The sequence below is a fragment of the Carettochelys insculpta genome, chromosome 21, assembly GCF_033958435.1.
Source record: "Carettochelys insculpta isolate YL-2023 chromosome 21, ASM3395843v1, whole genome shotgun sequence".
Classification (NCBI taxonomy): Eukaryota; Metazoa; Chordata; order Testudines; family Carettochelyidae; genus Carettochelys; species Carettochelys insculpta.
This window is the reverse complement of record NC_134157.1, coordinates 11213589-11683765: the sequence shown is the minus strand read 5'-3', so window position 1 is coordinate 11683765 and position 470177 is coordinate 11213589. Positions and strand designations below refer to the sequence as shown.

The following is a 470177-nucleotide window of genomic DNA, read 5'->3' as shown; positions in this document are numbered from 1 at the left end:
CAGACTCAAATGCAAGGTAAAAATGACAAATGATCAGTTGCACATCTAGGAGGCTTTTGCTTTTAGACAAAGCTGGTGCTCAGACTAACTAAAAAAGAAGTCTTGCTTTAATACAGACTATATGATTACAGCATCTGGTGTTTCTAAACTATGTTGTATCAAGCCCTATATATACACGTACCAGAGAGGCAGCCAATACATTAAATTTCCTTTCTGGGAGCAGAGTTTTAGGATTTTGCTCTTTATTAAAAAACACAAACATACATTCTCTTCCAGTTTCTGGTACAGAGATTGTTAAAGCAATTAAGTAGAAAAAAATAAATCTACTGACATTGCATCAGTACCTACAGGACTGCAGTGGAACCATTATCTTCAAGGAAGAGCATGAGTCATAGCAGTTTAAATTGGATCAGGTTCTCAATCTACAATATTTCATTTCTTTGACCTTCCCATTTGCACTGTATTTGAAATAAATGTGAGGTATACATTTCTGAAACAAATCCTTTACATGCATTTATAATTACACATACATGCCATTATATTCTGCATTCAGAAGATCTCTAAATATCTTGGGTAAGACAAGATAGCCAACATTCAAACTGTCAAACAGAAAAAGCAGTTGCAACAGAGAGTGAGACTTGGCTTACCTTAGACAAAACTAAATACAAATTATGAGTTACAGTTATGAGCTACCACCATTCCCAGGGTATCTACTGCTGCTTAATGTACATATATTTTGGTTGTCCTAATTAAATTAAAGGGGAAGCATTTAAAAAATAAATGTATTGCTACAATTAAATATAGTTTTGAATTATGGCAATCCATTGTGACAGTCTCTCTTTTATAAGGCATACATTTTTATGGTATTTATAAAAACATGCATCTTCATCAATATCCCCAAAGTAACTAAAATACACAAACCTTTCAGCCTTGCAAATTGTCATAAAACATGATGCACATAATTGAGAACTTAGCCAACAGAATCTATAATATTTAACCTAAACAGTCAATATTTTCAGTGTCCAACACACTTCATCCAAGATGGCCATAACAGTAAGTACTAGCTATTCAAGATGAATAAACAGAAATGTATGTAATTGCATTATAGCAATGGATACAGGGCAAGTAGCATGGATGCTACACTAAACAAATAGGCACAGTGGGAGAAATTTTACAAGGCACTAATAGGACTTGAGTACTTAACTGCCCTTTGCATGCTTGAGAGTTTCCCCGTATCTCCTTTTCACAACATTCTAGAACAGCCATCAGAATCAGCAACTTCAAGCAATGAGTTTTTTTTTTTTTTAATTGCTTTCTTTTTAATCAGGAACAACATAATTTTTCCCTACACCTTCTGGGTAAATTCAAGATACACAGATACATAATATTAAACACAGTAGCATAAGCTTTGTCAGTAGATGACTTCACATATACTCAATCTTGCTGTAAGTATTGCTTAGTGTTTTAAGCAGTGTTTTGTGACACTCTGCCTCAGTGGTCATTTCCCAAATACATACAATCATCATGTTCTTGTTTGAGTTTTTACTTATTTGCCTCTCTTTCTCAAAACTTGCTTTTCAGTAAAGACTAAACAGTTTTGGAGGTCTCAGTGACAAAAGATGTCGTTAAGACATGAAAATGTAACAGGTGTTAATTTTGCTAGAATAACCTCTACCGGACCTATTTTTCATGAAACACACAAAGGGACAGAGAGGAGAGAGCTGGTCGATTTGTAGGAAATCTATAACACTTAATGGCTGTGTCTACACTAGCCCCAAACTTCGAAATGGCCACGCAAATGGCCATTTCAAAGTTTACTAATGAAGCGCTGAAATGCTTATTCAGCGCTTCATTAGCACGCGGGCAGCCGCGGCACTTCAAAATTGACGCGCCTTGCCACCGCGCGTCTCATCCCAACGGGGCTCCTTTTCAAAAGGACCCCGCCTACTTCGAAGTCTCCTTATTCCCATGAGCTGATGGGAATAAGGGGACTTCGAAGTAGGCGGGGTCCTTTCGAAAAGGAGCCCCATTGGGACGAGACGTGCGGCGGCAAGGCGCGTCAATTTCGAAGTGCCGTGGCCGCCCTCATGCTAATGAAGCGCTGCATATGCATTTCAGCGCTTCATTAGTAAACTTTGAAATGGCCATTTGTGTGGCCATTTCGAAGTTTGGCGCTAGTGTAGACGTAGCCAATGACTGTTACTTGTAGCATACTACTGCAAAACACAGCCCAGGTCAACAGCTACTGACTACCATCTGATGGCTGTTAAATGGACTACAAAATGAGTCTGGTGGCATCTGGATGCATTTCCAGTGATTAGGTATCCAACTCACTTCATCTGTCAGCACTCAGTACAAGGCTGTCAAAGAGGTCCAAGACTAAATAAGTATTCAAACTGAATGACCTCAATATTAGATGTGACCCCTCCAGATTTCAGCTGAAACACATGAAGAGTGCAGTGAGGCACAGTGGAGGAAGATTCAACACTAAAACTGAAATTCTATACTAAGTGCAATGAGAGTTGAAGTATATCCACACAGCCCATCTCTAGCTGTGGCCACTCTTGGCCAAACCTTTGAAATGGCCATGCTAAAAGCCAAACTGAAGAACACTAATGAGGTGCTGAACTGAATATTCAGTGTCTCATTAGCATCCTCACACTTCTGGCTGTGGTGCTTCGAAAGCACCGCTTTCAAACATGTGTGGCTCAGCACAGCTACACAGGGGTCGCTTTCGAAAGGACCCCACACATTTCGAAATCCCCTTATTCTTCTCAGCTGAGGGGAATAAGGGGATTTCGAAATGTGTCGGGTCCTTTTGAAAAGGAGCCCCGTGTAGCCGCGCAGAGCTGCGTGCGTTCAAAAGCGATGCTCTCGAAGAGCCACAGCTGGAAGTGTGTGTATGCTAATGAGGCGCTGAGTATTCAATTCAGCACCTTATTAGTATTCTTTGATTTGGCCATTAGAATGGCCATTTCAAAGGTTTGGCCAAATGTGGCCACAGCCTCTGTGAAAAAGCTACCCTATGGATTAGAGATAATTTTAAAATCATATCAAATCTCTGTCAAGAGCATCAATTAGTTAGCCAATCACAACATGGACACCTGCCCCCTAGAAATACGGGAAATGTTAACATCTAGTCCATAAACTGCTAGCTGTTTAGTGACCTCTTGGGTGGAGGGCACTTCACTACCTGACAAAAAATTATCACAATTTGACCTCCCATAACATCATACTGGTGCAGTCACCTAATCAGGGAGTCCCAGAAACTTGTTAGGCACCATCATTGGCACCCACAGAGAAAAAGTAAACTGCAGCAACTGTAGCTTTAAAGAGTGAATCATTCTTAGACTAATTCACCATTGCACTCTCTTACATAAATTGCAGTAAAACTAATACAATCCACATCTGCCTAAATTAAAAGCTTTTTCCTACATAGGTCATCACCAGAGTTCAGTTCATCTTTGGAAAAGCCAAGAGGTCCATGTCTACTATATGTTTCACATGATAGTCCAATACCAGCACTGACAAAAATATTAAGCTGATACATGCCCTTCCACCCTTGGGTTTTTATATCACACAGATTTTAAGGTTAATTTCATACGGTGGATCATGGATACTGAGTTCTTTCTAGTTTCATGAAACTCATAGTGAAGCTATTATACACCTGCAAAGCCTTCCAACCCTCTTGGCCCCCCAAAAACCAAAAACCCCAAACAAAACAAAACAAAACAAAAACAAAACAAAAAAGCTGTTCTTCAGAAGCTATCAGCCTGTATAGCTGTAAAATGCAGTCTAAACCATACAAATAGGAATGTTATGTCATTAGGAAAAATAAGAATTTCTTAGTAAAAAGGAAAGAGCTGTTGATTTTAAGGCCTTCCCGTAAGAGAGATGAAGAGATAATTGCTGTCTCTAAGAACAAAGTGATATTTGATAGATGTCAAATCAGCCTTGTTAACAACACTTCTACCGCTTCTTTGGACTTGTAGGCAGTCAGATACAAAATTAATTTTTGCATGGGCTGCAATGCTGTTAACATTTGAACAATAATTTTAAAATATCTACACATGTACAATAACAAAGTTTTACAGAAGGTTCTCTTATATTTAGACCTTTATATAACTAAAGTACTGAGGTATTTCTAATTGCAGTTTCATGTAAAAGTTGTGACAGGCTGATTAGAGAAAAATTTCTACCTGAAAGTCATTGCTTAATGGAAGTAAACTCTGAAAGCTAATGGAGCATTTAGATATGTTTATGCACTTAACACTTATTCAGTACACTTGTTCAACATGTGAAGGAGCCTCTCATATTCCACAATACACTACACAATTAGAGTCTGTAAAGCAAATCAAATGCAAAGAAAATGGCTTAAAACAAGTTGCAAAATAAATTAGATGAAAAAGGTTTCTGAAGCTCCAATTTCTTTTCAGTATGACATATGAGTAAAGAAGGGTAAAAATGTTTCGGTTGGAAATATTCACAGCATCCGTATAAATACAAATATAAGATTTACACTTCTATGTATTCTTGTCCCTGAATGCAACAGGAAGCCACATCATGAAAATTTCCCAACTCCTGTGAAGATGGAAATGGAACTTAAGACCTCCAGAAGGAAGAAGGCAGCGAACCCTTTGGTAAAGGAATTTCCTTCTTCTGCAAACATTTCTAGGGAAGAAGAAAAAAAAAGTAATTTTAGAACAAATGCAAGCACTTCCAAACAACTGGACGACTACATTGACTATATTATGCAAATATCTGCATCCAACAAAGAAACAAGGGACTCAAGTTATATAGCAAACTTTTCCAGGGAAAAAGTGGGCTATAAAAGAAAACAGATACAAGTCTTTGACCAAATCTGGCTGCTTAAATTGACCAGTGAATGAAAACAATCAGCAAGGACCTAGATCCACAGTGAAAATTAACGGTTTAAAAAAAAAAATGTCTGGAATATTGAATGAATAAGACCTCTAAATAACACAATCATTTTGATGACCTCAGACTCATTTTGTACAATCTGTAGCAAACCTTCAACATATATTTCACGTTTGCTGTTTTTATTGGCAATATTTCATTTACTTGGGTTATACATTTATTTAAATTTAAAAATGGCACTTCAAGAAAAAGAAGAAATATTTTTGAATGGACTCGCAGACAGGCGCATCCAAAAAAATCTAGCAATGAATCCATCTCCAGTTTAAAAAAATATTTTTTCTGAATATTGTGAGAAATTCTTGCTGTATGAATTCCTAAATATTTAACTTTTAGAGTTGCCAGCAAACTTTGCTTTTAATTAAGAAAAAAAAAAAATCACACAAGCTTGTTTCCTAGATTCATATGTATTAGAACTAGTCAATATTTGCAAGACACTTTAAAACAGCAACCTTGCCAAGGTGGAGTGCTGAAATTTGACCCTTTGACCTCTATGTATGAGCCCAGTGCTGACGATATCTTTTAAAGTCATTAATACTCCTACCTTCAAAAGCTTAATTAACAAATAAATAAAGATGCAGAGCTTTACCATTTAGGTGGTGGTTGGTACCATTAGCTGTTCTTTTGTTAATCCACAGGCTACATGGGGGGAGAAGGGTGGGGCTGAGCTCCTGCTTTGCATGTCAATAAAAATTAGCTTATGTGCAGCTTGTGGCACACGTAGGTGGCTACTGACCCCTGCTTTAAAATATATTTTACATGTTTGCAAAATATTTCCTCACAAAGTTGCCTATGATGGGTACAAAGCTAGATGCTGCTGTGTGTTCAAAAAAGTCTACAGGAGTTTTCCAGATATTAGTTATTTGCTCATATACTATCTAATCTGTACAGAAGACACTATGTGAACACACAAATATCTGAAAGAAGTTAGTTGCTATGAAAATAGAATGGCTTAGTGGAACCACAGATCTCGGTCTTGTAAATCTTCTCACTGTAATATCTATAATTCCAGAGAACACTATTTATAACACAAAATTTCTAACGGGAATCTTTTCCATTACAACTTTTTTGGAGGAAGAGAGGGGAAGGACAGTTGAAAAAAGGGACATGTTTTGGAATCAGCTATCAAGAAGACTGAACAGTTTCAGTAAAAAAGTCCTACAAGAAAAGAGATTATATCAAAATCGAGATTATGGGCCTTTTGGGAATCAGAAGACATTTTGGAATTTGCTGACTGACCAATACATCCTTAAAAAGGGGTAAAAAGAAAGAGACTTGCAAGAATTTAAGGAGACTGCTTTACCTCCAAGAATTGCTTAAGTCGCATTAAAGAGCCTATCTGTCCAGAGATGGTGATTGCTTCAATCCTGCAGGGAGAACAAGAGTGAGCTCCAAAACAAACAAAGAAAAAAACAGTCTTGTATTATTTATATGAGGGAGAGGTCATGACAAAATTGGAGTGGAGGAGGGTGCAAAAATTGTCAAGAACATTAATGAAAAATCTAAGGGAAATTCTCCCAATCCCCACCCCCCCCAAAAACTGACAGGAGTTTCTTTGTGTAAGCTTTATATACTGGTGTCATACCTGTGAAAATAGTCTTCTCTGATAAGTAGCAGCATCTTCCAGAATTGGACCTGGTACTGTTTCATGAGAGCGTTGCCACACACCTGGTACACAAAACCATAAGGATAATAGAGATCAGATTTCAGAACAGGGGCCTGTAACTGGGAGAGGACTTTTACAAAATTTGTATAATACAGACTCCTCAAAAACTTGGGGGGTACAGTCTGAACAACACTGGCAATCTGCATTTTGAATCACACTGTAGAAATGCATCTCAAATGCCACAGAACAAATGAATTCTCCAAATCTATTAGAACCCAAAAATAAATCTCAGTTTCTGCAGTGCCAGGGAATAGAGCGCCTATCACTAGTGAAACAGCCTTTGTAGGCACTTACCCAATTTGCAGTTTTCTTTTCTTTTACATTTGTTCATATTCCTGTACTTTACTGCCATATGCTTCAAGTTTAAAAAGTTCAGCACATTCTCTTTCCTACCCAAATTTATTATAAATGCTACCTTGTTTCCTCATCATTCACCCATGCACTCCACAATGCCATCTTGGAGATCTCCTTCCTGCTCAACAATATCCCCCCAAAATATTTCCCTTCTTTATCCATTTTGCAGTCCATTTGCTGGTCATGTCCCACTTTGATTATTTTCGCAGCTTCTTTTCTGTTCAATTTTGAGTGGCTCCATGGGAACAGCTATTAAAAACACTTTTTTTTTTGCCACAACAATATCACGCTGCCATCACTGTGCTGCATCTCTATAGTAGCTTCCACCTTTCTGCCCTAAGTTCTCTCCTCCACTTTCAAGGTTCTACAGAATTCTGTCCTGATCTATACCTGTCATCTTTTACAGAACTCTTGCTCTGTGTTCCATCCATGCTTCTTTGCTCTCTTTAACTTGGCCTTCACTCATCACCAAGCTTAATGTCTTATTTATGTAACTTCCTATTCTAGGATCAATCTCCAAATTAATGCTCAACTAGCTCTTTCCCTTTCTTGCTGTAAAAGCCTCCTGCTTCCCTGAAGCGGTCTAGTTAGGATGGCATATAGCACAACATTCGGCACTGTAACCAGCCAGTGCCAGGATTAGTTAGTTTGGGGTTGTCAAATACACAAAGAATAAAAATAAGGAATTAAAAAAAATATTAATTAGCTTAATAGGAACTGCCTCAGTTGCTGAGGGTTCAGGTGTAATAAAAAGCTGAATACTGCAGTGTGGGAGTCCAGCTTCTTAAAAAGATGAAATTGTATGACTGAGACAGTTAAGGATTGCATCTAGCAAGGTTCTCTGAAAATATACATAGCTTCCTTTTGAGAGTGGGGGGGAGTGGCACACGCAGACACACACACGGGCCAATTATAATGGCTACAGGGAGCTGCCTCTGAACAAGTGACTATTACACAGTAATGTCACCACTGTGTCTAATAGCACCTTATTGATACAATAGCACCTATTTACTCATCCAATCATTTATTTTTGCTAGTGAGGCTCACGCCAGGTCACATAACTTACCTCTAAGAAATCAAAAAGAAGCGTAGCTGTCACATCAGAGAGAGGCTCCATGTTCAACATCTGAGCCAACCAGCGCCATCCATGGTTCAGCCCATGAGGGTGAGTCTAAAGGAACAAGAAAGCTACTCAATTAATGTTAGAGATTGCAAAATATTACCACCAAAAACATCACAATTTTTTTCCAGTTCCACTGCTCTCCAAGGAACAGTTATTTTGGAACAGAATTCTGTGCATTTTCAGAACATTTCCTGATAAAGAAATCTTTATAAACATGCAGACAAACTTTGTATTTTTAAAGGACTTTTAAAGAACAATTTCAAGACATATTACTTAAAACATAATTCATCAAAAGCTGGAGCTATTCTAAATTAGTCAATTTAAAAACAATTCAGGCTGACAGTGTCCCCTTTAAATATAATTAGCTTCCATTTACAATGACTGGTATAAACCCTATCTGCACCAGTGGTAAGACACATTTTACAATTAGTTTAGTTAGCACTGTTCCCATCCCAAGAGTTGGTGTTTGTAATGTAACACTTTAAAAGTGCTATTTACATACCCCTTGTTTATTTCCATAAGGCCACCGTAGTTGAATGATAGCAGCATAAAGACGGATCATTCCAGACATCCGTTTAAGGAAATTATCCTGCTGTTCTACCTTGGAATCCTTAACTTGATAACCAAGTGCCCTGTGTATTAAAGATATTTTAACATTAATACACCAAACAAGCCTCACTAGTTTCCCAAAGTGGGCCCAATTCTCAGCCTTCTTTAATGACACTCAATTATAAAACTCTGGCTATATTACAAGGTATGTAAAAATTCATGCAAAGCCCACTTACTAAACACTAAGATAAGTAGTCCAGTGTCTTAAACATACTGCATATTCTGGACAAGACTATTTAAAAGGCCATCATTAGGTCAAAATGATTAACTCATATTCCTGCACCAGCAAAACAAAAAGCTGGATAAGCAACTATGCCAACGGTCTGGCCCTAGGCCCCCTCATCATTAAGGCATTGAAAGATACAATGGTGACATGTGAAAGTCTGAACAGCATGAAAGGACATACACAGGGAGCTTATTATTACAATAGTGCTGTACAAATGTGTGTTATCACTTTCAACGAGGTAAGTCAGAAGAGGGTGTCATGATCTTCTGTAAATGTAAACAAACTTACTTGTCTTAGTGATTGGCTAAACAAAAATTAGGACTGAGTAGACTTGTAAGTGCTAAAGTTTTATTTTTTTGTGCAGTTATCTACTATATATTTAAGACAGTTTGAATGTAAGCGAGCCTGTCTGTCCATCTGTCTGTCTGGTCAAGACTTCCTCCTAAACTGTACGAGCTAGGACCACCAAATTTGATTTGCAGCTTCCTCTTATCCTAACTTAAAGCAAGATAAATGTTTGGTTGTGCCACAACAACTGGGTCCTGGAATGTGATTGTTTTGCATAACATGGGAAGGGAGAGGGATGCTAGCAGGGACAATTAAATTGTGTCATGACTGCAGGGGCCAAGGGGTCAGAGATTGGGACTGAGATACCTATAATGCCTCTGGGACGGCAGGGGTGCAGGTATGCTTCCTGCCTGTGTGACCCAGGGTAGTGTGGTTCACACTGGTTCTTCCCCTATCCTGAGCCCGTCCTCACCCTCGATCCCCAACTCCAGCACAGACACTCCCACCCCATTCCGAGGTCCTCCTCACCCCCAAACCCTCACTCCTGCACCCCCAGCCCCGCAGCTTGGGCCCTTCCTCACCCCCAGCCCTGACTTCTCCAGCTCCCCACACATCAACCCCCTTCCCTGAGCCTCTCTTCACTCCCAAACCCTCACTCCTACACCATCTCACTCCTAGCCTTGAGCGTCTCCTCTCCCCTGATCTCAGCACTTCACTTCCAAACACATGCACACACACCTCTCCTTAAGGGCCCAAGCAATGCTGGGTAACTATGCTAGTATAAAATAAAACAACTTTACATTTGTAATTTGCACTTTCATGATTTAGAGACTGCAATACTCATGCAGTACTTACTGAAGTGAATGAAAAATGTGGTTGTGGTGGAAACGCCTGCTCAGGTCACCTGAGCTCATGGTTTGCTTGCCTAGGAGGTATCTAGCCAAGATTTGTATGTTGTTTGCTATGCACCAATTCCAGAGATGGACAGCCTCTGTATAGAGTTAGTATGAGCATGCACTGCCCTGGTGGTTTATATAATCTATGGCAGTTGTGTTGTCTGTGAAAAGCTTTACTGATTTGTTGCTAATGAGTGGAAGGAAGCATTTGCATGCCTTCCTGACCACCCTCAGTTCCAGGATATAAATATGAGAGTTGTTTCTGCTGGAGACCAGCATCCTATATCATACATTGGCATGAGTGGGTTCCCCAGCCCTGCAGAGATAGTCATCTATTGTGAATGCAGACTGCAAACAGCTTTTTACTCTCAAACGGTAGGTTCTCAACTCTATGATGTATCTCTTTAGAGAACTCCAAGAGATGTAACCAGGAGGCCCTCCTCATCATGATCAGAGTGGCAAAAGAGCTGGCTGCAGTGTCCGCTGAAAGCAGCAAGTCTTGGAGAGCTGTATAGGAGACGAGACCCCTCCTGTGAAAGTAGCTTTGAACTGCTATCTTGCTTCCTCAGACAATTTTTCAATATAATATATTAAAGAGTTGTGATGTTACTGGATTTTGAAATTAAATATAAAAACTGTTTCTGTAACCACTGTATTGAGTTTGCATCAAATCTTATGCCATGGGAGGTATCTAATGAAAACTGCTAATTCACTGAATTTGTTTATGCTACCTTTATGTCAGTACCATTTTGTATGTTAAGTTATAGATATTTACACTATATGTCTATTAGAAATGTTTTAGTGGCGGGATTCACAATGGAAGATGTGGTCACCTCCCAGTCAGGTGTCACGGACTGAACAAAGGAAGACTCATACTTTAAATCCACACTGACTGATATGTGCTATCTAGCCATGTGGCCAATGGCAGAATGCCCCAACAGGTGACCTGATCAGGTGATACTCCATTGCCTACATGAAGAAGAAAGGGTTTTTCCTTCCACATGGCAAGACTATAAGATGTCCCTGGCAGTGGCCATCTTTGTCTTCAGGCCTCATGAACTAAGGCTGTGTGGACTGGAGGTCCGTCCCTCAGAGGATGTATTTTCAGAGACTCTCAAGACAGCAGCTTGTGCCATCAGCTGTATCCTGCATCAACAGCTTTAATGGATGAACGTAATTAACCATTAACAATTTCTCTCTCTCACCCTATTAACAAACCTTTAGATTCTAAAGGATTGGCACAGCATGCTGTTTTGGGTAAGACCTAAATGTATACTGACATGGGAATGTGACTGATCCCTTTGGGGGCTAGAAGAATCTGTACGGATTTGGTGAAATAGGCTTTCATAACCTCTCATCTGAGTAAGCATGGTTACTAGTTTGAGCATTAGGAGAAGCTGAAGAATCTATGGGTTTGCTTGTGTAACTTCTGGCTAGCCAGAGGGGCTAGCAGGGGGACTTGTGTGGCTGGTTTGATTCACCTTACTGTGAAAGAGACCCTAGTCTGGGCTGTAAGTGGCCAGGTTTTAAGCAATTTGCCCAGGATTGGCTCTCCAAGTTGTGCCCTGAAACCCCTCTTAATATTACAGTGGCATAGTTATGCTTGGATCCACAGACCCTAGTCAACTGAGCTTGGGATCAGGACCCCACGCTATTCTAAATGTGAACTTTGGGTTGAGAGTGTTTTTGGTTAAAGTGCAATTGTAATGAGTCAGCAACAGTATGGGGGCCTAAGTAATAAGGCTCTGAAGCATTTGTGCAATAAAAGGAACATCACCTTTAAAAAGAAAGCTATCATCCAGGAGCTGAGATTCTTGCTGATGGAGGGAGTTCAGCCCTCAACTGATGCTGCAAACCCTGCAGATGTAGGCAGAATAACAGAGGAAGAAAGAGAACGAGATTTGGCTTCAAACATTTGTTTCAAGGAAAAAGAAGTAGAAGCCTAGCTGCAGAGAGAGGCTGAGCTAAGGTGTATAGAAAGCCTTGCTGCTGAAGAAAAACTTGCCAAGCTAGACCTCCAGATCCAAAAGAAAAAGGAAGAACTGCAGAGACTGTACCTTCTTGGAAATTCAATGTGTAAATATTTTGGTATGTGGCATGATTATAACAGGTTGGGTATGTCTCATCAGTTTTATGTCACCACCCAGCCCCACAATGAATATGAACGTAACTCTTCTGTATTACCTGTAACTAACAGGTAGGTTTGTGAAGGGGATGTGTGTAACTCCGAGCAGTTCTCTGTAACTCATGAGAATTATGCTGCATCCATAACTAATGAATTAGGTGTGGGTAGGGAGAACAGAAATTCTGCCTCTTTCACAGGGATGCAGTACTTTCTGTCTGCCCTCTTTGACACTGGGGGTAAGATGGCAGATATCTCTCCCAAACTGTCCTTGCCAGGTCCAAGATAGCTTTACCTATCAACAAGGCTATCTTGTTGATTGCTGAGGCCTGGAGGACGTTGGTGAGCTTATGTTGAGGCTCTGGCAGCTCCGCCAACGATATTTAGAGGGAGTCTGCCACTCTTCTGAACAGGTCCCTGGAAGGATCTGAAGTACACAGGTGTAGTGGGAGTGGGTGCATTATCATTTTCTCTGGTGAAACAGAGGATATTCTGCATGGTAGCACCTGTGTCTTGTTACTGACGTTCATCTGCTTCCTCATCCTCTTGCTCCTCATACTGGAAGGGGATTGGAGATGGGGGTTGTGCAGGCTCAGACCTTGGGGGCTTCTGTGTGGGCAGCATTTGCGCCCAAAATTGTGGCCATGGGCATATGGGGCATCCAGGGGAACAGATGCCACTACTGTGGTGGTTGCTACAGCTGTTTGGACCAGGGTGTCTGGGTGAATGTGGCAGGGATTGTATCACCTCCTCAGATGAGCGGCATGGCTCAGAGCTGGCTGGTGTGGAAACAAAGGCAAGTACAGAGCTACTGGGGGTAGCATCAGTACAGAAGAGCGGTGTTCCCAGTACCAAAGTGTACCTGAGTCTGCGTTGGTTGTTAGCAGTGGCAGCACCACAAATGACAGTATCAGAACGTGTATACCATAGACTGCAGGGCCAGTGCGGCATGCATAGGGGACATTGTTAGTACCGAGTTGGTAGTAGTCAGCACAGGTACCGTAACTTTCCGTGCTAATGATAATGTGTGTTTCTACAGCCATGTACTGGCAGCAGGAGGAGAGTTATCAATCGTCTTCTCCACTTGGGATATCAGTGCCTTAAACGTTTCCAGTGCCTCTAAATCTGATGCAACCGATGAATGGCACTGGGGCTGATTTCCCGCCAACAGAAGGCTTCTTTTTTGTCCTCTATCTCTGGGGTGAAGACTGCAGGTTATATTTCGCTGGTTGCTTGGTTTCAGAGGTCCCTTTTTCCAAGGCCACTGTGGGGAACACCTGTGCTGCGGAAGCCCTGGTCTCCAGGTCTGAGGCTGGTCTCAAAGGTTTCTCCATATGATAGAGCGTAATTTGTAGGTCCCGCACCTCAAGCGATTTTTGGCTGAGAGCTTTTTACAACGTGAGCACTTCTGGGGGACATGTGCCTTAACTAGGCACTAAATACATTGAAAGTATCCATCTGATACTGGGATTGAAAGCCTGAATGTAGAGCCCCTCTTGAATTCTAGTGAGCCTGGCATACTTGGCATTCTCATATTGTTGAGGAAAAAATATTAAGTCCAATGAGGCGTAGCAAAATAAACCAGACGTTTGCCCAAGAGCACCAGCCAAAAAGTGAACTTGGAGAAGAATCAAAGGAAAAAAAATTTTTTTTCTTGGACAGAATGAAGGACTGTAAACTTGGATGAAATAACTGTAGCTCTGATATACTAAACTCTGATATACTAAACTATTCCAAGGAAAAACAGAGCTGCTGGAGTTCTCACCTCTGCCAACAGCAGTAGAGAAGAAACAGAGGGACAGTTGATGGTGTGCCACAGGCAATGACTCGCAGATGCATACCACATGTGCGTGCTGCACCAGGAAATGGCTGCTAAAGACTTCTGACTAAAAGCGCAGGGGCACTGTAAACATGGTAAGTGGACACCCACAGGGACATACCTCAAAGAACAGTAAGTTATCCTTTGAGTAGCTTAGGGGGAAGGGCAAATGAGGGGGTAATGTAAGAAAACACCTATTTCCTCCATTTCTCCAGAACTCAACCCTTACAAAACTCAAAAGAAGCCTTTCTATATGGAGACGTTACCTCTGATACTCTTCTATAGAAGTCCCCTCCTTGAATGCCGGGTAAAATGGTACAGAGTAGGGACACTTTTTGTGCAGATGAGCTAAAATGAGGTCTCCCATCCTCGGGTGTAATTCCCAGATTCCTGAAGCCACCACAGCAATTGGGAAAGCTGCCTCATGGTGAGAAGCCACTTCCTCCTCTCCTTGTTTCTGAAAACATTAAAGATGCACAAACCCCTTTAAGTTAATGCTCAGCAAAGACAACAGCATTTTAATTTATTTTTCAGTTTACATATACTCTTTACTGAAGGTTCCTAATGCTTCTATACATTCCATGGACATACAACATAATCAGCTTATCCTTGATCAAGAGAAACAAATGCCCTTCTCAAGAAAACATGTGAGTGATCAGAGGCAGTGTTTATAAAAGCTTGTAGTTAACGTTATACTAGAACGGAGATGCTTAAGGACTATTTTCGAATGCTTATAATTCAACCAAGTTTTACCTTTTAGCTAGAATTCTCCACATTTGTTGTCAGCACAAAGGCAAGGATTATTAATTCATTTAAATATTCATCAAATGCAGTTGAAGCCATTTGAGAGCAGAAAATGCAGCTTTATTTGAACAGTAGCCCCTCAGCAGGAAATGATGGAAATGGCATAATTCCTAGATTGCAGATGTGTCCTTCAGTGCCCAAGCAAACTCTCGTTTCAAATTTGCCAAGTTACAAGGTTTTCAGTGATGTATTTTGGGCACGTGAACAGGTCTGTGCTATAGAATATGCTAAATATCACACTATGTTCCAGTGGTATGGCATATGCCTCTGTTTAAAAAGATGTGTCGGGAGTAAGTTGAGGGTCCAATGGGACCTTGCCTCCTTCCGTAAGATATGAACAAGTACATAAGGCAAAAACCCAAGTCTTCTCTTTTCCATGGGCCAAAAAATATATCCCCCCTTCTTCCTAATCAGCGTGAGCATATCCTGGCAGGTGATAAGTTCCTAGAAGTTTTTTGTTATCAATAATTAAAAGAAACTGGCCAACATCCCAGAGACTCTCCGCCCCCATAAGTAAAGGTGTTCTCACCACAAATTTCTCCGCCAGTTTGTAATAAACAAAATCCAGACCCTGTGGATGTTGAGTCACTGACACAGTTCGCCCTCCACACTGTACAGACTTTCCAGAGAGCAGGTTATTGATTTTCTCAAATATCTCCCTTAGCTGAGAGCCTGAAAATATAGCATCAATGGTACATGAAAAGACAGATGATTAGGAAGGTGCTAACAAGCAAGCCTCAACAAAACCACATCAGCCTCAGTAAAGCTAGCACTAGATTTAACATTTTCCTGACCTGCTATGGTAGAAATCTGGCTCACAGGGATGCTAGCTGCTTTCTGGAGATCCATTCTTATATGCTTCACCTGTAAAAGATTGTAAAAAGCTGTTAAAATCATTTCAGACACAAGAGCTGATCAAGCCAAGACAAGCAGATCCTCTCAGGGAAGACACTTCTCATGAGTGGCCCAATCCTATAATAATGCATTTAGCTCTAACTCCCATTGATTTTAATGGGAGTTAAGAGCATTCAAAACACAAAGGAGGCATTCAGATCCTTGCATTTTGAGACAGCATCGTGCCAGTCTCCTACACAAAAAAACTTTTAATAACTAATGAAGTCTGCTTGAAGATGAAAGGAAGATATATAATTAGGACATTATCACATTTCCCAGCCTGTCACAGTCTGTGCATCTTGAAAAGGTTGAGCAAGAAATATCTGATTTTCTGAGATAGAAAACAAGTGTATATTATGTATTGGGAGGGCAGCATCAAGTCAACAGTGTCTATTTTTAGCTGTTAAAGCATTTTTAATTGGAAAGTTCTCAGCCCTTAATGCAGCCAGAAGCTTCTCCTGCAGTATTAAAAAAATTGCTAGAACTGAGAAGTGTTAATAAAATATAAATTGCTATGAAAACATGTTAAGCGGCAGCTACTATCTCAGGCTTTTAAATTTGTTAAAACCTAAAAGCATTATTGAATCCATGCGATTTGTTAATACTCCCTCCACACCTGGAGTTACTATAATTCATTTGGGAATACTGCTTGCTGTAGAAATATGCAGCTTATATATGTGAAGTGAATTTAATTAAAAATAAATAAATAAAAAAAGTCCAAACATTTTCTCACCAGGAATATGAGACAAGATATAGAAAATGAGATGTGGAAACAGGGTTGTTTAAAGGAAACTTTTAAAAAAGTCTTTTTTGGCATTAGCTATGGTTTAAGGACTCCCTGGCAGCCCGAAGCCCAAGTTATTCACTTTTTGGTGTTTAAGCCAGATCTCAATACCCAGAGGCTACAAGTTTGCTCTACTGCACACTTTCAGCATTTTACTCACCATGTCAAAGAAAGGGATTTTTGGACAGGTGAATAAAGCATTTATTTTTTTATCATCATCTAGGTAAAAGGTAGCTGAGTAGGTTTTGCATGTGGATTAGTAAGTTTTCATGACCTTTCGGCTGCTTTACATCCCACTAAAGATAAGCATTAGACCGACAGTGGAGAAATTGAAAGAAAGGGGAGGGAGTTTTCCTAACAATATTGATGTTTTGCATTTGTATAGTAACCATACCTGATTGTCTTTGCAGTCAGTCAATCCACTAAAAGAAGCAACACACTGGTCAGAGGCATCCTGCAATTGTTGATACCACTGCATTGTGCTCTCTGCTGCTTTAACCTGAAGTCCTAATACTAGACACAAAAAGCAGTCACATGAAAATAAATTATTACCACAACAAAAGCTATCAGAAATCCTAATGTCCTACAAAAATTGTCAAGACCCGGAAGTTCTGAGCAGCTGTTACTCTTCACCACCAAATTTAGATAGCCAGTTATAGCTGATTAAGGTTTTGCAAGGAAAGATGGAAGGAAATAGTGAGAGAGGCATCAGACACCAACGGGCGCTGAGCCCACGGTTATTGATGATGAAGCTGTACAAAAGTCCACCTTCTGAAATCTGATAGCTCTGGTACCTGGATTTTTTGAACTTCAATTATAGTCAAATATTAAGCCATTCTAGACTTTTCGGGATGCATGTGGTAGCAGCAGTGAGGAATCAGAAACTACAACTTTTAATAATCCATAGCCAAGCACACATTGTCCCACCAGGTTCTGACCTACTGTACCTGCCCCAGTTTGATATATATTGCGCAACAACAACTTGTTTTTGCTTCAATTAAAATGTTTTTTCTTGGAGGTCACTCAATAACGAGTAGGAGGACTCCATTTGAGAGTCTGTTTATGACTGACTAGCTTGATTCTGGAGCTGCAAGTCTTATCACAGATGTTGGTAGTTGCTGGAGGGGCATGGAGCAGTTTTTGCTGCTCTTTTCTCCTGCTCTGCCTTAACATTACCAGTTTATGGAACATCAACTTCAGTGTCGATTAAGCTTTCCTCCAGCAACCCCATACCTACATTAGATCTGTTTGGCCTGAAGCCTACCAGCTGCCCCAGCCTGTGCATTTCTGAACCCGTGTTTAGCCTGGCAGACCAGTAAGTTAGGCAAGTCTCACAGCAGCTGGACCTACCTTCCTTTGGCTCTTTTCCCAATGGATGCTGTGCAGGGACTGGAGTCTGGGCCTTCAGCATCTCTTGTTTCTTTAATTCCTGCTGCCTCTCTCTCTCCTCTTCTTCATCCTGCTTCCTCTTTTCTTCCACAGCTGTGGCAATCTCTCGTTGCATGCTAGCTATTAACTCCCGCATTTCTTGTAGTGCTCGTTCAGTGTTGGCTACATCTATCTGAGTAGGGAAACCTCTCTGGCAGAAAAAAAGGAACAAGCAAGTTAAAATTAAGGCTTGTTCTCCCTGCAAAGAGATCAAATGAGGTTTCAGCTTCAGGCCACCCCAACCCTCCCACCTCAGCAGAGCCTATATACTTTGTGCAGATGCTGTGAACCTAACACACATGACATATACAATTCCCAACATGCAGTGGCCATATCATTCTACTGGAAAGCTGAGACGGTCTCCTCCAGAACCAGTGATTAATTCGAAGTACCAGTCAAGAGAAGCAAGTTCATAGTCTTTATAGTCACTTGCTAATACACAACATACAAGGCAGAATTTCTGCCTCCTAACCCTGTGCACACTAGTTACTTAATACTTCTACTTACACTTCTACAGTCAAGCTCTAGAAAAAGTAAAGGACCCACTGCAGTGCAGCTAAATAAGTGGCAGGAATATAGTACCATCTTACTAAGGAACAATAACCGCCTTTCCCAACCTAACACAGACAATGATTCTAGTGTTGGGGCCAGATAAGACTTTCAATTCTTTAGTTCCACTAACAGGGTTGGTTAACACTATAAAAAGGGATCATGCTAGAGAACCAAGTCCATGTACCCTGAATATCCACTTCCCTCTAATCCCACTGGGATGAGAGCTCTTTCAAATGCTAGCTAAAACTGAAGTTCAAGACATTTATGACAGACGTGAATTGAGAACTAGCCCAGTCCATTCCAAATTTCAGAAGTGTATCACTGTTTCCCTCTGTCTCCCATCTGTCATACAGAGAAGAGTAGTTTTGTGAGAAAGCCTAGATGCTATAGGAAAGCTAATGCATATTGGAACTGATTAAACACTATCATTTAATCTCAAACAACTGTTTGACCATCCAGTTCTAGCAGTTTCAGAAACTAGACATCCAATGTTAAAATTTTACAGCATATTTAACATCAAGTATCTTTTCTCCTGTAAAAATCCCCTAAATTTATTAATCTTCTTCAAGGGTGAATACGAAGTGCACTGAGAAAGATTCTCTCTTTCAAATTAACCACTACACAGGAACTGCACCTACAAGCTCCTCTCTGATATCTCAAAGCGCCTCTCAATTAGTGTCTCCTTTCAAGGAGTGAGACGTTAACTTAAAAGGAAATCTAGACCCTCATTACCTCACTAGTGGTGCGAATGAGCCCCGACACTATTCCACAGATCTGGTTTCCACGGTTACTGAATGCTGAGAGATCTATTCTTGGCAAGTCTTTATGCCTGTAGTTGGGATCAATCTGCTGATTAAGCTGCAGAACCTCCTCCTGTATGCAATAGAGGCGTCGCAACCTTTCCTGGCCTTCTTCCTTGCGCAGACGCTCCAACTCCTCCTGACGCTGCCTCTGCTGTTTTGCTTCATGAAGCTTCAGGTTTAAAATCTTGAGAGGAGGAAATGACAGTGTAAGGACAAGCCACACAGGTAAAGCTTTTCTCACAACACTACTGACATAGCCACAGCATGCTACTCACAAACAAGGTTGATCGGGAGGGAAAAAAAAAAAGAGAAACTATATTTCAGTCACCCCACTCCTCTTGCTGGCCCTGATTTAAATCCCCAATGGAGAAATTCTATAATGTCACACCACAGCACTCAATGCTTCTGGAGGCAGCAACAGTCTCATGGAGAATTTGAAGAATTCAGTCCAAATATACTCCTTGTCTGGGGAGGAAGATTTTAGCAAGATCCAAAGGAAGGAAAAATCAACCCTGCTTATAATATATGCTGACTGCTCCTGAGCAAATCTGGCTGGGACACAACAATTCCAGCTAGTCTTTCAGACTGTTTAGCAACAAAGGGACCAGAAGAGCACACAAAAATAAAAGCATATTTAGGTCCCTGATCACTCCTCTGGATTTCACAAATCAAACTGCAGGTATAATTATCAAGTCTGCACTTGGGTAGGAAATGGTCGTCCTGTCCTAAAGGCGGGGGGGGGGATTTAAAAAGTTTTTCCCTTTTCACATCGGGATGATACAGTCTTTTCAAATCTGTGTGTGGAAAAGAAAGACAACCCCCACCCCCAAATAGCCAATAGCTCAGTGGTTAGGTCTCCTACACCCCACGTGAGTTCTATAACCACCAGACTTTTCACTATTCTGGAGCTGTTCCACTTCCTATAACATTCATTAGCAAGAGAGATGGAGAGAGACTGACTCTATAACCCGTTGATTAGGGTGCTCACCTGCAATGTAGGAGACAAAGGGACTCGAATCTGTGAACCCCTAATCACTGGGCTAACAAGTTAATCACACAGACCTTCCCTCTGCCTCTCTCCATCCTAAACATGGGAAGTCTTCAGAATGAAAGTTTCTCTGAAGCTTCCTGAAAAAAGTTTCAGTTCTGGCAAACTGGCATTCCCAAAACAAAATATTCCGGATCAGCTCTGATCAGGAGAACACAAGAATAGTACACATCTCTGTTTACACACTGGAACTACCACAAAACTTTCTTGTGGATAACATCCTGACAAGTTGGCTTACAATGCCTTGAAGCCTATGGACATGGTCTTTAATAAAAATCTCTGGTCCATCCAAGATCACTAGCAAACTACCTTTAGTTTCAACTGTGATTCAGCCATGAGTGAAATAAAACTACTTCTATTACTCCCATGTAGTAGAACATCCTTTATGATGAACATTTCACTGGAATATTTGCATTCCCATAGGGATGTAACAAGTATACAGAGCAGCATTAGAAAGTGCATTCTGACTCTACATGAGTGTTACATTAGGCATCCTTGAAGCAATTAAATGTGTGCAAGACCTAGCTTCTAAACACAGGCCAACCAGCCATTCTTGTAATAGCACTACTCTTACTAAGCTCACACCTTTGCTCTGTGTCGATGTTCTTCTTTCAGCTTCTCCTGCTGACCCTGGGCCTCCCTGGAGCTGAAATACAAGCAGAAGAAAATGAGTGACCATTCTGTTCTTTAGAGGATCCCCCACCATCTTCCCCCAAGACCACAGTAAGGATGACGTACAATCTATGAACACATTAGAGAAGCCACTTTTAAAGTGGTTTAAAGGAGAACTCAGTCACAGGCAGTCTCTCACTCTCCACTTACTGAAAGCTAGAAACACCAGAAAGCCATCCTGAAAGATAATCATCAGGACAGTAAATGCACAGAAACTGCAGATCAGAATTGCAAGCATAAATCACAAAAGAAGTGTGTATCCCAGGGTTCAAAAAAAATTCCAAAAGGTTAATTTCATAATTCAAGATTGGCAAGTGTACTAGATGCAGTCTTCACTTTCTACCCTGATCTACTGTTGTGTACTGTTAAATAGATGTCTCTTAACACCTCAAATTCCTATTTAGTTTGCATAGGGTCCTGTAGAAAAAAATAATCTTTAATTATGTGTTCACATGCTATCATAACATACGATTTGACAAGGATCCCAAGTTAAGGCATTCTGGCATTTTCTAACTTGTGTGATTTACTTTGCAACCTTAATCAGGCATGTGTGTTTGTCATTTCCCAGGTTTAAAAAAAACAGCAAATTGAAAAAACAATTGTCACCAATGAAGAATAGTAACAGAGAGATAGCCATGCTAGTCTATATACTATCAAAACAAAAAGCAGTCCAGTAGCACATTAAAGACTAAAAAAATAATTTATTAGGTGATGAGCTTTCGTGGGACAGACCCACTTTTGACAATAAATTATTTTTTTAGTCTTTAATGTGCTACTGGACTGGTTTTTCTGTTTTAATTGTCACCAATGTAACATATTGATACCTATATGGATCATCAGTTGAACTAGAATCCTTAGATCCTCTGCAGTGATCTCTGCCACTTGATCTTGCAGAGTAACTGAGAGCAGATAACCATCTACTATTACTGTGTGAACCAGCCCTGGTGGGGGATGAGACATTTTGTCAGCATATTTCACAAACATTTGTTAACATCAAAAAAAAAAAAAAAAAAGATTCAAGAATCCTGAGTTCTGGTCAGGGTGGATTAAAAAAATAAAAATCAGCTTTCTAAAAATTAGTAGGGGGCTGCACTCCTGCTTGCTACACTCGTCAATGCCTATGTTAACAGAGAGCCTGTTAATCTTGCACTGCTTGTATAGAGAAGTGAAAAAACAAAGCTGTACAGCAAAAAACTTGACTGATGTATTGCACACATAGTACATGTTGCACTACAAGAGCCCAGGACTGCGGGAGGTGAGAGGGAAGGCAGGGATTGGAGCCAGGGCAGTCTGAAGCCAGGGACACGGAGGCCTGGGAAGGCCAGGGTGGTGTGCGGGAGGGAGAGGACCTGAGCAAAACAAAGCAGTGCAGGCGAAGCGCCAGCCCAGCATGCCCACCGCACACACCCTGGGGATGTGCACACCCAAGCTAGGGCCTGCAACCCCTACACAGCTGGAGCTCAGTGGTGGGGAAGGAGATAGGCAGGGGGATGACAGTGACTCAGCCCTTTAGCCCCACAGTGGGGCACACAAAAATATTCTCTACTGGCAGATGAGAAATCACAAACATAGTGTTTAAGGAAGTAGTGTAACATTGTTAGCAGCAGTAGCCTTGGCTCTGAGGAGCATGTGCCCCCACCAGCAGAGGAGACAGAAAGGCCTGCTCAGAGCCAAGCTCCAGCTGCCACTACTGACAAGAGCTGTGTCTTGCTGCCTGGGGCTTGGGTGAGCAGCACCCTCCCTCCCCACCATGGGAGCAGCAGCCACTGCCAGACCAAGTCCTCCCCTCACCTGCAGTAAGAGGAGGCCCAGCTCCACCAGGCCTCCCTTACTGCCCCACCAAAATCATCTACAACAACCACCCCCAAAGCCTTCCCAGACGGCAGACAGACGCATTTGCATGATGACAACATCATTTTGTCACCTAGGAGGAAATTTTTGTATATATGTGGAGAAAGAGAGAGATAATTGTTATTTAAATTAAATACATTTCTCTTTTAAAAATCATTTGATTTAAATTTAAGTTATTACTATTTTATGGTTTCTATTTACTATAACCCACCACAAACATTTACTTCCAGTGACAGGAATTGTCACAACTTCCCTTGAAAGCCCATTCTAGTAGTTAAACTACCCTTACACATAGAAACATTTTCATCATATATAATCTGCAGCTCCCTTGCAAGAGGTTAAGCCTATTACTACCTCATCCTAACTTCTGTGGAGACAAAGAACCATTGATTATCCTCCTTTGCATAACAGTTCTTAACATATTTGAAGACTTATCAGGTTTCCCCTCAGTCTCCTTTTCTTAAGACTAATCATGACCAGTTTTCTAAACCATTTTTGATCATATTTTGGATCATGTTTTCTAAACCATTTTTCATCTCTGTTGCTCTCCCCTTTGGAGTTTCTTGAGTTTATGCACCTATCCCTCAAAGTGCAGTGTTCAGACCTGTACCCAGCACTTTAGCTGATGCCTCACCAGTGCAGGGTAAAGCAGGACAATTACCCCCTGCATCTTACATACAAGACTTCTGCTAATACACCCCAGAATATTAGCCTTTTTTCCATTACTGCATCACATTGTTAATTCATTCAATTTGTAATTCACTATAAACTTCCAGATACTCTTCTGCAATACTACTGCCTAGGCAATTATTACCCATTTTGTAGTTGTGCCTTTGGTTTTCCTTCCCAAGAGAAATACTTCGCACTTGTCCACACTGAGTTTCATTTTCTTGACTTCTGACCAATTCTCCAAAACAGTCTTGAAAAATTTAATTCTAATCCTGTCTTCCACAATGTTTGCAACCACACTCAACCTGGTGTCAATTGCAAATTTCATAAGCATACTTTACACTCCATTTTCCAAGTCATTAATGAAAATGCTGAATAGCACTAGAACAGGACTGAACCCTGCAAGACCGCACTAGATGTCTTCCCAGCTTGATGGTGAACCCATTGGGAAGCACCCTAAGTACGTTTTACTTCCAACTAGTTGGGAACTTGCCTTATAGTAAGTTTGTCTAGACCACATTTCAGTGATTTGCTCATGAAAATGTCCTACTGTTCCCCCACATCCATTAGGCCAGCAGTCCTGTCAAAGGAAATTAAGTTGGTCTGCCATGATTTGATCTTGATCAATCCAGGCTATTACTTAGCACCTTATTATCCTAGTTGCTCATGAAGTTATATAATAATTTATTCCAGTGTTCTTCCAGGTACTCAAGTGAGTTTGCCCAGTCTATAATTTCCTGGCTCTTCTTTGTTCCCCTTTTTAAGGGTAAGTACCATATTTGCTCTCAACAAGTGATCAAGAATTTCATCTGTCCTCCATGAGCTCTCAAAAATAATTGCTTAACTGTCTTGAGATTGCTACTGCTAATTCCTTAAGTGCTCTAAAAATTTCATCTAGCCCCACCAGCTTGAACATACACAGCTTATCTAGTACTGTGCCCTCCCCCCCCCCAATCAGTCATGCCCTGTCTCAGTCCCATTTTCTTTTTCTATACATTTCCAGTCACCACTTTTCATTCCTACCCAGACAGCACTTGTTTCCCCCTCCAAGCTCACTGTCATAATCCAATGTCCCAACCAAGCAACTCCTAGTTTTTCATATTCCCCACAGTTTAGTCTATGCTAGGAGTTACAAAAGGATAGCAAATGCTTAGCGAGGATGGAATCTTTGGAGATTTCAGTTGCTAAAGTTGAAGACACTTACGCTAAGCATGTACAGTGATTTTTTTCAAAGGCACATAAATTGGCAAAGTGAGGGCAGATTTTTGGAGGGAACGGCAAAAGGCACATCTTTTTAACACAGGCCATTCCTCCCTGCCTCCGCCCTCCACCACTAAATTACTAGCCCCATTCCAAAACATGAAGACATTACCAATGTTCAGAGAAAACGTTGGTAAAATATTTTTAAATATGGTCAAAGTAATTTATTTTTCCTTAGGACTAATTCTCAGAAACAGACTGAAAGCTTCCAAAAAATTTCAGCACACGGCCCCCAGTATAGAAAAACTTCAGGCTAAACAGCTAAAGTTTTACAAAGTTAAACTAACTGAAAACAAGGATATTAGAATGGGAAGGGTTGGGCAACCTTAACAGTGCTACCAGCTCAGTCTGCAATAGAGGATATTTGTATTAACAAATAGCGAGTTAATTTTATACTTTTGTATAAAGTATAAATTGTGTAGGGCAGCGCGTGGTTGTCATGCACTGAAATTTTAAGCCATAATAGTATTTTAAAGTTTTCTTTACTTGTAAAAGCCATCTGCATGTCTGAGCATATGATCAAGAAGAACAGTCTCTCGATGTGCGATAATCAACAACACACACCAAAAACATCTACTGGGTACCAATTCATTCACAAACCACAACAGAAAGTAACTCAGTTTTTCTAGGGTTACAGATCCAAGAATCAAAGCTCTTAAGTCAGTTGCTGCATTTCTAAGAGGTCACCTAACAGAACAACTCTTACCTCTTCTCCATGACTTCCTGCAGATCCTGGTATTCCTGATGCTGTTTTAATTCCTTCAGCTCATCAAAGCGCTTCAGTTGTTCACATGCCATATCAGAAACCGCCCTCACCATCTGCTCTTGCTGTTCCTGCCGCTGCCTGAGCCCCTCCTGCAGATTGCCAGGAGAGAGGAAGAGCCATTTACATACACTATGCATTGTGAACACAACCCTGCTGACTTCTCACAAAGGGAACAGGCTCTGAAGGGCCAGATTTCACTTACACAGCCACACCAGAGACTTTCATAGAGATAGGTACTGCACTACAATAATCACTGGGATTTTTATACAGGGTAATGCAAATGAAGCAGCACAAACTAGGCCAAGATTATCTTGAAATTAAAATATGATTATGGTCAGTCTGCTTGTACACGAGTGATTCAAAATGACTTGTTACCTTTCCTTTCAACCTGTGGACTTCCTCGTACATCCATATGCAGCCTTCCACCTCTGTTGCTTTAGACGGTAGAACCGTCAGATGGACTTCAGGGTCTATCTCCAACAGTTTAAGATCTTCATTACCCTATATGGACAGTCCAACAAACCAAATCAAAGATAGATTAGAACATCAGTAAGTTATTCAGGAAGCCAGATAATCTTTTTTCTAGAAAATAGCATCCACCATAAGAGACAAATCAAACTACTGCCTAACTAAGGTTCTTATATACAGCTCCCATTTCCACAGTATTTGAATACCTGACTATTTCTCATATATTTATCCTCACAACACCCTGTGAGGTAGGGAAATGTTATCTCCATTTTGCAGATGGGGACCTGAGGCTCAGAGAAACTAAGTGACTTGCTCAAAGTTGCACAGGGAGTCTGTGGTGGAACAGGGATAAAGCAGTTGCCTGTTCCGCAACTGGCACGCTTCCAGATGTGTCGCTCATCTCCATTCCACCTTAGGTCTGTGTGTTTGCCACATGCACTGGTGCTGGAAGATTTGCCTTCAGCAGTATCCATAGGCAAGTGGCTCTGGTGACCCCTGAAGTAGTGCCTCCATAGCACGGTATAAGGGGCACCAGATGCTCTCCCAACCCTCACTTCCTTCTTGCCAGAAAGTCAACTCACGGATTGGACACAAGCAACAGATCTCAAAGAATACCAGCTATGAGTAACTGCCTCTTCAAGTGCTTGCTCATGTCCATTGCACATACTGTGATGCCACATAGGACCCAGACAGGAGTTCACAGCCATCCATACTATAACATTGGGCTCAGCAGAGCTGTGCTGTTTCTAGCCTACTGAGCGATGGTGTAGTGAAACATGAATGTGTGGACTAAGGACCACATTGCAGCTCAACAGATGTCCTGGACCAGCAAGGCCACTGATGATGCCTGAGTTCTGTTCAGATGGGTGCAGACGACTGACAGTGGTGGGATCTCTGCCAATTTGCAACAGGTCCATATGCAAAAGGTATTCATTGGAGGGTCTACTCATCATGAGAGAAGAAATCTCTGCTGAGGTGACCTTGTAGGTATTCCTGATACTAGGGAGATGAGAAGCCTCCCAGTGGATGTCATGGCTGATTCAGAAATCCCAGAAAAACGGAGCCTCCTGACAGAAGGCCAAGGAGCATGCTCCCCTTTGCCTGTTGATGTAGAGTATTGAGGCCACGTTGTCCATCACGGCTCTGCCATCTTACCCATGAGCTGAGACAGGAAGACTCTGCAGACTGACCAGATTGCCCTGAGCTGTTACATTTATGTGAAGCAACATCTCTTCCAGAAACAACTTCCCATGAGACTTAAGACCTCCCAGGTGCACCACCCTGTTCTCCTGCCAGCCAAGTCTGAGACATCTAACACCAATTCAACAGAGGGAGCAGGGCTGTCAAACAGGACTCTGCCTAGGGTGTTGTCAGCCCCAGTACACCACTGCAGTGAGGTAAGAACTGCCAGGGGAAGGCTGACAATTCCTTTCAAGAGATCCCTGGACTGGGAGTAAATTGACACTACCCACTGCTGGGAGGGACACATACAGATCCTGGTGTGATGCACTACATAGATGCACACTGACATGTGGCCCAAACAAGTGCAGGCAGACCTGTGCCATTGTCAGGGGAAACATAGATACTGCCACAATAAGGCTTTACAGGGTCTAAAACCTATCCAATGGCAGTAAAGTTCTGGCACATACTGAATCTGGGGCTACTCTGATAAATTCTGTCTACAGGGATTAACACTGACTTCTCGGTGTTCACGAGCAGGCCAAAAGACCTGCAGGCAGCATCTCCTAGACATCCTGTCAGACCTTGGATTAGGATCGGCCTTTGACGAGCCAGTTGTCAAGGTATGGATATATCTGCACACACGTCTGCAACCATCAACCCACACTTACCAAACACACTTGGTTTGTCACCAAGCCAAAAGGGAGGACTGAAAACTGGTGGTGTCCTGGGCCCACCATATGCCAGAGGAAGCATCTTTGTCCTGGGAAGACAGCTGTAAGAAAATAAGCATCCTTCAAGTTGAGGGCAGCATACAAGACTCCTGGATCCAGGAAAGGGATGATGGAGGCCACAAAAATCATGTGAAATTTCAACTCTTGTCGGTATTTGTTAAGGCTTCACAGGTACAGAATGGGCTGCAGCCCACCTTTGGCCTTTTGCATTAAGGAGTAGTGGAAATACAACGCCTTGTTCCAGTACTTTGATGGAATTCTCTGTCTCCCCCAGCCACAGCAACCCTTCCACCTCCTGCAAGAGAAGACTTGAGAGAGGTCACTGAGGCGGCCCAGGGAAGATGGGGGTAGAGACAAACTGAAGGATGTATCCTCATGCTACTGTCTGAAGGACCAATTTGTCTCAGGTGATGAGGGTCCAGGCATGGAGGAACTGGGAAAGGGTAGCTGGAAAAAACTGGGAAGATGGGTCCTGGGAATAAACTGGTAGCCCATCCTCAAACATATCCTCAAAGTGGGCACTTAGACCTTTGTTTGGCACAGGTCAAGCCTCACTGGGCAGAGAGAACGGCTCAAGCATCATTTGTAGTCCTTGCTCTTCTGAAAAGGACCTCTTGTCTCAGTTGGCTTCCTGCCCCTGCAACTGTATGGATTCAAACTGCTTTTGAGTTGCAGCAAGAACATACAGCCCCAAGGTCTTTAGGACTGTGCAGGAGTTCTTCAAGCCATGGAGCTTACTGTCCCTTTGCTCTGCAAATGAGGCCTGCCCATTGAAAGGAAGGTCCTGCATATACTGTTGAGCTTCTAAGGACAGACCACAGAGGAGCAGCCAGGAAGCCCGACACATGGAAATGGCCAACGCCATCATGTGGGCCACTGAGTTGGCTGCCTCTGAAACTACTTGAAGGGCCACTTGCACAGCTGCTGTGTTCTTTTCCAGAACGCCTCAGAACTCTTTCCTGGAGCTCTTGAGGAGCAATCCCTCTCAGACTATGATGGGGTGTGTGGTGCTGACAACAACAAAGGTACCTCCTGGACTAGGGTTTCGCCCACCGTCAATGACCACTAGTCTGAGCCAGAAATGGAGGATGAACAGGCAACAGGCAGGGACCAGGAACTGGTAAACTACAACCCCTCACTCAGCAGTGCCAACCACTTTGCTCCAAAGCATAATGTTTAGACCAGAAAAAGTTCCTGGCATGGGAGGCCAGTGACTGGCAGCAATCAGCAGATTGGTGACAGTAAACCAGTGATCTAGGTCTAACGCTGAGTGGTGATGGGACCTGGAATGGAACCAGCAATTAGAATATATCTTGGCCTCTCAAGGAACCTGCTGTGCAGGAAGGACATTGGTGACCATTGTCCCCAGGAGACTGACTGGCAGCTGCAGTGCAGTATCATGATCTGTGAGGAGGTAAGATAAAGAATCGGCACTGCTGCTCCACAGATCTATGCCATGACTCAAGCAAACTGCACTCTGACTTGCACCGACAAACCCTCAAGTCCATGGACCACAGCAAGCTATTGCGGCCCTGTCTCCCCGCACCTGAGGCACATGGGCTCTGCACAGGCAAGCGCTGGCACAACGTTCCCTGGGATGGAGAATGGTGCCACACACCTGGGGACCTATCCACAGGCCCCACGACAGGTTTTCCCTTAGACCCAGGGAACCACTAAAGCCAATGTGTGACAGCAGTAATGCCAGGACATCCTCCTGGTTGCATGCAACGCCTCTGGCACTGAAAGGACCTCTATCGTGATAAGGACCCTCAGTGTTCACGGTAGCAGGCCTGGCTGGGGGCAGGCTAAACCACTCTGTTTGAGCTGGTGCCCTACTCCCTGACAGAAGAATTGAGCCACCCCACACAGGTAGTGGCTCTCCTTCAGCACTTCCCTTATGGAAGTTCTTTAGCTTTGTTGGAGTGAGTCAGAGGGGAACCAGTGCCAGGTGGAAGATGGTGCTGATTGGACACTCTGCACCAAGGGTGCAGTACTTGGGGCCAAGCTGGATCTTTGCTCCAGCACCAGAGTTAATGCTGACTCCATCAGGAGAGCCTAGAGATGAATGTTCCTCTCCCTTTTTGTCCTGGGTTCAAGTTATTTAGAAGTATGACACCTGTTCTAATAACTTCTTTTTCCAAACACAAGCAGCTTGGTTGCAATATTCAAGGTAAAAGCATGTTAGAGGTTGAAGCTCTCCCGTCTGGCATTTTTGGGACCCAAGCAGTGCCCGATGAGAGAATTTGCCAGACCACAGGAGGTCAATATTGTCTCACAGATTACTAACATTTTCACTGCTTACTTGGCTCTTAGAAGACATTTAGAGGTAAATTACAGCTAAATAACAGCACAGAACGCTGAGAGCCAGGACTGGTGGCTGTAAACAAACTTTATAGGAGTACAGTAAACTTGGCTACACCCATGATAAGTGGTTGTCCAGCTAACTAAAAATCATGCGGGATTACAGATGTTGGCAAATGAGAGTTCCAGATTAGGGAGGTTAAACCTGGAGTGGTTTACACGAAGAAAAATGGCTTTTAAAAATGCTAACTGTAATGCTCATGGCAATTAACAGCTGCTACCCATTAAGTAGCAAACAAAAGTCAACTGTCCACACTTATCCCATCTCAAATCTGTAAATTATCTGGCATCTCAAACTGCATGCAAAACTCATATTTATTGTCTGGATGTGAATTATTTTGTAGATATCTGTTAAGTGGCAGATGATCTAATAGATGCCTGAATACCAAGTCTGAATGCTCTAAAACAATGTAGATTATGTTGCTATGATGACTAAGTGTTTGTTTTTCTTGAAATATAAATATTTATCTATCAAAGGGGAACCCACACTGAGCCCCAGGGAACTACACTTACAGCCTTCTTGTATTCACAGAAATAGTCACTTAGACTCATACTGCTTTCTAATACAAAGCAGGTTTTGAATCATGGCAGAGTTTTACAAGGTGCTCAGATCCATGTTGCACTGCACACGATGGCTTCCTTAGTAAGATCTTTTATAAATCTATAGAAGGCCCTGTTGCTGCAAAAAAAAAAAAAAAAAAAAAAAAAAAAAAATCTCCTGAAAAGCTCAATTTAACTGTTAAGAAATTAAGCACTTTGCTCTATAAGAAATGCCAGTATGCACGTTCTCTTTGACACTCCATTCTATATTGCATCCCCAAAACTTAGCTGCTAATGGACCTATTTTCTCCCCAGTCCACCCTGTAACATGGGCCTAACAGAAGAAAGCAATTTGGAAGAACTTTGTAGAGCAAGCAGGAGAAAGTACAAGCAGTACCCATTCCTCTTCAAGAAAAGCCTAGATTTACCCCATAGTCAACCTTCTTCCGTATTACCAAGTCTCACAGTGACAGACAGGAGAGAGAAGATAATGTAGCTAACATTTTTATACTGCCAAACGGAGTTTGCACCTGACCCAGTAGCAGACAATGTTGAAACAAGATACTACTCACCTTTGCAACTCAATATTTCCCTGTCAACATGCCCAGGGAGAATATACTCATTGCCAAAACAAATTAACACATTAGTACTAGTAGACCATTAGATCATCCTCCATCAGGCAGATCAAGACCACAGACCACCATGCGTGTACCCTAGCTGCTTATATATGGGCTATAGTGAACTAATTACCTTTGTTTCACTGTGTGCTGTAGACGACAGTGGGGAGGTGCCCAGCTGACTGGCAGAAGAAGTGGTCTTTGCAAGGAAGGGTGGCTGGTCATCTGTAGGGGGAATGAATTCATTGGGTGTTGAACTTCGGGAGAGAGGAGTTTCCTGTAGAGATTGGGAGATCACTTGATCCAGCACCCAGCCAGAATAGGAAGACAACTTTGGAGGCCACCTGCATCCTTCCAAAATATCCTAGTGAGAGACAGAGAGAATTTCTTTTATGAGCATGTAAAATATCAAAGTAATCCACAAAACACAACAATTTAACTTTAAGATAAAAGTAGCTTTTGAAAAAGCTCTCAGTAGGACTCATGCATGAAACTTCATTGTGCAGATACCAATATTACATCATCTTATCGTACCAATCTCAAGAGCCCATTTGCCCTTTTTTCCCCCCCCACAAACTTCTCCATGTTTCCTTCCTTGCTACTCCCTATCCATGGAATGCCCTTCTTGAGCTGGCCCACACAACCACTTACCTTCTCCTCACTTAAACTATGCCGTAGGCTCCACTTTGTCAATATCACACCTACGAGAAGCCAGCTAAGTTTATGTCTACGTTAGAAACATTGCAGCTGCACCACTGTAGTACAGAGAGGCTTTAGCTACAGAAGTTATCCTCCCATTGTAGTTAATCCACACCTCTGACACGTAGTGGCCTGATCAATGGAAGAATTCGTCTTTTGATCTAGCTGCACCCACACTAGGGTTTAGGTTAATTTGACTACATCTGCCAGCGGAGTAAATTTTTCACATCCTTGGGCAGCACAGTTAGGATGATCTTGCTCATTTCACTTATTCCATGAATACCTTCTCCAGTATTATAGGTAAAGGATAAAATGGTAGGAATGAGAAGGAGAGAAGGTAGACGTGAACCTGGGTACTGTTGCTGAGGAACAAAATAAAAGGTGACTGATGGAGCGGGGGAGAACATAACGTGTTTAATTTCTGATCAATCAACATTGCTCTGATTGTACTGCTTGTCTGCAGTGTTTGCTCTAATTTTTGTCACCCATGTGCAGAATAAATTTTGTCATGCACACAAGGCATGTGCAGATGCGCATCATCAGTACAAAAACATGCTGCTGGCTGTGGGCACCATAGGAGCTCTGGTAATCAGCTGGCTGGCATTTGAATTTCTCCTAGGCTGCCACACAGCTTAGTGCAGGGGTTGGCAACCAAAATAGCAAGGGGAGGTCATCTTTTCCAATTTGGTAAAAAAATCAATAATTCAAGAGCCACAATGCTTGTGAATATAAGACAGTCCTTAATAAATAACATCAAACCATACATTTTGACCCCTATTTTAAGAACAGTGCATACACAATAATAATGTAATACATGTTTACTGCAGGACCTTCACAAACTTTTTACACGTTCTATTTCCTCACACTTTACGTGTTTGTACCATTGTCTTCCTGACTTTCACTCACTAACCTTCCGAACTTCTGGAGGACGTCAGGGGGAGTTAGCCAACGTTTTGAGATCACATATAGTTTGCTATTTAGATACGAGTTGCCCATTTTCGGGCTTTTAGACATTCACCATTTATCAAAAATAATCACGAGTTTTTTTGTTTTTTTTTTTTTTAACTTTGCAATTCTAGCCTCATGAGCCACAGGTTGCAGACCCCTGGCTTAGTGTGAACACTGCTTGTCTGTTGTATTTCGTTCACCACCCCCATCTTTATCTTTTCATAGTGTGTCATCTTATGGGACAGATGCTGTATCTTCTTGTGTTTAGAAAGCACTGGCACTGACAACGTGCTTTCCAGATATATTTGGAAAGTTAAGGAAAGAGGCAATGAAAGGTCTTGAGGAACCAAGGTTCAAAAGGAAGTATTATATATGAGGATAGGAATGCCCTATGGGGAAAAAAATGTACTGGTCACATATATGCAACCAAATGAAAAGCACTCCAACTAGGATTATCTCCCAATAGGGTCCATTAGCGCATGCTGACAAGGGATCTACTCACCAGGCAGAAAATTAAAAACAAATCTGTCTGTAGCTGGTAGATAAGCACCAACACCACTTAAGAAAGAAGGTGACCCTGCAGTCAACCCAAGTCTGAGAAGTGTTTTTGTTTTTAAACATTGAAGAGAGTAAAAATCTCGCAAGAAGCTTCTCTCACTGGAAACAAACTTTTCTCTTCAGAGATCATCACCAATGATCAGAGGTTAACTAATGCACTGTGGACCAGGGAGAAGGAAGCAGAAGTCAGCTATTTCATTAATTGCTTTAAAAATGAAGCTAAGTGTAAAGGTACAATACTTGGGTCATTTTGGGCAACAATAAAAACTAAGAGGTAGCCTGAAGGGCCAGAAATTGTCAGAGAGGAGTCTTATATATACCAAAACCTGCAAATTACTGAAAACTACTGTTTACAGAACTGTGTCTTAGTCTTGCCAAATACAATAGATAAGTGACTAAACAAGAATGGGTAAGAAGTCAAACTTTTAAAATCAAGTTGAATGGTAAGTCAAACTGTTCAAGAGAGGAAATATTTCATTCTGTGTCCTGTGTGGACAGGATACAGCCTGTGATTAGTTCTTGTCTATATCACAAATGCTTTGTAGGAATAACTCTACCAGCATAGCACCCTAATGTAGACAGAGCGTACACAAGCAGGAATTTTTTTTTATCATCATCGTAACACCACCTCCCAAAAATTATCTTTGTGGACAGAAGCACTCTTACTTGCACAGCTCTATTTACACATGATACACCTACGCTAGAAATGCTACAGGGAATGCCAGGAGACATACGCTACGTGTGTGTGAGTGAATCCCCCAATCTGTTTGCAAGTGGATGCTCCGGGGGGGTGGGGAGGTGTCTGTGAGCTAGGCTGGCCGTGAGCAGGCACCCCTCCCCATGTGTATGTAGAAGGGGCCCCCGAAACACTGGCCAGGAGCAGATGTACCCCCAGCTGTGCCTGAAGAACCGCCGCTCCCCGAGTCAAGGAGGGCTGGCCAAGAGCAGGTGCATCCCTGGCTATGTACCTAGGAGACAGGGGCCCAGAGCAGGACTGGCCGGTAGCGGGGATATACTATGGGGCGGTCCCAGAGGACCGGCCGGGAGTGAGTGCACCCCCACATGTGCCCGAGACCGGGTGCCATCCAGGAGGCCTTGCCTGGAGTGGTGCACTGCCGGCTCAACCCGAGGGGGGCTCCCCCCGAGAACTGGTGGCTGCGCACTCACCTCACCGCGCAGCAGCCAGTCCTGGGAGTAGCTCAGCTGCCCCTTGCTGGAGCCTTTCAGCGCCTCCAGGGTCTCCCAGCGGTACCGCTCCGACGGCATCTCGACCCAGCCTACAGACCACCAGCGGCCAGCCCCAACCCTGCCAACCGCCGCGCATCACGGGATAATGACCTTTGACCTCCCTTACATACCCCTTCCGTTTCCGGCTACCTGGGGCTCGGCTCACTCACCCTACCCCAAGCGCCTGAGAAAACTGCAGTGGCGGCGGCGTGCGTGGGGCTCTGCAGGCATCCCTGGGTCCTGGTGCAGTATTGTCACAGCCCCACCGTGGGACCCCCTGGTGCAGCTCTGCCTGTTAAGCCCTCAGCACCCCTAAGTATGCTTCCGCAGCTCCCGGGCTGCTTGTGGGAAACAACGGCTATCCATCGCCAAGCCTCAGACAACAGCAGCCAGGCAGCACTCGCCTCTGTTTCAGTGCCACTTGGCTTTCCTTCTAGGATGACCAACAGAAGCAACTTTCAGTCCCATTCCCCCGGGTCGAGGGATTCACTCAGAAATAATGCTGGGACGTTGACAATCATGAGAGGCTCCAACTGCAACAGAACGAGATTACAGTACTGTATGCTTATGGCAGAGAGCCAACTCAGCCAGGAGGACTGCCTCTTTCTGTCTCTTTAAAGGACAGAAAGAGGAACAGCAAGGAGACTGCAACAAATGAAATATATATATAAATGGAAACAACATTTTCCACCTCACGGTGCAGTGGGGGGGAAAACACCAGAGGGTGATATTAAAAAGCACAAGGCACAGAGAGTAGGGTTACCCTATTAAAAAGAGCACACCCTTAGAAGGAGTGTTAGTCTCTATTAATATATGGAGATACACATCTCATAGAACTGGAAGGGAACTCCGGCAGTGATTGAGTCTAGTCCCCTGCCCTCTCAGCAGGACCAAGCACCATCCTTTTATTTAAAAAAAAAAATCTATTTTGCACCCCAGATCCCTCAATGGCCCCCTCATTGATTAAGCTCACAACAGTGAGTGTAGCAGGCTAATACTCAAACCATTAAGCTATAGTATAGTGTGTATGTGTGTATATATATATATATATATATATATATAGTCTGTACATTAATACCTGAGTGGGTAGACACTGATATACTACCTTTCAAGATTGTCTTCTTTTTTGAAAGGTCAAATATGTTAAGCCTAACCGAGGGTGTTTTTCCTTGCTTCCTTTAGTGAACATAAAACCCAAAGTCCAGTATATAAGGGCAATTGAAACCTTGACACTTCTTGATTCAGAATGAAACAGGACTGTAGTACTTTGTTTTTAGCCTCTAGCTCCAGCACAAAGATTAAAAACCAATTTTTTTGATTTTATCATACATCTGTCAGCAAAGAATCCTTTATTGTATGGATTCATTTTCCCTCAAGCGCCTGCAGCATTATCCCTATTCTCATGAACAAATGTATGTATTTTGGGCACTAGCTCTAAAGACCAAAAGATGTATTAGTTTTGATAATCTTTACAATAATACATTTTTTAAAAAAATCCATGAATTTCCTTTGACACATTAGTCCCTACCACAGGTTGGCCGCATAATGAAAGGGAAAGACAGTGAGACAATATACAAGATGAAGTTCACATCCAGAAATAATACACATTAAACTTCTAAAGTTTAATAATTTTATCATAGCACCTTTTGGATTTTTTTTAAGTTACACATTAAAATGGAACTTTCAAATACTGATCAAAAGGAAAACCCTTTCAAAACATTCCACAACATGCCATTCCATAAAAAGAGATTTTAAAAAAAGCCCACCAGCCACACAGCTGAGGTTGAAATGCAATGTTTACTATGCTTAAAAACAGCTGCCTCCTGGGGCACAGTAGAGTCCAAAGACCTTAGAATTGCTTCACATGCATGAGGTGACCTTGAGTCACAGGCGTATGTGCAGGCTGGCTCCAAGGGCAAAGCCAAGCATTAAGTCTGTCTTTTTATTTTATTTTGTCCTAAAACTGATCCTAAAAAGCCCCCACTGTATTCAGACTGGGGTTCTGCTCCCAGACCCACTAAATGAGAATCTTCCCATGGACTTCTAATAGACTTTGGCTCAGCTCCTGGGATGTTCAAGGAAAGCAGGATCAGGCTAGTGTGAGGAAAAAGAGTCATCTAGAAAATATGCAGATTACACCACACATTAACACACAACAACCATACATACGCACACAAAATAATGAAAGACTAAAGAGTGTTCATGAATCAGGTAAGACACCTTGCAAGGATGCAATTTCACTGTTCCCCAGCAGAAAATTGTTCATAGAAAGGATGGCTGATCAGGAGGTAATCCATTTGACACGTAGATCCCAGACACTTAGTTACCAGTATGGGGTTCATACTTGCACTGGTGGCACTATCTCCCAATATCCCCATTGGTCAGCTGTATCAAACACAGTATATAAGAGTTAAAAGCAAACATGATCTTTGCAGTGTAAAAAAAGAACTTCACGTAGAAAAAGCAAAAAGGAAGAGAAGGAACTCTTACAAAAATAAAAAGATATCTAATATGATTAATTAAAAAGCCCACCAGGTTAGTTAAAAGAGAAATAACTGCTGGGGAATTAGGTGAAGAAAGGGAAAGCATTCCCCATATGCTCCAACCCAGATGTTTCTGGATGTGGCTGATCACGTACTGCCAATCTCCAAAACAGAAAAAAGATTCCATTTTCCTGTCCTACACCCATACAACTTCATCTCATCTAGACAATTAGAAAGAGAGGAAGGCTTCTCCTTACACCAACTCTGAAATCCCAGCCAAGTTTTAGACAAGATATGGCTTTGAAATAGGGCCCCACTTTTGTACCGCTCAATAGCAAAGGGGGCAGGGAGGGAACTACTATCATGGAGGAGATCGGGAACGGATAGGTGAGCTCAATAAGGCACTTTCTCCAAAGACATTGGCATAAGATGACTTGAGGAACTGGACATAGTTTTGCATGCTGCGGTTGGTGCTTTCAGACTGCTCGAGGCGATCCTTTAAGTCCTGTAGACGACTTTGGTATCGGCGTTCTGACTGCATGAAGAAAACACAAAATACAGGTCTGAAGGAAAGAGATTTTCTTTCTAACGCTAGCCTTAACAACTCTTGTCATTCTCTGGGATTTTTAGGAACAATGTGTCACTGCAACAAACATCACATAACTCTAAATAGTTATCACTCATTTCACTCAGTCCTAACTTCACCCATTGACTTGTATATAAAATGCACAAGATAACACAGTCAATCAGAATAGGAACTGAACATTCTGATCAACTAATGGTTTGACAACAAAACAGAACCACTCTCTAGGAAGAAACTCAGGAGGTATCACCTGCCATAGGTCAGCCCTCTTCCAATCCCAGCGCTAAAGTAAACAGGGAAAGAAAATGGGAGTATATGTAAAAGATCACCTTCAAAAAAGGGGAAAAAAATTTGTCCTAGCAGCAAAACACTCCTCAGCCCTGCTCTTACACATTCAAAGGCAACGAAAGGCAGGAAAAAAAATCCTCCGAGAGATATAGCAACACCTACACTGTCAGAACCCTTTTCCTCCTGTAGTGTTTTTCTGGACAGTGTGATGGGTCTGATTTTACATTCACCAGTAGCCCTGTTCAGACTGTTAGTATACATCATGACAATCAGACCCATGTATATTACTTAAGACTAACTTTCTTGGGGCAAATACTATGTCTTTCTCCACACTTTATACTTCATCAAGCACACTAATGTGTTTCACCATCACAGCAGACACAGCAACAAAGTTACTGCGCAATTTCTTCAGCACATCGACGAGACAGGGGTTAACAGACTCTCACTGCCATATGGAAGCTACTAGTTTAATGTCTCCACCCAAAGACTCACATCTTCTTTGTTTCTACGCAGCTGATTTAGTTCTGTTTTTGTCCGGCTCAGCTGCGTCTCCAACTCCAACATCTTGGACTGGGCTGCTCTCTCTCTAGATGCTGCTCGGTCCCTCGTTTGTTCCACCTACAAGTAGGAATTTGGCAATGAAGTTTTTGCTTTGGCAAGAGTGTTGTCCATACAGTTCCTTTGCTTCTTCTGTGGTAATATCCTCCTCCCCCTTCTGTCCTGGAGAAATGGACATGTTTTTATTTGCTGGAATCAAAGACCAGAAACATTTCAGTCTAACATTTTTCCTTTCATCTGTGTCTGTCTACTGGAATCAAAGTACTAACAGCATTTTTTGCTTCTGCTTCCTACAGATAATGGAGCATGATGAAGCAAACTTAGAAGTTTGATAAGATTGTAGGGGAATCCTCTTCCATTAGCTGGTAAACTGCTCTCCTCCTACAGTTTGGTAGTTCCACTCTATTTGATCAGTTTCTTACTCTGAGAAGGAGTTACTAACCTGTCTTTTGGCATCTTCAATGGCCATCTCCAGCTGCCGTGCCAAGGAGCTACACTCACGGGTTTTCTCCTCCAATCGCAGCTGAGACTGATGGATCGACTCCTCCCTTTTAGCTATGACCTGAAGGAATTCTATGTTCTGTGCACCTGTTGTCTCTAGTTTCCTGGATTGAGACAATAAGACAAGAAATTTTATTATTAAATATAATTTGGTTCAAGATCCATTCTCTCAGGTCACCGGTTGGCCAGGAACAGATCGATTTTCAACTTTCCATCCAAAGGTCAAACTCTCTCATGCCACATCTAACACCAAAGAATTTCGAGATGGGAGCATGCATGAACATATTCAGAATACTCACAGACCTGTCCTCACCACGACATCAGTGAAGTGTAGAAGTACCATGAGATAAAAGAATTTATGAACTGCCATTCCTGATCAGACCAATGGCCTAGCTAATGCAATATCCCGTCTCTGACAATGGTCAGTACCAGATGCTTCAGAGGAAGGTGTAAAATTCCACAGTGGATAGATAGGGAGTGCCCGATCTCATTGAGATCAGTGGAGCTCGAAGAGCCAATGGCATGGACACGCCCATTGTTCCTGATGATTCCTCTAGTGTGCTTGCACAGGACTTCAGAATGGCTCACAAGGAAGAAAATTTCATGAACATTTGTCTTAAGGTAACAAAATATCAGACTGAAGACTCAGCATGGGCACAGACTCGGACTAAGACCCAACCTGAACCTTCTTTGACTACATAAAAGTAAATCTCACTTTTTCTGTAACTCACATCTCTGGCAGTTCCAAATCTCAGCAGGGACAAGAAATACCATAGAAAAAGGGTGGTGTCAGAGTATTTCCAATCTGTCCAGAACAAGGAAGTACTTGAAAGCTCATAAGGAAAAGAAAAAGATGGGAGAAGTAGCAGTCTTTCTGGAGAGTTTTCCTGACTCAAGACGTTAACATCTTCTCTACTGAAGCATTCCAAACTTACGTAGAACAGATTACTTAACTGTGATTGTTTAACTCTATAAAAGCACCAGATAAGGGTACCCAAGCAAGCCAGCAGCAGTCTCAGTGCCTTGAAAAGGGGACTAAGGGAGGCCAGAAGAGGAAGAGAAAAAGAAGTCAGAAAAAGACAGTTATATATTCTAACCTCTCCAGCTCTTCTAGCTTCAAGATCAGCTGCTTGTTCTCTTCCTGGGCAGATTGATACTTCTCTCTTGTCATTTCCATTTTGTCCCCCTGGAGCTCAATCTAAAGTGACAGAAAACAGACCTTACCTAGTAAGTCAATATAAACCCAAGACCAGCCACCTAGAACGGGTGCTGTTCTTGGAGAGGAAGAAACCCATAGCTAAAACATCTTCAAATTCACAATTGTCGAAAGCCCTGAAGAGGAAAATGGAGGCAACAGTATGTGAAACAGCAAAAAACTACACATCCTCCAATTTGTGCACTTTCTCCAGATGTTTAGACCCATCGTGAAACAGAATTTTTCCACACCATATACGACCAGTCAGATGCCACAAGAGCTTGATAGTACAGCAGCCACCTGCAAGCATAATGAAGCACACAGATTAGAAGAAACTTTGCGTGTGATAAGTCTGGGAAGAATTCAGAGCCTAAATATGGCAAAAGCTAATGACTTGCATGGAATTATCATTGCAAAGCACATAAGCTGCAGAATTATACAAGGCCTCCATTGTGATGGCATCAGAAAGGCAGGGGGAGAAAGTAAAAGCAGAGCAACATTTGTGAGCAGATGGTCATGAGAGAGGCAACAAATAAATTGATCAAGGTGAGACATGTAACTGAGACACCATGCTTTCTGGGTTCTGCTGCTCTTCATTATCCAGTAAATTCTGCAACTAAGCAGTTTGAAGGAAAATCTTGAAATAACAAGAAAAGCCACCACCTAAGGTACTATTCTCCCTAAACAAAGACATGCCACACATCTTGATTTTGCAGTGCAGATGTTTTAATCATTTCAGAAAGAGATGAGTACAGAGGTAAAGACTGAACCTTCCTGTGACTCATTTTGGTCCCCGGCTTGAAGACAGCATAGCTGTGGGTCCTTTCTGCCAGTCCCTTACCCGCTGACGAAGATCTGTAATCATGGCAGAGAGGTCCATGTTCTTTTTTTCATAACTCTGGAGCTGATCCTGACATTCTGCCAACTTTGTCTCTGTGATCTTCAGGATTTCAGGCAGCTTTTCTAGTTCAGCAAGTTGTCTCTGGAACTGCTTCCGAGCCTGGGGGCAGGGAGGGAGAATAGGAATGGAAGAATAGAGAATGATTGATTAAAAACAATTAAATATTTGATCTTATTTCACACATTTCTGAAGTCTGAATTTTTGAGCTGTTTCTTGCTGTCTGTTCACCAGAGCACCTCTGTTTCCCTGCAATAAAGTCATGTCAGATGCTTTGCCAACAATGGAACTGATGTCCCCTATGGAACTGGAAATATATTTCTCCAGTATGCTAGCATTTTGGTCCTGTGGAACTGCTCATTGTAAGAGAGATTCCTTCCTCTATTCCAAGACACATTCACTTAAGTTTTGGGATTCCCACTGGGTGTGAATGACTACATACCCTGGCTCCTGGACTTGAGTTTTATTAATATGTACAATATTCTTGAGAACAACTGTTCCATGACAATCAAAGACAGACAGGATGCATTATTCACAAGCATTCACTGTGAACAGCCCTCTCCCTAGTAAAAAGACACACCCTTAAACTGACACTATATATTTGACAAGGTCCTCCATGGGACTTTTGGAAAATTCAATGTACTTTGCAAAACAAAGAGCAATAATTACCAGCTCAATCTCCTTATTCATTTCATCTTTTAGTGTCTTATTCTCTTTGTCACACAGCTCCAGTTTCACAGTCACCTCATCAGCTTCCATTCGGGTTTTCAGCACCTGGGCACAGAAAGAACAGGCGCACCACTATGTTAGGGTTTTCAAGCACAGAAAATTTGCTAAACACTAGCAAAATTACAACTGTTGCAATCCATTAGCAGGATTTTTGTAAGCCACTGGACACTCCCAACCCAAATTCTGGAGGTTTTCCACTTATGCACATTTTATAGACAAAACAAAACAAAAAACTTCTCACCCTCCTTTGTACTTTCCTCCAAAGATTTCTCCCTTTACCTCTTTGTGCATTTCCTTCCTACCACCACCAAACACATATCTCAGCAAAGGGAAGTATTAGTCACATGAAAAGGCTGTGGAGGATATGACTAGATTTAGATATTTTACTCTTGCATTTGCTTCTTGAGGCAGCTGAAAAGTGACAATGACCAAGATCAGTTCTAGACATTTTATCCATGTAGCAAGATCTTTACGCATGGACTCAGCTTCTGCTGATAGCGTGGATGATCAGGGTATGCAGAGTGAGGCAAATTTTCCACAGTCCAAAGAACAACAGGTGACAGACTACAGGCTGCCACTTGAATGGAATAACCTATAACAATCATTTGCACAGAAGATATATTATTTGTTAATCACATGAAGAAAGATGGAATACAGCATCATCTGACAGCCATATGAGAGAATGAACCACAACAGCAAGGGAAGACAACCAGTTTGTATAAGGAGCAAAGGTAAAAGGAAAGTTGAATAAAATACCTGAGACTTATAGGTTTCAATCAGCCCTTCATAGTTCCTGAGAGATGCCTTGAGTTGCTGCACCTCCATCTGAGCTTGGTTCAGCTTTTCCTCCACTGGGACCATAGCAGCCTAAATGGAGAAGACACCTTGTATTCTATTCTATTCATGTTTAGAACAGGCTAAGTTGTCCCCATGTACTTTATGCTAAGTTAGAGCAGACGCTAGTGCAAATTAAAGGTTAAATTCTCTGTTGGAATAACTCGAAGAGTCCTATTGACTTCAGAGGAGCTTCAATAATTTATGCCAGCAGAGAATATGGTCTTACACCCATAGGAGCGTTGTTCCACCATGTTCCAAATATACATGAGCTGTGTCCACTGGATCAGGGTCACGTATGATTTATTTGAACTGAAGCTTTGTTTGAATCAGGTGAATTATGTACCATACTCTATGTGTTTTTGTAGGTGTGTGGACAGGACATCAGACATCTTCCTATTTTATTCCCTGTCTAACTGGGTGACAACAACAACAACATGTCATCTGGGAGACCAGGCAGATAAGCATATCTCCAATCCCACATACTGGATCAGAGGGTAGAAAAAGACTTTTCCACCCCGCCCCAACAAACATTGTGTTCCTCTATTCAATAATTTCAGCCTACCTCACTGGAGTCAAACAATGGAACGTAGGACTGAAAATACACTCAGTCAATTTAACTACATTAAGTTTTCCTGTGCAACTCGATCTGACATCAAATGGGGTCAAAGGAGATAAGTATAGAAATAAATTACATGGGCAGCAGCTGCTCACTACAGCTTTACCCTTATGCTGACACTTCAATACAGAACGTCTGGATAGTCAACTGACTTTCAGCCTTTCGTTCTCCAGTTTGAAAGATGTGGTCTCCGTGGTCTGTCGGTGCAGTTTATCCACCAGAGCATCCCTGTCTTCCCGCATTTTGTCCTCCATGGTGGTCTGCTGCTCCAACAAGTCTGAAATACGGCTGTCATACAGGAGGTGAAATTAACCATTAGATGGCAGAGAAAAATCTTGTTCTTTGAAATTCACCTTCAGGAATAAACACACTTTAGTCTCCTTTTTCCTTCCATATCTCATACAGGCATACCCTACTGGTTGGCTACACAAACTTTACTCTCACTTCCTCTTTCGCTCCACTCTTTTTGGGAAACAGGCACACAGATGTTAGTGGGATGGTGGCATTTCATTGCAGTGGCATTGATACATTACAGTTGAGCTGTACAGCCTAATGCAGTGGTGCCCTACCTGATGACAAGGGATGGCCACATAAAACCTAAACACCTTAAGCTTTGTATGGGCCAAATAGATTTCACATATTTTAATAAGATTTAAAGTCACCTGTATTGATTTATTTTTTACACTCAGCTTGTTTCATATGTATTTAGGCAGGTTGTTCCTGTGTACAGCATTGTACACTTATGGACTTTTGTCAACTAAGCTGATTTAAACATAGTGACAAAGTGTGAATGAATTGGTCACTAGTATATTGTACTGAAGCAGACTGTGGGACATGTACAGCTTGTGTGCCATAGGCTGGACACTCCTACTAATATGGTTATTCCCTCATGCACCCATGCTTATTTTTGTCTGTGATAACTCCATTTGGATGATGCTGACCATTTTTGCCCCCACAAGGCCCACAAAACCCAATCAGCCTTAAACTGCTTTGCATTTAAATAGTTTCTTTCACTGTGAGCCATTCTGAGATCCTTCAAAGAAAAATAAATATATGTATTTTACAGAAAGGGCAGCAGGTGCAAGGATAAGTGATTTCATCAACAATCACTGCGACAGTCAGGAGTAGAAGCCAGACCTCCTGGCTGCCACCATTAGACTATGCTGGGTCTAGCTTTCATTTGAGTACTTATGCCCCAGCCTGGAGACTTGAAGAGTCCCTTCTTGAACAATTACCCCAGCTGCATTCATGCTGGCATCCCACACCAGAGCTATCACCTGTTCAGCATAACAATCTCAAGCTCCAGGTCAGTCTTGTCCTTTACCACTTTGTTGTAGCGGCTCCTCCAGGACTCCAAAGTGGACAGCGCTTCAGCAACGTAACTGTCCTGTCAAAATATGTGGAATGAGAGAGGCAAGACTGACAAAGATCCCAGCACAACAGTGATGTGCAAAGTGAAACATGTCATTGCAGCGAAGCATCTCAGACATTTCAGAGAGACAGTACGTCTGTTCCTCAGCATCAGATTTTAAAACCATTAATTCATTTTCTCACTTCACATCCTTGTCAAATATATTTTCCAATGATGCTGGCAGCTCACAGCCTTACAGAAAGAGGAGGGTCTCCCCTTTGAAAAAAACAAATATAACCATTAGGGAATGCAAGGCATAGCTAAGACTCTGCATTGGCCTTGGACCCAGAAGTTGAGCCCAGAACACCAGAAGTAAGGGGACAAGTAGTCTAAAATGCCTGAACTTTTCTGTTTTGTCTTGGTCCCAATCTTCCTTTTTTTTTTTTTAAACTCTAGCTTTCAATCCCTTTTCTCTAAAGGCAAATACATGTGCGCCTTATTTATTTACAGGTCTCTGTACTATTTGACTTCCCCAGTGATTTCCTCTTTGGTGGACTAAATTCTCATTTTTATTCCTATCTCCTTCCCCATTGTCACTATGAGAATCTTCTTTGTCACCTGCCATTTCCATCCATAACTCTGAAAGATGCTCAATATTGACCACCATACAAGTTCCAAAGCAAAGAAAGGCCCCGCAATATTTTGTCCATTTCCTTCAGCTGGCTCTCAAGAGAACAGAAAGTCTGGATAACGGCAGATCTGCCAGTTTAATCACAGGATATAAATCATCACATGCACTCATTCCAAGGAAGGAACCGTGACAGCTCAGAAATAATGGCTTATTTAAATGCACAGCAAATGGACTGAGTACACACCTAAGCCACATCAGATAAAGCCGATCTCCTCCAGTGCTGGTATCAGAAGTCAAAGATATGCACAAACACAGACCATAAAGAATTCTCTTTCCCTCCTCTTCACAACCAGCTTTACCTTTTCTGCTAGCTGAACATTCAGCTGCTCTGCATATTCTTCACTGCGCTCTGCCCGCTCTTTCTGTGCACGTACGGCTTTCTTGAGGGCTTCCTTGTCGCGCTCCCCCTTCTGTCTCAGCTCTTTTAACTGTTCCATGATATGTTCTACCTCTGCTTTATGCTGAGCCCCACTGCGCTCCAGATTCTGGAAAGGAAAAGAGGGGGAAAAAAATTCACCATGAAATGGTTTATATTTAGTCAAGACAGCCAACTCATCTCCCAGCAGCTGAGAAGTGGACATGAACCATCTAGCAATGTGCTCCACCTTGCAATTACTGTAATATCCATTCAGTCTTCCATTCCTGTTGCAGCACTGTCCACTTAATTCATGGGATGAGATACAGAATTATTTTATAGGCCTCTGTCACATCCCCACTTCGGTATCTCTTTCCTTAACTGAACAGCCCTAATTTTTGTAATTTCTCCTCATATGGAAGACATTACACACCATTGATCATAGGCATCACCAGTGATAACAGTGAAACAAACACACTTCTTTGCGATCAGATGAAGGGACCCATGGCAAGAATTTCTTTTTCCCAGGTAGGAAGTTAAATGGTTTCCCATCCTGCCAGATAGGTGGTTAAGCAGAAACTTCAACTCACCTGATTTGAGGGGAAAGCTAAAGTAACAAGTAATTACTTGGCAATGCAATTAACCCTTCAAGTTTGTGATTTCACTTCACATAAGTGAAAAAGTTTTAGTTCTCAAAACAAAATTACAGAAGAAAATGCACACCAACCACATAAGTGACGTCAGTGTAGACATTCCATGTCCGCCACTCTCCTAAGTACCCTTAGCTGTTCAGTTCGAATGGTCTGGTGAATACTGAAAACATACCCGGATCTGAATTGCCAGACGATTATTTTCAGCTTCTTTATTTCGCAGCTGTGCCTGTAAATGACCCTTCACAGCTTCCATAGATTTGGAGAGTTCACATGCTGTCTTTGCTTGATCCTATATAAAACAGACAGGACTAAATGTTTTCTCGGGCATTGAAACAGATGGGACATTTCACACCAGGCAACAGTTCAGGCCTCTGCTTCAACAAACACCAGCAGTGATAAAAGGAACTGTCAGAAAGAGCGCTCTCAAAAACTAATTTTCTTAGCCATGGGAGCAGGAAGGCCAGACATGAGAGTCAAATTTGCTCAGGTTATTTTGTGGGTGGAGAGGCAAGAGTCATGGCCTGTAGGGCTTGCTAGAATCCAGCAGTTTTGTCTAGAGAGACCAATGGGAAGAAAATGTTTACAGAAAACTAGAGTAATTCTAAGCACCCCAAGGCCATGCATTCTGCATTAAGGAGCTGATGAATGGCAATATTCCCTTTTCCACTACCATAAATCCTGCTCTTCCTCCCACCTTTCTTAAGCGCCTTCACAGGTCCCTCTGCCCACTCAAGTGCACCAGGACAGGAGCCCCCTCTTTCTGAGGTGACACAGAATCTACACCCCACTGTCACTCTGGCTGACCAATCTGCAAGGATTTGCTATAAGCCAAATACATTCAACCCTGGCCACTGTTTCCATGTGTCCCATCTGCTTCCAGGGAACTTGTGACTAGGAGAAGGCAGGACACATTGGAACCTGAGGCCATGGGGAACTGCTGGTTCCTAGCAAAAGGAGGAAATCACCCATCAGGATTTGCTGCAGCCAAGCACCTATCCTGGCACTGCCTCCAAGCAGCACGAGACCCATCCCAAGCAAATGGTGCAAGAGCAACTTTGGAAAAGTGCTAGGAAATAGTCAGTCCTGAGGTGACATCTATCATTTTATATTTGTTGCCAAAAGTCTTTGTGATGGACATTAATCGCTAAATCAGGAATTCCATGCGGGGCTTAGATAGAAATCTGTCAGTTCAAACAAGAAAGCAGAACCTGTAAGGCCTTAATTCAGCACAGCAGCCTCCAGTCCCAGAGCCCATTATAGTTTTGCAGGTTCAAGTAGTTCAAAGGAGGTTAAAAAGAGAAACTACCTTTTCTGTCTGTATTTGAATGTAGAGATCTTCCACCTCCTTCTCTTTCTCCTGTAGCCTCAGCTTCAGATTCTGGAAGACAAACACCACCCAGATCTTAAGTGAAAAAATACTCTGTTGCTATGAGTGGGGGGCAGGAAAAAAGAGGGTCAATGAAGGGTTGCAATGGCGTCTCTACAATATTATATCACTATTGGTCACCCATGTTTAAAAATAAAGGGTCAGTCTCATTTTTTCGCTCTTGCATTACCGCTTTCTCTGCATCGGAGTCAGACAGCCTTTTTAGCAGCAACCCCTGCTGTTCCATCAACTTCTGTGCATCTTTCTACAAGAAAATGAACAAACAAGAAAGAGCTCATTAAGCTTTTTTCCAAAGCCATTCTCCATGTCCTACCCCAAGAGGATGAATCTTCTAATTTAAGATTGATGAAGCAGAGAAAAATGTCTATATCATTATTCAAGCATCAGTTCTCAGCTAACACTAAAGTGTCAACCCTGACAACAATTTAACTTTCACCTATCTTCTCCCAGAACGCCAATCCCAGAAAGCTTCCTCACTCATATTTCCTTTAACCCAGTCAAAGAGGATACTAAAATGCACAATGGCAAACTAAGATCTTGCAAACTTCTCCCACTTTGGACAAACACACACCTTTGATGGATTTTTTCTTATTAAAATCACGGGTGGCTGGGGAAGTACTTTGTCACCAACCTGACTTTGACCAAAGCTGCACATTTTTAATAAGCTGCAGTAATAACTGTAATTACACTGATGCATTCCTACAGGTTGCCTAGCATTCAGGCCTCTTAACATCTTCACGCTACTGTTCAAACTTTATCTGAGCCTCCAAAAGGAAGGGTAAGGTCTATTTTAGAGTTAGGAGAACTGAGGCAGAAGGGAGTGAAGCATTTGTCTCCTGCAAATCAGGGTGGAAACATGCAGCACTGCTCACCTCCCGGTTGTGCTGTTCTTTAAGTAGATCCCGGAGAGTCCTATTGGTTTCTTCAAAGGTGCTTAATTTCTGTAGCAGCAGCTCTTTTTGCCTTGTCAGTGTATTAATGTCTGAGCTAGTCATCTGTTTCTCCTAAAAAAAGAAAGACAGGGTCATATTTGTCTGCATTTCAGCATCTAGAGCTTGGTATTGGCCATAGTCACAATGCAAATACTTGGAACATAACTAAAAAGAACTTGATCATCAGCATCACATCCACAAAGGGCAGTGGGACGTGAAGATGCTGGCAGGTAAACTCCCATCTGTAAATTCAAAGTGACTTCAGACTTTACATAATCTGGTTTTCAAGCATATTCTGTGCCCAAAGGCCTATCGAGCACTTTAAACACCTCTCCATTTTTTCTCAACAATCTCTGAACCACTGATTCTATGACAGCTCTGAGAACAGCAGTGTGGCAGTACAGCAACTACTACAGTGAACTGTGCCATCACTTACATTTTTGAGTCTCCCAATTGTATCCTTCAGCGCATGAATCTGTTTGGCTGCTGCAGCTCCGTCCATCTCTGCCTCCACTAACTTGGACATCAAACACTCCTTCTCATGCTGCAAGTGCCTCTTCTGCATTCTGCAAGAACATCAGCAGAAAGGAGAGCCAAATGCAACAACCAGGCTGCACGTGTAACATTGCGCTTAAAGGAAGCCTTGTAATTAGAGTTTTTGATCGGAGGTTAACCCATAAACCTCACAAACAAAAAGATTACCACAAATAGTAGAAATGTATCACTTTTTGGTTTTGGAAGTGGGTTGCAATGGGGGATCAGCACATCTTTCCCATCCTCGTGTGCTGGCTAGGAGCTCATCTTGCAAGTGGGAAATATCAGAAGAAGCCAATTTTGGGGTTACGCAAAAGCAAATTTGCCCCACCGTACTAAACCACACCTTTTTCTAGAACATTAATATTCCTAAAGAATTGTATCAAGCCATTTTGGAGACTTATTTCTGGGAGCAGCTGAACACTTAGCTGGATGCACTAAAAAATTGGAGACACACAACTAGAACTCAAAAAAAAACTTTCATAAAGAGTTCATAGAACCCATTTCAATCCTTATTCATAAAGCTCTCCTGAAAGGTTCAGAGATTTTGCTATATAATCTTTAGTGTAAGAAACAGGAGAAAGGGGAGATGACTCACATCAACATGTTTTATGTTTTCCCCACTCAGTGAAACGGATACAACAACAGGAGCTAAACTGTTACTTGCTTCCACATAATTGCTTTGAGAAGGCTGAAACAGGTTTTTTTCTACTGCCACCACAAAACCGCTATGCAAAAATAATGGAAATAGGATTTCACTATACCATTACGAAGGAAGCGAATATAAGAAAAGGGAACGTCAATTATGCAGTGACCCTCAGCTTTAGACTCCTGGGAGTTAACTTTGTCAATGTTTTTTATGAAGGAGACAAGTGCTCTTTAAATATTTTTTTACAGTACATAAAACACACAGGAGTTAACAGTAAGTTCTTTACAAAGTAAGATCTTTCTCCTCCTTTATGCGCTCAATGTTACGTCGGAGCAAGGTATTCTCATGTTCTGTTTCCACGAGCTCCTGTGTGACTTCATCTAGCTCATCTTTCTGCTCCTCAAGGAGACGCTTTGCAATCTGCTGCTGTTCTTCCCGCTTCTGCATCTTGGCCTAAGGAGGACACATCTTATTTCTATGTCTAGAGAACTTTACACAAATCACGGTGCTTTTACAAAGTTGCAGATGGTTCAGATCCCCCATCAATGAAATGCAGCAGCTTTTCAACAGCACACAGCGAGGCTCCTAAAGAGTTTAGTAGATGAAGAATACTATAGACAACTATCAGCCCATATCCATGTTAGTCCATATCCACAAAAACCACAAGAAGTCTTGTGGCATCTTATAGACTGAGATATTTTGGAGCATAAGCTTTCGTGGGCAAAGACCCACTTTGCCAGATGCACAACATTGCATGTGACAAAGTGGGTTTTTGTGCACAAAAGCTTATGCTCCAAAATATCTGTTAGTCTGAAAGCCACAGGATTTCTCATTAGCTATAGTATTCACAAAAACAAATTGCTGAAAATATTTAGGAACTGAGACTGAGACCTTATACTGGAATTTAACCAATGCACCGGCCTCCACTCAATGTAAAAGAAGGGCCTGTTATTCCCCTAATTTGAAGGTTAAGACTGATGACATAGATGATACTTCTATGTTATGTCTAAAGCATTAGTCTGGGTAGATTGCATTTACAATTTAGCCATTTTCTAACTGGCTGGGGGGAAACTTTGGGAGAAGCTGAAAGAAAAATGTCTGTGTTCTCCCCTCACTATGTTGGGCCTGAGCATCACATTAAATCTGCACTTTAAAATTCAGTATGCAGATTCTCACAAGACAGCTATTAAAATATTAACAAGTACTTAGAAAGGCCATTGGGATAACAAGACATCACTGAAGCATAAGTGCCAGCAGCAAGGCATGAGGAATATACTGTTCAACTGTGCGATCCTATGGGTCAGCAGGATTAGACACTTTAATCTTTTGGGAGGAACATCTTTTAGATTTAGGAACATGGTGGAAACAAGACTTTATACATAGAAACTGAGGCCAATCATCATCCTGTATGACAGAGAGTCATAGATGTTCCATCATTCATTTCAGCACAAGTAAAAAAGGCGCTCATTAATCTGTAGTTGAGACACAGCTAAAGTGAATGAAAGCTGAAATCTTGCTAGCAGACTCTTTGGTGAACGAATGCATTAGGGTAGCTAAGTCCTTCGCAATTAATTCATACTGGACTCATAAGATACGTAACAAATGAGCTGAGAATCCATTTGCCCTTCAACATTGTATCCTGGGGTCTTTAGTTTCCTCTTATCAAGTTTCCTCTTTCAGTTTCACTTTGCCTAGTCTGTAAGCCCCCTTCCTTGCATCACCCCCAAGCCTTCAGTATGGTCTTCTCACCTCATTCTTCAGCGTCCCCACAACATTCATCAGGCTATCTATCTTCTTCTCATATTTGTTCATCTTGCAGTGAATAGCATCTTCCTCATCTGTAGAGAGGTCACTCAGACGCAGCACTGAGAGCAGTTTTTCTGAATCTGGAGGAGTAATTTCCAAGCGATGGGTTGGGCCCTGGTGGGAATGTAATAGTCATGGCCTTTTTAAAAGGGACACACAATATTTAGCCTTAACACCTCCAAAACCAATCTAGGACCAAATCACATGTCTGAAAAACTTCTAATGAGTGTGAGATAAAACACCCAGGCTCTATAATCATCACTACTTCAACCTGTTTCAGACAGTTGTAATAGGCTCCTAATGGGAAAAAAAAGATTCCAAATCCACCAAAACAGCACACATAGGATTAGCTTGATCAGCTGATAGTCACGAAGGATAATCAGAGTCACAAGTTCAAAGCCAGTAGGAGCTGGGAATGGACAGCTCCTTCAGGCCCTAGTGGGAAAGGGAGTTCAATACACTCCCCTCCAGCAATCTGATGGCAGACACAGCAGACATAGTGGCCTATAAAATATCTGTGCCTCAGAAAAAGGTCTTTTATTCCTTTTTTACCCCTGCCTTCCAAATGAGGGGGATTTCTCCAACCTTTCAGTATATGGGATGGTGTGGGAAAGAGGGTGAAAGGGACAGACAGTTGCACACAAAAGCAGCACTGGGAAAGCCCAGTTCAACACATGACGAACCCCCATTTAGAATGTGCATGTACAGACAAGTTTCCAAAAGTCAGACATGAATACTGGATGTTTAAAGAGGCTGCCAGGTGGTAGTGGCCACCTTACTTATGGTCCAGAATCCTCTAACCCTGACACCCTGCAATCCTAAACTTAAAACCTAGGTACCACCACTTAGTCCAACCCAATTAAAAAGCAAAAGTTAGCTATACCTCCCACTTGTAAGCAGACTCCCGGATGGATGTTTTGCCTGGCGGCATCCAGGGGACCTTGGTTTTCACCCGGACACTTCGGCGCACGTTCACAGTATCCCCTTTCATTTTCTGTTTATTTTTCTGCTGAAGAAAGAAAGAAAAATAAAATAAAGCTAATTTTTTTAAAAATCATTTAAACCTTTAATGCTGTAAGAGTTAAGGGCACATCGTGATTCTTACAGTAGTAACACAGACTGCTTCACATGGTACATCAAATCAGAGAGGAAAGTCAGCTGCTGAAGGAACAAGACAAAGCCAAGGACAAGAAGAAAATTATTGGCTATATAGGAGCATATATAGCCAAAATGAAAGCATTCTTGCTATTTGTCAACTAGGGCCTTTATGACATCACTTGTAACTCTGCCTCTTGTGACGCAACAAGGGCCTTGGTTACCTTCTGAAAATACATCTAGCTGATGTTAAAGGAGGTCTGTCCATTTTATATTTTAAGGAGGAGTTTGCTTGCATGCTTGCAAACTTATGTCAAGACTTGAGTGACAACCTGTTTTGATTTTACTTCATTGGGTTCATGTCTTAATTTATAAAGTACCCATATGAAAAACAGTACCTGAGATGTTGGACACAACAACAACTGGGCCAAGTGGCAACATCTGATTCAAGAGAACTCAGACAGAGAGTAGTCCAAGGAGGAAAAACATAAGAAAAGACCACAATCTTAAACCAAACCTTTAAGACAACCACAGGAATTAAGGGGGAATAGAGGTCCCTGCATCAAGAATCTCCTCTTCTTAAGCCCCATTCCAACAAAACTTCAAGGTTGTGTCTGCACTAACAAGTTCTTTTGAAAGATTTTTTTCAAAAGATCCTGCGCAGCGTCTACACACAAAAAGCAAACTTTCAAAAGTAAATAGACTGCGGTGCTCCTTCTGAAATCACTCTTCCTTTCATGTTTCAGGAAGAACACCTCCTTTCAAAAGCTTCTTTTGAAAGAAAATATATGTAGATGCTCCTCAGGGCCCTTCTTTTGAAAGAGAAGTCCTCATGGCACCTGATTTTCATTCCATGGCCCGTTCTTTTGGAAGAACGGGCGCTGTGTGGATGCTCTCTTTCGAAAGAGCAGATCACCCTTTTGATCCATTTTTTTGTGTGTGGACGCACTCTTTCAAAAGAGATCTTCCGGAAGGACTTCTTTTGAAAGATTTCTGTAGTGTAGAAGTAGCCCATGTGAGAGAGGGTGAAATAAGAGGAAGTATGCTAGTTGCTGGGTACCATGCATTAGATTATTATAATTTTTACGCACAGTCCTAACTAGCTTGAGGTAGCCTACTAGAAGAGCCGAGTTCAGACAGAATGACAGCTGGGGGGTCGAGGTTAAAGAGGAAAGGGAAGCCTTTCTAGGCAAGAGAGGAGATACACAAAATACCATATCCTCTATGTCTAAGAAAGAAAAGCAAACTAAATGGATTCCCATTATCTCACAGACCTAACTGACAAACAGTAGCCATGATCTATTGATGGAAAATTGGGTTCTGGGGGAGATGGTCTACAAAAATCTTGGAAACTCATTCCCTGTTTTGTGACTAACAGGCATTCTCTCTGGCATACGGGTTCAGTTTACACTAACTCTTCCTTATCTAAAGGAAAATGCTTTTACACAGCTCTGAGGCTTGATCAGAAAGTCATTGGTCCAAAAGCAAAAGGACCTATACAACCAAATATCATCAGACATACTTCATTAAAATAGTCACTAGTCGCATTATACACACATGAACAATGAAGGAGGAAGGAGGGCAAAATATAATTGTTGCAGACTTCTAGAAGTACTAAAATAGCACTCACCATATTTTGGGTCCTCCATTTCAAGAATGACTTCAACCACTGGAGGATTTCCACCCCCTCAACAAACAACAACTAAAGCCTACCTACCTGCTAATCAGTTATATCTAAGGGTACTTGCCAGATCCCTTTGCCCAATGCCTAAGAGAAGATAATCCAAACTGATAAAAGAAATAACAGTGGTGGCAGGGAAGTATAGTTGCTATAAATTAAGGAATGTGTTTTACTCCTTGTTCTGTCATTACTGATCATATGACTCTGGACAGCCAAATTAATTTATTTGTGTCTCAGTTCACGCATCTGTAAAAAGGCTGGTGTGCTACCGTATCTCATGGCAGAGGGAGGGGATGGCTCAAAGCATAACTAAAATGTTTCAAAAATGCTGTCAAGTGCTTTGGATAAAGTCCTATAGAAGTACAAAAGATAACACTATTATACATCTAAACATAAAACTAAACCATGTAGATTACCCATATAAGATACACTTTCAATTTCTAAGATTACTTATAAGTACTACAAGAATTCACATTGAAATGAATGCAGTTAAGAAGTCAATCAATCAATCTTATTTCTCTAACTTACTACCTATTGATTCAAGCATCAAATGGGAGAAACAGACCTTGAGCATGCAGTGGTGTTTCTAAGACCCTTCACTTTTCTGGTTTGTAGCCCTTACAAACACCCTGCTACACATTCCTACCTGGCTTTTTGCAGGTGTTGTTTTCTGACCCTTTTTAATATGGACATGGACAGGGGTGTTTTCATCCACGTGAACGTGCAAAGGGGGAGATGTGGAGCGGTTCTTCATGGCTCTTCTCCAACAAACGGGAAAGGGCAATACAATGAAAGGAAACCTGTGAATAAGGAAACTGGAAATAACAACATTTCCCTCTGCTCCAATGAAGGTGGACAACTGCCTCTAGCCACCCGTTCCCAGACAGCTACAATTGCTGAGATGGGTCAAGGTATTTAGGTCACAGTTTGAGATTCCTTTCAGTGGGTCTTGCCATTTTGGATCACACACAGCTTTGGTGTAAGATCTGGAATAACTCCATAAGCTTCTGTTTACACCATGGCCGAATCTGGCCCTTCACTTTTATTTGGACAAGGGACACTACAAATAATGTAAAGATAGTATTCTACTGGTAGAGGGTGTCTGTAAGAGTCACCAGAGTTCAAGGTCTTAGAGAATGCCAACAGCTCTGATTAGCAACACCGTCTGATTTTGAACAGATTTTTTACAACAGGGTTATTACTTTGACTACCAAACTAGAGAACTTACCAAAACTAAAAGAGTATCAGATGTACTATATGGGCCCAATGCTGCAAACATGTTTGTGCTTAAAATTAAGTATTCTGATCAGTCCTCTTGATTTCAATGGGACCACTCACAGGTCTTAAACACATGTAAGTGCTTGCAGGACTGGGGCCTGTATTTGTCTCTGCAGTTTACTTCTTATAAATGATGCACATCTGTTATTTCCACATTAACTATGTGCCTAATATACATGAGCAAAGCATGAAAACAAACTTGAAGTAATCAGTTCACAGTTTAATTACTTGGGATTTTATGCACGTGTAAAAGTTTCCTTCTCAGAGTACATCTACATTTATTGAAGATCGATGCACTAGTGGTCAATCTTCTGGGGTTGAGTTTAGCGCGTCTAGTGAGGCCTCACTAAATCAAACTATAATGGTGCCTCCATTAACCCCAGTTCTCCTGTCAGTCACAAGGAGTAGAGGAAGTTGACAGGAATGCTTCTCCTGTTGACCTCTGGCTGTGGGGATGGCAGCAAAAATTAATTTTCCATACATTGACAAGAGGTACACAATTCTCATAAGATGGATTCGCATATCTAAAATCAATTTTATCTCCTAGTGTTAATCTGGCCTTAGAAAAGTACCACCACTAACTTGAGTACAGCAAAAAGGAGGATTACATAATTTCAATCCCACCTACTTACAGTTAGCATAAGTTCCTGAGCTCCTTGTGATGTTTTTCTCTGTGCTGAAATTGCAGTTATCTCGTTTTTGCTGGAGGGGGGAAACCTGATGGGAGAATATGAAATAGATTACTAATAGGAGAAGATGCTAGTTTCCTCAAGGTTCTGAGTCCCTTGAGCAGAAAGGTAACATCCTGACTCAAACAAGTTAAATACCAAAAAAACCACTCGACAAAACAGTGTGCCTTAGTATTCTTAGCACAAGAAATTTTAAAATAGAGTTCAGAAGAAGCACTTTGACTTTCATTTAAAATACCACGCACACAACATTATGTTAGATGATACATGTTAAGATGTATCATTTATCAGATACCTAATTCTGTAAGACAGATTGGCTGTAGAACAGAAAGAATCAAAATTCTTTTTGAGCAGTGATTTGTAACTGGTGCTTATGAGATGTTCCTGATACTGGAAAAAAAATATGCTTTCTTGTTCCAAAATGTTTCTAACCCTGGCATGTCCAAACTATTAGATCTTCAAGACACATCATCATTTTCCTCATGTGCCTTCTGCCCTAGGAGTCTGACAATTTTAGCTACTGCCTCTGAAGAACTGCTACAAACTGATACTTTCTACTGTCTATACATGCTTAACAGCTTTTAAAAATAGTATAAAACAGTTTCATGTTAACAAAAAAAAATGGAAGTAGCAATAGACAAAATACATCATACTACTTATCCTCTTGGGAGCAAGAGCAGCATGAAAGATAGGACTACACTGAAAAATGGCAGAAAAGAATACATTAACAAAGGTCCTTTCAGATCTGTGGAAAGAGGACAGTTATGCTTAGTAGATGATGTTTATTATGGGTTAAGATAATAATTTGAAAACAACAAACTAAACCAGAAAGAGACACTCATTTTACAATATAAGAGCATCTACACAGGGAGTCACACCAATATAGATATAGCAGTACAGCCATAATTTTTATTTTAAAAAGTTATACTACTATAGTTATGCCAATAACTTTTCCCAATCAGATGAACCCTGCAAGCAGTTTTAACAGCAGCTCTGTATAATTGATATTATAATATCTTGCAACATCAATGTGATAATACACAGAACTATTAGCCAAACATCAGAGTCCAAATACTCACTGATTTAAAACAAAAAGCAGTCAAGTAGCACTTTAAAGACTAGCAAAATGGTTTATTAGGTGAGCTTTCGTGGAACAGACCCACTTCTTCAGACCATAGCCAGACCAGAACAGACTCAATATTTAAGGCAGAGAACCAAAAACAGTAAGCAAGGAGGACAAATCAGAAAAAGATAATCAAGGTGAGCAAATCAGAGAGTGGAGAGGTTGGCGGGGCGGGGCGGGGGGGAGGTTAAGTTAGTCAACATTTTAATGGAATGGGGCATTCTGTCAATGACCTAAAGGTATGTGTGTTACAGAAAAGGAATTATCGCTCCGTTTTGGAAAGAGAAACATCTGAACTGGCTTTTATATTCAAATTCAGCACATTAACACATGGTTTAAATCGTGATGGGAACTTTCTGAGTCACTATAGGGGCTTGTCTGCATACTTGGCTCAATCTAATTCTTGACCTTCCCCCCCACCCCTCCACTCTCTGATTTTCTCACCTTGATTATCTTTTTCTGATTTGTCCTCCTTGCTTACTGTTTTTGGTTCTCTGTGCCTTAAATATTGAGTCTGTTCTGGTCTGGCTATGGTCTGAAGAAGTGGGTCTGTCCCATGAAAGCTCACCTAATAAACCATTTTGCTAGTCTTTAAAATGCCACTTGACTGCTTTTTGTTTTGATAGTGTATAGACTAGCACAGCTTCCTCTTTGTTACTATTCACTGATTTAACTACATTAATATCAGTAAGATTGCAATCTTTTTCAAGAGGCTGAGATTTTTCAGATTTTTGAAAATGGTTAACATGCATAGTGAGAGTGTCTGTTGATGAATAAAGAAATATGCAGAACAGAGCCACCTAGGCTGGAAAGATGTGTATTTAGAATCTGAGAACAAAGTTTGCTGAAATGAGAGAATTTTTCCAGTTTTTTGTTCAATAAGCAACTGTAAATACAGTTGCTCTGTTTGGTGCTCTGAGTCCTGACAAGTAACTAAACTTCATTAAAGGGCAGAAAACATAATTCAGCTACAGTGTAAAAGAATGGTAGACTTTAAAGCCGAACACTGAAAGACAAAGAGCAATATGAACATTAATATTAGCAATATCAACCAAACACATGTTGTTTCTGCCAGCAAAACAGGCACTTTAGAAGAATAAAAGAGTTTTCCTTGTCCAACAGCAACCCAATATTACTACTTCTTGTTAATTTGCCTCACAGTACTTGTGCCTTAAAACTCCAGCTCCTGGAGTCGTATTATTTCACGAGAATCTCTTTTTAACAAGCAAGTTTATCTAGATGCTTGCAGAACATAACCCTAAACGCTCCAGAAATAAGGCGGCAACACCGAAAACTGATAAATAATTGCAAGAACTTCCTGACTATGGAGCCAGTCTCCTGATTTCGGAGGGGGATGGAGGAGGACTCGTTTCTGCAATGCCTACGGTGTAGTTCCCCAGGCGAGAACGGAGGAAGTCCCAAGAAGGAACAAGGGCACATCACAGGCACCCACAGTCCCAGCCCTGAGAAGAGCCCGCGGGATTTGACCCGCTCCAGGGCAGGAGGAGCTCCGCGTTCCCCGCCCTGCCACTTTCCTCCGGCAGCCCTGGGAGGCCCCGAGATCCCTTCTCAGACACCGCCCCCTGATTTTCCGGCCCCGGCTCCCAGCCCTCTCACCATCCAGGGCCGAGCCGGGATTGGAGCCGCCGCCTCAGGATCTCCTCGAAATTGGCGGCGAGGCGGCGGTAGCTACTATTGCTGCTGCCATGGAGAGCCCGGGGCGAGGGGGGCCGGGGCAGGGGGCAGCAGCAAGGACAGGACAAGCAGCAACAGCAGCGAGACCCGCCGCCGAACTTCCGGGTCCGCTTCAGGGACGCTGCCCGCAGCTCCCCCATTGGGCGATTCAAACCCCCCGTGACCCCGGCTGGCCGCAGCGATTAGCTCCTAAGACCCGTCGTGGCGTCACAAAAGCCCGCCTCCTGGAGGAGAGCCGAGACGTGTCACTATGGGAACGTCGGGCAACACGCGAGCGGGCGTTGTGGGGCTGAGCCAGGGCCAGAGGGAGGGCTAAGCCCCATTACTGGGGACAGAATCAGGCCGCGGGGGAGGGGCTAAGCACCACTGCTGGGGGCTGACTCAGGCCCGGGAGGTAGCTAAGCACCCCTGGCTGAATCAGGCCCCGGGGAAGCGGGGTGATATAGGAGAAGAGGCCTCCACTCGCCTGCTAGGGGGGCTGAATTTCATATTCCAGACTCCCTTTATGTCAACAGGAGAACTGAATCTGTGTCCTAGCAATCGCCCACCTCGTAGACAGGCAAAGCTACTGGCTGGCTAGGGCTGGGGGCAGATCCCGGCCTGCCACGGCAGAGCCAGCTGAGGAGAGGCACTGCTGGGTCTGCTTCGCCACAGCACGCAAGGACCAGGCGACTGAGTGGGTCTGCCCCTGCCCCTGCAAAGGCTTCACCATATAGGCACACCAGGCCTGCCTGCAGCGCTGGCTGGATGAGAAGCAGAAACACAATAGCACCAGGAGTGTGAGCTGCCCACAGGGGGGACGAGTCACATTGGGCGCATTGTCTTCTCCATGCTGGTGCCCCGGCTCTATTTCCTTCACCAGGTGGACCAGATCCTGTCCAGAACCAACCTTTTTGCTGTGGCTGGCATCATGGTGGGAACCATGTACTGGTCAACCGTCACCTATGGGGCCAGTCACAGCTGGTCAGCCATAAAAAGGAGCTGAATGTGATGGAGCAGGCAGACCCCCTCTTCCTGCTCCTGGGGCAGCCCACCACCCCCATTTGTGCTGTTGCTGGCTGATGATCTGGGAAGATCACAAGCTACAGCTCTGGCTACTCCAGCAAGTTGTAGGCACCAGTGCCAGTGATTAGGCACCTAGGGGCCCTGGGGCTACTGACAGTGTCCTGCCTCTACTGTGACCATCTGTTTTTTTTGTGCATGCTGCGTGGTTTTCTTCATTGTTGCCAACTTGGTGGGAAGGCTCCTCTTCCAGCAGGTGGACTCCAGGCTACAGTGCACCATGCTGGGAGGCATCACCTCCCTGCCATCAAGTGGGTGCTCAAAGTCTAATTCAGAAAGCTGCAGTACCTGTTCCAAGGTAACCAATGCATCCTTGACTGCCTGGAGCCAGGCCTGGAGCAGGGCACAATGCCCCCAGATGAGAACAGCAGCACTGAGACCCTTCTCAGCTGGGCCTGGCACCTAGAATCATATAACAACAGAGCTGGAAGAGACCTAAAAAAGCCATCGAGTCCAGCCCCTGTCTGCACACCCCATGCTCCATGGCCTCTGTGGCTGTGCCCTGCAGTCACAGTAGGGCGGGGGCACGCTGCAGGGTCCCCTGTCTTCCACCCCCTGGGCCTGGCCCTTTCTGCTGTATAAATAGCCACGCAAGATTTAAAAAAAAGGCACATTCTTGCTGAAAGCTGGCCATATGGAATCTCACTCCAGGCATTTGGATAGTGTGGGTATTGGATTGGGGTCCAGGGAAGTGCTCAGATTGTGGGCAGTTCTGAACCAATATTAGCTCATTTACGCACTTGTCACATCAGTAAATGCTGGTTCCAGAGCCCTCATGAAGGATGGACAACTGTTCAATATTTTGGGGGTAGGGGGCAGATTTTTTGTTTACTTAAATATATCAACCTTCATTTTTTAAACACACATCCCCTGTTCATAGCCATAGTTGCTTCAAACATGAAAAAAAACCCTAATTTTTAACAGTAAAATATTGTACTGTTGAACTACCTTGTAGCTGTAGCTAACCATCTTTAAGCACACAATTAAATAAATTCAGCCAGCCACAGTAGCAGCAGTTTTGGTTTTTTTATTGCCAATACACTCTCTCCAACCGCTACTCCAGTCCAGACTAGAATTTGCACCTCACTTTCCTTCTGAAGCATCTATAAATACAGTAGATTCTGTACAAAAGAAAAATCCACACCTGTATCACACATTGATTCTTATAACAGAGCAAAAAGCACTCTTCCGCTAACAAAAAGTACAAGTTTCTGTATTGAGGACATATGACATCTGCACCCACAATATTTTGGATAACCATTTTACTTGAAAAGTGCCCATGATGCGTTTGAAAGAACTGTTCCAAGGAGATAACTAAGAAAATTAAAAATCAGACTATTCAGAGGATCTCTCACCCTCCATCCTGCAGCCAGAAGTGAAAGGATTCCCTGCACCTTATTTCATGAAGTACCACCTGGCAATTTTGCACTTCTCTAGTATTAGCCAGAGCTCAGTGAGGAAATATTAGTTCCAGTAAGTTCTCACTGTTCAACATAGTTTACAGCAATGGCTCCCACTCCGTATAGTAAAGCCTTTGTTGTTCTTGCATTACAGAAACAGCTGAAGAGCCACAGAGGACTGCAGAGTTTCCTAGGACTCACTCTTCCCAGTATGATAGATCATCATACAGACTATTTCCACACACATTTCTCATGTAACAACTGAAAAAAATAAAAGCTTTCTTTCACAATTGCTTTTGCCAAATAATCAGTTTGCAACAATTCTTTCTTCAGCCTAGGTTGTACTTTGAGCCTCTTTCTACTGGTTGATGAGAAGCCCCACATGCCATACACTGCCTAGAAATAGGCCTGTATTATCACTGACAAAACACAATCAGCTCTTGAAGTAACAGTTTAAATGGACATCATTCTGAAGACTGGAAGTATGTGGTCTCCAGACAGCAGGACTTATCCATCATGAAATGGGATCCCTGCTGATTTCCCCATTACCTATACTTACAGGATGCTATTGAAGGTCAAAATCTTAATGTCATTTAAGAGTTACATAGTATCTCAAATAGGAAGACATTCAGGATAACCTGGACAGGTGCAAATACAGCCTGAATTCAACCCTGGACACACCTAAAATATTTGCCTCTGTGGCAGGGTTCACTACCCAGTAGAGTGGCATCTTTTTAAAGCAGATGCTTAGTAAGGGCTCACCAAAAGAAAAAGTCAGTTTGTTACACTGATGTTTAATCAGAACTTACCCTCCTCTCCAGAGAGGTCCAAGGTCAGCATATTTTGCATGTTCCTGTTATTCTAAATTTCTAACGTACTTAGCTGTGCACATTTATCCCCTCCTGATCACTTGGTCTCACAAAACTCCTTATTACCTCTAAGACAGACAATCTGTGAGCTTGCATCTCAGTCCAGAAGGAGGGGGTAGTCTGTTTTAAAAATAAATGGAAGGTCTTTCCTTTTTAATGTTTGTCTGTCCACTGATTTTAACAAGGTGGCTGCAGCAATTGCCAGTTGGTGACTTCGGCCTCCCCAATGGCCTCCTCCATGCGATGGTACCAAGGTTGAATCTTGGAATGAGTCATCATGTCATCATAGGCTTCCAGGCCTTCCATGACTCGGAGGACCCCATACACTGCCTGTGTCAAGAGAGGGGAGAGATAATTTGGAAATTAATATATGTAACATTAAATTTCAAACACACATGGCATGGGACTTCAGGTTTAAGTGTCCCAAAACTCTACTTCTTTCTCTGTCTCCCAGACTGATTAGCAGAGATTACTGAGACAGTTACAGCCATTAGCTGGAGAAATAGGCAGGGTCTAACAAAGTGCACATAATTTTGGGAAGACAGAGGAAATAGATAGTGACAGTAAGACCTGGCACAGCGTCCAGTGCTTAGTGGAGACATAGCTTTGGAGGAAAACAAAACCCACCAACATTACATAGGCCTTATCTCCACTATGTGGTAGATTAATACAGCAGCAATCAGTCCACCAACCATCAATCTATCATGTCTACTGTAGATGTGATAAATTGAGCTCCGAGAGACAAGTATGCAGCATGGAGGGAAGAGAGGCTCCCATTGACCTTCTGTCACACAAGACACTGGTAAATAGATCAATGGTGAAGGTAAATGTAGACAAGACCTTTTTGTGAGAGCTAGTAATGAAGTCTGATCTATGCATGCCAAGCTTATGATGCTATAGAGTTAAACTGAGATCAACAGAGCTCATGTCCAGTTACAGAAAGGGAAGCTTAGTTAAAACGCATTTGTCAATATTTCAGATTGATTTATAAACAGCATGATTTCCCAGAGCAGGGCATTATCAAGATATACTTTCTTGTTGGAAGGGCAATTGGCTGTCAGGCTTTCTACACACACAGTCAACACAGAATGTGTGTTTCTGAGCTATCTCCATGTTGTGCAATAGAGTAAAAATACTCAGCCCTCACCTGTAACACATTTGACAACAACTCTCACCTCCCCCACTGCACACTCAAATGAGATATCTAATATTACACCAAGGATATTATATCTAATATCCTCTCACTACACCAGGAGGATATAATACATATTTTATACATAATCATAGTCACACCTATCTCATATTATGTGCATGGATAAATGGAGGATAATTTAAATAAAGAAACCAAGGGTCTTGAGCATTACCAAGTCAGCAAGATTTGGCTGGCTGCCACCCATGAATGCTCTGTGTTTTCCAACAGCTTTAACCCAGTCATCGGCTGCTTTGTACAAATCTTCTCGGACATTATCCTGGAGGTGGTGCCTATGTTAAGAGAAAATATAGCATCCTCTGACTGGTTCATTTCTCTCTCCAATCTTTCCCTCTCATCACTCTTCCCATGGATTGACATATGGCTGGGGCTAAGGAATGCATTTTAGAGAGTGAATGGAAAACCTTGGGTATTTTTAAAGAGGACTCTGAAGTAACTTGTATGCTAAATCATGTATTTCAATTAGAAGGTTAGAGGGGCTCAAAAAAGTCCAATCAAGACGTAAAGTTGGGTAAGTAGTTATTTGTTCTAGGAGTTAAAGCAAAAGACCAGAATTCTAGAAATCCTGGACAGTAATTCCTTCTCAGTCACTAACTCAGTGTGTCACTCTAAGATAAGTTAAGTCTTGATCATTCCTCAGTTACACCAATTGATAAATTGGATTGAAGAATACTCTTCTCGTACTTTAAGTTGCATGGATCAAACAAGTACCAATTCTTATATTTTCAAATGTAAGAAAGGATTTTGCAACACTGAATAACATTCAACTGTACAAGAACATTACAATTATAACTGGAGTGATGGGAAATAGAACAAAAGTTAAACTAAAAATCTGTCCTTACAGAAATGGAGATTTTACCTTTGCGGATGTCTAATTTCACAAATGTTATGGTTCCACATGTAGTGATCATTTACATACAATGGTCAGAATGAGAAGAGTATCAAAACTGATGTTTAGACCGAATTCCACTTGATTTACAGGGAAAATGCCTATTAAAATGTGTTTGAGACACAGAGTTTTACTGTTTGAAGTTCATGGCAAATGTGGTTATAAACCAATGAAACAAAGAGATATTCTCATGCTGTCAGGTATCAGAGGGGTAGCTGTGTTACTCTGTATTGCATCTGATGAAGTGGGTCTTTGCCCACAAAAGCTTATTCACCAATAAATCTGTTAGCCTATAAAGTGCCCCAGGACTTCTTGTTGTCTCCTGCTGTGTCACACGATCATACCTACCTGCTCTTTAACCTCTTGCCGATGAAGAACATGGCAATGGCTCCCACATATTTGGCAAAAAAGCCTTCCACAGTCCCAAACTTGCCCTCACGAACAATGTAATCAAAAGATGCTAGGGCTTCCCTTGGTGTGCGATAAACGTTGGGGGAGATGAGGTGAACAAGCCAGTTATCTGCCCATTCTCGCCACTTCATTTCCTCCCTGTAGATTTTGGGGAAAAAAAAAAAGTTAACATGATGGATACATTTTGCCAGGGGAAGATGATGCAGCTGAAATCAGAATGAGCATTGCTGGAGCTTCTGCAGAGGACGGGAGTGCAACAGAGGTCCCATCCAGTCTGCTCCACTGGTAACGTTCTTCAATTGCGACCACCACTGAGTTGCTCCAATGCCAAACTCCTGCTGGATAAGACAAACTAAAGCTCTAGACTCTATTACTGCAAGCAGGCTAGATAACCCACAAGGAATGAGTGTACCATAATCATGGTTTTTCTCCAACATAAATCAATCCGATGTGACCCTTCTGGCTAACTCAGGAGACCAAAGGGACATCCCTCTCCAAGAAGAAGGCAGGGAGGACAGAAGGAGAAGTAGGAAATTGGTGCTAAGGCTGGGGCTCAGCATACACCAGAGCATGGAATTTATATCAAAGTATTACATTTTGCAAGTTAAATAAGTTACTTGAAACAAAAGATTTCCAGTATTTAGGAGTGTCTGATGTGTATCAAGCCAAAAGCCACATTGGGAGGAATGCTTGTGTTCTCCAAGATGAGCTGGTTTGATACCATCCCTAGTACATTAGATGCTTACACCCTAGCTTCTTTGACAGGGTACACATGCTGAGTCTCCTTTTCATCCAGCATGAGCCAGTATTTGTTCCCATACTCTGTGACCTCCTTGCCCCGCTCGTTCACAGCTCTCATCGGAGGATAAAAGGACAAAATCTCTTCTAAAGTCTTCTTCCTGAGGGGAGAAAAACTGTCAGAATCTTCATGGTCTTCCCCATGTGTTACTGAAAAACAGTTGCTACAAATCCTCTTTTTGGTATAACAAAACACTGGCTGCTCTAACAATAGTGACTTCCATAAGGGGCTGTAAATCTATAGACCATCTACAGTAACTCTGTTTTAGCTGGTGCTCATCCAAGAGGAACTCTCAAATAACCAGCACCAACATGACACCATGCTCAGCACTTACCCTGCCTCCCCGCGAGCTGCTCAAGGGGCTCCCAGCCCCGGCTGGTTCCCCAGGGCTGGAGCTGCCAGCAGAGCTCCGCGGCCCTACCAGCTCCCAGCCTTGGGGATGCCAGTGGAGCTCTCCAGTCCTGGGGTTGCTGGAGTTCCCCTGGCCTGGCCAACTCCCTGGGACTGGGGCTGCTGGCGGGGCTCCTCACCCCAGCCTGCTCCCAGCCATGGGACTGGCAGGGTCTCCTGATAGGGATCCTGCATCTGCTCTCTATTTACTGGAATATTTTAACATCTGGCAACCCCCTATTCCCAGGATTGCCAGGTATGAAGGAGTTTACTGTCTGTGCAATTTGTGTTTTCTCTTTCGGAATTCCTCTCCATCCAGACGTGCAGTTTGACTGTAAAAACATTTGCTGATTTTGGAGGTGACATAACCCTGGGCACAATCAGGAAATCATGCTGCAAGAGTCCAATGGGGGAAATCACAGAATCATAGGGCTGGAAGGGACCTCAGGAGGTCATCTAGTCCAGCCCCCTGCTTCAAGCAGGATCAACCCCTACTAAGTCATCCCAGCCAGGACCTTGTCCAGCCGGGACTTAAAAACCTGAAGGGATGGAGAATCCACCACCTCTCTAGGCAACGCATTCCAATGCTTCACTACCTGCCTGGTGAAGAAGTTTTTCCTAAGATCTAACCTACACCTTTCCCTCTTCAACTTCTGACCACTACTCCTTGTTCTGCCATCTGTCGCCACTGAGAACAATTTCTCACCCTCCTCTTTAGAGCTCCCCTTCAGGAAGTTGCAGGCTGCTATTAAATCACCTCTAAGTCTTCTCTTCTGTAAAGTAAACAAGCCCAACAGTAGTATTCTATTACTGCTGATAACGTAAGAAAGATAGATCACAGGTACATATTTTTAGGTTGCAGGATGAGAACGGCCATTAAGGGGAAATAAAATAAAAACAAACTAGCCTAGAGAGAAAATGTAGCATTAAAAATACTTGTCCTTCAGGTGTAATCCTTTCCCTATAGGGTACAACTCCCACTGGATTCAGCAAAAATTGTTTGAATCCTGCACAATGAGTGGAAGCAATGAAGCCACTGGACTTCAAAGTTTCACCTTCCCCCAAACTTACTACAAGTACTTTAACTTTCAAAATCTGAGCACATTTGGTCTGGAGTTGTGGGTAGTAAATAAATGTGTCATTTTTAGAGTGGTTTCAACCTGAAAATTGACTCTACACATGCACATTAACATCCTAGATATCTCTTTACTGCAATGCATTGTCGTAACAATGTAGTGTGTACGTACATACATACAAGACTTGAGCAGAAAATGCACTTAAGGTACATGAAAAGAAAGCAGTAAACACACACAACCCACATACATTAAACTGCACAGCACTTGAATGTGTCTCATCCAGCAACATCTGTCATCTGCAGGACCACAAATGTTCCTGCACCAGAGAAATCTGGCATAGGACAATGGGGCGTGCCTGGCAGTCCAGCAGTAGAGGGGCCAGGAGCCCTGCTAGAGCCAGGAGCGAAGCCTGGTGGCCAGGGCTGACAGCAGGGTCAGCAGCTAGGAAAAGAGGCTGGGAGCAGGGGCTGGAGGCCAGGAGGTACACTGACCTCCCCAGTCCAACAAACTCCCTCGTTTGGAAATGGTCAGGTCCTAAAGGTGCCAGAGCAGGGGGGTCCAAGTATACTATGAAATTGTTTAATGGATGAAATTAACGAAAGTACATGTAGCTTTCACACCAGATAACCCTCAGCGAGCATTAACAAGATTCCGGAATAGTCAGTTGCAGCTAACAAAAATCTTATATGGTTAAATTTCTATATACTAATGTATTCTATATCACATACACAAAGGAATATAAGTAGAGGCTGTACAAGGTGTAAGCTTCTCCATTCTTTACTCAAGCTCTTTGCAACTTGAATGAAAAAAGCAGGCTACAAGAGCAGCAAATTGATTTACTTCTGTTTACAGTCTGACTGGATTCCCAACACCCTCCTCCCCCCAGACAATCAGAACAAGTTTGATTCATTTTAATTTTTGGACTAACTTATTAAATCTTCTTTATGCAATATTAAATTCTAAATTAAAAAAACCCTAAACACTAGAGCTCTGTAAATCAACACACACAAACAGTAATGAGTCCTTGTCTTCTAGTTTGCACCGAGGGCAATTTACATTCTCAACTATACTTTCAATGTCCAGTTTCTTTACCTGGAAAGAAGATAGGTCTTCATTACACTGATGATCACTGAAGAGTCATTCAGTTGCTGCAAAACAGAATTAATATGAACTTAAAAAGAGGTGCTGATGGAGCTCAGGAAGAGGTGCTTATAACAAGCCCAGCCAACTGATCTTTTGGGGGCCTAAGTAGTCTCCAAGTCCCTTCTTCCCTAAACCTCTATTTATTTCCATAGGCAAATCTGCTCTACTATCACCATATATCTACTCTGCTACTTGTACTAAACTGCCCAAAAGCAGAAAACAAAGTGGATTTCAGTTTGATTCATCAGCTTTACAGGGGGCAAATCAATATATTTAGAAAATACAGGGTTAAATACTTGTCCTTAGGTTGTAATTCCTCACCCACAGACTATAAGTACAGTAAACTCTTTCTTATCTGGCTTTCTACCATCCGGCACTCTCGAATAACCAGCATTTTAACCATATGTAAATATTAGCTACGTTTTCCATAAGTACAATATAATGAAAGTAAATACAAATAAATACAGCAAATAGGCTACATCTACATGAGAGGCTTTTCCCAGCAAAACTGGGCTTTTGTCAGTGAAAAAACATGGAGTGTCTACTGGCAAAATGTGCTTTCTCAAAAGTTTGTTGACAAAACCTGGCACTTCTGCTTGCAGTGTTATACTTCTCCCAGTTCACGTACAATGCCTCTCTCAACAGTGTTCTGTCAACAAAACAGCTGTGTAGACACTCCATGGGCCTCACCAGGCAGTCCTGTTTACAGAGCTTCTGATCAGCTGTTCTGTTGAGAGAGTGCCAGGCAGTCTAGCTGCTCTCTGTCAACAGAGCGGATTGCTCTTTCAAATCTGCTTTTATGCATAGACATGATCTGCCAACAGAAGCTTTGCCAGGAAATCCCTTCCAACAGTGACTTCTGTCGATAGAGGCTTCTTGTGTAGATATAGCCACATAGTATAAGTTTACAGGGTACAATACTACTGTTGGTAAATAAAGTACTCTGCATAGATTTTGGTTTGTTTCTTCATATCTAATCTTCTTCTTCTTTAGTGTTCGGTATTGGTATGTACACCTCTCTATTATCCTGAATTTTTGAATATCTGGCAACCTCCTGGACCCAGAGTTGCCGGATATAAAATCATTTCCTGTAATTCCCATTGACCTCAGTACTAATTGCATGAATCCTGCCAGTGGACTTTAAAGTCTCACCTTCTCCCAAACCTACCGAGAGACTCTGTAGCAGGAGTATTAATTCTTACTGCTAGGGAACATTCAGCCTTGTGAGTGCTCAGCAAAATAAGAGTGAGGCTATATATCTTCATCACAAATATGAAGAGTCTGCTCTTGTATGGATGTGAGACCTGGCATACTAAAAAGTCTTCAAATCACAAGCTACAGACATTCATAAACAGATGCCCAAGATACATCCTTCACATCAAATCTCAAGACTTTGTCACAAAGTAGGAACTTTGGAACCAAGCAGGACAAGAACCATTTGACGTTCAAATCAAGAAGTGGGGATGGCTAGGCCAGACTCTCAGAAAACCATCATCCAGCATAGTCCACAAGCTCTAAAATGGAACCCACAAGTAAAACGCAAAAGAGGAAGACCTTAGACAATGTAGAGAAGATCTACTGAAATTGAAGGACAACAACTGGGGCACCCCTGGAGTCAGCTAGAAGTTTTGTGAAATGGAGGAGCCTTGTAATGACCTATGCACCACTCAGAGTGCAAAAGTTTAAGTCAAGTATGGAAGGGGTAGCTAAGCATACACCCATAAAATGAGGAAGAAGATGCTAAGGCCCCTTGGAAACAAAAAATCAATCTATAGGCTATAGCCACACTTGACTAGTAACCCAATGCCAAACATAATCCCAGAACCACAGTTATTTTTTTGAGAAGCAGAGACTCACCAGAGTGTTTCCAGCATTGGCTAAAAGGATGGGCACCTTCCTGTAGGAGGAGAATTTTATCTCCTTCCTCATTACTGGGTTTACTTCCACAACTTCATAAGGCATCCCATGGTAATCAAGAAAGGCACGGACCTTACTGCAGAATGGGCAGGTTTTGTACTGGTACAGGATCAACTGTAGGCTACCTTCAGGGAGCTGAGGGAAGAAAATACCAGAACTTTATAACTTCAGCTAAAAAAAAAAAAACAACTTCTTCCTCTGGATCAAAAACAAAATGAACAAAAAAACCCCAAAGGTAAAGCCTCTAAATTAATGCAATCCATAACAACACCACCACCACCACCTATCCCCCAAGCAGAATTTTTATGTCTCAAAGGGAGAGGTCTCACATATTCCATGAAGCCCACTATAGATTATGCTATTGATTTTATGTGGAATGCGCTTAAATACTACAACAAACCCTACAACTGACATATTATAAAAATACCACTGACATATGCCTGGAAGAAATAATTTTTTCTTTTCTTTTCCTTCTCCTAATAATGGTTGCAAGACATTGGTTGAAAACATAGAACCTGATCTTTAATTTTTTTTGTACCAAATCTTCCCTGAAAAGGCTGGATGCACAAGGAATAAAGCATCCAATAGAGGATATTAAGCAAAATAAAATCACACATCAGACATTTAATATGCCTTGTTTATTATTCACATACTATAAAACACCATTTTACTTGGTTTCTCACTTCCATAACCCTTTAGAGTACTTGCAGCAAGTCATCAGTTGACAGAAAGCCCTATATGTCTACAGCGTTACTGTTCTCCCTGTCTCTTGACAACTATTTTTCTTTAATTATAGAAAACAATTTTGATGGTTAAACTCCAGGAGAATCCTGTTGGGTAGTTTAGATCTACTATTAAGGATCTTTGTGTTTCAACTCTTAAAAAAGTCTGATTTTCATATTTAAACCTTCTCATGAAGAATTTGCCACCCCAAATACTACAGCATTGTGCTAGTGTATAAGAATCAAAAAGTTAACAAAAGGAAAACAAAACTGAAACTCACAAGACTATTTTCTTTCTATTGACTAAAATTAGGCATGTGTGTCTGTCTTGCAAAAAGGGATGGGGTCTAAGTGTTAGTTTTAATACACCAGAGTTATTAGTAAAACGGGGATATTTTTTAAGAGGTTGTAAGCTGATGGCACTCTTTGCGTATTGTATTATCAGTCATGCATGCATAGGCATTGAAAACATTAAATTATTTTTTACAATAGCATTGGTCTATCCAAGGAAAGTTACAAAAAGATTTGCAGATACAGAAAAACAGAGGTGGGGGGGGCATCCGCAGATCATTTGAGAGGTTTTTTTTTGGTAGCCCTTTAATCTGGAAACGCAACTACACCACAGGACAAGCCATTAGAGAGAAAATACTATCTGAAAATGAACAAAAATAGAAGCAAGACTTACAGGAGAGGAAAACTGTGCCGCTGGTGAGGAAGACACTAATGGCACGGTTCTCAATGACACCCTGTAACATTTTATGAAGGGAGGGGACAAGGTTTCAGCCTGCGCTCCACAAAAGGGAGCTATGGGGGGGGGGGGCAGTTTAAAACACAGACTAAGCAAGGAGGCTGTATCGTTTCAGAATCGCTTGTAAATTGGGGGCTGGGAAAACAACAGGGGTCCCCGGGTTTCTTAGGCATTGCAAGGAACACTTGGATGCCCCAGCGACACCCTTTAGAGGGAGGAGGGCGAGACGGATTACCTTGGCTGCCTGCGGCTCTGCCAGATGCTCCTGGGCCTTCAGGGGATACTGGAGTGTCTGGAAGAGGCCAAAGGTGCCCCCCAGGGCAAAAGCAGCCCCCACCAGCATGCGGCTGCCCTTCAGTGCCCGGCCCTGTGCGTACCCACCGGTCCCAAAGGGGATGCAGTACCCCCTGCTTTGAGGCCGCAGCAGCCCCACTCCAGCCACCTGGCCTGCAGCTCTCAGTCTGCACGGGAGCTGCCGCAGGCACCTCCAGCCTCTGCAGGCGGCTGCCATCTTCGCTGCACAAAAAGAGCGAGGGAGGGCCCCCGCAGCACGCACCGCGGGCTTTAACCGGAGGAGGGGACGCCTGAAGGCTAGAGCGCCTCTGCTGGGCCGGTGTTTCCTGCCTGCAGGATCGCGTTGGTGCTAGCAGCGGAAGAGGGCCTAACAGCCAGCCCCGCCTCCAGCGGGGTAGACAACGTTTAACTTCCAAGCCCCGCTCTTCCTTGTCAGAAAGCCCCAAATATGCACACCGTCCCGCCGTGAGAACCAGGGAGCAGACTGGAGGGCTTTTAATCCCTTACAGAAAATGCGGATTCGCCAGCCACAATTCATTCTGAAAAATCTTTAGAAGTCCACGAGTTCCCAAAGGTCTAATTACTCCTGGATCCCTGGAAGGCTGTCTTCGAAATCCTGCCGTCCAGGGGTCCTAAAATACCCATTTGCGCCTATAGCCCCGCAACTGCCCTGATTGGATGTATCAGAGGGGTAGCTGAGTTAGTGTGTATCTTCAAAAACAACAAGAAGTCCTGTGTCAGCTTATAGACTAACAGATATTTTGGAGCATAAGTTTTTGTGGGCAAAGACCCACTTCGTCAGAGGCATCCGACCAAGCAGGCCTTTGCCCACAAAAGCTTATGCTCCAAAAATATCTGTTAGTCTATGAGGTGCCACAGGACTTCTTGTTCTGATTGTAAGTGGTTATAGATAGCACAAGTGGGTTGAAAAAGTAATCACATTGTAGGGGGACACTCAACATAATACCTGGGGACATTTAACTGTAATGCAATGGGGGTTTGTTTTCTTTAAAAAAAAATCCAACCCACCAATTGTTTTAATTTTAAATGTTATCTGCTCCTCCCCTGTGTTTTATTAATCTCTCTCACTGTTACATTCTCCTCTACAATGTGGCATGTAGTAATGAGAGATTACTAAAATACAGGGGAGGAGCAGATAATATTTAAAGTTAAACCAGCGGATTTGATTTTTTTTTCAGAAGGAAACAAACCGCAATTGCATTAGACAGTTACACATCTGCAGATGTTTTTCTGACACAGTATTTCCAGACAGAATATTAGATTAAATTTTATTTTTTCTCTTTTCTCTTTCAAGGCCCTTTCCTTTCCCTCTGCATAAGGTTCCTGACAGCTGGCCTCCTCCTGGCCCAGACACCGACTCCTCTTCTTCCCCTAGCTCTCCCTGAAAATATTACCTAGTTTCTGTAAGGATTGCAGCTCTAATCCCACTGATATCTCCAGTTTCTGAGAAGCAGTGCTCCTTGACACTCATTCTCAATCTAGGTTATAGTTGATTCCAGCCAAAGTGGTTAAGCTAACATTTCTTCGTTCTTTTCAGTTTCTTTTACAAGTGTCTTTTCTTTGCAGCGAAGAGTGTGGATCTCTGTAGCAGCAGCTGAAAACAAGGTCTGAACCAGCACCACATGACCAATCATTGGAAAATGTTTTTTCAGCCAACAGTCTGGGAACCTGGATAAACTAGTTGTAAAGATTATTTAAATCATAGCATGTGCTGAGTCATTAGGAAAAATTTCAAACCACTAAAATCTCATCTAGTCCATGATTTTATTGTAAAATTCCAAATGAATTCATAAAATTAAAATTCCATTTTGTAAATTGCTTTAGAATCCAGGATGAAAGGCAGACAAAATATTCAGTGTCTAGCAGTTGTGATACTAGCAAAGCCAAATTTATAGTGATCTGGCTTTTGCCATGACGGATAATTAACGCTCAGCACTTCATAGAGATGCTAAAAATAAAATAGAAATAAAAGCAATGGTAATAGCTTCCTCTTCTATAGCATCTCTTACACAAGGAGCTCAAAGAGCTTTACTGACATAGTTACATAAGACTACTTAATTGTGACATTGTATTGCACAGAACAATAGGGAAACATATATCCTCATGTTTCAGGGCAATTAGCTTTTCTCCCTTATGTTTAGTTATGCCAATACTATTATATTTATGAGCTTGAGCATAACCTTGTTAGGACATAGGACAGCTAGGTTATTCAGAATGAACTATGATGTTAAGTCAGGACATGATCCTTCATTCCTTGTGCATTGAAAATCCCATCTCAGTTAGAATTAGAATTAAAAAACTCCTCTTTGACCAGATTCAGCTCAGGGACACACAGATGCCCTCATTGCAAGATATATTCCTGTCTAACAATATATCCTATACAATGGAAGAATTAATTTAGGATATGATTTCTCATGACAGGTGAAGGGTAAGACTCATAACAAGCCTAAAAAAAGAAATCTTAATTACGCAGAAAGGCAGAGAAAATTGTGCTCACTGTCCTAGGGAGGGAGGAGATTTAAAGTGACCTACTACAGTTAAATGTATGAAGTTAAAAAAAAAGTTGAAAGAAACTTTATTCTGTTGGATACAGTGAGGAAAATTATGCTCACTGTTCTACGGAAAGAGATTTGAAAAGTTATCAAGGGTTAAATCAAGTTTTAGTATCAAGTTTAGAGTGTCATAATGTAATAAGAAAAGCCAAAAAAGATTTTGAGGAACAGCTAGCCAAAAATTCAAAAAATGATAGTAAAATGTTTTTTAAATACATTAGAAGCAGGAAGCCCGCTAAAAAAGCAGTGGGGCCCTTAGACGATAAAGATATAAAAGGAGCGATCAAGGAAGACAGTGCCATTGCGGAGCGATTAAATGATTTCTTTGCTTCAGTCTTCATGGCTGAGGATGTTACAGAGGTTCCTAAATCTGAGCCAGCCTTTTTAGGTGACAAATCTGAGGAACTCACTCAGATTGAAGTGACATTAGAGGAGGTTTTGGAGTTAATTGATAAGCTGAATAGTAACAAGTCTCCAGGACCAGACGGTATTCACCCAAGGGTTCTGAAAGAACTCAAATGTGAAATTGCGGAGTTATTAACAGTGGTTTGTAACCTATCCTTCAAATCCACTTTGGTACCAAATGACTGGAAGACGGCCAATATAACGCCAATATTTAAAAAAGGCTCTAGAGGAGACCCTGGCAATTATAGACCGATAAGTTTAACATCAGTACCAGGCAAATTAGTAGAAACACTAGTAAAGAATAAAATTGCAAGGCACGTAGAAGAGCACGAATTGTTGGGCAAAAGTCAGCATGGTTTCTGCAGAGGAAAGTCGTGTCTAACTAATCTATTCGAATTCTTTGAAGGGGTTAATAAACATGCGGACAAGGGGCACCCAGTGGACATAATATACCTAGATTTCCAGAAAGCCTTTGACACGGTCCCACACCAAAGGCTTTTATGTAAATTACGTGGTCATGGGATAGGAGGAAAGATCCTTTCATGGATTGGGAATTGGTTAAAAGACAGAAAACAAAGGGTGGGAATAAATGGTACATTTTCACAATGGAGGAGGGTAACTAGTGGTGTTCCCCAGGGGTCAGTCCTGGGACCGATCCTGTTCAACTTGTTCATCAATGATCTAGAAAATGAGGTAAGCAGTGAGGTGGCAAAGTTTGCAGATGACACCAAGTTGTTCAGGACAGTCAAAACCAAAAGGGATTGTGAAGAACTACAAAAAGATCTCAGCAAACTGAGTGATTGGGCAGCAAAATGGCAAATGAAATTTAATGTGGGTAAGTGTAAGGTAATGCATGTTGGAAAAAATAACCCAAATTACACGTACTACCTGATGGGGTCAAATTTAGCTACGACAGATCAGGAAAGGGATCTTGGAGTTATAGTGGATAGTTCTCTGAAGACATCCACGCAGTGTGCAGCGTCAGTTAGTAAGGCAAATAGGATGTTAGGAATTATTAAAAAAGGGATCGATAATAAGACAAAAGATATCATACTTCCCCTATATAAAACTATGGTATGCCCATATCTTGAGTACTGTGTGCAGATGTGGTCTCCTCACCTCAAAAAAGATATATTGGCATTAGAAAAGGTTCAGAAAAGGGCAACTAAGATGATTAGGGGCTTGGAACGGGTCCCATATGGGGAGAGGCTAGAGAGACTGGGACTTTTCAGTTTGGAAAAGAGGCGATTGAGGGGCGATATGATAGAGGTATATAAAATCATGAATAGTGTGGAGAAAGTGAATATAGAAAAATTATTTACCTTTTCCCATAATACAAGAACTAGGGGACACCAAATGAAATTGATGGGTAGTAGGTTCAAAACTAATAAAAGGAAATTTTTCTTCACACAGCGCACAGTCAACCTGTGGAAGTCCTTGCCCGAGGAGGCTGTGAAGGCCAGGACTCTATTAGGGTTTAAAAAAGAGCTTGATAAATTTTTGCAGGTTAGGTCCATAAATGGCTATTAGCCAGGGATAAAGTATGGTGCCCTAGCCTTCAGAACAAGGGCAGGAGATGGATGGCAGGAGATAAATCACTTGATCATTGTCTTCTGTTTTCCTTCTCTGGGGCACCTGGCATTGGCCACCGTCGGCAGATGGGATGCTGGGCTGGATGGACCTTTGATCTGACCCAGTATGGCCATTCTTATGTTTCTTATGTAGTAGGCATCCTTCAGTCTGCACAGACTATGGAAGTCAAAACAAACTTTATCCAGTTGGATACAATTAAATCATTAACTGACTGTTGATTAAATCTGGATGGAGCTGTGCTCTAGCGGCAAAATCAGAAGTCTGGTGTCAAGAATACTGGGTTTAGTCACTGCCTCAGTGTGTGATTCTGGGCAATTTACTTAACAGGACATCAACTGATAGGAACATATTTACAGAATGCTTGGAAGATCTTCAAAATAAAGTTTCTATACAGGCAAACATATCTCCTGAGGCCAGCCTACAATAAATACACATGCAATAAACATACAATTAGTTAATGATGGAATAAAAGGGTTTAAGAGAAAAATACTGTAGATGGGAATCAACCAAAGCAACGCGAATAATTTACTCAACACATTTTCTGTTTCCCAAATGGGCCTGACAGATTAGCCCAATTTACTGACAGGAATTTATTTGCTGGGATAATTTCTGTGATTAACTGCTGAAGTAGGTTTTACCCACGAAAACTTTTGCCTTAATAAATCCCTTAGTCTCTAAAGTCCTGTGGACTCCTCGGGTGGGGGGGGGGGGGGCTGTTTGTTTATTTTTATTTTGTTTTTAAATCAGCGGTTTTTCTGGAGATCTTGACAGCCCACAATGAAGCTGTCGTGCTTAGCTTTCATGGGGTAACAACAACATAAGATCTGGCTGGATGCTTGTGGCTCTTGGCTGTGAATCTTTCTCCTTCCAAGGTCACACCGGATTGCTGCAGATGCTCTTCTGAGTTCACTGGATATTTGCTGTACTAAGTAAAATCCAGCCAGCAAATGCCCCTGCGACGATTACAGCCAGTGAGCACAAAGGGAGGGCTTGGGTGGGATCCCCGCAGGCAGACCCCTCCCCGCAACGAAAAGCTATTTACTTAGCTGCTTCTTTCCCGCCTGCACTGTATGCTCAGCCCCTCGCTGCCTATAACCATAGATTTTACCCCTGGCACAGGCGAGGCTGGGAAGGATATGACAGACCGATAGACCCGCCTTGGGATGCTGACTGACGCACGCTAACGGCTATGTCAACGCAAACCCCGCCTTCTTCCGGGTCAAGGTCGAGGAAATTCTGCTGTTCCTTCCGGGCGAGGGGCGGGGTTTTCTGGCAGCGGGTTCTAAGGGAGTCTGTCCGCAGGGCGGCGGTGGCATGTCGGGACCGAACGGGGAGCCGCATGTGCCTGCAGGAAGCGTCGCGCGGGGCGAGGAGGAGGAGGACGATGACGGCTTCGGGGAGACAGGTAAGAAGAAAGCGGGGATGAGCCCGCCAAGCGTCCCCCACCTGCCATCGGCCCCCCCAACTTCCCGTTCTCAGCACCTCCTCAGCTGGGGTGAGTCACGGAGCCCCGTCTTCCTTCTCCCCTCCGCGGTCCTCCTACCTCCCGACTGGCTTGGGCCTCGGAGCCTCCCAGCACCCCGCAATGATTCGCAAGATTGGAGAAGAGCATTCGTAGTACTTCCCTTTTAAAAAGGGGAACAAAGACCTCGGGTATTGTAGCCCTATCAGCCTAATTTTGATACTTATAAAAGATGCTGTGTTACAAAGCCTAGCCAGAGTGGATTTATGAAATCCTGCCAAAGCAACCCAATTTTCTTCTGGAAGGGAGTACTTGGTAGGGTCGTTTAGAAGTTAGGCTGTCAAATATTTTCATGAGCGATTTGGATAACGGAGTGGAGGATATGTTTAAAAACTACAACTGAACAACAAACTCGGGGTGGCTAGCCCTTTGAGGATAGGATTGGAATGCAAAAAGAGTTTGACAGATTAGAGCATTTGATCTGAATTCAACAAGAATAAATTTAACAACAAGAAATGCAAAGTATTTCACTTGGAAAGAAAAATCAAATGCACGACTACGAAAGTGAGAACAAACGAGATGTTATTGCTGCTGAAAACAATCTAGGGGATAATGGATCACAAATTGAGTATTAATCAACAATATGATGCAACTGCAAAAAAAGCTATCATTCTGGGGTATATTAATAGGAATTCTAAAAGCAGGAAATAATTTGTCCCAGTTTGTGCAGCAACTGGAGAATGGTGTATCCAATTCTCAGCCCTGCTCCTTGAGGACAAATTGGGAAAAATTCCAGAGGCAAGTAACAAAAATGATAAAAGCCTTAAAAACTTGACCTATGAGGAAAATGGTTGTGTGTGGAGGCTTTTTTTCTCTTTAGTAAAGAAGCTAGGGACGTTTAGCTTTAAGAAGGGAGAGGGAAGTGAGGGGAGACCAAAGTCTTCAAATATGTTACAGGTTGATATAAAGAGTGTGGCGATCAACTGTTCTCCAGTCCACTAAAGGTAGGACAAGAAGTCATGGCCTTAATTTGCAGCAATGGCACATTAGGTTAGATATTAGGAAACACTTCTTACCTGGAAATGTCATTATGCTATGGAGTGTATTTTCCAAGGGAGGTTGTAGAATGACCATCATTGGACAAACGCCTGTCAGAGATAGCTTAAGGTTTACTTGGTCCTGCCACAGTCAGAGGGCTGGCTCTGATGACTTCTCAAGGTCCCTTTCGGATTTGATTCCACAAGTCTCAAGTACCCCACACTTTAATGTCTTCTAACAAAATTTAAGTGTTTTTTCCTGAAAATATCCCAAAGGATTTCTAGGACTACAATGGCCTTTCATCATGTTGTGGGAAGTTGCCAGTACAATAACTAGTTACTAGCCAGGAAGGGAATATCACGTTTCAGACTTTCCTCTGGTTGCTGAAGAAAAAGCTCAGCTTACCTAAATAGTCTTCTATGACAGTTCCTTTGGGTGTTTGAGTGGACCCAGCAGAATGGACAGCTCAGAACTAGATTCTGACGGTGTGGAGGTATTTTCTGATAAAATCACTCTGCTCATTAGAAACTGATGATTCTTTCCGTACCAATATCTATAGCTGGCTTTGAGTGGGAAACCTTGAAGTAAGATTTTTCTAACTCTATCATATCTCTGAGCCTGCCCCCCAAAGCCCTCTGGTCTGGAAGCAGGGACTGCACTAGTATCTAGCCCTGGACATTCCAGTCTCACAAATCACTTAATCTAAATTTAGAATAATTTCAGAATTAGGGTACTGCATGAATTGCTTTCAGCTGTGGCGTATGCTATTCAACCAGGACTTGTTTTCAGCTATCAATATCCTGAACTATTTCTCTTCCCCCTTTGCATCTGATGTCTAAGTATCAGAGGGGTAGCTGTGTTCGTTGGTATTCACAAAAACAAGAATTCCTGTGGCACCTTGTAGACTAACATACTTTGGAGCATAAGCTTTCGTGGGCAAAGATCCACTTAATCAGATGCAATATCTGAGTGAAAGCTGCAGAGAAGTCCCATTCAGGCTGTGCTCTATTATTCCATACAATGCAGTTGAAGGATGGGCTGATGCTACTCCTTTCTGTGTTCAGCTGGACTGCTCTAGAATATTAAAATACTCTTGCCATGCAGGCTCTGACCTTGTTTGTGAAATCTCTGGTGCCTCCTGAGGCTTGAATTAGATAATTGTATTTGTAGGTGTAAGAGAACCCATTCATTTACTCAGGGCTCAGAGTGAGGGCTTCTCCCCTTGTCCTTGTAAGCAGCAGCAAGGCAAGTAGGCTTCAGTGGCCTGTTGAATCTGGTTTGTGCTGGCTGTACAACATGGTGCACAAATCCTGCAGGGTGGCTTATAATTACTCCTTGCTTTCTAGTGTAGTGTTTAAAGGTAGAGCAAGACCTATGTGGTCTCCATACTACTGAGACTTGGGCCAACAACTTCAGTCATTAAGGGGCTGAGTTCTGTTTATGGAAATCAGAAGTGTTCAACATTGATCCCTCTGGTTACTTTTTCCCTTGGGACCTTCTCAGATGTTCCTCTTCAGGCCTTTCAAAGGGGCCCCACTGCCCTGTTCCTTTCTTCCTCTACCTCTCTCCTTCCTTCTCCCCCTCCCCCATCAGCTGCTGTCATCTTCTGGAACTCCAGAGCTGGCACTCTAGGACCTAGCACCTAAGAATCAGGCGGTTACATTTGTTGTGCTGTACCCTTTCTGTGGTAAGCTTCTCAATGGTACCCTCTCAAGATGCCTGTATCATGATTAAGCAAGGCTACCTCTATGGTGGTTGAAGAGATGAATTCAGCCTTTAATCTCTTCAGTCCTTTTCCAGTGTGAAACCCTGTCTAGTGGGAGCTGGCCAGAGTGCAATGGCTTACTTGATAGCAGCTGTCAGATGGCCACTTAATACCTGGCCTATGGCACAGAGGTAAAACACCCTGTATCACATTACCGATCCCTTGAACTATCCAGTTTTCCCCCCTCGCTTAGTTTCTTGTACATGCAATGTAGCATACAGAGAAGATGCAATTGGGATAGAGGGCCTGCCCTGTATGTCCTGAGGTATATTTGCAAGAGGCCTTGCTGCTTGATACCATCTTGAAATATGTGGTTGTAGTACAAGAATTTAAATGCAGGATACTTTTTCCTCTTTAGAATATGCGGCAATAAACTCCATGCTGGACCAGATAAACTCCTGTTTGGATCATCTGGAGGAGAAGAATGACCACCTGCATGCCCGACTGAAGGAGTTGCTGGAATCCAACCGTCAGACACGCCTGGAGTTCCAGCTGCAGCAGCAGAGTGAAGGGCGGAACATGCAAGCTGATATTCAGGGATCACACCCACACATCTAGTTTTCCATCTGCCGGACTCAGTCAAATTGCTACTTGCAATGGAACAATAAGGTGTCAGAGGACTCCTCACAGACTAATGAATTTATTTGAGCATAAGCTTTTGGAGGCAAAAACCCACTTCATCAAATGCCCATGAAAGCTGATGCCCAAATAAATCCCTTAGTCTCTAAGGTGCTGGAGAACTCTGTTTTCATGGATGCAGAGTGACATCTACCTTTCTGATACTTCCAGTAGGACCTCCAGTGGTTTAATATAAAACTTCACTAGGAAAGGCATTTCCTGTTGTACATTCCCCCTCAACCTCTGTGGTTCAATGTTCTGCCCTTCTGTGTCTGTCATGTTTTCAATGTGTGACTGATGGTGCATCAGCAAGTAGGTGTTTTAGGGGGAGAAATGGGGAGTCAGTACTGTCAGCTCCCAAACATAGGGAGGTCTCAGCTGACAGTGACCCCATTAGAAGAGAGCATGGGGTGTCTATGACACCAGGGTGGGCATGGGTGTACAGGCCTTTTTGGCCATAATTCAGGAACCAAGGAAAGTAACAGCTCTTGACCTATGTAGCTAAATCTCTCTCAAGGAATGTCCAGAACCTCTACCTCACAGACTTTCCTGCCCCCAGTAAACTAGACTACTAAGCCTTACTGCTCTGGAAATATGTGGTTCCATGCTGGCCCCAGAAGTTAAGCAGGGAGTGTAATAAGCTGCTGCTGCAGTCTGCCTATAGTCTATACTTGTTAAGCTTAGAAGTTCTGTGATGAAACAGTGGCTAAATGGCAGTACTTCCTCCAATTCCCAGTATTCCTCTGTCAACACAGTTGCATAGAAGCTACCATCATACTCTACTTACAGGAGGAGGTTACTTGGCTATTCCTTAACCAGTTGAAGAGACTCAGGAGCTTCTGTGAGGTTTTAGCTTCTTGGTCCACTTCCCTTGTTGTGTCACAGCCTCATGGTATGAGGCTATCATGAGTCCATCCTAAACATCTGGGAGATGAACAGGTCAGACTGCATGACCACTTAGTTTTATGAAACTGCTTTGATCTTATCTGGATTCTGTGGGCAAGATCTGATGGTAGCACTGAAGTGACTGTCATGGTTTTGTGTAGTTTTAGAGATAGTATTTATACATAAACCTGTAATAAACCAACTTAAACAAAATGTCCTGCTGGCAGTGTTTGAGGTAAGCTTGCTGCAAGTCCTGAATGATCAAATGTCAGAGCTGCTTTTATCTTCTAATCTGAAATTGGGTCCTGAGCTATCCAGTTCGCTGCATTGGCCTGACTGCGGGAGAGAACATGCTATGAAAGGCACATTCTGTTCTTGGGGGGCTGACTTCACTCCTTTTAGTATAATTCCCTTTGTTTCTTTCAGTTCACATCAGTGAGTATTATCTATGACCCGTGAAAGGGGAACCACCTTAGCACACCAGGAAGTAGAAGGTGAGTGCAGTCATGCAGCAGGCATGGCCAGTTCAAGCCGTGGGCCTTGGCTTTAGCAGTACTGAGCTTTAGCTATCCTGTGGATTTCTATCACAACCAGCTGTATAAAAAAACACCTCAACAACAGCTTGTATTTGACACGCTAAAGCCAGGCCTATTTATTTTTAAAATAAAAACAGCGCTAAAGTGGAAGGTTTTTTGCTCTATTAAAAGACTCCGAAAATAAACATTTCCAGCAAACATTGTATGCAATGGGCTCTCCTTCTAAAGCTGTCCTATCTGCATTTGCGTCTAGCAGAGCGTCTACGCCCTGCTGGGGTTAGATTTGCTGCTTCTTCGGGGGCTGAAGAGCAGGTATTTGCCTGTTGCGCCTGGGCTATGATGCTTGTTGCCTCCTGTTCAGAATTCCCTTTACTTACTGAGTACTGAGGTTTGTCTGTGCCATCCGTTTGCCTGTTTTTACCACTTTCGTCTTCCTTACACACACTGTGTCCCAACAATGGCCCCGTGGTACTGTCTTCATCTAGGAGCAGGCAGTCTTCACTAGCGGTGGGGGACTTGCTACCCTCATCCTGACTTCCTTCCTCCTCTATGACCAGGGCTCCACATATATCAGTCCCACTGGCTGGGCTTTCAGCCTTTGTCCCCAAGGGGCTCAGCTCACTCTTATTCTCTAGCAACATGGAGGCTTGTGTTTTTAATTCCAGTAATTCTGCATCTTCCTCTCCCAGGACATGATGGGTATTGACTGTCCCAGTTTCAGCCTCTGTCTTAACAGCATCTGGCTGCTGCTGATCATCAGGTGATTGGAAGCCAGAGCCATGGGAGCAAACAGAGGCCTCCCTGGATGCTGTTGTGGCATGGTGCCTCGCCGCCTTGTATCTCTGTGCAAAGGAAAAACACACAAGTGATAACCAAGTTGAGACAGTACACTTTCAACTGGCCCAGGAGAAATCTGCATAGATAGGAGCAAGAGACAAACTGCAAGGTCTGTCCTAATCTCCAGCCAAAGCACAAGTCAACAGCTCTGTTGAAGGGGCCCTGCTCAGGGAAGCCCTTGTTATGCCAGTAGCAGCCAGCTACTAGACAAAAGTGATAGTGTTGAGGTTTTATGCACTCTTGCATTTGCTAGTGCAGAGGAGCAGGGAGAATGATGGTGAGGATACAGAGCTAGAATCAACCTCTGAACGTTGTTAATCTGCATCAGAGGATAGATAACAGTAACCCACTTAAGTGAAAGCAAGAAAACTCTCATCCCAAATACTGACTGGATCTAGTTCTAGGAGTGGGGAGGGGATATAGTCATGTATTATAACTGGTTGCTTGTGATACTTCGGAAATAATTAAACACATTTGGTGCACATTAGAGTGAAATGTTCCCATTTCCATGGCTATGTCTACACTAGCCCCAAACTTCAAAATGGCCATGCAAATGGCCATTTCGAAGTTTACTAATGAATCGCTGAAATACATATTCAGCGCCTCATTAGCATGCGGGCGGCTGCGGCACTTTGAAATTGATGTGGCTTTTTGAAAGGACCCCGCCTACTTTGAAGTCCCCTTATTCCCGTTAGCAGATAGGAATAAGGGGACTTCGAAGTAGGCGGGGTCCTTTCGAAAAGGAGCCCCGTCGGGATGAGCTGCGTCAGTTTCGAAGTGCTGCGGCCACCCGCATGCTAATGAGGCACTGGATATGTATTTCAGCGCTTCATTAGTAAACTTCGAAATGGCCATTTGCATGGCCATTTTGAAGTTTGGGGCTCATGTAGACATAGCCCATGTCGCTTACCCAAGCAATGCAGACTGTTGACTCATTCACTCTGTGCTTCGTAAGCACAAGCTCCAGGGTTGAAAAAACATCTCCAATAAAATCCTGTGTAAGAGAAGTTTCTAGGAAGGTATTAAGTGTTGTGTCCCCACTAGCAAGGGTGCTCAGACATTCGCTAGCTAGAGAATTTAGGTTCTATATCAGTATTGATCAGGAAGATTACTTAGGTGGCTGGTTCCCAAACTGATACCTCCAGGGGAAATACCAGCAAAGAGGTTAAAACGTCACTGCCACTTCAGAAACTTAGTACACAAGAACCACATGGGGCCACTCTACAGTAGCAAGATCCTAAGCCACTAAGGGATTTTACCAGCACGTTACCCAGTCACGGAGCCTTTACTTAACACACGTGATGGCGGATGCCTCTAGAAAGACTATGGCTTTAAGTAAGCAGCATGGGTCTCCTCTTCTGCAGAACTATGAAAGTGACTGGTGGTTCTAAATGTAAGCCCTGGAATGAGAGGCTTGCACTTAGAAGGTGCAAGAGCAAATTATTCCATTGCATAGAAGAGAGGAAGTATGGCAAGAGAGCAGCCTGGCTGAACCAGGAGATCGTGAATGATCTAAAAATCAAAATGAGAGTCCTACAGTAAGTGGAAAATAGATCAAATTATAAAGGTTGAATATAAAAATAACATGTAGGGGCAAAATTAGAAAGGTGAAGGCACAAAATGTGCTCAAACTAACTAGGGCATAAAGGATAATAAGGAAACATTCTACAGTTGTATTAGAACCAAGCAGAAGACCAAGGACAGGGTAGGCCCTTTACTCAATGAAGAAGGAAAAAGAACAGAAAATGTAGAAATGGTAGAGGTGCTTAATGACTGCTTTATTTTGGTTTTCATCAAGAAGGTTGGTGGCGATGGGACACCTAGCACAGTGAATGCTGGAGAAAGTGAAGTAGGTTCAGAAATTGCAATTGGAAAAGAACAACTTAAAATTATTTAGAAAAGTTAGATGTCTTCAAGTCACCAGGGCCTGGTCAAATGCATCCTAGGAGCTGACTGAGGACATACCTAAGCCATTAGCTATCATCTTTGAAAAGTCATGGAAGAGGGGAGAGATTCCAGAAGACTAGAAAAGGGCAAATATAGTGCCCATCTATAGAGAGAGAAATAAGGACAACCCAGGAAGCTGCAAATCAGCCAGCTTAACCTCTTTGCCAAGAAAGACAATGGAGCAATTAAGGAATCCATTTGCAAATATCTGGAAGGCGATAAGTAGCAGCCAGCATGGATGTGTTCACAACAAATCACAGCAAACCAGCCTGATAGCTTTCTTTGCTAGGAGAGCAAGCCTTGTGCATATGGGAAAAACAACAGATGTGGTATACCTAGACTTTAGTAAAGCATTTGACATACAGTCTCACATGACCTTAGCAATAAACTAGGGAAATGCATGCTAGATGGGGCTACTATACAATGGGTGCATAACTGGTTGGATAACCATTCCCAGAGAGTAGTTACAAGGGTTCACAGTCAGGCCGGATGGGCTTAACAAGTGGGATTCTGCAAGGAACAATTTTGGGACTGGTTCTGTTCTATATCTTTAACAATTTAGACAGTGACATAGGCAAGTACACTTGTAAAGTTTGTAGATACTACAAAGATGTGAAGGGTTGCAACTAATTTGGAGGATAGGATTATAGTGCAAAATGATCTGGGCAAACTGGAGAAATGGTCTGAGTTAAACAGGATGAAATTCAGTAAGGACAAATGAAAAGTACTCCACTTAGGAAGGAACAATCAGTTTCATACATTCAACTTGGGAAGGAGTACTGCAGAAAGGAATCTAGAAAGCCATAGCAGACCACAAGCTATGTAGCAACCCTGGTTAGTAACGTATCTTTTAATGGAAACTTTGTGTTACTATGTGTCTTTGTATCACCCTCTATCTTTTAATAGGTCACAGACTTTTGTATTACTCTTCAGATTTGGTATTTTAAGCTACTTTGTTATTTTACATTCATGAGACACTTTGTATCTTCCTCCATATTGTATCTAGGATCTCCTAAACCTTGTGCTGTCTGTGTGAGAATGGGTGTGTGGGAGATCCATCTGTAAATGTAAATGTAAATGCTTAGAGAGTTAGCCTCTGGAGCATGGTTTCCAAACTTGGGGGGTGTGAAGAAATTCCAGGGGGGCATGAGGCGACCCAGCCCCCCCCATCATTCTTCCCACACCAGGAAAGAGCTGGTCTTTGCTTCCAGCCCCTGACATTTTATGTGGGTGACCTGGCGCAGCCGCTATAAAAAGCAGGCAGCTGGTGACCCATTTGGAGCTAGTTGCCTCCTGCTAAGGTGAGTGAGTGTGGGTTGGGGAAGGTGGGAGAGGAGGAGAAGGATGGGGTTAGATAGGGTGGGGGCTTGCAAGAGGTGAATGGGGTAAGAGCAGGGTGCTGGTGGTGCCTGGCTTTGGGGGAGGGGAACAGAAGGCCTTGGGTGGGCAGCTTGTGGCTCAGAAAGGCAGGCAGGTGGCTGCCCTGGCAGCATGAGGCTTGGGCAGCTGGCCCCAGAAGTGCGGGGCTTGGTTTGCTCAGGTGTATGGCTCTGGCAGCGTAGGGCTTGGGCACACAGGCAGCTGGCATGGGGCTTAGGCAGCTGGCCAACTTGGGCTGCACTAGGCACCTGCAAGGGGCCAAGAAAAACTATTTGTGCTTATTTTTAATTTTACATAACATTTTTATATCAAGTTTGTGTTTACTTCAAATTATGAATTTACTTATTTGTTAAAGAGGGGGTTGGATGATGGTAAGGAAGAGGTGGGGGGGCCTGAGGGTTTCTCAAAAATCAAAACAGGGGCGTGATGCCAAAAAGTTTGGGAATCACTGCTCTAGAATGAGCCTGTCTGGACAACAAAGACTCAGTGGCTGAAGAACAATGGGAACTGGATTCTGTCACAATAACCCACCTGGAGAGGAAGATTAACTCCTGTCTGTAGGTGATGAGTCACACAAAAATCTGGGGCAGTGGGAAAGGATCAAACCCATCTGCCACTGAGAGCCTGATGGAGCTTTTGTTACCCAGTTGCATGAGTATAATTTATTAAAGTGGTGTAAACCCTTCTGTGGGCCATTTCTGTGTGTTCCAAATTGATTTAAGATAACCCAGAATAAGCTGGTTTAAATCTGCTGTGTGCCCACAAAGCACTACATACTGGCATAACTAAAAAGTCACATTTTAACTTGGGGCAACCCTTGCTGACGAAGTGCAAAGTAGCTGTTTTCAGAGTGGCAGAGTGCGCTGGACTACTGTAGATGCAAACAATTTGGTACCAGTGTAACTGCCCACAGGCAGACTCAAACCTGGGACCTCTGGAACTTAGTCCCGGCCCCTCTACAGCATGAGCTAAAGGTTAGTTGGCTCTCAGCTTATGCTGTAGAGGACAATCTCTCACTGAGAAGCACTCTAGACAACCCCTACATCAGACACTTAACCACACCTAGGTGTGTGGATTACACCAGGAAGGCTCCAGTGTGGAATTCCAGCCAGAAGTGCTGTTCATCCCACTTTAAAGAAACTACAAGGCAGGTAATGCAAAGACCATGATAGCCTTGAGACTTCTAACAAGGAGCAGCAGAGACAGCCCAGGGAGTAACTGCTTCCAGCTGAGATCACAAGACTCAAATGGGCAGTGACTAGTTGCAAACTGAGACTAGCCTTATGTATTTGGAGAAGGGCAATTCATGCAATTTAAACCCACCTACATCTGGCATCAGCAATTTCCAAGCACTTCATAAAATATCAGTGAATTAACCCTCCAGGTAGCCCTTGGGATCACTCTCACTATTTCACCGATAGGAGTGGAGAAGCTAAGTGACCTCCCTAAAGCAACAGAGCAACTCACTCACAGAAGAGAGCAAATCCAACTCCTAATCCCCTAATTTCTAGGCAGTACTACCTTCTGGATTCCTCCATGGGTGGAAACAGTAGCATCTGCCCTGGTTCTAAGAGTGGATGTGCTGCTGTGCTAACTCTTTTTAAACAGATCTGGAAATAATTTATTGAAGCAAGATGTGGAGGAGGGGATTGATTCTTCACTGCAGAAGTGATTTGCACAGGGAATGGGTGACCCAGAGGAGCAGCTTCACCTGCTGCCAAGATTTTAAAAACTGCTACCCCCTGTGGGACACTGTTTCCCCCAGCTCTTAATAAAGGTAACAGGTATAAAAAGGGGACTTAACTTTTGACTGACCTGGCAAAGGAGTTAACCCGTCTAAAGGCTAGCAGAGAAGCTCCAAAGGACATGCCAGGGAGAAGCTATGAATACACAGTAGGAGGGGAAATGGGATATTTGTGCTGAAGAATGCCCAGGCCCTAACCAGCAGAGGAAATGCAAACAGGAATTAGCTCCCCTCCCCACCACCCCAGGAGTCAGGGAATTCCACTTGTATACGTAAGTCCTGGGCAACAGTCAATGAAGTGAGAAAGAAAAACCCTAAGGTGCCTCAAGGGCAGCACGATGGGCTTGGATTTCATGGAGGTCAGTAAAGGTTGTGCAAACTGAGGTCCAACCATCAAGATTTACAAGAGGCAGTGGATGAATTCACAGCTGAATGGAAGGGCCATTCTTGTAGCTTTTTTGCATGGACTGGGTATAGCAGAAACACAGCACTAACTAGCTGAACTGGCTGTGTGTCAAAGAGGAGCCTCTAGACAACCTGTCAGAAGCTCCCAAGTTGCTCTCTGCTGCCCAGTTGAACTCTTGACAGCTTACAGACTGGAGTTCTTCTTCGAAAACTGTCGTGAAATTTCATTTCTACCCTTTTAAAGAGGAGTTTCCAACTACCTGTCCCCTGTACAGATGTCACCTATATGTGATTGGAGTGGCAGGGCCTGTTTCCAGCAATACAGACACTAAAAATTCAGCTAGACAGATGTGTAGCATTTCCTGCTGTCTTTCAAATGAGCAGACTCTTCTTGGACATCCCCCCACCAGCCTCACCCCACGTGTACTCGCTGAGGGACCTGGCAAGTCCCAGGGATTCCATTTCACAGGTTCAAGGAACAGATCCGACATTTGCTGGGGAGATGGAGTATTTCCAGCTGAGAATGGGCTGACGTTAGCAGTAGTTAGGAAGCAGAAGCAGAACTGTGTCTGATCTACAGAACTGAAGACAAGCAGAGAGCATACTGGATGAAAGCAGTGGGATAACGGACATTGTGATGGACACGGAGGACAATGGGACAGTGCTGTGGCCAGACAGCTCAAAGAGATGAACTGCAGAGGGAATGGAGAAGACAAACAGGGTGACAAATGCCAGGCCATGCAATCGCCAAAGGGGTCTAACCTGAAAGTTCTCAAAATGCAGCAGGGACTTGCAGTGAGAGACCCGGGCAGCGGAGTCACTATGGTAGAATTTATGACACAGCCTGCAGAGGTAACCTGCGACGGGGACCAGAAAATCCAGGCCTGCAAAATGGGAGGGGAATGGAAATCACAGATCACATTGAACAGCACTCCGAAACAATAAGAATGTTAACGGGGGAAATTAAAAAAGGAGTTTTGCTTCTGTTAACTGTGGATTTGCAAGATCACTTGCTAAATATCTCATTTTACCACAGTGCAGCCACAGGGTGATAGTCAGAGTGAGCAGGTTGTCAGAGAAAAGAAACTACACAGCACAAAAAAAATAATGGAACAACTACAGAGACCACATGACCAGCAGTAATGGGCTCGAGTCAAGCAGAAAACAGCAGGCATGCAAAAGGAACATGGAGAGAACATTCACTGCGTTACTCATTGTTCCATCTGCCACAGGATAGTGGAAGGTTACAGCAAGGGGGAAAACCGGTGTAAACAGAGCAGCTTCTATTGGTGCATGCAGCCCCTGCCCTCCCCAAAATACATGGTGGTCTGGGAAAGGTTATAGAAGCCAAAATCTGAGTTGCTTATAGAAAGCAGGGTGGCGGCTAGCGAGAGCAGGAGAGGCAGTGCTGCATGCATGCTCAGCAGTTTGTCCATCCTGATTGGAGGCTAGTCAAGAGTGGTGGCTGCAGAGAAGACAAAGGAGAGGCATGCAGTTCGATCTCATTTGCAGAGTCACTGTGTGCCTAACCCGGACCATCAATGCAGGAGAGAAGCATCTCTACTGAGGCTTTTATTCCTCTAGGGAATGTTCTGAATGGGGCACACCCAATCCTCTTTGGGCAGCCTTGCTTCAGTAACTCTGCTTTCTACATGGCTTCTTCAGCACTTCTCCCTTTTGCACTGGTTCCTTCCCTGCTGCAGAGCTGTTTGGTCCTCCTGGATGAGATCAAGGGTTCTCAGCCTGGCCTCTTGAAATGCAAGAGACGCTTGCCAAACCCATTTGCAGCTTTAACGAATAGCACCTGCCTTAGGCTTACAACTCAGCAGGCCAAACTTTGTCACTTCTCCACGTGCTGTCCTTCACCGATCTGCCATGGCTGCCTGAAGCAGTTCTGCTTACTGCTGGCACCACACACTTGCGCTGCCCCCTCCCCCTTAGAGTGGCAGTCCCTGGCCCTAGAAGGCACTTTTGAGCACACGTTGTGACTGGTCTGGCTTACCATAGGGGGTATCTGGACAGTAAGTCTCATTTCCTTCACAGTCCTCCACTGACTTTTCCTTCAGCCCAGCCTGAAGAAGAAACGAGAGATCCCGTCAGTGCATGGTGCCCCCAGCCTGGCAGGGCTTCACCCATGGCTCAGTTCCTCTCCTCATGGGCCTTCAGCTCTTTCCAATGAGCCTGGTGGCAGAGCTAAGGTCCAATATGACAGGAAGAGGCTTTTGTTTTCTCACTATCCCCTTCTTACTGAAACAGATGCTCCTTAATTGTGTCACTCCATCCTGCCCAGGTTACACTCAGAGCAGAGCAGAGCATAACAGATTAAATTCAGGCACAAAGACCAAGCATCGGGAAAACATTTCATCAGTGGGGTTAAAAACTACTACCCACAGTTAAGGCCTTAGATACCTCAACTGCATCCTTCCTACTGTTAATTGTTCTTGAGGCAGAGAGCTATTTCACCTAGAAAGCATTTGCCAAGATGTATCCCTCTCTGGGGTCTAGTTACAAACAGGAGCAAAGCTGCTAATGGCTCAGCTGAAGAGAATGGTTGACAGTGAAGTCACAGCTGTTTTGCCCCCCATCCCCATGGTCAGGGTAACCCGAGATATCTTCTTGCACCCATAAGGGCTCCCCTGTATCAGCCAAGTAGACCACCGTTCTGCCACTCCATGCCACAATGTCACACATCACAGCTAATGTCTTTCCAGCTGAGGTACAACTTGACCCAGTCAACAGGTGCTCAGCCAGCCACAGAGCCTTGAACTCCCTCTCCCTCCCCTCAACTGAATGGCATCAGAGTCTCCTTTACACTTTGGAAACCTCTTAAGTGAGACAAGTGACATTGATGCTGCTGCAAATCCAACCCCAAAGTATCTTAGATAGTCCCCATCTTGCCTGTGCTCAGGGAACAGAGGACATAAGCCTTCAGAATGCCCAGAGCTCAGCGGGCCCTGACTGACTGAGCCTTTAGGATCCAACCCAGAGTCTCACATAATACAGTGTACCTCATGGAGCTGGAAGGGACCTTGAGAGGTCACTGAGCCCAGTCCCCTGCCCTCACAGCAGGACCTATACCTGTCCCAGACTCTGAAAGGCCTCATCAAGGACTGAACTCACAATGCTGGGTTTACAAGGCCAATGCTCTAACCACTGAAATATACCTGCCCACCATTGCAACCTTTCATTCTGTGATCACCATGTACCTGCTTGGCAGCAAGATCTTCATTCTCTGCTTGCACCACCTCAGAACCTTCTTCTTCAACAGTTCCTTCCTCCTCCTCCTCCTCCTCCTCCTCCTCCTCCTCTTCGTCGTCTTCAAAACAGCCAACAGCATCAACTGTGATTAGCTCCTCTGAGTCCTCCGGCCCACCTAGCTCCTTCTCACCCAGCCTCACCTGCCAGACCCAGACAGGAAAGATGAAACCAGACTATGTGAGTGCCAAAAGCTAGCAATTTAATGTTCCTCCTGTGGAGGAGGACTGGATAGGACTTTCAAGGGAGTCTGGGGCTGCCGCTCCTTGGAATGAGCGGATGGGCCTTGCTAGAAAGCAAGAAGGCCATCATGAGCCCAAGTCACACATACAGAGCTCAGTTACCAGTCTGCACCTTCAAGTCGTATAGGAATACAGCCATGGAGGAGAGGAACCATTTAACAGGGGAAGTGATGCATCACGTCGCTGGTTTGCGACAAGCAGGATACATGCATACTCCTCTCACACATACCAAGCACAGCCACTTTTGTAAGGCAGAAGTGCCTCCTCCCCCACATCCAGTTCACATTACCTCTTTGGCCTTCTGCTTATGCTCAGGTGACTTCATGTGCTCCACAAACTTGCGAGGGGTCTTAAAGTGGCGGCTGCAGACAGTGCAAAAGGGACGGAGGGAGCGTTTGGCCAGCTGAGCGGGGGGATGAGAAGATCCGGTCGGTTAACAAAGGCGCTGTTTTGTTTCAATTAAGCTTTATTTACATGTCTGTGTCAAGAGCTCTGCCTTACAGAAGGAGCGGGGTGGTAGTGGGGGAGCCTGGTGTGCATGCATCTACGTGCCCAAATGCACGGACAGCAACATGGAAAGGTTCTGGTTGCTCACAGACCTGAAAGATCTCTTGGGACTTGTCATATGAAATGAGGTGGTTAACAGTAGTGTCCTGAGCCAATTCCAGCTTGGGTCATTGAAAACGGCCTACCTAAAATTCCCCATGCTGTTGAAAATGATCAAGAAAAGAGCTGTACTACCACCATACCTCTGGACAGAGTTTAATAATAAGCAGGGCCTGTAGTAGTAGCAGTAATAAGAACTGGAAAACAAAACATGTGGTACTAGTCAGCACCAATTCGCTCAGCGCGACACCCAGGCCTTCCATCAGTACCAGTGTCCAGAAGTCCAAGAGAACTAGGTGCATAAAGAGATCCATCTACAGTATCAGTTCTCAAACTGTGGGTGAGGACTCTATTCTACTGAGGTCAGCAGGGCCAGCATTGGACAAACTGTGACCCAGAGCCAAAGCCTGAGGTCCAACCCCACCTGGGGAAATGTGGCTTCGCCTGCAGCCCCCTTTCATCCCACCCAGAGGGGCAGGGATCAGGCTTTGACCCCCACCCCAGGTATCATGTAGCAACTTCGTCAAAAGTGGGGCTGCGGGCAAGGTCACCGTGCTGTGAAGTTGGAGAACCCCTACTCTAGAAACATCCTCTTCGCCACAGTGCAATACTCCAGCATATTCCTTCCAGCCCGCTCCCCTGCCAGTAAGGACAGGAGAGTGTCCTCTCACTCAACCTCCTTTGTAAACCAGGGCAGTGATTTGTTACCTTATGTTCCTGAGTCCTTCGATGTTTGATCAGATCCCCTGTAAAGTGTATCTGGCAGGTGTTGCACCATCGTTGCTGGGTCTCTCTGCGGCGAGAATGGCTCAGTCAGAGGCTCCCTGGGGAACACTATTTTTGCAGTTCTGTGCAGTTTCTCCCACAGACTGTTTCGGTTTCTTCCTCCCCCATGTTTAGCTGCTTTAGTTTAACTCAGTCTATAAAAACGCACCCAGCATAACTATCTGCAGGCTGACAAACTGCATTAAAAACCTACAGAGTGTGACAAAGGCAATATAGCTACACGATAGGAAGCAGCTATGTTTTCCCGAAGGGGGCTATCTGCTTCAGCGAAGACCTGAGAGAACAGATGGGCCTAAAACTATACCCAGAAGACCACTGATGTACTCTGGGTGGGTGGAACCAATGCAGAGGCCAGCTTTAAATTCAAGACCCTACCTCTCTGAGTTCAGAGCTAGGGACTGTTAGCAAGAAGGTCCCAGCTGAAGTATCTTAAGCATTTCTATGAAACTATATCTAAGACCTGACATATGCAGTGACATGCACTCTATTAAAGGCCAGCCATGCACAGACACCTACCCTGCCCAGGTCTGATCAGATTTCTTTTCACAAAACCCTGACTAAACCAGGGATGGGCAAAATCAGTCCTAGGGGCCGGATCCAACCCGCCAAGCATGTCTCTCCAGCTCATGCGTATCTTACAGACAGCAGCATGTGTTCAGCTGCCCCTCCTCCACCTTATTTCATGGGCAGAGCTAATTCCAGGTTTCTCCCGCTAGCTGTGCGGAGGAGGAAGTGGAGGGGAGAGGGAATTCAGGGTGTTCCCCTGCCCCTGTATCCCATTTCTGCAGAGCAGGGAGCGGAGAGAAGGAGATAAATAGCACAGCTGCTCTAGTCTCAAGAATGGGTGGTAAGTGACTGACAGGAGTGCAGAGCAGGGGAGATTCCCCTTGAAGAGACAGAAGATAGGGAAACTTATCCAGCAGCAGCCAGCGCACGCACACGCACACACATACCCAGTCTGTGCCACACCCAGGCACTGTCACACATACACTGCAGCACATACAATCTGGGACCAGTACCAAAATTCATGGAGTAGACCTGCTGCAAAAATTATTGCCCATCCCTGGAGTAAATCTAGAAAGCCAATGCTAAGTTTTTACCACTTCGGGGGTTTTCTTCTCTCTCTATGTACCTTCTGAGAATGAATGAGGAAGACCCAACAATTTTACTTGTGCCCAGAATTTTAATCTGTTTTTACAGACTTGTGCTGTGCAATGTTGGTTTCTGAGGGGATATCTGAAGGGCAGGAGGTAATTTCTAAAGTTCTAAATACTCCAGTATCTAAGTACTAACCTTGCTGGGTCAGCCCTCTTTACCCTCCACCTCCAGCAGGCTGATACATACCCATCTTTCTTAGCCATCAGCGTCTGCTCCTTCACCATGGGCAGCAGTGAGACAAAGCAAACATTACTCATGTGTTGAATCTCCCCAAGGCGCTGCTGATGCTGAATTCCAGCCATGTGGGACTGGAAATTCTAACAAAGAGGAGAAAATCCATTTACAGGAGATAAAATTAAAAAACAAGAACAAACAAAAACACAAACCCCAACACAACTGGCCAATTCAATGCAATCCATTCCCTCTTCTGATCTATAGTATTTGGAAACCTTACGAGTGTGGCTACCTGTGGACCAGCCAGCGCTGGAGCTTTAGGATGTAGCTTGTGAGCTCTTTGGAGGAGTCATTTATTTATTTATATGCTTTTCTTGGCTTCTTGTCACCCTGGTGCCTTGAAAACATTTAATGGGCAACATTTTTACTGGAAGCCCCTAGCAAAGCAACTTCTTCCCTTGGTGCCCATTCCCAGCCACACTCTAGCATTTATACCTGCTGGTTGCAGCAGTTGGTCTTGCAGATGTAACAGAAGAATTTAAGGACAGATTCAGGAGTGCTATTAGCTGTGCCCAAGTCACAGGTCCAGTGTCCTGGCTTCAGGGCTGTGGTGCTGATTGCTCTGCTCTCACTGCTCTGCTGGATGGTCACTTTTAATGAGCCCCCTGAACTCAGCACCTGCGAGAATGAAAAGTCAAGAGAGTCCAATCCAAGTGTCTCTCAGGGACCTCTGATGCATAAAGGGTTAAGTTTAACCCTATTTCCATAGCAACTGGAAAAATGCATTTAAATTTCAGTCAAATGTCATTTCAAGGCTTATGTACACACACAGACTGTTATCATCACTGTGCTCAGGCCGCAGTCACATTCATTATTAATGGAATTCACTGATCTTCCAACAGTCACTCCCAGGCTCGTGTAGATTTCTGCAGTCTCAGTTCTTAGACCCTTGGACACATTACAGACTGACCCAGTTCTGGGTGACTGCAGTGCTCCATAATGCCTCACAATACCAGCTGGGGGACGCCTGCAGCTTGTGCTTCCCCACCATAACACAACATGGGGCAAATGGCCGTTGCTGCTGTTGTAGGTACTGTGCACCACCCTCACCCCTATTCTTGGGCTCCTGGAGAGGGAGTGAAGGTGGGCAGGGAAGGAACCTAGGTTTGCCCCTACTCTGGTCTAAGGCATCTTACCCTCTTTCCCCCAGGCAGGGCTTCTCTCTGTAGAGCAGCAGTTCCCAACGTCTGCCACGCAGGGACCCATTTTGACAATTCAGGAAGACTTGGTGACCCAAACAGTAACAGAGAGGTAAGCCTTGTTAGCCTGTATTCTAACAAAGCAAACCAGCAGTCATGCAGCATTTTAGAGCCTAACAAATGATTTATTAGGTGATGAGCTTTCACGGGACAGACCCACTGCTTCAGATCTACAGAAACTATAGAACTGGGTCTGGACTGGAAGTTCTATGGATCTGAAGAAGTGGGTCTGTCCCACAAAAGCTCATCACCTAGTAAATCATTTTGTTAGTCTTTAAAGTGCTACATGACTGCAGGTTTGTTTTGGTGACCCAAGGCAATTAAAAAAAATGGTGAGAGCAGAGCAGTGCCATAACTAGATAATTTTGTGCCTGAGGCAAGAACATAAAATTGCGCTCCTCACGTTTCTATACTCATAGTAGTTATTTCATACAAAAAGGGAAAATACATTAACAATAAAATAATAACACAAAGTTTATTATAGTTAATTATTTTGTTATTATAGTTCATCCGAGTTGTGGTGGGGGAAAGACACATCCTCAAACCGCTCCCTCCGCTCCCCCCTTCTTAAGCCCCATACTCAGACTGGAGGCAGGGGTCACACGCAGAGGCTGTGGGGGAGATACAAACAAAAAAAATGAAGACTGACAAATCAGCTACATTGAACAGAAGAGGGGGCAAAAGGGAGGGAAGGATGGAGGGGGGTGAAAATTACTTACTGGGAGAGTCTATTAAGTGGCTTGCCTGGGATGGCTACGAATATCAAAGGTGGAGAAGTTGTCTCTGTAACGCGTTAATTGCTTCTCTATTGATAGAGACAGCTGCTGGATGTGGCAGCTTTAAGGAGCTGCAAATGGCTTCTTTAAGAGCCACATGCAGCTCCAAGCTGCTGGTGACCCTGAACAAATCTAATCATGACCCATAGGTTGGTAATCCCTGCTGTAAAGTCTCAGCAAATACAAAATTTATATCCACTTCTGCATCTGTATCTGGAAAAAAGGATGTGGATATCCATGGATGTAGGGTTTCTCACCATTCTCTACACTGGGGGAGTCCTATGGCGCTGATTGGGCAGGGTTTCCTTTCCCTTGGTACACTAATCATCTAGTCAATAACAGCATTCCTCCCAACTAGTCAGTTTTCCTTCCCTCTACCTGTCTGACTAAAGCCTGGTATGGGGGAGTGTTAGGTCTTGGGCAGAGCCTTAATTTGCTCCAGGTACTCCCATTACACTGTCATAACTTGCCCTATTCCCCATGGAATAAGGCCTTAATCCTCCCAGGGTTTATATACTTCCCATCTTCTACTCTCTTCCTGCTCTCTTGCTCAGCTGTACCACAATGCAATGGTTGTGGTTGCAATGTAATTCTTTAACACAGTTCTGGAAATGTATTGTCCTTCAATCCAAGCCAGCTGCATGACTTTGCAGCCAGTCTGCTTCTGGACTGTGCCCAGGGACCACCTGTACACACTTGTGCTCCACACGCTCTACCTCTTCAACCTCGAGTCCTGCCCTGACACCAAGTAGCGGGACTGTCTGCCACCTCGAGAGGGTGAGGAACCCTGGTGAGCCAGTCTCTATTCCACCCTGGTCCCAAGGCCAGCCATGGACACTGGCTGGCAACTCCTTCATGGAGCAGTGACTACCTGGCACAGTTTGCCCCATCCCCGCTGCCTGCCCCTTCTGTGGTGCGAGGGAGAATCTGACGCATGGCTACCTCGAGTGTGCCAGGTTGCAGCCCCTATTCCAACAGTTCCACAATCTCCTCCCGAGGCTCTGGCTGCATTTTTCCCCTCACTTGTTTATTTATGAACACCCCTTCTCCGGCCCCACAAAGTCACAGAATCTGCTTGTCCAGTGCCTCCCAGCCCTGGCTAAAGCGGCCATCTACAACACCAGAAGGAGGACACTGCAGGAGAGGGTGCTCCACGACTGGGGGGGCCTATTTCTGCTCCTTCCTTGTGTCACACACCCAGGCAGAGCTGCTGTGGGAGGCATCCACAGCTTCGAGGAGTAGTGGGAGCTGTCTGAGGCTCTCTGCTCTGTGTCCCCCTCTGGTTCCCTTGTTTTAAACCAGTAACATGCACACCCACTCCTGTTTTCTGATTAGCTGTCCCAACAACCCAGCTGGGTCAAGGGTCCAGTAGTCCTGTCCAATAGGGGCCTTAGAACTGGGCAGGCATAGGCCCACCTGCTTACCGGCATCCAAACAGTCTCATACAGAAACACCATGCATTGGAACACAGACGTTACTAACCATAGGAGACAGCCAGGCACTGGCCGAGTCAGACACACAGGATCTGGCCCAGACTACAGACTGGCCTTTAGGTATTTTTAATTACAAAACTACTGTTAGCACAGGCTCCCAGCCTACAAGTGCACTTCCCTGCTGGTTTCAATAGTGTTATACTTTGGTCTGTAACCTCTGGAGTGCTATACTCTCTCCAGTGTATTTTTTGGAGTGTCAGGACCCAGCTAGCTTCTCCCTCCTGTTGTAGTTTCAAACCATAAGGTAGTTGCCAGCATTCAGCTCACTTATTAGGCACAGAAGGGAGAGAAAGGATGACTCTCCATCTGCTTTAACAGCATCCCTCACAATCTCCCGACTTCTAGACATTTAGGTTTATGCTCAGTGATTCTACAGCCTTGGTTGGGGTAGGGATGCCAGTGTTGTGTGTCCACCATTTTGATTTTTCCTCAGAAGCCGCTAGCTTCTCAGTCGCTGTCCTTTATAATGGAAAAGGTGTGGCCACCTGACCCTAATCTGCCCTGTAACAGCAGGCTTAGAAGGGGTCTTCTCCCTTCCCTCAGGGCTCTCTATGCAGTAACTGCGTCTCTGAGGTGCTGGAGCAGCAGCTCAACTGAGATGCTTTTAGGCAGCTGGGCAGAATGTGGGCTTGACAGGCTACTAAAGGCAGGAGCCTGGTTGCTACCTCCCATTGAGAGGCTGGAATCTCAAGTCAGAGACCATGTCTGGTGCAGTCCCTCCGTGGGGAGGCAACGCAGTTTCCCACACCCAGTAGTAATTGCTGGCACATACTGTATTTTGCCCAGCTACTATTTATATTTGTGGTTCTGATTTCATTCCACTGTTTGTTCTGACAACCAGAATTCTGTGTTTTGTTTGCTAGTGCGAGGTATCCTATTAGTTTTGGTATTGTTTAAAATAACGCTGTTTGCTGGACCCAGCCACCTGGTTGTGTCCTTCATACTTGACTCATAGCTGGTGACAAAGACACCATACAGGTGGAGAACCTGAACTTGGGTCCTTCCGACCCAAATGCCCTAGCCCAACATTAGTAAGATGAGATCCTTGCCCAACAGCCTCCAAAACAGGCCAGCCAAGGCTGAGAGAAGTTCCTCTTGAGTAATTCAGACACTTGAGGTAATTAACCTTTTAGTGTAAATTGAAAAAAAAAAAAAAAAAAAAAAAAAGACCTTCTCCTTCCAGATCAGTATGAAATTTAAATTTCTCCTAACTCCAGTGGTTAGAATGTAGAGTGTGAGAGTAACAGATTCCAAGCTTTTATAACAGGGGTGCATATCTACAAAAAATGAAAACCTTGTGATAATCTATTGTAATTTTGTCAGAGGCAGACCCTGTATAGCCACTTCCCACAACAGCTCAATGCTGCATCTCCAGCACTGATATCAACTCAAAAGCCAGATACCTCTTAATTTAAAGCCACAATGGAAATCTGGGTAAAATCGACTCTTTGGGGGCAAACATTCTGTGCATCCTATACATTTATGCCCTGCATGGGGTGATAAGGGACATGCCTACCTACCTCTGGTGCTTTCAGTTCCTCAGAAAAGATTATTTCCTTGGAGGTGTCCTCAGCTGTATTCTCCCTCCCACGATTTGGTCCTAAAATACAGAGAGACCCTTTATCTGGATTAAAATTAAACAATGACAGAAAACCAAGAAGCAGGCACATGGAGTCTGGAAGCTTATATAACCCCTGTAGATGGATATTATTCTACATTCACCAGGCTTCCACCTGTTTTTCTTCAAGAAAATCCCTGTACAACATGGAAATTCATCTCGTTGCTTGCAGCTGGCTATTTAAAACCAACTGGAAGCCCCCCAGTTGACCGGAAGAGGGACAGCCACTGTGGTATGCTTATAAGGTATTGGTCCCAGTATCTCTGTTTCTTCTCTCCAACTTTCAAATATGTTTAGGGAAAGATTCAGGATATCTGGAGACATCACAACTATTCCTACTCCAAACTTGGGAGGTGCAATTCCCAGCTCCACTAGGTCTACTTCAGAGAGCATGCTAAAAATAGCAGTGGGAATGTGAAGGTGAAAGGGGCGGCTTAGCCCAGTCACGCAAGTACATATATACTCTCTGACAAGGTTATTCCTGACCAGGTAGCCCAAACAGCTGACTCAGCCACAGTGTTATTTTTATAGTGGGCTGCTAGCATGTGTGTGTCTACCCAAGCTGGGAATTACTTTGCCCAGTTGCAGAATAGATATACCCCCATGTGCTGCATCATATCCTAGCGGGAGGGAAACTACAAATCCACACAACTCCACCAGCAGTTTTGGTGCTCTGTCCCTCTCATCTGCCATGATAACACCTTACCATCTGCCTGGGTTTCAGTGCTCGACTCTTCTGCTTCCTGGCTGCCTGCAGCATCTGCTAGTATGGGCACTTCTTCCACACTTCAAATGCAAAAAGAAAAGAGGAGAACAAGATTATCTCCCATGTTCAAAGCCAGGAAGATGGAGAGACTTCACAATTCACAAGCTGATGTTTAAACCACAGGCCAAGGGAAGAAAACTATAGTGTTTTTAACCATCAAGTGAAAACTCGAAATCTCTGAAATAAGTTGGTAATATTTGACTACTACAAATGCTATTTCTGGTGTAACTCCAGCAAAGCAGAACAAAGGAGGGGCTCCACAGCCTACACACACAAAAATCAACCATACCTTTAAAGCCCAAGCAACAGAGCTTGTATCAGGGAGAACTTTTCCCTGTAGAAGGGTGAACAGAGGGCTGCCTTGGGGGGAAGGGCAGCATTTTCAATAAGGGGTTCTGAGATTATTTTCTGCCTTGGTTGATGATCTCTGGGACAGCTGCACCACTCACCTGTTCTAGGCACAGGGGAAGTTTAAAACTGAGATCAGGAGGGAGAGCTTGTTGGTAGCCAAGCAGGGGTGCTTCAATTTGGCCTCACTGAGATTTTTATCTTCACTGATTTTTTTTCCTGACATATTTTGCATTTCACTGCAGCAGAAAATCAATAGCTCTAAATACCAAAAACTGCTGGGAGGAGTTACCTTTGTATTTCATTGTTGCTGTTGATCTGATTTGAGGAGTGGAAACAGGCTCCCAAAGGAAATGCTAAGAATGAGTGACCGATTTGCAGAATGATCTGACATAGCAGATCTCTTTCCTGATTATATGTCAGCACTCAGAATTTTCAGCTAGCCATCTTCCCAGGCCAGATCTACATTCCCACCTGTGAAACACTACTACGCAAGTATATAGCAAACTCTGAAAGAGTAACAGCATGCAGTCTGCATTCCTGCCTGCATTAGAACTTAAACACACACTCCATAATTTAGCAGACTAATAAATGCTAAAACAACTGGATTACACAGCTATAAATACACATCAAGATTCTGACAATGCAGACATAGGCAAAACAAGAGTAGCTTGTATTATTAGTATTTGTGAAGTACTGACAGTATACCTAACACATGGATGTAGAGAGCTCCTCAGAGTCTCCAAAATCAGACTAAGATGAGACACAAACAATGGTGCGTCACTCTTTTGAAACTGAGGCAGAGGCATTATTATCTTGATATTTGTTACCATTTATGGCTCGAGGGAGCACATGGGATTTTAAGGAGTCAAATGAAAAGGGTGGTTGCTATTGCCCTGGGTTAAGGACATTGTTCCAGGTACATAGACAGTGCAGAAACCATGGAAGCAACAGTGGAGGAAAGCAACAATCATGGAGGTTAGTTAGCATTTTTGGGAGATAAGGGGATAGGTAGGACGCGATAAAAACACAAGAGCAGAAATATATGCAGGGTGGGACTGTTCAGAGCTTTGAAAGAGATTAAGCTTCAACTGATACAGAGATTCAACATCAGGTCATTCGGAGATAAATAAAAACACTCTCTAACCTCTCTATGGATTCAGTTACAGCAGAGCCTTACTCATCTGCACCCATACATAAGACACACATTAAACCTGACAGTCTCTAGCCATTGCTCATTAAAACTTAAGAGTCACTGCAGCAAGGTCTCCCATGACTCAGGTTTAATTATTTATTCAATTTATGCTACACGACATTGATTATGCTAATAATTTGTAGCATATTAAAGACAAACCATACTCGGCAAATGGATGAACAATGTATATGTTGTGATGAGTCAGCCACTGTTTTAACTGCATTTTCTTATTGTCTTGCTAATTCACAACACAACTCCAAATCCAGAACAATATTCTGCACTTCTGTAAAGCTTTACATGATGAAAGCGCTGTACTAACATCAAATCCACCCTACAACACCATCAACAAAGGTCTTTGTTAATCTCTAATTTACAGATGTGGAAACAAGCAGAGAGGTGAAGAGATTTGCTCACTGGCCAAACAATGAATTGGTAGCAGGCTGCAGGAATCCTGACTCTGTCTTCACTTCAAGTGCACATAAGTGGACTTCTAATGCACATGAACAGAAAAAGGATTTTGCAAATAAATTCACCGAGGAAAGAAGTTTTTAAATCCATGTCTAATAATTCCTATTCACTTCCTGTCCTCCCCATTACATGTATACATGTCTGAGCAGAATACACTTTGGAACAGTACAGGACCTTTTTTGTTGAGCTGTGCTCCATGCTCTTTCCACCAGATGGTGATATGGCATTGCATGGTTCCTGGTTTAGCAGTCAATGGAAGAGCAGGGAGCAGAGAATGTGCATGATGGACCTTTACATTGTGTCATTCTTCCCACAAAATTTGTATATGCATTTGTATCCATATCCACAGAAATGAGCCATAGATATTTGCATCCTCATGTGAGAATGCAGACATAAAGCACACATCTGCACATTTGCAAGTCTCTACTTGCAGCACCCTTCAACTCAGCAAGTGCCCTGAGATTTTTTGAGTCACCCATGAGCACTAGTGACATTTTCCCCAAATGCCAGAAGTCAGGCTGGCATGGTAGTGCTTCATTGTATTGAGAATATAGCAATGGAACAACAAAAGCAAACATGCAATGTAAATCCATTGGACATTTCTGTGGCCTCCTCAGTGGAAATTACCTCTTCAATCTCTTTGCTGCAGGCTCAGTGTCCAACATGGATTCTCCTGCCATTTTTGGTTCTGCAGAGATAAAGACATTACCTTAGCAGAACAAATGATGGCTCATCTGATTTGATCTTCTACTAAATGGCCTATATCAGATACAGTGTTTTAGAGCAGATGATAAGACTAGGTAAGACTTGGCCAATTCCGGCTCTGAGAAGGGTTGAAATGGATTGCTGGCTCAAGACATCAATAATAACCTGGGATACGAAGTTTTATCTGTAGAGCAGCATTTCCCAAACTAATTTGGCCCCAGAACACTTTTGGGCTTGGAATATACTGACGGAACATGTACATGCTGGTTGAGCTGTGTGTATGTGGAGGGATTCATACCAGAAAATTCCTGCACGTAATGCTCAAAAGTTGATAAAAAAAAAAAAAGAGTTGGTTTTTTTAGATGTATTATTTTACAAAAAACAAGAGAAAATCATCTGAATGAACGACTACTGTCCTCCTGATAGGAGGATGATTAGCAATTCTGTAAGTGTAAAAATCACAAGTTAAAGTGCAAGCCCAAAACAAAACATCTTGCAGAAAGGAGGACGGTTAGTGTCGTTCTTTTGTATAAAAATAGAAAAAACAATATTATTCAAAAAAGGACTGCTCTTCCTTAAAGCTTAAAAAACATTTTTTAATGAAAAAGAAATGTAAAACAAATCAGGTATGGAAAATATTTTTAAATGTTGTGTTTTTATACTTTTCTTTTTTTGCAAAACTACTGAAAAACAACAATAAGTAACATTTGACAGTTTTTTAAATGTAAAGAGCATCTTTTGATCACGAATTCATTTAATATAAGGAACAACACGGGAGCGTCACATCAGATGCAGCATCACACAATTTCTCTGAACACAACCTGTGCCAAAACCATCCAAATGGACTTTGTTTTGGCATGAGTCACATAACTATATTATGATTAACACATTATAAATATGAATATATCTACACTCTAAATACTATTCAAATAACTTTTTCATTTGATTATTTGTATTTTTGATACACACAATTTCACATTAAATATTTTAGAAGGAAAAATATCAGTAGCATCAAAATTTTTTCACAGAACACCTACTCACATTGCATGGAACACCAGTGTTCCGCAGAACACATATTGGGAAATGCTGCTGTAGAGGTTACTGTTATAAGCCTGACCCAGAAGTAGAGATATGAACTTACTACTACCCAGTGACTGTTTGGGTCTTAATCTAATATCAAGGGCCAAAAGCTCACAACACAAAAATCCAGTATTACCTACTATCATCAATTATTAGACTTCCCAACCAGCTCAAAAATCAGTGTTCAACGTAAGTTTTCCATGGCATTTCAACTGGAAAATCATTCCTTCACGGGGCATTCATTTCCATACAAATTCACTGTATCTGTGTTCTCAGATCATAAGCTTTTCAAGGCTGAGCCTGTATCTTCATGTTTTTCCACAGTGCTTACAACAATGGTGCCCCAATCCCAACAGGATTCCAGGTATCAACATGGAAAAGCATTTGTCTTTCAGAAATCCTCTTGTGGGGTAAGCATCTAACAAGAGACTAAAGCCACTTAGGGTTTTTGCTGCCTCAGTATCCTGAAAAGGCATGCTCAGAAGTTTTTGTTACATTACAAGGGCCACTTACCTGTAGGTGAGGCATTGTTCTGTTCTGACCCAGCCTGAGAACCTTCTGGGATTTCCATTTTCTCATCAGTTCCTTGTGAATGAGATGAAGATGCCTGATCCAGTTCCCGCTTCCTGTCAGGTGTCCTCTGGTAATCCTGCAATTAGCAATCGTCTCACACCCAGCTCTCTTCTCCTTCCCAAAACTCAACACATTCCACAAAGCTCTACAGGTTTTATTATAAGACCAGGGAAGAAATTCCAATACTAGAGGGCCTGATGATTTGTCTAAGACTTTCCCCCATAAGGGGCTGAAAGGGGATGAACAGAATTCTGTATGTGGATTCCAGACTACGGCCCCCAGTGACATCTCCAGGGACCTTAATGGAAGGTATGACTGGTCCAACGTACTTCAGAGCAGCCCATGCAAAACCAGCATGGGATAAAAGGAAGAGTCTCAAGTAACTACTCCCACTTTCCTCTCCAGACCAGAACACTGATCTAAGCAAGAACTCCCAGTTAAAATGGAACAACTTCAGTAGATGCCTAGACAAAGCTGAATTCAAACATGGGAAACGAACTCGAGGTGTCACTGGGTATTCATAGTATTTTACAGCCCTATAATAAATTTCACTGAGAATCCCAAAAAGCATTATTAACATTCATCAATTAAACTTCACAACACCCCTATAATCAAGCATTATCCTGATTTTACAGGTGGAAAAACAGAAGCAGAGAGAAGTTAGGTGACCTGCTGATGGCCACAGAGAGTTCAGACAAATTTTCTGCTTGGTTTCTGATGTTTCCAGCCAGCCTCCAAGAGGACTGCAGCCATGAGGTTTTTGCTATGTAAAGGAGATGGAGTGAAATCCTGTCGCTGTTAAAGTCAATGGCGAAGCTCTCACGTTTCAACTTAGCCAGGATTTTACACACTGTGCTGCAGTTATTTTGAGGTAGGTATTTCTAACGGTTTCTATTACTTTACTATTTACATAGACTTAATAAACTGCATCCTGGTATCCTAGGAGAGGAGAGGTATATTGGAAAAGGACAAGGAACTCCTTAACAATATAAATGGAGTTTCTGGAAATGGGTTGGTTTGACCTAAGTGGTTCTGTGCCAGCAAATTGGCATTAAATGGTTCTTCTTTCATCCTAATCCACCCACACTGCCCTTTAGTGCCTTACATACAATACAAGTAATCACCATAATGGGCACCAGCCAGTGTCCAATAAGAGCCAGCCTCTGAAAATGTGGAAATCACAAACTCACCTTACGAAACATTCGATTCTGCCTCTGGAATGGAAGGCCTGGGAAGCCCAGTTGTGCAGGCTTTAATGAGACCCCAACAGGTGGTGGCCCCAAAAGGGAATGTCTGGTAGCCTGAGGGAAAAACTGTTGCAGAGCTGGGGCTGCCATGTTAAATCCTCGTAAGTTTCCTACAAATGCAAACGTATCATAAATCACTCCTAGGGAGAGTGTGCTCAAAACCCCCAAGCCTTGACAACAGAAGCAAAGGACGGAGCGTTAAGAACTGTGTCTCACTCTTTCCCTAAGCAATGGCTATCAGCAGTTGTGGGAAGCAGAAGCCAGCCAGCCAGCCAGCAAAACACAACCATCCCAAAGATGCATCATTGTTGCCAGGTGGGTATACATTAGGTTATTCAATTGTTTAAAATTATTACTGCAGGCTAAGCTCACTGGAGTGAATTATTTGAGTCAAACACATTGGCACCCACATTTAATGAAAAGTCAAGGTCTTGTTTTTGCAAAGATTCTTTTGAGAAGAGGCAATTTCATCCCACCATGTATGCAGCTGGCAGTTCAAACTGATCCAGAAGCTATCTTTTTGTTTTGTTTGTTCAGACAGAACAGCAGCTGCAATCAGAACATTTCATTTAACACAGAATTTTGAACAAGTGATTTCATACACCTCTGTGCCACCAGATTTATTGTGGAAGCTCAAAATGATAAACTAAACCTAGACCTTTAAGGTGCTATCCTTCTCTATCATCATGTGTTGTCTTTGACACATTTCTTCTCAGCAGAGCATCTTCTCTATATTTTAGGTAACCATTAGCTAAGTATCAACACTTTTTGATGAACGCAAGTCTTGCGATTCTCATCTTACAGATACGGAAGGAGAGATACAAAGGTTAGAGCCAAAGTTTTAAAAATAGTCTCTAATTTTGGCTGCCAATTGTTAGATAATAACAGAGAGGTAGCCATGTTAGTCTGTATTCCAGCAAAACAAAGTAGCAGAAATGTGGAGGAATAGCTCAGTGGTTTGAGCATTGGCCTACCAATCCCAAGGTTGCAAGCTCAATCCTTGGAGAGGCCATTTAGGGATTGGGGTAAATAGATGTCAGGGATGGTGCTTGGTCCTGCCAAGAGGGCAGGGGACTGGACTAGATGACCTTCCAGCTCTAGGAGATGTGTGTATAAAGACTAACAAAATAATTTATTGGGTGTCGAGCTTTCGTGGGACAGACCCACTTCAGCAGATCAGTTGTTAGATAACTTCTTTATTTCAAAATCCATAGTTCCCAGTGAAGCCAGTTTGAGCTCTGGGTAATCAGAACCTGTGAAAAACCAGTCTGACAATTGACATTATGCTATAAAGCACCAGACGACCCTTGTATACAGGCTGCAGCAAAAGGAATGCTCAGAGATTTGATTTACTTGTCAATTTTGCTTTGTAAGACAATCTCTTCTTGAAAGGAGAGTTAACCCAAATTTGAACAAAATTCTGTTAAGAAATGGCCTTCTTTTCATGGTTTAACAGTTTTAGCACTATCCACACATATTTGGATTCAGCAGGGCATTTGTTCTTTCTTCCCTTCCATTGCTGAAAGCATAAGCTTCCACTGAATTATTTATTCTGATGTTTCTCAGGCACTGAAATACCTGGGCACCAGATAGTCCCACATGTAATCCAAGCCTGTAGGTGACTGCAAAAACTGAGATCACAAGTGTGTCACATTGTTCAGTATGATCCTTATTATACTTTTAAACATGGGACAGAGCAGAATGTTAAAAACAGAAGTCCCAGACACTAGCTCAAACTTTCTAATAAGGTGGGGCATAATACTTCACATCAGTCTATTAAAACCACCTTGCTCAATTGGCAAATTCAGTTTATTTCAGCTTATTGGACATATTTCTATTGATAAGTTGTATTTAAAATAAAGTTTCCACTTCTTGAGAAAAAAACATGTTACTGCTTCCTAACAAATTTATCAGTTGTCCCACTTTCATATTATTTCTGGGCTTAAGTGCTTTCCATGATACAATCACACAGAATAACCTTCAAAAATTAGAACTAACTCTGGACCGGATCTAGTCCCTTACTACTTCAGCTTTCCTCAGCTGACAAAAAAAAAAAAAAAAATCTCTAGAAGGCCACTGGGGTCTGGAGACAGCATGCTTATTAATTAAGCAAGAGAGAACAAAGAGCATGATAACATGCAAAATAAACCTTCATGTGCAAGAAAAATCCCTCGTCTAGTTTTAAGTTAAATAATCATTCAAATTAACCCAGGTTCCTCTTTGGCAAAATGACACTTGGCAGCTTAAAAAGGAAATACAAAAATAAAAAAACACTAAGTTCTTTACCTGCATTTCTAATATCTGACATTAACTACAACTATGATTAGGACAGCATTGTAAAATGTTTTTGACAGTTTAATCAGACTACTGACAAAAGTCTATCCACCTGGGAATCAGATGATGGAAAAAATAGTGGCATTCACCATAAAAACAGATTACTTAGGCCAAACAAGTACAATTCCACAAAACTGTTCCTTAAAAATTTACTTTTCACTTTTATGCCGTTCCCCTCCACCCTTCACATCTCTGAGCTTGGAAGAAAGACCTACTAGTCAGTTTCTCTGTCAGCAGTGGGATTTGCAGACAATACAAGTGACTGTTTAAATTAAAACAAAAATTGTGATTTCTGTTTCATATATTCACACAAACATTTTTATTTGTCTTAGTTTAGACTGTAAAAATAAATGCTGATAAAACTCTATTTTAGAAATCTATCTGCAAGATTCCCATTGTGAAGTCACAACTCTCACTTTTGAGCAGTTGAGAAACTGACTTTTCAACAACTAAAGAGACTCCAATTTGGACTGGGGCAAATATGACAAAGGAAAGTTCAGAGGAATAAAACTCCAACGCAGATGATTCTGCTGCTTAGACATGTAATATCCATTCTATAACTTCTTTCCCAGGTTAAGTGAGGGTGAAGAGGTGATTAAACAGGTGCAATGAGCATCGCCAGCAATGACAGTACCTTGCATCTGTTGCATGAGCAGAGCTCGCTGAAGCATTGGATTGGCATTGAGGAGTGACGCTTGATTTGTTGCCCTTAAATTCAGCATCTGTTGCTGTTGAGGTGGTGGTAAACCCCTGAAAGAGACAAGATCAAAAACCTGAATTCCTGTAGAAAAAAAGTAATCTTCAAATCCACTCGTCTCTAAAAAGCACAACACAAAGGGCAAAGAACAAAAGCTATACTAATGCATTTGCATTAAAAGGCCATTGTATGCACTAACAATATATCTCCTTTCTACCATCCTCCTGGATTACCCAATGCCAAGGGTTTGTCCATTATGAAATTTTAGGTCTGCAACTTTGTCAGGTTTGAAAGAGAACCTCTCACCATCAAGCACACATAAAGGAAGTTCAGTAGAGGACTGCAGCTCTGAAGACCTATGCAGGGAGCTGATCACTAGCTAAGCTCAAACAACTCCTTTTCATTTTAAAACATTTTCACCATCCTATGACACTACTCAAAAATCCACTACTCCCACCAAGCAGCTATTCATTTAGATGTCGTTACATCTAAACATGAGCTCTTTAAAGACTAAAAGTAATTTATTGGGTGATGAGCTTTCATGGGACAGACCCAAGTGGGTCTGTCCCACGAAAACCCATCACCCAATAAATTATTTTGTTAGTTTTTAAAGTGCTACTGGACTGCTTTTTTGTTTGACAGTATACAGACTAGCACGGCTTTCTCTCTGTTACCATCTAAGTGTGAGTGTTGGGAGGAGTGGCAGTAAACTAGGACTTTGATATTTAAAGTATGAGGCAGTAGGTAGAGATGAAAGGAGAGGAGAGGGAATATCCTGGGAAAGGGGCTGAGCAGCAGAAGTGTCAGTCTGGTTCAGGGGATTAAACAAACCAGCCCACATTACACCAGACGATTTTTATATGCTCTAAAAAGAGGTACAACTGCACTATTCTAAGCCACACTCCCTAATTTATGAGCCAATATTAATTTACTTGCCTCGCTTTTAGAGATGCTATAAATATTATGAAGCCAAAAGTAGGTCCCTTGGGGAGCCTATTCAGTGTTAGATTTTAAAGCTCTTTAAAACTGTTTCTCATGTCTTATCTTGGGGGGCACAAGAGCTGACATCACGCATCATCCCGTCTTACATTGGCTAGCTGTGAAACCCTTCAGGTGTGGGTTTGGCACCACCATGCTGCATGACAGACACGACAAAATTACCTTTCTTAGTGGTGGACAGTGGGGTGGCAAGAAGGGGATGGACCATGTCACTTAAGTTTTTGGAAATTTACCATGAACCTCTACATTTACAACACCGACACTTGTATTTGTGTACAGAGATATCACTGTACAGTGAAATTTACTTCTGCCCAGCATCTTCCTTAGGCCAAGATACCCCACTTAAAATATTTTTTCGTTAGAATACTATTTGAATACACATTCTCAGTATTACAGTATCATGGTCATTTGTGTTTATTTGGAGCAATTTAAACACTTTTCTGTCCCTTTTTCCTCTTATTACCAGTGAAATAGAGAGGCTCCCAAGCATATAGAATTACACTCATCATATTGATGCAACAATAGTTATAACTTAGCCACAGAACTTTTTTCTATTTATGCTTCCCCTCTAAAGCCTTGAGTACCTGCTACATACAGTTTTACAAGAAAACAGTAGCAGTACTTAAGTGCATTATTTAACTGCTTCTGTAATGGATCTTCTACCTCAGGTTATACTGAGTAAAATTCCTAGACCAAAACTATTGTCTTCTTTCTTACATGCTAGGTGAGCATTTTCACTCTTTACTGTCTAAAGTGCGGATGCAAGCAGCAAAGACATATGTCTAGATTTGTCTTTTCATCCAAATTAAATAGTCACATTTTCAACACTATGAGGGTGTCACTGCACAAATATCTCCCATCATACACAAACATCACTTGGTAGTCACCTCGCCACACAACTGCATTCAATAACCCCATCCTTTCGTTAATCAAACAACATATGCACAACATAATTATTTAACCAAAAGGGAGTTGGATTCTGGTAATACAGTAAAATCCATATTCCTGTTACAAAAGGCTCAAGATAAATTGTAACGTCACATTTTCCTCCAGACGCCTCACTTTTAAACAAGTCAGCTTTTCTCATGTGAGCATTGTCCTAGCTTTTATCGATTTAAAATTTTGCCATTTTGACTCTATGGCATTTTGGTTTTATAGGATCCAGACTATTTTATTTTAACTTGCTCTCAGGTGCTAGGATGACAGAATCAGAGCAATACCAAGGTGACCGGCACCAGAAATACCAAAGGCACAGGGGATTTTTAAGAGTGCAGGGCCCCCATCTCTTGCAAGGGAAGGAAGCGGCCTTTACATGCTCAAACAGCAGTATTTGTATAACTGTCTGGTGCAATGTCCGATTTGGAGCTTCCTTAGCCTCCTGCCGCCTCCGTAGAGCGCAGAAGAGGAGGGATGAATCGGACTGTTGTGGGCAGCGCCCTGAACTCCACCCGAGGGCTGGGCAGACCCTTTATTACCGCGGCTGCGGCTCCGAGACCCCCCTCCTGGCGCCTGCAGACAGATGCGCCTCTCCAGAGGCCCGACTAACTGGGGAAATGGAGAACATCCCCTCCGGCCCTTACACGCCATGCACAGATTCCCGGCGCCCCGCCCAGCTCCTAAACGTCCGCGGACCTCCCCAGGAGCCTCCCAGCGCCGCACCGACCCCCAGCCGGTCCCGTCCTCCCGCCCGGCACAGACCCGCCCCTGCGCAGATCCCCCATCGGGGTTCCTCGCCCCCCCGCCCCCCTCTTCTCCTTTCCCCTCCCCTCCCGCCGGGGTGGCTGGCCGCCCCCGCCCCCAGCAGGTGGAAGGGGCGAGCCTGCGGGGGAGGCAGGCGTCCAACCCGCCACGCTCGGGCTCCCCGGGGCAGAGTCCCCTCCCCTCCAGGGACAGGCCCGCGGTCCCCGGCCTCGATTAGTCGCGCTTACCGGCCTCCCTGTTGCGGCGGGTGCTGCTGCTGCTGGAGGAGGTGCTGGAGCTGCAGCAGCTGCTGCTGGAATTGCTGCTGGGGGAACATGTCTGGGGCGCCCCGCGCGTGGCCAGCCTGGGACAAAACGCAGCAGAGTGAGGCGGGCGCCCGCCGCTGGGCTGAGGCGGATTTTCACCTCCGGGCCGGGAGCGCTGCCCATTCATTCACCCCGCCGAGCGCCGCCGCCCCCGCAGCAGTCTGGGGGGGGGGGGGGGCCGGGTAGCCTCCCCCCAAGGAGGAGCCCGTCTGCCCCCCTCCCCCGCTGGCTGACAGCCCCTCCCCGGAGCACCCGCGCCGCAACCAACCTGAGTTCACATTGCTCCACAAGCAGCCTCCATCTTACTGCCAAGAACAATAACCACCTGCTGGTGCGGCGCCTGCCCCCGGGCTTGCAGGCTCGCTCCCACTTCGCGGCGCAGCCCCGCTCCCAAACTGCCGCCGGCAAAGGAAGCCGGGGAGCAGCCGCGGCTGTAGGTTCAGCTCCTTCTGCAGGCCTGGAGGACCCACTGCCACGGCTGCGCCGCTCTTCGCCCTTCCTTCCCCATCTTCGCCAGCGGGGGGATCCATTTGCCTTCTCCCTCCGGGGGTACGATACGCGGAGGTATACCTAGTGTATCGAGCTGGAAGGGGCCTGCAGGTACTATTGAGTCCAGTCCCCTCCTCTCACTGCAGGACCCATCACCGCCCCGACCTATTTTTAATCTATGTGCCTTAGACCCCTAAATGGCTTCCTCAGGAACTGAGCTCACAGCCCTGGATTTAGCAGGCTACTGAGCTATTCCTTCCCCCCACTTGGCTTTTACTAGGTGTTTCTGTTGGACATTTAATTCACTATCTCCCTCTCCAGCTTCCTGAACTCTCATTGAGCTTGCCCCAAGTTGGGACAGCTCTGGCTCTTTCTTGTTCTCCTTGCAGCTTGCGGTTAGAATTGAGGCCTCTTGCAGGCAAGCAGGGCTGGGCACAATTTGTGAAGGGTCTGTGTGGCTAGACAAACTGAGTAAATAGCTAAATGGGGGAGCAGATGGTAGCCAACAGCTTTGCTTTTTTTTTCAAACTATCCAAGGGAATCCTTGGTATTTGCTGCAGATGGTTACTGGCTCACTTAGGAGGTGGAAAATCCCTAACACACTCTGGCAATTTGCTGTGGTCAGATCTCCAGAAACTTTGCTGGGGAAAATTGTTTGTCTGGGGAAAATGAGACTTTTGCATCATTCTCCTGAGAGCTTTTTTTCTTTTTTTTTTTTAATTTACAAGACTTTTCTAGCAAGTTTAAGTGCTTTCTAGTGACTGTGTTTTCTGCTTATAAGACGCACACAGCCTCTTTTCAGAGGGATAAAGCAAGAAATCTATTGAGAATACACAATTATCATTGTTTAAAGTATCATCAGGTTTAATTATCTCTGGGTTTCATGGTCTATTACTGTTAACTTTTAAATTCTCATATTTTGACTTTACAGATTACACCTATGACATAGCAAGACCTGCAAGATCAGATGTAACTCTGGCACAGCACCACTTTTACAGGTAATCTTTATGCAGTTTAGCAGGTGGTAGGACAGATTGCACAGATGGGGAACTGCTTGGCCACTCTGCCAAAATTCATCCGCACAAAAATACAACCGGAATACAATAAACCCCAAACTCATAGAGCCCCTCACCACAACACACAATCCTCATTAATTACTTGGACAAATCAGAAAGCATCTCTCAGTACAACCTCACCACCAAAATAAACACCACAACCCTCTCACCGAAACCCACACACAATAACTCCGAACACACACAGCCCTTCCCTGCAGCACACATCTCTCATTTGCCACCCACACAACTTTCCGAGCGCAACACAATCCACCCACCAATCGACACTGTCACTCCCATAATACAGCAGGCAAACACAGTAACACCAAACATCACTCTGAAGCCTAGAGTGTTGGTTGTGTCAGTGTGAAATGTTGGAATCAGCTGTGTGGATGGTTGAAAACTGTGTGTTCAGATTATCTCCAGGTTCAAGCAACACTGGGATTCATGGTCTCTTACTATCCAAACTACTAACTTCTCCACCATTTTTCATGACTTTATGAATTACACCCATGCAAGAGCCCAGTTGTTAGTGATTTACTATATTAGTTTATAATTACATTACTAATGTATATTACTAATTTATTATGGGACGGTAGAGCTGAGAGGCCTCAGTCAAAGAGAGGACCCTGGGCTCCATTATATGAGATACTGTACAAATATGAAATAAAAACCAAGTCCCAACCGTGAGATTTTATGATCACAGGCCGGCAATTCACTGCACACAGGTGCACTGCTGGAGGCATACTGAAGCTCATTGACATTAATGGAGCTCTGTGCAGGCATATTAAATTTCAGGAAATTACATAGAAAAATACCTGCCATTTTTTGCAGCCTGGTACATTCCATGAATTGCTCTCTTCAGAGATATCTTTCTGAACCGTTGATGTAAATTACCTGTACCAGGGAAAGTTTTCAGAAAAATTCTAGCAATATCGCTCCATTATTCTTTCCTTCAGTTGGAACACTGTAAAGACAGAGGCTTAATTTACCAGCCTAGAAAAATGTGGTTAGGAGTGTTCTTTCCTTGCTTCATTCTTGCATATATATTACATATATAGTCGCAACAAAAAAGCAGTCAAGTAGCACTTTAAAGACTAACAAAATAATTTATTGGGTGATGAGCTTTCGTGAGACAGACCCCCTTCTTCAGATCATTGCCGTAGCAGAACAGACTCAATATATAAAGCACAGAGGTCCAAAAATTGTCAAGGTTGACAAATCAGAAAAATAGTCACAGTTGTGGGAAGCAAAATATCCAAATGGACAGCTACGTGGAGAATTACCTTTCATCTCAGGTAGGGACTAAGTTCTTTTGCACTTTTTAATAATTATATGGCTTGCTTCTATATTGCAAAATTTGTGTATGGGGTAAACGTGTCATTCTATGAGGATACATGAAATCCAATCGAATATGGTGACATAGTAAGTACACAGTACAATCCCTTTATGTTACATAAACCCATGCATCCACAAGACTCTATTACGGCGTAACTTTTCTGTCTCACTGACCAGGGAAGTATGTTAAACAATTATGAGAACAAAAAAGTCAACAAAAAACTTTTAAAATAATCTGCAAGTAAACACACTAAAATCAGTTGAGATGACTTATCCAATTTACGCTGCACTTCTGTGTGACCTGGAAGACAATAATGTTTCCAAACTTGTGAGTTGGTCTTATTCTATGAAAAATTCACTGTGTGACTTTGCACTTGTTTATTCTCAAATTTAGCTCCTGCTGGAATTCTACACCAGTGTGCAGTGGGAATTTTGCAGAAAATTAGTGTTCCCTGCAGAATTTAATTGTTCGTGCAGAATTTGTGATTTCCTCCAAAATGCAATTTCCACCTTTTTCCAATTTTGCATATTTCAAGGGTATTAGTTATGTCTATATGCGTTTGCATAAACATGACATGAAATGTTTTGATGAAAGATCTGCTGAAGTTCTAAGGGCTTTGATAATGACTCATTTTCTATCTCATTCCTTTTGGGAGTCCATCCAGTAAAACTAGGATTTGCTTGAATTATCAAGTTGCACTAAACTAGGGGTTGGCAACCAAAATAGCAAAAAGAGCCATTTTTTTCAGTTCAGTAAAAAAAGTCAAGAGCCACAATGCACATGAATATGAGCTGGTCCTTAATAAATAACATCAAAGAATACTTTTTGTAAACCCTACTTTAAGAACCGCACACACCCAATGATTTGAGATGCGATACATGTTTACTTCAGGATATTCACCATTTATCAAAAATAGTCAGGAGGGATTTTTTTTTCACTTTGCAATTTAGCATCAGGAGCCACAAAGAAGTCCTTAAAGAGCCACATGTGTTTCTGGAGCTGCAGGTTGCAGACCCCTGCGCTAAGCCTTCCTTTCACTCCTGATACTAATTTCTGAGTGCTACTATTCTCTGTGGCTGATTTACCCTATCAATGTGCATGGAAGACAATAACCAGCCTGGAAAGAACAAGTGCATCGACTACTCTGTTATGTACACTATTTCTTTAGTCGGATATTTCTTGCACCAAGCACTGCTGGGGATTCTGCTATGCACTCTTGAGTCCTGTAGCCCTCTAAACATGTCCCTAGTAGTTCTTGATTGAAGGACAGGCCCACTGTATATGAATTAAGATATTTCTTTTGAGTGGACCCTCTCCACCACACTAGCAAATAACTTCTATTAATTACATTCAGTCCCCCTAAAATAAAATATAACATAGCTACTGTTTTGCATTATCTCAGTGCATGGGAAATGCACAGGGAATTCTGCTTTGCTTAAAATATTCATCACTCGTTTAAACATTTATCCTTGTCCAAATCCCTTTTGTTTTGGACCCTATCACAAAATTTATTGTTTCTTTGGTCAGATCCTGATTTCAGTGGAATTTACTTATGAGGAATAAGTTTGACTCAATGTCTTGTAAAGTATTTATCCCTTTAAAACTTTTTATGGGAGGAGGAAGGTATATAAGGTTGGTTCAATAGTTTCCTGTTTCAGAAGTGAAGGGTAACAAAGCAAGTATTGAATGTGATTTTCCTAAATGGCAACTTACAGATCTGAAAAATATTAAAAAAAAATATGGAGTAGATCTATTCCAGATGACAGTTCTTATTGCAACCACCTTGAAATTCAGAAATTTCTTTCTTTTTCAATTACTCAGAGCATCTGATCAAAGTGCTGTCGCACAGAATAGGCACTCTGAAAGTACGTGTGTGTGTATATAGTCTCCTGTATTGATAAACTTGGTGACAATCCTGCTGCCCCAACCCTTCATCTGTGTTTATATTCTTATGTCTATTTATAGACATCTCCTGGATGCACACACAGGCTCAAGAACATAAACCACCTGGTGTAGTGTTACTTTATAACCTGATTGTCTGAAGTTCTGAACATTCACATCTCCAGCTGAAGTCAGTGGGAGCTGTGGGTGTTTAGCACCTCTGAAAATCAGATGTTTTGTTAGCAGGAGGCACAAAATAGGCCAAATTGTACTAGTGTTTGCTCTGCTTATTTGGTTTGGTCTAGGCAGGGCTGGAGTAATCCATTATTGGGTGCTAGGCAAACATGCATTTATGGGCCCCTGCCTTCTAATCTGAACAGCAGATGACATATACACAGTTGCACTTGCTCCAGCATAAACAAAGGCCACTCAAGACAATCTGCTACCTTCAATGTGTCATCCCCTCTCACTCCTTAGAACAGAAGTTCTCCTGTGAGGTGGGAGGTGCTCATCTCATTGGAGTGGAAGGAGACAGAGGCTTGGCAAATCTTCTGTTTGTTCCAGGGGTTATGTTAGTTATAGGAGGACGATGCTTCATGTCACAGTACCACCCACTCCTGTACTGATAAATATGGTGACTATCCTGTTCCTCCTCAGTTTGGCACAGGCCTAAGTTGAGTAAGTGGCATGACATTGCAACTTTCCCCCCTACCTACATAAATGTGACTCCTAGGGATATGCCCAGTGTATCTGTGCATTAATCTGATCCTGGATCTGGGCACTTTCTTTCCCAAGGAAGTTAGTGTATTGTGCCCAGAGGCCTAAGGAGTGAGAGGCAGCACCCTGCAATCAAACAAGGATCGCTTTTGTGGAGGTGCACTCTACTAGCTACTGGCTTGGATGCATCACTTTTAAGGGGTATATTTTGAAATGGGCTTTCAAACTGCACTGACAAGATCTGTGAGCAGGTCCATTTATATACACTACTGGGGATTTACCCCCACAAAACCAGCACACTAGCTAGCTGTTTGCATGCAAAGAGGTGGACCTGCAAATAACAGCAAATGTATCCACAGTGCATGCAGTGGAGCACTGGTTCTGGAGATGTGAAACCAGTACATACTGGTGGGATTGCATAGTTTTGGAGGTCTGGGATGACCAGCAGTGGCTGCAGAACTTGTGCTTGTGCAAGGCCACTTTCATGGAACTTTGTGATTTGCTGTCCCCTGCCCTAAAGCGCTGTAATACCAGAATGAGATCTGGTTTGACAGTTCACAAGCGAGTGGCAATTGCTCTGTGGAAGTTTGCAATGTCCTGGCAGCTACTGGTCAGTGGGAAATCAATTTGGGGTGAGCAGATCTGTAGTGGGGGCCATGGTGATTTAGGTAACCACGGAAATCAATGCTTGTGCTGTGAAAGACTGTGACTCTGGGGAATGTACAGGACATAGTGGATGGCTTTGCTTCCATGGGGTTTCCTAACTGCAGTCAGGTGACAGATGGAACACATATCCCTATCCTGGCCCTGGACCACCAGGTCTCAAAGTACATCAAACACCAGGGGTACTTTTCCATGGTGTTGCAGGTGTTTGTAGGTCACAAAAGTCATTTCACCAACATCTGTGCAGGATGGTCAGAAAAGGTACACACTGCACACCTCTTTAGAAATTCAGGTCTGTACTGAAAGCTCCAGGGTGGGACTTTCTTCTCAGACCAGAAAATGAAGATTAGAGCCATGGGAATGTCCATAGTGATACAGGGTGTCCCTGCTTACCTTGGCTCACGAAGTCATACACAGGCACCCTAGACTGCAGCAAGGAGCACTTCAACTACAGGTTGAGCAACTGCAGAATGGTGGTGGAATATGCCTTTGGCCATTTAAAAGCCAGATTCCGGTGCCTTTTGACCCATTTGGACCCTTGCCAAACTAACATCCTCCTCCACCTCCATGGTTGCAGCATGCTCTATTCTCCATAACATTTGCAAAGAAAAGGGGGAAAATTACATGCCAACCTGGGTTGCAGAGGCAGATGTCCTGGGAAGTGTGTTTATGAATAGTCAGATACAAGGGCAATCATCAGTCTGTAGACAGATGCAAAGAAAATCAAGGGTGCTTTGACAAATAGGTTTATGAATGAGTAGATGGCCACATAAATCTGCTCCATTTAACTCTCGTGATGCCATCCCCACCCCTGACAATGATGTGTGCTTGACCTTTATGAAAGAACCTCCAACTGCACCCCACCCCATGTGAACCAATAAACTACACTGTGGTTTTCACAATGGCAATTTTTTTTATTTAAGGGGTGAGGGTTAAGAGGTAGGAAAAAGAAAGGGAATCCTGCCATCACATGTGGGGAATTTTGAGCCTTTTGCAGTGTGGAGAGGCCCTGGGGGTGGACCACAAGTCTGTCCTTGCCCTCCCACGCCACATTTGGAGCCCATGATGAGGGGAGGTTGGTCAACATCGAGGGGAGGTCTGGCATCAAGGTGAGGAGGCTTTATAACTGTGCATTCTGTGGTGGGTGGCTCTCTGCAGTTCCAACATGGACCAGAGGATGGTGATCTGTTCCTTGACAGCCCACAGGAGCTCTGGTGATTCCTCTCTCAAATCCTGGGCCCTTTGCTTTAGCATACTTTGCTGCCATTGCTGGGTCCACTTTCTATCAGCAGCAGCTTGGGCTCGCTCCTTCCGGGCCTCTTGCAGCTGCTGCAGGATGAGATCCTGCTTTGTTCTTTTCCTCCTGTGCATCACAGCGACCCTGTCACTCCCACTCATGCTGCTTGTAGAAGACAGTCAAGGTCAAAATTTAGATACAATTTTTATATGTGACACAATGCACAGACACACACAATGAATGGCTGTCCATTTGACGCTCACTGCAACTTTTGTTTTCCAAGGCCACTTTTGGCTTCTTAAGGATGACAATGAATCAATCTCTGCAGAAGAGAAGCTACAACTTCTCCCAACCATTTCATGCCATGCAGACATGGTAAGATCCTGGCGGCTAAGGGGATGTGGGGGACAAAGCCCTGTAAAATGTAAAGCACAGAAAAAAAAATTTCTTGACAGCTGTTCTAAATCCTATGCAGGCGAAAAGTCTTTTAAAGCATGGAGAGCCCACACTGGACATGCTGGTGTTTGGGAGCAGGGTCTGCACAGCCTGGCAATTGCATGGTGGTGGGAGAGGGGAGTCTGCCAGCCGCATGGTGGGTTGGTGTGGGAGCAGTCTTGTAAAAGGTAAAGCACAGAAAACAACTTTCTCAGCATCTCCTCATAAATCCTTTGCAACCACGTGGTTGTGGGGACCCAGAGAGCCAGCCAGCAGCATGGTGGGAAGAGAGGGGTAAAGTATGCTATCATGGAAGCTGGAATAAATCAGGCCTCCCCAAAAATCCCTGTGTGAAAAATGGAAGACTACCTGGCTGAGACCTTAATGGAGATCTCCAAAAAGGGTAAGCGCTCCATCCCCAGAAATATTAACAAGCTGTTCTAGGGACTGCAGACACTTGGATTCATTTCACCTCACCTGCAACCAGCTTGTAGCAGTTTAGAAAAAATATGCTGAACAGAAGTAACCCTCTACACCAAACCCAGCCACAACGCGCTTGTAGCAGTTTAAAAAATATACCCTTCAGAAGAGCCCTCTCCAGCATTGCTGGACTCTGGAGCATCCTGCAATGAGGGGACTGGCTCCAGGATGATGAAGAGTTCCTGGTTGCTAGCAGCTTCCTCAGCCATCTGCTAAATTGCTTGCTGACTGGTGTCTTCCTCTTCATAGGTCTCCGTCTCCATACCCTTGCTGCTCTCACCAGAGAGCCAAGCAGTGGCTCCTAAGGAGTTCATGCAATTCTTAGTGACCATGGTTAGATCCTTCCCCAGAATTGCATTGAACTGCCTGTTAAAGCGCATGACCCAGATCACCTGTTGGATTCTTTCTCTTCTGATAAGTTTGCCTGAGCTCCTTGATTTTGACCCAGCACTGCTGAGTGTCCCTGGTGTGCCCTTTCTCCACATGCTTTGGGAAATCTTGCCATAAATGTCCGCATTTCTTTTGCTGGTTCTCATCTTAGGCAGCTCAACTTCATCCCATCCCACAGAAATGAAATCCTGCATTTCCTGATGGCTCCATGCTGGGGCTCTTTTGTGAACCTGAGAACTCTTGAGAACTCGAACCCTGAGAACTCATGGCTACATGCGATTGCTCCTGAAGTGTGCTAGCCATGCTGGCCAAAAAGAAAGTTAATTAAAATTCCCAGACTTCTTGTTACTTACTTCCTGTGTACCTGGAGAGCAGCGGAGGTGAAAGCTGCCATAATGGACACATTTGGAGCACTGTGAGATACCTCTGGAGACCAATAAAATTGGTTTAAAACAATGCTGTTTTCACACTAGCATTAATTCAACCTTTTAATTTCAAATTTGGCATTATAAGTGCCTCTTAAAATAGACCTAATGGTATTCGCAGTGATGACAGTCACATTGTGAAATCGACCTAAGTGCTTTAAAATCGACTTTCTGTTCTAGTGTAGACAAAGCCTGAGCCGCATCAGATACCCCTGCAATGAAAAGCCTCTTACAGAGGCAGAAAATGAGGTATCTGAATTTGAAAGGTGCTGAATTACCAGCAGCTCTCATTGAAATAAATAGGAGATGAAGGTGATTAGAAGACCTTCTTAAAATCAGACCACAGATTCTTTCATGTTTGTATTTGGGACTCCCATTTTGCTGCCTGTGATTTGCACAAGAATTGTTGCAGAAGTGTTTAGGTAGACTCACCATCTTTCAATATAACGTTCATGATAATTTACAGATTTTCAGTAAAAACATCAACACAATTTACTGACATTCCCTGCAGATTTTTCACTCTTCTTCTCCCCTTTCCTCGCTTCTTGTCTGCATGGAGAAGGAGCCTTCTGCTCTTGACAATTTTCCCAGCACTCCTCTGGCCTGCAGCTGCCTCACCTGTATCAGGTACAATTGCTTTTGTGATCAGAGTGCTCATCACTCTTCCTGAAATAAGGCAGGGTATAAAGAGCCCACTTTCAGACCTGTAGCCAGCATTCCCTGTAAGATGAGTGCTTGTACAGCTGCCCAGGAGAGAGTCAAGTGTTACCAAGCTGATTAGCAGAGTGCCTACAGCTGGCAGCATGTTTTTCTATGGGTGGTGCGTATCTGCACATGCCTTAGTGAACATCACAACATTTATTTTGCACCTATCTGGAAGCAAATAGGGAGAACATTGCTTGTGGCGTCCCCAAAAGTTATGCATTTTTTATAATTTGAGAGCGAAAGATTATCAGTAATTTAAATTCTAATTTCACGAAAAATAAATATGAAAGTAACAATAGCTGAGTGACAACTCATAAGAAATCCTGATGTTGCATACCTTGATTTTCTCCCATCCTCTGGTTATATTAGTCAAAACAATTTTTTTAAAGGTCTGAACATCAGTTGTTGCTCTTATCCACTTGCCATGTTCTTTGCAAATCTTTTTTTAAGAGAAATGCAAATGTGTTAATTTTCAGATCTCACAGAGAACAGAATAATCCTAAGTGTTAATTTCTGGAACTCAGAGTGAAATGCCTGTTTCACATAGGGGTGAAATCCAATATTTGAATAGCCTGAAGATGCCATTGCAGCAAAAAAGGTTGATAGTGGCAATCAAATACAATCAATTTTATGTAAATTTTAGCATTGCTGATTATAACAAATCTCTCAGCTTTCTTACTAAGGTTGTGGGGATGGGGGTGGAAGAGGGGATGCTTGGACTGCAAACATCTACATGGCCAGAATGAAATTACTTATCTGTAGGGAATATTTTTGTTTTTACCAATGATGCTTTCAGGTTACTTATGACTCTAAATGTTATTTTTGTAAAAACATCATTTTTGCAAACTGAGCAAGCAATTCCTCTTTGTTGTTGGAGGCTTTAAAATATCAGTGGAAACACATATGAGTAAACATTTCCCTGCATTTTTGTAAATCAAACATAGCGGGAACATGCTACTGCACTATAGCCCGAAATTGAAATTGACTGGGAACAAAAGTGAAATGGATTTCTTCATTGTCCATGCACTGGAACACACAAAAATCAAAGATCAAACATCAGAAACAATGAAAAGCAATTAAAAGTAAAGTAAAGCCAATAAATAAACTTCTACTTTAGTAAACTAAGAGGCACTTAGAACAGATTATTTATAAAGATAATATTTTAAAAATATACTTAGCTACTTATTTGCAGTTTCTGTTGAATATTGAAAGTTATCAGTGATTTGTGTGTGTTTGGGACTGCTGTTTGGGATGAATGAAATATCCCTGGGTTCTTCATTACAAATACATCAGTGATTATGCAGGCCCTCCAGATTTCGCATTTTGGAGGACTGATTTTAATACCGAGTTTGAATCCATCTCCTGATGGAGGATTTTGCTGTGTTTCCATCGGACACTGGAAGACTCTCTTGTTCTTAGCGTCCCTGCTTGGGAGCAGATCCCAGATCAGGGAGGCAGCTATCCTGAAGACTCCCAAGAACAGCCGCCCTTCACAGCCCTTTACGTTGACCTACATGAACTACAACTCCCATGAAGCTCTCCGACGAGAGTCGGGCATTTGCCGCCCCCTAACGGCCGCTGGTGGTAGGTGAGGAGCCGGGTGGCTAGCGGCGCTTGAGCTGGCAGTCGGCGTAGCAGCGCTGCTGCAGAGATCCAGAGACCTAGGTGAGGTGGAGAGTGGAGGGAGAACAGACCCACCACCCGGCTGTGGGGTGGGGACAACTCCTGATGAGGGCTTGGGGGGCTCAACCCCATCAGTAAAGCCTTTGCAAAGCGGGTGTGGGGGGAAAGAGGCGGGCGCCCGGCAAGCCCAGGAGGCGAGAGCCCAGGCCAAGCTGCAGACATGGGGAACCGAGGGATGGAAGACCTCATCCCCCTGGTCAACAGGCTGCAGGATGCCTTCGCGGCCATCGGGCAGAACGCCGACCTGGACCTGCCCCAGATCGCCGTGGTGGGCGGCCAGAGCGCCGGGAAGAGCTCGGTGCTGGAAAATTTTGTGGGGAGGTAAGATGTTTAAAATGCAGGCGAGGATCGGGGCGGTTCTGGGATGGATGCATCTGTGTTGTGCAATGCATTGCCCAGCGGTCGTTCAGTGCAACCCTGAATGCAGTGCAATGCAGGACGGGGGGCGGGGGGGCTGATCTTGCGCCTCTGAATTTGGGATTCATACAGAAGGATCATCCCAGCCCCCTCTACACACACAGATATTCCGGGGCCGGGATTGCGCGGCGCCCTCCCGTGCAGAAATCAGGAGTCTCTGTGACCGGTGACATTCCCTGGACTGTCACCTTCACTAGCGGGAGAGCCCTCCTCTCCTCAGCATAGGGGTGTGTGGGTGTGTGTGTGTGTGTGTGAGAGAGAGCGAGAGAGAGAGAGAGAGAGAGCTCTCCTCTCAGCGTAGAAATGTGGTGCGCGTGTGTGTGAGCTCTCCTCTCAGTGTAGAAGTGTGTGTGTGTGTGAGAGAGAGCCCTTCTCCCCTCAGCACAGAAGTGTGTGTGTGAGCCCTCCTCCTCTCAGCGTAGACGTGTGTGTGAGAGCCCTCCTCCTCTCAGCATAGAAGTGTGTGTGTGAGAGCCCTCCTCCTCTCAGCATATAAGTGTGTGTGTGTATGTGTGTGTGAGAGAGTCTTCCTCTCCTCAACATAGAAAAGTGTGTGTGTGTGCGCGCGCGCACTTCCAAATGGGGAAATCGGTTTGGGAACTGATCAGAGCCGATCAATGGCACGCAGCATATTGCTTGGTGGGCTGGGAGAGGGTGTGTGAAAAGGGCTGAGGGGAGGCTGCAGCACCAGGCAAATCCTGCCTTTGGAGTGACTAATGCACAAAAGAAGCCATTTGGTTGGGGGTGGAGAGGGAGTAGGAAGGAATGGAGCTGATGTGCTGTCCACATCGCAGGAGATTTAATGGTTTTAATCCTAAACCATTTATTTATTTATTTGTGGGAGGTAAATGCAAGGAGGCAGAATCCTGGACATGAGGAAGGAGCCAGGAGGGTAGGATTTCCTGCCTCCCCCCCTTTCTTTACCCCCGCCTTTGCTGCTGGAGGACAATTGCTGCTGAGCACTGGCCGGGTGGGGAGGAAGGCATTGCTTCAAGGGGAAAATGAATGAAATGTATAGAATGTATGGCAAATTCATGGGACCCGAGTAAAACACAGACATATGCTCCATATGTTATGTAATGTCAGGGATAGAAATGTCAGGGGAAAATAGCCGCACTCCGGTGTGTCCTTTATTTTGATCACACACTAGAAACCTGCAAGTGAGAGCAAAAAATGATAAAGTGGCTGCATCATTTTTTGCAATATCTTATCTATGGTGATTCTAAAAAATACTGAACACTGAATATTGCGTGTGCAGACAAATAATTGTACCACAAAACCTGTTAAATACCAAAATGCTCTTTAGCCATTGTGATCTGAAGACCACATCCATCAAGACTAGATTTCTTATTTGTTTTAAGTTTTAGTCTGAAGAATCCTGTTAAAAAATGCTTGGAAGACTAGGTTAACATAATGTATCCTCTGCTCCTGCTTGTGTCTGGCTAGATACAGACATGTCTTGAACGCTACATAGCCACCTAAAGATGGTTGTGCTTGTTATGAGGCTGAGCAGCAGTGGACTTTAAGTTCAGTTTAATTCCTCCCCCGCTTCTCTGTCCTCTACGGTGGATGCCATGTCAGGATCTGGGTGGAGAAACAGAAAAGGCAGTGGTTGTTTCAATTCCCTGGGTGCTACCATTTTGTTACCATAATATTCTGGTGCTCTCCCTTCATGTGACCTTCACATTAATCACCAGCAGTTTCAACAAATGACAGATGCTGAAGGAAGGTGGTCTGCACACACCTAGTACACACCCCACCTGGAGAGAATCCTGAGCTTGTTTGTAGCTTGGGTAAGCTATTGTGGCCTTTGCTATAGTCCTTCCCTATTAGTACTATTGTCCTCTATGACCAGCATGCACGTTACTGCTGATTTCCCTAGGAGGAACTACTGCTGTGACAGAATATTAGATTCTTTTCTTCCAAAAAGTCCATTCTCCCTCTTCTTTCCTTGCTTTGTTGCGTGGGTGTTCTCTTTCTTGTTTGTCCCTCTAACCCTGGTACCATGACATCTGCTAACATTATTTTAAAAACTCATATCATTGAAAGAGCCTGTAATGAGTCTGAATAGCTCCAGCTTTGGTGGTATTTGGACAGAAAGGCCCAATATGCTGTACAGGGATCCAGGTGTCCCTGAACAATGAGACAGAGTGGCTGTGCCTACACTTGCATTCCCCTTTTGAAAGAGGCATGCAAATGAGGTAAATAAAATGCAAAAAAGCACAAATTTGCATACCTGACACCTAATTTGCATATTCTTATTTCAAAATAGCTTCTTTCGAAAGAAGAAAACCAGTGTAGACACTGCTCTTTTGAAAGTAAACCCCATCTTCGAAAGAATCCTTTAGAAGATGGGGTTTACTTTCGCAAGAGCAGTGTCTATGCTGGTTTTTGTCTTTCAAAAGAAGCTATTTCGAAATGAGAATATCCAAATGAGGTGGCAGATAATCAAATGTGTACCTGATTTGCATTTTGGCTTTACCTCATTTGCATATCTCTTTCAAAAGAGGAATGCAAGTGTAGACACAACCAGTGTATATTACGGAGATGCCACTGCTGCTGTTTTCTGGGGAAAAGAAGACATAGCAGGCAGTGTTTGTTCTAAATGTTTCCATTGATGGGTGGAATAAATTTTATTATTTGGCAAAACCATTTGCAGATGTGCACCCTGAATAGAAACACATGCTGCCCACTGTAGATGGCTCTTGGTGCTCTGCTAATCAGTTGGGCAGCACCTGAATCTTTTCTGGATGGCTGCCCAAGTGCTCTGCTTACAGGGAACACAGAAAGCAGGAATCAGAGTAGTTGTTTAAATAAAACCTTCCATCATTGCATACTCAAAAGAGCCTGAGAGTCTTCTTTGCTGATTTTCAATGGTCTGTTTTAGAAGCTATCAGCGAGCCCATTCTGAATAAGTGTTCCTGGGAATCAGGATGTGGGTAGGACATCCAAAGCCTCAGCTATAATTATTGTTTATTTGTATTACCACAGCACTTAGGAGCTCCCATCTGGAGCAGGACCGCATTGTGCTAGGTGCTGTGGAAACACAGAACAAAAAGATAGTTTCTGCCCCAAAGAGCTTACGCAGTGGGGGCAACCTCAGCTAGTGGAGCACATGAGGAGCCTTCCATCTCAGTGGGCTGCAAGATTTTTGTGACCAAGACATTCTCCTGTGATAGGGTAGTTTTGCTAATTGTTCTTGCATACCTAGAATTTACAGTGTGTGGCAAGTGAATGGTAGCAGAACTTTGATCAGATGCAGGGGGAGCGTACAGCTCTCACAGTCAATACTGTGTGCAGTCACCTCACACCTGACTTCATGTGCCTGCACTTGAAGTGTGTGTCACTTTTGTAATACCAATAGGAAAAAATTATGCACCTGGAAACCAGCAGAGTCTGGCAAACCTGCATGTGGGCAACTGTAAACAAAATGTTTCATGGGCCATTCGTAGAACCTCAATGGGCTGCAGGTTACTGGCTCACAAGCTACTGCTGTTGAGAAGAGAGAAAGGGTTTCCAGAGCCTTGGGTTAACCCATTGAGTTTGTTGCTTCCATGTCTCCTGACTGGTGAGTCACATCTATCTTTTACAGAAGTTTTGTATGGTGACTGCTGCCCTGAAGTACCAGGTATGGCCACTGAACGAGAACTGTATCAGAACAAATAGTTCCTTCCTTTTAGATCTAGCAAGCTAAAGGGACAAATTGTAAATCCACTGTCTCCAAAACAGAGCCTGCTTTTAGCTGCCTGATGGAGGGTGAATGAACGGAATTATATTATCTATAATTTGCCAGTGACCTTTGTCTCAGTCGTCTCCATGTAGCACGTTATGGTGCCAGAGCTTTTAGGATAATGACATGATGAAGGGTACCCACACAGGAGCTGACAAGACAGGATGCAAACAAAATCAATCAATGGAATAATTGGAGAGAAAACAGAAAATGGGTCAAAGAGATGCCATTAGGTGGAGATTGGTAATAGATACCTTACCACTGGCAGTACCTGTCTACACTAGAAAACCAATCGTGTTTAAATATGGCTGTGACCCAGCCACGTTCTTAGGTAGTTCTCTTCACTGGTTTTCAAGTGGGGGCCACTTTGGCCCAAAACCTTCAATGTGAGAACCACGTTTCAGTGGTCCCACCCCTTCACCACAGCTCTGCCCTTCTCACCCCACCCCTGCACCCACTATTCCCCTCACTCACTTTCATTGGTTTGGGGTTCAGGAGTGGGTGTGGAATCTGGCCTGAGGCCAAGGGGTTTGCAGTGTGGGAGTGGGTCTGGGCTGAGTGTAGGGCAGGGAGTGGAGCATAGGAGGGGTAATCAGGTCAAGCTCTAGGAGGGAGCTTGGGTGCAGGATGTGACTCCAGGCTGGGGTAGTGTTGGGGTACGGGAGGAGGTATGGGATCCTGGCTGTGGGTGGGAGCATCAGAGCTGGCACAGGGGGTACAGAATACAGGTGGGGGGACAGGGAGCAAGAAGGGTATGAAATGCTGGCTCAGGGGGTGATGTCAGGGCTGGCACAGGGTACAGAGTGCAGGCTCAGGGCTGAGGAAGAAGGTTGTGCTGCAGGAGCAGGTAAGAGGGACTAGCTCTGGCAGGGAGCTCAGGGTTGGTGCTTGAGAGGGGTGTGTGTGGAGGGGTGCTGGCTCGAGGAGGGGGTATGGAGTGCAGGAGTGGGCAACACTTATTTCAGGTGGCCTCCAGCCCCACATCAGCCTCAGAATGGACCAATAAACCTCTGCAGCCCCTTGGGGGCGGGGGCTGGCTCTGTGCACTGCCCCTCCCTGCAGGCACTGCCCCTGCAACTCCCACTGGCCGCAGTTCCCCGTTTCCAGCCAGTGGGAGCTGTGAGGGGCAGTGCTTGCAGGCAGGAGCAGCACATGGAAACTTAGGCTCTCCCCATACTCCCAGGATAGTGAGGGCATAGTGGCTGCTTCCAGGAGTAGCAGGGGGCCAGGGCAGGCAGGGAGCCTGCCGTAGCAACACCCCACCCCCACCCCAGTAATGCCAGAGATCATGACCAACAGGGAGCCACACTTTGGGGATGTGGAGCCGCCACTGGCTCACAGGCCTTGCAGAGAATAACCCAGTTCTAAGGTATATTTTTCCTTATTTGTGTGGACACAGAAAGTCATGTGAGGGAGCCATGTTTTCATCTTCCCCAGTGTCTAGGCTAAAACATGGTTCCTCAACATGGTTATGACTTTTGTTTTTCTTCTGTTCAGACAGGGAGGAAAAATCTGTGTTATAACATGGTGAGTCCACATACATTAAAACCTGGTTATTGCTATAGTGTGGCCTACGTCACCAGCTTTTTGAGTGGTGGGGGGAATCAGGCTGTGGGTGAGACTGAGTCATCACCACCTGACAGCTGTTTGGTGCACAATATGAAATGAATTTGTTGGGTCTCAGCCCAGTTCTGCATGGATAGGTATCCACATTAAAAAACAAACACCGACGCAATTGCCAGCAGTTGGTCCTTTTCCTGGTGGGGTTTCATCAGAGAGGCTGAGGACTGAACGTGTCTTGAAGATTACAGTTCCCTCTTGATCCTAGAGAGACTTCCTCCAGATCGGGCATTCTCAACCTTTTTCTTTCTGAGGTTCCCCAAAAATGCTATAAAAACTGCACAGCCCACCAGTGCCACAACTGGTTTTCCACTTACAAAAGTCTGACCCAGTGCTGCTGCCTGGGGCCCCAAATCACACCACCCAGGCCCCTATGAAGCTACGTTGCTCAGGCTTCAGCTTCAGCCTCAGATGACAGAGCTCAGGGCCCCAAACATCAGCTTTCTGCCCTGGGCTCCAGTGAGTCTAATGATGATCCTGCTTGGTGCATGCTCTGAAACCTGCTCAAGGCTCCCGAGGGGACCCCGGGCCCCTGGTTGAGAACCACTGCTCCAAATCACATCATCAGGGTAGAATAGGGCTGATTTCACTAACGTCGTACCTGATCCATGGATAAACAGGATGTCAATCTCTAAGATTTCAAATCCAGCCTCTTCTGCCACCACCAACATTCGGCATAGGCTGGATTTTTCAAAATACAGAGAAACTATGCCGAATGCAATAAATGTTGTTTTGTTTGGTATCTTCTCAATCAAGTACTTCTTCTGCTGAGTGCAATGGTTTGCTAGTCACTGCTAATTACTCTCCTACTATCACTTATCCCACTGTTAACAGATTACCCAACAATGCAGAGCCTGTATTTATAATAGCAGGTGTTGATGAGGCTGTTATATGTGCTTCTGCTGCCGAAAACTCCACATGGTGACTGTAACACCAAATGATGGTGGTAAAACCCTCTAAAAGTGTGGGATGAGACCTACAGAAGATGAGCAGCTGACATCTTTCATAGAATCATAGGGCTGGAAGGGACCTCAGGAGATCATCTAGTCCAGCCCCCTGCTTCAAGCAAGATCAACCCCCGCTATGTCATCCCAGCCAGGACCTTGTCAAGTCGGGACTTAAACTCGAGGGATGGAGAATCGACCACCTCTCTAGGCAACACATTCCAATGCTTCACAACCCTCGTGGTAAAGTAATTTTTCCTAATGTCTAACCTACACCACTCTCTCTTCAACTTCAGACCATTACTCCGGTCATCTGATACCATTGAGAACAGTTTCTCACCCTCCTCTTTAGAGCTCCCCTTCAGGAAGTTGAAGGCTGCTATTAAATCACCCCTAAGTCTTCTCTTATTTAAATTAACATGCCCAAATCCCTCAGCCTCTCCTCATAGGTTTTGTGTTCCAGCCCCTTAATCATTTTTGTTGCCCTCTGCTGAACCTGCTCCAGCACATCCACATCCTTTTTATACTGGGGGAACCAAAACTGGACACAGTATTCCAGATTGTGGCCTCACCAGTGCCGAATAGAGGGGAACTTTCTTTCCATAATGGTTTATTCTGGGGCTTCAGAGCTGGCAGTAAGCTTAGTTTCGGTCATCCCTGAGTGTTTGGATAAAGTGAATGCACTACTGCTAGGGCAACATCTTATGACATCACTCTCCCTTGTTTGCTACTTCAGAGCACCTGCATGAATAGGCCATACAGACTGCCCAGATCAGATGAACTGTTTGTTTGCGTGAGTAAAGCATGGGGATAATCTGAGATGAGGCTTCCCAGTAGTGAGTCTGTAGGCAATAAAATGGAGCCATCTAAGGCAAAGTTCACACAGTTGTTTCCAAAGTCCAGAGATGTTCACTGTCTGTGCCACATTGTTAAATACCTAAATAAAAAGATCCCCTCCTGTCCAATGATCTCAATGCATTTTAAAGACACGAGATAACTAAGTCTTTCAATACCCTGGAAAGTAAGAAAAGGTTATCACTATTTGTGATGGGGTTCAGGGGTCCCCCTGCACTGCACCCCGTCCGCTGGCAGGAGAGACTCTCACTCAGCAGGTACAACAGCAGGTTTATTAGGCAACAGATGTCCAGTTTCTCACAGAAGCAACAGCATAGCAGCCAGAGACAGTCCTTCCAACCTGTCCTGGGGAGAAGACCCCGAGGGGTGCCCCTCTGGGGTGTAGCTTTCCCCCTCCTCCGGCTGGCTGCCTTCCAGCGCTCCCTTTTCCTAGCCTCTCCCTGCCACCCCCGATTCAAACCCCTCTCAGCTCCTCCCTGCTCTTTGTTCAGGCAGAGGTGTCACCTGCCAGTTGTAGCCCCAGGGTCATCCTTAGCCACTGGGAGCTGAAGCTTGCCTCAGACATCCAGCCTGACTCACACATGCACTCCCCCCACTCCATCACACTATTCGATGCTAAAACTGAGATGCAGTGCTGCTAAGTGACTTGTCCAGAGTCAGGCAGCAGTGAGAACCAACCCAACATTTTACTAGTCCCAAACCTGGCCATTAGCCTCAAGACCTTCCTCCCTTCATAAAACCTTTTATATTCAAATCAAGCATCTTGCAAAGGTGGAATACTTTCCATGCTGTGAAAGGAGTCTCAAGCCTTGCCCACACACAATACTTGTACTGTTTTAACTATATTAGAGCGGTACAACCCCTTTGGAGGATTCAGTTCTACTGGCATTAGTGTGCTTATTCTGGGATAGCTTGTTCCCATATGAGAAGGGGAACTCTACTTTTATATCAGTCTAACTATGGGCACACTAGGGATTGTGCTGGTATTACTATTTCATTAACAAAAATCATACCCCTAACCAACATAGTTAGGTGTGTATAAAAATTTGATCTTAATGTGTTTGCCTCACGGGGATGCTCAGCATAGAGGTGAAAGAATATAAATGAACAAATGTAAAGCTCAGCCCTGTGAATACCAAGTTACAGCCTTGAGCAACAGTGTTTTGCAGTAGATTGAATACCAGGTTAGGAGCCAAGAACTCTCTTTTGGATTTTATTCTAGCCTCTGACACTTTGGTGACTTTGGGTGAGTAATTTATGTCTCTGTGACTCATTCTCCTACAGGTGAAATAGGGATAACAGCCTCTCACAGATGATGATGTGAGCTTAATTAGGTAATATATGTAAAATGCTTTATAAAGTAAAGGGGCACTGTCATTATTTTAGACAAAAGGTTGCCTATAAATTCCCTCAGAAAAGGCAATCTTCATGGACACAGCATCACACAAGCAAAGGGTAAGGCAGTCGCATGCAGGGTACATCACAGCTGAGACTTTCATCCTAAAACATATGGAGTTGAAATTTCTCCATTCTCTTCTCAAGCAATTGCTATGGCTGTGACGGTCATTGCTGCCCCTAGGAAATGGGGGCCCAGAGCTCTCAGGCAGTTTTGAAAATATTAGTCTATAAGCATTCTTGTGTTCACTCGTGGTACAGAATAATGCCCAGCATTTACATACTTCTTCCATGGTCAGATTTTCATTTATCCCAAGAGTCCTTTAGACAACTCTGGCAACATAAAGGCCTTAGAGTGTGTATAAATGTGAATCATGCCCTCTTTGGGACCCCTTTTCACATCCACAGTGCTGTAAAGAGACCTTAATATGGTGAGAATCTGGCCCTAAACCTTAAAAGCATTATACAACACACACACACACCTGTGAGGAAAGTGAGAAATAGTATCCCTTGTTTGAAGATTGGAGGAGGGAGGCACTGAGGGCAGGTCTACACCACAAAAGAAATTTGACCTAAAATATGCAACTTTAGTGTAGCTCGAGCTGACATAACTTAAATTAAATATCCGGTGTGGCCCCTTATGAGGGATGTTGATGGGAGAAAGTCTCCTGTCAACGTCCGTTAATCTTGTGACAGATGAGAAGTACCACGGTGGATGGGAGGACCCTGTGTATTTGATTTAGCGCATCCCTACCCTGCAGGGTGAAGTGATTTGTCCAGGGCAGTAGAGGTAACAGCAAGAGAATGCCTGGGTCCTAGCCCTGGGGTCATGCCTTTTAATGGAATCTATTCATATCCCAACATCTGACATAACTTTTTGGTTTGATTTGGCTATACATACACGTACAAACAGTAGTAGCTCACTGTTATTTAATAAAGAACAGACCTCCATTTTCCTAAGGATAATAAAAAAGAGTAGAGTACAATGCAGCACAGGAGTATATAGCATGCCATGATAAACCACAAGGGAATTAACTCAAGAGAAATATACCTAGGTCTCAACAATCACCTGCAGAAGGAAGAGCAGCAGGAGACACACTTGAGCCAAAATATAACTTGGGGAGCAGACTATTTTAAACAGGGAATAAAAATATATCACTGCAAAGCTAGATATCCCTGCTGTAATTCTTCTTCATGTGACTTATCCTGTGACTACGAGTGAGGATGCAGATTTAAGCCCTGCATTACACAACTTTCTTTGTGTATTACCGATCATCTCTATTTCATAAAGTAGTTGACAGAATTCTCACACTCTTAGAACCACTGTACATTTTCCAACACTAAAGCTGAAGAAGTAGGTCTGTCCCACAAAAGCTCATCCCCTAATAAATCATTTTGTTAGTCTTTAAAGTGCTTCGTCTTTAAAGTTTTGTTTCCATCACTGTAATGTAAGTGTTGACCTTGTCTTTGGTAGGGAAAAATGTGTTCTTACCATATGTTTGCTAATATGTTGTAATTAATATGGGGTAAAATCCTGGTGAAGATAAGTTATTTACAGTTTTAAAATACGTTAGCACATCAGAATGAAACACAGATTCTATCTAGGCTCAGCTGGTCAGGGCCGATCTTCCACAGTTCAGTTTCACATGCCTATTGGGGATGTGCAAAATCGAACTATCAGGGCTCGACAGTCGACTTCTCAGAATCATGAAGAGTAATGGAGTTCAATGGAAGAGTTTGTCCCATAGACCTCCCTCTGTGAGGACAGCCAGATAAGTCAGTCTTAGATACATCAATTCCAGCTAGGCAGTTGTTGTAGCTGGAATTGCATATCTAGGATCGACTTTCAGGTCTAGTGTAGACATGAGCTAGGGCTTATCTCAACCTGCTAGCATGTCAACTTGCAGACTACCTTTTCTTCAGTAGGATTTTATTACCTGCTACTTACCATGTTAGCTGATATGGTAAGAACACCCCTTTTTTTCCCTAGTATGAAAACACCCTCCTCCTTCTCCTCTGACTTACACTTCTATTGTGCCTTTTATCTGAGGCTCTCCTAGAATTCTAGATGTTAATTAATCTCCACAGTACTCAGCTGAGGTAGGCAAGTGTTAGTGTGTCCGTGTTATTGGTGTTAAACTGAGGCAGAGAACTCCTAAGTGATTTGAGCGCACACCAAGGCCAGGTCTGCACTACAGATTTATGTCGGTATAACTACATCACTAAGGAGTTTGAAAAATCCACAGCCCAAGAGATGTAGCTATACTGATCTAGCCCCAAGTGTAGACAGCACTATGTCAGTAAGAGAGTTCCTCCCACTAAGACAGCTCGTCACAGTAGGAGGTGCATTACCTGCAGCAAGGGGAGAAGCTCTCCTGTTGATGTAGTAGCATTTGCACTGAAGTGCTACAGGAATGCAGGTGCACTGTACGTGAAGACAAGCCCTTCATCGTGTACAGAACTCAGGAGTCCTGAATACCAGTTCCCTGCCTTAACCACTACCACTACGTCTACACGTGCACCCAACTTCGAAATAGCTTATTTCGATGTTGCGACATCGAAATAGGCTATTTCGATGAATAACGTCTACACGTCCTCCAGGGCTGGCAACGTCGATGTTCAACTTCGACTTTGCTCAGCCCAACATCGAAATAGGCACAGCGAGGGAACGTCTACACGGCAAAGTAGCACACATCAAAATAAGGGAGCCAGGCACAGCTGCAGACAGGGTCACGGGGCGGACTCAACAGCAAGTCGCTCCCTTAAAGGGCCCCTCCCAGACACACTTTCATTAAACAGTGCAAGATACACAGAGCCAACAACTAGTTGCAGACCCTGTATATGCAGCACGGACCCCCAGCTGCAGCAGCAGCAGCCAGAAGCCCTGGGCTAAGGGCTGCTGCCCACGGTGACCACAGAGCCCCGCAAGGGCTGGAGAGAGAGTATCTCTCAACCCCCCAGCTGATGGCCACCATGGAGGACCCCGCTATTTCGATGTTGCGGGACGCGGATCGTCTACACGTCCCTACTTCGATGTTGAATGTCGAAGTAGGGCGCTATTCCCATCCGCTCATGGGGTTAGCGACTTCGACGTCTCGCCGCCTAACGTCGATTTCAACTTCGAAATAGCGCCCAACACGTGTAGACGTGACGGGCGCTATTTCGAAGTTACTGCCGCTACTTCGAAGTAGCGTGCACGTGTAGACGCAGCCTACATGTCCTAAAGAAAGAGCTTATGAATGTTCACCATCTAGTATATAATGTTGTATAAATATAATGGCGTGAAGTTAGAGAACTAATGGCAAGTGTTTTGAGACCCAGTGTGAGACTTTTTGGGCCTGATTTTCAAAGATGCTGAGAAGCCACTACTCCATCTGACTTCACTGGGAGCTGTGGGTGCGTCGGGTTTGGCCTACAGAAGTTGAGGTGCTTAAAATTGGAGATGACATCTGAAAATGTCCTAGTACAGTAAAATAAAATAAAAACATTAACTTCTCCCTTGCTTGGCTTAGGTCTTGATGCTGCCAGATGGTGAATGTCCCCAGCTCACACTGACATAGAGCTCGAGCTTGCCCCATGGAAGCCAGTGGGATTTTCCAAATAGAGGATGCTCAGCATCTGTCAGGATAAGCCCCTGAAAGAGCAACCATGTTAACATAAAAGCTAATGAATTAAAAAAAACAAACCCTGTCTCTTGCTGTTTTAGCTGCAGAGGCAGAATTTGCCATGGTGTATTGAGCAGAGAATTTATTTGGAAGCAGGAGCCAAACCTATGTGTGCTCCACCCATATGAACCAATGCTAGGATTTTTTATTCAGTGTACTTATGTAGCAAAACCCAAAGGGAGTGGCTTAGGAAGTCATAGGCATCCACCCAAGATGTAATGGCTTTCTGGTCAGCTGCCCACAACAAAATAAACTTCTTCTGGGGAAACCTCTCAGAATGAAAAGTAACCTACTACCTATAATCACAGTCATTCCACTGCCTTCATGAGACACAGGCTGAATGGATTTTTTGAAATTATCTTTGGGTGTAGTCCTTCTTTCTTATTTGCAATGTGTATTGAAGCCAGTGGTGGCAAAACTGGTAGAGAGGTGAGCGGCAACAAGACCTGTATTTAAAAAAGCAAAACAAAACAAAAAAAAAATAGCTCAGTCTTATGCTTGGTAGGAAACATACTCTTTGCAATACTGTTATCATAGTTAAAAAGCATCTCCTCTGATTTCAGAACTGTGTTTGAACCTCCTGATTCAGAGAACTGTAGCATCACTGGAGGGAAACACATTAGTGTATGGGTCTTGTGGTCAGTGTTCCCTCTGTTTTTTAATGTCCATGGGCAGAATAAATATTGTTATGTGCACTGAAGCATGAGTGGATGTGCACCACCAATATAAACACCTGCTGCCAGCTGTGGGCACTCTGCTAATCAGCTGGACGGTACCTGAATTGCTCCTGGGCAGCTGCCCAAGCACTTAGCTTACAGAGAACATTGCTTTTAGCTAAAGAGCAGGCCTAGATCTCAGGCGCTAAATTCTGTTCCTGGATCTGCCAGTCACTTGGTGTGTGACCTAACCTTTCTGCATCTTACTTCTCCATTTGTAGAACAAAGTGAACACTGTTACTTCAGTCATAGATGTGATACGATAAACTATGTCACATCATATGTAATCTTAATTCATGAGTGGAAGTACTGTGACCTTAACATAGATGGTGCAAGAGAAATGTCAACAGTAAAAGAGTCTCTTTTAACAGCTAAATCCAAGCTCTGCAGGAATAAGGACAATAACATTCAACTTGCAATGCTGTAAAATGAAGGAGTTGTATTTTTATTTACTGAGGTGATTTGCCAGAGAGCTGTAGGTGTCCATGCAATTCACATTTATCAGCCAATATCAGGAAGAAATTTCTCCCGTGGGACAGTACTGCACAATTAAGTGTATTAACAGAGAGTTTGTGCCTTTCTCTAAAGCAGCCAGCACTGGCCACTATGGCTACGTCTACACGTGAAGCCAACATAGAAATAGCTTATTTCGATGTAGCAACATCGAAATAGGCTATTTCGATGAATAACGTCTACACGTCCTCCAGGGCTGGCAACGTCGATGTTCAACTTCGACGTTGCGCGGCACCACATCGAAATAGGCGCTGCGAGGGTACGTCTACACGCCAAAGTAGCACACATCGAAATAAGGGTGCCAGGCGCAGCTGCAGACAGGGTCACAGGGCGGACTTAACAGCAGGCCGCTCCCTTAAAGGGCCCCTCCCAGACACAGTTGCACTAAACAACACAAGATACACAGAGCCGACAACTGGTTGCAGACCCTGTGCCTGCAGCATGGATCCCCAGCTGCCGCAGCAGCAGCCAGAAGCCCTGGGCTAAGGGCTGCTGCCCACGGTGATCATAGAGCCCCGCAGGGGCTGGAGAGAGAGCATCTCTCAACCCCCCAGCTGATGGCCGCCATGGAGGACCCGGCAATTTCGACGTTGCGGGACGCAGATCGTCTACACGGTCCCTACTTCGACGTTCAACGTCGAAGTAGGGCGCTATTCCGATCCCCTCATGAGGTTAGCGACTTCGACGTCTCGCCGCCTAACGTCGAAGTTAACTTCGAAATAGCGCCCGACGCGTGTAGCCACGACGGGCGCTATTTCGAAGTTAGTGCCGCTACTTCGAACTAGCGTGCACGTGTAGACACAGCTTATAAGAGACAAACTACTAGACAGGATGGATCTGTGTTACAACGCAGCAGGAAGCAGGATATTAGGTGGATCACATTTTAGCACTTCCTACGTTCTCCCATATAGAGCTATACAGAGAAACATGGGGTGTTATGTAGACTGTAAGCTCTTTGGGACAGGAAACGTCTTTTACCATATGCTTATATGGTGCCTAGCACAATGGGGCCCTGATCTGACAAAATGTAATGATTAACAACACAGTGTTTAATAAGAGAAAAAAGGAGATGCGTAAATCATGGTTGTGTTGGAATAAAGGCTCTTTCTATTATGATTCCCATTATAGTTAGGTTTATCTGCCGAGAAAGGTACATGCTTCAGTCATGGGCCAAAACAGAAAGCACCTCAGTGATTATAATATATTAATAGATTATAATTATAGATTATAATTCACATAGATCTGTGCAAAGGGAAGTGATCAGCTGCTCCACAGACCCTAGGACAGAATATAGCTCAGGACTTCAAGATGACTAGAGTCACTGTCTCAACCAGTCTGCAGAGACCTGGAGGAGTCCAGATGACAGCATGTGTGAGGGTTACTGGTTCTGATAGCTCCAAAACCCTCTCTTCTTTTTGTTCTCTAGCCTCTTTATCTAATTTCATCTATGGCATTAGTAATGTAGCCATCATGAGCATTAATTTACATATTGTCTACCTGGAGCAGTTGAATGGATCTTAGTCACAGAAGGCATTTTTTTTCTCATCACTTGTTACTAAGTCTAAATGTTAGGGTGGTGGTGGAAAGTGATTGAAGATGATGCTCATGAACGTTGCTCTCTTACTTATCTTCACTTAGTCCTAATCCCACCATTTTAATGGTATTAAATGATATTAACAGATTGATTTAACCTCAGAAATCTAGATATTCAGAACAATTAATAATATGCTTCACCTATATAAAGCTTTTCATCTTCAAAATACTTTGCAGTCATTCACTAATAAATAATAGTCTCTGAGCTGAAGTAGCTAATTAATTGTCCTAATACCTTTTAGAAAGATGAGGAAACTGAGCCAGAGACATTTAGTGACTTGCTCAAGGCCATTCAATGAGTATCAGAGTTGTAATGAGATGTCAGGAGCTCATGACTCCTAGTCAGCTGCTAAATTTACTCTCTGGGTGGGCAGTCGTATTCTGTTCTTGCTTATGTTAGTTTTATGATGATGTACTTCCACTGAGTTCAATGGAATTGTGGCTGGTTTGCACCACTATAAGAAAAGCATGGAACCTGAGTGTGACCCTGTATCCATATTCATATATTGTATGTAAAAAGTCCCATGATTCTTGATTCTGAAGCCCTTGCTAGACCCAGGGATAGAGAGGATGAAGGATGGAATTTCACCTTTCATGCTCAATCTCTTTTTAACATTCTGTATGAAATAGGTGTTCATGAAGATATAATGGGGCAGATGCTATGTAAATTTCCCCAATGCAATTATTCCCTCTTTCCTGTTAGTACTGCTAACTCTTGTGATTCCACTGACAGTCTCGTGATTTCTTTTTCTTAAAATCCGAGATGCAGAAATCAAGTTCTCAACTAGGGATCTCAGCTGCTGTATTTAAAGACAAGTTTGTGTTGCAGAAAAGAACTTGAAAATGTGACCCACTAGTTGCTCCAGCTTGGGGAGCAAAATGAAAAAGAACTCCCAAACGTATTATATTTAAAATCTCATGATTTTTAAGCCAGCCTCATGGGTTTCGGTACATTGCTCATGGTTTCTGAATGTTTGCAGTTGGCATCACTGCTCTGGCCTTTCCTAATATTGTCGGCTATGAGATACACAAAATGGGATTTGGGTGAACCCAATTCCATTTCACATGTGACTTATGAATTGAACTCAGGTCTCTTGAAGTAAAAATAATGCTCTAATAATAACAACTCACTACCCCAGCGCCATCCATCTTTACTTCTCACTTTGTGTTTTATATGGGCTTAGGCCACACTATTAAAGCTACACAAGTTGAATTCCCTGGTGTGTCTGCTACTGTAAAGAGTATCAGAAATTGTCAGGATCCTGTTTATCATGCCAGTGCAATCATTTTGTACTAATGAAACTGCACCCTGGATACAAAATTGCAGAAGTTAGAATAGCAAGGTGCCAGGGCAGGATATGGTCCCCCTGAAAGAGGCTACATCAAATTAAATTATACTACCATGGAGTGTAGCTGAACCACTGTAAAAAAGTTGAAATAGAGGATAAACTATTGCCTTATTTCAGAACACACCCTCTTTCTCAGCTGTACTAAAGGACTTTTTTTCTTAGAACATCAACAGGCAGAAGTCCACAGAGACATTGAGTATTCATGTCTCAACATCTGCAAACTTTTTTTTTTTTTTTTAAGAGCGGAGCTACTCTGCCCAGGAGAGCACTAGAAAGTCTGTTATGCTCCTTTCCTCAGATAGGGAAAAAAAGACTTTGCTGATTTCCTGTATATTGGGAGGGGAAAAGTCTTAAAGGCAATATTGTGAAGCCTGTGATCATTACTATCAATGCAGGTCTAGCCTGAGTAATGACTAGTTCTTTAGGGTCTGGCCCTATATTTTGGGGACGACAGTTAACAAGCCATGTTTCAGTTCAGAAACCATCCATACAGTTATAAACTTCTAAAAACAAGGGTTTACGGTACCCTCCCCTGACACACAATTGCCTCTGTACCATACATCCCGATGTCTCTCTTAAGGTATGTCTACACAACATCTGGGACGGGAGCTGCACTTCCGACATACAGGGGCCAGCTCTGCTCTAACTAGTGCACTAAAAATAGCAGTGTGGCCATAGCAGCATAAGCAGCTGCTTGGGTTAGCCACCCAAGTATAAACATACCCAGCCCGGCTGTGGGTGCATGCTCGGGCAGCTAGCCTGAGCTGCTGCACTTGCTGCTGTGATGACCAACCTGCTATTTTTAGGATGTAGCCCATGTGTCAACTTGCACCGGGCATTATAGCTTCCAGCTTGCTCTACAGACATACCCTGAGGGAACAATTCTGCTCTGACACGACAAGGCAATGGGCTTGATTCTCAGCTCACTCACACATTTTATACAGCTGCAGCTCCTGATTTATAATGTTGTGCAGTCAGGGTAAAGTCCTTTGATTCTAGTAAAAACACACATAACGGTTGTTGCTCTCTCTCCCTCACTGTGTGCTGTGATCGCTTTGGTAATCTCTAGTTGTTTCTTAAGCTGATTGTGCTTTTACTTCTAATAGAAATGACTCTATGTATAGCTGGGAATTGCCTGAGCATGGTGGCAGCATCAAGCAGAAAACTGTTGCCACATGGGAATGAGGACCAAAAGGCAGAGCAAGCTCTAGAGATCTCCGATGGGGTGGTACGTGATGTGTCACTGCAGAGCCAGTCATTCTGTGTTCAGGCCATCTCCTTCACTTCATTGTGGATGTTGAAAGCGATCATAGCGGGATTTCTTCTTCTTGGCTGTGTGGGGTTTGTGCTTTTTCCTGGAGTCATTTCATTGTGTGTGTGTGTGTGTGCGCGCGCAATGTTGGTTGTCTTCATTTGAAGTCTAGATGGAGAGCGCTTGACACTCTGGATACTCCGCAGAAGAGGAAGGATCCCGAGATAATGAATCTTATTGGGTTTTATTTTTAAGGGCAACATATTTAGAAGTGGCCCCTAATTCTGCGTCCCTCAGTCTGGAGGGCATCTATTCAGCCAGCATTAAAGTGTCTTGTCTCAAATTGGGCATCAAAGACTGGATCACCCAAAATCAGAATCCACTTCTAGAACAGTGGTTGCTGAGATTTTGTTGTTGTTTTGTTTTGATGTGTGTGCAGGGAAAGGGGCTTTGGGTGAATTTCTTTTCTTCCTTGAAAAAGTGAATGAATCATGCATCTGACAAAGCAGGTCTTTATGCCCATGAAAGCTTATGCCCCAAAATATCTGTTAGTCAATAAGATGCCACAGGACTTCTTGTTGTTTTTGAAGATACAGACCTACTCCGTTACCCATCTGATGAATGATAAGGGGCAGGCGTGTTGAGAATGGAAGCCCAAGGTTCTGTCTGCTGCCTGCTTATTCAAGTCTGTGCTCTTCCCACTCTGCTATTCCAATGCATCCCTGGCTTGACCTAGAGGAATCATTTGATGTGACAGAGGAGTTGATGCTCTCTTAATTTAAAATGGATCCCAACCCTGACCTAGAAACATTGTCTTCTGGGGGGAGAATGGAGATTCACCCTCTATGGTCAGTCACTCCTGGAGCTGTTGTTTTCTCCTCCAGTGCTTTGAGGTTTGGAAATTAGACTGTCTTGTTTTTAAATTCAGTACAATGCCAAGGGTTTGCTGTACTGGAGCTGTTAGTGATCAAGCTGCTATTTCTCAAGGGCTAGAGGAGCAGCGTCTCTGACACAGCACATTTCCAGCCAGTGTGATCCTAATTACATCTGAAACTGCAGAGGTGCAGAGCACAGCAAGGAGCCTGGTACCATTCCTGCATCTTCTTCCAGGCAGACATGGATTGGAGCTATACAGCACCATTTTAATATTCTCTCTAGGACAGCAGCACATCCTCAGTCTGTGATAACATGCATGCTTCCTGGAGAGACTGCCCTGTCCTGCAGTGGCTGTGCCTCTAATGCACAGCCTGTGATAACTAATATAGACCCTAATATAGGACAATTAACATCCCCCCACCTTTCACCCCCTTCCTTCTATCCTGTTTGACATCAGTTTTTATTGCAATTTTTTTTCTTTTTGGTCCTCTGTACTTATACATGTCAGTCTGTATTGGAAATGAAATCGATCTGATGAAGTGGGTCTGTCCCACAAACGCTCATCACCAAATAAATCATTTTGTTAATCTTTAAAGTGCTACATTTCTGTTGCTTTGTTTTGTTGGAGTTCAGACTAACACGGCTACCTCTCTGTCAATATAGACCCTGAGAGTCTACTCTCTGCTCCACAGCTTTCCCCTCTATGTGCCTGTGATAATGAATATAGACCCTAGACAGTCTGCCTTCCTCCCCTGATGCTCAGTGCCTTTTCCATCTTTGTACAGCATAGGCTAACACAACTAGGTCCAGGGAGACTGTCATACTCCGTAGCACACCACCTACCATGCAGTATGTGATTGTAGGAAATCCCATCCAAGAGGAGGCAGTGATCAAGCAGCTCCTGAAAGACATTTTTCTTCTTTATTCCTCTCTCTGCAAATGCCAGAGTCCAGAACCCTTTGGGTCTCTCTACGCTGCACCTGGGAGGCGTGAGTCCCAGCCTGGGTAAGCAGACGCACACTAACTCGAGCTAGCCAACCAAATCTCAACCTGCCCAACCCTCTGGGTCCACTTTGGGCCCAACTCATGTGCTTTGCCTGCGCCGTCCGTTCCACAATGTCCACACTGTTGTTTTTAGTGTGCTGGCTTAAGTAGAGCTACGGCATGTCTGTCTACCCAGGCTAGGAGCCGCAACTCCCCACTGCAGTGCAGATATACCTCAGAGTCTTGATCAACTATAACCAGTGCATGCCACATATGTGGTCTTGAAAGCTGGAAGCCCTTTATTACTTGGTAGCTTCCTATCTCCAGAGAGAGAGGGCGCAAGAAGGATCATTTGTCTTGTATTTCCAGGGAGGCCTAGAGGACACATGAAACGTGTCTCTGTGCATGTGTTGACAGCCAGAGTACTTGGCCCTTCAGAAGTCAACCGCCTTGTAAAGCATAGTAATGGCATCTTTATACTGGGGGCAAGGGGGCTGTTTTTGCTATACAGCACTCTTTTATCTGTTACCAGCTATATCCTGACCCGAGTTCACCTTTACACCCCTGAGTCAGATTAGGCCATTGGAAAAAAATCACAATACAAGCATTAGGCTGATGCTGTCTTCAATCTCAAGACATTTTAACAGCAGTGCCTGAGCGTAGCTGGCGTTTTCACAGCAACCTTCCATTTCCTCCTTCCTGTGTTACTGTGCAGGTTGTCCTGTTATTTTTCAGCCTGCCAAGGTGCTGGATATTATTTATACAGGGGAGCTATGTCTCCACTACAGAGATCTTTTGAAAGAAGCTCTTCTGGAAGATCGCTTCCGAAAGAGCTTCTTTCGAAAGAGTGCGTCCACACACAGAAAAGCAGATCAAAACAGTGATCTGCTCTTTCAAAAGAGAGCATCCACACAGCCCCCACTCTTTCAAAAGAACAAGCCAGGGATCGAAAACGAAGACTGTTCTTTTGAAAGAAGGGCCCTGCAGAGTGTCTATATGTTTTCTGTCTAAAGAAGCTTTCGTAAGGCAGCACTCTTCCTGAAATAGGAAAGGAACAGTGATTTTGAAAGGACTGCCACATTCTTTCAATTTACTTTTGAAATAATGCTTTTTGTGTGTAGATGCTCCACAGGACCTTTCGAAAGAGCCCCCTTGTTTTGAAAAATCGTTCAAAAGAACTTTCTCATGTAGATGCAGCCATGGTGTTTTGGAAGGCTGGAGCTCCCTCTGCCATGGGAAAGCCAATATTGCCAGCAAGGACCTCTGTTTTGGTGCACTGGGTCTGAGTGGAGCAAGTCATTGAGGCAAGCTACTACAGAGTCATTAGACTTCACTGTGGCCCTGAGGAGGAGACCGACAAAGAGGCCAAGTCCTTGGTATGCCTGCACGTTCATCCAAGTTGGATTCTTTCACACCTGTCATTCAGCTTGCGCTAATTTGATGCCTTAGGAGATCTCTGGAGCTTGATGGCGCCATCACACTGGAAGGAGGCCTCCTGGGAGCTCCAAGGTGTGTTGGGATGGAGTCATGCAGACAGCAAAGCAGACAGCACAGCAAGCCACAAACACACTCTAAGCAGGATTAGTGGGTTTTGTCAGCACACAAATACTGCAGTGATCAAGAAAATACAGCAAGAAACCCGAACAAATATGCCCTTTCTGCTTCTGCTACGATGAGAAATCAGCAGCACTGCAGATGAGAAGCATCCATTTTACCTGTTCCTGGAGTGGACCATATGCTTCTGCTAGCACAGCACAGTGTAGCCCTGGACTGCTAGAGACCCAGAGCTGCTCAGAACCAGAACTGCCATCATGGTTACTCTGGGATTCTTGGTGTCATTGTACAAAACCAGTGCCACATTCTTTATTACCCTGATGATTCCAGTGCCTCTGCCTGGAATGAGCCCTGCTTTTTATATTCCTCTGGACCTATACTGTCCATTACCATGGAATTGCCAAAGCTGCAATATATCATGCATCCGTTTTGTGTTCCCCTGAAGTTCTTGGTACCACTGCACAGAACCAGCACAAGACCCCCTTTTAGCCTAAATATCCTAGGACAGCTAATCAGAATCAGTGCTCCCCTTTCTTTTACCCCAAGGGCCTAGAGGAAGCCGCATAACACCTGCACTGCATTCTGTATTCCCCTAAGGCCCCTCGTGCTGCATCTTAGAGTCAGTGTGGCATTTGCTATAATAGGATGTTGCTTTTGGGGATTAAACATGGGCATTGTAGACTGTACCATTCTTCCAGGAGGGAAATCCCTGGAGAGATCTTGTCTCCAAAGTGCAGAGGAAGGAAATCAGAGCACAACAACTGCACCCAGGCAACCGGAGGCAGAGCTGTGCTAATGTCAGTGCATAATGTTCTTTCCTACCTGTGCTTTACTGTAGTCCAGTTTTCAGGGCTAATCCATCTGCAGGACTGTAGTGGGGAGGGATCCTATGGATAAGTCCATCTGAATGAGGGGGAGAGATACTCATGATTAATTCTGTCACAGCAGAAACTCTGCTGAAATGTATAACACAGAAGGTAAAGGAAGTGGGAATTTATGGATGAATCATGCCCTATATTCCTTTAAGCAAACACTGAACAAAATCCATGGCCGTGGCTCAAGAATCTTTCAACATGGGCCTGATATGCAGCAACACAAGATGCAGGCAATGCACAGGCACCAAACTGACTTGTTTCCATGGAAACTGTTGATTTCCACTGTGTTGTCAGGAAATGGGAAGGAAATTATCCCTCCATGACTTGTTCTGGCTCCTGGATTGGTTTGTCTGCTGCCCTGTAATAGAAGGAAGACAGATAATCTCACTGTGATAGAACAATATCCTAAATCGTTATTCATCCATGAGTATTAGGGCAACAGATATGCAGAACCAGTTTGCTTGCATCTCAGGGACCTCTTAGTGGCAATGTCACATTGTAGGAGGTCAGAGAGCATGATCTGGTGGTCCTTTCTGGCTTTGAACCCTATGACTATGACTAATTTCTAGTCCTCATGGTTGTGGAGCAAGAAAACATGAAGCAGGGTGCCTAAAATAAAAAGGCAAACAAAAAAAGCCATATATCATCATGTAAAATATGAGCTTTTTAAGCCAGTCTCATGTTTTTGAGTGCCTGAATTGCAATTTTTGAACATATGCAGGTTGCAGTACTCTTGCAGACTGGACCTATGGGCTATGTCTACACGTGAAGCCTACTTCGAAGTAGCCTATTTCGATGTGGAGACATCGAAATAGAATAACGTCTACACGTCCTCCAGGGCTGGCAACGTCGATGTTCAACATCGACGTTGCGCAGCACCACATCAAAATAGGCACTGCGAGGGAACGTCTACATGCCACAGTAGCACACATCGAAATAAGGGTGCCAGGCACAGCTGCAGACAGGGTCACAGGGCGGACTCAACAGCAAGTCGCTCCCTTAAAGGGCCCCTCCCAGACACAGTTGCACTAAACAGCACAAGATACACAGAGCCGACAACGAGTTGCAGACCCTGTGCATGCAGCATGAATCCCCCGCTGCAGCAGCAGCAGCCAGAAGCCCTGGGCTAAGGGCTGCTGCACACGGTGACCATAGAGCCCCGCACGGGCTGGAGAGACAGCGTCTCTCAACCCCCCAGCTGATGGCCGCCATGGAGGACCCCACAATTTCGATGTTGCGAGACGTGCAATGACTACACAGTCCCTACTTCGACATTGAACGTCGACGTAGGGTGCTATTCCCATCCTCTCATGGGGTTAGCGGCTTCGACGTCTCGCCGCCTAACGTCGATGTTAACATCGAAATAGCGCCCAACACGTGTAGCCGTGACGGGCGCTATTTCGAAGTTAGTGCCGCTACTTCGAAGTAGCGTGCACGTGTAGACACGGCTATGGATGGTTCTGTGCAAGGTTCTACCGCTGAATGGCCCAGGGGCCTATATAGGATACAGATCACCCTTCTCCCCCTTTGAATGGCAATAATTTGTTCTTTGTCACATTGCCCTAAAAAGCTGGCTCCTTTAGGAGAGAGACAATTCTGAAGCTGGAAGTTACATTTCTAGATGGAAGGAAAGAAAGGAGTTAAAAAGAGATAAATCATGGAATTCTAGGGCTGAAAGGGACCTTAGGAGGTCATCTAGTCCAGCCCACTGCCTAAAGCAAGATCAACCTGAACTAAATCATCCCAGCCCGGACTTTGTCAAGCTGGGACTTAAAAACCTCTAGAGATGGAGATTCCACCACCTCTCTAGGTAACGCATTCCAGTGCTTCACCATTCTCCTGGTGAAATAGTTTTTCCAAATATCCAACCTACTCCTCTCCCTCTGTAAATTCAGACCATTGCTCCTTGTTCTGTCATCTGTCACTACAGAGAACAGCCTCTCTCCATCGTCTTTAGAGCCCCCCCTTCAGGAAGTTGAAGGCTTCTGTCAAATCACCTCTCACTCTTGTCTTCTGCAAACTAAATAACCCCCAATCCCTCAGTCTCTCCTCCTAGGTCATGTGCTCCAGCCTCCTAATCATTTTCATTGCCCTCCGCTGAACCCTCTCCAATGCATCCACATCCTTTCTATACCGGAGGGCTAGCTACATTACTGACTGGCCCCAGCCACCCAGCCTTAACATAACAACCCTTTGTAATCAGAACAATTGATTTCTCCGTACATTGACACATCCGAACACCTGCCAAAAAGTCATTAACAATATTTTACCCATATTTATTGTCCTTGTTTTCCCCACAAGAGCCTCTCACCTTCTCTGGAGATGTAAAGATGGCAGTGGACAGCCACAGCAGCATGACTTACTGTATTCATATACTAATTTTCTGTTCTTTCCAGTTATTAATTTTCATACAACTATTGTAAATAAAAATGAAGAATAAATATCAGCCCCAGACCATATGTTTATAGGCTCTAATACATTGTCAAAACAAGAAAATTCCAAATAAATGCACTGTTTGTCCTTACCCCACCTCTCTGTGCAGAGAGATTTTAGCTCATATTTTATATAGGATCAGTAAAGACAGAAAAGCAGCTTCATGTCAGAAGTCTATGTGATGTTGTATAATGCAATAATTTGCACATTTAGGTTTGTTCTGTGCTGAGATGTAGCCATGGCACCATCTCTACCTTCGTCCCAGTCCTTGAGAAATTTGAGGCCGCATTCTGCTGTTAGTACTAGTGTATATCCAGAGTGTCATCTTTGACTTCAGTGCAGTTACTCTGGATTTACAAGTGTGAATAATTCTGTTTAATTTTATAGGATGCATTCATCCCCATGTCAGTTTAGACCCTGGTGCAGACTAGTTTACGCCCCTGCTGTCGTGGGCTCCCTGGGCCACTGCAGGAGAGAATCCATTGAAGTCAGTGGTGTTAGACCAGTGCAAAATTGGTGTGGGTGGAAAATCGAATTCACACCAATACTGGAAAACTTGGTCCCTTATCCTGATGTTGGGTAAAAAAGAATTTAGCGAGACACAAAGATAGGAGAGACAACGGAGTGGGTGATAAGGTGAGGAAATGACTGCAAAGGCTGCTGGGAGCTGGTCTGTGCTGTTAGAGATAAGCTGTTAGTTCAGAGAAGCAGGATTTAGAACTCATGGGAAGTGACGAGGTGGGAATGCAGGGTGGGGGAGGGGAGGTAAGCAGCTGCTAAACAAATGCATTTATGCCAAAGTCACTACAGAGTTTTCCTTTTTAATGTATTTGGTGGTTTTGCTCAAGAGCAGCCACAGAGGCTGTGAACTGAACCCAGCACTGTAACTTACACAGCAGTTTCAACAGCATGCCATTACAGTTAGTGATTTGGTGTAAATGTGACTTTTACTGCTCTGGGCACATCTCTCTCTTTCTCTTGCTGTTTATCTGCAATTTTCTTAAACAAGTCATTGCAGTTGACTTTAGAGGTCTCAGGATAGGACAGAACAGGTACTTTGGTGTCCAGTACAGCTACAGTGTCCAATACATTTGCTACTCACCACATATGGGTGAATAGGGCACTGCAATGTGGCAAATACGGGAGTGGCCAACCCCATGTAGCTCTTTGAGCCTTTATATGCAGCTTCTCCTGAAATCCACATGCCGGGAGACTCTCTGGTGGCAGTATTGTCCTGTCCTCCTCTTCTTTACCCTTCACTGCCTTGCTTCCTGGGCCACTTCTCCTGTGATCTCTTGCACCTTCTGGGACTCTGCTTCAGGGTTTGCAGTCTGCGAGGAGTCAGGCTGGAACCTTTTCCAAGCTTCCCTTAGCTTGTCCAGCGCTGCCCCAGCTAAGGTGCTATCTCTCTCTGAGAGCTGATTCTGCACCTTCTCTGGCCAGAACCCAACTGCCCCAGCTCTGCTGGAGCAGCTCCTTATATGCAGGGTTGCTCCAGAAAGCTGCCCTCTGACTGGTTCCCCTTGAGAGCTCTTCAGTCATTGTCTGGGAGTGTTGTGTAGGCTCCTTCCAGCCTGCCTTAACCCATTTCTTGCAACAGTGGGGCTAACCCCACCACACCAGGTTACATTAGAGCTGCTGTAGCGCCTCTATGCCAGCCCCCTCAACTACTGGCATAGACCACTTACCAAATTCTTGGCATGGTCCCCATATTGAGAATTATTGCCTACCCCTGCTTTAGCTCAATCAGAAGTTATCAGTTTGATGCAGAAATTGCTAGGTGCACTCTTTTGCGGGTAGGGGGCCCACCAAATTTGGTTATGTTTGGCTGAGAAAATTAACCCACAAACTTATAGTATATGCCATCTGATCAGGATGAGTGTTTTGCAACCATTTTGGACTGGTGTAAATGGCGACTCAAAGTGCAAGGCAGTGGAAGGTGAGGCCCACTGTGTTTAATTGCGTTTCCATTGTTGTGTGTGTATTCTGACATTCATCCATTATTGTCTCTGACTTTACTGGAGTATCATCTGCACTCAAGTATTCTGAAATAATGAATCATTGTATGCAGTAAAGTGACCAGTGTCATCGAATATGTGATACATGTACACAGAAATAAAGACCCATTGTATCCAATTGTGTTGCCAGTACCATATTACACCCACAAGTAGTGGTGGTACCATATTATACAGATAAGAAAAGTGTTATAATAGGCTGTTATGGATTAACCCAGAAGGATCCACTGGATGCGCTGGTTTAAGGCAGCGGTTCGTAACTTGTTGGCGGCTTACAGTCCAGTCAGCACAGAACTCCAGCCTAAGTGATAGCCTCAGGGACATACAGATTGCGTGTGTGTGTGTGTATGTGTATATATATATATATATATATATATAGCACTGGCACAAAAAGTACTACACACACACACACACACACACACACACACACACACACAATGTTGTGTGTGGATTCAGCACTCATAACACTCAGCTGCATACCTGGCCCACAGTTGTAAGCAAGTTGAGAAGCACCAGTCTAAAAGATTGGAGAAGGACAAGAGCAGTGGAAAGCCAGAAGACAGGACTGTGGGAGAACGCAGTAGCAGATGAGGAACAGTTGGAAGGCAGGACCTAGAACAGTAGGACAGAGGTAGGAGGAAGGAGGGATGCAAAGGAGAGAAGTCAGTGTGACACTGGGAGAGGAACAGAGGAATGGAACATCAGCAGCAAGTGGAGAGAAGCAAGGAGTAGCAAAAAAGAGAGGTCAGCAGGAGAGACAGGCATGTGACTTGTGGCTGATGGCTAGCGTGTTGGACACTCTGGGGCTAGATCAAGAGTCGGGTGCTGTAGAGGGGTGGTGGTGATAGTCAACTGAGAAGAGCTATCTGATACAGTGTTGTGTTGGCTGACCATGGAGATGCTCCAGGGGCATTAGTCAGTTGAGTATGGTAGGTTTAAAGGAATGCTGGCTGGAAATAGCAACATCTTGGCAGGAATAGGAAGAACGAAGAGGGGAGAAGCTGACAGCCTGCTGGAGAGGAGGCTGTGGCTTCCTGTCTGGCTTAGTGACTTTCTGTGCTCAAAAAGGTGCTACTGTAGTGCTTGCAACCTCCAACCCTTTGAATTTAGGGAGGCCCCTCTGTATTATAAGCAAAGTGTTAAAACACATCAGATACCCAGTGCAAATCTCCATAGTAAGGCTAGACTGCTGTTGGGTGGGGTGATGCGTTTGTTTTGCAACCTGGTATTTCTTCAGCTGATTAGATTTATATATTTTAAGGCTGGGAGGAACTCTTATAATTATCTGCTCTGACCTCTTGCATAACACAAGCCAGAGAAGTTCACCTAGCGAATTCCGCGTCAAACTGATAACTTGTGACTGAGCTAAAGCAAGGGTGGGCAATAATTCTTGATATGAAGGCCACTCTGAGAATTTGGTAAGTGGTCGGGGCCACACTTTTCTGTGATATTAACAGAGGGGTGTGGGGTCTGGGATGGAGTTTGGGTACAAGAGGGAGCTCTGGGTAAGGGATTGGGGTGCATGAGAGGATGCAGGGTTTGGAAGGGAGTTTGGATGCAGGAGGGGATTGTGACCTGGGGTCAGGCTGTAGGACAGGAGGGAGTCAGGTGCCAGGGGCTGGCTTTGGCTTGGAGGCCAGTGGCCCAGTAGTACCCTCAGGGAGGCTCCCTTCCTGCTGCATCCACGCACACCACTCACAGTGGCCAGCTGCTGGGACCAGTGTGTTTGTGTGTATCTGCACAGTGTGCCACTTGGGAGGGGGGCAGCGGTTCTTTGCATGCTGCATGCACCTGCAAGCACCACGCCTGCAGCTCCCATTGGACAGAAACCAGCCAATGGCGGGCTGTGAGGACGGTGCGGGAGGCAGAGTCAGATCCTGGAGACTCCCATCCTCCCAAAGGGTGCACGTCACGCAAACACACACATGCTGGCCCCAGCAGCTGGCTGCTCTGAGCAATGTGTGGGGCTGCAGCAGCCAGGGAGCCTGCCCAAGAGTCCTGCTGGGCTGCTGCAGGCTGGATCCAAATGTCTTGTAGGCCGGATCTAGCCCAGGGGCTGTATTTTGCCCACTGTTGAGCTACAGTACCTCTTTAAGAAAGACCTGCAATCTTGATTTAAACTTGTCTAGTGATGGAGAACCCACCGCATCCTAGATAAACACAACATGAAGTGCTGGGGCACTTTACAGACTAACAGATTATTGGAACATAAGCTTTTGTGGGCAGAGACCCACTTCGTCAGATGAACAGCCTAGATAAGTTGCTCCAATGGTTAATAACCCTCTGTGGTGATTTGGGAAACCTGTATATACAGCTGATGAATTCTGGTTGATAATTATGAAGCTGTTACTAAGACAACTGCTGCTTCAGTTAATGCCGGCATGTAAATGTCAAATCCATCATCGAGAGAATCAGAGAATCATAGAATGCTAGGACTGGAAGGGACCTGGAGAGGTCATCAGGTCCAGCCCCCTGCCCTCATGGCAGGACCAAGTACTGGCAGAAATGTGTTGGTCTCTGCCATTCCAGGCACAGTGATGGGTCATTTGAATTTAATGGCCACCTCTCCAGCTGGAAACACCCCAGTGACAACTGCTTGCAGGGAAGGTGAAATTGGAGAGAGTAGAAAGTTAATAACAATAAGCAGTGGTGACTGGTGACAGGGCCTCTGGAGGCGTGTGGGGGAAAGAGGAGGAATGGGCCATGTGCCCCTCCCTCCCAAGCCTTGGGAAGGACCAGGGCAACCCCCTTCAGCCCCGAACTCTGACCCCTCCCCACCCCCATGTGCCATTTCCCAGTCTGACCCCTCCTCACCCTCCATGCCCCATGTGCTGAGAGCGGTGTGGTCCTAGACCAGCACAAGCTAGAGCTCTTGGGCCATGTTGCTCTGGGGAAGTGGCAGGACTGCCTCCACGCTCACCAGAAGCAGCAAGGCACTAACAGTGAGTGTGGGGGAGCAGGTGCCAGGAGGCGCACGTAACCTCTTATTTACCCCCCTGACAACAAGGCCAAGAGGCAGAGGTGATGAAGGAGAAGTTTTAAAAGGACTCAGAGGGAAGGCTAGGAGGTCCCTGCTGTCTCTGACCTCAGTCCAAGGAATGCTCTGGAGTGGTGGGGAAACCAAGGCAGAGAAATGCATATAGGATTTATTGTATGGTTTTGTGATTTTGCGTACAATTGAAAAAGAAGTAGTGGTTAGACTCCTGTGGACTGTGTCTGCATGTATCCTGTGTCACACCTGCCCTGTGTCCTTTTGAAGATGTAAACCAGAAGGCTCATGCTTTTGTCTGGAGTTTTGTGAGATGTGGATTTTACTCTTGACTAGCTCTGATGGATGGTGTGAGCTAGTCAAGTTCCTTGAGATCACTTCCTCCCCATCACTGAGAGTGTCTCCTGTCCCATAGGTGTTTTTATAGGCAAACCTAACATTGGGTATTACTGGCCTAGGAAGGCTCCCTTCAGAAGTCCCAAGGTGCCTGCACAGCTGTATCTGAATGATGAGCAGCTAAAAGTAGACATGACTCCTACGTTGTTTGAGAAGGAGACTGAGAGATGTACATTTCAACTCTAATGCAGACAGAATATGTTGAAATGGGACACTTAAATGCAACAGATCCTCTTCCATTGTAAGACAGAAGCTGTGGTATCCTGCTGTATTGGCTCAGCCCTCAAATGTCTTCTCTTTCTAATCCAACCGCCGTGAAGCAAGTAGTGCACAGAGCTGCGGGGTCACAAGAGCACACATTGTATCTGTTACAGTGACATTTAATCCCAATGTTACGCACAGTCACCGATGCTTTGCTAAGCACAGTTTAATTCACACAAAACTAGAACAGCCAATGAGTCCACCTTTCGCCAGAGTGGAAGGAGCTGTTTCAGTATGTGGTTTTTCTCTCCAAGTCCCTTATCATTCCTCTTGATCTCTTTTGTACCTACTCTAAGATATCTTATTCATAACAAAGCATCAGTACTGAGCACAATATGATACCCAGTGTCACCACTTCTGTGATGAATCAGATCTCTGTGCCATCAGAATAGTATTCCCCCATGCAAAGCTTTAATAATGACCCCTTGCTTAATAAAAAAGCTTAGAGTGATAATTGTCCCTTTTTTTTTTTTTGTCTGGACGGTTAGCCAGCATTCAGGGACTTGCAAAATTGTTTCTGTTGGGAAGAAAAACTGATGATACAAGTTGGAGATTTCTTTGGTGTCATCCTTTTTATTTACAAAGAACATACACGCAGTCCTATTTCCTGAATACATAATAGCAGACAGATTCCTTGCTCAGAAATCCAAGACTGTCTTTCCAAAGAGTACTGCGCCCATAAGCAGCTCTGTGTCTCATCTTCCTTCCAGGGTCTCCTTCCCTACTGCTTTCCCTTTCTACTCAGTGTCCAACAACACACATATATACGCACAATTTCAACTGATCAATTCCCTACCACTGTATTACGCTGCTTTTCATACCACCCCAGAGTCTTCTTTGTTTTAGAACTTGAAATGTCCATCATTTCATTGTTTGGAGCTCTGTAGCATGTTATCACTGAAGGCGTAGTTTCCTATCTTCTATTTTTTTCCCCTAGACTCATTACCTTACATTTCCTTCATGGAGTAAAATAAGCCAGTTTATCTAACCCCTTTCCTCTTCTCTGCCCAAGTCATCTGGAGTGTAATTGTCCTTGTCTCCTGTATTGATTCCCTGTCTCTGATTTAATTTAATCACTTCACAATCCTTCTTCTAAAGCTGAGAACAAAATTGGTACTAATACAATTCTTCCCCTTCCTGTTAACTGGGCTTCACACCTCTTTCAAGGAGGCTACTACTAAGCAGATAGTCTGTGCTGCACTGCCTCTGTCAGTGTACTTCATTTACAGAAACAGTTTATTAAGCCTGCTGCAAGAGACAGACAAGCATCCTTCACCCTGTCTTCCACCTGACTTGGCCATGCTTGCAGCTAGCTAGCTGTAGCATTTTAACCAGTCTGTGGACGTAGCGTTCCACCAATGGGATGGACTCCACTTGAGCAGGAGAGGCACTGATGTATTCCCAGAAAGACAAGGGGAAGGAACAGGCATACTGTGGGAAGAGGGAACCTGTCCAGAAGTCTGCAGAGAGGGAAATGAGCAGATGGGTAGTCAAGCAGGAAATATTATTCATCACTGACGCAACCAGCCAAAGGGCCTCTTTCATTTTCTCACTGTCACTTTCATCAAGTTGTTTTCAATGGCATCCACACTGTTTGGTATTTTTTCAAAGGGCTATGCAAAGTTAGAGCCTCCTAATTCCTGTTTAAGTGAATAGGAGCCATGCAGGTTACACACCACAGGTTCTCTGCTAATATAGAGGCGGGGGCCCAAATACCTCTCTCTGTATTTGGGACCAGATTGTGCTAATTTTCACCCAGGCAAATAGACTGAAGTCAGAGAAACTAGACTGGTGATTTAGGTGAATTTGGATGTAACTCTTGTCTACATGGGGAAATGGATTGGTAGGAAAATTGTGACTATCAAAAGCTATCAAAGAGCAGGATATAAGGTTAAACATGCCATATCCATATAAAGTATCAATAGTAATCAAGCTTCTGGACAGAGAGACCCAAAGATCATTATGAAAATAATCATTTTGTTCAGTTAGGGCTTCATCTTGCAAGGTGCTGAGGGCCCGCATCTCCCATGACAGGTGGGACCTCCATGGTACGGCATCCTCTGGACCTGACTGGTCTCAAATGAGGGAGTTTGCTGGACCAGGGATGGCCATTCCGGTGCCTCTGCTGCTGGTGTCTTGGCTGGACTTCCCTCACAACCTGGGACCCCATTGTCAGCCCCAGCCACTGGTCTCCACTGCAGGCCCTGGCCAGGCTCCCGGCCCCCAGATACCCTTCAGATCCACTCCCAGCCTCTGGCTGGGCTCCAGGTTGTCGGCTCCCCAGCCGCAGGACTGGCTCCACTGCACACCCTGTCCATGCTCCCTGCCCCTGGGTCCACTCCAGCTTTGCTCACAGCCACTGGTTCCCTGGCCATGGGACCAGCTCTGCTGCTGGTCTTGGCTGGCCTCCCTGCCCCCGGCTGTGGGCCGGCCAGGCACCAGGCCACTACCCCCTTTGCTGCCAAACTCCCAGCTGACCCCCACAGCGCTCTAGTGCAGTGTATGTTGTTGGATGGGAGAGTAGTGGACCAGGGGGGTTCAACCTGTATTACAGTGGGAATTTAGGACACTGGACATGTTGCACAAGATGCTTGTCAGAGTGCAGAATCAGGCCAACACATATTGTCCCATTGTCCTGGAGAAGGAAGTTTTGTACAGGTTCAACCTCCCTGGTCTGGCACCCCTGGGACCTGAGCAGTTCCGGACCAGGGATTTAGCCAATTCTGCCCTCCCTGCTGGCTTCAGTTCCTGCTCCTAGACTCCCTGCCCATGGCTTCCCAACCACTTCTTCTCTCGCACAAGTGTCCTAACCACACCCTCCAGCCATGGCTTGCCAGGTCCCTGGCTTCCTGCATGGCCCCAGACAAAGCTTCCAAGGGCAGTGACCTCCCATTTGGCCCCAGCGATGAGCTGCAGGCTGACCAGCCCAGGCCACTGCTCCCTGCTGCTGCTCCTGGCCCAGGCTCCCTGCCTGCTGCTAGCCCCCACTTGCAGCCAGGCCAGCTGTGTCTTCCCTGCCCTGGGCTTCTGCCATTGGTCTGGCTGGCCCCTCCTCCTCCCAGCCCCGGGACTCTCTGGTTCTGCAAGATCCGTGGTCCTACTGGAGGATGGATGTTGCTGGAAGAGGGAATACCAGTTTGGGAAGTTTTAACATGCAGTAATATGATATCATTCACTCATGATATAATCAGAGTTAAAAACAAGTCAATACAGTTCTGGGACATATAAAGACTGACATCAGTTATGTCAGAGGAAATTACTGCAAGACTTGAATCGGACTTTATTTGGAATATTGCCCACAGTATTTTATATAAATGGAAATGAGACAGCAGCTAGCACCTAGAATGATACAGAGACTCAGAGGTTTTAGCTGTAATTCCAGTGGAACAGAGAAACTAGGACTGTATTCTTTGGAAAAGGCGGGGAAGGCTTCAGTGAACATAGATTTCTGAAAAGGTTGGACTATTGAGAATGGAATAAATTCTCTCTTCATTTGCTGTGGTATAAAGCTAGCCATACACATTGACTTCCATGGTGTTCCTCCAGATTTATACTGCCAGTGATGGCAGATTTTCACCTGCTGTGATACAGAGTTATTGGATGTAGGGATTATCTAATTGTTTTATGTATTCCCATCATGGCAGTAGCTGTGCACCTCCCAAAGCTTTACTGAATTTAGCCTCACATCAGCCCATGCGATAGGGAAATATTATTCTCGTTTTACAGATGGGGGAATGAAGACACAGAGAAGTTAAGTGACTTGCATAAAAGTCACACAGGAAGTCCATTAGCAAACCAGCAATCACAAACCAATTTTCTGAATCTTTCTCTAGTGACTGAAACACAAAACCATCATCTCTCTCTTCACCTTTTTTCCAATAGCAAGATAAGAATAAAGAAATGTAGGGGCCTGTCTGCCCACACCACATAAGGAGTGTCTCTGCTGAAGTCGCTGATGTTACGTTCATGTTAGAGGAGGATTTGGGGCCTAGAACTGATGGAAGTTGGGCAGGATTTCTTCACAAATAATGTAACTTATATATGGGATAAGAACCTGATTTTCAAAAGAACTCAGTCCCCATTTAGGCACTGAAATAAAATGGTCAGATTTTTGGAAGTGCTCAGCATCCAGCCACTGCAGCTGAGAGCAACGGAAATGGCTGAGCACTTTTGAAAATCTGTGCATAAGCTAGCAAGGTCATCAATGTCTGGAGTAAGTATGCCTCACTTTAAAAAGGGGAGAGAGATATTTGGATGGAAAATAAAATAAAAAGGGGCTTGTGGCTGCTAAGTCAGCATTCGGAAATGGATGTAGGCAAGCTTCCTTCCTTCCCCAAAATGTCCTGTGTTCTAGTCATCTCGCCATTTGGTGAATTGGTTTTGGAAGGAGCTACTGTGGCTAATGACCGGCAGCAGCTCTTGGCTCCAAGCAGTCAGTCAGGAGGAGTCCTGGGTGGAGGCAAGCCCGTGGCTGCTATGGATTTTATTGCAGAAGGATCACATTCCGTAGCTATCTTTCAGCAATGCAGTCTCGCCTTTAAATCCAAAGTGCAGGGCTTGAGTGACTCACTAACAAGCTCACTGCATTTTAAGGTAACAAGCATCCAAGGAGGCACTGAGTATTTCAGATGTTACTTGAATTTTTTGATTCCATTGTTGTTTTTCTGTTAAACATGGATTGACGTCCCCAAACCCATATATCTGCTCCTTGATTATAGAGAGCTTAATTAGATTGACAAAGAAATACTACATGTTTCATGGAGGGAACCATTTGGTGGGCAGGGAAGGGTACGGGCCTCCCCAGCAATCTGGAGCAGGGCAGTCAGTGGTGCAGGCTTCTCCAGCATTCTGGACAGTGGCAGGACCATCCTCCCCAGCAGTCTGGAGTAGGAGAGGCAGGTTTTTCCCACATTGCAGGGAAGGTTAAAATTAAGATAGAGCTCTGTGAAAATCAGTGTATGAAGAATCAGAATTCCCTAAGGGATTTAGGAGCACATGCCATTGACTTTCAGCAGGGGGTTTTGCACCTAAATTCACATGTGGCTATTTAGCTGGTTGAGTGTGGTTTGAACAATAAATGTGTTTTCAGAATGATGAGTCTAGTCTGTTATACTTTCAGAACTGGTTGAACACCAGGACTTTAGGTGCTATTGGAAATCTCCCTCCTAACTCTTTATTTTCCTCAAGGAAGAGAAAATTTGCTTTCCAGTGCCGTGAGTTTTGTTGCTCTCTTCCCTTGGCTAAGACATTTTGCTTTAGAATCTCTGAATTTCTAAAGGCAGGAAAGCCATGGAAAGATTGAAGGAAGGAAGGCATCACTCATCAAAAACTTCCTCTTTCTTTTCAGGGACTTCCTGCCCCGTGGATCTGGCATTGTTACCAGGCGCCCACTGGTCCTGCAGCTGGTAAACTCTGTAACAGGTATGTGAGCCTTTTCCATCCCCATCCTAACTCAGCTCAGGCACGAAGGCATGGAGTGAGTAATCTTTCCTCCTTGCAGCCCCCAGCATTTTCTGTACTCTCTATCCTAGATAGAAAAAAAATATTCACTGTCAACCTCTAATACATTTTATAGTTAATCATCAGGAATATAGTCAGAGTATACTGACAATTTTACACACCGTGGGTGACCTGTTAGAAACTAGTTCATTCTCACCCTGTTTCCCATGGACAGATGTCCATATCATGAAACACATCATTGCAGATGACACAAAATTAACAAATTTCTTGGCCTTCTGAGAATGTCCCAGGACTGAACAGAATATAGAGATGAACTCCTGTCTCCTAGAAGGGGCCCTTTCAAGTTAGTGTAACCCCAGAGTCACTGAGACCACTGACATGGGAAAGAGAAGTCTGCTCTACAGCCTTAGCTGAAAGTCAGCTGGCTTTTACCTCAAGCTGTAGAGGCACAGGGCTTAAGCTCTTGAGGTCAAAGAATCATTCTCTCCAACTGATGACCCAGGTCTGTTAGCTTTACATTAGGAGAGAGGTTCATTGGGAGAACCTTGCCATTCTGTCCCTGTTCTGTGGGAAAGAGAAGACAATAGTCTACAAGGCTGTCAATTTGACCCTTTTTGGCAGCACTAAACTCATTAGGACCAGGATTTTGATATTTGTACTCAGCATGAGTTCTACTTTACTTTGAGAGCTGTCCCAAGGAAATCAGTGGTACTGTTCAATGAGAGAAAGCACATGGGAACCTGTCCCCTAAAAACAGTGTTCACTTAGCCAGTTTTCATTACAGCCTATTTAAAATGTAGGGTGCATTAAATGTTCAGAGCAAAGTACTTCTCATCAGCTTGTGCTGAATTGACAAGATAGCTTCAGCAAGCTCCTCATGGCTTTCCCTTAACTGCAGACCAGTGATTTATTGAATGGATGAGACCTAGATGAGGCCCTTGAGGCACAGCAATCAGCTTTTGATAGGACTGGTAAACCTCGCAGCTATAAAAACCTCAGGAATGGAGGTAGATCCTAACTCTGCTATGTTTGTAACTCTGAACAAAAGGTTATCGTTGTTCTTTCAGAAGTTTACAATTAAACATTGACTTAATATAACTTTGAAACTTTACTATGCAGAAGAAAAATGATCCTGTGCATTTAATTTAAATGTAACCAGCATAGACACAGTCTCTTTACCTTGTCAGGTCTTTTTTAGTAGTTTACCTTTAACATTGTGCTGTACTGTATTTGCTTTTTTTCTCTTTGCTTCTGCCTAATTGTGTATTTTAGGTTCCAAATGAGGCATGTACATGATGGATCAGTTCATAATTCCAGTGTTCATAACTCTGAGTTTCTACAGTAATGTGATTTAAACGTGTTGAGAACGAAGCATCAGTGACAGAAAAAGAAATTATTTGGGCTTAGTAACAGAGAGAAAGCCATGCTAGTCTATATAGTATCAAAACAAAAAAGCAGTCCAGTAGCACTTTAAAGACTAACGAAATATTGAGTCTCTTCTGGTAAGCCTATGGTCTGAAGAAGTGGGTCTGTTCCATGAAAGCTCATCACCTAATAAATTATTTTGTTAGCCTTCAAAGTGCTACTGGACTGCTTTTTTATTTGGGCTTAGTTATCTACATCAAGAGCACATAAGTAAAAATGGACTTTTCTGCCATCAGTAAGGCAGGAATATTGGGAAATCAGTTTTGCCATGAGGAGGCTAGAAGAATCTTTTCTGCCAGTAATTTAGGGCCAGCCCCTGCCACTGTGCCCTGTGCAGAATTCTCATTAAAATCAGTGGGACTGCTGACGATGGGTCAATGGCAAAATTCTTACTGCTTGAGAGTGCGGGAGTCCTATACCAGTTTGTGTTTCTAGGTACGTAAAGCAGTAGTTCTACTCCTTGAGTAACCAGTAAGCTGAAATTTGGTCCTCTTGCCACTGGAGGAGAGTAACCAGACACTGATCACATGCCACTAAACAATGCTCCACTGCCATATGTGTGTGTCTGTGTGTGGCAGCATTTATTCCTACAGGCCAGCGTATATTTAGCTGCCTGGGTTTCTGCAGAGGAAGAGTTGAATCACTAATTGGATATCAAGGGGAGGACTCTGTCCCTGCTGGGATGTGAACTATTGGTCAGCAGCTTTCTGGCTTGAGCTGAAGGGTATTCCCTCAGCTGTTGTTAGTGATAGTAGTACCTTAGTTACCTCCTCTTTGCTAGCCTCCTGGCACTACAGGTTGAGACCTTTGCCACAGCTTATCCATTTCGATAGTTTCCTCAGGCCAGCAGGGAAAATCTGTAACTTTCCGGTGTTGTTTCATTAGAATATGGGGAGTTTCTACATTGCAAAGGGAAGAAATTCACTGATTTCGAAGAGATACGTCTGGAGATCGAGGCTGAGACAGACCGCGTTACTGGCTCTAACAAGGGGATTTCCCCTGTCCCCATCAACCTCCGGGTTTACTCTCCCCACGGTAGGTGTTGTACAGCATCCAAGATGGGGGCATTTGGAGGGGTATGGCAGAATTGTGGAGCTGACTCTGTTGTCTGATGCTGTTCTGTCTTGGAGTTAGGGTAGTAAGTACAGGAGACAGCTGCAGTGAGAGCTTGCAGTGCAGACTCTTTCCTCACAAATCCCCACAACACTATGACAACTCACTCAGCTACCTGGCTGTCGTACACTGTGCCAGGTTTGTAGGGACTGGAATTGCTAGTGAGACAACATGCTCAGTTCCTAGGTGAAAAGGAGCACCTTGCGTGGCTCTAAGTGATCCCCCCATTTCACATGGGGGCGACACAGATAGACTTTAAAGGGAGCCATATCCAGCACCCATTAAGATAAGGAGAGATGTGATACAGAGAAATGAGGATGTGGGATCTGAAATGGAATTATAATAGTTCCCTGTCCAGAAAAAAAAAAAAGATTGAGCAGACCAGGAAGGATTTTCTACAGGCTTTATAGTTGATGAGATTCTCTACTTGATTGAGATACTAAATAATTCTATATGCCTAAATAACTGTTAGGAGCTCTCCCTTCATAGTCTGCCAGTACTACTCCATAATGACCTCTGCTGGGTTTTCTTTTAACCTTTAAATTAGCTGTTCTCTGATTATGATCAGGGGGTGTGTGGTGTTCAGAATGGAGATGGCAAAGGCCTCTCCATGTACTCCACGGAATGGAGAAGTTGGAGAATCACTGGTTTCAAGACAGAGTCTCTTGTGGCCTTCGCTCCAGTTCCTTAACTGTCACATCCTGCCCCTAATCTTAATGGGCCCCATCCAATAACCCTTAATCAAGCAAAATTTATGTCATAGATATGTGGAGATTTGCCTGAATAAGTCTTGCGGGATGTGGCCCTAGAATTGGTTAATCATCTTGTACTTGGATTTTTTCCCCCACATCACTCACCTGTTAGTACTACAGCAGCAATGAATTTCCACTTCTAAATGACACTCAAGTGACTGTTCAAATTTAAAAGCTGATAGGAAATCTGGGATCACGTCACACCATTGTCTTTTTACGCAAAATCCTCCATCAAATCAATAGCGTAATATAATGTGCCCTCTTCTTACAAATAATGATCCTGTGAGTGTTGTTTACAGCCATACGAAAGGGAGATGTAGTGAATGACTCACTGAAAATCAGCACCTTCTCACTGTATCTCTGCTTCTCTTTTCTTAACACCACTTTGCTGCACCAAAGATGGGGAGATGCTGCTGAAATTCCTAGTAGTATATGCACTGTTTGGCTTTTGAACAGGAATGACTCATAGTGTGTAATCATCAGCCACACAGAAATAAGTATCTCCTGCTTTGAGATGCCTTGGCAAGAGGAGACTGAAAGGACTAGGATGTGGCAAATAAAAGCCTTTCAGAAGTTGGTGCATAACAGAAATTAAAACACAGCAACATATTTGTATTGATAATCTCTTATGGAATTGTGAGTCCTAGTCCACTGCTGTCTCTACTAATGAAAAGGAACTATGTTTTTTAAATTTTTTTCTGGGCTGGATGAGACTCTGGGTGCTACTGGCTGAGTTATATGTATATATCTATAATGCACATCGGTGTAGTCGGTAAACACTTAAATTAACATATCATAAACATAATCCTTATTGGGACCCTCACTTTCTCCTCTTGTTTCCCTTGCCTAGTCCTGAGTCTGACCCTTGTGGACCTACCAGGGATGACAAAAGTCCCAGTGGGGGACCAACCACTGGACATTGAGTTCCAGATCCGGGAAATGATCATGCAATTCGTCACCAAAGAGAACTGCCTCATTCTGGCTGTATCCCCAGCTAACTCTGATCTGGCCAACTCTGATGCCCTCAAGATTGCAAAGGAGGTTGACCCACAAGGTAAATCCAGCCTCTGTTTTTGCTTTAGCACAGCACTAGATTTGATTCTCTCTTACCCCTGGCCTTGAGCAATGGTGTGTATTAAGATGTATTCCCCTGCTCAAGAAACAGCCTTCCCATCACACATAGCTCTTGCCCAGCTCACACAACTCCCTGAGACAATGACATTCTCAGCTATGCAACCCCAATCATCAAGGTAGTGGTAAGTCCAATATACAGACTGCCAAACAGTGTTGAGGCAGCTTCATCATTCACTGTTGTTCCAGAAGTTCCTGGTTCTTCTTCCAGTGATGAAAAAGACTTCCCACTCTTCAGTCACTTGTCATCTCCCCAAGGGGACAAGCCTGTTAGGCAGAACCACCTGCTCTAAGCTCCCTCTCTGCTGTAGCTCAGAATGGGGATCTCTGAGACTCAGTCTTCCCTCTCTCCTCTCCCACCCCACTGGTATGCTCCAGTTCCTCCTTCCCAGACGTGGGATTGGAAGTCCCATGTGCTGAGTTCCTTAGCTCAGCCAGGTGATCTGCAATGCTACCTCTGCCTAAATAACTTACAGGAACTGTTGTGGGTTCAAACTAAACCATGTCTGCTTGTGTCCACATAGGCCAGCGCACCATTGGTGTCATTACTAAACTGGACCTCATGGATGAAGGAACTGATGCACGAGATGTGCTAGAAAACAAGTTACTTCCCCTTCGAAGAGGTATGGATCTCCTTTTCACTCCCTCTTCATTCTCCTCCCTTCTTTCCCCTGGTACCAAACCTTTCCTCCAGCATTCCCCAGAACCTGTGCTACAACAATGTTCTCCTCTCTGATGGAATATCTGTCCCGAACCTGATGTTAAAGCAATTGGCCCCTCAGTTCCAAGCTGGAACAAGAGGTCCCTCAGTTCCAAGAAAGAACAACCAACTTTTCTACCTCTTTATAAGAGGAAATGGGCCATGCTCCCCTGTAAGGAGTGCCTTCCCAAAGGTATTTGTACGCTAGCATGCAGTCCTGGTAACCAGAACCCTGTTCTCGGTGTTATATCTTTTTCTGTGGAAGAGAAGTTGTAGACGTGGGAACCTAGGTCTCTCCCTTCCTTCCCAGATATGGAGATCCCAGATATCAGAATCTCTTTTTCTTGTTATTTAATATTTCTATTTAGGGCTTCTGATTTTTCATTTTAACTGGTCAGTATAAATAAAATAACCCTGACAAAAAGAATTAAACTGTTTTTTATACAACAATACTGGGAAAAATACTGAAAATGGTAACTTGTGTTGAAGGGCTGATCTAAAAAATGCGGTAATGTGTGACTTCTGATGCACACTAACATGCTGTGCTTTAATTGGTCTATGTAGACCCTGTTGGTGTGCATTAAAAGTTCCCTCATATGATTTAACACAGTTCTATGGATGAGTACTACGTTAAAATGCACTAAGGAACATTATAACGAAATTACTCATTACAAAATATACAATTGTATTTAGAATATGTACTGATGTATATAACAGACATTGTTCATTTCCATACATACAAAGAGAATTCCCCTATTTTTGGATACCTGCATAAAACTTAAAAGTTGCTAAAATAAACCCTGAAAAATTAAATTAACAAACAAGAAAAACAGAAGACCTCTTTCATACTGTGGTAGTCCTAAAGGAGTTGTTTTCAACTCACCATATGCAGAGGTCTTTCAGCGGTACATCAGCTTATCAAGATATTTGCCTAGTTTTACAACAGGCTACATAAAAAGCACTAGCAAAATTAGTACAAACTGAAATTTCATATAAAGACTTGCTTATAGTGGTCTACACACCATACTCTGAAATTTAAGCAAAATATTTATATTCCAGTTGATTTCATTTATAATTATATGGTGAAAATAAGCAATTTTTAGTAATAGCGTGCTGTGAAAATCTGTATTTTTTTTTGAATTTGTAAGCAAATAGTTTTTAAATGAACTGAAACTTGGGAACACCCAAGAGAAATCAGATTCCTCAAAGGGGTAGAGTAGTCTGGAAAGGTTGAGAACCAATGACCTAACAAATAAAATCAGATTGGGTAGGTGCCATACAAAGTTAGCATAAACGACAGCTTCTTCCCCAATAAAATTACAGTTTAGAAGATGAGATGTAAGAGGTGGGTGATAAAAATAATTGGATTGGGGAGGGGGCTGCAATAATAAGTATGATGGGAGATTCATGAATCTCAGCGGGTTAGCAGTAGTGAATGTAGTTCTCCACCTGCCTTCTCAGGTATCAGAGCCTAAAGGAAATGCAAGTTTATATTTTTCAAATGGTTTCAAATGGCTCCAGTTACCAGTGGGGTTTCCTTTTCCTTCCATTACCAGGAGTCCAAGTGCAGGATCTCCCTTTTCAAACTTAGACTCCTCTTGGTTCTTCCCTCCTAGTGTCATATTGCAGGCTCTCCGGACCCTGCATTGTCTCCTGGTTGTGTCCAATATTTCTGCACTTCCTCCATGCTGCCATCTGACCTTGGGTCTTTTCACTGGCAGGTTACATTGGTGTGGTCAACAGAAGTCAGAAGGACATTGATGGCAAGAAGGACATTCAGGCTGCTTTGGCTGCAGAGAGGAAGTTCTTTCTCTCCCACCCGGCCTACAGACATATGGCTGAGCGCATGGGCACCCCCTACCTGCAGAAAGTGTTGAACCAGGTAATGGCAGCCTGGCTCTGCAGCTGGCTATCACTAGGAGAGAGAATAGACCAAAATGGGGCTGTGACCCAGGGTTACTCTGAGATAATGAGAATACTAGCCACTCCTAGAGCACTTGGCAAATGTAAATTAATGAATACTCACAATGGACTGATATATGATTACAGTTCTTGTTTTAATGCTATGACACTGAGACACAGAACAGCTAAGTGGTTTGCCCAAGATCACAAAAGGAGAAAGTATCAGTATTGGTCCTCTAAATTGCACCTGTACTTACATTATTATACAGTAAACTCTTTCCTATCCGGCATTCTATCATCTGGAACTCCCAAATAAGTGGCATTTGAACCATAAGAAAATTTTAGTTATCTTTTCCAGAAGTACAGTATAGTGCAAGTAAACACAAATAAATACAGCAAATACAGTATGTGTTTACAGTGTACACTACTGCTGTTGTTGGTAAATAAAATACTCTGCATACCTTTTTCTTTGTTTCTTAATAATCTTAAATCTTTTTTTTATTTTTTTATTTTTTTATCTTACGCATTGCTTGTATATACCTGTCTGTTATCCAGGATATTTTAATATCTTGCAGCCTCCTGGTCCTGGATATGAAAGAGTTAACTGTACACTGATATAACAAAGCACTTTCCTCTGGGCTGAAAAGCATGTTAACGCACTAAAAACAAAAGGCTAGTTTCTGCTCTCAGTACCACTTGTGTAAATCCAGAGTAAGTGCACTGAAGTCAATGGCGTTAGTGCAGACTTACAGCAGTACAATTTCTCCTGGTTTACACCACTGTAAGTGAGAACAGAACTTGGTTTTGGGTTTTTTAGCTTCGAGAGATCATTGCATTTTCTATGGTCCTGTAATATTAAATTATTTGGATTTTCACTTAAAATGATGCCTATCAGAAAACTGTTTTATAAATTAATTTAGAGAAGATTCTTATATGTTTGGAGGGCTACATTCTCCTAAGACACACTGTATGAGGAAACTACAAAAACCAAAATCTCATAAATTAAGATTTAAAGGGACGTGATCAACTTGCAAATCACATCTGACAATTTTTAATTGCTATAATTCAATTATATGTAAGATCAGTAGAACTGAAAGAAGTTAGAATCATAAGTCAAAGAACAGTAGAACTGAACAGGACCTCGAGAGGTCACTGAGTCCAGTCCCCTGACCTCACAGCAGGATCATGGACCATCTAGACCATCCCTGATAGATGTCTCTCTAACCTGCTCTTAAATATTTCCAGTGAGGGAGATTCTACAATCTCCCTAGGCAATTTATTCCATTGTTTAACCACCCTGACAGTTAAGAAGTTTTTTCTAATGTCCAAACTAAATCTCCCTTGCTGCAGTTTGAGCCCATTGCTTCTGTCCTGTCCTCAAAGGCGAAGAAGAACAATTCTTCTCCCTCTTCCTTGTAAATCTCTTTTAGGTACTTGTAAACTGCTATTATGTCCCCTCTCAATCTACTCTTTTCTAAACAAAACAAGGCCAGTTCTTTCAGTCTTCCCTCATAGCTCATGTTCTCTAAACCTTTGAGCATTCATTTGGCTCTTCTCTGGACTTCTCTGGACTTTTCTGGAAGTGTAGCGTCCAAAACTGGACACAGTATTCCAACTGAGGCCTAATCAGTGCAGTGCAGAACAGAAGAATTACTTCTTGTGTCTTGCTCACAACACTCCTGTTAATGCATCCCAGAATCATGCGTGTTTTGTTTTTGCAACAGTGTCATACTGTTACTCATATTTAGCTTGTGGCCCACTATGACCCCTAGATTCCTTTCTTTATTAGGCCTTCATAAGTGAAGTACTTTGCATTTGTCCTTATCAAACTTCATTGTATTTATCTCAGACCATTTCTCCAGTTTGTCCAGATCATTTTGAATTAGGACCCTGTCCGCCAAAGCAATTGCAACCCCTCTCAGCAGGGTATCATCTGCAAATTTACTAAGCACACTCTGTATGACAATATCTAAATTGTCGATGAAGATATTGAACAGAACTGGTCCCAAAACAGATCCCAGCAGAATCACACTTGTTATGCCCTTCCAGCACGATTGTGTACCATTAACAACTACTTTCTGAGAACAATTGTCCAGCCAGTTATGCACCCCATCTAAGTTGTATTTGCCCAGGTTATTGATAAGATCATGAGAGATGGTATCAAATGCCTACTAAAGTCTAGGTATACCACATCCACTGCTTCTCCCTTAACCATAAAACTTGTTATATTATGAAAGAAAACTACCAGATTGGTTTGTCATGATTTGTTCGTTACAAATCCATGCTGGCTGTTACCTATCACCTTATTTTCTTTCAGATCTTTGCAGATGAATTCCTTAATTACTTGTTCCATTATTTTTCCTGCCACAGAAGTTAAACTGACTGGTCTGTAATTTCCTACGTTGCTCTTTTTCCCCTTTTAATAGATGCCCTTTATATATATTTATATTAATATATTTGCCCTTTTCCAGTCTTCTGGAATCTCCCCAGACTTCCATGACTTTTCATAAATGATAGATAAGGGCTCAGATACCTCCTCTATCAGCTCCTTAAGTATTCTAGCATGCTCTTCATCAGGCCCTGGTGATTTGCAGACATCTAACTTTTCTAAATAATTTTTAACTTTCTGTTTTTTAATTTTATCTTCTAAACCTTCCCCCATACCACTAGCATTCACTATGTTAGGCATTTCTTCATGAGACTTCTTGGTGAAGACTGGAACAGAGAAGTCTTTAAGTACCTCTGCCATTTCCAAGTTTTCTGATATTGTTTCTCCCTTCTCACTGAGCAGTGGGCCCAACCTGTCCTTGGTCTTCCTCTTGCTTCTAATATATTTATAGAATGTCTCCTTGTTACCCTTTATGCCTCTAGCTAGTTTGAGCTCATTTTGTGCCTTTGCCTTTCTAATCCTGTCCAGGCATACATATATTGTTTGCTTATATTCATCCTTTGTAATTTGTCCTAGTTTCCACGTTATATATTACTCCTTTTTGTTTCTGGGGTCATGCAAGATCTCCTGGTTAAGCCCAGGTGGTCTTTTTCCATACTTTCTATCTTTCCTACACAGTGGAATAGTTTGCTTTTGAGCCCTTAATAATGTCCCTTTGAAAAATTGCCATCTCTCTTCATTTGTTTTTTCTCTGTCTTGCTTCCCATGAGACCTTACCTACTAGCTCTCTGAGTTTATGAAAGTAACAGAGAGGAAGCCGTGCTAGTCTATACACTGTCAAAACATAAAGCAGTCAAGTAGCTTTTAAAGTGCTACTTGACTGCTTTTTGTTTTGAGTTTACGAAAATCTGCCTTTCTGAAATTCATTGTGCCTATTTTGCTGTTGTCCCTTCTACCATTCCTTAGAGTCATGAACTCTATGATTTCATGGTCACTTTCTCCCAGGCTGCCTTCACCTTTCAAATTCTCAACCAGTTCCTCCCATTTGTTAAAATCAAATCTAGAACAGCTTCTTCTCTAGTAGCTTTTTCCACCTTCTGAAATAGAAAATTGTCTTCAATGCAGTCCAAGAACTTACTGGATAGTCTGTGCCTTGCTGTGTTAGTTTCGCAAGAAATGGCTGGATAAAGTCCTGCTTTACCACCAAATCCTGCGCTTTGGATGATTTTGTTAGTTGCTTAGAAAAAGCTTCATCTACCTCTTCTACCTGGATAGGTTGTCTATAGTAGACCCCTAGCATGACATCACCCTTGTTTTTTACCCCTTTTAACCTACCCAAAGACTCTCAACACTTCCATCTCCTAGGTCCATCTCCACTTCAGTCCAGGTGTGTACATTTTTAATATATAAGGCAATACCTCCTCCCTCTTTACCCTGCCTGTCCTTCCTGAGTAAGATGTACCCTTGTATACCAATATTCCAATTGTGTGTATTATCCCACCAAGTCTGTGTGATACCAACTATGTCATAGTTGTATTTGTTTATTAGGACTTTGGGTTCTTCCTGCTCAAAATTCTAATAAATAAACACAACTATGACATTGCTGGTATCAACATTGACTTAGTGGGATAATACACACAATGAAAGCAAAAGCATATGCACTTTTCTATTATTTTTCTGTTTGGTGTATTTGAAATTGTGAAAAAAATCTTTTAAAAATGCCATTTCACTTTAAGAATGAGATAGCATTGACTCCACCATCTGCCATTAAGCTACTACCAGCTCAAAAAATTAAAGAGAAAAAATGTGTACAATCGTAAAAATTAAAAAAAAATTAAAAACAAAAACTCTCCTTCAGAGTTTTGACCCCAAAAGGGGGAAAGTGTTAGAAACTCCGTAAACTCTTCTAAGGAGTTTGCTATTGCTACTGATTTTGGAACTGGTAATCTAATGATGAGTGGCTGTATAAAACCCTAAGATACACAGATAGATAGAAATGCATTGTATGTTATCAGTAGGTTTGTCACGGATGGAAAAATGTCAGGTTCACTGTGATTTTTTTGTTTGTCCGTGTCTTTTTCCTTGTCCATAATTTTCCCAAACTGTGGGCCACCAGGCCCAGGGAGAGGAGAGCACTGCAGAGCTAGCCTAGTGCTTAAACAACTTCCTGCTTAGAGCATTGGGACATGGTGCATACCTCTCAGTCACCACATAGGATTAGGACTGCAGTGCTTGGTTGTAACACACTGTTGCAGGTGGTGAGTGTCTCCTAGGCAAGGAGAGGAGGACATTTTTAATCACAGCTCAGAGAGCAGTCACAGTAAATATAGTAACTTGTGACTTTTACTGCATTTACAAGTGATTGCTCGCTGATCATTTAATACAAAAAATGCAGTGACAAATCTGCAACCTTAATCATCAGTTTCCCTGTTTTGCTGAGAATCAGTTGTACTTCCCAGCTCATGCAAAAGCAGTCTGATAATGTTGCTTTCAGATCCACTTCCTCTCTTTTCTGAAAAGACCCCTCAAAGTACATGAGCAGAAGAGAAGACAAAAACCTACACTATTTGTTTTAAAGTAATTGAATCAAATTCTGAATGTTTACTCTGGTCCCTATTTAAACAATTGTCAAAAACTGAAATTCCTTGTGATTAGTCAGGTTTTTTAAAAATTCCACTTGACCCTGACTTTGTGGCTGCAGCTTTCAAACTATTCATTATCACACTTCACTTTTGTCAAAGCAAATATGCTCAGATCCCTCCTTCCCCTGTGCCGCAGAAACATCAAAGATAGCCACTGTCAAAAGAATACTGGGATGCAGTGATAAGGGCCTTTATTTTGGCACGGTTTAGGCAGTTAGGTGGTTGTAGAATCTCTATCAGTGAAGATATTTAAGAACAGGTTGGAAAAACATCTAACAGTGATGACATAGATGGTGCTTGGTCCTGCCATGAGGGCAGGGAACTGGACTTGATGACCTCTTGAGGTCCCTTCCAGTTCTAGTATTCTGTGATTCTGCGGTTCCAGTGGGGGCATGGTGGAGGGGGTTCCTGTGCTCAGAGCTTATCTAGGTATGGAGAGACCAAGTGGAACATGGCAGGGTGGGCTGCGAGTCAGGGGACCAGAGGTTCCAAAAGGGAAAAGTCTCAAGAGACATAGAATGAGGAGCAGGGGGGCAGAATGGGTTAGGTTGGAAGGACACCAAATGGGTGGGGTTGGGGAGAAGCAGAAGCTCAACAAGAACCAGGCTGGGGAAGGTGGGGCTCAAAGTGACTGGGCAGGGGGTACACTTTGTGGGGGCCAAGGTAAAGCAGAGCCAACCTGGGGGGACAGAATGAGGGCCTAGCCACAAACAGGGTCCAGGCTGTAGTGAGGGGGGGACCTGGGCTCCCATCCCCCATTCTGTCCCCTCCCTGCCCAGGCAACAAGGCCCTGAAGCTGCTGCCTCCTCCCACTGCCCAGCACCACAAGGCTCCACCTTGGGCACTGCCTGGGCAGGGGGAACTGAGTATTGAGAGGAGGAGAGACTGCCCCCCTGCCCAAGTACTGGTGCAATAGCGGCCCCAGGTGGCCAGGAGGAGCCAATGCAGGTTATTGCCTGATCAATCTGGCAGCCATTTGTGTCTGTTTATTGGCAAGACTGTGGGAAACAGTAAATCCCTAGCCTTGCAGCCACTTAGGCCTGTGTTTCACTTAAAGCTTATCTGTAGTCCCTTTGGCTTCAAAGTTAAACGCATGCTGGAAGAAGTTATTTTTTTTAAGTTTTTTGTAGAAATGTTCCAGTTTTGAATGACAACCTGAAAATCAAATCTGATTTTGTTGTTTGTTATTGAAAAGCTGGAAAATTAAAAAGACTTGGAATTTATGTGGGAACATTTCCGTTTCCGATTTAAAAATATTCAACAGAAAAAAAAATTGTTCAAAAAATTTTGACTGGCTCTGTCATGCTGACAGAATCAAAGCCTAAAACAAGAATTCAGAGCCAGCTGGATCCTATTTAGAATCCAGCCAGGCCCACAGTATAAAAGTTTAAAATGTTAGTGCTTTAAAGCTGCTGAAATTTACAGAGCAAAGTTCTTCATCATCCTAAATGGAACACTTTACAGACCACCATCAAATGAGTCTGATTTGACAGGTCTGAAATGTTTATGGATAAGATTAAAGAGGTTAAAATAAAATATGTTCCCAAATCCACCAAAAATGGAAATAAATGCCCCTTTGTTTGGCAGGTTTATGGAAATAAACATAATAAATAAACATAATTTTATTTTTTTCTTAATAAATCTGTAAAATGGGCACAAATGATTTCCATTTCAAAGGGGAGTTATGAGACTTGGTTAGTTAATATTTGTGAGTCCTGTGTTTAAAGGTGCTAGGGATGTGTAGAATTTTTTTACTATGTATTTCTCCTAGCTAGTGTATTTCTGCGTGTGGCAGCCTCCCGATAAAGGCATGGACTGTCTACAAGAGAACTGAGTAGATTGTAGTTCAATTCAGAACACCTGGGTTCAATTCTCAGCTCAGCCTAAGACTCATGCCTCAGTTTCCCTGTAAAAGCAAGCTATCCCTCCCTCACAGGGGCATTGCAAGGCCCTTAGACGGTGTGGTGATCAGGGCCACACAAGTATCTAAACAGATAGTATCTTCACCTGGACATTGGACTGTCAAAAGAAATCAACCTCGTTCTTTGAACCTAACAATACCATTATGTCCACATAATAGGCCTTGCTGCACCATTCGTCATTGTTTCATGCATATTTTGAAGCTTGGCAGGCCCAATTTGTCTAAAAGTTTTCAGATATTGATTTTACCCTTGCTGTGTCTAGTCTCTGCCAGCTTTGCACTAGAGGAAAGCCCTAGGAGTTTCCAAAGGCAGATCCATAACCTAGCTCTTTTCTTTCTATTGATATAATCTGTCATTCTCCGCACTCAGAACCTAGTTCAGTCAGTGGGAATGGACCGCTCTGTCACATAAGACTGATGCCCTGGGGCTGAAAAGAGTAACTTATTCTGACACGAATCTAATGATCCTCTCCCTTGCAGAAGCGTGACCCATTTTGTTTCTGCCCTTTGTTTCTGCTGAATCATCAGACCCTGTTCAATCACAACTCACAGGATTTTTAACCCATTTCTCAACCCTCTACTTGTACAGCAACTGACCAATCATATTCGAGATACCCTGCCCGGCCTGCGGAACAAACTCCAGAGCCAGCTTCTCTCCATTGAGAAAGAGGTGGAGGAGTACAAGAATTTCCGCCCTGATGATCCTGCCCGGAAGACCAAAGCTCTGCTTCAGTAAGGGACGCCTTCTGTGTGACCCTCCTAGGAGAAGTGTACTTGGCAAGCTCTCTCCATTCATTTCTTTCTTCCTAGGATGGTCCAGCAGTTTGCTGTGGACTTTGAGAAACGTATTGAAGGCTCTGGTGACCAGATTGATACCTACGAGCTGTCTGGAGGAGCTAGGATCAACCGCATCTTCCATGAGCGCTTTCCCTTTGAACTGGTGAAGGTACCACTCTGCCTCCTATCCTTCTCTCCTACTTTCCCATTTTCTCACTGCTTGCTGTCCTTTCTTCACCTGGCCTTCTTGCCCTCCTCTTGTCTCATTTGTCAGCTCTTCTTAGCACCAGCTGTCTCCTTTTTAATTGGTTTCTTTCTTCCTTGCCCTTGTCTTTACCTTCATCATTTTCTCCTCTTCACCTGTCTTTCTCACCTGCTGTTCTCTTTTTCCTTTAAGGGCTCTCTTTGTTCTTTCTCTCCTTTCTTTCTCATGCATCTCCATTACCAGTTTCTTTTCTTCCTCAGGCCTCATCCTGTGTCAGAGCCTGATTTCTCCTTCAGCCCCTGTCCCAGTATCTGAACGTGATTGCTCTCTCAGTCCCTGCCCTGATAGCAGAGCATAGGAACTCCCCCATTTTCTCCTCCTATTTATGTAAAAGGGTTTTAATTGTTCTGATGGCATAGATCTCAAATGAGAAAGTATATAAACAAAATTAGTTTGTTTGCTTTAAGCCAAAAGAATCTCTGATTAGTGGAATGTCCATGTAGAAAGGTAGCATCAGATCTTTGTCTCTGGCTGGTCTGCACACAGTGTAGTTGCAGAAGTAGAAATAGCTGAACATTGCATTTCACTGATCCCATTGATGCTATCGGCTGAGTTGGTCCCGAGGTGCAAAGCTGATATCAGCCCAATGGCTGCTCCAAGTTTCTCTGGCTCTTAAACGTGTCTGAGGGGCAGAAATCACAGCCAAGGATCCGTGGGATGCAGGGGCATCCTAATTATATCCCTTTTGCTACAACCACGCACTATCTTCACGAGTTGCAGAAAGTGGGTGGTTTAAAAGCCCTTTCCTTGGCTCAGTACCACCAAAGGATCTTCTTGTGGTATCCTCCAGGGCTGCGCACATTAGTGCTGGGGTCAAATAGCAGTAGCAGGGAAACACACAGATGCTCCACTGTATTGAAGAATCTGGCCCATAACACATAAAATCTCCTAGGGAAAAGGTGATGAAATTAGGTTTTCTTAATGGTTTTTGGAACAGAGGATCAAACGAGAGTCCTTCTGTTCCCCTGATGCTCTCCTCTATTTATTATTAGTTTTTAAATTGTGATCCTTTCCATATGAATGACATGCTGAGGCCTTGTCAATGAAACACAAGAACTTGCTTTGTGTTTGATGATGTTATTACTTTTCTGTGGGACAGAAATCCAGTTTTTATGAATATGTTCAGAGCCCTGCACAGATACAAAATTTTATATCCGCATCCACGTCTATAGCTGCCAAAATGAGCCACTGATATCCATATCCATGGTTGCAGATACCCACAGATATAAAGCCGATATCTGTAGATTTGCAAGGCTCTAAGTATATTGGAAAAAAACAGCTGCTGAGATCACAAGCAAAACCTTGCAAGGCAAAACATATCATTTGGGACTCAATTTTGTATTTTTAGTTTCAAAGCCTTTGTCCTTTGTTTCTAAAGACATTTGTATAGTCAATGAGAGCAGTGCTGCACCTCCAAGGGTACATCCTCTAAAGCTGGGGATATATTTTCCAGTTTTGGTACAGATATATGTGCAAGCTTCAATTGAGCTAACATGCTAAAAATAGCAGTGGTGCTGCAGCATCATGGATAATGGAACAGTCTAGCTACTTGCATACAATCCCATCTGAGACCCTAGGTTCATCCTGGGGTTGGTAGTCTGACCCAATGCCCATGCCACACTGTTATTTTTATCACACTGACTCATTTTGGAGTTTACATGTGTACATCTGTTCAACTGGAAATTACAGCTCCAGGTTAGGTATAGACGTACACTGACAGTCAAGCCCTAAGCTGAGTTTCCAAAGCTTACACCTCATGTGAGTGCTGACAACAGGAGCCTCACCTCTTGGCTCCCATTCCCATGTTTCAGCCAACAATCCACACTCTTTCAACAGGCCTCCATTTTGCAAGGTTCATCGTGTCCTGGCAGGTGCCCTCTCATCAGTGTTCTGTTGTATAGCTTGTTGGGCTCCTCCTGACAATCTTTTCTTCTGGTGCAGATGGAGTTTGATGAGAAGGAGCTCCGGCGAGAGATCAGCTACGCCATCAAGAACATCCATGGTATCAGGCATGTATCATGCACTAGGCAGGCCCATGACTGCACAGCCTTGTAAATATCTCTAGCTCTTCCAAACCAAGTTGAGAAGACTTCAGAGGTATGGTAGGTCAGCAGAGGGGAGGGAACACATGTCTGGGCCATTGGCAGCTAAACAGCTTTGTATTGGGAAGTATTAGTGTGTTCTTCTAAATCAGTTTGCTTTCTGTTTCTGTGTGAGAGCAGCAGGAGCCTGAAAGGTAAAATGAGCTTGGTGACCAGCCTTTCCCCTCCATCTTCAGTGCTGAATGTGAGAAAGAGGAAATGAAGTCACATTGTAGTAAGAGGAAGAGACAAAGGAAAGGATGCTAGATACCCCCATATGCCTTTTTAATTTCTTAAATATTGTTCTCTTTTCCCAGATCTACTAGGCTTTGATCCTGCAAGCTGGTGCTGACCACCCTCAGCTGTCAGTGGCTTCAATGGGAGCTGAGGGTGCTCAGCACTTTGCAGGGACAGATACCAAATGCATGGTAAATTACTACCTTTGCATGAGAAGATTAATGATATGCGGCTTATGTTGCCTAATGGGCAGCCTTACCTGAGAGATGCTGAGCTACTACGGCTCCCATGTGATCAGAGGGGTCTCTGGGAGCCCAGCACCCTTCACAATCCCTATTCAACTTGACAATGCAAGCGATTACATATTGACAGGTTTATTTTCTTCTCCTGCAGCTCATTCCATCTGATCTAACCAGGGTTGTTTGAGCAATAGTACTAGTATTTATTGTCCCATATTATAATTAAGAAAGAGTTTCTTGAAACTCTCTAAGGCTATGTCTACGTGGCAGATGCTATTTTGGGATACCTTTGGGATACAAAGATATCCCAAAATGGCAACGCTGTCTTGCTGCTGTTTTGGGCACAATATTCCAGTTCCGGTACACTTTGTCATACAAGGAGAAATGGAACATTCAGAATAGCCCCTTATTCCAAAATTTGGGGCCGTCTGAATGGCATCAAGTTCGGAATAAGGCGTTTTGAAATAATTTACGCAATTTGCATAGTGCAACTTGCATAAATTATTTTGAAAGCGAATTGCCATTTAGATGGAGCCTAAGGGTGATGTTCACCCCTCTGCAGAGGGCCAAGCCCAGACCTATGAACCATTTAAACCCTAAAAGCCCCTGATCTAATGGCCAAGGTGGTACCTAAGATTAAAGTTGATCCCTGAGTTGGTCCTTTGCACCTTAAGAGACCATTTTTGCAACGTGTTCAGCACCCGCCATTTCCATTGATTTCAGTGAGGTCTTGTTCATGGGTTTTATGGTTCCTCCAGCCCAACGAGCTGGGTGTCAGTGATACAAGTGCCTGCTCTGAAATGTGTGTGTAATGCTATGACATTCTCCTTGCCCCCTCTTCCCCCTTCCTGCCTTGTCTTGTCCCCTGCCCTGGGTGTTTAGAACCGGTCTCTTCACACCCGACATGGCCTTTGAGACCATTGTGAAAAAGCAGGTGAAGAAGATTAAAGAGCCTTGCCTGAAATGCGTGGACATGGTCATTTCGGAGTTAATCAATACCGTTAGACAGTGCACCAAGAAGGTAACCAGAGGGAACGTGGAGTTCACACGCTAACACCTGCCCGCCCACCTGCTCGCTGGCTGAAGCACAGCACTGCGATCTGGGCAAGGAGCTGCCTGCAGTGAAACTTGGTGTTTCTAACCACCTCCTCAGCAGCATGACTAGACCTGAGTGATACTAGCCTGGGGCATTCCAACCAACCAGCCAATCAGAAAGCGATGGGACAGCTGATAGGAGTGGGTTGCTTCCAGTCTCCCCTATGCCATTACAAGCATCTTTGGAACACGGGGGTCTCTTCGAAGAGACCCACACTAGAAACCAACCCCCTCCAGTGGCTCTCTAAGAAGAGCATTAACTCTTTATAATAGCCAATGTTATTTGTTCCTCTAGAGACAGATGGTTTACATCTGATTTGAATTTAATTTCTGCTTTTAATTTTCAAGTCAGAGTCTGGGATATAGATGTCCCCTAGAAACGTGTAGGGATTTGGTATCATCCAGTCTGGCCCCGATTGACCCCCACAGAGCAAAAGGGTACATAAAACTCTCAAATGTGGAGGCTCAAGATTCAAAGGTGAAGTAGGCTTTGCTAATGTGGAAAGATCAAGCTGTGGGCTCCCTTGCAGGAAGATGTTCCTAAGCTTGTGGAATTTGGTGTGGTTTCTGATTGGCTTGGTTTGTAGCTTGTGTTGAAGGAGCAGGAAATGGCTGAGAAGAAGGAAAGTGGAGTAGTCCGCTCTCTCCTAAGCTCCTGCTTTTCCTTTCCTCCTGCTGTGATAAGAGAGCCCTGGAGCTGGAGGTTTCATTCCCTGGATTCAGAGTGACTGTTGTGGGCTTCAGTTGGGATCTGGGAGAGAACCAATCATAATTATGCCCATTCTGCAAATACTGCATTCTCCTGTCTCAGTTTGGGCTTTGGATTTAATGTGGAGAAGCAGTGTGAGAAAGATGGAGAGACTTCCTGCCATTTCTCTCAGCCATCACCTGCTGCTTCAGATAGGTCCAGGCATTGGTGAAAGGGCGTCTCAGCGAGAGTGTGGTAGCGTGGGCACTGGAGACTCTTGGTCTGTTGGATCACTGCTGGCCATTCAGGAGCAGGTAATTGGGTGAGGGCATTACAAAAGGCTCCCAAGCAAGATGAATCCTTGGATTTGGAGAATGGGGGGCGGGACATGTGGTGAGACTTAGGTTTGCTTTGCAAGAGACAACATTGCTTGAGGCTGGAGGTCTCTGCAGAGGTCCTTAGGCTCACATACATGTGCTTTGTCCCAGTCAATACTGGGAAAGCAAAGTGGACAAACAGTGAAAGATTCCTCAGGTTTCTAGAATGCTGTGAGGAGCTTCCTTTTCCTATCCTGCTGTCCTCTGTTGGGGTGTGTAGCTGTGAGGAGCACCCAGAAAATTGCCCTTAGTGCTGGTGACAGGTAAGCATAGGCCCTTGGTCTGCCAAGTAACCAGAATTGTCCAGTAACTGGATCTGAAGGGCCCACTTTTCATGTGCCATTAATTCTCCCTTGATTAGTTTTACCATCCTTCAGTCATCATTTAAGTCTTTATCACAGCTGTCCTCTTCCCCACCCCATGAATCATTCTCCCGGTCTTTCTGTCTTCCCTTCCCATTTCTCTCTCTCTTCCTTTCGTTGTCTTGTTTTCCTCTTCCCTTTTCCTTGAGGAATTAATTTACACCAGTCATGAAATCATCTTCATTAGAGACATGAAGGACAGAGAGGTGAATGTAAAAAATAGGGAGGACAAAAGGAGACCATAGACTAGAAAAGGTGGGAACTCCATATTCCACAACCAAGTCTAGTGGAGTGAAGGAGACAGGGGAGGTATGGTACAGAAGGTGACACACACATTGGCTACGTCTACACGTGCAGCCAACATCGAAATAGGCTATTTCGATGAATAACGTCTACACGTCCTCCAGGGCCAGCAACGTCGATGTTCAACTTCGACGTTGCTCAGCCCAACATCGTAATAGGCGCAGCGAGGGAACGTCTACACGTCAAAGTAGCACACATCGAAATAGGGATGCCAGGCACAGCTGCAGACAGGGTCACAGGGCGGACTCAACAGCAAGCCGCTCCCTTAAAGGGCCCCTCCCAGACACAGTTGCACTAAACAACACAAGATACACAGAGCTGACAACTGGTTGCAGACCCTGTGCCTGCAGCATAGATCCCCAGCTGCCGCAGAAGCAGCCAGAAGCCCTGGGCTAAGGGCTGCTGCCCACGGTGACCATAGAGCCCCACAGGGGCTGGAGAGAGAGCATCTCTCAACCCCCCAGCTGATGGCCGCCATGGAGGACCCGGCAATTTCGACGTTGCGGGACGCGGATCGTCTACACGGTCCCTACTTCGATGTTGAACGTCGAAGTAGGGCGCTATTCCTATCTCCTCATGAGGTTAGCGACTTCGACGTCTCGCCGCCTAACGTCGAAGTTAACTTCGAAATAGCGCCCGACGCGTGTAGACGCGTGTAGACGCGACAGGCGCTATTTCGAAGTTGGTGCCGCTACTTCGAAGTAGCGTGCACGTGTAGACGCAGCTATTGGAAAGCAAGAGGAAATGTTGGAAAGAGGTGGACAAAGAGAAACCTTTGGGGAGGATTGAGGGGGTCAGTTATAGGAAGAGCTATTAGGTCAGACCATCAACTCAGTTAAGAAGGGAGTTAGGTGGAATCAAAATTTTGAAAATGTTTTCTTGTTAGTGCAGTGGGCTTGGGTTCCTTAGTCATTCAGAGGTTAGAGACTGAGTTTGACTGCAGTTCATGTGCTTAAATTTGAGTGGTAACAATTTTTACTTTAAAAAAGCAAACTGCTGTTGTTATTAAAATGTTGTTCAGGTCACTAAAGGGATATTTTGCATGAGGGTCCTTTTTTTTGGCCCAATCCGCTGATCCAGATATTGTATGAAACATCTAAAGGGGCAGTATTGAACTGAGTAGGCAGGTTGAATTTCTGAATAAGCAGTGAGACCTGGAACATATTTCCTGCAATATGCAGGGGCCATTTTACTTCAAGGGTACCTGGTCTTTCCCCAAGTGAGTGCTTCATTGGCAATCTGCCAGATTGTGAGAAGTGCACCTGGATGAAGATGGAGCCTAAGGAAACTACACATCCTAGCATGAACACAGCAGCTTGTCACGTTAGCTGTAAGCGACAGAATGCATAGACGAGAGTGCTGTGATCAAGATGGAGCAGTATATGTTTGGGGTTGACATATCCCTGGATAACACTTCCATATTAACGACTGGGGCGGGCAGATCCTCAGCTGCTGTAAATCTGCAAAACTCTGTGAATTCTTCAGGGCTCTACTGATGTACGCTCCTGTGAATCTAGCTGAGGAGTCGTCAGAAGCATGAGGCAACCTTGATATAGTTACAATATAGAATTGGAGATACACATCTCCTAGAACTGGAAGGGACCTTGGGAAGTCATCTAGTCCAGTCCCCTGCCCTCTTGGCAGGACCAAGCACCATCCCTGGTATCTATTTGCCCCAATCCCTAAATGGCTTCCTCAAGGATTGAGCTCACAATCCTGGGTTTAGCAGGCCAATGCTCAAAGCACTGAGGATCCCTCTCCCTATGTTTGGATAGGAAAAATGTCCTGTGACAATACGCCTTGAAACACACAGGAAATCCATAACTGGCACTTCTAGCCCCTGCTATAGTGGGACAGTGCAACACAATGACCACTTGTCCTGCTGATAAAGATTTAAAGGGGTCAGTGTCAGGTGTGGCAGGGTGAGGCCAGGGGAGGAAAGACGAGTAAAAACAGGGCAGACTGGGATCTGATGATCAGAGTGGGAGCAGCTGAGGAGTAGGCCTTCCTAAATCAATTAGGGCCAGCTGATTAAGGAGAGTTTAGGAGGTGTGTGAAGAGAGGGAAGGAGATTTGGAGGAACAGCAGAGACCGTAGGGCAGGAGAAGAGCCTCAGTAACCTGAGGCTGGGCTGCCCTAGTCCAGGGGACCCTGAGGCTCAACCAGAGACAGTGGAGAACTGGTCAGCTGGTGGAGCTAATGAAGGAAGGGGACTTGCTACCGCAGCTGACACTACTTGAAGGAGATAGAAGGGGGTGGGGGGATTGTCTGGGGAAGTGGCCCAGGGAGAAGAGCTGAAGGGGCGAGGGCAAAAGGAGTCAGTCTTTGCTGGTGGCAGCCATCCAAGATCCCTGGGCCAGAACCCGGAATGAGTGGGTGGCAACCGGGTTCCCCCCATGCCACCCCTCTGCCTTAGCAAGGGTAACAGGGTTCCTATGGTGGGGCCAGTGGACTGAACAGAAGGTCTGGGGCCCAGGAATGAGACTGACCCTGCCATACAGGTTAATTTGCTTGTTTCTGTTACTAGTAGCCCCTGAATTTGATTAACTCTAGTCACATTTTAAAAATCTAATTTGTTCTGCACTCTTCCTGTGATTGTTTTCACCCTGCATTTCTCTCAGCTGGGACAGTGGAATAAACTGGCCAAGTTTCCTTTTAATTTCTAGTTACTTTCACTTTCTGGTTCTCATCAGTGTTATATTGTTTGAATTACAAAGATGAGTCCCCTAAAAGTTGTACCTCAGTCAACCTGACAGCAGCCTCTTCAAATCAGCTGGAATAGGAGTGATGTTTGAGATAGCTGTCGTGGCTCTCTAGAGTCCCGCCTTCCTAATTACTATGATACATTTCACTGGCCTCACAGATGCAGTTGATGATCAGGGTTTACCTTCCTTCCCTACATCTGGAAAGAAAGAACGGGAAAAGAGAGAGGCCATAACTGGAAGTGTTTGTCTGAACCCCTGAAAATTGGAGCGAGGAAGTTGAATCTGTAGTGCCCATGGTTATGCAAAACCAAAACCTTGATGACAAAACTTAGCTGACCCCCTATCCCCTACCTACCCCCCGCATCTCCCAGCCCTGTGCAGTCCATCTTTAGGAGGAATGGATTAGGAGAAACAAAAAGAGAAAGGAATAAAGCTGGTGGGTACAGAGGCAGGAGGAGAGATCCAAGGAACAGCGGAGAGAACTTAGACGGACCAAGGCAAAGAAAAAAGCAGAAGACTCCGTGTCCAGCCTACATTGCCTCCAGAGAAGGTTTGCTCTGAGAGACAGATCCCTAGATGCTTCATCCATCCATTTTGTTAGGCTCTGTAGCTCATGGTTTCACCTACTCTGTCTGTTCCATCCCACTGTGCCACAGCCATGCCTCTGCAGAACCCCTGATACTTGGCAGCACATGGGCCCTGCAACAATCCTAGCCTGCTTCGATTTACCTGTGGAGTGAACCAAAATCTCACTTCTCATTTTGCCTTGTGTTTTTCTCTTCTCTCTTTTCCTCTCTCTCTCTTTCTCTTTCTCTGCTTGTCTGCTTTGCTCTTCTTTCTTCCCTGTTGCTTCTTCCCTCCCTCCCCTTCACTGTGCAGAACGGGTCTCTTCACGCCTGACCTCGCTTTTGAAGCCATAGTGAAAAAGCAGGTGCAGAAGTTGAAGGAGCCGAGTCTGAAGTGTGTGGATATGGTAGTGAGTGAGCTCACATCCACCATCAGAAAGTGTAGCGAAAAGGTAAAGAAACCACCAATATAAGGAAAAGGCAAAGCACCACCCCTCTCTCTTATACACACATGTGCTTTCTACATACCCGTCAGGGCATGGGGTCACACCAGAAGATCAGCAACAAATCTAGTGAGAACTAGGAGTACAGTCATGGAAATCAGGTTATGCTATGTACATAAGCATCTGATGGGGGAGAAGCAGCCCACAGGCATTACAGCGGTGTGAAAAGTAGGGCAGAGGGATCAGGCCCCAGCTGACGGATCTTGCTGCTGTGAATTCAGAAGTCAGCTGGATATAGCTGACTGTTTGCTAGCCAACCCCCATGCCTCACTCCAGCCTCTCAGCATGCAGCTCAATGTAGCATATACCCCTCTTCCTATTCTTCCTGAACACGTGCTGAAAACCTTTCTGTGCCCTTTGGTTGAAAACTCACACATCTTCAAACAAGGCAACAAATTAGAGGAAGGCCTTAAAAATGAAAGAATCCAGGTTCTTCTGCCAAATTAGTGGGCCACAGACTAACCCGAACCACCAGCCAGATCACAAAGGTTTGTGTCTTCTCTCACTTATATTCCTGCTGATCTTTAATGCCACAGAGCAGGCTAGTAGAGATAGAAAGATGAACTTTATGCTGTTTCCTCCTGGCCCTAGCAAAGGAGAGGAGGCAAGTTCCAGGGTGGCTTAAAGAGCTGCAGGGTGGGAAAAAGGGACCACCCTTTCAAATAAGTAGAAGTCATCGCACATGCCTGGAGAAAAGTGACCTTGGTTTCCTAGGATGGTATAGTACAGTAGAGGGAGCCACACACTTCTTTAAATAGAAAGGCAGACCAACTAATTAATAAATTAATGCACCACAGAAGGGCTAAAATCCTGAACCATGTTGACCCAGCTGGGCAAGTTTCTCTGCCAGGTGAGCTAAAGGGAGCAATGTCGCTTGTTCCAGTTAGAGAAGCCTTTGTAAAAAATTTTTTCTGCATTGGAGTGTCTAGTCCAGCCAACGTATAAAATCCCACATTTTGGGGGAGAGATTTGGACAAGACAGGCAGGAAATAAGGGGGGATCTAGTACAGCCCAGAATAATGGCAAGAGCTGGAGGTTGGGAGATGAAGGGACCTCGTTGTATTCTGCAGGGCTGCTCACAGCAGCTACTGCACTTTGCTTATTGCCATCCCTCAAGCACTGCTGCTCCATCTGAAAGGATTTCTGTCTCTAAGTCCTCCTTTCTTCCAGCTCAATGTGGCAGACTCTCCTCCATCCTTTTTCCCCCCTGTGTTTGCTTGTAGTGGTTTTGGTTTGTTTCCACTGATATTTTTCTGTTTCTGATTGGAGCTGTGTCTTCAGGGAAGTGAAATTAGTGGAGAGGGGAAAAAGAAGTACTCCATGGCTGTTGAGATTGGCTTCCTACAGTGGGGCCACCTTGCTCATATGGCTGGGATCTTACCCATCCACCTTCTGTGGATTTTGGAACTCATTTTGGCATGGTAGGATTTGGCATTGGAGGAAGAAAGGTAGGGAAGAGATTTTTCTAAGATAGAGATGAAATCATATAGTTGTAGAGTCAGGAAGTGAATGCATTTCCTTGTCCAGGCCTTTGAGTGTAGAAAACAGAACAGAGGCAAGGGAGAAAGGTAACCAATGGGGCAGAAGAGAGCTTTTCACCAGGGATCAAGAGGGAGGAAGAGAAGATCTCCTGTAAGCTAGTGCTGGACTGAATCTTGCACAGTCCTTCTCTAGAGATGGTCCCAGTGGGAGTGTTGCTGGAGTAAGGACTGCAGAATTTGGTCTTTAAAAATTAGAGAAGGAAGAAAACTGGTCTGTTGCTTGGCCAGTGCAAAGTTGCTTCCTCCACCTGTGTGATTGACTTAGACAGCTGCAGAATCAGGCTGGACATGCCTAAACTCTCGGGAGTGACAGATTCAAATCCTGACCAGGTTGGCTGAGCCCTTTCTCCCATTAAATGCGAAGAGTTGATGTTTGCCCAATGTCTTTGAACTGTGGATCCAGAATTGAAGTGGGCAGCTATTATTACAATGATTTATTAATGTTGCTTGTGATAATGCTCTCAGTGTATGTGGGGCTTTTTAAGCAGACAAGAAAGTCCCTTTCTGAAGCAGCACACAATCTGAGGACAAACATACATTCAAATACAGTTTAGGGGAGGGATACAACATACAAAGTGATCTAGGTGGGGCTAAATCTCATCTTGGCAAAATGCACTTAATATATCCATGTCAGTTAGATTTTTCATAAACAGCATAGCAGATGTGAGTCTTTAAGAGGGACTTGACTGCTGGGGATGCCCTGTAGATGAGTTCAGGAAGGTTTTTCGTGCACAGGGAGCAATGTGGAATGAGCAACAGAGGTAGTTAGGCAAGAAGCTGATAAATAGAGCATCAAAGTTGTCACCATTAGCAGTGAATGTGGAACAGAATGAGGCTTGACAAGGATGGTGTACAGAGCTGTGTAGTGCTCTGAAAACAGTGGCAAGAAGTTTGAATTGAATGGGGTGGCAGAGGGCAGGACAGAATTCTAAAGCATGTGTATGAGAGAGATGATTAAGACGTTTGGGAGGGAAGATGACTTTAGCAGCAGCATTTTATAGGGATTGGAAGGCAATGGGTGGAGATGCATTAACAGGTGTGTTGTGAACAAGACATGCATTAACAGGTGTGTTATGTTGTGAACAAGACACGAGAAGTCATTCTTCCGCTCTACTCTGCAGTGGTTAGGCCTCAGCTGGAGTATTGTGTCCAGTTCTGGGCACCGCAGTTCAAAAAAGATGTGGAGAAACTAGAGAGGGTCCAGAAAAGAGCGACAAGAATAATTAAAGGTCTAGAGAATGTGATATATGAAAAAAGGTTGAAAGAATTGGGCTTGTTTAGTTTGGAAAAGAGAAGATTGAGGGGAGACATGTTAGTGGTCTTCAGGTATCTAAAAGGGAGTCATAAGAAGGAAGGAGAAAACTTGTTCTTCTTGGCCTCTGAGGATAGAACAAGAGGCAACGGGCTTAAACTGCAGCAAGGGAGGTTTAGGTTGGACATTAGGAAAAAGTTCCTAACTGTCAGGGTGGTCAAACAGTGGAATAAATTGCCAAGGGAGGTTGTGGAATCTCCATCGCTGGAGATATTTAAGATCAGGTTAGATAGATGTCTATCAGGGATGGTTTAGATAGTACTTGGTCCTGCCATTGGGGCAGGGGGCTGGACTCAATAGCTCCTCGAGGTCCCTTCCAGTCATAGTGTTCTATGATTCTATGTTGCAGAATCAAGATGGGAAATTCTGAAGGACAGATTGAGCCATAGGGTAAACTGCACATGTTAAGTTGTAGAGCTGAACTGTGTAGAGGCCTGACTGATGTGTAGCACTTGTGCATTATTTCATACATCGTGGGCTATGCATTTGCTTGATCTCCAGCGAAGCAGAACTAGGACTAGTTAATATTTGGATGAGTGGCCTCCAACGAAAGTATAGCTGCTGCAGAAATTGTCATGGTAGAATACCCAGCATTTTCCCATAGTGGTAGAGGGGTATGCTAACTCTAGCATAAGACATAAAATTGAGACTGTATATATTAAAGACCCACAAACTTTTCCTAAAAGCAGTGTTAATACAGGTTTGACCTCCCTGGTCCAGCAGCCTCGTGACCAGACTGGTCCCAAATGAGGGAATTTGCTGGAACAGGGGTGGGCCCCTGCTGCTGGCACCTCAGCAGTTCTAGCTCTGGCCAGCTCTCTGCTGCTGGCCCCTGCTGAGCTGCCCTGGCCCCATCTCCCAGCCCTGCTCTGGGCTGCCCCAGACCTCATGGTGGTCCTAGCTCTCAGCCCTTATGTATATGCTGCGGCCCTGGCTCCCAGCCCTGCTGTGGCTGCTGCAGTCCCAGCTCACCAGCTGCAGCTAACTGACTCCCCAGGTGCGGCTCCCTGGCCATGTGGCTCCCCATTTCCGGATTGTGCAGCTCCCCCACTGCTCCCCAGCTCTAGGTGTGGCTGCCTAGCCAGTGCTGGGCTGCTGCTCCCCAGCGGTGGTGGCTGCAGTCTCCCCCACTGCTGCCAGGCTCCTGGCCTTGGCTCCCTGGCCCCGCCTCTGGCCATCAGGCTCTTTGTTCCAGCAACATCCGTGGTCCTGCTGGACAAAGGATGTTGCCAGACCAGTGAGTACCAGATTTCAGAGGTACAACCTGTACAAGTTTCCACTACGTTCTGCCTCCCTACCAGCTGAATTTCATGCAGCCTCAGTTGCCTAGAGTGTTCTTGACCATCTGTTCAAGACTTCTGCATGATATTGCTGCGTGCTGTGAAAAACTATACAGAGCAAGTTGAAGTTCATTGCTGGATGAAGAGTGCCTATATGAGCAGTTTGTAAAGCACTTTGAGCTCACACAAGATTATTATTAACAGCTATAATAACTAATGATCTGTAGAAGACACAAAGCCGTCTGTTCTTTAGTGCCTTCGTGAACATGGCTTAACCTTGTGAAGAGAGATTAGCCATTGACTTACCAAAGAGACAGCCAAAGTTGGGCTGCGAGAGCCATTAGTAGCATTTTCTTACATGGCCTGATTCTGATTTTATCTACAGCAATGACATTAGGTGTACCTCCTTTCAGATCAGTGGAAAACTGATGTCAGAGGAGAATGGGAGACAGTGCGTTCGGGAATGTAGCATCCCATCTGGTAGATTTAAAAAAAGCAGGAAGTTTGTTGCCAAACTGCGCTGTAGAGCCTTATGAATCCAAAAGAATGCCTGTCAAATCAGGAGCCTTCCAGTTAGAGAGCTCGAGATTCCTGGTGAAGAGATGGACTTTCTGTGTTGAAAAAGACGGGGACCCAGAGCTGTGTCATGAGGATTTCCCTGGGGCTAGGCTGTTTCAAGAGAGGGTCTTGAGCTTGCATTGTGAATGGAGAAGAAAATGCAAGTAGGGCAGGAGTGCAAGCCCACATGAGTGTAGAAATTCACCCCAGACCTGCTGAAAGCCCCTGGCAGTGTCTTCTGTTCTCCTGTGTTACAGAGTCATGGCATTTCTGGGTGCAGCTTGCACTGCTGACATTACCCTGACCCCTTGCATTCCACTGCATGTTCCCCAGTGGATATGGCATCCTGTGGCCTGTGTTCATGTCCCCCTTCTTACCCACCTCTGCTTCTCCCACGCATGCCCAGGTATGAGGCTTCTGCATGATGTCTTGTGAACTTGGTGCTGTTGGTTTCTTTTGCTTGTAACCTTTGCTGGTTGATCCTGATTTGAATAAACAGAGAACGTTTTGCACCTCATCTTGCCTTTGTTCGTGTTATTTATTTATATATTTATTTATGTTCTTGAATCAAAGAAGTTGAGATTTGCTTAGAGATTTTCCGACTTCCTGTTTTTAATTCTTTGACATGAGGCAACTACTCAATTCCAGAAGAAAGCAGGAAGTGCCAACTCTCCCTCTAAAGCAACAAACTGCCAATAAAATATCAAGAGCCAAGAGAAATCCTAATATGCCCCTTCTCAGAGCAAGAGGGGAAGCCCGTTTCCTCATGGGACCATCTTTGGTGTGAGCAGAAAGCCTATTCCTATCAAGTGAGAAGTGTCTCTGTAAAGAAAGGGGCCTGAGTCACTGCTCCCTTACTCCAGCTGTATATGAGGGCATCTGCATTGATTTCAACGATATGACAGTGGTACAATAAACCTGGAGTGAGGTAGTGGTGAATGAGACACAAATACCTCAATACTTGACAGCAATTTCCCTATACCTTCTATCTTCCATCGGAGTTTGTGCAGGGTCTGGGCCAATTCCTTTTGCATATTGTCCTAGTCCTTTATTTATATGACTCAAAAACACAAATCAGGTTAAAAAAACCCTCTATCAGATCAGCAGAATTGAAGCTGTGCAGTACTAAGACAATGAGCAGCACGAAGTAAAATACAGCCCAAACAGGAGGAGGCAATGATGATGGTGATGATATAATGATGAAGCCCAATTGGCTTTAAATGAGAGAATAGAAGTATTCCAAAATAATAGGAGAAAAGGAGGGAGAAAAAGCTTTTTGGAGGGGTGGAAAAGGATCTGATCTGAGTATGCTTCTGGAGTTGAGTCTGCAGCTAATTTAGGCCTTGATCCTGAACTGAGAGCTACGTGGGTGCTGCCCTATTGAGGTTAATTCGAGATAGGGGCTCTGCTGTGTGATCTTGGGCAAATCACTTTATCTCCCCATTCCTCAGTAAAGTGAGGGACAGAGGTACTTGTTCTTCTCAGGAATGGTGTGGGAATTAGTTGGTTCATGCTCATTAAGTACTAAGGAGAGTAGGATTAGCTGGATAAGAAGGGGGCCTGATTATTATTGTGCTTGTTATAATATTGTCTAGAGGCCCTAAACAGGGATCAGAGTCCCATTGTGCCAGGTGCTGTGCACATATCAAATGAAAAAGACAATCCCTGGCCCCAAAGAACTTGCCTTTTGTTTTGTTTTGTTTTGTTTTGTTTTGTTTTTTGTTAAGGAAGAAAGCAAAGTGATGTCTATGTCCAGGAGTTGGCCCAAATGCTGCAGTAGCACCACTTTGGGATGTGATATTTGCCTCATCCCACTGAAGTCAATGGTAAAATTCCCATTGATTTCACTGGGACCATACAGGAAGTGCTGCCTGAATGCCAGAGGGCTGTCAGGCCCCTCCCCCTTCAGATTTCTGTCTTACACTGTCATGTTTCTCTTTCACAATCACTATGTATTCTCCCCCCCCCGAGCAAACTGCAGGCGACAGTGTCCCTCTGCTCTCTTTTGTTTGTTTGCTGCAAACTGAATTCCCTTCTCAAGGTATAAACACGTGATCGGTGGCAAAGCAGACTTTCCTGTGACTCAAAGGTTGGCTCTGATTCTCCAATGCTTTGCTCCGGTGCAAAGAGAGTGCAGAAGGGGAGTAAAATGCTACAGTCACACAGCTAGTGCACCTGTAAAGTTGAGAGTTGCTGCTTTCTCCTTGGGAGAAGGCTGGTTCCCTGAGAAGTTGGCTGTGCCCTCCCTTTACACCTGTGTCATTGCTTATTGTGGCAGGTCGCTACCCACTAATGATCCAGCTAATGGGATGTGAGGCCCACTTTGATCATCTTCCTTCACGCAGGACACTGTCTGTAGCATCAGGAGGTCTGTCTATACAGTATGCTGCATTTTAGAACCCACAGCCATGGGGGTTAGTGCTACGGCACTAAAAACTTCTGTGTAGACATTTGGCCTTGGACTGGCCCACAGATTCTGAAGCTGAAGGAGACAGTTTGCGAGCTCGCTCTCCAGCACCATAGCATTATCCTGAATCAGTAGAACTGGGCTTTGAGACTGGCTGCTGCAGGTTTTAAAACATAGCATAGACAAAGGCCAGGGAGATCATAGGTGGCCAATGAGATGCTGACCTTCTTCAAAGAACTAGTTGTTTGGCTTATGGAGATACAACCAGCCATGGGCTTAAGCCATAAAACTGGGATTTCAGATATACCTGAGACCGGATGTGTTTAGATATGAAGACGGGGATGGGCCCCTTACACTGCAGAACAATTAAGCTGGCAGTAGTCTGGTCGACTGTACGGATACAGCGTTTCTGCTGAGGAGAAGGGCTGTTCTCTGAAGAAGCTCAAAGCAGAGTGACAGAGCTTTGGCCCCACAGGAACTTGGGAAAATCTGTCTGCAATTCTTGCTTTCCTGTGCTGTTAGCCCTTTAGAATCCCTGTTATGGTTTAGAGGAGAGTGTTTTTCCGCAGACCCTGCCCTGCTTCCCACGTGCATGTGTTTTCTCTCTTCTGCAGCTCAGCCAGTACCCTCACTTGCGGGAGGAGATGGAGCGGATTGTTACTACGCACATTCGTGAGCGAGAGGGCAGGACCAAGGATCAGGTAGGGCCTGCGGGGGTTGCCTGAGGGGAGGCACCAGAAGGGTACATTTAGGGGAACAGTCTGAACTACAGGAATAGAGATGGGCCTTTGCTGTAAAGTTGGGATCTGGAGCTGAATGCCCTCAAAGTTTGGGGAGGTGTTGACTGAGAAGAGGCAGAAGGCAATTCAGTGGTGGCCCCTGCTACCTGCCTTTCTGTTAGTGGTGCTCAGCCCCTATCTTCCACCTACTTTCTTTGTGTCTTTGCCCCCAGGTCATGCTCCTGATAGACATCGAGCTGGCATACATGAACACGAACCACGAGGATTTCATTGGCTTTGCCAAGTAAGCACCAATGCCCTGAACTGACTGCTTCCTCCTGCCTGTGGTCCCCTTTTGGCCTTGTTGTGTGTGTGCTCTGACAGGCAAGCTGCAGGACATGGCTGCAGAGCCCCAGGGGTGGAGTTCAGAGCAGTTTGCTACCCTGGCTTTGAGGGAAGGGTAAAGTGAGGTCAAAGGTAAAGAGAAATTGGGGTTACCCTGTTCCACTGAGGGTGAGGGCAGTTCTCTGTGGAGTCCTGACATCCCTCAACTGCACTCTCTCTCACTTCAGCCCACCCCATATGCAAGGCCAACCCTCTCCTTAATTTGTTGGAGGGTTCTTGTGAGGCACCTCATCCTCTGAGAGCAAGTATGCTGCTGCATCATGCTCTTCCCCCACCCCCAGACTCCTTGGAAGGCAAGGAGTGAAGTTAGGCCTCCAGTGTGGCTGAGCAGAATGAACATTGAGCTGTCAAGATAGAAATGAAAGAAACCCAAAGCTAAAGCAAGTCAACAGTGCTGTAGCTGACACGTCAATCATGTCATTTCCCCACTGATTGGAAGGATGGACTGGTAGTTAGACGACAGGCCCAAGAGACTTGAATTTGATCCCTAGCTCAGCCACTGGCTTGTTGTTTGACCTTGAGCAAATCACACCACCCCTATGAATTTGAGCTTCCCTTTCTGGGAGATAATGACACAGACTCACCCTAGAGGAGTTTGTGAGGATAAGTATTCATGTTTGTACAGCACAAATGGAATCTTGGATGAAGGGGAATAGGGAAGGGTAGGGAATGATCATGACTAACCTGGCAGGACAAAAAATAGAAATCAGGTCAAATTATAAAATTGTTCATGGAGAGTCATTTGTGTGCTGAGTGTTTTGGAGAAAGCAGAACAAAAGATGAAGCTGTAACTTAGACAGTACAGTACAGTTCAGACATGTAGGGCTAGACCAAGGTCCTATCACAGTCCAAGCTTGTGTCACAGTTGGAGGTCAAGATTTGTCCCAAAATGCTTCACAGACCAGCAGTGTATTAATGTCAAAAGGCTTCAGGGAAGACCTGTTTACAGGAGGAGCTTGACAGAAAGGGTGATTGCACAAAAAAAGGGAGGGAGTTACAAAGCTTCTGGGTGGCATAGGAGGGAATGAAGGTGGAGCGGAGGAAGAATAAAGAGGTGTTGATTTGTGGTTGGTTTGGGACAGAGGTGGGCTATTAGCAGAGCACTTCTTATTGCCAAACCCTGATTTAGGAAATGCATAGAGAGCAACAGGTTAAGTAGGTCAGGCTGAGAGCAGAGATGTTTGTGGGGTGGAATTGTACAGGGCTTGGAATGTGAGGGCAAGAAGCTTGTTGCGGAAACCTAAAGGGAGCAGGATACAGGCGGAGAGGGAGAGCTGAGTGAACTTTGAATGTCTCTCATCTTGTTTGTAGTGCTCAACAGCGGAGCAGCCAGATGAGCAAGAAGAAGGCAGCTGGGAACCAGGTAAGTTCCCTCCTGCTTGAGGCTGTGAGAGGGATACATAGCTTGCTTGACAGGCATCAAACAGGTGTTGAGCCAGACACAGCAACACTTCAAAGTTATAAAGAGAGGCAGATGGGAAGAAAATTAGAGAGACACCTTAGCCCCACTGCAATGTGTGGGATTAGAGAACCCTGTGAGAAGGACAAAAGGTAAGCATTTCTGAAGAATATGGGCTGTCCCTCTTTCAAAGGAACAATGGTTATGTATGGAGCTGGCATTGTCCTCACTGGGACTAGGACTATGGCTGTCTAACTGCTTAAACACAAGGGCCAAATCATGGTCTTCACCACTGCTGGTGCAAACTCTGCACTGCCATCGGTCTGGCTTCAAGAGGGTTTGACCAAAGTGAGTGAGTACAGGATCTAGCCCAGAAGAATCACGTGACAGAGACTGAAGTCTCTGTTGGAATATTTGCCCTAGATGAGGATGAGAGCTCAAAGGAAGAGCGCTGCACATTTTACATAGTGTAGGGAGGTATGCAGGGTTAAGACTCTCTGCAAGAGGGGAGGCTGAGAACCTTGCAGCAGAGAACTGGTTTAGAAACTGTGTCACTGTGTATATGATGGTCTAGTCCTCTGCTGCTGTCATCATGCCAGTGGATGCTGGGGAGGGTCCAGAGCATCTTAAGTTTCATTCATTTCTTTGGTTTGACTTTGCATTTCCCTAATGGGTTCACCATTCTTTACAGCTGGGCCAGCCACATGCAAGACAGTTACATTGTCAGATAGTCCAATCACGAGCTGAAAGTGCAGGAAGGCCGCCTTGTCCTAGAGTTATGGGAAGAACCAGAGGGTTATCTAGCCTGGAAAGTCAACACAGATTTGGGTGCCTGCTACAGAAGGAGAGTACAGAAGCAGGCCAGTAAACAATGTAGTTGAATAACCTCTTCCTTTCCAACCCCAAATGCTCATGGGAAGTGAATCCTCTTCAAAATATATTTGGCCCCCTTTCCCTGAAACATAGAGCTTCAGCTGGAAGGCTAGTTGGTAGGTTCCACTGGATCATTGCTGTCTATGGAGGCTATCTCCAGCTGCAGGGAAACCCATCCTCTGAAAAGCAACAGTGAGTACCTTTCCTTTGCCCTGGGTGTGGAACAGCTCTGGGAGCCACTCCTTTTCTGTTTCAGTGATGGATTTGTCTATAACTAGCTTAAGCTTTCCTTTCCTTTAGCAGACTTTATTTTGGGGCCCGGGTCTTTGATGTTTTTGCAGCTGATGTACTAATCTGGTAAAAGATTCTGATGATTAATTTTTGAGGTTCTTTCCTCCTTCCACTTCTCCTTCCTAGTAACAATCTCTCCTCTCTCTGCTCCTCTCTTCTCTGCTGCTGTTGCTATGGTTCCCCTTTGCAGGATGAGATCCTGGTGAGTAGAAGGCCACTCAGCAGGCTGTGCTAATGAGCATTAATGGTGCATCTGGGGAGAGCAGGATCAGGAAAGCACATGGACCATTCCACCTGCTACTGCAGGGGAGGGTGGATGGGGGGAGGGAGGGGAGTTGCAGCGGATGTTACATAGAGATGAAGTGGAGAACAAGGACAGCATGTTGATGTGAATTTTTTTAGCTGCCTTTCTAGAGTGTAAGTGGGTGGAAAGGAAGACCTAGAGAGCAGATCTGGGGTTCGGCTTTAGTGCCCCCGTCTGTCAGCAGAGAGAATTGGTCCACTGTGAATTTTAACAATCAGCAGCATGAAAGAGAGGAATGAAAATCCATTCACCTTGCCCTAACGCTGTGGGCAATGAATGTACGGATGCAGGCACCACGCAGATATTTATTAAGCCACACAAAACAGTATTGATTAATGCACAAGCACCTCTCTGTTCATGCACATGTTTTTGTCAACACACTCATTTTTAACATGCACAAACATACATTGTTACACACAGGCTGTTTCACATGTGCAATAATACAGGCTCACACATGTATAATAATGAACAAGACATATAGTAATGCATGTATATATATATATATATATATATATATATATATGTATATATGTTAACATTCTTTCTTTTAAGTTATTACTTATATATGCTCACTTTCTATTAACTCACATGTACAGGAGTACACAAATATTGATATAAAGTTACAAAGCACACTAATCAATCTCCAAGCTCATTTACAGAATGTCACTGTTGGAATTTATATCTATAGTTACATCTGTCTATCTTTATTAAAGCTAGGGTACATAGGTATCGTTATAGTCAGACATGCCTCTCATCTCATACTATTAAATTCAGGTTGTGAATTCCAGATGCATCATTATTCCCAGATGTTCAGTATCTCCTTGTGTTAGTAAATTCAATAATTTTTCATTTATCTCTCTCTACTTTTCTTCTTGAATTGCCTCCCCTTGAGCTCTGTGAAGCAGTCCCCTCCAGCCCCCAGTGGTGGGAAAATGTATTATCTCTGCCGGGCTGTGCTTCCTCCTTTGCTCTTTCTAGGCATGGCCTTTTCTGGGTGCCAGTGTTGCTGTGATTTGGTTTCTGTGGGTTGGGTCAGTGCCTGAGATTTTCTCTGCAGTTGTCTTTTCCTCTGGAGTGCTTGGCTGATGGTTTAACCCCCAACGCAGCCAGGTTCTCTCCTGCCTGCCTTCTGCTCCCTGTCTAATTCTTCTCCTGTTTGGGGCCAGGTGCAGGCTTGATGGCCTCAGCATTCCAAATTAGGGACGGGCTTCGTGGCAGATGGGCTTCATGGCAGGAGCAGAGAGCTGTGCTGGTGTGTGTATGTAGGGACACACCCAACCATTAGGGGGGTTAGTTCTCTGTGGTATGTGTGACGCTGACCATTTTCATCCCTTCAGGTGATCCGAAAAGGCTGGCTCACTATCAATAACATTGGGATCATGAAGGGCGGTTCTAAGGAATACTGGTTTGTCCTGACAGCTGAGAACCTCTCATGGTATAAGGATGATGAGGTGAGTGCCCAGCCTCAGTGCTGGTAGGATTGTGGCTTTGGAACACAGTTCTCTGTGGGGCTGAGAACCCTCACCTCTAGGGTGATCATCCGTCCCGTATATGGTGGGATGGTCCCGTATTTGGGCCCTCCCCCGCATCCCTACTTATTTTTTTAAAAGGGACTAATTGTCCCATATTTGAGCTCTCTCACCACTGACCTTTACCACCAGCAGCTGTGTAGGTGCAGCTGCTGGCCGGAGAGCACATAGGCCATTTCCCTGAGTCTTGGGGAAGCAGGGAGAGCGTGGGTGGCTGCCGCATCTGGGCCACTTCCCAGGGCTCCGGGGGAGAGTCAGTGGCTGCTGCTTCTTCCCTGAGGCTCCCAGGGAGCACCGTGGGGGCTGCCACTTCCCTGGGGCTTGGGGAGGGCCAGTGGCTGCTTCCTCCTTCCTGGCTCCCTGGGGCTTGGAGGTGCTGCCCTTCTGCCCCAATATCTCCCTGTCCCGTATTTGGTACAGGGAGATATGGTCACCTTACTCAACTCCCATTGACTTCCAGTGGCTGAGCATTTTGTAGAAGAATGCATTCCGTATGATACCTGGGCATTATAAATGCACTACCTGTGTAGTTATTACCTACTTCCATGAAGCAGCCCAAACTGCTGGAACCTGGAGTGATTTTACAAACCATTATCTGGCCTCTTCCAGGAGATGGGGAGCTGTACCATCCATTATGTGGGTGGAGTAAAGACCTGTATGGTCTCTGAGGGAACCTTGCTTGAAGCATGTCTAAATGGAGCCTTGCACGTTTGTTACACCCTGTAAACGTTAGTGGTTAAACAACTTCTGCCCATCTCCTCCACCAGCCCAAGAATCTACTACCTTGTGCCTTGCATTTGACTCTTAGTAAAGCTTTGATAGTGCTTCAACTGGAGTGAGGATATTTCCCTTTAACCGTGGAAGTCATGGAGTTAACTTGGCTGCAGCATTCCTAGCACTGAAGGGGAACTCTAGTTGTAAATGACTGTGCTTGGAGCTCTTGAGCCTGTAAAAAGTGGGCAGGGTGCTTTTCTTTCTTGCAGAGGCAGGGGATGGGTTAACTCATTGATACCCAGTGCTTTCTGGTACTCTCAGCTGTAGCTATAGAGAATATTTAAATTGTGGCTGGGCTTGACTCTAGTAGAGAGGTGTGACCTACTTGTCTGAGTACAGGACTTGGAGCCAGGAGCTATGGAATTGAAATTTCAGCTCAGACACTGACTGACTCCCTCTGTAACCTTGGGTAAGTCACTTTACTTCTCTGTCTGTTTTCTCATGTACAAAATGGGACTATTGGTATTCATCCACCTCATCTGAGTATAGAACAGAGCAGTTAATTCATGTCCATAGTGCTTTGGAGGTGAAAGTTCTGAGTATTGTAATGAACAACCCATAATAATAAATGAGAAGGTAGCTGATCTGTAGATGTATTGTAAAAATAAATATTTCTGAGCGTTGGAACTCATGGTTTGCCAGTGCTCCCTCTTCCACTTAATCAAGGAGCTAAATGTCAGGCATCAGAATGGTATCTAAATCAAAGTTGTTTGTTTATTTATCTGCTCTCATCCATACGCTAGTCATAAAAGAAGACAAAATCTCTGGCCTCTGGGACTCAATATCTGAATAGTGGGAATGAATAACAAGAAGGTAATCTGAATGACAGGTTTAAGCTTGAATATTGCTCAGAATGCCAGGGATAGAAATACTTTGGGGGATGGCTAAAAATGGATTCAGATTGGAACAATTGCTGGGGAAAAAACTGACAAACTACTATTCAGGAAGAGAAGGGATCTTGTACCTTGTTATGGTTTGTACCTGCGCAAAATATCAGCAAACTGCTATGAGATCAGAATTTTCCCCTCAGTTACATCAGTGGGCATGTTTAACACCCAGTTGCACAGCTGGGAATGGTGACACAGTAGCAAATCAGTCCTAAATGTCATTCCCTGAACAGGAGCTCATTAGTCGTAGCGTATGTCTATAATACAGAGGCACAGCTATGGTTGTGCAGCTGGAGTGCTGAACTGTGAATGATTTCTGAATCAACAGAAAGGGTTCTTCTGTTGATGAAGTTAATTAGCCTCCTTAGGAGATGGTAGCTAAGGCCACAGAAGAATGTCTGAACTTAGCTGGGTCAGTGGTGCAGGCTCAGTCATCCTAACCACATTGCACAGTGTATGAAATTTTTCACAGCTCTGAGCAAAAAGCGGCTAGATCAGTGTATTTTTTTTTCAGGTGTCCGCCAAGCCTAAATTCTGCTGGGACATATATCAGTCCTGTAATCAGCAAGGAACTGGAACTGACTGTGCAAAGATTTTAAATCAGCCAGTCCTTTGTCAAGGCCCATGAGCTCTTTAGACAGAGCCTCCTGGTATGGCACTGCCATCTTATGGTTATATGTGCAGGTTAGGCAGTTATAAGGCTTGAGCATTGTTTTAAATTAAAAACAGCTTCTGCATCTGGATTCCAACTATGACCATGTAGCCCCCACCCTTCTGCCCCAGCAGGAAGCAGGCAGGCTGTGGTTGCAGTGAGTAATCTGTATTAATAAACTCCAGCTGGATGTTGGGGAGGAAGGGGTGTCCCTTTTATCCTTTGGGCAGGGAGGATAACCCTAGGGGTGAATAATGGCTGGAGGTCTGCACCACTTCCCTTTTGCACAGTGAGAGGCAGAGCAGCCTAATTAAAACAGCTCCCTGCCAGCCAGTGTCCCTTAAATAAATGCAAGGTAACCCACTGCTGATGAGGCAGGAGCAGCACAGGAGAAAGGAGCCTTTGTTTTAACTGGAGAATGGGCGGTGGGAAAGGGGGAATACGTTTTTATTTGTGATTTTGCTCCACTCCTGCCCCCTCTAACCAATTCAACTCCTTGATCAGTGTCATCTGGGGAAGGAAAAGGAAGCAAATTCCACTTGGATTCCATGGGCAGGCTCAGCTTAGAGTCAGTACATTACAGCAGCAGCTTGGAGATCCCTTGGCTTTGGCATTCCCATTCTAACCCTCTGCCCTATACAGGGACAGAGCTGAGTTTGTCTTCCAGGGCCGTTCTACCCTTCATGCCAACAGGGCTGTCTCTATCTCTTCTGCTCCTCATTGAGAGGGGCTTCTCTAACTCTTCCCTCCCAGACCAGTCTGGTAGCTTCAGCATGGCTGTCTCCATATGTCTCAGTCCCAGATCCCTTCTATTCCCCAGAAAAGGCTGTCTTCCTTCCTGTCTTCTCTGGTTTGTGGGGAGGAATGGTATCTTCTAAGGTCCCAGAGTTACCCTGAGTGATTTTTAAAAGCTGCAGCCTGAAACTCCTGATCCAGTTTAGTTTTGAACAGACAAAAACCCTGACTTCTTTTGCCCCTGTTGGGCTTTCTTTCCACAGCTCATCAGTGCTGTGGCAAACAGCCAAAGGAAATGAGTGTTTAATCCTTGCATTGATGGAAGGGCTGGCTGCAGAATTTGTTGCATCTGGTGGGAGGCCTGAGGGTGAGTTGAGGGTGGCAGGACAAGACTGGGATAGACTAGCCCCTCTCAAAAATTGAGGTGGATGGAATGGCACTCAGCACATTGCTCCCCTACCCTGTTATGGCAGGATTGGCATCAAGGCTGAGTAGAGACATCTGGGTCCCATTAGTGAAATACCAGCCTTACCACAATGCCACTTTGTTTTCTTCCCCTCCCGCCAAGGAAGGACTTGGGACTTAAGTGTCTTGAAGGTTCCAGCATCAAGTGTGATTGAGGACAGAGCTCCTGCTGCTCCTGGGAGGATTGGTGGGGGTGGAAAGCTGGCTCCTTATTCTGTCCTGCTGCCAAGAGCCCTTTCTTTGGGTTCCCGCTCCATTTTCCCTCCAGTCTCCTTTGTATGAGTCAAATCCCTCACCTCATGTATACTTCTGCTGTAGAAAGGGGGATCAGCTTGGGTTTGAGGATCCCACACAGGGAGTCAACACCTCCTGGGTGCTGCTGGGTTCTGTCTCTAGAACATTTGTGGGAGAGCAAGATGGTGGATTGGCAACTATGCAGATCCAGTGACGATTCTCTTCGAGAGAGGGCAGTCTCACTACCACACTGCACCCCTGAGATAAGAATGGCAGCCATGGTATTGTAGACAGTTGGTATTAGATACCCATTTACCATAGTGATGAGCATGGTACGAGAACCTATGCAGAAAAAAATACGTGCCCTTCTGCTTAATACCCTTCAGACCTCTACAGCACGCAGCCCGGCTATACAGGTAGGATCCAGGCTTTTCTTCTAGTTCTCTAGGTGGCAGAGGGCATTAAGCCCTGAGACATAGTGAACAATATGCTACGTGGTTCCTATTAGCAAGGCCTACATCTCACTGGAATGAGTCCAGCCATGGACCTTGCATTTGGTACATGTAAGTCCATTTCAACTGGGATGCATGTAATTTCATTCGTGTGTTAATGTGTATACATCTGGGGGTGGCTGCACATACAAGTGACTATACTTTGCTTCTTGTACTTATGGGAATATGGATATGTATATACTGTATAGCTCAGACCTTTTGTCCTTTCTTATGGAGAAGTTTCATTAAGGTTATGTCGAATAAGGTCTAAGGAGCGCAGGACTTGGCTCATACCTGAGTGAGGGCATCATGTATTACCCTAGCTAAAGGCCAAATATGTGTGTGTCTTGCTGAAATGCACGGGGGAACCTGCTCACAGGATCCTTACATAGAGTGAAAATGCTTTATGTGGAAGTAGAATGAGAGTAGCAAATAGTTTCATTGCAGCAAAGGTGCAATATGTTATTCCAATATGTTGTTCTGTGTAGACACCAAGGCCAGGTCTACACTCCAGCCTGACACCTGTTGGCTGAGCGCTTGAGTGGCTGCCCACCAGAGATTCAAATGCCACCCAGCTGATTAGCAGAGAGCCAATGGAGCCCACATCTGGCAGCATATGTTTCTATTGGTGGTACACATCTGCACATGTCTTGGTGCACTCAACAAAATGTATTCCATGCATGGATGGAAAAATTAGAAGGAACACTGGACATTGGCATAAGTACGTCACTCCGGGGAATGAAAAGTCCACGTTTCCTGAGCAACGTACTTATGCTGACCTAGCCCCCAATGTAGAGAGTGTTAAATCAATGGAAAAGATCAAGCTCTCCCATCTTTATAGCATCATCTTCACTAAAGTGCCACAAGAGCACCACTGTCTCTTTTCAAGCGTAGACCTGCTCCAAGAAGGTTCCACTAAATATTGCACTAAATGTGTGTGTGTGTGTGTGTGTTTGTGTGTGTGTGTGAGACATGAGAAATGGCGGGTGAGTGTTTTGAATGTCTTTAGATCCATGCATATGATTGGGAATCTGTTACATTCTTCATACACTTGTTTGAGTCTGCTCGGTCAGAAGTGTGCCTTGACTCCACGTTGTGCTGGCTTTGTACTGCCCTTCTCTTCCATCACTGGAGAATGCAGGCAGATTCTTCTGGCTGGGGGGGAAGCTGTGACTGTATTCACACACTTTTAAGTGTCCATTTATCACACATCAGACCTTGGCTCCTTTCCAGTTCTAGCTAGAAACTTCAATGATAGGATAACAATACATCTCTCTCTCAAACCTGCATTTTCAGAAATATGGAGCAGATCATTCTTCCTGCAGCAAGTTGTAGCTCTCATGTATTAAGTCCCAGAGCAGCCCTCTCTGTTGTCTGTGCAGCGGCTCAAGCCCTGCCAGCCATCAGGATAGAGCTGTAATGGGAGAATGTGGGTAGCTTGGAGCAGTTGCAATTCAAATTCAGACTGGATTTTGTCACCTGTTTTGAGAACACAGAGCTGGATATGCTCCAAGACTCAGTCATTCCCAGATATCATCCTAGCTTCAGGATCTCCCTCTACAACACACATTCCTTCCCTCCCTCCGTTTCTACTCTGTTGCTCATTCATTCATTCTCATGCTCTTTCTTTTATTCATAGTCTTTTTTTTCCTCGCACTCTCTCTTTGTTCTTTCTCTCTCACTCATTCTCTTTATCTGTTTTTGTGCAAACATATCCATTACCTTTCCATCCCTGTTCATCCCTATAGAAAGGACCGCAATCAACTTCGAAAGTGACTTCCCAGTTCTCCAAATCTGAATTTTTTTAAATAAAATAATCAGAATTTATTATACCATAAAATTCCCCAGCTGGCCTCTTGCTGGTGCTTCATCTCACCCCCTCCTCACACAGGGAACTTGATAGTCTCCGTTCCTGTGGCCTGGACAGTTACAGCAAAGGTCTGCTTGAGAAACACAAGCCATACTGAATGGGTCTCAGAGGGACAAGCATGTGAAGCCAACAGAAACAGCGGCAAAGGGAGGGTGAGGAAGGACATGGAGGAAATGAAAAAGGGACAGGGAGTGGGATGGTGAACAGTGAGAGAGAAAGGTGATCATCAGGTAAGGAGCCAAGTGGCTGTTTCCCAGCAGTCTGGGGGAGGTAGGTGAACTTAGCATGCATTGCTCAAACCCCAGCATTTCTCCCCGCCATGCAGGCATTTCCATCCCTGTGCGGCACCGGCAGTGTGTGTGGTGTATCCCAGCACAGCCTAACCAATGTGCAGACTACTGTACAATCTCTTAGTCCTGAACAGGTAGTCTGAACACTGGGCAGACGGAGTGGAGCCTCTGTGTCCAGCTGTCCAGCTAGCAGCAGCACGTTAGTCCTTCCCCATTTCTGCCTCAGGGCTGGTGTTTGGGGGATAAAGAGACAGTTAAGAAAAGTCCGAGTCCTGCCTGAAGAAGTTTCCTCCACTGGCAGCTGAGAAGTGGAGGGGATTGCTCTCTGCCTGCACCTCACATTGAGCGAAACTTCAAACCCCATTTTCTTCCGACGTTGACATCAAAAGGCTCATATCCACGTCCCTCCAGGCATGTCATACCTTTAAAAAATAAAAATAAATTACTGCTGTTCAAACCCAGGAGAAAATGTTTTTAAGTCTTGGCCGTTGCCCAGATGTGCAGACTTCGTTGCTTAATTCACCCACCCACATCTGGCACAGCAGTTGGTGGCCGCGGGTGGGAGGACGCTCAGGCCCAAAGCATCCTGATCTCCTTCCGCCCAGCTCTCAGTCCAGTAGAACGACGCTTTACCCAGGGTCCGGAACAAAGCGCAAATAAGACCAGCCTTCGCTTCCAAGCCATAACAAGGGTCCTTTGACCTGCGTTGGCCCGTTGCCTTTGCAGCTAGCCTCCGGCTACCATGGGAGCGATTCGAGTTCCCTCCTTTCCTCCCCCCATCGCATCTGGCACTCACTGTACCTCTCTCCCTCCCTCCTTCTGGTCTTTGCTCCCTCCCTTCTCTTGCTTCCCTTCTGTCTTTCTGCCTCAATTGACGTGGCAGTGCAACGCTAACTAGACTCGAGGGAGGAGCTTGTTGGCTGCTGGAGAGTTCAGAGGTTGACAGGAAGTGAGCCATCTGACGGATAAGGTTGCGAGGAGGAAAGAAAGGTTCCATACTTTGGATGGAATCAGGGAATGCTGTTTTCTCTTTGATGGTCGGCTCCTGTGTAGCGATTCCAGATGTTACCCGGGCCGTGTGGTTCGCTTCCTCTCTTATGCTGCAGGGACAAAGCATGCTTTAGGTGCAATATGTGACCTACCAGCGCACACAGAGGAGGGGAAGCCAGAGAAGAGGATTTAAATCTGTGGCTAAAAACATGAATGCTCGGGGCTTTTGTCTTGTTCCTGGTTGGTTAAACCCAGGATGAGGAGCATTTAAGGGCTGGAGGGAAATCGGCTTGTTTATTTCCCCATTTAAATGTCATAACCCAGGAATGAGGTGACAACACTGAGCAAACAAAAAGGCCCTAAAATGAGCACCATTATAAGCTGTTCCTGAAAGCAATACTGACTGGAAACAGGGTTTAACTGGGGTAATGGGGAGTTTGATGGGGCAGATAAGTTTTAGGAAGTCTGGGGGAATTGTCCACTGTAAATATTTTTGAAAATACTGAATTCCTGGTACAATTTGATCTGTTACAAAAGTGATGACGTTACTCTTCCAAGCTAATTTCATGATCTTCCTCAATATCATTTGTTTTTGTTAAGGGTAATTTGACCCCATCTGGTGGGGATGACTGCCTAAGGCAGGGAGATCACTGCAACCCTCCTGCCTGTTTGCTGGTAGACTTTTAACAAGTGTCTCTTTAAAACCTCCTCCAGCACATCAGCTCCAGAGAAAAGCAAAGTACTTTAGCATTAATAGTAATATTTGGTTCAGTAATAATTATTTTTAAGCATCAGAACACATAGCTTTGGACTCTGCACAAAGTTTCACTTGTCATACTAGCTTCTGGGATTGGCAGATGCCTATTAAGTGGCTTCATTACTGCTTGAATGACTCTTTGACAGGTTCTGCTAATAGATCTGGAAGGTTAATTAGATCTTCTGTGAAGGAAGCAGAGCCACAGTACAGGACTTGAAAGAGGCAGGTAGGTGGACATTAAGACCCAATGGTGCCCCAAATCTTCTGGTTCCCTACACAGCAGCAAATTTTGTGTATAGGTAAACACAACTTTGTTCTGCTTATCTTGGATTTGTCCTTCTGCTTAATTATGGTGAGGTCTGATAGTTATGTCCTAGCACTTCAAGAGACAAATTCCAACTTTAGATGCATGTATGGGCTTCTCATGAGCTTCAGATTCCTATGTATGCAGTATATAAAACACCAACCCTTTCTGTACAGAGTGCAGGTGGGTAGAGGAAATAGCCTGTGTAAAAAACCAGGAGCCCTCTTTCCAATCAAGATATACTTTATTCTTAGCTGACTATTTAAAATGTATCTGAGGATGAAGGGAAAGAGGAAAACAGTGCATTCAGTTAACAATGCAAATCACAACCTGCCCTGAGTGCAGGAGAATGGACTTGATGACTTCTAAAGATTGCTTCCAGTTCTAGTATTCTGTGACTCTAAAATACACTCCCCCCTGTACAGAGCCAAAGTAACAAAGCTATGCAATGGTGAGGCCTCTTTTCAGACACAGAACTACATATATAGGTGTAGTTCAAGGCTACGACTACGATGGAAATTTGATTTTATTAAACTCTATTTATAACACTGGGTTTTATAAGTTCTAATTTGACTATCCTCACCTCCCCCCAGGCTTCCCACGAAGTCAACTTATTGCTGCCACACTCAATCACCAAACATTGACTGCTGCAGCAGTGCATTGTGGGAACTTATCCCACAGTTCCCTCAGCCCTGTCACATTCTGGATATTTTTGCTGGTGCAGCATGGGGAAAAAATGCCATGCAAGTAGTTGTAGGTATGTGATGTCATCTTCCCACATTGCATTGTCCTCATTTCCCTCCCATGGTAAGCAAATAGCCATTTTTCCAAGAGGAAGGAAGGAAAATTAGGGCATCAACAAAGACAGCCAAATTCACTGAAATCTCTTACTTGTACAACTGAATTGCTTTTTATAACTATAGTTGTAACTGACTTATCAAAGATTTTACAAAACACAGCAGGTGTCTGAGTCTTCTCAATGGACCTTCTAGCCACTGTCCCCCCTCCCTTGATTTCATGTGATTCCTGAAAATAATACAGGAACAATGCAAAGCTTGAAGAAAGAGTAGGATAATAAAGGTTTGGAAAAAGATTTTGTGACACGGGGTTTTTGGCTTCCCAGTCCATTACACAGCTTCTGCACCCTGGGATCACCCAGCACTCTGTGTCTTCTCAACTGGCTCTCCACCCATGCTTTCCTGTGTTAAAGGAGTTAGGAAAAAGACATTGGGCTTCCAAAATGGGTTGGGGCTGACATCTCTTGCTTTCACAACTGAAATATCAAAGATACATTACAAAAAGCAGGCATATGCAATGGGCTTACAGTGCAGCAAGGTTTCTTTGTCTGTGTCTTCTCAACTGGCCTTCCACCCACTGTTTCCTTTGTTAAGGGGGCCAAGGCGTGAAGAAAAAGGTTAGGGAAAAGATTTTGGGCTTCCTACTGCACTAGACAGAATTGTGCAACACAAGGGATGGAGCTTGCCAAATTTCAACAAGCAGTGGTGCTCTGGTCATGGGGTTAGCACCAAATGACTGCCAGTGCCAGACCCCCTCATCCCATGGTGGGGGGGGTTGGGTGGATTGGAGGATGATGAGCCAGTTGAAATTGTTCCCTGAAAATCTTTTTTGTTAGTGGGGCAGTGTGGGGGGACCATGGCTGCAGAGGCAGTTGAAATGGTCCCCCCAGTGGCAGCAAGACCACAAAAATCTTAGCTGCTGGGGGAGACTACACCTACGGCGGCAGCAAGCCCCCAAAAGTCTTAGCTGCTCTTATACCCTTCATTGCATGCAAGCCAGGACATGGTGCTGCGTGGCAGCATGGTCTGCGCTGAACAGCAGCCACCTCCTTTTATTGGGTCGGGGGCCTATCCACGTGATGTGGTTGGGCTCAGGAAGACCCCAACTTGCATGGTGCCTGTGAGAGAAGTGGGAGGCCCTGGCACAAATGTAAACCGCAGAAAAGGAGTTTCTTGGCCTCTCTTTTATGCATGACACGTCCCCCCAACAGCCTAGCTGCCATGTGGTGTGGCAGGGCAGGGTCTGGCACCAGCACTGGCTAAAAAAAAGTGGTCAGCCTCCAGAGAGAGAAACAGAACCAGGAACTCTGTGTTGAGGCTATTTTAAGAACATAAGAATGGCCATACTGGGTCAGACCAAAGGTCCATCTAGCCCAGTATCCCGTCTGCCGACAGTGGCCAATGCCAGGTGCCCCAGAGAAGGAGAACAGAAGACAATGATCAAGTGATTTATCTCCTGCCATCCATCTCCTGCCCTTGTACTGAAGGCTAGGGCACCATACTTTATGCCTGGCTAATAGCCATTTATGGACCTAACCTGCAAAAATTTATCGAGCTCTTTTTTAAACCCTAATAGAGTCCTGGCCTTCACAGCCTCCTCCGGCAAGGAGTTCCACAGGTTGACTGTGCGCTGTGTGAAGAAAAATTTCCTTTTATTAGTTTTGAACCTACTACTACCCATCAATTTCATTTGGTGTCCCCTAGTTCTTGTATTATGGGAAAACGTAAATCATTTTTCTATATTCACTTTCTCCACACCATTCATGATTTTATATACCTCTATCATATCGCCCCTCAATCGCCTCTTTTCCAGACTGAAAAGTCCCAGTCTCTCTAGCCTCTCCCCATATGGGACCCATTCCAAACCCCTAATCATCTTAGTCGCCCTTTTCTGAACCTTTTCTAATGCCAATATATCTCTTTTGAGGTGAGGAGACCACATCTGTACGCAGTACTCAAGATGTGGGTGTACCATAGTTTTATATAGGGGAAGTATGATATCTTTTGTCTTATGATCTATCCCTTTTTTAATAATTCCTAACATCCTATTTGCTTTACTAACTGCCGCTGCACACTGCGTGGATGTCTTCAGAGAACTGTCCACTATAACTCCAAGATCCCTTTCCTGATCTGTCGTAGCTAAATTTGACCCCATCATGTTGTACGTGTAATTTGGGTTATTTTTTCCAATGTGCATTACCTTACACTTACCCACATTAAATTTCATTTGCCATTTTGCTGCCCAATCACTCAGTTTGCTGAGATCTTTTTGTAGTTCTTCACAATCCCTTTTGGTTTTGACCGTCCTGAACAACTTGGTGTCATCTGCAAACTTTGCCACCTCACTGCTTACCTCATTTTCTAGATCATTGATGAACAAGTTGAACAGGATCGGTCCCAGGACTGACCCCTGGGGAACACCACTAGTTACCCCCCTCCATTGTGAAAATTTACCATTTATTCCAACCCTTTGTTTTCTGTCTTTTAACAATTCCCGATCCATGAAAGGATCTTTCCTCCTATCCCATGACTGCCTAATTTACATAAAAGCCTTTGGTGTGGGACCGTGTCAAAGGCTTTCTGGAAATCTAGGTATATTATGACCACTGGGTGCCCCTTGTCCGCATGTTTATTAACCTCTTCAAAGAATTCTAATAGATTAGTTAGACACGACTTCCCTCTGCAGAAACCATGCTGACTTTTGCCCAACAATTTGTGATCTTCTACGTGCCTTGCAAATTTATTCTTTACTATTGTTTCTACTAATTTGCCTGGTACTGATGTTAGACTTATTGGTCTATAATTGCCAGGGTCTCCTCTAGAGCCTTTTTTAAATATTGGTGTTTTGTTGGCCGTTTTCCAGTCATTGGGTACCAAAGCGGATTTAAAGGATTTTGAATGGGTAGATGCACTCACAGCACTGATAGCAAAGAAAGAAAGATGTTTCTTAGTCTCTCATATAAGCATGACCCCACAGCCACTGCTTCCCGGTGCTGAATTAAAATTGGCAGGCTTCTTGTTACCTAATTCCTACACACCTGGAGAGCAGCGGAGATGGAAGCAGCCAGAGCAGAGCACTGTGGGGCATTGTGAGATACATATGGGACACCTCTGGAGGCTAATGAATTCGATTTTAAAGATGTGTCAGAGAGGTAGCCGTGTTAGTCTGTAGCTTCAAGAACAACAGGAAATCTTGTGGCACCTTATAGACTGACATATTTTGAAGCATAAGCTTTTGTGGACAAAAACCCGCTTCATCAGATGCATCAGTGGGGGGTGGTGGTTTCAGAAGGGTATTTAAAGAATGGGGTCCCAGAAAAAGGGAGGGCTAGAGCTGACAAGGTCTATTCAGCAAGGTGGAAATGGCCCATTATCAATAGTAGGTATCAAAAGAAGAAAAAAGAAGTCAGATCAGACAGGGGGATATGAGCCATTGTCAGAGTCTAATGGGGAGATCTTAACACCCAGGGCAAAGAAGCTGCCTTTGTACGCTGCGAGCCACTCCCAGTCTCTGTTTAATCCTTGGTTAATGGAGTAGAATTTGCAAATAAATTGCAGCTCAGAGATTTCTCTCTCCATTTGATTTTTGAAATTTCTTTGTTTCAGGACTGCCACCCTTAAATCTGCCACTGGGTGCCCAGGGAGATTGAGGTGTTCTCCCACAGGCTTCTGTACATTACCATTCCTGATGTCTGATTTATGTCCATTTATTCTTTTAAGTAGAGACTGTCCAGTTTGGCCAATGTAGATTGCAGTGGGGCATTGCTGGCACATGATGGCATATATTATATTAGTAGATGTGCAGGTAAAGGAGCCCCCGATGGTATGATTGATGTTATGTCCTGTGATGATGTCATTGGTGTAGATATGTGAGCAGAGTTGGCAGTGAGGACCATTGCAGGGGCTGGTTCCAGTCCTAGAGCCACTGGTTTGTGATTTGTAGTGGCTGGTGAGGATTTGTTTAAGGTTGGCAGGCTGTCTGTAGGTGCTTCCACACTGGCCTTCATTTGGACTTTTAATTTCAAACTTGACACTACACTCAGTGGGTTTCGAAGATGTTTTGATATTGATATCACTGCTCCGTACATTGAGCTAATGGTATTTACAGTGAAGACAGCACTGTTGTAATATCAAGCTAACTGCCTTAAATTCAAATTTATCTTGTAGTGTAGATGTAGCCTGAGCCCTTCCCCCAAACACTGTGCTTTGCCTTTCAAGACTAGGGGTTCATGGCCAGTGGAGCCCAGTGGCCTTGCTGCCCCCAGCTCCCCTTTCCATGGAGGTGCCTCCCCTCAGCCTCATAGAGCTGATTTTTACTGTGTACATGGGGTGTAGGCTTCCTGCATAGACACTTTATTATTCCCCTCATGCAAGTTCTGCTCTCTTTAGTGTCCTCTATGCAAGCACTGTGATTATATTTAGGAATTATGGTCCTTTAAAAGGTGTGTGAAAGAGCAGGCCAATATCCTTTCTCTATATATATTTGCACTTTAGTGTCCTACTTACTCCAATCCTCCTCCCCCTGGTCTGGTTCAACATAATTTCTTGGCTATGCATGTGTTTCATGGGATAGATATTTTGCTCCTGAGAGGGCAGCCTCTCCTCTGCTACCACCATCTTTTCTGCTTTGCTGCCGAAATGAGACATTTGATGAGAAACACAGACCTTCTGGGATCAAGCCAAGATCTTTGAACTATGCTCCACAAAGCTACCTTCCCCCTCCCAATGTATGGCACCTAGTTCTTCCTCTCTGATTTTTGCCTGCATCTGTCAGTCTGGGGTGGGGGGACCATCCCTCCTCCCCTTTTGGCTGCACTGTTCCTGGGATGTCTCAGTCACCACACACAGCCTGATTGCTAACATATGGTCAGAGGGCTCGGCCAAAGCTTTGAAAGGCTCAGCCTTCGGCAGCTTGTTACAGTCTTTCCTGTCTCTACATTCAGGAAATGAAGTCAGAGTATTGATATAAAACAGGCTGGGATGAAAACTGAGAAGATGGAAAGAGTGGAGCTAGGACTTTTGAGAGACTGGGGTAGACGTGTGGTGAAATGGTGTATCAGAACAACAGGGGCTTAATGTGTCCTTGTGCACCATGCTGCAATAAGGTGCCAAGGGATCTATCTCCTGGCACCCATGCTCTAGCTCTTATATGGCTCTCATTACCCCTAAACCTGAAAAATTGTATGCTAGTGAGCAGGAGTATTGCCCCTTGAGGTTGTTTGTTTAAATCTTGCTCTAGGGCAGGGGTGGGCAAAGTTGGGGAAGGCCCCCTATGGGGGATGTGAAATTTCAAAAGGGAGGTGCAGCATGATTGGCTGCTATGTGTCAGGCTCATCCATCTAATTAAAAATGTTGAAATATGTTACTGTGTTGTGTATGTGTATTCACATTTACATACAGATTAATAAAGTTTTTGCATTCAACATTCTTAATTTCTTACACATGCTGAAAGGAGGTTTTTTTCATATGAATGCAGCAGAAATTTCCATCTGTTTGGATTATATTAGACAGGTTGAGGGCACCATGCTAACTGCAGGAACAAAAAGTGGATTCTGTCATAAAAAGTTTGCTCACCCCTGCTCTAGGCTACAGATGCACTGTCCTCAGAAACTGGCAACCTGGCACTAGCATTCCATACAATGGCATTCACTGCCTTCACATCTTAAGGGAGGGAAACACGGTGCTAATGTTTTGGCTCCTACTTCACTTAGAGGTTGGAAGTGCAAATCCACACGTTTGTGGCTCCTAATGCACCGTAGAGTCTGGGGTCCAAAATCTGACCTCAGTTTCATTGGCGTAAATCTGGAGAAAGTTCCAAATCATGATCACATTAATGTTAATGATAAATTACCATTAGCTGTAATGGATCCAGGGTTTGATCCTAACCCCATTAAATTCACCCTTGATTTATCTTGATGAAATGAAGATCATACAAGATCTTTTGAGTGCAAATCCTGGTACTAGAACAATGGTGTGGGGTGTGGCAGCATTGAGAGGCTAGAAGCATTACAGAAGCAACTCCTATGTGATAAAGGGGAAGAACGCCAAGGCCTTGATGGAAGTAAAATAAGTAAAAGGTGAAAACAGACATAACCCATCACCTAGGTCTTAGGACGCAGAGAATTCTGTTGCCTTATCAGTTGATTTCTTGCTTTTTTTTTTCCTATTTCCTTCTTTTACATCAAGCTCCAAACTTTCCTGACATTTTAAAAAGATGTGAAAAGCATTTTCTAGATCTTATTCCTTTTGCTGCCATCCTCATTGAAGTTACTTTCTTGGAGAGCACAGAGATTGCACGTGAGGGACATGTAATTTAGCTTCAGTTAGTAACAGAGAAGTAGATGTGCTAGTCTGTATCCTAAGAAACCAACCCAGTACTCATGTAGCACTTTAAAGACTAACAAAATAATTTAGTAGGTGATGAGTTTTTGTGGGACAGACCTACTTCTTAGCTTTGGTAGGAGAAATTTCTGGGGGACTGATTGGCTTGCCTGGGGGCTTAGCAATGGGTGGTCTTTTCCTCTAGGCCAGCAGTTCCAACGCAACCCAGAGAAGTAGTGACTGAAATTCATTTGCAATCTGGAAGCTGTTAGTGACTTTCAGAATGTGAAATGAGTTATATGGGTTTCAAGCATATTTCTAATCAATAGGCATCTGAGTCACTAAGTACGTACCCCCTTCAGTTAAAACTAGCTGGCTCCTTGATTGGCAGTTTCAGCAAAAAATACAGAGGAATTGAGGTCTGAATGCCGCTTCTATCTTTGATCCCTCTCGATCAGTGATGGGACGGGTACAGAAGCTCTGTTGCTCCCCAAACTGCCTCCTGTTCTGCCCGTGTGATTCCCAGAGACCATCAGTTTCCAGGACAACTTTCCCAGCACCAGATTATATTGTAACAGATAATGTCATTTGACTTTTTCATCGGGGCCATGTGGTGGAGTATGCTGGTATACTTAGCTATCTCACCAAGTCCCATTAATTCCTGATTGAGGCCTATAAGGCCATTATAGTGGCCAGATCATTATCTTTGGCCACTGATTCCATCTGCCTATTAAATGTATCAGCAGAATCACCCTCTACAGTTGCTTTTCTGCCCTCATGTTTTCCAGATGGATTTTGGGAGCTCTGCTAGAAGCTTGCCTGCCTTTACTATTCCCTTTCCCCTGTGAGGGATCACATTTCTCCATGTTTCTAGCAGAGACAAGCATGACGTATACACAACCCATACACAAGGGGGACATAATACAGTTCTATTGGAGTAGTCTCAGAGAGCTGCACCCTGCTTCAATGTGAGGAGTTTGGTACTATGGCTCCCTCTCTTGATCCCTTTTGATAAAGCAATACCTGCTTAGTGTCTGAGGGCCCAGAGCAGACTGACTTGTTTATGAGCGGGCGGTATTGCATGGTGGGGGCCTCACGGTCGATTGACTCCTTGAGGGATGGGGGAACAGGCCTTCCTGGGCTCCCTTGCTGGCTGACTGAAAGTGTAAAGAGGGTAGACTGTGAAAGTCCCCTTGTTGAGTGACTTCTTGATGGCTGTGAGTGCTCAGCTCCTGACTGACTTGAGAGACTGGGGCAGTCCTGGCTGTGAGGGCCCTGCTTAGGGTGACCACTTTTGCTGGATGGAAATAAGGGGAAACTACATAGAAAAATAAGGGGCAGTGCTTTATTTGAGGGGCATTTTAAGAAAATACCATTTTCCCCTTGCATTTTATCTATTTTTTCTTAAATGCACATTTCTGCTGCCCTCAGGTATATAATGTAATTATCATGAGTATTGATTGAATATTTAAAATGGTATTTATTGTAGTTTTAATACATTTTTAATAGATCATAAATTAAGGGATGGGTGCCCTAAGGGGCAGGTCAAGGAAATAAGGGCAGGTCCTTTAAAATAAATGATGAGTCATCCTAGCTCGGCTGAATGGCTTCTTGAGGGGAGGGGGGAAATCGAATGTGAAGACCCCGTTACTGTCTGACTCCTAATATGTGATTGAATAAGCCGTTAGGCTGCTCTAGCTGACTGATTCCATAAAGAGATGAGGGAATTAGTCTGTAAGGGCACAATTGCTGACTGGCTTGTTGGGGGAATAGGGGAGTTGGGATATGAAGGCAGTGGTGCAGTCTGACCCCTTGAGGTGAGTGCAGAGCAGGGCTGTGCCATGCCATGTGGCTAACCAAGTCCTTGAGAGTATGGAAGAATTGGGCTGTGAGTTGTCATTTGCTGACTGATTCCTTAAGAGGATGGGGAATTGGCTTCTGAAGGCTGAGTCCTGGAAGTGATGCAGGTGCCACTGCTAACTAAAGGCATGTCTCTACTTACTGCAAGATTGATGTACTTGAGGTGGATCTTCTGGGGTTCAATTTAGTGCACATAGTGGGGCTGCACTAAATCAAACAATCCAGTGCTGCCATCTACCCTGGTGCTCCTCACAGTCGCAAAGAGCCAGGGAAGTCAAAGTCGACAGGAGATTTTCTCCTGTTAACCTTCTTCTGTGGGGATGGCAGCAAAAATCGATTTAAGATACATCAACTCCAACTACGTAATGTTCAGAGCTGGAGAGCCGTGTCGTAAATCAGTTGTGTTTTCCCCCTAGTGTAGACCCAGCCTGAGTCCTTATGGGTATGGGAGAGCTGGGCTGTGACAGCCCTGCTGCTGAGTAACTACTTGAGGAGATGGAGGAATTGGGCTGCAGGGGGCCCATTACAGACTGATTCCTTGAGGGGATGGGAGAGCTGGACTGTAAAAGCCCAATTGCTGAGTGATGGTTTGAAAGAATGGAGGTAAATGGGCTGGGAGTGCTCAGTTGTTGTCTGACAATGAGGTAGAATGGTAGGTAGGCTGTGGGTTTCCTATTGCTGACTGGCTCAAGGCAGTGATGGAGCTGGACTGTGAAGGCTCCTTTGCAGACTGTCTCCTTGCAATGAGGGAGCTGGACTGTGAGGGCACTCTTGGTGACTGACTCCTTCAGGGGATGTGAAGTCAGGCTGTGAAGGCCTTTCCTTTTGCTGACTGGCAGTTTTATGGAATGGAGGGCATCAAATTATGAGACTGGGGTACGAGGGAGTGCTTGCCGACTGACTTCTTGAATGGATGTGGAATTCAACTGTGAGGGTCCCATGACTGACTGAGTCCTTGCGGGGACAGGGAGCTGGGCTGAGATAGCTATGCTGACTCACTCCTTAAAGAAATTGAAGAATTGGGATATGAATTCCCAGGTGCTGTCTGATTTATTGAGGTGTTCAGGTAGCTAGGCTACGGTGGTGCTGTTGCCAGCTGACTCCTTGAGATAATGGTGGGGCCAGACTATGAGTGCCCCTTTGTTGACTGACTCATTGAAGGAATAAGAGAGTTAGATTATGAAGATGCTCCTGCTGACTTACTGCTTTATAGGATGTAGGAATTGAGGGTTGGAGGCTAGACAGTGAGAAACCCTTTGCCGTCTGAGATCTTGAGGGGACGAGGAACAGGGCTGTGAGTGAGGGCCCATTTGCTGGATGACTGTTTTATAGTATGGGAAAATCAGGCTGGAAGAGTCTTGTTATTGACGGACATCTTGGGGAATTAGGATATGAGTTCCACTGCTCACTGGCTTCTTGAAAGAATGGGAGAATTCAGTTATGAGGACCCCATGACAGACTGGCTCCATGAGGGCATGGGAGATTTTGTCTGTGAGGGCTCAGTTGCTGAATGGCTGACTTTTATGGGACAGAGGAATCAGATTGAGAGAGGTCCCTTGCTGATGGCATGGAAGAATTGGGCTGCAAGTGCCAAGTTCGTGACTGACAATTTGAGGGTTTTATAGGAATTGGGCTATGAGTACCCTTTTGGTGACTGATTCCTTAAGGTGATGATAGAGCTGGATTGCATTAGAGACTCCTTACTGACTGACTCCTGTAAAGGATGGGGAAGTTGGGTGGTGAGGGTCCCATTACCGATGGACTACTAGAGAGGTTAGGGCCATCAAGTTGTGGGAAATGGATTTTGAGGATCCCGCTTGCTGGTGGACTCCTGGAAGGTTTGGGAATTAAGCTGTGAGGGCCCCATTGCTGTTTGACTTATTGAGGGAATAGGGGAGTGAATTCTGAAGATCCCACTGTTGACTAACTCTTTTACCAGATAAGGATTTGTTCAGTGGCAGTGAGTGACTATTTGCTGATCTTCTTTCAGGAGAAGGAGAAGAAGTACATGCTACCAGTGGATAACCTGAAGTTGCGGGATGTTGAGAAGGGCTTCATGTCCAGCAAGCATATCTTTGCTCTCTTCAACACTGAACAGAGGTGTCATCTTTTCTTCCGAGCATGCTAAACTCTTTCTTAAAATTACCTAAATCACATCTCTAACTTCAGCCCTGTAGTCACAGAGAAATGTCCGTGTTAGACTGTATTCTATCAAAACAAAAAATCAGTCATGTAGCACTTTCAAGACTAACAAAACAATTTGTTAGGTGATGAGCTTTTGTGGGACAGACCCACTTCTTCAGATCATAGCCTTACCAGAACAGACTCAATATATAAAGCACAGAGGTCCAAAAATTGTTATCAAAGTTGGCAAATCAGAAAAGCAGAGGGACGGTGGTGGGGGAGGAGGTTGTGGGGTGGGGAAGCTAAGAGATAGATAAAACATCAAAGTATGTTAAAAAGTTCTTATAATAGGTCAGGTAATTGCTGTCCCTGTTCAAATCACGTTAATGTGTCGAATTTGAAAAGAAATGTTAGTTTTGAGCATTCCTTCTGTAGACGATTGTTAAAGTCCCTTTTCAGTAGAACACAAACTTGTACAGCCCTGCACAGTATCTTTGGAACACCCTGGTATAGGATAGCAGGTTACAGAGAAGAGGAAGTAGAGAGATGGGATCTCTAAAAGAAATGTTGTTCTGATGGGATGAATATCTCCTCAGAGGACAGTCATTAGGAGAAAATCTGTTTTAAAAGACTCTGTGATCCTTCCCTATGCTCTTTATTATCATACCTGTTACTTCTCTGCAGTGCTTTGTGCAATGTGATCCCAGACTTCACCTAGCCAGGTTGCCTATCCCCAGGGATCTCTGTGGGCCAGATTGCTACTATTTGAATCCCTCTAGCTCCTTCCAGTTGGATAATAAAGTCAGTCCCAATAATTCATGAGCCCTAAAAAATGTGTGACTGAATGTGTTTCGAAAGACAATCTTCTCTCACACCTCCCAAGAGTGGTCTCTTTAGGGCAGGGTTGGGATCTGCTAGGGGATTAGAGTGAGGAAAACTAGGGTTAATAATGGAGAGTCATTTCCACCCTGGCTTTTTCATAGGGTACTCCAGTGCAGGGGAGGCAGGAGGATTTTAGCAGGCAATGAGAAGATAGACTCAGAGGGGTGGCCATGTTAATCCGTAGCTTCACAAATAATAAGCTGTCCTATAACACCTTAAAGACTAGTCTACGTTGTCATGGACACATAGACACATTAAGGATTTTAGAACTTTGACAGAGATGAGAAGTTGCTTTGCCGTGTGAGGAGAGTTGAAGTAACATATCTTATGTCTCACTTCTTAGGAACGTTTACAAAGACTATCGACAGCTGGAGTTGGCCTGTGAGACCCAGGAAGAGGTGGACAGCTGGAAGGCTTCCTTCCTGCGTGCAGGAGTGTACCCAGAGCGTGTTGGGGTAGGTTGAGAACTTGACCATCAGCTATAACAGGGTGGCATACAAGTGTCTTAGGAACAACAATTGAACAATCACCCTTTTAATTAAAGAGGAAGATATTGTAAGGCCCTTACCACTATTATCTCCTGCTGTGATTTAGAGTTGGAAGTCAGGCTGAACTTCTTGGTCTCAGCCTCCTCTGATACATACATACATACAATACTTCTTCCCTTGATGAGGATGCACAGCATAAAACCGTCATTAACTTTAAGATAGGGGTATAGTCCCTAAGGGCTTGTCTACACTACCACCTTCCTTTGAAGAAGGATGGTAATTAGGGTGTTGGGAGTTTACTAATGAAGTGCTGCGGTGCATATACAGCACTTCATTAAGCAAACTCCGCCCCCACAGCAACTTTGAAGTTTTAAACAAAATTTTGAGGAGTAAAGGGACTTTGAAGTTACCCCAGCACTTTGAAGTACCAGTGGGTGAGCCGCAGCTAGACGCGTGCCGGTACTTCGAAGTTTTAAACTTCGAAGTTGCCGCAGGGGGGAGTTTGCTTAATGAAGTGCTGTGTATGCACCGCAGCACTTCATTGGTAAACTCCCAACACCCTAATTACCATCCTTCCTTCGAAGGAAGGTGGTAATGTAGACAAGCCCTAAGGTCTGTAAAATCTAGGTACTTTAGATTTCTCAGTCTGGGGAGGTAACTTTCCAATGGTAAACTCTGCTAGGGAGAGATGAGGAGAGAGGAGAAGAAACACAAACACTACAATCAAACCTTGCTGAAGGCACTTCCCTTGCTTCATGCTGTTGGGAAATGTGCTTCAGCTCAAGGAAGAAGGGAATGGTCAATAGCAAAATCGTTTGAAAGTATTTAACCACGTCACCCCTAAATGGCAAGAGATTCCGAGACAGTGGCATAATGTTGGCCAGTTTTATTACTCATCAGTCCCTTTTCTCTATGGCCAGGTTTGGAGCTCCATCAGCTTTACCAGAGCTGTGCTCTCCTGTCAGGAAGGGTATTTTTAAAAATTATTTTGCTTGTTAGATATCTGAGTCGTCTACAATAGAAAGGTCCCTTGTCTCAAATATGTAGAACCTGGCCTACTGTGTTTCCTTGACTTTTTCTTTTAATCCTGTAATGACCAGTGTTGTGTTCTCTTAAGAAAATACTGTAAAAGCAGAAATATTATTACATACCGTAATCTACACTCATGTAGAGTTAGAGACATTCCTGAAACTTTTCAGTCTCTGACTTGGCAAAAGTCATTATAAATACTTATCTATTAGAGCAGTGAAAATTACTTGCCTGTCGATTTTTCAGACAGTTGTGTTTCTGGTAGGGTTTCATCCACCTTCTCTGCTAAATTTGAAGATCTCTGTTTTGTCTTGATGACTTTTTATCTTATAACCATTCGATGGGAAAGGGAGTGAGAGTTAAGGGGACATTAGGCCATATCCAAAATTACTGACATTAATGGAAGGACTTCCAATTACTTCACCTACTGTTGAGGCAGTGGAAAGATTTGGGATATTTTTGCTGCTATGTGACTGCTGTAATCCTTGTCCAATACTTAAGCACAAGACCCCATGTGAGGCGAGGGTAAAAGGAGGAGCCATTGCAAATAAGTAAATTTGTCATGACATCCATCTTTAATGAGCCATTTTCCATTGGAGGGGTTCCATTTTGATCATTTCAATTGAGTTAATGACCTGCTCAGCCTCTATGGCCCAGGGTGACTTAGTCCTTTTGACCTGTGTTTTTGACTGGGTTTGGTCTTATTTCCGTACAATGCAATAGTAGATGCTTCTCCTGCCTCTGAGACCAACTAAAATCTTCTTTTTATTTTTGTCATTTTTTTGTTTTTGTTTAATATGCTCAAACTGACCTGCCAGGACAAGGACAAAGTAAGTGACATCCCTTTTGCCTGTAACTGCCCCTTGGGGGCTCTTATCAGATAGTTCTGATTTGCTTGATTTTCCTTTTTCAGTTTCTGTCTCTTTTTTTCACCCTTTGTCATCATCTCCTGGGAGGCAATCACTCATTCTCCCTCTGTCCTTGTACCTGCTGTTGGATCATCTGCTGTTTGTTTCTGTTCTTGGCTTACGTTTTCCTTCTTCTCTTTTTATTCCCTCTCTTTGGTATTTGATTTCTGAATCTCATCAGAACTTTATTATTTTGGCAAATGATCCTCTTTTTTTTTTTCCTGAGTCATGTCTGAATTCCAGCTCCCTAGCTGCATGTTTCTCAGACCATAACACCTTCTATCCCTTTGAGGATACATACGATCCTTCCAACTGAAGCCGAAACAAAAGATCTCTGGAGGAAACAGAGACAAAATAACAGAAAATTTCCACTTTCTTTTTGAATTGTTTTCATACAAATTTGAGACAACATTGTGCTTCATTTCATGTCAGAAACAGCTGCAAGTCTATCAAAATGGGAGTGTGAGTGTGGGAAATTTAAAAATAAGATGATGAATAACATTTAAATAGAACATTGAAACACACACAGGAAAATCCTTTGTGTTTTGAAAACTGCCTGGAAATTAATCCCTAGTGGATGAGCTTTGGCAGGTGTGGTGTACAGCATTATTGTTGCCAGATTTAATTCTAGAGATAGCTGTATATTGTATTTCAGTTATGAGTGTGTGGGTTTTTTTGGGCTGTTTCACTGACTCATTAGGTGATCCTGAGCAAAATACTTCATCAGTGTGCCTCAGTTTCTTCACTGTGTAATGGAAATGAGGTGCTCTTACTTCACTGAGGGGTTGTGAGGATTAATTAATGTTTGTTGTTCCTTAGAGCTGACTTGAGCTCAAGCAAGGAACATTTCAGCCCAAATGGAAGTTTTTTTCATAAAGTTACAAACATGGGAAAACAGGAAGTTATGGTGCAAGTCCCAAAAAACACTAGTGAATAATATAAGTCTCAATCCTGTGGACCCAGGCCTTTGTTATCCGTTAAGGGAAGCTTTACTATTTTTTGTGCTATCACATTTGAGTACTTCACCTGTTAAAATTCAGACTACCATGTAGCATCCAGCTGTCCTTCCTTCTATCACCACCACCAGAACAGGGCCTATAAGGCTGTAACTCCTCAAGGTAGAGACTTGAGATAGCAGCCAGTCCAAGCAGGTCATTCACTCACATTTTCCTGGGTAGGTCATTTCTTCCTGCCCACAAGCCAGCTACCCTCTCCCTCCTCACCTTTGTATCAGCTGCAAATGATGCCCTCACATAGCAACTGCAAGACTGAGTACACTTTTCTTGAAACTGTTATTGCTCCTATAATCGCCACTGGCACCCAGAAACTCCTGTGATTGAGCTCCTTAGGTACCTAGATGGCTACACAGACACTAGGCACTTCTAAAGAGCTGTATAAATTGCATCATCTTTCCCCAATCCTGATTATGATGGCTCTTTGAGAGTCAGCCTGAACTAGCTGATAGATCTAGAATTCTAGTACTCAGGCTTCTGTCCACCTTGGCATTCTGAGACATGAGGTGTAAGCATGAAAACATACAAATGTGCACGTACACAGTCATACACACATGTGTACAGTTATAGTGTTTGTGGTGCATGTTCTATTAACCTATTTTAATATACCCATTGATGCATGTATGTTCACTCATCCTGCCCCTGTACATACGTCTGTGGATTGGAGCTCACTTTGTGCACACATATTGGTACACTTGTATGCACCGGGCCCTGCAGAAATGCGGGTGCATCTGAGTTCTGCATACAAACTGATCAATTCATGTTCGTGCTTTTGCACGTATGCTGGGTACACATTTGTTCACATGTATGGCAGCTAGTGACAAAAAATTAAGGAGGGCAGCATGCTACTAAATACCAACTTGTGAGTAAACTGGCTCTGATTTCTCCAATAACCAGCTTTCGTGTAGTGTGATAGGGCAGACTTGCACTAACATAGAAAATATGTTCATAGCCCTTCCTCAGTTGAGCTGGGGAAGGCTTACCTGGTTATACAAGCTGAATAATGCATTGGGAGTGAAGTTCAGAGTTAAAATCAAGTTGTTTCTCAAGTTTCTGCATGAAGTCCCTCCATTTCTCCCTCGCTGTCTCACATTTACTTTTTGACCCTGTTGGCAAATTAAAGAATTTCTCTCTCTTTTCAACTGCCGCTTCTCCCTTTTGCCCTCCGTCTGTAGGCTAGTGAAACAGAGGAAAATGGATCCGACAGTTTCATGCACTCTATGGACCCCCAACTGGAGAGACAAGTGGAAACAATCAGAAATCTTGTGGACTCCTACATGGGGATTGTCAACAAAACCATCCGAGACCTCATGCCTAAGACCATCATGCATCTCATGATCAACAACGTACATATACCCCTGCTTATCTTGTTTGGGACTGTGGGAGAACTAGAAAGAGAAAAAGACATGGAGAGAAGGAAAAAGATGAAAGGGAGAGACAGATGGGCGGACCAGTAGGATAGAGCTGGAGGAGAGAATGGGAGATAGAGACTAAATGAGGAGGAGAAAGAGAAGGGCTTGGCAGGGAAGATGATTCAGATGGAGGCTTTGATGATCGTGATTTTTCTGTTCCTTCTGCTGTGGTTACAGACGAAGGATTTTATCCATTCAGAGTTGCTGGCAAACCTCTATTCCTGTGGAGACCAAAATACCCTCATGGAAGAATCAGCAGAGCAGGCCCAGCGGCGTGATGAGATGCTCCGCATGTATCATGCCTTGAAAGAGGCACTCAACATCATCGGGGATATTAACACCACCACCATCAGCACCCCTATGCCCCCGCCGGTGGACGACTCCTGGCTGCAGGTGCAGAATATACCATCTGGACGCAGGTACCAGAGGCTCAGGAGGAGTGCACAACAAACCTGCCTGATGCCTCTTTAGGGGCTAGACAGGGCCTTCTGCTAGAATATGAAGGCTAATGGATGCTGAAGATTCTGGGGTGTGGAAAATTGTTGAGGCCTTGAAACTTATATAGGAGCTTTTAGGGTTTTGTACAGATGAATTAGGCTGTCAGACTCTTGAAGGTTATATGGAGGCTGGAGCAGTCTTGAGGGCAAACAGAAGGAGTGAAGGGATATGGAAGGTGATGTCAGGGCTGGATAGGTGCTGAAGGCTCTATGGGTTTTGGAGTGCTACTGTACATGCCTGTTGCTGCAGTTGAACTTCTCTTGGTTTGTTTGGTAGGTCTCCTACATCCAGCCCTACACCACAGAGGAGAGCTCCTGCAGTTCCACCAGCCAGGCCTGGATCTCGAGGTCCAGCTCCTGGACCTCCTCCTGCTGGTGGACCCACCCTGGGTGGTGCTCCCCCTGTGCCCTCCAGGCCAGGTGCTTCCCCTGATCCTTTTGGGCCCCCACCTCAAGTTCCATCTCGGCCAAACCGTGCTCCTCCTGGTGTTCCCAGGTAAGTCCTGAGAGACTTGTGCAGAGTAGGGAGAGATCAGGGTTTCGGGTGGCAGCTTTGGTAAGACCTTCCTCCTCTCAGCTTACAGAGCTGTCACGGGTCATTTGGGATAGGTGAAGCCTTTTTCTGTTATTTGAATCAATTCTGTAGTTGGGAACATTTGCTCCTTTGTTTTTAGTGCTAAAATTTCATGTTCTCAGGGGAGACAGTGAGGAGGCAGCCGTCTGAAAGAGAGGGACATCTTTCCTGCAAAAAACTACATGCCGGGTTTCGGAGGGATCTTGGGTCACAGCAGATTGTGCATGATAATCCCAATCAAAGCAGCAGTACTGGTACATGTTCTTATGAGTAAGAAACGAAAGTGCCGGGAGTGGGATGGGATAGGCCTGGGCAGTGGCTTGTGTTTTGTGGAAGTGAGAGCCAGGTCAGGGGCACCCCAGTGTGTTAGCTCTTTCTCCTCTCCTGATACAGGGTATTTCAAGGAGAGGAAGAAAGGACTTCCGCAAGATATGTGGATACATTTCCTACACAGATTGTCTGCTGCTTTCAGTACTAGTGGCCAGCTGGGTAGGAATATATTATAAGAACAAGTTGATTGGGAGGTGGACTTCCCTTAGAAGCACGCTTATTACTGTCTCAATTAACTACAAGTGCTAACCATACTTTCTAAGCCAGAGAGCTAATGTTACAAGTCACATTCTCATAAGGAAGCTTTATAGGATTGGGTCCTCCCCCAGGGTACAATCACCCTGTGCATACTTCTGACACTGTGAAATGAGTCACAAGTGCATTGCTAAGGACATTTTAGAAAGAGGCAGGACGGGAACCTAGGTCATATCAGTGTTGGACACTTGATCCCAGCCTGAGGAATTGAAAGAAATGGAATGATACAATGAATGGTAACCAGGAACTTCCCATCTGTAGGTGAAAGGAAGTCCGTTTCCTATGATAATGCCGTTTCCAGTGGGTGCTGATTGTGCATGTCAGAGGCCGCCTGGTCCTCTTCTATTAAAACGCTGTGTTTCTGATAGGTGTTCATATGTCAGTGTTTCCCAGACCCCTCTTCTGTGATAACACCCTGTCTTTGATGGGTGGTGATAGTATGTTACAGGCTGCCTGGTCCTTCCCCTGTGATAATACATTGACTCCCTGGGTGCTGCTTGTTCAGAGAGAGAGAGAGAGAGAGAGAGAGAGAGAAAGTTCTTTGACAGGTTATGTATCCAGCCCAGGGCAGGAGCAGGAGCAGGAGTGGATGAGTCCGAAGAGGATGCAGATCAGTTTTTATTGATTTGTTGGTGTGCAAATTAAGTTACCTTCTCAGAGCCTCTGCCCTGTCCTCTCCTCCGCCCCTTGGTGCTGTTCCCCCAGGGACCCAGCCACATATGCCTTGCTGCCCTCTCACAGGACTTGCAGTACCATTGGTAGTGCCTGTGGATATCTGCATGCTTCAGCTGTGTAGTTTTGGTCTTGTTTCTTGTACTGCTGATGCCTCCAATGCCACTAGTTTTCTGTTCATTTTTGATGTGTTTCCCACATTTCTTTCTCCATCTCCCTTTCACACCTTGTGCTTCATTTCCTCATTCATAAAAAATATTCTATATATCCTGGCCATCCTGGTAGGATCCCCTAAACAGCCTGAAATGAGCAGAGCTCCTTCCTCTAAGGGGATGCTTCTCCCTCTGCACCAGCCTAGATTGCTACCCCTAACCCCCTTGGTAACAGAAGTTTATGGTTGATTTCCTCTATCTGCAGCAGAGTGGTTCTGAACAAAGCAACAACATTGGACTAGAGGAAGGAAACTTGAAACGTCTAACTGAACAGGTCACTCTCCCTTGCCCTGGGGGCTGGAATGGTGTAGTATCTGTAGTGCAATCTCATTGCCCCAGGTTGGAGGGGAATGGGATGGTTCTGAAGGGTGTAGTGAAACCAATGCTCACTCACAGTTTCTCTCTCTCTTTCTCCCATTCTCTCTCCTCCATTCCTCTAACCTTCCAGCTGTTCATAGACTCCTCCCATGGCCTTATACTGTGTTTGCCATTTAGGTTTCTCCATTCACCAGGGAACCCAAATGACAACCTCTGTCCCTTTTCTGTATATAGAATAAGAAAGTTCCCCTCTGGCAGGAGGCTTGAGTCTTTCTGCCATGGGTGAACAGGTATCATCTCCATTGTTGCTTTTCTTTTAATACCCATCTTACACGTGTGTATAGGTATGGATGGATTACACTGAGTGCCACATGAGTGCGAATCGGAACTTGTTATCTTTACAGTGTGAGTGGGTCATACCGTGGGAGTGAGTACAGTGAGGAAACAGGATTTTTATGCTTGCATGGATGTGTGTGCATATGCCTGTTGTATGTATGTGTGTGTCATCTCCATCTGGTTTGTATGCACATCTGGATTCAAGGCTGGTGATGTTGGAGTATTCTTTACTGAGTGCACCCACAGACACATAGAGACACTTATGCATGTGCTATTGAAACAAAAAGCAGTCAAGTAGCACTTTAAAGACTAGCAAAGTGGTTTATTAGGTGAGCTTTCGTGGGACAGACCCACTTCTTCAGACCATAGCCAGACCAGAACAGACTCAATATTTAAGGCACAGAGAACCAAAAACAGTAAGCAAGGAGGACAAATCAGAAAAAGATAATCAAGGTGAGCAAATCAGAGAGTGGAGGGGTGGGGGGGAAGGTTTTCTGATTTGTCCTCCTTGCTTACTGTTTTTGGTTCTCTGTGCCGTAAATATTGAGTCTGTTCTGGTCTGGCTATGGTCTGAAGAAGTGGGTCTGTCCCACGAAAGCTCACCTAATAAACCATTTTGCTAGTCTTTAAAGTGCTACTTGACTGCTTTTTGTTTTGATAGTGTATAGACTAGCACGGCTTCCTCTTTGTTACTATTCATTATGCATGTGCTGTTATACAAAAATACCTCACAGTCCACTTTCTTGAACAGGAAGTTATCAAAGAAGCAGGAGCATTTTCCTTTGATTATGTCCCTAGGTGGGGGACTTCAGCAAGTTGGTCCTTCAGTCTCCTGCATCGGTCCATGCTCCCCATCTACATGTATCCTTGGGACCTATTTATCTCTATCTGAGTATACTAGAAACAATTCATAAGCCTCTGCCCATGCAATGAAGGCCACATGCCGTGTACATTAATGACCTGTGCGGAAAATTCTCATTTGTGGAAAATTGGTTTTGTCAAACAAACTTGATTTCTTTCATGGTTGAGATATGTTTAATTGATAAAGTTAACTTTTGTAGATGTAATATATTCAGACATCTGGTTTATGCAGCATGATATTTTGATTATAAAACTTACACTATACAATATCAAGAACTGGCTACTTGAGAGATTTCAAAAAGTTGTTCTCAGAGAGAATCTTTGTCAAATGGAGGTGCCTTTCTTGAAGATATGCATTAATCAAACAGAAGTTACTGAGATCAATACAGGGGTAACTGGATGAAATTCTACAACCTGAGTTATATAGGTTGTCATGATCTGATGGTCTTTTCTGGCCTTAAAATCTGTTGTTGGGTCTTTTTTTCCTCATCTCCTGATTGTAACTGAAGCCCCAGAATTGCACTTTAGTCCTTCTTGATTTCCACTTCTCATGGGCTTCATTTCTTTTGATTCGATGTGTTAAATTAGTTAGTGTTGTGGTATCACTAGAAAGCCTGGATCTTGAGTTAATTGTGACATCCATCCACCAAATCCTGAGAGCTGTGCATGCTAGCATGTTCGTTAGTTTAAACACGAGTGTATTTTACTGCACATGGACACTTGCGTGAATATGTGCAGATGTGCCTGAAGTCTGAGTGTGGATCTAGCTTTGAATGGGTGTAAATGTGAAGAAGCCTATTTGTGTGCTCACATAAATATGCTAATGACTATTAATGCATCTGTGTGTGTGCATACATCACAAACTTACAGGTTTGTAAGCCTTCTTGTGCATAAGTGAAGGCCATATGTTTCTATATAGATGTATGCATATTTGTATGTACACAAATGTGTGTATATCCATGGGCCTCTGTCCGCACTCTTGATTAGGTGTGTGTTTTATTCTGTTGGTATGTATGCATCTCTATGGCCAGGTGTGTCTGTGTGTGACATGCATTCTCCTGTGTAGGTGAGTGTGTGTAGGGTGTGTTCCTGTAAGCTGTCTGTTTATTCTGTATGTGTGTTTCACCTTCCTGACTGTCTGTGTGGCTTCTGCTTTGAATTGTCTGAACTGCCATGTTGATTTCGTGTTGTCTTTCAGAATCACTATCAGTGACCCCTGAGGACTGGCAGCCACGGTATGTTCTTCACTCTCTCCCTGCGATGCATGAGTCAGTGTGTCTCCCCTCCTCCATTCCCATCACTTCACTGCTCACCTCTCCTATCTGATACTCAACTTCTACCATATCTCCATGTCCAAACAACCACTTCTGCCAGGTACCACCAAGGAAGGAGTCTTAACAGAATGCTGGATAATCAGAGAGCAGCTGCTTAGAGCTGCAGTCAGGGGAAAGGCTGGGAGAAGTCTTTGGAATTGACTGTTTTTTCAAAAAAAGTAAAATGATCAGAGGAAAAAACCTCACCCATGAGTGTTTGGGTTCAGAGTGAGGAGAGAGAAAGAGATGGGAGAATGGGTGACAGAGTGGCAACAGTGCCTCTCTTATCCTGCTTATATGCATTGACAGGTAGATGGACTGAATGAACTCTAGTCTTTTCCATCTCTGTCTGCTGTCATGGCCTCTCCGGAGACCATGATGAGGAGTGGTGGATTGAACTCTTGTTCTACATTTCCGCATGTCTGCTCAAAGTAGTCCCTGCATCACCATCTAGTGTCCATGGAAGGCAGGACATGGTTTCGGGCCCCCAAATATAGAGTAACTGTACCCTTACATACACCCCCATTAACCCAGGTTTCATCTGGTCCCAGTTGGAAATAAATATCCATCATATATTTTTCCTCTTGATCCCTCTAACGTAGCTCTTCTCGTTTTTTTGCCCTTCAGATGTCCCTTTCTCTCTCCCCCCCGCCATGTCCCACCTTCACCTCTGTGCTCCAGGGCCTCTCTCTGTCTATCCTTCTCTCTTTTGCTCTCCCCCTGCACTTTGCAGTGGTTTATTTGCTCAACACCAGATTAGCAAGGTGACCCATCATCGGGTATATAGTGTACTGTGTGGGCTTACACTCAGGAGCTCAACTTTCCATCTAGTTAAATATTAAAACAAGGGAGGATGTAACTTGAAGAAAGATGTGGACCTTAATGGAGTTTGCCTGTACTTCCTGGGATCCACTGTCTCTTACTGATGAGAGGAAGAGGGGAGAGGGTAGAATGTGTCAGATTTGGGATACCATGGGTGGGATAGATATGTCTGGCGAGACCCACTTTTTCTCCTTATGTTCATGATCTTTCTTCAAGATGGGCCTAATCATGAAAGGATGTTGAGCAACTGCAGCTCCTTTTGAGTTTGTAGGACCTGATCATGCTGAGCACCACCAGCTATCATGGAAGTCAATTGTAGTTGTGCATGTTCAGTGTAGGGATGTTAAGGTTTTACTGGTTAACCGATTAACCAGTAGGGGCTGGAGCAGCCTCCCGTGGACAGGGGATTGCTCCAGCCCCATGGGGCTGCTGTGGGTGGAGGCACTCCAGCCCAGCCAGAGCAGTCCCTGTCCACAGTGGCTGGGGAAGGCGTGGCTGGACAGTCTGCAGACAGGGGCTGCTCCAGCTCAGCTTGAGCGCCCTTCCCCCACCCACGGTGCTCTGGGGACAAGGTCTGCTCTGCCCAGCTGAAGCATCCCTGCTTGCACTGTGCTAGGGACCAGGGCTGCTCTGGCTGTGCTGCAGTGCTCTCCTGCCTGTGGAAGTGCCATGGGTAGGGAAGCTCCAGATAGGCCAGAGCAGTCCTGGTTCCTGGTGCTCTGTGGCCAGGGGGTGGGGCAATGGGGATGCCATTCCAGCATGGGCTGGAGCAGACACCCTAGCTGCTGCCCCTTTAATTGGTTAATCCAGTTAAACCTACCAGTTAACTAATTAAATGTGATTTTACATCCCTAATTCAGTGCCTCTCTGGGTCAAGCTCTCAGAGTTCATAATCCGCTCCTGTCTCATAGAGAACGGTGACTATCTTACAGCTGCTTGTAGCTGGGAAGAGGGCTGAGAAGTGCCACAGGATGAAGAACTAACACAGTGACTGTTCCGTGGTAAATGTTTTGCTTCAGGAGCTTCATCTCTGTTAGCCCTCCTCACTCATGACTCAGCACAGAGGTGCCAAAGCAAGAATCAGGTTTTCCCCAGTCGCCTGCCTGCTGCGGACCTCTTTGGAAGTACTAGTAGAAATTCTTATCCTGGAGGGTCTCAGATAGGAGTGTTGATTGTTATCTGTGCTTTGTTCTGGGACTCGCTGTTATGAGGCTTTATTTGCATTTCGTCTGGTTTACAGAGAGCACCAAGTAAATCAGGGCTAATCTGGGATGGTGGTGTTGAAGGTTCACCCTTCTGAATCTGACTATAGATAGCAGCAGCTTTTTGTAGAATAAATCCAAGTATTTCTTCTCTTAGCCAGATTTTTGTGACGTCCTCTCATGTCCTAGAAGTGATACAGAACTAAGCTTGAACATGGCTGGAAAGACAAAGTGGAAAGCAAACAAAATAGCTATTGGAAACAAAAAACAGTCAAGTAGCACTTTAAAGACTAGCAAAATGGTTTATTAGGTGAGCTTTTGTGGGACAGTCCCACTTCTTCAGACCATAGCCAGACCAGAACAGACTCAATATTTAAGGCACAGAAAACTAAAAACAGTAAGCAAGGAGGACAAATCAGAAAAAAGATAATCAAGGTGAGCAAATCAAAGAGTGGAAGGGTCGGGGGGGAAGGTCAAGAATTAGACTGAACCAAATAGCTATCTGGTTTGTGCCCACTCTTGTTCATTTTAGGGCTAAATTCCACTCTCATTGTAGTCAGTGGGAATTTTGTCAGTAGCTACCGAGGGAGAAGAGTGTAGCAGTGTACAATAACAAGGTTATGAAGGTTTCTGCCATTCCCAGCCCCAACCTCCAACACCTGACTTCTTCTCCCTTAAGATGTTTACAATGGGCAGAGATCCTTACTGGGAGGCAGTTTTCAGCCTCTGATGATGTCACCATCTAGATCCTTTAGCGATCTCACCTAGAAAAAAGGAGAGAAGTCAAGATCCGAAAAAAAGTAAAATAAAATAAGCAGAGAGCAGCACCAACCCTGTATGAGACCATCTTTTTACTTTGTGCACAATCGGCCAAGAACATTAGCACATCTCTTATTTCAATTCACCTTTCAATTCTGTGTACTCTGGCAGGGCTGTGTGGCCCAGCTGTGCCTGAATGTCTTGTATCATTTGCTCTCCAGGGATTTCAAACTCTTTTCTCTCCATATCTGGTAAGAACAGTAAGAAAATCTGAGCATATGAAATGCAAGCAGGCCTCTGAGCTTTTCGGTAAAAGTCTTTTAGCATACAAGTGGCGAGGTACAATAGCATCTAGCTAAAGGCTTGATCCAGATCCCATTAAAAGTCAGTGGTACTCTTCCCATTAACTTCAGTGGACTTCGAGTAAGGCTGTAGGTGAGCAACTATAGCAAATAACACAGACCCTCAATGCATCAAGAAGGCCAGTAATACATGTCATCACCTCCCCACGGGATGTCTATTCTCCGTGTCTCATTTGCCTCCTCAGTGTAAAGGTATAATTTTAACTGCCTAGCAGTGGTATTGAATTATTCTTCAGTTAACTTGTTCCCATCATTTATGTTGTTTTTCTTGAAAAGCAACTTATGCATGATGGCGTGGGAAGTGCTGGCTTGTCTTGCATTATAGGCATTTGCAGATTCAAGATAAAAATCGCTGTGCTCAGTAGTTTCTTTATTTAAAAAACAAACAAACAAAAAAAACTTCGGGTGGTATAGTCAACCTGGTCTAGACCTAAAAATTAGACCAAGCTAGCTATGCTGCTCACGACTGTGAAAAATGCCCTGAGAAACATGATTGAGTCAACTTAGCCTCCACTGTAAACAAAGCTAGGTCAGTGGAAGAATTCCTCTATCAACCTATCTGCCTCTGCTCAGTGAGGTAGATTATTTACATCAATGGAGAAACCCCAGCTGCACAGCTGCAGTGCCAGAGCACTGCTCCTGCAACAACTGTAGTGTAGTAATGGCCTAATATTGCCCCAGAAAGGAAACAAAAGGTCAGGTTTTGCCCTCTAGTAGATAGTTGAAGTGCCCTTGGTTTCAGTGGAGATGTGTCTGCTGAAACTGGGCTGAATTTGACTTTGCATCTGTTAATTAGGAACGTAATGTTCTGGTTCTAATTACTGCTTGTTTAGACTGTAGAAATTCACACAAGTAGAATTACATCAATGTAGCTACTGAATATACATTTACTACAGTCTGCACTTGTGCAAAATAGGTCTTGGAAAGATTTAAGAGTATGCAAAAAGCCTCAGGGACTTAGTTTTAATAAAATGCAAATTCAACAAGATTTCCTTCTGTGTGTAACCAATACAAATGCTGACTATTTGAGAGAATGGTATTAAAATCATTTACTTTCACTCACATCCTATTCATTTACTCTCTGCATTTCATTAATCTTGGGCAATGAAACTAGTCTTGCCCCATGCTGATCAGTTTAGTTTTCCAAGTCTCATGTGCCAACAGGAGGCTGTTGCGTTTGGGTTGCAGACATTGCAGGGAGCAGTTTGAATTTTCATTTAAAATATGCAAATTTTCATTCAGAGGGAAAAGTCTATCCAATTTTAACCCTGTTTAGATTATGCATAATCTTCCTTCTTTCCTTGAACAAGAGTCACGGTTGTTTGGCCCCATGACTATACAAACAAAAGGATCAAATTTATTTCAGTAGCTAATCTTGAACATGCTCCTAGCTGTTGAGAACTGAAATCTGCAGCCTGCCACCTGCCTTACTGTGGGGGAAGGGTGCCTCTCCAAACCAGCCAGCAGCCTCTATGACAGCGCCTCCCAGAGGGCACTGTCCACACTGTGTGACTGATGTTCACTTGATTGATAGAGTAGCTTCACTGTTCTCATGTCCATGCTTCTCGACTCTCATTCAAGTGCCTGTCCATTTGCTGGCAGTTAGCCTTTGTGTTTTGTGTTTCCCAGCTGGAAGGAAATGATAGTTGTGCAGTTAATTCCTCCTCACTATTATTAGGGATCCACAGTGACCAGAGAAGCCAATGTTAAAGTGGTTTTAAAATTATAAAACTTCTCCGTGGACTCTTGCTGATGCTGTGGGTAACCCATTTCACTCAACTGAGGTCCCCTTTCTTTTGTGTCTTTTACTGGCTCCAGTGAGGTGGAGAAGCATGTGTGATTGTGACTGTGACTGCCATGCTAACCACGGTGTGTGTTCTCTTCTCGTTTTTGTTTTCTTCTGCTTTTTCACAGCAGGAAGGGCCCTGCCTCACCTACTCGACCCACCATAATCCGACCAGCTGAACCGTCCCTCTTAGATTTATAACCCAAGGCCTGTAGACAGCTGGCGACGAGCTCCGTAACCACGGCTTCCTTGCCCCATACCACCTTCCACAGGCACATTCACTCCTCTCATCCATCCCACCCCTTCACCTTCCACTGCCCCCTCCTGGTGTGTTGTAAAACTCAAGGTAGTGATTGAGTTTGTCTTCTCTTGTGCGTCCTGTATTGCTTTCTGAGTGTAGAGTAGTCCCCATTCAATGGCATGGGACTTGAAAGGACACAGGTTCCTTGGAGTGATCAGTTATGGGGGCATCCTTAAGCCCAAATGGCAGCTACCCAGCCAAGTGCTCCATCTGGTTGGTCTAGCCTGAACAATGTGTCCTGCCTGCATTGGCTAGCTGTAGTGTCTCAGTACCTAGAACTAATCTGTAGCTTTGTAGCTATTTTCTTATGTTGTGGTTAAGAAGACAAAGCGCAACTCAGAAGAATAAGTTACACTGTCAATGTGTGACATTACTGGTAACAAAGGTGAAATGTCCAGTGTACAGGCTTGAATTAAGGTGCAAAAATTCATGTATTGTTGGGAACAGTGCAACTCACTTCAAAGCAAGATTGGGGGGAGCTTTACTGAACAGTGTAACCCTTCCAAATCGAAGTCTGAGATAGCACATAAATGCACCTCTGAGTGCATGGAGCAGATGGATCTACCTGCCCTCAGCTTTCCCTAGTAGCTGAGGAAATATGGCTGATGGAGAGCCGCTGGCCTCTGCCAGCAGTTGTGTTACATCATTGCCTGCATCTGACTTTCCAGAAACTGAGGGGAATAGATGGTCGTCCCTTTTGTAAATGGACAAACAAAGTTTTCAGGGAGTTCGCTAATGTTTTATTCCAAATATCTCTGCTTCATATAAGCACATTTCTTGTTCAGTGTGTTTTTGGGGGTGGGTGGGTGGGTTTGAGGGGGTGTTTAGTGTAATGATTACGGTAACCTATTCTTTTTGCATGCGGATGGTACCATACCTATTTGAGGAAACTTGTAACCACTGCCAACCATGACTCATCTTCTTAATGATTTGGGTATTTTTGTTTTAACATTGTATGTGTAAAAAGAAAAGAAAAAAAGAGTATTAAAAATAGAGATTGGTCCTGTGCACCTCAGATGTTGTGGCTTTCCTGAAGCCAAAAAAAGCATTCACCTGGCAGGCTTTGAACTAGCTCTTATTCAGATTTAAGTTCTCTTATTCCAGTATCGTTGCTTTTGACTTCTATTGTGGATCCACTTTGCCTGAGGTTCTGTATGCCAGTTCCTTTCCATGTTTTAATTGTTGTTTTAATGCTTTTTTCCTCCCCCCCTCCCTTTCTCTTCCTTTTTCTTTTGTGTCTTTCTTTAAATTCCAGCCGGCCAGGCAAGGCCAGTCCCTCCCGCCCAGAGAGTCCAAAACCACCATTTGAAATGTAGCCTTGATCCCTCTGAGAATCTTTGCCTGCCTCTTAGCTGTTCTGTCCTGGAATGGTCTGACTCGCATCTCACACATGGCTTGTTCTGTTGTAGTTTGTGATATACACATGTCAGATGTGACTCTGGTGAAACTATTTTTTTTCCTTTCCAGTTGCTTAAAGGAATTAAAACAAGTATATTGTATTAATGAGGAACATATCCTATTATATAAATATCTATAAATATATATATATATATAAAAGATCAAAATATATATATGTAAGGTGTTTTAAGCCATTTGTGCTTCCACGTGGATTTTAGCAAATACTTAAGTAGGAATATATATAGATATACACACACACAAGCCCAACAAATTAACTGAATCCTGACATTGAGTTTTTGAGCTGATTGTTAAATTCTCTGCTGCGTACAGTTGCGTTATTGTATTGCCCCATATTCGTGGGTGAACCATCTCAGTGCTGGTAGTAGCTGTGATGCAGTTTGTGATCTACCTGTCACTCTCATTTATTGGTTGAAATAAAGTATCATTTCTGTATAATGAAGGACTCCACAAGTAGAATAAAACTGTCTCTCTGGGTGTGAACAGGCTTCATGTTTAATTATAATAATGCAACCTTTCATCCCAAAGAGTTTTACAAGCTCTACATGCACACTCACATAAAGAGCATCCCTCAGATGCTACCCCCTGGGGGAAGGAGAGGGGAGTGGCACCAAGCAACATAAGTTTTAGAAAGGAGATGTTGGTCAGGGGTATTGAAGCAAATGTTCTGAACGAAAAAAATAAAAAAATAAAGCACCCGGCATTTGGTTGACACCCAACCATGAAGAGTGTACATTTTTAAGAACACTGCACGCTACACTAGCTCTTCAGGTGGCCTCTTCCTGTTCCCCCTTGTAAGATATGGTGGCCTGGCACTGAGGTGCAGAATTTTTCTAGTGAGAAGTATCTGTTGGTGCCAGTTCCCCCACCAAATGGAGGATTCTGAGGGTGTAAAAGGAGTGTCCCTAGCTGCCTTTCACTTCCTTTTTGCCCACTAATGGTTCACTGTCCTTGATGCTTTCCTCATTTTTTCCCTTTTGGTGCTGCCCTTTTGGGGGACTTTCTTAAAAGGTTAGATTACAAGATTGTACTTTTTCTTCAGAATGAAGAATAAAGAAAGGATACCATCCAGCACAGATACTCAGGGTGACTCCTAGGAGCCTAACATAGCCCTACTAATGTAGGAGGGTTCTTAACCCCATTCCACTACATCTGGCAGTGGCTCAGGCCAGCATAAATGGCAGACATTAATTAGCCCTTAAGTGAAAATGTGCCCCCATTAAGTGACAGCCATCTGGTGACAGCCGGCACCTGATGTCAGACAGTACTGAGGTCTCCAGCCTTCTCTGTCTCAGTCTTATGTGGTGCTAAGATTCTGGCACAAAATTGAGGTCCTAGCCCTGAAGATGCAGCATCAGGGTCCCAAGAGTCCGTCAAGTTGCCCTATTTGGTGCTGAAGTCTCAGTACCACATTGACATCCTCAGAACCTTCAGGGTTGGCTTATTTGGCATCACGTTCCCAGCATGCTTGATATGGTATCAAAATCCCTGGATCCCCTCCTGAGTCAGCAGATTCAGCCTGTTCAGCACTTTGGTCTTGCCCTCATCAGTGCACAGCTGAGCACCTAGTCTGGTTAATTTTTTTGTGGCCATTCTGGTATCAGCAAGTGAATGCTAATGTTCCCTGTAGGTTAATCTGATTCAGCACTTGCATCCTGGCACCATTGGCCTAACACCAATGTAATCCTTACAGATTAACCTAGTTGATGCTAGATGTAAAGCCTCACAGTGCAATTCCCCTAAACCTGTGACAACTCAGTAAACTTTGGTGACATTGATGGAGGAGGGTATAACCCCCTTTCAGCAAGTGTTCCTTCAGAGACTATGACCCATGCCAGAATTGGACCCTAGTTGCCTGAGCAAATGTGAGGATTCGTATAGTGTTAATATTAGGCACCAAACTGCTGTAAGAGGTTGAGCCACATTAATGGTTATGGAACTTGTTACCAAACTGCCATATGAGCTGGTTACAGCCCGACTTCAACTGAAGTCAATCCTAGTGCTGGTTATTCTGTGAACCAAGCCACTTCAAGTACATGATCCCAACTTTGCTGAACAAGTCAGGTACATAACGCTACCACTGAATTGCTGCAGGCAAGGAGTATACCAGGTAATGGTGCTAAGATCTTAGCAATGGCTTGACACACACATGCACCCCTGCCCCCCCCGACTGTTATGGGAACATTAACCACCTACAGAGTGGGCTCTGGCTCATTTCAAGAAGTGGCTCATCCAATGGCACCTACATTTGCTGGGGCAAAGTTGGGGGGATCCTGGCTCCCTGCCACCAGAAAGGCAGGAGTGGCAAGGCTTAAGGTCATCAGCTCTGTTCACTCTGCCACGCTCCCTCAAAGCTGTACAAAGAGCTCCAGCTGCCACTGCTGCTACTTTGGCAGCAACTGGAATGCTGGCACCCATTGGAATGCCAAGCCTGGGGGCAACTGCTCCCATCCCCCACCCCAGCCCTGTTGGCAGGCCTGGGTTCACCAGGGCAACTGTTGGTGGCTCACAGAGACTGGAAGGAGTCTTACTGGATGGATGTGGTAGTGGCCATAATGTTGGAACCTCCATGCCAAACTAGGTTAATCTGTAAGGATATTTGTTCCAGGACAATCAGCATCATGCTTAGCCATACAGAGTTGTGTAGAGCACTATAACATTTGGGGCACCATTGAGTCTTCATGTCTACCCAGCTGCCCCTTCCTACCCTGATCTGCAGCTTTGCTTTGTCCCAAGAGAATCTAGCTAACTTAAAGGTGAAAAAAACCTGCACAGCCTATTAGCAGAACCTTTGAAAGAGCCCTTCAAGTGGTAGTGAAACCATTTAACAGGAATTTGCCAGTCTGTCAGTTTCTGAATTTACTGTTAAGCAGTAAGACCTTAGTTTAAAATGTTTTAAAAACATCTCATTCATGTATCAATAAAGATTATGAAATCACATCTCTAAAAATAATCATCCCTTGCCAACTGTTGTCAATTTAATGGTACTGTGGAGGGCCCATAAAACCAAAGGACAGCTCTGAGGACAATGAACCCTGTCTTTTGGATGGTATCAAAGATGAGAATTACTGCCTTTTGTGGAAAAGGGAATGAGTGAGTTGGAATGGCTTGGAGCTGGTGTTGGTGCTACTACTGCTGAAGTCCGATTTCATTTCATCCAACCTGGCTGTTGTGGAGCTGGAGCTAATAGAGGTGGCCATGGTATCAGCCTTTTTTCTGGACTGGTTGGGTCAGGACATCTCCTAGGATTAGAACAATGAAAGTCTAGGGTCCCAGGAGATAGTAGCTGTAATGTTGAAGCTTGCTTCAGCAGCCTTCATCTGTTCATATCCATCCTCTCTCCCGCTTAAGTCTCTTTAAGGACTCACAAAGGGACTAGTGAATGGAATAGCCCATCCCTTTGTTTTGTCCACTTAGGGGGATTAATATCCAATACCCCAGTTCTGGCTTACTAATTTCCAGTTCCACAATTTTTTTAAACAAAGCATGATTTTAGCATAATCCATAGCCTTTTTATTTGGACTAATGCAGTTTGGCTGGTTTTCTTGTACCTGTCCAACATTTATTATGGCAAACAACTTGACCTATTTTTCATGATTAGGTAAAAGTTATATAGCCTAATTGACACATTACTTAGTGCCATTCAATGCCATACCACTTATTAACTCGGAAAATAGCTGAGACTTCTAATTCCAGGCTCATGGTCCAATTTCAAACACATTAAAGGCGATGATTATCTTTAAAGCATGTGGAGTCCAAACACTGGCATCAGTGCTTTTGGTTCCGAAGTCAGGTCATAAAGAGCATTCCTCAGATCTGCTCCACAATCATCTACCAATCCTGCATCACTGGGGGTGTGCAAGCTTGTTCTTTATATGTAAAAAAATCAGTTGTACAGCAGCATCCCCTGGGCTCTAAGGGAACCATAAAAATAAATCTGTAAATGCATTTTGGCAGCCATTCTTGGAAGCACACTGGTTTAGATCTGAAGAGCTCAGTTCTGAACAGATTAGGCCCTCTGTCAGTCCCATGATATGTTTGTTCTAGAACCTATTCAACTGTGGTACCAACAAGACCTTGAACTTTCATAATTAGTTTAGGCAGAGCAGGCAATCTGCTTCAGAAGCACTCATTTTAAACATAGCTAACTGGTTACTCAGGTAGTGACAATGACCAAAGGGAGAAAACAATTGCGAAATCTGGGAGTCTCAACTGAGATGAAGAACAATTCCTCTTAATCTGCATGCTATGCCCCAGTCACAGCCCAGGCAAATTACTACCTGGGAAGGTGACCTGGCCCTTATATTTCTTTTCCCCATGGGCAAAACTTTTATTAGTCAAGCTAACTAAAAATATCCATGAGATATTTTCCCTTTAAAGTAGAAAAAAAATCCTGCTATCCTGACTTCATTTCTATCAAACATCAAAACATTTGTCTATAGGTCAGATATTTGTCCATAGACAGGTTAACTGAGTGATATTTTTTATTTAGGCCACGTCTGTGACCTTCCTAAGACTGATTACAAAGAATCCATGCTTTATTGATGCTACCTGCTCCATGATCACTTGTATCCGATATCATTCGGGGTGCAGAAGACGATGATAATTCTGCTTTTCACCTTCTACAGCAATAGTTCTAGGTGATGGATTAAGACATTCACCTTATTATCCAGCCTTTTGAAGGATTTTGTGGACTCTGAAAACTCCACATTTGGATTCTGGAGTTGAAAGTTATTTATCCAAGATCTTCTCCTTTGACTAGATCAGACTCCTTTGCCAAAAGCACAAATGTCTTGGGGTTTTTTTTCCTGGTGTATTTTGTAAATTGCATATGACCAGACAAGGCCTCTTTATTACCACCATGGAAAAAACACATCCACTGTTGTCCACTGCACTAGCGCCATCGCTTCAAACATTACCCAACATCTTTGAAAATCTCCCTTTTGCTTAGATGGAAACCAGGATTTCCTCTGCATGTTCCTTTAGATTCCATTAGTTCAGGAGATCTGTTTGCAGGTCAGTTGAGAGACAGCCAAAATACGGTAACTGCCATAGGTTTGGTCTTGGCAGGTTCATTCAGCTGTTCTATATCTGATATTAGCACCACTTTCCAGATTACAGGACCTTTAGTCTTCACTTTGGGGAAGATTCTCCAACTCAGTCGTGAACTCTCTTATGTTGCCACCCTGATGTTGAGATTGCCAACATGCTGAAACTGACGGTGGGGATTTTTTGGTAGTCTGGTGGTTTCCTCACTGAAAAACAGGTTTTGATCAAAACAGACCCTCTCCCCCACTTTCTTCTACCATTGCCATCTGTTAAATTTCAAAATATGTTCCTATCTGAAATAGTAAAGATTGATACAAACCATAGAATAACAGGGTCCTAAATTACAAGCTTCTAGGATTCTGCAGCAATTACAACACTCGATATATATCAACAGTAGACTCACCATTTCCGAACCAGACACACTTTAAAAACACAGTTCTTTTGATTGGTGAGAGCCAAAGCGCTCAAGCTTGCAAAGTTAGTACTTCCAAAGAAGTGCAGTTGCATCTACAGCCCCACTGAAACTCAGAGCATCCCATGCTCCTCAGGAGTTTAACAGTTTGCAAGGTTAAGTCCATAATGGATTCTAGTAACTAGACTGCATCTCCTGGAGTCCAGAGATCAGGACATGCCAGAATCCATCATGGAATTTCTCTACACTGACAGCAATTCAGAAGACTGTAGGTAGCACAAGCAATTGCAGTAATAACAGTAAGCACAATGAAAATGTAAGGCATTATAAAACATTAATCAACCCAGTTTGATGGGGAGAGATATTTTCACCATTTTCTATAGCTGAAGGGATGGAGGCCCAGAACTTGAATAAGAAGGGAGTCAGCATAAGACCTGTGACTTCCTATGATCAGACCAGATCTCTCTCTCAAAGAAAGAATTCACTATTAATTTTCCTGGCCAAATTTCAAGGTGATCTGAATAGAAAATGTGAACACAGTTAGTGTTTGCCTGAATAAGTTTATTCAGAAAGAAAGAATTTATAACAGGATTAAATCACCCCTGCAGCAGAGAGCAAAATTTCTCCAGCAGTGTTTTCTTTCACATTGCTGGAATAGAACACCCAATAAATATTTATAACAACAATGCTTTGTATTAAATCACAACTCTTCCCCCCACTGCATTTAGATCATTTTTATAATACAGGTTATGAGCAACCCCAGCAGGCAAAAATGCTGCAAGGGGCCATATTCTTTATTTAAGGAATATACAAAATGTTACACAGATACACTATGTACACAAACTCGTGCAAAAAGGAGCTCATAGGCCCACCTTGCTAGTGCCCTGAAGAATGTCTCTACCAGTGCACTCTGCTCATAACACTGACAGTCAATACCAGAGCTGTTCAAATGAAAGAACATAAAAACAGTTTCTATTCTCCCCCAAATAGGCTAACATTCAGCTGTTTGAATTTCAGAGGAGTGCATTGATTTTATTCCATAGAACCTCTTTCCCCACTAAAAGTTTAAATTAGTTTAAAAATATCAAACGTAATGTGCTTTTCGTTGGGGAACACCTGTTCCCTATAGCAGGTTAAAAAAAGGCTTGATCATAATAAGATAGAACTGATTATAGAAAGGACCTCCAGAAGAATTTAACTAAGTCAAGTCATAAACCAAGATAGCCTCTATTTGCCAGAGCCTCTCTTTTCCAGAAGGATGGTACTAATGGGAGTCGAGCATAAGCATAAGCATGTGCATGTGCATGTGCGTCTAAGTCATGAACCTGGAATTTGTCTTGCATTGTACAACTTTATGTAAATTAGGTCTCCTTGAAACACACACACTTTAGAAAGTTCTCTTCAGGGACCTGCCACAGGCACTACTCAGCCCTCACACAGCAGGCAACAAGTTCTAGATTTTAAACCTGTATGTAATTTTCAGACACTCTGGTGTTATTCTTCTCTGCCAGCAGTTGGAGAGGGTAACCCATGGTAGCTGAGCCCCGTACACACCATCTTTAGTGTCTTTCAGCAAGTTGCTCCATTCATCACATTCCACTTTCTTTGCTGCTAGCTCAGGGAACTGATTCTCTCAGCACAAACATTCAACTCAAAATGTTTGTCACCTTGTTTTCTCCTCAGTCAGTTCTGCAACTTTGAAGTGTTTCCCAGTGACTGCTCCATCTCTTGCATGTGTGTCTGGAATTACTGGGGGCAGACTAAGGTCAGCCCAGGAGATCCCTAGCGCACTCAACTGGTGGAAGCTTTGCCCTTGTATGGATATAGGGAGAAAAAGGAATCCAAGAGATGGGGGAAACTAGAATTCTGGAGTTCAGAAATTCAAAACAAAGCACGTTTATTAAGTGATTTGCTTTTACTTATTTCTCCCTTTTTTAAATAAATAAAATTTTCAGACAAACAAGGTGAAACATCATCCTTCAAAGTGCAGTTACATTTCCATCCCACCTTCAACCAGCCACATAAAGATTATGTCAAGTAACCAAAGCATCTTTTCCAAGAGGACTCAGAAGGCAAGCCCTGGGCACTCCCCAACTCCAAATGTGAATAAAAGTTTCTGTAGTGCTGCCTAAGAAGGCAGGCAGGACGCCTGTATCAATTGGCTGTTTGAGACTAATATAGTTGGTTGGTAACAGATACAGTGCAAGGAGACAAGCTGGAGAGAAAAATGGAAGGTTTAAGATACATGGTGTGAAACATACAAGTAATCATTCAGAATCCAGAGTAAGTTACTTCAGGAGTCCTTTAGGGAGGAGATGGGGAAATATCAATCATGGCTGTTGCCACAGTCAGAAGCCAATCACTACTGAGAAGCTAGCTGCCTGTAGCAAGTCCCGTCAGAGAACGAGGAAATAAGTATTCAAGTTACTGTGACAGGAAGAAGTCCTGTCACTTTCATGTGGGCCAGGCTGAGGCAGCACTACTGATTGCCTCGCATGATTACTTCAAGTCAGAGTCTGTACTCAAAATGTGCCAAGTTACAGGAGTAGCAAGAAAAGGGAAAGATGATGTGGTCTGATGCTTGAGTTTTTCTCTGATGCAATCCCTCTTTTCCCACGAAGAGGGAATCTGTCCCGAATGCGGACGCTGGACAGAGATCCATGGTGAGTTTAAGCAAGATGGATACTCAACAGGCTCACAGAAAATTCCTTCAAGTCAGGTTTCTAATGCCATTTAAACCACCATGATCTTGACCTCATCATTCTCATCAGCACGATAGAAGAAAGGAATGCAGGGGTTTTCCAACAGAGAGCCCAGCCTCTCCTGAGGGTTCTGGATTTCTCTCAGAAGCTGCATGATTTGCTTAGCAGTGGGATCCTCTGGATTGGGTTGGGAACCTTTGCTATCACTATATACGTGGGATTGAAGAACTGCAGCCTCCTGTTCTGGATCATCTGCTAAACTCACTTCTCGCAGTCCTGCAAAGAACAAAAGACAAGGCAGGTTACTATTCCCAACCTAACAGCAAGCAGTCAAGTTCCCTGTTACCCAGTAGGAATTATGGCTACCACTTTGCTGCACAGGGTATTTGTTGCTCACCTTCGCCATCCGTAGCATTCAGTTCAATGCGCCTCTCAGCAATGGCACTTCTACTTTCTTGACTTACTTGCAGGTCTGGGTTCTGAGCAGCTGCCAAATACTTGCTGTACCATTCGTTCCTTTCCCCAACCAAACGCATCACCAATTCCTGGAGCTCCAACAACTTCATCTACAGCAAATAAGCAAATAAAACAAAACCCATGGAATGAGCACGTCCTCCTTGTGGCCATAGACAATACACACAACCTGCTCTACCACAATGCTCCCACCTTGCTAGACAGCTTGCCAGTATTTCCAGGTCAACCACACAAGACCAGATCAGACCCTCCACGTAAAGGCAGTTTCTCCATCAGAATTCCTAGCTGCTTTTTACTATTGGTGGGTTTACATTTAACTGAGCACGTCCATCATCTTGACAGATGCATAGATTTTCAGGCATGGTTTTGGGCAATTTGGAAATAGGCTTGCTGTCCAGTACATCACAAAATCAGCAGTGAATTTGGCACAACAAGACTGTCTTCTTAGGAGAGACCAACAGCTGAACAGCAGCTAATGCTGCAGGTCTCAATTCAGAAAGCGAGCAGTTTTACAGAAAAGTTTGTATTGCATATGTACTCTTGATGTCTGCCATTCTGCTGAAATCAGCTTTTGTGTACATGTGCGTATACGCAAACACTCCACTTGTGCTTCTTGGCTTCTTATCCATGGTGCAAGTACTCTTTTGATAGGATGGATACCTCACCTTCATCTCTTCCTTATCCTGAGCCAGCCGGCTGATGTACTCCTCTTTCTCCCAGTGCCGTTGTTTTAGGATAGCCCTCTGACTCTGATACAAGGCAATATACTCCCCTGGAACACAGGAGAAAAGCGTAAGGCACAGGCAACGCACCAAGAATTTACAATATTATAAAGCTCCCTCTCTCTGTTTGAACTTTATATCAATGGGTGAATGATCTTGGAGGTCTTTGAATCCAGTTGACAGACTGCAAGTCTCTTACCCAGCAGGATAATTTTAGGGCACCTAAAGGCCTAGCAGTAGAAATCTGGTTAGTGCACTGAAATGATCAGGCTCCATTAGCAGTTAAAGAGGCTCCTGTAGTACCAGCTCCCTGAGATGACACCCTAGGGCAGTCTGTGAAGAGGTCACCTAGTTACTCTCATGCTGGCTAATCTTACCAATTGTGTCGGTTTCCCCAGACAGCTGTATGCAACGATGCTCCAGCTCCTCCACTCTATCCTTCAGGTCAGCCTTCTCATACATCAGGTCTGTGAAGCGAGACTGAACACAGCCAACATCAGCAAATAAGTGTACAGGGAACACATAAGAGAATCAACAGTGCCCTGAGTGAGCACCTCCCAGGTCAGTTTGGGCTTAGTAAGCAATACTGTTCTTTCCTTCCCATTTCTCTCTGTGCGAGAGCTGGGCTGCTTTGGTGGATAGAGGATGAGGAGGAAACAGCTGCAGAAAGTGACACCACAGGGATAAGGAATCCTTTAAACTTTCCCCCACCACAACAGCACAACTTCTCAGGCACTGATAGCTTCAAGAATGCTGAGCCTCTAGAAGCAGTTTGTCATTCACCTGCACTTAGGAGACCAGTGTGGAGCCTGCCCTACCATTACTGCTTCAGAAAAAGATCAAGGACCAAACTCTGTCCCCTACACCCATCCTCTTTGGGGTTGAACTATTGCACGCAATAAGATGAACATTCAAAGATTAGATATCAAAATGATAAGCCACTTACAGGAAACCTGGGGAAGGAGGCAGTTGTGTCACAGAACCCAAACTTGCTATTGATTCCCTTGAAACCCAGCCTTGGTCTGCTACATGGGACACCCGATGCCAGGCTCCAGAGCCCAGCAGGAGGCTCAGCTGCTCACCTGTAGTTTCTCCATAGCAGTTTTTAAAGCCTCATGAACCTCCACTGGGACAGTATCTGTAGTGTAACCTGAAAAGGACACATGTAGAGTCAGTGTCCACAGCCTGCCGAAAAATGCAAGTCACGTGAGGAGAGGCACATGCATACTCTAGTTCATGCTCCCACCAAGTGTGGCCCTTTCTGGTACACTCTCCCTCCCACACAGACAGCCCACAGCTTTACCTCCACCTGTGACATAATGTTGCTGCTCCTGCCTCAGAGCTGCGATTTGCTGCAGGAGACCGCTACATTGTCGTTTCTGCTCTGACAGCTGCCGTCTCGTCTCTTCTCTCTCCTTCTCCACTTGGGACACAGCAGATGTCAAGAAAGTGACCTAAGAAGCAATTACAGATACCACACGTCAGTGCTTTTCATTTACTGAGCTCTACTATCCAATTAACCTCCAGTATCTCTATGAGCTAGGTGGGTTATCCCTATTTTCAGGGAGAGAAAACGGCCTATAATGAGTCAGCATTCTAGCTGAGATCTGAATTCAAGGGGACTTATTCTTAGTCCTCTGCATTAGACCTAGCCCAGGGCCCTGTATATTCCACAATTCTGCAGTTGCAGAACTTACTGTAGAATCCATTCCTTACTGCAGAACTGGGCTCCAACCCTCAGATTTCATTTTAAAGAGTTATGATCTTGGCCTTCCCAACTTTGAAAATAAAGTCTGAAAAATGTGATGAGAGTAAGTGGAAGCAGCAGATAGCCCAAGAGGTAGGAACTGTCCAATTCTCCTCCATGGGCGATATCTGAACCCCAAGATAACATATGTACACTCATCTGTTTTCACTGATGATCATTCTAGCAAAAACAGCGAGTAGATGTGCCAATCCCAACCCCCAACCTACCTCCCAAACGAAGGGACATTGAATCAAATCAGACAAGACAGGAGCTACTGAGCTACTTCTTATTTAATGGAAGCTACCAATGGATTCCAGTCCACCACACTATAGTGCTGCAGAATCCTGGGTGCCTTCGGCTGTAGTGCACACAAAGCCTTGATTCTGCCTCTTACTAAGTGTGCACGTGCACGCTCATTGCATCAGCAGGTGACTATCATATGCACGAGGCTCCCTGCTAGGGGAGTGTGACTTGCTCTCTTTCTGGGCAACTATGCGTAAGTGGAAGAAAGAAGCTTCACTGCACACTAGGGACTCACCATTTCTTCACGGCTTTCAAAATCCTCTGGGATCATAAGTGACAATTTCACAGTTTCTTCTACCATCTTTTCATTCTCCACTCCATCTCCTATCACAGGCAGGAAACATGCAAAGTAGATGTAACCCTAAGTTGTGAAATCCAGCCCAAGATTCCACCTAAAGATTAACTGTCATTACCTTCCACTCGGTGCACCACTCTGTCATCCAACTCTGCTGCTAACTGAATGATCTGGGCCTGCAGCTCTCCATTTTCTTTTGCTATGGCTGCCAGGCTTTCCTGTAAGAGAAGCAGAAAAGTCAGTGGAGAGGCTGGATGGCCCCCACACACTTGAGACCTGCACCAACTAAACTAGCTTCCCTATATTTTCACCAGCAACAGAAAAGTGGTATTGTCTGACCACAAGCTGTTATCCTGTCTGTAATGCAGGAAACTCTGGCACCCGCTCAAGGTAATGCAGAAAGTACAATATACAGAGAGTCCTGTTTACCATCCTTCAGCACCATCCTAACCCTATTACCTTGGTTTGCTGCAGCTCTTTCAGGTGCATTTCCACTGTCACTTTGCCTTGCACTTCTTCATGCTGCAGACGGTCCATGAGCTGTGTCTGAAGCAGGTACTGTTTGTGCAGCTCCTCCTTCTCAGTGGCCAGCTGCTGGTATGCCACAATATACTGTTGCAAGTGGCTGTAGTATTGATCCCGCTGCTCCTGCAGGCTCTGTGCCTCCTGTGTTTTCAGTTCCACCTGACAAGAGCAAAAATCAACCCACCACAAAAGCTCCAGCTCTTCACAAACAGCTGAAGACTATGCCTACAGTGGTACATTCCCCTATATATCCTCATCCTTTCAGTGCACAAATCATACAGGACCACCCTCCTTTTCAGCAAGGGAAATAAAGCAGCTTCAATCCTCTTGTAAATTGGTACAAGATCTTTTCTTGCTCCAGCTATGAAACAAACATCAGTTTCAGCCCTTGAATAAGCTGGAAGGGGGCACTTCACTCTACTAAATTCTAACTAGCCTAAGAAATGCCCGATTTCCAGAGCAGAGTGCAAACAAAGTAGTGGTGAAGACTGGCTCCCTCCCAGACTGATGTGAAAATGAACAATTTCCACCTTTACATCAAAGGCTGTTTTCCTTCAGAACCTGGAACCTATTTCACCCTGCTGCTGCACTGCAGTGCATTACCATCTCTTTGAGCTCAGCCAGCTTCTCCTGTAGCTGCCCAATCTTCTTGGCCAATTCCTTCTTCACATGCTGCTCCGACTGCAAGGCACTTGTCACCTCCATGTTCTCATTTGTCTGAAATGATGCAGAGCCACTGTAACCAGGAAACTCCCCCAAATCATCAGCACATGTACACAGCACTTTACAAGCCAAGTCACCAGACCATACTCAGTGCTAGCTTAATGTGGTGCAACTCCCTTAGAAATGGGTGGGTATTGCAGTCCTGGCATATAAGTAGCTGTATTTGGGCCAACATCTCTGCCCTGAACAGTCAATCTAATTGGAACAGAGGAACACAAAATAAGGATAAGAGCTTGACCGAGAGAGAGGGAACAATAGCATGAGGAACAAAAGAGGAGAGGTGCCATAAGAGAAAAGGGGTTTAGCGGATGACATCACCTCTGACTCCCCAAGCATGGTGGTGGCATAAAAGCAATGAGGGTGAGGAGACAAAAGAAGGAGTTCAGAGCGGACTGAAGAGAGTGCATTGCTAGAGAGAAAATACAAGAACATGAGGGCAAAGACACAGCAGAGCATGACTGTGGGAAGCCCAGAAGATATCTGAGAACTTCCTACTGCTGTAATGAAAGGCATGACACCAGCAAAAGGAATCAGGGGCAAGAAGAGTATTACTGATAACCAGTGGAAGAGGTGAAAGAAGCTGGGAGGAACCTCTTCCTGGGTGATAGGCAGGAGACAAACAAGTTGACCAACGAGGCCAAAGAGCCAGAAGAAATACTAACAGAGAAAGCAGTGGAGTTGGGGGTGTGGAGTGCAAGGGAAGAAAAGAAGAAAACCCCCTTCAGACAAGCAGAGCTATTGGACAACCCCCTGGAAGTTCACTAGGGAGTCAGAGCACCGGGGATCTACTATCGCACTATGGGCTAATGCTAGAGCTGCAACAATCAAAGTGCCAGAAGGCAAGGTAAGGACAATGCTTCTGCCAGGACATTAGAATTGCTGCTCATGCTGCACTATGATTGTACTTTGCAGTTCAAAGGCTGTGTGTGTCCCAGAGAGACATACCAGTTTGACAAACCCGTTCTGCAGTTCAGCCAGCTGCTCCTTCAGCTCCCGATTTTGGCTGAGAGCTCGGCTGATGGTGGCCTTGTCGCTCTGCATGTTCTCCAAGATCTGTTGTCTGTCCACAGACTCCTCACTATAGCGCTGAACAGTTTTCTCAAGCTCCAACAGCCGCTCCTCCTGCTCCTGGTTGAGGTGACTGAGCTGCTCGTTATCCCGCACCTGGGCCTGGTACTGCCTGTGAATCTCTTCCTTCTCTTGCTGCAGCTTCTGGACCTCTCCCTGCAGACTGAGCTCAGCTTCTGTGGGCCCTTCTGGCACAGCAGGCTCACTATCATTAGGCTTATCAGCTAAGGAAATGGAGTCACAATCAGTTGGGTTGGAAGTCTGCACCACTCACAATAGATTAGGAGGTAGAAAACCCTTCCCTCAGCCAACACAACATTTACCCCCTCCATCAAAGACAGCATCACTGATAACACTATCCACCGCCTGCCTCTTGGAGCAGATAGCTCCTAGGAAGAGAATAATGAGAAAGCACACAGCTGCAAACTGTGGCCTGTTATTTCTCTTAGTTCCCCACTCAGAAGGTCTTCTCTACCCCGGCTGGGTGTTAGGGACAGCAAAGAGGAACCAGAGCTCTCCTTCCTCTTCACTGGACCATGGGAGCTGGAGGTTTGATCAGATGGAAAAGAACAGGCAGACACGGCTGGGTGATGGTTTGATAAGGTCTTGCTTGACAGGCAGTAGGCCAGTAAATTCTTAGTAGCCCTTCCTAGCTGTTCTTTTTGTTTGGGGATATAAGACCTACTGCCCATGCTGTTCAGAAAGTTTACACAACGGGATGGGAAGCCTCACTTTAGCCTGCTGGTGCCCAGTAATGCTAAGCTCTGATTCAGCCTACCTGACTTGCTTAGCAGCTCTGCAATACTGGCTTCCAGCTCCTGAATCTGGGTCACATTCTTCTCCTTTTCCTCCATCAGCGTATGGACCTGTATGGTCCCAGAAAGGGAGGAGTCAAACCAGTGAGTTAGCCTACCAGGCCCCTCGGTGTCATTAGCAATAACATCTCCACATCCACCACTGAAGATGCTGCTGTTTTTACCTGCTCAGACAGCTGCTGGATTCGCTGCTGCCAGATAGTGCCCTCCTCCTTCAGCTTCTCCACATACTGGTCCCTTTCAACCCGGAGCTGGCGAAGCGACTCTGACAGCTGCTCAGGATGACAGAGGAAACTGGAGCATTATTGCTCAAAGAGTACAGCTGGAGGAGACCAGTATTAGTACAGAGTCTCACACTGTTCTGCACTGCTAGACACATTTCCTCATAAAAGTTGCAATATGGAACCTTAACACATTCCATATGCTCTCTCACCTGAGTAATCTGTGTTTCCAGGTTTGCCCGCTCTTCCAATGCCATCTGCAACTGCTGGTTTGCATCCAGAATCCCTGACTGACTTGAAAACTGCCAGGAATATCAAACAAGTTATGGCAAATGTCTGCATTCCATTGTTTCTGTTACATAAGGGGGCTCAAACTCAATGTACCTTAGGGCCAGTGCAGCCTCAAATCCTCCTAGCTGGCCAATGGGAAACCCCCCTCTGGCAGGGCTTTGGGCAGGAGGCTCTCCACTCTCCCCTTCTCCCTTCCCCCCACCCCATCATCACCCACTCTGCACTCACAAGCTCACTTCACTGGCCCATGGGATCCATCCCATACATCCCCATGCCCATTTTGCCAACTTCAAGCAATTTAAAACACCCTCTTTCCCCAGGAGTCCCTGCTGCCACTATCAGCAGTGCAGTGGGGCAAGAGTGGCTTCCAGCTACTAGCTCCACACCACTGCCAACACATCCCTGTGGTCTGGAAGTGTGTGCAGAGCTCTCCCATCCACAGAAACGTCTGGAGCAGCCATCCTGTGTTTTGGTGGAGACCCAGCAGTGGTCATCCCAACCATCCTACAGACAGGACAGTCTCCCATACTCGGGTTAGCCCACAGTTTCCTGGGCAGGCTGGAGATGGCCGCAGGGGCTGCCGCTCTCCTCCCATCTCCACCCAAACACACATACCCCCACACCCACTCACCTCAGGAACAGGAGCTGGGGGAAAGACACTGCAGCCTGCTCCACTGCCATCTCCCAGGCTGCATCATTCACAAGAGGGTGCTTATGGAAAGGGGTGCAACCCTAACCCACACTGTCCTGGACCACAGGGACTCATGTGGTGGCAACTGCATGGGAGCTGGATTCTGGAACCACTTGGGCCATGAGTCTGAGACCCCTGTTTTTTCACCTCTTCTATTTGACTGCAATCTGTGACATGATCCATGTGGTAACTTCTCCTTGCTCTAGTTTAATACAGGTTTATATAAAACTGATGGGTTGATATGAGTGACTGTTTAGAACACAAAATAAAAAGCAGTCCTGTAGCATTTTGAAGACTGACAATATAATCTATTAAGTGATAAGCTTTTGAGGGACAGACCCACTCTTCAGATCTGGAAAACTCTGAAGAATTCCCAAATATTCTGAAGAAGGTCAGTCTGTCCCATGAAAGCTCATCACCTAATAAATTACACTGTTCGTGTTTAAAGTGCTACAGGACTTCTTTTTTGCTTTTTTGTTTTGTGCAGACACAGACTAACACTGCTACCTCTCTGACTGTTTAGAAACAGGACAACATGGGGGGTCCTGTCCTATGTAATAAATAGATTTACTGTATGAAGGAGATAGCAGCAGTTGGTATCTTACGGGGAAGCGTCTCTTTTCAACCTGTTTGAAAGGTTTCAATCCAACAATACTGTCCAATACAACAGTAACCAGAAAGTGTTCCCTTGCCTATGTTCACTGGACATGAGACAAATTGACTGACTGGTCTCTTCCAGCCTTAATAAAAACTTTCTGAAGCAAAGATGCTAATCCAATCCCTGGGATGTCATGGTATCTCAGAATTGCCAAGACTCCAAACTCCTCAGAGAATAGGCTCCCGTTCTCCACAAATCTTGAAATTCACTTAGAAGTTGTCTCTGTGAAGCACCATGTGCTTCTTGGTAGACTGGACTGGATAAAAGCTACTCCATGGTCAATTCTCTTTTGACCTATGATCCCCTTTCCCACATTCCCTTTAGATGTGCCTCACAATAATATTGCAGTCACCTGTTGAATCATCAGCTCAGCCATTTCCAGTTTCTTATGCAAATCCTCCATCTCCAGTTTCATGGCTGAGTTCTCAGAGACCAGGGAGTGCAGCTTTTCTGACAGTTCTGAGTTCTGCTGCTTGAGTTCCTCACTGCCTTTGCTGGGATACAGAAGTAAATTAGCAATAATCCTTACTTCTGCCACTCGTTCTTTATTAGTAATGAGGTAAGTTTACAAAATGGTCCTTCTGGTGACTGCAAGGAGGACTGGCCATGCACTGCAAGAGGCACTTTGTAGTCTAGGCCAGTGCTCAGCAACCTCTATCACCTCATGACACACTTCAGCATTCATTTTAATTTCACAGTACACCCAATATATATAACCCAATCCTCTACCCCAGAGCAAGGGACCCCAGCCCCCCACTCTAACCCAATCCCCCTCCCCTCCTCCTCCAGAACCAGACACCCCCAGCTTCCTGCAATAACCCAACACCCCTCCACTCCCCCAGAGCCAGTGCCTCCCCCCACATTCTAACTCAATGCCAGCGAATCATCAGAGCTGCTGCCACCAAGCACTTCGCTTGCTAAGTGGTGGGGCACATATGCAGAGTTGGCAAACAGCACTTCTGGTGTGTAGCTCCGAGGCACACTAAGCACTGCTTTGCAGCACACCAGTTGCAAAGCACTGGTCTAGGCATAGGAGGGCAACCGTCACAGGGTTCAACTGTACTGACCCTGCAGTAACATACGGAGTAGAACTGACCTTTGTTTGTACAGATCCAGTTTCAGGCTGTCTCGCTCCTTCACTACCTCTCTATTATGCTAGAAAAAGAGGAAAATACATATGAATCAACCCCCAAGTCTGACCAACAAAGAAAGTATGACACCAACTATTCTCAGCCTTCTGCAGATCAGCTAACATGGAACAAAGAAGGCCAAGGCCTCTTATGTACAGCACTACTATGGCAGGAATCTCACAATGGATCTGCCTGGAACCTCATAGCAGTCTACAGCCAGCATTGGAAGTAAGCCTGTCACCACATCAAACTTCGCACAAATGTGCCAGGAATTCATCTGTGCAGTCTTTTCAAAACTGACACCATTAACCAGCCATGAAGTTGCGTTGCAAGCTTCTGGATTAGCATCAATACTAAAGTGTCTCGTTGATGGAGAAACTCCTGGGCAGAGCCCATGGCTGGGCTTTCATTGTTTTGATTTGGCAAGACTGATCAAGCAAGGTGCCAGCTCTGAAGACAGAAGCTGCAACCAAAATTTAGTGGTTGCAAAAACTGAAAAAAAAGTCTGCCTTGATCAGATAGAACTTTGGTTACAGGGCTTGTACCTCCCTATTCTCAAAGATGGGTCTGCTACGGATGCAGCAGTTTAGTGAAAAATTAACATTTGTGCTTTTTCCTAAGTGTAAATGGAGGTAATTCTTACTTTCTCCAACTGTTTCTGCTGCGTAGAAATGGAGGATAGAGTACGTTCCAGCTCAGATACCCTCTGGCGAGATGACTGTAACCGTGTAGCAAGGTCTTCAGCTTCTCCTGAACAAGTCAAAACAGATTTAGGTGGGGCAAAGCTGCAAACAGTTTTACAGAACTGGCTGAACAACACTTTCTACTCAGCCCACAAATTCTTAAAACCTTCCCTCCCTTTAAGGAAGGTTGCATGGCTCATTAGGTTGAGATCTGGAAGTCAACAGAGTTGGGTTCTCTTCTCTCCCTGCCTCTGACTCCTGTCTGATCTTCAGCAAATTAACCTCTCTGTCCTTCAGCTTCCTCATCTGTGAAATGGGATAATATCCCCTTTGCCTGCAGATGAAAAAAGCACTATGTGCTTATTACTTTTTATGACACAGAAAATTGCTGAAGTTCAACTGAGAATGAAACATCTATGAAAACTTACCTTCTCTTTACAGCTGAGATGTTTAGCTGAGAAGTAGTCAATAGGACAGTAAGAAAATGACAACCTGGATAATCACCAGTATCTAACAGTCATAGCAGGACTTTAACAACATACAAAAGAAACATGCTTCTTCTGGAATCAATGTAGTCTGATTCTGGGGATTGCTTGGATGACAGGGACGATAATTGTGACAAAATACTTATCAATAAGTCATCACTGGCCATGTCTACACTAGCCCAAAACCTCGAAATGGCCATTTCGAAGTTTACTAATGAAGCGCTGAAATACATATTCAGCACTTCATTAGCATGCGGGCGGGCGTGGCACTTTGAAATTGACGCGCCTCGCCGCCGCGTGGCTCGTCCTGACGGGGCTCCTTTTTGAAAGGACCCCACCTACTTCGAAGTCCCCTTATTCCTATGAGCAGATGGGAATAAGGGGACTTCGAAGTAGGCAGGGTCCTTTCGAAAAGGAGCCCCGCTGGGACAAGCCGCATCAATTTCAACGTGCCGCGGCTGTCCGCATGCTAATGAAGCGCTGAATATATATTTCAGCGCTTCATTAGCAAACTTCGAAATGGCCATTTGCATGGCCATTTCGAAGTTTTGGGCTAGTGTAGACACAGCCACTGAGTGTTATAGGCAGCCTGCTAGTGAATACAGTACTCATGCCCTAAGATCTTTGGTTTGTTCTAATAACCTCAGCTGAATACTCAAAACTGATTTACCTGCTTTCTGCCGGGCAGCTTGTTGTGTATGTGCGAGCGCTGTCTGCAATTCAGATTTCTCAGAAACTAGGATTCCAATTGTCTGGATATGAACCTTTGGGAAAAGATAAGAACAGCTTGATGTAAGACGTCTGTGCTTGCAACTACATCTCCCTAGCAGTCACAGAAAGATAATTATAAAGGCAGGAAAATTAGTGGAATTCCGTAACGTGAGTCCAAAGTCTGGTTGATGAAATAACTTTCCTGAATGGCTGGATGAATAGATGGATTTCAGAAGGAAGAACATCCCAGTGTTAGGAAGTGCAGAAAGAAGCCAAATGAAGATCAGATAATATGACATATGGAAAAGTTCGCTCTTACCTGTAGCTGTTCCCTCAAAGCTCCTTGTTCCCTGGCAAACTTCTGTTCAAACCCCTTCTTTTCCTATGTAAAGAAACCATGCACATTAACAAAAAACAACAAGAAAATTTGCAGAATAATGTTAAAAAAAATACAATTGTAACCCATGTTTCTTGCGGTAATAATAATACTAATATCCAATTGACACAAAACATTTTAAAGACCTAATTTGCAGTTCACCAATTAAACCTTGTATTAAATTTTGCACTTTACTCAGCCTGGGTAAAAAAAAACCAATAGATTAGGCTCTTTTCTTTGTGCTGTTTCAGTGGTGGGCAAATATGGCCCCAGAGGATGAATCCAGTTTGCCACGGTTAGCCTTTGGCGGGCCACTGCCACTATATTTACCTGTGCCTCCAAAGGCACAGGCAATTGCAGCTCCTATTGGCTGCAGATTGCTGTTCCCAGCCAGTAAGAGCTGCAGGAAGCAGTTTTCTGGTCTGCACCACTTCTTGCGGCTCCCATTGGCCATGAACAGTGATCTGCGGCCAAAGGGAGATGCAAATGCACATATCTGCTGAGGCACAGGTAAATACTGTGGCAGCAGCCTGTCAGAGGCTAACCACCACCATATTATGCCCTTCCCCCATACTATTTTGTGCAAAGCTCAATGCTGGAGTGTCTGGATTGCAAGTCACAGGGAAATGTTAAAATCTAAACATAGCTTTCAACTTAATTGCTTTGAAATTCCATAAAATTTCATTTTAACATTAGTTTGCTTGTTTGTTTGTTTTTAAAAGGACAAAAATCTTCATTTTCGGTCTAAACTACCTGGAGGTGTTTCTCAGTAAGAAGAACTTTAGTTATGAATAAAATAAGCTCTTTTGTTCATACCATCTTGGAAAAGGAAAAATAAGGTGCAAGTTATAGACAAAATATCAGTTACCAGTGGAGGCTGGTAACATTTCATATAAAAAAAACACTTATTCAAGATAAGGGTTGCATCTCCTTTAAAATAAGTTAATAGGGGTTAGACTAGATGACCTTTGCAGTCCTTTCTAAGCCTATGATTACTATGATAACAACAATGGTAAGGAGAAATTTTAAAACTATATTAAATGTTACCATTGGGAGGGGAGTGTTAGTGCCACATTCACACATGATATATTTGCAGCAGTTTGGAACGGATACTTTTTCTTTGTATTTTCCAGTATGTCAGCTATACCCGATAATTACATTTGTCTAAGGAAAGCTATGTGTTAGCATTCTAATCAGACAGGATGGAGTGCAGAAGGACTTCTCAGCATACTCTATAAAATTACATAATGCTATCTTCACACACTTTACTCAACATAAGGTTGCATTACACGCATCTGTGCCACAGTGTATCACAAATATGTGCTCCTCTTGGGGAGCAAAACATCCACTGCACCTAAGATGAGGACTTGTGGGAGGTATTTTACCTTCTCCAGCTGATTCACAGCCTCTTGGTTCTGCTGTTTCTGCAGGAAGAACAAATTCAATGCATCAGTACGAACAATCACTCTCTTACTGATGAGATCAGTAAATTTGTTTTCGGTCTTAACCAAAGACATAAGACAGACATAGCTAGCTATTGCAAACTCGAGTTCTGTTAAATCTTTTAGGCATTTTCTACAAAGAAAGCACACGTCAACTAGTAAACCTAGAGATTCTGGGGTCACAGCTTGTGGTCACCTGTATTAGCCAGCTCAATGTATGTCCTTCAGTCTTCAACAGAAACAATCCTGTTCCACACTAAAACTTCTGAGGTAATAAAATCCAAGATGCTTCCATTTGATCTCAATACCACCTGTTAAATCTGCATCCTAAATTTGAAGGTGTTTATCTTTGTAGTACTTTATACGGTATAACATTAACGATACATCAGAATCCTATAAAAGGAACCACATTCTCTCCTCCCTTCCCTCAGACGTGTCTTTAGACACTACACTCACAATAAGTTAAAACCCCGAGCCTGCATAAAGAGAGACTTTTCTACCATGTGTTGCAGTCCCTCATTTAAGCCCATGTAGCTCTGCTAGTGCACAGGGGTCCCCTATCCATGTGGCTTGGATGAGAGAACTAAGAACAAAACGTGGAGAAAGAGCCAGCATATACACAATAATGTCCCAACCTGTTCTCGTTTCTCTGGAAAGGTAGTTGGAGGTTTAAGGAGAAAAACAGTACTAGGTTTTGAATGTATGGGCATAGGACAGAGAAAGTGAGCAGAGATTCTGTACCACACTATACTAGCAGCCATAGGCCACCCATAAAACTGTGATATGTTGGGAAGTGTTGCTTGCTATCAATAGCAAACAGGAACTCTCTTCTCCACAGGAGTTACTGACACCAGCTTTGCCTAGGCCGTGCATGTAATCCTGCTCATTATGCGTTTTAGGAGGATGATTGTGTAGAAGGACAATATACTGGAGGCTTTGATCCCAACAGAATCAGTGCAGTGCAAATCCAGGAATGCAGGATAGGCCTTGTGTAATTCTAAGCAAGAGACCGCTTCCTATGCTTGTGTGGAAGTAGGGAGACTCACTGGTGGGCCACTCTGACATCAGGTGCCACTGCCACTCAGCCTCCATAATACAAGAGAAAAAAAATGGATACAAGGAGAAAACAATGCAGCAAAACAAAAGGGGCAATGGGATGTGTTAGGGAGCATCCTGAACTGCAGAAAGGAAAGTGGGGGAAATGAAACACAGGAGGTGGGGGTGCTGGGGCGGGGAGGCATTTCAAACCAAGCAAGACTCCTTTCAGACTGAAGCCAATCCTTTGCAGTTGTGTTGCTTGCTGTGTTAAAGCAACAGGCTAAAATGCAGCAGCACCATCCATGCAGACTACAGGACAAAGTGATTCATTCATAGTGCCACAGATGCAGAGAAGATGATCAGACATCAATTCCTGTGCTCACTCCTGACCCCATTACTACCACTCTGTAGACAAAGCTGGAACAGTAAGTTCCACTAGAAAAAAACAGATTTTAATGTTGCTATCACTGGGCCTGCTCCTGCTCTCACTGAATTAACTGGATGCAGATCAGGCCCAGTATTAGTTGCTTTATCACAATGCTAATCATCCAGGGCAAAGTACAGTTTTGTAAAATCCCATGACTATATTTCATATGCCTTAAACAAGCCAGTAAATTCAGGAGACATCTTTTGACTTTTTAATCCTCTGAATGGGTGTTTCCATAAAGTCTACTTTGTTCTCCATATAATGCTGTGGGAACAGCTTCCCTTATGGCACTGTAAAAGAATCCATAATCTCATAGCAGCAACGAAGGGTCCTGTGGCACCTTATAGACTAACAGAAAAGTTTAGAGCATGAGCTTTCGTGAGTTAAAAGTGAGTTAACTTCAGAGCATCTGAAGAAGTGAGTTAACTCACGAAAGCTCATGCTCTAAACTTTTCTGTTAGTCTATAAGGTGCCACAGGACCCTTCGTTGCTGCTACAGATCCAGACTAACACGGCTACCCCTCTGATACATAATCTCATAGACATCCAGAAACCATGGAGGAGTAGTAAGGACAATGTCAAACTAGTTGGTTGGATTGTTTCTTACCAATTCCTCTAGCTTTGTACTGAGCTGTTTGTTAGTTAGATTGCTGGAATCTAGGGCTACTGCCAGCTCCTGGTAACGTGTCTGATGGGCGCATGCAGACAGAAGGAGAAGGAGAGGGCAGAGGAGAAGGGGAAAAAGGGAGACAAAGTACAGAAAATAAATTAATATCACAGTTTTGATCTAGTATAAGTCCCCCAAATATACTTCACTTTTAACAAGTATGGCAATATGTTCTATACATTCCTCTAAAGGCCTCACTCCCATTTAAAGACACTAACTGGGAATAGTGGCTGCATTCAGAACAAATGCTTAATAGCTCCACCATCAAAGGGTGGAACTGCCAGATGTCTGGCTCCAAATGTTGGGTATAGTTTGGCTGTCAGGGTTATAAACCACACTATCTTTAATTAGCTGATTCAATATAACAATCACTGATGGTTCCATTGGGTGATCAGCAGTGATATTATCCAAGTGAATGATAAGATCAGAGACTGACTTTTTACCTCCATCTCCTTCATGTTTATGGAAGAGGCAGCACTTTCTCCATTCACATAAGATGTGGACTACAAGAAAAACAAAGAGTAATTGAATCTTCTCTCTCAAGGGCACAAGCGCAATATAAAGTATATAAACAAATATACCCCCAACAGCACAATATAAATATTGTGCCTTTCAGTTGCAGTTTATCAAGGCGCTATACAACAGTAGGAATGCGATATGACCACACATACTTGTTTGGTTAAAGTTATGTTAAATATGTTGACCTCTGCCCACAGCATGTGCAGAAATGGTGTTAGGTGAAATATACAGACCACGTACCCCAGATTTGCTGCTGAATTGAAAGTGCATCCTACTCTTGTTTTCCTCCCACTGGCCGAGTTACACATTCTTAAAACAATGGTTTCTGCTTTTTAGTGTTCAACTGTCTTATTGTTTAGTGGGATGTCTGCAAACAACTCTGGGATTAAAGAGAACATTACCAGCCTGGCTACTTAACTTCTTCCACATCACCCTGAGCTTTGAGTTTTAAAAAAGTTAACAGGATAACTAGAATAAAAAGGCACCTGAGAGACTAAGCCATTGAGCTGCTCGGATAGCTGGCGGAGACTCTCTGTTGATGAGAGGGATCTGAGAATAGAGACAAACAATGCCTTCTTTTAGGGGAGATCTATTTCTGGAACTGCCCTGGCCTGGACAGCATGCACTATAATTTCTACAAGCAATGTCAACTCACTGGCCCCTTTAAGAACCTATTACAGGCACTTTTTATTAAACAAAGACACACCTATTTTCATCCAAGGCATTTTTAGGCTCATCAACATCTTGTATCTGTGGGGCAAAACATAAGAAACACATGACTAAATCAAAGGAAGAGACACATAACCCCAACTAAGGCACTCTTAAACACATCCCAGGACTGCATTACACAGCATTTGTCATTACCACAGTCAAACTTAACACTGAAAGCACAACTCAAGTCAGCCTCGATTGTGGATAATTTCTAATAATTTTGAGATTCCTCATGTCACAAGTTGAAAGGACTTATGTAGTATTTTCCAGATGAACATTAGAGTAGGTCAGTCAAAGACGTGAACAGTTCTTCAATATAATAAACAATTTGCCTGGTTGGAAAGTTTCAATTTTTCAACATTTTGTAAAGACAGGAAGGTTATTCCAGTTGAAGGAGACCCTTTTTTCCTTAGGATGCCACTTGGGGGATAGGAAGGGAAATGAGCAAGACAGGCTGGATGGGTAGGCCATGCTAAAGCTCTTTACATGGTGTGAAACTCATTTTGCTCACAGCTCGACCAAGACTCAGTGAAGAGGAGAGAATTTTACACTTGTTTAGAAAACCTGTAGTAGTGACATATTACAGCGTAGCATAAGAAGGGCAACATTAGCAGACTGGTGGTATTCAAGATGCAAATGCTCACAAACCTGTGGCAGTGGCATGTTACCAGGACCAGGCATGACAGAGCCACAGCTAGGCAGACTGTTGGTGTTAGATAACACAGGGACATCAGCAGCAAGCTGTTCAGCATTATGAGCAGCAACATCAGTGTCAAAGTATGCCTGTCACAAAATACAGTACAAGAATTACAGCCTACATGTGGGAGGAAGGGATGCAGATAAACACGTGAATATAACTCCCAGCGATCTCCATGCACAAAACACACCAAGTGAACACATGTCCATAGTTGACCACAGTGCATTGACAAAAAAGGGCATTCTCCCCAGAGCAAATCAGGTCAATCCAACAGACTGTTCTTCTTCACTGAATAATGAACAGTGTTGCCTACTGTACCAGTCTCCAGTTTTGAGGGGCTTTATCCAGAATTAATATCTGGCAATCCAGCTCACTTCTTTAATGAAGGGCAGTAATTTTGCCAGACTGGAAAGATGTATGTGGAAATGTCATCGCTGCTAGGTTTGTCGCAAGGGACTACAGTAGATTGAACCAGGGCAATGTCAGCTTTGTTGTCTCTGCTTTGCAAAGCACCACATCTGTGGAGAGAACGTGTCGAAGAGTAGAAATGGAGATGGAACAGAATGAGTTAGTGGCCACTCTAGAACTGGATTAGTTTGACTCAAGTGCTGCTCCTGATTCACCATACTCCTTCCTGAAATTTGTGGAATGCCATAAACCAAAGAGCTTGACATCAAGTCTAAGGGTATGGCTACACTTCAAGAAGGCTACAGTGACAACTGCAGCTATGCTGCCTAACACTGCACTGTAAACACTTATTACAGTAACAGAAGGGTTTTTTTTTTCATTGCAATGGTAAATCCACCCACTCAAGAGATGGTAGCTAGGCTGATGGAAGAATGCATCCATCAACTCAGTGTTTTCTACACCAGGGCTTAGGTCAGCTTCATGCCATCTCTGAGAAGTGACAATTTTTGCTCAGTCAATCTAAATTTTAAGTACAGACCACGCCTAAAGTAGAGGGCCTTATGAATCAAAGACCTAAGTCAGCTCTCGTGTGAGCAAATCCATCTCCTGTTGGAATATAGAGGCATGACACCTTCATATGTTAGAGCTGAGTTTCCCTTAAGTGGGAAGGTCAAGAAGTGTATCTTTGTATCTCTTTAAGAAATAAATTTGGCATTTATGGGAGGGACATAATCTAACACCATCTACCCTTATCAAATCACACAGCAGCCTGAGAATTCGTCAGATACTTATTTTCAACCCTGTAGAATAAATAGCCCTGGAGAGCCACAAAGTCCAAGAGCAACATCCTGACACGCTGTTGCATTTTTTGTCATTACTATATCAAACTGAGGCTACAAAACAAATATAGTGCGATGTCTAGAAACCACCACAAGCGTTCTGCAACTCTCTGAAACTCCATTTTATAGTCTCTTCTCTTTTTCCATACACCTCCTCCTTGGCTACTTGGAGAGAAAAATCAAACATTTCTCTCCTCTCTTCCCTCTTCATGACAGCTTAGAGGTGCCTCCTGTTTCCTTTATCAGTATGTCTCCCAAATTATTACAAATATCGAGATATAGGACACAGACTTAATGAAACTAACAATATCACTGAGCTAGATGGTTGTGAGAATCCAATACAAATTCTAAAGTTTTTTTTAGGACTGATTCATGCTGTCAAACTTCAACATACTTAATATTTCTAACACCACTTACTGTATCCTTCCACCTTCCCAGTGTTTCCAAACTCAAATTACTTCACCCTGATACTGGTTCAGGAAAATCACCAACACAGATTGTGAAGTGAATAGAAGGAATCCCCCCTCCATCCCAATGCAGTATTTGAATTTGAATTTTATTTGTTAGCTTTTCGGGGTAGATAGGACCTTTACATATCTATTGCACCATGCTCAAAGATGTGATAATATAAAGTAACAGTAATAGTGACAAAAATTAATTCTCAGAAAAAGAGCTTTGAGAAGAAAGCAGCACAAAGAGCTAATCTGAGGGGCATGTTAGAAATACTAAAATACTCATTAAAAAATCCACTGTTGTGACATTCTATTAACTCAAAATAAAAAGCTATAACTCCACCCAGCCTCATAATAATATACTAGGATTCATTTGGTTTTTTTTTTCCCCTCAAGTGTTCCTATTTTGCCAGCATCTCTCCCTTCCATACAACCAGAAAGCTGCAGTGGGTACAGCAGGAGGGATTTGCCTTGCTGTGTTAAGACACCAATGACAGCGCTAGCTCAGCTGTCAGCATTCATGTTTTCTGCCTATTAGCATCAAGTGAGTACTCACAGCAGCATTTGCCCAACTTAGGAGTTCTGTCAGCAAGACAACTGGACACAGAAATTCTCTCTTTCATTAGAAGCTACCATTAAAGGCTAATTTTCAAGTTGCTCTTGAAGACCCTGGGCATAACAATCCACAGCTCACAGATGAAAATCTAAATCACTATGTAAATCAAAACATCTCTGTCCACGGAAAAGAATATAAGAAGAACACTCAAGACATCAAGAAAAATGAAGGGGTCACTTCTCTGCCTTTACAGCAACCAAGCATAGGTCTGGCCTTCATCTGAACACTAAAACCCATCAATGTAACAGACAACTAGTTGCTTTCTCTGATAGGTCACCTGTTAACCTTAATTTACATTATATTCATATTTAGTACATGGAAAATAGATTGCATACAAAAGAAATCTCCTAACATAGTGTGGACGATCTGATGCTATCATGGCACATCCAATGAGGAGAGAACACATGATTTTGTGTCATTCTTGCACTCTCTCATACACATACATACAACACAGGTGCAAAAACTTTCTAAAGGCATTGCATGTCTTTGGGGTCAGTTGCTTCATCATCATGCACACAGACTAGTGAAAAGTCTTATTTAATCTATCTCATCTTGTAGGTTTCATTGCATAGAGGCCAATTTAAGTCCCTGGGTTATTAATATAGCTACTTCTATAGCTGGAAAAAAAGGATGCAAGTATCATAATTAGAGCCCTACCAGACTCATGGTCCAGTTTAGTCAATTTCATGGGCAGGTGATTTTAAAAATCATAAATTACTTAATTTCAGCCATTAAATCTGAAATTTCAAGGTGTTATAATTGTAGGGGTCCTGACTCATAAAAAGACCGATGGGAGGGCCATAAGGTTATTGGTGGGGGAGGTCATGGTACTGCTACCATTACTTCTACATTGCTGCTGGCAATGGCACTGCCTTCAGGGCTGGACAGATGTTGCCAGTAGCAGCACAGAAGGAAGAATGGCATGGTACTGCCACCTTTACTTCTGTGCTGTTGTTGATGAGGTGCTGGCTTCAGAAGTGGTTGCCTGGCTAACAGCTGCTGCTCTCCACTTCGCACTCTGAAGGCAGTGCAGAATGACAGCAATTCCACAAACTCCCTAAAATAACTTTTTAATGCTGCCACCCCCACAACACCCTTCTAGGTCAGGACACCCAACTTGAAAAATGCTGCTTTCTCCTATGAATTCTGTATAGGGCAGGGGTAGTCAGACAGACAGACTAGGGGGCCAAATCCCAACTGCCCAATGCTTTTGAACTGATCCTGATTTTTTTTTTTTATTTACTTTACTTTATTTAATTTATGGTCTCTGGACCCTGAACCTTGACTATACTTGATTACCTCAGTACAGGGTAAAAGCACAAAAAAGACCAGAATTCATGCAGGGAGATCAGATTTTAGAGCACATGACATGTTTTTCATGGCCATGAATTTGGTAGGGCCCTAATTATATTGAATAATCTGGTGAGAAACTGAACTGAAAAGTTAAGGTGGAGCCCTTTAGAGACACAATGGCATAAAGTTAAAAGGCATGTGATGTTTTATGTTAAGTTTTATCACAACTTTAAATTGAATTTTGATAATAAAGTACAGTGAAAATAAAAGACATATTTGTTCTTGTGCACTTGTCTCTTATTGCTTGTTGAAATTTTCCTTGTCATTTCATTCTCAGAAACAGACAGAAAAATTCTAAGATGCTTTAGCAGAGGGCAGACAATCGTTTTTTGCCAAGGAATAGTCGAGGTCCAGACTCCAGAGAAACATTTTTCACACCACAAAAATAATGATATAAGCAAATAAAAAAGATTGTGCGGACTGTTTTAAAGTATCTGGTGGCTTCCAGTCCACCTATTGAGTACTTCTGTGCTACAGCATGTAGCTACTTGATATAAAGTATGTCTGACTTCCTTGTCTAGATATATTTAAAGCCACATTACTTGCCAGACTGCATCACATGTGCTAGTTTCATCAACTGTCACAAAATGGGTTGGCTGGAATAACTACAGAGCTTACTCAGGACAACTGGTTTATTAAAGATAAGTAAGAACATGTCATTTAGAGATGTGGTACTTATAAATAAAACAATACATGCAAACAAGAAAATTATGGGCTAATAAACTAACAATGCCATCTTGTGTTCTTGTTTGAACAATGAGTTTATACCCCTATTCTCTCTCTCCCTGGAAACACACTCAGTAGGAAAAGGATCAATGAGGTGTCTCCCCAGCCAGTTTATCACATACTACCTCACCCAAGATTCCTGAGATAATCCGAAAGCAGCTGATCTCACAGTCTTATCATAAGAGAAAGTCCTTAGCACATCTCACTTCATATTTTAAATATGACACAAATCCAAGGGAAACAAAAATAAGAACAAAAAAGCACATTAAATATAACTCAATGTTAATGACAACAGCAACAAAACTTGAGCAACTGACGACAAGTATGTCTGAATGAGGTTCCATCCAGAAATCAAAGCCAGTTTAAATAGACTCTGAAGCATGCAGTATGGACAGCAAGCTAATCAGATGGATTCTGAACACTGCCTCACCTTCCTCTTGTCCAATGAGGGTATGGCTACCCCATTGGATCGGTTAAGGTCTGACACCAGCACCTTCAGAATGTTCTGAATCTAAAGAAGGTGAAAGAAAAGGGGAAAGAGAAATGGCTCAGAAAAGGACAGAGTGAAAATCCTCATCAAAGGGTTGTTGTAGTTAATGAAAATTCCTTAGGCTATCTCTTTACCAAAAGAAGAGTCAAAACATCAACACTGCCTATTTCCAGCATAACCTCATACAGCCACATCTTGCTAGGCAATATTAACTGATCATGCAACATTAGGTAATTTTAGTTACTTTTTGTTCTAAACACTGCCAAGCAGTACATGAAATGTACCCTCTCTTCCACATACTAGACTGTCAAAATTCTCCATCAGCTGCAGAAACAAACTAGTTGGGAGAACTAGACAGAAAAGAGGCAATCAAACTGCAGAAAGGAAAGAACAAGCTACTCACGTTCTCTGGAGACTTTCTGTCATCATTTGTTGGAGTCTCAGGTCTACTTCCATCTTTACTTTTTCGTTTCTTCTTGGCTGCTGCTGTTGCTCCAGGGCTATTCTTCTGCTGATATTCCTTCAGCTGAGAGAAAAGATGAAAAGTCTGAAGTCCTAATTTATTAAAACTTCAATGTCAATGATGTCAAAACACGGGGCCACAGGATAAAAGGCAAAGCAGATGTTCATACAAAAGAAACTAGGTATATCAGCGATTTCAGAGAAGTGCAAAGCGATCAGAGGACTAGAAGCACAGATTCATGATGAAAGGCTAAAAGATATGAGTAAACACAGCTTTCCTACACAACTAAAGGTCTTGGAGAGAATGTAATAGCCATCTACAGATTCCTGATGGCGCTGAACAAGGAAGATGAATAATTTACAGAGATATTAGGGTTGTGACCAATGGTAAAGGGGAGAGGCCTGAGCAGTCCATAAAAATGAGTCACAGAGATCCGCATCCACATATGTGGGTACCCACAGATATCCATGTATTTGCATGGCTCCAGTTACCAGATGAAATTAAGAAAGGGATCATTTCATCTGAACATTGGAATGGGGAAAGGGAATCCTAATAGTGAGATCTAATAGACTGTGGAACAGGCTCCTAAGGAAAATGATGGCCTCAGAGATAACTTGCTTGACTAATTATTGAAAAGAATAATCCTGTACTGAACAGGAGGATAAACAAAATTATCAATGATATTGTATCCACAACCCTTTTGACAAAGGGCTTACAAAGACAATTATTAATCTGATTTTAAAAGATCATATTTTAGCATTGGTCACTACCTACAAAATCCATCTTTAACATAAGATCTTTGACATCTCATTTACAGGTTACCATTTGTTGTTAAAAGCCATATCACCACAAGTGAATGTCAACCATGCTTAAGCACTGCTGACCTATGTGACTGAAAACACTATATAAATGGAACCTATATCTGATACATCAAAAGAACAAGAGAACAGTACATAACTGTGAAGACTTTTGTCTGAAATTGAGACTAAATAAATCCTGCCTGAGGAATCACAGAATACAACTGGAAGGAACCTCAAGAAGTGATCAAATCCAATCCCCTGCACTCATGGCAAAACCGAGCACCACCTAGACTGTCTCTGACAGGTGTTTGTCTAACCTGATCTTAAAAGTCTCCAATGATGGAGATTCCACAAATTCCCTAGGCAATTTATTCCAGCATTAACCACCATGACAGGAAGTTTTTCCTAAACGTCCAGCATAAATCTCCCTGCTACAATTTTAGCCCATTGCTTTTTGTCATATCATCAGGAGTTAAGGAGAATATTTTTTCTCCCTCCTTCTAACAACCTTCTAGGTACTTGAAAGCTGTTACCTTGTCCCCTTCTCAGTCATCTTTTTTCCAAATTGAACAAACCCAGTCCTTTCAAACTTCCATCATAGGTCATGTTTTCTAGACCTTTAATCATTTATGTTGCTCTTCTCTGAACCTTCTCTGGACCCATCTTTTGTGAAATGTGATGTCTAGAACTGAGCACAATACTCCAGTTGAGGCCTAATCAACACAGAGCAGAGCTTGTAACATTCCTATTAATGCATCCGAGAATGATGTTTGCCCCCCACTTTTTTTTTTTTTGCAACAGCATTATACTTGTTGACTCATATTTAGCTTGTGGTCCACTATAACCCCTTGATTCCTTTCTGCAGTACTCCTTCCTAAAAAGTCATTTCCCATTCTGTACATGTGCAACTGATTGGTCCTTCCTAACTAAAATACTCTGCATTTGTCCTTACTGAAGAATTGTTCCCAGCCATGGAGAACAATGATAACCAAAACAGCATTATGTAGACTACCACTATTCACAACAAGCACCTATAATCTGTTTTTATAAAATGGTCTTCAGACAAAATATCCCTCTTCACTCTGGCCACACTAGATACATATGTTTGGAGATAGCACCATTTTGTTTCCGTTATGGAGAGGGCATTATTCACATTATAAGACATAATGGACAAGACATATTTCAAAATGGAAGGCAGAGTTGTCCCAGGACAGTCTTCCATCTGTCTGACTTCAACACAGAGATGTATCTCACTGTGACAGACCAATGGTAAGTTGTATTTGTAATTATTGCATCAATAAAAGCAAGCAAACCAACAGTAAACGTGGGCCTTACTGTATATTAACAAGCCCTCTTTTGTCAGGGTTCCTGAACATATACTTTAAAACCAGATCCACCCTACAAGATTTACAGTCAAGGTGTCACTACGGTTAGACAAACACCTCTGAAACGTTACGCCCACCCAAAGAGGCCCTTAAACAGGAGGGCCCCAAACTACCTACAGCAAGCACTGAACCTTCCGGAGGCGTCACCTCTCCATGGCCCCGGACACGCTGCGAATGGAGGGTGTGGGCGAATGATCCTCATGGCCACCATCACACAAGATCCTACCCCTCTCACAGCATCACACAAAGCAAACTGCAACAGGCACGTTAGCCTGGCCCGCCCACCACAACAGACCCGTGACCACCAGGAAACTCCAAAGGCTGCTGCGGGGACTCTGCCTGGCCGCAGGACGGGCTGCGGGTTCGCTCTGGCTCCCCCAGCACAGGGCAGAGCGGGGCTGGGGGGCAGGCCCGAGCGGTCGCTATAGGGCAGGGAGGAGAACGCAGCCTCCCTGACAAAGCTAAAGGGGGGCGGTCTCCTCCTCCGGAGAGTCTCCGGGGCCTTCCGCTCCCTATGAAACCGGCGAGGGCAGCCAAGGAGGACCCCGTCGGGGGCTGGGGCCTACTGTCCCTTCCGACCGCCCCCCCGACTGCAGCTCCAGGCTGCCTGGGGAGTGGGAAGCTGGGCCGCCACCGCCTCCTCCCATGGAGCTGTGCGGGAGAGACCTGGCCTCCCCCACAGGCCTGCGGGAGAAGGGTCTGAGCCGCCCTCCCCGCTCAGCTGCGGGCTGAGGAAAGGCCCCGGCCCGTCTCCCCACCATTGTTACCTTCTTCTTGGCTGCAGCCAGTTTGATCTGCCTGCTGCCGTCCGCCATGTCCGAGCCGGGCCCGGGCCACGTCAGCCCGGCAGCGCTGGGGAGAGCCAGGGAGACTCCGCCCACCCGGCCCCCCGCGGGGCGGAGAGAGGCTGATTGCGCCCTGCTGCGCGTGCCCCAATAGTGTGGGCGCGCTCCAACCGCCGAGTGCTGTGGAGAGGGGAGGCGCGCGGCCGCCTCGGCCTTCCAGTCAGGAGCTGCCCTGCCCCATCTGACCTCCCCACCAAAACTTCCTTCTGGACGGTCCCACTCCCGCTGCTTCAGCATCCCCCTCAGCACCTGCCCACCACCCCTCCAGTGCTGACAGCATCCCTTCACCCCCCAGTGTGCGCTAGCACCCGGGCCCTTCATACAGGCTCCTGCCCCACCACTGTCCCCTCACTGACCTTCCAGCATTGCTCCATCCCTCTGCTCCAGTGCTCCCCCCACATGCCTGACACCACTACAGCGGTGGACCCCGCATTGGCCCTCTAATGTCCCCTCCATATTTGCCCGTGCCTGCATGGATCCTGAAATGCGCATGTGACCGTAGCTTTGGGGCCTGCGTGGGTTGAAGGGTAGGGTTTCTCCTACACTTTGCTATTATGGTCTCTTGTTTCTCTAATGGCTGCTAAGCAGCTTGCTGGGATTACAAACTGGCAAAATGATTATGATGTATTATCTCTTCCAGGTGCAGACTGCTCTCCATATTTGGATCACCCACTCTTTCCTTGAGTGTTTGATTAGAAACGTGGCTGAGCATCCCATGCTATTATAGGTAAGCCCCCAAGGTTTCATTTTAGTTTTCTCTCCAGGACCTGGTTTATGCTAGAGGAATTTTCTGTGGTTACCAGCAATTTCTCTAGAAAGCCTGGTACACGTTTAATTTCCCACATAAATGCATTCCCAAAGGGGTACAGGTTATTGTGCCACTGTGTAGCTTGGATTTGCATTCAACAGAGCCACCTACAGTGTGTCAGTATTGTGTTAATGCCACTATGAGCAGAGACTACTACAGGCTGAACCTCTCTAATCTGGAAAACGCTTGTCCAGCAATATCCATAAACCAGCATGATTTCAGTTATCTGGATGACCACTTATCATGGCTGGGGCCAAGTTTCCCATGGTCCCATAAAGTTTGTTTATAGCCCCCAGTCCTGCTTATCAATGTTCTGTGCTGTTATTTACTTGTAATTTATCCCTAAATGTTTTCTAAGAACCCGGTAAGTAGTAGAAGTGTTGGTAATGTGCTAGACAATATTGACGTGGTCCAGCAAATTCTCTTGTTCAGCACCAGTCAGATCCCCAGGATGCAAATATCTTCCCATCACTATATTCTGGTACACTCATGTTTATCCAGTCGTATCACATCTGTCTAGGTTTTAATACTGTACAGTGTGTACCACTGCTCTACCTCTGGGATTCATGGAACATGAAGGGTGTTGCTTTTTTCTGGACCTCAATATGCGATTAAAATTCGTGCACCTTCCCAGTTTGGCTCATTTTCTTTAAGGGAAGATATCTATGGCCACATTTTACACACGGGTTTAGACCACTGGTCTACTTAGTTTAGGGTACTGGCTCCAGTATTTGCTTATTGCTGAGTTGGGATAACAACGATACCACCTATACTCAATGGATCTGTTCAGATGGGGGAGAGAAAGACGAAAATCTCATTCTACCTTGCATGCATACTTTCCCAACAGAGAAGATACATAGAGCTCTGCAAATCGGCTCTTTTTGATGTCATGTTATTTGAATGTTTATCTCACATTTTCACAGTTAGGATGTTGAGAGGAATGTCCATCTAGGACTGTGCTTGGATAGGAGATTTCAAAGGAATACTCAGGGGGTCTAAGAACTGGTGCTGGTAGCGTTTCCAGATGTGGTCTTTTCTTCTAAGTCTGTACTGAACCAGGTCAGGCATGGTGTGTGTATAGGAAGTGGTAAAGATGGCATTATTTTCCCTCTGAGCTAGTATTGAGACATTTCCCCCCAACAAGACTGTTAAGAGATGTTGTGCTTAAAGAGAGTGTCTTTTGGTTTAAATGTAAAATCAAGGTTCTGGTTACTTGTGAACCATAGAACTCCTATGGCACTTTTTATAAGAGTTGGGGTGTTCTCACAGGTGTCAAAACCACATTATATTTATTTTGATAATTATGAGTATATTCTGCCCCACCCAAACTCCACCTTGCTGTTTTAAATGAAAAATATATATTTTCTATATTCCTAATTGTGGGGGCATGTTGTTACTTGCTATTAAACAGCTGTTGTATTTACTTCATAAATGGCTGCATTTCAATGGTGGGTAAAATGTTCAGGGTGTGTAGTTCATACATAAATTCTTTGTAAAGTACTCTGATATCCTGGAAAAGTCATCATGTAGGAATATATTGTTAAGAAAATTTATTTCTAATGAGTCATTTTAAGAGCTAAGAACTAAGACATTGAGAAGGTTTTCTAAGCATTGAAAAAATTAATCATAAAATAGGAATGACAGCACACCAGGATTTCTAGATTATTTCCCCCAAAATTAGTTGAGATACCTGGCAAATTGTGCATTGGCCTCCATTTATCCTGTTTTGCTTTGTGAGTTGTGAAGACTGATTAGTTTATTTATAAAGCATTTTTCTCATGGTGCTGAATGCTACATTAGTATTATGTATTAGTAGTAGTAATATCAAGTATTCAAAGATCCAAAGAGTAAGGATAAAAGTTTGAGACAAAAGCTTCAAGTGTTGTGAAAAATGCTGAATAAACAGGCTGTTGTACTACTCCCTTGTGATTCTCTATTGTCAACATTCATGCCTATGCCTACACTATCAACACAAAAAGAAGTCCCCCCCCAACATAACCCTGATTATATTCTTCCTTATGCGTAGATTTCAAAAGTGATTTCTACTAGCGGCAGGGAGGATTTTGAGTGCTGTAGCAGATTGTTGTTGTAGCTTGTACAGTTGAAACCTTAGCTTTTATTTTTTTATCTTGCGTGGCACTAAACACAAGTTCTACTCAAGTTGTTGTTAATAGTTAGGTCTGAGAAACTAAGGCTCAGTCAGGGAAACTGAATTGTCCAAGGTCATACAGCAAGTTAGTGGCAGAGCCGAGACTAGAACACACGTTCCCAACTAGTCCACATCTTCAGCTCTAACAACTTTTTAACAAGCAAATAGATTAATCAAAGATTAAAAAGAATAAATGAAGTACTAGTGCAGTGACAAAATGTACACAAATAATGGAAGAAACTATTCCGATAGCCAGTTTTCCAACACAGAGTAAGGAAACTACGTTCAGAAACTACAAGTCCCAGAATGCAATGCAGTGTTTAAACCGTTGTAGACTACGGATCTCAGGCAAAACCCTTACAAAGTCGTCAGAGACTACAAATCCCACTATGCAGTGTTGGAAGGAAGGAAAGTCCGAACATTGATACTACAATTCCTAGCATGCAAGGTGGTAATGAGGCCTGTGTTGATTGCAGATACGCTGGCCCTCAGGCAACGCTGGATACTCACGAGAAGGGACCCCGGCTTTGCAGGGAGTTGGAGCAGAGCCCAGGGTTGCATGGGAGGAATGGTCCATCACCGAGGCCGTTCCTGAGGAGGTAGGAGCAAGTTCAATATAACTCCCTAGGCCTGTGTTCAAGAGATGTGTGCCCCCTTCTTAACTCTTAGGGGCCTCTTCCCGAGGCATGAGATTATTCCTTTCTGCTCCGAGACTGTGTCTTCCCTCTTGACTATCTCAAATGGAGTCATTTATAGAGATGCGACTTTATTCTTGCAGCCGCTGAAGGTGCTCTCACCACCTACAGAGTGAAGGGACTTACCTTTTCCCAAACCATCAGGGACTGAGAGAGGTTTGTTACTCTGCCTGAGGGATTTTTTGGGACTGACTTCCCTAAACCTGTCCAGTAGCCTCTTAATGAGGATGGGATGCCCCTAATCACCAAGCGCAGAGCACATCACATCTTACATAATCAGAGATATTGGATACATCATCAGAAATGTTGGATTTTCACTGCTACTCTGCTGTGGGTATACTGGGATTGCCACTCCTCTTTCCCACTGAACAGTGCATGCAGGATAGGGCTGCCTTAGTCTGTCAGCCTATGCTCATGCCTTTTAAAAGGGTCATTTTTTTTTTTTTAAATTCCAGGACACCTACTGGAATCCTGAGAAACTGCAATGCACGTTTCAAATCTCCAGTGAGTATTTCTGTACATCTCTCCTCCTTCCTTGGAAAAATAATGGTTTTATTTCCAGACTCTGTGCTACCCTGGACTGCAGCAAGTGGGTATTGTGGGCTGCTGCCGTACGAATTTAGTATGTCACTCTGTCATACTCAGCTGTCAGTACCAAAGATGTATATTCAGAGAACAGGTACTGCTAAGGTAGCAGCAGAGCAGGATCCATACCAACTATTATTTGTAAGGGTATATCTGCTGTAGACCCACTGGTTCTCAGTGAAGGGTATGTGTACCCCTGGAGGTGCAGAGAGGTCTTCCTAGGGGGAATAGCCTATCATCTTGGTATTTGCCATTTTACAACAGGCTATGTGAACAGCACTAGTGAAGTCAGTGCAAACTAAAAATTCATACAGATAAAATGAGAAGGTAAGCAATTTTTCACTGATAGAATGTTGACACATTTGCTTACAAAATCAGAATACAAGTAATTTTAAATGAGGTGAAAATTGGGGGTGTGCAAGATAATCTGCTCCTAAAAGGGGTACAGTGGTCTAGAACGATTGAGAACCACTACTGTAGAGCAGACCCCTATCCAAGTTCCTGTGCGTGCGAATCTATGCTTACCAGGAGCATCTACAAGTAACCACACTGCAGAGCTGCACCTGACCTGTGCCAATGTAGCCGAGTTCACTCTGGCACTGCAGTATCACATTTCATGCTAGGATGTCTGGGGGTGGATCCCAGGGCAAGTGGGTTTGCATGTGTCCTGAAGACATGACTTCAAGTGAAAAGTATAGCTTAGTCTTCACAGCCTATTTAATCATTTCTCGTATTGGGTGAAACAGTGGTTGGTCCTAATATTTGTGGTGGTTCAGCAATAGGTATTTTCCTGGGGACAAATATTGCTGTTTACATTAGTGCTCTGACAGGGTTCATCTATCATTCAAACAATATTCCAAACTACTCACAAAATCATCCAGGGCCCAGAATTTGGTGGTGATGGGGGACTTCAACTATCCAGATGTATGCTGGGAAACTAATACAGCAGGGGACAGACTGTCCAATAAATTCTTGGATTGCATTGCAGACAACTTTTTATTCCAAAAGTTTGAAAAAGCTACCAGAGGGGAAGCTGTTCTAGATTTAATTTTAACAAATAGGGAGGAAATTATTGAGAATTTGAAAGTGGAAGGATGCTTGGGTGAAAGTGATCATGAAATCATAGAGTTCACAATTCTAAGGAAGGGTAGAAGGGAAGACAGTACAATAGAGATAATGGATTTCAGGAAGGCAGATTTTGGTAAACTCAGACAGCTGGTAGGTGAGGTCCCATGGGAAGCTAAACTGAGGGGAAAAACAGCTGAGGAGAGTTGGCAGTTTTTCAAAGGGACATTATTAAGGGCCCAAAAGCAAGCTATCCCGCTGCGTAGGAAAGATAGAAAACATGGCAAAAGACTGCCTTGGCTTAACCAGGAGATCTTGCATGATCTCAAAATAAAAAAGGAATCATATAAGAAATGGAAACTAGGACAAATTACAAAGGATGAATATAGGCAAACAACACGAGCGTGCAGGAGCAAGATTAGAAAGGCTAAGGCACAAAATGAGCTCAAACTAGCTACAAGTATAAAGGGAAACAAGAAGGCTTTTTACAAATACATTGGTAACAAGAGGAAGACTAAGGAGAGGGTAGGGCCGTTGGTCAGTGAGGAGGGAGGAACAGTAACAGGGAATTTGGAAATGGCAGAGATGTTCAATGATTTCTTTGTTTCGGTCTTCACTGAGAAATCTGAAGGAATGCCTGACATAGAGAATGCTAGTGAAAAAGGGGTAGGCTTAGAAGTTGAAAGAAGAAGAGAACAAATTAAAATTTACTTAGAAAAATTAGATGTCTGCAAATCACCAGGGCCTGATGAAATGCATCCTAGAATCCTCAAGGAGCTGATAGAAGAGGTATCTGAGCCTTTAGCAATCATTTTTGGTAAATCGTGGGAGACGGGAGAGATTCCAGAAGACTGGAAGAGGGCAAATTATAGTACCCATTCATAAAAAGGGGAACAAGAATAACCTGGGAAACTACAGGCCAGTGAGCTTAACTTCTGTCCCAGGAAAGATAATGGAGCAGGTAATTAAAGAAATCATCTGCAAGCATTTGGAAGGTGGTAAGATGCTAGGGAACAGCCAGCATGGTTTTGTTAAAAACAGATCATGTCAAACCAATCTAATAACTTTCTTTGATGGAATAACGAGTCTTGTGGATAAGGGAGAAGCGGTGGATGTGGTATACCTAGACTTCAGTAAAGCATTTGACACTGTCTCACATAATATACTTATCAATAAACTATGCAAATACAACTTAGATGGGGCTACTATAAGGTGGGTGAACAACTGGCTGGATAACTGTACCCAGAGAGTAGTTATTAATGGTTTTCAATCCTGCTGGAAAAGTATAACTAGTGGGGTTCCGCAGGGGTCTGTTTTAGGACCGGTTCTGTTCAATATCTTCATTAACGATTTAGATATTGACATAGAAAGTACACTTATTAAGTTCGCAGATGATACCAACCTGGGAGGGGTTGCAACTTCTTTGGAGGATAGGGTCATAATTCAAAAGGATCTGGATAAACTGGAGAAATGGGCTGAGGTAAACAGGATGAAGTTTAATAAGGACAAATGCAAAGTGCTCCACTTAGGAAGGACCAATCAGTGTCACACATACAGAATGGGAAAGGACTGCCTAGGAATGAGTACAGCAGAAAGGGATCTAGGGGTTATAGTGGACCACAAGCTAAATATGAGTCAACAGTGTGATGCTGTTGCGAAAAAGGCAAACATGATTCTAGGATGCATTAACAGGTGTGTTGTGAACAAGACACGAGAAGTCATTCTCCCGCTCTGCTCTGCGCTGGTTAGGCCTCAGCTGGAGTATTGTGTCCAGTTCTGGGCACCGCAGTTCAGGAAGGATGTGGAGAAATTGGAGAGGGTCCAGAGGAGAGCAACGAGAATGATCAAAGGTCTAGAGAACATGACCTGTGAAGAAAGGCTGAAAGAATTGGGCTTGTTTAGTTTGAAAAAGAGAAGATTGAGGGGAGACATGATAGCAGTTTTCAGGTATTTAAAAGGGTGTCATAAGGCAGAGGGAGGGAACTTGTTCTTCCTTGCCTCTGAGGATAGAACAAGAGGCAATGGACTGAAATTGCAGCAGGGGAGGTTCAGGTTGGACATTAGGAAAAAGTTCCTAACTGTCAGGGTGATCAAACACTGGAACGAATTGCCAAGGGAGGTGGTCGAATCTCCATCACTGGAGATATTTAAGAAGAGGTTAGATAGATGGCTTTCAGGGATGGTCTAGAAAGTGCTTGGTCCTGCCATGAGGGTAGGGAGCTGGACTCGATGGCCTCTCGAGGTCCCTTCCAGTCCTACTCTTCTATGATTCTATACCCAGTGGGAGCTACCAAATATACATACACTTCTGGGGTTGGATACTGGCTTCCTGGGAGTTTATTTTTGAAAGGTTTACAGTTAAGATACACGTCCTAGTTCAAAAAACCCACAAACTAGATGGCACTAACTAAGTAGTGTGATTAGTTTGGCCCTCACAGTGAAAACACAAGGGAGAAAACTATTTTCTCTTTTCAAATATATTTCAGCAATAAACTAACAAATATTTTCTCTCTTCTGATCAGTTCCCTCGGGGACAGTGGCATCTCACACAGTGCTGAGTTAGTGAAATGTTAAACGCACTCTTTTCTCTATAGATCCAGTCTCCAAGGTCTTGTCACTCAGATGGAGTCAATAAAGAAGCCTTACAGCATGAAGTTGAAGAACTGAAACAGAAGGAACTTGCTCTGGATCAGGAAATTGCACAGTTGTTGGCTGAGTATGTTGTTGGATAGCTTTATATTCTGCATGAGGTTTGTTTGGGTTTTTTTTTAAACAAAACAAGTCCAAGTATCAGATTTAGAAATTGCCACTACTTGGTTGTGGTGCTTCTGATATTGTGCTATGACAAAAATCTGTTTAGCTAGGAATAGTGTTAATTTCAGCATTATTTGAATTATAGGGCATTTCAGAAACTGCTGTTTCTCTGGTGGGCAAGTAATCTGTAAAACACCAAGGAAAGAAGGATACCAGCTAAAAGAAATTGAGGCCCATGGCATGACTCCTTAGGATGCAGCACTGGTGGAATTTTCTTGAGGATGGGTGGGCTGCAGTTTGCCTATTGGAAATTGTACCTTTTGTGGGTTATAAACTGTGAAACCTGAGTGCTACCTTCTACAGAAAACACATAGTGCAAAGGAAAGATTAGGCAGGTACAGGTAAAAGGAACAATGAAGTTGGTTCAGTGTTTGGCTATTTTCTGCCGTCTTGGATAAGCAGCCTAATTTCTTAACTCTTCCCTTGGCCAACTGATCAGACCTATTCTTCATATTTGCCACGAGATTGTTTATGCCCATGACTGAAAATTACCTGTAGATTTATTTTGTTTTGGGGAGGGTCTTGATATGGGACAGCCTTCAGAATGGAGAACATACTGCCCCATTAATTTTTCCTACCAATAGCTTTTAAAGACTTGGCTCTTGCCTTCAGAGTCCAGCAGGCAGCAAGGCACGTTGCGTGGTTTTGGCAGGTTCTGGTGTCCCTCACAAGTATCTTGTCTCTACTAAACAAATGTGGCAAATCAGCAGAACTTCTGTGTTATTGTGACCTTTCTGATTTGCTGTTACAGAGGTTACAGCCTGGAGGAATTGGAGAAACACATCTCTCTGCTCCATGAGTACAATGATATCAAAGATACTGGACAGATGCTGCTGGGCAAGCTGGGTAAGAAGGGCAGGACTAACATGCAGCTTTTCTCAGTAAATGTTTTCATGTGTTTCATTATAGAAGAGGGAAAGCTAAGGTCCTAAGGCTTATCTTAACAGTCCTTCAGTTTTAGGGTGTTTCTCATTAAAACCTCATATTCAAGCACAGATACATTTCAAGCCCACAGGGGTTTTCCCAACAGAATGGTAGAACCACAGAGGGTCAGTAAGTCTTGTCCTGAGGCTCTGAGCAGGATGTGGAATTGTTAGTGTTTTTCTGTAGATTATCAAAGATGATCCTTCCATAATTGCTAGATTGCCCTGGGACTTATGTATTCTGCACTGCACAAGACTTGGGAAAAATCAAGGAGTTAGGAATGCATTGGGAACTTTTGGAATTAACCCTTAGCTAAGGGAAAGCTCTAGGTCAGACGACAAGAATTGGAGGGAGTCAGGTCTTTTCTACTGACTAATCTCAGTCATTGAAAACATGCAGCTGGCCAGAACTCTTGTTAACTAATCTGCTTCTCTGTCTGTAACTGGTATCGATTCCTTTCTAGCCACAATTAGAGGGGTCACTACAAAGGAGCTGTACCCCAAATTTGATCTGGAACTTACAGATTAGCGCTGAAAACGAAGACTACAACCTCCTGCAGAGATCACCATCACTGGAGTACTGTAAGTTGTACTGTACACTTTGAGAACTTAGACGAGGACCATAAAAATGCAGAGACTTTCAAGAAAGTGTCACTTGACCTCTTCATTTCTAAGAATATGTAACTGTTAGAATAGAATGTTATTGAACCTAGCACCTGTTCCCTGTTTAAGAAAGGTGCCATTCTACTTTTTGGCAATGAGAGGAGGGTCACTTGAAGTGTCAGGAATGCAAGTCTTCTCTTACTGTTTGTTATTTTTAAAATGTAAAGGTTTTATAGTTCAGAATTTATAGTTAACCCCTTCACTGTTGTACTGCATGATTGAGGTTCTTTGGCAAGTCATACATGGGGAAGCCATTGTTATGTATCAGTAACATGAGGAGGAGAGAGCAGCAGTGAGTTGGGAGTATATGCAGAGCTGGATTTTTTTTGTTTGTTAACCTCCAAAGTGGCAAAGGAAACGTGCTAAAAATAAGGTATTTGTAAGCTCATGATGAAAAAGCTGTAGCTGCACAATGTTTTTGTACCCCTTTGAATTCCGTTCTGGAGGCAGGTTGAGGTTGCATATATATAGTAGTAAATAAATGGAAAAGCATTAATTTGCACTGCTGAATTGTCTGTTCTGAATACATGAGTAATTCTTATAGAATCAAAGGACTGGAAAGGACTTCACATGGTCATCTAGTCCAGTCTCATGCACTTTTGTTCCTTAGCATCTTACTTGATCGGCTATAGCAATGTGAAGAAAAATGGAACATAACTGTACGTTCCTTAGACTACTCTTTTCTGTGTGCTACTGTAACTCCAGATCAGAAATCCTATTCAGGTACTTCCACAGAACCTTTAATAGGGTCAGTGAGGTTGGTGGTTGCATACTAGACTGGATGAGTTACCTCTCCCTCATTTCTAGATATTGTCTCCCATAAATAAATCAGTATTATATTAAGGGGCTTCCTCACCCTGTATTCAGCATAGGTCATAAAAGACAAAACATATCTCACTCCTCACATAATAAATAAGATGGTGACAACCTAAAAGGAGCGGGGTTATGGCTATAGAATTAAGGTAGTGGTTTCTATGCAGTTCTTGGATTTCCCCAGTAGCATTTTAAGGATTGAAATTGGTATTCATTACTTAAAGCATTCTGTGCACCCACAGAATAAGTGAAGCTCTCTATAGGTTTTATCCTGGGTAGATCACTCTCTGTATGGAATGTGCCACTAAGGCATAAGATATGACATAGAAGCTAGCACACGTAAATAATGCAGCTTCTGTGAGAGCTCTATACCAAAAGAAAACTGTAGCATGTAAGACACCAGGTCTTTCTTTAACATGTTCAACAGCAGGGTAGTTGGGAGTACAGCCTTTAGCCATAAGGTGGCACCAGTACTCAACACTTGCTTTACCTTCACTTTACATCCTGGTGCAGAAAAACTTGACAGCAGTTGGGAAAAACAAAACAAAACATGAATTAAAGTTAAAACAGTAAAGGAGTTGGGGTTTTTTTTTTTTGTGTAAATCCACAAGGACAAGAGATGTGATGGTCAGTATTGTATATACAGGGAAACTTAAGAAAATGAATTCAAATTACAAGTAACAGAGAGGAAGCCGTGCTACGAGGTTTGACTGAAAAGTGGACTAAACTGCATTAAATGGAGTGGAACGTCTCATTCAGAATACCACACTTTTAGTTTTTTTGATTAATGTTCCTGAGGGCTTGTCTACATTTAATGCTACAAACAGCACAGCTCTACCACTATAGTACCAGTTAAACCTCTCTAATCCAGCACCCTCAGGACCTGACCAATGCTGGACAAATTTGCTGGAGTATGGGAGGACGGTATTGTCTAGCAGTATTACCAACGCTTCCACCACTTACTGGGTCCTTAGAAGATGTTTGGGGTAAATTACAGCTAAACAACAGTACAGAACACAGAGCCAGGACTGGTGCCCTTAAGCTTTATGGGAGTGCAGAAAACTTGGCCATACCCATAAGTGCTTGTTGGCTAACTAAAATCATGCTGGATTACAGATGTTGCTGGATGAGAGAGGTTCAACCTGCATTTCATTATACATACTAGCCACACTGTTGGGAAGATTCTCATGTCAGTGTAGGTCATCCACTGCCCTGAGAGACAATAGCTGGGGTCAGAGTGTGGGGACTAGGGTCACTGTAACAATGCTGCTCACACATTTAATGACAGGAATCAGTCTATTTAATTTTCAGGGGTAGATCAGACCTGAGAATCATTTGTAAACAAGCCTTTAAATACTTCCTTCCCTGCCAGGAATGTGATTGCTGCTCTCACAGATTTACTTAATCACCTTTTAACAACATCCCTAACGGGCCTCTTTCTACAGGCCTGGAAGGGATGCAGTCTCTTGATGGTAGAAATTCTATGGTGGGAGATTTGTATACTTAGTCATCTCTTTAGGATGTATTTGTTAGACATATTAGGGTTCCCTCCCATCTCTCCTTTCTCCCTCACAAGCAGTCTGTGTGCTGCACTCCCTTCCCCTGCTATTTCAAGGATTCTCTATAACCTCTCATACCAGAGGTTCTGTACATCTTCCCCATTGTGACCCCCCCCATTCCCAGACTTAAATTTCCTCTTCTGTCAGAGACAGAAGTCATTCATGCCATTATGATGAGTGGCAGATATGCAGTCTGTGTCATTTTTCTTCTTTGGCTTTCTGATTTTCCCCCAATATCAGTAGGGTTCTCCCAGGTGATGCCTAGACCGTTCCCAGACATTTATAAAGTTGGCACAAAACATCTGAAACAAAATGCCCTCCAGTTGCACATAAGGCCTAGCAAGTTTAGTCTGTAAGATATTTCTAATTAAGCATGGAAGAGAAGGTAATTTTTCACTGTTGTAATAATCAATGCATTATCATTTTTACATTTAAAAATAGTTTTGGATTCCAAAATGAGGTGTGTGTTACTCCTAACTTTGAGCCCTCACCTGTAGATGCTTTCTCACTGCAAAGCATAACCTAGATTCATGATTGGTTTTCCATCACTATCTTAAATGTCAAGTCCTTTAGTACAGGTGAGCATCACACATGGAGCCCTACTCATTTTAGAAATACATTAGTTAATTGCTAATGTAACTCATGTAAAATAATTTGGAATTTCAATGTACACTATCTGTACAGATTCAGATTTGCTGAAGGGCAAGAAAAATACATGATGGATGTTTATAGATCCATGCAAACAAAAGGCTGAGGCTTTGGGCCCTGTTTACTTAAGCTGAGTATCAAAGAATAGCATTTTTCCTCATAAAATATATTACCTTGGATTTTAATTCACTCTACTCCATTTCTTGTTTTCATATTCTCTTGCAGTGCGCTTTAATAACCCTACCTTCTCCCTTCAACTGGCTTGTTCATTAATCTACTCAGATATTAGTTACTTTTCATGAGAAACAATATTACCACACTTAGTCTTAATAATTTACATTGTAATTTCCTCTATGCAGAGCCCTTTCTTCGTTTGAACAATTAATCTTTACCACTTTCATGTATTTGAAAATGGGGCTGATCTACAGAAAATATCGAGTCATAATAAAAAAGTTAATTAGGAAAAAGAATCACTTAAGTCACACTCTGTTGCAAGGAGCATAAAAGCAGTACAGTCTGCAAAATACTCGTTGTATTCCTGCCTCTAAGTTTATTTAAGGGTCCACTCTTGCATCTCTCACCAAACTGACATTCCCCCTGAAGTTGGTGGTAGTTTTGATGTCGCAAGGAAACGCACACTCATTTCAATGTTCAACAGTTTTGCTGTCATGTTGAGCAATACTTACTACAAAAATATTCTGCCTGTCAATAGAGAAATGCCTTGGCTGAATGAAGTGAACACAAGTCACCCTTGCTAAATCAAGAACCACCCTGTGAAAGAGCTAGTTGTGAATTGCAACCACCATTTTTCCTTCATATTATTCTACTTTCCAGTCACTTTGTGATTCTCTCATTTTATGAATGAGACTGCTTGCAAATGTTCCTTCTGTACTGTGCAATTCACTCTCTGCAACCAGATCCACATTGGTAAGTCTTTTACCACTGCTATCCTGGTGGCCCAAGATTCTCTGAAGCTCCACTTCCACTTTCATTTTAGATTCTTGAATTGAATTCTGGATATTCTGCAGGTTCCAATGTGTTCGCAGGAGGGCACTGTCTAGTGTGAAAAAGCCATCACGTATCCGCCGCACCTGGGTGCATACAGCTGATGATTTCAGCTCCAAGCCAATCTCATGCACTATCTTTCGGAGGTATTGCTGGGTCTCATGCAAACACTGGATTTCTGGAGGAGACAGAAAGATGGTGTTAGAAGGGCCAGCACCTATACGCATTAAAACACCATGCCTGGAAATTCAAAGATTGAAGATCAACAGGAAAGATGCTCTGTTTTTTTGTTTGTTGGGTTGTTTTGTTTTTTAAGTACATGACTGTATAATCATGATTATACAGAGGTCTTGCATGATATCCTAAACCTTAAAAAAAAGTTAGTTTGATAAAAACAAGTTTAAAATAAAAGGTCATATAATAAGAAATTGATACTTGGCCTAGGCCAAGGCCATGGTTTAGCTGTATCAGAGTTTGTCAAAATAATTCAGGAGGACGGGGAAGGCTACTAAAGATGAACCACAAAGCTTTTATAAACAGACTGTTTTGGATCCCAGATTCTTAATATCTTCTACTTTTAACAACACTCTGTCTTCAAACTAAAGGCCTAACACTGCAAATAGCCATGTGTATGGATGCCAGGGCTTGTGCTGAGCTCCCTTAACTAATAGGGCTCATTGTGGGCACAAGGATCTGCTTGCACAAAGTCAATTTCTGCATTATGGTGCATAGAAAAAAATCCATGTACTATTCCTGTAAGGTTGGTAAGAAAATCATCATCCTTACATTAGCAGTGGGGAATAAGGCAGTAAGGGTATATGAATTTGACTACATCACAGATGTTCATGCCAGGATTAGAATGCAGAAGTAACTGTATTTCAAACCTGATTTTAAAGCACAGATTGTGACAGATTAGCAGCTGTGGACATTGGAATTCTTTAGTCACAGATCAGTTCTGGAACTCTTGCCCGCAAGACATCACTGAGGACAGATGATCAATAGGGTTTGAAAGAGGATTTTATCTTCAGTTACATTACATAGGACAAAAAACGTTGAATGGGAATATAAATTCTCATGACTCAGGGCCAGCCCTAAACTGAATACTAACTCTGTGCTTCCTTATATGAGGGGCAGGGACAAGCATCAAATGACTAGTTGATAGATATCTATCTTCTGTATCTCCTAAAATGGGATTAAGAGGAGGGCTTGAACAACACATAACCAGAATAAAGAAGCTGAGATTGGTTTATTTTCCTGAAGGTTTTAGCTTTCAGAAATGTGGGTGGCATTGCACAGGAAGAATTGTGCTCCTTTAACTCTTCTTTGAAGCAATATTAGAGACAGAATACTGAACTAAGTGGACTATTGGTCTGATCCAGTATAACAGTTAAGTTCCTACGAAGCAGAAATTGTACAAACTTTCCGTGCTGCTCCATCCTAATCTGAAGGGTCCGTCTAAGACTGAGATGGTCCTTCAATCTCTGTGATAAATTTAATCGTTGGGGTGTTTGCTGAGATTGTCACAGTTACCACAGAACAGCTATGTGACAACTTTTTGCTACTATCATCGTACATACTTCCAAACTCTCACTTGGCTTAGATCATACCTAGTTGGAATTCTGGAGGTTCAAACTGGAGGCATCGAATTGCTGTGATTAATGGAGGGGTTTTTTCCATTGGGCGAATTAAACCTTCCACGGCCAGCTCATAGGCCTCTTGAGTTTTCAGGTCAATGTTAGAGTACCTGTAGAAAGGAACAGAGCAGTGAATCTGCACTTCCATCCCAATGAATGCAGATTCTGAGGCTGAGGGGACTGCCATGACAATCCTGTCTGAGCTCCTTCACATCATAGGCCATAAAACTTCCCCCAAATAATTCCTTAAGCGTATCTTACAGAAAACCATCTAACCTTGATTTAGTAATTATCAGTGATGAACCACCCACCATCACATGGGATAAATTCTTCCAATGGTTAATGTTCACCCTATTTATAATCTGAACTTGTCTAGCTTCAACTTCCAGCCAATTCTATACTTTCTTCACTAGACTGATGAGCCTCTTACTAAATATGTGCCCAGTGGAGGTACTTATACACTTCTTATCACTCCTTAAGCCTCTGTTAAAATAAATGAACTGAGGTTCTTGAGTCTTTCACTCTTAATGTAACTTTTCTAATTGTTTATCATTCTCATGGCTCTTCTCAGAACTCACTCTGATTTTTCAACATCCTTCTTGAAATGACGACACCAGAACTGGCCACAGTAATCCAGTAGCAGTCACACCATTGCCAAATATAGCAGTAAAATAACCTCTGGGCTTTTACTTTAACCCGAGAGTCCCATTTATGCATCCAGGGATCAAAGTGCCCCTGTTGGTGAGCATGTTACTGGGAGCACACATTCAAAGAGCTGCTGTTTTGTCACAAAACAGATGCAACTTGCAACGGAACATTGTTCAGTCACTGTAGTTTCTAAGTGAAGTTCCATAAGACTTTTTAATCGTATAACTGTGACTGACAGACTCTTTGCCCTATAAATGCTGTAAATATTGGTACTGTCGATAAGGTTCTACAACTGTAAGGGAAGGCACACCATCATATTTGGCAGAAGAACATTCATTTTACCAAAGTGTCAGGTATGGGTTTTAAAGGTGTCTGAACTCCCATGTCACTTTATTAGTCAGAGCTTGACTCCAACAGACCATGTGGCTAATTTTCCTGTCTGAGGTGCACATCTTTACAACCCACTACAGCAAGCAACCCACTAATCTAATTGGGTCCAGTTACAACAAATGGCAGAAAGGAGGTCAGGTCATTCAAGGTTTTTCACTGGATACATACATTAGTAGAGTTTTATGATTGGTTCCCTGAATGACAGCAATAATCCGCTCCAGCTTGTCCCGTGTGATGTGATCTGTAAATGTTGAGAGATCAAAAGAGGGACATAAATCTTCACTTATACACCCGGCACCTGCACAGTCTTCTCACAAATCAAGATGTTGCCACTCCTGGTCAAATTGTCGTAACTAAATGGGCTGGTGAGATACTCATGAAAGATAGCTTTAGTGTAACAGAATACAGCAGCACAGAAAACTGACTCAGTCTGCATACGTGCCATACCAGTACTTAAAGTGGGGGAGTCCTGGATGAAAGTCAACTGAGTTTCCATTAGTTTCAAAATGGAAGCCACAGTTCATCTCAGGAGATATTTCAAAGCTTTGTTCAACAGCAGAACCTTTATGAAAGTCTCTGAGCACACTTCTAGAATGAGGCTATGTCTCCTAAGGTACAAGGAGATGGGGTCCCCTCAACTTTGAGAACAGGCAGGATCAATACCTTTTTATCAGGGAGTGACATACTGTGGCTGTTATCAGAGAGGTAGCCAATAACAACGAGAAGTCCTGTGGCACCTTATAGACTAACAGATATTTTGGAGCATAAGCTTTTGTGCTCCAAAATATCTGTTAGTCTATAAGGTGCCACAGGACTTCTTGTTATACTATGGCTATATTTGGCTACTACAGGGTAACATGTTTATTTTGGTGCAGCTTCATGGGAGAATCCTTATAAGCAAGGATTAGAGTTCTTAAAGGTGTGCTAAATCTTGCTCAATCAGGACAGGATACACTTCACTTTCTAATTAGAAATCTTTGTTTATACCTCAGTCAATTTTCTTACCAAATGTGGCCTTCTCTATTAGCTTGCCTGTATCGGAGAAGTCATCTGTGGCTTTGCCAAACAGGCCACGAACAGTATAAGCCTTCAAACAGAAAAGGCATAATATATGGAGAAAACAGTTTGCAAACAGCTGAGAAGCAATATCCTGGTATACAGCAACTACAGAGAATCACAGAACAGGAAAGTTTTTTCCAAAGAAAACAGCAAGTGGTGCCTCTTATCTCATATAAACTGCTAATGGCTTTGGGAAGCCTTGGTACTTTGAAACTCAAATATGGCACATCAGCAACTCTTGCTGGCAGCTGCCTCAGTAAAGACATTATGTCTTGCAATGGCAGCACAAGCTCCCCACGTTCTTCATAAAGCAGGGATGGGGAAACTTTAAGGTTGGGGGCCACTGACCCACAGAAAAATTAGTCAGGGGCCACATAAAAGTGAGAAGCAAAAAAGCGTACAAAATTCTAACTGATGTGGCCCCGACTGAGATACCTCACTTCCTCTCATGCTGCAGCACAAGGATAGACTGTGGTACAGGGCTTCCCCCCAGGCCAGGTTAACTCTTCTGGTGGCCCAGGGTTGGACCAGAAATGGAGGGATTCAAGGTTCAGAGTGTGGGGATGGAACTGGTGGGGAGGAGGTTTGGGGTCTGGGCAGAGGAAGGATGGGAAAGAGTGCTTGAGGTCTGGATAGGAGGGAGGGTTCAGGAGTGGGCTGGGTTGCAGGATCTGGGTGGGAGGTAAGCTGCATAAGTGGGCTGGGAGCAGCAGTGAGTTCAGGAGTGGGCTGAAGGTGAGGGGTCAGGGTGGGAGGGAGGGTGCAGGAACAGTGAGAGTGGAGGTCTGAGCAGAAGGGATATGCAGGAGCAGGGTGATGAGGTCTGTTCAGGAGGAAGGGGCAGGAGATGGCTGCCAGTGGAGGCACCTACTTCTGCACGCTGCCGCCACGCCACCCCCTCTCCCTCCCCGCAGCTACGGAAACAGCAGCTGCAGGAGAAAGCTTTCTACTAGGAGCTTTTTCTTCCGCAGCTGCCAGGCAGCCCCCAGACCCCACCTTCACCGGCTCTGATTGGCCAGAATTCCAGTCCTGACCAAGCAGGATGCAGACTGACCTACCATACACAGCTCAACATCCCATTATCAGTTCTCAGGCTCTTCCTATCATTCAACTCCCTCCTCAAAGGAATATTTAATATTGCCTAATCTCATTTATTTATGCCTATTTACAGTTGTGCATTATTACTTCTCGTGTGATTTAGTAAGAGTAGGTCACATTTGCCTCTTCTTTCTTGATGCAATTTCTAACAGCCTTGGTCTCTAGTGAGAATGGGTGTTGCAAACATAAGTCCCCAAACAGGGTTCAGTGCCAGTGCATACCCTTGTAAGATGGGCATTGTACATGTCAGTGAGCAGCTTGTTCCCATGGCCTACTCCAAGCACTGAAAAACAAGAAAAGCAAATGGGGGCCATTAATCGATCACCTAGTTACTTGGGCATAAGCATTATTATATCACACCACACCTTCTGGCACTGTTCAGACAAAACACTGTCAATGTACCCAGAATTTATAATCTGTTTCTGCCTCTCTCTTTGTTGCTGAGACTTGCCACCACACACTCAAATCTGTGACTGCCATAAAAGCTAAGTGCTAGTATTATTTTGTGTTTTTCCACCTACAATAGAAGAGCAGTATCGTCATCCCCAGATTACAGAAAGGGAAACAGAGGCACTTGAGCAATCAGGCTCACATGTGGTACAGTCAAGAAGAGAATGGAAGTCTCCAAGTTCAGTGCCTTCCACTGGACCACATTGCCTCTTTGAGACCAGCCAGTTACTCTGGTCTCCCAGACTTAGGATTCCTGACCCCCACAGAACAATCATATCTGATCTGTATATTTCTCCTGTAACTTAGCATTTCTAATTCTGTCCCATGCTACAAAATCCTCAGATGCTGCTAGTAGCCAGCACAACGCTCTGTGTGTCTACTGTCCATCAAAACCCCCTCTATGCTCTACCTGGTGATTTCACGATGATGCTATATTCTTATCTCTTTCAAAACAAAACATACCAAACACTCCAGAAGATTTTGTATCCAGACGGTGACCTACTCCAATTTTCAGGTGAGTGAACTTTGGTCCTCTAACTACAAAAGAAAGAATGTATGGTTCTTGTAATACCCAACATTTAATTTCACTATGAAGAAAAAACATACTGGCTGGATCTACATTTTCTCCCAACTTGGAAAGGGGCATGTTAATCAGAGTGACGGGAGATTACCAATGAAGTGCTGCAGTGAATATGCAGCACTTCATTAGGCTAATTCTCCCTCATGGCAACTTGGATGGAGTTAAGGGACTTCAAAGTAGCACGGGCACTTCCAAGTGCCTGCAGCTACATGCATGCCGGCACTTCAAAGTTTGAAGCTTTGAAGTTGCCATGGGGGAAAATTAGCCTAATGAAATGCTGTGCATTCACCGCAGCACTTCATTAGTAATCTCCCATTGCCCTGATTAACAAGCCCCCTTTGAAGTTGGAGGCAATTGTAGACAAGCCCAATGAGTCTTTCTGAACAACAGTATGATGGTAACAGGTGATGTATATGGTACCAATGCAATTCAATCTTGGTGATTCCAAGATATTAAAAAAATCTGACAATTTATCGTGCACATAATGAAGCCACTTCTAGTAAATTGCTGCCTAAAATCGAATCAAAGTTCTGTCTCTCCAATGGATTCTCATGCATCTCTCCACTATGAGCAGGTTCCGCTGTGTTTACCCCCCCCCCCCTTTGAATGCAGTGAGTAGGTAACTGTTTGCTGCTGCAATCTGAGAAAAATCAATGTTTCTCTGGGTTTGTTTTCTCACTGGGCAAGTCAAATCCAGAAATAATAGTAAGGTGTACACCAGCTTTTCAACAGAAATCAAGATCCTTCTCCAGCCTCTTACCTAATGGGTGGGCAGCCAGGACAGGCAACCAGGTAGGAGTGAGAGTCAGCTCTTTCCCAGCATTTCCTTCCACAGTGGTTGGCAGGAAGCGTACTTGCTGTGGTACAGCTGGCTGTTCAAGAGAGTTCAGTTCTACAGGAAATGGTAATGTTAATATTTTTAATGTCTTCTCCTGCAAATAAGCCCAGTAAACTCCCGCCCTCCCAGATAGTCTTCCTGAAAAACAATGGGGCACAGTCTGAAAAGGAAATATAGTGAAGGGGAGGTGACAAACATATGCAGCTTCTCTTCAAAGCGTGATCTATACAAAGAGATTTAGTACCAGTATAGCTGTTTTGGTTAGGGGTGAGGTTTTCTGGTTGTTTTTTTTTATAAATGGGAATAGTTACCATTAAAGATTTTTGCATGGATGCAATTATACCAGTATAAAGGTGCCTTAAACCAGTACAGCTTATTCCTGTTCCCATAGCGGAATGAGTATTACCATATAACAAAAAGGGCACCACTTGCACATGTACAGAAGGCTCAAGTGTCTTTAGCTCTTGGTTGGAGTCCTTCAAAACCATGTACGAATTGCATTTTCCATGTCAGGAAGCAGCATCCTCACAGTCACTGAAAGGTTGGTGCATGGGACAAGATACCATCTCTTTTGTGTTTGAAAGGAATCTATGACCTTCAGGTGGTTGCAGTACAGATACCTACTTGATGAGTAGATATGGATATACCATCTTCAGCAACAAAGAGGGATTCCTCATTTACAACAAAGAGTCCAAAGAGGTTGCCAGTCTAACAGCTACTAGGTCTGAGAAGGAGATTGGCCTCTACAATAGCTATCTGAAGCCTGATTGTCGTCTTTAACAATGTTTGTCTCAGCCTACCTGTGTGCCATACACTCAGTTACCAAATGAACTGGCACAAGGCTCTGGCTAGAGCTTCTGAGCAGTGTTCAACACAAGCACTGCCAGCAGCAAACCGATATAAGCAGATGTGAAGAGTTTTCTCAGGTTTTTAGAAAGGCCAAGTTTATATCCACTAACAGCCTAACCGTGGCTGGAACCATTAACCCCAGGACAAGTTGCCTGTAGGTACAGAGTGAAGGACATTGTCAATTAACAGAGGTAACCCCATTCCAAATACACACACATCCTGAAACTGGTAATGCTGCTAAGGATGCTGCATCAAATGTTAGGAACTCTACACTCTCCATTTGGAGAGTTTATTGACCCGACATGCTTCTCCAAAGCATCAACAGTTCTGAACTGCAGTTGCAGCACACTGGTGGGAAGAAAGCATGGAGCTGAAGGAAAACACTGGGGACATAGTCTTTTCTTCAGAATTCTGTAAGTCAGTGGCTCTAAAACTTTTCAGAAGTCCTGTTCCGAAATCTGATTTGTCTTGCATACCTCCAAGTTTCACCCCACTTAAAAACGTGCTTACAAACTTAGCCTTAAAATACAAGCATCACAGCACTTATTTTCTCATTATTCCCAGATAATTATAAAATAAATCAACTGGACTATAAAATACAGCAACAGAAACAAGTCACTACACTTCATACGGATGTGAAGAAGTAGGTCTGTCCTGCAAAAGCTCATCACCTGATAAATCATTTTGTTAGTCTTTAAAGTGCTACAGGACTGCTGGTTTGTTTTGTTACATTTCATACAGTCAGTTCGTACGGACTATAAACTTCGCAGCCTGTTGTAAAATTAGGCAACTCTCTAGCTGAGCTGATGAACCCCCTGGAAAATATCTGCGCACCCCTGGCCGAGAACCACTGTCCTAAGTCTTCTGAGGGGCAGGAGGGAAGTCCCCCCACAGCTCCTGAGAGTCTCACCCCATTGCCCCACTGTAGGGTGAGGAGACCCGGGGACTTCTTCCCCCATCCCGGTGTGGGGGTGGAGCAGGGACTATGGGGCGCGGACAAAAGGGACGGGCCTCACCTCTCAGGAGCAGGGTCTCCACGCTGTCCCGCACCCTGATCGCAGCCACCCCGGGCGGCTTGTACACCGCGAAGAGCCCGTTGAGCCCAGTCTTAGCAGCCCTCCCGGTAGCCATGGCTGTGGCGGAAGGAAACCTCCGCTGACACAGTGCAGGCATTACATCGCCCCCCCAGTGAGCGCCGCCACGCGCTATGGCAATGGAAAGAGCTTCCCCCCGGGAGCAGGTGCTACGAGACGCACCGGTTCCGGGCAGTGCTCGGGAAGGGGAGGCGGCTCAGACCCTTAGTTGATATAGCGGGCAGGTGGGATAACGAAAGGGGTCTCCGGAGAGGACCCTTTGCTGGGCACCAGCCACACAAGTGACAGCTTCAGCCCAGGCGGTCTGCTCCTCGGTACTCCCCGGGCCCCGCCCCTGGGCAGCCCCAGCAGCACGGCACAGAGGCCAGGTCCCCGCCGCTGGCAGCAGGATGGCGGGGAAGCCGCCTCACCAGCTGGATCCCTCTACTGCTGCCCCAGCCCTGGCCTGGCCTGGCCTGGCAGCAGGGCGGCGGGGAACGCTCTGGAGCGCCCGTCGCTGACCGCAGAGCGCAATCCCGGCTTTGCAGCTGACTCAGCCCAGCTCAGTCCCCCGCCCCGGCCCATGAGCCAGCGGGGCTGCGCCGGAGTCGAGTGCGCACGTGGTTTCCTGGCGGTCGGAGAAGGAGAAGCCTCTGTTCAGGCCAGCTGCGGCACCGGTCCCGTTGACCCTGCTGCGAGGATGCGGACCTGCGGGCCGGGCTGGCTGCGCGGCCTGCGGCGCCTGGGCCTGGGTTCGCCGGCCTCCTTAGGCACGTGGCTGCTGGTTCCGAGCCGGGGGGCCGGGCGCGGGGCTGCTGGCTTCGCCGGCGGGGACCCGTGTTGGGAATCCCCTGTAGCGCTCCCTGTCACCCCAGCGCTGGGCCCCCTCCCAGCTCTGCCAGTGCACTTGGTTCCCAGCGCCCCTCACCCTGCCCGCACTCCACCCCTGCCAACGTGTCCCAGTCCCGAATTACAGGATCCCCGGCTGCCCCGTCGTCGGTTCTCCCAACAGCTCGGTCAGTGAAGGCACCGTGACCTCACAAGCCAGGCTCTCTTCTTCCTTTCTTCCGGTTTGCCAGTGCACAGCACTGCTGGCAGCATCCTTTGCTGTTCCATCTGCCCGAACTGCAGCCTAACCCTCCACGTCCCTCGTGTTCTGGTCTCTTTGTTTTCATGGCTGTATTTTACTTTTTGTTCTTAATGTTGAGTAAATTCCACCTTATGGAAATGGGAACAGTGACTGTGCTATAGCTGTTGTAATGCAAGCCAGTGAGATCCTAGCGACAGGCTCCCTGCTCCGCCCCGCTTAATTCCCAGCCTTATATTCTTACAGCTGCAAATCATGGGCCCTGGTGATGCCATAGATGCCAATGACATGTAGTTCTCTCTCCTCACCAAGGGGCCATGCATACAGACTGTGACAGGACAGGGACAAAAGGAAGCCAAATTGGCAGACAGGCACTGTTCTGTCTTTGAGCTGAGTTAACTCACTGCACTGGTGTGGCTGTGTTTTGCAGGCCAGGGATATCGACTACCCCACACTGAGCGGACAGTGACTGCAGATGAGCATGTGGATGAAGAGAGGTATTACCAGCTGTATCCAGGGCACATCCCCACCACCCAGCTGCAGAAAGCACTTTTGGCTGCTGGCTCAGCATTTATGGCTCTCTACAACCCCTATCGGCACGGTAAGCTGAACCGTCCAGCTGTGATCTCTGCATTCACACAGTCTGTATTTTCCTTCTACCTTCAGATCCATCTCTGTGTTTGTGTAGGAAGTTTCAATGGGGATTTTCATTTTCCCCCCCCCCACCTCTACGTTTTGGGAGAGAATGTCAGTGGTTAAGAGATGGAGAGGCTGAGGTTGGCACAGAGATGAGCTGTAATGCAGTTAGTGGGAGAGATCCCTCTGTGCATTTCCATTAAAGCATCTCATTCCACATCTCTTGTTGTTCTGCTAACCTCACTCCTTGCTGTTCCAGGCCCAGCTCCAGACCTAGCTCTGGCACTGCACCTTACTCCTGACCTCCAGGACCCTCTCTGTGCAGCTCTAGTCCTCAGCAGTTTAAATCCTGAAGGCTGGGAGATGGTTTAGTGGTCAGGGTCAGAAGTAAAAGTGTGCAGGTGCAGCACACTGGTAAGAGCTGGCTGCTAGGACTGGCCTGCACATAGGCGACTTTTTGCTCCCCATTGCCAGTGGGCAGCACTAGGGCCAAAGGAGCAGCTACATTAAAGCGCTGTTATGAGGTGATGCTGGACCTACTGGCAGGGCTGCTGATGAAAGGAGCAAAAGGGACAGTGGCCCTGGGGCCTGGTGATTAAAAAGGCCCAGACTCCCAGCTGTTGTGGCAGGTTGCTACCGGAGCCCTGGGGTTCCCAGCTTCCACCACTGCAGCCCCAGGACTCCTGGCTGCCACTCATTCCTAAGATCCCGCCCCTTCTGGGGGAGAAGAGCCACCCCCTTTGCTAAGTATGCTGGGCCCAGTGCAGGGCACACCGGTAAGTCCAGAGTTTGGTTAGGCTGCTTCACCACAGACTTCCTGAGTGACGTCCAGCAAATCACATGGTCTCTTTGTGCCTCAGGTCCCCATGTAGGATAATAGGACTTCTCTGCCCTGCAGGGGTGCTATGAGGGTAAATACATTAAAGACTCTGAGGTACTTAGGTATTGCAGTATAAATGTATTGGCTCTGCTGCCTGGTGTCGTCGGGATTTTCCTGCTTAACCAGACCGGGTGTTTGTCTACTGCCCTTTTATGATCAGTTTATTGCCTCTTTTTTCAGATATGGTGGCAGTCCTTGGGGAGACAACTGGTTCTACAGCCCTGCGGAACCTGAGGGACAGAATGAGGCACGACCCTGAAGGTTATCGGATCCTACAGTGCGTTATCATTCATCTTACATAGGTGCCTCATACACTTGTCTCCTTCCCTGCCACAGGCTGCCTGAAGCAGCGGTACCTGTAGAGCACGTCACTGAGCAGGTCCTGCAGGCTCACGTCTCCAATAGGAGGCTGTTGGAATAACTGTACTTACAAGGACCAGATTTCTGTCTCCTCTGCTGATGTTCAGAACTCTCTTTTTAGCAACTCCAGAACTGTAGCAATCATACTGGGGCACACTCCCACGTCAGGCGTGCAGGCCTGCTTAAGTCTTCTTCCGCTGCAGCTTTGCTGCTGCTGTTAGTGGGGAACATGCTCTTTCAAGCTGTGAGGAAGTACGTGTACATGAGCTTTCTTCCCCAGCAGATCATGAGGGTGATGGCATTTCCCACCCTGGTGCCTGCTGCTGGCTCTTATTGCATTGGTCTGCCAACCACTGCCGCCTCCATCACTGGCTTATCCACTTCTCCCACAAGTACCAGTTTATTTTCTTCCATGCTGCCCCATGTGAAATCTTCTCCCCACGCTAGCTTAGAACGACACTAATCCTGTCCCTCAGATCCCTCCTTAAGAGCCCCTTGTGCTGTGCTGCCTATGGGAAGCTGCCAGCTAGCACTGGGGCTGTCTTCTCCTCTCATTCTCGTTATTGTTTCCTTTGTCCTTCCTTTCCTTTTCCTTCTGATTACTGTTACGCCTACTTCTTGTTTTAATGACACTGTGAGGTTTTGGGGGCAGAGGCTACCATTTGCACTGTGTTTGTAAAGCATCTGGTGCAACGCAGTCTTAGTCCTGACTGGGGCTCCTGTGATGCAAATATCAAATAATAATAGCAGGGCCTGAGACAGGAGGTGCCGCTAAGTGTCAGCCAAGCAGTGAAACTGAGATCTGTCAGCTCCACAGGCAGGGAAGAAGGGAAAATTTGTTTCAGTTCTGGGAATGTCTGGTAACTTAAATCTCCCTTAATCCTCATCCGGAGGACATAAGGTCTAGCCCAGGGATCAGCAACCTTTCTGTGGCGGAGTGCTGAAATTTGACTTTTTGACCTCTACATACAGGCCGAGTGCTGGTGATACTTTTTAGAGTCGCTAATAATCCCACTGACTACAGCTTCATTAATCAGTACATTAAGATGCAGAGCTTTAGCGTTTAGGTGGGGGTTGGTAGCATTAGCTGGTCTTTTGTTAATCTATAGGCAGTGTGGCTTTGAAAATCAAGTCACGTGCCACTCCTGGCACCCATGCCAGGGGTTGGAGATTATATCCGTCAGTGGATAGGTAGCAGGATGGGTAGGGAATGGTGTTCCTGGCCTCTGTTTGTCAGAGGCTGGAAATGGATGTCCGTCAGGAGAGGATCACTTTGGTGATTACCTGTTCTGTTAACTCCCTCTGGGGCATCTGGCATTGGCCTCTGTCAGAAGACGGGATACTGAGCTTTGGTCTGACCCAGTGTGGCTGTTCTTATGGTCTAGCCTGCATGCATGGTGAGTTTCATCCAGGAACCAAAGCTACTACGTTGTTGGGCTTCTCGTGCTTTGAAATTGGTCCGTCCCTTAAATTTCCTCCTGCAAAGCAGCATCTTCTGTATATGGGTCTTCTTCCCAGCCCTGCTCTGTGATAGGTACAGAATCTATTAAAGCACCAGCACAAGGGGATGGATGTTCACTCCCCATTGGGGTAGACTTTCCTCTCCACTGAAGCACTGCCTGCTCCGTGGGGGCAGCGTAGAGCCCATGGCACTTTGGCCAAAGCCCTTGGGCCAAGGTTTATTCCTGCCACCGTTGTGCGTGGTGCCGTGTCTTCGGCTGCGTTTCAGAGGTGCTGTGCACCCTCAGGGATGACTGGTACTGTAGGAATGTGAGAGAACAGCTTTGTTGCTGCTGGGGCGCCTGTAAGCTCTGTGTGCCCACTGCCCTGCTTGCCAGAGGTGCGTAATTATAGGCAAGGAGGATAAATCTGTGTTTGTTCAGGACATTGCAAGCGAGTGGGGAAAAGCATCAGCAAAGCCCTCATGCCAAGGATGTGAATTCCAGCAATACAGCTGTGTGGGCAGCTGGCCGGGGTTTCCTCGGCTTCCTTTGTAAGCCACTGAGTTTCATGGGGTGACTCTGCCACTCTGTTTTTCATTTGCAGAGAGCGGCCTCGCATCCGGCTTTCCACCCTGGACATAACTGGGCTCCGGGGGCTGCCAGATGGAACGTTTGGCCGAGAATACGTCCGGTTTTTAGACAGCAATGTGTGTATGGGATCTAATGGCTCTTGGGGGGGCAGCAGAGCGTTTGGGGCTATGGATGGCTTTCGCTGATCCTTTGAGTGATGGGAGGAGGCACTAAGCGATCTGGGAGCCCAGCCAGGGAGAAAGTAGACAGGGAGCTATAGACCCTCCAGTGAAATTAAATGGGCCTAGTGAGTAGAACACTAGACTCGGAGTCAGGACACCTGGGTTCTTTTCCTGGCTCTGTCAGTGGCCTGCTGGGTGATCTGAGGCAAGTCACTTTCCTGCTCTGGGCCTCATTTGCCCTGTCTGTAAAATGGGATTAAAATTCTGACCTCCTTTATAAGCTGCTTTAAGATTACCTGCTGACCAGAGCTACATAAGAGCTAGGGGTTGCTACTAAAGACTCATTGAGCAACATGAACTGGCAGGTAGCAGGGGTTGAACCTGGGGTGTTCCAATTTTGCAGAAGGTCTCTCCGGACACCAGGATGGCAGCCAAGTTTGTTGACGACGAGGAGCTGGCGTATGTGATCCAGCGGTACCGTGAGGTCCATGACTTGATGCACACTCTCCTCGGCATGCCCACCAACATGCTTGGTGAGTCCGGACAGGGTGCGCCAGAGTTGTTACCCTCTAGCACACAGATGTGTGACACTGAGGTTGCTCATGGGGCAGCCGGTGGGGCACATATGCTTTGTTTCTGTCGGCTCTCCACCCCGGCTCGGGATAAAAAGAGAACCTCGGGGAACAATCAAACTCTCACCCTTCACCTGCATGAGAGTGATGCTCCCTGGGTCACTGGCGTTGCAGAACAGGAAGGGGTTAGGTGGACATAGCCTCAATGGGCCGATGGCGAAACATGCAGTGCAAGGGGAAGGGCTGCACTGGCAGGTTGTTTCGTAAGACAGATGGAGCATTGAGCAGTTGCGGCCTGGATCCGGGAGAAGGGCTGGGAGGAGACAGATTCTTTTGCTGAGCTCTCGTCCACAAATCTGCTCTCTCTGTTCTTCTCAATAATTGCTGACCTGCAGTTCGCTGAACGCGTCTTTAGGACCCAACAGCAGCTTTATCTTCCCAGTGGGTGGATGTTTATTTCAAGAAGGCCGGGTGCAGGGTGAGAGGCCTGACATGTGACCTACTCCATCTTTTTGTCTCACACAGTGGAGGTTACAAAACCGCACCTCTTGCTCTTTAATCGTGCCCTGGCCTGGGCTTTGGGTGAAATAATTCACCAGGAAGGGGAGAGTGACTCTGTGACTCTGTTTTGGCCAGCATCTAGTCAGGGACTCTCATTCTCTGGGGTATTCTCTGGCTGTCTTCCAGGGGAGGTTGTGGTGAAGTGGTTCGAAGCCGTTCAGACTGGCCTGCCAATGTGCATCCTGGGAGCAGTGTTTGGCCCACTTCGTCTCAGTGCCCGGTGGGTTGATCAGCCTGCAGTCATCTGTGGAGCCTGTGCCTGGTTTGAAAGACGTATTAATGAGAGGTTCTCTCTCCCGTAATATGTGCGTTTAAGATTTCTGAGTAACATGGCAGCAGCTGGGGGTGACAGAGGGGCCCTGTCTGCAGGTGATGGAGTCTGCGTGTGGAAAGGGGCGCTCGTGTTCCATAGATGTTGGCAGGCAGAGATGGCCTGGTATGGAAAGGAATTGCCCCACCCAAGAATATGAAAGTTTTCATGGCACATGTCCAACGTCCCTAAAGGGCATGAACCGACTTGCCTAGGTCTGATGTGTGCCACGAACCCTAACAGCCCTACCCCTCTCTGGACCATAACCGCTTAAATGGCGGGGGGATGATATTGACCTGCTTCTGGGGGTTGTGAGACTATATCAGTTAGTGCTGCTGCAGGTTTTGAGACCCTCAGTGGAAAGGTGCCCTGGGAGGTAGAGCAGATTGTGTGCTGCAGAGTATAAGTGTTGTGTTTGGTGGTTGGCTTGTGCTTCCAGGGAAGAAAGTAAAGCCATTTCCACATCTTTATTGCAGGAAGTTGCAGATCCTGACCACCGAGCTTATTCCCTGGGCAGTTCAGAGTGGCCGCAATGCCAGTTGTATCCTGAATTTCTATTATGAGACGCGCTGGGAGCAGACAGTGGCGTCTCTGAGGGAGGAGATTGGAATCTTACATCCCCCTACTATCTGAGTGTCAAAGTCTGGGGACGGAGGGTGTGCTGATCTTCACACCAGCGAGGGGGACCTTTGCCGGGCACCATACACAAGGCCAATGAATAAACCCAAGTCTGTTCCTGGGAATTCTCCGACAACAGCCGAGGGCGCCAGTCTGCTCAAGCAAGATGCGGGTTGCCAGCTTGTCAGAAAGCAAGGGCTGCACCTAGGGCTGGATTCACTGTTGGTGTTAGTGGCTGCAGCTCTGCAGAGGTCAGTGGAGTTGCACTTTCTCACACCATAGGGAAATTGGAACCCGGTGGCTGTCTTAGTCCTCAGTGAAGAGAGGTGGCCCATGGAGATAAGTCCTGCTGTGCAGTGTGCCAGCAAGATTCCAGTAGAGGCCAGGATGTGGGGTCTCCAAGTGCTGCATTTCTTCCCAGGACCCCGTGGCATAGGGCTGTGGGGTCTTTATTCCATTATCCCTGTAACACTGGAGCAGGGAAGATGGGAAATGGAACTGAGTTAAAGTCACACTAAAACTATATGGTAACCTTTGGCTTTGAATTGTCACAACATCCCCTAGGTTAGGGGCTCTCAAACGTCATTGCACCACAACCCCCTTCTAATTGCAAAAATTACTGCACGGCCACGGGGGGGTGGTCTAAAACTGAGCCCACTGCCCTGGGAGGGGGGCCCAAGGGCTTCAGCTCCTGATGGTGGGAATCAGGCTTTGGCCTCGAGCTCCAGCAAATCTAATGCCAGTCCTGGCGACCCCATTACCATGGGGTTGTGACTCACTTTGGAGTCCCGACCCACTGCCCTTGGTGAATACCTACCCCACTGGGGAGCTGTGAGATTCCGTGCTCACAGGGAACCTTCTACCCAGTTGATTTACAAACAGGCCTTGGGCAGACTTCTTGCCTATGACATAATGACAGCGGCTCTGCACTGATTCTCTGCTTGGCCCTATGCTGTTCTGACTTGCACTGATGGGGGAGGTAGGAATGTATTTTTCGCCTCCATGACTGCCCGATCAATCAATCCCAGACCCTCTTTGGCAGCGGGGAGGGAGTTGGGGTCTTCTTCAGTGACAGCAAAACCAAACCCCACCAAGTTGGGAGGATGTGTGTGTCACTGCTGCATACAACTGAAGAGGAATAAAGTGCGACACCAGTTGCCCCCTTACTGACTCTCAGCAGCAGGCCAGGGATTGAAAGGACCCCATGGCCCAAGTTCCTCTCTCATCCCCAGCTGCACCCCTTCCTGTTCACCATAACAGCGCCATGGCAGGCTAGCAGGGGGCAAGCCCTTACAGATGTTGTCCAGGCTCTGCCTGTTCTGAGGCCAGAAGATTTCAGTCCCTGTTAATTCCGCCTGGTTTTTAATTTGTTTTAAATGGGGGCTCGAGGCTGTGTGTCTGCGGAGCATTGCATGCAAGTGAGGTGATGAGTCCTACAGGGACTGCACAAGCTGTTTGTGCTGGGTCAGTGTTTATAAACTGATTTCTGTCCTGCACAGGTTCCACCCTAGTAAGGCAAATGACCAGGCCCTCATTGAATAGCGACGCACCACAGCAGGATGTATTTTAATGTGGAGTTTTGCTTGTGAGGCTCCATTTCCAAGAATAAATTCCGTGGTGCAACCTGCAGCTTTCTCTCCCCCGAAACACAGTTCAGACGGTCTGATGAGTGACCTCATCCTTTGCAGGGGTCTGTTCTTTGCATGTTTCCTGCAGCTGGCCGCAGATCACCGGTGTGCAGCCGCTTCCCTATGGAGTGGAATGCAGACACAAAGCAGGCTGTGTATGAGCCTCTTCCTTGGTGGCTGTGTGGCAGAATTCCCTGCTCTGTGATAAGGCATCACTGGTGCAATTGGGAGCCAGACCTTGTTACCAAGAGACTTGTGGCAGAATGTTGATACCTGGGATTTGGTCCTGGATAGCTCTGTGCAGCCTGTGTTTGCAGGCGCTCATTGGTGTTAATATCCTTCTCCTTGTATTCATAGTACATGGCCACCTCACACACTGGAACACTCACACTGGCTGGAACACGCACAGGATGTGACAGGGCCTGTGGAGCGCAGGATGCCCTTGCAAATGTTCATTTAATCTCCATAAGCCCTCGGGAGATAGATACCATCTCATCCCCATTAGACCGCAGAGGTCGCACACTTTGCAGGCAGCATTTTGCCTTTTCACAAAGGGATGCTAAGAGCTTCCAAAAACATTGGATGTACCAGTTCAGAAATGGACTCAGTTCAGCATCTGCCTCTTCCCACGTCCACAGAGCACTGAGACACATGTACCTTCTGCACAGAGGGCCAGAGCACTGCCGTCTAAGGCTTCCTCCTGTGAGTGGTGTCTGGAAGCTGCTGCAGCCCGGTGTCAGGTCTTTCTCTCCATCTCGTTGTCCTTGCTGCAGTGCTCAGCTCTGGGTGATGAGACCCAGACTGCCTGTTGTAGAACTTACAGGAGCCCGAGGAGGTTCGTAAACACCTGCCCCAGCGCTTGTCCGTTCTGAGGCCACAGTCTGTGTTCGTGCTGCTTCTGGTGTATTGCAAAGTCCACCTCTGATCTCTGCCCCGCTGGTCCCTGCATCCTCTCACTACTTGCATTGTAGCAGTGGCTGCTTCTCCGTTCTGCATTGGAAACAGGGGCGTCCCTGTCTTATGAGCAAGTAGTCCTGTCGCACCTGATGACGTGGGTCTTACCCACAAAAGCTCACTACCTAATAAATAAAATGGTTAGTCTTTAAGGGGCTACAGACTAACATGGTTACCCCCTGAGACTATTTATCATGGACAGGTGTTTCCTGCAGAGGCTGGAGGGATCCAAACAGCTGTTGCAAGAGGGACACAGGATGACAATACTTACCTGCTGCGAGCTTGGCCTACCTCTGCCTCCACCTGGTTATGGACTTGCCACCCTGCCTGGCCTTGCTCCACATCTCTGATTCTCACGCCAGGACGCAGCAGAGGGCTGGGTGATCCTGCTCTGCAGAGGACATTAGAGCAGAGGGATGAGAAGATGGCACAAAGCCCAGAGTGGTTCTGCACAGACAAGCTGAGCAGAGCATGCGACTCTCCCATCCTGCCTGGGGAGCTGTGTGCGTGGGAAGGAGGGCACATGAAACACGCGGGGAGCTGAGGAGTCTGGCCACGTGCTGGTGGAGGAGGTTTGCCTCCTGCCTACTTATCGGATCTGCCCATAGGGCACATGGGGAAAGTGTCATTGCTTCATCTACAAAGGTCCCCATAACTCCAGCCCTGCCTCTTCCCTCTTCTTCCTCTCCTTCCCCTCCTCCCAAACCGCTTGCCCTAACCCCACCCCTTGCTGTCTCACCACTTCTAAAACTGTGTCAAAAGTCACATTGGAGCAGCCTCTGGAATCAGTGGAAAGGCCAAGCCCTGTTCTTGCTTCTCTGAAGCCCTCACGTGGTGCTCCAGCCCAAAGGCTGTACCCTGATGTGGGTCTCTGCTGGTACAACCTTGTAGTCCTAGACCACAAACTCTCAGGGCAGATCACTGTTCTGTGCGTGGCCCCTGTCACTGATCACATAACTACCTGAATCTCGCTGCCCTACGTGGAAGGTGTGTGTATCTATTTACGACTACACCAACAAACAAAACTGGCTGAACAGGGAGATTGGGTTGTTTCTGAACTGTGACTGGAGTAACTGCTGAGCGTGAGGTTCTCGCTCAAATTTTGTGGCATAACTACTGCATCTTTCATAAACGACAGTTCAGCAAACTCACTTAGCAGACTTGTAGCATCAGGAGTCTCCTTTCATGTTGTAAGTCCGGAGACACCCCAGCAAAATTTCAGATTAAAAAAGAAAAGAGAATTTGACCCAAGAGCTGCACATATAAATGGGATCTCTCTGAGGCATCTGAGGTTTTATTGTATTGAAAGAAATGCTGCAAAGCTGGTGCAGAGGTTGAGGAAGGAGTCGGATGGTAAGCTCTGTGGGACAGGGCTGATGTTGACTATGTTTGTATGGCACAGAGCATGCTGGGAGATGGGCCCCTGAGGTGTTTGGCCCTTAGGTGCTACTGCCATATAAATGTTAAATAATAATTTTAAATTTCACATTTTTCCAGCTGTACCACTTAGCTCACAAGAGCTTGACCAGGGCATCCATCAGGAAGTGGGATGAGTTTGGGTAGGAAATACTGAATGTTTCCCTCTACATCCATGACAACAAAGGCCTGATCCAAAGGCCAAATCCTAATGTAATTGATGAGCGTCTTTCATTTTGGATGAGTGTTGGCTCAGGCCCGCCAGCCACACTTCAAATGCATTTTTTTAAAATACAACTTCAACAGGAAGAGTTAGTGCATCTATAACAATAATAATAATCTAACTTTTATATAGCATTTTCATCAGGAACTCTCAGAACACCTTACAAAGTGGGGTCAGTGCCATTATTTTCATTTTACAGATGAAGAAACAGAGAGAAAGATAAGAGCCCGTTACAATGAAGGATAGGAAAAAAACACTCCTTGGCTGGAAGTAAAATGGACACAGCCCCTTTAAGACCAATGTGTGTCGGTAAAGGCAGGAAAAATAGACCTGTCCTAATGCAGTTCTCCCATCATTCAAAAGGTTCCCAACTGAGAAAGTAAGGGCAGATTCCTAGACCTGGAGTTAGTGGAATACTGAGGGTATGTCTACACTTATGAGCAAAGTCAAATGTATTGAAGGCGACTTTTTAACAGCAGATTTTATAAAGTCAAAGTTGAGTGCGCACACCTGCTCACCAAGTCGAGCTAATGTGTCCCCATTAAACTGCCTATGTTCAGCAGTGGCAGCAGTGCATTGTGGACACGTATCCAATAGTTCCTCCAGTGCCATTGCATTCTGGGCTTCTGTACCAGTGTCTGGTGGGAAAAAAGTTGCTGCAGCTGGTTCTGGGTGTCTGATGTCATCATCCCAAAGCGTATGTCCCTCACTTCCTGCTTCCGGTTGAAAAAAAAAAACAGCGAAGGGAATTTTCACGCTGCTTTTACGTTGCCTGCCACGTGCCACTACAAGGATAACATGGATCCAGAGATGCTTCAGTGTTTGGCACAATGTTTTGTGCTGCCTTCTCACCCTATGCTGCAGTATCATCCGAACGCAGTGGGCCTGGAGGATGACTGCCACGTGTCGAGGAGGAAGGCGGAGTTGGTGGGACCACTGGAGGCATTGTACGCCGTGGAGCGTAGGTTCTGGTCCCACAAAACCAGCTCAGACTGGTGAGACCACATTGTTTTGCAGGCATGGGATGATCAGCAGTGGGTGAACACATCTGCGTGCGTAAGGCCACTTTCATGGAACTTTGTGACTTGTCTTCTGCTCTGGACCTCTGCGGCATGAGACCTGCTTTGGGAGTTCACAGGCATGTGGCAATTGCTTCATGGGAGTTTGCAGCATCAGTCAGCTACCGGTCAGTGGGAAATCAATCCAGAGTGGGCAAATCTACAGTGGGGGCTGTCGTCATCCAGGTAGCCAAGGCAGTCGTCAAACTTCTGCAAAAGACGGTGACTCTGGGGAATGTGCAGGACATAGGCACCCCCTGCTCTAACACAATCCCCTCCCCTCCTCCAGAACCAGGCACCTCCAGCTCTCCACTCTGACCCAATCCCCCAGAGCCAGACACCCCCAACCCTCCCACTCCAATTCAATACCAGCAACTCACCAGAACTGCTGCTGCCCCGAACTGCTGCCACTTGGATCTCCCGCCAAGTGCTGGGGCACATGCATGGAGCAGTGGACGGCATTCCTGGTGTGCATCTCTGAGGAGGAATTGGATTTAATGGGTCAGAGAGCCCCCTGCAGCTGGGGAGTGATGGGTTGGCCACCCTGTTTCAGGTTGCCAAAGGTGACATCAGCTTCCTCAGAATAAGAAAAAGGGGATAGGGAAAGAATGCACATGCTGTGTGGGTATAAGGCTGGAAAATTTGCAAGAAGGCTCTGTGGTGCCATGATGCCAGATTACTTACTGGTGGCTTGGTGTGGAAGGGAAGCAGGAACAAGTCAAATCTCTCCAAAAATCTTTTGAGGAGAATCAAGAAGTCTGAGACCTTCAGTGAGCTGTCCAAACAGGATTAGTGCTCCATCCCCAGGCATATTAACAAGCTATTGTGAGGTATATGGGCATAGATCCACCCCCACCACATTTGCACCATACTGTTATCAGTACGAAAGAGGCATACTCGCCAGAAGTACCCTCTACAGCATTCCAGTTTGTCTCTGAAACCTCCTGGGAGGAGGGGACCAGCTGCAAAGTTAAAAAAAGCTCCTGTCTGTTTGCAGGATCACCTTCTCTGCTAGACTGCAGACCGCTGTCGTCCACCTCCTTCTCATCCACCATCTCAGACCCCCCTTCATCCTCCTTGCTGCTGCCAGAGGTCTGCTAAGCACTATTTATTGAGAAGTCCAGATATTTTTGGGGTGAGGTGGTTGGATCTCTCCCCAGAATAAGATCCACCTGCTCATAAAAGTGGAGTTCTTGGGAAGATGACCCAGACTGACCATTGGCTTCTTTGGTCTTTTGGTACTCCTGCCTGAGCTCCTTGATTTTAATGCGGCACTGCTGAGTGTCCTCGCGTACCCTTTCTGAAGCATGTTCTGTGATGTCTGGGCATAAATGTTCCCATTTCTTTGGCTGGTTCTGAGCTGCATGAGGACAGTTTCATCCCCTTCGCCCACACAGTGATGAGGTCCTGGATCTCCTGATGGCTCCATGCTGCGGCTCTTTGGCAACCCTCTGAACTCATGGCTAGCAGGAGTACTGTTGAGATGTGCTCCTGAGCTCTGCTAGCCATGCTGGCCAGAATGAAAGGAAATGAGTTCAAACTTCCCAGGCTGATGCTCCCTGCTTCCTGTCTCCTGGAGACCAGCGGAGGTGAAAGTGATGACCAGAAAGGACACATCAGGGGCACTGTGAGATTCTTGCAGAGGCTAATAAAATCCGTTTTAATAATGCTGCCATCTGCACGAGAAGAAGTTTGACCTTGAAAAATGGGTTTTGTTGTTATCCCTCGTGAGATCAGATTTACAAAAGTCACCCTTAGAGCCTCTTAAAATTGACCTAATGTGCCTTGGAGTGAAGACTGATGCTGTATAAAATCGACCTAAGTCCCTTAAATTCAAATTTATTATCTAATGTAGACTAGGCCTGACATTCATGAGTGTGCTCCTCTTACGTTTGCATGGCTCTCTGAGGGAATGCTGACCTTTTGGTGAAGCCCTTCTAGGTTTGTTACACTGTTGCAGCTCATAAATGCACTGTAAATTGCTGTTTTCAAGGACTTATGACTTCATCAGTCTTGGCTCAAAGTTGCTGTGTTTCAGTCCAAGGTGTGGGGTTCTCTTGTATTTTACAGGATGAGCAGGACCCTAGTCAAGTAAAATCTCTGTAGACCCTTGGTTTATGTTAACATTCAATTGTCTTTAAATTAGAATCGATGGAATATAGACTGGCTCCAAAGTCTAGTAAACTCAGTGGAAAGGCTGTTTCCTTAGAAGAGTTTTGAATCAAACCCCTTGTCTCCTCTGAGTACAGTAGAAATATCGGGGATAGGTGAAAGTGTGACTATACACACACACATACGCACACGCACGTGCCACTCATTCAGAATTCAGTTCTGGCAGAGAAGTAGCTGTGTGAGCCTGTATTCTGTCAAAACACCAGCTGTCCTGTAGCACTTTCAAGACTAACAGAATAATTGATTCCGTGATGAGCTTTCGTGGGACAGAATGGGCTGATCTGAAGAAGTGGGTCTGTCCCACAAAAGCTCATCACCGAAACAATTATTTTGTTAAAGTGCTACAGGACAGCTGGTTTGTTTTGATAGAATTCAGTTCTGCAATTCACTGTTAATAGGCTCTGTGCCTTCTCAGCACTTCACTCCAGGGCAGGTGGGTGCAGGACTGGAGTTTTAGCATCTAAATAGCTCGGTCATTTCGACTTTGTGGGACTATTTAAAGTTACCAGTGTTTGCAGGATCTGGGCCTTAAAGAACAGCTTGAAAATAAACTGATTTAAACAAAGGAAGGTCTCAGAGGGCTTAAAATGCTATATGTTTATACCGATCCATTTTTTTTTCCTCCCAACAAATGAGGCCTTTAAAATAGCTTGGGGGAGAGGGCTAGCTCTGTGGTTTGTGTGTGGCCCTGGTAAACACCATGTTGCAACTTCAATCCTTGAGGAGGCGATTGGGGCAAATAGCTAGGGGTGGTGCATGGTCCTGCCAAGAGGGCAGGGGACTGGACAAGATGATCTTCAAAGGCCGCCGCCACCCCCCCCCCAAGTTCTAGGGGACGTGCAACTCCAATTATGCTTAAAGCATCAAATAAAACTAACACTAATTTTGACGGAAAAAAACAATGCTTTTATATTTCCTTATTTAATCACTTTTTGTGTGGTTTAAATAGCATCCAAAAAAGAATCGATTTTAAAATAGCTACATAACTAAGCAGATCAAAAAACTTCACTCCACAGCACAGGAGTTTTAAAATAACATCGTCCACAATAAAAACACACAGACAGAAAAAGCTTCAGAAATGATCACGTGGATGTCGAGTAACAGGCTCCAAAAATAAATCGGTTTCATAGTAACAACAAAGTTCCAAATGAGTAACTGATTTTTTAAATGCCCAGCAAAGCGCTCCAGCTTGAAAGTGACACCCGGCACAAAAGCGATTCACTCACCAACTTTTCCGCGCGGTTCCTTCCAACAGCCAAGTTTGCACCTTCCCAGGGAAGGTGCCAAAATTCGACTCTGGTGGGACTCGAACCCACAACCTTTGAATGACTCTATCCGTCATCGCGCTAGAAGTCCAATGCGCTATCCATTGCGCCACAGAGCCTGTCGGATAAAACTGAGCTCCCGCGGATCCACTTCTTGACCTTTGCAAGAATCGGCTTAACCCGGCTGCTCGCTTTGTCTGTACACAGCGGCTGGGTTTATTTTACACCTCAGCCCTCCATCGCCAGCCCCCTCCCTGCCCCGCTTCCCAGCCGCAGGCGCCCCCCAGGGACAGACTTTGCAGAACTTCCCCTGAGCCCCTCGGGAGCCCCGCGCGCGCCGCTCCAGCTGGCCCCTCATCGTGCAACAGCGGGGCCGGGCGGGAGCGCTACGTAGCCCGGGGAGGGCTCTGGGGAGGGAAGGGGGTGCCTTTCACTCAGCTGTCGCCCGGCGGGGGTGGCGCGCGGCCCGGGGCGGCGGGAGGCGGCGGCCGGGCCGGAGAACAATGCCCGGAAAGTGGGAGGAGGGGAGCGAAGCGCCCCCTCCCTGCCACAGGACACCACGTGGAGGAGGTGGCCGAGAAGACTACAGCTCCCAGCAGGCCGCGCAGCGCCCCGCCCCCGTTGCTGCGGCCCCTGCAGGAGGCTCCGCCCGCCGCGCGGCTGTGACAGCCGGGCGCTCAGGCCGCTCCGTGCGGGGCGAGGCTTCGGCGGCAGCCAGGGACGGGAGCAGTCGCGGGGGCCGGGCCTGCGCGGGCCGAGGGTACGTGGGGGCGCAGCGGCCCGGCCCGGCTCGGCTCGGCTCAGCCCCGCCGGGCCTGGGGAGCCCTCGCTGCCGGGGTAGCGGATGCGGGGGTGGGCGGCGTGTTCCGGCCCCGCTGACCTTCCCCTCCCCTTGCGGCTGGCTGGCCCCGCCGTGCCGCGAGCGCCGGCTGCAGAGCCTTCCCCTTCCCTTCGCTCTCCTCCCTGCTGGCGTGGGGCGGGCGCCCCGCTGCTGTGCAGTGGGCCAGGGCGTGGGACGAGCCACGGGTGGCTGGGGCCGTGGCCTCCAGGGACGGAGGTAAGGGCGGGCCCTGCCGGGGCTCAGCGGCGTTGGCTTATGGCTGGTGCCCGACGGAGGTGCTGCTAGGGAGGGCAGTGGGAAATCGCTGCGCCTCTTCTCGGGGGCGTGGCTCTCCTTCCCCTCCGGCCGTCAGCCCCCCGTGTCGGTAGCCTGAACGAGAGTGGAAGCCGCAGCCTCTCCTTGCCTGGAAGATCCGGCCCCAGTGGACCCGTTAGGCCCGGGTTGGGGCCGTGTGAAATTCCAGTCTAACTAGCCGTGGAGCTCTCCTTTCCTTGGGGTGAGCCCACTCGTGTACCCCGCGGGGCAGGAACCGCTGTCCTTCCTGAAAGAAACCAGGGAGCGGTGCAGGGTTGAATGGCAAACCCTGCTGGGCTTCTCCAGCCAGTGCAGGGACCAAAGATGACAAAAGCCTGGGTCATGCATTGTTCAACCTCCTTGTTGCCTACCGGCAAAAGCTGCTTTCTTGTGGCGTGAAACAGGGTCTGGTGTGTAGTGCTGTTGCTCACAGAGCACCCAAAAGCATGCGGGGCTCTCTGTGATCCCAGAGGAAGGGCAAGTTCTCTGTAAGCACCTATACTGTAATTATATGAGATATAGTTGCACTGTCTTTCTGATGCTCATCTTGGCCCTGTCGGGTAGGCCATGAAGGGCTTCCTTCTACAATGCCGCTGATTCCTGCACACGCCCTCCCTTACATAAGAACATAAGAACATAAGAACATAAGAATGGCCATACTGGGTCAGACCAAAGGTCCATCAAGCCCAGCATCCCATCTGCCGACGGTGGCCAATGCCAGGTGCCCCAGAGAAGGAGAACAGAAGACAAGTGATTTATCTCCTGCCATCCATCTCCTGCCCTTGTTATGAAGGCTAGGGCACCATACTTTATCCCTGGCTAATAGCCATTTATGGACCTGACCTGCAAAAATTTATCAAGCTCTTTTTTAAACCCTAATAGAGTCCTGGCCTTCACAGCCTCCTCGGGCAAGGAGTTCCACAGGTTGACTGTGCGCTGTGTGAAGAAAAATTTCCTTTTATTAGTTTTGAACCTACTACCCATCAATTTCATTTGGTGTCCCCTAGTTCTTGTATTATGGGAAAAGGTAAATAATTTTTCTATATTCACTTTCTCCACACCATTCATGATTTTATATACCTCTATCATATCGCCCCTCAATCGCCTCTTTTCCAAACTGAAAAGTCCCAGTCTCTCTAGCCTCTCCCCATATGGGACCCTTTCCAAGCCCCTAATCATCTTAGTCGCCCTTTTCTGAACCTTTTCTAATGCCAATATATCTTTTTTGAGGTGAGGAGACCACATCTGCACGCAGTACTCGAGATGTGGGCGTACCATAGTTTTATATAGGGGAAGTATGATATCTTTTGTCTTATTATCGATCCCTTTTTTAATAATTCCTAACATCCTATTTGCCTTACTAACTGCCGCTGCACACTGCGTGGATGTCTTCAGAGAACTATCCACTATAACTCCAAGATCCCTTTCCTGATCTGTCGTAGCTTAAGCTCTTTGTGTCAGAGAAGAGTAAATCCTTTGAACCTTTGTATATGTCTTTAACAGAGGGTATCAGCAGGCAAAGCCCATCCTTTTATGACTCTGCAAGTGACCTTTGCCCTCGGTTATATAATGCAAGAGATGTAAATGTCATCATTATCTCAGTCCCTGATAAAGGAGCAAAAACAATGTGGTAAGAACAGGTGGTTCAGCTGAGAGCTAGTAAAATCTGCAAACTGTCCCCTTTAATTTAGAGAGACATCGAAATTCACTGGCCACACCAGCATTTGCTGCAGTCTCTGGATGTGCCCCTTTTGACATCAGTGGTGAGTCTTGCCCAGACTTTCTCCAGTTCTTTGAAGTTTGCTGGCGGTGGCTGTGCGTGTTCCATAACTTTGCCCTTGCTCAGCCTCCTTTGGAGGATGTCAGTCTGAGAGAGTGTAGCGGAACCGTGAGTGTTTATTGGACCTGGAAGACATTTGATATCCCCAGCCAAAATGGTCTCTGCACAGGTACATTATTTATTGGTGGGCCTCTCAGGATGGTTTAATAGGATCCACAATATCTGCTGTGTGGGTGGGAGAGAAGTGGAGCTTGCAGAGAAGAAAGCTGGAACGAGAGAGTTGGGCGTTGAGTGGAACCATGGAAAGCCGCAGAAATGTCGAGGAGCCTGAATTACACAACGCAGTAAAAGAATGGAAGTCAGTGTGGAGGTTAAAGAATGGGGAAGACCTGGCCAGAGCAGTGGTCTTAGCAGTTGTGTTTTAGCTGGTTTGGACGGCAGGGGAGGCATGTCATAAGATGTGCTTGTCTCTGAAATTCCCTAGGAGGAGCTGCCCTCTGGAGGGAGAGGAAGGGATGGATTTTTGGAGCTATTGCCCACAGTGAGGCAGCAGGTTTGGTGGAGATTTGGGTTTGAGGGAAGGAGAGGCAGTGGGTGGGGTGATGGGAAAAGTGCTGGCATGGCTGATGCTGATGGGGCAAGAGCAGAGAGAGAAGGTGTAAGGGGATGTGTGGAGTCAAGAGTTGACTCAAATCCTCCCCAGCATATATTACGTGGGATCTGCTTGGAAGGTGGTTGGCTGAGGGTGCCAATTAAGTGTCTGAGGTGCTAATAGGGTGGAAGTAACCTCTGCAGCTGGTGCTATACAAGGAGGCCAGAAGGATGTGCCGGAGAAGTAGTAAGCAGGGAGCCTGCAGGCACGTGGGTGGGCAGGCTGGTACTGATACTGTACTTTTCCTCAGCAGCAGACGGGGGTGACTGATCATAAACAGCATGTAACTAACTCCCCAGGTGATGCCCTGAAGTGGTGGTGGTCTGTTACAGAGGCTGGAAAAGACTTTCAGGGGACCATTGCATGACAGAAGCATTTGGAAGGAAGGGGTGGCACAACTGTGGCTGAGAACCAGGAGGTGGGCTGAGCTGGGAAGTCTCCTAGCCGTCTGACCGCACCATCACAGACAAGTGGACCCTGCCTTTTCTGGCTGGCTGCTGAATTAAGGGTCAGCAAGGTACAAGATCCTGATCAGATCTCCTTCGATGTTGGCGTGTTGTTGCTGTGTGACGCTATGGGAGCTGGAGTCACTCCAGAATACATGCGTGTCACTGGGAAAGGGAGGAGCTGTTTGCATCACCTCCTTTGCCTGGTGGGTCATATGTTGAATCTGTGCATCCCACTGCTACTGGAGGAGTGTCCTGTCCATGGCCAGCACTGCTCACATTTGGGGCATTGGCGACCTCTGGAAAAGAGGGGATTGCTGGCACCTGGCATAGTGGTAACCCTCTCCATCTTTGGGTGGCATTCTCCCTCAGTGGTCCGCGATCCCATTGTTTTGCCCTGTAGAGATATGAGGACCGCCATGCCTGTCCTGTTCTGATTTGACTGGGGGAGCTTTGGGGATGTTACCTGTGAGGTCTCACCCCCCAATGGATGGAGGAAAGGTCTGAAATATTTACAGAAGCAAGCTAGCTGAAAAGAGGTGGCATCTCCTGGATTGGGTCTGAGGGAAGGAGAGGCAGTGGGTGGGGTGATGGGAAAAGTGCTGGCATGGCTGATGCTGATGGGGCAAGAGCAGAGAGAGAAGGTGTAAGGGAATGTGTGGAGTCAGGAGTTGACTCAAATCCTCCCCAGCATATATTACGTGGGATCTGCTTGGAAGGTGGTTGGCTGAGGGTGTCTGAGGCGCTAATAAGGCGAAAGTAACTTCAGCAGCTGGCGCTATACAAGGAGGCCAGAAGGATGTGCCAGAGAAGTAGTAAGCAGGGAACCTGCTTCACTTGGCTCTTGGGCTCATAACTCCCTGGCTTTTCAGTCTCCAAAGGTCTTATTTGCACTAGGAAGACTAGGAGCAGTAAATCACTATCACAGAACAGCCACATGCTGACCAAGTTACCAGCCCTAATTTTCCTCATGCCAGTGCAGCCAGACAAGACCTGAATGCCTCACCAAAATCAAGTGGGAGATAAAGCCCTGGTCTGAGCAAAGCCTCCTGGACACCTGCTTTATGACAGGAAGGAGCACAACTGGGCACAAGCCCAACTTCTCAGCCTGTCTTCTTGGGAGCAGCTCCTGCATGTTGGTACCAGGGGACATAACTGAGATGCCCTGAGGAGGCTCCAGGAGATGTGACTCAGGTATTTTTGCTCCTGGCGGGGTGCTGCAATCCCAGGACCGCTCTCTCTAATGATCTGGCTCTCCCTGCTGCCGGCATATGGAGTGACTTGGTTAAATGTGTGTCTGCTGCTTTGCACGCAGCCAGCTTGGGGGTGGAAAGCCAAATGCCTCTGACGATGGGGAGACTGGCAGGCGAGGGGCAGACAGACTCAGTGCCCTGAAGGACGTAGTGCTCATAGCATGTTGTGATCTGCACTAAATGCTGGTTTGCAGGGGGTTCGTGAATCTGATGCCCATTCCCAGTCCTTCAGTGAAATCTGCCTGTTGAGACCCTGTGTGGAGCTCCTCCTGAAGTCAGTCAGGCTCCTGGAGGGGGCAGGGGTTTCCCCACACATGGAGCCCCTTGCAGGAGTGGTGCTTAGATGAGCTACAGGGGACAATAATGAATAATGCTTCACCCTGCACCCCCCATCTCTTCAAATATGTTTGTACAGCACTGAACACACTAGGGTCTGACCCTGGGGGGAGCTTCTTAGAACTTCTGCAATACAAATACTCACCTACCTTATTATCTTAGATATCTGTGATGCTCCCCATTAGCCCCATCTACCAGCTCAGGGAACCAAAGCACTGGGAGGATCAGTGACAGAGCCAGGAACAGAGCCTAAAAGCTCTACTTTCCCAGCCCCTTCCCCTGACAGACCCACTGAATCACAGCTCAGTTAGGGACTGGAGCCAAACATAGAGGAAGTCCCTGCTCAGGTGAAAGGGACCTGAATGGAGGATCTGTTGGAGAGGTCGTTACAGCCCAGTGTCTGCGGGAATGGGTGTGAGCCTGGCAGCTTTCTAGAGGAGGGTGATAAGTGAGCTTCATGGGTGTTGAGATGGAACAGGCAGGGCTGGATTTAAGCCTGGGATCCTTAAACTCAGGGAAGAATTGCACACAACGTTCCCAGGAAATCTGAGTCTGTGACCACATATGAGTGTTATAGGAGTTCGTGCGGGATCCATTCAGCAGCCAGGTTCCCCATCAGCCCTCCGACATTCATCAAGGCACACTCCCCCTGGATTAGATTCCTACACGAACAGCCTGTCTACAAGGATCAGCATAGCCTCTGCATCCCTCAGCACTGCTCTCGCTGAGCGTTTCTTAAAATGTTGAGACCGTGAAACACCAAACACTCATATTTATTTAAGCAGCACACCTATGAAAATGTCCTTCGCTCCTCAGTGGTACTGGCTCCTCAGCAGGAGCGCTTGCACTCCCTTCTGGCTTTTTCCAAAAGAAATGTAGCTTACTCTGTTCATTCGTATCAGTGGTAATAAGAAACTCAAGAATCCTCGCCCACCGCACACGTGCATTGGCTGACAGTGTAGCTGCCGCACTGATGTAGTGCATGGGCCGCAGGTCGTTGCTAGTTGCCATGCTTCAGTATAAATAGGACACGATAATTAGAGGCCAGGAGGCTAGCACGATGTTGGGCAGACTCGCTGTGTTGGCAGACTGCTATCACGCTTGCGAGATGTAGAAATAAGCGTTTCAGTATTTTCCACCACTCTTCTTTAAAATGGTTCTCTACTGTCCAACTTGGAATTATTTTTCCAAACGCTGGCGGCACACCTGTGAGTGGGGCCCAGAACACCAGTGTTCTGTGGAACGTAGTGTAAGAAGCACTAGCCAGCCTCAGAGGACTGAGTGCGGGAGGCCACGCATGGGTCCTCCGGAGAGCTCAACACCGGCCAACGGTTTGTCTGTGGAGAGTGGACGCCGGGGTGACCGTACAGCGTGCGCACACCCAGACTTCGCCTGGAGGCCAGAGAACTGAAAAGTTCCTGGCCAGAGCTTGTAAGTGTGAGGAGATCCCCTGCTGCCGTGATTGCTGTGGGCCCAAGGAGTTTGATGGTCCAGGGATGTTAAGTCTGTTCACAGGTTGATTGGGAAAGAATGTGTTAATTTCCTTCCCTTTCACCCCTTGCCTGTGTGAGAAAGGGCCAGCCCTATCGGTGGGGCCTTGATCCCTGTGGCAGATTAGCCTGCAGTTGCCTTCCCCACTTGATGCTTAGCTGCTCTGGGGAGGGATCTCTCTATAAGCTGCTGTCCATCTGTGTCACTGCCAGCAGAAGTGTCAGCCCCCAGGAGTGGCCTCCCCACCTTGCTGGCTACTGGCAAGTGAGGAGTATGCAGGAGGAGAGTCACAGCTGTGTTGGGGAGAGTGTCAGGCAGCGTGTGCCTAAGGCTGCCCTGGCGTTGCCCTGTACTCCTTGGGAGAAAGGCATGGGGGCTAGGCCTACCCAGCTGTGTGTGTAGAGAGCGCCCCAACCTCAGTCACTGCTGCCCCCTGGAGGTGTGCGTCTGGGACACTCGTGTCTGACCTGTTCCCCGAGTACCTGGCTCACGTTACCAGGACTCCTCTTCCTAGGTCAGCTCTGGCTGCACAATCATATGATGATAGGAACCTGCAAATCCTTCCAGAGCTTAAGGGGCTCAGATCCTGTTTTCTGTCCCAGTCCTGCTGTGAGTGCGCGCACAGGGTTTTTATGTCCTGTCAAAGGAGCAGGCAAAGCTGCTGTGCTTAGGAGGCTGTGTGGCCTAGCAGTCAGAGCCAGTGTGTGGGGTGCAGGAGGAGCTAGCCCCATTGAGTCACAGCAGAATCGGGTTAAAGTGAAATTATATGAATTGGAGGTGGATGCCTACAGGTGTGAAACATACTCCTTGTCACAGATGCGCTGCTTTCCAGACATTGCACAATGATCCCATGTGTCTTATCCCCATTTCACAGATGAGAAAAGTGAGGCGAGGAGGTGGCAGAACTTGTTGAAGAGACTCTGTCAGACCTGGGATTAGAGTTCTGTTTCCCAGTCTTGTGCTCCAGCCATTGGCTCACGTCTCTCCGCTGTCTCAGTGTTGGTCAGATTATGTCCCCGTGTTCACCTCCCCTAATGGGAAGGGCCAGATCTCTGGTGGGTATAAATCAGCATAGCTCCACTGTCTTAACTGGAGGGTGTCTGCGTGACATGAATAGAGTGACACCAATTTACTCCAAGCAGGAGTTTGGCCCACTGAATTTAACCTGCAGCGCTGTGGAAGAGAAATCTGCCTGGATAGTTCCCTGTGTTCTTGTCCTGCCATTTTACCTTCCCCGAGTTCTGCCCTGCATCCTGTCCTCCCGCAAGGAATTTCACCACAATTCTAGTTCATGCACGTTGCACTTCAGCCGAGGTTCTGCTCTCAGTCCTGGCAGACTTCCTCTGGCTTGTGCCGAGTAGGTTGGGCACTGTTGGTGGTTCTCAGACCAGGAGATGGAGTCCCATGTACCCCACCCTTGTGAGCTGCGCTCAGGCCAGCCGGAAGGCGTGAGACAGGCTGGCCATGGCTATTTCAGACCACGCCTGCTGAGCGCCTGTGCTGCTACCAGCCAGTTTACAGGGACGTGCCATGCAGGGTTCAGCCCGGCTTGCTTTACTGCCATGTGTAAGGGGAGCCCGATTTGGCTATCTTGCTCTCCGTCACTCCCACCTGGATGCCTCCCAAGGCAGGGAAATTGCAGTTTCTCTGTCTCTCTGACGACAGGTTGGGGTCTGCTGTGGGGCCCTGGGGAAGCGTCAAAGACAGAACCAGTGACTGGGCTCTACTCTTCCCTCCCCTCACCGTGCAGGTGGAGATGTTGCGGCTGGCTGCCCTCACGGCGCTCTTCGTCCTCTTCAGGCTGGTCCTGAAGCTCGCGTGGATCCAGGTGATCCCTGCCCTCTTCATATTCTATTTGGGCTCTGGGGGATGGAAATTCCTGCGCATCGTCCTCAAGACTATAAGGAGGGACGTCACGTAAGTGTCCTCAGGGTAACGTGCCTCGCTGTCCCGGTTGGCGTGCAGGGGCCCCCAGCGAGCGCATCTCATGGAACCCAGGAGCTGAGGCAGCCAAGGGGCCAGCAGTATCCTGCTGTGGCTGGGACAAGGCTGGCAGGAGAGGGGAGAGCTCTAACCACCAGCCCAATGCTGAGATTACTCAGGCTGCTCAGCAGAGGACCCCAGCCCCTGCCGGGTGAGGCAGGGAGGGGCGCTCGGGAGCTGAGATCTTGCTGGAATCTCCAGCCGTGTCTCCCCGAGATATGACTGCTGGGAACTGCCTCTCACCTTGTACTTCACTAAGTCCCTGAAAATGCTGATTTGGCAGTCGGGCGTCTGCACCCTGGACCTGAGTGGGGGCCAAGGAGAGAGAGACAATGTACTGGGATCAAGGACATGCTGGCTTCTAGGGAGACATCACGGGGGTGTGGCTCAGAGGGAACAGATGCCCCGTGGCCTGTTGCACAATATCTGCTGCCCCCAGGTGGCAGGGCTGCTCCGTAACTCAGTTGGGGCTGGGAAGGAGCGTTCAGAACCCAGTTTGAGAGGACAGGGCTGGGTCCTAACCCCCTCCTTGCTTCTTGGGGGTAATCAGCTGCTAGTTATAAAGGGTCCCTCTGGAAAGCTCCCTGCTCCCCACCCCATAGGCTGCAGGAACACTGCATCCCTGCTCCCTTCACATGACCCACGTCTCCTGCTCCCCCTGAGCACTGGGAGACCCACGGTCCAGGCTGGGTCTGATTGTGTAGCTTCCATACGGGTGAAGGCAGAGAACCCTCTGTCTGGTCTGGTTGGCAGCACTGGGCTAGTCCTGCTGAGGGTGAAGTGGCAAGTGTGGCGGCATGTGAGGGAGAAGAACACCATCCCCAAGATCTTCCAGGAGATGGTGCGCAAGCACCCAGAGAAGACAGCGCTGATCTTCCAGGGCACGGGTGAGAGCTGGACCTTTCGCCAGCTGGACGAGTACTCCAGCCAAGTGGCCAACTACCTGCATGAGCAGGGCTTCCGCTCTGGCGACGTCGTGGCCTTGTTCATGGAGTCCCGCAACCAGTACGTGGGCCTCTGGCTGGGGATGGCCAAGATTGGGGTGGAGGCAGCGCTCGTGAACTCCCACCTGCGCGTGGAGGCCCTGCTGCACTGCATCGCCATCTCCAACTCCAAGGCAGTGGTGTTTGGGGCCGAGATGATGGAAGGTGAGAAGAACAGGTTGGTCGTGTCCCCAGATACCTGCAGCGGCTGCTTGGGGGGTGGTATCATGGTGTAGTGGAGGGTCGGTGTCAACAAGGGCCACCCAGTGGGCTAGGCAGGGAGTCAAGAATTGTAACATGGCACTGCTGTGAAATCACCAGCATATCAGGTGTGGGCAGCATGGCAGGCCTCTGCCGTGAAAACGGGCCTTTCTGGCAGCCTCCCAACCTGGTGTGGTCACGGCCAAAGTTTTGCGTCCTAATGTCTTTGGGGCGAGTCCATGGGATTGGAAAACTACCTGGCAAGGTCTAAGCCATGTGAATTCCCAGTAGGGAGTGTCATTATCTGGCATGAACCATGGGATTAGAATAGAATAACTAAGGCAACTGGGAAAATGTAGGCTGAATACCAGGAGCTGAGGGGGCCCACTGTTAGGTTGTGGAATAATCTCCATACAGGAACTCCAGCCCTGGAGATATTTTCAAACAAATCTCAGAAAATGCAGTTGTTGGCTCAGGAGAGTGGTCACTATGTGTTCAGGCTGCTGGTTCAAATCCAGCCATGGTCAGTAGCGATGGAGGGTTTCCTTCACCTCTGCCGTGAAGTTGTGCCAGTATAAAGCAGGCCCAGAGAGCTGTTTGGCCAATCAGTGAGGTGAGCTTGCTGGGTCTCAGGCCTGTTCCCAAAGGACAAGGGTCACCTCAGCTATCGTCCCAATTGGTCTTTATTAATTTCCCCTTCGCAGAGGGACCCAATACCAAATACAAAGTGTTTTCTCTTGTCCTGACGGTTTATCTCTCTGAGGCACATTGGCAGGGTTGTGTGGGGAAAGCTTGCCTTGCCTTGCCTTGCTTTGCCCATTCTGCAAGGTGCTACTTCCACTGAGTTCCTCTTATGATCGTTCCCTGTCACGTGATGGCTACCGCATGAAAGTTCTGGCGTTTGGTCACACAAGTGAGTCAAGTCAGGGGACCAGACAAAAGCAAGTGCCCGTTCTGAGGAGAGCTGTGGCTGCTTGGCGACCTCCCTCATCGCATGTCGGTCCTGTGTGTCCCTCCTCCCTGGGGCAGGGCTTCGCATTTGCTGGGAGTGATTCTCCCTTGCTGGTAGGTCACCGGATGTCCCCATTTTATAGAGAAACTCCTGATATTTAGGGCTTTTTCTTCTATAGGCACCTGTCACCTCCACCCTCATCCACATTTTTCACACTTGCTGTCTGGTCACCCTGTCTAGTCACTTGCAGCCCCTGCATCCGGCTCTGTTCAGGTCCCTCTGCAGTTTGGCTCCATCTTCTGGGTCCTTTGTTAAGGTGGGGGCGCTAAAAGCTGTTGCCCAGAGCTATGAAGCCTGTGTGCAAGGGAAGCCAGCATTCCTCTATTCTTGCTCCAAGCTGGGAATGCTGCCCGCACCCACCAGCACTGCTAGTTCCAGCGCTTTGCGCGCTAACACCCTGTTCCGTGTTGAATTCACACCCAGGACACCTGATTGGGGACAGAGAAAAGGATGGATAGAACTTGAAATGGTGTGAGCTGTGGCCAGCAAGGACTGTCCCAGCTCAGAGACTGACAGATGCCCACCTGTTGCGGGGGCAGCAAATTCAGGCTGTCTGACCGTGCTCTGTAGGATCGATGTTGCTGCTCCAGGCTGGGGGGGAGCAAACTTTTTACTGCAGGCCCCACTTTTCAGCCCTGCAATTAGCAGTCCTCACTGCCACCTCTAATGTCATCCAAAGTGACAAACGTGGGTTATGTTCATATGAGCAAAACCCCTTTCGGCGACCCGAAGAAAATAAGTCTGTAGAGTGTAAAAACTTTATTCACGTTTATCTACCGAGTAATACACAGACATAAAAACAGTCACGTACTTCAACATTTTTAATGAGATGGACGAGCCTGAGACCCAGCAGCTTATCCTGCTGCTCCCCCTTATGAAATTTCAGCCCCCGCCCCCTTTGCACACCCCTGCTCTACACCCTGGCCTGAAGCAGCTCGAGTGAATCAAGTTCCTGAGCCAGCTGCCCTCTTGGGCTGGGGTGGAGGCAGACCGGGTCTGGGGCACGGTGGGGTGTGATGTCAGCGTGGACAAGCGCATGCAGAGGTTAGCTTTGTGCACCTTGCTGCCCGCCTCTGTGCGCCTGGATCTGAATGTCTCCTCCATGTCCGTCCTCTTACCTGCTGTTGTGTGCTCTCCCTCCTTGCCAGCCGCGCAGGAGGTGCAGCCCTCCCTGGGGAAATCTATTCGTCTCTTCTGCTCTGGAGCCTGGAATCCAGAAGCCGCTCCTCCAGGCACAGAACACCTGGACCCCCTCCTGGACATGGCTTCTCAGCACCTGCCAAGCCCCCCGAAGAAGGGCTTCTTAGGTACGTCTCATGGACTGAGGTGTGGCACTGCAGTGTGGGGTAGTGTGCATCTGGAGGGTCTTCGTGCTCTTCCCTTGTGTCACCCAGCCATGCCCGTGGAAAATCCCAGGGCACTAATAGCTCCCCTGCTGCAGTGTCCCCTGGGCTCAAACCAGTCCAGCCCCGTCCAGGTAAGCAGCAGAGGGCTGGAGTGAGGGTCCTGCAGACATGTGACTCCTCGGGGCTCGGCGCTGGGACGCTGTGGCTTAATGCCAGCCCATGGCTGAGCTCTGAGACTGGAGTTTTTGGGCACTGGCTTCTTTGGAGCTCTTCCGTCGAGTGTGTTCCTGCCCTAGAGCCCAGAACACTGGGGACACTGTACAAAGAACTGGGTGAGCTGACTTGATGGCAGCCTGGGCGGTGGGTGGCCAGAGCCAACCGGCAGGGAGCGAGTGCGTACCCAGCACACTGGTCCCATGGGAGGAACGTGCAAAGCAGCAGGGGGTTGTGAGCTCTGATGTGATGCTTTATCCTGCCCCTGCCTCCCCACCTGCCCTCCAGATAAACTCTTCTACATCTACACCTCTGGCACAACGGGGATGCCCAAGGCAGCCATCGTGGTCAATTGCAGGTAAGAGGGGGCTGGGCAGGCCATTGCTGGGCACCAGGGGAGCGAGGCTGAGGGCTCCGCTAGGCGGTAGCTGTGGCCGGGCTACTGACACCCACTCCTCCTGCCCCAGGTATTACCGCATGGCATCCCTGGTGTACTATGGGTTCCGCATGAGGCCAGACGACGTGCTGTACGACTGCCTCCCTCTCTACCACACAGCAGGTACGAAGCGCTGGGCCCGCACTGAGCCCCTGCTCCCTGGGCTCCCTGCCCAAGCCTCTGCCACCCATCCCCTTACCTCCCTCATCGCCCGCCTCGCAGTCCAGGGGCTGCTGCAGTGACTGTCGTAACATCACTGCCCTTGGCTATGTGCTGAGAGGGCTCCTCTCTCTGCTCCCCACTGGTTCAGTGCAAAGGACTGGGGTCTTCATATATCCCAGGAGAGCCACCCGGCAGAGAATGGTTAGATCCAGTTTCCTGTTCTGTTCCTGATGCTTCCCTGGGCGACCTTAAGCAAGTCACTGCCTGGCTCTGTGCCTCAGTTTCCCCACATGTAAAACAGGGCTAACGCTATCAAAACAAAAAAGCAGTCCGGCAGCACTTCAAAGGCTAACAAAATAATGTCTCAGGTGATGAGCTTTCGTGGGACAGACCCACTTCTTCGGCCCATAGCCACAGCAGAACAGCTGTTCACTTTCCTCTGTCAGGTGCTTGGAGAGCTAAGTGCTGGTAGTGAGGGGCCCCATCGTCTATCGAGGGGGACATTGGGAAACGGGCACCTCCCACTAAGAACCTGCCACAGTCCCTCCAGCTCCCCTCACACAGGTGTCAACAGCTCCGGGATGGAGGCACCTTCCAGTCCTAACTGGATCCTGGCCTGGATTCAAACCAGATGCCCTAAAGAGAGAGGCTCCGTGTCCCCCCATCAGCCTGTCCTGTGTGCAGCCTTGGGAGGTTAACGGTTTCCCCTGCACCCCCTCACACCCAGGTAACATTGTTGGGGTTGGCCAGTGCCTTCTCCATGGGATGACTGTGGTGATCCGCAAGAAGTTCTCAGCCTCTCACTTCTGGGACGACTGCGTGAAGTACAACTGTACGGTGAGGCAGTGGGGAGCTCGGGGGCCTGGCGGTGGGTGGGGGCAGGGGAAGAGCTGGCCGAGGAACCTGGAAAATCAGCAACTCCCTGAGAATCCGGGTAGTTAGTGGGGTGGGGGGAGCGCTGCTGAGGCGTACGCGGCTGTGAAGGACATCCCTATGTTTGCGTATGCCCAGAGACTGAACGTTAAATAGCCATGGGCAGCGCTGGCTCTGGCCGCCACATCCCCTGCCCCTCCCCTAGCTCAGCATGAGCAGCCCCCAACACCTGGCTGCCCTCCCCAGCCCCAGTTCCCCAGGCAGTGGTGAGCAGCATGAGTACGGGCCGGAGGAGCAGGGGGCAGCTGGAGAGAAGCAGCAGCTTCCCCTTCCGAGGAGGGGCTGCCCTCCTGCTCCTCTGGCCTGCGCTCCCTGGGGCTGCAGGTCAGCCTCCCTCCCTCCCTGCTCCAGGGTTGCCCACTCTCCCAGATCAGGCATTTCAGATGCCCTTGCAGCAAGCGGCATCCGGTCTGAGAGAATGGGCAACCCCCTGCCCCCAGTTTCTGCCCCTGTGGCCCCCTCGTGGACTGGGGGGCTGGGCTGCACTGCCCAGGGCACCAGCACAGGCAGGAATGGTCCTGCCTGAGTGTCTTTAAATGAGCGCTTTACCTGGCAGTTTCCTGTGGAGCTGTAACTGCGGCAGGGTCTGAAAAGGGATGTTATTTTCCACCCCGCTCACAGACCAGGTGCCTGCTGCGCTAGGTGCTGTACAAACAGGCCAAATGCTGCTGCATGCTGCAAGACGCTTCCACAGCCTTGCCTTGCTCCTGCTTGTTGTCTTGTGCTCCAGAGGGCAGTCAGGGCATTGCCTCCTGCAACCAAAGCAGGGAATGCCAGATCTGTTATTCCAACAGAGTAGGTGGGAGGCACAGAACTGGCAAGCAGGACTCCTGGGTGCTGTTCTTCACTCTGCCACTGACTCACCATGTGACCTTGGGCATGTCTCTTCCCCGACGGTGTCCCCGTTGCTCCATGTGCACAGTGAGGCTGTTCACGCTGGCCTGTCTCGTGAGGGTTGACGCTCCTCAAGTGCTCAGGTTGAAGAATGTGCCCTGTCCCCCTTTTCCTCTGCAGATTGCCCAGTACATCGGGGAGATCTGCCGCTATCTCCTGAACCAGCCGTACCAGGAGGTGGAGCGCCAGCACTGTGTGCGCATGGCCCTTGGCAACGGCCTGCGGGTGTCCATCTGGAAGGAATTCATGTCCCGCTTCGGGATCCCCCAAATCGCCGAGTTCTACGGTGCCACTGAGTGCAACTGCAGCCTGGGCAACTTTGACAACAACGTACGGCCCCCTCTGCTGTCCTTGTGCTGCCGGTTGGTGCGGCGTCTCCCCACCCGTTGGAGCCCAGCCCAGCCCTCCCACCCTGTGGCTGCCAAGGGTGATCATGCTGTCTCATGCAGACACATGGCTGCCGTGCTCCTGGGGCGATGGCTCATGCGTGCCAGGTCCAGAGAGCTGGCCATGGCTAGGAGCTAGGGACGGGAGCAGACTTTTGGTGGGTGGGCAGCGGGAGAAGGTCAGGAGACAACCCTTCTGATCCAGGCAGAGGACTAAGCTGGGCAAGCATCCCCCGTGGCCTCTCTGGGAGGGGGCTGTGAACACCTCTGCTGTCATGGGCAGGGAGCGCTGAGTGACCTTGGGAAGGCAGTAGGTTGTGTGTGTATCTGGGGTGGCACAGCTCCCCCATTGCATGGGCAGCCACCCAGGAGAGAGGTGCTCCCAGCTCGTTAGCAGAGCGCCGGCAGCCTGTATTTCTATTGGCGGTGAACATCTGCTCATGCCTCAGTGCACATAACAATACTTATTCTGCACATGGAAAAAAATAGAGGGAACATCGGTCCTAAGCAATCTCTTAGCCTGGCACAGGGCTATAGGAAGGCAGTGAGGGTGAGGGCAGAGAGACTTCCATAGAAACATAGGGCTGGAAGGGACCTCAGGAGGTCAGCTAGTCCAGCCCCCTGCCCAAAGCAGGATCAGCCCCAACTAAATCATCCCAGCCAGGCCTGTCTCAAGTCGAGACTTAAAACACTTCCAGCTGCCACTGAACTATGCCGCTGCCTTCTCTTGGTTCCAGGTTGGGTCCTGTGGCTTCAACAGCAGGATCCTGCCTGGGATTTACCCTGTCACCTTGGTGAGGGTGGATGAGGACACCATGGAGCTGATCCGTGGGCCGGATGGACTCTGCATCCGCTGTAAACCAGGTGAAGGGGGATGGGGCGATGCAGGGAGCAGCCTCTGTCTATTGGCGCATCTTTCTGTCCCACGTTGTGTGAGCCTTGAACTAGAGACCTGATTGGCAACTAGCCGCACAGACCTTTCTGCTCTGGGGAGCATCTAGAGGCGTCCTCTGCTGTTGTTACAAACCGCTCCTGCTTTTGGGGGCTGTCGGGGGCTCCAGTTCAGTCCTGACGGGATGATGTTACCAACCCACAGGTGTCAGGAGGGAGTTTTCTGCCCAGTTCCCATGTGGCTGCAATCGCTGGTTGTCCTGGCGCCTGTTTCAGTGGGAAGCCCAGGGGCTGACCGGGCAGTGGAGAGAGGAGCTCGGTCAGAGTCCCTTTGCGTTGGGAGGGCAGCGTGGTGGAAGCTTGGACACTAGTGCACTCAGAGCGGATTGCACAGCAGAGCCTGTGTGTGCTCCTGAAAGCACTGTCTCCTCCCACCCCCCAGTCTGCACCGAAGCAGGGTGTGTGCATGCCAGGCTGAGATGCAAATCCCTGCATACCTCCAGCAGAACGGCTGGAACTGAGCCCATCCCCGGCTCTCTCTGCCCACAGGGGAGCCAGGACAGCTGGTAGGACGCATCATCCAGAGCAACCCTCTGCAGCACTTTGACGGGTACCTGAACCAGTCGGCCACCAGCAAGAAGATTGCCCACGATGTGTTCACCAAGGGAGACTCGGCGTATCTTACTGGTGAGGGCCGTTAGCTGCAGGAGGTGCACTCTGAGAGGTGACTTGGTCTCCAGGGTCCCTGTGCTAGTCCCAGTAAGGCCTTTGGTTAACCCTCTGCTTGTTGTCCCACTCCGAACCTGTGTTCTCGCTCAATCACACTTGGCTCTTCCAGAGCCTCCCGCTTGCCATCGCTAACCGCTTTGCAGACAGGAGTGAAGAATCCCACCCCCCTCCCTGACCCAAGGACAGCTGGACAGTTTGCCCTCATGAGGCCCTGTGGGGAAGTGACTTGTCCAAGGCCACCCACCCAGTCCAGCGGCAGCATCTTGGTTTCGCCCACACTGTTGCTGTAGCCATCATTCCCTTGCTCCACACGGCCCAAGAGCCAGCACTCCCGATTCTGTTCCCAGTTCTGCCCAGCACTAGGGTGACCATATCTCCCCCAGCAAAATATGGGACACAGGAGCTGGTCAGGCCAAAACGGGAGGGATGGTCACCCTACCTGGGAGTCAGGCAGTGGCTGCCCTGTGGAGGCTGCTCACCTGCTGGCGGGGTTGTGGGGGGGGCAGCTGTAGTTCTCGGCTGCCCCATGACTTGGGGCATTGGGAACGGGGCTGCTGCCCCGCCAGCAAAGCTCCTGGCTTCCATACTGATCCTGCTCTTGGCTTCTGTCAGCTGGGGGAAGCCAGGTGGCAGCCGCACCACCACGTGGGTCCAGCTCCCCCAGCCGTGGGGAGCAGAATGGGGGGGGCAGCCACCTGCTAATAAAGTGGAATACAGAGCAATTAACCCCTTTGGCAAAATAAATCAGGATGTTGGGATGGTGCCGAAATACAGAGCTGTCCCGCCCAAAATGGGACGGATGGTCACCTTACCCAGGACAACTCCTGTGGTGTCCTTCTCGGGTCCCATCTCTGTGGCCCCTGTCCCCAGCTGTGGAATGGAGCTAACGCTCATGACCTGCCTCAGGGTGTGGGATTGTGAGGCTGATGGTGAGGAAGGACTTGGAGGGCCCTCCAAAAGGGTAGAGTGTCACAGTGACATCAAGCCTGGGAGCCTGTAGGCTCTTCTGACTTCCTCCGACTCCCCCAGGAGATGTGCTGGTGATGGACGAGTACGGCTACATGTACTTCCGGGACCGCACCGGGGACACCTTCCGTTGGAAGGGCGAGAACGTCTCCACGACAGAAGTGGAGGGGACTCTGAGCCGCATCCTCAACATGACAGACGTCGTCGTCTATGGGGTGGAGGTGCCAGGTAACCCGGCTGAGGGAGTGTCTCTTGCCAGCCCTCCTTTGCCTTAAGTTGAGGGGGGACAGGCCTTCATCCTTTGGCATTCGGTGCCTGGACCCTGGCTTCTGTTCGGAGTCATATTGTTTATCCTGCTGCATGGGAGAGGGAGGAGGACAAGTCAGGGTTGGGATGCAGAACAATGTTCCCGGTAAGCTGAGTGCATGGCCAGCTGCCCAGGAGAGATTCACATGCTGCTCAGCACATTAGCAGAGCGTTCACAGGCACGCACAGCTGCCAGCATATGGTTCTGGTGGTGCACACCCACATGTGCCTTGGTGTGCACAAAATTCATTCTGCACGCGTTAAAAAGTAGAGGGAAAACTGGTGCAGCATTTCCCATCTTTATGCTGCCGGTACATGAAATTCTTCAGGTGAAAGATTCCACTTGTCCTAGTTTGCCTGGATGACACAAGATGCAGGGCAGAGCTAACCCCATGCTCTCTGGTCTCGGGAACTAGCTTAGGCAAAGGCAGCTCTGATGGGATGAGGTGGCTACTGGGTATCACTGGTGCCTTGGCAGCAACAGCATTTGGCTAAAGCCATTGCTGAGCGCGGTGCCAGGAGACTGGGGCTCCAGTGAAGTGGGCGTGTGCTCAAACCAGAGGCTGCTGCTGGCAAGGGGGTCGTTGTTGGGGGATGAGCTGTATGTACGGTAAACTGTTCCCTATCTGGCAGCTGCGGGAGAAGGAGGTTGCTGGATATTCACATATTCTGGATAATAGTAACATCAGTATAACAATGCAGAATGCTAAAGAAAACCAGGAGTAGATAGTAAAAAACAAACAAAATAATATGCGGAGTTATTTATTTACCAACAGTGGTAGCATTGTACACTGCAAACAAACTGCATTTGCTGTATTTCTTTGTATTTACTCTCGCTGTAATGTACTTATGGAAAACACAACTAACATTTACTTAGGATTAAAATGCCGGTTATCGGAGAGTCCTGGATAATAGGTTGCCGGATATGAAAGAGTTATTGTACGTGGTGCTAAAGGGTGGTGACTGGGTCACTGATGCGTTATTTAAGGTGAGCCTTAGGCCTGTGTGTGTTGTCTCTGCCTCTGCAATACCTTGCTAAGAGCCTGGCAGTCCAGAGCCCTGTAGATTTTTCCGTCATGTTGGGGGCATCTGCGGTGACGCGTTTGTATGTTGTCGGTCCGTAGGCGTTTGCTGCCACCCTGGCATGCTGCGCCCAGACCTAGCGGGAGCACCTGGCTTTGCTGAAGCTGCTTCCGGGCTGGGATGTGTGTGATTGCACCAGCCCCCTCCTCCTATGTGCATCACCTTCTGTCCTGTTCCAGGCACCGAGGGGAAGGCAGGGATGGCAGCCATTGCTGACTGTAAGAACTCCTGCAACCTGGAGAGCTTTGCCAGCGAGCTGAAGAAGGCCTTGCCTGTGTACGCACGGCCTGTCTTCCTGCGAGTGCTGCCGGAAGTCCACAAAACAGGTGAGCCCTGGCTTCCGGAAAGGAGTGCTGCTTCCTGGCTGGAGGAGGAGAGATCCCCTCGGGTGTGACATTAGGTGGGTCATTTCACCGTCCAGGCTGCAACTCCCCCTCTGTAAAATGGGGGTGTGCTGACCTAGGACAGGTGGCTTGGGCAGCTCAATTTGTAGAGAGCTTTGAGAGTGCAAACTCTGGCTTGTCACCAAGTCCATTTCCCTTTTCCCCTCCTTCCTCGTGCGCTGGGATGGTGCCTGGGCGTTTGCTGCCCATGCGCAGCGGTGACTGTCTGCCTTGCAAAGCTGTGGGCCACCAGGCCCTGGTGCTTTGATGTCCTGGCCCCTCTAGTTGACTTTCTTTTAGACATGACTGTGGGTAGTGGCGCTCTAGCACGAGTGGGGAAGGTGGGTGATGGCTGAGGCCTGCACTGTGAGGTTTCCAGCAGGGTGTTGACGGCTGTGTGAAGGCCAACTAGCCAAGCAAGGTCACCTCTCAGGAGAACGGTGGTGGTGGAACGCATTCTGTGCTGCTCGGTCCTCCTCTAGTGATGTCTGGGCTTCCAGGTGTAACCTCCCCCAGGCAGACTGGAACCTCTGGAGCTTAATGCAGGTGTCTCTATGGTTTGACCTAAAAGCCAGCGAGGTAACTGTAAAGGCTCCTGTGCTGAGCTCCGGAGGTCCCAGGTTTGTGTCCGCCTGTGGGCGGTTCAGAGTGGGGGCTTGTCTGGGATTTCAACTGGGTCTCTGAAGCTGAAGCGTTTATCCCACTCACCCAATGGATGTGGCTGGCTGTCCCCTGTAGTGGCACTGAGCCCTCTTACGCAGTGAAAGAACAAGTCTGCTGTACAGCCTTGGCTGAGAGCCAGTTGCATTTTTATCTCAAATGGGAGAGGCGCCTGCACTAAGCTCCGGGGTCCCGGGTTCCAGTCTGCCCACGGTTGGTCACACTGGCAGAAGGTGCTGAAGGTTCGTCGCCTTTTTGCAGACATGAGGCTTTGAGTTCAGGCGACAGATTCTCGCCTTTGAGATGGAGAGGTCCTAAACTCAATCCGTATGCCTGTGGGTCAGCTGAAGGTGTGGTTCTAGTGGCCTTAGAACTCTGCTAGCAAGGGCTGTGTCTGCTGGTCCCTTCTCAGCCAGGCTGTGAGCAGGATCTTAGAAGGGGTGGTGTGGAAAGCTGCCAGAATGTCCTCAGGCCACCTTCCTTCTCCACCGCTGCTCCTAACCTTTGCTGCTTCCGTCCCAGGCACTTACAAGTTCCAGAAGATGGAGCTGCGCAGGGAGGGCTTTGACCCTGTCGTGGTGAAGGACAGGCTGTACTTCCTAGACTCCAGGCAAGGCTGCTACCTCCCACTGGACATGGAGGCCTTCAGGAGGATCCAGTCAGGACAACAGAAGCTGTAGCAGGCGAGGCTGTGCAAGTCGCCTCCCGAATCCCTCTGCTGTGCCAGGAGAAGGGCGAGCAGTGGGAAGGAATCGGTTAAAGGATGACCCGACAGGCACATGAAGGCTTTACCGAATTTTAAAGACACAAATGGGTGTGCTGGGTGGGGGGGAGGTTACATACCAAAGTATAGAATCACTACAGCTTTTTCTACTTCATACAAGGGAGGGCCCCTGCGCCGTGAGCATGGGGCCTTCTGTTCATCTGTGACCAGAGATGTGGCCTCTTCAGCAGGCCAAGCCGGCAGATTGGAGCGGCCACCCTCCTCGGGCCTCTGCTTTTGTTTGTTGCTGTCCAGCTGGCACTGCAGAGTCCAGAAAGGGCTGATGGCAGCAGTAGTGTCTCTCTCAGGCCCCCGAGCTGCGCTGTGGTTCTGGCGTTCCCCCAGGCAGCCAGCTGAGGTGAATGTTAGCACCTGGCACTGAACCAACCAGCCTAACGGGACCATTACGCAAGGCCAGAAATGCTGCCCTCTTTGTGGGTCAGTGTTGCAGCACTGCAGCTTTGGGGGTGTGGGACAAACTATCGGGCATTGTGGGCCTCAGAGGAGGGGAGGCAAATGTCTCTGCCCTGCCTCATTCTTCCTAGGGAATGATTTTTCTATTTTCATTATCGTACTTTTTTGTCTTAATTTATTGTAATTTTTTTTTTTTTTTAATTTGCCTGAGGTTTGTGTGGCGGGGGCATCCTCCTGCTAGCAAATCCCTCTCTTTCTCACACAGGGACATCACCCTTCCGTTCTGCCTGTGCTGTCTCTTCCAGAGTTTAGGGTGCAAAATCCACAGGCAGTTGGTTCCAAGACCTTCCTCTCCCAGGAGCAGGAGGGGACCAGGGCTGCCACCTTGTGGTACTGCACCTTCTTGGAGCAGCTGTCAGCTGGAGCTTTTGCTCCAGGTGAGGGTCACGGTGCTGCTGATCTGATGTCCGGGTCCCTCGCAACATGGCTGTGTGAGTTTTATTTTCTTCCTGAGCTGTTGTGCACCTGCAAACCTTGTTGGAGCCAGTACTTGCTGCTCAGACAATCCATTAAGTTCACATTCCAAATGCAGCTCCCTCAGCTGCATCTGCTCCTGTGTCACTCTGTAGGGGCACAAGAGGAGAGCTAGGGAAAAGCACATGTTGTATTTACACTGTAGCAGGATGAGCACAGTATCTGTCTCTCAGCAGCGGAGGGGAGGCATCTGCTTTCTTTGCTATGCTGGGGGAAGTTCATCCCCTTCCCCCGCCTCTGTTTTGCTTTCATGGCTAAATCTGAGCATTAACTCTTCAGACTCTCCCTCTTGTCAGGTTGCACAAGCTGGGCTGGAAACCAGCACAAGGATGCTGTTTAATTTGACCAGAGGAGAATTTTCCCTACCCTTGTCAGACATGGCCTGGGAAAGTGGGGGATGGTTCTTACCTGGGGTTGGATGTGAGGAGTCAGGCTGACAATGGGCATTTTTGCACTCATGACACCTATGCTTGAATTAAGAGACCTGAGTCTCATTCACATACACCCCTGGCCATCTCCCTCATCATCCAGTCCTTCCTCTGGTCAGGAGAGAACTTGGGACCCTCTGCTCCAAGAACATTGCTCTCAGCGGGGTGAGCTAACAGACATTTGCTGGCAATGGCTGTTGTATTATCCAGGTGTATAGCTTTGGCCTCCAGCCAGCAGATGTGGGATGGTGGCAATGCACCACTGTAGCATGAGGAGAAGTGGGATTGCAGACGGTGCAGATGTACGAGGAGAAGTGGGATTGCAGACAGTGCAGGTGTTCTGGGCGTGGCCATGCTGCAGAAGAAGGTTTGTCAATGTAGTAACCACCATGGTAAAATCCTAGTGTGTTTTTTACACCTAGGTCCAGAGAGTAGGGTTAGGACATCCCAGCAAAAAAACCCCTCTCCCCATTAGTGTATACTCACTGTTTTTGAGTTCCCGTGGGTGTGTGTGTGGAGAGGACACTTGGGGGGGCGGGGTCTACCCTATTGTTTTTTTGGTACCTAGATGCTCTAGGGTGTTTTGCCTCAATCAGGTGTGAGCAAGCGCACCTGTCCTGCAGGGGACGCTGTGGGACGCTACCAACACAGGCGTGGTTCTTTTTGTGGTTACTGCAAAGTGGATGGGTTCCAGGCAGCCTGGGCTCTTGCGCTTTTCCCTGCTCAGCTAACTCAAGCATAAAGTACCTGTAAAAACAGCTCCAAGGTATTTGGACATGCAGGGTCAGGGGGTTGGGCTAGAGAGCCTAAATTGTGCTTGTGCAGACGTGGTGGTTTAGAACTTTCACATAAGTCCAGGAAACCAGCCAGGATGCCAAAAAAGCCCTTTCTTCCCAGGGTGGCTGACTCAGCTCTCAGCATTTGCAGTGCATTGTTTTAAGGAAAGATGTGAGTCACTGACTATGTTCCCTGTAAGCTGGGTGCCCAGGAGAGATTCAGATGCTGCCCGGCTGAGTAGCAGGGTGCACACAGTGGGCAGTGTGGGTTTCTATTGGTGGTGCACATCCACACACACCTAGGTGCACATAACAAAACTTATTCTGCTCGGCGATGGAGGAAGTGGGAGGGAACCCAGATTGCTGCCCCGGCAAAATAACCAATTCTGTCCCTGCCTCTAGGCTGGGAGAACTGCACTTTCTGGGAGAGGACTGGAGGGAGCAAAATACTCTGACCCACAAACAGGATCAGCTGTAGAGCAGGGGTGGTGGGTGATCCCAGTCTGGTAGCTTCACTCTGTTGACTCCAGTCCAAAGACCCTGTTTGTGTCCTCTCCTAGTGCAGAGTGGGGACGGAGGCAGGAAAACAGCCCCCCTGTTTCTGTACCTCTCCCTACTGCCTGGGCTGTCCCTGTGCCCTGGTGGAAAAGGGCAGAGGAAGGCAGATTTTTTTTTTTTCTCAGTCAGCCCCATCCCTCGCACCGCAGTGTAACCCAAGGAGCCCTGCTAGCTCAGAATGTTCCATCAGGGGCCGGGCTCCCGTGGATGTTGCACTGAGGAGGGCCATGTGAGTGGAAGGATAGCAGCTGTTGCTTTGCCGAGCTTCACAACCAGGCCTTCTCCTGTGTGGCACCAGGCTCTGTCCAGCTGGGGAGGAGCTGACTGCAGATGAATGAAATAGCTGGGGACAAGGGCGCTGGCAGCTGCCAGCCTATGCTCCCACCACGTGACGCCCACGCATGTTCCTGGGACTCTGGCTTCACTGTGGGTTCCAGCTAGCGGAACAGCAGCTTTCAGGGCAGAATGGCCTCATAAACTAACAACTGGCTACCTGTGGAACTAGAGCGGGACTGGCTGGGAGACAGAACATGCCCTGCTGGGAAGGGAGCGCATGCTAGGTTGCCCTTCAGAGCAGAAGCCCAGCTCAGCCCCTCACCACTGCTTTCAGGGCAGCAGTTCCCTGGTAGAAACAGGTGTGTTTCTGTTGTCAAGGTTGGGCTGGCTTTCTCCTTCCCACATCTCCCCACACTGGGATGTGTGTAGCCTCGTCTCGGCTCCTCCCCTCCTTCCACCTTGCATGTCCAAACGAGTCCGGACGGCAGCCGAATGTGAACATGTTCCCTGCACTACTTCGATGTTGAAATAATGAGGCTCAGGGAGTGTGGGGTGAAGCAGTGGTGGGATGTGGCTGCCTCTGGGGCTATCTCGGCCATCATCCTAGAGGCATGGGATGGGACTTTGCTTTCATGTTTTCTCTGATTCTATCTGTCTTGCCTAGTCAAACCTAAGGGCTTGTGAGCCCAGCTGTGAAATAAAATCGTGGAATCCTTGTGGCTGTGAGTGGAGGATTTCAGATTCTCTCATGGTTGTGTTTTAGGCTGGCATGTCTCCCGCTGATTGCAGTCCCAGAAACCTGAACACGAAGCTCACATCTATGTTCGCAATCACTAAGAGTTACCCTGTCTGCTTGCAAATTTCAGGCTCGCTGCTCAAGTAACTGAAAATGGTGTCCCTAGCCCCTGTTTGTCAGGGGTTGGAAGTGGATGTCGGGAGAGGGATCGCTTTGGTGATCAACTGTTCTGATCAAGCTCTCTGGGGCATCAGGCATTGGCCTGTCTTGGAAGGTGGGATACTGGGGTAGATGCACCAATGTGGCCAATCTTCTCTTCTTCCTGTGGGAAGTGTTGGGCTGTTACACAGCCCTGGGTGGTTCTACAAACTCCACCTATAATAATGGCCCCTGAGTTTAGAGAAATGTGGTTACTGTAAAGGACCAACCCCTCCCCGTCCCCCTGTGTGTGCCCTGGTGTTTTTCAATCAGTTTTGCTATTCAGGGCTTTCACTGGGCCCCACAAAACTGAAATCTGGTCTCAGGTTGAGATGTTTTCCTCCCACCCCTTGCTTTGTCAGTGTAGGATTGCCAGTTACTGCTGACAGGTCTTGCTGTTCCAAATCCCATTTACAGGGGCAAATCCTGCCCCACGGGTGATCAGAGCCTTGGGAAATGGCACGTAGGCCTAGCTTGGGGAAACCTATAGGTGGGTGGGATTTTAGGGAGGGAAGGAACCAAGCAGCTGGATCTACCGGTGGTCGTCTCCACCAACTCTGAGGGGGTGCCATGGGGCAGCCATATCCCAGAGCCAGCCAAGAGGTGCTCTGTGGGGAAAGAGTCTTCAGGATAGAACTGCCACTTCCACCACATGAAAAAACTGGCTGGGGACCCTTTCTCCCTCCCCCCCAAAAACGAGGAAACAGCCCTCTGGAGATAGAAGGCCCCATCCATCACCCCCTTTCCTTGCAGGCGATCCACCCGCTCCTGTTTTGCTCCTTACCCCTCCCTGCTTGCACACTGACGTTGTCCTAATTGCTGGTCCCAGGCCCTGAACAGCTTTGAAAAGCTGAAGTCCTGGTCTGTGGAGTAAGATTCAGGGGGGTGTTGGCGAGGTGCCCACCCCCCAGCCTCCTGCTGTGCATGTACACGGTAGTTACCCGAATAGTGTACGCAGCTTGCACAGGGTGTGTGGTTCCCCAGTGAACCTTTCCCCACCCACCCCTCTCTGCACGTGGCACTATCTCCTCAGGCAAATGAAAGGCAGCGCCAGGCAGGCTGGTGACAAACTGGCCAGGGTTGCCAATGGACTCCCCAGAGCCCAGCCTGGCTCCTCCACTCTATGGTGGCAGCAGGAGTTGAGACTGGAAGTTACCAGAGCGGAGTGCAGCTCCTGCAGCTGCCAGTGGAGGGGGTGCTGGGCTCAGCTAAGACTACACCAGCTTCAACAAGGGCCTGCTGTCCTGGTTTGTGTGAGCTCTGCCGGCGTGTCACCTGCTGCCCTTGGGAGCAGCTCAGGGCTTCAAGCTGAGGTGCTGCTCTGCAACCAGGGTAAGGTGGCTGAACAGTGGCGGTGGGAAGAGCTGGCTGGCGTGTAAAGCAGCTGCAATAAACTGCGCAAGGGTCAGACCCTAGTCGTGACAGGAGACCGGAGATCTCCAAGGCAGCATCTCCTGCCCATGCTCCCACCTCCCTCTTTTGCCATGCATGGCCCTCAGGGTTCAGGTGGGCAGCAACTCCTCCCGCCCGACTGCCCCTTTCTCCAGCCGGAGGGAGGAGGCTCAGGTGTCTTGTAAGGACATTACCACAGCAGTGGGTGTGCTGCTGAGGGCCAGTGGAGGCCTGTGCCTGTGGTGGGCTTGGAATGGCAACCGCTGGCTTGCCTGAGAGATGCTGGCTTGCGGTCACAAGCCGAACACTCCCAGAGGGGCTTTTGTGTTAGCAGGGCCAGCAAGGGGCGTTCCTGAAAAACATGGGGTGAGGCGTCGCCCACAGCCCTCTTCACACCTCAGTCTAGGCCAGCGGGGGTGGGGCACGCTGACTGCCACTTTCTTACCTCCAGGCCTGAGGGTCTGGAGCAACTGCTTCCTGTAGGGCACCTGTCACAGATCAGCTGTGTGCTGAACCAGGCAACTACAAATCCACAAGAGGCTTGGACTCCTCTGGAGCCTGACCTGGAGGCTGATTGATTGATTGATGGGAACACCCAGTCTTAAGTTAACTTAGGGCTGGTGCAAGGTGAGCTGCCCCAGAGTCAGATGCCTGCTATTGACCTACAGAACAGGCACAACCTGGGCTGTGAAGGGGTGAGCTCAGCTGCCACCCAAGAGCTTAGAAATCTTGCAAGGTCTGATGCTCTTTCCAGATTCCTACTGGTGGAAATCCCTGGTGTTCCTTCAGTCTCATTACATGTCCTCCGCAAGAGACTGGAAGCTGGTGCTAGCCGCCTGCAAGATTTCAGCACCATTGAGCCATACTCCTGGTTTGATTCAGAACCCCAGCTCTAAGGGAATTTCATTCCAGTCAGGGTCTCCGTAGGCTTTCTCTGGAAATAACAGGTGAAATCGTAGCTGGCTTGAAGGCAATAGCAAACACTAAGAGCTGAGGGGGTGCAGTTGCCTCTGCTGTGAATAGACTATTGCTCCTGGAGCTGTACATTTTTAATCGGTGCAGGAGGAGATAGGAGCATTTTTCCTGGAGGGAACGGATGTGTTTGTCTTGGCGGTAACCAAGCCCAGATGCCTGGGGACTGTTGCCTCAGAGATGCTGCTGGTGATCGTGTTTTCAGTTTGTTTTTTTTTTTGTTTTTTTTTTTGAATGAATTGAAATAAAAACAAGCTTGTGCTGTGGGCGGTGGTGTGTGGCTGGAGAGACGGGACCCAGCCAGTGCATGAGGAGCACTGCTGCTGTGGGGAGCTCGGCTGGGCTTCACATGCGGCTGCGTAGGTTTTGTGGAAGCTCTGACGTTTTGAATGATTGTAGCAGCTGAGAGGCTGCTTGGATGGGAGGCTAGGGGCTGCAAGCAGAGTGCTTTTATGTTGGGAAAACTAGGTGTGTTTAGCAAATGGAAGTATCATGGCCAATTGCATGCTGAGAAAAGTGCAATCAGCAGCCCTTGGGCCAGAAAGCTGGCGATCTAGCTATGCGTGCCAGCAGTGTGGCTGGAATTCTCAGAGGCGTGCCTTCCCACCCACAGCACGTGTACACACACACACATCCCCCAACTGCAGCCTAATTCTCAGGGCAGCTCTGCTCCCATCTAGGTGCTTAAATGCGTGGTGAGATTTTTCCAAAGGCCATAGCGTGTTGGGTTATCCTTATTCAGGCAGCAGCCTGGAAACACCGCTTCAATCTCAGGCTCCCACTGGAGGTGCTGCACATTTGAAAATCTGGCCTCTTCTGTCTCTCTCTAGCCATCTGTCACAGCAGTACTCTGCTACAATGGTCACACTACTACAGTTTATGCTGGCGTTCTGGAGCTGTGTGGAGCCATTACCGTAGACTATTGTAGCACTTCATTTTGTCCAGTAGTAAATTTGACAGCCAACGCCCAATCACATGCAACTTGGGCTATTTTTTGCACACAGTAAAGGTTGTTGTGTTGCTACAGATGGGTAATGGAGCTTGATGCAGAATCCATTGACTTCCGTTTGGGATCAGGCCCTTTTGTCTTAAAGGTCCCGATCCTGCAAAGCACTTAAACACACTGAAGACATTGGTCCCGGAGTGAATGCCTAAGTGCTTTGCAGAATCAGGGCTGACGTGCGGAGCTGAAACCATTCCAATGAATGCGGCATGGCCAATGATGGTGTGGGAGGGGGAGGGGCAGAGGAAGGGGGCAGTTGCCCCAGGGCAATGATTGAAAAGGGCCCGTGAAAACCGCAGCAGCCGCCCTGGCTCTTTAAATCACCGCCGAATCCCCATGGGGTGTGCACCAGCACCGCTGAGGGCAGAGCCATCCCATCCAAGGGACAAACGGGGGCAGCAGCCCTTAGCCCTGTGCTTTCGGAGGCCCTGGGGTGGCCACCCCAGACATAAATGGGAAGAGGCAAGATTACCCAAGGCAGGGTATGGCCGAGGCAGCAGCAGCAGAGGCTTACCTCCCTTCATGCCCCTCCCCTCCCCTGCATTCACATTGCAAGCAGCAGACTGCCCCACTCCCTCCGCCTCGCTGCGGCACTGCTGCGCAGGGAGACGTGCTCCGTAGGCGGGAAGGATGCGGAGCAGGGCAGGCTGCTCTTGTGCCCCCTGGGTGCTGCGTGTGGGAGGAGGGGTTCAAGTGGAGGCGACATCCTGTTGCTGCCGCCACACCCTGCCCCAGGTACTCCCCAGCCTGGGTGGTTGGGATGGGGGTCCCAGGGCAGGCCAGGGACTCAGCTTGGGAGGGGTGGTGCCTGTGGGGTGGGGAGATTGCCCTGAGCCTCACATCTGGGACACTCGGGGGCGGGAGGGGTTGCCCAATGCCTGACCCCCACACCCCTCCTGAGATAGCCTTATCTGAAGGTCTGCCTAGCTCCTAGCCATGTCCCTTCTACCTGAGGCCCTGCCCACTCTGGGGCCTGGAGCTGCCTCCCAGTTACACCCTGGTAAAGTCCTGGAAGACTGTGATTGGCAAGAAGCAGCCAGTGGTTAGTATTAATGAAAACTGATGCCTGTGCTTTTTTAAAAAAAAAAAAAAAAGAAAGAAAGAAGGAAATAAACTGATTTCGTCCCACCTTTATTCTGCAGGACACAGCATGGGCCTCGTTCCTCGTTTCTGATCTGTTAGCTAATGTACAGCCCTGAGCAGATAAAAAGTGCTTCGAGTGTGAAATATTATTCTCCTTTTGAATGCAATATCAGTAAAAGTGATTGCATAGGGTTAAAAATCATACTTTAAAAATGAATCCCTTTGTTGATTACTAGTAAGCTGTTCGAGGGACAAGGTTGGTGTGATAATATCTTTTGCTAGACCAACTTCTGTTAGTGTGAGACAAGAAGTCTCTCACCTACAGGAGTTGGTCTGATAAAATATATTACCTCACCCACCTCATCTCTCATATTCTGGGACCAACATAGCTATAAGAGCACTGTATTTTTACCTAGGTTCCCTCTAATCTTATCCATCCTTGTGTGGATTTTTTCCAGACAAGCACAGACTACATTTTATATGCACCAAGGCATGTGCGAATGTGCACCACCAGCAGAAACACAAAACCTAGCAGTGGATGCTTTACTAATCAGCTGGGCAGCCTGTGAATTTCTGCTGTGTGGCTGCACAAGTGCACGTTTCACAGGGAAGACTGATATATTAACCCCTTATTTTGTGAAAAGTGGAAGAGTTTTACAAGGCTAATTTACATTTCACCATTTATGCTGATCACTTTTTGCACCCCTCTCAACTTGGACAGTGAAAACACAAGTAAAGTAGTACAGTAAAAGCTCTGTTATCTGGCACACTCCCCCCACCCTCCCAAAATCCCTGCACTAGTCACTTCTGCTAGTATAGTAGACCCCGACTTACACCTAGGTTGCATTCTTGCACAGCCCAGTGTAAGTCAACTTTTGCATAACTCAGGGGAGCCTGTCTCCTGTCAGGGGCAGGCAGCGGAGAGCCTGGATCTGGGCTGCCTGCTGCTTGCAGGAGAAGGGAAACTGACCAGTGCTGCCAAGAGTCAAGCTGCTACCCCTGACAGGATCTGTGAGTGGCAGCAGCCTCTCCTGTCAGTGATAGGAGCTGAGAGTCAGGCCGTTGGCTACCACCACCAACAGGAGCAAGGAAACTGACCAGGGCAGCAGCACTAATCAGTTTCCCGGCTCCCCTGAGTGGCTGGGAGCTGGTGCCTGGCTCCCTGCCACTCACAGGAGTTGGGAAGTTGACCAGCACTGCTGCACTAGTCTGTTTCCTGGGTCCCCTGAGCGGTAGGCAGCCCGGAGCCAGGCACCAGCTCCCCACAACTCAGAGTTGCATTAACCCAAGATTCACACAACTTGAGTGCACATATCTTGGGGTTCTAATTGGTGCATGCACACACCCACACACATCCCAATCCCCTCAACATGTTCTTGTTAATTTTACTGTATGACTGTCAGCCACTAATGTGGTACAGCCATATTTGGTTTGCAAAAACTGCAGGGAAAGTGTATAATAGGTATAGCTGCTCAGCAATTGCAGGATCAAGTCCTTGAATTGTTAAAGAAAAATTATGAAATGTTTTTACTGCTTTGAAAGTCTGTAAAACTTTTTAATGGCCCTGATCATTGGACCTACTCTCAACAACATCTCTTTACCTTTTAAGAGGGTGGTCAAACAATACAAATTAATTGCATGATTAATCACAATGTTAAACAATAATAGAAAGTATTTATTTTAAATACTTTGGATGGTCTCCACTTTTCAAAATTATTGATTTTATTTACAACACAGAATATAAATGTGCAGTGCTCACTCATTTGTCTTACAAATATTTGCACTCTAAAGAACAAAAAGGATTTTTTTCAATTCATCTCCTACAAGTAATGTAGGGCATTCTCTTTATCATGAAAGCTGAACTTACAAATTAGAGTTATGTACAAAAACCCTGTAGCGCTTATAAATTCACTTAGTCCTACTTGTTCAGCCAATCACTCACCCAAACAACTATGGCTACAATTCACAGGAGATAAGGCTGCCTGCTTCTTGTTTACAATGTCATCTGAAAGTCAGAAGAGGTGTTCACATGTCACTGTTGTGTATGGTGTTGAAAGATATTGATGTGCCAAATATACTGAAGATTCATATGTCCCTCCATGATGCAACTCACCTGTTCAGAAGACATGCATCTATGCTTATGAAGGGTTTTGCTTGATAATTATCCAAAGCAGCACAGACTGATCCATGTTCATTTTCATCATCTGTCAGATGCCATCAGCAGAAGGCTGATTTTATTTTTGGTGGTTCAGTTTCTGTCGTCTCTGCCTGAATATGTTGCTCCTTAAAGACTTTTGAAAGCATGCTCCACACTTTGTCCCTCTTAGCTTCTGAATGACACTTCAGAGTCTAAAACCTTGGTCAAGAGCTGTATCTGTCTTTAGAAATCTCACTTGCATTTGGTCAAATCTGCTGTGAAAGCATTTTTAAGATGAACATGCGCTGGGTCATTGTGCAAGACTACAGTAACATGAAATAGATGGCAGAATGCAGGTAGAACAGAGCAGGAGCCATACAGTTATCCCTCAAGGATGTCAGTCACACATTTAATTTGTGCTTTTTTAAAAATAATGCATCATCAGCATGGGAGCATGAAGGGACTTATGACTTTAACGTATGTGGCTATAAATACCTTGCAACACCAGCTACAGAAGTGCCATGCGACTGCCTATTTTATTTACTGGTGACATGGTAAAGAAGAAGTAAGGAGAATATCACCCATCAACGTAAACAAACTCATTTGTCTTAGTAATTGGCAGAGCAAGAAGTAGGACTGAGTGGACCTGTAGGCTCTAAATTTTTCATTGTTTTGTTTTTGAGTGCAGTTATGTAACCAAAACATTTCTTCATTGTTAAGTTACATTTTCATGATACAGCAACTTTCAGTACTTGTGTGAGGTGAATTGGAAAAATACTATTTATTTTATTAATCATTTCTATAGTGTGTTAATCAAAAATAGTAATATAAAGTGAGCACTGTACACTTTGTATTCTGAGTTGTAATTGAAATCAATATTGAAAATGTAGAAAAACCCACAAATTTTAAATACATTTCAGTTGGTGTTCTATTGTTTAACAATGTGCTTAATCATGGTTAATTTTTGAGTTCATGGGATGAATTAACTGTGATACAAATAAGGGCTGCCAATTAAATCTTCACACACAATGAGATGTTTGTACTTTTGTAGTGTGCTGGGCAATCTATCTCTGCCTTTAGATTTCTGAAAAGTACAAAAGGGAGCATGCAGGGCTACAAAGATGGACTGTATTTTCATGCACTTCTTAGAACGCTAAACACGTGATTCTACTGAGCAGTTCCAGTAACATTAAGACTTAAGCCAGAGAAATTCTGTGCTCTGTGTTGCTGATCAATATTTTGCTATTTTAATGGGGGGGGTCTACAAATATTCCACACACTCCATTCTTCCTGATAAAGCTCATGTTTCTGGAGGTGCTACAGAGAAGTACAGTGAGAGAGGGGGTACTTTAAATCAAAATAAGTGCTTGTAAGGAAAGGAGGAGGCAACTCCACTGGTCAACAATCACATGAATGGCCCTTCTCAGGAAACCTAAGGGGCAGGGGGCAGGGGGGGCAGGGTCTACTATACGCTTGGCACAATCTGGCTCATTTCAAAGACAGACGAGTTGCCTTTCTGGAGTAACTGGGGCTTGATCCTCATCCCATTGACTAACAGTGTGCGATCAGGCTCATAAAGAGCACAGGGCTATTTCTACTTGGGCAGAGCTGGTTTGGCAGCATTCCAAGACGGGCTGACCTGCGTCAGAGGCAGAGAGAAATGACCCCCAACCCTAGCTGTGGCCTGGAGGTGGGATTTCAGCATGTTCTCCCAGGGTTCCTGGGCCTTGGTCTGGTGAGCTGCTGAAGGCCTGAGGCAACCAAGCCCAGTGTGGCAAGCCTGACCCTTTCCCAGGCCTTTGGCGGGTGCAGGCTACGGAGCTGTACTTCGCATGCCACATGCAGGTTGCAGTAAAGGGTCATGATGCTCACTGTCCTGCTGGAGAAATGATCATTAGGAATAACCCAACGGGCCCAGGAAGTCAAGGCTTGAGGAGCAGCCGTCCAAGTGGCCTCCGGCTCAGCAATAATAAGGGGCTAAGCAGCAGCGGGTTAGCTGTGTTCTCAGCTTTGAGTATCACTTTCAGCTATTCTGAAGGTTAAATGCCTGTTTAGAGCCCCCTATTGAAGGTAGAGACGGGGGTGCGGTATTGTTTAATGCCCTCCGCCTTTGTTTAGCTGCTTTCAGCAATCCCGTGAATTAAAAGCATTGCACTCCCCACAGCACAACGACCCAGCCGGAACAGAAGTGCCTCCTGGGGGAGGCAGGCAGCTTCCTGTGAGCTGTAATGACATTCAGTGCTCTATCTGTTCAGCTCCTGCTTTCTTTTTGCTGCAGTTTAACCCGGGCACAGGGGCCGGGCTCCATCTTACTGATCTCTGCTTGACACCCAATTACCACATGAATGGGAGAGAGAGGCTGCAAAAGGCTTTAACTCCCACTGACCCTCCCTCCCCTCTCCCTGCTCCCCCACCCCCAAGCCCCCGCTCCTTTCTCTGATGCACAGGGAGTTCAAAACTGAGACTGGGAAATCAAACAAAGGCCAGAGTAAGGAAACCCATTGTCACTGCTACAGAGATGGCTCCAGTTTTCCCCGGCTATTGTTCGCCTTGAAGTTCGACTTGCTGTGTGGAGGGATGCAAACAGCTGTTTGTGGATTCCCTGATGCTTTGTGAAAAAATAACTGAATCCTCACTACAAGGCTCCCTGTTAAAATGCTTCCTCGTAGCACTGGGCCTCATTGTAAACCCCCTATTTATCTACTTCACTTCCCTGTGAAATGCCGCAACAAACCCAGTTAATTTTCCCTTGACTACACTGTCATCAAGGGGCTTTTCTACTCCATGCTCCCCAGAAGAGAAGAAACAAAAAAATGGACAGAGGAAAGAATCAAAATCCTTTTTATTACGTGGTTTAAATTTTCCAATGGAGAACAAATTTGCAACCTTTTGTTTGGTGTGTTGGATCTGTGGGTGGGGAGCTGGGATGAGCCTCAGTGAGATTGTAGCAAGGCACGTTGGTCTGCTTCCTGTTACAAGCAGAAGCACATCAGCCTAGGGTATCTACTCGTACAATAAGGCTTACGTGGCTATGAATGCTAATGGGACTCTGGTGGGTGAGATGCTGTTCTCGGTTACCCTTGTGCATTCCCAATTAAATCAAGGGAAGATGCACCTTCGTAACTGAACAGAAGATTTTGCCTGTAGATTTTTGAGCAAATCTGAGTTTTGGTGAAACAATTCATGGTATGAAATAATGCACATTCCAGACCATCGAATGGACTGTTAAGGACCATCTCAAACCTCACCAATTTCTGCTCCAGGTGCAATGTACATTTCTTTGACCTGGCCCTCTGTAACATAAGCACAGAGTGTATGAAAGAGAGAGAACAGATGTTAGCCAAGTTCCTTAATGCATCACTAGAAGGCGCTCAGATATCATGGTGCTCAGTGAGCTATTAACCTATACAAAAGAGAAGGCTGATTGGCCAAGGCCTTTATGACATGTAAAATCACACCTTCTTTTGCATACTAACAGAGGGTAAGCCATGCTAGTCTATACACTACCAAAACAAAAAGCAGTCAAGTAGCACTTTAAAGACTAGCAAAATAGTTTATTAGGTGAGCTTTCATGGGACAGACCCACTTCTTCAGACCATAGCCAGACCAGAACAGACTTCTTTTGCAGCATCTGACTGCTCTTGGTGACAGGAGACTAAACTAGTCTGCTCCTCTTTGGCCTTTCCTATCTTCCTGTTAAAACTGAGAATATAACCAGATAGATGCACAGTAAGTGATGGTCAGTCTGAGTTCACTGCCAGTAAATAGCTGATGCGGTTCTTTTCCATGGCGTTACTAAGAAGCAGACTGTTGCTGAAGAGATATTTCAAGGGCTTTTTGGAATTCAGGATCTCTCTTGGCCCATTTTCATTCAGAAAAATTCCTAGACCATCTGCAAACTCTCCAGGTTTTGTTCTGAACATTGCTTTAGCTAGGAGCTATGCTGTGGAAGGATTATGTGAGCTCAAGGCTGACATTAGTGGCATTTGTTGGCTGACTTCGAAAATGAAATGAGAGCAGGGGATATAACCAAGAGCAGAATCCCTGAAAGACAAATAAGGCCTATTGACTGTGGAAGGAGATAGGAAGCCAGTGAAAAGCTCTTGGGAAAAGGCAGGGGTGACTTGGCTGCAGCAGCAGAAGGGAGGGATTTTAGCAAAGACATTTTGCATCGTGGCATGTTGGAAGCTTTAAACTTTCATCTGCCAATTTAATACCTTTGCCCACTTAAGTATCATGGTGTTTGGTTGTGACCTGTTCTGATTCTCTGATACTGGATGCTTTCTGTTTACTATGTAGTTTGAGTGTTGCAAGCATGAAGCTTACATACACACTGTTCTCCGTGCCAGCAAGTTCTCTGGGACTTCCAAGGAGTAATGGTAGGGTGCTTCTCCTTCAGTGGCTGCATCATCACTAGGTATGTGAAAGTTAAGGAAAGTGTAATTAAAATCGGTTTCCTACTGGTATCTCCTTCCTGGTTACCACATCCGTCAGGAACCTGCCCTGCTCTTCAGAACTGAGCTCCATGCCCTGAACCTTTTCCACCTCAAGAAAAGGCCCAGCACCATTCCGCACTGCTTTCCCTTTTGGATTCTCCCTCAAATGACAGTATTTTAATCTGGTTCCTGCATTTACGTGTGTAATGCTGACAGACCCATGTTCCCAGCATCAGGGATTGAACCTTGGACCATAGCTAAAGGCTAGCTGGCTTTAGCTCCTATGATTGTAGGTTCAATTCCTGGTGCTAGCAACCAGTATCTGTTGATGCTGCAAGTAGGGGTTTGTCCAGGATGAACTGCTAGAAGGTCTCAGAAAAGCTTTGGATGTGTTTCCTCAGCCCAGGGAAGCAGCTATTCCCCAGAGGTGCTAAAACCACGTGCTAGGGTGAGTAAAGTATCTGTGCTACTGCCTTGGCTGAGAGCTACTTGGCCTTAGCTCATGTAGTAGAGCACAGGGCTTTAACTCCTAGAGTTGCAGGTCAATCTCTGGTGCTGGCAACCTGGGTCTGTCATGTTACATATAGCTATAACAACCAGGCTGCATGTAGCTCAACACCAGATTTTCAATTCTAACTCACATGGGGAAGGCGGGAGGGAAGCAGTGTTTCTGGGATGAATTTGAGCCTGTATATATGTTGCGTTTGCACTCATTGAATAATGTGATCACAGTTCTTGTATTTGAAGGCTTGATATTAGGTGAACGTTTTGGTTTACTACAATGTTTAGAGCAATGAGAGGACATAAATAGTGCTCAACCAGCAGCTTCTTTAATTTGGAAGGCAGATGGTAGGCGGCATTGGTGAATGGGGTCAATGCCATTTCTTCAATAAACTATTTTAAACAGGAGGAAAAACCTCCAGAGAGACTCTCTTTAATTGTATGTTAGGACTCAAAGCTCTTTATTACTTGACACATCACAGAGGTCAGTGCCTTGAGTAATATTACAGGCTGAGCTGGTAGCATCCTGTATTATTAAGGTTCTCCAACATGGCTCATTATAAGCCCCTGTTTTCAGTTTGCCAAACTTTTAACTGTTTGGGCAGAAACTTCCCCTGTTGGGTGTCTGCCTCAGGCTCAATTATTTTTGGGAGATTTTAGCAAAAGTAGTTCAGCTGCTTCTTAGAATAAGACTAGTACATATCTGGTAACATTAATTCGAGAATCTCTAGAGGCTCCAAGCTGTGGATCAGACTTTAAATTTGCCAAGGTGTAGTCTTTAGCCAAAGATGTGCCTTTTGCTCTCCCTGTGAAAAGCCAGCCAAACATAACCAAGTTGTAAGCCTTTGAAAAATCAGTTTGCACATGCTCAGGAGCAGGAACCAACTGGCAGAGGAGAATATTGAGACAGAACAAAGAGCCAGGGTAAAAGAGAAATAGAGATTGGGAACCAGTGAGGGGCTGCCTGGAGGGAAGGGACAAAGAGTGGTTATGGGAGGACAAGACTGGCTGCAGAGAGACTGGGACAAAAAGTTGGCGACGGGGAAGACTGTGGCAAGACCCAGGGGAAAATGATTGTAGAGAGACAGAAACAAGATGAGGAGTGCAGGAAAGGAGACTGGGACTTGGGGGCAGTGGCAGGGAAAACATGGGCATGAATGGGATGACTGGAGATCAGGGGAGGAGAGAGAGGTCAGATGAGGAGCTGGGAGAGAGGAACTTGGACTTGCTAGGTAAGAAAAACTGGACGTGGAGGGAGTAAAGGGACTGAGAGCAGTGACTGGAAACTATGATATTGATGGGAAGCCCTAAGAGAGAGGTTAGGATTGATTGAGTAAAAAGACTTCTTGGGGATGAGAAGCTTGAGGAATCGAAAATGTGGACTTGGATGAGGAATCAAGAGCAGATAAGAGACAGGACTGGGATTATGACAGGTTGAACAGGATGGGATAGAAGAGTGCCAAAAGGGAAAAGTTTGCAGAAGGATCAGTGACCCCAAGAATATATTCACCCCCAGAGCCTGGACAGGAACCAAAGATTCCTTTGTCTCACCATTATGCTGCCAACAAATATCTGTGAAACCTATTGGCAAAGGCTGTACTTCATCCTGCTTCAGTTACTTGCTTACCACGAGATGCAGGAGTCTGAGAATCTAAAATTCTACACCTGTTCACAGCTCCAGCTGAAATCATTGACAGTACTGCTCCAATACGGACTGCTGGCAACTATGAAAAACCAGATCCTAAGCATCTTAAATGGGGCATCCAAGATGAGGTGATAATTTCATATCCCATAGAGCTGGCAGGGACCCTGAGCAGTCATTGAATCCTGTTCCCCTCAACAGGACAAAGCCCCATCCCTGACAGATTGATTTTTAAGGTCTATTTGCCTGAATAGCCTCCTCAAGGCTTGAGCTCACAGCCCTGGATCCCCAGGGCCATAGGGCCCCCTCGTGGGCTCGGCCATTGGGTCGTCAGGGCCATATGCCCCACTCAGGGTCTCGGCCATTGGGTCCCCGGGGGCACGTGCGATGGTAGCGCAAGTTTCTTGGATCCCCAAAGCTCCAGTTCCGGGAGCCCCGAGACCGCACCGGCCGCCACCACCTGACAAGCCGCGAGTTACAGCCCGGGGGTTGATTGGTTTAAACGCGCGAACTCCTCCACTCGGATCCCCGCCCTCATAGGCAGCACCACAGCGGCTGCTAGGCAACCTGATGTTTCCGGAAGTGAGGATACACTTCCGGGTTGAGCAGCGTTGTTTCCCCTCCCTCAGTATGGCGGCGCCCGTGTCCCTGGTGGTGGAGTTCGGGTGAGTGCGGGGCACAGACCGGGCTGCAAGGAGGGGACTGGAATAGGGGGTTTTGGCGGTGCTTGTGGAGTATGGGCGCTCGGGGCCCGCGGCAGTGGGAGCGGGACTGGGGGGTGCTGGGACACACTGACTGGGCGCAGACCTAGAGCCGGATGAGCCCGAAGCTGGCGGGAGAGGGCGGGAACAGGTTGGTGCTGGGGGCCGTGAATGGCCGAAGGCGAGGCCAGGGGCCTTGGCAAGGAGGTCTGGGGGCCTAGGCGGATCGTGGGAGCGGGTGGAGGAAGTGTGAGGATTTGGGGGGAAAAAGACGGCACCACGTGGCGTGATTGTGGGACTCTGGTGATGGTGCAGGAGAGCAAAGGTTTGGGGCGCTTATAATCTAGGGCCTGAGAACAGGGCAGTAGAACGGGGGCGCGCACTAGAAGTGATCATTGATTATGCTGTTTGGGTAAGAGAAACGGGGGCGAGCGGGTTTTGCAGGGCTAAGGTTGCGTGTGTGGTCACTGCACTGGTGCACAGGCTAGAAAGCTTTTCACAATGGGAATGAGAGGAAATTACAGACTGCCTGTTCTGCTGTTTGGGTGCAAGGTGGTATTCTGGACCCAGCATTTGTGTGTGTTTCAAACAGTTAGTTTCAGGGAATGCGTTCTAGGTGGGGCAGCTTTCATTAGAAGAGTTCTAAATAACTTAGTGAACTACATATAAGGTCATTGCAAGAAAGAGGGACTTTAAAATGTGTGTTAAAAGGGGTCCAAAACGAGGCCAGGATGGGATTTGGTTTGTATTAATCAATCAGAGAACCTGGTTTGAGAGCTGCACTGGAGTTTCAGGAATAGATGAAGTCCATTCAATCCAGTGTATGAATATCCAGAGTTTTCAGAAAATTTAGGACTTCTGTTATGCTTTGGCGGTAAAAGGACAAATTTATGGAGATGAGGCAACTTGTTTTACAAAAACTGTTCCAAATGTCATAGTGCAAAAAGGCATCCTTTGATCTTGGTTCTGTAGAAACACAGAAGACACAACTTGTTCAGACATATTTACAATTTAATTTAAAAGAAGACTCAGCAAGTACCAGTATTGAGGTTTCAGGGTTTCTTAATATTTACTCTGTTCTTCTTTTCTGTGTTAATGACAAGCTTGTCTGTTGGTCACTATATTCTACCTCCCATTTAGTGTGGTATGCTCTTGTGTACTATTTACTGTCTCTCACTGTTTATAAAGTCCTCGGTCTTGTAAGAGCTCTAGGACTATATCAAAGTACAGCATCCACAATAATGGGAAGTGTTGGATGCTGGTGGTACAGATGAGGTCTTAGTTCAGTAGATTGCTACTTTTGCCCCAAAGTGTTTCTTTTTTGTTTTGCTTAATGCCATAGTTTATTTGATCCTACAGGTGACAGGCAGAATTACTGAGAGGCACTCATCTTAGAAAAAACCCATGTTCCTCATTCACTGAACAATGGAGGAGACATTTTTTTCCTACTGATGAATTATCCCATTGTGAATGTCAAAAATAAATTTTAAATCATTCCCTTTACCTTTAGTCTGGTAAATTATTAAAATTGAAATAATTTTTGTAACTTTGTTTTTCGTGATTTATGTTCTTTGCTTTCTGCAATTCTAGCAACTCAGACAAAATAAGCCAGTAATTTTATCTTCACTTTATTTATGATCACATTAATTGTTAGGTTCTCATTGGTGTAATGGGTTGCTAGATGTTAGAAACTTAAATTTTTAAAACAGGTTGTTTTAAATTGAAAACTTACAAACAATATTTATGAAAACATTTGTCTTGGCTTAAAATGTAAGACCAAGTCTTTTTTACTGAGAAAAGCTAAAAGAGTTTGCTTAATTTCCCCCATTCCTAGACACACACATCCTTCATAACCCTTTAAATGCCCTTCTCTGTAAAAGGCCCTTCCTCAATCTTTCCCCACTTCCAGCTGCAGTGACTCTCATAGTTTTCTCAAAATGAGAAGCATTTTTGCTTCCCTTGGAAATGCATAAATGAGCTCTCTATGTGTAAATCACAGCTGAGTTCTCCACAACTAGTGCATTACAGAAGGACCTTATTTCACCATCTCCATTTCTACAGTAACAGTGTGACCTTGTTTTCATTACATAAAAATGTTTTTCATATAATTACTGTGACTTGTTCTCTTACAAGGATCTCAGCTAAAGTTAATAATTGCTGCTTCCATTTTTTGTGAGCCGGTGGAAGAACACCAACAGTGCAGTCTTCAGGAGTGTCATTGCATATAAGTAGCACTGCTGAGAGGGTAACAAAGATTCTGTTGTGCTCTTCTGTAACAGAGCCAAGAAAAACTCCTAATGTGACATTTATAGATATTGGATTTAAAGGGACTCAGTCACATGGTGAATAATATCAAAAATAATTAGTCTCTGGTTTGCTTTTGCAATACATTTTTAGGCAATTGTCAGGTGACGTAAGAAATGCAAAAGTAGCAATGACTTATATTTGTACACCTAAATAGCAAAAAGTTATCAAATATTTCCTGTATTTAATATATAGAATCTTTCCAAGGGTTAAATGATATCTGCATAAAGTTTGGTAGTTTTTATGAACCTGTTTTGATGAGGGATTCATCAATATCTTCTGAATTCAGCTACTGATGAGGCATAAGCTTCCACTACTACTTATACTTCAGGCAGGATGACTCATGCCAAGATTGTAAAAAGTGTGTCCTCAAAATTAATTTTGTAAGGATTTAGTGGTTTAAATGACTTAATTATTTTATTTCCAAAATTAATGAGGAACCAGCTAAGTTCCCATGAGTTCAGTGGGAGCTGCAGATTGCTCACAATTCGTGAAAATCAAATTTCATACATAAGCGACTAAATCTTTATTTGGGCACTTAGTTCTTAAGTTGTTGCCCTTATGAAGCAGAACTAAGTTAGTAGTAAGTATTGTCATATATTGCACTTGTTTAATCCTGTGACTCTTCCTGATTCCTCGATTGTGAAGCACCTTGCTAATACCTACCCTGAGCATGAGGAAGCCTTGCCTGTGTCTGCCTAGAGTCGATTCCCTGACTTCACTCACAATATGAGCGCTCTCCTTCTTAGCCTGCATAGTCTATGCTGTCCTATAGCAGGTTAGCAGTAGGTACTCTCTGACTTCTGGGAGAGTACCTATTGCTAATCTCTGAGTCTTCCTGGGGTGTCCAGCCCGTCCCAATGGATAGTCACAGTTTCACTGTTCACAAAGAAACAGCATCCCTCAGCTTGCTAGTTACCCCTTAGCGCACAGCTCTACCTTTGAAGTGGCCTAGCACTTAGGTTTGTAGTGAAAATAAGCAAAAGTGATTTTTTGGCAGCAAAAAAATAGTGGTTAGAGAAGTAGCAAGCAAAAGTATTGGAAACATAGTTACATATCAAATAAAATCATAATACCTAGTCTAGAGTCTAGATTTCATTAACAAGGTACTTTCCTTTCAAGGGAAGTTTAACTCTCCCAGAGTTGTTACTGTTTTCCAGCTGTATTGGTTTTCACTGTGTTTCATAAGACAGAGAATATGTTGACAGTTCATCATTTCCATGAAGCATTCGGGAGGCAGGGGGTATAACTCACTATTAATGTTCCCTCTAATTTTTCCCACCCGTGTGCAGAGTGAATTTTCTTTTGTGCACCAGTATGGAGGTGTCTTCTGCTGTTTTGTGTTTTTTTTCCCCCTCTGCAGCTCTCTGCTCTTGTACTTTGCAATCTTTTGACTGATATTAGGCTCAATAATATAAGTTATTCTCCATTGTAATAAAAAGAGTGCACTGTACACCTGATCAGAGAGAGAAAAAGAGGGAGAAGCATATCCTGCCCGTTGCCTGAACAAAATATGTTGAAGGCCTGTCACTAACTGGTGACCTGCTTTTAACTTCAAGGCTTTAAGAACATAATTTTCACTATAGCTATATCATGTCTTAACTATTCCCTGTCCATACATTTTTCATTGACTATGATGACCAATAAGTTATTGGCTCTTGGGAGACACCGTACATGTTTCCCTTTGGTAAATTTTTATGCATATACCAGACCCAGTAAATCCCTGGAAAATTCAGTGCATCTCTTCTGTCAGTTGACATCGAGTGGATCACTGGGTCACACCTCCCTTTTTACATTATTAATGTAGTAAGATCAGCCTCTGTCTAATCTGTATGCCCTCTTGCCTGGACAGTGCAACTGCCACCATATTTCCTTTGCCTTTTAATATGTACAGATTTCATGTCTTATTCACGCAATGCTAGATGCCTGAGTCACAGTCTGGAGTTGATACCTTTTGTTCTGTGTAGCCATACCAACAGAGAGTGGGCTGTTAGGACCCTAAACTTCCTGTTGAATAAGTAAGGCTTTCGCTGCTTGATTGCTCACACTATTCCGTAACATTTGGTTTCTATGACAGAGGAATTCTGTTCCCCGGGGTCAGGTTTTTTACTTAGGAAAGCAATAGGATCCTTAGTACCACTCCCATGCTTGTGTACAGTTCAAACACCTTGTCAAAATCTGGACTGGCCAGAATAGGCTTTAGGATTTTCTTTGCCTTATCATAGCCTTTCTGATGGGCTGGGGGTTGCTGATTACTGATCTAGACCCATGGTGTACAACATGCTAGCCACCAGCCATACGTGGCTATTTGGCGAGTTGGGTGTGGCGAGTTGGCTTGAACAGTAAATATATTTTCAGAATAACGTGGCTAGTTTGCTATAGCAGCAGCAGAAGTGGTTGGAGTCTAAGTTACAGAAATAAGTTTGGCATTTAGCCTCTTCAACTGCAATCAAGTGCAGAAGGTGGATAACGTGGTGAGTGGTATTTTGTACAACTTGCATGTGGAGTCCCATGTTTTGCTTGCTACTCACGTTGCCATATGTTTCTGCTGTAGTCCTTGGGCCTGTGAGTTGTGTAGCAGTTTGACCAGGGGAGGGCAATAAAAAGCTGCAGCCTGCCAGAGTTATTTCTTGCTGGCAGCTGCGGCTATATGTACCTGCAGAGGCACAGATATCCGGTGATTGCAGCTCTCTTTGGGTGTGGATCACTGTTCATGCCCACTTGCCACCACTCCCATTGGCCATGAACAGCAATCCGAAGCCAGCAAGAGCTGCAATTGTCCAATACCTATGGATGCGTAGGTAAATTATAGAGGTGGGGGCTTACCAGGGTGTAACCCTGGTGGACCAGATCCAGCTCATGGACCAGTATTTGCCCAAGTTAGACCAGAGGGAGCCGTCAGGGCTCCAGAAATATCCTCTTGTCTCTGTCTCTGACTTGCATGATTTGTTCTTCCCATCTGTAAAATGGGGGTATAATTATTCCACAGAGTGTTATGAGGTTTGAGGTTGGTAAAGTACTTAGAGGTCCTTAGATAAGTGTTCTAGAAGGGCAAGGTATTAGAGCATGTGAGTTTATAATATATTTGCATTTCAGCATTGTCTAGAGGCCCTAGCTGAGGTTGAGGCCTCGTTATGCTAGGTACTGTGCTGGCAGATTGGGCCCTACCTCAAAGAGCTGACATCTTTCTGTCCTGTTTCTTTGTACAGTGCCTTTCACAGCGTGTCTGTAGTTAGCTACAGAAATAACTAATAGTAAGAGAGAGTTGCTGCTCCATAGTCCTTATGGTCCAAATAGACAAAGACAGGAAATGGTCCTACTCAAAACGTAATCAGTGCCATTTTGTTTTCTCTCTGTATTTCTGCATTGTAAACTATCCTCCCCCCCTAATTTCTGTCACTTGAAAATAAAACACAGGATGAGTTGTTTGTTCTCTTTTTATTTCAGAGGGGGAGCAGAGCTCTTGTTTGATGGCATTAAAAAGCATCAGGTGACCTTGCCCTGTCAACCAGAGCCTTGTGAGTATTAGAGCTTTTCAAGTAAGTTGAAAGAATGACAGCAAACGAAATGCCTGTGAAAAGGAGAGTCTGTTTGTACAGCAGTTATTCAGTTTACCACTGGAATCAATGTGGTTTCAAGCAGCGTCAGCCTTGCTGTTATTGATCGGGTAGCCTGGCAGACAATAGTTAACCCTCAAAGTAAATACAACATATAAATAGACTGACCACCTTTCCCATCCTCCAGACAACCACAAAGTGCGACCCTTTCTCCAAAGACTGTTACCCTGTCACCTGAATACTGTTAATCCACAGTAACCTCTAAATATTTTAATGAAATCTGTTCTCCTTGGTTAGTCCACAAAGCTGCCTGTTAGCCAGTTATTTCTGTGCTTTTATAGGAATATCGCAGTCTTAGATTTTAAGTTTAAAACAACTCAATATACAAGTTGAACCTCTCTAATCCAGCACCCTTGGGACCTGTTGAGAGAATTTGCCGGACAACGGGAGGTCATATTTTCTGGAAGCATAACCAATGCTTCCCCTGCTTACTGGGCTCTTAGAAGACATTTAGGGGTAAATTAGAGCTAAATAACAGCACAGAACACTGAGAGCCAGGCCTGGTGGCTGGAAACAAACTTTATGAGAGTAAGGACACTTAGAAGTTGCGCGGGTACTTCAAAGTGCCCACGGCTATGTGGCATGGCGGATACTTCGAAGTTGCCACGGTGAGAATTAGCCTAATGAGGTACTGCATATTCATCGCAACACCTCATTGCTATTCCCGCTGGAGCTGATTACCATACCCCGTCGAAGAAGACAAGCCCTTTATGTAGCACCCAGATGTGGGTGTGTGTCCTAGATGAACAAATATGTAAGGATGTGTAAATGAATACAGGCCTGCCAAGGGAGGTGGCCGGGGGATAACTGCATTGGGGCCTGGAGCTGCTGGCTGCTGCTGCAGTATCAACAGTGGCAGCTGGGAGCTCTGGGCCTCTTTGACATGCCTCAGGAGCATCACTCTGTTGCTCTGTGCAGCCTCTGAAGGCTGGCAGGGAAGAAGAGGAGTATGGGCCTAGATCCGTGCTCCCAGGTGACACTAAGGGCTGACTGCAGTTAGCTCAACCTCTTCCGGAGGCATGGAGCGCCCCTCCCTCCCCCATGCTCCCTCCCATCACTTGCCATGGTGGCTGTCGGCCCCACTGCACAAATAAAATAGTCCTTGCTCTGCATTTGACCTAGGTAATGTTCTCCGAATTACAAAAAATTGGTTTATTTGTTTTAATTGGTGAAATTATCACATGCTGTTTTTTGGATCCTAGGCACTAGGTGAAAATGTGGTGGGATTCTAAACCTGGCTAATGTATGCATGAACATTTTCCTCCCTTCTCTTGTGTTAACTGGCCAGAAGGAAGAGGTCTGGAGGAGGTTAAGGAGGGCAGATGGGAGGGATCTGCAAATGAGACTACAGCAGGCTGTGGATGGCAGCAGCTGTCTGCTATCTGGGATTCATTGGGATTTTAGCACATTACCCCAGAGGATCATCTTAAAAAAAATCAAAAAAAATCTCTGTGTGTGTGTGTACATGGCACCATACTCTAAGTAGGACCATATTATATCTTTCTCAGGTGCTGCAGTGCCGGGCCGAAAGATGAACACAAGTTAAATGAGAGCCTTTGTCCCAAAGTTGTGCAGACAGTTTTGAAAAGCTCATTGATAAAGAGGAACTAAAAGAGCTAGTGCGTTGCTGACTTATTCCGCATAAAAACATTGCTAGTTGGGAGAGGTTGGCCAAGGAGATCCCTCTCATATGGAGAGAAGATTAAATTGACTTGGAAAGTACATATTAATTTCAGGCATTGAAGGCGCTATTAGAAACTATGGAGCATAAAGAGGAGAAAACCTGAATTTAAAACTATGAAAATGTGTTTGACAGCATCCTCCTGAAACAAACCACAATCATTTATTTATCCAAGTGCTTCCGCAATCAAATAGAGCATTGTATGAATTCTGCTGCTAGTGACGTCTGAGGTCCTTCCTCCACCCCACTTGGATTTACAAGGGCTGAATTTGTCTGTGGTCATGATGATTTAATTGTCTCTGTTGGAAGGGTGGGAAAATAGCATCATTTAAACCCTGCAGAAGAGTCACAGGTTCAAATCAGTAACAGAGGGGGAGCCATGCTAGTCTATATACTATCAAAACAAAAAGCAGTCAAGTAGCAAAGACTAGCAAAATAATTTATTAGGTGAGTTTTCGTGGGACAGACCCACTTCTTCAGACCGTAGCCATCAAATCAGTGATGTTATGTCAGCTAAGAATAACTAGAAACACTCTGCTCAGGCCACTGGCTCTAATATGCTCAGCTGATTGAAGAGGCTCTGGCTGTTGTGCTTGGAGCAGTTCAACTTTGTATCAGAGGTCCTGCACAGCAAAGGATAATGAAGTTTTTTTTTTCCTATAAGTGGCAGGAGTTTGTGCTTTTGGAGCAGAAGTTCCAGGTGTGGATAGCATACAGTAATGATCAGCCTGAAGCTTCTACGTAACCACAGATCCCGTAATCATATGTATTTTTGCCTATTTACTCAAAATTTCTTATGGGACAAATCCCTTGTTAATCACTATTTTGCGAGAGGGGGGAAAGTGAAACTAATGGATGTGCTGAGTTAGCCTGTGCGTGGTGCTATCTGAAATGGGAAATGCTTCCAGGGATGTACAGTCCGTGTGCGTGGTCCTGCAAGTGCTCTTCACTTCTGTTGAAACTGATGGGAATTAAAGTTGCGCATCATGTCAGAAGAGGGGCTCTATCTCTCAGGATAAGAGGAAAAAATGCAAAGGGGAGGAACATGGTTCGGCTGCTCTCAAGAGCTAGTGCCTCATGGTGACACCTCCTCACGGCCAAGCAGTGTACTGCCCCAGCGAGACTACAACCTCAGACAGGAGACATGGCTGGCATTGGGGTTGGGGGTGGTACAGCCACATGGTCAGTACGAGTTGCTGGAGTGGGCACTGGCTTCTGGAAGTGGCGCTACCACGTTCCTCTCCTTTGACCGTAGTGTATCCTAGAAGTAGAGCCCTGCAGATCAGTGGATACCTATTTCCTTCTGCAAGTAGAAATTTTCATCCAAGCAGGGCTCTACCCTAAAGCATGAATGGTTGAGATACGGTCCACAAGGGGACAGTCAGACCCAAGTGTGGTCCCTAAGTGCAAGGAACATAGCTAGAATTGAGCATACAAGATGGTATCAGTAATCTACATGTGCAAAATAATAGTAGTGATACTGGACAGTCGTGAGGAAATCAGTACTTTGGGATGATTTTATTGCTGAGTTGATTAATCCAAATTTCTCTGTAAATCTTTTTAAATTAATTTTTTGCGTATTTCTGGCAGGACAAGGTTCTGTCAACTTAAAAAAAATAAATAATACTTGACATAATCCATGGAAATCTACTGTATGTTTGAAAGAGTCTCCGAGTGAGTGTCTTCAAGAGCTGCTCCTAAATGGTGAGAGCGAGGACCACCAAATTTGGTGTACAGTTTACTGTTATTGCAAGTTAAAAGTACGGATGTACCAGGAATGGGATTGCGTCTCATAAAACCATACAGAAAAGAGACAGAATCACCAGGCAAGTAGAAGGGCCTGGCTGTGGGTGCCCTGCCACACCTGCCCCCTGTCCAAGACTGCCTCAGCCCTGAGCCTCCCACCCCCAGGCACCTTTTAGGGAGGCGGGGGTGGAGGGGTGGAAGCTTCCCGCTCTCCCCGATTCATATAGGAACATTGCTGGCTGCTCCCTTCTGTCAGGGAGCATGGGAAAAGTGCATAGTTTGCTGCATTCCTCACTCTGGCTGGGAAGCGCATGGGGCAGATGAACCTGCACCTGCACCAGCCAGGGGCCGTGCACCCCTCCCCAAATGTGCTCACTGGAGCTGCAGTGATTGTGGAGCAGTTTCTCTCACCTGGCCCCAGCCTGCTGTTGTGACAGAGGGCAGAGGTAGTTCTTCCTCCTCTGGCCAGCCTGCATACCTCGAACTCCATCCCAGAGCAGTGATTTAAATGACGCATGTACATTTTCATTGCGTTTCCTCCAGAAACCCAACATTAAGAGCCTGAACAATGCCAAGTAAATTGTCTCCTTTTACAATTAAAAGCCAGTTCTTCCAAGCCACCTGCTATGGTGCTTTCCATCTTCAAAATACTGTGTGAATATTCTCTTCTCTGCAGCGCCCTAACATGCTAGCTAAAGTACCTATTTGCTGATGGAAACACTGTAGCACAGAGGCAGCGTGACTTACCAGGGCACATTTCTCATGTTAGTGTAGAAGTAGAATTAGAATTTGGGAATCCTGACTCCCAGGCCCCTCTTTCAAAGCTAGTCTGCACGGCTAAATCTGTTACATCAGGGAAGAACATATCAGGTCAGTCATTGTAATTTTAGCGTTAGGCATTTGAGGAGTCCAGAAAGAATTTGTTAATTGACCAGCCAAGTATTTAAAGCGATGACCTTTTAGAATAGTGCCAACAGTACAAAAATGAGTAAGGTTTTGTGGTCTCCATTAGGTTTAGGCTTAGGCTTAGCCTTGGCTACTTTGGCCTAATTACAAGATGATTGTAATTAACTCAGTTATTTTAACGTTGAAAAATGGGAAAAATTCAGTAAAATTGTTCTAAATAATGACACCGTGATTTAATAAAAAGGTAGACTGCCCCCTACATCATGGCTTTCTTGTTTGAATGTGTGACAATATTTGAACATGGGAAAATAGTAGGCAGCTGCCTAGGATATTATTTGACCAGTCAACTGGTTTACCATCTCTTGTTGATACATCCTCTACCATGGTAGACCATACTGTAATCTGCCCTTAATCTGTTCTGCCTAGTTGTGCCATCTTCCCTGTTGAATCGCTCATACACAGTATTTCCTGGCAGTTGTCCCAGGGAAGTGGATGTGTCTTTCCTAAGGGAGTTGAATGACTGAGTGAATTCCTTTGTAGGTGTTAGATATTAGAAGGAAAGACGGAAAAATTTAAAACTCTTGCAGGAGTCACCTCAGTGCCTTCCTACTAGTCATAGTCTAATGGGAGCTGCTTTAACCTTCTGCCATGGATCTGATTAATCCAAACTCATTGTCGAAGGAACTTCCCATGCCCAAAGACACCCAGCTCTCTTCTGTGAGACCAGTCCCTCTGATGATAAAGCCTGGCTTTTCTGTCCTTCCCAGCCAGAGTGTTCCTGCACAGGCACCTATTAGGATAACCTTTCTATCCCCAGCTGCCCAGCCCCCACCCCTCACTCCTTTTCTCTTGGTAGTATTTGCTGTCATGACACTGTTTAAAGGATGGCAGCAGAGCATAGGCTGATGAGGAGGTTCCTGGCCCTTTAAACTGCTTAGCATGCATTTCACACGGTTCACGGTGCCAGCTGTTCCTTTCTCCTCTTGCCCTCACTCACAGGAGCTGTTTGCTGAGCTCAGAGCTCCTGTGCAAAATTGCTTTTCAAAAGAGCCACTTTCTGCTTAATTAAACAATGAGCTGCCGTCCCTCTGCACATCTGTAAAGCTCCTTCTGCAGCCCCTTTATCCCACAAACTGCTCCATTCTTACCTCCATTCAGTTGTAAATCTTCCTCCCCTTCCCCCATTCACGCTCTTTCTTTTCCCCTTTCAAGTAATGTTGAGGAGGTTGGTGTTTCTGTGGGACTGGCTGGGCTGGGCTGGGCAGGGTCTGACGGGTGGGAGGAATTGGTTTAAATGGTCCTTGCTGTGTTTGGAAATATAACCTTGGCGAAGTAACTTCTGAAAAAGAGAAGCAGGAACTGGCACAGATACTAGTGTGGTTTTGTATTGCAGAGGAATAAAGTCATAAAAGCAATGGAATGAGACGTAGGACTGGAGGAGAAGAATAACTTATCCCAGCCATAAAAAAAAAAAAAAAATCACTAGATCATAAAGGCGATGGGAAGAGGGGGAGAGTTCAGGGCAGGAAGCTGTCTTGCCCACCTGGCAGTGCCAGAGTGAATATGTACCATGGGAATCCTTCCACAGGCTTCTGTATGAATGGTTGCTGGCAGTGGGAGTGTGAACCAGAGGGATCTCCCTGTAGTCTTAGTAGTGACATTCCTCCATAGGTCTTGGATGTGTGATTCCACTTACGCTGGAGTGTTAATGGTTAGGTTTCTCCCCTCTCACTTCTTTCCCAATACAGTCAGGGAAATGCATGTAAGAGGAATGTTCATTTCCACAAAGGGTTTAAAATGGACTTTCTGTCTTCATTTAGTAGCACTTTCTTTGAACTGGCAGGGACTTTACCTGAGCGGCTGACACAAATTAACCATCAGCAATTCCAGGTGGTGCAGAATAGATGAATGGATAACTAGATGGAGGTATCTGTGACTAGGGTGGCACACCCACCTCTCTGTTTTGAGAAGAGGTTAATTGGGGTGATGCAGTATTGTATAACATGGGCTGATAGGATGCAATTAAGAAAATGGGAATATAGGCAATTAGTAAAAACAAATTTCTAACTGTGTGAATGATAGCATAATCTTCCTTTGAATGGGGAGGAAGCACCACTTTCCCTGGGCCCTTTAAAGCTAGATTGGGTGAAGCACTAAATAATCCTCCTTTGGGAATAATTGTTCATTTGTAGAGAGAAATTTAGCCCTGTAAACTGGTCTTCATTTCTAACTTTTGTGATTCCTAATCCAGCCTTCTCTGTCTGTAGAATAGAATCATCACCTATTGTCTCTCTCTCTCTTCCTCCCTCTCTCTCTCTCTTGTGTAAGACTCTCCTTAGCCCTTTCCCTTTTTGAACAAGTCTGGCCCATGTGCCATACTAATGATCCTAATAAAAAGACAGCTTTTAGTGCAGTGGTGTTGATTCAGAAGTCTGAAATGACAATAGCACAGGGTGCTGTAAGATTAGAAACTGTCTTTTGGCAGTGTGGTGGGGTTAGAGTAATACAGAGGTTCAGAACAGGGTTCCTTTGGAGATGACCAGAATGGATGGAAGCACTTCCACCCAATGGGACTGAAGATCCCTTGATCTTGTGATCTCCCTACCAGTGAACTAGAAGAAATGTGAGATTCCAGATCTGAGTGCTGCCTTCTAGTTTCTAAGACCAGACAAAAGAAAATCCCATGGTACACATGTCCTTTGATGACTGACAGGGCTCCCAGAACTCATCTGAAATGCAGGTCCCCAGACTGATGTTCTCCATCCTAACAAAAGGATAAGAGGAAATGGAGGAAGCACTGATGTGGGCCCTCCCTTCTGTTAAAATTATTGTGGTGGGAAAGAGATTGTTAACTAAAGACTCTGTGGGGTGATTGGTAGAAGAACCCGGGACTCAAACATTCTCCTCTTAAACACACAAGCGAATAGAGAACACAGAGGTGGGGTGCCTGACCAAAGTCATCAAAGCTCTCTGTGAAGAGAATCCAAAAGAGTCTTTTATTTCTATACATGCCAGAAATGGCTCAGAAGTCTGTGAAAACAAATCCCAGACTTCTCTTAGCCTCGCTGCGGTCCGTGTTCAGTCACCTGCCCTGCCTCGGAGACCTGTTCTACATTAGAACTTAACTTGGGTGCATCCCTGAGTGAAGGAAGTCACAGACATAAGCACCAGTGGAGACGGCACTAGTCGGCGGGAGAGCCTCTTGTGGCTGCTGCCTCTCATGACAGGCAAAGTAATTAAGCTCACTGGAGAGCTCTTGCCTCTCCACCTAGAGCAGTGATAGGAAATCTAGACTAGCAAGTGGGCCACCTGAGTGGCCCTCCTTCATCTCCATGGGCTGGAAGGTTGTCATGACCAAGAAGTAGTTTTGCTAACTGCATTTGCGTATGTAGAATTTGCAAGGTGTGCTGACTGAACCGTAGTGGTGCTCTGTCTGTGGTGAAGCGAGGCACTTGCTGATTGCACGCATGTCCTTGCCTTACGTGCATGTCACTTTAGTAATACCAGTAACAAAAAAGCCTTCACAGGCAGAAACCTGCAGAATCTGGCAACCCTGCATGTGGGCTACGGTCAACAAAATGTCTCGCAGGCCACACATAGAATCCCACTGGGCCACAGGTTGCCCCCCACTCTTCACCGGAAGCATTGCTGCATCTCTGCAGCTGAACCTTTGTAGTGCTTCTGGTGTGATGCAGCCAGAGTTAACCCTTTTGCCTCTGAGCTGCTTATCAGCCATTCCAGGACCTCTGCTGCAGCTTATGGTATCCTCCATCTGCTTTGTAGATTCATTTTGCACATTAATGAGGGTTAGGAACCTGTCGTGCCCCCCCACTTTTTTTTTTTTTTTTTTTTTTAAATCGGGTCCTTTTGTAATGTGGCCCTTGTGCTCATTCGAATTCAGTAGAACGAGCAAGGCGCTCACCTGGCTGAATGGCGCAGTTTTGAAGATGTTGGGCTTTATATTTGAAAGATAAGCCACCTAACCTGGCAAGGGTTACAAGTTCTCTTCCCATCCAAGCAGAGGGAGTAGTGATGGGAGAGGCGTGCAAAGCGAGGACTTTGTCATGGTTACAGGCCAGCGGCTTAGAACGCAGGGCGGGACGGAGTTTGGCCAGAGTTAGTGACCTCTACAAATTGATGCTTCGCCCTGGTCAATATGGTAAACAATCCTATTCTGGGTCAGAGAAATGGTACCGCAGAGGGCGATGTCTGCAAGGCGGCTGGAGAAAAAGGGCTGTGGTGTTGCTGCACTGATCCCTCAGTGAGCAAGGCTGCATACAGCTTATTTGTTACAAACCAGAGAAGAACTTTCCAGTGTCTGAGCCTTAAAAATACCCTGTTTTTCCCTAAAGTAATCTTCCTGTTCTGCACCCAAGATAAGGATATTACTGGAAATACATCCTCTGAAAACCCTAGGGGGAAGGTTGAATCGTGCATCTGCTTGTTAATGCGTGAGGGGCGTGCAGGGGTGTGTGCGGAGACGCATATGTACATTGTATTTGTGTGTAAATCTGCCAATGACACACAGCCCTCTGTGTGTTAGTACAGCTGCTTTGTTAGCGGCAGGGCTGTGTGTTCGCATTCACTTCTATTGTGTTAGCGCAAGATCAGTCAGTGTGTCTCAGGGCAGCGTTTGGGTTTCTGCATGTTTTCACTGCAAAATCTCCTCAGCCAGGTAAAGCTGGCCCCATGTTTCTTATTCCAGGCACCTGGCTGCCATGAATGTTTTCTCTCTGCTTACGGTGAGTGTGCTCACTGCTGAGCTATCACTGATGAATCCGGGAGGCCCAGGAGGCCTTGTTGAGCTGGGAAAAATCTGTGCGTTTCAGCTATGGTTTTGAGGGTGCAGAGGCACTCATGCATGTGTGGAAGGCAACACTAAAATAGAGTCCCAAATCACTTTCCGTAAGAGGATTCTTAGCTGATTCTTCCTGAAAGAAAAGTTAGATATGACAGATCAGATTTTGGATGGTTTGAAAGGAGATCAAGTGGGGGGGGGCCAGGCCGATCTTTCAGCCATGTTCTGGGATGTTTATGGTGTAGCTTGTGTGCATTGAAAATGATCCTGGATTGGGGTACACACTCGCTGCAGCTCGTGCATCCTGTCCAGTTGTCTGACAAGCCATTGATTGTGTGTCACTGAAAATATGCGTGTTTTGGAGGAGCTGTTCATTCCCATTGGGCTGTGCTGGCGCATGCAGTGGGCCTATGGCTTTCAGCTCCCATGACACACTGGAAAGGTCAGTTGACTTGCCTTGGGTTTTTTTCCTTTTTCTCTGGGCTTTTCTGTTAACTTCAGCATGTTCCTGTGACTGCCGTGCTGGTGAAAGGCACTGCATTGGCAGCCCTGGAGACGGAGATCTCCATCCACAGAACAGGAGGATGCCTCACCCTGGTGCTTCAACCCCAAATTGCAGAAACCTCCTTGGAGGTCAGGGGGTAGTTAAGTGTTCATGGCCCAGTCGGTCCTGGGCATGTCTACTGAGATCAGCACTGACTGGCTACATTGTCAGCAATTAGGGTGGGCTCTATGGTCTGATATGTTTTTGGGAACTGGACTGAAGCTACCAAAATTTCACTGAGGCCGTGTGATGGTAACCGGTATTGATCGCTTTTTGAAATGGGCTGCGTTTGACGGGGCGACCTAAACGAAAACAGATCAAGGTTCTCCTCCCAAGTCCGAGTCATCCAGTTCCCTACTTACGAAGCTGATTTTTACTGTATGCTCAGTGCGCAGCATAGAGGTGCCATTACTCCAAACGTATGCTCTGTCCTCTCCACAGGGCAGCGTGCGTCCTGATATTGCACTTTTGTAAATATTAAACTCCTGATGATCTGGGTCAACTTTCGGAAGCAGTTTAGATGAAGTATAAAACTGGGACCCAGGATTCAGCTTGGCAGTGGACAGGAGGGGGTGGTCAGTTTCAATGGTTTTCCTTCAGATTTGCTGTCTCTACACAACCATATGTTTACGTGGTGCTTTACAGACAAACTGGTCCTTTACCTAAGGATCTTACAAAGTTACACACAGCACAGCCTGGTGTAACGAAGAGTGAGGGGTGCAGTAATAAAAGCTGAAGTTGTACTCATTGCTTTTTGTAGTAGAGTCCAGGACCTCCAGTCACAGACCAGGACCCGAGTGTACCAGGGTACTAGGTGCTGTACAAACACAGAACAGTCAGTCGTCCCTGCCCAAAAGACCTAACAGTCTAAGTATTTTTATTCAGATTTTGTATTTTAGCTGTGCTTGGATCTTTGGATCTGGTCATTTTTCATTCTTGAAGATGAATATGGGAGTAGCAGCAGAATTCAGTGCTGGAAGAACAGCTGAAAGGAGTGAGTGAGTGGTGAGATGAGACCTGGAGAAAGTGTGAGAGCTTACATTGCCCTTTGGGTCCAGGAGGATATTCAAAACATAATGGAGAAGACATTGCATAATAAGGGCCATAACGGGTCAGACCAATGGTCCATCCAGCCCAGTATCCTGTCTTTCATCGGTGGCCAATGCCAAGTCCCTTAGCAGAAATGAATAGAACAGGGAATCATCAAGTAATCCATCCCCTGTTGTCCACTTCCAGTTTTGGCAAACAGAGGCTAAGGACATGGGGTTGCATTAATTTCACTTGTCAGGGAGGTGGTGGTGTGAGCACTCTTCTATGTGAGGGTGTGGTTTTTTGGGCTCTGTAATAGCTCATCCAGATAGGCCTGAAAATGTATTTATTATGGAATGTCAGGAATCTTCTGATGGTCTTGAAATAGGCCAGCTGCCTCCCACTGCAAGCTTCTTAATTTTTTTTAAATATGGAGATACACATCTCAGAGCTGGAAGGGACCTCAGGAGGTCATCAAGTCCAGTATCCTGCCTTCTTGGCAGGACCAAAAGCACCATCTTTTTTTTTCTCCTGCTTGCCCCAGATCCCTAAATGGCCCCCTCAAGGGCTGAACTCTCAATCCTGGGTTTAGTAGGCCGAGGCTCAAACCACTGACCTATCCTTCCCTTCTAGATGGCTATCCTCTGTCCAGCTGAGTCAGTGAAGAGATGGTGTGGCTTATACCAGTCAAGTGGTTAGGTTTTTTTTTGTTTTACTGCCCTGGGAAAAACTACTTACTCCCAGTTAAGGCACTTCCTATTTTAAAAACTAATATACTCTGCTTTGCACTTAGGCATAGATACATATTCAAATCATGGTTCCAAAAGGCAGATTCATAGTTTTAATTTAGGATTGTACAAATAAAAAAGCAAAACTGCAGTGGGTCTCAAATGCAATTCCAACCCTGAACATTAGAACGTCTGCACATTTTGGTTCAGTATCTTCACAGGGAAGTGAAACATGTCGTCATGCTTCAAATTTGTTTTTAATATTATGTAAATAAAAGTAAAAAAAAAAAAAAGATATATTGTGAAAACAATAATGCAGAACTGCAGGCTTGAGGCATTAGGCAGTCGGAGACGTGTGGAGTTGCTGACTACCAATCCCTTTGGCCATGCAAAAGACCTACTGTGATATAGTGGGTAGACCAAGCCGCTTCCTCAGTTCTGAATGGCTGTGTCCAAAGTATGAAAAGATTCGTTCTGTACTTGCTGGATGCTGATGGAATTATTTTTCCTAGTTTCACGTTTTAAGCTGGTGTTTACTGATGCCCTGCCCTAAACTAGCTTTTCGTGGGAAATTGCCAACTCTGATGTAGTCTGCTAATGTTTAAATGATCTGTCCTGACAGGCCCTAGAGTAGGAAGCTGTTTAATCCATCAAAGCAGAGTCATATTTTATCCACCTCATACTTGTGAGCAATGCACTTATACTAGGGCACAAAAGTATAAGACCCTTCATACCGTTGCAATGAGGGGGATCATTTTCTTTTCCGGTAGGGGTGTTTTTCCTTCTCACTCCCTAGCTGTCATATCACAGTGATGGAGAACAACAGTTTGGGGGTGAGACCCTGAGGGCTGTAAATGTACAGAAGCATTTTTCCGTGGAAGTCGACGTAGTTTGCTTGTGTTTTAGCTAGTGATTGACTGACCAGCCCCTTTTGCTTTCTGTCTGTCGTTCACTGCCTCCAAGGAAGCGATCACCTTGGAGAATAGCATATTCTATGATGCTAAACTAAACTTCTCTAAGCTGTATTTCAGTGGAAAGAAATCTCCGTGCTGACCCTAGCTGCTCATCTAGTGTGCTGCCATGAGACTGATCTTTCCTTCGTGACAGAGAGCACCATTTTGGGAGGTAGCATGGCTTGGTGTTCTCTAAGTAATCCCCTCTGGTTGTCTAAAGCAGTGGCACTGAGGTACACTAGAGCAGTGTTTCTCAACATTTTTATAAAGTACCCCTTTAAAAAAATATAAGTATAACCAGTATCCATAGTTTTCAGACCCACAATTTTCTTTTGCCATTGTAACACATCTGTTTAAACAACTTAACCATAACAGGTTGGTTGGAAGAAATTGCCTATAGGTAATAAACTTGCCATTGTACTTAGGATAAGATAAATAAAATTAGATGAACATAAAATAGGTCCATTTTTTAATTCATAGCAAAAGGTTGAGAAACACTGTTAATGTACCCTTTGGAAGAGCTCTGCATACCTCCAAGGTATGCCTACACCTGGTTGAGAACCACTGCTCTAGAGGAATCCAGCAACACAAGGTCACAAAGGAAAATGGAAGAAATCCTAGAGCACGCATACCTTCCCAGGGGGAAAAAAATCCCCATATATTGTAAGGAAGCGTATTTCCCTTCACTGCAACTGTCTTACACGTTTGTAAAGCTGAGCAGAGTTTACTGCTCATACGGGAGAGTGACAGATGTGCCAGAAGTGAAAGAAAGCCCCTATCTTTATGTAGGTTTACTCTCAAGAAACAAAGATCTATTCCAGGGAGCTTCCCTGACGGCACAACACAATGTGCTGACACAGTGCACAGACTGAGTCACCCCATTACAAGGGTATTTATTTCATGGACCAATCATGCGACAAGTGTACCAAAAATAGTCTCTTAGCTCAGCCTGTAAAGGAAGGTTGTGAAATATTTTTTTAAAGTGACTAAGTATGGCTTACAATGCCATGAGAGATGTGTAAATACGTTGCATTATTGCCTTTGATTCAGCTAGAGCCGGGTTCAAAATCCAATATCTGATAGGTGGATTTGTGTACTGGGAACATTTCCTTGTGCCTTTGAAATAAAAAAAGCTCTTTTGGGTCTTTCGAAAGGTTCTTTAAAGGAGTCCTGGGAGACTAACTGATTGTAGATTCTGAATGATGAAGTCAACTGTGGAACAGTGAAATATAGAAGCAAATGCAGGAGAACTCCTCATTGTAATTTGTCAGCTTCTCCAAACTCTGTAATGGATTATTCTCTCTCTGACGCTTCTCACCCCTACAATAGGAAATTAACTGATGCTATCACCAAAGAAATTGTTTTTGCCTCACAACGTTGAATTGTTACTATAAAAACCCGCTAGTGGTGTCTCCTCCTCCTTTTACGTGAAGACAAATCCTTCCTGTCACCTACTAAGATAGAAAGATAAAGGTTGAGCTTTAATAAAGAAGCTATCAAAGAAATCAAGTGTGTGGGGATGTAGTGGGGTAGCAGAGGTGTGATGGCAAAGAACATCACAGATGGCATGAGTGGAATTGCCATAGCCAGTGCCTACCGCTGTCATGTCTGTTTATGGATGTGAATATATCTTGCCTGTCTCAATGACTGTGTGGGGCTTATGTTTTCAAATGTCTAAACCTTCAGAAGTGTCTGTCTTCTGACATCCTGGCCCTGGCGTTCAGAGGCGCCGCAAGCTTGCATCTCCTGTGGAGCTCCCTTGCCATAGTGCAGGGGTGAGCAGACTTTTTACGTTGGGCCCCACTTTTCGTCCCTGCAATTAGCATGACCTCCCTGGCCTGTCTAATGTAATCCAAACTGACAGTTATGTTCATCTGAAGAAAAAAAAAAACACTTTTGGCATGCGTAAGAAAATAAGTATGCAGAATGTAAAATCTTTAATACATTAAACCAGTCATATTTGAATACTTTTAATGAGCTAGATGAGCCTGAGACCCAGCAGCTGATCATGCTGCGCCCCACCCTTGTAAATGTCATCCTGTTTGTATCCTGCACGTGTGTTTCCAGGTGACTGGCAGTGAGTGTTGAATTCTAACCCGCTTGTTAGTTTCCCCCTGAATTTCTTAAACAAATTTTTACAGGCTATGCAAGTACCCATGGCTTTCTTCCGTGAATATTTTTAGACTTGAGTGAAATCAGTTCAGCCATTTTTGAGTTCAGCTGCCATTTCGTTGGGGAGAAGAGAGAAAGTGAGACATTTTCAGCGTGCGTTTCAATTCATTTCCAAGTACTTCCTTCAGTCAACCAACTCTAGAAGTTTCAAACTTGGCTTCTTATGTAATCCTCGTTGAGACTACTGAATTCATCATCTTCACACTTGTGTTGTTTTAATTGTAAAGATGTAAAGTTTGTAATGTAAATGTTGGATTTGTGTTCTATTAACTCTGGATTTTTTTATTTTTTTTTTTGCATTTTCTGTGATCTGAAATGCACCTCCAGCCAACCCTGCATCGGGGTGGTGAGCGTGCAAATCCTCCTCACAACGGAGATGCTCCTTCCTGATGAAGGACTGTGGGTTTTTGAGGATCCTTTCTGTTCTTCCAGTGACGACCCCGAGTCATGGTTGTGACCAGACAGGCTGATGGGAGCCATCTTGTGACCAGACAGGCGGCTGAGAGCACAAGTTCCATCATTTATCCTTTGTCCCAAGAGGAGCATGACATCTCTGCTAACTGGGAGGCGAGGGCTGGAGCCCTGGTATTTGAACTCCTGTGAAACAATAGTGAATAAACTGTCCCCCCCTTTCTCCTTTCAGGGGACATCAGAAACCTGCTAAAGTGGATCAAAGAGAATCTATTAAAAGAGAGACCAGAATTATTTATTCAGGGGGACACAGTGTAAGTACAGATGCAAAAGACTTTGCTCACGTTTTCCTGTCTGCAGTCCCCGTGCCCAGACATGTATCTTATTGCTGGTGTGGTGGGAAGAAGGTTATATCCATTGAAATGTGGCACATGCTAAAAGGAATGGCAAGGAAGAGAATACTCGTGAATAGGGAAAGAGGGTCAGCTCTGCCACTGTCTTGCAGCATGACCAAAGGCAGATCACTTATCTTCTCTGTGCCTCATTATTCCCATCTGTAAAATGGGGATAAATACTACCCCATGAGAGGGATAGGAGGCTTTCTTTGGAAAGGACATTGTTTTCCTTGGGACTATGCAAGTGCAAACTAGTCATGTGGTGGAGGGAGGATGGGTTATTATTCTAGAGAATTACCCAAATTGGGGAGCAGATCTCTTTACCAGGTCTGTCTGTGAGAATATTAGCACTTGGACCGAAGCTTAACCCAATTCCACAATATGTCTGTCTCCTCACGACCCACAGCACAAAGTCCCCACTTCTGAAGGAGGGCCACTCATGGCTTCTTTCCCTTCCCGGTCACCTAGAGTACTGGCATTGCATGTAGATTGCAGGGTTGAGCTTGTAGCACATAGACAATCCCTCAGTTCCAGGTGGTGATTCAGTGTTGCATTGTGCAGTGTCTGTTCACATCACTGGACCTGTATCTGTCACTGTGAGAAGCAACAACAAATAGATCTGCTGGGAAATTTATTTTATTTTTAAAATGGGGTCAATCTCATGGAAAAAAGCCAGAAGAAATGGAGCACGATGTGCTGTGCAGGCGGCTCCCAGATGCAGAGTGGAGGTTGGGTGTTTAACATTCCTTACCGGTCTCTGTGAGCTGAAGCATGTGCCAGGTCTCCTGGTAGCAGGAGAGACAATTGCAGGACACAGAAGATCAAAGAAGGGGAATCCCTTTGCCTCTAATCAGAAGCTCTGAGTTGATCCTGGGTGTTTACAACCTTTAGCAGGGGCACTACAATTGCTTCCCTAAGCTCTGAAATGATCTCTCTGCACTGGATTGCAGTGCATGGGTTTTAATTACTTGGCTTTTCTGTATTGTATTGAAATGTAGTCATTTCAGAGTCTTCTCCAAACTGTGCCTTTGGATTCAAATGAGCTCTGGGATCAATCTCATTTTCCCTTTATTTGATCTAGAAAGGGCACCGCCTGTGCCTATTTCCACCTCTGTGCTGTGATTCCTTTTTCACATCAGCTTTATAGACAGTCCTGCCTGTGATCTGCTTTTTGAACAGCCAGGGGTGCTAACTCTTTGCAGCTTTTCGCAGTCCTGTTTCCTGACAACTTCTCTGTGTTCTGCAGGCGGCCAGGAATTTTGGTGCTCATCAATGATGCAGACTGGGAACTTATGGTTTGTGCTACTTCAGTTTTATTTTTGTTGGTGTTCAGCCTTATTTGTGGTCATTCTTGGGGAAGCTCTTCCAGATTCTTGCCTCCAAGCTAGTAATGAGTTCCTCTGTGTTGTACTGGCTGTGGCTGTTTTAAGGCCTGGAGCCTTCATCTAAGCTTCTGAGGCTCAACCACCATTCGTTCCCCCAAACACCAACCACACTCCCTGACCTTCAGCTGTGGCCACAGTCCTCTAGAGTTGAGTTGGTCTCTTCTTCATGCTTGAGATAACCACTTGCTTAGTGGGGAAACAACGTGGTTTCACAGCCTTGAGCAATTGTGAGAACCATTGATTATAAGAGGAAGAGTCCATGGGAGGTAAAGGCCCTGTGTTTTGCCTAAGCTCATGCCCAGGTGAACCAAGAGGAGATGCAGAGGTGGCCCCTAGAGGCTTTTGCTACCCAACATATCGTCCTACCCTTAAAGCAACAAAAGAATTTTTCCATCAACCTAGTGCTCTCAAGACCATGTGGATTTTTCATGTCCTTGGGCATTGTAAGCGTGGTGAGTGCAACTGCGGATTGGGGATGTGGCCTGTGCAAACAGCGTGATGTCTTCCCCTTCCAGCCCACCATCACAGGCATGCCATAAATACGCACTAGCTTGTCTGCTGATATAACTCAGCCCAGAGAGTGGCACATCCCCATGACAGTGAATGTCTGCTTCCTCTCCTGTCTATCCCGCCTCACCTTTCTTAGGACTAAAGCTGGGGTTTCCCACTTTCCCGTAGTCCTTGGTGCTCTCGCATTTGTTATGAGCTGTTTTTCTTTAGTCACTTCTGTTTGGAAATGTTTATTAAACTATTTCTCATTATTTCTCAACCTGCAGGGCGAGCTGGAATATAAACTCCAGGACCAGGATAATGTGGTTTTCATCTCGACATTGCACGGTGGTTAAGATTTTTGGAAGACCCAAGGACACAAAATGAAAACACGGACGGAGAAGAACCCTCGCATCACTTGAACTGTCTGTGCCTCTCTTACAAGCAATGGCAAATCATTTGCATTGTCATTGGGTGTACAAATAAAGCCCATGCCAGTGACTGGCCTGGCATGCGCTTCAGCCACTTCCTTCCATCCTTTTGGTTCTACTTTTAAAGTCTTATGACTGCCATCCAAGGTGATGGGAAAGTCCTGCTGCACCTGGTTACTTTATTCCTAGGCCATGAGGGAAGGGCTCTAGAACAGGTGCTGAAAACTTGTGTCTTTAAGGGAGTGTGGGGTGCTGAGGAAAGATCTGGGGAAATTATGGCTCCTTGCCCTAAAACACATGAGCAGTCTTTACCTCGGCTGCAATACCTGTGTTTCTTACAATAGGACATTTATTTGGTGGAGTGCCTTTCATTGGACTGTATCCCAAAATGCCTCGCAGCACTAAATAGGAGGCAATATGAAATCTAAGAAAGATGGAGATGAGATTGGTAGTTGTGTCCTCACATGAGGTGGCAGAGAGGGTATATCTATACTACAATTAAAAACCCGCAGCTGGCCTGAGCTAAGGGGCTGTTTAATTGTATAGATGTTCAGGCTCTAGGACCCAACAAGATGGGAGCATTCCAGAGCTCTAGCTGAAGCCTCAGCCTGATCATCTACACTGCAGTTAAACAGCCTCTTTAACCTGGGTGAGCTGCAGGTTTTTAATTGCAGTGTAGGCACCTATTGAGGGCCTGGTTTCCACTCACCTGCATTCTGTTACTGCCGACAGCTGTGCAAAGTGGGTGTGAAACACAATTCTGATTTCCTAATGCTTTGCACGTAACACTATACATGAGCAAAGGTGTGTAAACCACAGGCAGATGAGATTGGAGCACCCACACTAGTGCAAATAACTATGCTACATGCAAGGCGGTAAAGAAGCAGGTCCTCTGCCTGTGAAATCTGGTGCAGTGAATCACATTGTTTCTGAGCTGGGAAGCAGAAGTGTAAGAACTGCATTGCATGTGGTTTTCAGCAGCGGAGATGTGGAGCATTTGCTGCAGAGCAATTCCACACCAGCCAATCTGGCCTTTTTTGCAGCTGTTTTTGATAAGCCATGGAGAGAGAGAGGGGCTGAAACATACTGGAAGCAATAATGAAAATACTGAAAAAGCAAGTGATGCATTCATTAAACTCTTTCCCCAGACTCCCAAAAGGAAGGTGAGATTTCCAGTTGTTCTTTACCTACTGAGAAAGTCCTGTTGTTGCTGTGGCTGATATGGAGGTGGGCTGGCAGTGTCAGTGTTATAACAAAGTAAGGATGCTGTTTGATTTCCAGCAGTGTTCCTGGAAATGCAGGTTGGCTCAGATTCCTCCTCTTCCACTCCCAAACTGCTGACCAGGCCAGAGTTAAAGTACAGGCGAGGCAAAAGGCAAAATTAATGTAAATAAAACTTGACTTGATACCACTGGGATGAACCCTTGTTTGGTATACTTAGTCTAAGCTTCCTCTATATGTAGTGATCTTCCTGGGTCTGCTACAATAGTCTCAACCCTCCGCTTCCAGTCCTGGTCCCCTATGTTTCTTTGCCTGGATGTCTCTGTCAGGACTGTACACTCTGCTCCTTTTCCATACAGTGGGCTTTTTTTGAGCCTGAGATTGTACTGATTACATCCAAATGTAATTCAGTCTGGTATTGCACAAGCTTTTTCAAATACCTGTCATCTGCAACAGTACTGCAGCCCTTGAAAATTTATAGTCGAGTTTGGTCAACTTCATAGTCATAGGATTTTAAAAAGTGTACACCTTGTTTCAGCTATTTTAAATCTGATGTTTCAGTGTGGTATTTATAGGAGTCCTAACCCAAAAAGAAGTTGTGAAGGGGTCTCAAAGGTATTGAAGGAGGGGGGGCTGCATACTGCTAACCTTCTATGCTGCTGGCATTGGTACTGCTCTCAAAGCTGGGTGGCTGGAGAGTGGTGGTAGCTGCCTGGGAGCTCAGCTTTGAAGGCAGAGCCTCTGCTAGTAGCAATGCAGAAGGAAGGATCGTATGGTAAGGTATTGCTACCTTTACTTCTGTGCTGCTGCTGGCAGGGCACTGCCTTCGCAGTTGGCTGGCAGTACTGTGACCCTGTTCTCTCTTCTTCCACGCACAATTTCCTCTTAGATAAGGGCCCCGCTGGTCTCTTAATGGTCTATGTCATGGCTGTGAATTTGGTGAGGGCTCTAACCATTACCTGCTTCTTCTGTGTTGGGGGGTCTCCTAAGCTGTTGTGTAGCAGTTGACACACAACCACAGCCTGTAGCCTGATGCTGGCAATGTACATAGCCAATACGTGAATCCTTCTGTAGGTGGCATATAATACATTTGCATTCTGGGGGATGGAAGGGAAGCGGGAGACCAACTACTGTTTGACCTCTCCAGTGAGGGGCTATGCTAAGAGGTGTTTACCCGGTTTGAGCCTGCATTACTAAAACCACTATGGAGTTATGATGATTAACGTATGAATGTTTCTGTGATGAGCGCTGAATATTGGGGAATAAAATTAGTCACTGGCCTGTGTCAAATCAGCTTCAGTGGCTGATGCTGCCATGCTACCACAGTGAATTAAACAGGCCAAAGATTTTTATTTGGTGTGAATTTACCTGTTACTTTCACTGAGTGAAGGAGGGAGGACAAACATGAGGATTCTAGATTAATCTAGGAACTGGCTGACAACAGTTGATATGGGGAACAAGAGAGGTTTAAAATGGATTTAGTGGTAAGAGATCTGTATAGCCCTGCATCAGAGCCCTTTCTATCCTGGGAACCTTAGTGGGGCTTTCCCTGGATTTCCCTTTTGGTCGTTCAGCACAGGAAAAGTTTCTTCGCTTGGAACTCTTACCTTGAAAGTGCACACAGCCCGGAAAGATTAACTCCTGGGGTAGTAAAAACTGCCCCTCTGTGTAAGAGAAGTTAGAAATGCCAGGGTGGGGGAAGAGCGCAAGGAGGAGAGATGCTATAGCTAGTTCCTGTCACAGCAGCAGTTTGAGCCACAGGCCTGTATAACTCTTCACCCCGAGCTTTCCTGCCTGGATTCTGGGTAAGGTCCTTCTAATTTTTTCCATCCACCCTCTGAATAAATTTGATGTGCACCAAGACAACCAGTAGAAACCTATGCTGCTGGCTGTGAGTACTCTGCTAAGCCGCTGGGTGGCGCTTGAATCTCTCCTCGGTGGCTGCTTACGGAGAACACTGATGCTGGGTGAAATTTTGCTTGTCTCACTGTACGTTCTTCCTCTTGTGTTTTCTGGGTTGCCCGAGTAGAGGCAGTAGCTGGGTGGGGGTTGCTACCTTGCTCCTTCAATCACACGGCAGCGGACGGCTGGGGCCTGCCGCCAGGTTGTGACTGCAAGTCCCCCCAGTTCTTCCTTCCCCTCTCCCCCTGTGGTCTGGCAGCGGGAGGGAGCCTGGGTCAGAGGCCCAGGAATTCGCTGCTGCGCTTGGGGCAGTGGGCTGGACTGTTCTTGGCCTCTCTGCTTTAGCAGCAGCCGCCAATCGCTGCCCCCCACCCCCACCATTTCCCCGCGGCCTGCAGCGCGTGGTTCCGCTCGCGGGTGGCTGCTGCCGAGGGGCTCTGCAGGCTCCGCGCGAGGCTGGGCTCTATCCCTGGCGCAGGGACCGAAGGGGGAGCGGATCGGCACCTGCGAGGCTGGGCCCAGCGCGGCGTTGCCCGTGCTCCTGCGGGCGGGGGGCGGCTGCAGCCCGCAGCTCTGGGGTTGGAGGGGCAGGGGCCCCGCTCGCCCTGTGATGGCGCTGGGGGTCTCCTCCCCGCTGCGGCCCCGCACAGCCAGTGTCACGTCGGGCTCCGGGTCTCCCTCCCGCCTCGGAAGGGGGCGCTGCGGGGCAGCCTCCCCGCCCAGCCCTCCAGGGGCTGCGGGGCAGAGCAGGGGCACCCACGCTCCGGCAGCGGTGCAGACTGGGGGTGGGGGGCGGACCTGAGCAGCACAAGACGAGCCCAGCGGGGGGCACCGCCCGGCGGGCAGGGCCTCGGCGTGCGGGGGTTCCCGGGGCGCAGAGAGGGGCTGTCCTCGGGTGAGGCAGGATTCCCGGAGGCAGCGGCTGCACGACAGGCGGGGGCGGGAGACTCCTGGTTTTGCACCGAGCTGGCATTTCGCGGGGGCGGCCGCAGGAAGCCTGGGCGCCCGGCTCTGCAGCTTCCCCCATCGATTGCCTTCCCCGGGGCCCAGCCGCGCGGCCCGGCCTGGCCTGGCCTCGCCTCCCGCCACGGCTCGGCGCTGGCGGGGGGGTAGTTACCTGACTCGCACCCCCCAAAATGGAGACTGCACTTCGGGGGCGGGGTTGGCTGCTTTTGCCGCACGTGCTTCTGCCCTGCGGGGAGGGAGGCGACTTCCCGGCTCCCGGGCTCCCGCTGGCGGGGCGACTTTCCGACGGGGATGGGCCCTTCCCCTGGGTTCTCGGAAAAAAAGGGGGGAGCGATCCTGCGGGCAGGGAAGAATCGGGACCTGTCGGGTCACAGGGCCCAGCCCGCAGCCCCCCCACGAACGTATTCCCCGGCGCCCCAGGGCTGCGGGAACGCGGGACGTGCCCGGCTGCCCCAGGCTCGCAGCAGGGCCCGCTCCCGGGCGCTGGGGGCCCGACGCCCAGCCGGAGCGAGGGTCCCCGCGCCCCGGGGCTGACATCCCACAGCCAGACTCCTCCGCACGCCAGGCTGGCGGCCCTGGGGCACCAGCATCTCTCCCTCTCCCTCGGCCGCAGCAGGAAAACCAAACCCCTCGATCGAAGCTTGCAACGGGCAGCCGGTTTTGCAGGAAGCAAATCTCCCGAAAAGCACCCCTGGGGCCAGCCCCGCTTCGTCTGCGGGGGCAAGTCACCTCGCCCCGTAATTCTGCTAATGGTCACACCGCCGTGCGCCCCAAGCTCCGTTACCGCTCGTGGGTTTATTCCCCACGTTTGTTTTTCCCCGTGCAATGTCGGCCGGGTAAAAGACCTGCAATCGGCTCGCGCGCAGCGACAAAGGGAAAAGGTTTGGAAAACGTTTGCAAACGTCCCGTTTGTTTTTTTTCCCCCCTTCCACGCTTGAGATGTGAAGGCAGAGAAAAAGCCAACCCGCGGGCAGCGAAAGTGAATTTTTATTGGCATCTCCGAGGCTGGGAAGCCAGCGAGCCCAGGTTAGGATTCAACACACACACAACGTATTAGCCGCCGTTCAAACGCGTTATTAGTTTCAGGGACAAAAATCTCTCAGAGCAGCATCGGCAGCTGTTTACGAGCAGCGATCTGGCGCATTGGAAGGGAGATATTTGTGCCAGCGAACCGCGGGGAAGGGCTAGTTTCAAATCCTAATTAGACCTCCCCAAGCTGAGGGCAAGGACCCTTCTGAGGGGTTTCGCGGCTGGCAGCTAACCGGGCGTTACCTTGCTGCGCCCAGGCGCCAGGAATGAAGGGCCGGTTTGGTTTGGTTTGGTTTGGTTTTTTGAATGTATTTATGGGCCTCAGCTCAGCTCTCTAAACCCGAGCGACGAAGGGGAAATTTCTGCCACAGATGTCCAGACACAATTCTTGGTTCGTGTGTTTCCATCGCACAAGAATTGCGTTTGGACAATCAGCGGCAGAGATTCCTGCAGTCCGGGCTTGGCGGGTTAGCGTCCAGGAAAATCCGGGTTGTTTCCTAGAAAACACAAACACACACACGTTCCCCCCGCCCCCGCGCCCGGTCCTCCTTCCCACGCCGCACCCCGGCTCTCACGCAGCCCCGGGGGCGGATGCCTGCCCAGGAAGGTGCAACCGGCAGAGACAAGTTACGGATCGTACCTGGAAAGCTGGAGCGATTTCGTATCCCCCAGCCCCCAGCTCCGTCATTACCCGGCCGAGAGGAAACCTGGCTGATCCCGCAGCTGGCGCGCGGACGTTTTCTGTCGCTCCTTAGGAAGGATTCGTGGGGAAAAGAGCTCGCGGTGATCGCTTGTCAGTTTCGCTCTTTCTGGGGAGAAGGCGCGTGGAAGCGCCCGGGGAAGGACTTGGAATAACCGTAAGGGAAAAGCAAAGCGCTCAAGTCTCGGTCTTGGGGGGCGAGTTTGTGCCGGGCTGTCCCCTCGGCTCCCTCCGCGCCACCCCGAGCAGCGGAGAGCGAGGCCGGGGTGATCGCCGCTGCCCCGGTCACATCCGCTCCAGTGCTGCAAAAGTCTCATCTCCACCGGCAGGTTTTGGAAATCTCCCCACAGAACCCGCCGGGCCGGGGGGCTCCCGCGCGGGGCTGAGCCGCACCAGCCCGTCTCTCGCCCGGCAGCGCCTCCGCTAAGTTAAGGACATTTTTTTGTTTCCTCTTTAGTTAGGGAGGGGGGAAAAAAAGCCTCGGGGTGAAGCCCCAACACGTTAAACCGAACCGAAGCGGCTCCTCTGCTTCCCTCGCAAACGATGCACAAGCGGCTGGTTTAGAAACAGCAGCTCCCGTGCAAAGCCAGGAACCGGGGGGCCCTTCCCGCTGCTGCTCCCAGTCGCTGCTTCCTAAGGCCGCTTCCGAACGGATCGTGCCTCTTTGCGCCGGTCCAGTGATTTCCTGGCCCTGTTCGGCCACGTGTGAGGGCTTCGCCGGCCGTTCCGCAGGGCGGCTTGGGGAGAGAGGTGACATAATCGGCTGAAGCGCCAACTGGGGGGCCGCGGCGTATTTCTAATTCGATTTAACCTGAACTCTAGCCTAGGAGCCGCTTCCCGCGCCGGCCCGGCCAGCGGCTGCAGAGGGGCCGCTCCTCCCGCTGGCCTAGGGCGGGGGGTTTGGCGGCTGTAGTAGCCCGAGGACGCGACACGCGGGCTCCGGTCGTTTCCCTTTGCAGCCCTGCGCCCGGCTCTGCGCTCCCGCGGGAAAGCGCCCGGTGCCAGGTGGCTGCCGCCGGCGGCAGCCGAAGACCACAGAGGAGGTGTAACGAGAGCGCCGCTCCGGACTGGCCGGTGAAAAGCCGGAGCCCCCGCCAACGTGCAAGGGCTTCCCCCGAGAGCCCCCGCGCCCGGGCGGAGCCCCGCAGCCCCCGCTCTGCACCTGTCCCCCCGGTGGCTCGAGCCCTGCAGCCGGTACCTGCCTGCAGCGCCCGCACGGCGCCGGGTGACTTTAGTCCCCGCTTTCGCCGGGGGGGGTTGGTCTGAGCCGGGGTCGCCTTGCAAGCAGCCCCCCGCGGCTGGCGTCCATCGGCGGCGGCGTCGCTCCGGCTCCGCGTCGTATCCTTCCCACCCAAGCGCTTCCCAAGTCTGTCCTCCTGGCAGGCAGGGGCTGGGCTCTGGCGGCGGCCGCTGGGTCCTGCAGGGTTTTAGCGGAGCCCCCCGGCAATAAATGGGTGGCAGCGGCGGCTGGGAAGAATGGAGATGGCCTTCAATTGGTACTGGGCTGAATAACACCCCGGGGTGATAAATGCCCATTGTGTGCTCGGAGTCATGAATCTGCGCTGTCTCCAGAGCGCAGCGCGAGCAGCTGCAACCTGGAGCCAGCCGGCTCTTAAAGCCACAGCGCCCCCCAGGCGCCCGCCCGCCCCAGCGGCCTCCAGCCCCCCGAGCCGCTGGCGGGCCCAGGCCGAGCGCGGGCCCCCGCGGGGAGGGTGGCGGCACCCGGAGGGCTGAGCGCATCGGCCGGCTCCGCGCGCCGGGCCCTTCCAACGCGCCTCCCCGCCCGGCCCGGCGGCGTAGGGCTTCGGGCTGGGGGGGGGCGGCGGGTACCTGGGGCGACGGGGTGTCTGGCTGTGAGAATAGAATCTGTCCCCATAGCGCCTACCTGGTGCCCATCCCTCCCTCCCTCCCTCCGTCCCGTCCGTCCCATCCACCCTGTCTGTCTGTCCATCCCTCCCTCCCTCCGTCCGTCCCATCCACCCTGTCTGTCTGTCCATCACTCCCTCCCTCCGTCCGTCCCGTCCATCCCATACACCCTGTCTCTCTCCATCCTTCCGTCCGTCCGTCCGTCCCGTCCATCCCATACACCCTGTCCGTCTCTCCATCCCTCCCTCCCTCCGTCCGTCCGTCCCATCCACCCTGTGTGTCTGTCCATCCCTCCCTCCCTCCCTCCGTCCCGTCCGTCCCATCCACCCTGTCTGTCTGTCCATCACTCCCTCCCTCCGTCCGTCCGTCCCATCCACCCTGTGTGTCTGTCCATCCCTCCCTCCCTCCCTCTGTCCCGTCCCGTCCGTCCCATCCACCCTGTCTGTCTGTCCATCACTCCGTCCGTCCGTCCGTCCCGTCCATCCCATCCACCCTGTCTGTCTCTCCATCCCTCCCTCCCTCCGTCCGTCTGTCCCATCCACCCTGTCTGTCTGTCCATCACTCCCTCCCTCCGTCCGTCCCGTCCATCCCATACACCCTGTCTGTCTGTCCATCCCTCCCTCCGTCCATCCGTCCCGTCCATCCCATCCACCCTGTCTGTCTGTCCATCCCTCCCTCCCTCCCTCCGTCCCGTCCATCCCATCCACCCTTTCTGTCTGTCCATCCCTCCCTCCCTCTGTCCGTCCGTCCGTCCCGTCCATCCCATCCACCCTGTCTGTCTGTCCATCCCTCCCTCCGTCCGTCCGTCCCGTCCATCCCATCCACCCTGTCTGTCTGTCCATCCCTCCCTCCGTCCGTCCGTCCCGTCCATCCCATCCACCCTGTCTGTCTGTTCATCCCTCCCTCCGTCCGTCCGTCCCGTCCATCCCATCCACCGTCTGTCTGTCCATCCCTCCCTCCGTCCGTCCGTCCATCCCATCCACCGTCTGTCTGTCCATCCCTCCCTCCGTCCCGTCCGTCCCCTCCACCCTGTCTGTCTGTCCATCCCTCCCTCCGTCCATCCGTCCCGTCCATCCCATCCACCCTGTCTGTCTGTCCATCCCTCCCTCCGTCCGTCCGTCCCGTCCATCCCATCCACCCTGTCTGTCTGTCCATCCCTCCCTCCGTCCGTCCATCCCGTCCATCCCATCCACCCTGTCTGTCTGTTCATCCCTCCCTCCGTCCGTCCGTCCCGTCCATCCCATCCACCCTGTCTGTCTGTCCATCCCTCCCTCCGTCCGTCCGTGCGTCCCGTCCATCCCATCCACCGTCTGTCTGTCCATCCCTCCCTCCGTCCGTCCGTCCATCCCGTCCATCCCATCCACCGTCTGTCTGTCCATCCCTCCCTCCGTCCCGTCCGTCCCCTCCACCCTGTCTGTCTGTCCATCCCTCCCTCCGTCTGTCCGTCCGTCCATCCCGTCCGTCCCATCCACCCTGTCTGTCTGTCCATCCCTCCCTCCATCCCATCCACCCTGTCTGTCCATCCCTCCCTCCCGCCATCCATCCCATCCACCCTGTCCGTCTGTCCATCCCTCCCTCCCTCCGTCCGTCCCGTCCATCCCATCCACCCTGTCTGCCTGTTCATCCCTCCCTCCCTCCCTCCCTCCATCCCATCCACCCTGTCTGTCTGTCTGTCTATCCCTCCCTCCCTCCCTCCCTCCCTCTGTCCGTCCATCCCGTCCATCCCATCCACCCTGTCTGTCTGCCTATCCATCCACCTATCCCCACACACTCTATTTCCACCCTCTCTCTCTATCAGCCCCTCCCATTCCGCCTTATCTATCTATTTATCTATCTATCTTCACGGGGTGCTGAAATCTGGGGTCTCTGGAGAACGTGGGAGCCTTTGCTCGGAATGGAGCGTGTTCGCTACGGGTGCGGTTCAAGTCTCTCTGCTTTTGGAAAGGGACCCCCCAAGGCAGCTCCCCATCCCCTCGCCCCTCCTAGGGCCGCTCTGCCCCTTCTGGTTCTCAGGTCCCTGGCACGCCCGCTCTGCGAGCCCCCTTTCTGCAGGGGAAGTCTTAAGAAGGACCCCTCCGCCGCCGGCCGCCTCCTCCCGGCCGGGCTCGTTGTAATGAAGCCAGATAAATAACGCTCATTGTTTCCAGCTAATGAATATTATTGACTTTAAAGCACAGCAGCTGCAATAGGCTCCCTTGAAAGACAACAGGGATCGACCGACGGGGAGGGGGGCCCGAGAGGGCGCAGCCAAAACATACAGTCAAACAAACAAACAAACAGAGCAGCGAAGGGCTCCGCAGCGCCCCCGCCCCCCCAGCTGCGCCCCAAACGCACGCGGCCTCTGGCGGCTGCGAAAAGTTCCAGCCGGACTTGTCTCACTGAACTTGCTCAAAGGTTGGCGTCTTTCCTCTGAAAGGTTACCCCGCCCCCGTGCTGGAATGGAATTAACACACCAAGGAAACAAACGCTGGGCAGGCTTCCCCCAGAGAGAAGCGCTCCCCTGTTGGGGAGTGGACAGGCTGCAATGCTACCGATAAAGTAACCACAAAGCGGGTGTTTAGGGAAAAGCTGTTGCTACTTTTCTTCTCCTGGTTTGCAGGCCATAATTAGCTGTGCTGATTTCTTCAGAGAACTCACCAACATTTCATGAGCTACCAACACATTTTTCAGTCATTTCCTGCCCCCCCAGGTTCTCCCGGTTCCCAAGCTGGCTCTTGTCTTTGGACTTGGCAACACAGAAAGGCTGAGGGGTGTCTGTGTGTTTGTATGTGTGTGTTGCTCAGCATTTTAGACCCAGGTTTTTCTTGCATATCAAATTCACTATTAAACTGGTGAGTGCAACAACCTTAACACCCATAGTAACTTTCTTCCCCTGTAGTTTGAGGCTGCCTATGTAATGATGAGGATGATGGTGGCTGATGTAGATGGTGCTTGGTCTTGCCATGAGCGCAGGTGACTGGAGTTGATGACCTCTGGAGGTCCCTTCCAGTTCCAGTAGTTCTATGATTCCATGACTATACAGCTTTGGCTTCTAATGAAGCCCCGCATGAGGAAAGGAAAAGTAATTGCTTAGAATCACTGTGTAGTTTGCAAGCTGATTAAAAAATAAGATCAAATAGGAGGAGAGAAAAAGCCCAGGGCTGGATTAAGTTTTTACCTTAAAATAGTCCGTTAAACTTCTAAAGAGAGTCCACAGCTGTGTTTGTCTCTCTCTTTTTTTTTTAAATTCCGTTCAATTGCCCCATTTGAAGAACTTTCCTCACTTGCTGTTTACAGAACAGACTTCTACTGACTATGGACGCTCAAACCTCACAAGCAAAGTCTGGGAGCTGGACTTTTATGGCTCCAAGCAGCAAACAGTAAATGAGCAGACAGAGAAAAGCCAACATGAATAAGGGTTGTGCAAAGGGTCTCAGCAAGCTGGCTTGAGTGGGAATATTGCAAACATTGCAGTGGCCAGGCAGGCTGAGCATGGGGCTAGATTTGCACCCAGAATCACTCCTGTGGAAATCAAGATAGCAGCTGTGTGTGCATGACTTAGGGCAGGGCTGGGCCCAGGAACCAGAGATTCCTATGCAGCATTCCCTCTAATTTTTTTTCAGCTATGGGCAGAAAACATTTATTTATGTTCACCAAGGCATGTGTGGAAGTGCACCAACAATAGAAATGCATGGGTGCTCTGCTAATCAGCTGCACAGCACCTGAATCTCTCCTGGGCAGCTGCCCAAGTGCTCAGCTTGCAGGGAACACTGCTCCTAAGAGTTAGAAATGGAAATAAACCATGAGGTCACAGAATCCCACTGCCAATGCCCGACTGTTCCTTAGAGAAGAGGTGTTTTGTCCAGTCAAGTTATTAATATCCCCAGCAATGTTCCTGTAATCTTTTCCATCCATGTGCAGCTTTCTTCCATCCCTGTGTGGAATAATTTGTAACGTGCACTGAGACAAGTGTAAATGTGCACCACCAATAGAAACAAAAAACCTAGTTGAGTGGCATTTGACTCTCTCCTGAGTGGCTGCTCAGATTACAGAGAACACTGGCAGGTGCTGAGGATTTTAGGCATTAGCTTTTAATTATAAAGGCTTCTCTGTAAGCCCAAAATTTAGTTACCACTTCTGAAGCTAGGCACAGGGGCAGCCTGGTCCCAAAGGGGCCCTGACCCTGTCTTCTTGGATATTGAAGTATGGGAGTTTTGGGAGGGCTAAACATACCAGAGGAGAGTCATTAGCATTGATGACCTTACTGCTAAGCAAAAATTAGAGGCCAAGATTTTCAGAAGCGATTAGTGACTCTGACTACCAATCCAGAGACACCGCCAAGAGGGGCTGATTTCAGAGGGTGGCTGCTCAGCACTTCCTGGAAAGCAGGCTTTTAAAAAATTTCTCAGCTTGGGCATCTGAAATCTCTAGTCACCTCTAACAGCCATGGGAAAGAAAAAGTGGTTTCCAAGCTGTTTGGGGAGCTGCCTTGTCCACAGCATTGCAAAATCAAAAGAAAAAATAGATACCCACTGCCGAATTTCAAAAAAGGAACGCTTTGCTCTCCCCTTTCAAAAGAAGGCTGGAAAAGGCCCCAGTGGTCTCTCATTCCAAATTCTTCTCACTCCCTTCTCCTTTCATACAAAACAAACCAATTTTTCAAGGTGGAAATCAGAAGTAAAAATTCTAACCACCACCCAAGACCTGGCTAACCAATTCCCACAGGAATCCTAAAATGATTTTATATGGTCTCTGGAGTCATGATGAGTGGTTTTAGGAAATTAAAGCCATCTCCTCCTTGGAGGCTGCAAAGCAATGGGATGCACCCATTGTTATTGCTTGAAACCCTGGCATTGTTTTAGAATCCAGATGCTGCTGGCCTGCTTTTAACTTTCTCTTAATTCTTACTGTTCCATGCCCCCCACCCGCCTCTCCTAATACTGGCTGAGTTAATGAAGTTATGTGATCCTATAAATGTTAATTGTCTAAACTTCTCTTCTTCTTCTTCCCCTTCTTCTTTTTTCTCTCTCTTCTCCTTGCTGCTTTCTGCTCCACTTGTAATAAAGAAAATATCTTAGCTGGACTTAGCTAGTTGCTTGGCAACCCCGACTGAAAAAAAGAGAACAAAATGTAACCAATCCAAAGACAAAGCAAAAGATTTTGGTGACATGTGACCCCTCTATGAAAAGGGCAGCCTTAAACTGTCCCTTATGTCCTTTGCTCCTGACTACTGGGGCTGTCTCTCCCCCTTTCAGTTTCTTACACCAATAAATATGGATTAGTGAAATACTTTTTCCCACAGTGCTGAAAAGATTGGATTGATCTTTCCACCTCTTTTATGTACCAATCTGACAAGTTTCTAAACAAAATTAACAGGGGAGAGTCAAAAGAACTGAACCCCGGTTCTGCCAGCTCAGAGGCTGCTGGGGGTCGGATGGGTGGGTGAGGCAAGAACTGCACAATTGAATTCAAACCTCAGAGATTTTCAAGGTGGAAAAATGTGCTCCGCTTAGCGAGAACTTTTCACTTCAGCTAGCTGAGTCTAAAGACTGGGATGTGCTCCTTCCAACAGCAAGATAACAGATCCCAATGTGTGATTTGCACTGCTCTGCCTTTGTCTCTGATACTTGGAGAGAGGCTCTCTTGCTAGTCCCAAATCCTATAGCTGGCCACTTATAAAACAGCCACACAATACATTTTAGCAAAAGAACTTTATTTTCCTGCTCGCATACGCAGCCCTGTCGTTCAGAGCAAGTCTGTTCTGCTTTGCTTTCGAGCGTGTATACTTCCAGTCTGGAGAGGAAATCATCTGCAAATGAAATTTCATCCTGGAGAAAAACATGATGTCATTGGCTTTAGTTTTGATTCTGAGTAAACACAGCACAGCATGGGTTGAAAGTTGTCCTTACACCTGACTTTAGGCTCCTGGTTCCAGATAAAAATAATATCCCAGGTCTGAGGACTGGGCAGGAATCTCACCTTCTGACCCTGCCTTTTATTTCCCCAACTTGCCCACAGATCTTCCTGGTTTGGAGATAAGATAAAATGATGAATTTTCCCAGGCTCACAGATGAGTGAATGCTTCTTTCACAAGCAGTGCCCCTTTCCAAAAAACCATCACCTTGCCAGCTGCTTTCCTTCCAGAGGCTGCCAGGAAAAAAAAATAGGACAAGGAGGGGGAAAAAAAAGCCAGTGAACTGTTTCCAGCCTTTCCCTCTGATGATCCATCCAGAAAAGCAAAAAAAAAAAAATCTCCTGTTAAAACGCCTTTCGTTCATTCCCAAAGCTCTTCTGTGCCGGAATGCTGTCCTCGTGGCAGGAGAGGCCGGCGCTGGACGCTAAGGAACTCTCAGTAAGTTGGACATTTTCTGAAGCTATTTTCTTAGATTTCTAAATGCTTTCAAGGCCCAAATTCATCCTCTGGTATAACTTAGAAGGGGATGGATGGGGCTCAGGGATTGACTGGAGACAGAGTGGGCTCAGGATGTATTTTGGAGGTGAGAGAGCCGGCCCTGCAGATTTCCAAGACCAGCATCTGATGAAGTGAGTCTGTGCTCATGAGAGCTCATGCTCAAAACTTTTCTGTTAGTCTATAAGGTGTCACAGGACCCTTCGTTGCTGTTACAGATCCAGACTAACACGGCTACCCCTCCGATACAGGCATTAGGGTGTCAAAGCACTTTTATGTGCAAAATACTGATTAAATTTCACTGCTAATGTTGCTTGGCTGAATCTGTGTCTTCTTAATGTATGTGCCTCAGTATTAAAATATCTATCTATCTATCTATCTATGTCATTGTGATGGCCCAAGTCCTAGTGCTGGTCTGTGACTGGTGGTGCTGGGAGCTGATGCCTCTACAGCATGTCAAAGGGTTAAGGATCTCACAAAGCCCCTTTGATTGGAGTCCACAGATGACTCACCCTTTCTCCTCTGGCATGGGGACTCCCTGGCCCCAGAAGGAGGCAAGGGGCAGTTAAACCTGCAACTGAGGATCAGGATGGCCGAAAGGGGGTTCACCTCTCTGGGGGTGTGAATGAGCCCACTGGCACAGAGAACCACGGACTTCTTGTGTCTGCCCCTCCTGGGGCTGTTACCACGAGTCAAGAAAGTGCCTCAGAGAGCTGCTTGTGGCCACAGGGATATTCCTGGCTCAGGCAGAGGACTGCTGGGTCAGAGCCTAGGTCTGTGCTCCGTTTTTGGGGTCAGGTGATAACCTGCTGTTCCCCCTCGTTCCTGTGGGCATGAGGGTTTGATCCGGACCGCGTTTGGAGGCTGCTTTTGTGAATCTCACCCCCTACCCCCATCCGATCCCTCAGGATCTGCTACTAGTTTGAAACAAACAGAAATGTTTGTTTCCTCTTGGTTGGGGGTCAATGTGCTGAGATTTCATACCCGACTTCTGGAGCATCCCCAGTGCAAAGGCTGACACCCTCTGTGAGCTGCCCTGCAGTAAGCAGAAAAGCCTGGCTGGGAACAACCTGAGCACACAGCACCTTGCATGCATGTGTAACATCCACCCCACCATTTTACCAGCATTGGCTGTAGCCTGGGCAAGAGGGCATTAGCTCGGGTCTGGGGCAGCTGGGAGCAGGGTCTCCCTGGTCTCTCGCCTAAACTGTGCAGCTGTGCCAACTCAGCTGGAGCGTCTCATACTGTGCCCCGTGTCTGAACGCCTGCTCCCAGCCACTGCTCCGAATGGTTCTGGCAGTAGCAGGGTTGCTGTGTGGATGGTGCTGGACTGGCAGGTACCCAAGTCAGGCAGGGTGGTTGATTTTCCAACAGCCTACAGCCCTGATTCAGCCAAGACTTCCCCTGTGTCGAGGGGGAACGTGGCTTCTGTGAGGAAATGCTCATTAGAATCAGGCATTTCTCCGTGTCCCGGATTGCATGTGTGTTCTGACCCAGGGACTGGCAGGACCACAGGGGAATTGTGGCAGGGCCAGCCGGGAGCTGGGGAGGTGGGGTGGGGTGGGGAGGGGTTTCGTTCTGCTCCATCTGGTGGCTTTGCTTGGTGGGTCTGGGCTCTCCCTCCCAGGGCCAAGAGGAGATGGGGGTGTGCATCATCCACCACACTGCAGCCACCCACCGTGCCAAGCTCTGACTGCTGGGGGGCATTGAAGGGGAGAGTGGAGGTGCCTTTAAGGCTCTGTGAGGCCTGTAAGTATCTGAGTCTCAACGTGTAGAGCTGTTTCTCTCCTCACGCTCCCAGTGGGCTTGCAGCCTTTACCTCACGCTCTGGTCTGGGCTTCGTTTCCTTCTTGGGCGTCCCCAGAGGTGTGGATTCTCTGTCCCAAGGTCTGTCTCGAGCACGCATGCCCTCCCCCCACCCCAAGGGACCACATTCGCTTTCCCCTCCCGACCTGCAGCCCCCCCAGCCAGCGCTTCAGGGCTCAGCTTGTAGCACTAAGACCTTCCTCTCCATGTTGGTCACCTCCTCAGTTCATGCACTGAACTGCGTGCGAATGCCGTGACCAGGGCAATTTCCCTCCTTCCAGCTTTCCCTCAGGCCAAGTCCTGCCTGCGCACTGCTCAGCTGTCTCTGTCCCAGCTCTTCTCCCCAGGGCTGGACCCTTGGCACTTGCAGAGCCTGTGGCCCGAAGCACCTGTAGCAGGAGTACAGCTTATGGTGGGCAAAGCCCCCACAAGTGCCTGCCGAGTGCGAGGGCCTGGTTCAGAGATCAGGCCTCAAGCCTGGCCCTGCCGCTGGACAGAGGAACTTGGCTAATGCCCCGAATTCTTCCACAGTGCACAGCCGGAATACACAGGCTGCAGGGATCTCCTTGGGGGCCACAAGGAGGAATGGGGCCTTCCCTTCCACAGGCTGTGAGGAAGCAGAGAAGCTGCTGCTGCTTCTCCATCCACTGCTCCAGTCTCTGAGCTGGAGGAGGCTCCACCCCATCAGCACCCACTCTATGTCAGGGAGAACGGCCAGGGCCTCTGGCGCCCCCATCCCCTGAGCCCCTCACTGTGTGACAGCACAGTGGGTGTACAGTCTTCACCCTAACCTTCACTGCCTGCTGGAATGGGCCCAGTCTGGCTCCAGACCACCCTCTTCATGCCCACACGAGGCTGGGGAACAGGGGGCTAAAGCTCGAACGGCATAAAAAAAGTACCAGCTGGAGCTACTTTTGCTGCCCTCTCCTGCGTTTCTTACTTGAGTCCCCTTTTGCTTCCCTGCTTTCCCAATCACCCCAGAGTGATGGCGGCCCCAGGTGATTAGCTCTGGCAGAGGCAGATTCACATTGAGTGACCCAGTCAGCCAGCAAAGGGAGACTGAGCTGTGGCCTTGGGGTGTAGGCCTGGCAATGCTGGATGCTGGCAAAGCCCTGCAAGCCCAGCGGATCCTTAGTGGGTCCTTTACAGTGACGCTGGAGGTGAGACACTCACACCTGAGTCCCTCCAAAAAAACCCCCAATTATGCTAAATTCCCCTCAGTGGTGGGGCTCCCTGTGGGAAGTGTGCCGGGTTGGTAAGTGTCCTTCAGCACGCAGCGAGAAGCAGCTTCATCTTAGCCCTGCTGGGGCTGGGAGAGAGAGGAATGCAAAGTCCCACAGCTTCAGGTACTAGCTGGACTGTTGCTCTGACACCACTTGAACCAGCAAGACCCCAAAAGTGCCCCGAGTGGGGGTTTTGAATGCCTCGTTGGACTGTGGCCAAAATCCCTGCTGTGAGGGAGAATCTTTGCCAACAGTCTTCCAGTGAGGGAGGCTTCTGCTACTTGAGGGAGACTAGCCAGTTAGTGGTATGGGCCCCCTCCCCCCGTCCTCCAGCTAGCCTGTGTTTAAGAGTTCTGGACAGTGCTAGGTCCCTGGTCCTCCAGGTCCCATGCCGCTAAAAACATAAAGAGGGCTCCCTCCATACCAGGCCTATGACATCTCTCACAGCCCCAGCTGCATGGGTGCTGCTTAGCCGGCCTGGTTCCCCCTCTCCCCTACCCTGAAATGTGAGTGGCAAGAGGACTCCTTCAGTGGAGCTGCAGGATGAAACAGACCTGATTTTCACGCTTCTTCTCTGGCTTTGGGGAGTGACTCTGCAGCAAGTTAAAGGTTGGAGAGCGGGTAGATTGGCCTTTGGTTAAAATGTAGCCCAGGCAGACAGTGCCAGGCATGTGTGTGAGAGGGCAGACAGCTAGGAGGACTAACAGGTGGAATTCAAGCCCCCCTCCCACTGGAAGATGTCTCCTATCACACCGTAATTCAGTTCCCTTCCTGAGCTGTGAACCAGAGCCCCTTTCCCAGCTCCCAGCCCTTTTGTGTCTCCTTTGTGATGGAAAAAGTCCCTCCTAAATCAATTCCATGACACTGTTATTGTTTCCTCACTAAGAGTTTTTAAACTTTTCCCCCCCAAGGTCAGGAATGTGGCCAGTTGCTATTGGGACGGTGGAGCATGGGTGGGTAGGGTTGAGGGTGAAGGGTCACACTGGCTCCGCGGGTCATCTGAAAACAAAACCTTTTGAAATACCTACTCTCCATCACTGCCAACATTGTCTCCTGCCAGCGGGGGCCTGGCACGGACCTTCAATGGCTCCAGCCCTAGCCGCTGTCCACCGCAGCGGTCAGCATCTGGGAATGGACAGAAGGTTATTGTGTGTGAAATAGCTTTGTTTTCAGTCACAGCTGCCCGGGTTTGGACTGAGACTGACCGAAAGTCCTGGTGGGTGGGAGAGGAGGGAGGGAAGCGAGGCGGGAGCTGGGGATTGTAAGAGTATGGGTCACTGAGTCCTAGAGGGAGATCTTCTCTGGCCAAGGCAAAGACCTCTAGAGCTCAGATTTAGCTCCTGACTGAAGAATTCCCTTGATTTTTTTTTCCTATGAAAGTGGGGAATCTATCACAAAACATTCCCCCGCCCTATGAAAAAGTACAGCTGCATAGGTTGCCCCCATGCTCATACGGTGCCCATGTCGCCTGGGCTGAGGAGAGTCCAGGGAGTTGGGTCCTGCTGCCTGCGCTGAGGACAGTCCCAGGAACTGGCCTAACTGGACCTGTAGGTCTGGTTCTCTAGGTCTGACAATCATAGATCTAGAAAAACCCTGTTTGGTCCAATCCCCTCCATGGCCCCGCGTCTAGGGCAGGATTGTGTCCAACAGGACCTTTGCCTTTGTTTTAACCATCCCATCCTGTGGGTCTCCTCGCCTCAGTCTGTAGCTGATGGGAGAACAGGCCTGGTGGCCCTGATTTGTTGCCTGCATTTCCCCTTCCTTAAGTTAGACTCATGATTCCCTGTTATAGACTAGCCCCTCTGTGCCACAAACAACTCCCTCCAGTGCCAGGGAAGGGGCTGTTTCAAAGAGGGGCCAGTTCCTTTGCCTGCTAACATGTAACACTTTGATGAGTCAAAAGCAACCTAAGCAGCTCTGAGCAAAACTGGGGCATCGTTATGTTTGTGACCGTTGCCCCAAACCATGAACTGCAGCACAGATGGTTTGCGTGACTGCAGAACCCTGACCACCAGTGCAGCAAGGTCGAAAAGCCCCAAGCAGCCAGCCACGGAAAGGGCATAGCAGTGCAGGGGATCCCCGGGCGGTATGGCGCTGATGGAACAGAACTTCTCCTCCTGCCCCTTGTCTGATATAGGGGATGTGGCTGGGGGTGTGGCAGGGGCCTCCTCAGCTGCTGTGCCAGCTCCTGGGAGCCCTCAGGCTGCTCTAAGGTATGGCCAGGACTTGGAGCTTACCTGGGGCAGTACTGGCCCCGGAGGAGAGGGGGCTCAGAGGCTGCCGAAAGCCACCTTTGTACCCCTTTTCTGACCTGCCTAGTATGCAGCTTGACCTCAGCTGCCGTCTGGGTTACTCAGTTCACATAAGCACCCAAATGGTCCAGTGTTAAACCTAAGCTTGTTAGGACCTTTCTGGGCTAAAAATCAGGGTGGGACACCCAGAGACAGATTCTTTCGCTCTGCCTTCAGCTCTTCTACAGACCCTCGCTTGATTGACTCTTGTGTCTCCCAGGGCGACTTCCCCATTCCTAGGCAGGCTTTTAATTTCTCACAGCTTTCATCTGAGCCCTCGCCCTATGCTAGGTCCTCCTGCTGCCCAGCCACTTCCTGGGCTGGACCTTGTCTCTTAGAAGTGGTGGGGCAGGGCCCCAGATGCAGTCACTTCTATTAGCCTTTACCTGATGCCACAGGCATGCTTGGGGATTGATGGGGCTAGAAGAGAACGAGGCCAGGCACTTTGGATTCCTGGATACAGGAGCCCAGACTTGGTAATGTCTTTGCTCTGTCTTTACGTAGGCCGGTGCACAGCAGCTACACTTTGCCACACGCCCATGCTCCCCTCCATGCCTCTGATGTGTTACCTACAGCTCTGGACCAGGACTCCACAGCCAGTTTCCTTGTGTTCCATGTGTTTGGTTGGTTGTAGAGTTACTCCTTCACCGCCACCATCTGCAGTTGGGCCACTGAGCTGTGAGAGCAGCCCATGGAGGCAAGCCAGGGTCCCCAAATGAGCCCACACAGAGCTGGGGGCTCCACTCACGCTGCCTCTGTATTCCGCTGCAGAACCTGGCTTCTTTGCAACACCCTTGTGTGTCAAGAGCACTTTCTGTCTGAGGAGCACAAGAGGCTTTACAAATGGATTAAGCCTCATGATCCCCATGTGAGGCAGGTGTTAGTCTGGCCCTCCGACAGATGGGGAAACAAAGGAATGGGGTGGTTAAATGCTTTGCCTAATGGCACAGAACAACTCAGCAGCATAGCTGGGTCTAGAACCCAGGAATCCTGCAGCTTAGCCACAAGAGCATCTTTTTCTCCCTTGAGCAGAGGCTAGTACTGCTAGGACAGGGCTCAACAACCTCAGCACAGGTGCCAAAAGTGGCACGCAAGCTGATTGTCACTGGCATGTGAGGGGGGGATCTCAGCTCTGCCTCTTCTCTCCTATGCAGCTGGGGGCTTGCTGAAAGCCAGGCCAACTGTGAATTAACAAAAGACCAGGTAATGCTCCCGACTGCCACCCAACTGCAACGCTCTGCATCTTAATTTATTAATTAATGAAGCTGCTGTAGGTAGGACGATTGGTGACCTCAAAAAGTATCACTGGCGCTTGGACTATACATAGAGGTCCAAAGGTCAAATTTCAGCTCTCTGCCTCAGAAAGGTTGCTGAGCCCTGCCTGTGCTGGACTCAAAGGGATGGATGAGATACATCTGTCCAGATTGAAGGGCCAGTGATGGGAGGGAGTCTTAACTCTTCCTCACTGAGTGGTTGGTGAGCTAGGAAAACCTCCATCAGCTCAGAAACCAACTGCAGCTTGTCTTCTTCCCCTCATCTCAGAAAAGCTATATTGGCACTAGGAAAGGTTCAGAAAAGGACAACTAAAATGATTAGGGGTTTGGTGCCAGTCCCATCTGAGGAGACGTTAGTGAGACTAGGACTTTTCAGCTTAGAAAAGAGGAGACTGAGGGGGGATATAATAGAGGTATATAACATCACGAGCCGTGTGGAGAAAGTGAATAAGGAAAAATTGTTCACTTGTTCCCATAATACAAGAACAATGGGACACCAAATAAAATCAATGGGCAGCACGTTTAACACAAATAAAAGGAAGCTCTTCTTTTACAGCGCACAGTCACCCTGTGGAACTCCTTGCCAGAGGATGCTGGGAAGGCCAGGACTATAACAGGGTTTTAAAAAGAGCTAGATAAAGTCATGGAGGTTAGGTCCATTCATGGGTATTAGCCAGGATGGGTAGGAATGGTGTCCCTCGCCTCTGTTTGTCCGAGGCTGGAGATGGATGGCAGGAGAGAGATCGCTTGATCATTACTGTTTGGTTCACTCCCTCGGTGGCACCTGGTATTGGCCACTGTCAGCAGACACAATATTGGGCTGCATGGACCTTTGTTCTGACCCAGTCTTGCCGTTCTTATGTATGTTCTTCTGATCGGCTAGCCCTCTGCTACGCCGCTGTTAGCACGTGCACATCTGCAGTAGAGCATCAACCTGTAGCTGGGGTGCCTTCAGTGGCTGCGAAATGTGTGTGATCTCTGCCTGAATGTCTCAGGTGACTTTCAATATGGGCTCACCACCGCTTTCCCCTCCTAGCTAACGACAGCAGCAGTCGCATTGTTCCTTCCCTCTCTTCCAGACAGAGCGCTACTTTCTGTCCTTCTATACCTTGAGTCAGTCAGTCTGAATTATGCAGATCTCTGGGGAGATGGTGGAAAATGCAGGTTAGGAGGACCCCGAGGATTTAACTGCTCTTGTAATTGGGGCCTCTCCATCTGGGTTTGACTCAGTCAGGCCCTAGTGGGGGAAAGTGGAATACACCTAAAAATATCCTGATTAGAGCTCGGCACCATTATTCTTACGTGCCCAGGAGAATAGGCTAATGAAGGACAGAACAAAACAAATGCACAAGGCAACAACCCCTGGCGAAAGGGAATGGATTTAGCAGAAAGCTGGAATGAAAATCCAGTTTGGGGACTCATAGCTGGCTCTCACTTTTTAATCTATGAAACAGCTGGATTTGGGAGCAAACAGCTGGAATGGACACAGAGTTCTCAGGACTTATCAGACAGTGTCTCAGCAGAGTTTGTGTGCAACTTCTCTGTGCACAGCCTTTGGAGAGAGACAACTTTGTGTGAGCAGATCAACAGGGCACCTGTGAGTCCTTCTTGCCTCCATTAGGGATGGTGAAGCGCAGTCCTGATGGGTCTGATGTCCTGGAGCATATGGGTTCTTTACTGACTGATCCAGCCCTATTTCTGTGCTCACCCTTCTTGCTGTGGTGAGGATGGCCCCGGACGCAGACACGATGCTTTTCCTGCATTACGGATGGCTGCTTGGATAGGAATGCCAGGGAAGGCTGGATTTCTTTTTCCATTTGTCTGCCTTTGGGGCTGTCCCCAGTCATTGATTGAAATTGTTTCCCTACCAAGGGCACGTAGCCAAGCTATCGTTATATTACAACAAGAGGGGCTAGGTGAAGACTTTTGCACATTGGCGGTTCACATCTAGCACGGGGGAGCAGAGACTGGCTCTTACAACAATCCGATGGCTGATGGCTTCTGTGGCCTGTGTCTGCTTCTTTCCACAGTGCATAAGCTTCCACCCTAGCGGGCCACTAATTGGCGACAATCAGTTGTCAGCCTGCCTGGCAGCAGCCGTGTCTGACTGTATGGTTTGGTCTACCCTGCAAGTGAAGGTATGACTGCAGCGTTTGTGTTAGCTCTGAGCTGGCTAGCAGGGTAACAACAGTAGGGAAGATGTGGTGACATGGGGTTCAGAGGTCGGCTAGCCACCCGAGGGGATGGCCGAGCTCCATGCTCAGCTGGTGCTGGGACAGCTCGCTGACTGTAAGCCCACGTCGCTATGTGTTCACAAGTATTGCACTGTGTGTATCAGCGATGGACTGCTCCTTTAAGAGCCAGGAAGCCTTGGGCCTGCCTGTTCTATTAACTCCACCTGTGCTGTCATTTGCTGTTGTTCAGGCTAGCAGGATCTGGTGCCTGAGGAACACCCAGGCCTGGTAAAAAGGGCTGAGAAGGTGCAGCCTGGGAGAGGGAGGTGTTATAAGAAGTAGGTTGGGCTGTTGAAAAAGCTCCTGAGTTTTCATTTGCAGGCAGGTTCCTGGGGGGAGCTGCTAGAAGCTTGGGTTCAGAAGAAGGGCCTTCAGGAAGAGCAAGCCCTGGGAGGCAGTGCTCAGCTAAGAGAGCAACAGACTTGGCTGGGCTCGGCAGGTAGGGTGGAAAGCTGGGAAGGCCGGGGTGAGAGGGAGTCAGTGCTCTGTAGCAGAGCAAAGAGAGAGCTGAGCTGGGGAGGCAGACCCAGGAGTGGTTTAAGAGGAGGAGATAAACCCTCTGTCTGTCGGGGCTTGTCACTGGACAGTTATTCCCCTGGAAGGGAGGCAGCTGCTCAGTGATGTGGCCAGAGGGTTGAGCCACATTCCCTGAGCCAGACCCAGGATGTTCTGGGCCTCTGTAGACTCTGGTGGAACCTTCCTGACTTCCTGCGCGTGGCCTTTTCCTCAGACCTCCTGGAATGTTGTCCGCCGTCCCCCGGGGGTGTGTATGGGGAGCAGTGGGTGCCAGGCACTGAGATTTAAGAGTGAAGTGGGAGCCCAGCTGTGATACTGTAAAGTTACATTTGTGGTGTGGTGCAAGGGTGCTGGGACAATTCTTGTGTATGTGCGTGTGCACGTGCTGTTGATCCAAATTGTAAATCCTGTGCATAATGGAAACCATTTCAAGTCGGGGATATCGTGGTACCCATGCTGTTGTATTTCAAAGTCTATATAGTGTATTGTTCAGAAGTTTAACAAATGGGAATGACCACAGAAGACTCTCCTCACCTGGGGTGCTATTGATCTAGAGATGGCATAGTGCCTGGGTATTCTCTATGCGTGAGTGAGCGCTGTATGCACAGCAGTGCGTGTGATACGGGTGAGTGTGTGTGGCTGTGCATTGCTGAGGTATATAGAAGCTATGAATGGGTGTGTCTGGCTGCATGGGGAGGTGTGCAGTGTAAGTAACTCTGTGCATGGAGGTTTACATGCCTGGCTATGTGGTGTATGGGTGTGATACGTCTGTGTGGCTGGGAGAAGCATTGTATGTGAGTGTGTCAACTGTCAATCCGTAAACATGACAACTCTGCTGTGCAATCTGTCACACTAGGCGACGTCTTCTGCTGATGAGCTCAGGGCCAGATCAGCAGGATTACGGCAGGGCTCTAGGGTGAGCGTTACAGGGGCAGCTTTGTCCTGGATTAAGGTGCATTCTGAGCCCCAGTGTATGGGACTCGCCAGCGTGCTGCCCATCTCAATGGAAGTGCTTTGGCTGTTCTGGGGGTGGGGGAGGTTGGTGCTTTCTGCCCTACTGCTGTTTGACACCATTGCTTGGACTGCACCACTCAAATGGACTGCCCCATTTGCAGAGAAACAATGGGGCTTTGCCTGCTGCTGTCCTGGATGACAACTGCAAAGGCTCTGCTAACATGGAGAAGAGAAACTGCACTGAGGAGGGGTGTGTGTGTGTGTTCGTTCCATGGCTACAGCGCACACTGCAATGCTCTTCTGTGATATGGATCAGATGCTTTCCAGAAAGCACCTGACCGTCTGCAGCGTGAGGCAGTAATTATGTCTTTGGGAGCAGGTAACAGACTAAGACACTGTCAGCTCCAGCTGCCTGCCTTTCTCTAGGTAACAGGGTGATGTATGTCTGTGTGGAGGGAAGATGCTTTCAAGCTGCTTTTTGAAGGTCATATTTTTCCTCTTCTCCAACCTTAACTCCCTTCTCAGGATAGCTGTCCTGCCAGACAAAGAATCTGGGAGCTGCTCCCTCTGGTGCCTGTGACTACTATGCCAGTGTTAACCCCCAGCGCTGCTTGAGAAGCTGGCCATGAAGATGCTGGTGGGGAAGGAATGACTCTGCCAGCCCCTGTTGGCCTAGGATAGAAGGCCTTGCTTGAGTTCTGGATTCTGGCTCCCCTACCCTGCGGGGGGCGGCTGGGACCCTGCTTTTCTCCTGGGTTTGTCGTTTATGCCTGTCAAAGTGGGTGTTATATGCTACCAGGTCAGAACAGCCCACTCACAGAAGAGATCATGTTCTGGGCCTGCTTTGCCTAAGTGTCAGTGATTGCACAAGGTTCAGGGCCAAGGTTGGGAGAATCCACTCAATTGGCTATCCCAAAGTAACAGAAGGCCAATCACAAAGATACAAACACAGCTGGGGAGGGAGCATCGTGTAGTGGCAATAGCACAAAATCAACTCCTGGGTTCTAGTTTCAGCTCTCCAAATCATGTGTGACTGTGACTAAATCATGACACTGCTCTGTGCCTCAGTTTCCCATCTATACAATGGAGAAGGTGCTCATTTTCTTCAATTGTGGTTCTGAGGCTTGAAAAGGTTGTGCAGCGCCTAGGCTGGAAAGTGCTATGGAGGGACAAAAGTGTTTAATCAATGATTAGAATGATGCATCTCATAGCAAACCCTCTGGTGTATCTAGTAACATCAAGACTTCCTGGAAGCACCCAGTTCTGCATTCCTTTCATGCTCCAAATCCCATTGGAGCCAGAACAATGCAGGATCTGGCCGAAATGGCTGCCGGTGAGGGCTACTCAGGAAAAGAGACTTTTCCTTTTTGAAGTTGTTGTAGGGTTTTGGGGGGGAGGATTTGAGGGAGAAATCCTCCTCTTGCCCTTTTAGTTTTTCAGCTGTCCCAACCACACAAGCTTTGGGTTTCAATGTTTAAACAAAAGTCTGCAAAATGTAAACAGAAGTCTGGAAAGGGCCAATATTTCCACTTTGTCAAAATGCCATCTTCTGGGTTTTTTTAAGTAGTGATGGAAAATTTCTAGCCAGCCCTGCAGTAGCAGAGGGCTGACAGAACCTTTGCTGCTTGCCTTGTAGGGTTCATTCCCCAAACATAGCATTCACTCCCCGCTCTCCATGTGTGAGATGCACATCTTGTGTACCACTCACTCTCCTTGGATCAGCTCTCCAGGGTTCAATCCCAAGGGCTCTCCTTACTATCCATCCTCCGATGCCAACGCCCAGGGTGTGAATCAGCCAAAGCTGTTTCAGCAATAAGGTTCAGTTTTCAGAGCTGTTCGGCCGTTGGAAATGATTCTGCATCTGTCATGGCAGAGGGCAGTTTCTGCCAGTTTGGTGCTGCTGTGATTGTAATTGACAGCTTGGCTAGGCCTGGGCTGTTGTGGGGAGGTGGTTTGGAAGGCATGTTGCATCTGATCTTGTGTGTGACCTTGGAGTGTCCGACACAAATGATGGATGAGGTGGGAAGTTGCCTTATGGAAATAGAGTGAGATACAGAGAAGAGACAAGAAGGAGGTTGGTGACGCCAGAGAGGGATGATGGAGGAACTGGGATGCTGATGTCAGGGCAGAAATATGGTATCAGTAGGTGTAAAACCTTGAAAGCCTTCCAGCAGACGCTTTCTGCTGTCCCTGTGGGTGGGAATCGACAGAGTGACTGACTCCTGGGATCCATTCTATGACCAGCTCTCCTGTGATCATGTCCTTGATGTGACACATCCAAATGTACCCCAGCATCTCCAGTGCTAAACCTGGGGCGCTGGCACCACCTATGGGCTGTAACTGGAAGCGTGCACAAGCAACGAGAGGGAAAAGCTGGGTGGGGCACTGACTACTGTTGTCAGAAAAATGTTATAACACTTCCCACTTGCAGGATTTGATTGCTTATAACTTTGCCAAAACGTAACTGTTTAGGTGTCTGCCTCAGGCTTTTTCAACTTTAGCCACAGCGGTTTGGGGAAAAATAGTGTTCGCCCCTGTTAAAAATTCTGGCAGTGCATTATTTGAATAGCCTTAGCACCCTCCTGCTTATTTGGCAGCGTGACGGTTTCAGGGATGTGCCTGGGCATCTTTCCAGGTGGATGGCAAACACTGGCCAAGTTATAAGCCTTTGAAAAATTGCAGTTCAGGCATTCAGGGGAGTTTTACATCTTAGTCATTCAAATCACTCAAGATTTCACCCTTACTGAGTGCACGCAGCTTCTCGGGCTGCCTTGGCTTCACACGTGTGGTCCCTACACAGCATATGCACACTGAGACTCAACTAAGCCTGCCCAGGCAACCTTATTTTTCCAAACTTTGGTGTGCTTGACTTTTCAGCCTTCAGAAACTTTTTACCAGTGCGGTGTGTGCGCGTGTGTAATTACATAGAATTAAATCAAATCTGACCCAAAATGTTGGGTTTTTTTTTTTAATTGTGACTTTACAAACACGAGGTCACTAGAAGAAAAGTATTTGTTTAAATAAAATAATTGGGATGTGAAAAATAACAGTGGTGCAACCAGCACAAACTGTTGGAGGTTCTGCACAGGTATTAGCTGGTCAGGGGACCGTGGGAGGGGGGCCAGGCCAGTGAGAAAGGATGAAGTGAGCCACTTGGCAGCTAATCAAGGCAAATGATGCACTTTCTTATGCCACAGTCATGTAGAACCACCTGCCTGGGAAGTCAGACAACAGGGCCCTAAGCTGCTCAGGGCAAGGCTGAGCATCTTCACCCGGCCTGACAGTGCAGGCTCTGTCAGCAGTGACAGCCGTGGGGACAGCACGAACTCTGGGGTCCTCTTGCCATCTGGCCCCAGCATCGTTTTTGAGAGTGGTAACTAACTGCCTGAGGCTGCCCACTGCTGATGCCAGCGATTTGCTTTCCAGCCATGAGGCCAAACTGCTTTACAAGGGAACAGTTGTTGTCCCTGTTTTACAGAAGAGGATGCGACGGCAAAGTCCCCCAGCAGCCGGCAGGGCTGGGAAAGAAACAGGGCTCCCACCCCTTGTCTGACAGCCCAGTGCCCTCTTGTCTGAGTGTCCAGGCAGGGGGTTTAAAAGCCTCTTTGGAGAATGATGTGGGCAGTAGTGACGCCTGCTGGTGGAGTCTCAAACATAACCCAGACATTATAATCAAACCAGCTGACACCGGGAGTGCTGTTATCATCATGAGTAAGTCAGACTATGAACATGAGGCAGCCAGACAACTCTCCAGCACCATGTTTTACAGACCTCTCTCCTCTGATCCCACTTTGGCATTCCAAAGGAAATTACACTACTACTTAAGGAGCTGCTGCTACTCGGGACCTCATTCACTCAGACACGCCATCTGAGCCTCAAACTGGATTATTCTATTTACTTCCTGAAATCCACAAACCTGGGAACCCCAGATGTCCTATCATTTCGGGTATTGGCACCCTTACCACCGGACTATCCAACCCTATGCCACCAACTCTCCCAGCTGTCTCCGAGATACCACTGACTTCCTGAGGAAATTACAGAACATCGGAAAAGTTCCTGACAACACCATCCTTGCCACAATGGATGTAGAGGCTCTGTACACTCATATTCCACATGAAGATGGATTACAAGCGATCAGGAATACCATCCCTGATGTCACCACAGCCAATCAGGTGTCTGATCTCTGTAACTTTTTCACCCACAATTATTTCCAATTTGGGGACAATTTATACCTCCAGATTAGTGGAACTGCTATGGGCACCTGCATGGCCCCACAATATGCTAATATATTTATGGCTGACCTGGAACGATTCCTCAGCTCTCGTCCCCTATCACCCCTCCTCTACTTAAGATACGTTGATGACCATCTTTTTGATTTGGACCCATGGTATAGAGACTCTAGAAGAATTCCACAGAAACTTTAACAGTCTGCACTGCACCATCAACTTATACCTTGATTACTCCATGTGAGAGAGACATTTACTGGACACTACAGTACAAATCAAGGATGGCCTGATTGGTACAACACTGTGCCAGAAACCCACTTATCGCTATACTTACCTACATGCTTCTAGCTTCCATCCTGCACACATAACTAGATCTGTTGTTTACAGTCAAGCCCTTAGGTACAATCACATTTGCTCTGATCCTACTGACAGAGACCAAAAACTACAAGATCTTTACCAAATATTCATAAACCTGAATTACCCACCAGGAGAAGTACAAAAACAAATAGACAGGGCCAGACGAATACCCAGAGACCAGCTACTCCAAGATGGGCCCAAAAAAGCCAAGAACAGAACACCACTGGTCATTACCTACAGCCCCCAACTCAAACCACTGCAACGCATTATTAAAGACCTACAACCTATCATTGATCAGGATGCCACACTCCAGAAGGCCCTAGGTGACAGGCCTGTTCTCTCCTACAGACGACCTCCCAATCTTATGAGGATTCTCACCAACAACTACAGACTACACCGCAGGAACACCAGTCCTGGAACTTCTCCTTGCAGCAAAGCCCGCTGCCAGCTTTGTCCACATATCTACTCTGGACATATCATCACAGGACCTAACCAAGTTATTCACAGAATCATGGACACATTCTCATGTTCCTCAACTAACATCACGTATGCCATCATGTGCCAACAATGCCCAGATGCTTTGTATATTGGACAGCCTTCAAAGTCTCTTAGGCAAAGAGTTAATGGGCACAAAACAGATATAAATACACTCCTGATCCACAAACCGGTCAGCCAGCATTTTTATGGAGCAGGCCATTCTGTTAATGACTTAAAAGTTTGCGTCTTACTGAAGAGGAATTTTCACAACATTCTGGAAAGAGAGGCTGCCGAACTCTTTTATATTCAAATTTGACACATTAACACATGGTTTGAACTGGGATGGGAATTTTCTGGGTCATTATAGGGGCTCGTTTGCATACTGGGCTTAAGTTATTTTTGACCCTCCCCCCTTCTGTCCCTCTACTCTCTGGTTTGCTCACCTTGATTTTTTTTTTTTTTGTAATGATTTGTCCACCTTGATTACTGTTTTTGGTTCTCTGTGCCTTAAATATTGAGTCTGTTCTGGTCTGGCTACGGTCTGAAGAAGTGGGTGTGTCCCACGAAAGCTCACCTAATAAATTATTTTGTTAGTCTTTAAAGTGCTACTGGACTGCTTTTTTGTAGTGACAGTATATAGACTAGAACGGCTTTCTCTCTATTACTGCTGGTGGAAGAGTGCAAAGGGCAGGGACCATGTCCTTTTGCTATTGACCATAGTTCCACTGTCCCCTTGGCAGATGGGATGCTAGATGGGGAGGGCTCTGAATTACTATAGCAAACTCTTCCTCATGTGTGTGCCTGGTGGATTTTGCCCTCATGCTTAAGGTCTAACTGATCCCCATATTTGGAGTTGGAAAGAAATTTTGCCCCAGGTCAGATTGGCAGAGAGATTGTGTGTGGCCTCGCCTTCCTCTGTGGCAGGGAGCACAGGTCACTTGCTGGTTTGAACTGGTGTAAATGGAGTCTCTGTAACTTGACAACTTTAAATCAAGATGGGAGGACTTCAGCAACTCAGCCATAGGTTATAGACCTATTGCAGGAACTGGTGGATGAGGTTCTGTGGCCTGTGATGTGCAAGAGCTCAGACTAAATTACCATGATGGTTTCTTCTGTTCCTCAAGACCATGAGGCTACAAGGTGGGTTTGTTTTGAAGCCACTGGGCACCAGGTTTCTTGTGGCTTTGGGCAGGTCCTAAGGGCCTGATCTCTGAGAGAGAGAGCACCTGCAACTCCACTTGAAGCCAATGGGAAGAGCTCAGCACCTCTGCAAATCAAACATAATTTCCCAGGGGCGCCATAAGAGTATGTTCCTGCCAGAGGTGTGTCGGTGAGTGGTGTTCAGATACTTGGGTTATGGGACAATGTCAGGAGGGCTGTGGAAGCCTTAAACTCCACTGATAGGCAGGGAGGTAAGTGACAGTGAAGAGAGCAAGAACCACCCAACCTGAGCAGGGATGATTGTTGGCATCTGAAGCCCACCCAGCTGCTGTCTGGCTTCTCTCTGTGCCCAGGTCTCGCTGCTGAGGAAGTGGGGGGCGGGTAGCAGCGGGAAGCATTACTGTTCTCCAGGCATGGAGAGCATTTACGTGTACACCTCTCCTGCATTCTGCATGCCTTGCAGACAATAGAGCAAATGTGGGCAGCAATGTGTCTAAAGACTAGAGTAAGACCTGGGACTGGGGAGCCAGGCCTTCTGGGTTCTGTTCCTGCCTCTACCCAAGACTCAGTGTGTGACCACAAGCAAGTCAATGCTCCTGCTCTGTGCCTCTGTTTCTCCTTCTGTGAATCATGGATAATAACCCTCATCTGCTTCTCAGATGTAGACCACTTGCACAGGTCAGAGGCGCCTGGAGGTTAATGGAAATTGCAGCACACTTGGTGTTATGGGATGCTGGGAATGGAGCTTAGATCCCAGAGTGATGGGTGAGGCATACAAACCTGAAGAGAACCTTTGTTGCTGTAATGTTGAGGGCGGCATTATCTCAAACACCCTCCTATCCCTTGAGAATCTGCCCTCCTTTCTCAGCTTCTGGGACCTCGCACGTATTAGAACAGGGGTGAGTAAACTTTTTACATCAGGCCCTAGTTTCTGTCCCTTCCATTTAGTGGTGGTCTCCCAAAAGCAAGGCCCTGTGCTCCCTCAGCAAAGGTGGTGGCGGAGGCCCTAGGGGGAGACAGTGGATAAATCAGCTTTTTGAATGCCACTTTTTTTTTTTTAACTTCATTCAAGGAAGAGAGACCAGCAACATTTTTTTTTATAAATCTCCATTTTTATCGATTGGACTCACGGGATCACCTCTCTGACCCTAGCACTAAACTGAAAGAGGTTGATCGTAACTGTGCTAGTTTTGTAACTTACACAGCTTCTTATGAGCATAAGCTTTCAAGGGCAAAGACCCGCTTCATCAGATGCATGAGTGGGGGGGGCGGTGGCTTCAGAGGGGTATTTAAAGAGCGGGGTCCCAGTAGAGGGAGGGTGAGAGTTGACAAGGTCTATTCAGCAAGGTGGAAATGGCCCAGTATCATCAGTACTTATCCAAAGAGGAAATGAGCCCAGAGCCAGCACTTGGGAGAGCTCCGTGCACTGCCGAAGGGGGTCTTGCTTTTCTTGAGGGCCCTGCCTGGTGGGAGCAGGGAACCAGTAGCTGGCAGTTCCTGATCTGGTGGGGCCTGGGAGCCAAGCTTTCACAGAGTGTGAAGTTTGTCTGCTTCTCTAACCACACTGTTCCCCAGCCTTTTCTGCTGGCAGCTGCAAGCAGAGATTTTGTAAGGCATAGGGCAGGCTGTATGCACAGTGGGATGGAGGGTTCCCCTGAACACTCGACATCACTCCCTTCCCTGCAGGAGGCTCATTGACTCATTAATTAAGCTGCTCTCCTGTAGCGAGTCCAGACACTGTTTGGGGGAGAGAGACCCAGAGGGAGCTGCTGCCTCTGGGGAGGGGGAAGGCATCCAGGAGATGGCTCCCTGCAGAGCTCAGCACAACAGGAGCAAAGCGGCTGGGGGAAGGCAACGGAGGCTGTGCTGTGGAGGAGGGACAGGGGCAGGCCGATCATGCTGTGCCCCCTTCCAAAATTTTGCGCACCCCTGAGTTAGAAGGTGGTCTCCACAGGCAACAAAGAAGAGTGAATGGACCAGAAGGACTAGGTCCATGATACTCAGACCTGAGTGGTTCAGGAGTCAAATTAAAGTGATCCACCTTACCCAAAAGAGCCATAGTCATGTGAATTAATGGTTCCTTTTGCTAATACGTCAATTCTCACAGCACAATGACTGACCGTGTATTATACAATTGGGTAAAAATATAATAGTTTATTATTAACCAAATCACATACTGTGTTTATAGTAGGTATTGCAAAGATCATAGGAGACCATTGCAAGAGCCGCTTGGGGCTCCTGAGCCTCCGTCTGAGTATTTCTGTACTGGGTCCTTCACACCTCTGACAGCACTCAGGCTGAAAGCAGACTCCTCACTTTCCATGCAGGGGCCTCTCGTCTGTACCTGGCAAGCTGGGGGGTAGGAATAGCTCGTGGTTTGAGCATTGGCCTGCTAAACCCAGCATTGTGAGCTCAATCCTAGAGGAGGCCTTTTAGGGATTGGGGCAAACAGATGTCAGGGATGGTGCTTGATCCTGCCACAAGGGTAGGGGACTGGACTAGATGACCTCCAGAGGTCCCTTCCAGCTCTAGGAGATGTGTATCTCCAGTTATCTAAGCTGCCTTATCCTGGCATGACCTGAGGCCTTCACTTGCTGCAAAGGGCCTAAGAAAACCTGCAGGTTAGGAGAGCTTCTTGACTAAAATCAGCAATTATCCATGGGACTATTTCATAATCTCCACCGCTGCAGACAACAGGCCAAGTTCGCCCCATGCTTGACCCAATCCCTGAAGCTGCCCCAGGGATGAATGGGCTCAAGTAAAACAGAGCTGCTGTGTGCCTCTTGCATTTGAGAGCTAAACTCATTGACCGCTAGATGGCAGCAGCTTGCTGATTGAAAAATACTGTCCCTGGGAAGAAACAAGCAGTCAAGTAGCACTTTAAAGACTAGCAAAATGGTTTATTAGGTGAGCTTTCGTGTTTGCTAGTCTTTAAAGTGCTACTTGACTGCTTTTTGTTTTGATAGTGTATAGACTAGCACGGCTTCCTCTCTGTTACTGTCCCTGGGAAGGATTTCACAGGGAACTGCTGCTGTTCAGGGGGCAGAGCATCAGGCTCTAGAGAGTGACAGGGCAGTTCAGAAGCAGGGGTACTCAAAGGGCTGTTGTGCTAGATCCTCGCAGAGATGGATCCCTTGGTCATCACATCCTGCTGTCTTGTCTGTGTCGCCACCCACGGCCCCAAGCTAGATGTGTTCTGGCAGGTGCTCTTCTATAAGATCAGTGAGGAAAGATGGCACATTTTGTACTAAAGGCTCACAAGGGTCCCATGGGTACCAGGAGGCAGAATCCTGCAGCGGTCAGAGAAGCAGTTCTGAGCACAGCTTGTTTTGTATTTCTCCCATCACATATCACTGTACGCTCCTCAGTCCCATGCCTGCCAACATTTGTAAGCTGGAAAGAGGAGGCAGAACCCATCTGCCTCCAAACTGCAATGATAGCCACCAAACTACATGACAATAAAAACTTATGTCACGTTGCTGACTCATATTTAGCTTGTGGTTTATTATGACACTCAGATCCCTTTTTGCAGCATTCCTTTCTAGACAGTAATTTCCAATTTAACACGTGTACAACAGATTGTGCCTCCCTAAGTGGAGTACTTTGCACTTGTCCTCATTGGATTTCATCTTTTTTACCTCTGGCCATTTCTCCAGTTTTAATCCCACCCCCTTTTCATATTTGATTCTTCTTTAGGTTTTCCTAAGTAACTTGGTGCAGCAGCCAAACCGATGCCAGCAGACATGGAGTTCTCTGTATGAGCTGGAGATAGACACGCCGATTGTGGATGGGAGGTGATTGCTCTGGGTGCCTTACCCAGCGTTGCCACGGTAAGAGTGGCATGCCTAGACCACATGGGAAGGGAAGAGGGAATGGGTTTTGGACACTGGGTGCCGGCTGGTTCCTTGAAGCTCCTGCTTCCTGACTCGGAGACCTGTCGTTTAACAAACCCAAGGAGCAGGTCAGCCTCTTACACTGTGGGGCCAGATTTCTAAAGAAACTTTCAGCTGAAAAAAGTTAAAGGCAATCAAATTCCTTTTTTAAAATAAACACGCAAACAAAAACCCCAACAACTTACTATTGTGCTTTCCTCCGCAGAACAGTGAAGTGGGCAGGCTGATTTCGTGCTGTTAAGTAGTATTTTCTGTTTGTTCCGTACGCATTGTGCTTTCATTTAATGCACCCAAGTTACAGAACTTCCTTTTGGATCTGAGTTGCTGCTTGGGGTCTGAAACTTCCAGAAAACTCTCTCCTGTTCCAAAAAGTTTGGTTATTTAGCTCACTATGGAGGGAAGTTCTTGCTCCTCCAGCTCCCAAGGAGGCCAGGGGCAGGTTTATAGGAGGAACAGTGCACTCTGATGCTCTGTGAATAAACTGTCTAGCCCTTCACTAACTCATCAGTCCAACCCATGTAACCCAGGATAGACTTGAAGCCTATTATGAGGGACACTCATTTGGTAGAGGAGAGGTTACTTCTGTATGTGACCAGCTGGAAAAGTGTGTCCCTCTGTAGGGCTTATCCATTAGAGAATAATGGTTTACTACTCTTAACCAGCTTACTATTGCTTCTTTAGCTCAAGTGGCAGAGGTCTGGTGCTGTGCTGAAGGTCTCATGTGAAGACACAAGTGATCAGATAGCAACTGGGAGAAATTGGAATACTTTCTTTTTTCCAGGGCCTGGGGTATACCTTCATATACAGGACAAAGGGCCTAATATGGGGACATCCAGTTACACTCAAAGACCCTGCTGACGTGGAGGTTTTATATGCTCTTTCATACTTGGCGCTAGTCCTTGGCTTTGCTGTAAATGTTATTTTCTTTTGCTGCAGGAATATTAGGATTTCTTGAAAGGCACAAATACTATTTCCCTCACTCGATTTTTCTGTTTTCCAGTTCTGGGTCTTGCCCCCTTAAGTGTTATAAGGTTTTCCCCCACTGGATTCTGTCTTTCTGCTTTTGGATGTCCAAGAAGTTCAAACAAAGCTGACGGGCCAGGTTTTGCAGCAACTGTGATGAACAGGCGTGGAAGGCATCTGTCTGGTCTTTCTGGATAGCTGGGTCCTTCAGTGATCAGTGGATCAGGTATGCTAGATGTAAGTACTTTTGGGATTCAGGATGACACTGGGGATGGTCTCGAGGGAGAATTAAATGATTTTTTTTGTTGTAAAAATTTCTTTGATAGTTATCCCCTTTTCCAGCTTGCAAATGCTCTGGGCACAGGCCACACAGTATGTAAGGATGTGTTATATAAAAGCATTTTGCCACATACCTTAAAGCCTGTGGTTCAGTGGGCAAGTAGGTGCTACAGACATCCCTTTGAGTTGTGTGATTGGGCATCAGAGTCACAGGGTTGTCTGTTCCATGATTGGATGAACTGTTTTGGCACTAAAATAACTTTTTTTGCCATGAAGTCAATATTATTTTGCAATTAATCAGCTCTTGGCAATGGGCTCTGAATTTGCTCTCTGCAAATGTCTGTGTGAACAAAACATTGCTCCCACTGGTGACTGTGGGGGGGAAAAGGAGACATGTGAATGCAGCTTGAAGTGTGACTTGGAATTCTCAAACCCAGCTGGGACTCACTGCCCTTGCCACTGGCCCAGCTCTCAGGCAGTGGAGGTGAGAGGGGTGTTTGTATTGGCTGCTCTCACTAGATGGGGATGCACATCTGCTCTATGGAGGGAAGAAAGGGCACATTCCGCCGCCCCAGCTTTCCATGGAGTCTGGACTCTTGTGGGTAAATTTATGGAGTCAGAAGACTCACAGCTGAGCTGTTAGAGGTGGAAAGTCAGTTCCCAGCCAGCCAGCTCCAGCGACGGAAATGTAGTGCCCTATGGAGCGTTTTCAACACGTCCAGTCTAGTTTTTAAAACGCTCAGGACATAATTTACCTACTAAAGCTGCCCCTGCTTGGCCGGCTGGAAGCAGGGTGCCGGGCGGGCCCCATGTGCAACTTTTCAGGGCTAAAGTGAGCACACAGGGATTCTGAGCACTTCTACCCTGGGGATCCAGCCAGCGTGGGGGAATCCCCAGCAGGGAAGGGGTCAGGGGAGCCGACCTTACATTGCATCCCAGCGCAGGGGGCATATTGGGGTGTTCTTGGGAGGAGAGGCACGGGGTGGTCTGTGCGCTCCAGTCCCACATGGGGGCTACCCTCCTGGCGCTACATTAATAGTCACCCAATAATCCCTCCGCCTGGGCTCTTCCTGGAGATTGGCGCCTGCCCGGCTGGGCCCGAGCCCTCTCGGAGATCAAGAAAGGCCTGGGCTACTTCCAGCTCTGGACGCCGCTCGACACGGTACAAATCAAACGGGAGGACACCTGAAAACAAAATAAGTCACCACGAGAAAAAAAGGGGACGGCCTTGGACTCTTGGTGTGTTTAATGTAACAAACGCTTCTCACCTTGTTCCCTGCCAGGGCTCTAGTCCCTGAGCCACCAGCGGCCCCTGAGCCCCCCCGGGAGCCCCAGGACAAGGCCAAATGAGGCTCCTGCTCCCCCCTGCCACGGCCCTGGCTGGGCCCCCTCTACACACCAGGCAGGAGGCAGCCCGGGGAAAGGGGACAAGGCCAGTCGTACAGCTGTGCAGGGGACTCAGCTCCTGGCAGCGGGGGTGCAGCCCCCCCCCCCAGCGGGGCAGCTAAGGCAGCCCCAGGGTTGGCTCTGCAGCGGGGCACAGCCCCCTCCCCTCCCCTCCGGGCGCAGATCCCAGTCCGGCCCCGCTCTCCCCCGCCCCCTTCCCCGCCCCGCTCCCAGCTCGGCTCCCCGGCGGCTGGCGCCGCTCCCCGCGGCCATGAGCCCCGCCGCGCTGCTGCGCTGCGCCCTGCTCCTGCTGCTGGGGGGCTCCGCCGCGAAGGGGGCGGCAGGGGGCAGCCCCGCCGGGCAGCCGCCGGAGCTGCCCAGCGTGGTGATCGCCCTCCTGGCCCGCAACTCGGAGCACTCGCTGCCCCACTACCTGGGGGCCCTGGAGCGCCTGGACTACCCCAAGGAGCGCATCTCCCTCTGGTAAGGGCCGCGGCTCGGCGCCTCCGGAGGGCAGGACGCGGGGACGCCCCCCAGGCCCCACAGGGAGGGCCCGAGGACTGGGGTTAGTGCCAGGGCGAAGCAGGGCAGCCTGGTGCTGTGGGGGGCCGCAGGGATAGGGGATGGGCCCAGGGGGCTGGTACCATCCCTGGTCTGCCCCCTTACTCGGGGGGCTGGTCTGGGATCCCCGGCCCCATTCAAAGGGGCTCTGGGCAGTGGCACAGCAGTGAGGCTGGCAGCCCCGTGTTGTGGGCTGGGCATGTAAGAAAATGCCCCTCCCCGAGAGGGGATGTTCTCCCTCAGGTCCTGGGGCTAATACCACCCACCCCTGGCGTGTGAGCAGAGAGGTCGGAGCTGGGAGCCTCACGCCAGCTGCTTTCGCTGCCCCAGGCCTATCCCACAGCCTCTGACGCCAGCTGGTGGGAAATGTTACCCCAGGAGTCTCTGGAAAGAGCCTCCCGGCTCCTTGCCGTGTGGCAGCTGGTGTCCAGATGAGGGGTCTGGGAGCCAGCAGTCCCAATGGCAGCATGAGCTGGGCAACTCTTCTGTCCTTACCTCCATCCCAGACGCTCAAGGGCTTCCTGCTGGTCTGACTGCAGAAATTCCCAGCACACAGCACAAGATTGCGGAGGAGACCCCAGCCCCAGCTTCTCCCAGCAGGAGGCACTATGGAGCAGCTGTGCTGGGGGCGCTGAGCTCTGCAGTCAGACAGAAGTCACTGCAGTGTGTTGGGATCCCGTGTCCTGGGACGACCGGTCTGGCCGTCCTCTTAGCGCATCACACCTCAGGGGTGCGTGGACGGGAGTATTGAAGAAGGAGGTGCTCTCCAGGAGCAATCAGTACCCTGGCAGCAAAGACTCCCCACTGCCAGGGGTTGCTGGCAGGGCTGAGCCTGGCATTCCCAAAAGGCATTATTAAATTTCTTACAGTTTCACTTGCATGAGAGAGTCTGTGGGAGGAAAGCAGCAAAGATGAGAAGAGTGTGAGGGGGGTGGGGAGCAGAGCAGGGTACACACAGGCCCCTGGGCCATTTCTGCCCTCACACAGCATCCCGAGACCTTCTTTGGTGAACTCATCCCCGCCCTTTATTGCTCGTATCAGTTCTCGCCACCTTCTACAGCACTTCAGACCCACAACCTAACTTCTCCCCTTTGCTGCCTTCCTCCCAGCTTTCTGTAGCCCTTGGCCAATGAGGCCCGCAGCTGTTCCTTAGACTTGGCCTTACCTAGCCAGCTCCAATTAAGCCTTTCTGATGGAGCTGGCGGACTGTGCTCTGGCTCAGGCTTCCTAGTAATTGGGTGTAATTGGCAGGTCTGCGCAGCTCTGTCCTGCCCGCTCCCATTATGTACACGCCTGCACTACCTGGCCGGCCACAACCGGTACTGAGTGGCGATACCCAACATTAATGTCCCCCCACCTGTCTCCCTTGGAACAGGACTTTCCATTGGGTCCTGGCTGTGTCCTGGGCCTGGCACAAAGGCAGGGCTGAAAACAGAACTGGGAAAGGAGGTTGTAGGCAGTGGGTTGATCCCACAGCTCTGCGCAGAGAGACACAGCAGGGCACAGGGAGCTGAGGTTCGTTTAAGGCATGTTGGAGCGTTTGGCTGGGTAGCGGGGGTGCCCACACAACCCAATGCCTGTCTCTCTGATTGGGTTCTGCGGAAGCCCAGCAGGCTGGACGGGCCTCCATGGATTTGGACAGAGTGCACGCTTGTGTGCTATTGTAAAGCGTTCCAGGCCTGCACCGAGAATGGGGGAGAGAAGGAGGACTGGAACAGCAAGTGAAGGAGATGGGCAAATTCCACATTGGGAAGAGCCTTGTTTGAAGACAATGAGCCCTTGTGTTTGGCGGCTGCCCAGGCATGGGCAGGGCAGCGTGTGCCTCTTGAGGCCTGGTCACAGAGTCTGCAGTTTGGAAGGAATTGTAATTTCACATTCCCTCTCAGCAGCAGAGACTTGGTTGTTTAAAATTACATGTTAAATCTCCACCAAGTTCCTGCTTGCCGCCTTTGCTGGTGCCAGCATCCCTAGGAGGTATTTATAGTGCAGGAGCCAGGGCATGTGCCAGGGTGGCTCGCATATCTCCTTTTAAAGGAACAGCAGTGTCTCAAGGGTGGAAACAGAGTTCACAAGGTGGTCTAAGTGCTCCTGTTCCTGGATAGAAACATCCTGGGCTGAACTGAGTCCTGAGGCCCATGCAGTTACATCACTGATGAATTTGGCCCATCTGGACCATATTAGAAAACTGGTAACTCAATCTGTAGTTTTGCATTGCAGAGATGGTCTAACCCCCATTTGATAGGTGGGGAAGCTGAGGCACTCAGACTAAATTACTTCTTTGCAGAGCAGGGATTAGAACCTAGGTGTTCTGGTTCCTTACCCCCCCATATTAGCCAGTAGATACCACTGCCTGCAGAAAGAGGGTGTTTTGGCACTATGACAAAGGAGAGCAGGGAACCAGTTTCAGAGCATTGGCATGCTGCTGGTAAGGGTGGGGAGTCTTGAGAGCTGTGCCTGGTGGAATCCTGCTCCTTGATATTCAGCAATCCGTCTGTCTGATGCGGCCAATGTCCATGAATGCAGGTGATGATCCAATCCACTTCCCTGGAGTTCTCCCATTCATCTGGGAGTGCTTAGGAGGAGCCTGTTTTTCTGTGGATGAGAACAGCTGCTGACATCAGATGGAATTAAAAATTGGATTTAAACCCTCATGCTTCAGGGTATGATCCAGCTACACTCTGTCAGGGGTCAGGAAGAAACTTCCCCTACAAGCTGGTGATTCCATAATTGTCCGCTGTGGGTTTTCATGCACCTTCTCCTGAAGCACCTAACACTTGCTGCTGCTGGACAGAGGACTTGGGATTATATAGACAAGTGGTTCTCAGCCTTTCCAGACTGCACCCCCTGAAGCCCAAGCCCCGAAAACTGGCCTTGCACTTGTGATCTCCGGGTTCTGAGCTAGTGATCTAAATGAGTTGGTGTACTAAGGTTGTTCTGATCCAGTTGAGCAATCCCTTGGCACTGTCGGAGGGTTTTCCCCCCATTCTGCCACCAAGGTCAGATCTATGCATGAGATGCTCAGCTTCTCCTTTACTCATGTACCCTGTGTCCTTCTGAGGTCTTGGGTCTTCCCAACTCCCTGGCATCCTTGTTTGTACAGTAGCTCCCCGCAGATGTCCAGTTGCATGGGCTTTGGAGGTTGAGAGGCATTTGCAGGGAGAGCTGCCTCCTGGGAGCTGCCACTTTGGTGGTTTCCTTTTGCATTTCATACGCCTGCGGCATGTGGTTCCAGCAATGTATCTGGGAGGAGGGAAGGAGCTAATGTTTCTTCTCTGTGCTGATTTCCCAGGTGTGCAACAGACCACAATATCGACAACACGACGGAGATCCTGTGGGAATGGCTGACGGCTATGGAGAAACACTATCACCACATTGAGTGGAAGTCTGTGGAGGAGCCCCGGTAAGATGCAGGGCTTCCTGGGGCCTTGCTATAGCAACGCGTCCTAACAGAGGGTGTTTCGTCCATTTTGCGCATAGGAAAACCTAGGCGCAGAGGGGCTGAGACGTTTGCTACAAGGGAGTCCGTCAGAGCTGGAACAGAATGGGAAGGCTCTGCACTCAGACTACAGGATGACACTGTTGCATTTTTCTTACGTACACATGGTGGTTTGCAGCTTCACATTTGGGGCTTACAAATCTTTGCATCTTGCATCCTCTTCTACCCTATGGTGCTTCTGATGCAGTCTAGGACAGGGTGCATGGATGTTCTCCTCCAGGTGGGATGGGGATGGTTTTCTCCCAGCACTTTCTCTAGTGTCAGCGGTTTGGTGGCACCCAGGCAAAGACGTGAGCAGCCTTGGCATGGTGGCTGTTTGCCCACCACATTGCAGGTCTGCTGCTATCTGTGCCGTATCCTGTTCTGGTCTCTGCAAACCTGCCGCGCTTAGTTCTGTTCTCTGCTGTCTTGTCCCGCTCTTGCCTGGAGCTGGCTGCATGGAGCGCTCCCCCAGGAGCAAGGGGCCCCTATGCACAGATGGAGCGAGAGGCCTCGCACACAGATGGAGACAGGGAGAGGCTGTTTCCACAGTCTCCTCGCTGGGAATGTGTGCACTGGGGTCTGATCCAATGCTGAGCCTGCATCTGTGAGTTACTCATATTTCTCCCCTCCCCACCTGGGGCGGCTCAGGCAGCCTCGAACCACACCACACATGCCTGGGCTGCTTGTGGGATGAGCAGGGTGGGTAGTCACAGGGCTGTGCGAGTGGAAGGGCTGCGGACTGGGGAGGGGTGGGGGGACAGATCCCTCCCCCTGCTGCCCCAGAGAGACAACTCCCCAAACAAACCCAGTCAAGATGAGCCCTTAGTCAAGACTGAGCTGATCCTGCCAAGGCTGAGTGGCGCGGCTGTTCGGCACACGCCTGCAGCGAGTTAGTCAGTTCACAGCCCAGTGCAAGTTATTAACTTTTTGTTTGCCTGATGCAGCTCTTACCCCAATGAGCTTGGCCCCAAGCACTGGACAGATGAACGCTATCAACATGTCATGAGGCTCAAGCAGGAAGCTTTGAGCTTTGCCCGGGCCAAAGGAGCTGATTATCTCCTGGTAAGAGAACTCCGGAGTTAGACGCATTGGGCCCCGTTCCTCCCTTTAGCACAGGAGAGATTTTAGCTAGTGTTCTCTGTGACTGGCACGCTCATGTGGCCTCTCTGGGAAGAGTCAAATGCCGCCCAGCTGATTAGCAGAGTGCCCATAGCGAGGCGTTTTGTTTCTACTGCTGGTGCACAGTTGCATAGGCCTCGGTGCAGACAAAAATTATTCTGCATGTGGATGGAAAAGAATTCCCACTTGGGAGGGAAAAGATGAGCAGGAACGTTGATTTCAGCCTTCCTGCAAAGCTCAACCTGGGCAATGTTATTCCTTGTCAGAGACATTGAAAGCAGAGGTGGAAGCACCTTGTTAGGCTACTCTGCCCACCCCCAGGGACCCAGGGCAGGATGGTTCCTTGCAGCAGATTCTCTGGGGGTGTATCCAGCCTACTTTGAAACAACAGCTGTTGTCTTCCTAACTGAAGCCTTATGACTGTGTTTTGTTGTGGGTGCTCCAGTGACATCGCCCGCAGATAAGGTCACTCCCCTGTGCCCAGCAGGGCTGTCCGAGAGAGGCCCCGCTAGGACAATACCCTCCAAGGTTTTGATCCTTGGCTGAGAAGCTGGAGGATGAGGGCTCAGGAGAATCCTGGAGCTTCCCAGAGAGGCATGGTGCCCTGCCTGGCCAGGCCAGCGCTCTCCGTCCTAGCACCCTACAGGTCACTTGCCTCCCTGATGTCTTGTGTGGGGTAGGTGCAGGCCCTGATTCGAGCCTGTTGCTCCCACTAAGGAGGACGTGTTTCCGCCACTAGCTCACTGACGCGGACAGCATCCTGACCAACAATCAGACTCTGAGGTTCCTGATCTTGCAGAACAAGTCAGTGGTCGCTCCCATGCTGGACTCCCAGACGTACTACTCCAATTTCTGGTGTGGGATAACTCCTCAGGTGAGCTGCCTGGGGTGGGGTATTATCCCCTGGGGTGCCCCAGTCCCGCCGTTCTCCATGGACATAGGGCAGGTCTGGGAGAACGTCTGCTCCCTTAAGCACAGCCCCAAAACCTCTTCAGCCTAGGAAGTGAACTGTAAAATTCCTGTGTGAGGAACCTCCCTCAAAGCACCTCCCCAGCCCCCTGGGTGTCCCGACCAGCCCAGGGTTGTTTCTGAGCCCAAGGTCTCGAAACCAAGTCGCTCAGTCCATTCAGGCTGCTGCTTCCTCCAAGAAATTCCACTGGTGCCTTCTGGGCTGGGTGCCACCTGCCCAGCTCCCTCCTTTCACATGAGCTCTGCTGTCTCCTAGAGCCCTGGGAAGCTTCTGACTTAGACCCCACATGGCAGGGCTGTGCTGCCAGCCCCATGGCTCCATTTATGTGTCTCAGGGTGGCCTGGGGCCTGGCTTGGCGCCGTGGGGACCTGGCTGTGAGGCAGTGCTCCATGCTGGAGCCCTTCCTGGCTCCGGTAGGTGGGGCAGACGTGCTGCTTTGATGGCCCTGTGGGTCCGGTCAGTGGGAATTCCATGCACACACGGCTCCCCTCTGTGCCGGTATTTCCCAGGGTTACTACCGCAGGACGGCAGACTATTTCCCCACCAAGAACCGCCAGCGCGTGGGCTGCTTCATCGTCCCCATGGTGTACGGCACCTTCCTGCTTGACCTGCGAAAAGAGGGGACCTCCCAGCTCGCCTTCCACCCGCCCCACCCCAACTACACCTGGCCCTTCGACGACATCATCGTCTTCGCCTACTCCTGCCAAGCTGCTGGTGAGGGCCCGCGGGAAGGGACAGCCGAGGAGAGGACGGGGCGGAGGCCCTGCAGCGAGTCGGACTTGCTCCTTTCTGGGGGACCCCAGGCATCCCATGGCCGGGGGATGGGCAGGGGGTCGAGGCCAGAGGCCTGTTTGCTGGGGAATTTGAGTCTATGCCCATGCGGATGTGGAACGTAAGGGTGCAAAAGAGCAGGGATTTCCCGAGGAGCCGTCTCCTGCCCCAGGCGGGTCCTGCACAGCCCCTTTGCCCAGGGCAGAGTGGTGGGTGGAGGCGGTGCTGGCTGACACAGAGCACATGGGGAAGGCTGGAGTGCAGAGTTCTCAGCGGACGGGTTGTGAGCAGGGGCAGCCTGAGGCTATTCTGGCTGCTGCTGCCTTGCAGGTGTCTGGATCTTCGTGTGCAACCAGGAGCGGTTTGGCTACATCAATGTGCCGGTGAAGTCGCATCAGACACTAGAGGACGAACACATCAACTTTGTGCACCTCATCTTGGAAGCCATGGGTGAGGGCTCGGGGCCCCGGCACTGGCACTGGCACTGGGGGAAGAAGGGGGCAGTCCCTGGGGCTTGGATCCCAGTGTGGCGTGGATCAGCCTTGGCGGGTGCCGCTGCCCTGGAAGGGGCAGAGTTTCACCCGCTTACCCCGGGCGTGTGTTGGTCTGCAGCGCTGACAGACCAAGCGTAAGCGATTGCTGTCACTTTGGCAGTCGCCCCACCCGGTATGAGGGAAGTGCATGGGCCCAGGTGGGCGTCCTGCTGTAAGGGGCTCCCTGGCTTTCTTGCTGGGGTCACAGCTACAAGCCCAAGGGTTGAATGGGCTGTGGAAGATGGAAGGCCCCAGCTCAGCTGCGAGGCCCTCTGACTGGGGGGCTGTGCTCAGCCTGTACCCTTCTGGTGGGCTCAGAGCACTTGAGCCTTCCCAGCTGTCAGGCCAGCTCCAGTCTGCGGTGTAGTGAATGCGGGGGCAGCCCCCACGCCCAGCTGCGTTTGGTGAGGCAGTGACACAGCTGTGGACCCCTGGAGCGAAGGCTGTGGGGGCAGTGATTCCCACTTAGCTCTGTGCTCTGTCTCTTGCAGTGGATGGCCCTCCGATGTACCCCTCCGAGCACGTTTCCCTCCGCCCCAAGCACCTCGGGAAAATGGGCTTTGATGAGGTGAGCACCTGGCGGCAAGCGAGAGCACATTTGCCCTCCCTGCCCAGCACAACACCCTCATGGTGGCTATTGTCCCTCCCAGTCCCTGTGCCCTGCAGGGTGATGTGAGGTGTCCCTAGCTCAGGAGAGCAGGCTGCTCAGGTGCCCACTGCTGGGTGAAGGACATGCAACATCCCTTGACGGGCAGCCTGTGGATGCACCGTTAAACCCCCATGCTGGGACACCAGGGACAGCACGCTGGGGCCTGGTGCAGAGCTGGCTCGTGGGAGAGAATGTGTGGTTGGTGAGGGAGACCTTACAGGAGGCCATGTCCCATGAGCAGAGGTCCCCCTGAGCTCCCACTGTGCAGAACGGTTCTGCTGTTGCTTCAAAAAGGAGGGAGCTGGCAAGGGCCCATCCTTCACCACCCTCGTCATGGAGTGGCGCTTGTTCCCTCCTCATGCCCAGCTGGGATAGAGCTTTGTCCATCCTCTGTGTTTGTGTGTCCTGTGCCCTCCAATCACAATGGCCTGCCCATCACTGGATGAAAGAACCCAATATAGACGGTGTCTCCTGCCCCTTGGTGATCGATTGTGAGACAGTGCCCCTCCCTGGGTGTCTCAGCTGTTAGTTTCTGGAGTGGAAGGGACTTGGAGAGGTCAGAGTGCCCAGTCCCTTGTGCTCATGTGTTATCTAGACCCTCCTGGATAGGTGTTTGTCTAATTTGCTCTTTAAAATCTCCTAACAATGGAGATTCCACAACTTCCCGATGCAGTTTATGCCAGTGCATGACAGGAAGTTTTTGCTAAACCTCCCTTGCTGAAATTTAAGCCTGTTGCTGCTTGTTCTGTCCTGAGAGGTGAAGGAGAACAATTTTTGTCCCTCCTTGAAAAAACCTTTTATGTACTTGAAAACTATTATCATGTGCCTCCTGTCCAGGTTTCTTTTCTACAGTCCAACAAACCCTCTGCATTCAGTCTTCCCTCATGGGTCATGTTCTCTACACCTTTAATTATAGTTGTTGCTTTCTTCTCTGGGCTTTCTTCCAGTTTGTCCACATCTTTCCTGAAACGCGGCACACAGAACTAGACAAAATACTTTGGCTGAGGCCTAAGCAATGCAGAGTAGAGCGGAAGAATTTATTTCTCCTGTCTTCCTACAGCCCTCCTGCTGATACTTCCCAGAATGATGTTTGCTTCTCTTTGCAGCAGTGTTCACACACATTTAGCTTCTGGTCCCCTATGACTCCCAGGTCCCTTTAGCGTGTGTGCAACTGACTGCTCCTTCGCCCTTGTCCTCCTTGAATTTCATCTTCTTTACTTCTGACCATTTCTCCAGTTTGTCCAGTTCATTCTGGATTTTCATCCCACCCCCTTTGGTATTTGATTGTCTTTAGATTTTCCTGATTAACTTGGTGCGGCGGCCAGACCGGCGCCAGCGGATGCTGAGCTCTCTGTATGAGCTGGAGATAGACGCACTGGTGGTGGATGCTGTGGATGGGAGGTGATTGCTCTGGGCTCCTTACCCAGCTTTGCCATGGTGCGGGTGGGATGCTCGGACCCCAGGGAGCGGGAGGGGGCCAGCAGGTTTCTTGAAGCTGAAGCTTAGCGCTCTCACTACTGCATTGGGTTGGGCCAGGGGATGCGTTAGGACACTGCTCATGCAAGTAAATGGGGAAATTCTACTAGATGGGGATGCAGAGGTGGACAACACTGGACGTTGTCACCTAGATTCTCTCCTGAGCAGGGCAATAAAGAGGCAGATGTCAGACGTGGTAAGAAGTGTCCTCTGCCAAAGCTACACACGAGTCCCTAGTTTGGGCCTCAGCCTGCCACATCCTCTGCACCCGTCAGGCCTCGCCCCAGGGAGCTGTGCTGGAGAGTCCCATCTCCACCAGGTGTGGCCAGGCCCCTTCCTTGAGGCGTTTACAGGGGAAAGGGCCTCACCTTCGCTAGGAATAGCCTGCCCCAGGTTGGCACTAGCTCTTGTCAGTGGGCGAGCTCCCCTCGGGGCGTGGTGCCTGGATTTGACTGGGCCAGGAGCTGGGACAGAAGAACTGTTGTTATTCTGGTGTGCAGGATAGTGGGAATTAGAGATGGGAAGGTTCTATCATGGCCATCATCCATCCTCCAGCCAGTGCAGGATTGTTCCCTAACCACGGCCTCTCACCTCCAGCGCCCTGAACAGCAGTGACATTAAGAACCTGGGTGTGGACCTGCTCCCAGGGTACTATGACCCCTTCTCTGGCAGGACGCTCACCAAGGGGGAGGTCGGCTGCTTCCTCAGCCATTATTACATCTGGAAAGAGGTAAAGGAAGACGATAAGCATGCGGGCGGGAGGGAGATAATGCTAACGCCATGGGGGCCCCGAGGCACTGGCCATTGTACAGAGTGAGAGATGGACTCTGCCTCTGCCTGGCTGGCATGGTGCCCTCCGTCGGAGCCCCTGGCACAGGGGTATCTCCTTTCCCCTGCACCGCTGTTCTTGGGGAGGGGGGATTCGTTACCGCAAGCCCCAACCAGACCTGGTGCCACTGCCCTAGGGAAGGGGGTCTAGGAGGGAGTGTCAGGGCCTGTAACGACAGCTGCTCGGGCTCTCCCTGCAGATTGTGGCGCGGGGGCTGGAGAAAGTGGTGGTGTTTGAGGATGACGTGCGCTTTGAGGCCTATTTCAAGGTGCGGCTGACGCGGCTGATGGAGGAGCTGGAGTGGGCACAGCTGGACTGGGACCTGATGTACGTTGGGTCAGCCCGCATTGGGGCAGGGGGAGGGGCAGGGCTGGGCGGGGGGCTCATCCCAAGCTTGCCTTCCGAGTGCTGTCACTGGTGGACTCTCCCCACACGGTCTGGGGGTCCCTTGCCTGCTCCCCTGTGGGTTAGTACCTCTGATGCTGGCTCCTGCTTTCAGACCGGCGAATGCCCCTGGCCAGGGCTGGTGTTCTGAGCCCCATTGCTGGTTGGCACCCGCCTTCTGGAGACAAGTCTGCACCCAGTCCCTGGCAGCCTGTCCACCACCTGGGATTGCTGCGGGCCGGGCTCCTTCCCTCAGCTGAGGGGCTGCTCTTGCCTCTGCAGCTACCTGGGCAGGAAGCAGGTGACCTCGGAGGACGAGGAGCCAGTGGAGGATGTGCGGAACCTGGTGGTGGCTGAATATTCCTACTGGACCCTGGCTTACATCATCTCCCAGCAGGGGGCCCAGAAGCTGGTCGCGGCTGAGCCCCTGTCCAGAATGCTGCCGGTGGATGAGTTCCTGCCCATCATGTATGACAAGCACCCCAAGTAAGGATGGGCTCTGGCTGCTGCTCCTGGTGCTGGCTGAGAAGGGGAAACCCCAGGGCTGGGGGGATCTCCAGTCTATTCAGACACCCCCCAGCTCCTCGAAGCGGGTTTGCTTCTGTTTCCCTTCCCAGTCGGGTGTCAGTCCGTCTAGTCTGGTTTGCAGCTCGGGCTCTGTGAGCAGCTCGGCCGCATAAGTGAAGAAACATGTGCGTGTCCCCAGCCCCCCTCCAGCCAGCGTTACTCGTGCGCTGGCGGAAAACATCTGTTCCCGTGAGCTCATCCCCCTCGGTTGTGGCCGCGCGCCGGTCTGTGGAAAAGGGCTGTCAGCGAGCTGTCGGGGAGGAGGGCTCAGCGCTGAGAGAACAGCCAAACAAGGGCTGGTGTGAGATGAGCTTAGCGCCACTGATTTCTCCCCCACGCTGCCCCTGGCTGGGCTGTGGGGCTCTTCTGCCCCCGGTTAGGGGCAGGCCAGCCGCAGAGGCGCTGGCTCTGACTCTGCCTGTGTGCCGGGGTAGGCAGAGGACTCCAGAGCTTTTGGCCAGACGCTGTTCAGCCGCACTGAAATCACACGCAGGGGCTGAGCGGGAGAACCAGGACCACTGGAATGCCTGGTGGACCGGAGAGTGTAGTTTTTGTGGCCAGGGAGTCTGTGCATGCAGGTGTGAGGGCGCAGGCTTGTCTGGGGATGGCAGCGCCTTTCCAGACCCCAGGCTGTAAATGCAGCCTGCGGTCAAGGCCCCCGGCTCCCTCCTGCATTGTCTCCCATCCAGCTCCACGCACTGTGCAGGCCCACCATAGCCATGGCCCCCGGACGTCTCCCACCTCTCCAGGGTGGCCGTGTGGCTCAGACTGAAGTGCTGTCAGATTCCACTCAGGCTGTTGCCATGGAGTGCTGACTGCCTGCCCCTCTGGCCGGCCTCGGGTGGGGCGCGGGGGGAGAAGGAGGGAGATAGGGAAACAGGGATTAAAAGAATGGAGGGAGAGGGAAGGTGGCCAGAGAAAGCCCTGGGCGTGCACCAGGAACCGTTCCAAGTCCCCAGCTAGCTCGAATAACGGCAGCCCAGTCTTGTCTGGCACTGGGTCAGCCCAATGGCCTAACTGGGACTAGCCGAGCACCCGGCTCTGCAGGAGGCCTTGGTCTGAGCTGACGCACAAGGCAGGTGCTGGGCCAGCTGTGGAGCTGGATGTGATGGGAACGGCCCCGGGGGTGGGGAGAGCTCCAGTCCAACTAAGGGCTGCCAGGAACCCTGCCATGGGGCTGCTGGGGTGCAGGGTATTGGGGGCAGAAATTGCCATGAGCCTCCCAAGAGGAGAGGAGGCATCTGCCCTATGAGGAGGCTGCTGGCTGCCCAGCATCCCGTTCCAGCCCCTCCCACAGTCTGGCCGCCCTCGCAGGCGGCAGGCTGAGCTCATCGCGGGATTCCTTGTTTGCTGGAGTTTAACGAGGAGCCTGGGAACGGCCCAGCTCTGCCGTGGATGCCAAGAAGCATGTTCCTGGGCAGTCAGCCCCAGCCGAGCGAAGCACTTTGGCTGTGGTTAGAGCTGTTCTGTGAGGGGGGGGATGGGCGAATTCCTCTCACCTACAGATTGTCACTGAACCAGGAGCCTGCCCGGCGTTCTGGGCTCCCAGGCCCAACAGGAAATGCTTCGGATGGTCCCTCTCGGTGCCGGGTCTCAGGGCACTTTCTCTTCGGTGTCAGAGGCCCAAAGAGCAGCGTTAGAGAGGCCAGGGGCTCCGCTTCCCCCACAGCTGCAGGCCGGCCCTGGCGTTCCTGGGGCTCACAGCGTGTGTTCCCCAGCCCCCTTGGGGTTTTGACCCAGCCACTTGGATTTTCCTCTCTCTCTTTCCTAGCGAGGATTACAAGAAGCATTTTGCTAAACGAGACCTGCTGGTGTACTCGGTCCACCCCCTGCTGGCTTACCCCACTCACTACACCGGGGATGCCGAGTGGCTCAGCGATACGGAAACATCCACCATCTGGGATGATGACACCAAGACAACGGGCTGGAGCGGCTCGCAGAAGACACTGAAAGGTTCCCAAAGGAACGCTGGCCATTCCTTCCGCTCCACCGGCCGGGACGAGCTGTAACGTCAGCCTGGTAAGCGCTGCAGAGTATGTGTGTAACCAAGCCAGTTCATGGGTTTGTATGGCCAGAAATTGGCTGCCAGGAGAAGCTGCCCTGCGAACGTGTCTGAAATCTCCCTGCTCGTCAGCAGCACCTTTCCCTTCCCCTACCCCACTCAAAGCACCCGACGGCCACCAAGGAATTTAGTCCCCCACCCTCCTTCCTCTAGCGTAGGTCAAACCAAAGCACTGAACTGGCCTGTGCTTGGGCAGTAGGTCAGTGGCAGGTGAACAGAACCCAGGATTCCTGAGTCAGTGCTTGAAGGGCAAGACCACAGCCTCTTTGAGCTGTCCTTGAGGGAGTGGCTGGGATGTCCCGCTGCTCCCTGAATACTTGGTGCTCTCCTGTGCAAGAGAACTGGGGGCTGACACTCACCCTTCCCCAGGGTTCTGACCCAGACCTGCTCTTGCGATGTTAGGGACAAATCCCTTTTTCTGCATCCCCAGGGTTGAGGTCATGGAAGGGAGATACGGACTGGAAACATAGGATGTCACATCAGTGTTCAGAGTACTTTTGGGAGGCAGTGTTATCCACTGGCTAGGGGAGGGGACTGAGCATCCGGCTTGCCAGGCTCTAGTCCTGACTGCCACTGATTTGCTCTGTGACCTTGGGCAAGTCACTTACTACTGTGTGTAAAATGGGGATGAGGTACCTCTGCTTCCCAGAGGAGGGGAGAGGCCACATTTAGCTGTTGCCTGTGAAGTGCTTGGAACTCCTGAGGCAGAGGCGGTGAGGGGAGAGCACGTCGTTCCTGGCATCCCAACATGCGCCTGACACGCTCGCAGCTCAGTTGGCTTCCTGCAGGTGTGGGAGGCTGGCTGGTGTATTTCACGGAGCTTGCTCTGTAATTGGAAAATGAGAGAGTGTTGATGCCAGACTGCAGAGCAGCCCTGGTGCAAACTGATGCTTTGTCTGTCCCAAACTTAGCACAGCAATCGTTAATCCTCATTGGAATTTCCATGACAAAGCCCTTCTGTCTGGCAGTTTTGTGCTAGCGGGAAATGATCCCTGGGCAGAAGTCTAGCAGCGAAGGGCTCCAAGTAGGAGCAAATGAACTGGACAAGGCTTGAAACAAAAAGAACCTGGCCTTGTTTCCATGGTCAGCACATGGTGGGTCAGGCACATAGCCTGGGCTGTAGTGTGCCAGTACATACCCTCTCTTGGCATTCTGCTCCCCAGAGGTGGCTGCACCACAGAAGTGGAAGAGACTATTCCTCGCATGCAGACTTGTACGTGGCCCTGGCTGAGCGTTAGGTGAGCCACGCAGAGTACCTGCTGTGACTCCAGCCTGAATCTGCTGCTGCGTCTGGGGAGTGTCCCACAGAGTGGGATCGCTTTACCCCTTCGCTCTCCGGTTGTGTATTGGTTAATACCCTGGCGGACAGTGGCTGTGGGGTGGGGTTCCTGAGCTGCACACTGAAGTCCCACATCCATCCACAGAACCTCTGCTGCATGTCGCAAGTTTCCCCCCGGCAGATTCCTGCCACTGGATCTCCATCCTGATGGGAGGGACCCTCTTTGTGGGCAGAGCAGAATCTGCTCTGCATGGCCCAGTCACGCTTTCTCTTCTGGGTGGCCATCTCCCTGAGATGTCCAGCCACACAGCCAGGCCGTCTTGCAATGAACAGGGAGACAAGCTTAATGCGGCACACGGGGAAGCTCAGTGCATAAACAGGGAGCATTTGGGACACTAAACTGTTGATTTTTGCAGCCTGGCCCCACATCAGCACAGGGACCTGGCTCCCCACAATGGCACAATCCCAGCTTGCACCAGTGACACTGGGTTCTCGTTTCCTTTTCCAGGGATGCTTCCCATTCCATGACCGCTACAAAGGAGCAACACTGTGAGCCACTCTGCCCTGCTGCAGATTCCACTGGCTACCGTCTGAGAGATGCAGCTGTGCTTGTGTGACCAAAGGGGGGTGCTTAACCTGGGCCTACAGTCACAGACCATAGGCTTGGATTGGACCGAGGGGGACCAAGTTTGACTGTCCAAACAACTCTGCTAGAGGGTGGAGCTTTTGGTTTTACCTACTGCTTCTTCCCCATCTCTACTGGTGCCTCTGTCTGAAAGCACAGAACTGTTTGCAGATGCACGAGGCTCAGTAGCCTTCCAGGTATTGGCTTGTCTGGTACTTTCAGACTGAGCTCCTTCCTGCAGGAGCCAGCTCTGCCGAGAGCTGCCTGGCTGTGGAGTTGGGGGTGTGTGTTAGAGCCAACGGCTGTGATTCTTTGGTAATACTTGTCTAGATGTTGTCCTATCTGATCAACTCCAATGGAATCAAACTCCTTCTCTTCTCCGCCCTCACTCGGAGCTGATCCCCAGCCTGCATGCCTTGCCGTGGCACCTCAATGTGAGGTGGGGGGTGCCTGAGAACTGCTGAAGAGGCAGTGCCTTGTCCCAGACTTCCAGAGTTGTAGGGGGAGAATCCAGTGCAGGTCAGAAGTAATGCAAAGATCGGCCCAGCTGATTGCAACTTGGAGTTCTCTCTGCATTTTGCCAGCTGGGTTTTCTCTCATGTGCAGCCTGTTTTGACTCAAATAAGCCAGCCATCAAGAGGATTAAACTGGGCTTTATTTAAACCAACTCACTCCTCCTTCATCACCATCTCTTTGTTCTCTGTAGCCCCCTCTAGTGTTCTCTAGTGTGTATTGCATTTGATCTCTCCTGCTCAGGACATGGGGCACGTACGTGTACAATAATCTGCAATGCCCAGATCACTCCCCTTCCTCCTCGTGCAATGCACGGCCAGTGCCTAGTGATTTGCCTCCGAATGCTACAGAGGAAGGGGAAGAAGCTACTCCCGTGTAGGAAGTCTTTATACTGGGTACTGATATAACTGATAGAAATATCACACCCTTAACTGATGTAGTTATAATGGTACGAAATCCACGTGTGAACTGGGTGGTGATGGGAGCTGAGAAGTGGTGGGGGGGTGGGCTAAGTGTGGGATCCAGGAAAGATGGACCACAGTCTGGGATGTCCCTGTGCGAGAAACCTTCAGCACCAGCCCAGCACTGAGCATCAGGCTCTGTGGAGGCTCTGTGTGTGGCAGGGGGGAGCTGCCGGCCGCCTGGTATGTGGCGTTGCCCTGCAGGTTGGTGTTTCCATTGCTGATTTGTGCAGGAAAATGAAGGCTGGTTTCATGTCTCAAACAGAGAACCAAAGACAGGAACTGCCTAGCACTGCCACTGCCCAGGTGACCTTGAGCCAGTCCCATCTCCCGTCTATGCCTCACTGGCCTCAGCTGTTGGACACAGGAGAAGAACCTTCCCTCCATCAATGGAAAGGTTAATTAGTTTAATATCTATCAAGGGTTTCAAAGACGTCCCCCCACGGGAGGAGGGAGCTCCATCTGCCCCGGTGCTGGGTACCCTAGATCTTGTTCTGTGCCTTCTGGATGGTTGCATCTTGCCGTGTCTTTGCTGGGCAGGGAGGGAAATGCCAGTGTGCGCGTCGACGTGAGAAGAGCTGTTTGAAATGTCCTTGCATCGACATCTGGGCAGGAGAGCAGGTTAGCCAGCGTTCTGCGGCCATGTCAAAGACAGGGAGCTTGGCTCAGCCCTGCTTTGCTCCCCGTGTAGTCACTGAAATGGGAGCGGCAGGATAAGTGTAAAACTTCCCTTTTAGCCCAGTGGCATTTCACAGCCACCTTGGACAACTCAGACTTTGCACTGGCTTCCCAAGTGCTGTTCAAAGTGACCCTGCACCCTGAGCATTCCTGGGCAGAAACCTGCAGCTCTCATGGTAGCTGGCAGTCTTACCTCCGTTTAGAGGAGCCTGGAACTGCTTTGGTGGTAGCCTGGCCCAGCTGTTCAGTGGAGAAGTAAAATGAAGTCCCTGCCCAGATAATCTTTGCCAAATCATCTATGCCTTTCCACCTGGTGCTTTCCTCTCTCCTCCCATTATATACTTGGCACTAGAATTCCTCTAGTCCATGGCTTCCCAAACTGGGGTGCATGCCCCTGGGGGGAGGGGCAGGAAGAAATTCTGGGGGAGGGTGAGGCAGTCCAGCCCCCGCCCCCGACATCCTCCCCACCTGAAGAAAGCTGGGCTTTGCTTCTGTGTCTCAGTCCATGCCATTTTACGTGGGCAATGCGGCACAGCTGCTGTCAAAAGCAGGCAGCTGGCAAAGACCCACCTGGAGCTAGCTGCCTCCTGCAAAGGTGAGTGAGTGTCAGGAGGATGGGTTAGATGGGGGGGGCTGGGAGTGCCTGGCTTTGTGGGAGGGGAGGGGCTCGGGCAGCCAGACGGCTTGCAGGGCTTAGGGGGCTGGCCCCGGCATTGCAAAGCTCCAGCGGCTTGGGCTGGGGGGTGGGCAGTTGGCCCCGGAAGTGCTGGATTCGGCCAGGTGGCCCCGGCAGCGTGGGGCTCAGGCAGCTCGGGATGGTGGACAAGCAACTGGTTCTGGCATTGTGGGATTTGAGTGGGTGGCTCAAGTGGCTGGCCCATGGCTGGGGTGGGCAGCTGGTGGGTGGGTGGCTGGTCCCAGCACTGGGGCTCGGGCAGCCAGTGGGCAGCTGGCCCCAGTGGCTGGCAGGTGGTCAGGTGGCTGGCCCTGGCAGTGTGGGGCTCGGGTGGGCGGCCCTGGCAACATAGGTCTCAGGTGGGCAGGCAGCTGGCACAGGCAGCTCTGGTGGCTGGCACAGGGCGCAGGTAGCTGGGGCTGCACCAGGCACCTGCAAGGGACCAAGGAAAACTGTTTGTGCTTATTTCTCATTTTAAATAACATTTGTATATCATTTCTGTGTTCATTTTAAATTGTGAACTGAGTTTTTTTGTTAAAGGGGGGTTAGATGATGGTAAAGAAGCGGTGGGGGGGCCTGAGGCGTTCTCAAAAATCAAAACGGGGGGGGCATGATACTGAAGAGTTTGGGAACTACTGCTAGTCTCTTTACCACTGACTGACCGGCCCCATTTGATTAGCACCTGCCCCACGGACAGAAAACAAAAGGAGAATTTCAAGCCCGACCTTTGGGTTACATCAGACAAATGGGCCCAAAAGCTCCTTGTGCAGTGCCACTGAACTGGGCTCCAGGCCACCTTCAGGAAGGGCAGAGGAAGTGTCTGACCAAACGCTCGCTGCCCGGAGCGGGGGCTATGCTTGAATCAATGTTAGGGTGCAGGTGTCAAAGTCCTTCACGAAGGGGAATTGCTGTCCCTGTGCCTGTGTCGCGGATGGGCAAATCAAAATCTACCATCCCACATGCTCCTGGGAGACTGGCTACCCGGTTCTGGGCTTCAGTGCCCACATCATTTTGTATAGGGAAGAAATCCTGAGCTCTATCACATGACATCTACATCAGTGTGACCTCCCTAAGCTCGACAGGAACTGCCTAGGTATTTATGTGACCCCCTCTCAAACTTGGGCTTCATGTGCCCTCACTGAGGGGGAAACTGAGGCCTAGAGAGATGGTGACGTGCCCATGGTCACATGGGGAATGTGTGGCCTGTGAACTCGTACATCTAAGATCTCGACAAGAACCTTCACTGCTGCCTCAGCCTTCCTCTGTCCCACCCTGTGACAGCCCCAGCAGTTGTATTTTCCCTGGTGCCTGTACCTGAGGTCCTGGTTGTTGTGTTACACCAAGTGGTGCAGGGAGGGTGTGTTTGCTGCAGCCTTGTGCTGGTCTAATGGGCCCCAGGGGCCAGGTAACTGGGGGGTGGCTTTTGCCACTCAATGCCACTTTAGGAATTGTCACCAGGCTGGGGGGTGTGGTGGGGTGCGAGGTCCGGGAAGAGCCTTTAACCAGGTGGCACTTTGAGCTCCTTGACTTTCCAGGGTGGCCAGCAGCAAGTGGCATGGACCCTGCCCTCCGCAGCAAACCTGGGAGCCTCATGCACTGCCCTCCTCACACTGCAGGGGCTGGCTCCAGGGACCCCCCTGAAAGAGAGGGCGCAGCCCGCAGGGAGTCCAGTTTGGGGGTAGGTCAGCCCAGGGGGTGGCACCACCAGGATCCCCCAGCTTGGGGGGTGCACTGGCGGGCTGCGCTGCCCCGGGATTCGCAGCTGGGGGGCGGCACAGTTTTGGGGGGTTCACTGGAGGGAAGCGGGCTGCCTATGGGGCGCCAGTTTGGGGGTGGCCCAGTTTAGGGTTAGGATTGGGTTGGGATCCCAGAGTGCGGGTGGCCCAGAGCGGGGTTTCCCGCCTGGGGGGAACGCCCTGCCCGGGGCTCCCGCGGTGCGGGCAGGGCGGGAGGGGGCTGACTGGCCCTTTAAGCCCCGTTGCTATGTACAGCGCGCTGCCCGGTTACGGGCTGCCCGGCCAGGCTCTTCCCGCGGCCGCCGCCCCCCGCCGCGGCCATGGCCCCCAAGAAGAAGGGCGGTGGCAAGAAGGAAGAGGAGGCCAAGGAGGCCCGGCCGGACGGGAAGGCGGAGCAGCCCCTGGCCCCGCACAGCCGCGAGTTCTACCTGCTCCAGATCCGGGACCTGGAGGAGCGCCTGGCCCGGTGAGGGGAGGGGCTCCCACGTGGGGCCCCCAACGCCGGGGTGGCTGCGCCCCTGGAGGGACGAGCCTCGGGACCCCCCGACTCTGCCCCCCTGGGCCGCGCTGCCCAGCTCGCCGAGCAGCTCCTGAGGGCCCCCTTCGGCGCAGCGGTTCCTCCTTCCTAAGCCATGGGGAGACCGGGCCAGCCCAGCCCAGCTGAGCTGGTGTTAAACTGCTTCCTAAGCCCCTCCCCAGAGGTGGCTGCATTTTGGTGTGGGGTGAAGGGTACCTGTATACAGAGCTGCCCATGTCCCTCCCCAGAGGTGGCTGCATTTTGGTGTGGGGTGAAGGGTACCTGTATACAGAGCTGCCCATGTCCCTCCCCAGAGGTGGCTGCATTTTGGCGTGGGGTGGAACAACTCTTGTAAATACAGATTGGGAAGTGCTCTGGGGTCCAGCTGTTCCAGACAGGTAGGCATTGCTCTGATCTCTGCCCAGATTCATGGTAGCCCTTACCACTGATGCTGCAGGCGCCATTCCTAGTATGGGGGAGATATTGGTATAGGGCAAAAAAGAGGTACCAAGCCCAGGGTCAAAGGTGCAGCTTCTCTTTCCTTTGTTCCCAGGTGCTTTGCACTGAGCCCATGGGCCAAATTCAGTCCCGGTAGGAGCAGATGCAGCTCCCATAGATATCAAGGGCCTTTATTTAGTTGCTTCAGTGATCAGTGTGGCCTCTTGGGTTGGAATAACATGGTAGGGCTGGGCAGGGCCATCCTGTCCACTTCCCATGTGGTGTCCCCCCTCTGTCTCTTTCCCATCCTGCAATCGGGTTGAGAGACTGCGCCAGGACTCACCATACAGTAGGGTCTCAAGATTCACAAACTTAACGTTTGTGAATTCAATTATTCGTGAGCGGCCGACTGGCTACTTCCCCCAGGGCCCAGCCAGGAGCACCCGCAGCTGGGCTCCAGGTGGGAGCCAAGTTCGTGAAATTCAGCATTCACGAGGGTTCTCGGCATGGAACGCTGGCGAATGTTGAGACTCTGCTGTACTCCTTTCAGTCCAGATCTGTGCTCCTGTGCATGCCCTGGGCCTGGGCCAAAGCAATGGGAAGGACTGGACCACCCTACAAATAGGTGGGAGTTGGGGGAGGCAGTCACCCCACCCCAGAGTTTGCTGTGTCACTGCCTGTTGGGTGCTGCTTCCCCCCGGCAGCTACCAGCGAAAATGGGACGAGATGCATGTGAACGAGACCCTCTTCAGGGCGGAGTACGAGCAGATGGCCAATGACAACAAGGAGATTGTGGCCTTTCTCAAGAAGACCCTGAACCAGCGGGTGGACGAGATCACCGAGCTCGAGAACCAGCTGCTCAGCCTGCAGCAGGCCAAAGAAGCTGAGAAGGACGCCTTCGAGGCCCAGCTGGCCCAGGTTCGACATGAGTTTCAGGAGACCAAGGACCAGCTCACTTCGGAGAACATGCTGCTAAGTAACGTGTCCTGGCCCAGCTCCGTCTCTTCCCCTTCCCTCTTGTACCATGGTTCTTTTGGGACAGGGGGTTACTGGCGCTGTATTGTGGGAACAGGCTGGAATTCTGGGGCGGGGGGTAAATAATTCAAACTTGGGGTGCAGCCATGGCCTGCTGAGAGAACAGCCCATAGAAACATCCCGGCTGGAACAGGTGGGAATAGGAACACGCCCCCCACGCCTAGCCCCTTTTTCCGATGAAGACAATTATTTTGCTTTTCATTTTTGCTGGCGTTTTCAGCAGGACGCCTCAGCTTTCCGCAGACACAAGGAGTTTGAAAAACAAGACTTGGTTTTGTCCCAAAGCTGCTGAAAACAAAAAAAGGTTGGGTGTGTGACAGGCGATTGGAGGTTTTGCATTTCGGATGAAAAATCTTCAGTGTTCAGGAGGAGCGGCTGCTTTCTGCGAGCACGTCCATTGAGTCACATACCCAATTTGCTGTCACTTCTGAGCTTCACTGGACAATACTGGCCCAGCCCTAATTCCGTCTGGGGTGGGGATGGAGGCAGGACACATGCAGGTGGGGAGCTGGAGCTGGATGGTGTTTACGCACTGGAGCCTGCCTCTTCTTCACCACAGTGTGGGTTGTGGATGGCTCCTTTCCCATGCTGGAGATTGCTGTTTATTGCTGGGCCCCATGGCAGAACAGCCTGGGCAGCCTCAGGCCAAGCTTTCCCTGTAGGCTGCCCTGCTATTATTGGTATTACAGCAGCGCCACGTACAAATGTACTGGAGAGACAAGTCCCGGCTTCACAGGGATTATGGCTGAAAAAACGGTGTGGGGGTGAGAAAAGCAGCTGGGGAGAATCTCAACAGGGGAGTCTGCTGGCTTGTTGAAGACTTTGCTATCCCCAACCACTGTGGCTCAGTGTGAAAGCCCCCGGCTGTCCTGCTGGGCCCTCAGTGATCTCTGTTGGCAGGTGGGAAGCTGGCTGCGCTGGAGGAGTTCCGGATCCAAAAGGATGATCTCATGGGCAGATTTGCAGCCCTGGAGGAGCAGCTGAAGAACCAAGCAGAAGATCACAAGGAGTATATCTATAACCTGGAGAGGAAAGCTGTGCTGGACAAAGACAGGTCAGCACCCGGGACTGACTGTATAATTCCAGACCTGAGTCTCAAGGGGGAGCGTTTGTCTGATGTGTGGGATATGGGAGCCTGGCTTTGCCATTGACTTGCTGGGTGAACCCCTAACGTGGGCAGGATATTCCAGGGAGGAGCGAGCCTGGAGGACTGGGCAGTGTTGTGAGACTGGAATGATGGTACTCCAGGAGGGAAGGCTGCTGGGATTCCGGGGCACTCTGCCTTGGCTGAGTGGGATGCCAGGAGACCTGCCTTCTGCAACTGAGTGGTGGATGGGCCTCATGCAGGAAGAGTTTCCACCTAGGGAGGTGCTGGAAGAGCTTCCCTGACAGGCAGGCAGGAAAGCTCCTTTAGTGGGCAGGGTGTGTGTGAGTGGGATGGTGTGAACCGCACCCCCATGGGTGGGCTACCAGGGCACTCCTTCCTTCGGGCTGGAGCTAATCCTTTGGACTGGGTCTGCTTTGCTGGGGCTGAGATGCTAGCAGCTGCTGTGGGGCCTGCCCCAGGAGTGATGTCTGTCTCTGGGTGGGCCACGCATCCCTGCCCCTGCAGGCTGAAGAAGGAGATGATGCAGCGTGTTAACATGGTGGCCACCGAGTTCCGCAAGGTCTCCAACAGCCAGATGTCCGAGACCACCAAGCGCGCCATCCGCGAGAACGTCGCCATCAACCTCCAGCTGGCCAAGATGTCTGACCGCAGCTATGACCTCATCCAGGAGAACGACAAGCTGAAGGAGGCCCAGGCTGAGATGCAGAAGCAGCTGGAGATGCTGGAGCACAATGAGAAGCAGATGGCCAAGAACAGCCTTAGCAACCAGAAGGTAAGAGCTCAACCAACGCACAGAGGGAAGACAGGGTGATAAAGCCAGGTTCTGGTCCTGTCATTGCTCCAGGTTTTCTGTGCAAAGGGACCACATGGTAGGTGTCAGGGGGCCTGGTCTCCCCATTCCCTCGTGGTGCTATTTCCCTAGAGCTTGCTCAGCCCCCAGCATGAGTGCAAGTGGCTCATTGCTTTGTTGAATCATTACCTGGGCAGCAGGGACCTGACAGTGAACTCAGACAACTTGCAGCTTGTATGTGGGCTGCAAACAAGGCAATTGGGAGCCTGGGCCAAGATTGGTGCCTGAGATGTTTCTCTCATCTCCTGATCCCGAACTGTGTCGCGGCTGCTCGTTTTCAGATGATTTGGATGCTCACCAGTAAATGCAAAGAGCAGCAGGTGCTGGTGGATGAGCACAGGCAGCAGAAGGAGGCCATACACCAGCTGAAGGTGGCTCATGAGATGCTGCAGAAGGAGAACCAGGTGCTACGGTACGTGAAGCAGAGAGGAGGCCACAGCAAGCCACGGGGAGCCCGGGGCAGATCTTATTGCAGCGCTACAGCTTGGCCTTGTTGCAAGGCCATGTAGAGGCAAAGCAGAGGCTTTGCACTGGGATCCCATTACATTGCCAGGCTGTGTGTGGCGAGGTCAGGTGGGATGGGAGACCTCCAAGGAAAAGCCAGGTATTACGAGAACTGTGTGTCAGAAAATGGTGCCTGTAAGCTCCCAGTGGGGCTAGCCACGCTGCAAGGTTAGCTCTTCCACGAGACAGAAGACGCAGAGCCAGGTGCCAGTGGGCCAGGGACTGGACGTTCAGTTCCATGGGAAACGCCGACATCTTGAAAACCCCTTTTGCTCCAAATAAAAAATTAGAAAATTTGTAACAAAAATTCCACTTAGTGTTAAAACCTTCCCATTTAATATCAGGTGTCAAACGCAGGGTGGAACGTGCTAGATACTTAATGCTTTCCCAGGGCTACGTGACGTTAATCAGAACAAGGAGGCCAAACAGAAACGTTTTGCCTTTTCAGAATGCAACAGGGAAGCCACTGTGATAAATTTTGACTTTTTGCCATTGAAATGGATGCATCTCGACAAAATGCTTTTCCGGGTGGAGAACTGCACTGAGGGAAATGTTTTAAGTCTAGTCCTGATTCCTTGTGCCCAGTGTTTCCCAGACTTAAAGCATTTGCCTACCCCTTTTGGGACTCCGGCCTTACCAGCGAACCCCATCTCCCAGTGTCGTCCCAGGGCTTATCTGCTGGTTTTTAGTCATTTATTTTCTGTCACATACCTCTTGAAACCCTTTGGGAAACACGGCTTTTGCCTGTTGCCCTCAGAGTGGGAACTGGGAAGAGTGGTGATGTTATCTGATGTGTCCTGGCTCAGCACTCTCTGCAATGGGAACTCAAGGGGGGATTTTTCTTCACTTTCTGACCCCACTGCCGTGCAGTGCTGCAGTGAGGTGTTAAACAGCTGCCATTTTGCACCCAAGAGGTGGCTGCATTTAAGTGCTGAGGGAAGTGGTCCCTGTATATCCATTCACCTGCTTCACAGGGGCCTGGTGATGTTTAACTAAGCAATGTCTGAAAAGCACGTGGAGCCCTTGCAGTGGTAGGGAGTAGGAAAGAATATTATCAGGATTATGCTAGTGCTTACCCTGAGTGTGTCTGTCACCTCAGCCCTGTGACACACTCAGCAAGGCTCTGTCGTGTCTCCCCGCCCTCCAGCAGAGCTGCTGTGCCTCGTGCTGTCAGAGGTCCCCAAAAGGCCCCAGCCACAGCCATGAGAACCCTCTGTCAGTGCCTGGCCTCTGAGTCCATCCTGTCCAGCAAGGGCCACTCTGGTCACCCAGCTGGGTTTCAGGGCCTGCTGTCTGTAAGGGTCATTGTGGAACCCCACAGGGAGTGGCAGCCAGCATGGGGACGGGTGGCCTGGTGTTCCCGAGCGCTTCACTGGGGCAGAAACTCTTGGAAAGTAAGTTCTCTCTGAGACCCTGGTGCCACTGATGTGCAGGGAGGCTGCCCGGGGCCTGGCTTAGTCAGATGGACGGATGGATAGACACACAGATCTCAGAAACCAGATTTACCACCCCCCGGCCAATCCACACACATAGCTCCCTGACTAAGACAGACTGACTGTCAGATGCAGACCTGCTTGTCTCCCTGGTGTCCGGGCTTGAACAGACAGACACATCTGCCTGCAATGGACAGACAGGCAGCTATAAGCAGAGGAACTTGATTTGGACAGACACACAGACTTCCCTGGGGCCCCGATTTGGACAGACATGTAACAGGCAGGCAGACAGACCTCCCTGATTCAGCCAAGGGCATGCAAATGGGCACATGGCTCTCTGGGGCCAGGTGGAGGGGAGGAGCAATTCCCTGCACTCCAGGCATCCCCAGGGGAAGTGGCTGTGGGCTAAGATGGCTATCTCTGGCTCTCTGTCTCGCTATTCACCCCGGCCGTTCTTGTCTGCCTCTGTCCCTGCAGACAGGAGCTGAAGGAGCTGAAGGAGGAGCTGAGAAGGAAGAAGGATGAAGAGCCGAGTCAGGCCAAGCACCTGGAGGAAGAGCAAAAGCTCAGGAGGAAGGCAGAGAGGAGCCTGAACCAGGCTGCCCAAGCCCTGATGGACCTGCTGCAGGTGAGACTCAAACAGTCCTGGCCATTGGGGTGGATGCGCTGGGGTGGATGCTTGCCACTGAGTGGGCCAGAGCCCAGCATGGTCCTGGGAGGGTTTCCATAGTTTTCTCCCCAAAGCTAGAACAGAACAGATGGACCAGTGGGCATCAGCCACCACTGGGTCACTGAGGTCAAGTAAGGAAGCCCTGAGACCTAGAAGGGGAGCAGAACTGTCTGCAGCAGCCTGGGAATCAGCACTCCTGGGTCCTTTTCCCAGCTCGGCGCCTTAGTTTCCCCATGTGTGAAATGGAGATAATGATACTGCCCTGCCCTGCAGCTGGCTGTGAGCCTTGCTCTGCTAGTGTTTAAGGCTCTTCCAGCTCTTTCCAGTAGAGGCTGTAGAGAAGGAAGTGGTTCCATTAAGAAGTGGGCAACGCGGGCACAGATTGGGGTAGCCAACTGTTGGGAAGCTCATGAACTTGCCCAAAATCCTGCTAAGGAGAGTTGGAGGCTCCTGAGCCTGGTCTGTCTTGGCTTCTTATATGGCCCCCGTTAGCAGAAGCTGGGCAGTGTTCCCCCCCCCAGCTCCAGAGAGGAAGAGCAGTGCTCCTTCCCCCAGTGTAGAGATGGGGCCCTGGAAGATTAAGTGACTTGCCAAAGCTGACACAGGAAGTCAGTGGTGGAGCTGGGAATTGACACCAGGCCTCCGGAGTCCTAGGCTGGGCCCTAGCTCTTGCCTCTGTGCTTGGCTCCATCCCTACATGAGAGGCACCTGCAGAGTGTGGAGCGAGTGGGGTCTCACTTTGCACTGCTGTGTTGACGTGGGAGGCCCTTCCACTGACTGGAATTGATTTTGCATCAGAGGATGAGGAAGTTGTACAATTAGGGAGGTCTTGAATGGGGCTGGGGTTTGCACCCATCCCCATTCGCCAAAGCAGCTGTGATCGTCTGAGAGAGCGCAATGGCCTCGCGTGGGCAGGTGTCCTGCCCCGACTCTGCCATGCAAGTCACTACACCTAGACCAGAGCCACCAGCATCCTGCTCTGTACAAACACCCACCCTGGCCCTGGGCGCTGACTCTCGTGGGGCAGCTGTTTCCCGCTCCTCCCTTTGCACCAAACCAGAACGTGTCAGGGCTGCTTTGGCAGGAGTCACTGTAATTTCCTTTCTCCCCTCTGGGGGCCTGGTGTGCGGAGGGCAGTTGGTGGAGGACAGCCCTGGGGCAGGATGGTCCATGCTGCCAGCTGCTATGCCACATGTCCTAACCCTGCACATACGTGGTATTTATTGCATGAGGACTAGAAATCCCATTACACCAATTGGTAGGTCTCTCACTGAGTGCTTAGCTGCACCCAAGGGAGGATCTCACAGCAGGGGGGAGATGGAGTTGGCGGGGAAGCCAAGAGATGCCAGGCAGCGGTTCCAGGGAACCCCATTAAAGTCTGGCTTCATCCTTTAACTCCCACTGGCTCCAACTCCCGCTCACTGTCCCAGCCCAGTTCTGAGTGGTGCTGGGGCCTGCTTCTGTGTTGGGGCCCCCCCTCGCTGATGGGAGCTGCTGGGTTCTGGGTGCCCCCAGCATGCAGGAGCTGGGCCCATGGGAGTGGAGACTGTGTGTGGGGCTCCCCCTGCCTATGGTAGGAATTGTGGGGGCCTTGTGCTCTGACGTCACGGAGGAGGGAGCAAACACTGCGTTGTTTCCCCTCACTGCCCTGCAGGAGAGGCCGTCGGACGAGGAGGATGGTGCCTTCGACGTGATGTTCCAGTTGCGCCAGCAGGAGATGCTGCGGAACCTGCTGGGCCTGCTGAGGCGGGCGACCAAGGCTGGGCCCACGTCTCAGGCTGGGCCACCGAAAATGGCCAGCAGGGAGCATGGCCCTGGGACCACAGCAGAGGGGTCAGTAGGAAATAGGCCGACTCTCAGCCAGGCCCTATCCTGACAGCTCCTTGCACCCAGGAGAGGCAGGTCCCAGCTGGAGGCTAGACCTGACCCGACCGCCACTGGCAAGGAGGAGACAAAGGGGGATGTGCCTTTTTTGCATTATTCGATTGTCTCCATAGCCCCGTGTGACCTGGAGCTCTATCACCACCTTCCAGCTCTGTGTCTAATCGCCTGCCTCCCTGCTCCTCTGCCGTCATGACTCCCACCTCCGAGAGCCCTCCGGGACAGGCAGGGCAAATGGGACCTTCCCAGGCCACTGTTAGCTCATTCCCCGCCCTCCCAGCAATCTGACAGCCGCACGTTCCCCCCTGCGCTAGCTCCAGCGCTCCTTGCTGAGCCCTGGAGCGTGCGCTTCTCGCCGGTCTCTGATTGGCTGCTTGCTCCCCACCCCCAAATCCGGCTGACCCTCTCCTGCTCCGTGCTGTGCAGTTGCCTCCAGTGCCTGAGCTGGGGAGCTCAGCTAGGGCAGCCTGGGCAGGTGGGAAGTACAGTGTCTCCTGGGGCTGCCACACTCCCTGTGGGAGCAGCATGTCAGTTCCTGGGCTGTGTCTCACCCGCCCCCAGCGTCCCCTTGTCTGACCCATTCCCGTTCCCTTCAGCGCCAGCCAGCTGCCCCCCAGCTCCGTCCCAAAAGGCCTCTTGCGTCACCCCGCACCACCCGCTAGCACAGCGGTGGCCTGGGGCGCGGCTCTTCCACAGCATGAGCAAGCTGGGCCCGCTGTCCAAGACCACTCGCCTCGGCAGCCTCCGCTCCTACACCAGCGCTTGGGAGGTGAGGGGGTGCTCGGGCCAGGAGGGAACAGGCAGCCTGGGAGGTTAGAGAGGGAGTTGCCTGGGGCTGAGGAGGGAGGTGAGCACCAAGTCCCTGTGCCTAACGGTTCTGTCCATGGCCCCGCCTGGGCAGGGGAAGCTCAGCCAAGCGCCAGAGGCGTTGCCCCACGCCCAGAGGGGTGGAGCGGCTGCTGTGACAGTTCTGACTCGCTGCCCATTTCCCAACAGCCCCTGGTGACGTCCTGGTCGGAGGAGAAAGAGGGGAAGCAGCAGCCGCTGCTGCCCCTGCCGGAGATCGTGGCCAGACGCTCCTTGCAGGGCCTGCTGACCAAACTGGGAGAGGCTGCGGCGGGCGGGGAGGAGCACCAGGCTCTGCCAGCTGACGCTCCCGTCTCTGCCCCCAGGACACCTGTGTGAAGGGCAGGGACTGGCAACGCGCGCACAGGATGGCGCCTGGGTGTCTTTTAGTCTAGGCCAAACGGCCCTATAAAGCCTATGGACTTACTGAGACGTCTGGCTGGAAACCAAGGCCAAGCTGAGACCCGGCAAGATCACCGAGTCCTAGGCCTGTTCTGCAGGGAGACGGGGCCAGTGCTTGGGCCAAGGTGGGCAAGGAGGCAGGCGCCCCGAAGCTCAACTGGCCTCCAGCTCCAGCCAGGTGCAGGCGCTGGGCTATAGCACTCCCCATGCCCGCGTGGAGCCCGGCTCTCTGCAGGGCTGCCTTTACCAGTGCTTATGGGCTTGGGAGAAGCCTGCGGGGGTGGCAATCTCTCCCTCCCCCCTTTCATTGCCAGGAGCTGCCCTTGGCTCGTGGGGCCAGTGCTCTCTGCTAAGCTCCCCCAGGCCGCCCCAGCAGCAGCAGGTGAACCCAGAGGCCCATGGAGGAGTCCAGGCCCACTGCTTTCCATTGGCACCAGGTTCATAAAGTCCCCCCACCACCTCACAGGGTCCCGTCTCCCTGGTTGCCCAGGGGCGTGTGGTCCTGCCCCACGTGCAGAGCCAGGGCGGCCTTGCCACTGCTCCTCTGCAGGATGTGTTGCAGCAGCAGGTCAGCTGCCTGCTCCAGGATGTGCTGCAGGACCTCACGCTCGGCACTGCTGAACCGGCCCAGTACGTAGCCCTCCACCGTAGCTTCCCCCGCTGGCCGGCCGATGCCAACTCTGAGCCGCACCATGCGCTGCAAGGAGAGATGAGAATTCAGCGTGTGCTGGGGGGCCTCTCCCAGCCGCCGCCGGCCCCTGCTGCTGGCGCCTGCCTTCACCCGAGCTGGGCTCCCAGCACAGTATGACAGTTGCTACAAAGTGCTAAACCCACTTGGCACAGCCTGGAGCCAGAGCAGATACTGGAGGCTCTGACGTGGGGCTCGGGGGGCAGGAGAGCCTCGGGAGCCTGGTTAGCCAGGGAGCAGCCAAATGGAGCGCCTGCGGGGTGAAGTGAATGCTAAGTGCCTTGCTAAAGCCCAGAGCCCTCCAAGGCAGAGATCAGCAGCAGCCGGGGAGCTGGGCTCGCATCCTGCTCTGTTCCTTTGTCTTGCCGGGCTGTGGCCATGGCCAGGTTAAGGCTGTGCTCCAGCTGACATGAGCTTGGAAATCACATGTCCAACAAATGCAGTGCAGTTGGACCGGCCAGGCCATGTGGTTCCACTTTAGCTCCTGCTTCCACGGCTGGGCTCAGGGATGAAAGGACTGGTGAGAAGGGCTGGGCTGGGAGTAGGAGATGAAGGTCTGTCTGCTAAAGAGAGGAAGCTCAGACCCAGAGGGCAGCTAAGGCAATGGGGGTGGCGGGGGCCCTCCTGGGGACGGGGGTGGGTAAAAACTCCCTGGGCTGGGAGCAAAGGTGCTTTGCATATGCTAAACGATAGAGGCCTTCACCCTTTCAAGGCTGACTTACATCTGAGTGCAGGGAGCTGATGCAGGAACGGACCCCATTATGGCCCCTAGAGAAAGCAAGACAGACCAGCCATCAGGAGTGCAGGTCAGAGCCCACCCCTAGGGGAGTGACACTTACATCTCCTCCCCTTTGCTCTGTACATGTAGTAACCAATCCCTGCTCCCAACACTGGGAGCCAAGTAGGGATGCCCTGTTATCTCCCTTTACATAAATCCCAGGCACTGGGCTGGTTTACACCAAGTTGCACTGATTTAAGGAGAGGTGGGACGTTGCCCTGGTTTAATTTACCTGGTGCAAACCCCAGGCAGACACCTGGATTTCATTGAGAGAAAGGATCTGAGGATGGGTTAGCTTAGTCACGCTTAGACTAAAGCACAAGTAACTCAAAGCAGCATCTGAATGTACCCCCTGGGAAAGTGATGTAAAGTTGTGCAGAGGAGGCCACAGGCAGGCTTGCCTCCTTTTGCAGAGATGCTGAGCATCAGCAGCTCCCCCGATTGCCCCTGGAGTGCGGAGCGCTTAAAGCTTCAGAAAATCAGACCTTAGGTAACACACCCAGGGTCAGAGGGGCAGTCAGTGTCAGAGAGGTGCAGCTCATTACTCCCAGTCCCACACTCAGGCTAAGCATCACTTATGTGCAGCACCTTCTGATCTAGGCCAAACCGACTTGGTGATCCCCAGTCAGAGTATCTTGTTAATGAGGGTGCGCAGGCCAGGATACAGCTGTGCAGATACAGTGGGTTCATTGCCCTGCACTCAACTCCCCAGCAGGGGCCTTGGCACACTCCCTTCTCCAGCAGTTGAAAGCACTGTATTTGCTGCATATGTTGCCTGCCTTAGACAGGTCTTAACAGAGCCAGGAATGGAACATGGTAAGGAAAGAGGATACTTCCTAGGGACAAGTCTGTGGGGAACATAACTGATTCAGAAAATCTGCTTTTCAGTCACTGTCACAACAGACACAGGTCTGGTTCGGTTAGCTCTCGAGTGCTGATGAAGCTAGGTTACCCAGGACTCAGGGAGGTTGCCCAATGCCACTCTGGGCTGTCACTGCTGTGTTTTATCCCAGTAGCCTGGGCACTTGTCATTTCCTGCATGTGTATGGCCAGAGCCCACAGTTGGAAATATCATTGGTTTAACTGATTCTTTAACCTGGAAACTGCAGGAGCATGTCAGTTAAAGCTTGAAAAGCGCTACAGAGTGACCCTCGCTTAGAAAGCTTCTGTCGCTGATCAGCTGCCACCTCTGCAGCCCTGGAGGTGGAGATGGGACAACCACAGCCCTGAATGCCCGGCTTAAAATGTACAAAAGTCAGATGCAGCTCACACAAATCTTTCCAAATCGTTTTCCACAGGGGCTTTCCCTTCATACCTTGCGCTGCCTCCCAGTTTTATCGCCATCTTCCCCAGCGGCTTCTCCAGGTCATCGTGGACCAGGTAAATGTTGTCTACCCCGAGGTTGTAAGTCTGAGCTTGAGAAAAAAACAATGCACAAGAAGCGAAGCAAAATTAAATCCACATGTCACCATTCCACTGTGTTGAGGGCCTAACGAAGGACGCTGCTGCGTCAGTGGAGAAAAATTACAGGGGATGTGGAAATGCACAGAAGGGCCAAGAGAACTTCTAACCTCAGGAATTCACTATCAGTGATGCTGGCAAACGAGCTGCACACGCTGTCACTGGAGCTGTCGGATGTCTGCACCACATGATGCAGCTGTTCACTGCTATTGTCTTCCGGTCAGAAGTAATTTACAGTCCACACCACTGAAACACAGTGGGCTGGAAAGTCGTAGGCAACTAGCTTCCAGCAGGCTACACGAGGGGAACGTGTAGCCTATGACAGCAGGAAAAAGCCCGACTCTTCTGACAAATACCCTGGGATTTCTGGTGTCCATGCAATGCCCTCAGGACCTTGGTTTTGAATTCTGCCACCTGTTTTTTTTCCTACTGGTGCCAAAAAGGCCACCTATATGGAACTCAGTTAATACTAATGAAATCTGATGAGGTTCAACAAGGAGAAGTGCAGAGTCCTGCACTTGGGACGGAAGAATCCCAAGCGTTGTTACAGTCTGAGGACCAACTGGCTAAGTAGCAGTGCAGCAGAAAAGGACCTGGGGATTACAGTGGATGAGAGGCTGGATACGAGTCAACAGTGTGCACTTGTAGCCAAGCAGGCTAATGGTGTATTGGGGTGTACTGGGGGAAGCACTTCCAGCAGATCTAGAGAAGTTATTATTCCCCTCTATTCAGCACTGGTCAGGCAGCATCTGGAGTATCGTGTCCAGTTCTGGGCCCCCCCCATTATAGAAAGCACGTGGACGCATTGGAGCGGGTTCAGCAGAGGGCAACTAAAATGATTAGGGGGCTGGAGCGCATGGCTTATGAGGAGAAGGTGAGGGATTTGGGTTTATTTAGTTTTCAGAAGAGAACAGTGAAGGGCGATTTGATAGCAGCCTTCAGCTTCCTAAAGTGGGGCTTTAAAGGGGATGGACAGAGGCTGTTCTCAGTGGTGACAGACGGCAGAACAAGGAGAAATGGTCTGAAGTTACAGAGCGGGAGGTGTAGGTTGGATATTAGGCGAAACTATCTCACTAGAAGGCTACATCTACACTAGCCCCAAACTTCGAAATGGCCACACAAATGGCCATTTCAAAGTTTACTAATGAAGCGCTGAAATGCATATTCAGCGCTTCATTAGCATGCGGGCGGCCGCGGCACTTCGAAATTGACGCACCTTGCTGCCGTGCGGCTCGTCCCAACAGGGCTCCTTTTTGAAAGGACCCTGCCTACTTTGAAGTCCCCTTATTCCCATGAGCAGATGGGAATAAGGGGACTTTGAAGTAGGCGGGATCCTTTCGAAAAGGAGCCCCGTCGGGACGAGCCATGCGGTGGCGAGGCGCATCAATTTCGAAGTGCTGCTGCCGCCCGCATGCTAATGAACTGCTGAATATGCATTTCACCGCTTCATTAGTAAACTTCGAAATGACCATTTGCGTGGCCATTTTGAAGTTTGGGGCTAGTGCAGACACAGCTGAAGAGTGCTGAAGCACTGCAATGCGTTACCTAGAGAGGTGGTGGAATCTCCATCCCTAGAGGTTTTTAAGTCCCGACTTGACAAAGCCCTGGCTGGGATGATTTAGGTGGGGTTGATCCTGCTTTAGGCAGGGGGCTGGACTTGATGACCTCCTAAGGTCCCTTCCAGCCCTAGGATTCTATGAATGTTCTGCACCTCCCATGGGTGCAGCATTTCCCGTAAGCTGAGCACGTGGGCAGACACCCAGCTGATTAGCGATGTGTACAGCAATGTGTGTTTCTATCGGTGGTGTACATCTGCATATGCCTTGGGGCACATAACAACATTTGTTCTGCACACAGATGAAAAAAATGAGAAGGAACCTTGCAGGGGCTGTGAAAAATAAATAATGGGATTAGGCACAATGAGGTGGACACGCACTGCCCTCTACTGGACAGAACTGAATATGCTCAACCATGCGTCACAAGCCCTGAACTGGAAACGGATCATCCCCTTTAGCCTGAACTTTTGGATCAGGAGGACCTGAGCCCTAGTTCTGCTGTGCTGCCTAAATGGCCACAGAACAACTGGAAAGTCCTAAGAGGCCATGTCATTGCTTCCATGGAAAAGAAGAAGGAGACTGACCTGGAGGAATGGGCCCTGCAGTGTCAGGGCAGGTAGTTCAGACTTGCTCTGAGTGGTCCCCTGTGGCTCACAGGGGAAGCACAATAGTCCCTGGAAGGCTACAGTTGCGTGCATCACTTAACTGGCTCTTGGAGATGTTCGGAGCCACTCACCAGCGCTTGCAACACTGAGTCCGTTGACGTTCATGAGCCGCCGAGGTTTCATCAGCACCAGCTCGGCTTCCTTCACATTGGCGACAGTCACGTCGGCGCGGCAGTGTCTGTCTGCTCCCCACTGGCTGCCGACGTTCAGCTTCTGGGCCAGCTCATCGAGCACCGCCATGCCCACGTTATGACGGGTTCCTCGCAGCCCATAATTTCCCAGCCCTACCACCTACAAAGAAGGCCAGTAACAGGTGTTACCGGGACTCTCTCTACATCAGCATCCAACCAGCCAGAGTCACTGGAGCCTGTCCTTGTAGCAGGGCACAAATCTGTCTTCCCTGCAGCCCTGCTCCATTCACTACCAGCGCAGGAAACTTCCCCAGCCAAACCAGCCAGGTGTACCCAGTGTGGTGAGGCAGGATTCAAGTGTGGAGGGGCCTAGTGTGGGGGGATTCAGGTGTGTGTCAGAGGGTTCTGTGTGGGGCACCTGGGTAGGGGCAGGATCTTGGTGCACAGAGGCTTGTTGTCTGGGTTCTGGTAATGGGACCCTGTGGGGGTTGGAGGGTGTAGGTGAAGGTCCCTCCCCCTGCATCTGAGGCATGATGGGTTCAGGAAGTGCATAGGAGGACCTGGGGAGTGTGCAATGTTTCTGACAGCCAGGGGAAAAATTTGGGGCGAGCCTCACACAGCACCGGATACCATGCCGAGGAAGTCCAGTCCTCTCCATCCCAGCTGTGACTAGTAGCTGAGCTTGACACAGGGTAGAAGCTACTCACTGAGCCTTTCCCAGTCTCACCTCTTGGCCCAGAAAGATCTACATCTCTGCCAGCTGCCCTGCGCACTCAGGGCATACTGGGTCCAATTATGACTCATTAGGCTTCCTTTTGCTTCCCCATCAGAAAGTCATTTTTCTGCAGGGAGGCAAAGAAATCTGTGGGGGACATAAAGTCTGTGTATGTGCAGCAGAGAGAGGCCAGGAAGGGCCTTGAAAGTGAAAACAAGCTTCTTATGCTTGAAGAGAAAGTGAGAGAATGGGAAGTCAGCGCAGGGAGTTGAACAAATGACAGATGGAGATAAAGGGAGGGACTAGAAAAATTATCTTTACAGCAGCATTCGTAACGGGCATCACAGCATTTGTCAATGCTGGAAACGAGGATATTACAGAGACTGATGAAAGCCTGGATAGGGGTTTTGTGGGGGTATCCAAGTTCATCTGTATCTTCAAAAACAACAAGAAGTCCTGTGGCACCTTATAGACTAATGGATATTTTGGAGCATAAGCTTTTATGGGCAGAGACCCACTTCATCAGCACGTCTGTGCCCATGAAAGCTTATGCTCCAAAATATCTGTTAAGTCTATAAGATGCCACAGGACTTCTTGTAGTTTTGCGTGTGTGGATAGACAGGAAAGGCTGTATCGTAGGGATGTTATGTGGAAAGTACTGGCATGACTTATACCTGGACATGAGGACTGAGAGGTCATACTCAAAGATGATACCTGTATTGTGGAACTGAGTGACAGGCAGGATGGTTGTGGTGTCCACAGCAATCAATAAAAGAGATGGGGGGAAAAGGGTAAAAACTCTCTTTAATTACATTGAGCTTGAACTAAACATCCACCAGAGGTCAGAGTCACACTGAGATTTTAGTTTGGACAGAAGGTGGGACAAGAATAGAAAAGAAGATTTGGGAGCCCTCAGCACCTAGATGGTTCCTAAACTGGTGTTCACAGAGATTACCCAGAGATGAGAAGGGGGCCAAAAACATCCAGAGAAGGAATATGGGATGAGGAAGATCCTCCAAAGGACACATTGAAGAAGGAGTTACAGATCTTTAGAGAACCAGGAGTGGATGGAAGCCGACCAGCCAACAAAGAAGAGTCCAACATTCTGGCTGACGGGTAGCTTACACGTCAGTGAGAATGTTCTGAGCCATGGATAGTTAGAGATTATTCAAGACTCTGGTGAAATTAGTTTCAGTGGTGTGCAAGAGGCAGCAGCTGTTTGGGATAGACTTGCAGGGGAGGAGCTCTAGGCAATGATTGTAAACAGCACATTCTACAAGTACAGAGAAGAAAGAGACAAGGGGTGGTAGCTGGAGAAGCAAAGGTGGTGCAATTCCATACAATATGACGTTGGATAGTGACACTATCGTATCTGACTACAGGACATTTCCAAAGGCTAACGCAGTTGTGAAGGGGAGATGTCTAGATTACTAAGGTAGTAGAGGAGGTGCAGGGTACTAGGCCTGAGTCTTTTTTGTTCATTATTAGTTTATGAGAACATCAGTTGTGAAGCTACCATCCATGAAGCCCTTTGTGGTGCCCCTCCCCCACTCCCATGCAGTCAGAGCCCGCTGGCTCCAGCCCCACACAGGCCGATCCATTTCGGACGCCCCTTGAAATTGGCAACCTGGCTCACCCACCCCCTAGGACCAGTTCTGCCTGCTCCCATCTGGGAATCCTGTGGGGCTGCAGGGTCCCTCTGTAGCCCTGGCCAGGGACCTTGGTTCACAGCTACAGGGCCCAGCTCCTCCCCGTTCTTGGAAAACTGATGCAGGACAGGCAGGCAGCCATGTTGGGGATCCTGTGGCTGCAGCTGCCTGTCCTGCATAAGTTCTCCAAAAATCTGGCAACCCTACTTTTGACCTGTATGTCGGTGCTTAAAGGGGCTCATACCCCATGTTTCATAAGAAGGTCTCAAGGGCCTTGTAATAGCAGGCAACTAGGAAGAAAACTGACCATGGGGAAAATTAACTGATCAAATGTTGAATTCAGGCATGCACTGTCACTCTCCTTTGGATGTTGTGTCTCATCTACTGCCTTTGATATGTGTCAAAAAAGAGGTATGTTCAAGTGGTGGGATTGTTCCTACCAACTGGTCTAACAATAGCACAAAGAGGCTGGAGAATTTATGGCTGGATTATGCTCTTTGATAAGGTCTATTTTGTTCCACTCTAATATAGCCCTGAATGAGGTGTGTGTCTGCACGCACAGTTGCAGTAAGTTTACACGTGGGCCCAGCATCAAGCCCACATCTGAAACAGCCAGCTGCAAATTCTGATCTTGGGATCTGTGCAATGACACTTAAACTCCCCCCGCCCCCCCCTGCCAACAGCACAGACCTCTTGGGTTCTTTGCTACAGTTCGCGGGGGAGGGACAATTCAGTGGTTTGAGCATTGGCCTTGTAAATCTGGGCTTGTGAGCTCAATTCTTGAAGTCACTTAGGGGTCTAGGGCAAATTGATTAAAAAAAATCTGTCAGGGAATGGTGCTTGGCCTTGCTGTGAGTGCACGAGACTGGACCTGATGATTTCTCCAGGTCCCCTCTAGCTCTATAAGGTATGTATATATCTCCATATATTTCAGGTCCCAGTAGACCTTTAAGTCTGCCATGAAGCCTCTCAGGGTTCCATGCCAGTCCCAAGCCTGGATAGAAGAGGAGGGCCGGTCAGACAGACGAGTGACACTGCACTAACTGTGAAACAATACAAATGAAATCTGATGCCAGTACGACTAAATGATAAAACGTGCCGGCTCAGAGGTCGCCCCGACGAACAAGGTCCACGACACCAATCGAGTGGTCAGGGTAGGGTCGCTAAGTTGGCTGCTGAAAGAAGATTACGGCTCTCAACGGAGGGGATGACGAGGCGAGGCAGACCCCGCAGAGAGAGGGCAGAGGACGTAGTGGATTGGTGCAGAGCTGGGCTACACAAACCACGCCGCTCCGCTCCGCTCCGCTCCGGCCAGGGAGGGACAGAAGGAAAGAGTGAGGGAGGCATCGGACGCCGAGGGGCGCCGGTTGAGCCCACGGTTGTTGCTGATGAGGAGTAGCAGACTTTCCCCACGGCATTAAGGGACAGCGCCTGGGGCTGCACGCAGGCAGCGTGTCCAGACGCCAGCAACGCCCACAGCCGGGAACGCAAGGGGCTGCAGGATGGGACCCCGGCGCCAAGCGTTCTGCACGCGGGACATAACCTCGTTACCCTGACTACCCCAGGGGACCTACTGCCTTAACGCCAGCCCGACTCGGAAGTAGCCCCTCCCTCGCATCCAGGAAATAACCCCGAGTGACCCCGGAAGTGTTCCCTTTGCCCGCTCTCGCCTTACTAGGACCCGCTTCCCGGCGGTGCATAGCGTGGCCTCGCGGTGCCTCATGGCGCGGCTCAGTAACCTCCCGAGGCGCTTGGGCAACGACCGCAGCATCCCCCGCTGTTCCCCGCAGGGCGGCCGATGGGCCGCCTCTGGAAGCGCAGGCCACAAGTGTCCCCTGAGCAGGACCCTGGCTGTTCTCATGCGTCACGTCCACTTCAACCAATCGCAAGGGCCATACTCTGCCACGTGATGCTCTCATCGCCGGCGAAGGGCTTCGCACCACGTGGTTTGATGGGCGAGGCCATTTTGATTATGGGGTAGGAAGCGCACAGACCACCTGATCTGCGGACGTTGCCATCTTGTTTGTGGGCGGAAGTGCTTAACCCCTGCGCCCCTATGTGAAGGTCTCTTTGCTCACCTTGATAATATTTTTCTGATTTGTCAACCTTGATTACCGTTTTTGGCTCTCTGTGCCTTAAATGTTGAGTCTGTTCTGCTGTGGCTATGGGCTGAAGAAGTGGGTCTGTCCCACGAAACTCATCACCTAATACATTATTTTGTTAGTCTTTAAAGTGCTCCTCGTCTGCTTTTTTGTTTTCTTCCATCCCTGTTATCAGACTGGAAGAGCTGGTGCTCTGTGTAAGGCACCAAGTGTATTCAGCTGCTTGCTGGCTGCAGAGTTCCCAAGCACAGGATCCAGGCCTGCAAGTTTGCATTTGGCCAGACCAGCCTTCTTTACCTGGCTGTTCCAGGATTTAATCCCCTGTCTCTGGCTTGTAGCTGGTGTGGGTCCGTATTCCCTGTAATTTTTTCCATCCGTGTGTGGGACCTCTGTCACAGATGGCTGGCACCTGACTCTCTCCTGAGCAGCTGCCCTTGTGCTCCGCTTACAGGGCACAGTGGTGTGGATTCTTCATGATACTAACGCTGGACAAGGATGCTTCGGAAGACTCTCCCTCAATTGACATTTGGGCAAGAAAAAAGTTCCATTACTACTATGGGATGAACATCATGTAATGATCCATCTTATGGGTTCCCTTCTCAAATTATATTACACATTTGGATTCTAGATGTAAATGGGAGCTTTATACCTAGGTCCAAATGGCTGTTGAGTTTATAGACATGGTATTGATAGAGCAGAAGTTTGGCATCAGGACTTCTAGGTTCTATTGTTTTGATGTCTTCCTTTTGTGCATCAGTTTCTGTATCAGATGTAAAATTCTTTCCATGGTAATATTTAAACAAAATTGGATTTCTCTAGATATTTTCAGTCAAGTTATCATAACATGTTTCACATGCATTTAAGAAATTAACCCCTAAATCTATTATTGTATGACATTATTCTGCTGCTTCACAGGTAGAATGAGGCATAGAGCAGATTAAATGACTTGCCCAAAGTCACACCAAAAATTTGGGGTAAAACCAATCTTATGCCATAACCACATTTGCTACTTATTTTGAGATCCCTGGATGATAGGTATTAGAGAAACACAAACCAGTATTAAAGGACAAGAATTCTTGAATTCTGATTGCTGTGTTCCTAACTAGCTATCCTAACAATCTCTTTATGACTATTGCTAGTAATAGCTGTTCTGGTGATAGCAATCATGGAAAATTATAGAGAGATAACAGGTTGCTATAGATATAAAGCTAGTTTAAATGGGCCATCAGCTGCTATCCTATTTATCTAAGGTACTTACGCAGCACCCATTACAATAGTACCTGAGCACCTCACAATCTTGAATATACTTACTTGCTATCATTTTACAAACTGTCAGTGAACGCCAGTGTGGGTGGAAGCATGAACATGGGCAAAATTCAGAGTTGGCAGGCTTTGTGGTTTTATCACACTCTGATTTTTGGTGTTTATTTCAAGTCCCAAGAGCCAAAGTCAGGTTATTACCTGAGAATTTTGTTGAAGAAGGAGTAATTTTCTAGCCCTTAAAGCTGGGGAGCACAGTTTACCCCCTAAATAACCGTATCCCAAAAGGCAAGTAAGAATCCCACCTATATTAGTGTTAACAGCTCTTAATTTTTAAGCTGGTTTCATAAATTGGGTCCTGTCTTGTGATTTTTTTTTAAACATTTGCATTCGCAAACAGACTCTTGATGGCCATCTGTAGGTTTAACACCTCATCATCTAATCTGGCTCAGAACCTGGCGGCTAGAGTAGGGTGACCAGATAGTATGAAAAATCAGGACACTTTCTGGGGGAGAGGTATAGTTCCATGTATGAGAGACAGGCCCTGATATTGGGATGTTGGTCACCAAGGCCCTGGACACCAGTGGAGCAGCTCAGGAGGAAAACCAGTGCCCAAGCCCCTGTGGTAGTGTGTGGTTTGACGGAGTTCTGACCCTCCGCAGACACACCCACCTGCTCAGGACCAGGTTCACGCTTCCTTGCTAGATGCAGTTTGAGAGGATGCTGGGGTTTTGCCTATCATCTGAGTAAGGTAGGAAGGGATGTTGTGAACTCTGCCCCTCCCTCTCAGACGGGGCTCACAGGGGGGCCATGCAAGCACAGCAGGGATCTAGTCCTGGAACCTTCATACTCTGGGCCTACCCCTTCAGCCACCAACTGCCTGGATACCACCTGCCTAGCAACAAAGGACTCGGCTATCAGGATGGCGGCAGTGGTTGCGCAGAAGGAGCTGAGGCAGCCAGGAGAGAGCGAAGTGAGTACTGCTGGGCTGTAGGTCAGAGGGGCAAAGGGAATGGGGGTGGAGGGCACACAGCTGGGGTGCATGGAGGGTGATAGGCTCTGAATTGGGGAGAGGGCACAGAACTGGAGGAGGTGAAGCTGGGAGAGAGGGATGGAGAGAGCCAGGTGTAGAGCTTGGGTGGGGTCAGAGCTGAAACAGACAAGGGGAGATAGTTAAGGGCAGAGAGCCTGGAAGTGGGTGGGGAGGAAGAGTGACCATGAGCCCCCCTCACAGCAGGTGGGACAAGCGATGAAGACAGAGACTAAAGGACTATTCCCAACTGCTGCCTCCAAAGAGAAGCTCCGGGAGAGATCCCTGCGACGGATCTTCGGGTCCAGCCAGACTTTGCGAGACCTTGAGGACCCCAGCGGCGTGAAGTCCCCAGCAGTGATTGTGCAGAACAAGACACAGGACCAGTGAGTGCTCAGCAGACACGTCACCCACTGTCACTCTTACACCCCCCTGTTTCTTGTTCATGTCTTGCAAGCAGTCTGGGAACCAAATTTTTAAAAAGCCTTACTTGGTCCTGGTCCAAGGTCCTGAACCGACAGTCCTGGGGACTGGTGTCTGGTTCATCCACAGAACAAGTACAGCAAGGGCTATAGCTTCCTGTGCCCAGCCACTGTGCCCTCATCCTGCTCTGTAGGGTCTCCTGTGGGCAAATGGGGTGGCCATGCTGCACAGGCTGTTTGCCCCTTTGTTCTCTCTGTTGACGTTGCCAATTAGGACCTCCTAAGAGCCTGGTTAAGGGTTACCTGTCCTCTAGGAATTAGATGGAGACCCAGCAACTGCAGATGGGGATTGTCACCAGAAGTGCAGGCTGTCCTAGGTAATGTTCAGAAACTGGCAGCCGGTTGTCTGTAGTTGGACTATCCAGCAGCCATTTGAGAGACTGTCTGATGTTTCGGTACAGCAGCTGCCCCTCAATCTCCTCACTTCAGGACAGGGAGAGTAGGGACAGTCACCTGTAGCCCATTTTAGAAGGATAAAACCTAGTAAAATCACAGGTCCTCTAATCTCCATGACCAGCTGTCTGCCATGTTGTGAGGCCACCAAACAACCATCAGATGGCTCCCGTCTCTACCAAGGTGAGGTGCATATGAACTAGTGATCTAGAGATAATAGCATATTTATCCCATGACTGGTGTCTGCTGGTAGTCCCCTATTCCTGCATTTCAGAATCTGCTCTCCTTGAGCATAGCGGCAGTGGGGTCAACAGAGTCTGCTGCAGAATCCATAGGTGCTGGTTGAGCGATGGTCCTGCAACTTCCAATTTGTGATCAGAACACTGGCTAGTGCGCTTGTAGAGAGAGTTGCCTTCTTCTTTCCTACCTTCCACCCAAAGCTGTCAATGTGCTGAACAAATAATGAATTAAGCCTTGTAACACACTTTCAGATATTTTCATTACCTCTAATGTAACAGTGGGGAAACCGAGTCAGTGCTGTCATAGGTCTGTGCTGCAGCTCTTAAGGGCTGTGCTGCAGGGAGGGAAAACGTGCTTCTGCATTAGCTCATGTTGTCTTCTCATCACAGCTGTCGGAGAGGGAAGGAGTTCTTCTCGCAAGGCGAGTGGGAGAAAGCTGTTGTTTGTTACTCCAAAGCCATTAACCTGGACCCCCAACAGGTAAGGGGATCATGATCAGGCAAGGGGGAAAGCAGAACAGGCATAGTTAGGTGGAGTTACAAGCTTACCTTGCATGGCATGAGAACATGGAGTCCTTCAGCAGAAAGGACAAAGCTTTTAATGCACTTGGATTTCCAAGTTTGTTGAATGAAGATTATCATTGGGGATATGAATGTGGGCATATATTAGACTCTGTTTGGGTGGGATTGCGGTGTTGAGTCTCAAGAGTTATTTTCAGTGTGTCCAGCTACAGGAGCAGGTAGAAAGTTATTCTGAAGGGTGGAGGAATGTCTGGGTGCATTTGCAGGTGGAGTTCTATGTACAGAAGGCAGAGGCCTTTCTCCAGCTCTGTGATTTCCAGTCTGCTGTGCTGAACCTCAGAAAGGCGTATTCCTTGTCCTCTGCAAAGGAAGAATATGTAGTGTGCATGGCCTCCATTCTTTACCTACAGGTAAGGGGTACAGAGTATCCCCTGCTAGCAGGCCCCAACGTTCTTCATCCTAGACATGTGTTTTTCATTAATTTCTCAGTATTAGCAATAGAACGCAGCGTCTAGTGACTGACCTCTGGTCTTTAGGGGAAATCTGGAGATGCTTCTTTAAGTGTAAGTCACCATGATCTTGGATTTCCCAGGGAGGGTCCTTTGCATATTCATGTTTGGGGGTAGGAGATTCTGTCCAGTGATTCCCCTCTGAAAGGTCCATGTTTCTATTGTTCACATTTGTGGTTAGTCTGCTGGGGCCTCTGAACATGCTAACTTATGTGCAGCAGAGAAAGAGCCAAGTGTCCCATCTGGGGTTCATGGAGAACCGTTACGCGGCGCTGGATACCATAGGTGAGAAATCCTCCACTGAGGAGGAGGAGGAGAAACTCCCCAAGGCTGGGAGGTCTGCAACCACCACTGGGAGGAGGAAATGCAGGGTAGTGGTGATTGAACACTCTTCTGAGAGGATTGGAGGCATCCATCCATCACCCTGACGTGACGTCCCGGGAGGTATGCTGCATGCAAGGAGCACATATCTGAGATGTTACAGAGGGTCTGTTGAGGATCATCTGGCCTTCTGACTACTAGCCCATGCATCCATGTAGGCACAAATGATACTGCCAGGCATGACACACAGCAGATCGAGTGGGAGCACAGGTGAGGGAGTTTGGAGCGCAGGTAGTATTCTCCTCAGTCCTTCAGGTCAAAGGTAGGGGCCCAGGCAAAGACCAGTGCATCCGGGAGGTGAATGCCTGGCTGCGAACATGGTGTCACCAGGAGTGCTTTGGCTACCTCGACTGTGAGATACTTTTCCAAGAAGGACTGCTAAGCAGAGGTGAGGTTCACCTTTTGAGGAAGGGGAAGACCATTTTTGGATGCAGACTTGCTAACCTAGTGAGGAGGCCTTTAAACTAGGTTTCATGGAGACAGGTGACCAAAGCCCACAGGTAACAGAAAAACATGGAGACCTGGGAGCTGGGCCAGAAATGGGAGGGAACATGGACTATAATAGCAGAAAAAAAGAAGGACTAGGCAGAACTAGGAGACAAAATCAAATCAGTATCTTAGATGCTTATATACAAATGCAAGAGGTATGGGTAATAAGCAGGAAGAACTCAAAGTCCCAATAAATAAACACAACTACAACATAGTTGGTATCACAGAGACTTGGCGGGATAATACACACAATTGGAATATTGATATAGGAGAGTACAGTTTACTCAGGAGGATAGATGGGGAAAACAGGAAGGTGTTGCCTTATATATTAAAAATGTGCACACCTAGACAGAGGTGGAGATGGAACTAGGAGACAAAAGCATTTTAAAAGGGGTAAAAACAAGGGTGGTGTTATGCTAGGGCACCACATTTCAGGGGGGATGTGAAGAAATTTGAGTCGGTCCAGAAAAAAGAAACAAGAATGATGAAAGCTCTAGAGAACATGAGCTATGAGGAAAGACTGAAATAACTGGGATTGTTTAGTTCAGAAAAGAGAAGACTGAGAGTGGGTATGATAGCGGTTTACAAGTACCTGAAAGAGTGTTACAATCAGGAGGGAGCACAATTGTTCTGCTTGACTTCTGAGGATAGGACAAGAAGCAATGGGCTCAGACTGAACGAAGGGAGGTTTAGGTTGGACATTAGAAAAAACTTCCTGTCGGGGTGGTTAAACACTGGAATAAATTGCCTAGGGAGGTTGTGAAATCTCCTTCACTGGAGATATTTAAGAGCAGGTTAGACAGACATCTGTCAGGGATGGTTGCGATGGTACATGGTTCTGCCATGAGGGCAGGGGACTGTACTCAATGACCTTTAAGGTCCCTTCCCATTCTAGCATTCTGTGATGCTTTGCATGTTCAGTGCTCTCCAGCTAGGAAGTGGTGGTATTTAGGAGCTGCATCTCCTTGTGAGCAGCATTTCCGTTCCTGGATTGTTTGGAGAGAGCAAATGCTCTGTCTCTCTCATTAACCTGGAGCAGGGGTCTGCAACCTGAAGCTCTGGAACTGTATGCAGCTCTTTAAGGACTTCTTTGTGGCTCCCTAAGCTATAATTGCAAAGTGAAAAACCCTCCTGATTATTTGAAAAAATGGTGAATGTCTAAAAGGCCAACTCACGTCTAAATAGCAACCAATATACAATCTTGAAATGTTGGATAACTGCCCCTTCATTATGTGCAGCACATTGTGGGATATGATATGGTATCTGTGTTTTGATCATGCTGCTACGAAAGTCTAGATCTTGAAAAGAAAAAGGAAGCTTGCAACATTCCTACTGTGAAAGGCAATACACATTTTAAGAAAAAAAACCTGAAATTAAATGTGAAGTAAAAATTGGCATAGTCAAAATAGGTGTGGGAGTGAGAGTCAGGAAGACTGGGATACAAACACACATGTAAAGTGCAAGGAAGTAGAATATGTAAAATGTTTGATCATCCTGCAGTAAACATGTATCACATTACAAATCATTGTGTGCACTGTTCTTAAAACAGGTGGTGCAAAAAGTAGGGTTTGATGTTATTTATTAAGGACAATCTCATATTCACATGCATTGTGGCTCTTGAATTATTTACTTTTTTACCGAATTTGAAAAAAATGGCTCTTTTTGCTATTTTGGTTGCTGACCCCCGACCTGGAGCACTGGGCAGGTAGCCTGAGTCACATTGATTCTGTGCTATGTGATTTGACTCTGCAGGGTCAGTGTCTGTTTGACCAAGAGGTCTACTGGGATGCTTTGGAATCCTTCACTCGAGCTTCAGAGCTGCAGCCCAACAACTCAGTCTATCGGAGGAGAAGGTAAACTGGGGCTTGTGATAAGGAATTTATTTATCTTAGACCCTTTAACAGCTGTACTCTCCACTGGTGGTTTATGGTGCCCTTTCCTTCTCTTTCTAGCATTACTTGTCTTGCTGCCCTGAACAGATTTAATGACTGTTTTCAGCTTGTCAATGAAGAGCTAGCTCAGGATTCCAAGAACCCAGATCTGTACATCCTGAGAGCCAGGCTGCATGAGCACTTCTGTCAGGTAGGGGCACTTGCTGTGCCCAGGGTGTGCTGGCTGCAGCGAATTTTCACACAGTTGTTACTCCTGACCCCATGTGGCCTGTACCCAGGGTTCTCAATCTGCAGGACAGTGGTGGAGCAACACATTCAGGGTTAACGCTTTGCTGGGTGACTTGATAGCTACATAAGTAACGGGGAGCAACAGCATACGTGCAAGGCTGCATATGCATTTCATATAGAATTGCTTTGTAAGGACAAAGTACAGCTTTGTTGCTCTGTGGCTAATCAGTTAGTTAGCATCAAGTATCAAATGGGTTTCAGGAGACATGAGTCAACCCTTTCCAGTGACTCTCACTCCTTTTGGGAAACTGTTTCTCTCCCCTCTAAGTCAGCAGGGAGCAAACTTTATGTTGGGACCCACTTTTCATCCCTGTAATTAGCAGCCTCCCCCACCTGTCTAATGTTCATATGAAAAAAACCCTTTTGGCATGTGTAAGAAAATAAGTATGTAGAATGTTGAAAGCGTTATTTATCGGTATGTAGATGTGAATACACAGACACAAAAACTAACATAGTTCAACATTTTTAATGAGATGGGTGAACCTGAGACCCAGCAGCCAATCGTGCTGTGCCCCACTTATGAAATTTCATGCCCCCCCCTCCCCCCCGTAAGTGACAGCTTCCTGGGCTGTGGGATTCCACACGCTCTGTGGCACTTACCTTCCCCTGCCATTTGGATGTGGCCTCTCATACCATTTAGGAGCTTTCTTCCTCCCTGGGCTATAGAAAGCTGGCAGAGAGAGCAGCAGGGCATCACTCTGTGACTAGCATACCCTTGTTTTATGCGGGTCATGTGATTCCTGGCCCAGCAGAAGTGAGGGGGCCCTTCACCCTGAGGAGATGAGCGATAGTAACTGGAGATCTTATTTCTGTTTTGTATTTCCCCTTAGAAACACAACCCCATCCTCTTGCCCTGTACCTGCAGGAGCAACTGGTGCTCTAGGATAGAAGCCAGGCTATGAATGACAGGATTGTGGCGAGTGCATTGGGCCACGTGTTTTCCTGTTGATCAGATGCTCAGTGTGATGTGGCAAATGCACAGACAAAACACGACAGAAATCAGAGAAACTGCCTGCTGGCCAGGCAGGGTTTCTAGTCTCACCTCTGCCTTTGATGCAGTGTGTGGCCTTGAGCAAACATGGGACTCAGATTCCATCTGCAAAGTGGGATAATGGTGCTGAGCTCTTCTACAGTGCTGGGTAACGGAGGGAGGAAAGTGCAAGGCCTACCCTCTGTTTGCAGGCCACCTTGTGTTACCAGGACGTCCAGGAGGCCATTGCATTGGAGCCACAGCACAAAGAAGCGCAGGTTCTAATGCAGAGGTTGCTGAAAAGAGCACAGAAAGCCAAGAACCAGGCTATGAATAAGGCATTGAAGGGGAACCTGAAGGAGGCCCTGCTCAAAATCACCTTTGCCATAGAGAACAGCCCCTTCGATGCAGGGTACTTCATCTTCAGGTAGAGACCCCATTGCATCCAGCCATGACTGAGGTGGCTTGGGTGTATGTCTGTGACCCTCTGAGGGGAGTGGGGGGTCTGCACTAGAGACTTGATCCTGGTTCCAGGTTCCCAACACTTCCATCGTTTTACCAGTCTCTGCCAGTGGGCTCTAATCCTTGCTTTCCATATCTCTGTCCTTCTCTCTTTTGCCCCTCTCGGCAGAGGAACACTACAGAGAAGGCTCAAGGACTTCAACTCAGCCATTGATGACTATCTCAAGGCTGCAGAGCTTTGTGAAGAAAGGGGAGCTGCGGCCACGGAGGTGCAGCAGCAGCTCCTGCTCACATACAATGACTTTGCAGTGCACTGCTACACTAAGGGCTTCTTTGAAGAGGCTGTACAACTCCTCAACAAAGCCCTGAAAGGGGAGAAGAATGAGAAGGCACTCTATGTCAACAGAGGAGGTAGCAAAGCTCTTCCTGAGTGGTGACTGCGTGTGTGTGAGGGTATCCCTGTGGGGGCAGTTCTCGGAGGGGGGTGCACTCTCAGACACAGCTTAGCTGTTTCTAAAAGAGTCAGAGGTTTCAAAGCAGAAATGTTCCTTGGGATAAGCAATGTATGAGAGAGCGCAGTGATAATAATGAAACTCTGTAGTTGGGTCTGTATGCCTGAACTTGTGAGCTGCATATAGAATACCTATAGCTACCCTGACTGGAATGCAATCATGTTGACTCTCACAAATAAAGCATAGTCATTACCAATATGGGAGACCTTGTAGGATGCTGCAGCTGGCACTCTTTCCTCCCATCCGTTCTCCTGTACCTGGGAGGCACTGGAGTCTGAGTGGGGGGCTGGGACCTAGGTCTTGTGGCTTCTAGCCTGAATCCAGTTGCTGATTCTGAACCCTGGTATCAGTCACTCACTTATCTTCTCTGTATGCTGGTTTCCTCATCTTTAAACGATAACCAACATCATTGCATGGAGGGGTTGTGAGAATTAGTGCTTGGGAAGTGCTTTGAAAATAGAAAGTGCTGCATAAGGCAAAGTGTTAGGCTATGTCAACACTAGCCCCCGCCCCTTTTGAAAGGGGGATGCTAATGAGGCCCTGCAATGAATATGCAGCACCTCATTACCATAATGGCAGCTGCAGCACTTTGAAAGTGCTGCTTTTGATCATGTGTAGCTCGTCTACATGGGGTCCTTTTCGAAAGAACCCCACACGCTTCGATATCCCCTTATTCCTACAACCAAATAAGAATAAGGGGATTTTGAAGTGTGCAGGGTCCTTTCGAAAAGGACACTGTGTAGACAAGCTGCACGTAAGCAGCACTTTCAAAGTGCTGCGGCTGCCATTATGGTAATGAGGTGCTGCATATTCATTGCAGTATCTCATTAGCATATCCCAAAGTGTCTCATTAGCATCCCCCTTTTGAAGGGGGGGGCTAGTGTAGACATAGCTTTAATGATTTTTGCTGATTCATTCCCCACTTGTGCTACTGGAAGCACCTTCTTTGGTTTGGTTTTCACATTCCCATCTCAACCAACTTAGCAGCAGTAAAGAGTCCATGGAACTTTTTGCAACAGTTGACTTGTCACCTTGTTAGTTCCAGATTGGAAACTACCTTCTGCCTCCTTAAAATCCCACTGTAGTTGGCTGATGGGGATGTTCCTCACTTGTCCTAATCTGCCACCTGGTGTTACATTCCACCCTACGGGTGGCTTCCTTTCAGTGAATAATACCTAGCTTTTACTTAGCACTATCCATCTGGTTACTGCTCTGCATCTACAGAGCATTTGGACCCTTGAGGATGGGAGGCAATTGGACAGACATGTTGTAGCATTTTTTAAGTCTTGGGGAGATCTGGAGAGAGAAAAACAGGACAGCATCAATCACTGGCTTTTTTTAGCAGCAGTAACATCCGAAAATACTCAACTACCAACCTCAGCTTGCTGTTGCTAAAGTAATCTGTGCTGCTCCACTTCAGATTGCCTCTTTCAACTGGGAGAACTAACCTTTGCCTTGGCGGATTACCAGCAGGCGCTGGAGTTGAGTCCAACAGACTTTAGTTTGCAAAAACGTGTTGGTATGTTACTTGATGAGCTAGGATTGCAGGAGCACAAGCAGAGGTATGTTGGAACAGCTCCCTGCCATCTTATATCTAGTTGACAGAGTTCTTATCCCACTGTAGGTCATCCTGCTTAGGGATTCTGTGCACCTGATTCTTGTTTCCTTGTATCTTCTTTTTCCCAGAAAGTACCAGCGAGCAGTGTACTGTTTCTCTGGTGCTATTGAGAGCAATCCTCGTGAGCCATGCTATTACCTGCACCGGGCCAAGAGCTGCCTCTTCCTGCAGGATTTGATGTGTGCTAAGGAAGATGTGATCACGGTTCTGTTGCTGGACCCTGAAAATGAAGCGGTACCTCAATGACACCACTCCTTGTGCTAGACACCAAGTTGGGATAATCTGTGTTATCCTATTATCTTTGGCCCAAGCTCCTTGTGCCATCTCCTGAACACATGCGCTCACGTGCACTTAGATGGCAAGCTCCTTAGAGCAGAGACCGTCTTTATTTTGTGTCTGCATGGTGGAAACCTAGTTCAGGACTAAGGTGCCTTCATACTATTATACAGATAATAATAATTCATTTGGGGCTTGCAGCAGTTATTTGCTAAAATCAAAAACCTAAGGCTATTTTATTTCTGCTGCCTGTAAACCAAGAACTATAGTTTCTTGTAATGTTTTCAAGCTGCTCAGAGCATCAACCCTTCCCTGCAGTCCCTGTGACTAGAAGCTATCAGAAAACAAGACCAGGGCTTGAGTGAAAAAACTAACTAAACATACTGTAAAAACTAATCCTTCATCTTCCAGGAATTGCATACCCTCCTGACAGGCTTTGAGGGATGAAATATTTCTTTAAATTAAAGACCAGAATCCCTACTCTAGCAAGCTTTCACTTGAATTAAAAGCTTTAGCTGAGGCCTATGCCGCAGGCATGTAATTCTCTGGTCTGAATCGAGTGGTTGTATTTGGGATAGGATGGCTCTTGGCTTGAGCTACACAGGTCAAACTCAATAATCTGGTGGTCCCTTCTGTCCATAAATGCTAGGACTATACTTTTAATGTAATCTATGCAAGTGTTTGGCTGCTCTAATGGGAAGCACACAGCTTAATCCTTGCAGCCTTTTCTGATCATGAAAGGAGGATAAAGAACTTTTTTCCTTTGGCATACACCTGGCCAATTCAACTGTTCTCGTTCCTCTGCAGGTCCTGCCTGTTGTAACCAGCCTCTTTCCAGGACAGACCATCCAGGATATTATTAGCAGTAAGATTGCTGAGGTTGCCAAAACAATCTTGAAAAGAAAGCTTCAAGCCTGCCCCTCTTCCAACAGCCCAGCTAAACTCAGATGGTACGAAATAAGCAACGGGCACAGGCTTCCTAAAGTTGTTTTGAACATCTCAGAATTGCTGATTATAAAATACAAATCATAGAAGCCTGAACATTTCCTGGACCTAGAAGTACTTACTGTTAATTATTTTTGAGTTAAGTGGGACAACCGGGACCCAAGTCTGCCACAAAACTCACTGATTTCAATGGGAACAGGAGCAACAGATTGATTCCTGCTAGTTGTGCCCCTTCGTGATCTTAAAAGGATATTAGCTTGCCATCTTTCTAAACACTGAATCATGTCACAAAAATTAGACCATATGCTCTGAGGGCTTTTTGTTCATGTTATCACTTCTCATAGCTGCTGCTTTGCAATGTAAGTTCTCTGCCTCATGTGTGCTCCTACAGGCCACCTGGCGCTCTCGAGAACGACCCAAAGGAACCAAGTGCTCCAAGTGAAGAGCTCCAACAGCCTGAGACTGCCCAGGAAGATTCAAAGAGCATCATCAGAGCTTGTATGACAGAACATAAGATGTACAAGCAGATTGCTATCTCCAGAAGGAAAGTGAGCAAAGCAAGTGAAGCCATCTCAGAGGAGAAATGGTGAGAAGGCAGTAAAAGTCCAGAGAACAAACAGTGCTATAGCTGCATGTTAGAATAGCAGCCAAGCTGCCTGGGTTAGACATCAAGCTGTGTTTAAATGGAAAGTAAGTGCATTTAGACACTTCTCCTCCCACCTAGTTTAATAAATATACTGTTTATCTCTTCCTCTTTAGCCCCCTCCTGTTTCTTTTTTGGGAGGAGGGTGTCTGCAGACTCACCCTTTCCTCTTGCTAGGTATAGGTCCAACCATTGTCCAGGTAACCTAGGAACTGTTTCCAAAGCAGAAAAAACAGCTCTGGCAAGAACTTCAGGGTATTTTCCAGGAAGTCACTATATTTAGAAGTTTTGCTGTAATGCAAGCTAGTGCCACAGAGGGGTGCTGGATTAACAGGAAACTTGACACATTGCTGCTTTAAAAATAAACATCTAACGGGACGTTCACACACAGTGACAGAATTGGATTTTGTAATGGCCAGGAAAGCAGACTAGCTGTGAATGATAATCTGCATTAATCTGAATCCAGGCTGAGCAGGAGACATGCTTTGATTAGGACAAACTCAAACCACAGGTGCTATCTTATGCTACTCATGCTGGGCGGCTGACATACATATGCTGTGTATTAAAATCTGAAGCTACGCCTATCCTTTCACCTAAACTCTCACCTCTACTACTCTGATTTAGGTGGAGAGGAGAATGCTAGACCCGGTGTTCCAAACAACCAAAAGGTGTCAGTTTAAATTTGCATTAAATCAGATGAGGAAATTGACCATGAGAATTTAAGAAAAAAGCAACTGCAGCAACAGGATTCTCCCTGCTAGTAGTGACATTTTCACCCTAATTCTGTGACTGTAGGATGATTTGAGACATTTGTTCTGCTCTAATCCCTCTCGTGTGTTTTTAATGGTCTCCTGAGCAAGTCCTTGGGCTTTAAACAAAGGACCACACATTGCAGAGAAAACACTTGCCAATGCTCTCTTCAGGCTTAACTTTGGCAGAAAATAGCTCAGACTTCGCCATTCCCTAAACCAGCTACCCCTACTGAGGATGCATGGTCCGTCTTAGTTGAATATGGCCCCTTCACTTTCTCTAAACACCCTCAAGAAAGGTCCCCGTTCTGGTTTTCCATCGTCAGACAGTAGGTAGCTCTGTGTCCCTGCCTGCATTACTTTTCTCACATCAAGCAGCCACTCCAATGCATTTGCAGGATCACAGATACCTCCCTTATAAAATGCCACCTGGAATCCCAGTAAGTGACTGCTACTTGTGCATGTTTTTTTAAATAGATTTATTTTAAATTAAAAACAATGAACCTTTTGTAAGAGGCAAAATGTTCAACTGCAAATCTGTCTCTTGGTCCAACTGTATCTTGTGCATGCTCCGAGCAGAATTTCATAGTGCTGGTTCCTTCTCAAGCTGAGTGCAAGTTGCTCCAGTGCTTTATGGCAGAGACCTTCCTGTGGCATCCCAAGCCAGTTTTCCCAGACCTCGCTTTTTTCTGCCTATTCCCACACCTGTTTGCTTAGAGTTTACACTGTTTTCTTTCACAGTGTGGGTTAGGCAGCTCATATAGGGTGAGAGGACAAAGGATGCTGTGCTGGTCAGTGACAGCTATGCATGGGGAACTAGATTCCCTAGGAATTATTTCCAAGCCACCTCAGCAATGAATTGTGATACAGTAAGCTGAATCTGAGGCAGTGGAGTGAAATGGAAGCTGGTTCTGCCAGGGTTCTCAGCAGTGTCCTGTCAGAATGACAAATTCCAGTATATATGCAAGAGGTTCAGCAGCTAAATGCAACTCAGATGAGACACACTCACCCTAACAACATAATACAGCACAAGACAAATAACTGGTACTTAAAACTATTAGTTAATGCCCTGTCTCCCAGTGAGGTAGGAATCACTGTTTTGATATTGGGGAAGACTGACGTAGATGGCTCTCCAGTCGTCCTGGCAAGACGTAAGTATTTGCTACTGACTCAAGGACATGACTTAGTATTCTATGGTAGAAGAAATGTCCTGGGAGGTTAAGGGTCTTACTCAGCATCACACCTCATATCCTGGGCAGAGCTGGTAGCAGAAATCACACTTTTTTTTCCCTGTCTCTTATGCTTAATACAGTAAGGGATACTGCAGTTGGAACCTCACTTATCAGCACCTATTCACTGTGAAAGAAAACCTGAGAAAAGTTGGCTCTGAACATTTATCCTAGAGACTCAAGATAAGACTGCTCCATTTGTTCAAAGAGCAGTATGGCAGGCTCTAAAGCACTGGCACATTCTTACTGAGATTTATGTTTAAAATGCTTAAAAATGTAACTAAAAAGCACTAGCAGATAAGACTCCGTTGTCTGCCACCTTGGGAAGATAATTAATTGTAGCTTGGTCAAAGATTTTGACAGCTGCCTAGAGAATGAGGAAGATGTTCACAGTTCTAGCTCTCATACTGAGGTGGCAGTAGCCAAGAACCCTTCCCAGCTACTTGGATACATCCCAACCTCTTCCACTTTGAAGTCCCCATATAGATCATGGTGGTATTCTTGGCTGTTGTGTTCACCATGTACCAGGGCAAAGAACAGACTGATATAGTGCTTAGAATCAGGTTAGTTTGCTCTTTGTTCCCAACATTATATCCAGCAGTCTCTTCCTCAGGGCTGGAGGGCAAGGTGCAGCACTTGTCCTATCAGAGTTCCACAGTCTGTTGCGCTTAATGGTCATCCCTGTTTTATTGGGAATGGCAGCTTTAAGAATTCTGAAATTCCATTCCTCTGAATCAGAGCAAATCCATGGGTAAACGTATCCTCCCAGGGCTGCTTTATCCTCAACTGTGTGCTTCTTTGGAGAAAAAGTACTTTTCAGGTTAGGAGTAGAAGGTGACACGAGAGGCCACCGTTTTGCAGCCTGTTGATGAGAACACCTTCTCCTCCTCTGGGAAGCTGGGGATACTGTCAACAACTGCTTGAATGATGTCCTGCTGTATTGGTACGCCCTGCTGGGTGAGTTCATTCACCACACATTGTTTAACATGGTGTTGCTTCATTGGGAGAAAAGGCACGAGGAGGTCGATGAGGTGCTCCTCAATGATTCCGGACTTCCAAAACCCATCTGCAGGTGAAAGAAGAGAGGCAAAGAAATTTACCTTCAGAGTTTCTTGCAGTTCTATTAATTGAACCTTTTTGGCAAGGGAGAAGTTCCCACTGTTTGAGGAATCAGATGTTAAAGCTACCAGAGCTAGTTGCTAGGAAGTCATAGTTAAAGCTTTGCACAGGTACAAAAATTTGGACTTGCATCCAATCCACAAAGAGGGTAAACAATACATCTGCATTCAGAAGTGCAGGTATCCGTGGCTATAAAAGCAGATATCCACAGATTTTCAGGGCTCTGGTCAGAGTACCCAAAAGAGACAAAAGATCTGCTTCTATGCCAGATTCAACCGAAGGAGGTGGTCCATTTATTGTTTGCGAATAGCAGTCAAATCCGGTGTTCTTCAAGTGTATGGTTCCTAATTATTGTACTGATAGGTCAGACATAACTATGTAGGTCCAATCCCAAGAATTGCTGAGCAGGGAAAAAAAGCCAAATTAAGTGCTCAGTATCTCTCAGAATCAGGCCATTAATTAGATTCTCACTATACTCTATTACTCTGGTTGTCTTCTGTGAATGCCCCTTTTCCCACCAGAGGTCTGCTAAGCATGGCAATGCTTCTGTAGGTTTGTAAAGCAGAACAACTTCTTTCATCTGCCAAAGCAACCCATCCAGGCCCTAACTCCACCTCAGGCCTCGTCCTGAAAAATGATAAGAGCTAGGCGTGTATGTGTAAAACACTGTATAAATATCACTGGCTTATTCAAAATAAGGTGTGGCTCACCCCACTGGTGAACATGCTAGCTGAAATGCATTTCCCTGTTGGTGGAGAGACTTACTATTGGGATTTTCAAACACAGCTTTTGAAACTGCAGATTCCAGCTCTTGCAGGCTGACCTCTTCACGGTCTTTGCGGGCATACCAGAGATCCAGCATTATTCGATTAATTTGCTCACCGCCTCCATTGCTGAACAAGAACAAGACAAGAAATTACCAGTGAATTATCCCACGACATTAACGCGGTCTGCTGTACTACACTGGCTGTGCCGCCTCCTGTAGTGAGCACGGAAGCAGTCTTGCTATTGTCTCCTAACTGGTCTATGAAGACTGCTCCAGAAGTTGTCAAATAGAATCACGGAATACTAGAATTGGAAGGGACCTTGAGAGGCCATTGAATCCAGTTCCCTGCACTCAAGGCAGGACCAAGCACCTTCTAGTTCAGCAATGAGCAACTGGAAACAGTCAGTGGGCCACATGAGTGGCCCTCTGTCATCACAGCAGGCTGTTGCCCACTGGGATTCCACCTATGTCCCTCCTTCCCCATGTGCTTCTCGTGCATTGGGACACCAGAGTCCTACACTCCTCCTTGTCCTTCCCAGCACTTTTGGAGTGCCACTAATCACTGGATTTGCACGTTGTCCCTGTTCCTCCCCATCACGCCTAGAGCTGGAATGCTGGCAACAGCTGATTCCTGGTGTTCCAGTTCTGAAAGGGAAGCAGGGGGTAGTGAGGACAGACCATCAATCAGGCAATTTGTACAAAAGTTTTGGGAGGTTGGAGAAGGAGCAAGGAGGCATGAGGCTCCCTTGTTCCCATGTGTGAGAGGCATATGCGGGTGGAGGAAGCTGAGAGTCCACAGGCTGCAGAAAGAGCCCCAGTGGGGCCTAGACGATCCCTAACAGATGTTTGTATAACCTGTCTTAAATGTATCCAATTATGAAGATTCCACAACCTCCGTAGGCAATTTATTCCAGTGCTTAACCACCTGGGCAGGAAGTTTTTCCTAACATCCAGCCTAAATATTCCTTGCTGCAATTTAAGCCCATTGCTTCTCATCTTATTCTCAGAGGTCAAGGAGAATAATTTTTCTCCCTCCTCCTTGTAACAACCTTTTAGGTACTTGGAAGTCTTCTCCTTTCCAAACTAAGCAAGCCTAATTCTTGCAATTATCCTTCATAGGTCATGTTTTCTAAACCTTTAATCATTTTGGCTGCTCTTTTCTGGACCTTCTCCAATTTCTCCTCATCGTTTGTGAAATGTGGTGCCAGAACAGGACACACTACTCCAGCTGAGGCCTAATCAATGCAGAGTAGAGTGGAAAATTACCTCTCATGTCTTGCTAATGAGGTTCCTGTTAAAGGATCCCAGAATGACGTTTGCTTTTTTTGCAACAGTGTCATAAGGTTGACTCATATTCAGCTTGTCATCCACTTTGACCCTAGCTCCTTTTCTCCAGTACTTCCTCCTAGATGGTCACTTCCCATTTTGTAATTGTGAAATTGCTTCTTCCTTCTTAAGTGGAGTACTTTGCATTTGTCCTTATTGAACTTCATATTACTTATCTCAGGCCATTTCTCCAGATCATTTTGAACTATAACCTTCTCTTCCCAAGCACATGCTACCCTTACTAGCTTCTTATCATCCACAAATTTTATAAGCGTACACTCTATGCCATTATCTAAATTGTTGATGAAGATATTGAACAGAATCAGTCCCCAAACCCTCCACTTGTTATGTGCTTCCAGCTTGACTGTGAACCATTGATAAGGACTCTCTGAGAATGATTTTCCATTAGTGGAAAAGGCAAAGCACTTTGAGCCCTTGTACCTTTTGGGGACTAAAATGAGTTGAGAACTCATGGAATTGGCAGAAGGGAGTTGCTCTTGGTGATTAAAATTGAAGGAACTTAAAAACATTTGATCATAGTAGTAGCATTGCATTAGAATTATCTCCAACCCAGCTACACTTGCTGAAGAGGGATCTCTTCTACCTTACGAAAATGAAGATAGCTTTTCGGTAGTTGGTTCCATACACAACCCAGGAGGGTCCAAGGAATGGTATAATCACATCTATCAGACCTGGATGCATTTTATCCATTTCATCAAAGAGAAACACCGAACGACCACAGTTTGTCAAGTTTCCCTGGATCCAACTCTTCAGATTTTCCTGGAAAAATCAAACCAAACAACCAAGCCAGTTAGACCCACACCTATGGGAGGTAACTTGAGCTAACAGGAGCTAAGCTTACACAAGAACTCAACTTGGGCTAATAATGCCAGAAACAGCAACCTACAAAAACTGCTGGTCCAAAGACCAGGACCTGTGATGCTCTGCAAGAGTGACTACCATATCTGACAAAGCATGTCTTTGCCCATGAAAGCTTATGCTCCAAAATATCTGTTACTTTATAAGGTGCTACAGGACTTCTTGTTGTTTTTGAAGATACAGACTAACTCAGCTACCCCTCTGATACTTGTTACCATTTGCTAAGTTCTCTGGAAAACTGTTTGTTTGGCTCTTTATTCAACTGATGATCAATTCATTTAATGAATTTTGCCTAATTTAATATCGTCTTACTAATGCAAAGCAATTTAAAGAAGAAACATTTAAGAGTGAATCAAACATATTAAGGAGTTCAACAAGTTTAATAGTCAGATTCCTGACATTATAGAACACATACTTTCTCCCTTCACTCGATGTTGAGACCGGCCAGATATGTAGAAAAATAGATTTTAACCAAATTCAGTTCAGGTGTAAGCATATGAGGCTCCTCTGACAGCAATTGCACATGTTTACAATGCTGCAGCTGGTCCCTATTTACATCATTCCATATTTTCATGTACATACGTCCTGGTGAAATGTGCTAAGCCTTAACTGAAGCTCTTTTTCCAACAGCGAATTTTAACCCAATGTTTCTTTCTCCTGAGGAATCAAGAGCTATATGTTTTTTTTCCTCTACACATGGTGTAAAGAAAATCCACAAATGTCATTAACTTTCCTGCTTCATTCAGTATTTGTCAGTTAAACTTCTTGCATAACTATTTTTAGTTTCTGGGCAATGCCAAGGTTAATGCGAGTATAATCAAGTGGTTAAAACAGGGCAGGGCTAGTAATGAGATTGGGTTATACAGCCATTGCTTCCACTGACTTGCCATGCAACTTTGGACAAGTCACTGGTCCTAGGTCATTCTTTCCTATTTGTAAAGCTGAGAGAGTATCCCACAGGGTTAATTAGCAGGTTGAAAGCACCAAATCTGTCTCAGATAAGATCTTATATTGCACTTTACAATGTGTGTTGGAAAGCAGGAGAAAAGTCTCCATACTTATCCAATGGCTGACTAGCTAATCAAAAGCGGAAATAAGTCTGGTAACTTAGCTTTCAGAGGCAGTCTCCATTCTTACCTTATACTGCTCGATCTGTTCAGCATGGGGAAAGTGCACTATTGGGGAGAACTGGTGGACATAGGGACTGCGGATCCCATCTCGAAACAAGTAGCGGACCAGCATGGAGCTGACATACGTTTTGCCTGTGCCAGTCCAACCATGGAAGGACATCACCAGGGGCTTGACAGGATCATGATTTTGTAAAAACTCTCTCACTCCTTTCACCACCAGTTGCCTCACCAGGTGCTGCCCAAACAGGTTCAAGGCCAAGTCACACTCCAGACCTGAAATTAATCCAAACCAAGATTTAGAGGGTGGTGTTTTGGGTGAAGAAATGGAAGTCACTTGGGCTGTTTTTGAAGCCACCTCTGCTCCCTCACCTCAGATTCTGGGTTGGTGGATATTTCTTCCTTTGGGATAACTTCAGCTGACTCATAGCTGCCAATTCCATGAGTTCTCAAGTGTGCAATCTGTGACCCACTGGGGTTCTATGTGTGGCCCATGAGACATTTTGTTTACCACTGTCCATGCACAGGGATGCCCTATTCCACTGATTTTTGACTGCCTACGTTTTTTCTTATTGGTATTACTAAAGTAACATGCATATAAAGTAAGGCCACACGAAGTTACGTGCGTGTGCTGATTTTGCACACAACTGTGCATATGAGGGAGTGGGCTACCTCTGCAGCTAATCAAAGCACTGCTACTATTCAATTTGGCACACCCAACAAATTCTAGGTATGCAAGTGCAATTAGCAAAATTACCCTATCCCGGCCTGTCTTGGTAAGGACAATCTTGCAGCTCACTGAGCTGGAGGGCCATCCATGCAGCCCACTCACTAGCCTGGGTTGCCCACTGCTGCTCAAAAGTATTCTTCTTTAACTCTACCGTTATAATAGAACAGGAATAAGGGGATTCCAACATCTATGGAGTCCTTTCAAAAAGGACCCCATGTAGACGAGCAACGCGCAATCAAAAGCGGCACTTTCAAAGTGCTGCAGCTGCCATTATGCCACATATCCTGATGTGTGTTGTTAGCATCCCCCTTTTGAAAGGGGAGCGGTAGTGTAGACATAGCTCAACTGTTACATATTGATCAAATGGTTAAGCGTAGGTCTGGCCTCAGAATGGTAGTAAGGAGTCTAACTAGGAGTAATGGAACACAGTTAGGAAAAGGAAAAAACCTGAAGAATTTCAGGGGACGGTATGGAGAGTAAAGGTCTTCAGGAAACAGGTTCACTGTCATTTGAAACTAAAATGCCAGAACACTGAAGAGCCAGGAAAGAAACCATTCAGGAAGCAGGATTCTTACAGAACGGCTGCTGAAGCTAAAGGGCATCTTTCAACAGGCCTTGTGTAACCCACACACCTAGGTATGGTTCACTGTTCTGGACTACCTTACAGAGAAAGAATGTGTGTCCTCTACAGCCTTGACTAAGAGCCCACTAGTTTTTACCTCAAACAGTAGCAGCACCTCTACAAAGCTTAAGGGGTCCAGGTTCAAGTCTGCCTGTGGGCAGTTGCAAGTGAGTGAGTGTCTGGGATTTCACCCGGGTCTCTGAAGCTCAGAACCTGCTTCCTCAGCTAGGAGAAGTATGTAATCTGCACACCCAGGTGTGGTTAACTGTCCCTATAGTGGCACCTGTACCACTTCACAGAGAGAGCATAAGTGTCCTCTACAGCCTAGACTGAGAAGGAAGTGATTCTTAGCTCAAACTATAGCAGCACCTGTACAACGCTCCAGAGGTCCCAGGTTCGAGTCTGCCTGTGAACACTTACACCAAGCTCCAACCAGCACAAATGGGTAGCTGTGGGAACAGTGTATTGCTGCAGCCCTGAAGGAACTGGTTGTATTGGAGGGCCCTCCGGGGGGGGGGGGGGGGCGAGGCATCCGTCCTCCTCCAGCTAAGGATGCTCCCAGAAGGAGCAGCTCCCCACAACCATCCATAGAGCCCGATACAGCCACCACCCCGCAGAGCCGGGCAGGGGCCTGCTGATCCAGTGTCTCCCCGGGATGCGTCACCCCAGAATGGGGGGGGGGGGGCGGCACAGAGCAGCCGCCAAATGCCTCTTGTTGTTCCCACGGGCACGTGCGAAGAGCGACGCCGGCCGGGCAGCCACCGCTCTGCCGGCAGCGGTGCAACCCACAGCTCCCCGGGGGCCCTCCAGCGCGGATGAGCCAGGGCACAGCTCCCGGCGCCGAGGGATCCCTCCCGGGGACCGGCTCCTGACCCCCCCACCCCCGCGGCTCTCCCCTCAGGGCCCTGCCACGCAGCGCCCCGCCCCCTCACCGCGCACGTCGGGCCGGAACTCGCACTCGCAGGCGGCCGAGAAGCTGCAGCGCAGCGCGCGCAGGTCCCAGGGGGAGGCCGAGCCCACGGCCCCCAGCAGGAGCAGCACGAGCCGGAGCGGCACGGCGCCGCCCCCCATCCTCCGGGAGCGGGCGCGGACCCAGCCGCCGCTCCCAGGCTGCCCCGCGCGCCGCCGGCGCCGGCTCCTGCGAGGCGGGAAGGCGCCGCGACCACCTCCTGCGGGGGCGGGGCTTAAGTGGGGGGCGGGGCAGCGGCTAGTTCCCGCGACGTTCCTGCAGCTGCCGAGCGGTCTGCGCGCAGCCCGGTCTCCACCCCGGACCGGTGAGCGGCAGTGTCGGCGGCCCGGGAGAGGAGCGCGGCCAGGGTGCGAGGCGTGGGCGTGTTTTAGAGGTGCCCCTCCGGGGACACGTGTGTGTGCACCAGGCACGTGGGAGTGGGGTTGCAGGAGTTGTAACCCACGAACCGGTTTAACGGGTCAGCTGGCGCTTATGGGCACGGGGAAGGGTTCAACTCTGCTGGGGTCCCCTGAGAGGGCGGGGTGCGGGGACACAGCCTGCAGCCAGGATCCCAGGCGCAGGGCTGGTGCATATTTGCAGGCCTGGGCGCTCGCAGAATTCAAATTCTGATTTGATCAAAAATTCTCTGGCTTCCTGTCCCCTTCCTGTGCACCTGGGGGGAGAGCAGCGGAGATGGAAGTGGCTGTACATGGAGGGTCACTGGGTAGCTTTGTGGGGTACATACAGGACACTTGTGGAGGCTAATAAATTAAAATTAAAGCCATGGTGCTCCCATGCTAGACTTCATTCAAAATTTTAAATTTTAAATTGACGCTGCATCTATCCAGTAGCATTGACATTTTGTTATTGGCATGAGGCTTCACTGATTCAAGCTAATCGTATTTAAAGTGAGGACAGTAAAGTTTTAATATTGAGCTAACTCCTTTAACTTTGATTTCACCTCTTAGTGTAGATGCAGCCATAGCTTCTGGTGGAGAAGCTCAAGGTGCACCGGCAAAATGTGACAGAGAGCGGTTTATGATCAGCCTGTACGTTGAAATCTGCTACTGACAGAAGAGTCTGCCAGTGGCAGTTACTGATGTTACACCGGCAGCCAGGAGCATGGGGACAGCCCTAGCTACCTGTACAGGTACACTCAGTAAAACATTTAACCATGTAAGTGATAGAATTTTAATTGGTTACACAGTTACTATTTTTGTGCGGTTTTGTTTTGTTTTTTTTTTACATCTCTAGTGAGAACATGCACCACCAGGAGAAATGAAATACTTAACTGTGGGCACTGTGCTAATGAGCTAGGCAGCAATTGAATCTCTCCTGACTGGCTGCTCAAGTGCACCTTTGTGGGAATCCTAAAGCAAGGGACGGGGGGAGGTTTTTATCCGGGGTTTGGAAATGGGATGGAGCTGCGATGCAGGGGCAGGCTAGAAGAAAGTTGCTTCATGTTGTAAAAGTGTCGCTGGGGGGAACCAGCAGCCGCTGTCCTCTGGTGGGATGCAGCTGACAAAGTCTTTGAGACACACACAGTCTGTGTGGCACAAGTGAGACTTTCACAACTGGTGATTAGTACACTAGTAAGTTTGGTATTTCGGAGCATGGAAATGCTCCAGAGGCCTCCATTGTTACCCGCTCATTTTGCCCTGTACACCAGGGGCCTTGGCATGGCAGATAGGCTCCCTGGGTGAAAGAGTTTATAGCAGCTGCCACTGGAGCCTGTCCCTCTCCCACCTCCCCACCCCCGAGCACTGTATGGAGGAGGTTGCTGGAAGGGTTTGCTGAGCATGTTTCCAAGCCTGCTGGTTTTAAGCATGGGAGGACACAAGGACCTGAGCTCAGATAGATGGCTGCTCATGTCAGGCTGTTGCCTTTTTAGCAGCCAGTTTTTAGTGATAAATTATGCCCTCATTGCCAAGCTACC

At 46.8% G+C, this 470177-nt stretch overlaps 17 protein-coding genes, 1 non-coding gene and 1 pseudogene across 56 annotated transcripts; 10 read left to right on the top strand and 9 right to left on the bottom strand.

Annotated features, from left to right (window-relative positions):
* Nucleotides 1–2951: 2951 nt before the first annotated feature.
* Nucleotides 2952–34971, bottom strand: GLE1 (GLE1 RNA export mediator). Its single transcript, XM_075015272.1, has 16 exons — nucleotides 34841–34971; nucleotides 31602–31832; nucleotides 25945–26070; nucleotides 25510–25658; nucleotides 20937–20997; nucleotides 19233–19487; nucleotides 17871–18099; nucleotides 16915–17033; nucleotides 15637–15706; nucleotides 15372–15514; nucleotides 14305–14495; nucleotides 8581–8710; nucleotides 8022–8126; nucleotides 6521–6603; nucleotides 6239–6302; nucleotides 2952–4671 (listed from the first exon to the last, which is right to left on the bottom strand). Exons 1-16 carry the CDS (start codon nucleotides 34937–34939, stop codon nucleotides 4603–4605), a joined length of 2124 nt encoding a protein of 707 aa, XP_074871373.1. The 5' UTR covers nucleotides 34940–34971; the 3' UTR covers nucleotides 2952–4602.
* A 1542-nt stretch (nucleotides 34972–36513) lies between these two features.
* On the bottom strand, nucleotides 36514–59647 carry ODF2 (outer dense fiber of sperm tails 2). Of its 6 annotated transcripts, none has more exons than XM_075015455.1 (20): nucleotides 59430–59647; nucleotides 56633–56717; nucleotides 52830–52955; nucleotides 51890–52060; nucleotides 50427–50593; nucleotides 49394–49523; nucleotides 48898–49029; nucleotides 48195–48269; nucleotides 47945–48016; nucleotides 46811–46927; nucleotides 45930–46115; nucleotides 44866–44975; nucleotides 43741–43876; nucleotides 42892–43002; nucleotides 42076–42180; nucleotides 41350–41508; nucleotides 40411–40511; nucleotides 39255–39417; nucleotides 38747–38872; nucleotides 36514–37918 (listed from the first exon to the last, which is right to left on the bottom strand). In XM_075015455.1, exons 1-20 carry the CDS (start codon nucleotides 59645–59647, stop codon nucleotides 37745–37747), a joined length of 2664 nt encoding a protein of 887 aa, XP_074871556.1. In that variant the 3' UTR covers nucleotides 36514–37744. The 6 variants fall into 6 exon arrangements, with proteins under 6 accessions (XP_074871556.1, XP_074871557.1, XP_074871559.1 ...); XM_075015456.1 differs by having other exon boundaries at nucleotides 52830–52952; XM_075015458.1 differs by lacking the exon at nucleotides 59430–59647 and adding an exon at nucleotides 55369–55522.
* Nucleotides 59648–59757: 110 nt separating this feature from the next.
* On the top strand, nucleotides 59758–62227 carry LOC142024121 (E3 ubiquitin-protein ligase MARCHF5-like; annotated as a pseudogene).
* On the bottom strand, nucleotides 61581–72677 carry PTGES2 (prostaglandin E synthase 2). Of its 2 annotated transcripts, XR_012648365.1 has the most exons (8): nucleotides 72379–72677; nucleotides 70614–70808; nucleotides 68706–68761; nucleotides 66095–66247; nucleotides 65286–65486; nucleotides 64203–64320; nucleotides 62905–63168; nucleotides 61581–61690 (listed from the first exon to the last, which is right to left on the bottom strand). XR_012648365.1 is itself a non-coding variant. In XM_075015563.1 (7 exons), the coding sequence occupies exons 1-7, from the start codon at nucleotides 72652–72654 to the stop codon at nucleotides 63016–63018; spliced, it is 1152 nt and encodes a 383-aa protein (XP_074871664.1). In that variant the 5' UTR covers nucleotides 72655–72677; the 3' UTR covers nucleotides 61581–63015. The 2 variants fall into 2 exon arrangements, 1 of the variants encoding a protein (XP_074871664.1); XM_075015563.1 differs by having other exon boundaries at nucleotides 61581–63168.
* Nucleotides 72678–78276: 5599 nt separating this feature from the next.
* On the top strand, nucleotides 78277–81844 carry BBLN (bublin coiled coil protein). Its single transcript, XM_075015887.1, has 2 exons — nucleotides 78277–78413; nucleotides 81632–81844. Exons 1-2 carry the CDS (start codon nucleotides 78323–78325, stop codon nucleotides 81829–81831), a joined length of 291 nt encoding a protein of 96 aa, XP_074871988.1. The 5' UTR covers nucleotides 78277–78322; the 3' UTR covers nucleotides 81832–81844.
* Nucleotides 81845–83541: 1697 nt separating this feature from the next.
* Nucleotides 83542–113941, bottom strand: CIZ1 (CDKN1A interacting zinc finger protein 1). Of its 2 annotated transcripts, XM_075015884.1 has the most exons (16): nucleotides 113679–113927; nucleotides 113333–113448; nucleotides 110343–110458; nucleotides 107318–107484; nucleotides 106068–106203; nucleotides 104397–104457; nucleotides 101699–101778; nucleotides 100895–100974; nucleotides 96342–96524; nucleotides 95859–95989; nucleotides 94437–94521; nucleotides 93412–93525; nucleotides 92832–93023; nucleotides 91628–91697; nucleotides 90388–90509; nucleotides 83542–84154 (listed from the first exon to the last, which is right to left on the bottom strand). In XM_075015884.1, the coding sequence occupies exons 2-16, from the start codon at nucleotides 113419–113421 to the stop codon at nucleotides 83546–83548; spliced, it is 2235 nt and encodes a 744-aa protein (XP_074871985.1). In that variant the 5' UTR covers nucleotides 113422–113448; nucleotides 113679–113927; the 3' UTR covers nucleotides 83542–83545. The 2 variants fall into 2 exon arrangements, with proteins under 2 accessions (XP_074871985.1, XP_074871986.1); XM_075015885.1 differs by lacking the exon at nucleotides 90388–90509 and having other exon boundaries at nucleotides 83933–84154; nucleotides 113679–113941.
* A 10890-nt stretch (nucleotides 113942–124831) lies between these two features.
* DNM1 (dynamin 1) lies at nucleotides 124832–272402 on the top strand. 9 transcript variants are annotated; one of them, XM_075015879.1, is made up of 21 exons: nucleotides 124937–125227; nucleotides 160686–160759; nucleotides 163109–163258; nucleotides 164939–165142; nucleotides 165744–165842; nucleotides 167641–167801; nucleotides 175363–175505; nucleotides 175584–175719; nucleotides 177757–177824; nucleotides 179255–179393; nucleotides 192684–192770; nucleotides 193022–193092; nucleotides 194505–194556; nucleotides 197398–197511; nucleotides 217007–217116; nucleotides 218366–218477; nucleotides 222636–222806; nucleotides 223050–223291; nucleotides 223647–223865; nucleotides 269488–269574; nucleotides 272281–272402. In XM_075015879.1, exons 1-20 carry the CDS (start codon nucleotides 125067–125069, stop codon nucleotides 269537–269539), a joined length of 2565 nt encoding a protein of 854 aa, XP_074871980.1. In that variant the 5' UTR covers nucleotides 124937–125066; the 3' UTR covers nucleotides 269540–269574; nucleotides 272281–272402. The 9 variants fall into 9 exon arrangements, with proteins under 9 accessions (XP_074871984.1, XP_074871980.1, XP_074871981.1 ...); XM_075015880.1 differs by lacking the exons at nucleotides 269488–269574; nucleotides 272281–272402 and adding exons at nucleotides 228126–228162; nucleotides 234728–235770; XM_075015881.1 differs by lacking the exons at nucleotides 269488–269574; nucleotides 272281–272402 and adding exons at nucleotides 228126–228162; nucleotides 233300–234261.
* Nucleotides 240894–269370, bottom strand: GOLGA2 (golgin A2). 5 transcript variants are annotated; one of them, XM_075015870.1, is made up of 28 exons: nucleotides 268770–269370; nucleotides 265758–265880; nucleotides 265295–265375; nucleotides 260422–260556; nucleotides 259769–259812; nucleotides 259548–259611; nucleotides 258987–259046; nucleotides 258484–258564; nucleotides 256355–256393; nucleotides 254913–254975; nucleotides 254553–254646; nucleotides 253358–253464; nucleotides 252681–252739; nucleotides 251937–252078; nucleotides 250157–250246; nucleotides 249888–249995; nucleotides 249687–249774; nucleotides 248786–249132; nucleotides 247721–247834; nucleotides 247052–247276; nucleotides 246711–246810; nucleotides 246533–246621; nucleotides 245551–245701; nucleotides 245330–245397; nucleotides 244625–244727; nucleotides 244191–244297; nucleotides 243449–243617; nucleotides 240894–243327 (listed from the first exon to the last, which is right to left on the bottom strand). In XM_075015870.1, exons 1-28 carry the CDS (start codon nucleotides 269166–269168, stop codon nucleotides 243083–243085), a joined length of 3495 nt encoding a protein of 1164 aa, XP_074871971.1. In that variant the 5' UTR covers nucleotides 269169–269370; the 3' UTR covers nucleotides 240894–243082. The 5 variants fall into 5 exon arrangements, with proteins under 5 accessions (XP_074871971.1, XP_074871973.1, XP_074871974.1 ...); XM_075015872.1 differs by lacking the exon at nucleotides 258484–258564; XM_075015873.1 differs by lacking the exon at nucleotides 260422–260556.
* Nucleotides 272196–279045, top strand: SWI5 (SWI5 homologous recombination repair protein). The gene is made up of 5 exons (XM_075015886.1): nucleotides 272196–272403; nucleotides 272955–273003; nucleotides 276744–276865; nucleotides 277715–277809; nucleotides 278351–279045. Exons 1-5 carry the CDS (start codon nucleotides 272246–272248, stop codon nucleotides 278413–278415), a joined length of 489 nt encoding a protein of 162 aa, XP_074871987.1. The 5' UTR covers nucleotides 272196–272245; the 3' UTR covers nucleotides 278416–279045.
* Nucleotides 279046–282099: 3054 nt separating this feature from the next.
* On the bottom strand, nucleotides 282100–291898 carry TRUB2 (TruB pseudouridine synthase family member 2). Of its 4 annotated transcripts, none has more exons than XM_075015149.1 (9): nucleotides 291814–291898; nucleotides 291137–291253; nucleotides 289194–289325; nucleotides 288316–288390; nucleotides 287625–287686; nucleotides 286252–286333; nucleotides 285415–285487; nucleotides 284182–284318; nucleotides 282100–282752 (listed from the first exon to the last, which is right to left on the bottom strand). In XM_075015149.1, the coding sequence occupies exons 2-9, from the start codon at nucleotides 291249–291251 to the stop codon at nucleotides 282388–282390; spliced, it is 1041 nt and encodes a 346-aa protein (XP_074871250.1). In that variant the 5' UTR covers nucleotides 291252–291253; nucleotides 291814–291898; the 3' UTR covers nucleotides 282100–282387. The 4 variants fall into 4 exon arrangements, with proteins under 4 accessions (XP_074871250.1, XP_074871251.1, XP_074871249.1 ...); XM_075015150.1 differs by lacking the exon at nucleotides 291814–291898 and adding an exon at nucleotides 291625–291642; XM_075015148.1 differs by lacking the exon at nucleotides 291814–291898 and having other exon boundaries at nucleotides 286279–286333; nucleotides 291137–291337.
* On the top strand, nucleotides 291404–306980 carry COQ4 (coenzyme Q4). Of its 2 annotated transcripts, XR_012648319.1 has the most exons (8): nucleotides 291404–291963; nucleotides 292711–292881; nucleotides 293977–294073; nucleotides 296203–296305; nucleotides 296754–296883; nucleotides 297610–297703; nucleotides 298270–298662; nucleotides 300397–306980. XR_012648319.1 is itself a non-coding variant. In XM_075015151.1 (7 exons), the coding sequence occupies exons 1-7, from the start codon at nucleotides 291777–291779 to the stop codon at nucleotides 298424–298426; spliced, it is 939 nt and encodes a 312-aa protein (XP_074871252.1). In that variant the 5' UTR covers nucleotides 291404–291776; the 3' UTR covers nucleotides 298427–306980. The 2 variants fall into 2 exon arrangements, 1 of the variants encoding a protein (XP_074871252.1); XM_075015151.1 differs by having other exon boundaries at nucleotides 298270–306980.
* Nucleotides 306981–307153: 173 nt separating this feature from the next.
* TRNAR-UCU (transfer RNA arginine (anticodon UCU)) lies at nucleotides 307154–307246 on the bottom strand. Its single transcript has 2 exons — nucleotides 307210–307246; nucleotides 307154–307189 (listed from the first exon to the last, which is right to left on the bottom strand). It is a non-coding gene; the product is annotated as a tRNA-Arg (tRNA).
* A 533-nt stretch (nucleotides 307247–307779) lies between these two features.
* Nucleotides 307780–332255, top strand: SLC27A4 (solute carrier family 27 member 4). 14 transcript variants are annotated; one of them, XM_075015891.1, is made up of 17 exons: nucleotides 307829–307887; nucleotides 309954–310025; nucleotides 310994–311211; nucleotides 312118–314160; nucleotides 315095–315275; nucleotides 315971–316137; nucleotides 316957–317351; nucleotides 319548–319706; nucleotides 320247–320316; nucleotides 320426–320517; nucleotides 321284–321393; nucleotides 322504–322713; nucleotides 323507–323633; nucleotides 324210–324347; nucleotides 325419–325583; nucleotides 326924–327070; nucleotides 328310–332255. In XM_075015891.1, the coding sequence occupies exons 5-17, from the start codon at nucleotides 315231–315233 to the stop codon at nucleotides 328465–328467; spliced, it is 1983 nt and encodes a 660-aa protein (XP_074871992.1). In that variant the 5' UTR covers nucleotides 307829–307887; nucleotides 309954–310025; nucleotides 310994–311211; nucleotides 312118–314160; nucleotides 315095–315230; the 3' UTR covers nucleotides 328468–332255. The 14 variants fall into 14 exon arrangements, 13 of the variants coding, with proteins under 13 accessions (XP_074872000.1, XP_074872001.1, XP_074871992.1 ...); XM_075015892.1 differs by lacking the exon at nucleotides 307829–307887 and adding an exon at nucleotides 308169–308184; XM_075015893.1 differs by lacking the exon at nucleotides 307829–307887 and having other exon boundaries at nucleotides 309539–310025; nucleotides 311027–311211.
* Nucleotides 332256–346231: 13976 nt separating this feature from the next.
* URM1 (ubiquitin related modifier 1) lies at nucleotides 346232–372500 on the top strand. Its single transcript, XM_075015622.1, has 5 exons — nucleotides 346232–346301; nucleotides 352089–352159; nucleotides 367459–367540; nucleotides 368868–368916; nucleotides 369783–372500. The coding sequence occupies exons 1-5, from the start codon at nucleotides 346267–346269 to the stop codon at nucleotides 369849–369851; spliced, it is 306 nt and encodes a 101-aa protein (XP_074871723.1). The 5' UTR covers nucleotides 346232–346266; the 3' UTR covers nucleotides 369852–372500.
* Nucleotides 372501–407277: 34777 nt separating this feature from the next.
* Nucleotides 407278–423234, top strand: CERCAM (cerebral endothelial cell adhesion molecule). The gene is made up of 13 exons (XM_075015168.1): nucleotides 407278–407521; nucleotides 410889–410999; nucleotides 412022–412139; nucleotides 412936–413070; nucleotides 413676–413880; nucleotides 414268–414387; nucleotides 414962–415038; nucleotides 416414–416520; nucleotides 417193–417325; nucleotides 417624–417751; nucleotides 418091–418294; nucleotides 420147–420394; nucleotides 422225–423234. Exons 1-12 carry the CDS (start codon nucleotides 407310–407312, stop codon nucleotides 420382–420384), a joined length of 1788 nt encoding a protein of 595 aa, XP_074871269.1. The 5' UTR covers nucleotides 407278–407309; the 3' UTR covers nucleotides 420385–420394; nucleotides 422225–423234.
* A 3433-nt stretch (nucleotides 423235–426667) lies between these two features.
* Nucleotides 426668–436050, top strand: CFAP157 (cilia and flagella associated protein 157). Of its 3 annotated transcripts, none has more exons than XM_075015172.1 (9): nucleotides 426668–426871; nucleotides 428065–428336; nucleotides 429296–429449; nucleotides 430008–430275; nucleotides 430635–430765; nucleotides 432768–432918; nucleotides 434615–434793; nucleotides 435448–435610; nucleotides 435838–436050. In XM_075015172.1, exons 1-9 carry the CDS (start codon nucleotides 426726–426728, stop codon nucleotides 436024–436026), a joined length of 1653 nt encoding a protein of 550 aa, XP_074871273.1. In that variant the 5' UTR covers nucleotides 426668–426725; the 3' UTR covers nucleotides 436027–436050. The 3 variants fall into 3 exon arrangements, with proteins under 3 accessions (XP_074871273.1, XP_074871271.1, XP_074871272.1); XM_075015170.1 differs by having other exon boundaries at nucleotides 435438–435610; XM_075015171.1 differs by lacking the exon at nucleotides 426668–426871 and having other exon boundaries at nucleotides 427258–428336; nucleotides 435438–435610.
* Nucleotides 436051–436549: 499 nt separating this feature from the next.
* On the bottom strand, nucleotides 436550–445552 carry PTRH1 (peptidyl-tRNA hydrolase 1 homolog). The gene is made up of 5 exons (XM_075015173.1): nucleotides 445408–445552; nucleotides 441309–441528; nucleotides 438871–438970; nucleotides 437500–437545; nucleotides 436550–436786 (listed from the first exon to the last, which is right to left on the bottom strand). The coding sequence occupies exons 1-5, from the start codon at nucleotides 445501–445503 to the stop codon at nucleotides 436550–436552; spliced, it is 699 nt and encodes a 232-aa protein (XP_074871274.1). The 5' UTR covers nucleotides 445504–445552.
* Nucleotides 445553–448343: 2791 nt separating this feature from the next.
* TTC16 (tetratricopeptide repeat domain 16) lies at nucleotides 448344–458692 on the top strand. Its single transcript, XM_075015856.1, has 11 exons — nucleotides 448344–448510; nucleotides 449629–449719; nucleotides 450027–450170; nucleotides 452892–452992; nucleotides 453092–453221; nucleotides 454502–454716; nucleotides 454921–455162; nucleotides 456684–456825; nucleotides 456950–457115; nucleotides 457965–458107; nucleotides 458494–458692. Exons 1-11 carry the CDS (start codon nucleotides 448344–448346, stop codon nucleotides 458690–458692), a joined length of 1740 nt encoding a protein of 579 aa, XP_074871957.1.
* Nucleotides 458693–459966: 1274 nt separating this feature from the next.
* Nucleotides 459967–468463, bottom strand: TOR2A (torsin family 2 member A). Its single transcript, XM_075015264.1, has 5 exons — nucleotides 468225–468463; nucleotides 465951–466216; nucleotides 464539–464714; nucleotides 462608–462735; nucleotides 459967–461789 (listed from the first exon to the last, which is right to left on the bottom strand). Exons 1-5 carry the CDS (start codon nucleotides 468361–468363, stop codon nucleotides 461545–461547), a joined length of 954 nt encoding a protein of 317 aa, XP_074871365.1. The 5' UTR covers nucleotides 468364–468463; the 3' UTR covers nucleotides 459967–461544.
* Between the last annotated feature and the right edge of the window lie 1714 nt (nucleotides 468464–470177).

What these genes read in the sequence shown, in the direction of transcription:
- GLE1 (XM_075015272.1), bottom strand. Translation starts at nt 34,939, where the DNA reads ATGCCGTCGGAGCGGTACCGCTGGGAGACCCTGGAGGCGCTGAAAGGC. An exon ending in CAGCACACAGTGAAACAAAG is followed by an intron (nt 26,071 to 31,601) that starts GTAATTAGTTCA and finishes CTGTCCATATAG; the next exon opens with GGTAATGAAGATCTTAAACT. An exon ending in AGAGAAGACTATTTTCACAG is followed by an intron (nt 6,303 to 6,520) that starts GTATGACACCAG and finishes TTCTCCCTGCAG; the next exon opens with GATTGAAGCAATCACCATCT.
- ODF2 (XM_075015455.1), bottom strand. Translation starts at nt 59,647, where the DNA reads ATGGGGGAGCTGCGGGCAGCGTCCCTGAAGCGGACCCGGAAGTTCGGC. An exon ending in GAGGAGAAAGATCTTACTTT is followed by an intron (nt 49,524 to 50,426) that starts GTAAAGAACTTA and finishes ATGTTCTTGCAG; the next exon opens with AATGCAGAAGAGGCACTTGC. An exon ending in ATGTTCAGCTAGCAGAAAAG is followed by an intron (nt 44,976 to 45,929) that starts GTAAAGCTGGTT and finishes ATATTTTGACAG; the next exon opens with GACAGTTACGTTGCTGAAGC.
- PTGES2 (XM_075015563.1), bottom strand. Translation starts at nt 72,654, where the DNA reads ATGGCAGCCGCCTGCAGAGGCTGGAGGTGCCTGCGGCAGCTCCCGTGC. An exon ending in CCTGTCAAAGAAGCTAGGGT is followed by an intron (nt 65,487 to 66,094) that starts GTAAGCATCTAA and finishes CAAAATCTACAG; the next exon opens with GGAGGAAATGAAGTGGCGAG. An exon ending in GGCAAGAGGTTAAAGAGCAG is followed by an intron (nt 64,321 to 65,285) that starts GTAGGTATGATC and finishes CTCTTAACATAG; the next exon opens with GCACCACCTCCAGGATAATG.
- BBLN (XM_075015887.1), top strand. Translation starts at nt 78,323, where the DNA reads ATGTCGGGACCGAACGGGGAGCCGCATGTGCCTGCAGGAAGCGTCGCG. An exon ending in TGACGGCTTCGGGGAGACAG is followed by an intron (nt 78,414 to 81,631) that starts GTAAGAAGAAAG and finishes TTTCCTCTTTAG; the next exon opens with AATATGCGGCAATAAACTCC.
- CIZ1 (XM_075015884.1), bottom strand. Translation starts at nt 113,421, where the DNA reads ATGTTCCCCCAGCAGCAATTCCAGCAGCAGCTGCTGCAGCTCCAGCAC. An exon ending in GAACAATGCCTCACCTACAG is followed by an intron (nt 104,458 to 106,067) that starts GTAAGTGGCCCT and finishes TTATCTCTGCAG; the next exon opens with AACCAAAAATGGCAGGAGAA. An exon ending in AAGATCTTGCTGCCAAGCAG is followed by an intron (nt 91,698 to 92,831) that starts GTACATGGTGAT and finishes TTTCTTCTTCAG; the next exon opens with GCTGGGCTGAAGGAAAAGTC.
- DNM1 (XM_075015875.1), top strand. Translation starts at nt 125,067, where the DNA reads ATGGGGAACCGAGGGATGGAAGACCTCATCCCCCTGGTCAACAGGCTG. An exon ending in AAAGGAGGTTGACCCACAAG is followed by an intron (nt 165,143 to 165,743) that starts GTAAATCCAGCC and finishes GTGTCCACATAG; the next exon opens with GCCAGCGCACCATTGGTGTC. An exon ending in TGCAGAAAGTGTTGAACCAG is followed by an intron (nt 167,802 to 175,362) that starts GTAATGGCAGCC and finishes CTACTTGTACAG; the next exon opens with CAACTGACCAATCATATTCG.
- GOLGA2 (XM_075015870.1), bottom strand. Translation starts at nt 269,168, where the DNA reads ATGAAGGGCCCGGGTGCTAGCGCACACTGGGGGGTGAAGGGATGCTGT. An exon ending in TGGCTGCAGCCAAGAAGAAG is followed by an intron (nt 265,881 to 268,769) that starts GTAACAATGGTG and finishes CTTTTCTCTCAG; the next exon opens with CTGAAGGAATATCAGCAGAA. An exon ending in AGAGCTGCTAAGCAAGTCAG is followed by an intron (nt 249,133 to 249,686) that starts GTAGGCTGAATC and finishes CCATTTCCTTAG; the next exon opens with CTGATAAGCCTAATGATAGT.
- SWI5 (XM_075015886.1), top strand. Translation starts at nt 272,246, where the DNA reads ATGCAAGGTGGTAATGAGGCCTGTGTTGATTGCAGATACGCTGGCCCT. An exon ending in ATGCACGTTTCAAATCTCCA is followed by an intron (nt 273,004 to 276,743) that starts GTGAGTATTTCT and finishes TTTTCTCTATAG; the next exon opens with ATCCAGTCTCCAAGGTCTTG. An exon ending in GATGCTGCTGGGCAAGCTGG is followed by an intron (nt 277,810 to 278,350) that starts GTAAGAAGGGCA and finishes ATTCCTTTCTAG; the next exon opens with CCACAATTAGAGGGGTCACT.
- TRUB2 (XM_075015146.1), bottom strand. Translation starts at nt 291,293, where the DNA reads ATGCCTGCACTGTGTCAGCGGAGGTTTCCTTCCGCCACAGCCATGGCT. An exon ending in GGAGACCCTGCTCCTGAGAG is followed by an intron (nt 289,326 to 291,136) that starts GTGAGGCCCGTC and finishes CATTTCCTGTAG; the next exon opens with AACTGAACTCTCTTGAACAG. An exon ending in CCTGGCTGCCCACCCATTAG is followed by an intron (nt 288,391 to 289,193) that starts GTAAGAGGCTGG and finishes TTTCTTTTGTAG; the next exon opens with TTAGAGGACCAAAGTTCACT.
- COQ4 (XM_075015151.1), top strand. Translation starts at nt 291,777, where the DNA reads ATGAGCCAGCGGGGCTGCGCCGGAGTCGAGTGCGCACGTGGTTTCCTG. An exon ending in GAAGGTTATCGGATCCTACA is followed by an intron (nt 294,074 to 296,202) that starts GTGCGTTATCAT and finishes TTTCATTTGCAG; the next exon opens with AGAGCGGCCTCGCATCCGGC. An exon ending in CATGCCCACCAACATGCTTG is followed by an intron (nt 296,884 to 297,609) that starts GTGAGTCCGGAC and finishes GCTGTCTTCCAG; the next exon opens with GGGAGGTTGTGGTGAAGTGG.
- SLC27A4 (XM_075015888.1), top strand. Translation starts at nt 307,972, where the DNA reads ATGCGGGGGTGGGCGGCGTGTTCCGGCCCCGCTGACCTTCCCCTCCCC. An exon ending in CGTGGCCTCCAGGGACGGAG is followed by an intron (nt 308,185 to 315,970) that starts GTAAGGGCGGGC and finishes CTCACCGTGCAG; the next exon opens with GTGGAGATGTTGCGGCTGGC. An exon ending in CCCTCTCTACCACACAGCAG is followed by an intron (nt 320,518 to 321,283) that starts GTACGAAGCGCT and finishes CCTCACACCCAG; the next exon opens with GTAACATTGTTGGGGTTGGC.
- URM1 (XM_075015622.1), top strand. Translation starts at nt 346,267, where the DNA reads ATGGCGGCGCCCGTGTCCCTGGTGGTGGAGTTCGG. An exon ending in GCCCTGTCAACCAGAGCCTT is followed by an intron (nt 352,160 to 367,458) that starts GTGAGTATTAGA and finishes TTCTCCTTTCAG; the next exon opens with GGGACATCAGAAACCTGCTA. An exon ending in ATGCAGACTGGGAACTTATG is followed by an intron (nt 368,917 to 369,782) that starts GTTTGTGCTACT and finishes CTCAACCTGCAG; the next exon opens with GGCGAGCTGGAATATAAACT.
- CERCAM (XM_075015168.1), top strand. Translation starts at nt 407,310, where the DNA reads ATGAGCCCCGCCGCGCTGCTGCGCTGCGCCCTGCTCCTGCTGCTGGGG. An exon ending in AAGGAGCGCATCTCCCTCTG is followed by an intron (nt 407,522 to 410,888) that starts GTAAGGGCCGCG and finishes CTGATTTCCCAG; the next exon opens with GTGTGCAACAGACCACAATA. An exon ending in GGTGTGGGATAACTCCTCAG is followed by an intron (nt 413,071 to 413,675) that starts GTGAGCTGCCTG and finishes GGTATTTCCCAG; the next exon opens with GGTTACTACCGCAGGACGGC.
- CFAP157 (XM_075015172.1), top strand. Translation starts at nt 426,726, where the DNA reads ATGGCCCCCAAGAAGAAGGGCGGTGGCAAGAAGGAAGAGGAGGCCAAG. An exon ending in GCTGTGCTGGACAAAGACAG is followed by an intron (nt 429,450 to 430,007) that starts GTCAGCACCCGG and finishes CTGCCCCTGCAG; the next exon opens with GCTGAAGAAGGAGATGATGC. An exon ending in AAGGAGAACCAGGTGCTACG is followed by an intron (nt 430,766 to 432,767) that starts GTACGTGAAGCA and finishes CTGTCCCTGCAG; the next exon opens with ACAGGAGCTGAAGGAGCTGA.
- PTRH1 (XM_075015173.1), bottom strand. Translation starts at nt 445,503, where the DNA reads ATGCTGCGGTCGTTGCCCAAGCGCCTCGGGAGGTTACTGAGCCGCGCC. An exon ending in CCGCCGGGAAGCGGGTCCTA is followed by an intron (nt 441,529 to 445,407) that starts GTAAGGCGAGAG and finishes CCTTCTTTGTAG; the next exon opens with GTGGTAGGGCTGGGAAATTA. An exon ending in AAACTGGGAGGCAGCGCAAG is followed by an intron (nt 437,546 to 438,870) that starts GTATGAAGGGAA and finishes TGCTTTCTCTAG; the next exon opens with GGGCCATAATGGGGTCCGTT.
- TTC16 (XM_075015856.1), top strand. Translation starts at nt 448,344, where the DNA reads ATGAAGACAGAGACTAAAGGACTATTCCCAACTGCTGCCTCCAAAGAG. An exon ending in TTAACCTGGACCCCCAACAG is followed by an intron (nt 449,720 to 450,026) that starts GTAAGGGGATCA and finishes GTGCATTTGCAG; the next exon opens with GTGGAGTTCTATGTACAGAA. An exon ending in TCAGTCTATCGGAGGAGAAG is followed by an intron (nt 452,993 to 453,091) that starts GTAAACTGGGGC and finishes TTCTCTTTCTAG; the next exon opens with CATTACTTGTCTTGCTGCCC.
- TOR2A (XM_075015264.1), bottom strand. Translation starts at nt 468,363, where the DNA reads ATGGGGGGCGGCGCCGTGCCGCTCCGGCTCGTGCTGCTCCTGCTGGGG. An exon ending in AACAGATCGAGCAGTATAAG is followed by an intron (nt 464,715 to 465,950) that starts GTAAGAATGGAG and finishes TGATTTTTCCAG; the next exon opens with GAAAATCTGAAGAGTTGGAT. An exon ending in TGTGTTTGAAAATCCCAATA is followed by an intron (nt 461,790 to 462,607) that starts GTAAGTCTCTCC and finishes TTTCACCTGCAG; the next exon opens with ATGGGTTTTGGAAGTCCGGA.